Raw genomic sequence first — 576,716 nt, forward strand, 5'->3', positions numbered from 1 at the left:
CACTACTGTTATACGGGTTCTATTTATATTGTCACTTGATCTTAATCACCATTAATATTGCACTATTATCTTCTGTCTCACAAATGTCTATTGTGTTTTTGTTGTATTGTACATATAGTGTCTCCCACTCATTTAGATTTAGATTATATATTTATCTCTTTTTATTTCTATTTATATATCTATTTCACCCCCACCACTACTGCACCTTGTTCTGTCTCATGTATGTCTGTGTCCCTGCTGCTGTATTGTACACATAGTGTCTCCCCTTTTTCTTTATTTTTCTTTATTATCCATTATCTGTACTTGCTGTAAAATTGGGAAGGAGAGTAACGTAATTTCAATTCTATGTATGTCCTGTACATATGCAGCATTGACAATAAAAACTACTTGACTTGACTTGACTTGATTATCAGCCACCAATATAAGGTTAAGAGTTGTTATTATTAAAATAAAAGTTTAAGTGTATATATTTTCCAGTTAATATAGGGTATTTTAAGCACAGGCTCTATGTGGAGTTGTTATGTGCTTATATGTGCATTTTCATGGTTTTGCAGTATTTAATAACAGCTTTTAACAGGATGAAAATAATGAGGGTAATGTATGACCATTAGATTTTTCTCTCATAAGAAATCCACCAACTTCAGTATTAGAATATTAGTATAAGAATGGGTTGAATGGGGTAATAATTCCAGCTGCTGTAATCATGTCCAAGTGCCAGAGCTCTGCAGGAAGCTGCTGCAAACAAGCCGCTGTGCTTTAAGAGCTTAGATGAGAGTTTTATTTCCATTTCCAGCGTCTGTTCTGTTCTCTTATGGTTGACATTGCTCACTTACTGATGATGCGTGGCAGGCCTGTAAATTCATCTGTCCCTAACTCACCTAGCTCTCATGAATTTACCCCTCCCTCCCTCATCTTTCCTCTCTCTCTCTCTCTCTCTCTCTCTCTTTCTCTCTCTCTCTCTCTTTCTCGCACACACATATAGCAAACACACACCTCTGAAAGCCTCAGGCGTGTCTAGGACCATGCAAGGTTGTTGCGCTGGATTCACGCCAATTTTCTAGAGCACGTCACTCCTGATAGAATATATCACACTTTCTGGTGCCATGACACTCAAATGTTCCCTCGCCCTTTAAACACACACACACACACCGCCTCACGTTCACTTTCCTGCATTCCAACTTTCTTTTATTACTTCCTCCGCCTTAACATTTAGCTTTAACTGAAGTTCGTAGAGAAGCAAACGCATTGTCAGCCTATTACCCCATTTACAAAAAACAAACCCATCAGACCATCTGCCTCAGCCTCACTCTGATCACTTTTTTTCAATCGCGTTTATTAGCATTGTTCACTCTTCATTCTTTCCATTCTTTTCATCTTTATAATTTAAGTGAACTTAAAAACACAATTTTAAACACTCAACAATGAAGGTGGCTGAGTAAATATTCATATTGTCATTTAATGTACTAGGGAAACAGGGAAGCCAAGACCACAACAGCTATACAGATCTGTGCTAGACTAAAAGCTAAAGCTATGTTAGCCTTTTACCATTTCTTCTCTCAAAAAACAAGCTTGACTTATATGCCTCAGCTGATCTAAACTGGAACCAACAACACACATTAGAAGGGAAACCTGGGCAAGCAAGTGGTGCAAGGCTAAAAGCTAATATGGCTACAATCTCTTTAGCTTGACAGTTTTGCCTACTAAACGAATTTCTCACTAGATTTAACAACATTTTAGACTTCTATAGCTAGTTATTTTTAATAAAAAATAAGTAGCGTAAATATTTTTAGACTTTTTGTGCAAACCACTAGCTAACTCTTGCTTAAAAAGTAGCTAAATGTTACTAAAGTAATGTGTAATGTGTTCATGTGCATATTTGTATCAGATGAAATCAGTTACATCTTAACATCTTATTGCTTATCTTTTACTCTCCATACAGGATAAAAATGAAAAACGTACAAGAACCGACACCGGAAACTAAGACAAACTAACTAACTAAGAAACTAAGCGGTATGTACATATTTTAATATTCCATTGAAATTCATAGTATGGAGTTATTAAACTATGCATAAACACTAAAGTAGGTTTTAACTGAGTGGAGTTAATGTAATACATATGTATCTATATTTAATAAATTATTGAAGGCCTAAAATATGTTTACTTTGGAAAAACGTCCAGAAAGAGGAATGAGCTAAACTTCTGATGTTAAAATACACTGAAATGCTAAACCTGCCAGAGTAAACAGTGCACTGGGAGGTAATGATCGATGATGAATTAAGTAAATCATGTTATTTTTCATGATGAATCCATTATATATGATAAAAATCACTATAAAGTAAATATAGTAAAACAAATACATCCATAACAGAACAACTACGTCCCACTGGGGAGGTGAGACCAGCACAGATCACTAACTTTGACACTTAGCAACTGTGTTAAAGTTATAGATCAGTTAGACACCACCACTTGACTAAAAAAAAGCCTAAATAGAAAAAATCCTGAATAAACAGAAAAATATTAGTAAAGGAAAGATTATTGTTTAATTAATTATGCATATTTTATTCAAATAATCTTAGTTATCTGAGATTTGAGTATTACTTTACTGCCTGTCCCAGAATTTCCTATCTGGCATACAAATGCTTTTTCTCCTAAACTTGCAGGACAGCAGAATCTCCTAACTGGACAGACCGTCTCTAATGGAGGCTGCTGTTGCCCTAGTTTGCCATGAGGACAGACTGCAGCCTCTGGGACGTGGTTGGCGAAATGTCAGAGCTAATAAAGAAAGGCCAGCGCAGTCTCTGCAGCTACATTCACTGTGCCAGAAAACAGGGCATCAGGGCAGTAAAAAGCCCTGCAGCCACGAAGGACACGGCTACAACCGGCCCACCCTGGACCGCTCTCACCCCGGCTGGGCCGTGCCCTGTGCTTTCAGAGATATATAGTAAGTGGAGGTGCCCAGCGGGCTACATTTGTGTCTGATAAATTTGCTGTTTGTTCAGCTGTAACAAGCCTGAAGCTGCTAGCAAACAAAGCTGAGTGATAAGCTAAGCTGCTAATGTATGTTGTATAGATTTGCATTTGTTAAAAAGACAGTAAGTGCGCTGGGCTCTGGGATGGTACAGAGTCATTATCAGAATACTGTGTCCTTCGGCCCTCAAAAAAAAAAAAATACTGACTTAAGATATTTAATTATTTTGACTATTCATTATACAGCTCTGGAAAAAAATGATGAGTTTCTTTGATTTTACCAAATTGAAAACCTCTGGAATATAATCAAGAGGAAGATGGGTGATCACAAGTCATCAAGCCAAGCTGAACTGCTTGAATTTTTGCATCAGGAGTGGCATAAAGTTATCCAGAAGCAGTGTGTAAGACTGGTGGAGAAGAACATGCCCAGATGCATGAAAACTGAGATTAAAAAACAGGGTTATTCCACAAAATATTGATTTCTGAACTTAATTAATATTAAATTGTTTTCTTTGCATTATTTGAGGTCTGAAAACTCTTCGTTTTTTAACTTAAATGAATTTGTCTGCCCTGTCATGGCAAGCTGCACCACAGGGCAGACAATGTAAGGGGAAAACATAATTGACAGAGTTGCAAACAAACTGTTCATGTTTTTTTTTGTTCCAAAGTTACATTAAGAGTTTTTCTATTTTAGTACCTCAATATTTTATCATGACAAGGTGGACAGCTTGATTTTTACCTGGACTTTTAATATGGAGACAATATTCTCATACTTACTATATAATATTCAGATGAATTTAATATTGTTAATTGCTGAGCCTGCAGCGTTCAGTCCCTTACAAATAAAACAGTAAAAGTTGTGATGTCATCGGGTTATCCCATAGACTGTGTATAGCTGGACAGAGCATCGTCTCTCAAAAGTGAAGCCACCACAGGTCGGGCGCCCCCTGCTGTTCGGTTTCAGAAAGCTGTGTAACCCCACCCATCCCCATAGGTTTCAATGGCAAAACAGAAAACTTTCAATCACGTTTTTTTCTAATATACTGTAATTCTACCTCCTTTATTTAAATGCAACAGCTAGTGTAACATCTGCTTATATTGTCAATTTTTATATCCCCACAGAATTTGTTTTTAAAAATGTTATTCAGCTGTGTTCAAAAAGGTGTGATTATTGTAAAAGGGCTGGTTATGGGCGGGACCAATAACAGACTATCAGCTCCGCTCTGCAGCCTGTGACCACGAGGCTGCCCTCAGGGGCGGGGTTATTCAAATGAGTAGGCTGTCTCTCCACAGTCTTTCTCCCTCCTCTGGTCTCTACTGCGCAGAATCGGGTTTCAGGATCGCCAACATGGCGGAAGATTTTGGCTTCATTTTTATTGAATGAATGGGAACGGCGACACGGCGTCCATCTTTTTTACAGTCTCTGGGTTATCCGATGACAGGGTGGACAAGGAATTCTCTGACATTTTTAAAAGTTTATACCTGTAAACTTATGTTCTTTTCAGGTCATACTGTTGTAGAATGTCTGAATGTTCTGGAAAGTTATATAGTTTGTAGTTTCTCCTCTATTTAAACTGTGTTGTTTTGTAGAGTGCGGTGAAGATAACAGAAGGCATTGGGATGTTGGGTTTTCTCTGCAGGGCGTCTGTTGGGCTCTCTGGCCTTTAGAGCTGTGCCGCAGTCCCTGAACGGGCCATTGGGCGACATCTCACTCATTGGACACGTTTGGTTTGATTTCATGGGTGGTGGCACTTGGCATTTAGCAGACTTCTTCCCTTCTTGCAACACGCCACTGCCCTTTTACTGCTGAATCACGGCGATGAGTGCTGTGAAATTCACGGCTGAAGTGAAGAGCGCCGGGCTGTGGGCTGATCTGCATGGTAATGGTTTTGGACAGTGCTGCAGTTTTCAGAGACCAGGCCTGACCTCACCTATAGCACCAGATCACAGGCCTGAAAGCAGGGGAACAGCTGTGTTCCTGCGGGATGCTTTAATGAATAATATGAATAATTTCACAGTGGAGTCGGATTCCTCATCACCTCAGTGTGTTCCCTCTCTCCTCTCTTCTCTGCTTTCTCAGATGTTGTCCTCCTTTTGTTCTCTGAAGCCTCTCTGCTCTCTCGGGTGCTGGAGATTGAAAACGAGATGTTTGTTAGTCCCTCTGTTTCTCTTTGTTTTTTTTATTTTCTCTATTTTTCCTTCTCTCCTGCTTCTGATCTGAAGGCTGAGATTTGTTCCAGGCCAGTGGCACTATTTAACTGTGGCTGGGTATTTACTTTTGCAGGCATTTTTTTTCCTTTAGTAGAACTGTCACTGTTGGTTCTATTATATAATGCTGCTTTAATTATATATTAGTAAACAATAATGAAAAGTGAGTTACTTTGCAAAGCCTTTCAAAGATTTCAAAATATTTCACTAAAAAAAAGATAAAAGAGGCTTTTAAAACAGTAACTATAAGAGAGAGAGCAGCAAGAGAATTTTAAAAATGTATTGCAGAGACAGCTTTTTTGTTTAATCCTGTCATTTCATGAGCTTAGGATCTGTCCAAATGTTTCAGGATATTTTTCTAAAAGCAGAGGTTTTGTCTACATTTTGGTCTTCCACTCTTGACTGCACAATATATCATTTCAGCCTTGTCACCCATGCAACAGTTCACTGGATTTTCCTTAACATATCTACCAGAGGAAGATTATATCTGCTGAAAAACATTTACTTTACCCCAGTCTTTCATACACAAATGGCATTAATAATGACATGAAATTTTAAAATATTGACTTTTAGTGAAATCTTGTGACAATCCCTTTAATTTGCAATGGTGCATTAAGTCACAGAATGTTAAAAAAATGTGTTTTTCACAGTCTTACACCAAGATCCACTCAAAATTGCTGTCCAAATCTCCAAAGTGGACATACTTGTATTGTATGTAGTTTATATATATAATTTGGAGGGCCAGATACCCAAACCCCCATTGGGACTTTATCAGTAATAATTCTCCAAACACTAGGTGGATGAAGACCAGCACATGCCTTCTCTTTGTGAAGTCAATCATCCCTTTATTTCCAACTGCCACTGATTTAGCATTAGAAAAAAAAGAAAGCACAGCAACTTAGCTCTGATACATCAGCTAACAGATGCCTGTGCTGACCAACATTACATTAAGAGTGATGTGGGTGGGAGGAGCGCCATCTACCCACCCAAAGAGAGCATTGGCCAATTGTCCTCTCTTGGACTCCGGCTGCTGAGAGTAAGCAGCCTGACTCGGGATTCAAACTGTCGATCCTTGGATTAGAGTGGCAGCGCCTTAGTCTGCACTGGATCACTTAGCTAGACATCTCCACTAATCAGTGTCCTGAAGGATGCCCTTTCCAGCGGAGAGAGTGGGAACAAATAAGGTCCTTTAAAGCTGAAAAATATATATTGTCCGTTTAGGGGCTCTATGAAGAAGTGCCCCAAAAAGTGGAATAAATATGATGTGGTGCCCTATAGCCTATGGTTGAAATATGACTGGGAGTTCTCATAATGCTCTACCCCAGCTTCCGTTTAAGAATAAAGTCCCACCCTCCAATAAAAAGAGCCAATCAGCTTGGTAGTTTCGCTGGGAGTGGAAGAGAGTGAGCATGCTATTGGGCAATTCCTCTTGCAATAAGGAGATCTGTGCAAGTGCAGCAGCCATTCCACAGTGAACAAAAACATATTTTCTGTGAATAATGGAGACAAACTTTACACCCTGTTCTTGAGGTTTTTGTCAGATTTGATTAGTGATTTAAAATATGTTGTTCAAATGGTAATTTGACCTTTAGTTTAGAGTATATTACTCTTTCCCATTCAAACAGATAGGAGGTTGGTCCTATTGAACTGATTGTTGGTGCAATAGAACTTCTATAGAACAATAGAACATCTGCAGTTGATACATATATAGTGTACATTTTCACAGTACTGTACATCACAGTAGAATATTTTGTGGCTGTAATAAGAGGAAAATAACTGAAACTGGTCTTCTGATTCCACAGCATTCGCATCAATGAATCCAGGACTGAAGATAACCTGAAAATTGAGGCTAATACAGAGTGAACTGTAATTATCAGAGCTGAGATTATTTCCTCATCACAGTGGCCACTAGTGAAAGGTGCTTCAGGGAGGCAGTTGTGAGTCTCATTAATGTATGTAGAGTAAAATGGTTCAGTAACTCTCAGACTGGAGAGAGCATTTAGGAAGAATGATTATTCAATACTGAGGCTTCAGCTCACTGGGGTCTGTAGGAGAGAGCTGTGGTGGAGATGAGGGGGGCTGGGCAGTGGTCAATAGGCAGTGGGTTAGTATGACAGTAACTGTAATATACTGGCCTGTAGACTTTCTCAGCAGCTGAAAATGAGGATGCTGAAATCTACACACTCTGGCAACTTTATTAGAAGCCTTTAACTTAGCTTTCCCCTGCTGCTGTACAGCATGGTCCCATTCACACCTAATGAGAATTTAACATCCCAGATAGCCAAAATCACTCTGCCTGGATGTGATCCGAGCATTTAGGCCAGAATCTGGCCTAGATTCAAACCTGAGCTGGGCTGATGCAACTCAGACCAGATTCAGAATTGTCCACCCTGTCATTGTCCACCTTGTTAAGCAAGCTGCATGACAGGGTGAACACTTTTGAATCAGGTCTGAGTTGTATCAGCCCGGCCAAGTTTAAATCTGGACAATTTTAGTGCAAATTTGCATTTGATGAAAATGTGGTTGACCTAGATTTGGTAACATATTAAATTGTTTAAAGTTACCTTGTTCTTGGATTTCTACAGTTTTAATGACAGTTTTAATCAATTTTAATACCTTGATAATTTACCATATCAGGGTGGACAGTTTAAGCGTTAGCTCAACTAAATATGAAGACAATATGAGAAATATTATGTAAAAGTAGTATTATTAATTCAGTCCCTAAAATAGTATGAAGATAGTGATGCCACTGATGTCAGAGGTTTCTTTCTTGGCTTTATTTAAATATTTAAATGGCTTAATATTTTAATGGAAAACAGCTAGATTAATAATATAATTAAATTCTTAAAAAATATATTGTTATATTGTGAGAATATTGTAATGTATTGTTTACCCATTTAAAAAGTATAATTCAACTACATTAGCAAAATAGCAGACATGGCAATAAAACCATATATTTATTTACTCATTGTTTGTATAAAATTTAAACAACTATGCTGGCATGTTATAATTACTGTTACACAACAGTTAGTTCTGACCTCACAATCTGATTGGTTGAAAAGCATTCTCACTAAAACCGTATCACACAAAGCATATTTGTTTAACATCAAAATAAACGTAAAAATAAATGCATTTAACATTAAATCTGACCTGCAGCCGATATGGACAGACTCTGAAGAGGAGTGTGACTCCACAGGCAAATCAAAAACTGTTAGGTTGACTGCAGATCAACTGAATGAGCTCGGACTGACTCAAAATGAGCAAAATAGAATTTGATAAACAGGCCAACTTTCAGGTGAATTTGAAAAGAACTGAAAAAGCTAAGCTGAACTTGATACTTGATACAGTTCTATGGCTCTATCTATCCGCACCACAAAAGGGGCTCTATAGGGCTCTACAGGTACCTTAACAAGCCTCCACTCAGCTGGTCCTTGTGTTTAAAGAATGACTCTGAGTTTAAGCCTGCAAACAACGTCTTGCTCTGAATCATTAAAACAATGAGATGCGAAGGAAGAGACAAAACAACCGAATCACAGTTGTGATGTTATTCACAATAACACACTCGCTAGTCCCTAGTCTTTTACCATGAGGGTTGATGGAGCCAACTCTGACTGACTGTGTTTGGGGTAGAGGGATATTTTTTGACAATCTTTTTCTCCAAGCTGAATAAAAAGGTATTTTTTTTTAAACTTGGCTTCACCCAGCTGAACCTGCAGCCTGAGGCAGAGAATCCCAATTTTCCTTCCCACTGGCTCTGAGCGCAACTGGCTGTTAGCTAGCGGAATTTAACTAACATGAGCTGCAAACTTCCGTCTGCTGCCCGCTCACCCTTTGGCCGAGGTCTTCACCATGGCAGCCCTGAGCACCTTGCCCTCCCTTCACCCCCTCTTTACAGCGGCTGCCACCAGTTTTTGTTCCAGTTTCCATAGAAACAAAGGAATGCTTTGATACAAAGGCCGAAACGAGAATACTTGACATCAACAAGGGCAGCCTTGAACAGTACAGCCGGTCATAACGAAGAAAAACATACTCTCTTATAAATCTTATAAAGTACAGCAAGGCCCAATTCCATTTCACCCCTTGGCCCTAACCCTCTGTTTTGTGCATACACGCCATAGGGTAAGGGTGTCCCAATTCTTGTTAGGCTGGAGGCATAAGGGGAAGTGATAGGACTTGTTTGCCCTTCATACAGAGATTTTTCAGATGCACACTTCAAACCGAGGGGTATGAGAATCACTGGTAAGATGGAGGAACAAGCAACCAAAGAAACCCAAAAAAGGTAAGTATTTTCCTTGTTAAAAGTGACAATTAGCACTATGTTACCATAGTTTCATGTATAGTTTTACTGTATTATGGAAGAATTCTTCAAAACAAGCTTGAAAAAATATTAGTAGTTTGTCTCAGTAGCTAGATAGCTAGCTAACTTTCCCATTCCACCTTAACTGGTGCAACAGACTAGAGGGGCAGCAGCATTTAAGGCGTAACAGAAAAATAAAATAAAATAAAAGCTCCTTTCAGCACCATGTCCCTCCTGTCTGAAGACATACACTGCCTTTCCGTTAACTAGATAACCAGCAGCTAGGTTACTGAACGTTAGCGCTCCTGATGACCTATCGGTGCTTGAAGGGTTGTCCCAATTCTTAGGGGAGGATTTTACCCCTTACCCTTGTAACTCTGTTCTAAGGGGAAGGGTTAAAAAAGAAGGGGTAGGGGTAAGTGGTAGGGCCAAAGGGGGAAATAGGATTGGCCCCATGAAAAGCACACATGCAGCTTTATGTTTTAGGCCTTTGGTCCTGTTTATTTGAGTTTACTTTCTGTTGCTTGTGGCTCTTGCCAGCCATGGTGGCCACGGTGACTACGGCCCTTCTCTGAAGGATTTAAATATTTGTGGAGAATGTGGGTTAGCATTTTTTTTATCATATGATTTAGCAACAACTGGTGATGGTACGTCCACATCAATATTATATTTGTGATATATAATATGTATTTTATTAAAGATGATACACCATGTGAAGGCATTGTCAGACAGAAATAAATTATTTTTCCATTTAATTAAGACACATAAAATTTTGTCCAAAGAAACGCTCATGAAGGTAAGACTATAGCCTTAAATATTTTGACAGTTTTTGTGAAAACAATGCAAGATCATTTTGAAATTAGGATGATTAATGATTGTGTAAACTCTTTTAGAATGTTTCCAACTAATTTAACAAACAATTTAGAAATCATCATTTTTAGAAATATTTTCTACTCAATGAATGGATTTAACAAACCAATAAAAGTCTGTTTTTGAGGAAAAGCTACATTGTATATTATATAATAAGTGCAGAAACTAAGACATATAAAAATTGTCTAAAAATTGTGACAATCTTTGTGAAGAAATTGTAAGTGTCAATACTCAAGTAACAGTGGTACCACATTTTTACCTGATCCAAAACAATATTATTACAGCATTATTTTTAAAAGGAATTTATTTTCACAACCGGCAGTTTCTTTTTACACAAATAAAACGGTAATAATAAAACATTTTATTTATGTGGAGACAATTTCAGACAGAAATAAGTTACTTTTCCATTAAATGTTAATGAATTATGGTCTAAACTATGCAATTTGATTTTACCATTTTAATTTGGTGAAAAATATTCAGGTAACAGTGACAGAACATTTCTAACCTGATCTAATAAATAATTGGGCATTGTTTTAATTAAGTGACTTTTCCAGTAAATGTTGACATGTCAAAAATGCTAATAAAGGTAAGACTATAGTCTTACGTATTTTTGCTATTTTTGGTTTAAAAAATGATTTTTTTAAAATATATTTTTTGGATGAAAATGCTTGCAGTAATATTGGTAATATTTTTTTTAAATATTTAACTTTATTAGCACAATTGGTGATAGTATTTTCACACTAATAAAATGTTCAATAACCTAGTTTAACAACTAACAACAGCAGGGGGGGCTGATACGATAGTTTATCCATAGGTCAACCGGTATTCCACAGACCTGAACTCCAACAAACAGTTGTGTTTGAGTGAGTGACTCGTTATTATCAACAGAAACATGGCGAGCAGAAAACGTGAGGAGAAAGGTAAGGAAACGTGAGGTATAAGCACGAGGAGAAAGGTGAAAAGAAAGCGTGAGGTATAAGCATGAGGAGAAAGGTGAGGAAAAGCCGAGGTATGAACGTGAGGAGAGAGATGAAGTGAAAGGTGAGGAAACGCGAGGTATAAGCGTGAGGTAAAAGGTGAGGAAACGTGAGGTATTAGTTTGAGGAGAAAGTTGAGAAAACGTGAGGTATAAGCGTGAGGAGAAAGGTGAGGAGAACGCATGTGAAGAAATGTAAGGGAAAAGCATGAAAAGGAGGAGAAAAGGTGAGGCAAATGTGAGGTGAAAGCGTGTGGAGTAAGCGTAAGGTAAAAGCATAATGAAAACGCATGTGGAAAAAGTGAAAAGAAACGAGAAAAATAAGGAAAAAGCATAAAAAGGAGGAGAAAGGGTAAAGAAAAGGGGTGAGGAAAAAGCTTGAGGAGCAAGGTGAGGTAAGGTTGTGAGCAAAAAGCTTGAGGAGAAAGGGTGAAGAGAAGGAGTAAGGAAAAAGCTTGAGGAGAAAATGTAAAGAAAAGGGGTGAGAAAAGCACAAGGAGAAGGGTTAGGAAAAAGCTTGAGGAGAAGTGGTGAGGAGAAGGCCTGAGAAGAAAGGTGGGAAAGTTAAAATAAAATAAAAAAAAAAGTCCCTGACAAAACTGTTTCTCTGCAGCAGCAGCAGTAATGCAGACGGAGAACCAAATCCTTGAATCACTGAGAGACTGAGAACCAGGTGGAAAGTGAAGATGATGAGGAACTGCAAGGAGGTGATGAGGAGCAACAAACAGCAGAGAGAATTTTACCAGAGGAAGAGCTACAGGTGAGTGAGAAGCACATAAAACAGCAGGGCACGTTTAGACTATTCAGTTACCCCTCTCACAATCAACTTCTATTGACTGGAAAAATTGATCTTTGATTACTGTTCAGATAATCTATCAAATAAGTAACTGGACTAGAAGTTAAAGTGTTCTTTAAGCTCCACACTTAAGAGGAGGGTGTAAAGTATTCAGTAATACTCTCAGAACAACAGTTTTATAATGATTAACATCAGTTTCATATTGCCCTAGTGTAAAACCCTGTGGAACCCCACAAGATATGCTATATAAACCAAAACTCACAACAGTTTCTGCATTACAGTTAATAGCTAAATAAGGTAATAAGCACTGTAGTTCACTGCCTGGCACACTTGTTGTTTTCCTCTGTCTAAATCAAACATATAACTTTATTACCACAATTGGTGATCGTATTGCCACACTAATATAAGGCTGTTAAAAAAAAAAAAAAAAAAAAAGATTATAATTTAAACTTCACATGTACATCATATTTAAGAGGGAATTAAGTGATTTTCCCAGTAAATTAAGAAAACTTCAAAATGGTACATAAACACATATGTAGGTAAGGCTATATAGTCTTATGTAATTTGATTTTATTTTATTTTAGTGAAAACCAATAAATTAGCATTATTTTAAAAATAGATATATTTGCAGAACTAGGGGTGACATAACTATACTAACTATTTAGACATAAAGGATTTTTCCAATAAATTAAGAAACTTAAAAAATGTCCATGAAGGTAAGACTATAGTCTTGCATATTTTGACAATTTTGGTGAGAACAGTTAAATTCGATTTGACCGCTTTATTTTAATGAAAAATACTCAGGTAACACTGGTACCACAATTTTAACTTGATCTAATAAACAGTTTAGCATTATTTTCATCAAATAAACTTTATTTTCCCAACAAGTGATGACTTTTTTACACCAATAAAACTTTTTTTTCTGCATTTTATTCAAGATTCAAGATGTGGAAACAGTTTCAGACAAAAATAAGTGACTTTTCTAGTAAATTAAGATTACATTATTACCACCATTAGTGATAGTATTGGCACACTAATGATTATCATAATGTATTTCGAAAAACGGCAAACTTGAGGAAATAAAGTCATTGTTTCTCATGTAAATGGCAGTTATTAAGGGCACTTTGTCTCGTTTTTGCCCCTCTAGAGGGAACATTAGCAACCTTTTTAACCATGGGGTGAATTGGGCAGTTTTTTAATAGACATTAGCTGTTTGCTACTTTTTTAATATGCCATATGGGCATATGGATGTGTTATGTTCATCAAAATCTATGAGAGATTATGTTGTACATTTATTGTCTCACAAAAATGATATTCTTTTGAAGATTTTGAAGTTTCTAAAAATATAAGTATTAAGTGCAGTCTGCTACACACCGTGTCTAGCCAGGGTTAAACCACTACAGTGCACAGTCCATTCTTTTACAGCCTACTGCTGTAATTTTACCACTTACCACCAGGAATCCCCAGTTCTTTTTCAGACAGTGGCAGAGCTCGTTGATCTTCACATGATCTTCTCAGCATGCTGCAGCAAACAATATCAGGTTCTACAGTATCATTTAGCCTAAAGCGGAGTCTAACCCTGTGGCTTGTGCCAGCATTAACAAAGCATCTCAAAATAGGAGTGAAATTACACCAGTAGAACACAAGAATAGATACTACCGTCATTAGGGTAATTATGGTTAAACCAAATTGTCTGAGACCCTGCAGACACGCAAGTCCTAGACTTCCCAGGATGATCTTCTCTTGTTCACTTTCATGTTGAGGTGAAAAGGTCTGAAGAAGCATATTTTGAGAAGGTGTGTACTCCAGTATACTCGACCCACAGGGTTTCTGATCTTGTCTGTTCTTTCAGTTTGATGTCTGACTTTCTCAGCACTGAAAAGATTCATTTAGTCATCTCAAAACATTAGCAAATGAGCTGAAGCTGAAATCTATTTAGTATTTTGCAAGTTTGTGTCAACTCTTGCTCGATTTGATTATTTTCTTCCCATCTGTGAGTCTCAAACTCCTCCCACTTAAAGAGCAGCAGTTAGACCGTAGGGCCACCCTGCCTTCTTGTCTAGAACAAGGAGATTCATTACGTTCAAATCCTATTAATACTGCAGTCCTCCATGTGGAGACATTTTCAGACGGAAATAACAATTAAGTGACTTTTCCATTAACTTAAGACGTCAAAATGGTCCAAATTGCTCAAAGGTAAATCTATAGTCTTACTTATTTTGACAATTTTGGTGAAAACAGTGCAATTCAATTTTACCATTTTATTTTGATGAAAAAGAACTCCGGTAACAGTGATACCACAGTTTGTACCTTAGCTAAAAAATTTTGCATTATTTTACAACTGGTGACTTTTACACTACTAAAACTACATTTTTACTATAAAAGATTCTGCACTATATGGAGCCACTTTTAGACAGAAATAAGTTATTGTAATGTGTTTTAAAAGTTTAAACGTGATCTAAACAATATTTTTGGTTTATTTTTATTCATTTATATATTTTTAACTAGTGATAACCTTACACCATACATTTTTACTTAGATATATTTACTTAAATGTAGAAAAGGTGATTTTTTTCATTAAATTAAGACACGTCAAAATAGTCAAATATTGCAAAGATATAACTATTATCACAATTAATGATAGTATTGCCACACTGTTTTTGAGAAAAAAAAACTAATATTATGTTATTGTTATAGTAAACTCAACTTGTGCATCATCTTTAAGACATTATTAAGTGATTTTTTTATATATTAAGAAACTTTAAAAATGGTCCAAAATGCTCATGAAGGAAAGGTTATATAGTCTTGCGTATTTGGACAATTTTGGTGAATACAATACAATCAGGAGTCTGAGATTAGAAGGGCCTCTCTACAAAAGACAGAGGGAGTTTAAACCCCTTAAAAATTAAGGTTAGAGATTTAGTTTTTGATCCTGTAGTAAAACCTATTGTAGGGCCATTTAGCTTTTTTTGTGGAGTCTTACAGGGTTCAATTGTAGGGCCTATAAAACTAATGTAAACCATGACAGTGAAAGACTGTGGGCTTAAATACAGTGTAAAAGTGTGAAGGGGTTTACCTGCCGAGGGACAATAGACCTAAAACCCTTAAAAAATTATAATTTGCACCTTATTTACTTAATTTTTAGGCCCAACTTAATATGTATATAAGTAATTAGTTAAGATGCAGATCTAAACAATGTGAGTTAGAAACATTTTGACTAAACTATCTTAACTTAATATAAGAAGGTTCTGTAATCAGTTACTTTGTTAGTTTAAGTTGACCTGATTTTTAATATGCAAATATACAGATGTTCTATACAATATAGGTCTTTAGTCATGCAGTGCTAATACAGATAAAAGGTTGAAAATTTAGCCACATGAATAAACACAGCAGCACACAGAGTCTAAACTCATACAGTCCTAGTCAGTTTAATACATATCTAGCTGTTTATTGTAGTGTGTAAATTAGTAATGAACTTGTTTGTTAAAGTTAAAGAACATATTGTTCTAAAACAATAAATCCTTTTTCATATTTCTGCTGTATACAATCGGATATTACCCAGAGGAGCGCTTGAGTTAGGAGGCAGCTCTTCAGAAGATTGAACAGTTATGGGAAGATTTGAAAGCTCTCAAGGGTAAAATTGAGACTAGCCACAAGGATCCTCAGATTCCACTGTGACTACGGTACTTAAATTTAAAAAATGTTTGAAAGAAAATGCGTAATTATAATTAATCTAATGAAAAGACTTTGATTGTAGTCTTCAAACTGATTTTTTGTGTTAGTTTATGCTCTAATGTTCTGTCATTTATCTTGCTCAAAGTATGTGTATTTATATATGAATGTAAATCATTATAGAAAGCCTGAACCATAAATATTTCATATTGAAAATAACACTTTTAAGTCACATAAAAAGTAAAAATGAGCAATTTATTTCAGTCAGGAAGTGTAATCGCACTTTGAGCAACCACTAAAGGACGAGCTTAGAGACACAGAACCGTTAATAAAAGTGAAATAAGCATGTGGACTGAGTAATATAAGATATAATGGAGTAATATTACAGGATTTATGCAAATATGACTGATTAAGCAGTTCTTTTGGTAGCTGTCTTGCTCATTTTACCAGAGTTACAGAGTGCAGTAACCGGTGTACTGAGCCAGGAGTAGCAATAAGAGTAAAGTGTAAAACATAAGTAAAAGGATTTGTGACATACTCAGATAGAGTCGATTAGCCGAGACATCCTTTTCCGTTCCTTTTTTAGTTTTGAATAGGAGAGCTTACGGTAAAACTGCTATCAAACACGGAACAGAGCCACATTGATTCGATTTTGAAGCTGTTTTCTTTTATGGTAAAATGCTATAATGTAGAACTGTGATTTATCACTGGTCCTGATGCAATAAGATGGCAAGACAGGTTTACTAACTGGACTTTCTTTGTAAATACAAACTCAGAATCTATTAGACAAAAACACAAACTAAAATGGTTAGGATTATGTAAAATTAGAGCAATCAAATACAACACAGAAATCTAAATGTATTATTATTGAGATAAAATGGTGATGGTGTAAGTTATCAGTGTTAGCATAGCATCTCACCTTCTAACCTCCTGCAGTATGCCGTAAATCATATTTGTTGGATGTTTCGCTTAACTTCTCTTTTACTCATGATTTACACATTACTGACATTTATATTAAGTGATCTGCAATATTACCAAAACTTACCTTCCCAGTCCTCACCTGTGTGTTAGTTTTCCCTCCTTGTTTCCAGATGTTTCCATTTTTGTTTTTGATAGAAATAGCTCTTATATCTTAGTTTTTCCTTATCAGGCTTTTTTCCTCGGTTTTCTTCATGTCTTCAGAGTGTTTAGTATTTTTCTTCAAATTGAATATAACTTACTTACAGATATATAAATTGGTTTTAACTGTATTTGTAAAACATAACCCAGACAAATGTAGTTTATCTTTAATAAATACCTAAATGTTTGAAGGCTAGTGTTTAAAAAATGTAAAATATATATTATATTACAGACCGGGATTGGTAATCGTTCTTAAATATGCTGTGTACATATTTACACTTGATGTTTTTTACAGTTTTTAATTAGCAATTAATAATAATGGAGTGTCATGCATGTTGTGGAATATTCGCTTAAAAATGAGAGATTTTATACAGCTGCCTAAACACTGGCCCTGAACTAAACTCAACCAAAGAAAATACCATTTAAATGTAAAATGTTATTTTAATCGTATGAGGAACCTTTTGGAGACCGTTTAAATTGGTATACATACAAGGTTCTTCAGGTAACCCCTTTTTTCAGCTGTATGCCTGAAAATTAATGTTCAGTTACAGGGTATAATTTTGATTTCCATTCACTTAGAATGAAGAGTTTAATGTAGTAGTTTTTTTTTTCAGTGTTAGACGCTATTTACTTATTATAGTTTAAAATGTCATTGTAAGTTTAGAAAATTGAAATAAATCCACAACACATCACTCATTTATACAAGGTGTACATCTAGAGTCCATGACTTTTATTGGCAGAAATCTTTGAATACTGACATCATCTGTCTATGAAAAGAAGAAGTGAGGACCACAGAGTTCCATGTCAAAAAGGTCCGAACAGCCTAGTGTAAAGAATTTAAAGGGTAAGTATGAGTACCAATGCCAATATAGGATGGCTGATACAGCCACTTAGAAACTGTAATGCAAAACAATTTTACTGGTTTGTAATTTACAATATACATAATGTCAAGAAAACACTCAAAGTCGGGTCGTGTAAACATCGCCCTGCATCACTTACATGAAGAATTCACATACTGTAATTATGCACCAGCAAAGCATACATGGGGTTTTGAAATATATATACTATATATAGCTATATACACACGGATACATTTACAATAGTACAATGGAAACTGTTGTCTGTCGACTAGCACACAATGCTCTCGTTGGCTAGTTTAAGGCTTTTAAAAAAAAGGCAGTCTTAGGAGCATGTATGTGACCACGGCACAGCTCGTTCCATTCCACTATACGCATCAGGGGCTGAATTCAACTGGAAAAAACATTTACAAAAATTGGCACATTGTTTCTCTTTTCCAATTTAGTTTTGCCATATTCACAATTTGATCTGTGTGTTGTAGGCATTGAGCACTTGGCTACTGGAGCATGCACTGGCAGCCGGACAGGTGGCTGGAGGAAACGCACCCAGAACCTCCAGGGATCTGCCGGGGAAAGCATGTCCCTCCCTGTGGGCTGCTGCAGCGTTCGGGTGAGGAGTCCGTGTGTGTGAGAGTGTGTGTGTGCTGCTGTTAGAGCCTCCTCAGGTTGTGCTCTTCCTGACAGGCACCTCTCCTCAGGCTGATGTCGTCCAGCGCCATCTCCCCGATCCGGCCTCTCCGCCGCTCACCCTTCACGATCACCTGTTACAGCAGAGGATCAGTCAGTTCTACACGCAGGTAAAGAAAAGTTCCTTTCAATTAAAATAAACTTTCTAGATCTCACTATTCCAACATGATCATGCTCGATGCTAAGCTCTTTTTGTTTGAAGTGTTCAAGCAATCTAGTTTAATTTTATTTCGTTTTCATTTTAGTTCATTTTAGTCAGTTTTAATTCATTTTTAGTGCGTGTTTGCCAGTTTTTATTAATTCTAGTATTAGTTTTTTTTTTCATACTTTGGGTTATTTGTGTAATAAAGCTCAACAAAAGAAACTATTGAAAAAAATATATATTGTTATTTTAAAACAACCAACGGTCCACCCAAACTGTAACAATCCACAAGCTAGCAGACTTAATATATGCAAAATATATGCAATACTACTGCTTAAAATAGCCAATAGAACAAACAAACATAAAACACACATCACTTCAGAGAGCTCAATATGAAAATGCACAAACAAACTTAGAAACACAATATATTTTACAAGTTTCACTCATTTTCACCAAAATGATCAACTCAGTGTTTTCTGTTGTTATTTCGCAGCTAGAGCAAGCAATTTAAACAAGAAGTAAAGTCACGGAGCGCATGTTGCCGCCGGCTGTAAAACTGCATGAGTGGAAACAGCGCTTATAAATAAATTAACAAACATGAAAACAGTAGCTAGTTTTATAAACTTTCAATTCAGTTCCAATTATATACTGTTTTTTTTCTTTTAATTACCGTTTCTATTAGATTCAGTTAACAAAAATGTTTTTTTTTTCCACTTTCAGTTTTCATTATTTTGTGAGTTTTCATAATTTTTATTAACAATAATAACTTTAGTCTGCGAGTGAGCGAGCATAACTGTCTGTCTCTCTGTCTGAGTGTGATAGGTAATATAGGTAACACAAACATGTAACCTGACAGACGTACAACCACGACGAGGAACAAGGAGGACTATTTATACACACAGAAGGGGAAACAGGAAACACCTGGGACAAGGTAACAACAGGGCGGAGCTACAAATGAACAGGTGAGCAACACGGGCAAAGACTAAACAAACCCCTTTAGAAGAAAACTGACTAATAGTAAATAAATAAAATGACAATATAGTATAATATAATACAATACAATACAATAAAATAATGCAAATCATCATGTGAATGATGATTAAATGACAGCATTAACTAAATGTATAAGGGTGTGGATATGAGGAGTAATTATTTTTTAAATAGTGTTAAATGGAGCTCAGTGTAATACAGTGCTTAAGGTTCCTCAGTCAGCCATCTCTCCTCTGTTTCAGCTGCAGGATGTGATTTTACAGCCCCTGATTACCTGACTCCTTCCAGGTTCAATCATGTCATGTCATATCACGTCCTGGCACTGATGGCAGAAAAGTGAAATGGCTACGAGCTGATGAGAACTCATTTGCTTTTTGCAATAAAAATCTCAATAAAAACTAAATAAGCAATTTTCAGCTCACTGTCCTTATGTCTAAGGAAATATAAAAATGTAATGTGATGAACTTTCAGAATAATGTGTGAAGAGATCTGAACAGCGGGCACGACACACAGCAAGGACGAAGGGCAAGAATGCTATTAACCTTTAGAAGTTGCTGTTATCTATAACAAAAGCATGCTCTAATTTAACATGAATTATTTCTCACTCAGTTCATAAAACGGTGAATGTGTGAAAGTGTTCTATTAATATATCCTATAGTTGGAGTTGAAAGCATTTGTATGCCTGTCAAAATAATATACAGTTGCTACAATAACATGTTAACAATGCGCTAATATAATAAATTATTAATGTTCCATATTTTCACGCTATTGCCACATTTTTCTAGACTTTTCTACTTTACATGTAAAGATTGGCTGCCGACAGTGATTTATTTTGTGTTGTTTAAACCCTGACCACTGGATGGCAGCGTTGTACTCTGATTTGAATAAAACGTAAACTGTTCCTTGCTTAACTGTACCATGCATATGGTAGTTTTGTGCATACTTTTTTTTCAATAGATATCCTCTTTCACAAAGTATTACAATATACATATAGTTTTGTAACACCAGGTTCTTTCCAATAACAGCCCAAAAATAATGTTGAAATACTGAAAGTCTAGAATCACATGAAAATAACCCTTGGTCGTGTCCTTATCAGTGCAAAAGCAGAGTTTAAATCTAGACTATAGTCTGGAACTATTGTGTTCCTACACAATAGTTCTACTGCTCATACAGGGTTCGCACGGTCATGGAAAAAAATGAAAATATAAAAAATTTGAAATTAGCAATTTCCAGGACTTAATAAGTTTTTTTTTTTTTTAAATCACCCATTAAGTTTTGGAAAATTCCGTTTATCAATTGAGAAAATCTATTTAGAGTAGGGGTGTGCCATATCGTAGTGTACACGATAATATCATAAAAAAAAAAATTAAATATCATGAACGACATTATACCCTAAAATATCGTGCCATATCACCCATCCCTTTTCCCATTATATATCTACTAGATACAGAATATATCTGTCCAGTATCATTTATTTTACTTTAATCCTGGATATATGGAGATATTTGAAGTGCATTATTATTAGTATCATGACATTCTGGATCATTGACTCCTGTTACAAATCTGATAAAATTCTTGTATTTTTTAATATCTCACTTAGGGGTGTGCAGTATTATATTGTACGTAATAATAAAATAAATCCTTTTTTTTCTTGCATTGTATAGTGTATTTTTAAAATGATATATTTTTTAAGTGTTTTGTCATATCGCCAAGAGTATCGTTATCGCAAAAATACCATAAAATATTGTGATATTATTTCAAGGCCATATCGCCCACTCCTAATTTAGAGCTAACAAATAAAGTTAAATAGAGTTAAATCAGTATTTTAGCTGCACACAATGGAGCGCTTAAGATCTGACACAAATTGTATTATTTAAGATTGTGTGTCATCTGATTCATTTTAGACCTACTATAATCAGTTTTAATTATAGTTTTAGGTGATTTTTTTTGTTTTATTGTCCTATGTCAGCACTGAGGTTTTAAAATCATGTGGTAATGAAAATCTGCCTTGAAGGCATGAAAAAATCATGGAAATGTATTGGTTAAAATGTGTATGAACCCGGTCATAATTAAATAACAAAAGCTGTGTCTAATTGCTTAATGCAAATGAGCTCAAACACAAATCTCCTTCTCTGTCAATTCACTATTTTGTGGGGAAATGTTTGTGTAATTCTGATCTATCTCTCTGAGGTTAATTAAGCATGTACTCACACTTTCCAGCCCGTTGCCCCACAGTGTGATCTGTGTGGACCTCCAGCCGCTCCCTCCTGTTCGACCCCACACTGCCGGGCTGTGCTGCCGGGCCTTCTGCACAAACACCTGCAGCATGCCCACATGGTGCCCGGCCATCTTGTGTCGGAATGCCAGGCACAGGTTGCCCTCGTTCCAGGGCGTGGTCAGGGGGAGGACCAGCTGAGCTCCGCGCCCGTTCCGCTTACCCTGCACCTCAGAGATGGTCAGATACTTTCCACCTAAAGCACAACCAAAGACATGCAGAACAATTACACAACCAGAAGTCTGTGCAGTTATAAGACGTTTGTACTTAGTCTTAAACCTAAAACACATTAATAAATAATATTAGCAAGTAAAATATTTTTGGTCCAAGTATCCCATTAGAGCAATTTCCTCCTAATTTAGATGCAGTGCTGTTTCTGACACTGTATAGCGCTAATAACTATAAAACCATTTGCCTATAAAGCAAATGATGCAGTATGCAGTATATAAACATAGACATGCCACATCACACAGGAACATGCATCATGTCCCATAACTTTTGCCATGAAATCTGTAGAAAAATGCACTGCCCTGCAGGATAGGCATGTGGAACCTCCTTTATTTAATGTAGATGAGCTTTTTGCCACTTTTTATTTTTTTTTTTTATAGAATTGCTTGTCTGATTGCATGGACAATTTAAGCCAGACACCACTGGCCACAATCATTACCACCCACTATGCTGTCCACTGTGGGTGGTAAATGCCTTCTATACTGTACAACTTCAGAAACAATTTTACTCAAATCAGTTTTTTTTTGCCCATGGATCGGATAAATATCCGATTTAGGACCACATATGAAAGTGACTCAAATCAGATTTTAAAAAAATCGGATTTGGCACATTCACAGCACCATAAAAAAAATCTGATCTGAGCCACATTGAGCAAAAAATCAGTCACTTAAGCCTGTTAATGTGATTGTAGCCAAGATAACACTATACAAACTTACATATGGATGTGGGCATTCCAAACCTGTCCCCCTGAGGTAACACTTCACATAAAGTTTTTGGCATGTCAGTGTATATAGAAATTAATCTGCAACACAGCCCGTTTTATATTCACTGTTTTTGTGACTTTCAGCCAGGACTATTTTTGAATGAGACCCAATTACCAACAGCCAATCAGAATAGACCGTATTAGTCTTAAAGGTACAGTAACAACAATCTGGTTCATTCTAAATGATAAAACAAATATGAAATATACACTAATAAAATTGATTATCCCTGTACACTTTATGGTGTTTATATGTGTAGCCCCAGTTCAAAACTGAAACTATTAAAGCATGCTAGAAGGGCTGCAACTAATGATAATTGTGGTAGTCGACTAATCTGCTGATAATTTTTGTTGATTAGTCGATTACTTAACGATTATTTCTGCCATGTCCTCCATCTCTAAAAACGATAGAAACAGCTGAGCAAGAGATTTAAATTTTTTTTTAAACCTGTAAAGTGCTCATATTTATTGAGTAAATATGTTATCTGTTGTGTCACCACATTTGAGTGAAAGGGCAATGTGTGGAAATTAGATTTTTTGCAGAAATATTTTGGTTAAATGATCCCACAATACCAAACCATCTAAGTAAAAGGTTTACCTGAAGGGTCTGGTACTGTCTCCCAGTGCACATCTCCTTCTCTGACCTGGATCCAGTCACAAAGACCATGATCAAATGAGCAGCTCAGATATCCAGCCTCTGTGGAACACAGTATGACAAAATCATTTAAAAATGCAGCTATAAGAAAAAAAAACTCACCAATAACGCAGCTAAACATGAATTTTAAACTGGAATCGGGCTAGCATCCATCACTTTGTCAGAGAAATGGATATTCAAATTCCTTTATGAGCCAACGAAAGCTCCCTCTGTGCCAAACTCCAGATCCAGTGTTAATGCTCAGCGGTGGGATGAAATCATTAGCGAATTTCGGTACTTCTGACCTCATTTTTAACTGTTTGCACATGACACAGTGGATAACGACCTGGGCTGACTGCCCGGACACAGATTACACCTTGTTCTAGACTAAAAAAGGAGCCTGCACTGAAAATCCCTGAGCAGAAACCAGGTCAGATCAAACACGTCAGAAGTATTAGTTTTATATACAGAGATTAAGCCTAGTCTTGGAAACTGCACAAACAGGGTGATTTGAAGAAAATTGAAGAGTTGCTGTTGCAGCTTAATATTGAAATGAAATGTAACTTTTCATTGCTGCTTTTGTTAGAAATTAACCAAAATGTACATTTTTGGCATAAACAAAATGAAACATTTGACCAAAAACCGAATACTGGATACCAAACATGTTTTTTCATTGTTTTAATTAATTATGCCACTGTTTTCACCATTGCATTAAAAAAAAGCCTAAATGTGTTTTTGTTCTTTTTTTTTTTTTTTTTTTTTTTTGGCTGATTAATTTTGGCTGTCAAATATTTAATGCATCCTCAGTTCTTTCTCAGCTTTAACCCTTTAACCTTAAACCATTTAATCTCTGTCTGTACTGTCATAATTTACATCATCGTAATAGGCCTTAGAATAGAACTCTGTGGGATACACTATAGTTTTTGCATTAGGATTAATAACCTGAATACAATGATTTACCCACTTTAAAGTCGCTAGATTTTTCTTTATTTATTCATACTGAACTGTTTCTGTAGTCTAAAGTAAAGTCCTTCATTTCTGTGCATACAGAAACACAGAATGACCGCTCAACCTTAACAGTGTTGCCTGCACTGATGCTGTATTGATCTACAGCCCAGTTGAGATGTTGACAGTATTGACAGCAGGGGAAAGAAAATGGACCAAACTGGACTGCAGAGACATGAGCTCACTTACCTGGGTCATCTCGCACCTCTTCCTCTGTGTTTCCCAGTTCAATATCAAAATCAATGTCAGGGATGTTGTTCTGGCCGTGATTTTTTGGTACTGTAAAGAATAAAAAAATTAAAAAAAAGGTTAATGATTTGATGTTTAGAGGCAGTGGTTATAAACTTGTATTATAGAGGAATTCAGTTACTATAAGTGATTGACGACTTCTCTGTGAACTCTGACGGATGCTGTTTGGATTCATTTAGTTCCTTCAGTAGCTCCCCTGATTTGCTTATTGAAAGGCTTATTAGATAAACCAGATTTTGGATGGAAACTAAATCAGTGCTCCATTTTCACAAATGTTCACTTCAGGACATAAAGTAAATGTCAGTTGATCTGCACATGGCATCATGATAAATGTACCAATAGAAATATTCCAAAAATTGCGTGGAATAAAGTATTTCTATGCTGATGTCTAGCTGAAGTTAAGATCTGTTTTTCCTTTTCCTAATTATGTTGCATTTTGGAGATACAAGGCTTTTTGCATTGGAACAACACAATTCTGGCCCCTCTTGAGTAGAGCTTTAAAAATAGCTCTGATCATCCAGACCAAGACCATCATTATGACCAAGCTGATCAAACAGTGTGAGTAAGCATGTCAAACAGCATGAACAACATGAGCACGCTGGTCGACCCACATGACCAGCAAGTCCAGAACAGATACCATGCTGCTTGAGTTCTGGATAACCATATGTAGGTTAGCAGCATAGGCTTTATTTTTCAACCACCTTATCTATCAAAGAGCAGCTTAAACAATTTGAAAACCAGTTACCAGTAAAAACTGGCCATGAGCATATATCTATTATAATAGTGTTTATTTTTTACAATATATTTGTATTGTAAAATTTATTTTGGCAATTTAACACTGTGTGTCCAGATAAATGACTTCACTCTTCATATTTTTACAGATTCTCACAACTTGTTTACTGTACTGTACTTACAGCTGACAGTCTTGCAGTATCTGCAGTGTAATACTTTATTTATGTGGAAATGCTGGATATCTGAAGTCCATCCACTGCAGGTTTTGTGTAGACACTTACATTTTTTTCAATTTTTCAATTCCCTATTTACTTCCCTATTTACAAGGCCAATTACCCAACCCACTCATTAGGACTTACCCTATCACTAGTGATGCCCCAACACCAGCAGGGTGAAGACTAGCACATGCCTCCTCTGATACATGTGAAGTCAGAGCCACCGCTTCTTTTTAAACTGCTGCTGATGCAGCATTGCTGAGTAGCATCACAGCGCGCTCAGAAAAAAAAGGCAGCGACTCGGTTCCTATACATCAGCTCACAGACGCCTGGTGCTGATCAACATCACCCTTTGGAGTTATGTGAGGAGAGAGCGCCATCTAACCACCCAGAAAGAGCAAGGCCAATTGTGCTCTCTCAGGGCTCCGGAAGCTGATGGCAAGCTGCATGAACAGGATTCGAGCCAGGATTTGATCTCCTGATGCTGCAGCTTAAAAAAAAAAAAAAAAAACTCTCATTCCATTCAGTTCATTCTACCAGAATCTCCCTGTTTGGCAGGGCTCGTTCTGGAGGACAGGACTGTCATTCTGTTGACACTGTTGACTGTGCTTTTATTTCCTCTTTTATTGCTAATTGGACGGTATTTCTAAAAGCACAGGCAGAGCAGAAAGCTGTAAGCGGGTTTGGTGAGGAGCAGCAGTGCCCTGGCCAGTGTTCTCAGCTTATCGCACTGCGGGAGAAATATGTTTGAGAGGCTTCCAAGTCTGAAGTAACGGCAGGACAACTGGGCAAAGGCTGAATGATGAAGTGAAATGTCACCTCTGCCTCTGTGAACAATGAATTGTGAGGAAAAGAAGCCAGTCTAATAACACGTCCAGAAAGAGTGAGCTCAGAACCAACCAAAGCCCTGTAAGCACCGTTAAATTACAGATTATTCATATATTACTGGCCTTATGTACTGAGTGAAGCAGTGTCAGAGCAGATGGATTGAATACATTCTGGGCAAAATTAGCATATTACAATTAATAACTATTAGATATATAACCTCATTATTTCCATGCAATATTAAATATAAATCCACTCATAATAAATTGTCAAATGTGCACAAAGTCATTAGTTTTTCTACAACACTCCGTTTTAATTGTTGTTCCCAGTTGTGGTGATGGAGATATAATGATGTAATAGCATATTAGTTGTTATTAAACTGCTTTATGCATGGGACATTAGTGGCAAAAGTCACAGGACATGATGCTTGTTGATAGCTAAGCTAAAAGATATCACTGTAAATAAATCACAGTCAGTCACAATTGTTAATTTCTCAACAAAACACTTTGTGACTGGTTACATACAAATGATGATTTTTTTAGTTGTTAAAGCATTTTTAATTCTCAATATTTCGGAATATTTTTTGGTTTATTATTTAAAAAAATATATATTGTGCAAACATCCTTTCTCATTATTTTTAGAATCATTTCATAATTCTAACATCCTTGTGTTTTCTAAGATCTAACATCCTTATTTATTATTTTAAGATATTGATTCATTATTTTGAAATTCTCTCTGGTCATTCTGAGATGCTTTCTGCTTTTGGAATGAAATATGTTTTGTGGCTTTAATGTGTTTCATATGTAAATACAAAAACATTACTCTAATTGATTATTAGATTGTATGTATATATTGCTTTTCCTGTTTTCATCCTTATCAAACATGAAATCTCAGAACATCTGAATATCTAAAAATGTCTTGGAGGGTCGTGACATTTGAGACTCTCAGAGGGGATTCAGATTAGGCTCTCAGCTGGTTGATACAGGTTTTCAATCAGGTGCCATTGGCTGTTTTTTTTTTCAATTTTAGATTGCTTTTTGATCGCAGCTCTCAATCTCTCTTAAGCCTTGTTCCTATTCATTGCTTTTCCTTCATCTCAAACATTTGGAAAGTCAAACGGAGCAGTGCTCGGAGGAGATAAACAAATGCTGGAGGAGGGACAAGCTGCCCTCTCAATCTCCTCTCTCCCTGAAGAGGGACGAGCACCTGAGGGCTGGTGACATTTCACTGCTGCATGTGTACGTGCCAATTACAGGGCAGGAGAACAGCGAGGAGATAAGCCATGCCGAACGGGCCTCAGTGTGTGATTACTCCATTGATTTCAATTACCGTCCTATCGTCTCGCTGGAAACAGTATTCAGCAGACAGCAGACCCCTTCCAGCGTGAAGAAACAAGCCATGAAATAAACAAACTCAGCGCACAGTCATTACAGTCCACTACAGGTGTTACGAAGCACCGCCTTCAGCGGTGCTGCCTTCACTGCCTCACGTTACGTTAATTATTGTTTCTAATCAAATTTAGACTTTCTTATAATGAGCTTTTTTTCTCTCTTTTCCCGACATCACAGCTACGAGATCTCTACAACCGCCGCACAAGGCTCTGTTTCCAGCACATGGTAATTGATTGATGTCCTTTGGCACCGCCGGCCAGTAATGTAATCGCTGTAGCTGTTGTTTCTGTTCTCATTATGTGCTGCCATCTGGAAGGAAGGGTTTTCAGATGCAATTTTCTTTTTCCTAAACAAAAACTGCTGCTTCACCTACCGCTGAACCCCTCTCTCGTTTTTCTTTTGGTCTGAGAAAAACAGAAGACAAACTGATGGGCATGTGCATGGTGCTGCTTGATAAAACTGATTACAGAGTCCAGCGTGTACTGTGGGGTGCACAGAGGCACAGCTACACTGATGTTGTTATTGAATAGTCTGTTTTAACTGTAGATTAAATACAGTAGAAATGATTCAGCTCTGTTCATACAGCAGCTTGGACAACATGGTGGGTTTTAAATTTGTTTGTTTGTTTAGGTTTTGTGCCATATCAGCAAAATATCGGCTGTTTTATGGCATCGACAATGTTCATGACATGAGCATCACAGACTTAAATCAGTTTCTTCATATGAAGGACTTCCAGAAAATTAAGTATTTTAGCTGGTGTAATCCTTTCAAACAGTTCTTTCATATTTGTAACCCTATAAAAGTTATTTCTAGTGGTTAAAAGTGCAGGGCAGTCTACTAAGATATGTTTAATAGTTTGTTGGTTTTGAATAAAAGGTTTTATGAGTTACAGTTTGTTCCTTCCAGGGCAGTATAGTTCCCAATCAGGTAGGTGATGCAGCCTGTAGTGTGTTAATTAAGCTGTTTCCACATATTAACACCTCTAGAAACTTTTAAACAATGCTATCGCATGACCCTTATCCTGGAGCTACTTTGACCCTGGATAACAGTGAAAAAAGTGATCTATCTTCAGGGGCAAAATATGTCCCAATGCAGCCGTTGTAAAGAGTGCTGGGCAAAAAGCACAACATTACTGGATCTCGGAAAGCAGTGGGAGAGCGGAGGTGGGCCATTCAACAAAGGTTAGTATTCTTTATCATGTTTTGCTGAACTAAAAGTCAATTTTACACCAGAGTTCTTTTTAAATTCTTGCCCTCCTACAAATAAAATAAGCACGTTTTAAATTCTAGTCAAGGACACACTTTACACATGCATTTCTGGACAAGTTGAGACCAATCATCTGAAGTGAAAAAGTGGGGGGGGGGGAAAAAAAGTCAACTTGTGAGGTAGAGTAATTATACACGAATATGACAAGATTATGGAGTGTTCCACAGTTTTGGTGAAAAGTCTTATGCAGCTGGGCTGGACTCAGTCAGACAAAGGTACAATTCTACTCAATAAGTGTGTATCATAAAAGAACGACTCTGTTGTGCTGCTATTTAAGTGTAATATTGCTTTAAAATATAATGGAAAAGGTCAGAAAGTCAGAAATACAAACTTTTGTTCATTTTTAATCTTCTCCACTGTGTAAACATAACAGTGAAAGATAAAGAGTAAGGGAAATGAAAGAAAACTGAACATATGTGAGCCATTATCTCCATATATAGCTGCCATAGTGATACTGGGAATTTCATTATAATTCCCACAATACCATGTAAATTAAATCTTACTTGTTGTAGACCAGCTTAACGTTTCTTATGAGCTAACAATTGTGAAAACTAGGTGATCACTTTAATGAGATAAACATAACTAACAGGCTAAAACATGCGAACTGTGCCTCCATCTACATCCTTACTTGAGTAATTATTTCAGTATTTTGCTGTAAAACTACAATATAAAAGTGAAGAATGAAGAATACTCTAAAGATCTAAAGGTGTTACCGGCTTCAAATGTTGCTCATTATTTTTTTATATTTCCCACAAGCAGTATTAAACTCAGGCTGAATCTCAAATGACTTTTTGTTTGGCAATATAATGCTATAGTGCTACTTAAATGCAGGAAGCATTATCTCAAACATTAACACCTACGCAGAACATTATTTCGGAGCTTGAAGGCTAAAACTGAAAACGCACAAAGAAGCTAATGAAAATTAGCAAATTAGCATTACTGGAGCGAGGGTAATTTGGTAAGAAAAACTACTAATAAGGAGAAGTTTTCTCAAATAAACGCTGCTACATTAGGGTGTTTTCATTATTAAAAGACAAATTTAACTGCTTTAATAGCCCACAGTTGCTTGGAAACAACAATATGAGCTAATTAAACTATATTACTGTGAAATAAAATATTTATAGGACATCTTTTTTTTATTAATACTATGCATAATTTCTTAAACTTGTGATGCACACAGTATTGTATAAAAAAAAAAGCAATAAACCACTTAAGAGCAGGAATTACTGCAACTTTATGTATAATGGCTCTTATTTTGCTTTGCGCGTGTTTAATAGGCTTTAATGGAAGATTGGCCATCGGGGTTTCCTGCTTTGTGTCTGAAACTTGTTGATTAAACTTCTATTCCAGGCACCTGCTACCCTCCAGACCTTTAAAATACATATTTATCTCATCCTGATGTACCAACATCTTAATAAACCTGAATATATAATTGATTCCATGTTGTTCACATTATTTCATGGCTTACTGCTTTAATAATAAGTATAATATATGATATATTTATTTTATATTATACATTTTTCTCTCATTTTTGTCATAATACCATTAGCAAGATAGTTCTAAATGTGACAAAAATCTGTTTGAAAAGCCATGATTGTTAAAGCTGTTTCTTTATTCTACTCTACTTCACTCCTAATAACCACAACTTTCTGCCATTCCAGGGATCACGAGTCAAAATTTAAAGAATCTGATTAATAGTGTATTAAAAACGATGCGAAAAATGCACAAATTCCAATATGGCTGACTAAATAAACAGAATGAGTTGGTTTGTTCTGTACTTACTGTGGACGTCTCCTCGATTCTTCCCGTTGTCCTTTCCAATGTTGTTGTCCAGTGGGGTCACTGGTGGGGCAGGAGGCCTGCGGGTTGGGATCAGAGGGACCCTTGGTGTGGGAACTGGAGCTTTGGTGGTGGGAGGGCGGCGAGGTGGGACGTATGGCTTTGGGGTGATGACTGGAGGTCTGCGAGTGGGCACAGGGGGCTTGCGGGTTGGGATGATGGGTTTCTTAGGAGTTGTTTTTGGAGGAGGAGGTGGTTTAGTGGTGGTGGTGGTGGTAGTTGTGGTGGTAGATGGTGTAGTTGGGGAAATCCTCTTGGCAGTGACTGGTGGTCGGACAGTAGTGGTGGTTCTCCTCTGGTCAGTGTCTGGAATCCTGTTGTTGTGGCTGGGCGTGGTCTTTCCAGGTCTGGGGGGTTCTATAATCACTTTGGGGATGGCTGAATGGATGAAAAAGTGAATTCATTAAACATACATCGTATAAGACACAAAATATATTTTCAACATATTTTCACCTTTACATCCTTAATAAAAATGGGGGTATTTTGTATTTGCTTTGCTATTTACTGTGATGCTTTAAAAGTATTCTCAATATAATTATTGATGTGAGTTTTACAAATTCATTCAATATTCTGGGTTTAGATTTGTGGTATTTTTTTCTGTTCCATTACATTATTTATTTTGTTACATTATTATTATTACTTTACACAAAATTAGAGTTATGATAAGTTTATAGATTTCTGGTTTCTACTAAACTGAATATACAACTCAAAAAAAAAAATAAAAGAAACCACTCTAGTTTCTAAATCAGTTTCTCTGATTTTGCGATTTATAGGTAAACGTTTGAGTAAAATGAGCATTGTTGTTTTATTCTATAAACTACAACATTTCTCCTAATTTCCAAATAAATATTGTCATTTAGAGCATTTATTTTATTTGCAGAAAATGAGAAATGTCTGAAACAACAAAAAAGATGCAGAGCTTTCAGATCTCAAATAATGCAAAGAAAACAAGTTCATATTCATAAAGTTTTAAGAGTTCAGAAATCAATAATAAAGTTCAGAAATGGAATAATCCTGGTTTTTAATCACAGTTTTCTTGGCATGTTCTCCTCCACCAGTCTTACACACTGCTTTTGGATAACTTTATGCCATCCCTGCTGCAAATATTCAAGCAGCTCAGCTTGGTTTTCAATTTGGTAAAATCAAAGAAACTCATCATTTTTAAGTGGTCTCTCATTTTTTTTCCAGAGCTGTATGTATATAGGTATGTATACACTAAATAATACTTTTATTTAAGATTTATTTTGTTGCAGTAGTATATTCGTGAAATACTGAAAGATTTGATATATCACCAAACATATAATGATCTCATTTCAGCACCATGGCATCCATATAAAAAAATAAAAATAAAAAAAACACTTTTGGTTTCATTAAGGTGTTTGCGTGTCACATAACTGAAGAAATATTATTTAATGTAAATATAATATACCATTTTAAAGACCTTTATACTCGCTTGTTTTAATAACAAAACTATTATTTGTGCTGCATATGATAATACATATGATAATCATGACAGTATGACAATATAAGCCTGACTGATCAAATAGAGACGGAGTGTAACTCTGTTCTGATATTTTTTGGTGAAACTGCAGCTTTACACTAAGAGTCTTGTCTGAGTCTACAGTAGAGCTTTGATGTGTAATTCCACACGGGACGTAATTCAATCTTCTATCAGCTCTAAGAAGCACCTGGGGTCATACACCTATATATAGAATTGTTAGGGTCTGCACTGATCTCAGAGCAGTTTCTGAGGTAAAGGAGAGAATTACCCGGCCGGGGAAAGCCGAGCCTGGCGGACGGCCTGCAATAACAGCAGAAATGGAATAAAGGCTTATGGAGGGTCAGTTGCTTAAGCTTCAACAGCCCATTTCCCACAGCACGGAGATACAAGGCTTACAGCGGGAATTCCAGCAATATTTCAGAATGTCTGCATAATTTAATCATTCAGATGTAAATGAAGTCATTGAGAGAGCTTTGATGTGAAAATCTGGGTTTATTCTAAAGTAACTTCATTTACTTTACAGTGGTGGTGATATAAGGGCTTGAGATGTAGCTACACACAAAGTCATTTCAATACTATTCACATTGACATGCCAAATGTCATGGGAGGAGTGTTAGGATTGTGTCCCATGATTTTTGCCATGTCCCATGGAAGCTAAAGAACGCTGCACTGACTTGTCTGAGGTGTGTGTGTGTGTGGTTGGTCTCCTGCATTGAATGTGGATGTGATTTTTGCTAGAGAGTGCCACTAGTCTGTTCACATGGACAGTTCTAGCCAGATCATTACCAGCCACTGCACTGTCCACTGTGGGTGATAATGCCTTCTAAATACACATAACACTGTGGATCGAGGAATGTTAAATATTGATGCAACTTTGGAAATTGAATGTCCCATCCACCTAACCCCATCACCTTGCCACTGGAACGCTGGCCAGTTTTTTTAACATCACATGATAATACCTCTGAACTTATACAGGTGGGGGCATTCCCAAGACATAGCTGAGCATAGCTGAGAGTATATATATATATATTTAAGAGGAAGTTCACAGGAAGATCACAAGCCATCAAACCAAACTGAACTGCTTGAATTTTCGCACCAGGAGTAAAGGCATAAAGTTATCCAAAAGCAGTGTGTAAGACTGGTGGAGGAGAACATGCTACTGTGATTAAAAAACAGGGTTATTTCACCAAATATTGATTTCTGAACTCTTAAAACTTTATGAATATGAACTTGTTTTCTTTGCTTTATTTGAGGTCTGAAAGCTCTGCATCTTTTTTTTTGTAGTCATTTCTCATTTTCTGCAAATAAATGCTCTAAATTACTATTTTTATTTGAAATTTGGGATCAATTTTGTTTGTAGTTTATAGAATAAAACAACAATGTTCTTTTTACTCAAACACATACCTATAAATAGCAAAATTAGAGACACTGATTCAGAAACGAAAAAGCTTTTAGAGGCAGTAAGTGTCTGGTTTTACATTAGCAACTCTTAAGATGGCTTAACAGCTCAGTGTATAATGATTTAGGTGATTAGTTTACTCAGTTCTAATTAGTGTTCAAAAGCTTCAATTACCGGTTATACATTACATTAGCTTTTGCTTGGCTAGAGCAGCAAACTTTAAACATCCACAATGTTTCTGCTTTAACTCTACACATGGGATAATGGTGTGCACATTTGATATTTGCTTAAATCTATGTCCAAAAAAGTTCCTGCAAAGTCAGCATTAGCTGATCACCAGCATCTTATACTAATTAGAAGAAAAGCATTTAAGTGAATGTCTCTGTGTTAATGTGTTCTCCAAAAACTAATTGGCAAACAAGTTTTTCAATTAAGGAGTTCAAATTGGAAGAGTGGGTTTCAGAGGAGCTTTGTCTATTAAATATAAAAAAAACAAAGCTTGTTAACTGATAAATTGTTCTTCTTAAGGAACTTTGGTATGTGAGCTGTGTTTTTAATGCAAAACAACTTTCGTAAAACACCAGATGCTGTGTTACAGAGTCACAAAAACGCTGGAAAAGGCTGTGAAAACATTTCTAAAGTCCACACTTAGACAGATTAAAAAGATTACTCCTAAAGCACAACAATTCAAAATGTGTTGAGGCAAACCTTAAGATAAGAGCAAAATCCCTTTTGACCTGTATTAAGCTCAGCCCAAAACATCAGGATGTTTCATGATGCTTCAGAAAAAAATATTCCATGAACAGAGCGGGAAAGTGTTTTTTTTTTTGCACTTTAAAAAACACTTCAGCCCAGGACCAAAACTTTATCCTAGCTGTAAAGCATGGTGGAGGGAGCATCATGTTTTGTTTTGTTTTTGCTGCATTGATGCCTCAGGGCCTTAAAGAACAATTTAAGTGCAGCAGTTCATGACCTTAAGCTGTGGAAACGTTGGATGATGCAACAAACAAGAATATGGCCAAAAGCAAACATCAGCTAATGAATGATAAAAACAAGAAAAAGGCTTCTATATGGAATGTCCATGTCAGAATAATATTTTTAACCCTATCAAGATTGAATGGCTTGGCCTCAAGATGGTTGTGCTTGCAAGAAATATTTAAAGAAATATTGACGATGGCCCACAATTCCTCCTCATTGTTTTTCAAATCCTATTTGTACTGTCATTTTTTTTTTTTTTTTAAGAAAATGTGGAGGGACTGTTAGGTTACTAAATTTAATGGTTCACTTACTTTTTCTAGCCTGCACTTTGTATGTTGACTGAATGTGCGCTATAAAAGACATTAACGTTTTTTATGTTTTGTTAGTTTAGTTAGATTATGTTTATCTATAATTCAATCAGACCATATTTTTAGTAATCAAAACGATTCACTCACTTTTTCTAGCATGCACTTTGTGTGTTGACTGAATGTGCGCTATAAAAGACATTAAAGTTTTTATGTTCTGTTAGTTTAGCTAGTTCATCTAAAATTCGATCCGACCATATTTTTTAGTAATCAAAACGATTCCCTTACTTTTTCTCGGAACTATGTGTCTGTATTTCTGGTACTGTTTTAAAAATAATGCTTTCAAGGACATGACTCTCCACCGTCTGCATTTGTGGAGATGCTGCTGATCATCAGTAGGAAAAGAATGTTAACACGGTCTTGTGCCAGTAGATGCTGTCTTACTTTCTAGGGGATTAAGTCATACATTGATTTTAATGTTTTTCTGCCTCAGTGAACAAGCAAGAGCTTTTAAAATCTCCGGGTCTTGTCAGTGAAGTGTAAGCTGGTGAGAACAGACACCATACCCTGGGGGAAGGTGTGTGTGTGTGTGAGCGTGTGAGCATGTGTGTGAGAGTCTAGCATGTAGAGCTGCCATTTGAAGTTGTGAGGGAAAGGTATGCCGTTCTTTTGTCTGCGGAGACTGAAACGCAAGAGCCGTGAACCCGAGGACGCTGCTGCCGGAGAGTGGAACAGACAAAAGACCTTTGGCAGCGGTGATGACGGACAGGAGGCAGGCTTTCAGCTCTTCTGAAGACAATCAATAAACTGCAGAAATGTGCCTGAAACAGCGTGTGAAGTTGTGGTGAAGCGACATGTGCTGGAAAGCCGTGTGAAGTGATTCCAGTGGAACATCTCTCTTTAGTGTTGGCTTTACAGCCCGGCCAATTGACTTTGATGCAGGACAAATCTTAGCAAGGGCAACATGAAAGCGCCAGGCTGCTGCTCGGCCGCATTCTGAGGGCCACTTTCTCTGAGGAGTATTATCACAGCCAGTCCTGTGCTGAGCTTTGTAGTGTCTGTGAACGCTGTGGCTCCAGGGTCATTTCATACATGTTATATTTTTTCCAATATATTCTGCATTTTTCACTTAACTCAAGTTCTCTGTTCTTATGTGAAGCTGTAGAAATCTGTTGCTGTTTTTTGTGTTTGTTTTGTGTGCATCTAAAACACTGTATTTATTTTATTATTATTTTAAAATTCAACTTCACAAGAGGAGGGTTTAAAAAAAACATACATGACAAAAGTAACAGTACAGCAATATGTAAACTGACCATGAAATGTTACCTTAAAGGATGGCTTAAGAATGCCCGTATCTGTCCAAGTTGTGAGGTGTTATCTTGTGAGTGAGCTTAAACTATGCCCTATGTGCTCATGGCAAGGTGAAGAATTATCGAGTAAGTTGGAGTAAGGCCTGATAGCAACCAGCGGTAATAGCAGTGATTGGCTGAGAGTGCCGTTGGCTGAGAGTGGCTGTTGTATGAGTGCCATTATCAGCCGGTAATGCACTGCAACCGAAGCTCTGCATGTATTTTAATTACTCCGCCACATACAGGTAACCTAGCTACCTAGATGCAGCACTTACAAGCCAAACAGCGCAGCTACAAACAATAATGCAAAAATTTTTCAATTTTTACTTGCAGAGTGTTTATAACCAAACAGATCGTATTTTTTTCTCCTCCTCTTTAACTCAAAATCTTTTAATAAACAGCAACAATGGAACTGTGGTATAATCACAATAATACACTGGAGGTTCGTGCTATAATGTGTAATATTGGCACTGCTGTGCTGCGGCCATATGCACAAGGTCGCAGGCAAAGTGTCAGCAGTCACATTATAGCATCAACCTCGAGTGTATTATTGCCTAAGTATATCACAGTATCTTTCAAATTCACACATGTGGGATTAATCAGGGGTTAAATTACCTATAATCTAAGTTTTTTTTTTTTTAGATTTTAATTGATAAAAAAAAAAGTCTATCACCGGTCAAACTATTCAAACACTCTACTACCCACAGAAAGAAACACACAGCTAACAGAGATTCAGAGACTTGCTCAAATTGCTAATACCATCAATAATTATACGCAATCTCCACTTATTGTTATTAATATTGTATTGTGTCCCTGGTTGATGGTGCTCAGTGTGTACTCACGTTTGCAGTCATTTCCAAAACCACCACGGAAGCCATCCTTGCATTTGCACTTAAAGGATCCTGGAGTGTTGTAGCAGGAAGAGTACGGGCCACATGGGTGCTGACCAGTAGAGCACTCGTCTACATCTGAAACAGAAGAATACAGCAGAGGTTTGACTCCTGACAGAGTATTTACAACCCTGTACAGCCAATTTACACCAATTACTTTACACTGTTACTGTTTTTATAAAAGCAGACATCAGTTACAATCTCTTTGGGGTTTCATCCACAAAACACTTAGTACTAAAACTTCAGACAATACGGGCAATTAGTTACGGCTTCTACCACAGAACACATCAATTCAACATGTCCTCAGGGCTACAAGCCCCAAACATTTAGCACTAACAGCCATTTACATCTCTGCTATAATCAATGTTCTCTCAGGTCCAGCAGAAGAATGCTGTAGAGCTGAAGGACTCTGCACTAATGAGAGAGATGAAGGCTAAGCCCAGAACAATAGGTAGCCTTTTTACTGACCAGTTCTTTACTCGAGGTTAAACACATCGATTTTACTTGATTGTAACAGAAAAAGAGCTTTGGGGGATTTAATATTTCAGCCAAAAGAACACTGAGAACCCAGAAATACAAGACAACCTTCTGAGACCTGACATTTCATTACAAGGTCTTGGACAATTTAGGCTGTTTGGGTCGTATTGTATAGTCCTGAGCTGTTGAGTGAAGCCAGAACTGTGGGGGTGTGGCCAATAGAGCACAGTAGACTTCTTTTCAAAACACCAGTCAAAGATTTTAGGACAGTAATCACTGGTAATGCTGCTTAGCCTAGACAAGCCTGCTTTTCTAATTCTGCCATCCTAGCACCTCATCCCACTTCTTCTGCACATAGCGGGATTCTCCAATACATTGATAGCAGCTTACTGATGCTCACAAATCATATATACAATACTGATTTTTATATGATTATGTGAATTTGTGCTTATAGTACTCTGAAGTGAGGGTTTGCCCACTTCAGACTTTGGCCCAATCCCATTTCACCCCTTGGCCCTACCACTTACCCCTACCCCTTGTTTTCGAGTGTAACCCTTCCCCTTGGAACAGAGGAGAATTGGGACACCCTTCAAGCACCTGATACGTGATCAGGAGCACTTAAGTTCAGTAACCTAACTGCTGCTGGTTAACTAGTTAACTGTAGGGCGTATTTTATTGTATGTCTTCAAAAAAGGGGGGGGGGGGTGGGGGGGTGGGGGGGGGATGGTGCAGAAATTATAATTATTATTGTCCATTTCCTAATTTCTCTGTGAAGAGGGAGCTAAAATTAGCTTTGATTAGCTTTATTTTATTTTATGTTTCCGTTCCGCCTTGCAGCACCTGCCGTCTGTTGCACCATTTAAGGTGGAATGAGAAAGTTAGCTAGTTAGCTATATACATGTTATATATGTTATATATGTTAGGAAAATACTTATATTTGTGGGTTTCTTACCAATGAATCTCATACCCCTTAGTTTGAAGTGTGCGTCTGAAAAATCTCTGTTTGAAGAACAAAATTGAGGGGTATGCAATTGAGGGGTAGGGCCAAAGGGTTAATAAAATGTGCAATGTTGTGTAAATATTGCAGTAGGAAGTGCATAAACATTGCCGTGAATATGATCTGGAAAATGTAGATGTATTACATCAAGTTTCAAAGCTTGTATTGCTTCAATTGCTTCAGACGAGCTCCGTAAAAAGGACCTCAAAGGCCCTGCTTACCTTTGTACCATTTATGTTCTAATTTTTACCACATTTTCTCCCTAATTTAGCTGATCCAATTTGCCTACCATCTCAACAGGACTTCATTTAATTGTTGTTTCTTGCAATGCTCCCAACACTGGTAGATTTAACACTGATACATGAAGTCAGCCACCAACTCTATTATAACTATCGATAATGCAACATCACTAGATAGACAGTGTGCTAGGAGGAAAGCTCTGAATCCCCAGCTTTAATACATCAGCCAACAGATGCCTGTGCCAACCAGCAGCATAACTGGGAGTAATGAGGGAAGATAATACCATTTAAGGCCTCAGTATACTTCTTGTGGAGACGACTTATGAGACCAAAGTCGACAGGCAAATGAAGATGCAAAAAGTGTGCCAGGTTTAAAAACTCACAAGAGCATGTTTTGCTCTGTGGAACACTCTTGAATTTAATTTTACATGAAGTACACAGGACTTCGTAACATTCCAACACCTTAAACTGGAAAAAGTGGAGATGTTCCAAAACGTCTGACCTAAAAAAATTTTTTTAAGACTTTTAATAAACAAAAACACAGAAATATCATAATTAAGGTAAGCTAATGTAATGTTTGTGCTCTTTAAAGGATTGGTCAAGTATCATCACAGCTGCAGGTCAGTGTGTTCAGCTTTTCACAGGCTTGTGTTAATTCACTGTTGATGCACTCATTCAAAATACAGAAGCTCTTAAATATTATTTATGAATATGAATAAGCCTCCAGGTCCCTTTTTTGCACATATTTACAAAAAAAAAAACCCTGATCTGATTTGTGACCTAAGCCTCGATGTCAAGTGCTTGTGTTTACCGATGCACTGGTATTTCCCGTTGATGTACTGCAGATCGAAGCCGTCGTGGCACTTGCAGATGTAGCTGCCGAAGGTGTTGATGCACTTGCGGAAGCGGGGGCAAACGGCGAGGCCTGCAGCGCACTCGTCCACATCTGAAAAAAAAAAACAGATCTATTCATCCATCATCTTCTATCCAACTTCTTCCATTTATTCATATCCTCTCTCTCTCTCTGCAGGCCTGCTTTAATATTCCCCGGCTGGGGAGGTGGATTAGGTGCTAATGCAGGAAGAAAGCCCCGGGCAGGACGAGTTCAAGCCAAGAGAATCTCTGGACTTGAAGTGTGCACGGGTAATTAAATACCTGGTTAAGAGCTCAACATCCCAGCCTTTAGCATCACTATGCAGAGACCCAAACATGTAGCATTGAAATGCTGGGAAAATAAAAAAGCTATGTCAAATACAAATGACTATATAGAAATGTACCTACAGCTCTGGATAAAAATAAGACAACGGTTTCTGAATCAGTTTCTCTGATTTTGCTATTTATAGGTTTATGTTTGAGTAAAATTAACATAGTTGTTTTATTCTGTAAATTACAGACAACATTTCTCCCAAATTCCAAATAAAAATAGTGTCATTTAGGACATTTATTTGCTGAATGGCTAAAATAATAAAAAGATGCAGAGCTTTTAGAGTTCAAATAATGCAAAGAAAATAAGTTCATATTCATAAAGTTTTAAGAGTTCAGAAATCAATATTTAGTGAAATAACCCTGGTTTTAATCACAGTTTTTATGCATCTTGGAATGTTCTCCTCCACCAGTCTTACACACTGCTTTTGGGTAACTTTATGCCGCTCTTGGTGCAAAAATTAAAGCAATCCAGCTTGGTTTGATGGCTTGTGATCATCCACCTTCCTCTTGATTATATTCCAGAGGTTTTCAATTTGGTAAAATAAAAAAAACTTATCATTTTAATTGTCTCATCTTTTTTTCTAGAGCTGTATATGTATATGTGTGTATGAGTAAATGTATTGGGACTGGATTTAAAAAGCCTGATGGGTCTGGGGATTAAAGACACACAAGCACTCTATCAACTGTTCTGTAATGTTTTCTGTGATGTCCTATTTGTAGGCTGCTTGTTTTTTAAGGCATTTTACTCAATTTCCTGAGGATAAGAAGTGACTCATCTCAGTTACATCATTATTATAGTCATTATAAACTAAATCAATGTGCCTGTGTGAACAAAGCTTCCTTTACTGAGCTGAAGTAAAGCTGGTCTATAACCTGCAAAAATCCATTTAATAAAAAAAAAAATAGAATATTATAGAAAGGTTACTTTATTCCAGTAATTCAGTTCAAAATGTGAAACTCATATATTATATATATGTATTACACACAGAGTGATCTATTTTAAGTGTTCATTTCATTCATTGTTGATAATTATGGCTTACAGCTAATGAAAAACCAAAAATGAGAACATTTTAATATTATGTGAGACCAACTGGTACTTTTGGCAGTGTGGGCAGTGTGCCAAGTACTGCCGGAAAATGAAATCTGCATCTCCATAAAAGCTCTCAGCAGAGGGAAGCATGAAGTGCTGTAAGATTTTGTGGGAAAACAAAACTGCACTGACTTTAGATTTGATAATTAAACACAGTGGATCAACACCAGCAGATGACATGTCTCTACAAACCATCACTGATCATCAGTAAATTTTACATTTCATTTGGAAAAACATTAGCAGAGTCTGGAGGAAGAGTGGAGAGACACTCAGTCTAAGCTGCTTGAGGTCTAGTGTGAAGTTTCTACCAATCAGTGATGGTTTGGAGAGACATGTCATCTGCTGGTGTTGATCCACTGTGTTTTATCACAAAATCTCAAAATCATTGAAATAAGACTTGAGTCAAGTAAAAACCCAGATTTTATATGTTATATTTGGACTGAAGGAATCAGAAAAAAATGATTGGTGATTTTTGTACTTGAGTTTTAATGACTTAAAATGAGGGAAGAAGGTTCTTTTCCAGAAATAAAGCAAAATAAAATACTAAGCTTGGTAGAACAAAACTTTGTGTGTAAGACTTAATCTATCTGTACCTGTATGTAACTCTGATTTGCTTTTACATATAATATTTTTTGAGTATTTCGTAAAAAAAAATTAGTTATTACAAGTCTGAAGAACAAAGTTTAGTTTCTTCCAGAGTTCTCCTGGATGCCCATAAACAGCATAAGTGCATGTTTAATCATCGTAAATTATTCTAATAATAGTGTTTAACTGAACAAATACGGTAAACACTTACTGTCCAGATAAGGGGATGTGTAACTCCACCCAACTCTCTCACCCATGTGAAAAAAACTATCGCAAAGTATTTGTGCATACATCTTACTTACTAATACAAGCTTTTTCTCTTTTTGGCTCATGGTTCTCCATAAGTATTCCAAAAGTATGGGCTGCCCTGCTCTGCTAACTACTAAACCACTTTTTGTGAGGCCTTTTAACTTTGATATTAGGGAGTATTAGGGGGTATTTGGGGGTATTAGTTCTCATCCCATGACTTTTTCATTTCTGTGAATTTTTAGGTAATTTTCTACTACAAACATATAAAATACCCAACTCACAAAACCGAATATGCTTTTACATACTAGTTTAGCATGTAAAGTATTAGTGGAAAAAATAATTTCGTTAAAAATAAGTGTGCAAAAACCGCCAGTGGTGGGATTACTGCCTGACCACACACTAAAACCTACAGCTAAACTGTGACTCTGTAACAAGCCTGCACTAGCACATACACACACATACACGGCTGTAGATGGACAGCTCTGATCTCGGCTACATTTATGTTTAATTCACGGGAAAAAAAAAAAGAAAAAGAAAAACTTTACGGTTTTTATGCACAGCAGAAAGCTGAAGGCACAATAGCCACTCGCTAGGGTATTTCACTCATGGCCAGTTCACTGAACACTACTGTGTGCGCTCATCTGTGTGTGTACGTGAGAAAAAATAGTGAAAAAGAGCAAGAGAGCGAGAGATAAAGAAAGAGAGGGAGAGAAAGAGATGGAGTGAGAGACCCTGAGAACGAACAACCAGCATTAAGGAGAGAAAAAGAGTGAGAGATTCAGCAATCGCTCATCAATCACTCCATCTCTCGTCCATTCACTCCATTCATTCACTCTACAGAGCTGAGGTTCCAGGAGCTGCCTTTGATTCCATAAACATCTAACGACATCATTTCCTTTCTCTTCTCTTTCTATCAAAAAAATAACGCTTTGATTGATCACGGAGTCGGACCAGGAAACACAGGAAATGACACTATTATTCAAGCTAAAAATCAGCTCCAGAGAAACAAAATGAGGGCCCACGGAAAGCATAAATCTGCAGCCTCTTCAGCCGCGCTGCTGCGAGATGGATATAGAGCTCATTTGCGGAGGATGAGTAATGTCTGCAGAATGTTAATACGAGCGTTTGAGAAAAGCCCAGTGGCTGCGAAAGCTGAGGGATGACAACCTGAGGCTGGAAGGTTACAACACAGCGGGTAGAACAACAGCTTAATCAGCCCACCTTTGGCCTCTCTGCTGGTTTGTGTCTGAGCCCGTACACGTGAGTGTGTGGACACGTGTGTAAAGGTGCACACTAGGACTGAGAATCACAGGGAATACAATATTATTATGATACTTTATCCACAATAACATTGATATCACTATACTGTGATTCTGCGATACTTGATATACAGTATATCAGAAGACAATTCTCTACGTTACTTCACAGCATCTGTGTTAATGTAGAGAATAAAATACTCCTAAACAATATATAAATAAGTAAATACCAACATTTATGGATGTATTGGTGTCAGTTTCACAGAACTTAGCAACCAAAATTCTTCACCGCAGGTTTACTCTGTTCATTAGATAATAGCGTCACCATGTGGACTGATAAAGCAGTAGCATTAGTAAGTCAAATCTTGAAGGTGAGTCTAGGAGTGTTACAGAACCTATGTTTAAGTGCTGGGCTATAAAACGATATCGATTTTTATCGTGATATATTTTTCCTCCATGACTATGACAAGCCGGAGATTTTTGTCCGCTTGTACCTGTTTTATGGTCCAAACCTGTGTGGATGTATAATGACTTTTTAAAACTAATTTAAAAGCTGTCTGAGCACCTTGTATCCACCTGTCAAGATGTGGACATCCTGCTAGTGATTTTGGCCATAACTCCCTTATTCTGTCACTTATGAGTAAAAAGAAACCTTTAACAGAAAGTGATTTGATTTATATTGTGATACATATTGATATCGGCTGATATGAAAAACTATATCATGATAAGATGTTTAAGAATTAAAAATAAGAATTGTGTTATAAAGAACAGAATCAACTGCACTGTGTACTCAAAGCTCAAAATAAAACTATACTAAAGACTATATCTATAATTCTGTTCTATATCTTACAACGATCCACCCACTGCTAGCTGCTAGTAACTAGGTAACTGTAAACACTTTTTAATGATGTCCAGAAGACTATTACTGTTTGTTTGCATTAAATTATAGAAAATACTGACCAGTTCATTTATTTTCCTCTGAATACCGTGCAAAAAAACAGACTGACTGGTAAAAACAGAAAGACAGTCACGCAACCCTGCGAGCACAGGTGTGTTCCTGCGTTACTGTACCTTCCTCTTCCCTTGGGCTTGTAAAAGAGTTCCTCCTAAAATATTTCCAGAGTGGAACACCTGTGCCTTGCAAAACACCGCTGATGGCCGCTCTGAGATTGATGGGTGTTTGTTCGAGGGCTACTGCCAGCCCACCCCTCCCTGCAGTGCCCCCGGGGTGACAGGGGGCTGAAAGTGGGGAAATGAGAAACGAGGGGGGCTGGTCACAAAGATTCAGTTCCTCCCCAGCTAAAGAAGAATGTGTGTCAAACTTGACAAGGGTTAACTCTTCCAATTTGTTCCCATTCCATCCGTGATTTAGTGTCCGGTCATTAACGACGGCTCACGTGGCGAGAGGGGGAGCAGGACGGATGCTGCTCTAATGTCTCTGCACCTGTGGAACGGCATTAATGCGCTCGTTAACGAATGCCACTATGCAATCTCCAAGCACTTACACTATAATTAGAGTATCAAAGAAATGAGCTCGACGGTCGGTTGTCAAGGGCTGTTGGAACAGCAGAGGAACAGCAAGGAGCGGGAGAATCTCTGTCATTCTCCGTGTTCTCTTTGTACTTCACTGTTATTTGAAATTCAGAAAAATCACGCGCCTGCTGTTGAGAGCTTGGCATCTTTCTCCTTCCGACGAAACAGCAACAGAACAGCATTCCACATTTGATCAGCATGCGGCAAATCAGGTTCAGAAGATGACAAGAGCGAGGCTCAGAAAAAAGAAAGCCTCTCAATGTTGTGCTTCTTTCTACAAAATGCCTTTTGAATTCGAAGAAATGGTTTGATGACAAAAATCTGTTTTTTTTTCTATATAACATTTAAATACCTTTTAGGCTTACAGACAACAGCTTTTCAATGAATAATCATTTATCAACAGTTTCTTCATTTTAGGAGATCAATTATTTTTATTTACTATTGTAAGTATTACGATTACTTATTTTAAATGCCTTCCTAAATAAAAAAAAATATTTAAATCTAAGGGTCTAATCTAATCTGTACATCTAAATCACACTTGTCTTTTTTATGTCCAAACCTGGAGAAGCTATATCTGGCTGTTTTTGTGTATGGTTGCAGTCTGAAATATCGCTCTTTGGTGATCCAAAAATCAGTGGATTTGCTTCAAGTGGACTCCTCCTATCTGCTCCTGGTGCTGCGTGTGCGGTCGAGTGATTGGTTCATTTTGTAATGTAACTAATTTGCCTTATCGTGTTTTACTTTTGCCTGCTCATTAGTATATTCTAATAAAGCCAAACTATGAGAGGACTGGAGCGAGAGAACTGTAATAAAGGTCTGTCTATGCATGAAGAGTTGCTTGTTTGGCACACTGAAATGCAGAGAATCCCAAAAGTGTTTAAAAAAAAAAAGAAATTGACGGTTTTGGTGGAGATCTTGTGTGTGACATCAAACCAGCAAAAATAAGTCCCTCTCCCAAACAAGCCTGGAATCATTCTTGCGTGCGGACTCAGTTATCAGGGTTATTAGGGTAAAAACACCCAAAATATAAATGTCTAAATAAAGCACATTTTAATATTTTTATAAAGAGAAAAAGTTAAAGAGTTACAGGTGCACCTCAAAAAAATCCTCATTTGAGTTACTCAGTTTAAAATGTGGAACTCATACATTATATAGATTTTTTACAGACAGAGTGATCCATCCAAGTGTGTAATTCTTTTATTGTTGATGATTACGGTTTACAGCCAATGAAAACCCAAAAATTAGCATCTCAGAAAATTAGAATATTATATAAGAACAATTGGTACTTTCTGCAGTGTGCCAAGTCCTGCTGGAAAATGAAATCTGCATCTCCATAAAAGTTGTGGACACGATAAAAACACAGTGGATCAACACCAGCAGATGACATGTCTCTCCAAACCATCATTGATTGGTGGAAACTTCACACTAGACCTCAAGCAGCTTGGACTGTGTATCTCTCCACTCTTCCTCCAGATTCTGCTCCCTTGATTTACTTTAAATGAAATATAAAATTTACTGATGATCAGTGATGGTTTGGAGAGACATGTCTGTCATCTGCTGGTGTTGATCCACTGTGTTTTATTATCAAATCTAAAGTCAGTGCCGTGTTTTTTTCCTCACAAATCTTACAGCACTTCATGCTTCCCTCTGCTGACAACTTTTGTGGAGAAGTGGATTTCATTTTCCAGCAGGACTTGGCACACTGCCCACACTGACAAAAGTACCAATTGGTCTTATATAATATTCTAATTTTCTGAGATACAGATTTTTGGGTTTTCATTGGCTGTGAACCGTAATCATCAACAATAAAAGAAATACACGCTTAAAATGGTTAACTCTGTGTGTAAAACATCAAAATAATATATGACTTTCACATTTTGAAACTAAGTTTCAATGATATACAATTTTTTTTGAGGTGCACCTGTAACACTTAACTTTTTCTCTTTATAAAAATATGACTTTAAGCCATAATCATCAACTATGTGTGTAATACATGTATATAATATGTAACTTTTCAATTATATTTAATTTTTGAGATGCACCTGTATATATTTTGTTCAATTCACAAGTCAAGTTTGCTTCTTTTTAGTTTTGCACTAAAGCTATGAGCTAATGTACTCACGATTAAGAAGCTCATACCCCTTGTATATTAATTCATCTACTTTATGCCAAAATCATCAAACATTTGTCTCACACCGCTTCAAGTCTTTAAGCTATTAGGTAATATCAAACAGATCTGATTGTGTGGATTCTGGCACTGTATGACGCAGTGTTCTCTGTGAGCGTTAGAGTGATTAATAGCAGGGTTGATTGAGCACGGTTAAAAATCATCATTAAAATCACATTACATTTTAAGGTGTTTTTCTTGCAGAGACTGATGTTCTCTTATGCTGAGTTTTCAGTTTTCATCACTGCTGTTCAGTGAGAACAACAATGGCTACATGTTCCCACCATAGAGCAGTGGACAAATGTTAACGTTGGCCACAGAACATTATGTGGTGGGTTAGGTGGGCCGTGAATAGTAAAGCTTCGGACCCTCTGTATATATACACAGTACCAGAACTGAAGCTTTAATTTGATAATGCTTTTTTTGTCCATAGATCCATAGGTTTCCTGTTACAACTGTCCATCAAAGTCTTCTACAGGTGTTAAAGGTGCTAAAGGTGTTAAAGGTGAGTCCATCAGATTGACATACATAGCCTGAACAGCTGGTCTTTAACCTGCACCACTATGGGTTTTGAATTCTGATCTTTAAAGAAGAGCTGCTGATGTAATATTAAAACAAATTAGTATAATATTAACTTACACTGCCTTGATAAAAATGGACAAAATGACATGATAGTAAGGGTTTAAATAGCTCCATACTCTTAAAAAAAAATAAATAAATCAACACTTAAAATAGTTAAACATTTAACACCTTGCCAGAGTTCCTTTTAACTCAAATACCTTTAACTCCCTAAATAGTTACGCTAACACTAAAAGATGTTTAGTCAATTGATATGACTATTTATTATTGAATTATTATTCAGGGGAGACTAGTGTGTTTTTTTGTTTCCTAATACTTATGTCCTGCCAGGGCATTTTTCCATTGCATTACCACAATCACAATTTACAGGACAGAAGATGGTAACTTGCTCTTTTAGCCTACAACACGTTGGCTAGATAAACAACCATTATATAAAACATAATGGAATACCCAATGGAAGGTAGCCCTGGTGGGCAAGACTACACACTGATGGTAAGTTAGAATCTGGGGGACACGCCCAATATGCAAACAATGAGCTTAATTGGGTGGACTTTAATTAAATCTTGGTGGAGTTGGACAGTATTTACTGGGAATTTGGGTTAACACTAAAAAATTCCAATTTCCAAAATTTCCCCTTGGGGAAGTAAGTCTGTCTGTCTGTCTGTCTGTCTGTCTGTCTGTATGTATGTATGTATGTATGTATGTATGTATGTATGTATCTATCTATCTATCTATCTATCTATCTATCTATCTATCTATCTATATTCAACTCTGTCAAATAACTCAAACACTAAACACAATTTAAATCTGAATGAGTCAAAACTACACTTTTAGAGTGAAAATCAACTCTCAGCTGTTTAACTCTGAAATGTATACTCTCCTGTTTTTGCTGTGATCCTGAGAGCTCCATTGTTAAGGGCTAAATTACTGAATTAACTGAATGAGCCGACGTATTTTGTCAGCTGAAAATAGATTTTCTCCATCGATAAACTGAAACACACAGAGTTGTAGACTACATTTCAATAACTTTTCCTAAACCTTCTGGGTATTTTTATTTTTCTAAAACTTATCCAGGCCTAGAAAATGCCATTTTCAAATCCATGACTTTTCTAGGTTTTTTTATGACCGTACAAACCCTGTTAGCTACATTAGTTCTGTAACTCCAGCACAAAACTAAGAGCACAGATTTCATACACTAAGCATGTTTACCTAATCCTTTCTAAATAAAGCACTGGTGTGTGTGGGTGTGTGTGGGTGTGTGTGCGAGTGTGTGCGGGGGTGACGAGCAGCTGTGTTGTGAGCAGCCATACCTACGCAGGTCCTGCCATCCGGGGCCAACTGCAGCCCAGGCGATGGACACTGGCACCGAACTTCTCCTTTCATCACTTCACAGCCGTACTGGCAGTTGGCCATGCTGCATGTTCGTGCATCTGAAAGAGACACACACACACACACACACACACACAAGAATTAGACACGTGTATATATTAAAATGCAAGTGGAAATGCGTTTCTATACACATTTAAAACAGATACAAATCTGATTACTCAAACAACTTCAGAAAGTGGTCTAAGATTTCTGCGTTTTAGCCACGTTATTGCCGGGTAAACGCATCAGCTACTCCAAGTAACAGAAAACCATCAAAACTCCTCCCAGTACAACTGAACACCCTCCCAGTACAGCCGAAACTCCTCCCAGTACAATCGAAAGCCCTCCCAGTACAACAGAAACCCCTCCCAATACAGCCGAAACCCCTCCCAGTACAATCAAAACTCCTACCAGTATAATCAAAACTCCTCCCAGTACAACTGAACACCCTCCCAGTACAGCCGAAACTCCTTCCAGTACAATTGAAAGCCCTCCAGTACAGCCGAAACTCCTCCCAGTACAGTCGAAAGCCCTCCCAGTACAACAAAAAACCCTCCCAATACAGCCAAAACCCCTCCCAGTACAGCCGAAACCCCTCCCAGTACAATCGAAAGCCCTCCCAGTACAACAGAAACCCCTCCCAATACAGCTGAAACCCCTCCCAGTACAGCTGAAACCCCTCCCAGTACAATTGAAAGCCCACCCAGTACAATTGAAAGCCCTCCCAGTACAATTGAAAGCCCACCCAATACAATTGAATCTCCTTCCAGCACAATCAAAACTCCTACCAGTATAATCAAAACTTCTCCCAATACAACCAAACCCCCTCCCAGTACAATTAAAACCCCTACCAGTACAAACAAAACCCCTCCCAGTACAATTAAAACCCCTACCAGTACAAACAAAACCCCTCCCAGTACAATTAAAACCCCTACCAGTACAAGCAAACCCAGAAACCCTTCCTAGTACAACCAAAACTCCTTTCAGCACAAACAAAACTCCTCCCAGTAAATCCAAACCCCTCCCACTGCGTCCTGATTTCTGCTTTAAAACATTCAGCTGGATTTACAGCATCATTCTTAACACATGGCTATCATCTTTATGCTCACATAATCAGTGTCATCATCATTATATTCATGCTGAAAAACATCAGTCATTAGGGAGATGTTTTTTATTCTGTAATGATTCCAGTCTTACAGATGACTAACATGAAGAAAACAGCAATCAGAAATAATTAAAGGGGAAAAAAATCAATTAAACATTATTAAAAATGAATTTTAGGGTTATGGCTACAGTTACATCTGAAACTGGTATTAGAGTTTTGCCTCCTAAACACATTTAACTGTAATCCTTCTTTAATCCCCATGTTTTGTGAAATGTAGCAAATCCGATTTAAATGCTTGCTGACCTCAGAATGCACCTGAAATATGAAAGTTTAAACCGCAGTCTGCTTTTGGGTGGCTTTGATTGGTGTAATTACACTGACTGTTCATTTAGATGCTTAAAGAGCTCTTAGCAACATTCTTAACCCTGCTGTTAGATACAAAGTCAACACAATGACTCTGGAGCTCAAATATGCTTGTGTGAGGCTTTTTCTCTCCGTCTCGAGCTCTTTCACACCAAACAACGGGGAAGCCATTGTGCAGCAGTGCACCTGAGAACTGTTTGTTCTGAGTGATTACCAGGTTCAGATGTTTGATTATGAGGTTAAGATTTGAAATTAACAATAATTTGAACTTTGAAATTTTAACTTTAAGTGTACTCTTTCACGCAATTGTCTAATTAGCTAATCCTGTGAAATCAGTGAAAGTAGAAATGTTCAAAATGATTGGTAATTAAATCTTTTTACACTGAAACGTTCCACTGAAAAGGTTAAAAAGTTTTCTCCTCTTGTACAGTTGCTTTTTGGATTTTTTTATTTTCTTTTCTTTTCATTTTCTTTCTTTTTGTGTGAAAAATAATACACATAATTAATTAACTACGAAGTGCTCTTTTTGCCCAGTATCTTTACCTCTCTACAAAACACAACATTTCAAATGATAATAGGTATTATTAGTTAGTGCCGACCCTGCAATGTGATTGGCTGAGAGGCGTTTTATGAGTGCCATTATCAGCCAGTAATGCACTGTAACCGAAGCTCTCCATTTATTACCTAGCCCACCACATACAGGTAACCTAGCAACGATGCAGCGCTTACAAACCAAACAGTGCAGCTACAAACAGAGCAGCAATGGAACTTTTTTTTTTTTTAACTCTGAGTGTTTATAATCATTGATAACAGATCATAATATCTCGTCCTTTTTAATTGAAAATCAATCAATAAACAGTGATAACTGAACTGTGATATAATCGCAATAATACACTCCAGGTTTGTGCTATAACATGTAATATTGGCACTGCTGTGCTGTGGTCATACTACGTTATTATTGCTTAAATGACAAATTAATATTTAAATCCGTTAAAAAATGCATCATTTAAATAATAATAAAAAAAAAGAACCAAACCAAAACTTAAAATATGATTTTCTCCCCCAAATAAATCAGCCCAACCACAGAGCAGAAGAACTGAACTCTGCATGTGTCTCAGTCTGACCCAGAGGCAATCGGCTACTAGCAGAGCAGATAACCTCCATTATTACTTCTCCTTCTCCCACAATGCACTGAGAAAAACACTCTATTCTCTCCTCTCCAACAATAACAGGTCATCCCGAAGTTCAGCTCGCCTCTTTCTCCAAATAACAAGAAGATGAAATCACTTATTATGCCTACGAGCCAAAAAAAAGGGAAATAGAGGAGGAAAACACTGGGAGAGACACCAGTGAGCTCATTCAGACTGGTAAAAAATAGAGGTGGAGAAACTTTGCTCTGGACGACCGCTGGGAACAGAACAATGAGAAAAAGTGACAAAAGCTAAAGAGCAGCATTAACACCATTCCAGCATTCTACAGCCGCTGTTCAGTAAGTGCTGACGCAAAGCACAGCATCTGAATCTCTCAGCAGAATTTTCTATTACGCACTGAACACCACTTAATGCTGCCGTCAAACCTGTTTCACATCAACTGCATACGCTTAAAGTGACCATCCACTAAACATCCTTTATTACGGACAACATTCCTCCCAAATTCCAAATTAAAATATTTTGTTATTTAGAGCATTTATTAGCAGAAAATGAGAAATGGCTGAAATAACTAAAAAGATGCAGAGCTTCATATTTGTATTCATAGAGTTTTAAGAGTTCAGAAATCAATATTTTGTGGAATTACCCTGGTTCTTAGAAACCAGAATAGAATAGAATTCAACTTTGTCACTGTCGCAAGTAACGAAACGCAGTTTGCATCTATATAGAAGTGCTTAACAAAAGATAAATATGTATAAATATGTATATCTTACAAATGTACAGTAAATTGCTGAATGTGTTGCAGCTATGTATAAGTATGTACAGCTAATGAATATGAATATACAGACTATAACTGATTATATACGTGAAGTGGTATAAACAGAATAAATACATAATTTAAGTATGTATAATGAACAGAATAGATTATACAGTATATACAATAGTGAGCAGAATATACCACGGAAAAAAGAGCTGGTAATTGGTGTAAAGTTTGTGTGTTATTGGTATTGGTGTTGGAATACAGTCTGTCGTTATTGTTCAGATATTAGGAGGCAGAGTTCAGGAGTGTGACAGCCGTGGGAAAGAAGCTGTTCCGGTACTTAGTGGTCTTAGTACGCAGGCTTCTGTAGCGCCTCCCAAAGGGCAGTGATCAAAGTTTTCATTAACATTGGCATGTTCTTCTTTACCAGTCTTACACACTACTTTTGGATTACTTTATGCTTGCACTCCTGGTGCAAAAATTCAAGCAGTTCAGCTTTACACTAATAAGTCTGAGAGCTGCATGCATGTCTAAGCAGTGTGGGCTCATATTGGCTAATAAAAGCACCTTCCTTTCTTCTTTTGTTAGGGACAACCCCTGAGGTCACTTTCTATTCCAGCATCATGACATGAAGTCATGTGGTCAGCCATGAGACCACCAATGACCCTGTAATAAATGGCACATAAAGCTAATTGTAGCTTTTGGCTGTGAGTAAGACTGGTACATATTTAACAGGTCATCTTCAGAGACAGAGTGTGATTCAGACTGACAAGACGAGATTGTCCTTGATAGCGGACAATTTTGGCCCAGTAAAGATACGCATTATAATTATCTGTGTGTTCCGAGGGGGGAACAGCAGCGGCACACAGTCAGTGTGGACTGATACATTCTCACTATCTGAGAGTGTGAAGTCCTGTAGGTGGTCAAACCAGATAATCACACAAAAAATCAAAACCCAAACCAAAAATACATCTTAAAGGAAAGGAGCTGGTGGTTTTAGTACACTGCTAAATCAGTTTAGTAAGTCATTTTCTGTTTTAGCAACATTTTCTACTAAATTGTTAGTTGGAGCTGATACATTTTTTCTTTAGTTTTATCTGAGTTTCTTTAGTTTCTCAGTTTGAGAAGTTTAAAACCTAGTTTGAATTTATGAGGTTATAAATATACTATAAGGCGCACCAGATTGTAAGGCTCACTATCAATAAACGTATATTTTCGGATCTATTTCCATACATAAGACACACCGGATTATAAGGTGCATTAAGCAACACTAGTAAGGACGCCTACATCGAAGTGAGCAAGGGAGTCGCCATGTTTGTTTCCCTTCTAATAGGGAAGCTGAGGGAAGTGCCTAAGTAAACAAAACTGTAATTCTTAAAAAAAAAAAAAAAAAAAAAAAAAAAAAAAGAAAACATTTTCTTTTAACATAAGATGAGTGTTGATGTTTATCTACACAAATTTCTCTCCTAAAAACTGTTTATGTGGGCAAGTAAAGCACTTCCGTTTATTTACAGTAAGCTTAGATTTACAATATTTTGTATAAGGGTGAGTTTTTTTTTTCAGTGAAGTTTCTCCAGCACTAAGGCTGGGTGCAGGAGCATTAGCATTAGCCACTATCCACAGCTCTAGCAGGACGTAAATGCTACACTGAGGAACCCTGAGTGTTCTGGTAATCCAGGGCTCTATCAGCTAGCAGTTCTTTCCATGTAGCTTGTTTTAACACAGCAAACACGCAGACTCGAGTCCAATATACTCGCTCATGAATGGTGAAAGAGCTTGCACTGCGGTTAGCATCAAATGCTAATGCTGCTGCACCCAGCCTTAGTGCAGGAGAAACTTTACCCTCACCCTCACCCTCACCTTCAATGCTGTACTTCAGTGGAGTGGCTTTACTGCTCTTTAATACCTGACTGGTCAAATTTATACACAAGGTAAACTGTAGATTTTTCGGAACATTTAAAGATTTTAAGTGCGCCAAATACGGTACACAGATCAAACCTAACATTATAACCACCATTCAAGCACAACATTATGTTTCTACACCCATTATCCATGATTTGTTACCTCCACTGAGCATGTCGGAACACTTTTTAAGTTATATAATTACAAAATGATGTGAGCAGCATCCAGTGACCACTGATGAAGAAGTAGAGGATAACCAACACAAACGTTGAAGCAACAGATTTGTATCTTTATATCTACAAGGAGGGGCAGCTTGATTTAACAGAGTGGACAGTGAGTGAACACAGTGTTTAAAAACTCCAGCAGCACTGCTGTCTAAATAGTTAAAGAAAATTGATACAGACACAAGGAGGTGGTCATAATGTTATGCTCGATTGGTGTATGTGCTTGCTTTCTGTGTGTAAAGGCCTGCGGATGGTCAAATCAGATGATAATCACAAAAAGAAAATTCCTGTAACATGAATGATGCTGATCCTTATCAGACCTAGTCATTATTACTTTTTCTTTTTCAGCTGGTTGTAATATTGGTGCTAGTTTATTTTAAATTAGAAAAAAAAAAAAACGTTGCTCCATATTTAAATCAATTTGACAAGATTAAAATCTGGGGGGTTTTAGAGGATGGATCAGCAGCAGCACACAGTCAGTAGGGTGTCGGCTTTATCAAGCCAGCAGGCTGATATATTCTCACTATCTGGGTGTGAAGGTCTGTCTGTGGATGGTTAAATCAGATAATCACACACCCCAAAAAAAAAAATCCTAAAGAAAAAATAATATCTCTGAAAGGAAAAGAGCTGATGGTGCTTTTAACACACTTGAAAGATCCTGCTGCACACTTGGTGAGTCTCTGTGGCTCGCTGTTTTCAGCGGTGCAAAAAGAGGAATCTTGAACTTCTGCAGCCGGCTGTTAGAGGCAGGCAAGCACAGGCATGGCCCGCTCGGCGCATGAGAATAGCTCAGGGCCAGCAATAAGAAGCAGGCTTTACTGACAGGGTTGAAGTTCATCTCTCTCTCTTTCTCTCTCTCTCTTTCTCTCATTTTTCTTTTAAGTCATTTTAAAGCCCTCCACATGGGCGCTGGGTGCCCCGAGCTGATAGGGTGACTGCTGAAAAATGTAATTCAGGTGCAGACGACAGTGGGAGAAAAATGAACGGCAGAAATAAAAAAAAAATCTAAAATGTCTGCTTTATACAGGAGCTGTTTAAAACATGCTGTATTTCAAACACTGAATCGCTGAGCTCCTCATTTCTGGGCAGCAAAAATATATCGACATTCTTATCATGCCGTTCATCATCAATAGAGGTGGGAATTAGAGCTTAGTTTGGGCCCAAAAGAGCTTAGTTTGGGCTTGACCCTGACCCGACCCATAAACTCATTATGAGCCCAAGCCCGATTTAAACTCGACATTATTTTTAGCAAGTACAGCGCTAAAACTGAGATTTTCAAAATCATTTTCAGGCTTTTGAATGAGCAAAATCTGTTCAGAATGATGTTAAAAATTAACATTGCAACACTAAAGAAGCATAGACCTATAATTTAAGAACCCAGCCCAAGGAAAGTGATGGGAAATCTAGGCTCGACCAGGCCCAAATTCGATACCACAATACACTGTACACAATAATTATGACATCACAATACTGCGATTCTTCAATATTTTATAGCATCTGTTTTACTGAAGAGAATAACAAACTCAAATACTTAAATAAGCAAATAGTAGGATTTATCGCAGTCATATAAAACTTAAAGTTAAGAAAGCCAATATAAAGTTCAGCAAGCCAATTTTTTTTATTTGTTTTGGGAGGGTAATTAACGAGTTTAAAGGGCCTAAGTTTCAATAAACAATAATATTTGATCCCAGGTATCGACAATGTACTGCAAAAAAAAAAAAAAAAAAAGAAGATGCATAACTACATTTGAATTTTAGTTATATTAAGATGTAATAACTAAATAGTCATTAATATATAATAATCACTGTTAGTAGTAATAACTGAAATCATATGAATATAAAATGCATTACTATAAATTCCATTTTACAAATGATATTTAAAAGACATGTCTTTAGTTTTATGTGTTTAGTGTTTAAAAAATTGCCTATAATATTTATGTTTAAACACAGAACAAATCTAGTTTGTACTTCAAAACAGCAGAACAAAATTCAATCTGCCGATTCTGACACCAGATCTTATTTATGTTTTATAACACAATTAATCTGACTATAATTTCAGGATATGCTGTTTCATTCAAATTGGATTAATCTTATTTCTTTTATTTTTGCATATTTTAGAAAGCAATGTGTGTTTATTCGCAGATAAAACACTAAATAGTATAATTACAACACTAGATCTACTTAATCAAAACATTTTTTAAATACGTTTTATTAATACAGGGCTTTTCTCACATTCAAGCTTCTGTGCTTTTTTTTTTTCAATAAAAGAGGAACATATTTGTAGTATTTGTGTAGCACCAGTGAGCTTGGTTTGAGAGCAAATAATTGCCTTGGCTGTTCCACATAGGTTTTTTTCATATTTTCCCACATTTTCAGCATATTTGTTCTTTAGAAACAGTTGGGCTGCTAATTATGTTATACTGAGACAAATATACTGTTATTTTTGGTTGCGTTAGGTTTTAATTTATTGCTCTTTTTTAAGCTGAACAGATGAATTTGTGGGTGGAATGTACAGGCAAATGAATTGTGAAAAACGCCCCAGATACTGTGTGAGGAGAGAAATCTGTGCGGTGTGAAAACAGCAAGAGCTCATTAGGGTGAAGCCCAGGTTCCCAGCCATTTTGTCCAATGAGCAAAATTACAGCAAGACGAATGTGCTGATATTTATGGCTCTTTTTGCTGGCTGTAATTAATTGTTATTTATGCCACACCAATGAATGTACAAGTGATATTACATAATTAATGTACACTCATATAAATAATAAATAGTTGCACCCAGAAGGAAGATTAAGCTTACCAGGGACAATAAATTATGAAAAAAAATGAACGAAATTAGACTGATATGAGCAACTCATGGTCATATATATTTAGACACACATACAAAACTAGTGTTTAATGCAGGTGTAACAAGATGTCAGACATCTTAGCATGGAGTTGTCGAGGTTACTAATGAGCTCCTGAATTAATCAATCCCATGAAGATGGGGTGACCAATGAATCAATGTATAGAGGCATCGTGGTCAACGTCAAGCTCAACGGTTGGTTATCACATAACACATGTCCAGTAGGGGTGTCACGATTTCGATATTTTATCGAAATCGATCGAAATGATGTCAGGGTCTCTAGCCTCGAAGTCAAAAAGAGGATCGACAGTCCCTCCCGCAAATGCCACAGCGCAGACAAAGAGCAGCCTTTCTCCAGAGAATGTGGACATTCTCATCTTCTTAAAGAAAAACTTAAAAATATAAAAATAATAGTTGTTTTGTCTAGCCTCAAATATGTTCATAGTTTTGGTACCTTAAGGAGCATCTTTCTCTCAGATAAAGTTAATAATATATCTTTATTAAAGAAAAAACTTGTCATTCTCAGGGACCGAAAAAGTCTTAAAGTCTTATTTTTCATGTTTAACTGTTATAGTAGGATAGAGTTCAGATTGTTTAGGCTCTTATTGTTCTATTATTTTTTTACATGACTGTTCCTGTTTTTTATTATTTATTTTAATAGTGAACACTGCTGCTACCAAAAAAGCCACTAGATGGCATTACATATATATCTTAATTAAATTATTTAAATTTGACCATAAGTGCCTAATGTGGTGTATTACAGATCACTTGTATCACTGTGTATCACTTATATTAAGCCCACCTTTTAAAAAAAAGATATTGTAAATTTGATGAATCAAATCAATGACTGACCATAGACTAATCTAAAACTGGCATAGGCCTCTCTGCTGTAAAAAAAAAAAGAAAATCGAGAATCGAATCGAATCGAATTGTGACCCTAAAATTGGAAATAAAATCGAATTGAGGATTTAGAGAATCGTGACACCACTAATGTCCAGAGGTCCGATGTCATGGTGTGGGGTACAATTTCAAGATCACAGCAAGATCACAATTGATCTTTATTACAGGCACTTTGACAGCCAACACTACCTTAATGGAATCCTACAACCAGCAGCCCTACCCTTTCCAAACTAAAAAAAAACTCAAAACAGAGGACTATTCCAACAGGACAATGCTCGTCCACATACTGCTGCCATCTCTATAGATTGCTCTGAAGACACACACTTTACTATGGCCAGCCATAGAACATCAACAGACCCATCTTCAATAAAAATGTTTGGGAATGTGTTTATTTCTTTTATTGCTGATGATTAATTATGGCTTACAGCTAATAAAAACCCACAAATCTGTGTCTCAGAAAATGATTATTATTTAAGACCAAAATAATAATTGGTACTTTTGTCAGTGTGGGCAGTGTGCCAAGTCCTGCTGGAAAATGAAATCCATGAAGTGCTTAGGACTAGATATAACACAGTGGATCAACACCAGCAGATGACATGTCTCTCCAAACCATCACTGATCATCAGTAAATTTTACATTTCATTTGTAAATGAAGGGATCAGAGTCTGGAGGAAGAGTGGAGAGACACATTCCAAACTGCTTGAGGTCTAGTGTTGAGTTTCCACAACCAGTGATGGTTTGGAGAATCATGTCATCTGCTGGTGTTGATCCACTGTGTTCTATCAAGATATCAAGTCCAAAGTCAGTGCAGTGTTTTCCCACAAAATCTTCCCTCTGCTGACAACTTTTATGGAGATGTGGATTTCATTTTTCAGCAGGACTTGGCACACTGCCCACACTGCCAAAAGTACCAATTGGTCTTTTACTGTATATTAGGGGTGTCACGATCTCGATATTTTATCGAAATCGAATCGAAATGAGGTCACGATCTCGAGTATCGAAGTCAAAAAGAGGATCGACGATCCCTCCCGCGCGCGCTACGCAAATAGCGCAGCGCGCTACGCAAATGGCGCGGCACCAACACAGCGCATCCTATTCATTTAAATAGAGATAGCCACTGCATGAGCGCAGTCGGCGGGAGTGTGATCACTGTTTTTATCTGTCCAACGGGGGAGGGGGGGCGGGGGTTGGGCGCGCAGGTTTTGTATCTGTATCTAACGGAGGGGTGGGTGCGCGCAGGTGAGAGCGTGTGAACTCGCTGAAATGCGTGTGTCAGTGTGACTTGAGAACACTGACTATAGATCACAGTGAGGTGGATTAAAAATCTTAAACTTATAATTGACTACACCTGTTGCTTTCCATTGAATTAAAAAAACAACTTTCTCTCAGATAAAGTAAACACAAGCGTGTTTCTGACTAAAATAAAAGCTTTTCAGGAGAGATATAAGTTATGTGTAAATATTTATAAGACAATACCCACATCACTTATCTAACCAGCCTGTACTGATTTCTGCCCCCCAATAATGCTTTCAATAACCTCTTGTAACCCCTGGGAGCCAGGGGTTACACTCTAATAGCCTTTAGTAGTCTTCAGTAGCCTTTAAAAGACTTACCTGGCGGCCGTGGTGTGTCCACTAAACTCCGTAGTTATAAACATCCTGAGGTTAGCAGCGCGCTAACTGACCTGTTTATAATGTAATCCGAGCAGTGCCTCCGTGTCGGCTGTTCTAACCTGCTGCTGTTAGCTGCTTGGGCTGAAAGATGAACTGTAGTGAGCTGTATTATCCGGTTAGTGGGGTTAAAACCTTTATTTGTTTACAGAAACAGTAAAAACGGACTGGCTGAGCTCTGTAGCCCGTGGCTGGGCTGTACTGAAGTAGTGACTGAGTGAAGAGAGCGGGGCTTGTGCTGCTGCTGCTAGTGGTTGGATGAAGAACTGCAGCTTCATGTAAGTGAGCAGTTTCACCAGCCATCCACACACAGCTCTGATAAACTGCTTGTTTTAATAGTGCACACTGTTGCTACCAAAAAAAGTCACTAGATGGCATTACCATATATATCTTAATAAATAAGAATAATAATATTTATAATATTTATAATAATAATAATAAATATATTATTTAAATTTTATGAGGCATAAAATAATAACAAGAAAAAAAAACAAGAAAATCGAGAATCGAATCGAATCGTGACCCTCAAATCGAAAATGAAATCGAATCGAGGATTTAGAGAATCGTGACACCCCTACTGTATATTATTGTAATTTTCTGAGACACTGCTTTTTTTTGTTCACTGTTTTATTTCGGCTATAAGCCATAACCATCAACAATAAAAAAAAAATGCTTAAAACAGATCAATCTGTGCGTTATACACATACATATATTTAACTGAAATAAAGTAATTTTTCAATTAGATTTTTTTATATACACTAGTATATGAAATACAGAAAACAGAATGAGCTTATTTGAATGCAGCCTACGTTCTGAAGTTGAGCAAAATTACAGCAAGATGAATGTCCTTATGTTATTTGTGGTTCTTTTTGCTTGTGTTATTTATTCCACACATATAAATTGTACATAGAGAATGTAAACAGAATTAGGATGTAAAAATGTAAAAATCCAAGATATAGAACACTGTTACGCATTGATGTCATTTTACAGAGAATTAAATACAGAACATTGCTGTAAATACAACATACTTATGTGAGAGTTCCCTAATGACTGTAACTAACTGCAAGTAGCAATAGATGCTGGGAAGATCAGCTAATGAGCAGCAGTGTGAAAAGCTGCTTAACCTTTTTCACACTGTGTTATTTCTGTTTAAAAACAGCTTGTTCATCACTTGTTCTTATTTCTTACACTTGATATATAATGTCCATCTTCCCTATTGGCTTCTGAAATCATTGTAGTGTAGTTTCACTAGCCAGGTTTGCCTTAGCTTGAGAATTCAGTTATATTTTATATAATAAATGTTGTTGAATGCCAGGCCAAAGTGTAGTAGGCTATAGGAGCAAGTTACGATTTTCTTTAAGCAGGCTGGGAAGTCACTCCAAAATGGTGCAAATGAGTGAAAAAGTAGTTTTTATAGAGTAGTTTCTATGTTTTTGTTTTATTTTTTTACAGCAAGTATTGTTTTAGCACTGCAGTTTTTCAGCCATTCTAGAAAGCAGTTAATTAGAGTATATTATAGTGTGTAGGCACTGTAAAATAAGAGAAACATGCTGTTAAAATAAATTGCAGTAAAAGCACTGCAACATAAATACAGCAGTTTAACCCTTCTGTTATGTTCATTTGTCAGGAACAGCAATGGTGTTCCAGGTCTATTTGACCCGGTGCATGTTTAATTATCCAAATAATATCTTAAATAATTAAGTATCCAAAGTAATAATTATTTGAGGAATAGTTCAATCAGGATAATCACACTTAAAAAACAAAAAAAAACAAATACAAACTTTTTTTTTTTTATGTTTCACTACTTCACTACTTTTGAAAGACCTGAAAAACATATTAGACATAATAGCGTTATGTCTTTGTTTTAGTTTTGGTTTATTGCAGGGGAGTTTTATGTTGATTACACTAATTAACGCAAGCAGAAGAAGTTTTTTTTTTTTTTTTTCCCAAATTTTTCTCATTTTCTCCTCAATTTAAATAGCCAATTACCCAACCACTCATTAGCACTCCCCCTTTCACTAGTAATGCCCCAACACACCAGGAGGATGAAGACTAACACATGCTTCCTCTGATACATGTGTAGTCAGCCACCGCTTCTTTTTCGAGCTGCTGCTGCTGATGCAGCATTACCGAGCAGTGCCGGCAGCTTGATGGCAAAGCTGCATGAATGGGGGTTTGAACCTGCAACCTCCCACTCATAGTGGAAGCGCTTTAGACCGCTGGACCATTTGGCGCCCCCGAAAGAGGAACTTTTATACTGAAAAAATACTATTTTCCCCCAGATTTTCAAACTTTTAAACGCGTTTAAAATTTGACCCGTAACATAACAGGAGGGTTAATTACTGTAAATTTACGAGATTTTTTTTTTTACAGTGCATACAACAGTCAATGCAATACAGAAACAGCATGAGCTCATTAGGGCCCAGCCTGGATGCTAGGCTATTTCTTTTCGTGTGGAATCAGAGCACACACACAAACAGCTGTAGGAACATAAAGCAGCGTGGTCGTGTGTGTGCTCTGTTCTTGGTGAAAGCAGTACAAATGTTGGGGGAATGCAGACAGCGGTGCTGTTCGCTGCGGAGCAACACGGCAGCCTGGTGGCAGACAGCTAAATGAGACAGTGTGTGAGAAATGACTCACTTCCGCAGCTCCCATCAGGCAGGAGCATGTATCCGTTCAGGCAGTAACACTTGTAGCTGCCGTACGTGTTCATGCACCTGTGTTTGCACGGTCGAGGCTTCAGGCCACACTCGTTCAGATCTGTGAGAGAGAGAGAAAGAGAGAGAGACAAAGAAGGAGAGAGAAGAGGTTAAAGCTTCCATATAGAGGACTCTGGGGCTGGTGGAGAGAGGGATTAACTACAGGTCAAAGTCTAAAGGTCAATCCCCTTAAAGCTGTGAGGCTGTGGAGCTGTGTCTGGACAAGCCCACCCTGAAGAATCCACAGAGGAGAAGCTTCTACAGCAAACCTGCTTATTACATCCTCACAATACAGGAAAACTCTCTTCTACTCAACACTCTTTAAGACCTAGTCAACCACTGACATCATTCTACAGGAAGTACTGGCCAGCTTCTCCCTTAGAAATCCTCTCTTTCACTCTCTCAGTCTCAGTGACACTCACCGTCAACAATCTGTCTACCTCTAACCTTTTAAAACGATATTAGAAACAGTGATACGCTGAGCCGAGAGGAGAAGGGTTGCCAGATTTGAAGTGTAGCACCTGCCAAAAGCTCAGGAAAAGTGCATGGAAAAGTCAACAGCCTCCGGAAATTAATTTCAGGATGCCAGCCTGGCATGCACGGTAAGAATACCGGAAATTCCAGCCAGCATGCATCAAGGTAAAAAAAAAAAAGAAAAAAAGAAACAAAACGAAAAAGTTCTTTACCCTGAAGGTAGAGGGAAGGTGGGGTTTCCAAGCACCAGTTTGGTCTGAAGTTGGACAGGCCTGTAATTAAGCCTTTCCAACAATTAATCCAATTAAAACAGTTATTCCCTTTATTATTGGTTATTTTATTTATTTATTCATGCATGAAGAAATATATGTTTAAATTCAGCACTTTTTTAGTTTTTTATGTCAAAAATGGTTGACATATGGTTTTTGGAAGGGCTTCAATAAATTACCAATTTACATTTACATTTAAGACATTTTGCTGACACTTTTTTTCCCCCAGAGTGAATTTAAAGGTTAATTCTGTTATAGAGATGGTTCAACGTAGTGTTAGGAGTCTTGCCCAAGGACTCTGATTGGTGTAGCACAGAACCCAGCCACCCAGAGCAGGAATTGAATACATTGAATCCCACATAATCCCACATAATGTGGTAGCTCACTGGCAACCAATTAACTGTTATTCACCAAATAATTTATCATACAATATCTGAACATAACCTAAATGCTTATTGCTGACCTCGATATTGCCCATTGTCTTTATTGAAGAAAGAAGAGCCCATTACTGAAGATTACGCATATGTGAGTAAATATGTAAAAATAACTTTATTTTGTTTGTGTCTTGCTTATTTTATTTGGTATTTAAACCATTTTTATAGTAATCATAACATTTAATGCCTAAATTCTTAGTAGTAAAATGAGTATAGTTGCATTATTATGCTGTTATATGATCATTATTATCAGTGGCATGAAATTATTTCTGGAACATCATATTAAAACACAAATATAAATATTGTGACAGGTCTAAGCTTGGATCAGCTTTAGGTAGTACAAAGATGAATAAGATAAGATAATGACCTTGATTGGTTTCTAGATTGTGGCCAGAGCATTCTTGTAAGGATGTAATAGAAATATTTTTTTCTGACTGCCCACTTTCACGATTAACTAGCATTAATATTTTGTTCAAAATATGTGGAAAATGGCTTATTTAGCCGACCGGAATTTTGCCAATTGTCCTTCTGATATTATCTTGTCTTTCTGCAGAGAAAAACGTGTTTTATTTTTAAATGATATTAAAATGATCATTAAGAAGGAGTTCAGTACTGAAAGGAGTCGACAGAAGCTAACTGTGTCTCTGTAACTCGTCTCTGTACTGTAAGCTACGCTGCCGATACTTTTCTGGGCCACCCGCTCTGCCCGATGCCCCCAGTCTAATTTACGCAGCAGTGAAAGTGGATCTCTCTGGCAGGGGTGCATGAGTGGCTCTGGTGTGGCCCAGTTCAGAGAGAATGGCGCCATCTTTAGCGATGGGCTATGCTCGGAATGCATCCTGCCGAATGGCGTTCCAACTATATACCCGAGACATGACACAGACTCAAATAGACCAATGACGCGCTCACATTCTGTCACATAAACCGCAAAGGGGTCACGTGACCCAGACGACTGGTGAGACGGGTGGCGCTATGAATCACTTCCTGTCTTAATCAAGGTATTCAATGGAATTTTTTTGAGTTTAATCCAATAAAAGAAAGGAAACTGACCAGTTCAAACCTTAAATCTGATCAAGAGGTGAGATATTTAAGCAGTATTATTGCGATTATACAGAAGTTTCATTATCACTGTTTATTAAAAGATTTTGAGTTAAACAGGATGAGAAAATGCGATCAGTTGGGTTATAAAAACTCTGCGAGTTAAAATAGTTCCATTGCTGCACTGTTTGTAGCTACACTGTAAGCTCTGCATTATTATCGGGCATTTCAGTCAAAATTCAGTCAAACTCACCCAAATAAACGTTTTTCAAGAGAGAAATCTGTGTAGATTAACATCCAGCACTCGTTTGACTGAAAGAAAAAAAGTGTTGAGACCTGCAGAATTACAAGGGTCCTCTACTTTACATTCATCTTAAAACACCCTATATTTACTGGAAAATATATACATCTAAGCTTTTATTTTAATAATAACGACTCTTAACCTCATATTAGTAACTGATAATGTGTGTAATAATGCATATTCTTGAGTCACTGGGCTTTTATTTATTTATTTGTGTCGACTGCGTCTTTAACTGTGCCACCTATTGCGGGACATGGTGTTTCTGCACTGTGCCTCTATGGGATACAGCGGCTCCCAGTGGTGTATAATGACCTTGCATTTGGTTTGTATTTGGTTTGCAAGCACTGCATCTTGCTAGGTTACCTGTATGTGGCGGAGTGAGTAATGCATAAAGAGCTTCGGTTACAGTGCATTATCAGCTGATAATTGCACTCATAAAACGCCTCTCAGCCAATCACACTGCAGGGTCAGAACTAACTGTGGTACAATACGCAGTTTTATCATCCCGAGTCCAGCGTATGCTCTCAAAATGCCAAACGCCTCAAAACAAGCTCATTTATCTGAAGGGCAGCAGGAGATTTTAATCCTCCGACTCAATGTTTCTCTGACCCACATGACTTCATTCCTTTATCTCTCCAAGCGCATTTTTCCTCCAGCCAAAATTCCTGACATTTGACACACTTACAAGAAGCAGAGCTCTGCACAAACCAAAAATAACCATCAAAAAAGAGTCAATATAGCCTAAAATCATCCACTCCAAAGAAAAATTAACATCCTCATTTCACTCCAGCTTCTCCAATTAGACAGCAATTACCTGCTGATTGGGATCATAATTGCATGATGTCCAAACGCCAGAACCTTCTGCAGAAATGTATTTTTTCATGTGGATATCATCCAGGCCATTTGCCAGTGGATTTGCATCACTCAGGTGTCATTACGATGTGAGAACAGAATTTAATGGAATGAAAATGGCAAATATAACAAGATTGAATGCTCATTAAAAGTTTAAAACGTAACTTCAGTCAGTTTGTGCCTGTTCTATTTGTTATTAATAGTAAATGGGAGCATATGGACCTTCACTCTTTAAAACCTGAGCACTGGAGCAGATCATACGTGACCTTCCATACTCTCCAAGCTCACTTTCACATATAACTAGGTAGTATGCACCATATGTTTGCATAGGAACATGTTAAACTACTTTAGAAACAAGTGTAATTGACTAAATAATGCAGGTGGTAGCACAAACATGTTTAATGCAATAAATGTGATAAAAAAGGAATGCAATTTAACATTTGCTATAGCATAAGAAAACATCATGCTAGCATAGAAAACAGGATTAGGCAGTGGGCAAATAATGAGGTCATAAAAATCGGAATAAAAAAATCAATAAAATGCAGTGTTTCTACTTTCATTTTTTGCAGACAGTATGAACTCAAGATATCTCTCATTTTGACTGGTCAAATTTAATTTCATTTGTGATTTTTACATCCATTCCTGCATTTTATTCCAAATAAGTTGAAAGCATTTTCCACTTTTTAATGTGCCCACTCCTTGAGGACAAGTCTGTAGAACTGTACCTTCATACTCCACATCCATGGCTTTTTGCACTGTGTGCAGCTTTCTTGGACACTGCTTTTGCATCAAATCATGGTGATTACAATCACTTGTGTGTGTATTTTGTTGTAGAATATGTTGCAGGCAACTGAAATTAAGTTGATCAGACAAAAAATGAAATATTTTGGGTTCACACTGTTAAAGTCAATGTAACAGGTTCTTTAATCGGAATTTCTATTCACTCAAACACGTAAAACTATGAACAGAAACTACGTGCATTAGGGCTGCATGATATATCGGCATCGTGATGTGCGCATGCGCAAAAGTCACATTGCAGGATGCCACTTAAGGCAATTAAATCAAACACGTCATGTTGTAAGTTGCATGTTTTGATTCTTGACACAAGAAGTAGGTACACATCGCTGTCTCTGTGTGAGTGACAGGCTGCTGCTGCTGCCTGAGCAGCATAAAGGGGGAGGGGCATCGTGATTAATTTAGGAGTAAACACAAAGTAACCGCACGGCCTCAATTAACATGGTTCGGTATGTGCTTGTAAGCGTAGGCACGTGTTAAAAACTGTGCACCTCAGTCCAGCACAGTTTTGCGGTGCAGATATTTCCAGTTACAGCCGAATTCACGCTTTTAATCACAGAAAAACGCTCTTTTTTACCTGTTAAAAAGCCAGAGTTTTGAGTGCTCTGGGCTGACTCAGCTCTTGATTGGTCCAGACATGAGACAGCATGTGGGTGGGGGCGGGGCTGGTGACGTTATGGGCCCTGCATTGTTTAATATCACGATACATATCATGAAAAAAAGAACATATTTGCCAATATCGTGCAGCCCTAATGTGCATGTGCAGGCAAAAGGTTAAACTTAACATAGAAATTGCTATAACTAATCATTTGCAAGCGTAATAAATTGTTATCCTTCAAGACAAACCAGTATAACTGATAACAGCAACAGGAACTCTCTGACAAGCCCTCCCTGCACTCTTCCACACCCCAATTTGGGTTGTTGCCCTTTTGTTTTGTCTTTATTTCTCTGCCCTTTCTGACATCTCTGTAATAACCTCGACCAGGGCCAGAATCTCAACCCTCAGGTGACCTTTCCACCAAACTCGTCTCGCCCAACCGAGTTAGTCTCTCTGTATTAGCAGCGCACGCTGTCCGGGGAGTGACGGGAAGCTTTTTCACACTGAAATGGCTTCACTTCCCTGCAGAAACAACTAGAAACAGCTGAAAACAGCAGAATTTAAATGTCACAAACGTGGATTACTGGAGCAATGCGTCCAGCGCCAGGCAGCAAGCTCCGAGCTACAGCACATGCGGAGGGCAAACCAAAAAAAATAAATAAATGAAAAAGACAAAAGGAAAAAATACAAAGCACAACAATCTGCTGTAGGAGGGGAGAAAACAGACAGACGGAGAGATGAAAAGAGAGAGAGAGAGGAGCAGCGAGACGTTCTACAGAGCTTTCACTGCAAATGAACTGTGAGAAACACTCTAAATGATGCATGGAGAGAGAGAGAGAGAGGGAGAGAGAGAGAGAGAGAGAGAGAGAGGGAGAGAGGGAATTTGAGGAATCTTTTTTGTACACAGACTAAAAAGTACAACCTTTAATGAAAAGGATTAAAAGAAAATTATTTTTAAAAAAGGAAAAATATACAAAAACAAATACTGTTTGTCTTCTGCGTCACATGACCATCCACATAGTGTGGCATTTAATAATCCATAGCTAAGAATAAAAAAGGGAAACAGAGGGAACGAGTAGAGAGAGAGAGAAAATGGTGGTGTCAAATAGAAACACAAAGAGCAGGAAGAGAGGAAATATAGACAATTGTCTTCAGTGTCACATGACCATCTCCACACTCCACACTCTGGCATTTAATCCATATCTAAGAAGAAAAGGAATGAATTGAGACAGTTAACAGCACAGCAGACGGATCTCCACAGCTGAAGAGGACAGCACAGAGACAGCGGTGGGTAGGAGAGGAGTGAGAGGTGGGCTGAGGTGAGGAATGGGCAGAAGAAAGCGAGGGAGGGAGGAAGAGTGGACAGACGAAAGAGAGGGAGAGGAAGAGAGAAGAGAACGACGGGCTCCCGGAGATGAAAGATGGTCTGGTTCACAAGTTCAGAGAGCTGTGAATCGAGAAAGACTGACAGATAGTGTGTGTGTGTGTGTATGTGTGTGTGTGTGTGTGATTGAGGGAGTGAGTGTGAAAGAGAGAGAGGGGGAAGTGACAGAGACACAAAGACAAAAAAAGGCAAAGAAAGAACAAGGGTAGAAAAAGAAAGAGGGAGGGAAGAAAAGCAAAGAAAAAGAATGATGGGGTGATGGTTTGGTAGAAAGGGATAGAAGACAGAAAAGCAGAGAAAGAGATGAAAAGATGGAGAGAGAGAGGTAAAGTGTCAGGTAGATAGAGAGGGTGATGAGAGACAGAAAAGACAAAATAAGGAAATAAGACGTAAATGAGAGACAGATAAAATGAAAGAAATGAAAGTAGGGTGTTAGATTGGTAGAAAGGGAAGAGACAGACAGACATGGTAGAAGAAACAATGACAAAAACAAGTGGAAAGTGAGAGAGATAGAGAGAAAGGTGATTAATGACAGGTAGAGGATGAAACAGTTATAGAAACAAAGGCAGAGAGAGAGAGAAAGGAAGGAATGGGTAGCGGTAGAGTGTGGTGGTGTCAGATAGAGAGATAGATGGATGGATGGATGGATGGATGGATGGAGACCAAAAAATAGGAGGGAGAGAAACAGAAAAAAAGAATTAGGGTAAGATAATGAGGACAAAGAAATAAAGACAAACAGGGAGATTGAGACTGAGTGGAGGAGAGGAAGGGAAAGAGAATCGTGGTGCCAGAGTAGATAAAAAGAAAAACATAGAATGGGAAGGAGAGAGAGAGAGAGAGAGAGAGAGAGAGAAAGAGAGAGAGAGAGAGAGAGAGGGGTAAGTGTCTGGTAGATAGAGAGGGGGAAGAGAGACCGAAAGTACAAAAAACTGAAAGTAGGGTGTTAGATTGGTAGAAGACAGACATAAAAAGGAGAGAGAGAACAATTACAAAAACAAGGGGGGAGTAACAGAGATAGGTAGAGTGATTAATGACAGATAGAGGAGGAAAGAGTTAAATAAATAAAGAGGCAGAGAGAGAAAGAAATGGTCTGGTAGAGGGAGAGTGTGGTTGTGTCATTCATAGATGGATGGATGGATGGATGGATGGATGGATGGATGGATGGATGGATGGATGGATGGATGGATGGATGGATGGATGGATGGATGGATGGATGGATGGATAGATAGATAGATAGATAGATAGATAAAGGATGTTTGATTGGTAGAAGAAGTTGAAGAGAGACATAAAAGAAAAGAGCGAGAGAGAGACAGAGAGACAGAATACAAAAATGGGAGAGTGAGATAGTAAGAGAAAAGGATAAAATAATTAATGACAGAGGAGAAAAGAGTTTAAAAAAGGCAGATAGATAGATAGATAGATAGATAGATAGATAGATAGATAGATAGATAGATAGATAGATAGATAGATAGATAGATAGAAATAGGAAGGGAAAAAGAAAGGAGAGAGACAGAGAGAGAATTAAGGTAACACAACAAGGGCAGAGAGATGAAGACAAACAAAAAGAGAGATGGAAAAGGAGAGGAGGTGAGAGAGAAAAAGTGGTGGTGTCAGAGTAGATAAAGAGAAAGGCACAGAACAGGAAGGACAGAGAAAGAGAGAGAGAGAGAGAGAGAGAGAGAAAAGAGAGAGAGAGAAAAAGAAAGAAAGAGACCAAAGTAATTTATTATTAAATGATTAAAAACGCTCCCTCAACTCTTTTATTTTCTTTATTGAAGGTAATTCTTTTGTAAATAAGTTCATTCATCTATTAAAAATGATTTAATTTCATCTATTAAAAAGTCTATTCAATTTCTCTAAACATCAATACATAGAGATAAAAATCCTTGGAGAGAGCGAGAGAGAGAGAGAAAGGATGTGAAAGCCACAGCTTCTCTGTACAGCCTGGAGGGTCCGGAGGGTCTGCAGGAAAGACACATGCTTGGCGCTCTGAGGGCTCATCATTCCAGCCATACTGCACTAAGTGTGTGTGTGTGTGTGTGTGTATTGGGGGGTGGTGGTGTTGACTCTCTGAGGTGAATGGACTCTTGCCATGCAGGTGCTGCTGCAGGAGAGGGTAGAGGGGGGAAAGAGGGAGGAGGTGGAGGGTCTCCCAGTGACCGGTGGAGTAACTGTAGCTCACCCTCCGGAGGAACCCCCACAGGCTGCTGGTCCATGGTGGGAACAAAGACAGGGGGGTAACTGTCCCACAGAGGCATGAGGGGGTTTACATAGTCCTGCTCTTCTTCTCAAACATTAGAGGGAGAGAGAGAGAGAAAAAGAGGGAGGGAGAGGGAGAGAGAGAGAGAGAGAGAGAGAGGCATAAAACCATGGAAACAAACACTGTATATGTCTAAATATTGGTGGACACCCCATTTAATGAATGCATTCAGCTTTAATGTGCTATTAAGTACATTTACATGTAAGATAGAAGAAGAAGAAGAACATGGACAGAATTACAGCTCTTAAAAAAAAAAAAAAAAAAAAGAGACCACTTAAAAACAATGAGTTTCTTTGATTTAACCAAATTGAAAACCTCTGGAATATAATTAAAAACGAAGATGGATGATCACAACCAATCAAATCAAGCTGAACTGCTTGATTTTTTGCCCCAGGAATGACATAAAGTTATCCAAAAGCAGTGTGTAAGACTGGTGGAGGAGAACATGCCCAGATGCATGAAAACCGTGAATAAAAACCAGGGTTATTCCACCAAATATTGATTTCTGAACTCTTGAAACTTTATGAATATGAACCTGTTTTTTTTTTCATTATTTGAGGTCTGAAAGCTCAGTAACTTTTTTGTTGTTTAGGTCAATTCTCATGTTTCTAAAAAAATGCTCTAAATGACAATACTTTTATTTGGAATTTAGGAGAAATGTTGTCTGTAGTTCATAGAATAAAACATAAAACATGTCCTTTTACTCAAACATGAACCCATAAATAGCAAAATCAGAGAAACTGATTCAGAAATTGAAACGGTCTCTTATCCCCCCCCCCCCCCACACACACACACAGTTTAATATATTATATTGACTAAAAATAAGAAATATATGGATGGAGCTCCATATAAGGCTTTTGTGGCGAGCTGGGGAGCTTTTTTTTATCACTGAATGCAATCAAATCCTCACAGCAATGTCCCAAATTCTGAGAGATTTTCACTGGACAGTACTCCAGAGAGACAGTCACTCCAACAAAAGAAAAACACATTCTTTAAATGTCACATTGTTAAAACCCTCATTTAAAAAAAAAAAATGAATGAGTGGATGAGTGTCCCAATACTTTTATCCATATAGTTTAGCTTGCAAATGAAATGTTGAAAATCAATTTTCATGTTTTAGATAATGTAAAGCTTCTTCATCTATGTTTTTACAGTATTCTGTTTTTCAGACAGAACCGCGGCATCCAAGCCAAGAATCTGTTTAACAACCTTTAAACAGATTTCCTTCAGAGTGCTTTATATAAAGTAAATGAACACATCCAGCAGATTACACACCGTGAACCCGTCCACATTCCTGCGGAGGAAAGAGTGACATTATGCAGTAAGAGGATTAGGCTTGTGTGAGTTGGTTTAAGTAAAGAAAAAAAGAAAAAAAAAAAAGTCACATTCCTGCAGAGACAGAACGGTGTCTGGGTGAGATCTGGCGCGTCTCTCTGCCTCCATCTGCTCCCCTGCAACAAAAGCAGGCATGGCTTTGGTGTCACCATGTGGAAAAGAGTCACGCCCAGAACCGTCCGGATCGCTCTGCTCCGTGCCAGTAAACACAGCCTTTATTGTTGGCGACAAAAGGGGGATATCTGACATTAGAATGCTCTGAAGGGTCTGAAGGCTTGGCGTGTTTGAAGCTTTTTACAGAGCGAGGCTCTTCTTAAACAGCTGTGCCACTTATATCCCGGTCAGCACTCTCCTAAACACTCAGCCCAGTGACACTGACATGCCCTTCATGTCCTCCGTTACCGCGTGATTTGGCAACTTTGCGGCTGATAAGAGGATACAGTGGCAGAGAACTGAAAGTCAGCATTTACAAAAAAAAAAAAAAAAAAGTCCCTGAACTGACGAGCATCCCCGACATTTGTGCTCTCAGAGGACTTCATGCATCCCACACTCTTTACACACAATTTAATAACAGTGCTGTACTATAGGGACATTCCTCTGTATGAATATTTCCACATGTTTCTATTGTTCACCCCCTGCCACTGATTTCGAACACAATATAAGAATAATGCTTCATTATTAGATTATTAGTCCTAAAAATGACTTAAGACAGATATACAGTAGCTATAAGGATGTACAGGGTGTACACGGTTTTATCATTAGAGACTCTTGAATCCAACATAATGGACAATCAGAAATTGTCAGTGACAATCTACACAGAAATCTGTGTAGATTTACATCTAGCATTTGATTGATTTTTTTTTAAGAATTAGAGTTTTGTTTACTTAGCTTAGCTGCTGAATTAGAAGAAAAACATGTTCCTTACTAGTTCATTGTTCCTTACTAGTGTTGCATAATGAGCCTTATAATCTGGTGCGCCTTATGTATGAAAAAAAAAGAACCAGAAAATAGACATTTATTGATAGTGCACCTTATAATCCAGTGCAATTTATAGTGCAAAAAATATTGCACCAGGCAGAGAAGCTCAGTGGCAGACGGCTGTCCCAATCCTGCTTCACAGACAGACTCAGGAAGTCTTTTGTCCCTCAGGCCATAAGACTGTTTAACTCCTCTCAGCACAGCAAATTAAAAACTGACTTTTTAATTCCGGTCACTCCAAGAAACATTCCCTCATCTCTGCAGACAAGTTTTTCTTTTTTTTCTTTTATTTCACTGCTAAATAATTATATTATATATAATTATATAACTGCATTCTTGCACTGTCTGAATGGATGTATGGATGCATCTTAATGGGATCAATGGGATCTTAAGGGTGCTGGAGTGCTGCAAAGCTTTAAACTGTCAGGTCATGGCCACAGATTTAGAGACTGAAGATACAATTATCTGCAGTTTTATCCTCTGATCAGCTGTGGGGCGGCTAAACCACACAACAGAGGACATCAAGGACAACTACAAAAAGCCTGAGACCATTCAGCTGCTTAATAGCTCCTTATCCATCCATCAGTGCCTGAGCCTGAGGTAAAGACGGCCAAAACAAACAGTCAGAAAGTCTTTCAAAAGTTCTTATGATTTCAGCCTTTATACCTTTTCACTATTCTCACATTTGTAAGTTATTGTTTTTTTGTGAATGCATTTTACACTTATCATCAAAAATAGTTGCACCCAGAAGAAATCACCCAGGAGGAATGAAACATGGTGGGTAGTTCTGATGCTTGGCTGTGCATGTGACATAAGCTAGGAGGGGCCTTATCGCTGCATCTGACTGGCTATATAAAGATGTCTCGTTGAGAATGCTTTCCATTCTGATTCAGAGAAAAAATTAAAAGCAATTCCGGCATGAATGAAAAAAATAATAAAATAAAATGCTTCTCTGGTGAGCTTTTGTTGACTGTTCTTGGGCTCCCTATCTTCTTATAGGGGCGTTGGGCCGTGTCCCAATTCTCTAGCAGGGGCAGGGGTAGTGTATTGGACTGCGACCCTGATGACACGATCCTGCGTGAGGAGCGGGGTGTCATTTATTTATTTTTTCCTTTTCTTCTTGGATTTATCTGCTTTGAATCCAACTGTTCTGCAATTGGGTTCAAGAATCCTCCGGGCTGGAGAGCTACTAGTCTGTAGCACTCCATCCCATTACACTTCATTTTCCAAAACAGAAATTTTTTTTTGTGGCCCGCCACGTAATGGCTTGGAAAATATGTGTCCTGTGGCCAAACTTAATTGCCGAACCCTGGTTTAGATATTTAATCATTTATTGTTCCTGATAACCTTCCTGATATCTTCCTTCCTAATATAGTGTTGCAACGAGACCCTTCTTTCTGGGTGCAATTCATTTTTAAGGATGAGTGTGTATATTCTTGTTTAGGTATGTTGAGCAGATATGCAAATGATCATCATAAATATACAGGGGTTGGACAATGAAACTGTTCAATCGGAGCACAGGTAAGAGCACAGTTTTGCTCAAAGTATTGCAATGCACACAACATTATGGGTGACATACCAGAGTTCAAAAGAGGACAAATTGTTGGTGCACGTCTTGCTGGCGAATCTGTGACCAAGACAGCTAGTCTTGGTGATGTATCAAGAGCCACGGTATCCAGGGTAATGTCAGCAGGACATCCAACAGGATTAACTGTGGATGCTCTAAGAGGAAGCTGTCTGAAAGGGATGTTCGGGCGCTAACCCAGATTGTATCCAAAAAAACATAAAACCACGGCTGATCAAATCACGACAGAATTTAATGTGCACCTCAACGCTCCTGTTTCCACCAGAATTGTACAATGGGAAAATAAATTATAGTGGTCTAAAACCAGGTGTTTCAGTTTCATTGTCCAACCCCTGTACATTCAGGTACATTATGTTAGAGGCATCTCATATAATGTTCAACACTTGTGTGTTTACTTCTGTGTCTTCTATTATGGACACAGTGAGGAAAATCCCTGCCGACTACGCCAGCATGGCATTAAATACAGATGGAAAATGTTTGGAATAGTTTAAAGGGTTTCTCTCTTTGAAGCCTTTGAGGCACAAGGCTCTTTTAACTCTGTAGCTGTGCTGCTTATATCCCGGTCAGCATTACTAAACACTCGCTCCACTGACACAAGAGCGGCGTCCTTGATGGGGCAGCAGCAGCAGAGGCGGGCAGGGCCGGCGCATTGCGGTGTAATTGAACAATGCGTCCGTGTTAAGGCTAATTACATGATGACACGTAAAGTATGTTCTGTAATCCGCTCAGCTCTGATTCGCTTTCAACTTATAAATATCACAAGCGGGCGGGAGGCCGGCGCACGTTTCCATCAAACACTGTTGTCCCACGTGCAGAAGCTTATGAGAAAATTAACCAGGCTGATAATAGAGTCCGGCGTTTGTTGATTTAAAAACTGGACACCCATTCGTCAGCCGTGACCGGAGCCAGGGTGATTCCATATCTGAGCCGATGATCTCAGAATAGAAGCACTCTATGACTAGAATAGGACACACAGCACCAGCTGTTGATATACAAAGCATGAGTGAAGTATGAAGAAAACTTCTTCTAGATTAGTTAACTTGTATCTATACAATTTGCTGTTTTTACATGAATGGGAGTGTGTTTATTTCAGTGGCAGATTCTATAATTTAGCAAATTTGCTGTGCCATTTTATATATTATTTCTCAATACCAGCAAAAATATTACTCAAAATAAGCAGCAATACTTGCCAAAAGCATGAGATAGACAATTTAACTCCATAAAATTACATAAAACAAGTAAAAAAAAAAAACAGATTCCACAGGTCTCTATTGGTCTTTTTTTTTTAAACTTTTTTTTTTTTTTACTTTGGATCAGCTAGGTCCTACTTGGTTAGAGGAGCAGACTTTAGACCACGAGGTTGTCGGTTCAATTCCTTGTCTTGAGCAAAAAATCTAATCCCAGTGTATGCCCACTGCCCCTATTCACTAGTGTGAATTTAAGTATGTGTCTACACTGCCACAGACAGGTAAAATGTGGAGGCTAAATCCAGGTTTACAGCTGCAATTTATTATTATACAGTAATATGCAAATGTTTTAGGCATCTAAGCAAATTATACAAATTCATTTATCTCAGCAATACGAGTGTTTTTGCCTGAAAAAAAGCATCAAATCAGAGTCCTGCACGGCTCCGTTTTTTGAGACCCGCACCCACCCATATCAGCAGAGTACAGCACCCACCCAATCCGTACCCGCCCGGACCCGCTAATATTCTACCAGTTACGCACCCGTGCCTGTGAAAAATCACACAAATTGAAAGTATTCCCATAGTGCACTTTATTTTTCAATGCGCCTGTGAAAAATACAACAACATGTGGCCAACGAGGTTTCTGTAGGAAATAAGTGCCAAGCTATTGGTAACATGAGACATTGTTTTTGATTCAAAATTTCATTTTTTTTTTTCCTGAGGAAAAAACGTCAGTATGACAAAGTAAAATCGCCCTGTGCATGGTAGGGGCTATCTTAATATCTATATATCTGCTGTGCAGTAGCCTATGTTAATTACGTAGCAAATAAAAGGCTACTAAAAATGACCGCTTATTCACGTGCTACTCACCCGTATTGAACTCACCCGCCCGCGTACCCACCCACAAAATTTCGGTATTGCCTGTGTCCGCGGGAACCCGACCCGGTGCACATATGATTTCAAACAGATGCAAATAAACATAAATACAGTAAAAAGTAACAGGAATTTCTCATTTTTAGGTAAGTAGGTTGTATCCTGAGCCAAGCTGTAGAACAAAGTTTAGTTTCAGATTTCTCCTGAATGCCCTCAGCCAGCATGTGTATAAGTTCAGTTCCGTCAGCAGCTCACCTGATTTAACATCAGTAAGAGTTGATTCACCAAAACATGTGTTGATATGATGAGAACTAGAAATAACTCTATTAAACTCAGATGAGGAGGAGAGATTAGGAGATGTTTTAAAGAAAACAGGCCAAAACATTAGTGTGGTGTAGTGGATAGCACCACCGCCTGCCAGAGCTATCATGTGGGAGACTGGGGTTCAATTCCAGGTCTGGGTGAGTATGCTGTGCTACACCAATAAGAGTCCTTGGGCAAGACTTCTATAACACTACATTGACCCAACTCTGTAATAGGAATACGTAATCTTGTAAGTCGCTCTGTATAAGACAGAAGCGGCAGCTAAATGCCTTAAATGTAATGTAAAGAAATCGGGGCTGTAAAAGCTCTGTTTTTTGTAAAATTGCTGTTTGTATTGTAATGCTTGTATTTTGCTGAGCGAATACACACTTACTTCACAGATAAGAAGCTTTATTTTTACTTAAAATTCCCACAGGTGCTTAAAACTTTTGTACAATACTGTATTTCTCCCCAAAAACACAGATCAGATAAATTTGGATTATTTTGGGTGGTTGTAAATCTGCGTTGAGCTGCTAGAGGTCAATGTGAAGTGATTGAGGAAAAGTGAGATCCTCCTCTGTTCTGTTTTGAAAACAATTCGCACTTCATGCCGCCACACAAAGACAGCCATGCTGAGATAATCCCAATAAAGAGCAGATCTGCAGCTTTCTTACAATCAAATGCCCTTCAGAACATCTGGAAATTGTATTGAACTGTATTGCTGCTGTGAAAAATGGTTAAATAATCCTCTGACGTTCCTACAAAGTACAACTGCAAATGTTAAATACGAGATATTTAGGCTGTTTTTAGGATTTGTAGGGTTTGTTTGTCTCAGGCAAGCTGATAATACATTCTCGACACAGAGCAGACACAGCAGGTGCGCACATTCTCATTTACGAAGTCCCCCACAGAAAATAATCATCTTATTAAAATGATTCGATCCGTGCTGAGTGAAGTGCGGCCCGGTGCCATCTCAGTGCTAAATGGATTAGTGCCTTAATGAGTTTATTTGTTCTGGGCGAAGACACCCATCTGCCTTAAATCAGCTGCGTGACAGTGATGCTACAGTGATGAGCAACTCTGGGCAATCTACATAAAATGGAGATCAAGAGAGGTTAATGCTAATGATGCTATAATTGGAATCTAGTTTAAAAGGCAGATCTGTGAGACTGATTAGGCCGCGGCGTTGAGTAATGTTGGAGGGTTTGAAGGAGATGAGCGCAGAGCCGCGAGGCACGCCCTTCTTGAAATGCGGTTCACGCCACTTTAGCGGGCGTTCCTTGATGCCGATGGACTCGAATAACAACTACATTGTTATCTGCTTGGCACACGCCTCATGCATATTTATTATGGGCACAAATCTAATAATAAAATAAAAGATTTATGATTCTCAGGAAAATCACAATGTTTGCAATGTTCTCAGCGCTTGTTCCCATTAGCTACAGTGTCGCTGTTCTTTGTCTTATTCATCATTCATCTGCTTGAAGGCTGTTCTTTTGTCTGCATGAGTCCTTTGTAAACAATTTATAGGGTAAACCTGTATTCATATTCCTTTATGCAATTATCTACCAATTGTCAACCAATCACGTGGCAGCAGCCACAGTACAAGGTACAAAAGCATGCAGATACTGTATAAGCAAGAAGCTTCAGATAATAATTTTGATAATTAAATTTGATTTAATTTTATTTTCAGGATTTTAATTGTTGGGTGTCAGAAAGCCTAGAAAGTTTCGAGAACCATTTCTAGAACTATTTCTAGAACTGCTGGCCACCAATTTCCATATGAAAATGCTTTGAATCTTGGGGTAGATTGGCACCATCAGGTCTACCTCCGTCAGCCAAGAACACAAAGCTGAAGCTGCAGTGAAACTGTGCTACAGACTCACCAACACTGGACACCTAAAGGTTAGGAAATCTTAAAGGTCAGGAAAACTGACCCTTTTATAGAAATTAAAAGCCATTAAACCAGAGTTTGGGACCAAGAGCATTAACACCTTAACATACCTTGGGCCATATATAGGCTACAAATGTAGGTGATTTAAAACCATTTTTCTCTTCAGTTAAATAAGTTATAATAAGTCCTGTAGACTCCTACAAGACACAAGAAAAAGTGGTCTATTCCACTTAATCGTTTTAGATCAGTTAGAGGGCTCAAGCCCAAAATCTTACATTTGAAAATAGACATAAAAACTAGTCAACAGTTTTTTTTTTTCATTTCATTAGTATATAATTATTTTTATTTTTATTATAATTTACAATATTTAAAATGTTAACGATAGAATAGAAATAGAAATCCTCAAGATGTAGGCGTGTAATATCAGGCATAAAATAGACAAAAATGCTGGTCTGTAAAGGAGTTTTAATCTATGGACTAATCCTGCCTTGTCTCAAAACTTCAGAGTGGTGGAAATAGGGTAATAGTGTAGATTTTTTTTTTTTTTTTTTTTTTTTTTTGCAACATCTGGGTCTGTTAAAACCAATCTATTATTGTTTGAACAGCCCAGACAATTAAACGTACTGTTGCTACTGCTGACCATGTGCTTCCCTTCATGTCCACAATTGACTTTTAAAGTCCACTTTCAGCTTAATCACTGTAAAAACAGCTGTTACTGATGTTACTGCTCTCAGATGTAAAATAAATGAATGACGTATACTTTTAAGTTTAAGAACTTCCTTAACTTCAAACCATTTAATGACACTAAATCACACCAGCTAATTACAAGTTACATTTTCATCTGATTTAATCTGATTTGACTGTAGCCTTTTTACGTAACTAAAACCTAATAAATGTATTTTACAGTGCCATTTTCAGCTGACTATGCTGCACAGTGAGGCCTTTTACAATGACTAACTTTAAGACTATTTTATATCATTTAGAATTAAAATATAATGCTTAAATAACAGCAAAATAATGTAAATTATTAAGACTCAATTACAGGAGCAATATAGGGATGTTTGTTTGTTTGTTTGTTTGGGTTTTGTGCCATATCAGCAACATGATGGCTATTTTATGGCATCAACAATGTTCATATCTTGAGCATCACAGTCTTAAATTAGTGTCTTCATATGAAGGACTTCCAGAAAATTAAGTATTTTAGCTGGTGGAATAGTTTCAAACAGTTCATATAGGGATGTCACAAAGCAAAATTTGCCTCTTCAGTGACTTGAATCCAATAAAAGACCTTTGAAATGTGGTAGAACTGGAGAATCACAGCAAAAAAAAGCTTCACACAAATCTGCAGGAATTATATGATGCAAGCAATCAATCATACCAACTCTGACCAACGTTCAAAGGTCCTACATCTTGTTTATTTTATTTCAGAATATAAAGAATTAAGGTTGTTTTGAGTGCAAAAGGAGACTCTGTCTCTACATGTTTTATCATCACATAAACCCAAACATAAGCATGAAATTCACACATCCAGCCAATGCACTCACTTTTTCTTAACAGCATCGCTCATTATTAAATAAATAATTTAATAAATAAAACCCTCAGAAATATGACAGGATTCACATCAAAGGCTTCCTCATTGGAGGCTTTTACGCCGCACCGGGCCTGGCTGTTTAGAAATCCCTTCATTTGCTCTTTCAAGGTTACCTGCAGTCGAAAAGGCCGGAACGAAATGGGATTTTAATATGCAACCAAGCGTCCTTTCTAAACAGTGGTTGTCAAAGCCACAATTGTAGGAGACAAAAGAGGAGGACTCTTGAGCTACACACGGTACCTTTTCCTCTTCTAGTGCATATTTATGCACATCCACACTGACCTATTGTAATTAAACTGATTTGGACTACACTGGACTCTGTCTAGTGTAGCATGGTAACGATTTTCTCTATTCAGAGCTCAATACAGGAGCCATAAACAATTTAAGGAATCTTTCAAATTTAAGGTTTTGTTTTTCCAATTTCCTTCACATGAAGAGCAGCCTTTGTCTAAAGTATAATTATACTACTGTTAATAAATATAGTATTTAACCTTAACATTATTAGTGTATTACATCTCAAACCTTTTTACTGAGTAACTGCATGGATTACAATGCAAAAGAGGCTACTATTAAGCAGTAATAGACAATATAACTATATGCTATAACGTGTAATATTGGGACAAAGCCTTCTCCAGCACATCCCAAAGATATATACCAGGGGTTGACAATAGACGGTACTCAGCCTGTGGCATCGTCCACGACTGCAGCACAGCAGTGCCAATATTACACATTATAGCACGAATATAACCTTGAGTGTATTACACAGTGTGCAATAGAGTCCAGTGAGGTAGTAGGGTTTTTAGTGCTTTCCATTTTCTGGGGTAAGTGGGGTAAGAGTGTGTGTGCATGTACAGAAAAACCATCAGTTCAGTCTCTGCAGTTAAGGAGTCTGATGGCTTGGGGGTAGAAGCTGTTGCAGAATCTGGTCGTGCTGGACCGGATGCTGCGGTACCTTCTTCCCGAAGGCAGGAGGGAGAACAGTTCGTGTGAGGGATGAGTGGGGTCATTCACAATGCTGGTTGCTTTGCGGATGCTGCGGGTGGTGTAAATGTCCGTGATGGAGGGGAGAGAGACGCCGATGATCCTCTCAGCTGTCCTCACAATACGCTGGAGGGTCTTGCGGTCAGAGACGGTGCAGGTCCCAAACCAGGCAGTGATGCAGCTGCTTAGGATGCTCTCAATGGTCCCTCTATAGAAGAGTGTGAGGATGGGTGGAGGGAGACGGGCCTTTCTCAGCTTCCGGAGGAAGTAGAGATGCTGCTGGGCTTTCTTGGCTGTAGAGCTGGTGTTCAGGGTCCAGGTGAGGTTATCTGCTAAGTGGACACCAAGGAACTTGGTGCTCTTAACAATCTCCACAGAGGACCCGTCGATGTTGAGTGGAGAGTGGGTGTGTTGTGCTCAACAACACACCCATTTCCTTTGTCTTGTCCACATTCAGGTGAAGGCTGTTGACTGTACACCAGTCTGAACCTCCTCTCTGTATGCTGACTCGTCGCCTTTTGTGATGAGACCCAGCACGGTTGTATCATCGGCGAACTTGATAAAGCTGTTAGAACTGTGTTTTGCAGCACAGTCATGAGTCAGCAGGGTGAACAGCAGAGGACTCAGGACACTGCCCTGGGGGGCCCCCGTGTTCAGTGTGATGGTGCTGGAGGTGCTGCCCCCGAACTGGACTGACTGGGGTCTCCCCGTCAGAAAGTCCAGGATCCAGTTGCAGAGGGGGGTGTTGAGGCCGAGCGAGCTTAGCTTCCTGGTGAGGTTCTGTGGGATGATGGTGTTGAATGCTGAACTGAAGTCTATAAACAGCATTCTGACGTAAGTGTCCTTCTTCTCCAGGTGGGTGAGGGAGAGATGAAGGGTGGTGGTGATGGCATCGTCCGTGGAGCGATTGGGACATACGCAAACTGCACGGGGTCCAGTGAAGAGGGCAGTCGTGTCTTGATGTTCCTCATGACTAGCCTCTCGAAGCACTTCATGATGATGGGTGTAAGTGCAATGGGACGGTAGTCATTGAGGCAGGACACTGTGGACTTCTTCGGCACGGGGACGATGGCTGTGGATTCTCTGGGCGTGTGCGCGCTTTGCCTCTCTGATGGCTCTTGACAGGTCGGCTCTCGCTTTCCTCAGGGCCACCTTGTCACCCACTCTGAAGGCGGAGTCGCGGGTCCTCAGCAGCGCACGTACCTCAGCAGTCATCCAAGGCTTCTGGTTTGGGCGTGTGGTGATGGTCTTGGAGACAGTGACATCATCAATACACTTGCTGATGTAGCCAGTGACTGATGCTGCATACTCCTCCAAATCAACAGAATTGCCTTCAGTAGCAGCCTCCCTAAACATGTCCCATGCAGTGCACTCAAAACAGTCCTGAAGGGCAGAGATGGAGCCTGCCGGCCAGGTTTTCACCTGCTTCTGAACTGGTCTGGAGCGTCTGATGAGTGGTGTGTATGTTGGTGTCAGCCAAACACACATGTGATCCGAGAAAGCGAGGTGGGGGCGGGGCTCCGCCCGGTACGCGCTGGGGATGTTTGTGTAAACAAGATCCAACGCGCTCGCTCCTCTCGTTGCAAAGTCCACATGTTGGTGGAATTTAGGGAGCACTGACTTGAGATTTGCGTGGTTGAAATCTCCGGCGATAATAAACAGTCCGTCTGGGTGTTTGTTTTGCAGATCGCTGATAGTCCGATAGAGTTCACACAGAGCCTCTTTAGCATTAGCACCAATGCTAGCGCTGGGTGGAATGTAGACAGCAGCTACTAGCACGGCGGAGAACTCCCGTACTAAATAAAAAGGTCTGCACTTGACTATCAGGAACTCCACCAGCGGAGAGCAGTGTTTGGCGACAGTCACAGCGTTGTTACACCATTCCGTGTTGATGTAAACACACACGCCTCCACCGCGTGTCTTCCCGGATAGAGCCGCGCTTCTATCGGCTCTGAACGCGGTTAGCCCGGCTAGCTGAATGGCGCTGTCCGGAATGTTGTCGTTAAGCCACGATTCCACAAAAACCAAAACACAGCAGTCTCTGAACTCACGCTGGGTAGTTCGCTGGAGTCGGATGTAGTCCAGTTTATTGTCAAGGGAACAGACGTTTGCAAGAAAGAGCGATGGTATAGCCACCAGGCTAGGACTAGCCTTTAGCCTCGCACGGATCCCGGCTCTCTTTCCGCGCTTCCGCTTCCGCTCGCACCGCTTGCGATGGCACTTCCGCTGGGCTCCGGCGGCCTGGGTCTCTTAGCAGGCTAAGCTCAAGTAGCGTCTGCAGAACCTCGTCCGGTAGCGTGTTTTCTGGCTGGTTTCTCCACTGTAGCAAGTTCTGGCGGTGGTAGAACATGTGCACGGGTGTTCCGATGCACATATTTGCAGGAAATAAATGGAAAAAACGACAAATAGTAACACAAAAACTAAAAAGTTCAGGTAACTCTGCTGAACTTATCCTGCACAACAGTTCCTGCCAGTCCTGATGAGAGCCAGTTTCATCCTAACGTTTTTTTAAAGGCCTTTGCGACTGTGCTTGAGGTTACTTTCAAGTTCAGTTCTTACATTTTTTGGGATTGACTGACCTTCATTTCTTAAAGTATTGTTTTTTTTGTTCTTGTTATGATATGGATTAGAACATTACTCAAATTACCTCTTAAGAGGTAAGAAATTCAAGTAATTAACTGTTCAGCACAGTTCAGCACAGCTGTTAACTGAAAGACAGAATTCCAGGCGACTCTACCTCATACCTGTCATCTAAGCAACAGGTGCACATTAAAGAATCTAAAATATAAAATATATTCTGGTTTGTTTAACAATTTTGGTTTACTAAATAATTACATAATTTTTTTTTCTTCTTTTTTTGGATGACTTTTTATCGTTTTAATGTTTTTTTTTTTAATTCTGAAAAACTACTGAATTTAAGATGTGTCCCTACTTTCGCATTGTTGTAAATTTCCCACTGGCATTAATAAAGTGATCTATATAAACTGACAAAGGCAGTAATTCATTAAAAACCTATTTGAAAAGTGAAGTGTCCTCAGTCACATCTGTCAGCCTGTGTCCATCAGGATTGAAAGTTCTGCATTCCTGAGGGGTTTTGTTTTCTTTCTTCCTCCCTTCTTTTAATTACGCCTTCTCTCATTGCTTTCTCAGGGCGGAGATTGCTCTCCTTAAATCTCTGAAGGCCTCTGCTCTCAGAGAGGTCTGCACGGGTTTAAATCAGGGGCTATCTACATCGCCTGTATCTGTGCCAAGGCTACTGATAGAAGGACCCCTGAAGGCTGGTTTAATTCTGTGTGAGTTACCTCGGGGGCAGTAATGGAGATCTCGGAAATCTCAATTACTTTTAAAGGATCTTTTAAAGCACTGTTTCCCACCTGCACGGCACTGTTTCATCCATTTTTACCATCTGAGTCACATCATAAGCTGCTGCTGCTTCAGGAGCTGAATTAGATGTGTTAGAACAGGAACATATACAGTGTACTGCAGGTGGTGTACAGAACATTAGCTGGGGAAACACTTTGGTCTCATGTGTGAATGAATTTCACATGTGTTCATGTACTTGATAATAGCAAAGTCATTTGAGTATTTATTCAAAGCTTTTAAACTATCTGTAATTAATCATTTGATCAAGAAATCAAATCTTGATCTCAGTGTACTGTTTAACTATAGACTAGGGCTGGCCCGAATAGCGTTTTTTGAGCTCCGGATATTCGGCACTGATTCGAAGCGAATATTCGAATATTCGTTTTTAAAAAAAGAGGTAAAAAAAAAAAAAAAAAAAAAAAAAAGCAAATCACGGCCCCTTTAATCCACTGAAAAATGTTCAATTTGCTCTGACCGACGAGACATTCACCCCGGATTTTTGGTGTTTTTATCCCGGATTTTTGTGTTTTCACCCCATATTTTTTCTGTGTTTTTAGCCCAGATTTCTTTGTGTTTTCATCCCGGAATTTCTGCTGCCCCACACCGAGGCTGCTGCTGCACGGTTTCTCCGCTGCGCAAGCCAGCCCAGTAAATTGCTGTTTGTGTTTTCACACTTAGGTTATTTGCTTAAAAAAACAAACAAAAAAAAACGTTTGTTCAGGAAGTATTTTATATTCTTAAACATTGTTGATTATATTAGAGGACAGTCATTGTAAACTGTACTTATCTATTTCGGTTAAAGGATTGTGCAGGGCATAGCCGTATTACTGATTTTGTATTTTTGCACTTGGGCTATAAGCTCAATATTAAATATTTCGTTTGCTTAGAAATTATTTTATATTTTTAAACCATTTTAAATTATATTAGATAAGAGGAAATTCGTTCAGACATCATTTTTGTAGGCCAGGCTTTTGTAACCGATTTAGCCCCTACTGTTGCCACATTACCCCTTACGTTTTATTATATAAATCAGTTTCGAAGAGCCTGCATTTTTTTTTATCATGTATAATAGAGGTCTGCGCGAGACTGATTTTTAAACCCACTCTTCCACGCTCCCGCGTTTCTGTCTCGTTACCGCGCCGCAAAAAATTGCTTCTTTTAATCCCGCGCCCGCCCGCCACATAAACATTTCTGCCGCTCCCGCCCCACGTTCCTAATATAAACTACATTTAATGCTTCAAATTTACTTATATATTTATTAAAACAGCAGCGCTGCACCATCGGTGTGTGCGTGTGTGTGTCGGTCCATCCTGCGCGTTGAGAGTTTTCTTTAGGTTTTTTTTTTTTTTACAATTATTACAGTTTTCTTAACTATTTATTAATTTGCTCCCGCATCGTCTGGATTAAACTCCCGCTCCAGCCAATAACAGTTCAGTTCTGTCCCGCGCGCAAGATATTCTGACGGGACCCGCGAGAACAGAAGTGGTTAGAGTGAGGTGGAACTCTGGAAAGGAGAAAAAAAACGAATATCCGAATACCAAAATTAAAAACCGAATACCTACTCAACGAACGAATACCCGAATACCCGAATATTCGGGTCCAGCCCTACTATAGACCTGTTTTGAAACCTTCTTTTATATCTAAGATTTTCGAAAATAAACTGTGGTCCAACATCTTTCCTATTACTTGAAACCAAATCACATCTATGATTTTAGCATTGTCATATAGCACTCAAAATGAGTAAAGACAGCTCTAGTCAAGATAACAAATGAGTATTTCTCTACTGGTGTTGCTCGACCTGAGCACAGCCTTTGATAAAATAGCTCATACTATCCTATTAGAAAGATTAGAGAACAGAATGATGGGAATGACTAGAACAACCTTATTATGGTTCAATTCATTTTTAACTGATTGTTATCAGTTTATAAACGTTAATGATGCAACTTCTAGTTAAACAAAGGTGAGATATGGAATTCCACAAGGCTCTATCTTAGGAACACTATAATTTACATTACACATACACTCACTGCACAAAGTAATCAGGAAAAAATGCCATTAATTTTCATTGTTATGCAGATAATATGCAGCCAAGCCTAATGACAAACTGAGAATAAGGAAAATCGAGGATTGTGTAAAAGATAGGAAAACCTGGATGTTACTCAACGTTCTCCTATTAAATAGCGATTGGGCCCAAAAGGTGTTAGAAATGAATGTTTTAGACAGTAATATAATAATTTTCTATTTGTGATCTAACCTACAGTAAAATTATTGTCAAATTCATTCCACCACATTCCAAATGTGTCAGAGGTCAGAATGAAAAACACTGGACTGTTATTTTTGGAGCTCTTACTCCTCTATTCCCTCCTTCCCAGTCATTACTGGTCATCCATTCTGCTGATTAGGCCCTTTAATAATGAACATGACAACAACCTCAGCAAAGGCAGGTAATCAAACCTCCTGTAAACTCTACAGATAAGGAAATCAATTTTAGCCTCTTTCCCAGGCCAATGTGTGGCTTCCATTTCTGCTGTTAATTTTTTTATATTTTAATAATAATAATGTATTTCCTCACTGATTTTATATTTAACTGGTAGATAAAAATTCTGTTAGTCCACAAGTCAAAAACTTTAATTTCAAACTGAAAAAACAAGTGTATTGGCATATGCCACATATTATTTATGCTTTATCATTAATTTAATTGAAAACTGAACAATATGTGCACACTGTTCCAAACTGAGCCCTGAATGTACTTGTAAGAACAAATACCTTGTATATCTTTAATACAGCAGTAAGGAGAAATACTAAACTACTGTACTTTAAAAAAATTAAAATGTTAGCAAAGTTTTTCTTATTACAAAATTGCATTTCATAGTGGTCTCAACATTAATGTTGTTTAAATATAGATAACAGCCTGAACTATCAAATAACATCAGTGAGTTCTAAATGTGTATAGGACACTTAAAATATATCATCATGTTTTTTGGTTTATTTGTACTTGGTATTAATTCTGGACAGGTCCTTAAACATTAAGCACAAAGATTTCACACACACATATATATATATATATATATATATATATATATATATATATATATATATATATATATATATATATATATATATATATATATATATTTATATATATATTTATTTATTTTTAGAGACAATAAACAATGAATGGGGTAAACTGACTCTAAACATAATAGGAGGGTTGACCGCTTACACTAAAGCTGAGCAAGTGTAAACCGCATCACCTTTTCACAAGTAAAGCATCAATTGCAGTGTAGAGAATATAAATAAGGATTTTTTTTCTGAAATTGCTACTGTAAAAAAAAAAAAAAAAAAACACTGGAGTGCTTTTTTAGTGGCCCTTATTCCCTTATTTCCTGTCTCAGACATGACTGCTTATCCATTCTGCTGATTAAGTGCTTTTATAATGAACATGGGGACCAACCAACCTCAGCAAGGGGCAGGTAATCAAGCCTCCTGTAAAGCGTACAGATAAGAAAAAACATAAACCATAGCTTCTTTCCCAGGCTCAGGAGTGTCTGCCATTGCTACAACTGAATCAGTTTTTTCATTAATAATATGACACTTCCCTTATATTGTTGCATTTAACTGATATGCATATAATGCAAAAGAAGCACTAGGGGGTAGAGCTTAGATTCTCTGCCCGAACCCGACCTGACCCGAGGCGGCCGAGATTTACCACCACATTCCTCGGGCCGGGCCGGGTCGGGCTCCAGAAAATAGTCTGAGATGTAGGCATCCGTTTTTTAATTATATTTTAAAAGCTCTGGTGTGATAATCACAATGTTGCTAAGTAACCAATTATTATTGTTAACGAAAACGAACCAAATAACGAAAACTCAAAGTGAAACTAAACTAATTTATTTATAAGCGCTGTTTTCACTTTCGCAGTTGTACAGCGGGGGGTGTTGTGCCGATTCTGTACGCGAAGCGGGAGTCGGATTTAGCAGAGAGTAGGATTCAGCACAAGTCCGGCGGCACCTCGCGGTCCGCAGTGTTAAGCGCTCGCGCTAGCCGCAAAATACGACAGAAAACACTGAGGGAGCTGCAGAATTATGTATGGGATTAGAATATGAACACGAGGAGATAAAAGAGAACCTTTACCTGTAAGTAGCTCACATCAGAACACGCAAATCTCTCTCTCTCTCTCTCTCTCTCTCTCTGTGTCTCTCTCTCTCTCTCTCGCACGTGAACTCCTAATTAAATAATAGTTCTATGCTTCAAATTTTACAGTGTTAATTAACATAATTCTGATTATATTTCGCTCATTCAAACAGCCCGAAAACAGCCAGTTTATGGGGCGGGTCGGGTCGGGCCGGGCTCGGGCTCAGGATGACCGTTTATGGTTCGGGTTGGGTCGGGCTCGGGCAGAACGTGCACGGGCTCGGGCTGGGTCGGGTCGGATTTTTTGGGCCCGATCTAACCTCTGCTAGGGGGTCTGTAGAAAGAGGTTAACCCTTTACATTAGAGCTGTAAAAAGTGTGTCTAATTGGAAGTTAGTCCAGCAATGTGTGTATTATTGAATAAAAATCAGGTGTGAACAGGTGTGAACACACCACCAGTGCACATTAAACAAAACAGACCTCTAATAGTTGCTAGTTAGGGTCAAGTGAAGTATTGGAAATTCACGTTCACTTTTTTATTCACTTCAAAAAAAAAAAAAAAAAAAAAAAGGGCATGATCTAGGGGCTGTACACTTTAGACAGGGTGTGGCAAAAACAAAAATGATACAATAGATGCAATTTTACCAATGAGAATACCTTTTTTTAAACATTGTGCCATTATTTATAACAATTTACAACATTTTGTTTATCCCATTGTGTGATGGGCACCTATAAGGCACAACCTGACCTTTACTGCACTGTCATGACACTTCTTCATTAGAAGAGAACTTACCCAGGCACTTCATTGTGTTTTTTCACTAATAAAACCCTGTACAGTAGGGGTGGGCAATATTATATCGTATACAATATACCGTGACACAGAAATATCATGATATTAAAAATCCATATTGTGATAATAGGGCTTTTCTGTCTTAAAAGTAGTCTATTATTTACTGTGAAGCTTTAGGTGTATTTATTGTATAATTGTTTTAGTTTGCAGTTTATATGCATGCACTAAATATTCTGCAATATTTTTTGCTGCATTATATTATTTTATGCTATATTATTTATTTTCCCACATTATGATTATGCTGTTATATTCTTGTACTATATTCCTGAAATTAATTAATTATTTTTCTGTTTTCCTATATCGCCAAGTATATCGTTATCACAAAATACCCTGAAATATCGTGATATTATGTTAGAGCCATATCGCCCTCCCCTACTGTACAGCACAATATTTTAGGGTATTTTTGTGATATTCTTGATCAGGGGTTATGACCCTCAATGGGGGTCCTGACACTGTCCCTGAAGGGTAGAGAGCATGATTTCATGATTTCATTTTACTAAACTAAACTTGTACATCTGACCAAGAACTACTCAAAATCCTGCTGCGCTCCCACTTCTTCAGCACAGTGCGGCACTTTAGGGACTGTAGGAAAAATACCAGACAAAATGAGTAAAGAGTGAACCTTCCTGCTGCACGCTCTTGAAGATGCGGGAGTGTGGCAGGTTTGTGGCCCAATCTTGGTCAGATATAATCATTTATAAGTTCAATTAAATAAATACATTAAATTAAATAAAGATTGTGAATTCTAAAAAAAGGTGCAAGAACCCCTGTTATATGTGATATGACAAAACACATTACATTACATTATATATATATATGAACAGTACTGTATTTTAAACATATAATATACATATTTCATAAACAACAGTAACTTACCAAGACTGATTTTGTATAAAATAAAAATAATGTAACAAAATAAATTAAACAAAAAATAAATAAAGAAAGAAATTAAAAAACTTACAGCTCTGGAAAAAAATTAAGAGACCACTTCAGTTTCTGAATTAATTTCTCTGATTTTGCTATTTATAGATATATGTTTGAGTAAAATTAACACTGTTGTTTTATTCTATAAACTACAGACATAATTTCTCCCAAATACAAAATAAAAATTGTCATTTAGAGCATTTATTTGTAGATAATGAGAAATGGCTGAAATAACAAAAGAGAAGCAGAGCTTTCAAACCTCAAATAATGCAAAGAAAACAAGTTCATATTTCCTACGAGTTTTACGAGTTCAGAAATCAATATTTGGTTGAATAACCCTGTTTTTAATCTCAGTTTTCATGCATCTTGGCATGTTCTCCTCCACCAGTCTTACACACTGTCACTCCTGGTGCTAAAATTCAAGCAGTTCAGCTTGGTTTGATGGCTTGTGATCATCCATCTTTCTCTTGATTATATTCCAGAGGTTTTTAATTTGGTATAATCAGAGAAACTCATCATTTTAAGTGGTCTCTTATTTTTTTCCCAGAGCTGTCGACACTTAAGTGTAGAATTTGGTGCATGAATACAGTATAAACTACATACACATAAAACTATACAAAGAAATACTTTGAAAGCTACACAGACATTATTATTTAGACAGATGTTACTATAACAATGCTGATATATCATCCAAAAATATATATTTATTTATTTTTATTGTTAAAAAAAAATGATGACAATATTATTGTGTACCATATGAAATAGCACGTCCATACAGCACAGCACTCACATCTTCTCTACTTTGGGACACTCTTTCGAGGTGGAATAGAAAACATTTCATTATGCCACCGATTTTGACTGGTAGTGCAGAAGGGTACCTATATAAGGGCACTCACTAAGACACATGATCATAATTTATTTTAAGAAGGGGCAGCCTATTGGGCATTAAATCGATTTTTAGCACAAGAGGTGCAGCCAATAAGCCAATCTGTCTCTTTTTTGCCACATTAGAGCGCACTTCAGCAGTACATTTTTAACCATGGGAAAATCAGAGGGGGGTGGTTGCCCCCCCCCCCTTAGCCCCTCCCAACAGTCTTCTGAAATGTCTATTGTAATGTGCTACAATGAGAGAAAAGCCATTTCAAAAAGACTAATAAAATACATTTTTTTTCTCACCTGAAAATATTTTTTCACCTTTCCACGTCTGAGCCAATCACTGTGATTGACATGTTTTTCTCTTGTTGACAAGCACTTGATGTGTTTATGCATTCAGAAGCAGATGAATGACGGGGGTTTGTGTGTGTGTGTGTGTGTGTGTGTGTGTTTGTGATGGAGAACGCGTGTCTGCAGCATCACTTACCCTGGTTGCAGGTTTTTCCGGTATAGCCGGGGTGACACTTGCATTTGTTGGGGCCGACGCAGTCTCCATGCTTGCATCCGTGCTGACACAACGCTGCAGATATTAAAAACACAGAGCAAAACAACCATCAACCACAGGCTGTAGTTTAACCAGTCAACAGCTAAACACTATATACAATATTCTATAACATAAAAATAAAAACATCATGAAGTGATACATCCAAGTACTGCAATATTTTGTTTTGCAATACTGTATTGATGATTCTCAAAAACACAACACCAAATTTTAATAAATAATTTACATCAAAGGATGTGCTGACAGATTTTGATTAATTAGTTCATTTATTTTTATATCAAAATTTCTCGAATTTTTCTCAGAGGAAAGCGCAGAGACTCGGTTCCTATACATCGGCTCACAGATGCCTTATGAGGGGAAAAAGCGCCATCTACCCACCCAGATAGAGCAAGGAAGCCAATTATGCTCTCTCAGGGCTCCGGCAGCTGATAGCAAGCTGCATCACTGGGATTCAAACCAGCGATCTCCTGATCACAGCAGCAATGCCTTAGACCGCTAGACCACTCGGCACCCCTATTTAGATTCATTAATATTCACATCTTTCTTTTCCTTAGATTCTATGCAATTAATTATGTTTTTATAATATGTCAATTTGTTTTTATTTAAAAAACGTATTTAAAAAATGTAAACTGTATACTGTATGTATCATCTTATTGTGTCACAATATGACAATATTTAACTCTTGTATTGTGATATCTGTCATATCTTCCGGCCAATACACAGCTGTGACAATGACTGTCTACAAAAATACCATGGTATGAAGGTATTTATAATTACCCTGAAACATCAACAAAAAAATACAAATAATAAACAGAATAATAAATATGATAGACTACAGACAAGTACACAAACATACACATCTTTTTGCTATAGGATTATACTGGGATTACAATTTTTCTGGAAACTAGTGGATTTTTGCTGTTTTTCTGGGCTGGATTTCTTGCTGATAGTTGTTGAGTAAACAGTAACTCTTAATAGGCTATGATTTGTATATTGTGTCTGTAGGTTATTCTGGGCCTGTTATGAAGCCTTAAATAACAGGTTAGTCACCATGCTAACAGACAGAGGATCTGGCCTCTGCAGTGTTGAAGTAGGTTAGCCACGATGCTAACAGCCAAGCTCAGCAAGGTTGAACCCACAATGCTAACAGCGGGCCTTCGAAAGCTTGGAGTTAGCTATGTTAGCTGTGGTGCTAATTATTTTTCTGAGCTGGATTACTCAATAATAGTTGTTGACAGTGTTGATGGACCCCAGATTGATTAATGGGAGAATTGGAAGTAATCCTGCGCTGCTGATTTTAGTGGTGATTTATTCATTTTTAGAGATTTTAGAGATGATTTTTAGAGAGACTTTTTCTGTACTGTGTTTATTGAGTGTGGCGCTGGTGGATGGTGTGCCTCTCACTGTATTATAACCATCCACTTTCATAGCATGGTACAGTATACCATAAACCCTATAAACCCGCACGACTCACAGCATTTTATTAGCTGTTGTTACAGAGGCATTACAGGTGGAAATCTCTCTGTGGACAATGTTTTGGACGAGGGAACTGACAAAAAAAGTCTCCAATAAAACATTGATTTGGACCATTTCCTCCCTTCATCTATAATTTGCGGCGTTTCTTTGGTCAGTTTTAATCTTAATGGCTCTGGCCTGTGAGGAGTTCACACTATTCCACACTTCAAATTTATGAGTCATTACATCTGGCGCTTGGATTGGGACTCGGCCCAGAGCTTTACCCATTAAGAATCTTCTCAGCTGCAAGACAGCTTCAGATCTAAAGTAACACAGACATAATGCAACTTCAGGCACTGCTGCCTCCGAGCCACGGCAGCAAACAGAGAGCGAGCAGCTTGTGTTTTTACTGCCAGTAACCCACAGCAGCGGAGTAAATCTCAGTCTGTGCTGTTCTACTTATCAGTGCTTCTACAGTTTGCATTTTGATGCAACATTTGCTCTTTTCATGCCCATGAACTTTGCTTAAATAACTTTAACTTGGGTGATGCACAAAACCACTTTCTATTCCCTCTTGATAATTAATTAATATCCATCTGATATACAGGGGTAGGACAATGAAACTGAAACACCTGGTTTTAGACCACAATAATTTATTGTGGTGACGGACAGTTCTGGTGGAAACAGGAGAGTTGAGGTGCACATTGAATTCTGCCGTGGTTTTATGTTTTTTTGGATACAATCCGGGTTAGCACCCGAACATCCCTCTCAGACAGCTTCCTCCTGCGTCCACAGTTAATCCTGTTGGATGTGGTTGGTCCTTCTCGGTGGTATCCTGACGTTACCCTGGATACCGTGGCTCTTGATACATCACAAAGACTTGCTGTCTTGGTCACAGATGCGCCAGCAAGACGTGGACCAACAATTTGTCCTCTTTTGAACTCTGGTATGTCACCCATAATGTTGTGTGCATTGCTGCAATATTTTGAGTAAAACTGTGCTCTTACCCTGATAATTGAACCTTCACACTCTGCTCTTACTGGTGCAATGTGCATTTAATGAAGATTGACCACCAGGCTGCTCCAATTTAGCCATGAAACCTCCCAAACTAAAATGACAGGTGTTTCAGTTTCATTGTCCAACCCCTGTAGATATCTGATATAGTCAACAGCTGGTTGACCATCTAGCTTACCAGCAGACAACATGACTTAACCTGCTGACCAGCTTTTTAACCACCCTGACCCGATCATCTAAACTCAATTTAAGCTGGTACCGTATTTTTCGGACTACAAGGCGCATATAATATTCATAATAAAATATAAAATATACAAAAATCAACAGTGAGCCTTATAATCCGATGTGCCTTGTGTATGAATTCCACCAGTCAGGTATTAAGAAGAAGTAAATCAAGAAGTACAGCGTTAAAAGGGTGAGTTTTTTAAAGGTGCAGTTTCTCCAGCACTAAGGCTGGGTGCAGCAGCATTAGCATTAGCCACTAACTGCTAATTGCAGCGCTAGCTCTTTCGCGGTGTAAAGGTGAGTAGTATATTGGACTGTAGGCTGCGTGTTTACAGTCTTAAAACAAGCTACGTGGGACGAACCACTAGCTGATAGCGCCCTGGGTTACCGGAACACTCAGAGTTCCTCAGTCTAGCAATATCAGGCGGCACTTATTCACCCAAATAAACGTTTTTTAGGAGAGAAATATAATATATATTTCATAATATATAATAATCAAAAAATACATCTGTTAATGTCTTTATTTGTTTGCATGGACAATTCCAACTACATGCTTTCGATCACTATCATCACCACCCACTGTGCTGTCTCCAGTGTGTTGTAATTAATACCTTCTTATTCCAGGTACACATATGTATGATCCTCAACTCCTATACCTTAAAAAACTCCCAAGTTTTGGATGGAACACCATAATTTCAGAGAACATAGTTCCACTGGTCCATAGCTTTATAACAGTACACCGGCATCAGGCATGCATCAAATACGTTCATGTTTATCTGCTCCAGAGAGTCCTAATCTACTCTACTGGCTGTACTTCTTTATTGTTTAATATTTTTTGTAGTCTCAGAAGCCAGATATCTGGCTATTGCCAAAAGTTTCTGTGGTTGAATCATCATTTGTTTAGTTTATGTTAACACTGAAACTTTGAAACTTTGATTAGCTTTTTTTTTTGGAGCTTTTTTATTTCAGTGGACAAGCAAAGTAGAGCACTGGATCACGGCCATGTCCAAATGAACCTACAGTCCTGTATCTTCTTTGTCTCTCAATCAACATTCAGCTGCAATCCAAAAACACAGAGTCCAGAGTAGAAGAATGAATCAAAGTGAGCTTTCTTTCTTTCCGTAATGGCAGCGCAGTGGTGGTGGTGGCGAGGCAGCGGGCTGTTGGCCGAGACAGCGGTGGCTGGGCGTCTCACTGGGAGCCGGTGCCACGCTCGCTGTGCCGCACTCACACCGGCTTCCAGCCAGCTGAGACTAATTTCCATTAAAAGCTTCATTAAGTCTGTCATAATACTGGCCTATCAGAGTCGTTAATTATGCCCAATGTGGGCACGCAGAGACGGAGAGGGGAGACAATGAGGGGCAGGCAGGCCAGCCGCCTCCTCCTGCCCACACAAGGCCCAAACAAACACCCGGACTGGGTGCTGAGCGGCGGGAACGGACAGACAGGTGGAACCATCCGCCCAGAGCTTCTCCGCCAATGCATTCACCCCGCATTCACGCTGACAAAAACAACCGCGGACCTGATAATAATAATACCAAAGCCGGTAATGGACACAGCGGCCCGTGGAGGCTCTTTGTTTCCGCCATCCTATTCCGTATTTCCAGCGCTGGTGCAATTATTCAGCATCCGATTGTTTTCCGAAAAAAAAAAAGCATCAAAACAGCTTTCCTTCAGTACGACAGGAAAGGCGCAGATGTGACCCTGCTCTGTAATTATTTGATCAGTGATTAGGGGCAACCAGGCCACAACCCAAGCTCTGTGATTGAGCTGCAGAGATGAAAGCAAGGCGGATATCGATTTCCTCCCGCTGGACGCGGGTCTGCGGCACGTTCAAAGCAGGAAAAGGCTTTAAGGCCCGATTCTCCAAACTCAGGTAGATAAGAATAACGCGGTTTCATTTCAGCTTATTAGCTGCTGTAAGATAATCGCAGGGAAGCGCTCACCTCGCTTTTAACCTGTGCCATCCGAGAGGGGTGTAGGGCAGTCTGCTGTTAAAGCCCAGAGATTAACCCCCCCTTCCCACCCACCAATCCCACCTGTTCTGCACACAACATTTAAACCGAGTTAAAACTAGTGCTGTCAACCTTAATGTTCTAATTTCTTTTTCCTCTTTACTATATTTAACAAGTTTGTGCCCAACTTCCTCCCATGATTTATTCTGTTCACAGAGCATAGAGAAATAGAAGTGGTTTTATTTAGCAGTGTAAATACACCATCACTACTGTGGTGTACAGATGCTGAAATATGGATTAAATCTCAAAAATACATCTCACTCTTCTCATTCCTCAGCTTCTCTTCTCTTTTCTTCAGCTCTGTGAAGCATAAGTTTGCAATGTTTGCTCTCCTTCTTGACTTAATTCAGCCGATTATCTGTTAAAAGTAGTGTTTAAAAGAGCTGTGAGCTGTGCTGTGGTGGCTGTGGTTCGAGTCCGACATGCTGATGGTCTCCCTGGTAACTTTATTCAGCAGATGAAGAGACTTAAAAACTCAAAATTCATTGAAAAAACACTTAGATATTATAATAAAATTGTATTTAGTTTATTTTAGCCAGCTAGCCCAATAGGTAATAATAAATACCACACTACACATGTTCAGACATCCTAAGTTGCTAAAAATAATTTCAGGGAGATACCCCCGAACCTGGACATATATACATACATATACACATATACACATTAACTCACCTCAACATGCCTTTTGCAATCATTTATTCCCTTGTGCGCAATGCTAAAATTACTATTACAAACTTCATAGCGGCCAAGAACTTCATTGTTTTTATTACTTTTACCAGACATGGATATACTTTAGAGTAGTCTGAGGTGAAATGAATTATGATGAAAGCTATGATGCTCCTGAACGCATCCAGAACCCTCTTTGTTTTGCATGCGCTTAATGAATATGCACACGAGGGAAGCACCTTTCTCTCTCCCTCTCCCACACCGGGAGATTTATTCTAAGTTGTGAGCATCATGGAGTCACTGATATTGATACACGGGAGACTCCCACAATTTCCGGGAGAATTTTTTTCTCCCTACCAGAAATACGAGCAAGGAAATATGAGCATTTTAACATGTGATTAATCCTGATTAAACATGATTAATCACTGGATACTGTTATGATTAATCAAATAATTATTTTTCATTGATTTATACCACTAATTCAAACTAAAAAAAAACAAAACAAACAAAAAAAAAACCACAAGCCTAAGTTCGGCATTGGGCCGTCACGGCACCGGCACAGCGAGCAGCAAACGCTGTGACATTGAGAGTCTATCCAGGTCACTGCCTTATCTGGTCAACCAGTGGGCAATCAAGCGCTGATGAAATCATGGATTAGTTCTGGAGATGCTGCAGCTCACAGGCTCAGGGGATATATATATATTTTAAGCGCTGGTGCATCAGCTGGGGAGGGTCATGGGGTGGGTCGAAAGCGAGTAAGGGGAAACCTACCCACATGCGCCGGCTTCGGAAAATAGCCGACCACTAGAAGTGTGTGCATACACACACACTTACACACAGACACACACACATACACATACGCCACAAGCAAACCATGCCATAGGAAATACCCTGCTCTGAAAAACCACATCAACCAACCCCAGTGGCCTAAAAACAGCCAACAACCTCTTTCCCTCTTTACAGCCCATCCTCACGCTGGAGATCAGCCCCATACTCTAAATACAGTACCTCCTGCAGAATCAGTAAATCAACACAAGAGAACATGAGCTAAATAACTGCGCTTTATAACTGAAAAATAAGGGTAAGAAACAGGAAAGACTCTTTAACACTAATTTGCACTATACGAATTGGGCGTGGAACAAAATATTGATATGTGAGTACACTGCTCTCATTTAAATACACGTCTGACACTTTCTGAAGTGTTAAAATGAGAGTGAGATGGAGCTCAGGTATCATTACAGTGATAGTTAGGTGAGAATCTCAATTTGCAGAGCCTCTTTTTATGCAAATTCAGCCACTCAGGAAAGATCAGGGTTTTTTTCCACTGCACACAGAGCTGTTAGGAGCTGGAATTGAAACAGGTTGAAAGGATGGAGTGATACTTCATGTGTCTCAGATGAAGGACATGCCAGTCTTATCTCCTCAAGCGTCATGTGATAGATGAGGATCTAAATAGCAGACAGGAATGTTGGCCATGACTATGGGTAATTATGCTGCATTTGAGCGCTCGTCAATAGATTGTATGTATGTATGTATGTATGTATGTATACAGGTGCTGGTCAACGAATTAGAATAATTTGAAATAGTGCAATCATGAAATTCTTTGAATGCATTTTTTGTGCAGAAAGCAAATCAGGTGTTCACCGCACCTGTCCTACTCGTTAGACTACTCACAGAACTCGTTACCTGGAAAAAAATTTGCTCAGCTGAGCTTTCCAAAAGGCCCATTTGGGCCATTTAACTGTGACACTGTTGTTTTATTGAATTAGAATAATGGAGAAACCGTTTCATTGAATTAGAATAATTTTTATTATAATTACAATCATCACATTCTCAGTATTTTGTGGCTGCCCCCTTGGCTTGTATGACTGCCTGAGGTCTCCGCGGCATCGATTTGACCAGCTTGTCACAAGTTTCCGCACTCACAGCTTCCCAGGCAGTGGCGATGTTCTGCTTCAGTTGGTCCAGCGTAGTAGGCTTTCTGTCGCAAATTTTCCGCTTGACGATGGCCCAAAGGTTTTCAATGACATTGAGGTCAGGCGAGTTGGCCGGCCATGCCAAAACTTCAAGCTGTTTTTTAGTGAACCAATCTTTGGTCGACTTTGCCGCATGAGCCGGTGCAAGATCCTGTTGAAATATGAAGTCTTCTTCGCCGAACTGTTCCTCAACAGTCTGAATCAGGAACGTTTCCAGAACATCTTGATATACGGCAGCATTGACAGTCTTCTTGAGGAAGCAGAGTTTCCCTACACCTCGAGCGGACATGCATCCCCAGACCATAACGCTCTGGGAAAACTTGACGGATCTTTTCACGCACTCGTGGTTGTAGGTTTCGCCACCACGACGCCAGACACGAGGACCTTGGTCACCGAAGGAGATGCAGAAGCGTGATTCGTCACTGAAGACCACTTTCTGCCAGTCTTCAGCAGTCCACTCGCCGTGTTCTTTGGCCCACTTCCGCCGTTTCTCCATTTGTTTCTTGTTCAGCATCGGTTTTACTGCTGGAACGCGAGATTTGAAGCAGAGTTCGCGCAGACGACGGTAAGTGGTTGATCTGGAGACGTCAGCGCCGGTCTGCTTGTTCCACAAGTCGGTGAGCTCGGAAGTGGACTTGAACCGGTTGCTGACTGCGATCTTTCTCAGCTGCTTGTTGTCACGAGCAGAAGTTTTTCGGACGCCGGAACAGTTGGTGCGCTTGCTGCAGTTTTTCTTGAGAGCTTTGCAGACGGAAGACTGGCTGATGCCGAGCTGCTCAGCAATTTTAGTTTGGGTCAAGCCTTGTTGGCGAAGGGCTTGAATTTGAGCCACTATTCCGGTTGAGAGGTCGCGCTGCTAACCCATGATTGATTTTACAACTTAGAAATTCTACTCAACCCTGACTTTATACTGCACAGTGAACACTCTTCACAGAAAACAAAAATTTGAGCATTTATTCTAATTCAATGAAACGGTTTCTCCATTATTCTAATTCAATAAAACAACAGTGTCACAGTTAAATGGCCTAAATGGGCCTTTTGGAAAGCTCAGCTGAGCAAATTTTTTTCCAGGTAACGAGTTCTGTGATTAGTCTAACGAGTAGGACAGGTGCGGTGAACACCTGATTTGCTTTCTGCACAAAAAATGCATTCAAAGAATTTCATGATTGCACTATTTCAAATTATTCTAATTCGTTGACCAGCACCTGTATATATATATATATATATATATATATATATATATATATATATATACACACACACACACAGTACTGTGCAAAAGCACGGTAAAAAGCACCAGATAGGATTTGAACAAATGCAAATAAACATAAATACAGTAAAACGTAACAAGGAATTCTCATTTTTAAGTAAGTATGTTATATCCTGTGAGCCAAGCTGAAGAACAAAGTGTAGTTCCAGATATATACATGTGTGAGTGTATATATGTATATGTATATATATATATATAAGCCCGACCCCTTTAATTATGAGCCCGAGCCCGATTTAAACAAGACATTTTTTTGGTAAGTAGAGCGTTACAACTGAGCTTTAAAAACATTTTAGGCCTATTTAAATGAGAGAAATCTGTTCAGAATGATGTTAATTAACCTTCTGTAGAATCTAGAATCCAGAGTTTCCCACTTGCAGGTAAAATCTCATTAGTATAATCAATATAACAAATATATAAAACATAACATTCATGTATTATGTGGATGTAAAATGGAATTACCTAGTAAACGAAAAAAAGTGCATTTTACAGTTTAATCTAAAGCAAATTTTTCAACTATAAAGTAGTATGTATGTTCATAGATAGAAGCCATAGAAGGTATTACCAGCACTGTGGGTGGTATTGATCGTGACTGGGAGTTTCTGGCTAGAACTGTCCATGCAAACAGACAAACAACAGAAAATCACTTCAACATTCAGTGTAGTCCAATGTCCCATGATATTTCCTGTGTCAGTGTAGTGCACTTAATTAGCTTTATAACCATGTTTAAATCATGCTTAAACAGCCTGATTAATAGTTTTTAGTATTTTATTGGTGTGTTTAGTTCATTTCCATATACAGGATCCCATTCACAGATATTCAAACAGCAATTTATTGTCCCACTGCTAAAGCACACCAGCGCAATCAGCGGCTGCGGCAGGTGGGAAATGTTCACGCAATAACGGCATCTGCATCACACTCCAGCTCACGATCTAAATACGGCAGAGCTCAGGATTCAGAGGACGCGTCCGCAGAAACACACGAGGCAAGATGACTGCAAATGGAAATATATGGTGCTAACCTTGGGCCTGGCACTTTATCCCGAACGCCCTGTGGGTTAAGACGTACAGCGCTGCAAAACAAACGGCCAACAGGAAAAGCCGGTGGGGGGGTGGTGGGAGGTGGGGGGGTGGTGGGAGGTGGGGGTGGGGAGGAGAGATGGTTCAAGCTGAATGAGGTCAAAATATTACACAGGAGCCATGCTGTGACACAGAAGCATTTGTAACACCACATATATATATATATATCAGAACTGCTGCATGCACACACATACACACAACCACACAACCAACCAACATACACAGCCCCACACACTCTCCGACCGTCTCTCACATTCAATTTGGTGCAAGAGCAAATATGTCAGAATGTAATGGTGAGGGGACGCTGTTTTTCTCCTCTTGGGAAAGTTACCGAGTTTATTTTCAAATGACAATTCAGAAGAAAGCAGGAAAAAAAGACTGTTTCTGTTTTTTTTCACAAACTGCCTTGAAGCAAACGCTTTAATATTAGATTGGGTTTTCCTACTTCAGTGAACAAAGAGAAGACATGAGGACAATTCCAAACGCTGGATGCAATCTTACTCGGCCACTGCGGTTTTTAATGAAACTAATTTAGATTATATTCACTTACATTCTTTCATTTGTACTTGTAGCAAAACTTCAAATGCAATAAAATTCAGCAGTAACTCAAATTAACTGAGAACATACAGCTCGTACCACCTTAAAAATGAGGAGTTTCTTTGATTTTACCAAATTGAAAACCTCTGGAATATAATCAAGAGGAAGATGGATGATCACAAGCCATCAAACCAAACTGAACTGCTTACTTTTTTCAGTTATCCAACTTATCCAATAGCATTGTGTAAGACTGATGGAGGAGTACATGAAAGGATGCATGAAAACTGTGATTACAAAACAGGGTTATTCCACCAAATATTGATTTCTGAACTCTTAAAACTTTATGAATATGAACTTATGAACGTCTGAAAACTCTTATAGAATAAACTTATAGAATAAAACAAAAATGTTAATTTTACTCAAACATACATATAAATAGCAAAGTCAGAGAAACTGATTCAGAAACTGAAGTGATCTCATATTTTTTTCCAGAGCTGTATAACAAACCACAGTAACAAACAACACCAAAGAATACAATATACAAATACAATATTAAATCTATTCTAATTTGGTACCCTTCCTGCCTGAACCAAACAAAATATGACCAAACCATTTTCCATATGATTAATGATTATATGATTTACTCCTCAGAGTGTTCAGCCATCATCTTTTACCATTACCTCACCAACACACCATGCAGGCCAAACTAGTAACTGTCACTAACGTTTTAGCATCATCATCACAATGTAAGCATAAACAATAGTAACACCAGAGAGTGTGCAATATATCACACATAATGGAATTGCATGTCTTTTTGCTGCCCAATACAAAAGGAATACATGTAATGTTATAATTTTCCAAGACTTACAGTACCTTAAATATTACAAATTCTGTTTCTCAAATCCTCAGAGAGTTTTCTTGCCATGAGATGCTAAGTTGAATATCCAGCTGCTAATATGAGAAAAGGGGTGTAGTCTCATAGGGGTGTACTCACTTTTGTTTGTCCCATAAAAAGAGGCAAAAATGAGACTGTATCTACCAGAGGTGGAATATATTTTTCCAAGGACCAAATAATTTATACAGTGATGTTTTCTTTGAGAAGCGAACAAAAATATAATTAGACAGTTTAATTTATCCAGGGGTTAAAAAACGTGCCAAAATTAATTAATTAAAACTGCAAAAATATATATGTTTTTGTATTTGTTTTGTATGGTTTCAGCCAAACACTTTCATTTCGGTGCATTTCTACCATGTATAAACTTATTTCCCCATAGCACCGCATACATAGACTGCATGTATTTCTGGTGAAATGTGGTATTTGTTTTATTAAACTGCAATATATATTGAAAAAAAAAATACTGCAATGTCAGTATTTTAATATTGTTTAGCCATAGCTTACATTGTCAAAATTATGCAATCTATAGCTCACTAGACTGTATCTTAATGACACTAATATTACATACTATTACAATACTATTACATATTATTAAATATTATTGACCTATTACATATTCCTCCTTGTTCTGTAGCTCTTAGAATCAAATAAGTATTAACTCCTCTGAAATCAAAATGCTCAAGTACAGCAGTGCTATTTCATATTATTAATATTAGGAAATACCAGGAAATGGGTATAGAATTCAGGTGGTATTTTGAGGGGTGGTGTTATTTCTGTAATGACATGTTAAGAGGTCAAGCAAATGAGGGAAAATTACTAGTGCAACATATTAAAGAAATCTGTACAGAGATTATTCAAGCAGTGTCACTGAGTCAGTTTCCCAGACAAAAATTACGCCTAGTCTTAGAATACAGCATTTTAAATGAGGAATTTCTATTGAAAGGAAAATACAGTCATACGAAATGCATCTCCAATGTGGTGATTTTAGGCGAAAAGGAGAAAACATTTCTAAATTGCACACAAATCTTATTAGATAAAACTTATATTTAAAAAGCAGTTTACGGCTGGAACGACACTGAGAACTCTGCTGATTTGAGCGACTGGTTGACTGACAGGTAAAATATTGCTTTGTGTCAGACAAGAAACCTGTTGACTGCAGTAGAAGAGTTATAATATCAGTGTGACAGGCGTGTAATAACATATAAAGCTATAGGCTGTACTCTACAGCTGCAGTGACACAGTAAGCCCCTCCATCGCCCCCATCACTGACCTCTCCTCTCACACTGTAACTCTACAGAGCAGTGCTGCAAATTCCATTCAGCTTAACTGTGCCACTCTGCCTCAAGCACACAATACCAGGCAACAGCTTCATTATGGGTTTAAAAGAGGGGTCAGTGGCCCTGATAACCCCGGCACCTCATTAAAATGTAAAAGTCCTGCCCTACACAAATAAATCCAGCCGAAAACACCCGCCCATTCAGAGCCGCCTCAGACCCAGCCTATTTAAGCATAATTCCTACAACTTAATTGCCTCTGGGGTCAATGATGGGCCACGCAAACACTACAGTCATTGACTTAATGTTTCCTAATGTTTATCCACTGATGCTCACAGCGTTTGTTTTAAGGGGAGGTATTATCATTCAGCGCTGGCTGCTTTGACTCCAAATGTCACTTGAATTTTAAATGGTGACTGGTTTACACAGGGGCATTAAATTTCACAGCTGTTCCAGCTGTCATTAAGATAAACCGATGTGAACAATCCTCACATTCCTAAACCCTCAGAGACTCCGGACGCAAATGTTGAAGGCCCATCTTTTTTTTTTTTTTTTTTTTCTGCCATTTTCTCATGAGAGTTGCATATCCGAGGGGCAGCATTCTTTTTTAAATATAAAGTAAAGATGGTATATGGTATAATAAAATATTATTATGTATATTAATATTATATTTATAGAGCTGCTTGAAATGTAATTGCTTTTAAAATATATTTACCTCAATAATAGCTGAGTCCCGGCCTTTCAACACATTCTAAATACATGTCAGAGGGTGTGGACAACAAGTGTGTGGAGGCATGGCAGAAAGATGCCACTTAGAGGAGGACCCAACATTTGGAAGATCCTTACCATTTTATTATAATATAAAGTGAGGCTAAGTTTCAGAAACATTTGTGTATTATTTAATATTATATATATATATATTCTACTGAGAATTCAAAATGCTTCTTATTTTCAATTTCATGCTTAAATTAACAATCTTTACTCAAAATAAATGTGTTCCCTTTGTGTTATCTGGAAGTTATTGCAGATATATTGTAGCATCATTCAGTTCTCTGCTAGTCTAAGTTTATCAGATTTGTAAGGAGTTTATTTTTAATTGAGCATAAAAATTAAGGGCCATCTGCATCAGGAAGGACTCCACCCACCCAACACACTCATTTTTTGTTCTGCTCCCCTCAGCCTGAAGGCTGCAGAGCATCAAGTGCAAAATGACCAGACTGAGAAACAGCTTCATTCCTAAAGCTGTAAGACTCCTAAACTCCACCTAGCCAACACACTGCACTGACACTTTTAAGGATGATTACATATATACTTTCCTATGTATACTATGTATTTTATGTCTATTTTCTATCCTTGTTATCTATTCTATTCTTTATTTTTTATTTTATTCTATTTAATATTTTAAATTTAAATCTCTTTGGGTTTGCTTATTTATACTCTCTCCTCAATCCTATATTTATTTATACTCTCTCCTTAATCTTTTATTTATTTATACTCTTACCTCAATCCTCATCTACACAGACATTACAATGCTGACAGACGTGTGCAAAAAAGAAAATGTGCCTCATATCATGAGGGCCAGATGCAGTTAACAGTCAGTGTGGCCACATTCCATCTGTGCGTTACTACTAAACTACTAAACTGGTGCACAAGCCCAAACTCGCCGTTTATGGGCCATGTGCACAGAGAAATGCAGCATTAGCATCTGAAGAAGGATGGTGCAAAATGGGGGAGTTTCATACAGAAAATGGGTGGAGACTGTGGAAGTGCAGCTGATTATATATTTAATCCAACTTAATTTATTGCTATGAATATTACACATATTACAAATATTACATTTGGACTTGATAAAAACACAGTGGATCAACACCAGCAGATGACATGACTCTCCAAACCATCACTGATCATCAGTAAATTTTACATTTTATTTGTAAATCAAGAGATCAGAGTCTGGAGGAAGAGTGGAGAGACACACAGTCCAAACTGCTTGAGGTCTAGTGTGAAGTTTCTACCAATCAGTGATGGTTTGGAGAGACATGTCAGTCATCTGCTGGTGTTGATCCACTGTGTTTTATCAAGCCCAAATGTAATATTTGTAATATGTGTAATATTCATAGCAGTAAATTAAGTTGGATTAAATATACAATCAGCTGCACTTCCAGAGACTCCACCCAATTCGATCTAGTCCAAAGTCAGTGCCGTGTTTTCCTGGAAAGTCCTACAGCACTTCATGCTTCCTCTGCTGACAACTTTTATGGAGATGAGGATTTCATTTTCCAGCAGGACTTGGCACACTGCCCACACTGCCAGAAGCATCAATAGGTCTTATATAATATTCTAATTTTCTTAGACACTAAATTTAAGTGTTTTTTCTTATTAGCTGTAAGCTATAATCATCATCAACAATAAAATATATAAACGCTTAAAATAGCTATTGTTCAGCACCTCCAGGAACTCCTTCCTTTAAGACGCTGAGAAAACTATTCCAGGTGACTCTCCCTCATGAAGACACTGAGATTAAAATACCAAGAGTGTGTAGATCTGTCCTCAAAGATAAATGTGGCTACTTTTTCTGGTTTGTTAAACGCTTTTTGAAGAATCCCATGTGTTTCTGTATAACTTTAATATAGTTTTCAATATTAAATTTACCATGTAAAAATTCTAATCAAAAGAAAGAAAACATTAATTGAGAAGAGATGTGTCCAAAATTTTGATTTTTAAAGTTAGAATGACTCTTGGTTGGATCTGATCTGCTCATCAGAGGCTTGTGCATCAGATTTATGATCTTGTCATTCGATTCAATCAGAAGTGAAGTGAACTGAAATATATTGTTATGATTAGTTTTCTGCTGCAGATTCCGGGGTTAAATATATTCATTGCTGTATCGATTCACTTCACTCTCCAGCCTCTACACTCTTTACCATCTGCTGTACTTATGTTATGTTACTTATGTTACCAATTAAAAGTTCAGCTTTAATCCAGGCTTCTTTGTACTTTAATCAGGAACTAAGTAGGCAGAAAGACTCTTCGACGGATCCGAATCCTTCTGGCTTTCGGAATCTGCCAGCAGGATCAAAGCAGTAGAGCGTGTGAGAGAGAGAGTAAATATGAGCTTAATCTTCCCACCGTAAATCCACTCGGAGAGAGAGATGGGAGGGCTGGATTTCTATCTATGTTCTATCTATTCCTCGCGCAGCGCAGGTTTTACCCTCACAGACGGAATATTCCGAGCCTGCGTCGGCCTGCGCCTTTAAGACAATCAATCAGAATTCACGCTTTACTTCAGACTGGGGAGCGTTTTCCCTTGGATTTTCTCCTCCAAGGGTGTATTTGATCTAGAGCACTGTGATTATGCTGAATGCACACTTCAGCCTGGGTCTCCTGATAAGGAATGGTAATTTTCCAATTGGGAATTCAAAATGAATGCCCACCCTGCTGCTCTAAAACAGCTGTTTGGTGGGTGGAAGTCAAATACTGCACTGGCAGTCAGGAGCACTGGTTAGATGAACATGTGTCGTGTGCTGATGTTCAGCAGCTGTTTGAACGTGTTTGGAAAGGATCCATCACCCACATTCACATTCACAATCAAACAGCTGTGAGATCTTGTGTCTTTTAAAGGAGGTAAAATGAGCTGGTTTTGCAACAAGACAGACAATGACAATCACCACATTTACATACTAATGAGATCTTCAGGGATTGTGCAAGAAGAGAATCCAACCATCCAATCACAGTTCACTATTTACACTATTTAACATATACCTATAAATAGCAAAATTAGAGAAACTGATTTAGAAGCTGAAGTTGTCTCTTATTTTTTTTCCGAAAGCTGTATATGTTTGAGTAAAATGAACATTGTTGTCTTATTCTATAAAATACATATGATGAAGGCTTCAAATAATACAAAGAAAACAAGATCATATTCATAAAGTTTCATTCACAAGTTCAGAAATCAATATTTTCTGAAATAACCCTGGTTTTGAATCACAGCTTTCATGCAAGACTCCACCAGTCTTACACACTGCTTTTGTATAACTTTAGGTCACTCCTGGTGCAAATATTTAAGCAGTTTAGCTTCGTTTGATGGCTTGGTTTGATCATCCATCTTCCTCTTGATGATATATTTTATATATTTTTTCAGTTTGGTAAAATCAAAGAAAATCATTTTAAGTGGTTTCTTATTTTTTTCTAGAGCTGTATACATGGAGCCTGTTTATACCTGATCACTTCATGTGATTAGTATCTAATAAAATAGTACTAACATGCATTTAATTGGTAGTCAATTGCGTCTCTGGTTAATCAGACTGAATTAGACTGACGCAGGAGGGAATATGCAAATTCGTATTGCTGTTCTGGGAGAGGTTTGGGCTGTTGAGTGTCTTAAAACTTTTTCAAGTGCCACAATATATCCATTTAAAAGTATTTTATGCCACTGATATAATGATAATATAACAGAAAAATAATGTAACTGCAGCATTTTAAAGCGCAATGGACTTTTAATTATTATGAATGTTTATACATTGAAATTAGAATATAGATATTTTAATATTCTAAGTGAACTTAAAAAAATAAAACACTGTTTTTAAAAATGTTTTAAACTGTTTTAAAAGTCGACATAACTGTTTTATTCATATTAACGGGCTCTCTCGAATAAGAAAAAAGATAAAAGATAATGGACATTACTGTCCATTACTGCCTGCAAAACTTATTAAAGGATATATATTGTCCATATATTGTATTATAAGATGTAAAAATGTAAGTATCATGACATGCCCAGTAATGTTCAGTGTATCAGACGTCTTCTCCAAATGTTGTGTGTGGTTTAAGCATAGGCAGGCCTTTATTTTTATTTATTTTTTATTTATTTAAAAAATTACCATCTCTATTCACACATGGACTTACTCAGATATTACTCAGACTTTGTACATTAAATACACACGGTTCCCTGGGTTCCATCTAGGCAGGGACTATCACAGACTTCCCATTTATGGGGCCAACATGGAAACCATCGACAAAACTCTTTGGGAACCATTTGAGATATACAGGCCTCACATGGGCTTAATCTCTGGGAAGTTGTTTTAAACATACTCTTCACTATTTGGGCCCTGATTGGTCCAGCAGACCAAGGCCCTACCATTATGATCAGGAGATTGCTGGTTCGAATCCTGGTCATGCAGCTTGCCATCGGCTACCGGAGCCCTGAGGGAGCACAGTTGGCCTTGCTCTCTCTCCGGGTGAGTAGATGGCGCTCTCTCCCCACATCACTCCTGAGGGTGATTTCAATCAGCACAAAGCGTCTGTGAGCTGATGTATGAGAACCGAGTTGCTGTGCCTTCCTACAAGTGCGCTGTGATTCTACTTGGCAGTTTATAAAGATGTGATGGCTGATTTCACGTGTCGGAGGAGGCATGTGCTAGTCTTCACCCTCCTGGTGTTGGGGCATGACTAGTGATAGGGGGAGTCCTAATGAGTTTGTTGGGAAATTGGCCTTGAATTGGAGAGAATTAGAAAATGGGACAGAAATTAGAAATAAAATACTCTTAACTAGATTGCATTTAAACTCCTCAGTGTTGGTGAGGCCTAAAGCCTTGGTCGTGGTGTAGCTGTGGATGACCAGCAATCATTCCCAACTCATGTTAGAAATTATATTAGACTCAGCCATGTAGATTTGTCCTCCACAACATCCAGAGAATTTGACCCTTGGCAGGCCACCCAGGTGCTCAATCAGTCCCTCATCATGTCAGCTCTGTCCTGGCTGCTCTTCGTATGCATGTCATCAGGTCCTGCAACTGATCCAGTATGCGGCGGCACGGCTTATCTTCTTTCAATCTTCCTAAGTTCAGCTGTGGAAATCCATTACTATGTTATATTCTGTAGCTTCTTCCAGCTGTTTGCATCAGATCTAAACCCTGACATTAGCCTTCAAAACCAGAAATGCACCAGTCCACCTGTATCTGATAGTAACGGTCAATACATGATCTACACTAAAAGCTCTTCAAGCATCAAATACAGCTTGGCATGACCCACCATTTCCCTTAAAACGCATATAAGAAAAGCTAATAAGACAAGCATTCAGACTTTTCCCTGCACTGCCTCTGAGACGCTAGAACCAACTTCTGATGGTTGAGTCACTTTCCGTCTTTCTCTTTCTTTCTCGTCTTTCGTCTTTCTCTCTTTCAAGAGCACTTAGTTCAGCAGGAATCCTGCCCTTATTAAAGCTTGTGATTGCACTTACAGTACGTCTTACTCTGAATTCTTTCATCTTTAAGCACACGGTGTATTATGAGCGTTACGCGTATATTATATTCAGGTATTCAGACTTTTTTTTAACGCTGTTTCATTTGAACGTGGATATCAAAAAGGTCCAAGTATAACATTTTTATATTTCAGATTTCCTCACCAACCAAATCCAAGATATATCTGACTGCACTCAGTTTTTCAGATTTTTGTCGTCTCAGTTTTTGATGAATGGATTGTTAAAAATTACTAACAAATGATTTGGAATCAAATCTTCTTATACTGACTTTTACTAAAGCTTAGGAATGTTCTTTTTTTCTTCTGTCCTCTATTTGCAGGACCACAATAACATAGTAAATATAGTATAACACTAGTAAAACCTAAAATTGATCAGCTAAAATTGACGACAATTTTTTAAAAAATGTCTGTTGTATTTTGCATGTTTTAAGCAAAACATTTAAACGCTGTCATGTATGTTTTCTTTAAGAAAATCTGGAAAATAATTCACTATCAACATATATTGCGATAGAAATGTTTAAATAACGGTCATATACTTTTTAAACAGCTGCTAATTATTACTGGCGATGCCACAACACAAGGAGGGTGAGGACTAGCACATGCCACCTGCGACACATGTGAATTCAGACTCTGCCTCTTTTTGAACTGCTGCTGATGCAGAATTACCTAGCAGTATCACAGCGCGCTCGGAGGAAAGCGCTGCAACTCGGTTCTGATACATCAGCTCACAGATGCCTTGTGCTGATCCATATCACCCTTTGGACTGATGAGGGGAAAGAGCTCCATCTACTCTACCCACCCAGAGAGAGCAAGGCCTGTTGTGCTCTCTCAGGGTTCCGGCAGCTGATGGCAAGCTGCATGCCCTCATTCAAGTTCATTACAGGGAAAACTACATTAATTGGTGATTTTTTTTTCTTTCTATTTCTATTTACCTGTTTGCAGTTTTTCTGTGGTTTTCTTATTGTTCATACCATACACTGTGTATAGCCGGACAGAGCATCGTCTCACAAAAGTGAAGTCACCACAGGTCGGGCGCCCCCTGCTGTTCGGTTGCAGAAAGCTGTGTAACCCCACCCATCCCCATAGGTTTCAAATGGCAAAACAGACAACTTTCAATCACGTTTTTTTTTCCAATATACTGTAATTCTACCTCCATTATTTAAATGCAGCAGCTAGTGTAACCTCTGCTTATACTGTCAAATTTTTATATCCCCACATAATTCATTTTTTTTAAACGTTATTCAGCTCTATCTAAAAAGGTTGAAAGTTGTGGTTACTGTAAAAGGGCTGGGTTACTGCTAGCCAGGGTGGGACAAATGACTGTATGGGTGGGACCATAGACTGTTTGAGCTCTGTGGAGGCAGCCCTCAGGGGCGGGGTTATTTAAATGAGTAGGCTGTCTCTCTACAGTCTTTCTCCCTCCTCTGGTCCCTACTGCGCAGACTCGGGTGTAAGGATCGCCAACATGGCGGAAGATTTTGGCTTCATTTTCATTGAATGAATGGGAACGGCGACACGGCGTCCATCTTTTTTACAGTCTCTGGTTCATACTGATATTTGAATAGTGATGTAATATTTTGGCCATTCTGTTCAGTGCTCTCCTTAGTGCTGAAGTTCTTCTCTCTCTCTCTCTCTCTCTCTCTCTCTCTCAGAGCAGACAGTGAAGTGAGGAGGGCTAATTCTGCTCTGGCAGTGTTTGTCTCAGTAGCTCAGTGTTTGGGTGCAGTCAGTGGAGCAGGTCAGTGAAGGAGATCAGTTCTGAGCACTTTAGGCTTCAGAGGCTTTCTGTAACTTCAGCCTGCCTTTCATTAGCCGCTCTCTCTTCCCTGCCTGCCGCTGGACGTCATCCGGACTGATCAGTTACAAACAGCTCCGGCCGGGAGGATGTAATGGAAAAGTGGAGCTGCTGAAACGCCGCAATCAGTCCTGCAGAGCTCCTGCTGTCTCCCGCTCACCCTCGCCCCATCCCTCCCCTCTCCTCAGACCACTTTCAATTACCACTGACCAAGTTAATGATCCCCTGATTGCATTCTTGCCAGACCTGATTGGGTACACTCTGTCCGTGATGGCTTTGCCTGGACATGTGCTCCACACTCTGCGGGGACATGCTGAGATCTGTGAACCACTGAGCTTTTATCAGGAAGCTGCTGTGATACTCGAATAACCTGAAGATGTAGTCTAGTCCTGCACTATAGAACTGTCTGGATTTTTAATGGATGGAAGGTGTTTTTATGTTCTTTTATGTATCTACGTCATCCTGGTGGTGGAATCAAAAAGAGGATAGATGGCAAAATCTGGTAGTCAAGCCATCACATATATTTTATACACATTTTATTTTTAATTTTTATTCTATTTTCTAATTTTCCCCAATTTTCAAGGCCAATTACCCAACCTCATTAGGGCTCCACCTATCACTAGTGATGCCCCAACACACCAGGAGGGTAAAGACTAGCACATGCCTCTGATACATGTGAAGTCAGCGACCGCCTCTTGGAGGAAAGCGCAACGACTCGGTTCTGATACATCAGCGCACAGACGCCCTGTGCTGAAAAAAATGCTATCTGCCCCCCAAGAGAGAGCAAAGTCAATTGTGCTCTCTCTGGGCTCCGGCAGCTAATGGCAAGCTGCATGATCAGGATTCAAACCAGCGATCATAGAGGCAGTGCCTTAATCCGCTTTACCACTCAGAGCCCCCACACATTAGCGGTCAGTCCTTAAATGTAGTTTACGCAGCAAACTAAAATTTAACACAAATTGAATACCTTCAAATATGAACTAATTTAATAAAGTTTTCTGCTAATATAAAAGACACATTCCAATACAATATATATATTTTTCTATCAATGTATAAAACAAAATATGTGCTATGTAGGAGTTGTAAAATACAACAAAATAATAAAAGCTACCAGTGGAGCCTCAGTCTATCGGTCTGAGGTTTCAGGTTTACTTATTTGATGATTTCTCAGTTTTTCCACTTAATGCTCTCACGTGTCTATATGAGACTCCCACACCTCACACTAATATAACTGTGCTCTCCAGTCACACACTATACGTGCTATTTTTATGTCTCTCGTGGCTCAGTGTTTACACATTGTACCGTTATATCATCATACTCAGTGCTGCACGATTATGACCTAAAAAAGAAAATCTTATTTTCGATTATAATACATTTTTCCTCCCTACTAAAAAACTAATGGTTCAAAACTAGGTTTACCTGTAAAAAAATAAAATGGATAAAATGTCTATGTCTGTGTGTAAAATTGTGAATATTCTATTTTTAAAAATCGCATTAAAACTGTAATTCGAATGAATCAAATGAATTGTGAAAATCTCCCAGCACTATCTAACACTATTGAAATGATAGGCAGCTGCTTAGTCTCTATGTTTTCACTGCAGCTCTGTGTTGAGATTAAGGGGATTATGACTAGGAAATTCTTCATAAATTATTAAATAAAAACAGCGGCAATAAAACTGTATAATGACTATACTGTTTTGATTAAACCTTTTCAGTTCATTTGCGGTTCACGTGCGTCCTGAACTCTGGACTCTGGTTAGCACACAAAAAACTAATGTGTTTACATCACCAACTAATCAACCATCAAATTATTAGCCATTTAATTTGATTGTCTATTATGACTATATATGACTACCTTTGACTAACTATTAGTCATTGCATCTTTATTACAGGGTTCATACACTTTTAAACCAATACATTTCCATTATTTTTTTTATGAATTTAAAGCACATTTTCATAACTGTACAATTTTTAAAACAGTGCAGACATGGACAATAAAACCAAAAACCAACTAAAACTATAAACGAGATTGATTAAAGTAGGCCTAGAATGAATCTGACATGCAATCTTGTATAATAAAATGTGGGTCCGATCCTGAGAGCTCCATTGTGTAGAGACTAAATTACTGAAAATAGATTTTCTCCGACGATAAACTGAAACAAAAGATTTGTAGACCAAATTTTCATGATTTTTTCTAAACTTTCTGAGTATTTCTATTTTTTTTTTTTCAAAACTCATCCAGGCCTGGAAATTGCTATTTTCAAATTCCATTACTTTTCCAGTTTTTTCATGACCGTACGAAACCTGTTATTATATATATATAACTAAACTCTTTAATACTGTATTTAAAAAAAAAACAATTTTCAGGCCTCTTTTTAAATGAAATGTAAGAGACGTGTGCACACTCACTCACTCACTCATTCATTCTCACTCATCCCAACAGATAATCACAGTGATGCGCCCATGCTTATTTACATACTGCCCCACCTGTGATAATGTGACAGGCGGCAGATGATCTAAACGAGATAACAAAGAGCTGCATCTCATAGATCTGGCATGTGAGACACCACGGGGTTAGAGAAGTGCGTAAGCTATTAGTTCCAGCTGCAGGAGTTAATGATGGAGATGAGCTTCCCCCCCTCTGATCAGCAAAAGAACAAAACCCCCAGACGCAGCGCGCTTCAGCGGCCAGAGCAACAGCTGGACGATCATGCGCACAAGCCATGCAGGAGCAGCGTTCATTTGTCAGGCTGCCGGACACGTTCAGCTCGCTAATAATATCCTCCCCCGGCGCAAATTACAACAAGTGCAAGGCTATTTCCATCCGGTGATAAGACTAAATATTTAGGTAGGAATAAATGCCACGTCTCTACAGCTTTATTTTTTTTATTTTTTTTTTATAATAACTGCATCTGCGCAGAGCATATGGCAACAGACAAATGAAGCGTGCTAATGGTTTTAGTGCAAGTGCTGGTGGCCCATCTCCTGAATGCTCGATAAATTTGATAAAACTAATTCATCTACGCGAGGAAAGTTAAAATAAAAAAAAATAAAATAAAAAAAAAACCTGTGAGAGAGGAGATAAATCTGCTGCTTTTCCCCTCTGCATTAGAGAGCTCATCACTTTGAGTAGGACATAAGAGGAGCTCATGAGTAGCGCAGCTCTTTGGACACGTCCAATGATTGCACATTCATTCTGGAGCCCCTCAGTGACGGAGAGCTCACTTTAATCAGCAGTGCAGGCTTCTGGGGATCATTTTCTGCAGAATATTTTGGAAGCAGAGTGCTTTTTATTCCTCCTGTTTCCCAAATTTTAACAAGCCACAAAAATAAAGGAAGTCAATACCATTTCTTGCCACAGTACGACCCGAAATAAGCTTATTAGCAGCCGTCCTCCCTGAGCTGAAAGTACAGTAGGTGTATAGCAGGTGTATCCTGTATCTGGTGTGTTTTTGGACAGTTAATAAAGTATATTTCAGTTTTTGTCAGGGTGTTGTAATGTTTGTATAAGTTCAATCTAACCCAACACAAAGGCACCAGCTCATTACATGCAGTGGGGATTATGGATTTGAATGGATTTGAACATTCTCAGAATTAACCAACAATTTTGATGGGTACATTAAAATATATATGGGCTTTATAACACTTCATAAGCATTAAAAATGTATTTTAAAGTAATAATACTTTTTTAATTATGTATGTATATCTAATGCCAGTAGGCATAATATTAATTTTATAATCTCAGCTGTTCAGCTTCATATAGGAATTTGAAGAGCTTAAAAGTAAAGTGATAGACAGTGGCAAGTTGGGACATCTTCTAATTCAATGTTTTTATTCTTTTATTTGTTTTATTTGTATTTTTCTACATTGTAAATGAATACTGAAGTCATCCAGACTATGAAGGAACACATAAGGTATCACGTAGTAACTTTAAAAAAAAAAGTGTTAAACCTAAATACTCTGTAAATCATTTATTAAAATTCATCCTGTGCAACAGATAGAATTCTTGGTCTTCCTTTTCCTGGGGCAGTCCTGATGAGAGCAAGTTTCATCATAAGGTTGACTGACCTTCATTTCTAAAAGTCATTTTTTTTTTACTTAGTTGAGCAGCTCTTGCCATATGGATTAGAACATTACTCTAATAGAGCTATTCACTGTATACCTGTAACTCTACCTCTTCACAACTTTACAACTGATGCTCTCAAACACATTAAGAGACAAAAAAAAATCAAGTAATTAACTCTTGCTAATTTCAGCACAGCTGTTAACTGAAAGCCTGAATTCCAGATGACTCTACCTCATAAAGCTGACTGAGAAAATCCAGCCAATATGTGCAAAACTGTCTCTATCTAAGCACGAGGTGCTACTTTGAAGAATCTAAAATATAAAACACAAAATAATTCCATATTTTTCTTTATAATATTAATCTACAATGCAGATTTTATTAATTGTGAAAAAACACTGAATTTAAGGTGTGTCCAAACATTTGACTAATACTGTACGTTGGACTACTGCAATATGCAAATTTCTCACTGGCGTTAATAAAAACATATTTGAAAAGTTATGTATCCTCAAACATCTGGCAGCCTTAACCTGAAAGCCACTCCAGATTACTACCTCAGAAAATGCCAAAATGTGCAAAGCTGCCATTTGAAGAATTGAAATATTAAACATTCTGGTTTAACACTTTTTTTTTATTGTTTACTAAAATATTTCATATGTTTTTCTTTATAGTTGGATGACTTTAGTATCAACATACAATGCAGAACATTTTAAATAATGAAAAAAACAAAGGAAACTGTGGCTACACTTAATAGTTTTTTTTAACAGTTTTTGTTTATTAAATAATTCTGCATGTGTTCCTGTATAGCTTTAACGAAGCCTATATTAAATTTACAATTTAAAAATCATAAAAAGAGAGGAAACGCATTAAATAATCAGGTGTCCCCAAACTTTTGACTGGTACTGCATATTGACTAATAAAATAAAGCTGACCAGACAGAATGTGAAATATCTGGGGTTCATACTGTCTGTAATCAAAAAATAATAATAATTCATAGTAAATGTAAGAAACACTGTTTTTTTACTGCGTTTTTTTTCTATAGTGTCCCAACTTTTCCTTCTTATGGGGTTTAATTTAAATATTAAAAAAACAGTATTAATGCCTTTAATTAATGCTGCTATTAAATCTAGTAAATGGAACAGTATTGAGTGTTTAAACTGATCAGAGGTAAATGATCAGATAGCTAGCTGGTTTGTGACCTACACCGTACTGAGTTCAGTGTCTTGCTGTGTGGTCAGTGTGAGGGGTGTGAGGGTTAAGTATGTGCTGAGAGAGTGCTGAGAGTTGTGAGAGCTTGAGAGAGTAGTGAAAGCCCCTGTAAGCCGGCCCCGGAGCCCTGGTTTCCCGCAGTAGCAGTGGTTACTCACGCTGGCAGTGTCCCCAGGAGCGCCGCGTCCAGCCCCAGCAGCAGTCGATGCGGGCGCCGTAACGGCACAGGCCATTGGACGAGGCCATCTGCCTGGGCCACCTGTCAGAGAGACAGCATCGTCAGTTCTCAGTCACTGGAGGCGATGGGCTACTTACCACTGCACTGCTATATATGCAAATTTATGCAACAGAAAGCTTTTTTTTTTTGCATTTTCCTCAATACTGCATCCATATTTAGTAACCTCATATACAGCAGCACACAGACTCTAATGCAGTGGTTCCTAGTCCTGCTCCCCGGGGTTCTCCTGACCTGCATATATACAGAACTCTTCACTCAAAACTGTGAATAAAAAATGACTGTGTTCAAAAAGCTGTGTATGAAAAAAATAATGATGTATGACCTTTAATGGTTAAACCGTTTCAGGCAAAAACAAACAAACAAACAAAAAAACAGAACCTCTACGCTTTTTCATGTTTGTATGTTCTTTAAAGAATCTTCTCTTATTGGAATCAAATGCAGATGTTTTGTTGCAAATAAAATAAAATAAAATTTAATAAAATGAAACGTTTAATGTTGGTTGTAAAGTGCATAAACTTCAAAATTATGTTTTCTTGCCTAAAACCTAAAGTTCCTATTAATTTTGTACCAGATTAGCTCAACCTGTAGCAGTTTGTACTTTAAAGCTATAAGCATTGCTTCAGTCTGAACTTCTATGTGATCAATAGGAAATACATAAAAGCCAATCAATACAAGGGCTGCAAGATTAAAAAAAAAAAAAAAAACACTTTTATAAATATGCGGATTTCATTTTCCAGCAGGATTTGGCACACTGCCCACACTGCCATAGGTACCAATAGGGGTTTTTTATTGGCTGTAAGCCAAGATAGTCAACAATAAAATAAATAAATGCTTAAATAAAGTAACTTTTCAATGATTATTCTATTTTTTTTTAGATGCAGTATTATATGTTGTAACACTAAGAAAATTAGGAATGTTCAAGTACATCATACAACATCTGATTATATAAAAAAATGAATCAATCTGTGTATCAATAAGTAGAGTAAAACAAATGGTAATGGGCACATATAATCAAATCTGGTAAAATATGATGTCATGTATAATGAAAACAGTATGAATTTTCTTTGTATACAGCAATAAATTAAAATGTTTTTTTTTAATGTTTTTTAAAATGGCAAAAACATTGCACTTACTGTGATGTGACTATAGGCCATGTATACATTGCCATATCAAAGCTGAAATTCTATATTGTGCAGCCCTGATCAGCACGAAATAGAGGTAAGAGTGACTAAAATCCTATTTCATTTATTTAAGTGTAAAGAGAAGTTGTAAAGGTGTGTAAAATGATTGTTTTAGCAACATTATGCAGCATTTTAGCTTAAAGCAACAGCTTCAGTATAACGATGTTTCAGTGATGTGTAATAAAGGGAACAGTGTCTCTGGGCTCATTATATTCCTAACTAAACTATTAAATAAAAACACATACACATACAGGGCTTAGTCAGCAGCGATCAAGGTTAAAAAAGTGAATTAGAGGCGGTTCTGCTTTTGTTGTCACAGTGACCAGTGGAAAAGTCATAATTTGAAATTATGAATATGAAATTCATGAATATGAATTTCATTCATATTTAAGTTACAGTCATAGCAAAACTGAATTTCCAACCACTTGGGGGTGGGTTCACAAAAAGGGGTTGGGACAGTAAAACTGTACTTAATTTTATTGGGTAAATGGCTTGTTTCATTTAATTATTATATGAATGATTGTGAAAATATTTGGAGATATTACACAATTCCCATTTATAATTCCCCCTATCACTAGAAATACCCAGAGGAAGCATGGTCAATTCTTCCCTTATGGATTCCAGTTACTGATGGAAAGCAGCCAATCAGGGATTTGAATTTGAAAAACTTGGGTCACAGCAACATCAACAGTTGACACATTGAGTTACAAAAAAATAAAAAATAAATAAATAGTTTATTTGCACTATAAGAGGAACATAACATTGAGGAAACAAATAAAACAGAAACCAGAGGAATGTGTTTTTTAGTTTTTGTTATTAAATAGTACATAACATTGTTTGTTACAATGTCTTATTGTGTTTTTTTCCCTCTGTTCCCTTTGGTATTTGTGTCTTTCTTTGTATGTGTATCACAACTTGTGCCTAATTAAAATACATAAATGTCTTTAGGGTGCCTTTGGAAAACCAAATAAAAATATTTCTGAAAACACCAACAGAGTGAAAGCAATGTAAGCTTGTGAGTGAGTTTTATTACAAAAGAATTACAACATGTGATGCCCGCTGTCTCTGGAAGGCATATAACAAGGCTTTTTTTTCCCCTCTGAATGGGTAAATTAACACCCCTGGTTGGGGCCGATCATTACCACCCACTGCTCTGTACACTGTTGTGGTGGTGGTGCTGCTTTAGTATGATCGATAAATATTAAATGGCTGCACAACAGCTATTCAGAAACGGAAGGCCTCGTCCATCTGAAACCCACTATCTGTAAAGTAGAGGTACCCGAGGTATACGAGGTAACCGTATGGCCTCCATCCACATGGTTAGGCACATGCTTGTATACGTGGGCACGTGTTGAAAGCTATGCACCTCAGTCCAGCACAGTTTTGCAGTGCAGATATTTCCAGTTCACGCTTCAATCCCAGAAAAACGTTCTTATTTACCTTTTAAAAAGCCATTTGAATGCCTGATTAAAGGGCCGATTACTGTTGTTTTGCTGTTTTTCTCGTTTTTTTAGTGCTCGACACTGACTCAGCTCTTGATCGGTCCGCACAAGAGATGGCACGCAGGTGGGGGCAGGGCTGGTGACATCATGGGCCCTGCATTGTTTAATATTGTGTTATATATCATCGAAAAAAGAACATTTGCAATGTAAATTTTATCCAATATCGTGCAGCCCTAATCAGACATGAAAGACTCCTGCAGGACCTTTAACAGCACATGCCTTCAGTGACCTGTGTAACCTCTGAAGGTCACCTTGAGACTCGAAGGTGATAAGGGCTCGAAGGGAATTCATGTTTGATTTACATACTTTACTATGTAAAAGAGTACATAAATCCCAGGACTTTTGGCATCTCAGATCACTGCCCATCTCTCTACATCTTTGTTGTGAGTCTAAATACTAGAGGTGTGCCAAAAAATCGATTCACATAAGAATCTTGATTCTCATTTACTACGATTCAGAATCGATTTAAAATGTCCCAAAATCGATTCTGAGGGGCGGGTTTTAGACTGATTTTGGGCTGGGTATTTTTGTTGGACCTGGCAACCCTGGGGATAGCGCTTGTCCCTTTGGAGATCTTCCAGACACACACAGAGCGTAGGTGTTTGAGAATCACCGGTAAGATGGCAGAACAAGCACTATATTACCTTAGATTAACGTGTAGTTTCAATGTTTTATGGCAGAATGCTTCATAACAAGCATAAAAAAGATCGCTAGTAGTTAGTTTCAGTAACTGTTAGCTAGCTAACTAGCTAACTTTCCAGTTCCACCTTAAATAACGCTACAGGTGGCAGCGGGCTGCAGCATTTAAGGCGGAACGGAAAAATAACAATAAGCTAATCAGAGCTAATTTCAGCTCCTCATCACAGAGGAATTAAGGAATGGACAATATGAATTAATTTCTCCACCTCCTGCCCCCTTTCTGAAGAAATACAACGACCTTAAATTAACTAGTTAATCAGCAGCTGCTCCTGAACTTTAGCGCTCCACTGCTATCATCACATCAGCCCAGCAGCGTCACCTACACACCACCGCTAGTAGCCTGGTAATAAAGCAGTGTTATTTATTATTTATTTATTGTTCATTAACGTCATTGTGATATCCCAGTGATTCCTCTGTCACTGAGGACCCACATTCCTGCACATTTTATTGTTTTTGTAACACATTACTTGCTCCAGGACCAGTGTATATTATGGAGGGTTTTTTTTCAATACGATTCATAAGCCAGAAGCAGAAATATTTATAATTCAAATCGTTTTGAATCAAAAATCGATTTTGAATCGAATCGTGGCCCCCAAAATCGGAATCGAATCGAATCGTGAGATAGTAATCGATTCCCACCCCTACTAAATACTGTAAATTAAAAGTACAGCGTCTGACATCTTGCTATTTCTCATGCTCTAAAGCACCAAATCCAACCAGTAAGCGAACAGCCAGAGCTCTACTGTGCAGAAGAGGGTTAGTGCAGGATCAGGACTGTGAAACACTGCTGTAGAGCATCCTCCAGCCAGGATTACAGACTTAAAGAGGTTAAAGTGAATTAACAAGCTTCAGTGCTTCCAGAGGAAAAACTGACGATTCTGGCAGCGGCCATTTGTAAACGATGAGGGCGTGACTGTGGCGTGCGGCTGATGACTCCGGGCCCGGCTCGCCCAAGCCCGCTTATCCATACATCAGCAAGCCAATGACATCTTATCTGCATTCACACTGCTCCCTTTGTACGCCCCGATAGGGGGGCTGCAGATAATGCCAGGGTGAATTATCTCCCCGCCATCACATAATAATGGCTGATGTTCCCGTGTGGTTGCTGCTGGTAGCGGAGGCGAGACGGGCTCTATCCGCGCTCCCCGGAGATACACCAGCGAGCACTGGCGATGGGGCAGAAAATGATAATGCCATTTTTACAATGAAATACAATGTGACCCAAATGCACAAGAGAACGAGCATCGCTTCTGGAGACGCTGCGTTCAATTCCCCGCCAGCCATTTCTCAGGGAAATGGGGAAGAGGATGTTTTAAGGCTCAAATGAACCGTTCCAGTGAAGAGATAGAGTTTCTTGGCAGCTCTAAACAGGGCTTTTTTCTCGTTTTGGAGCAGACCGCCAAATGTTTTTCAGAGGAAACAAGAAGATCGAACCATTTAAGGTCTCAGAAAATAAGCAAGAGTCCAATGTTTGGTCATGACACAAGCTGGACCCATCAAAAGTGAGAAAATTCAGACAGTGTACTCTGCCAATCTACACTCCAACATCGTGCATCTGCCTTCATTACCATTTAGAGAGAAAATAAACGATACAGAGAGAGAGAGAGAGAGAGACAGAGAGAGAGATAGAAACAGAGAGAAAGAGAGAGAGAGAGAGTGTGTGTGTGTGAGAGAAAGAGGGAGATAGACAAAGAGAGAGATCACGAGGGTGAGAGAGACAGAAAGCAAGCAAAAGGGAAAGATAGAGAGAGTGAATAAGAAAGGACAGGAACAGAGAGAAGGACAGAGAGAGAGAGGACAGAGAGAGAGACAGAGAGAAGGACACAGACAGAGAGAGACAAAGAGAAGGACACAGACAGAGAGAGAGAGAGACAAAGGGAGAATTAAATTGAATTGAGAGAGAGAGAGAGAGAGAGAGAGAGAGAGATTGAGTGAGGAAGAAAGACAGAATGAGATGGAGAGAGAGAGTGAGAGAGAAAGAGTGAAAGAAAAAGTACCAGTAAGTGAAAGTTAGATATACATAGATGAGAGTGCAAGAGAGAAAAGGTAGAAGGTAGGTAGTTTTAAATATTAAATATTAGGGATGAATCAATACATGAATAAAAAAAACTGATATTGTCTATATTGAATAATTTTAATTTGCAATACACTATTGACATGTGGCATCAAGTATCGATAGACAAATTGACTCACTAAAGTTACTGCTTTTTTATTCCACAGACAAAGATTGGTTGTCAAATTTAATGAAACTGACACAAATAAACCCATATTTTCTGGTATTTGATTATTTAGGAGAATTTTATATTTAGTAAGACAGATGTGTCAGAGAATTGACTTGATATATCAAGTGTCAAAGAATTACAGTATCGTGATATCATCGTTATTGTGGCCAACGTTTTATGATAGTACTATGTAAGCAGTGTGCCAAGTCCTGCTGGAAAATGAAATCTGCATCTCCATAAAAGTTGTCAGTAGCAGAGGGAAGCATGAAGTGCTGTAAGATTTTGTGGGAAAACAAAACTGCATTGAGTTTAGACTAGATAATAAAACACAGTGGATCAACACCAGCAGATGACGTGTCTCTCCAAACCATCACTGATCATCAGTAAATTTTACATTTCATTTGGAAATCAAGAGACCAGAGTCAAAGTGGAGAGACACACAGTCCAAACTGCTTGAGGTCTAGTGTGAAGTTTCCACAATCAGTGATGGTTTGGAGAGACATGTCATCTGCTGGTGTTGGTCCACTGTGTTCTAACAAGTCCAAGGGCTTTTCATCATCCCTAACTAACCAACTCAGCATCCCTGAAGGAACTAGATGGAGCTCCATCATTCAGAGAACATGGTTCCACTGCTCTACAGCTCAATATGAATGGTGCCAATAGGTTTGGCAATACTTCTCTACAAGGACTAGGCAAGTAATACATACATAAGCAACAGGTACAACATGCAAAATAACTGAATTAATTCACTATATAGGGTGTTCAAATATAGTGAGATCATTTGAGAGAGATAAAAAATAATATATGAGAGGAGATAAAGAGACAAAGATAAGATGCTTTTAAGCATTCAAGGTTAAATGCGTGAAATTATTCATTAAATGTATTCAATTACACCATTAAAAAAACAAACAAAAAAAAAAACAAATGAGCAATGTTTAAAAGCTTCAAGCACGAATAGCCAAAGAATTTTATTAAGTATTAGAATAGCGTTTTTATCTTAATTACAGGCCAGTGTACTGTGAAAACCAGTAGGTTAAACATCATGTAGATTTAAGATCACAAACATGGAGAGTGAGAAAAGAGAGTGGTACAGTGCGTTTAAAATTCAACACTATTTTTTAGATACTGTTTCTTTTAGATACTGTTCAATGGCGATGTAGCACACTGTATAGTGAATAGAGCTTTTTTTATACATCAGAGATAATTAATATTGATCATTAATGGAAAGGACTATGCTACAGAGCGAGGAAAAATGAGCAAACATGCTTTATACACAGAGAGCAGAAAGAAAAAGAGGTAAAACTGGAGAAAAAGCGGTAAAACAAGAGACCTCTGTATAGAGGCGACAAAATAAAGAGTAAGAGAAAAAGAATACAGGATAAAGAAAGATTAAAGCAAAAAAGAAAGGGATAACAAGAGAGAGAGAGAGTCAGTGCATAAGAGAGATAGAAAGAGAAAACTGACAAAACGAGAGAGAGAAGATAAGTGTAAAAAAAAAAAAAAAAAAAAGCAGAGAGGAAACAGAGCAAGAAAAATGGAAATGGGAAGAGAGAAAACGATAAAAGAGGTAAGAAGCCAAGTGTATCTGTTTCCTGTTCCTCCGAATACATTATCCTCTTCTTTACAACCTGTTCTTCAATGCTCACGACCCCACAGGATAGACCAACACAGAGCAGCTACTATTAGCTATTAATATTTGGGTGGTGGGTCATTATGATTGGCATGGTGGTGGTGTATGAAGAGTGTTTGTGTACGAGTGGATCAGATACAGCAGTGCTGCTGGAGTTTTTAAACACTCAGTGTTCACTCAGTGTTCTATTAGAAAGTGCTCAAACATGCTCAGTAGGGCTGTAAAGAGCTGAAAACTGCTGTTCACAAACACTCTCCATCCAACCTCACTGAGCTTCAGCTGTTTTGCAACGAAGAATGGGCAAAAATTTCAGTCTCTCAATGTGCAAAAATGTGATAGAGACACACCCCAAGCGACTTGCAGCTGTAATCTCAGCAAAAGGCGGTACTACAAACTACAAAGCAAGGGAGCCAAATAATATCGCACGCCCAACTATTTTTTTTTTTCTAAAACTAAGTTTAAAATATCCAATATTTTTTGTTCCACTTGTTCTTGACTCTTCACAAAAATAATAACAATTTCATATCTTTATATTTGGAGCCTGAAATGTGGCAAAAGCTTGAAAGGTTCAAGGGGGCCAAATACTTTTGCATGGCACTGTATATGCTCAGTAGGGCTGAACAAGTCATACAGGGGTTGATGTATCAAGAGCCACGGTATCCAGGGTAATGTCAGCATACCACATAGAAGGACCAACCACATCCAACAGGATTAACTGTGGACACTGTAAGAGGAAGCTGTCTGAAAGGGATGTTCGGGTGCTAATCCGGATTGTATCCAAAAAACATAAAACCACGGCTGATCAAATCACGACAGAATTCAATGTGCACCTCAACTCTCCTGTTTCCACCAGAACTGTCTATCAGGACATTCAACTATTGTGATCTAAAACCAGGTGTTTCCAAACTGTGTAATCTTATGCTTGATTTTTGTACATAATTAAGTTTGGCTGCAGGCCAGATACTTTCCTTATAGACCAAACTATCCTCATAAGTAGATAGGGAGCCCAAGAACAGGCCAAAAACGAGAGCGGGTGGAAACTACGCTGAGCGCGACAGAGAGAGACAGGGGAGGAATGTAAACAAAAACTCGCCAGAGAAGCATTGTTTAATTTTTTTTCCCATTATCATTCATTATAGTTCAGACAACCTCACAGGCCAGATGTTTAATGCTTGTGGGCCACTTCTGGATCATGGGCCGCCTATTGCCGACCCCTGCTTTACGTTGTAGGGAGAAGAAAGAATTGGACAAGGAGGAAAGAGAAGGAGAGAGTAGAGAGACACCTGAAAACAGATAGAGAGGAGCACAGCATTGTTAATTCCAGCCACACTCTACTGGATCACCTTCGGTTAGCCTCGGCTAGCAGGCACTGAAAATGCTAATGCTGCCTCCTGCACTGCCAATCACTGTGAGAGCAGGCTTGATGGAGGGTGTTAAGTAGGAATGGCAGGCCGGCGGAAAAATGTTTGTGTGCCGCAGTCTGGCTGAAAGACAGGGACAGGGCTCTTCACAAAGACTCCAAAGACACACCGGGCATGCCAAGAGCGAGGACCCGACTTTAGGCTGACACCGCCATCGCTCTCTCTCCCCCTGTTTCTCCCCCTCTTCCCCTCATGCTCGTACAGACGCAGCTGGACCGACGCTTTCTCCTGTCACTGCGTCCGTCTCCTACCTGCACCCAGAGGCGAGCCAGCTGTCACCGATACCCCCCGTCCAATCAAAATGATCGGCCTGACATCAAACCGCTATAAAAATCACAGGCCATCGCTTCGCATCAGATCACGTTTTATAATCTCCCCCCACTTCCCTCGTTTGTATAATGAGGAGGCTAATCTGTGCTAACAAAACCGCGGACTTCAGAGACAGAGCGGCAGATTGCTTTATTGCCACATTAATAATTAAATCTTCTCATGGCCCATCTCCAGATAGTCATTTTAACCCCACTCATAAAACCAATAAAGGTTTTTGCAGCAATATGGCAGCGGGCCTGGCAGCCGAGCGGCTGAGGAGCGGATAACACGTACTGACACAAGCCAGACATACCGACAGACACAGAGAGACAGCAAAGAAAAAGTGTTTGAGTTTTCCTTCAAAGAGGATCTTACATTATTTTTTTATTTAAACATGCCTCAGTTTTGCCTCAGGATTTTCCATTATTGTAGAAATATATTGTCCCATTATTTTGGATTCAAATCCTAATATTCGGAATGAAAAACTGTCCAATTAACCTCATCTTCCGTTTGGTATCCAGGCAAATACCCCCAAGCAAGCTCTGCAATTGGTTAGGATGTGCATAGCTGGACTAAAGGCCTTGCACATTTCATGTCCAAACACCCTTCAGACTGGGAGACACGGGGCATAATTTGCCCCGATAAATTGCGAGCTTCAGCTCCCAGCAAAATAAAACTCAAGCCATTACTGAACTGAAAATAACAGACATATATATATATATATATATATATACATAGACTCCGCATAACACAGCTGCTGGTGCCAGGAGGCAGGCTATGAGGAGTCTATGTATATATATGTATATGTTATTTTCTGTTCAGCTTGTGTTATAGGATGTAAACACTGATTTTTAATAAGCTTCTTGTGCACTTTTTAATGTATTAAAGGCTCGTTTTAAATGTCAGGGCTCTCCAGATTCTATCAAGGAGGTGTGGAGCTACTTTGAGCCTGGATAAAATTATGCCCCCTGTCACCCAGTCTGAAGGGTTTTTGGACAAACTGTTAATTTCTGGATTTTGGAAAGCTTACTTTCACACTTTGTATAGTTTTTTTGTATTTATATATTTATGTATATATTTTTAAGTCTCAGTTTATAATTTTATAGTTTAGAGTCTTATATTCCTCACTGTGCTCTTTTATTTTATTTTATAATACTTATTGTTTGTTTCTACTGTGTACTGTTTGTTTCGACTGTGTTGTGTAACTGCTACTGGCTGCTAAATTTCCTTCGGGATCAATAAAGTATCTATCTATCTATCTAAGCTGTGGGAGAATGGAGGTATGCTATTCATCAAAGGAAAGTACTTTTTATCATGTTTTACTACAACAAAAGTTCTTCTTAAAGTAAAAAGCACATAAATTAATGAAACTGCAGCCCTGTATAATAGAAATATGGGAAATACAGCATGTGTGTGTGTGTGTGTGTGTGTTGTGTTTAAACTGTGTTGTATTGCTGTGTTGTATTGCTTGCTGTATCTGCTTCAACCTGCAAAATGCAACTCCTGATGGATAAACTTTACTCTAACCTTGCTGTGCAGTAAAAAAAAAAAAATAAATACAGTCTGAAGTTCTCTGTTAAAATGTTAAACTGATGCTTTTTCTTCATATGCTTTCTGTATAGAATCTGTTATATATATTTGTTATATATAGAAACTGCTGTTTTAAATTATAATGGAAGAAATTTAATGAGAGTATTTATATACATTATTTATCACACAGATCTTTGTGTTTAGAAACCTTTACTTGCACTAAGAGATACTGTTTCTTTATTGGCTGCGCTGAGACTCAAAAGTTGAAAACATCTGAACTTTATTTGACCCCACGCTGGACTCCATTTAGCACTGTGCCTCTGCTGAGCTCCAGAAAGAGAAAGAGAGACAGAGAGAGAAAGAGAGAGAGACAGAGAGAGAAAGAGAAAGAGAGAGAGACAGAGAGAGAAAGAGAAAGAGAGAGAGAGAGATTGTGGGTATTATGTGTGATTGTATTTTACCAGTGGGGGATCAGGTTTCTGTTCCAATATACAGCATAATGTATATAAAAGTATAAAGCTATTGTGCACAGTTATGTGAAAAAAAGCGTTGTGTTCAACATATTATACATATGAATATTTGATCTTGATCTAAACAATGGAGAAAATGTAAAAAACATATAACACTACAGAAACTCATTTCCTTTTTAATGTAATTAAGAGATCTGTAATTGTTGTAAGAGGAAAAAGTCAAGACACTGCCACAATTACTACTAAACCATATTTAGAGGTAGTGTGCAGTCAGATTTGTACCGATGCAACTTGGTTTTGGAGATAGAACCAGATTTTAAGGTGTCTTTTTTATTTTTTATTTTGTCTCACTCATAATAAGACACTCAACGACCTCATCAAATCCAGTGTGACCGGGATCCAATAGAAAGACCAAAGATCCAAACCATCACTGATAGTCTGTAGATTTTGCATAAATTTCATTTGGAAGTTAAGGGAGAGTCTGGAGGAAGAGTGGAGAGACACACACTCCAAACTGCTTGAGGTCTAGTGTGTAAGTTTTTTTCACAAATCAGTGATGGTTTGGAGAGACGCATCATCTGCTGGTGTTGATCCACTGTGTTTTATTATCAAGTCCAAAATCTTACAGCACTTCATGCTTCCCTCTGCTGACAACTTTTATGGAGATGCGGATTTCATTTTCCAGCAGGAATTGCTACACTGCCCACACTGCCAAAAGTACCAATTGGTCTTATATAATATTCTAATTTTCTGAGACACTGATTTTTGGGGTTTCATTGGCTGTAAGCCATAATTCAACAAGAAATAAAAGAAATTAATAAAAGAAAAGAAATAAACCCTTCAAATGGATCACTCCGTGTGTAATACGTCTATATAATATATGAGTTTTTACATTTTTAACTGAATTAAAGAAATAAAGTAACTTTTTTAAATGATTAAATTATTAATATATTTTTTTTAAGATACATTAGTATATGTTTTTTGTGACGTTCGGAAATGCAAACCCAGTCTGATCACTTGTAAATAACATTGAGGACAGTCATCTAACAGATCAGATTTAAGAAAGTCTGAACATGGCCATGGTCGCATATCTGATTTTTAGGCGTATACAGTTTGACTGGACTTATTTTATCTTTTTGCCTGAACTCATATGCCTAAAGCTGTTGTCATCAGCCAGCACTGGTATTGTTATGAATTCTGACTTCCAGACAGAATCTGCCCCCCTTTTTGTGTGCATGTGCAAGAATTCTGCCAGTGATTCCTGTTACTCCTGTTTATGAATAAATATTAATATTACATTCCCTTCACAGGAAACAACAGAACACCTTGTATCTAAGGGGAGGAGGATTCTGGCTGGGAGGTGGACTTAAGCTCAACACCGGCAGCAAGCAAAACAACAGAGGCAATGTTTAAAAAAAAAAAAAAAAAAAAACGTATTAAAATGCGCATGCATGCCATTTCAGTGACTAAACAGTTCACATTACAGCCAGACAAAGGTCACTGGCATTAATGTGAATGTGAACCATCACAATGAAGATCAGTCAAATCCAAGCATCAGAGCAAAACATCAGAACTGATTAATCACTGGTCCTATCACAGTTATTGCTCCAAACTATTTTTAAGTAGAATATATTTTGTCCCAGAAATAATTCAGATTTAATTATTAAAATTGATATAAATGGTAATATAATAGCATAATAATAAAATCACACCCTTTGAAAGGACAACAAACTTTCAATTAATAATAGTTTAGGAGCTTTCTTTACGATGGATGGATGGATGGATGGATGGATGGATGGATGGATGGATGGATGGATGGATGGATGGATGGATGGATGGATGGATGGATGGATGGATGGATGGATGGATGGATGGATGGATGGATGGATGGATGGATGGATGGATGGATGGATGGATGGATGGATGGATGGATGGATGGATGGATGGATGGATGGATGGATGGATGGATGGATGGATGGATGGATGGATGGATGGATGGATGGATGGATGGATGGATGGATGGATGGATGGATGGATGGATGGATGGATGGATGGATGGATGGATGGATGGATGGATGGATGGATGGATGGATGGATGGATGGATGGATGGATGGATGGATGGATGGATGGATGGATGGATGGATGGATGGATGGATGGATGGATGGATGGATGGATGGATGGATGGATGGATGGATGGATGGATGGATGGATGGATGGATGGATGGATGGATGGATGGATGGATGGATGGATGGATGGATGGATGGATGGATGGATGGATGGATGGATGGATGGATGGATGGATGGATGGATGGATGGATGGATTATCCCAAAGGAAATTTAGACGGTGCCGTTATCAATGCATTGGCCAATTTGTGCGACAGGCTAAAATATTGAAGAAGTTTATTTGTATTTAACAAAAAAAAACAAAAACGCAAAGACACACAATGGACGATATGGATGAAATTCAACAAAACTTACTAAAGTCATTGAGGTCATCTCCATGTATTGTACTAGGCGCATTGGATTATAAGGGGCACAATCAATGAACATCTATTTTCTTGTCTATTTTCATACATAAGGTGCATCAGATTATAAGGTGCATTAAGTGACACTAGTAAGAAAGCCTAAATCAAAGTGAGCAAGGGTGTCACCATGTTTCCCTTCTAATGGGAAGCTGGGGAAGCGCCCAAGTAAACAAAACTGTAACATTTTCTTTCAAAGTCAAACGAGTGCTATATGTTAATCTACACAGATTTCTCTCCTGAAAACTCTCCTGTTCATCTGTTTGAGTAAAGCACGTCAGTTTATTTACAGTAAGCTTAGATTTCCAGTATTTTGTCTAAGTGTGAGTTTTCAGTGAAGTTTCTCCAATACTAAGGCTGGGGGCAGCAGCATAAGCATTAGCCGCTAACTGCAGCACTAGCAGGACGTCAAGGTCATCTGATAGTGCTATACTGAAGAACCCTGAGTGTTCCGCTAACTCATTGCTTGTTTTAACACGGCAAAACACACAGACTTCAGTCTGACGTACTCGCCTCTGAACGGAGAAAGAGCTAGCGATGCGGTTAGCGGCTAATGCTAATGCTGCTGCACCCTGCCATACATACAAACTCATACATAAAGCTCACCAGATTATAAAGCGCACTGTTGATAGTACTTATTGTACAATATATGAACATAAGCTTAATAATTTTGTTGACCTCCATATAGTAAATTGTGTTTACTAGCATGTTTGTTGTTTGCATTACAATAAAAGAAAAAAAAGAATGCAGTACTAATGGTGTCTCCAGAGCAGTAAAGGTAAAGACATGTAACTTGAGGATATCATGTGCTAAAAAACACATTTAAGCACATGCCGCAAACTATAAAAACTGTAGCATTAAACTACTGCATTATCAATATATCAGTGGCATGGAATTGTCTTAAAATTACAATAAAACTTACTACAATTATTTTTGGGACAATATATCGTCCACTTAAAAACAGCTATAATGGCAGCCTTATAATGAAAGACATTGCAAGCTTATAATGTAATATTTTTCACATGCCTATTTATCATGCTTTTAATGTGAACATAACCATGCTCAACTAGCAAACACAAGCTCAAAATGGCCATCTGTACATTCTGCATCCACCCCTGTGAAAAGGCCCTGCAAGAAGTTGGAGCTACGCAGGACGCTTGAGTTGATCTCAGCGGTAGCGCGGCCAGGAGCTGCGCAAGTCATCGCGTGCCAGTGTGCAGTTTGTGAACCCTGGGCTGCATCCAAGGAGATGCCAAACGGAGGCGGGCATGAGACGGAGAGCAAAGCAGAGGGAGAAAGATGCCTGGCGCCAGGCTCGGTGCTTAGCTCGGGTAACGAGACTGTCACAACAAATCTCTGCCACCTAGCAGGACGCCTCACCCTGTCAGAAGGTGCTCCTACCACACGCTCTCAATAGCTCACTTTGTCTGGATTTAGCATATGTATTCATCCTGTGGGCGGCACATATCCACTTAAAAACATCTCCCTGCTCTCCAAATGTGAGAGCCAAGATCCAAATTATTGGTGGATGCGGCTATTTGCACTCCTACACAAGTGAGGGTTGAAAAAAGAAAGAAAAAAAAAACTGGGAAAAAGAAAGAAAGAAACACTCATGTAAAATTCATGCAATTCATGGTTCTGGTTTGCTGACGGAAGGCCTGTAGCTGTTCTGGTGGTGGTTCCAAATTAAACTCATATTGTGTGTTGCGGGAGCAGCAGCAGCAGCATGTAATATGTATATGGTCAACTCATGAATAATGGATTAATTACGGCAGGAGTGGTTCAGAGAAAGCGCGAGAGCAGGATTATTACCCTTCGCCTCACTGCAACGCCTCCTTCGACAGGCCTGCAATTAGACGTGGGTAATCAAACACAATCCTGACAACCACATCCCACTCACTCCGCGGCGTCTCGCAGCAGACGGAGCGCTACGTGTGCACTCAAATGCCAGTGCACCAGGGAGCGCGTCTCCAGCAGGCTATGGAAGGCTAATTACTCATAATGAAAAAGGTGAGGTTAATGACGAACCTCAGGAATCCACCGTCGCCTCTCAGCAGCTGAGGACACCTGTGCGGCAGGCCGGCATCTGTGCCGATGCGAAACTCCACTAATCTTGATGCCAACCCAACCCTTGTGCTGGAGAACCCATGCTTTGCGTATTTTAGTTTTTTTTTTTCAACTCTAGCATCATCAAATCTAACTCTCATCATGCAAAACTGACCATTTAAAAGCCACTTCCAGTGTTAAATTTACACACTGTGTAGGGGGGTGTTGTTGTGCAGATCACAGACTGGGTGCAAAAGATAGAGGGCGCTATTTTAGCAATCTATATAATCCATTGTCTGTGTGTCTTTAGTATCATGAGGGCGCCAAAAATATGCATGTACTACTTCTCTTAATTAATCACGGGTGTGGTTATTTTTGGGCGTAACATGAAACGTGAGCTCTGACTTTGGCACGTTCGTATCTTAACAGAGCTGCGCTTTTGAGCGTCTCAGCAGAGAAAAACTGATCTGCAGCATTCACACTGTGAATGTACACCATTTAAAGCTCATTTAAAGGAATGGCAATGTCATTTTATTCTTTATTCTGTTTTGTTCTATTGTTGAGTTAAAAGTCACATTTGTGCTCTGCAAACTCTGACTGTTGTCAAGGTTTTAATCAGTCAGTGGAGCTTCTCTGTTTTACGCTGTAGCAAGATGGCAGAAATGTACCTGGACACACCTCACTTCCAGACCACCATGCCCATCAGTGTAGATTTATTCCTAAACTCTGACTCTATTTTATTATTAACAGTATGCTAGCAATTGCGTGGAAATAGACAGATAACAAGGTGTAAGATAGCAATTAGGGTTGTCACGATACCAAAATTTTGACTTCGATACCGATACCAACTGTAGTATCACGATTCTCGATACCAAAACGATACTTGGAAGAAAAAAAAAAACAATAAAAATATCTGAACATAAAATGTTTATTTTTGACTGAACTGGATTGAACACTGAACAATAGGTGCAAACGTTTTTATTCTAAAATTAAACATTTGAACAAAAAACAAGTTTGGTTTTTATAACCTTAACTATAACATAATTATCTAAACACTTCCTAAAAACTAAAACTAAAACCAGAGGTAATGGTAGCCTGACTATGTGAACCTGACGGGCGGGCAGAAGTTAAGTTCTGAATAAGGAAAATAAAGAGACAGAAGAACATTACAATGTTATGTTCATTTTAACACTCACTGCTCCGTTTTATTAATCAACCGTTTACCGTTTTTAATAAGCAGTCGCTAGTAAATCTTAGTAAAGCTACAGACAGAGTGTATCTTGACTAACTCCACTAACCTGTCGACTTCTCAGCTCTTTGTAGAGATCAGGGTGCTTGTCTGCTATTATGTTAAATAACACTGTAACATAGAAGCATAGAACTATTATTTAATTAAAATGATTTTTAAGAACAGCTAAACACAGTGCTGCAGGTCAAACGCGGAGGCGTTCACGTGCGAGAGAGAGAGAAACAGAGAAAGAGACACAGCGAGAGTGAGAGAGATTTGCGTGTTCTGATGTGAGCTACTCACAGGTAAAGGTTCTCTTTTATCTCCTCGTGCTCATATTCTAGTCCCACACATAACTCTGCAGCTCCCTCAGTGTTTTCTGCCGTATTTTGCGGCTAGCGCGAGCGCTTACAACTAACACCGCGGACCGCGAGGTGCCACCGCGCTTGTGCCGAATCCGCTACTGAATCCGACTCCCGCTTCGCGGACAGAATCGGCACAACACCCCCCGCTGTACAACTGCGGGAGTGAAAACAGCGCTAATAAATAAAGTAGTTTAGTTTCACTTTCAGTTTTCGTTATTTTATTTAAAAATAAAAATATAAATAAAAAACAGATGCCTACATCTCAGACTATTTTCCCACACTTCACTCCCCGCGCCCGTTTTGTCCACAAGTCGCGGACGAGAGACATCTGTTATTTTAGCCGTCGCCATTCTACACTCGCTGCTGCTCTGCTGGCTTGCGCGTGAATCGATTCATTTGTTCAGAACACTAAGTTTATCTGAATCCTGCCACACCGACTGCTGCGGTGTGAATCAGTTTTCTTATGAACTGAATCAAATCGCGCCTACTAATTTGACTCATTTGAAGCTAGTGACTGGGCTATATACAGTATCGAAAGCATCGAACGCTAAAGAACCGAATCGTTTGTGATGACGTAGTATCGAAAAAGAATCGAACCTTCGGTACACCGTGCAACTCTAATAGCAATTAGCATTGCGACGCGCCCTGCGCAAGGTATACGATAGGCCCAGATTGTTTTCAAGGAGCAGTACCTCAACCTAACCTAGGGCTGTAAGGTTAATCAGATTAAATTGATTAAGGATTGATTGATCGATTAAAATACAAAAATGTTGTTTACGCTGTGTTTAATATAAAAGCTAAATAAAAGGTTAAAGGTGGATGCTTACTATTCGTAAAAAAAATCTAAAAAAACTAAAAATCCAAATTTTGTTTCTTTACAAATAATTAAAAAAAATCAAGAATCGCTCATATATTTACAGAATAGAGATTTTTTTTATTGCTCAGCCCCAACACACACACACACACACACACACACACACACACACACAAAATAGTAGTTATTTTAAAAATGGCAATTTTTCAACTAGCGTACAGTATCATACAATACATCCCAATAAACTAAATACATTATCATGGTCTCTATACACAGACCCAACCAAAATATTCAAGCCAAGAAGTGTTTAGAATGTGAAATCTGATGGTTTAGAGCGTTTACAGCATACCATATCTTCACTTTGTAGTGTAGTTCATTTTCACCCTTGTTGTGATTTTCCTGTACAGGTGTAAATACAGTTATTCCACTTGATGTGGAACAAATGAGCTAAACTACTACAGCTCTGAACAATTGCTTCATGTTAAATTGCACAGAAATGTAAACTAGTACAGAAAACAGGAACTTCTTCCTGTATTTACTTTCTTGCCCTGCATCAGATATATTTGTAATTGAGAGCAGCGTGAGACTACTCTCTGAACTACAGGTGTAAAAACACCCTTAGTTGTTTAGTACACTGAAGTCCTGTCCAACATGTATACAAATCATACAACAGAAAGCCAATCAAAAGTCTTTAGTAGACTTTAGAACAAGAATAGGAGCTTACGAGCATTTAACTGACCTCAAAGTAAAGATTTTAAAAGTGTTTCTTAGGCAAATCAAGCTTCACTTAGTTTTTTACTTGAAGCCCAGATGACCAAACTCAAGCCCCTATCCTGAACATACTATAGAGGAAATAATCAATTCACAAGAAAAGACATTTAAACTTTGGTTGGTTCAAAGAGAAAAAAGTTCAAAGAGGAAGACATGTCATGAATAAGCCATTAAGAATCCAGAAGACCCAAAGAGAAGACAGGATATTCTGGAGACACACTCTCCATATGGTCACCAGGAGTCAGATCTTGAGATTTAATGACAATAATAATTGGGCAAGACTGAATATTTTGATATTTAGTAGGTTTTAAAGGTTAAAGACATTTCAGTAGTAGCACTCATAACATCACAAAGAAAGCTCCACTGTGCAGGATGGGGAGGTTTTGTAAATTTTGTAGCACACAGGAAATCTGCATGACTTTACTAAAGCTCTAGATGTCGTCTAATAGAAGTGTTTGAATATGTGGTGTTTGTTTCTAAAATAGAGGCGCAATAAAATTGGATTTTTGTCAGAATTTAAAACCGAACAAGATTAAACTTTGGACGAAGGTCAACTACTGATTTTTTGCATGTTTTTATTCAATTGTACACTTAATTATTTTTTTTATTTCAGCATGAATTTAACAGCCCCAAAGTATTTCCAAGAAAAGAGCAGTTACAAATATACAATTAAATATTTTACATTCCAACAAAGCACTAAATATTTAATATATTATTTTGTATAATGTCCCTTATTCTGCCAAAAACACAACAAATGCTCACCAAATATTTGATGCATCCAAAGCTTTGACCATAATTCTTGTAGATAGGGAAAAGATGCTACACATTGACTGTTTGCATGTTGGTGTTAATGTGTTAAGATTCAATAAATCACAAAAATGAAATTGCGATACTGTAAATAAAAAGTTTTGAATTGTTTAAATACAATTTTAGGAAAAATGTTAAAGTGGAAAAAAATGTGTGTTTTTATACCTGAATAAAAGACTTACTTTTACTTTTTATCCAATCATAACAATAGAATCTACAGAACTACAAATTACAACTATGCCTTCAAGTGGGTGGTGTTTTAACACAAATACTAGCACTAAATGAACCACTGTCTGACACCAATGTTTACATGTAAACTAAAAATTAAAAATCGATATTGTGATTTCAATAACTGACAGTATTGCACAACAAAATATCACAGTACTATGATATATCAATATCTACTTTAGCATACATTTTACTGTGTATTAAAGTTAAAGTTTGAATCCCAGTTATGCAGCTTGCCATCAGCTGCCAGAGCCCTGAGAGAGCACAATTAGCCTTGCTCTCTCAGCAATGCTACATACAGTAGCCAGCAGTTCAAAAAGAGACGGAGTCCGGCTACACACGTGTCGGAGGAGACATGTGCTAGTCTTTACCCTCCTTGTGTTGAGGCATCACTAGTGATAGGGGATATAGAGCAGGTGACACAGCCAGCTAGATAAATTGGGAGAAAAATGGGAGAGAATTAGAAATAAAAATGATTAAAAAACGCAATACAGTAGTGCTGTGCGATATGCCAATAAATATCGTAGGGACGATAGAAGGTATGTAGCACGATATACACTTTTCTATCGTCCCTATCCTTTCTACAGTAATTTCAACAATTATTCATGCACATATATAAAGTAGGCTGTGATGAAATGTATTGGCGTGGTCACTTTGCATAAACTTGGTTTATATAAGTGATACTAAAGTAATCTTCGCAAAAAAAAGCTTCATAATGTGGTTTTGAGACATGGTTTAATGTCACTTTGAAATAAAGTTGGAAAAAAGTAAGCGATGATTTTATTTTGTCATATTTTTCAAAGAATAACTGAAAACATACTTAAATGTGGTTTATCATGATACATATCGTTATCGTGATCTAAAAAATTCCATATCGTGATATATGATTTTTCCCATATCGCTCAGCACTAGAATACAGGGTGCATTACTGACCTGGATAGTAAATTGAACACTGAGTCAGAGGTTATAAGTTCAGTCCCCAGAGATTCTGAGCCAGTCCACATATTTACTGTAGTCTATTCCATCTAAAATCACTTCAGAACCAGATCCAGATATGTTCAGGCTGTGTAGAGTTTTTAATGGCTGGTTGAGATACTTCTGCAATTGGCTCTGAGCTAAAACGCAGGCTGGTTGTGAGGGGTTTCTGAGAACCAGATAAAGAGCCTTTCGAGTAGGTAAACCTTTTTCCCAGAGGAAGCGTAGCAGCTCAACCTTCAGTACCCCTCTGACCTTCATCCAAACCTCCAAACAACATTAAAATCAGTACATTACTCCCTCCTGAGCTGCTGCTGCTGCTGCGAGTTTTTCTATCGATTAAACCCTCCGCCGTGGTACAAAACGCCCATGTGCAGTTTAGGAGCGAGCCATCCCTCAGGTAAGCCTCGGCCCATTAGGCGGGGGCTCTAAATTGCCTTGCCGAAGGACTGGAAATAATGAATGGGCCACTCGCGGCGCGCTCTTGCAGGATATTCTGTCTATGAATTTAGATGGAGGCAGCCAAGCAAGTTTATAAGCAGTGGAAATTGGCAAATAATGACCCGGGTGACAAGCTCCCTACATCACGGCCGGCATTAATAACGTATGCTGGCGGGTTAATGTACACGCTGATTACGCAACCCGCTAGCCAGCTCGCCGAAATGTCAGCACGCTACAGTCCAACCAGAACACATAGATCAGGACCGCCTAACTAGAGTCCTGGACATCTACCATCCTCCAACATGAAAACAACACACCTCCATTTAACATTCACACACTGCAGCTCTCTTTAAATAACATATGTGGACATGATCAAATGTGATATAGAACAAACAGTATAATGATCTTTATCATTAACATGAAGAAAGGATCGATCTCATACATCAGTACATCAGGGGCAGTTTCCCAAACTGAGACCAAGAATAGACTCTTGAATGTTATACAGCATCCTGAATGGAAATTTCCCACTGAAATCAGAAATAAAGTGCAGGACTGGGCTAAATCTTGGTATATATGCTTCTATAAGACAGGCCGGATGTTCCATAGATATGGGAATTCAGGAGAGGAGAACACAACTAAAGAACATGAGGAAAAAAGAAATGATGCAGAAAACAAAGATGATAATAAACATAAGTTAATAAAGTACGTGGTGAAGAACACTAACACGAAGAAATGATAAATGTGACACATTAGGTGGTTTAATCAAGACTGAAACGAAACCCCCCTTGGTGTTTTAAATTTTTGTTTAACACATGCTGGATCTCAGACAGATATGAGAACTCCAGAGACCACTTTCTGAAGAAGATAAAAGAAGAAGATAAGGAGGTTTAAAATGATCAAGGAACAGAAAGCAGACAGGGAAAATAAAGATAATGATAAGGAATACAAAAAAGATGAGTAGCAATGGGTAGCATGAGGAAGATAATAAGGAACATGAACATGGGAAGCGTTAATATAATGGAACCTGAAGAAGATGGAGAATATGAAGATTATGATAAGGAAGATAAAGATGGTAAGGAACTTGAAGATGATAAATAACAAAAAGATGATAAGAACATGACAAGAAAACAATGAACATGAAGATAAAGAACACAAAGTCTATGAAAAACAAAGAAGAACATGAAGAAGATGAACATTACAATGATCATGATAATGAACATGAAGATAAAGATAACTAACAAAGTTAGTTTTGATAAAGATGACACATAACATTAAAAAATCAGATCATTTATATTTAATCAAGACTGGAACTGGAACATCACTGGTACGGATGCTTCTTTAAGACAAGCTGGACACTGGAGATATATATAGAAATTAAGGAAATATTGAGAGGAAACTTCTCAAAACTGATACTGAAATCAAATATAGGCTGTTCTAAGCTATTTTAAATGAAATAATCTCACTTTACCTCATAAATGAAACTGAAATACAGGTAGGGGTGCACTATAAATTGTTTAAACATAGTCATCGTGATGTGCACATGCGCAATAATCACATCGTAGTACGTGTGAGGTCACTTAAGACAATTAAATAAAATATGTCATGTTGCAATGTTTTGATTCTTGACACAAGAAGTAGATACACAGCGCTGTCTCTGTGTCTGTGTGAGTGACAGGCTGCTGCTGCCTGAGAAGCACGAGGGAAAGGGAGAGAGTGAGGCTAAACACAAAGTAATCGCATGGCCTCTATCCGCATGGCTGGGCACGTGTTGAAATGTTGAAAGCTGTGCACCTCAGTCCAGCACAGTTTTGCACAGATATTTCCAGTTACAGCTGAATTCACACTTTTAATGCCAATTAAATGCCTGATTAAAGGGAAGATTACTGTTGTTTTGCTGTTTTTCTCGGGTTTTGATTGCTCTGCCCTGACTCAGCTCTTGATTGGTCTGGACGTGAGACAGCGCTCGGGTGGGGGCGGGACTGGTGATGTCATGAGCCCTGCATTTTTAATATTGCGATATATACCGTTAAAAAAAGAACATTTGCAAAGTAAATTTTTTTCAATATCATGTCACCATAAACACAGGTTTTTTTCTGGCTTTTTCTTCTCTTAACTTACAAAAAACTCCAGTTTTCATTGTTTTTCCATGTATTTACCCTTTACTAAACCTTGGGGTGTAATAGAAGGGGTTAACACAGATTTTTTTTAACTACTCAATTACTCTAAAGATAGAAGCACACCTCTAAACATCGCATCACACAGCATGATTTGGATCAGATTCACTACTCTCGCCCTCCCGGTATCAGATCAGCATTTTCTGATATCAGCCCGACACCCATACCCATCATTACTGATATTCCAGACCATCTTTAATAGAAATGAACAGATGAACTCACACAGATTCTGATACTCATCTGCTTGGCACCAAGCTGTGCCAACAAGTGCTGCTACATCTGGAGGATAAATACAGGGCTTGTGGGTAATAGTTCTACAGTAGCGGATGGGCAGACACCACAAAAAGCAGGTCACCAGCCTCCCTGCTGTGAGTTATGAATGCATTAGCAGATCTATTACTGAGAAGGTCAGCAGGGAGAGGCTGCTGAAGAAATGATAAACTGATGACGCTGATAATGATGATGGTTATGATTATGGATGTGCAGATATATGCGCAGAAATTTTAGGCCAATGTCAATATTCATTATATTTCACAAACAAACCTGACAATGCTGATATAATGAAAATGGATACTAAATCTAGCTGGATTATATATACAAAGAAATACAACAATACAAGTTATTATGCAGAAAAAGGCAAAAAAAATGCAGTCAATTAAAACACTACACTCATCTGAAGTGTCCATCGGAATGTGTGCTATAATTAATAGTAAAGTAAAGTAAAAAAAAAAAAAAAAAAAGATAATGGTGCTGATAAAGATTATGAACATGAAAATGATAGAGCAAAAAACAATCACAAAAAAAGAGACAGAAAGGGTTTTATAAGTACTAAGAATGCAAAGAAAAATAAGACAATAGTGATGATAATTAGGATATTAAACAGTAAAAGTAAAGTAGAAGATAATGAACATAAAGACAAATACAAGAAGGAAGAGTCATGAAAAAGGATAAGGAAAAGAACACACTTTTGATGATTGTAAGGATGATAATGAACAACATCAATAAGACAAGGAACATAACGAAGTTTAGAATGAACAAAACCACAAGGAAAAGAGTAATGGCAATGAAGATGATCATTAACGTCAAGAATGAGATAATAAACACGAAGAGGGTGAAGAGAAGGGATAAGAAAACATGCAAAAGAAGGATAATGGAGAGGACAATAAGGATATTTAACATCACCAAAAGGAAATAATGACCCAGAAGATGGGTCAATAAAAAGGAACCTAATTACCAACAACAGAAAGAGAAAAAAGAGATAATGGTCTGGTAATGAAGATGATAAAGAATACCAAGTTGAAGATAATGAATATGAAAGGAGAATAAAAAAAATTGCCTTATAAGGACCAAAAATACAATAAAAGAAGATAACAGCGAAAACGATAATGAACATAACTATTCTAATGAACATGACAATGATAATGATCAAGAAGACCATGAAGGAGATACAGTTCCAGAAGATGATAGAATGAATATGAACATGGTAATGTTGTAGAAGATGTTGTAGAAGATGAAGATAAAGAATAAGCAGTAGAAGTAGATCATCTTTGTTAAAAATGTTCATTTCTAAAAACAGCTCTTTCACTTTTTCTCCTCTCGTCAGTGCCCAGGAGTGTTTTCTGTCCCACTGCCCCACTCTGTGCCCCTTATTGCCCCTCTCAGTCCCTCAGCGCTGGCCGGTGGCTGAGAGCGCAGTGCCAGGCTGGAGGTGCACTCACACACTCACACAGCTGCATGATGCAAGCGCTGGAAAGTTTCTTTCTAAAATAGCCCCGCGTGACAAATGTAGTTTAAACGGGGGCAAATCTACCCAGCATGACTACAGCACAGCCAGGACCCCACTGACTTCAGCTGCGGGAGCTGCAGGACATGCATGCTGAGAGTGTGGACCCCCTGTTCCATATCTCCCACTTTCTGCAGGAGCTACAGACTGGGAGTGAGGACCCCCTGTTCCATATCTCACACTGTCTGCAGGAGCTACAGACTGGGAGTGAGGACCCCCTGTTCCATATCTCCCACTGTCTGCAGGAGCTGCAGGAGCTACAGACTGGGAGTGTGGACCCCCTGTTCCATATCTCCCACTGTCTGCAGGAGCTGCAGGAGCTACAGACTGGGAGTGTGGACCCCCTGTTCCATATCTCCCACTGTCTACAGGAGGAGCTGCGTGTCTGGCGCGTTTCTGCAGCTCTGTTCAAATACTTCAGTAGTCGTGTTTAGACTTGACCGCGTGCTCACAAAGAACCACTGCACAGCTCCCAGCAGCAGCCTGCATACTACACTCCTACTGCTGCACTATATATACACACACCTTATATCATAATAGTTATCATATTTATTAGGACTATCACAATGGTTACATTAATATCATAATACTGTGCAATATTGCATGTAGACATAACCTCAATATTTTTATTTTACTCACTGTCCCTTATGTATCAAGAAGAGCCTATTACTATGATTGGCCAATGAATGAGTGCTTTTCTTGTATTTATTTTTTATTATCAAATCTATTATAATTATAACAATTTAAATGTTTTAACATTACATATAGTGCAATTCCAATATAATTATCGATAATATTAATACATTATACATTTTATTTTGCTATTTCTGATCTCCAAAAGTATGCAATTGCATTATAATGCTCATTTCATATCAAGAAATAAACAGTAAAAATAGACTATTCTTTAAAAAATGATAACAGAATTGCTCATCACAACTATCACATTTCTAGGACATTATATCTTCTAAAACAATTAGTGATTGTTAAAGAGATTATGCATAACTTCCACTTTAGGACGATATTAAAACATAAAATATAGTCCAATTCCTATATGATGATTAATAATATTAATAAATTAGTTTTTTTGCTCTCCAAAAGTATGCAATTGCATTATAATGCAATATATTTTTTCATCATGAAATTAATTGGTATAAAATAGGCTATTCTTAAGCCTATTTCGATGAAAATATATTGTCCAAAAAATGGGTTAGTGTTTACGAGATAATGCATAACTTTACTTGAGGACGATATTTAAACACTGGATATCGTCCAAATTTCAATATTTAAATATCATCATTAATAAATAATATATATTTTTGCTTTTTGTTGCTCTTTTAAAAGGGTGCAACTGCTAATAATATATCATGAAACAATTCTGATAAGTCCATAAAATAAATAGTCCATAAATAGAGCATGTATTATATATATTAATATTATAAGAGATTATCGTAATTATTCCTACCACAATATATCGTCCAAACAACAAAACAAACAAACGAGTTACTGTGTCGTGCCAAGTACTGAAAAGAGTATGCATAACTTAATTGGATGTTGCAAGGTGGGAAAACCCCATTAGAGCGTAAAAACATTGCACTGCACCACGCGCGACCATGCGTGAAATGCGCTAAACTAACACAAACCCTCATATTCTCAATTCCGATGTTTGCGGTAATTAAAGCATCATATCACAGGAAAACAAACAGGAACACCCTCTCTATGAAGCATTATCTTCCACCAAACAATGCGGAATGTGTGCAAAATGCGCAAAAACGTGCAGCCTTTTGATATTTGCACAAATTAAAGCATTTTATCGCAGGAAAACAAATATCTGCAACAAGCCTTACCTTCCATCAAACTCTGCTCCCACCGCGAGCCAGCAAGTGCCCAACAACACCAACTTCAGCAACATCCCCATGTGCGCCTCGAGACCAAACCCGCGCGCGCTGTGTATAAATCCCACTGTCCAGCTCTATATCAGCCTCCAGCAGATACTTCAAAATCCCACAGAGAGACACGGAGAGAGCTTCAGCTGCTCACAGAGTGGCGCGCGCTCCTGTCCCTGCGCGAGCTCATCCACTGTATGAAGAGACCGAGAGAGAAACAGAGAGTCTGGCGCGCGCAGCGCTCTCCTGCTACTGCTGCTGCTGCTGCTACTCTGTAAAGCGGACTGCACTCTGCTGGCGGCGGTCCCCAATCCGTATTCATAAAGCCCCGCCCCTGAGCTCTGATTGGTTGGTAGGGTTGCACCTCCTGCGTTGGGATTGGAGAGTAGTTTTTACTCATGTAGTAAAGGCTGAATCTAACAGCATGTACTTACTGTAGGTCTACTCTACTACCACACACCTTCCACATATTCTGGATTGTGCTGTTCACATTAAGACCTAAAATCCAGTTTCCAGTCCTATATTGCGTTCTCACTGTCACAAGATTTATTTCAATCCAGTGTTAAAGCATTCATTTTTCACCAAGATCTTGCAGCAGCATTGATGATGGTAGAGTCTGACCGCTGCACAAAGCAGCTCTTCTCCACCAAACACATCCCAAAGATTCTCAATGAGGTTAAGATCTGGACTCTGTGGTGAACTCTCTCAATCCATATGTAAAAATGATGATCTCATGCTTCCTGAACCCTGAACTCTTTCACAATTCCAGCTCCATGAATCCTGACATTGTCATCTTGCAATATGGCTGTCCCATCAGGGAGAAAAAATCCATTGATAGAATAACCTGGTCTATATTCAGTATATTCAGGTAGTCAGCTGATCTCATTCTTTTAGCACATACTGTTGCTGAACCTAGACCTGCAGACCAACTGCAGCATCAACCTCACATCATTTACTTACTTTTTTTTGGCCCGTGTAAATTAGATTACATTAAAAAGTATTATTTTTGAGAAAATACAAGAACAGACTAGAGCTTAGGTTGTTTATGCATGATGTTGCCCACAGGCAACAAACCACTATTTTGATTATTATACAGTCTCTTTCATTTTTGTAATGTTTTTAGTTTTTTGTTAAAAAATGTCACAAAGCATCGCATTTGTTTACTTGCTAAAACAGTGTTTTTTATTATTTGTTGCCTCAGGGCAACATTATGAAGCTAGACCACTTTTGTTAGGATTGATTCTAAAGCAGTGGCATTTTTATTTTCCTTCCAAAAAATAAATAACATCCATGCCATAAAGGGTTCCAAATGTCCATGAAATGGTTTTAATTAAAAAGACCACATTCAAAAAGAAAAGTCAGAAGTGAGAAGTCAGGGTTGCCAGGCACAGAGTTATCTTGTCAGATTGTGTTAGCTATAAGTAGATTTTTGTATGGGATGAAGATATATTATAAAATGCACTGTGGCCTTCAGAAAGGCTTGATACTGTAGCCGACAGCAGCAAATGCAAATTAATCATCTTATGAATGTAAGCCTATCCTGGTGTTGAATTGTCGGCAACCCATAGTCAGGCTGACCACAACGACTGAAGGAGGGAAATAATTTATTACATTTGTGTGTAGAGATTTTTTGTCTTGACTTTTGACTTGTGTAGAAGCTTTATAGAATGAATAAACTAATAGAAATTTTTATTTGAGTTTCATTCACAAGACTGTGAACTTGATTTTTCTAGAACTCAGCATTTCATACCAAACTATCTGAATGACTTATTTTAATTCTAAGCCTTTAAATCATATAGTAATAATGGAAGGATGTTTCAGAGAAAATATCTGAACTATTTGTGTTTCTTTAGATTTTTTATTTGGACACAAATACTGGATTACTTTCAGCTTCAGGAGGGCAGATTTTAAGATTAAGCAGGCTTTGCATTGTATATTTTTACCTGCCTGATGAGGTCACTGACACTTTTATTCACTGAAGCATATGTATATTCATCTGCGGTAGTCTAAAGCCCGGAGGTAAAATGCTTGCCATGCAAATCCTTGTTTCAACTGACCGTAAACAGACAAGACATAAATTTAATGCGAGAGCGTATCAAAATCCACAGCCACTCAAGCTCTTCAGCTTCAGATATTGCAGCAAAATTTCAGTAAAAGGATCTGAATAGCTTAAAAACAATTTAAAGAACATGCAATGTTAAAAGAAATGTTAAAGCAGAACAGCTTAAAATAATAAAACAATGGAGTTATAGAGCGAAGTTCGAGTGAGTTAAACTTTAGTTTATAGAGGTGTGCCAAAAAATCGATTCACATAAGAATCTTGATTCTCATTTACTACGATTCAGAATCGATTTAAAATGTCCCAAAATCGATTCTGAGGGGCGGGTTTTAGACTGATTTTGGGCTGGGTATTTTTGTTGGACCTGGCAACCCTGGGGATAGGGCTTGTCCCTTCAAACGGAGATCTTCCAGACACACACAGAGCGTAGGTGTTTGAGAATCACCGGTAAGATGGCAGAACAAGCACTATATTACCTTAGATTAACGTGTAGTTTCAATGTTTTATGGCAGAATGCTTCATAACAAGCATAAAAAAGATCGCTAGTAGTTAGTTTCAGTAACTGTTAGCTAGCTAACTAGCTAACTTTCCAGTTCCACCTTAAATAACGCTACAGGTGGCAGCGGGCTGCAGCATTTAAGGCGGAACGGAAAAATAACAATAAGCTAATCAGAGCTAATTTCAGCTCCTCATCACAGAGGAATTAAGGAATGGACAATATGAATTAATTTCTCCACCTCCTGCCCCCTTTCTGAAGAAATACAACGACCTTAAAGTTAACTAGTTAATCAGCAGCTGCTCCTGAACTTTAGCGCTCCACTGCTATCATCACATCAGCCCAGCAGCGTCACCTACACACCACCGCTAGTAGCCTGGTAATAAAGCAGTGTTATTTATTATTTATTTATTGTTCATTAACGTCATTGTGATATCCCAGTGATTTCTCTGTCACTGAGGACTCACATTCCTGCACATTTAATTGTTTTTGTAACACATTACTTGCTCCAGGACCAGTGTATATTATGGAGGTTTTTTTTTCAATAAGATTCATAAGCCAGAAGCAGAAATTTTTATAATTCAAATCGTTTTGAATCAAAAATCGATTTTGAATCGAATCGTGGCCCCCAAAATCGGAATCGAATCGAATCGTGAGATAGTAAACGATTCCCACCCCTATTAGTTTAGTTAAAAATTCTCCTAAATCAGATATTTTGGTTGTGCATCTTGGTTTGGTGACCAATATATTTTAAGTTGAACCTCAAATTAAGAGACCACTTCAGTTTCTGAATCAGTTTCTCTGATTTATAGGTATAAGTTTAAGTAAAATTAACAATATTGTTTTATTCTATAAACTACGGACAACATTTCTCCCAAATTCCAAATAAAAATATTGTCATTTATTTGCAGAAAATGAAAAAGGCTGAAATAACAAAATGACACAGAACTGTCAGACCTCAAATAATTCAAAGAAATCAAGGTTATGTTCATAAAGTTTTAGGAGTTCACAAATAAATATTTGGTGGAATAACCCTGTTTTTAATCACAGCTCATTTACTAATGTTGAAATGTTCAAACTCAATATGTTACATATGTTACAACTGACATGCAGAAGCTATATTTAGTTATTAGGAATGAATTTCACCGTAAATTTAGGTTAACTTGAGGTAACTTTATCATTTTAGGTTGGCCTGACTTTTCATTTCTGCTGCTTGGAGAGGAAAAAACACAAAAATGCATGAAACCTAGACAAAAGTAGATTTTTTCTTTTACATGAGACAATTACCTGCTCTATTAACACATGCGCTGACTGAGTCATTAGCAGGACTTTCTTCTACAGGAAGAAGAAGTTTCCAAAACTGGATTTAAAGTTCCAAAGAAAATTGGAGTGCAAAGACCAGGCAGACCAATAACACAACCCCATCAAATAAATAGCACTGAAAGCTTTCATCTTTCAGAGCGACCAGAAAACAAATCTCAGCACTTTCTCTCAGATATGAGAAAATCCAATATGGGTCTGAAAGCATGTACTAGAGCTGCTGAAGGAGCTCTTAATAAGAAAAGCCGACAAAAACGACAAATATAAGGAAGATCTAATCAAATCCAAGTTCTGAAGCTGCTGCTGTTCTCAGAACAATCGAGTGATAACACGAGAGTCCAGCACTCAACATCATTGAATTTGTTTGAGAAGATCTAAATGGTAAGAAGCAGAAAAATTATCTGAACTTTGGAATAGTGAGAAATGTCACAGAAGACTTCTGAAAGTGCATCTTCTGAGAAGAACGGATGCTGCAATGGATTGTAACACCCACATCTGTGTAAATTGTGAGGTGCTATCTTGTGAGGAAGGCTAAGCTAAACACTGGTAAGTGTACTTACAGCAAAGCGACACAAATTAGTGTAGTTTGAGTGAGGTCTGATAGTGGGTGACGGATAGATGGGTTATTTCATTTCTGAAGTTGTATTTAAGGCATTTAATGCTCCTCAATCCACAGTGTCACATGTACTGGGAATATGTCACAGTAATGATTGTGACTGGCAGCATCTGGCAAGAATTGTCCATACGAACAGACAAGCTATTCTGGAAGAATTCGCATCCACATCCAAAGCAGGAAACCCCCCACACACACTAGAGCTTAGGTCCGATATAGGCCTGACCCGACCTATAAATTGTCATTATGAGCCTGATTTAAATCCAACATTTTTTTTTGTAAGTAGAGCGTTAAAACTGAGCTTTTCAAAAAAATATTTTTTAAACGGTTTGAATGAACGAAATCTGTTCAGAATGATGTTAGTTAACATTGCAACACTGAAGAAGCACAGACCTATTATTTAAGAAAAAGTGTTTATTAAGAACAGCTACACACAGCACTGCAAGTCAAAGGCGGACGAGTAGAGGAGCTCTAGTGTGCATGAGCCCCAGAGCTGTGATTATAACATTCTAACTTGTGCAACTTTTATTTTAAAAACAGTTTGATTTATTACTTAGCTATGTCGTGATTATCAAGGCATAGCTTTATATAAATTAAATATAGCATTAAAAACAGATGTCTATGTCACAGACCATTTTCTTGAGCCTGACCCGACCCAGCCCGAGGAAAGTGGGTCGGGTACGGGGAGAGAATCTAGGCTCTAACACACACACACACACATTTCCCACAGGTCAGTCCAGGATTCTTTAGGTCATGGCAAAAGTCATGGGACATGTCTCAAATTTAAGTGGTTAATTGGTAAGTGGTCAGTGGTTACTTAAGTAATTAAGTCCTTTGTCATCTTTGGTAAAATATAGTCTTTAGCTTTTTTCCTGATGCTAAAAAATATAATAAATATATAAATTATATGCATTTAATGACAGTTTTCTTTGGGAAAAGTTAAACATAAATCCTGAATATTGAATATTTTTGAATAGAAAGCTGCACAGAGCAGAAAAACAGGGATTTTCCTGTCGACAAGCTGAATCTACTGCCAATCATACAGTCTCACATTTAGAAGACAAAATATTGATGGAAGCATCAAATCTGCATATTCATGAATCAGCTCAATAATCAATCCATCAGAACTCTGAACACATTTCTGCTCTGTGACGCAGGTGTTCTGCACTCTGGGGTGATGATGATGGTGATGATAAACAGCCTTTTTCCAAAAGTCAACCAAATATCTAATATAATCTAATCTAATATATAACTAATATCTGCTTTAAAAGGAGGGTGGTGAGTAAACAGGGTCTGACTAAACCACTGAAAGGGGAATTTTACTGTTTACTGTCTGAAATATTTGATCACCGCTTGAGGAATAAAGACACAAAATGAGAATTCAGCGGTAGTGATAAACACCAGACACCTACAATACAAATACAAACAATTTATTTAGTATCCAAAACAACGAGTGTTCAATGAAAGCTGATTAGAAGTTTTTATGGGTTGATTTGTGTGAAAAAGTAAAAAAAAAAAAAAAAAAAAGATTTTGTTCATAAACAAAACGTTGGAACTGTTTTACCATTTTGTGGCTGCACCAAAGAAGCAGCAAGCATTACTAGGATTGTGCCATTGGGGGGGTTGAGTTTGAGTTGAGTTTGGGGTGAAGGGTGGATAAGAGTCTCCACCAGCAGAGCCGCTGTTTTAAGAATGTATGTATTACATTAGGGCTACACAATATATATATATATATATATATATATATATATATATATATACACATTGTTTTAGAATGATAACCATCATCAATAGTAAAACTGCAGGATGTGCTGCTTTAGGGTTCTGCCCCCTCCTCTGCTGGCCTGCACTTATACTGCATTTAAACAATCCGTGCCTAAGCCCGCTTCGTCATTTCTTAATGCCCAGTGGGCTAGTCGACGTTGTGCTGAATTTAAAACCCCCGCCATGAAAAGCACCCTCTCTCTGGAGCACGTCTTCTTGATAAAAGTGGAGATAAAATGCTCTAACTTAAATAGAAATACGCGTCAATAGTCACGGTTATGTCAGTCATTGTTACATTATGCTTTTCCTGAAGGTGGTACTGAATCTTATGGTTCTGAGCTCAGGCACGGATTCCAAGTGTCCAAGTGAACCGTGTCCTGGCTTACCTCGGAGCACGGTTCAGACAGATCACACTGGTCAATTGAGGTAATTGCACGGATTGCCTAGTGTGAGTACACTTTTACATAATGCCAATTAAACCATACACTTGCTTGATACAAAAGGAGAATTTGCACTGTTCTCATTTTCCATTACATTCTTTACATTTGGATACACTGAGGGCATTATTAATATCATGACATGTTGGATCACACTGAGGTTGGGGGAAATCTGGTAAAAAAAAATCTAAATGGTGAGTGGATTAAGACATGCTACGGCTCAATGCTATTGCTGCAGTTTGATTTAAAGAGAAATCTCTGTCATGCATATCTATTTATATCAGGAGCAACTAAAAACTATTTGCTATTTTCCTTTCCATATTTATTGCTGCCAACTAAAAATAGAGATGTACTTTTGCAGCAAGCAGCTCTTCTCTCTACAGTAAACAAGCAAGATGCTTCAAAACATAAACTTTTACAGCACCCTATTCCCTAACATCAGGATTAACAGCATGAACCAGACTTGATCATGTTAGCAATTGGTTTAAAATGTTCTCCACTTACAGATTATTTTCTGGACAGTGGAACGGTTAATTCCTGATTGTTCTGAGAACCTCTTCTCAGACTCATCTGCCTGAAACTGTTTTTTTTTAAGGTCTCAGAGAACTCTTTGAATCTGGCCATGCTGATGCATTTACATTAACAATCAACAGCAAACTAAACTAGCAGCACATCACAAAGGTATACTACTAGGAAACGCTGACTAGTTTTAAGTATGATGTTCTGAAGTGAAGTACACATAGATATCTATGATAAATATACTCAGAACTGCTCAGTTTTGTTAAGTATATCTATCATGGACACTATTATCCCACAATGCAATGCAAAAGAGAAAGGGAGGAGCTACTCACATCTGGATCAATATTACAAAAGTCCTGCACAATGCCGGAGCAACACCAAAGGTGGCTGGAGAACTTGCAGTGATGTATGTTGGCACAGAAGAGCGTCATCATTTCCTGGAAGCTAAGTAAGATTAGTACATTAATATTTTGAGTCATAATCCGCCAAAACCTGCAATATTAATAATGAGTACATAGTACAAAGTACATAACTTAAAGTATTAGTATGTAGTAAGCAACTAACTACAGGGGTTGGACAATGAAACTGAGGATTCATGGCTAAATTGGAGCAGCCTGGTGACCAATCTTCATTAATTGCACATTGCACCAGTAAGAGCAGAGTGTGAAGGTATAATTAGCAGGGTAAGAGCACAGTTGTACTGCTCAAAATATAACAATGCACACAACATTATGGGTGACATACCAAAAGTTCAAAAGAGGACAAATTGTTGGTCCACGTCTTGCTGGCACATCTGTGACTAAGACAGCAAGTCTTTGTGATGTATCAAGAGCCACGGTATCCAGGGTAATGTCAGCATACCACCAAGAAGGACCGACCACATCCAACAGGATTAACTGTGGACGCTGTAAGAGGAAGCTGTCTTAAAGGGATGTTCGGGTGCTAACCCGGATTGTATCCAAAAAACATAAAACCACGGCTGAACAAATCACGGCAAAATTCAATGTGCACCTCAACTCTCCTGTTTCCACCAGAACTGTCCATCAAGAGAATAAATTACTGTGGTCTAAAACCAGGTGTTTCAGTTTCATTGTCCAACCACTCTATATATACACTTACATACAGTACCAAATAAAAACCAACAACCTGAAGACACACGGAATAGTACTTATAGAGTCATATAGTCTATAAGTTTTTGGATGTGACAGTGGCAGCAGAGGACGACCCGTTCTCTCACTCTTACACTCAGGGGAAGAGAACGTGCCCCTGGCTCTTCTGTAAGAACATCTAGAAAATGTGAAGCAATCTTCTGACACTCTGTTTAATTGACTTTTATTTGAACTCTGTCCATAAAGCTGCTCACTGGTCCTCTCCCTGTTCCGTCCTCTAGTCCTGTCCTGATCAGATCAGAGTGTTCTACTTTCTACTCATCACCCAGATCTTCAGCAGGTCTGTGTGTTCTTCACTCTCTCTGGCTGGACGTTATTAGAATGCAGATATTGGCCCTCGCGGATCTTTACCAACGAGCTTGAGTGGAAAAATGTAGATGAACTTATTGGCCTGAAGACGCCGCTAAACTTGCCCTGCTCTGCATCTCTATATTTGGATCTGTGTGTGTGTGTGTGGATTAAAACGCTCCTGGCATCCTGACATACCTCGTCTCAGCTTGTCAAAAACACCTGAAACCTTGGATCATGCTTTGAGCAGATTCCATTGAATACCAAGCAGAGGTTTATGGGACAAGCTGCTTAGATGTGTGATCTGAGGTCATTTCTATTATTAAACCATTTCAAACAATGAAGAGCGTATGATTTTTTATATATTTCTTAAGCACAGACTCAACCTGGATTTCAGACACAGCTGCATATACTGATCATCTGCTTTTCTATAGACTTAGAGACACATAAGAATAAGTGACATTTTTGTAATAATAATAAATAATTAAATAAATACAGTACTGTGCAAAATGTCCAAAAGCTTCTTATCTAGACTCCAAGTGTTTATTTACTCTAAATCTACACTACACATGCATGTTAGAACACATACAGACAATATATAATTTAAGTCATAAAAAAGTATTCTATATCACTTGCGTTTATCAAATCATCTTCAGATCTCTCCTTATAGAATTTAGTATTATTTATAGTTTTAATCATTGATACCTGCATTGGTGACAACAGGCTTAATAATGTTAAATCATGTTTAGTAGAGTTTTTTTTTTTGGGTGGGACTGACCTGCATAGCCAGTTGATGAGTTTGTTTACTTTGAGTGTTTTCCAGACAAACCAAGTCTCCCTGAAGATGCGGGAGTCTCCCGCATTTAGGTAGCGGCTCCCTGATGCCCGCGAGTCACATATAATCTCCCGGAATTCAGAACGAGCGCCCCAAGAGCGCACTGCACACAAACGCGCACACAGGCGACAGACTTTTTTTCTCTAATTGTGTGTGGGAAGGAGAGAGAGAAAACAGAGAGAGTTCTGATTGGCCTGTTCTCTGCAAAGAGTCTGTGAGACAGCCAATCAGATGTTATTGTGGGCGGGCAGTGTTTTACCCCCCTCCTGGATGGGATTTGTTCAGTGAGTGAGAGAAAGCAGATCATGGTGGAGGCAATATTAATAATTATTTTAATATGATATGAAATGTTTTTGATATTGTAACTGTCAATTATTGTCAAATAAAGGATTTTTTCCAAAAAAAAAAAGAAAAAAAGGAAAGCAAAAAAGAAAATTCACCTCTGAATACTCAAAATTTAATTTAAAACAAAGTAAAATTAATTAATGTAAAAGTAAAGTTTCATTATCCTTTGGTGTGTGTGCAAGTTCTTTTTGTTTTATTTATTTTTTTGGCGGGGGTGGGGGTAACCTCCCTGAAATCAACTTTTGCAACTTGGGATGTCTGGTTTGGTTTGGTTTGATTTGATGCAGGCGCAAACCTAAACGCCCCAAAACACGCACCAATGAACCACGTGAGCATGTTGCCTTTTCTGATTGGTCAGAGCTGTCTGGTGTGGGAGCAAGAAAGTAATTATATCGAGAAGATTCTGTGTTCCAGTGCGTATATTTGTGCAGTGTGAATCGGGTTTAACACTGAACGCTGCACATACCGTGTTCTTAGTGTGTAAACAGCATGGAGCAGCAGAGACAGTGTTTGATCATGGCAGTATATTACCTGGCTAATATATGACATTAAACTGTTCATCATCATCTTAGTCAGTTTAGCTCAATTTAAAAAAGGGTTTTTGATAGCTGGGTTGGATGGAGACCAGATCACCTTCTCACCACAACCAAACCACACCAGGAAAAAAAATCTGCATGTTGGGTGGGGGCGAGGCAGAACACAGCAGAAGTTGGGGTCAAAATTTATCTCATAATTAATTGCACAAAAAAAAAGCGTTTCTGCGTTAATGTTTCATAAGGATATATGTTTTGATACTCTTGGTGGTTTTGACAAATTAAATGATTAAAGGTGAGATAATAATCGTTAAAGTTTTTTTTTCTGCTTAGGCCTAGGATGCTTCAGTACTTTTGTTTACCATTCATAACAGAAAACTGTGATGTGTCTATAACAGAAAACATTTAATTCACAAACGTATAAAACAATTTTAGGTAATTTGCACTTCCCTGAACAATTCCCGAGATTGTGAGCCAAAATGCATTCCCAGCATGCCACACTGGCTCATTTCCACTCCTGCCTCCATCTGTTACACAGACATACACTGGCCATCCTGCATATGATATTGATGAGATTTCATCTGAGAGAGAGAATTGCTTTGGCACTGAGTTTGATTACATAGATTAATATACAACAGTGTAATGGTACTGTACTATACTGAAAAACACACAATAAAAACTACAGTACGATACACAGCACGCTAGAGTTTATATAGTACATCGCAGCAAATAAGCATTAAAAAATTAATTAACCCTTTCAGATTAGGGCTGCACGATATATCGTTTGAGCATCGTCATCGTGACGTGTGCATGCGCAATAGTGACATCGCAAGACGTTCGATGTGCATCACTTAAGGCAATTAAATCAAACACGCCATGTTGCAATGGTTTGATTCTTGACCCAAGAAGTAGATACACAGCACTGTCTCTGTGTCTGTGTGAGTGACAGGCTGCTGCTGCCTGAGAAATGCGAGGGGGAGGGGCAGCGTGAGGGTAGGGGGCAGGAGTAAACAGGAGGTAACCACAACAAGACCTACATCCACATGGTTGGGCACGTGCTCGTAAACACAGGTTTTCTGGGAAAAAAGCATGGATTCAGCTGTAACTGGAAATATCTGTGCAAAACTGTGCTGAACTGAAGTGCACAGTTTTCCACACCTGTTAAAAAAAACATTTAAACGCCTGATTAAAGGGCCGATTATTGTTGTTTTGCTGTTTTTCTCAGGTTTTGAGTTGAGCTCGGCGCTGACTCGGCACTTGATCGGTCCGGACACGAGACAGCGTGCGGGTGGGAGCGGAGCTGGTGACGTCATGAGCCCTGCATTGTTTAATATGACGTTATATATCGTTGGGAAAAGAAACAACTAAACTTTTCTCAATATATATATATATATATTTAAAAAAGTTTAAAGCACTTAACACTATTAAAGACTTGTTGTCCCTTAGAATAGCTCTTGAACAAGGTACAGTAAGAAAATATTTTTTACTAATTGTTTTTATTAACACTTTTTTATCACTGTTTATGGATGGTTTGTAAAATGAAATGGTTAATATAAAATATTACACCCCATATAAAAAAAAACTGTGGATAACATGCACCAAAAATTATTTAAAAGTGAAGGTAAAGATGACAAAATGATAATGTGTTAATTAAGAGAACATCTAGATAAATAAATTTTGCTTAAATACATTTGCTTTTTTAATTTGACTTCTCTTTGTTTTAATAATTTATGCCTTATTCTTATTTTTTATTTCTATCTTATTGTTAATATTTTACGTTTTTTTAAATTTATTTAACTTGTCTTTGTTTTATTCATGTTTGAACCACTCATGCTTTATTCTTATTTTATTTGTTTTTAATTTGATGTCTCTTTGTGTTTTTTGTAATTTGTAAAGCACTTTAAATTAAGGTTGTGTCGGAAAGGTGCTATATAAATAAACTTGCCTTGCCTTAAATAGACAGATTTGTAAACATACATTAAAAGTAAACATAGACATACAGGAATCTTCATTTAGGAACGAAAGGAATTACACATTTCCCTAATTTCAGTAAAATGAAAAATTTTAAATCAACATTAAGGTAATAAAGAACTCAGAAGTCAGAAAGCTGCATTGATGCTTTTACAGAAACATGACGCTATTGGACAGAGAGATTTATTGTAATTTGCGAGCGTCACTCTTGACTTTCGTCACAGGTGAATTTGAGTCTGGTTCCCTTTTGAAAGTCTCAGCCTTTGCTGGAAGGAAAATTGCCCACTGCCTGCAAACCTTGCAAATAAAATTGCCTTTTCCATTTGAACGCTGCAAAGAAAAGTGCGGATCCTCCAAGGCAGAAGGAGCCGTTGCACTTTCAGTAATAGCATTCAGCGCACAACTTTCAATCATGCTAGAGTTCTTTGCATTTACCCTCCCATCCCTGAAAATGAAAAAGCAGCTTTCTTTTGTTGATGTTCGGTGCAATCCTGAAGTGCTGTAAACAGTCGAGTCGGATCATACCGCACTGAAAAAAAAGAACGCCATTCAAAACAAGGCTATCAACAGCGTCTGCATAGTGCAACTGTCAAACCAAAGAAATGTCAGAGCACCTCCAGAGATTCATCATGACTGACATCTCCCAAACCCGGTACAAAGACGCTACTCAGAGGAAAAGATCAAATTCATACAACTACAGGAAAAGAGGAGAAAGTTCAGACGGCTGACGCTGAGGAGCTCGAATCCACGAAGACATAGGAGAATTCAATCACGACAGCAGAGAGTACCTGTTATATGGAGGTTTTTAATTATTTGCTGGATACGGAACATTAATTTATCCGATATTCAGCAAATTCAAGCTGAAGTGAAAGTAGAGAGACTGTGTATAGCCTTCAGAAAATCCATAAGACAATCCTGTACAGAACCCTCAGGCTCTCTATAGGCCATACCCAGCATCCTAAATAAAAAAAGAAAACAAGAAGTTGCTGCAATGGCTGGTTTTAGTGACGCCATACGTTGAAATGATCCAAAGAGGTTTAAAAAAAAAAAAAAAAAAAAAGTTTACAAAAGAGTGAAGAAACTTTTAAAGATCACAACATTTATACAGAGTGTTTCTAATCTACTCTACACAATCATTCACACTCAGCACTCAACCACCACACACCTGCAAGAAGTGCAGCCAATTGTGCACAGCGTACTCTTAACCGGAAACAACCACTCACCTGAAGGACTCAACTGAGGAAAAGTGGAATTCACCAAGAACAGGGTGTCAATCTAGTATATCAGGACATAAAGACATACACTGGACATACTGCAAACACACACATTCATACACCAGGGCAATTTAGAACAACCATTTTACATGATCTTCATGCTTTTGGATGGACACTTAACATTTTTGATTCCTTTATGAACTTTATGGGTTCTTCAGTTTGAAACTGTGGAGGAACCTTTAATATTTCGTGAAGGCTTTTCAAAGCACCTTAATCTTTCAAATTAAAGAATCACTAAAAGTTCCTAAAGGAAACTATTGTTTTAACAATTACAGAAAGATAGAGAGTTGAACCCAAAACCCGAAGATCCTATTTGCTAAGAGGTGAATGTGCTAACCACCAAACCACCATGCAAGTGCTTCACCAATTTAAGGATTCTTTCAATGGCTTGTCTTTTATTATGTTTGAAAATGTTTCTGAAACGTTGCAAAAAATGGTCCTTAAAAGAGACTTTAACTGACATTTTCTTAAATATCTGTTCAACACAGGCCAGACTCACTTGAGGGAGGAGCAAGAAGGTAAATACAGGAAGAATATCCCGTGTTCTGGACTAGCACAGATTTCACATAGTGCACTTTAAAATAGAGCAATGGCAGAGATGACATTTGTTTGTAGCTGTATTCATTTTTAGTTTAGGTAATATACTAAACTAGATTAAACTACACCTGTAAAGCTACAAGTTTGGTATGCGCACCTGTATATTCGGGTCAGATTGAGGTCAGACCATGTTCTTACCACAAACAAACCATTCCAGACTTCGTTTTGGGTTCTCCAGGGTCTCGCTTTAGTTGATAATTATGATTATTGCATTCACACCTACCTAAAGAATCCCACACCAAGGGTACAGAAAAGATTCAGGTGTAAAAACAACCGTAGCGTGAGAGAGCAGCTGGAGAAAAACAGTGCAGTTTTCTGTGTACTTTAACATAGAGCAATGGCAGAGATGACATTTGTTTGTAGCTGTATTCATTTTTAGTTTAGGTAAAATACTAAACTAGATTAAACTACACCTGTAAAGCTACAAGTTTGGTATACACACCTGTTTATTCGGGTCAGATTGAGGTCACACCATGTTCTTACCACAAACAAACCATTCCAGACTTTGTTTGGCGTTCTCGAGGATCTTGCTTTAGTTGATTAGTATTATTATTGCATTCACACCTACCTAAAGAAACCCACACCAAGGGTACAGAAAAGATTCAGGTGTAAAAACAACCGTAGCGTGAGAGAACAGAGAGAAGAGCTGGAGAAAAACAAAAAAATAAACTGGAACATTTTTGGATATATAATGATCTCTGAAGCACATCACAATCAGCAAATAACTGTATAAAATAAAACTGGTTAAGAAGAAAATGACCAAATTTTGACTAATATTTGATTTTATTTGATGAACTCTACAAGAGTTCACAAGAGCAGAATGTGAATGCACATGTTTTCAATGTTTCCAGCATTTATGCATTTACAATCAGATCTAAAAAAAAAAAAAAAAAAATCTCATAAAAAACATCAGGTACTGCCATTATCCCACAATTTTTCCATATCAGTGCACTTTTTCTAAAAACGCATTTGTTTTAAAGTGCACCTTCACTGAAGCACATAAATCTATCTAACCCTGTTTTTAATTTTTACAACTGAAAGAGAGAATAAGTGAAAGAGAGCGAGGAGTGACTGCTCTCTCCTCCTTTACTCCTCTCTTCAGAAGGCAGTAATTCCCCTCTCCCTCTTAAAGAAGAAGCCGCAGCTCTCCACAGCACGACTGTCCCCTCCTTTCTTGGCCATATGTATTTCTGTCATGCACGTTTCCCCCCTGAAATGATTCCAGCTCGTTGGAAGGTGCCGCCGTGTCTCCAGCCATTCAGTCTTGGGTAGATTGACTTCGCTTGCAGAATTCAGATGAGCTTTGCTAGCCTGGTGTGTGTGAGTGTGTGTGTGCGTGTGTGTATGCATGTGTATTGGTGCTAGCCACTTCTTCCCCCACAGTGGAAGAGCAGTTTTCCCTCTCCATCTCCAAAGTGTGACACCACGGTAAATCGGGGGGTGGGAATGTGTGTGCGCTCAATAACAATCCGGCCCCGAGACGCAGGAGGAGGAGAGTAAATAAAAGGAGAGTGGACTGAGAGAGTCCATATATCACAGCGCGTTATAGTCCAGAGGCAGGTCGGCACACTCACTGTGGTCCAGCAGAGCGCGGTGACCTTTACATCATCCGAGCATTCATCAAATATTCATGACAGAGGATGCATTAGACACGCGTACGACGGGCCGCTTCCGAAATAATCCTCCTCCCTCCCCAAGGCCGCCGTGCGGAGAGCATGATAAATGTCTGGCGATATTCATTCCCGGCGGTTTTAATCAAATACCTCCGCAGACCCAAATTAAAGAATGCATCCCGGCTTTCTGCTAAGAGAGAGCGTCAGATTATAATGAATAATTTTACATCGGTAATAACTGCGATGAGACAGGCTCTTTCGAGACACTTCCCTTTGTTTCGCTCATAATAGCAGATAATAGCAGAGCAGAATATGCTGGATGGCATTACAGAATCCAATAGGCCTAATTTTCAAACAGCATCTGAAGCAATGGCCAATTTCTGCAGCTCCTGAATGCACTTTTTCCCTGTGTGGAGCTCTGCTCTCTGTGTGCTTGAGATCTGGCTTCTGCAGACAACAAACAAATAAACAAACAACACAGCAAGCAAAGCAACCTTGATATTAAACCATGGGTCAGGATACACATTTAAATATCTACTTAAAATTCATGAAATTCACTATAGTATGAAGTTCATATGAAAGAGGTTGCGACTGCTACCTTAGCATTAAAAAAAAAAAAGAGATAAGTAAGTAAATAAAAATGCATTGCTAGCAGTTCACAATGAAGGGAAAACCTTTTCTACTCAAACATAAAACTAATACAAAAAAATACAGTCCCCATAAACTACAGTCATCAAAGAGTCACCATTTATTCCTATATACCTATATAAAGGATTCTACAGGTTGTGAGGGTGGTGTTGCTCAAGGCTACATTCTAGGTCCTACACTAAACCTGTACAACTCATTTGTCACTGTATTTTATTGGCAGATAGATGTAATAGCAGAGCAGAATATGCTGGATGGCATTACAGAATCCAATAGGCCTAATTTGCAAACAGCATCTGAAGCAATGGCCAATTTCTGCAGCTCCTGAATGCACTTTTCCCCTGTGTGGAGCTCTGCTCTGTGTGCTGGAGATCTGGCTTCTGCAGACAACAAACAAATAAACAAACAACACAGCAAGCAAAGCAACCTTGATACTGAACCATGGGTCAGATTACACATTCAAATATCTGCTTAAAATTCATGAAATTCACTATAGTATGAAGTTCATATGAAAGAGACTTAGCATTAAAAAAAAATAAAAACAAATTGATAAGTAAGTAAATAAAAATGCATTGCTAGCAGTTCACAATGAAAGGAAAACCTTTTCTACAAAATAAAAAAGGTGAAATACTTAAAGAAAACAAAGTGTATGTGTGGTGCTCCTTAGGGCTACATTCTAGGCCCTACATTAAATGCTCCTAAATGTACTTTTCCCTGTGTAAAGGCCTAATTTAAAACCTTTTCCCTGTGTGGAGCTCTGCTCTCTGTGTGCTGGAGATCTGGCTTCTGCAGACAACATACAAATAAACAACACAGCAAGCAAAGCAACCTTGATACTGAACCATGGGTCAGATTACAAATATCTGCTTAAAATTCATGAAATTCACTATAGTATGAAGTTCATATGAAAGAGCCTTAGCATTAAAAAAATAATAAGTAAGTAAACAAAAAAAATTGCTAGCAGTTCACAATAAAAGGAAAATCTTTCCTACAAGATAATAAAACTAATATAAAAAACTAAAGCTTAAAAAACTTATGTAGCCCATAAACTACAGTCATCAAAGTGTCACCATTTATTCATATATAAAGAATTCTACCGGTTGTGAGGGTGGTGTTCCTCAGGGCTACATTCTAGGCCCTACATTAAACCTGTACAACCCTGTGTCTTAAAATGAATGAAATTCACTTTATTATGATGTTCATATGAAAGAGGTTGTGACTGCAAATATACTGTAGCAAAAAAAAAAGTAAAAAAAAAAAAAAAAGGTAAAAATTTAATAATACAAAAAAATATTAAAAGAGACTATCTTCATCCAATTTTTAGGACTCAGCAGGTCCCCATAACCTACAGTCATTACAAAGTAGCCATTTATTCCTATATAAAGGATTCTACGGGTTGTGAGGGTGGCGTTCCTCAGGGCTACATTCTAGGTCCTACATTAAAGCTGTTTATCAACTCCTTTGTCATTGGCAGCGGGGACCCCAACGATCATGTTGTTCTTTGGAGAGCAGCTCTCAGGCTCCATGGTCATCATTCTCACCGAGTACCCATGAGTCTCTGCGGCCAAGCTGCGGTCCAAGTCTACCAGGCCCATACAGCACTTACCTGAGGATTAAAAAAAAAAAAAAAAAGAAAACAGACATGGGATTAAATTAGGAGAGGTTGTTCCTGCTGAATGCATTTTAATGGTATGATAAATTATATGTTTCCAGATGATGCATTCTGCTGTTATTATTAGAGAAAGATAAATGTGTTTTTGTTTCATACAATTTATGTGCAGTAACAGTAAGCAAAACTGAAACAAATGAATTGAATTTACATTTGCATATGAACCTAAACACCACTCAGACTTTCTCTTAAGCGCATTCCCATCAGTAAGCTGCCTCAGTTACAAATTAATAAGACAATTTCAGCAAGATTCCAGGGGAAACCTGCCAAATGTGCTAATTAATACTTGCATAGTTATATATTTCATTACTGGTTTATTTGGCAGTGAAAACACTAAAATAATGTAAATTAATAATTTGGGTTTTGTGAATCTCTCTGAGAGAAACTACTCAAAAGTTATTTTAGTAGAAGGTCAATGAAAGAGATCAGCGAATTCTGGAATACACAGTCAGTTTAAACTCTCTAAATATATTTTGTAATTAAATCATAATTTTAAACTCTGGCTCCTCCAAAGCAGCCCAACAGCCCATGTAAAATGTATACAGCATAAATTGTAGTTTAATTAGTAAGAAAACCACCAAACAGATGGTGTGACAAGACTTTCATAAATGCAGAAGCAAGAGAAAGTCAGAGTAAATTTGAAGAGCTCTAATTTCTTTAAAGTGAAGGCAATTGTATTTCCACCCAGCATCCAGATCTCCTGTAAAACACAGCTGTTTAGCATCAGCTTCAACGCGCACATTACTACACTGGTAAAATGTTTTAAAAATATATTTAGGTATTACATCTTTATTAATTTGACAGTTAAAATGTATGTCAATGCTCTGTAACTATAACTAGGAAAATATAATATAGGATATATTGTTATACAACACATTTAAATTTCAAATAAAAAACTTAGAGTAACTTTTAGCAGTTTGTAACACGCTAAAAATTGTAGTACAGTATATTAAAATATATTTTTATACTTAATGAAGTATACTTGAAGTGTGCTACTTATAAAAGACAGAAACAAGAAGCATATTTGTACTCTAATGTAAATAGATCACCTATTTAACACTATATAACATACCTATATTTAATATAATATTTTACATTTCTAATATACTCAGTGTATAATAGTGATACAGTTGTAATACTCATTAAATTAATTATAATTTTACTGTAAGCATATTTAAAATACGGGGTTACATACTGTACATGAAGTAATATGTTTAAATGTTACTTAAGTATATTTAAAATAGTTCCATTTTAGTACAGTTAAGTACACTTAGCACAATTAAAGTAAGACTTTTGTACTATTTTTATGTAATTAAAGTATAATAAGTACAATTTTTTTATTTATTTTAGCACTCTTTAAATATACTGATTAATAATAATGTGGCTAAAAGGACACTTTAGTGCACTATGGCATAATAATGCTTAATATACTTCAATCTCCTTTTTTCACTAGGGAAGGCAGAGTGATGAGAATTAAAGGAGAACTCCAGTGTAAAATGGACTTTTAGTGTAGTAAAACATGATGAAAAATAATAACCTTTGTTGAATGTCCCACCTCCACTCTACTGCAGCTTTCAGATATTTCAGTATTTTTGTGCTTTTTGCCCAGCATTCTTTACAACGGCTGCTTCAGGGCATATTAAGCCCCTGCAGATAAATCACTTTTTACATCGTTATTCAAGCTCAAAGTAGCTCCACACCTCATTGGTAGAATCCGGAGAGCTCTGACATTTAAAACGAGGCATTTATACATTTAAAAAAGCATAATACGGTTATTAAAAAAAACACTGTTTACATCCTTTAGCGCTATAGCTTCAGCTCCAGGCGCTGCCATTATTGTACTGATCAAGAGCATAGACATATATATATATATATATATATATATATATATATATATATATATATATATATACACACACATAGACGCAGCATAGCCTGCCTCCTGGCGTAGCAGCCAGCCGATATATTTGGAGGAGTCCAATATAACCACACAAACTCAGTGCATTTATTTGTACTAAGTAAGGTGTTTAATAAATACAACTACAATAATCACAACTCCACCAATTCTTACCCCATTTTAACACCCTGATTTGGTTGGTTTGTTACAAACAGCAGAGATGATGTAGTAGTAATGATACAGGACGCTGTCACACATTACAAATACGTGCTTTTATGCTGAAATACTTTGTATTATGCTCTTTAACAAAGACATACAGGGGTGGGACAATGAAACTGAAACACCTGGTTTTAGAGCACAATAATTTATTGTCCTGACGGACAGTTCTGGTGGAAACAGGAGAGTTGAGGGGCACATTGAATTCTGCCGTGATTTGATCAGCCGTGGTTTTGTTTTTTTGGATACAATCCGGGTTAGCACCCGAACATCCCTTTCAGACAGCTTCCTCTTACAGCGTCCACAGTTAATCCTGTTGGATGTGGTTGGTCCTTCTTGGTGGTATGCTGACATTACCCTGGATACCATGGCTCTTGATACATCACAAAGACTTGCTGTCTTGGTCACAGATGCTTACCCTGCTAATTAACCCTTCACACTCTGCTCTTACTGCTGCAATGTGCAATTAATGAAGATTGGCCACCAGGCTGCTCCAATTTAGCCATGAAACCTCCCACACTAAAATGACAGGTGTTTCAGTTTCACTTGTTCAACCTGTACATATGGTGATATATAGTGATGGCAGCACCAGGAGCTGTAGCTAACATTATGGGATGTAAACAGTGGATTTAATAAGCTTCTTGTGCACAAATGTCAGAGCTCTCCAGATTCTAGCAACGAGGTAAGGAGCTACTTTGAGCGTGAATAACACTGTAAAAAGTGATTTATCAGGGGCAAAATAAGCCCTGAAGAGTCTGTTGTACAGAGTGCTGGGCAAAAAGTGCAAAATAACTGGCTCTCTGAATGCTGTGGGAGAGCGAAGGTGGGCTATTCAACAAAAGTTAGTACTCGATATCATGTTTTATTACACCAAAAGTCAATTTTACACCAGAGTTCTCCTTTAAGGTGAGTTTGAGTAAGGCCAAATTCAGATTCTTTGATCCACAGTGCTAAGTGTGTTATTACCACCCACAGTGGACAGTGCAGTGGGTAGTAATGATAGTGACCAGAAGTTTTTTGCTAGAAATGCCCATAATAGACCGAATATACCAGTGACATTCAGTCAGTCAATGCAGAAAAGCACCACAACCAAACAGCTGGTATAATAAGACTTGCATAAATACAAAAGCAACGAAACGTCAATTTGAGTTAATCTGAAGTGCTCTAATTTCCTTTAAGTGAAGGCAATTGTCTTCCCACCCAGCTCAACTCAACATCTCCCGTAGTACGCAGCTGTGTAGCATCAGCTTCAACACGACGCTACAGCGGTTAAGGCTAATGCAGCCGTAATCAAAGAGAAGCAGGGCTTTGACAGGCACCGGAGGGGGGATCAGAGTCGCTTAGCATGTGTTTGTGAAGAGGCGGGGAGTGTGTCACTCCGGCGAGCGTAAAGGATGGGCAGAGGAAGCAGAAATGACAGGGCTGTGTGATCTGAAGGAGCACTCTTCAGCAGGATGAGGCTGCTGGTGGAGGGGGAGGAGGAGGGAGGCTGGGTGGATGGTGGTGGCGGTGGTGATGGAGAGCTGTCACTGAGGAGGAGATGGGCTGAGTGGCTGTCTGATGCATCACTCCGCTGCATCGCCTCTTACACACACTCTCAATTTAGAGAGGAATGAAATCCAGGTGAGAAAAACACACGAGAAAAAGTCAATTACTCAGAAGGGTGATAGAGTTTGTTTAATTTAAAATCAGCCCAGAAGACTATGTGTGGAAGGAATTTAAAATATACTTTTTGATTTTGTTTTCAATCATTAAAAAAAATCATTACGCGTTTCATTTTCTTAAAAAACAAAAACAATTCACTTTATTTACACATAATAGCATAAAAAAAGACTATTTAGTAATGCATTACTCTAATCTGACCTTTTTTCAGTAACAAGTAATCTAAAACTTTACTATTTCCAATCCAGTAATCAGATTAAAGTACTTATTATTCTGCGTTACTTTTTTGTCTTTTTCTTAGTAAAAAAAACGTTAGTATAGTCTATTTATTGCTGGAACTTACAATGGTTGCTGTCGGCCGTAACCACGCTTAAATGGATGTTTAAAATATGTACTTTTAAAGAAAAAAAATCTGTCTGTTTTATTGAAAATTGGGTAAGAAATCATTTTAAAATGAGCCATTTCAGGGCTTATGCCACAGTGGCTGAATGCTTTAGATGCCAGTAAGCTCTTATGTTTTTGGTTTTGGCAAAGAATCGCATTCAATCACCCACTCAGTGTGTTCATCTATTTATAACTGGTACACAAGCGAAGTAAACATTTAAAAACATCACACAGTCACGGCTGAGTTGACTGCTCATGCTTACAGTTCATAAAACAACATGTTAACAGCATCATAATGCGTAACAGTAATTTAACAGTAATGTAGAGGGTCTACAGATGAGTCTATAAAGTGTAGGAACCAACATGACCTCGGACCCCAGTGAAAGAGGGGACAGAGCGACACTCACCAATGAAGCGCCGCTCAGGGGGAAGCTGGACAGCTGTCTGGTCAGCAAACCTGCACAAGATCATGTGCTCCTGGAGAAGAACATGTGTAGCTCAAGTTAATATTCATACTTACACTGATTTAGGGTCTGTAATAAAACAAGGTCATTTTTTAGGATAGTTTTTACTATTAAATCTGAGTATAAATGATATAGAATAGAATAATAAGGATAGATAGATAGACAGACAGACAGACAGACAGAAAGACAGACAGACAGAAAGACAGACAGACAGATAGATAGATAGACAAGGTAATCATAACCACTATACTTTTTTTCATTGGACACAGAAGGAATATGGCTTCAGTCTAATTTAGCTATGGAAATTATCCCACCCACTCAGCCCATTCCTAGTGATGCCCCAACACAAGGAGGGTGAAGACTAGCACATGCCTCCTCCGATACATGTGAAGTCAGCCACCACCTCTTTTCGAACTGCTGCTTCGAGATAAATCACAGTGAGCTTGGAGGAAAGCACAGCAACTCGGTTCTGATACATCAGCTCACAGATGACTGTGCTGCCTAACATTACCTTGGTCAGCACAGCCACTTATAAACCACTTAAAAAGAGCATGGCCAAATGTGTTCTCTCTGACTCTGGCTGCTGATGGTAAACAGTGTTTTTTAATAAATAACCTGTGGACTTCCAAAGTTCTCAGTGTCTCGTTTTAAATGTCAGGGCCTTCAGAATTCTACCAATTAAATGTGGAGCTACTTTAGGCTTGTTAATTGTGCAAAATAGTGTTTATTTGATTTTTTTTTTTTTTTTGCATGGTCAACACTATGCCCCCATCACTGCCATTGTTAGCGTGTTAGGAGCATCTGCTAAAAGTGCTGTATTTCAGAATGCTGGGGGTGAACAGAGGTGGGCTATTCCACAAAAGCTCCTACTCTTTTTCATGCTTCACTACATCCCAAGTCCATTGTACAGCAGATTTCTTCTTTAAGATTAGTAGGTTAGTAGGACTAAGGTAAAGACATTTTTAATTATTCATCCATCAGTCAAACATTTGGCCACATCATTCAATTGTTTGACTTAATTTTGAATTATTTTAATATTGCTCATTAATATTGAAGACATGAAGGAACTATAAAAGGAACACATGTAGTTAAACAAAAAATAACTAAATATAGTTGATAATTTGTGCTCCTCACAATAATGGGGAGTCTTAAGACACACAAACTAAATAATGTAGCTTTCGGACTAGGGGTGTGCCATATCATATCGTACGCAATAATATCGCCAACATTTTTGAATATCGTGAACGATTTTATACCCAGAAATATCACATATATTATCACATCAGGGTACTACTTTTTTACTGTTTTCTCATTTCCTATTAAATATCAACTAGAAACAGATTATATCTGTCTAGTATCACTTATTTTACTTTAATCCTGGATATATGGAGATATTTGGAGTGCATTATTATTATTAGTATCATGACATTCGGGATCACTGATTCTGTTACAAATCTGATAAAATTCTTGTATTTTGTTTTATATCTCAGTTAGGAGTGTGCTGTATCATATCATACGCAATAATAAAATAAATAAAAAATTTGTTTTGTTGCAGTAGTGTATTTTTAAATTTATTTGTCATATAGCCAAGAGTACCGTTAATAATACCATGAAATATTGTGATATTATTTTAGGGCTATATCGCCCACCACTATTTCGGACATACGCTAAAATATAGGCTCCCTCACCCATTACTTGCTGCCTATTCAGATATGTCATTTTCCCTTTTTATTTCCTTTTCGTTTCTTAAATAAAAAGGTGTTCCGTGACTTTTGACTCTCCCTGTATCTTGAATCAGGTAGAGTTTTTATTTTTATCTCAAAGGTAAACTACTGTACGTCAGAGTTATTGAGCCGGAGTAATTTTACCCGGAACCTATTGTGTTCCAGCAGGATTCTGTTATTTCACTATTTTTATCTGACAGAGGCAGAAAAACACAGAGCTAGATAACAGTAACTGACGCATCCTCACTGACAACAGTTTACAGAAAGAGCACCACTTCAAAACACAGCAGTAAAAACTGCACTTCACTACAGAGAGATACATTTTATTAACATTCTTTCCAGTAACTGGATTCAAGTTATTGATATGCCTCTTTCCACTGCTGTGTTTTGTGTTTTACATGTTCAAATATAAATGGACACCCTTTCTATTATGAATTCATTCATCTACTTTAAGATACACTTATTGCTGACACTGACGTACAAAAGCATGGCTGATGGCTGTAGAAAAGCACTGCCAAAAGAATATGAATCTCTGGAGAAGGGCAGATAAACATGAACCTATAACATGGACCTATGGACCCGTCTTTGTTTTCTTTCATATTTCTTTGCAAGCACTGTTATATACAGCTCTGGAAAATAATAAGAGACCACATAAAAATGATGAGTTTCTTGGATTTTACCAAATTGAAAACCTCTGGAATATAATCAAGAGGAAGATGGATGATCTCAAGCCATCAAACCAAACTAAACTGCTTGAATTTTTGCACCAGGAGTGCAGGCATAAAGTTATCCAAAAGCAGTGTGTAAGACTGGTGGAGGAGAACATGCCAAGATGCATGAAAACTGTGATTAAAAACCAGGGTTATTCCACTAAATATTGATTTCTGAACTCTTAAAACTTTATGAACATAAACTTTTTTTTGCATTATTTTTGTTATTTCTCATTTTCAGAAAATATTTGTATTTGGAATTTAGGAGAAATGTTGTCTGTAGTTTATAGAATAAAACAACAATGTTCATTTTACCCAAACATAAAGCTATAAATAGCAAAATCAGAGAAATTGTTTTTCAGAGCTGTGTATATACAAATGACATAAAATTGCAGTGGAATAATTTATTTAACATTGTAATTTTATTTTATATATCATTTATTTTAACTTTTTTATTTAACAAGCCTATTTCTAAGGATTAAAATAAACTCATCACATTACAAGAAAAAAGAAGTTCTCACTCTGCCTCATTGACTGGAATGATGCCATGTTTTCTTTCAGTGTGAGGGGTTTTTATTTTTCCAGTGCAGTGGGCGGGGCTAAGCCTAAACGCTGTTTATTTGGCTAATAAATGTCTATTTTAATTAACAACAGCTTCCGTTCTGGGATAAGTACAAGAATACAAATGAAAAAAGAAAACATGATGGGTTTTTTTTGCAGGCTTGGAGGCTTTTAAACTTGTTCAGTTGACCGAGACAGAAACGTATTATTGACATTCAGCTGCATCTTTGTATTGGTTGGACACGAACAATCAGCCAGACAGACATTTCTACTAAAATAATATGCAGAACTGAGACAAAACACTGTTATTAGCAAACCTGCCACTCTAAAAAGATGGAAACTGGGCGGAAAAGACAAAAAAGGGTAAAAAAGCCCAAATCAAGGAAAGGTTATCCATTGAAGTCCAATTAAAGACTTAATTGATTCTTTCCCTCACTCCTGGAGGTCAAGAACAAACGTGAGAGCAAATCACATAGTCAGAACTGCAGGCACATATCAATACCGCAGCCCATTAGCCTTCTATTACACCAATCCACCGTTCGTCACGACTGCGCCGGCCGCTGTAACTAGCCGCGGTCAGAAAGCAGCGCTGCGTGCGTCCTACAGATTGCTGCACTGCAGGCAAATTCCATCCTAATTTCGGATCGCTGTGAGTAAAGGCTTTTGGGGGAGATGTATTGGAAAAGCACTTAGTGGCCCTGAGATGTGTTCTGTAGTCACCAAAAACATTCCAGCCACTCTTCTCAAGTCCTCACGAGACGCAGAATTGATTTAGTCTATCAGCATTGATGGGAATTCCACCAAAAGTGATGTAATTGCCCTGTCAGACAATTGATTTCTCTTATCAGGTTTAATCTTTCAGGCTAATCGTGTTCATAGCTGAGATCAATGCAGCACCTTTTGTTTTCCTTGGACAGCACACGCCGCTCGATGCTCCTGCGTAAGCTTTGTTTCAGGCGAAGATCTGAACAAATCCGGCCTGAGGAAACATCGCTTTAATCATAAAAATCAATAACAGTCCCCCGATGACGAGGAGGATGACGAATGAACGCAGTTATTTGATTTAAAATGACAAACGAGGCCGATACATGCAGTTTGTCATGCTGCATTTCCTCACTTTCTCTAACGGGGAGAAGATAGTCACGCACTCTGAGTGGAGATATGAGATTCCCTGGTGAGCAAAACAAAATGCACTTAATTAAACTTAATTGAGAAAACTAGTAAAAAAGTAAAGTTTTTTTTAATATACAAGTAGATTCATATACTTCATATTATGCTTGCAACTAAGTATTATGAAAAAATTATAATATAGTGCATTTTAACAGCATAACAGTGTGTTGTACACTTAGATTTTTTTTCAGTTTATTCATTATACTTCTTAAATTCCTTATGACTTTCAGATAAATTATTTCATAATTTAATTTAATGTAATGTATATTTTGTTCTCCAATAGACTTTTGCTTTTTTGCAAACAACTGCTACAGTAATTCACATGAAGTACAATTTATCTAACATGTTACAGATATGTGTTGAGATTTTTCTTTTTTTTTTTACTACAATGGTTCAATGGGCAGATGTAGTACTGATTAATTGTCTTTTAATTGCACTACAGCTTCTGTATACAGTTGGAATAATGTATATCACAGTCACATACAGCCAGCTGTGCATCTCTGCTGAGGTTGTGGCAAATCTCATCCAGTATATAAGAGAATATAGGATGATGGGTAATTCTTAAATATTCCTCACAGTGGGGAAACTCTAAACTTTAATTAAGTTCTAATGTTCTTACTAAAGATCTTACTGGTGTTGTTTGCATCAGTGTTTAGTGTTTAGTTGGTACAGTAAAAGATACCTCAGACTATGTACTTCGGAGATCCATTCTAAATGAGAGGGATCGGGTCATCCCTGCTCTGTTGCAGGTAAAGCAGTACATAAATAACTTTTTCTGAGTGTATTTATCGTATTATGTTTTTTTTTTAGGTACTGGCTATCTTAAGTTCTTTTGGGATAAATGAAGCTTGTGTCCATGTGTCTATGAGGCCTATTTTAGCAATCTATAGGCGAGCAGTCAACCGTGCACTGTGCAGATTGATTTAAAGCAGTCAGTGTATCTTTGCTGTCGTAACGTCAGGAAAAGTACACCTTGTATGGCTCAAACATGCTAAAGTCATGTACAAATAAGGGGTGTGCCATGTCGTATCATATAAAGCAATAATATATTTTTTTCTTTTGTTTTTTTTACAAAAATTCACACTGTTCTCATTCCCCGTTATATATTTACTAGAGACAGATTATATCTGTATCTGTATCATTTACCGTATTTTTCGGGCTATAAGGCGCACTTAAAATACTTATTTTTTCCCAAAAATCGTCATTGCGCCTTATAATGCAGTGCGCCTTGTGTATGGATTTTGCTTGTGTTTACTGACCTCGATTTTTATGTGGTACACGGCGCTCTGTTGTGCAGAATTCCTCACCCACGCCAGAAAAAGATCCCCCTCTTGGGCTAGCGCGGTTACCTTTGACTGCCGTACTGCCTCTCGGCTGTGGTTCAGGGTAGCTAGTTTCCACTGTAGCTCCGTGGCCAGAACAAGGTGCCGGTAAACTTTCCTTTCCACCCGTTCTGGGGTAATAGCACAAACTGTTTCTTTTTAGCGCCCACTTCTAAGTAAAGTTAACCTCTTAACACGCACTGGCCCACCGGCGGGCCAGAAATATTTAATATTTCATAACTGGCTGTGTTTCTGGATAGTTATGAACAGTTACAGGTTCAATATAGACATCCAATATACCATTTTAAAGCTTAGAATCTCTGCTTTTGAGCTATTTAGCCTATTTAGCGGAATATCCTTTCAGAAAATAAACATTTAGGGCGAAATATGCCTTGGTTATGATTTTAATAATTCATAACTCTCATATTTGCGTTTATCGTTCGTCCATATTTCATCGAATGCGGTCATGTCATACACCATTCGAACCGTCTGGCTCTCCGGATTCCAGAACTGTGCTTTTACTGTAGGATGTATGTTTCATGAATTAGAGCTGCGTCAGAGCGCATGTTTCCAGTAATAAAAGGCTCTCCTTTTGTCCTGGGGTAACCTCCGGTCACTGCCGCCACCCCCCGAACACACACCCGCGCTCAGCCACAGGTCCTACCTTCAAAACGCGTCCAGACTAAAGAGAATCCATCAATCCAGTCTCCTGTAATCCACAGTTATATCCAAACAGCGGTGGAAATCACTTCATCCAGAAATGAAACTTATCCAATCTTTATCTCTGTTTTAAAACCGTTTTATTCACCGAATTCGGCACAACACGCTATTATAGTCAGAAGCCTCGCGGAGTAATGCGGTACTTGCTGTGCTTCAACATAATATTATGGTCTGTCGGAGCGTTGCGGCTACCGTTGTCAGGAGCGTCGCGGAGTAATACGTACTTGCTGTGCTTCAACATAATATTATGGTCTGTCGGAGCGTTGCGGCTACCGTTGTCAGGAGCGTCGCGGAGTAATACGTACTTGCTGTGCTTGTTGATTTATTGCTCAGAGATGTTGTTATTTTTCACAGATATTGTGAAGGATTTATTGCTCAGAGTTATTGTTACTGATATAAATAAAGTTTCATTTAGTGCGCCTTATAATCCAGTGCGCCTTGTGTATGGACTAACACTAAAAATAGACCGTTCACTCATCGTGCGCCTTATAATACGGTGCGCCTTATAGTCCGAAAAATACGGTACTTCACTTTAATCCTGAATATATGGAGATAGTTGGAGTGCAATTAGTAGGATCATGACATTCTGGGTCATTGACTTCTTACAAATCTGCCACAATAATGGAATTAAAGTTTTACTTTGTTGCAGTATTCTTGCAATATTTTTCCCATGTTTTCAATGTTTTGTCATATTGCCAAGAGTATCTCTATCATTCAAAATTACCATGCAATATCATGATATTATTTTAGGGCCATATTGCCCACGCCTAGTATTAATTCGCTTAATTAATCACGAGTGTGTGTTGGGTGTAACGTGAAACAAACCAATCAGCACGTCACTTGCCATTCCCTTTAAGAGCCAGGTGCGCTCTGACTTTGGCAGATTGGTATTTTAACAGTGTAGTGCTTCTGCACTTCTCAAGCTGATCAGGAAACTGATAAGTGCTTTTAGAGGTCATTTTAGGGAACAGCAATGTTTTACAGCCTGTAGTAGTCTACGTTCTAATCAGTCAGTGGCGCAACTGTGTTTTCCTTCGCCAAGATAGCAATACGACAGAAATTAACCTAAACACACCTAATTTCCAGACCTCCACGGCCATTGGTGTTTATGTTTTAATCATGTATTTGGGGTGCCTGTTTGCAGGGTGTATGATAGCAATGAACATTGTGTTGCACCTTGCTCAGGGTTTAAGATAGGGCCCTATGCGTCGGCCTGTTTATGTGTCTTTCTGCCTGCCTGCCAGCACTCTCATTTTTTCTGTTTCTCCTCCAAAATCCAGTCCAGTGTTCTCCTCTGAAGTGCTGCCCCCATCTGAGCCCTCGCGGTTTAAGGGGTTAAACGCAGGTGGACTGGGGCGCATCACAGCCAATTGGATCTGTGCGAGACGCAGGAGCTGAAGCAGAGAGGACATGGAGGGTTCCACTGTGGGTCCGGCTGATTAAAGCTCATCCATCACTCACACGTCCTTCTCCCCGCTGACCCTCGCTGCTGCTGCTGCGGCTGGTCAGATAAGACTGGGAGAACTTGAACCGTGGTGCACACAGTTCATGGGAACAGTAGTCTGTTCTCAGAAATGCAGGAGAGCTGCTTCCAAATATACCTACTGCAAAACAGAGCCACGCCTCACGCATGAACTTAAGCAATAGTACACTCGAGGTTCATGCTATAACATGCCATAATGGCAATGCTGTGATGCCGTCGAAGGCCGAGTACTGTAGAGCAGCACAGCAGTGCCAATATGACACATTATAGCACGAACCTCGAGTGTATTATTGCGATTATACCACAGTTCCATTATCACTGTTTATTAAAAGATTTTGAGTTGAAGAGGATGAGAAAATGCGATCGGTTTGGTTATAATCACTCTGCCAGTTAAAATAGTTCCACAGCTGCTCTGTTTGTAGCTATGCTGTACGATCCGCATTATTGACCATTTCAGTCAAAATTGTGAAAATCTAAGCGTGCTGTAAATAAACAGAAGCGCTTTACTTACGCAAATAAACGTGTTTTTTTTGGAGAGAAATCTGCTATCGGTGGCTAATAATGTGTGTAATAATGCATATTTTTGAATCGCTGGGCTTATTTCTTTGTGGGGCCGCGTCTTTGCCTGCGCCACCTATTGGAGACAGGGCGTTACTTCACTGTGTCTATGGGATTCAGCGCCTCCCAGTGGTGTATAATGACCTCACATTTGGTTTGTATTTGGTTTGTAAGCGCCGCACATTGCTAGGTTACCTGTATGTGGCAGAGTAATATATGGAGAGCTTCGGTTACAGTGCATTACCAGCTGATAATGTCACTCATAAAACGCCTCTCAGCCAATCAAATTGCAGGGTCGGAACTAACTGCGGTATAATAATAAATAAACTGCTAAGGATTCGCTGTGCATTGTTTACAGACGCTGTAATGACTTCAGAAATCCATAGCATGAGGGCAATAATCTCTGGAGACAGCTTGTTTATCCAGCACAGTGCTGGCATCATGTGTAGGGGATTCATATTTATCGCTTGATTGACAGAGCCCTGACTTTTACAGGATGGAAAAAAATAAATAAATAATAAAAAAAAATAAAATAAAGAGAGAAAAGGAAAAAAAAAAAACACAGATTGCTGCAGTACAGAATGAACCCAGCTCTCCAAAACCTCCAAAAAAGTCCTGAGTTCAGACGAGATAAATCAGAGCGAGACAGAGACAGAGGTGAGACTTCTCACATGTTGGGGTGATAATGAAGAAGAGTGAGAGGAATCTCAACCGCTCACACACTTACCTTATTCGTCAACGTCTCAGAGAATTTCTTGCTGTGGAGAAAGAGAGAAAAAGAAAGAGAGAGAGAGAGAAAGGGTGAAGGAGAAGACGATTAATGACTGCCAGAGCTAAGAGACATACTGAGGTGTAAATTGCAAAAGAAAAAAAAAGGAATCCATCACCATGTGCAAGACAATTACTGGTCCTCAAGGTACAGAGACTCAGAACAAATGGAACAAAAGAGCAGAAAGAACAGGAACACAGATCTCCTGAAATGAATTGACCAATACAGAGCAGAATGAATGGAAACACTTATTTTGAAACGCGCCAAGGACAGCGTTTATCGAGTATCCGCTGTCTGATTTACTGATTTACAAGTAAGCCCAGACGTACGTGACTTCAGATAGGGTGAAAAATGTTCAGACATGATGTAACAAGCCTATTTAACAACCCTGTTATTTCACCTCATAATAAAACACACTGTTTTTACTTTTACAGTGGGCTTGTAAAGTAAAAAAATATATATTTTATTAAGTAGTTTATGGCATTGGTGACAGCTCTGTGTAACAGTGTTAAGGAAAAAAAATACCATTGGAATTATTAAAGAGATTAGAGTTGGACAATAAATAGGAACAAGATCCAGAATTCTTAGTATTTATTCCAAGGTAAATATAGTTTTTAATTATAGTGCCCATTAAAGCCAAGCTGCACAGAGGCTTCATAATACATGCACAAGCACTAAATAATATTAAAAAAAAACAATACTCAAACATTTAGAAATAACTTTCCAGTGCTTACAATCTAACAAGATAAAAAAAGATAAAAATTAAATGACATGGTCTAAAACAATGACATGCAACTTATTACGATGTTATGAAGCACCAACCTCTTAAGTAATGATACTTAAAAATGTAATTATAAAACTACATACCACTAATGGATGAACAATATCAATCCACTGACATGCCATAGAATTTCATGTCCCATGACTTTTGCCATTGTCTCATGAAAGCTAAAAAACACTAAATTGATCAATTTGCACAGTGCTATCCCATGACTTGTGGCATAAAAGTGTATAAATGTGTATAAACACACAAAGCTATTACTATTTAATGGTATTTTTAAATTATATTTATCATATTATATTGAAAAGGGCACAAAATTAATCCCCAAAATAAAATATATTCTAATACTGTGCTATCCTTGTTACAGTGGTTTGTATTTAAAATGTGCTGCACTAAATCCAATTAAACAGGACTAATTACATTCTCTGTAATTAAATGTGGATTTGGTTGTTGTTACTTATTGATGACAATACCTATGATATGCTCCTAATTACAGTATTATATCACAATAATAATTACAATTGCTTGTCATATTGCTGACCTCTACACTGCACTTTTGTATTTTAACACAAGTTGAAATATATAGAAGTATATAGCAGTAAGTTTCATTACTGGGGAAGGATGCTTCATAACACAGTTATAATTACAACAAATATCCAGCAATGACATTTTATTTTTCTAGACTATAAGACGCACCGGTTTATAAGGTACATTAGGTGACACTAGTAAGGATTGAGGTTTAATAAATTGAGGTGAGCAAGGGTGTCACTATGGTTCTCTCACAAAAGTATAATTCTTAAAAAAAAAATATATATATATATATATATATATATATATTATTTTTGGGTGAGTAAAGCGATTATTTTTATATAAAGTAAGCTTTAATTTCCAATATTTTGTGTAAGGGTCAGTTTTCAAAAAAATCAAAAAACAGGCTGCGCTCCCAAATGCTTCTCACGTGCTGAATCGGCAGAAAATATTCAAAAATTGAAGAGGATCGGACAGCACTCGTATAATTTCCAAAGTATTTATTAGACTCACAGATAAAACACGAACATTTCTGCCCTTATGCCTTCCTCAGCGTGCTCACCAAACACCAGACTCGCTACTAAATGGATCAACCAGGTGTGTACACAGTATTATATGTTATTTTACACAAAAACATATAATAAATATACAAACATCAGTGATGTGCAGAAATGGGAAAAGAAAATAACAAAACAATTATTGAAAAACCAAAATACTTCAAAAACAATAATAATAACCACAATCTCATGAAAAGATACTTGTCACAATCTTATGAAAATATGTCCTACTCAAAATCAATTCAACAAAATAACAGTATCCTAAAAAATCCACATGCACATCAAAAACAAAAAATAAGTTAAACAAAACAACTCAAAGAAAATTTTCATTCATGCCTTTTGGATTTACTGTATTTAGTTAAAAAATGTACCAAGCCTTTCTCTGTAGGAGACGCTGCTCCCGATTCACACCTCTAGGTGAAGATTTTACAATTTCTAAACCCATGAAACGCAAAGAGTTATCATCATGTCCAGCATTATTAAAATGTCTAGCTACGGGGGATCAGTTTACAGTGGGGGTCAGTTTACACCCAGCACTAAGGTTGGGTGCAGCAGCATTAGCATTAGCTGCTAAGTGCAGCGCTAGCAGGACGTACATGCTGCCTGACAGCACTAATCTGAGGAACCATGGGTATTCTGGTAACACAGAATGCTATCAACCTCAGTCTAGCGCTGTCGGGTGGTATATACATCACGCTAGCGCTGCGGTTAGCGGCTAGCAGTGCTGGAGAAACTTCACTAAAAAACTCACCTTTATAGTGCTGTACTTCAGTGGAGTGGCTTTACTGCTCCTTAATACCTGACTGGTAAAATTCATACATAAGGCGCACTGTTTTTTTTTTACATAGCAATTTAATTTAATCTAATCCATAAACATTGCATAAATTTATGATTAACTGCATAATCTCTCCACACATAGAAACTGCACATATTGCTGTATATACCTTATTCAATGCTTATAAATGCATTATAAAGCCCCTATCTGAACGTAGCTTTTGAATAAAGTAATGCATTACTTAAATTAAATAAAGCATCACTGAATCAATCCAACCTCGGAAAGAAATAGGAACATCAAACTGGTCAAACCCCTGGGAGAAAAAACACAACAGCTAAAGTCCGATCTCAGAAGGGAAGCCATATTTAGCGAGGTCAGAGTGAGTGGCATGGGAGCGGAGGATTTGTTTGTGATGTCAAATAAGAGCGTAAGGATGATCCGGGGCCAAGCGTTTGGCTGCTGAAGCCGGGCGAGTTCTGAGCGCTGAATTGTTGGGAGCGCTGTGAGGATTTCAGCACAGCCTGCTCTGGAACACAAAACACAATGCTGGACTGCCAATCAGAGCTCATTTGCATATCTCAGCCTTAAAGGCACGGCCACAGAAACAGCCTGTTTCTCTCAGAGAGATGAAGAGAGGGTGGAACAGGCTAATGTCAAAAATTAACTGGGACTGTTTTCGGAGTATAGAAACGCATACAAACATCTGAAGTGAGTCCTCGGGGACAAACACACAGGATGCAGGATGTTAAATTAGTAGTGAACCTTTATATTATTATTATGTGGAGGTTGTTTGAACTTGTTATCAGTGTTATCACGTTCATGTTTTACATTTAAAATAGCTGTTCAGAGAATCGCATACTGAAGAGTTCTTTGGAGAACCAAAATAAGTAAAACCTTAAAACCCAGAAAGTTGGGCCATTGTCCTTAATGTAAATAAATGCAAATAAAAACAGAAAACAATTATCTGCAGATATCATAGGCCAGGGGTTGGTAATTAAGTTTGGCCGGGGGCCAGATATTTTCCAAGCCATTAGCTGGTGGGCATCAAGTTCTAAATGGTAAAATGTCAATTAAATTCATGTTGGATTTATTAGCATGACTGTTTTGAAAACAATAGTGCCAAAAATGTAAAAAAAATTAAAATGCCTCACTTTCAACATCTAATATGTGTTCTATGTTCCACTGTGAATAAAATATAAGCATTGCAGGTATTATATAATTCTAAATTCTGTATTTTTCGCACTGAAATTCCTTTAATTTACCCAAAAATGGACAGTGTTTCAGTGAATCAAGAGTTTCAGTGAAGTTTCTCCAACACCAAAGCTTTCTCAACTTGTCTATAATGTTCTTTTTATGTCCTCAGCTGATTTTTATTAATACCACTTACTTTCCAAGCCTTTTGTTCTGACCCAACTTTATTGAGGTGTGCTGCTGCCATCAAGTTCTAAATGGTACAATATCAATTCAATTCAATTCATTGGCAAGGCTGGAGCAGTATTAGCATTAGTCACTAACCACAGCGCTAGCTTTTTTGGCATTCAGAGGTGAGTATATTGAACTGTAGTCTGCATATTTAACGTCTTAAAACAAGCTACATGGGATGAACCACTAGCTCATAGTGTATCCCTAGTGTAGTGCTGTTGGGCACCATTTACTAGCGCTAAGTGTTGCTAACCGTGGCTAGCGGTGTAACTACCCATGCTAAATACTGGAAATGTAAGCTTACTGTAAGTAAACGGAAGCGTTTCACTCACTTAAATAAACAGTTTTTAGGAGAGATGTTTTTCCTGTTTTCCTGAAAATGTTTTTTTTTTTAGAATTACAGTTCTATTTATTTAGGCACCCCCAGCAACGAGACCTGCTGAACTAGAAAAAAAAAATACAAAAACAGACTAGACAATAGACCAGAAAATAAACGTTCATTGATAGTTTGTCTTAAAAATAATCTGGTGCACTTTGTAGTCTGAATAATAAAACATTTAATAATAGTGAACCTTCAACAACACTAGCGCTACAATAATTAGCAGTGTTAGCATTTGAGAGGGAATCTATCCGCTGTCAGATGACTGCAGTAAAAGCCTGAGTAAAAGCCTCCAGTCTGCAGACAGCAGCTCTCCTGTATCTTCACTCAACACGTGAGGAGTGTTTAACATGTAGCTGTTTTCAGCAGCGCAGTGGAGCGTGGAAAAGGAAACATCCTAAACCACCCAGAGAGCTCCCCCAGCTTACTGTAAAGTAATGTTGTGGCACTGTACGCGTCAGTCGTCATGTTAACCCCTCCGGTTCTCATGGGCGCTACCGCCAACCAAACAGTCAACAGGGCGTCAACATGGCAACCGGGCGAAGACGATGGGAAAACAACCCTTCAGCCTGTTCGTCTTTCCACCCTGACATGCCCACGGGCTAAATTCCCTTTTGGGACCAAATTACGGGCTTTACACGGCTTATACGCTGACTTCACTCTCAGATTCCTGAAGGACAGGCTTCAATAGAGGGGAAACAAATGACTACAAGCTCCTTCTTTCTTGGTAACGTAGCAAGAATTTATTTGTTAATGAATGCTGAAGTCATCCAGACTATGAAGGAATCATGTAGTAACTTAAAAGTGTTAAACAAACCAAAATACTTTGAATTTGGTTTATTTTATCTGGAGTGCTCTTAACTTGCAGTTTCTGAGACTGGTAACTCTGATTAAAAAAAGATAGAAAGCATATGTTTTATATACAGTTCTGGAAAAAAGAACTGTATTTTGCTATTTATAGGTTTATGTTTGAGTAAAATAAACATTGTTGTTTTATTCTATAAACTACAGACAACATTTCTCCCAAATTCAAAAAAAAAAAAATTGTCATTTAAAGCATTTCTTTGCAAAAAAATGAGAAACGGCTAAAATAATAAAAAAGATGCAGAGCTTTCAGACCTCAAATAATGCAAAGAAAACAAGTTAATATTAATAAAGTTTAAGTTTTAGATTCAGAAATCAATATTTGGTAAAATAACCCTGGTTTTTAATCACAGTTTTAATGCATCTTGGCATATTCTCCTCCACCAGTCTTACACACTGCTTTTGAATAAATTTATGCCACTCCTGGTGCAAAAATTCAAGCAGTTCAGTTTGGTTTGATGGCTTGTGGTCATCCATCTTTCTCTTGATTATATTCCAGAGGTTTTAATTTGGTAAAATCAAAGAAACTCATCATTTTAAGTGGTTTCTTATTTTTTCCAGAGCTGTATATTATTTATATATGTGGTTTCATCAGCTATTGCTGCTGAATGGTGGTTCTTGATGAAGGTCTGCCTGAGAAATATTGAAATTCCTCCTATTTTATTGAATCCGTTCCAAATCCCTTCTAATCTTACTTTTTTAAACAATTCAATAATTCTCTCATGCAAACTGGAGATCTTCTGCACATCTTTGATCATCAGAGACTCTGACTTTCAGAGATACTGCTTCTTTTTCCTTTCGATCTCATTAATAGTTTAAACAGCCTTCATTCCAACCTTTTCAGAATGTGATGCAGGTCTGAAATGCAGGGATGGATGGATGTTAATAAATGAAACAAGGAGAAATGAATATCTTTGGTTCATACACTTCTCTTTTTCTTCTGTTTTGTATTTTCCAAAGTACTTTCAAATACACTCAAACACGTACATCTACATCAAAAAGTAGTTCTTCTGTGACTTGGCTTAATCCAGTGATTGTGGACTGGTGGATCGGGACCCAAAAGTGGGTCACATGCATGTTTTGAGCTTGTGAAAAACTATATATATATATATATATATATATATATATATATATATATATATATATATATATATATATATATATATATATATATAAAATAAATAATAATTAATGGTCATCTAAATGTTGTACTCATTGTTTATATTGGGGGAAAAAGAGACAGAGTTTCTTATTAATGTACTCTGAATGCTAAGATTTGCAGAAAAGTGAAATATATCTTTTTTTGTGGCCTTATTTATTTTGTGCAGTTTTGATACTTAATTTTATTGTAGAACTTTTATACATGTACTTGTCATGTTCCTCCTCAGTTTTTTTTATTGCTCTTAAATTCACTTTGCATGCATATATATGTTTAAATGGGTTTTTAAAGGCTATTTTTCAAAAATAAATGTGTTTGGTTTGTATTGTATAAAAGTGGGTCGCGACTTAATGACCATGAGAAAATGTGGGTCCTGATCTGAGACCAGTTGAGAAGCCCTGGTTTAAATAACCCATTGTAGCAATCTTTAATTTTAGGAGTGTATCTATTATAAAGTGATTGAGTGGGATGATGAGTCAACATGCACTTTAACCTTAACCTTCATTTAACCACAAACTCTGAATCCGAATAAAAAGACCACCTCCATGGTCTGCTGCTGTTTAACTGCTCCACACTTCACCTTTAATGTCAGTACATCATCTATTCTAACCGCTGGCCTGTCTGCAAAAATAACAACCTGTAACTCTACCTCTTCACTACTTTACAACTGATGCTCTCAAACACATTAAAAGGCAAGAAATTAACATAATTAACTCTTGATAAGTTCAGCACAGCTGTTAACTGAAAGTCTGAATTCCAGGTGACTCTATCTAATAAAGCTGACTGAGAAAATCCAGCCAAGATGTGCAAAACTAAGGTTCCACTTTTTGTTTACTAAATAATTCCAGAAGTTTTCCCTTATAGTTTGGATGACTTAGTATTAATCTACAATGCAGTACATTTTAAAATAATGAAAAAACACTGAATTTACGGTTTTCCAAACGTTTGACTCATACTGTATATGCAAGTGGGGTCTCAAGTATATGCAGTCAAGTCAAGTTAAGAGGCTTTTATTGTCATTACATCTAAGTACAGGTACACAGTGTAGTGAAATTACGTTCCTCCGGGACCATAGTGCAACATAAAACTATAACACTACAATAAATACAACAGACGAGACAGTTTACCAGACGAGACGTGCAGTACCGAAGTATACTTACTGTGGATTAACTACTGGCAATTCTAGCCAGATACCAACAGTCATGATTATTACCACCCGCTGTGTGTGCTGTCCACTGTGGGTGGTAATCTCTATGACATTCCTGTGGATCGAGGAGTGTTAAATTTCTGCACAACTTCAGAAAATTAAACGTCCAATCCATCTGGCACCCACTATTAGACCCTCGCTCCAACTCACTAAATAATTCACATTGCCTTACCTTTAGCATTCAGCCCTACTCACAAGATAACACCTTACAACTTACAGATGTAAGCATTCAAAGATAGAACAAAAGATAGAAAGTCCCTCAAGATAAAAGTTCATGATCGATTTACATACTTCTATCCCCTTCCTGCTTTTGGCATGTCAGTATAGGCAAATAGTGACGGTGGGTGAAGAAGTGAAAGTAGCACAGTTGGATTTTCTGTCTGGTTCAGGAGCTGAGAAGTTATAAAGCTTCCGCCCACAGGCTCGCATGTCCATAACTCAGCCTGAGCTGTTTTTGAAAAATGTCAAAACTTTATCTGGACATTTGTTAAAAAGTTCCAGTTGCTGGGACACGGCCAATCAATCATCTTCGTTATTGCCAAGCCAAAGCCACTGAAGAGAAAATAAAAAATATATAATACTGTCTAATATACAATATCAGTCAAAAGTTTGGACACTTCTTCTTATTCATTGTGTTTTCTTTCTTTTTATGATTTTTACACAGTAAATTTAGTATTGAAGACTATATTAAAGCTATAGAGGAACACATGCAGAATTATTCTGTCTACACAACATGTTAAACAAACCAGAATATATTTTATACTTTAGATTTAGATTCTTCTAAGTAGCACATTTAGCTTTGAGGACAGATCTGCTAAACTGAGGAGAAAATTGGGTAAAAGTATATATAAAAATAATAAAATAAAATAATCTACATTATTTAGTTTTATTCAAAATAATAACCTTTCATTGTACTTGAGTGGAAAAAAAATAACTAATAATAAGATTTAAACGTGAATGACAGAGAGTATTAAAAGTGTCCATCCCAGACACTCTGAGCACCATCCAAATCCAGTGGGATCTCTGTTGAGTTTGTTTTAATCTAAGTTTGCTGGGACTGTGTTTACTCTCAGGCATGCTGTCAGTGGTGCTGGAGATGTGGGAGTGGTTCTTCAGCTCTGATTGGCAGGCAGGAGAGCAGGAGAGGCAGACAGAGAGAGCGTGAGGACTTCATCTAATAAAACTTAATAACATGCACGCACACGGCCCGACACACACTTATATACACGAGTGCTGATGAGAGCCGCACCCGACAAACACACACACACACACACACACACACACACACACACACACACACACACACACACACACGTACGCCTACCTCCTGGGGAAATTGAACTTGAGTGTGTTCTGGATGAAGCCGTAACAGCATGGACTGATCACAAACCCCGCTGCGGCCTGCACACACCGGTCCAGCACCATATCCGTCGCCACACCACACGCATGCAGAGCCACCTGCAGCAACAAACACGCAGAAATACAACATTTAATTCAGACCACGATATAAATATAAATTTAGACCACAATAATGTATTGTTCTGGTGGAAACAGGAGAGCTGAGGTGCACACTGAATTCTGCCGTGATTTGGTCAGTCGTGGTTTTATGTTTTTTGGATTCAATCCGGGTTAGCACCCGAACATCCCTTTAAGACAGCTTCCTCTTACAGCGTCCACAGTTAATCCTGTTGGATGTGGTCGGTCCTTCTTGGTGGTATGCTGACATTACCCTGGATACCGTGGCTCTTGATACATCACAAAGACTTGCTGTCTTGGTCACAGATGGGCCAGCAAGACGTGCACCAACAATTTGTCCTCTTTTGAACTTTTGGTATGTCACCCATAATGTTGTGTGCATTGTTATATTTTGAGCAGTACAACTGTGCTCTTACCCTGCTAATTATACCTTCACACTCTGCTCTTACTGGTGCAATGTGCAATTAATGAAGATTGGTCACCAGGCTGCTCCAATTTAGCCATGAAACCTCCCACACTAAAATGACAGGTGTTTCAGTTTCATTGTCCAACCCCTGTACATTGTTCATGAATAGTTTCCTCAGGGAATGGCTTGGGAACACCGACACGTCTTCTTAAGTAGTAGTACATCCTAGTTAGATGTCTAGCTAATTTATTATTCCACCTTTAATAGTGCAAACAGTTACTGTGGATGCTGTATGATTTATGGTCGAATGGAAAAATTCTAAGTAGCTAATCACTTTCACCCCCATTTCAAGAGACCCCTTTACAGCTCCTTTACTTTTACAGCTCCTCTGCTTTACAATGGTAACATTACATAATTCCCAATTTTCCATTACATATACCACATCCCATACATCTACCTGGATAACCTTGAAGCATGTCCACATGTGTGTGTGTGTGTGTCTGTAGATCATTCTTTTTCTCGCTCTGTCTGTTAGCACACACATACACACACACACCCACACACACACACTCACACACATACACACACTAGCACACACACACACTCACACATAGGCACAAGAAGAGCTACACCCTGCTGGTTGATTCACTCAAACCATAAATCCAAACACTTGAGTGTCTCTCCCACAGAGTGGACTCTGAGCGTGCTCATTGGTCTGTTAGCAGTGTGATCACGGACAGGCCGGTCTCCGCAGCCAGTGTGTAGCAGCGCATGACAGGAGGGATCTCATCCTACATTACCCACAAACTGCTTCAAACTGCTTAAAGGAAGAACCTACACCTACAGAACAGCAGTACAGAGAATAAAGACTGAAATGATGTTCCTACAGGGCATCTGGTGCAACATGAATGTTGTTTTCACATAAAAACCTTGTATTCTGGTGTATATGTGTCTCTTCACCACAGAAAAACATGGATGAGTCCTTAAAGCAGCACTAGGTAGGATTTCCTTGATTTTTGATCTTTTTAAAGAAGTAAAACTACAGCTTGAAACTCACTGTAGCACTGCATTGAGGTGTAATAGGAGGAATAGCGGTGCTCTCGTGTCTGTGCCGGGGTCCTCTGAGCTCAAACCAGACTCTCTAAGTTTTCCCGAGGCGGCCGCGACCAACGCTCGCGAGAACTGCAACCTGCTTTCCGACCTTTAGTTCTAACAGTTCTACAAGAACTACTGGTTCATTCTTTACAAACTAACATACAGACACTCAGACAGAAGCTGGAAAGAGACTGAATATGTCTGTGAGAGCCAGAAAACAAGAGAGAGAAACTAATCCGCCTGAAACATTTATTACACTCTACAACTGTAGGGGGAGCCCACAAGCACAAAATCTCAATCCTACCTAGTGGAGCTTTAAGTACATAAAAGACAAATAAGTACTAAATTATTGTGTCAGCCATTTATCTAATGGCTTGTTGCTAAATCCTTAAGGGCTAATTTAATGGCATCAAACACAAAAACTGTAGCTGATTCAGCTTTATTTATTTATTTATTTATTTTTACAGTAGTCTGCTTAAGGGCAACAATAAACAATGTCATAATAGAATAATAACCATTGTTCTGAGTCACTGAGTTGTGTATTGGGTTTAGGTGAAAAAACAATAATCACTTAATAAACTGAGACATGGGATTTTTGTCCATAAGTATATTAGACACTGTGGATTATGCTGTAGTCCCAATATCTCACTCTAATTCTTGGGCTCCCTATCTCATTATAAGGTTTTTTTTTTCCCCGGCCTTGTCCCAATTCACTAGCCGGGGCAGCGGTAGTGTATTGGACCACGACCCTGATGACACGGGTTTGATCCTGCGTGAGGAGCGGTGTGTTTATTTATTTATTTTTTTTTCTTTTGTTCTTGGGTTTACATGCTTTGAATTCAAATGTTCTGCAATTAGGTTCAACAAACTCTGGGCTGGAGAGCTGCTAGTCTGTAGCACTCCATCCCATTACACTTCATTTTCCATTTTTTTCGTGGCCAGCCACATAATGGCTTAGAAAATATCTGACCCGCAGCCAAACTTAATTGTTGACCCCTGATATACAGCATAATAAGATTTCTTTGATTGGAGTAAAATTTTGAAATCTGCAGAAATTAGCTGGATTTTGGTTCAGTAATGGAATTTCTCAGTGCATGTAAACTACTTTTCCTCAGTCTGTGCATGTGTAAAAACAAACCATGGTAGCGGAAATAAGTGAGCACTGTTTAACACAGCAACAAAGATGGAGACAAAACACTGAATACCCAGGTTAATGCAAATGCGTTGATCAGATAGCTGACAAGCTCTGATGTCCAGCAGTAATCTGATAATGAAGTGCATGTAAAGTGGGTGTTGCACAGTAAGTAAGGTGTGGAGTAAGATCTGTGTGCGCATCTAAAGTTGATAAATGGATGAGCGAGATTATTCATGTTCTATTTTTTGGCCATATTTTGAGCCTCACAGAACTTTTGATCTGTTCTTTACATTATACCCAAATTTCATGGTAAATGGACCACAAAAATGTTTTCAAAATATCTTGGAATTTAATTGTATTACATTGATTATATTGCATTTTTTCCTTCATTTTTCATTATTCCTGCCAGCACTTGTAAACGATGGGAATCATAATTAAATCTGGCATAAATAACTTGACTAATAAATATGTTCCAAACTGATTTAGATTAAAACAGTATTTTCTCTTGTAAAACTGCCATTTCTACATTTCTTTTTGCTTAACAATGAAAGTTCACTAAACTGTTTAGTACAAATGACCTAGAGTTCTGAGACAGTACAGCACACGGCAGCATGACACAGAAACAAATCCACAATTCCATATTTCACAGCTATTCCCATTGCCAAGAGCCCCTCGCCGTTACTAAGTATCCATACAGAAATGGGCTAACCTTTTCGCCACAGTAAATTAAGTTGCACTGACTCTTGCCAGCATTTGTAAAAAAAAAAAAAAATAAAAATAACGGGAATCACATAATTTATATCTGGCTGTTGTCCATCCCATTGTGTTATAACCTTTTGACTTTATACATGCTCCAAAAGGACCTAACAGCAATACAAGAAAAAAAAAGTTTTTAATCCAACTCACTCCTTAATTAAATAACAGCAATGGCTAAGGACAAAAAGCTGTTTGCTTAGTTTTGCCGACAAACTTCAGACGTCGCCCTAGGGCCTCGCTCACTGTGTAGTGAACATGTGCCCAAGCTGGTCAAACTCCGTAGATAAAAACCCTCTGTTGATTGGTTAGTAAGTAAAACCACAAAACGAATGCATGCTTCGGATTTGTGCAACACTTGCAAACTTTACAGGCAATATAAGGTGGCCTTTAGGCATGACTTGTACTCTTATGAGTAGTATTATTACACCTATACTGGCTTTGGCTGGTCTGAATCAGTTAACTGCAGTTTGTAAATTTGGAGATTTTTTTTTCCCTTGTTTTGGTTTGATATTTGTCTGGCGCAGGTCCTGCGTTCTGGACTAGTGCATATTTCTGTACATTTGACAGCATCGTAGCTGCAGTAATTATCTGAGCTTAAACTAGTTACAACCTTAAATTACATCTGTAGGCTCAACTTAAACTTGTGGAGTATGTCTGATTACATTACATTTGGCAGACACTTTTATCCAAAGCTACTTACAAATATTAGCAATTAGCAATAGAGGACAAAGAAGTTCAAGACATATATATATTTTTTTTGATAGGGTCTAAAGGAGGTCAAAGGGAAATAATAGGATAGAGGAGTGTTAGTTAGAAATAGTTAGTTAGAGGTGTTAGGAGAGTAAGAGCTGTTTGAAGAGCTCTGTCTTCAGGAGTTTTTTAAAGATAGTGAGAGATTCTCCTGATCTGGTAGTGGAAGGTATTGTAGTTTGTTCCACCATTGGAGAACTCTGTATGAGAACAGTCTGGATTGTTTTGGGTGAATGTTTGGCAAAGCGAGGCGACGTTCGTTGGAGGAGCGCAGCGGTCGAGAGGTAACATAAGCCTTTAGGAGTGAGTGCAGGTTGTAGGGAGTCTGTTCTGTCATCACCTTGAAGGCAATCCTAAGGAATTTGAATTTAATACAAGCAGCAGCCGGTAGCCAGGGAAGCTCAATGAGCAGTGGGGTGACATGTGCCCGTTTTGGCTGGTTGAAGACTAGACAAGCTGCTGCGTTCTGGATCATCTGAAGTGGTTCTACAACACAGTCTGGGAAGCCTGTTAGCGGTAGAATCGTGCAACCGAGGCAACAGGGTGTAAAACAATTGAGCTGGTCATCAACTGTAACACCCAGGTTCCTAGCAACTTCTGTCGGGGAGATTTAGTAGAGTGATTTGATGGTTATGGTGGGAAGTTGTGTTGAATGGATTGTTAAGCTGGTATAAGCAAAAGTTCAGTCTTGGATAGGTTTGTTGGGTTGGATAAGGGTCAGAATCACAAATTCACAGCACAGAAACAATGCTTCGGAATTAATTTAGGACTGGACTGAAACCAGCTTCTCTCAATGGTCTTAGTGCAGTTACTTTGGTGTGATTATTGTAGACACACCTGCCTAAATGAATTGGACCATGGGGGAATTGAACTACAGTCCACTGCATTTAACTGGACTAAATAGTGCAGGTGTGAGAACTCCATTATACAACCTATTCATGCTAGTCTTTCCAAGCTTTTAATAAAAGAAAAACAAATATATAAATACATATTAATATTTTGTTGGACTTTGGCATATATATTGTATGTATTCATCAGTTTAATTGAATACTACATGTTGGCAACATTATCTATATTTTTCCACAGTAAATACGAACACAGCTTGCATTTCAATATGAACTCTCGCCCACTTGCAGCTGTTTCAGCCGTTTATCTTCTGTTTTATCTTGCTCTGCATGTGAAGGACAGTGGGTGACCAAGTCCTTCTGGAAGGACACATCACCAGAGCCTTTCAAATATTCAGAAACAAAGAATTCATTTCCAAAGGATCCACTGAAAGGATCCACTGAAGGACAGCCTTCAGTCAGTTACATAAGAGTCAATAAATGAAGACTAATCTGCACTTACATTTGGCTTTGAGACGCTTCTACAGATAGATTGAGAAATAATAAAGACGACTGAATGTGGTCTAATTTAATGCTTCTGTATGGAAATTGTGGGCTGATGGTAATGTCCGACACTTGTCAGGTATATACAGTTAAAACCAGAAGTTTACATGAAGAAGAAGTTTATATAAAAAGACACATATGCATGTTTTTCTCACTCTCTGACATGAAATCAGTATAAAACTTTCCCAATTTAGGTCAATTAGGATTAATAAAATTATTAATATTTGCCAAATGCCAGAATAATGAGAGAGGCATTTTTTAAAAGCATATTAAACTCTTTTCAGCTAACTAAAGTTAGTATGTTAGCTAGCTTGCTGCTAATGTTAGTATGTTAGCTAATTTTCTGATTATGTTAGCTAGCTTTCCCCTCACCTTAGTTCTATCCCTGGTAAGGTTAGCTAGCTTGCTTTATTGTCGCCTTCATCTCCTGTTGCCGAGCGCCTCAAAGCAGAGACCTTTTTTCAAAGATGTTATTTTTCTTTATAACAGTGTATAAACCTGCAGGCTGCTGACCCAGAACATTTCGAAGAGCCGCCGAACTTCAAAGAGCGGAGCGGATTAATAGAATTTGATTCATCGATTCTGATGTGGACTCATCTGAGCTGTCCTCTGTGTCATACTAGTTAGTATGTTAGCTAACTCGCTGCTAAAGTTAGTACGTTAGCTAACTCGCCGCTGAAGTTAGTACGTTAGCTAGCTCGCTGCTAAAGTTAGTATGTTAGCTAACTCGCCGCTAAAGTTAATATGTTAGCTAACTCGCCGCTAAAGTTAGTATGTTAGCTAACTCGCCGATAAAGTTAGTATGTTAGCTAACTCGCCGCTAAAGTTAGTATGTTAGCTAACTCGCCGATAAAGTTAGTATGTTAGCTAGCTAGCTACTAACCTTAGTTCTCCTCCTGGTAACGTTAGCTAGCTTGCTTTAGCTTGCTAAATTTAGTATGTTAGCTAGCTCGCCGCTAAAGATAGTATCTCAGCTAGCTCGGCGCTAAAATTTGTATGTTAGCTAGCTAGCTGCTAACCTTAGTTCTCTCCCTGGTAACGTTAGCTAGCTTGCTTTAGCTTGCTAAAGTTAGTATGTTTGCTAGTTTGCCGCTCAAGTTAATATGTTATCTAACTCTGCGCTAAAGTTAGTATGCTAGCTAGCTCACTGTTAAAGTTAGTATGTTAGCTAGCTAGGTGCTAACCTTAGTTCTCTCCCTGGATTAGATATATACGCTGGGTCACTGTGTTTTCCCGCCGGCATTAAACGCACCATCTGAAAATTTCATACCTGCAGCAAATTTGCAGTTTAGGACAATTTAAGACCTTAATTACGCAGACTTTAATTTATGACATTTTAAAGTCACTTTTTTTTTTTCTTTTTTTTTTTTTTTTCTTTTTTTTTTTTTTTTTTTACAGTGTAAACCTGACAGTGTGGGACTACATCTCCCTCTAGACTAAATCAGGTTAAAATGCATGACTGGACGCATCTCCCAGGAGAATATATATATATGACTAAAGTATGACTAAGCTCATTTCAGCAGCCTGAGAAATAGAAGGAATCTCTGCATATACTGTATAAGTGTGTGTGAGTGTATGTGTGTGGTTCTCTCTACTGCAGGCGTCAAAGTCGTGGATTAACACCCCTCAAATCCCGAGCAGAACATTTCTCAGGAATGTGTCGGACTCGGTGGATAATCACTACATGTTCTTGTTTGGCGCGGTTGCTATAGGAGAAGGCTTTACACTGTGTGGATCCGGAGCGGCCGCGGATTCCATAAGCCGAGCAGAAAGAACATTATTCGCTGGCACAGCAGTTGACATTTGATGCAGCGTTTGACATTTCGTTCTGATTAAACGCCGCAGACAGAGATCGGACAGAAATGATGGCTAATGCCCTCTTAGCGGGATTTAGGATAATAACCTTCAGAGTACACGCCACGCTATTTGCACACAGAGGACAGCTCTGATGAGTCCACATCAGAATCGATGAATCAAATTCTATTAATCCGCTCCGCTCTTTGAAGTTCGGCGGCTCTTCGAAATGTTCTGGGTCAGCAGCCTGCAGGTTTATACACTGTTATAAAAGAAAAATAACATTTTTAAAAAAAGGTCTCTGCTTTGAGGCGCTCGGCAACAGGAGATGAAGGCGACAATAAAACTACAAGATTCAGCTGCTTTTCCAGGTTCTGCTTCTTCTTCCAGCAACAAAGGAGGCGAATAAGGTGAATATCACAAAGCATGTTCAGCATATTCCCTTCACGTCTCGGCTGCCTGATAAATTCCAAATTGATTATGAAATAGTCTTCCTGACGTAAAGAGCTCTTAATGGTCTGGGCCGGCAACAACCTAGCAACCACATTGAACCGAACCCTCCAAAACATCAAAAACACGCTCTCACAAAGCACTGGCCTATTGTCAGCTCCTTCAACTTACTTTCTCTCAAAGCTTCTGAACTTTGGAACAAGTTTTTAGTCACAGTTTGAGATTGGAAAACACTCTTAACCTTCAAATCTAGATTTAAAAAACAATCTTTTTTTTTTTTGGTTTTATTTTAGGTGCAACAAGGTTTCTTTGAGGTATAACATGACAAGAATCATATTAGAAAAGAACCTTATTAATGCCTTATTATTTGCTTAATAAAGCCTTAATTAGACATTTGTAAATGATTTATTCACTACTTATTAAGCTTCATTCTGTGTAAGTGTTATTGTTGCTTCATTAGGGGTCTGTGATTGATTCAATATTTATTCAGTTATTTTGAGTGTCTAATTAGTGATCAACAGAACCTCACTTTAGAGAATGGTGCACATTTTGGTCTATTAATGTCTTATTAACCCCTTATTACCTCAATAAACTCCAGCACAGCCATAACCTTGCCAAACTCACATAGATCAAACTGCTTCCAATTAAATTATACACTAATAACATGTAGAATCAGCTAAAAGCTAATGCTTAATAATCTGCCTAACAGGGTGCTAAATATGATAACTCTTTATTGTACACTATAAGAACTAATACAGACATTATTAATCATTTCAACATAACAGAGCCCTAATTAAGCACCAATAACACTTACACAGAAAAGAGCCTAATAAGTAGTGAATACATAATTTACAAATGTCTAATTAAGGCTTTATTAAGCAAATAATAAGACATGAATTAAAAGAGCCAATAGTTAAAAAAGTGTTACCAAAAAAATTAAATACATTTATGCTAAAAAAAAAAGAAAAAAAAAGATGTTGATGTGTATGGGTCGGACAGAATCTTGGCATCACAATATGTACTAGTGCATCTCAAAAAAATAGAATATCATTAAAAAAAAAAAGTATATATATATATATATATTACTTCAGTAATTTAGTTCCAAATGTGAAACTTATTAAATAGATGTATACAGAGTGATCTATTTTAAGTGCTTATTTCTTTTATTGTCGATAATCATTGTGGTTTACAGCCAATAAAAAAAATCAGTGTCTCAGAAAGGTTTTTATATTATTTAAGTAGTATTTTATATTATTTAAGGCCATTCTACTTTTGGAAGTGTGGGCAGTGTGCCAAGTCCTGCTGGAAAATGAAATCCACCTCTTCATAAAAGTTACCAGCAGAGTGAAGCACTGTAGGGAAGTGCTGTAAGACTTGATAGCACACAGTGGATCAACACCAGCAGATGACATGTCTCTCCAAACCATCACTGATCATCAGTATATTTTACATTTCATTTGTAAATCAAGGGAGCAGAGTCTGGAGGAAGAGTGGAGAGACACACAGTCCAAGCTGCTTGAGGTCTAGTGTGAAGTTTCCACAATCAGTGATGGATTTCATTTTCCAGCAGGACTTGGCACGGCAAGTGTTTATAATTGTTTCTGGAGACTCTGGAAGGGACTCTGAAAGAACTTTTATCCATATTTAATCCAAGGGGCTCCACATAATTATCCTGCCAGTCAATGAAGCGCTCATTAGCTTCCTTGGACACGACATAAGTCATGGGACACAATACTTAGAAAGATTCCTGTTCAGTGATGTTTGTCATGCCACTGCTGTTCAATACAACACCACTAAGGTTTTACCACTGTTACAATAAAAAAAAAACCTTTAAAGACATAAACATAAATGCTTTTCTCTCAGAGAGCATGATCTGTCAGTGCATTTTCTATTCTGTGATCATTAAAAAACAACATAAGAGCAGACCTTGTTGACAGTGTTGAGTGTGTGTGTGAGCAGTTTGTAGCTCTTTTAGTCTCGAGAAGAGCCTCGCTCGGCTTCATCACACTTTCCTGAAGTTAATTAAAAGGATTTAAATGAACTGTTTCTCACACATTCTTCACTGCTGTCCACACGCCTGCCTCCCAGAGCGCTGGGAATTTAACTTCTCCATCAGGCCCCCCCATATACCACACAAAACACAGAGCTAAGTGTGGGCTGTTCAGGATAGATTTATCATACTATCAGATCACATCCATTCTTTTCCACCTTCATTATGAATATAGAACACAGCACTAATATCTTTAAAAGGCATTACAGATTTCAGGAGCAAGCGCACTCTCAAAAACACCAACCACCACAAATGGTTCCACAAAAGAACCACTCTGCGTTCCATAAAGAATAATTTTCTTTTTTTTTTTAAATCCCATTTTCTCCCAATTTAGCTAGGTCAATTGTCCCACCCAATCAGCTGTTAGTCAGCTGTATATCCCCCAGCACTGTTGATGCCACAACACAAGGAGGGTGATGAAAGTCAGCCACTGCCTCTATTCAAACTGCTGCTAATGCAGCATTGTCATTAACCAGTGCACTCGGAGGAAAGCGCAACGACTCGGTTCTGATACATCAGCTCACAGACGCCTTGTCCTGATCGACATCGCCCTAGAAGTGATGAGGAGAAAAGAGCGCCATCTACCCACCCAGAGAAAGAGCAAGGCCAATTGTGCTCTCTCCAGTCTCTGGCAGCTGATGACAAGCTGCATGAAAGGGATTCGAACCAGCCGTCAAATATCAATATTTTTATTAGAACATTGGCAGCTGAGTCCTACGGAGTTTAGAGTGCCTATGAGACTTAATACAGCAACTGCTTAATTTCTCCACATGGTGCAAATAATGCAAAGGAAAGAAGTTCATATTCATAAAGTTTTAAGAGTTCAGAAATCAATATTTGGTGGAAAAACCCTGGTTTTAAATCACAGTTTTCATGCCTCTTGGCATGTTCTCCTCCACCAGTCTTACACACTGCTTTTGGATAATTTTATGCCACTCCTGGTGCAAAAATTCAAGCAGTTCAGTTTGGTTTGATGGCTTGTGATCATCCGTCTTCCTTTTGATTATGTTCCAGAGGTTTTCAATTTGGTAAAATCAAAGAAACTCATCGTTTTTTCAGAGCTGTATGTCTTATAATAAGTCTTGATAAAACAAGAACCACCACAGATGGTTCCAGTGAAGAATCCCATCCATATGAAATTATTTTTTTTATAGGAGCTGTGAGTATGAAGAAAAGGGATACACTGAATATTTGGCAAATTAAATTATTCGGTACCATGAGGGCACAAAAATGTGGATTGTGAGGCTCAAAACACACAAAATTCCCTTAATTATTCATGGGTGTGTTTTAGGAATAACGTGGAATTAACCAATCAGTGCATCACTCGTTCCCTTTAAGAGGCAGGTGCACTCTGACTTTGGCGCATTCATATCTTAACAGCGATGCTATTCTCACAGCGTGGGCGCAGGGTGTGAAAATAGTGTGCAGATGGGGTGCAAGATAGCAAAGAGCATCGCAACATGGTGTACGATAGGGCCCCCCCCCTATGTCTCAAGGGGTCAGAGCTGGGAGGCAGCACAATGGGGACCTAGTCAATATTAGAAATGTAATGCTTATTTTCTGCTTCTTCAAAAACTTCTCTCTGATTCTCTATGGAAGCAAAAACATGGAAGTTTGAACTCTTTAAAGCACCTTCATTTTGAAGATATCTTAAAAAAGTGCACATATCTAAGCGAAAGGACTCAATGAGCTCTCTCGCTCTCTCTCTCTCAGTCCCAAAAAAAGAAATAAAAACAGTACAGGCATATTGCAGATATTCCTCATCTTCCGTCAATATTTTAGTCACTGGAGGCTTCTGGAAAGCTCTCAACGCCATAATGAGATAAAGATGGTGGGCCATCTTGACGAGAGAGCGGTGGAATTTTGTTTTCACTGTTTTGCATGGGAAAAGGGAGTTCTTTAAAGCCCCCTGTTACAACCATTCGTTCTCTCAAAACAAGCATTCCGGCGAAAGCTGAGAGTACATGATATTTTATTTGGTCCCTTACCCCAAAGAGGTGTAACCAGAATGTAATGAGCATCAACTAATGCTGCTCTGTGGAGTCCTGGAGGAGAGAGCAGCTCTGCAATGAGGTTCACATTAAGAAGCCCTTCTGTAGCGTGACCCATCATCAATTACCCGCTAATGCAAAAGCAATAAAGGACAGCGTGGGTGTGCAAAATCAAACTTCTTTATTAGCTTCATCTGTCTTATGGTCTGGGCCCTTTTTTTGCTGAGACGGCATCTTTTTGACACCCATGCAGCTTAAAAAATAGTCGCCAACAAAACCCCTTCGTGTTCCTAATTAAGTGGAACACCCGCAGTGCCGAGGTCTACAAGTGCAGTCACGAATCCAGCACTGCAGCATCAGTCACCGCTACCCAGGCCTGGCTGTGTGGTCGCCACCACCATCATGCTAACAGAACAACAAATCAAGTCTGCACCAACAGACCCGCTGGTTTAGTCCCAATATATCACTCCTGCTCTGTGTACTTATGTCTTTTCTACAGCTGAGAGTGGAGCTTTATGTCTGATTGTCAATTTGTAGTTAATCGTTTTCACACCCTTTACTCCAGTGGGTAAGATGTATTTGTCTGCACTTGGCTCTGCTAGATCACTAAGCAATATCTGAAAGTCATGTAGGGTCCTGAGCGAAGTCCACTCTTCATATATTTAATTTTCCTATCAAAACACCTATTACCACACGCTATTGACACTATTTCTAGTGTCAAAAAAGGGCAGAAAACGTATTCATAGAAAAACACACTGATATTAGCCTTTTAGACCCTGCGTCTATTACAGTGACCATCACAAATTGTCTTTATTTTTTAAATGTATTGATGCACTTAACATTATTGGATCAGTAGCTTGGTCCCATCCACTGCACTAGAAAACAGTAGTACTAGTGCCAGTAAGGCAAATTAAAAGCAAACTTTTATTAATTTAATGTGATGAACACTTTTTCATTTTTTTTTTTTTTTTACTATTTATGAAATAGAAAGGTCAGTACAAAAGATTACACACAGGCTTTCAATGCAATGGAAAAAAATGATTAAGTATTTTAGTTAATTAGATTTATTTGGTTTACATTTTTCCATACCTAAAGATAATTCAGGTCTGAAAGGGTTATAATAACAGCTGATTCACCAATTAACATACCTTCATTCAGTGTTTAGGTCCACAACTTCCTAGTTTAATAGTAAAGCCTTTGGGAACCTAAATCTTGAGTTTTATTTCTACTTCGGTTAGTCTGGCTCCTCAGGACCCAAACTGTAAATGTTTGTTGTACAAAATGAATACTCTTCCTAAAGTCTAAATAAATATCTGCTGTATTTCTATTCGTATATAAAACATTAAAAAGTTAAACACACATTTCTTACTACAGTTAGAATAGAGCTATAAAACACAAAATCACTTTAAGAGCTTATTTATATAGATAAGCAGTTGATGGCCACGCCGCATGTTTATGCTGATGTTAATGCTGAGGTCCCTCTCTCAGACAAAGTCTGCTGGCTAATCCTGCTGTGTTCTGTTTGAGTTTCTTAACCAAATTAACCATTTTATTTCAAATTTTTCACATTTCTCCCCAGTTTAGCACAGCCAATTACTCAACCCACTCTTTAGGACTCCCCCTAACACTAGTGATGCCCCAACACACCAGGAGGGTGAAAACTAACACATGCTTCCTTCGATACATGGGAAGTCAGCCACCGCCTCTTTTCGAGCTGCTGCTGATGCAGCCGAGCCAGCACATTCGGAGGACAGCGAAGTGGCTTGGTTCCGATATATCAGCTCACAGATGCCCTGTGCTGTGGACATCACCCTAGGAGTGATGTGGGGAGAGAGCGCCATCCACCCACCAATTTTGCTCCCTCTGAGCGCCGGCAGCTTGATCGCAAAGCTGCATGAGCGGGGGATCGAACCTGGGACCTCCCAGTCATAGTGGCAGCGCTTTAGACTGCTGGACCACTCTGTGCCTCAAAATTGCATTTTTTTTAACTGATCTAGCGGATGAAGGTGTGGAGACAGGGTGGTGCAAGATTTTTAGTTTCTTCTTCATCATGTTTATACTGCAGTGGCTGTATTACGCTTGAACTATTAGCTACACTGCTCTAGAGATGCTCTGAAATGAACATTTCTGGTTAAAGTCAAACCTGAACAAAAGAAAACAAATGTGTCCAAAAGCTGAACACAGAAAGGTCGTTACAAAACTATTGTTTAAATATTTGTTTATTTATTTGAAGTGTGGACCATGAAATAAAATAATCTGTTTCTCTGTTCAGAGGAAACACTGAAATAGGACTTAAAATTGAGTTGGTCTTTTCGTAGAAAGTGCTTATATTGTTGGTTGCCAGGTATTCTGTGCATTGCTACTCACAATTATTTTCTTTCCAGCAGTACTGCCCGGTTGTTCTGTCTTAATCTGTGCACTTTAAGAAAAAAATGCACAAATATGGATGAACTGAACGCAGAATATGAACAAAGGATGTTGTACAGCTCCATATCTGTGTTTAATGTTGAGCATAACTGAACCTTTAGAAGCATTTTCTTTTTTTTCCCACACACACACATACAGACAGCCAAGGATGTTCTGCTTTGGACTTTGAAATAGTCTTTGCAATGTTTTACACAGCATACATACACAGCAGCAGCTTCTTTCATTTTTCACAACTATTTTTTTTTACCTCCTCAGAAAATTACTTTGAAAATTAAACACATTTTGAAAAATAATCATAAATAGCAGGTGGTCTCTGACTTCGACTTCTATACCGTACTGTAGCTTTTCAAGCATTTTTTTAATACCGACACTCTTTTCTTTTCTGCTTTAACTTCACACAGTCTTCTGTCAGACCTCTCTTCAGAGAACTCTTCTCTTTCTCTGCCTCACTATGGAAGCAAGAATCAGATACAAAGCTCTGGTTCTCACATCTCACACTTCAAAGAGCCGTGCTCTTCCTGATCTAGGCTCACCGCTGCACACCTGCATGCCAGCATAGGTCTTCAGCCTCTGGGCTTTTTTACATGCTCTTCCTTAAAATCCAATCATAGCTGTGAGGCTGGGTCTCATTACCGGTCGTAGGCTTGGCTTCAAGTAGCGGAACAAAATTTCAATTGAATTTAAATTCTGACTACACAGTTTCTCAGTAGCTTCTGCCATGAAAAAAGAAAAAAACAACAACAAAAAAGTCTGAGTCACAGACATGGGAGTTGAGTATTGATGTGCAATCCAAAACTCTAGTTTTTTTGAGACTTAAAGGAGAACTCTGGTGTAAAATGGACTTTTGCTGTAGTAAAACATGATAAAAAGTACTCATCTTTGATAAATAGCACATCTCCGTTCTCCCACAGCGATCAGAGATCCAGAAATTTTAACAGTTTGTCCAAACACCCTTCAGACTGGGTGATACGGGGCATAATTTGCCCTGATTAATCGCATTTTCCCCCTTTATCCAGGCTCAAAGTACCTACTTGCTAAAAGAAGCTTATTGAAAACCACTGAAAGCCGCCATCACGGAACTAAAAATATTGTATATATGTCTACATCATTATCAGTACAGTGATAGTGGCACTCGGAGCTGAAGCTTGCTTTATCGGATGTAAACAGGGTTTTTTTAATAAGCTTCTTGAGATCTTTTTAAGTCATTAATGCCTCATTTTAAATTTCAGGACTCTTCGGATTCTAGCAAGGAGGTGCGGAGCTACTTTGAGCCTGGTGAAAAAGGGTGGATAAAAAGTGATTTATCGGGGCAAATTATGCGCCGTGTCACCCAGTCTGAAGGGTGTTTGGACAAACTGTTAAAATTTCTGGATCTTGGAATGCTGTGGGAGAACGGTGGTGTGCTATTCATCAAATGCAAGTACTTTTTATTATGTTTTACTCCATTAAATGTAAGTCTGAGTCAAGTTTTTAGTCTTTAGTGTGTAAGAATAAGAGTTTAGTCTCAAATCTCCTTTCTGTTAGTGCTGGTCCATTCTTGAGTCTCTGGTGTAAGAGTCTGGAGTCTGGACGGAGTCTTGAGTCTGTACTGTTTGAGTCTTTAAATCTCTGTTGTGTACAGATTCTTGGGTGTTGGGTTCCTGTAGAGTCTCTGGGGTACAAGTAGTACAAGTTTTAACTTTTAATCAGAGAACTGAAGTTTAGTTTTTAGTCTGAACAATTGGGGTACTTCTGTCAGGTTTATTACAGATTCTAATAATAAGGCTTTATTTATAGATAAACCTGAAGACAGTTCTGAAATAAGGAGAAAATGCCAACTGACTCATGAGTTGACTCAGATGTGAAATATAAGTCACGAGCACATTCTCAGAGAACGGCAGGATTTAATAAAGGAAATGAATAAATAATTGTATTTCCTTTCTCACACGTGTGACTGTCAGTTTTGCTGCAGTCATTTTTTTAATGCTGTGTGACTCGAGTCTGTATCTCTTTGAAAGGTCAGAGTAAATATTAGTCATTCAGATGGTCTGAGCTGGTCATGGTCTTAAAAAGGTGGTCATATTGGTGAAAATAAACATTACACTGGTGAGCTGGCTGGTAACCAAGAGTTGACCAGCATTGTGCATGTCGCATTTGATTTTGTTGTTACTGATAATGATCAACAATGGTCAACAAGCTTGTTCGTGGTGGTTATGCTTGTTAAAGGAGAACTCCGGTGTGAAATGGAATTTGTGTGTATTAAAACGTGATAAAAAGTACTAACCTTTGTTCACTAGCCCACCTGCGTTCTCCTGCAGCTTTCTGAAATCCAGTACTTTTTGCACTTTGCCCAAACAGGCTTTTAGAATTAGTGAGATGGGGCAGATAAATCTTTATGTAATTTGTTGTTGGTTCTTTGCATTCTGATATCAACAGTAACCAGATATTTTCAGCAATTAATTTTGCAATCTGCTCAACTATCCTACCTATTCATTCGTCTATGACACTTGACTTATTGTGAATTAAATGTAAAGATGGGGGCATCCGGAGATTGACCTAAGCCAAATTTATTAGCTTCTTAAGCACCTTTTCAGTTATTAATGCCAGAGCTCTCGGGATTCTAGCCAGGAAGTGCCGAGCTACTTTGAGCCTGGTGAAAACGGTGGATAAAAAGCGATTTATCAGGGCAAATTATGCGCCGTGTCACCAAGTCTGAAGGGTGTCTGGACAAACTGTTAAAATTTCTGGATCTTGAAACGCTGTGGGAGAATGAAGGTGGGCTATTCATCAAAGGTAAGTACTTTTTATCAGGTTTTACTCCATTAAATGTAGGTCTGAGTCACGTTTTTAAATCTTTAGTATGTGTGAGTCTGAAAGTACTCCCAAAATTCTGTTACGAAAGTCAGGATTCAGTCTTAAGGCCCTGAAATTTAAGTCTGAGTCAAGTTTTTAGTCTTTAGTGTGTAAGAAAAAGAGTTTAGTCTCATCTCAATCTCATTTCTGTCAGTGATGGTCCATTCTTGAGTCTCTGGTGTAAGAGTCTGGAGTCTGGACGGAGTCTTGAGTCTGTACTGTTTGAGTCTTTAAATCTCTGTTGTGTCCAGATTCCTGGGTGTTGGATTCCTGTAGAGTCTCTGGGGAACAAGTAGTACAAGTTTTAACTATGTGATGTAAACAGTGGTTTTAATAAACTACTTGTGCATTTTTAAATGTCTAAATGCCTCGTTTTGAATGTCAAGGCTCTCCAGATTCTACAAATAAAAAAAGTGTGGAGCTACTTTGAGCCCGAATAATGGTGGAAAAAGCGATTTATCAGCAGGGACCTGTTTAGGCAAAGTTCACAAAATACTGGATGTCAGAAAGCTGCAGGAGAGCGGAGGTGGGATATTTAACAAAGGTAATACTTTTAATAATGCTTTAATACACCCAAAGTCAATATCACACCAAAATTTTCCTTTAACTAGATCAGTGAGGCAAAAAAAACATTCCCAATGCTGGTCAGTAGATAAGCCCTGACTACCAGGTCTTGCTGGTCAGTCGTCTTGAATATCTAGCTTGGTGATGTTGGTCTAGCTGGTCTTCAATGTTTGTCATGCTGTTTAACAAGCTTGGTCTAGCTGGTTGACCAATGGGTGATGCAGGCCCTGCTCTTTAACCATCTTGTTCTTGCTGGTCAACAAGCTTGGTCATGGTGATCATGCATGTTAACCAGTTTGAAATCCTGTGGATGCTGGTGAACAAGCCTGGTTTAGGGGGTCATACTGGTTAACAAGCTTCGTCATACAAGTCAACAAACTTGGTGATGCTAGTAATGCTGTTCAAGCAGCTTGGCTATACTTGTTACCTAGCAGGTATGGTACCTAAGGTGGTGATCATGCTGGTAGACCAGCTTAACCAGCTTTATGAGCCTAAACTGGCTTTAAAATTAACCACAAAAGAAAAGAAATGTGATCCTAAACTTCTGACTGCCTATTTGCTCTCAACACTCTCAGTTCCTCGCTAAAAAGAGCAGCCACACTTCTCCCCCACACCTGAACCAGCAGTGTCCAGAACTGGAGCTGGAGCTCATGTCACACTCTAAATATAGACGCCACTGAGAAAGGAATTAGCATGTTAGCGAGAGCGGCCAAAACTGCACGCACTAGCTTTATCTCAGAGAAAGTTCAAGTCCTGTGAAACACTCCCACACAGGAGAATAAAGAAAAGCAGACTGGACCTTCTCTAAACAGCAAAGGTGAACATATAAACAGGGCTTTGAATAAGATCATTGAGAGGTTCTTTATGAAGAGCTTTTCACAATCTGAACAAAAAACTGTAAGCATAAGGAATCTTCATGACTTTCATCTTCACCATCAAAGCAGAAGAGCAGTGGCACAGTAAAGTGGTTTGAAGACCGTCTTGCACTGCCAGGTATAATAATGCAGAATCCTACAGTCCTAAAGATGCAGAGCTTTTTATTTTTGAATAAAAGTAAACAGTATTTCATGGTCGTTCGTTTCTTTGCTCACCAATCCTATTCAATCCATACTAAACATTAATATTTGTATTTTCATTAAGTCCTATCTAATGCCACCCACCACTCACAGCATTTGAAATCGATGATGATGATGATGATGATGATGAAAGAAAATTATGCTTGTTCTTACAGCCTACAACACAGAGGCCAAGCAGCTAATCATAATATATGACCTACAAGTTTACCAAAGGTAGCCCAGAGGGAAATCACTTCACACTGATGGTGAGTACCAGAAAATAGGGGACAGACTAAAAATAGGCCTTTCATTAAGGCCTACCTAACTCCACCCACCACTCACAAACGTGAAGACTACTAGCATGTGCTTTTCAATGTCATGGAAAACACCATAGCGTCTTTTTAAACTATTGCAAAAACACAAGATGCCTGGACACCTGAACACGCTTGCAGGAGACCACTAATGCTACATTAACACAGCATTTAAATGTTTAGACTGAATTCAAACCAAACTCACTATTTATAAGTTGGTTCAACTCAAACATCTTGGTTTGAATGCATATGTGCCCACAAATGAACTTAAGTTAACTCAAAATAGAGTAATGTTTAGAAATATCTAGGGGTGTGATGAGACACTCATCTTGCGAGAAGAAACACGATACTGGGTTCACGAGAACAATATGAGACTTTAAAAACTTTAAAAATAAAAAATGACTTGAAAAATAAAGTTTTATTTGACAAAAATCATAGAACGCAAACTCAACAGATTGGTTTGTCTCACAAATTGAGTCTATGAAAAACATATATATATATATATTTTCTTGGTTCTATATAGCGCAAGCAATACGTGCAAACCACAACCAGTCATATTAAATGTTTATGTTGTTTTTTTTTCTCCTGAGTCTCAAGTAACTTAATTATGTATAACCATAATCAGTTATATTAAGACTATGCTTGAAGTGCAAACAGAGACAGAAATCCTTTTTTTTCAAATACAGTACAGAGCTAAGGGATTAGTACACCTGCCTATGAAACAGTCATGTTCTTTTACAATAATATCAGCATGTCAATAATTTCTGGAAGCAAGTGAGACCTGTGGCAACTAACTATGTCTCCTGCAGTTTAAAAAACATGTTCACTTGGGACAGAGTGTTTTAGAATTGTTCTTGTATTAGCCACAGTGCACGGCACGATTTTCTTACAGTATTTACATATGATTTGTGTCTTATTGGTCACTCTGTTCCTGAATATTGTTTTTACCGTGAAGCCAAAATGCTGAAGCATCTTCTATGTGAATACCCACATTTTTCTCTTCTGCTGAGAGCTGCTCTTATTGCTCAGGACCGCACCACTCACAGCCTTAGCTACTGTGTTGCCAGATCCCTCTTAAAAAGTCCATACTAAACAGTTTTTTTTTTCTTCCGGCGAGACAGGTTCAAGCGTAATGAGAAATATCGCCACATTTTAATCTTGTGAGATCTTGTGCCATGAGATCTAGTCACACATCAAGAAATATCCAGTTTTATTTAAAAGAAAGCTTAATTAATTTGAGTTTAAACAACTGATCAAACATCGATTTAAGATCTGATTTATCGTATTTGGTGAACATTTAAAAACTGTGTACTGGCTGTTAACACAATGAATACCTGACACATTGTGTAAAATCAGGACATCTAAAAACAACTTATATCCTCTTGAGACCCTGCGTCCTCATATGTGGACATTACATTTCTGCCTCTCTGCAGCATGATTTTTTTTTTTTTACCTAATGTGGACCCTTTGGCCTTATATGGACAAACAGCCCAACCATCTAGTGGTCACCTGACAACATTACTCTCAATAGATTGAAAACAAGATGGCGGGAAACCCAGTCAAAAGTTTCTTCTTTTATGCTTGTAAAATGTTATGTTTAAAATATGTTTACTTACTTGGTGTAGAAAGCAAACATTTTTTGAACTAATTGGTTCAGTCTGATCCCAAATGGCAAGAATAATTGTGGTAATAATAAAATGGTAATGTTACATGCCACAAGGGCATGTATATCTTTTTTGTGTTTTGTTTTCTTTCTATTTTGTTTTCTTCTTTCTCCTCTACTCCTATCCTGCACTGTCCAGAGTTCTGCCAGCCAATGGGAGACATGCTGAAGATCAGCTGACCAGATCCACCAATGGGAGGAGTGGCTCACCAGGAAGGGGTGGTGCTTACTGTTTAAATACCTCCACGTGTGGACTAATGGAGGAGGCTTTGTGTTTGTGAGAGGCTTAATGGTACTATGTAGTTTTTAATACTGAGTTGGTTAGGTAGAGAAGTTGTTTTTCTTTATTTCTTTCCTTTGGCACCATCCATGGTCCACCCAGAAGGTTGGTTTTTGAGATTTAACTTCTTTAAACAAATCTGTACTGTTACACATCAACTGGTATGTTTTAAGTACTGCTGATTTGTAAACCTTTTTCTGAGTAAAAACCTCAAAGGAACTGAACTTGTAGGTCTCCTCACTTCAATTTAACAACACACACTCATAATGTTACTGCCTAACTTGTACCTCTCATACCCCAGCCACCATCTTACAAGGGGCTCGTAACAGTAAAATAAACTACTGTCCCCATATGAGGACTTCCTGTACAAATACATATAAAAAGTTTATTCTTTATATTTGTTAGGTCCAACTAATCCCCAATAGATAGGAGAAAATAAAAAAAAACACAAAAAGTTTAGGTCTCAGGAGGATATCACACACAATCCAATATAATTCAAGCCAAATTGATGCAGGTCCTCAACAGTAATGCCAGTCACACTCCACCACATGTGGGACTGATCTATGCGTGTACAGCAGAGCTAGAGCTGTAAACGCTATTTATTCTGCGTTCCCAAAAGAGGCTAGCAAATCCAAAACGCAAAAAGCACAGGTAAGAGCTCCGGCGCGAGCGTGCTAAAGCTTTATTAATCTGCCCGTGTGTGGGTAGCAGGCAATACAGGCCAAGCTAAAGAACACCACTCACCTCCACAGCATGCAGAGCCCCACACTGCTTGGACAGAAGGCCAAGTGGAGCAGGTCTTCATGGAGAGCAGGCTAAAACATCTCATTACAGCAATGAATAAACAAAATGCAGCCTGAAGCCATTCAATTACTGCGAAAAACACATCAACAGCAAAGCCCCCGGTGCCACGGCGAGGGCCACTTGAATAAGAGCCCTTTACATAACTTCATCAGAAGAGCTGCAGTCTAAAAGAGAAATGTGCCGTTCCATCTAGAGATGGGCTACACGGCCAATCATCTGCTTTGTGTTTCAGGAACAGGATGTCTCGGTTTTAAATAACATTTAAAAAAAAAGAAAGAAAAGGAAGCTTGGAACTGAACTAGTATTGAAGTTCACTTTAAGGACAACAAAAATGGATTACCGTATTATAAGGCACTATAACGTGCACCAGATTATAAGGCACACTATTAATAAATGTCTATTTTCATTCGCATCGGATTATCAAGTGACACTAGTAAGGAACAGGGGTGTTGTCATGTTTACCTACGAATTCAGCAGGTCTCATCACTGGGTGGTGGTGGTAATTTGAGTAAAGCGAAGCTAAGTAACTTCCTTTTAAAGACAAATTAGCACTGGATGTTAATCTACACAGATTATTTTTTTGGGTAAGTAAAGCATTTCCGGTTATTTACAGTAAGCTTAGATTCCCAAATTTCTCCAGCACTAAGGCTGGAGCATTAGCATTAACGACAAACCGCTAGCCATGTAGTTTTTTTTTTTAACATGATAAACTTGCAGGCTACAGGCCGATAATACTCACCTCCTAATAGCTAAAGAGCTAGCGAGGTTATTGGGTAATGTTAATGCTGCTCCAGCAGTGCTAGCCAGAGTTAGCAGTAGACTACATGCTGATAATACTCACCTCTGAACAGCTAAAGAGCGCTTACCGCTTAGCGCGGTTAGCAGGTAATGCTAATAGGCCTGTCACGATAAGAATTTTTGTGGACGATATATTGTCGCAAAAATTATTGCGATACGCGATATTTTCGTAATTTTAAGACTATTAAATGCCACTGAAATAATGATAACATAATAGCATAAAAAAGCAATTATACACATTTTTTAAAGACAACAACATTTTAATGAGTCATTTATTATAATTAGTTTGGGAATGATATACTTATTTTTTTTATTTCTTCACCGACTTTAGTCCACACTGTGTGTTTATGGAGTTACAGTTATTGAAGCATGACTGGCTAAAATAAACACAATAGACGATATCACGATTATCAAAAATTATTGAGGTCATGTTAATTTATTGTCATTATTAATTTATTGCCGGGGTTAGCAACAGGCTACAGGCCGATAATACTCTCTTCTGAATGGCTAAAGAGGTAGTGCTTAGCGCCGTTAGCAGGTAGTGCTAATACTGCTACAGCAGTGCTAGCCAGAGTTAGAAGCAGGCTACAGGCTGATAATACTCACCTCTGAACGTCAAAAGAGCTAGCGCTAGTGCTAGAGCTAGCTAGAGGCTAATGCTAATGTAACTCCAGCCTTAGTGCTGGAGATCTTAACTGAAACTCCTTTATAATGCTGCACTTCAGCAGAGTGACTTTACTGCTCCTTAATACCTGATTGGTAGAATTCATACATAAGGCGCACTGATGATTTTTGAAAATGAAAGGATTTTAAGTGTGCATTATAATGCAAAAAAATTATAGTATCATAGTATCTCTGTTTTAAGAAATGCAAGGCAAAAATGAATTCAGTGAAGAATGCAAATGGCTGTTTAATTAAATATCAACACTTTTATTCATTAATTAATGTCATAAAAGGGCAATGTGCACAGACTGGAGGCAAAACAAGTCAAAACAAGTCAAAGAGCAATCTATAAATGTTTTATTCAGGCAGACCAGACAAATCTATACTCGTACACCACCTCCAGAACTCCAGAGGTAAACTGATCATGAAGTGTTACCTCAGGGAAGGGCTTGGGACCTCCCACACCTATAGTTAGAGTGATGCCTGTTAGAGTAGCTTCACTAAAAGGCCAGGCTTAAATTTTCCAAGAAATATAGAGACAAGCCTTTGGACTGATTATGGACTGATTAGACAAAAATGTACCTTTTTCCAATGTGATGGAAAGCCTACAATTTTGAGGGAAAAAAAAAGGATCTGCTCATGATCCTAAACATACCAGCTCATCTGTGAAACACAGTGGAAGTAGTATCATGATTTGGGCTTGCATGTCTGATTCTGGGATGGGTTCATTAATCTTCATTGATGTATAATGTGATGTATAATTCTGAATTAAAAGAAGAGAAGAGATCCTTAATTATGCAGCAAGATCATGACCTGAACCCTACTGCTTGGAAAGCAGATTGTAAGCAGAGGATTTGCAGCATAATATTTAATATAAGTTTTATTCAGTATAAGCTATTTTTGTTATCTACATTTATCTGTTTCAATACGTTTGGGCTCATAAAAATTGATGGTTCAGACAGGATGTGCTGCATCTTCTGAACTGTGTATCAGATCCAGATAAAAATACACTTTTTTAAAATGTCAAACCCAAATGATTGCAGTCTACAGCAGAAATAAAGGGGAACATTTCGATGTTCCAATAATTTTGGAGGGGACTGTATGTGGGAGAAGTGTAGTCTGTTAGGATGGAGCATACTTCCCAAACTGCAGCTAACAAGTTATGTAATTTCAGTTCAGCTGCAGCTGCAATGGTGAAAGCTTAATGAAAATTGTCCCTTTAGGTGGATATAATGGCTTTTCAGGCCTTCGTGACACAAAAGCAGACATATAGTACAGACCAAATGTTTGGACACATCTTTTTTATCTACTTAAAAAAAATATATATATATATATTCTAGTTTCTTCAAAATAGCCACCCTTTGCTCTGATTACTGCTTTGCACACTCTTGGCATCATTCTCTCAATGAGCTTCAAGAGGGGATCACCTGAAATGGTTTTAACAGTCTTGAAGGAGTTCCCAGAGGTGTTTATTAGCACTTGTTGCCCCTTTGCCTTCTTCACTCTTTGCTCCAGCTCACCCCAAACCATCTGGATTGGGTTCAGGTCCAGTGACTGTGGAGGTCAGCTCATTTTTTGTTAAGTACAAAAAACTCCACGTGTTCATTCAAAGGCATTGAATGAGAAGGTGTGTCCAAACTTTTGGCCTGTACTGTATTAGATTTGCCTCTAACTCCAGAGATGTAATTTTCCATTTTTCACATTTGCTGTCTAAAATCACTGCTGAATAATCTCCACAAAAAAAAACAAACAAAAATTAAAAAAACACTGTAGCAGTAAAATTTTTATTAACACTAAATCTCAAAGTAATCAAGGCTCCTAAACAACCTCATGAACTTTTTTTTAATCTTATAAAAAGATGGAACATGAGAAAGATTTCTGTGTAAAAAGGTCATTTTAGACAAACTCATCCCTCAGTATTTCGTACAGAACTAATAAGGATAATGCACTCTGCAGAAACTCTCTTTAAAAAAGCTTAAGAGGTCCAGAATTCCATCAGAATCTAATTAAGTCTCAGCCTAATTCAAGTGCACATTCACTGCGCGAGCAATAACCTTGGCTTCGGTATAGGTTAACTGAACCCTAAAGCACAACATTATGATAAGAAACCTCGAGAGCACCGAGCACAGCTTTCCCTTTATGAAGAGAGAATCTATTCATTTCTTTCATAACAGAGTTTGTAGGGGAGGAGGGGTGGAGAGAAATCCCCACCTTTAAAAACAACACATTCAAAAGGTGCAATTAGCGAGAACACTTCTTAATCTGGAGATAATTATGCTCTTCTGGGTGATAGCGTGGTGGGAGTGCTAACAGAGCTGTGCTTTAGGACTCAGTGGGACTCAGACAATAGCAGTTTAGTTCAGTTTAGTCGACTGGAGAAGAAATGGCAGTTACTCAGTGCTGCGTGAAGCCTGGCAAACAAAAGCAGCACTTAACTATATGTTCAGGCTTTTGTAATGGAAATGTAATGAACTGACATGAAACAGAGACTTAAGAAAATGAGTCATTTAATGCCCAGTAAGTTCTGATTAAGACTTTTTATATTATGCCTTTACATATGAGAACTTGCTCATTTTTATGTAGCTACTCCAGAGTAGATATATAATAACAGCAGACACTCTACCTTATGTTATGCATCAGACTCCATTTCCAAGACTCCATTTCCCAGCATTCACCCACACTGGACTTTCCTCACTCCACTGAGCATGTGATCCCTACGCTGTTCCCGCTCTCCGAGCTACTGATTATTTCTACCTGTTCTCCAAAGCCATGTGTACTGAGAATGTGTCATACAGTCCCCTCCGAAAGTATTGGAACAGTGCAGCCAATTCATTTATTTCTGCTGTAGACAAACATGTGGGTTTGATATTAAAAGATGAATAACACACAAAAGCTAAGAGAAGATGGAAAATCAGAGTCATTGCACAAGCATTGGCCATGGCCAAAGTCCTGAAGAAGAAAGTCGTCACTGGTGTACTAAGTAACTGATGCTGTAAAGGTAGACCAGGAAAAACTACAACAATTGATGCACATTGATGATGACTGCTGTAAAGAAAACATCTATGACATCTGCAAGAGCCTTCAGAGAGCAGAAGTGAAGGTGTATCAATCTTCTGTTCACAGAAAACTTAAAGAAAAATACAGTGGATTTACTGAAAGGCCAGTCTATGGACTGACTCTAGACAGATGAGACAAAGCTTAATTCTTTACCAATGTAATGGAAAGAACATTCATAATCATGATCCTAAACACACCAGATCATCTGTAAAACACAGTGGAGGTAGTGTCATGGTTTAAGCTTGCATGGCTTCTTCTGGGCGGGCTCATAAATCTTTATTGAGGTACAATGAACTCTAGTTGAAGTCTACAGAAATATTTTGTCTTTCAATAAAAAAAAAAGCAACCAATGGCCAGTAAGTTCTGATTAAGAGTTGATTTTGCATTATAATATATATATATATATATATATATATATATATATATATATATATATATATATATATATACCGTATTTTTCGGGCTATAAGGCGCACTTAAAATACTTATTTTTTCCCAAAAATCGTCATTGCGCCTTATAATGCAGTGCGCCTTGTGTATGGATTTTGCTTGTGTTTACTGACCTCGATTTTATGTGGTACACGGCGCTCTGTTGTGCAGAATTCCTCACCCACGCCAGAAAAAGATACCCCTCTTGGGCTAGCGCGCGGTTACCTTTGACTGCCGTACTGCCTCTCGGCTGTGGCTCAGGGTAGCTAGTTTCCACTGTAGCTCCGTGGCCAGAACAAGGTGCCGGTAAACTTTCCTTTCCACCCGTTCTGGGGTAATAGCACAAACTGTTTCTTTTTAGCGCCCACTTCTAAGTAAAGTTAACCTCTTAACACGCGCTGGCCCACCGGCGGGCCAGAAATATTTAATATTTCATAACTGGCTGTGTTTCTGAATAGTTATGAACAGTTACAGGTTCAATATAGACATCCAATATACCATTTTAAAGCTTAGAATCTCTGCTTTTGAGCTATTTTGCCTATTTAGCGGAATATCCTTTCAGAAAATAAACATTTAGGGTGAAATATGCCTTGGTTATGATTTTAATAATTCATAACTCTCATATTTGCGTTTATCGTTCGTCCATATTTCATCGAATGCGGTCAATGTCATACACCATTCGAACCGTCTGGCTCTCCGGATTCCAGAACTGTGCTTTTACTGTAGGATGTATGTTTCATGAATTAGAGCTGCGTCAGAGCGCATGTTTCCAGTAATAAAAGGCTCTCCTTTTGTCCTGGGGTAACCTCCGGTCACTGCCGCCACCCCCCGAACACACACCCGCGCTCAGCCACAGGTCCTACCTTCAAAACGCGTCCAGACTAAAGAGAATCCATCAATCCAGTCTCCTGTAATCCACAGTTATATCCAAACAGCGCTGGAAATCACTTCATCCAGAAATGAAACTTATCCAATCTTTATCTCTGTTTTAAAACCGTTTTATTCACCGAATTCAGCACAACACGCTATTATAGTCAGAAGCCTCGCGGAGTAATGCGGTACTTGCTGTGCTTCAACATAATATTATGGTCTGTCGGAGCGTTGCGGCTACCGTTGTCAGGAGCGTCGCGGAGTAATACGTACTTGCTGTGCTTCAACATAATATTATGGTCTGTCGGAGCGTTGCGGCTACCGTTGTCAGGAGCGTCGCGGAGTAATACGTACTTGCTGTGCTTGTTGATTTATTGCTCAGAGATGTTGTTATTTTTCACAGATATTGTGAAGGATTTATTGCTCAGAGTTATTGTTACTGATATAAATAAAGTTTCATTTAGTGCGCCTTATAATCCAGTGCGCCTTGTGTATGGACTAACACTAAAAATAGACCGTTCACTCATCGTGCGCCTTATAATACGGTGCGCCTTATAGTCCGAAAAATACGGTATATATATATATATATATATATATATATGAATGTGCTCATTTTTATTTAGCTACTCCCGAGTAGACAATAATAGCAGACACTCTACTTTATGTTATGTGTCAGCCCTCATGCTGTCAGCCTGCCTGCTTCTGACACTTAAGACTACATTTCCCAGCATTCACACTCACCGGACTTACCTCACACCACTGAGCATGTGACGCTACACCGCTCCTACTCTCCGAGCTACTGATTGTTTCTACTTGTTGTACCCTGTATAAACACCCCTCAGTTAGCTTTGCTATGATCTTTGCTTCCCTCACACCACTGAGCATGTGACGCTACACCGCTCCTACTCTCCGAGCCACTGATTGTTTCTACTTGTTCTACCGTGTACAAATACCCCTCGGTTAGCTTTGCTATGATCTTTGCTAAGTATTGAATCCCTGGCCTGTGTGACATTACGTGAGTCAACTGATATTATAGAATTAGTATAACACTGTCAGACCTTGTTTAATGTATGATAGTACATTCTTCCATGAGCAATAAAGGCCAGTGTTCAGCCACACTCACATGATAGCACCTCATAACATATACATTTGTTGGCGTTCTCAAGTCCCTTGACACCTGACTCCTAGTCTCTTAACCACCATCATACAGACTGACATTGTTTTAACTGATTTTTTTTTTAGTTTTTGTTTTTTATATCTTTGTTTTTAGTCTTATTTATTTTTTGGTACGTTTAGCAGTTTTCTAGTTATTGCTTATTTATATTTTCTTGTTTTATGTTAAGTTGCATTTACTCATTTGTATTACCTTTAATTTTCTTACGATTCCTACTCTTTTTTTTTTTATAAATTTATTTCTAATTTTTCCCATTTTCTCCCCAATTTACATGGCCAACTACTCACCCCACTCATTAGGACTCCCCCTATCACTAGCAATGCCCCAACACACCAGGAGGGTGAAGACTAACACATTCTTCCTCTGATACATGTGAAGTCAGATATCACTTCTTTTCGAGCTGCTGCTGATTGCTGAGCAACACCACAGCGCGCTTGGAGGAAAGCACAGCGACTCGGTTCCGATACATCAGCTCACAGACGCTCTGTGCTGCAGACATCACCATAGGAGTGATGTGGGGAGAGAGTGCCATCTACCCACCCGGAGGGAGCAGGGCCAATTTTGCTCCCTCTGAGTGCCGGCAGCTTGATGGCAAAGCTGCATGAGCTGGAGTTCAAACCTGCGACCTCCCGCTCATAGTGGCAGCACTTTAGACCGCTGGACCACTCGGCGCCCTTACGTTTCCTACTCTTAAACTCTTATTTTTTCACTCTTGCAATATCTTATATACAGTTGAGGACGATATTATTAGCCCCCCTATGAAATTTTAAGTCTCCTCAAGATTCTGGCAAGATCCTTTTTAGCAGAGCAAGGCAGTTCTAACAGAGCATTTCTGAACATACAATTTTTCATTAGAAGGACCAAAATATTTATATTTGTGCACCAAAATATTATTATGTAAGAATAAGCTAAAATGACCAGGGACATTATTATTAGCCCCCTTTAAGAAATTAACATTTATTAAGTCATCACACAAGCCATTTTTGTGCAGTGATGTGCTTTACCTTCTCAGGTGATGTGCATAAAGGTGATCAGGTGAAACAGATGACTGCACTCAATTAAGTTAAGTTAATTAACTCATTTAAGTTAAAACATGGTATAAAAGCCTCATTATGGAGCTGGCAGTTGAGGAAACAACATGCCAAAAACAAAGGAAATCAGTTTGGACCTGAGAAAAAGAATTACTGATGCACACAAAGCAGGAGAGGGATAAACACAGAAATCCAAGCGTTTCCAAGTGTCAAGAACTGGAGTGAGAGGCATCATTCAGAGATTCAAAGACAGCAACACAGTGCAGAACAAGCCTGGCAGAGGTAGAAAGAGAAAGATTTCAGAGAGACTGGAAATAATACTAGTGAGAAATGTGTCTAGAGACCCCAGATTAACTTCCAAGGCACTGGCAAATGACTTGGCCACATCAGGAATCATAGTCTCTAAGAAGACCATCACTAGAGCTCTGCACAGGAATGACCTGCGAGCGTGCAGACCAAGAAAAACTCCACTTTTGAGGAAGAGGCACCTTCAAGCAAGACTTAAGTATGCTCGGGACAACCTGGAGAAAAAATATTCATACTGGAAGCGTGTCTTATGGTCTGATGAGACTAAACTAGAGCTCTTTGGCCACAGGGACACTGCTTATGTTTGGAGAAAAAAAGGACAGGCATTCAACCCAAAGAACACCATCCCCACAGTGAAGCATGGTGGTGGGAGTATTATGCTACGGGGATGCTTCAGTGCATCTGGAACTGGAAATCTTGTCAAGGTGGATGGAATCATGAATAAAGAAAAATATGTGACTATTTTGAAAGAGAACCTTAAGCAGTCAGCTGTGAAACTGGGTCTGAGACGTCATTTCATTTTCCAACATGACAATGATCCTAAACACACATCCCTCCTGGTGAAGAACTATCTCCAGATGAAGTGAATGTCATTGAATGGCCTGCACAAAGCCCTGACTTAAATCCAATAGAAAATCTGTGGGGTGACCTAAAGAAAAATGTCCATGCAAGACAACCATTGAATCTAGAGGAACTTGAGAGATTTGCCAAAGAAGAATGGGCCAGGATTCCTCAAATGAAGTGTGAGAGACTTGTTGTAAACTACAACAAACGTCTGCAGGAAGTAATCCAGCAAAAAGGATACACAATTAACTATTAGGATGTGGGGGGCTAATAATTTTGACCCTGATAGTTTTTGTGTTTTGTGTAATATCTTCATTTCTGAGTGGAATACAATATAGTGTAAGCATCCAAAATAAAACTACGATGTCTAAAAAAGCTGTGTTTAGTTTATTTTGCTCTGGTTAATATCACTTGGAAAATCCTTAGAAAACAAGGACTATTTTGTAAGGGGGCTAATAATATCGTCCTCAACTGTATCTTATTAAAATGCTGGGTCTTTTTTCTTTAACAATCCATATTCTATATATTGGCTCGGCTTGTTGTAAATGAAGGCCACCCTCAATGTATTCTGAATTTAAATATAAGTGGATGGATTAATTGATTAACATTTCATGATCAAATGACATACTGCTGTCCCACGACTTTTCTCATTTCAGTACATATGCTAATTTTAAAACATTCTAACATGTTATAACACATTCATAAAACATTAATAAGCTTGTCGTTTAAGCTTATTGTTGTAAGCCGGACAGTGAGGTCTGGTTTGGAGGTACTCACCCCTATTTGGAAAGCTCCTGTGAAGTAGTCGAGGTTGGCCTGGATGAAGCCGATGTTTTTAAGCCCCAGCTGTGAACTTCTTTCTTTGGCTCTCAACAGAGACTCTTCCTTGTTTTCGATAAGGATGACCTGAAGGGTTTAAAACACTGTCAATATTCTGTGCAGACGCCTGCTGCACCTGCTGCAACTGCACTGAAACCTTCAAGTTTTAAGCCTAGAAAACTAAGAAAAGTGACATCTGAAATATTGAGTTAATACAGTGATGAACAGCTCCAAATCAAAATTTAGATTTTGAGCACTTTGAAGTAAAGAAGTAGGTCTTTTGAAAGAGAAAATGCTTCAAATAATCAAACAAATCAACTGATCCGGACCATAGAAACAAACTAGAGATGTGAAAATGCCCTTGGAGTAAACCTTGATATACCATATTGTTACACCATGTTTGTATGAAATTTAAACAACTTCTCTGAGGACAAAAAAGGTATACTGATATTAGGGGTGGGCGATATGGCTTTAAAATAATATCACGATATTTCAGGGTATTTTTGCGATAACGATATACTTGGCGATATAGGGAAACTAAAATAATTAATTAATTTCAGGAATATAGAATAAGAGTATAACAGTATAATCATAATGTGGCAAAATAAATAATATAGCATAAAATAATAGAATGCAGCAAATAATATTGCAGAATATTTAGTGCATGCATATAAACTGCAAACTAAAACAATTATACAATAAATACACCTAAAGCTTCACAGTAAATAATAGACTACTTTTAAGATAGAACAGCCCTGTTATCACGATATGGATTTTTAATATCGCGATATTTCTGTGTCACAATATATTGTATACAATATAATATTGCCCACCCCTAATTGATATTAACCCAAAAACAGCATCCTAGAACTGACTCCTGCAGTAATCTGGAGTAGGTTTTAAGTTAGGGCGTTTTCACACCAGCACTATTTGGTCCGGTTAAAACGAACTCTGGTCCGATTGTAACTTTAGTGTGGTTTGATTGAGCAGGTGTGAAAACAGTGATCGCTCGGGTGCAGATCAAAAGAACTGGATCGAGACCACCTAGAGGAGCCGGTCCCAAACGAACTCTGAAGCGGTTGAGAACGTAATCCGGTCTCGGTCTGACCCAGCTATTAAATATAGTCTATTTATTTGAGCTAAATTGCTGATAATGTGCAGTTTAATCTGATATATTAGCCAGATAATGCTAATTAACACAGCTATGAACAAACGCTGTGTTCATGCACATGCGGTCTGTGCTACGTTCACTGCTCACAGCCGCGTGACTCTGTTTACTATGTTTAAATATGCGCTGCATGTCCAAACACTGTTTGAAAGCACAGTGTTTCAGCGTTCAGTGTTAAAGCACAGATATTTGCGCTGGAACACAGAATCTTCTCAATATATTAATTTTTTCTGTATATTTATATTTAGTCCCATGCCAGACAGCTCTGACCAATCAGAGGACACAGCTTGCTCGCGTGGTTTATTGGTGCGCAATTTGGGGCGTTTAGGTTTGTGCCTGTGTAAAACCAGACCGAACAGAGGGACAAAAAATGCTCCAAATAAACAAACTCATTAACTGATTCAGACCAGAGAAACAAACTACAGGTGTGAAACCCCCCCCTTTAGACGACTAAAACCTGTCAAATAACTGAAACACCAGGGAAGAACCGATCTGGTGTTTTTATTTCCCTCCGTCTCGCTCAGGTAAAACCTGCCGTGTCTGACTGAAGGAAGAAAAGGATTCTGGGCTTACCTGACACTCAGGAAGTCTGTGCGCCATAACAATCCCAACATGACCCTGAACACAAACATACAAAAAGAAGAAAAAGTCTCAAGACACGGCGCTCAAAGAGCCCATCAGATCAAAGCCTGGCCATCAGAGCCGGCTCGGCCCGTTACAATATTGACCCGTGAGCGGCTCTGTGTGCGCTGTGAACTCCAAACATGAAAGCCTGCTTCCAGGCTGTGTCTGTGCACAGCATAACAACAGCACCATCACACCATTTCTCATCAACAAAGAGAACCAGGATTGCCTAACTTACACACACAAACACACACAAAATATATATAAATATATAAACATAAACCCAAACACACACTTAAAAAAAAAAGACAGAACAAAAAAGAGAAGCTAAAAGATCAAAATTCTGATTTATTGCCAAATTAACTGGTTGATATTTACTGTTTGTCTTTCTGTTTTATTACACACAAAATAATCTATTTAAAGTATTTATTTATTTTATTGCTTACAGTATTTTTTTTTATTATTTTGTATATTATATAAGCCCAACTGGTATAGTTTGCAGTGTAGGCAGGAGCCAAGTCTGCTGGAAAATGAAATCCACATCTCCATAAAGCTCATCAGCTCAGTCCAAATTAAGCACAACATCTATCAGGATATTACACATCATGATATTCTAATCATTGACTAACTTCTATAGGTCACTCCACTGCACAGCAATATACTAGTGCTTCTCCAAAAATTAGAATATCGTTGAAAAGTTACTTTATTTCAGTAATTCAATTCAAAATGTGAAATATAATATATATATATATTATATTATTATATTATATGTGTGTGTATATATATATATATATATATATATATATATATTGTGGCAGGCCCCTGGGGTTAGGGGCGTGACCACTGTGACCCGGAAGGAGGAAGCACACAGAGAACACAGACACGGGGAGTAAATGAACTCAAAACGTACCTTTATTCGCTTTTAACGCCCTCCACCACACCCAAAATAACTTAAATAAACATAGCTCGCCCAATGGGGCTCTAGAGTCCGTAGAAATTAACTTTCTTTTTACTTTTAAAGGTCCGTGCAGCCTCAGTCTTCAGCTCCCCAGTCAAAGTCCTCCCTTGAGTGAGCTGAGGCTGAGTTTTTATACCTGTAGGTATATATTTTTATAGGGCTGTGCGCTCTGACGTGGGGCGGACCCCCAACTCCCCCGCCTCCTCACGCCACAATATATATATGTATATATATTATGTATATATATATATATATATATATATATATGTATATATATTATGGAGATATATTAAACACAGAGTGATCTATTATGAGCTTCCTTCTGCTGACAACTTTTATAGATACGGATTTCATTTTCAAACAGGACTTGGCACACTGCCCACACTGCCAAAAATGCCAAGTGGTCTTATATAATATTCTAATGTTAAAAATAGATTTTTGGGTTTTCATTGGCTGTTAGCCATAATCATCAACAATAAACAAAATAAACGCTTAAAATAGATCAGTCTGTGTGTAATACATCTATAATATATATATATATATATGTCACACTTTGAACTGAATTACTGAAATAAAAAAGTAACTTTTCAATGACATTCTAATTTAGTTAAGTGCAGACATACAACCACACACACAACATATACAACCACACACAGAAAAACAGATGTACACACACACACACACACACACACACACACACACACACACACACACACACACAAACTTACCCCACCACTGCAGAAGTCCACTATAGTGTGTCCTGGGCGTGCCTGTTCTGTCACCATTGCGACAAGATTGTTTAGTTGCTGCCGTTTACGCAGAGCACGAGTGTCTGACATCTTACCTGCGGAGAAAAGACACAAATGAGCTCATCACTGAAGAAAACTCGAGTGTTACTCTCTCTATTAAACTATTTCAATTAGGCCTACCAAAACGCACATACAGCATTTACTGTGAAAACAGTTTGGCATGCAGCAACAGCAGAGACATCATTTGTCCAGCGCTTTAGTAATGAGCGAGAGTAATATATCAGGTTAAACTGCACCTGAACAGCCGATTAGCTCAAACAGGAGTATAATTGCTATTTGGGTCGGATCGAGACTGTGTCACATTCTCACCACAAACAAACTGCTCACGAGTTCCTTTGAAACTGGACCGAGACCACTTCCTCTCACCTGCCGAAACAGTGCAGACCAACCAGAATCCAGCCCAAAGAGTGCTGATGCAAGAACGTCCTTTTCCTCACTGCCTATTTTATATACGAGCTAAACTCATCATTAGGGATGGGCAAATAAAATCCTAAAATTTTTCACGTTACTGTTGTGTTAACAATATTCTTGGCGATATGACAAAATGTTGAAATATGTTTTATTAAGTTTGAGAATACACTACTGCAACACAATACATGTTAAAGCTTTATTTCGTCAAAATATAACAGTTTCAAACATTACATACAGACAAAAAAAATAATCCAAACTGTTTGCTGTTTTGTAAACAACAGTAAATAACAGTAAGAGACCAAGAGACTACTACACTACACCACACTAGCTGAGCTGAATTCAGAGAGTAAAAAGACAGAAATTCATTTCAGATCAGCCCAAATCCTCACAGCTCTGATAAATTATGGTTTTTATTATATTTTCCTATATTACCCTCATATTGCACACAGCACTCATTTTATCCCAAGCACACTGACTCTTGACCATTTACAAAGACCAATAAATGGTCTACACACATGGAGAAAAATAACAGTCAAGGTTATACACATCTTCAGTATATGTGACATAACCCTCCCTCCGCCAAGCCGCAGTCTCCAGCCTAAAAAAAGAGGCCGGATTGTTCACTAGCACTAAGACGGTGTAGTAAAGTCTAACATTCACACTACAATTTCCTAACTCTCTCAAATCACCTGTCAGAGGAAATAAGAGGAGCTTCACATCATAATCATCCTGTTTTTCCTCTGAGTCACACATCCCAGCACTTCTGCTGTTTGAAGAGTGTGTTCTCACGCTGCTGAACAGCCCCGCATATAGAATTTAAAGCCCAGGCGTGTCTTCCCGCGCCGACGTGCTGTTTCCACACAAACAGCGTAAAATAACAACACCGTGAGTGTAGCAGCTGGTACTGAGACACGCAAAACAGCAGCAAAACAGAGGAACCATCAGTTCAGTTTCTGAATCACTTTCTCTGATTTTGCCACTTAAAGGTTTATGTTTGAATAAAATGAACATTGTTGTTTTACTCTATAAATTACCAACTTTATTTCTCCCGAATTCCAATTAAGAATATTGTCATTTAGAGCATTTATTTGCAGAAAATGAGAAATGGCTGAAATATCAAAAAAGATGCAGAGCTTTCAGACCTCAAATAATGCAAAGAAAACAAGTTCATATTCATAAAGTTTTAAGAGTTCAGAAATCAATATTTGGTGGAATAATCCTGGTTTTTAATCACAGTTTTCATGCATCTTGGCATGTTCTCCTCCACCAGTCTTGCACACTGCTTTTGGATAACTTTATGCCGCTCTTGGTGCAAAAAGTCAAGCAGTTCAGCTTGGTTTGATGGCTTGTGATCACCCATCTTCCTCTTGATTATATTCTAGAGGTTTTCAATTTGATAAAATCAAAGAAACTCATCATTTTTAAGTGGTCTCTTATTTTGTTTTTTTCCAGAGCTGTATATAAAGTACCAGTCAAAAGTCTGGACACACATTCTTATTCAATGCTTTTATTTTTATTTTTTCCCCTACATAAACTTAAAATTGTTAAAAAAAAAAAAAAAACATTTAGAAGCTCTCATCTGAGGTGCTGTTAACTTGCGGTTTCTGGGGCTGGTAACTCTGATCCTGTGCAACAGAGATAACTCTTGGTCTTCCTTTCCAAGAGCAGTGCTGAGGAGAGCCAGTTTCATCGTTATAATGTTTGTGATCATCTTCGCATCTGCATTTGAAAATACTTTTAAAGTTCTTAATTTTTCAGATTGACTGATTTTTTTTTTTTAAGTAAATGTTCTTTACTTAGTTGAGAAGTTCTCCACCAAGCCTAGTCGTATTTTATCTTTTATCCAGACTAGAGGCTCCAACAGGGTACTACATCCTCGTTTCAATTGTACAGTTTCCCCCAATACACTTATTCTTATTCCATTCCAACATCAACTTCTTGGCTCGTTATTTCTTTGGTCAATGGGTGTGTATCTAAATTAAATGATTTAATTACGCCACTGCCCACTGATTGTGAATGAATGCTGAAATATTTAGGTATTTCTCTTCTACCCAACAATATCAGCCTCTGCTGCTTTAAAAGAATGTACTGCCAGTGGGGTTTAGTCTGAAAATAGGTTTTATTCCTGAGGCAATTTGAAACCTGCATAATTTCAGGCTAATTACACTGCTTAATTACCACCCTATTGTTCTAGTCTAATGCTCAACACCGCTGCTCCAGAGCTCTATATAAAGCCCACCTATTCTAGATGCTAGAACAGGAATAAGCGTGTGGTGGGCCGGGCCGGCCCCGCTCGTCACACCTGTGAATCCGAGGTGTTGAATCTGCTCGGTGTGATTGGTCTGTGAACGCAGTGTCTGAATGTAATGAAGTCAGCTAAAAGCTACGAGCCTGCTGCTGCTGATGAAAGCGATGAAATTGTTCGGAATTAACGCAAATTCCCCACTTCACCCGACAGCGCGAGAGCTCCAGCCGAGCGTGACTCAGACGGGGTGGTTTATCTGTAAATGCTGGCTGTCTCCAGTGGCCGTTTTCGGCTGGAACTGAGAAAATGAGGCAGGTCTCCACCCACTCAGATACAAAATCCTCAGTTTTCCACTCCACACACCTCCAAACAGCACCATCAGGCCTCAGACATCTCCTCCAATCTGTCATACAACTTTATCCTTCCCTCATTTCTCTCTCTTTCCTCTCCATCTCTTTTTTTCTGTCTCTCTCTTCCAGTCTTTGACTCCTTTCTGCTATAGTTACCAGACAAAGTAAGCAAAACCTGGATAGTAAGTGAATTACTTGGATTTTTGCATTGATTACTAATAAAATGAGGTCTAAATGTTAGCTGACTCATTACTTTAAACACACATAATCTAGGCCTCCTATTATCTTTAAGGTAAATTTGACCCCATTCAATGCTTTATATATATATATATATAATTTTCTCAGAATTTAGCAAAGACAATTATTCCACCCATTGAGCTGCTACTCAGCTGTATCCCCCAATCATTAGTGATGCCACAAGACCAGAAGGGTTTTGGAACATGATAGTGAGATAGAGGAGAATGTGTCTGAGACAGGATGATGTTAAGGCGGATCCTGATTAAGAGGAATCCTCCTCTAATGAGAATGAGCCCCTAGTTTTGACCCTCCTTTTGTCTCTCTTTCCATCTCTCTATTTCTGTCCCTCTCCCTGTTTCTCTCTATGCCTCTCTCCGTCTCTCCATCCCTCTTTTTCCATCTCTCTCTCTTACTCTATCCATCTCTCTTCCCGTTTCTCTCTTCGCCTCTCTCCGTCTCACTCTGTCTATATTTCTCCATCCCTCTCTTTCCATCTCTCTCTTTCTGAATCTCTCTCTCTCTCTCTTTCTCTCTCTCTCTCCCTGTTTCTCTCTTCACAACTCTGTCTCCCTCTTTCCATCTCTCTATTTCTGAATCTCTCTCTGTCCCTCTCTCTATCTCTATCTCTCTCCCTGTTTCTATCTTTACATCTCTATATCTGTCTCCCTCTTTCCTTCTCTCTCTCTCTCTCTCTCTCCATCTCTCTTTCCATTTCTCTCTCCGTCCTTCTCTATCTCTCTCCCTGTTTCTCTCTTTACCTCTATCTGTCTCCATCTTTCCTTCTCTCTTTCCATCTCTCTTTGTTCCTCTCTGTCCATCTCTCTCTCTGTCTCCCTCTCTCTCCCTCTCTCTCTCTACCTGTTTCTTTCTTTACCTCTCTCTATGTGTCTCCCTCTTTCCTTCTCTCTCTCCATCTATTTACATCTCTCTCTTTCTCAATCTCTTTTTGACCCTCTCTTTCTATCTCTCTTTGTCTCTCTCTATATATCTCTTTCTCCCCTGTTTCTCTCTTTTCCACTCTCTCTCTCTCTCTCTCTTTCTGTCCTTATCCATCCCTCTCTTTCCAGCCATCTCTTTCTCCCTCTTCCTCTCTGCGTCTCTCTCTCTCTCTCTCTCTCCCCATCTCTCTCTGTTGGAGTGTGTGACTCAGGGGAAGTAGACGTATGGTTTACTGGAAGAGTGTGTCAGTGGAGTTCAGTTTTATGACAGTCTCTAACCTGAGGAGTAATGGATGGATGCTCCTGTTATTTTTACTTTTTGATCTTCAGGTGTGTGCCAGCCAACCCCCACCCCTCCTCTCATACCCCCCCATCTCCCCCCTCCTTTCTTCGCTCTCTCTTCATCACACTTCACGCCATCTTTAGTCAGAACGCGAGGTCGAAAGCTGCTCAGTGCTAATTGGCTGCTATTTTCCTGCAGGTACTGAATTAGCATTCGCCTGGGATTGCTTCTGTTCATTAATATCTTACTAAGAAAAGTCTTAAGCAAAGTCCACACGAAAACTCAACATCAGATTCATGAGCTGGTTAAAAATTGCAGACCTCTTCACAGTTGAGATGGCACCTAAGTAAACAAAATAGTTTTTTTTTTTTTTTTTTTTTTACTTCTTCTAAAAAAAACATTTTCTTTCAAGACAAACAAATGCTGGATGTTAATCAACACCGCGATTAGCAGCAGCGCGAGCAGTAAATGCCGCCCGATAGAGCGTTTTGGTAACTCAGGACACTATCAACTAGCGGTTAGTGCCACGTAGCTTGTTTTAAAACACTAAACACACAGACTACTGTCTGATATACTCGCCTCTGAACAGTGAAAGAGTAAAGGGCTTAGCATGGTTAGCGGCTAATGCTAATGCTGCTGCACCCAGCCTTACTGCTGGAGAAACTTCACTGAAAACTCACCCTTATAACACTGCACTTCAGCAGAGTGGCTTTACTGCTTCTTAATACCTGACTGGTTGAATTCATACATAATGTGCTCCAGATTATAAAGTGCACTCACGATTTTTAGGGTTAAAAAAAATAATAATAAAAACACTTTAGGTGACTTATAGTGCTTTTTCTAATGACAATTTCCTTTAATATACTAGTGTTTTATACATTGTAGTTAACTTAGTTAAGCGGTAAAAGTTGTGACGTTTCTAACTGTGATTTTCAGGTGTTAAATTCTGTACTGTCCTGACATCCCGATAATCTACTGATCAGGACATTCTGTTCATTTCACTTTATTTTCTTTCCATTTGAGCTGTTCAGGGAGAGATTAGGTGTCTCTGAGCCGCTTAAGAACATTCTATTTCGAGCAGAAGCAGCCTTTTCTGGACATCTCTCCTTCTCTCGCTCCCTCTCTCTTTCTCTCTTTCTATTTTTTTTGAAAGAGTGGCAGCATTCCTGTTAAAACACTCATCTCTTTCTCAGTCCAGCAAACCTCTTCACTGTACTGTTTATTGCCTGCAGCCAAACCACAGTTTCTTCTTTTCCTTTACCAACATTACTACAAATTAATGCTTTTAATGGTGGTAAAGTATTTATGAGCACTATGTAGTGCACTTAAGTTTGCTTTGGAAAGCAGCTTTTGTGTTTGCTGTAGAAGAAACATGAAGGAAACCATGGATACACATAAATTGATTTTTGCACCATTTTGTTATCAGCAAATCATATATCCACTAAAGCAGGAGTCTGAAATTAAGTTTTTCAAGCCATTACATGGCGGGCCACAAAAAAAAAATCTGTTTTGGAAAATGAAATGTAATAGGATGGAGTGCTGCAGACTAGTAGCTCTCCAGCCCAGAGGGTTGTTGAACCCAATTGCAGAACAGTTGAATTCAAATCAGGTAAACCCAAGAAAAAAGAAGAAAAAATAAATAAACAAAGGGTCGCGGTCCAGTACACTACCGCTGCCCCGGTTAGTGAATAGGGACAAGGCCGGCAAAAAAAAAACGCCCTTATAAGCAGATAGGGAGCTCAAGAATGGGACGGGAAAACAAGAAGAGGCGGAAACTAAGCAAGACAGAGAATTGAATCCACTGAGACAACTTGAATCCACAAGTCAACTTGAATCCACCAAGTCCACTTGAATCCATCAAGTCAACTTGAACCCACTGAGTCAACTTGAATCCGCTGAGACAACTTGAATCCACCGAGTCAACTTGAACCCTATGAGACAACTTGAATCCACCAAGTCCACTTGAATCCATCAAGTCCACTTGAACCCACGGAGTCAACTTGAATCCACCGAGACAACTTGAATCCACAGAGTCAACTTGAAAACACTGAGTCAACTTGAAAACACCGAGTCAACTTGAAAACACCGAGTCAACTTGAATCCACAGAGTCAACTTGAATCCACCGAGTCAACTTGAAAACACTGAGTCAACTTGAAAACACCGAGTCAACTTGAATCCACAGAGTCAACTTGAATCCACAGAGTCAACTTGAAAACACCGAGTCAACTTGAAAACACCGAGTCAACTTGAATCCACAGAGTCAACTTGAATCCACAGAGTCAACTTGAAAACACAGAGTCAACTTGAAAACACCGAGTCAACTTGAATCCACAGAGTCAACTTGAATCCACCGAGTCAACTTGAAAACACTGAGTCAACTTGAAAACACTGAGTCAACTTGAAAACACTGAGTCAACTTGAAAACACAGAGTCAACTTGAATCCACAGAGTCAACTTGAATCCACAGAGTCAACTTGAATCCACCGAGTCAACTTGAAAACACTGAGTCAACTTGAAAACACTGAGTCAACTTGAATCCACCGAGTCAACTTGAATCCACCGAGTCAACTTGAATCCACTGAGTCATCTTGAAAACACAGAGTCCAATTGAATCCACAGAGTCAACTTGAAAACACCGAGTCAACTTGAGTCCACTGAGTCAACTTGAATCCACAGAGTCAACTTGAATCCACAGAGTCAACTTGAATCCACAGAGTCAACTTGAATCCACCGAGTCAACTTGAATCCACCGAGTCAACTTGAATCCACAGAGTCAACTTGAATCCACAGAGTCAACTTGAATCCACAGAGTCAACTTGAATCCACAGAGTACAATTGAATCCACAGAGTCAACTTGAATCCACCGAGTCAACTTGAATCCACCGAGTCAACTTGAATCCACAGAGTACAATTGAATCCACAGAGTCAACTTGAATCCACAGAGTCAACTTGAAAACACCGAGTCAACTTGAATCCACAGAGTCAATTTGAATCCACCGAGTCAACTTGAAAACACTGAGTCAACTTGAAAACACCGAGTCAACTTGAATCCACTGAGTCATCTTGAAAACACAGAGTCCAATTGAATCCACAGAGTCAACTTGAAAACACCGAGTCAACTTGAGTCCACTGAGTCAACTTGAATCCACAGAGTCAACTTGAATCCACCGAGTCAACTTGAATCCACAGAGTCAACTTGAATCCACAGAGTCAACTTGAATCCACAGAGTCAACTTGAATCCACCGAGTCAACTTGAATCCACAGAGTACAATTGAATCCACAGAGTCAACTTGAATCCACCGAGTCAACTTGAATCCACCGAGTACAACTGAATGCTCAGAGTCAACTTGAATGCACTGTAAAAACTGAGTTTAAATCTAAACTCAAAATCAGTATTTGTGAAACTGGCCAAACAGTATAAAATACTGTAACAGACATGCTACCACTGCTGTTGCATTATTTAAAACATGTATTCCTGCAAAAAAGGCAATACGTTTAAAGCATTTCATGGACCTGCGCTCCAATCATCATGAAATATTCACACAATTTAAAGCACAGATGGTGTTTTCACGCAGTGCAAAAAAAAGATCCCCCCCCCAAAACAACAGAGTCAGGAGGTTTCGGAATGACAGCGACGATATATTACTCATCGGATGTGCGCACGCCTCCGTCTCCCCGGTGCAGCCCGGCGTATCCGGCCGGCTCCGGGAGCTCGGGATCCTCTCAGTTGGCACAAAGTCATTTAGACTGTTTAGGCTTGTTTCAGTGTTTCTGCCAAGCGGGAGTGTGGAGAGAGAGAGGAGTCATGGACAGGAATATCTCGCTGGAATCTAAACGTCTGCTACACTATTACATCTCATTCCTCTTTCATCATCTCTCCATCTCCTATCTCACACACAATTATTAATAAGCATTAGAAGAGCTGCTTGAGGAGAAGAGCTGGAATATTCCATCTCCTTCCATCCTGATGAGAAACTGCTGTTTCCTTTCAGCGAGTCCTCCACCGCTCAGCGCTTCATTTACTGGAAGCTGTGGAGCTGCGGGCCACGTGAAGACGGCACGTTCCTCATATTCGCGGTGGGTATGGAGGTGCGTGAGACGCCGGCGTGAAAGACGGGCTTTATTCGTGTGGATTTATGCATCTCAGACAGTATCAGAACATGTGTGCATGCTCACACTCACACAGAGACACACAGTCACCAGATGTGATTTCAGTTGACCCCTGGAAGCCCACAGATATCACTGTGGTTTTACTCCACACTCAAGTTACACTGCATCAATTACAGCATGTAATCAGCATTATTAATAGCCCGTTATAAAATAATAAATTCAATTTATACTCAATTTACCCTCCAGTCTAGACACCAGAAAAAGCAGGTCATGAACTAAGACGAAAGTAAAATGTACTTTAGGAAAACAGACTCAGTCTAAACATGCTTCTGGTCGTGATCTTGTTTCCAATAGCAACGTGACATCTGCAAATACGGACAGTAATTAGACCCATACCTCTCCTGATTCACCCTGAGCACAGCAATATAAAAACAATATAAACTTTTGTTCCATCATAATTGTTTTTTGATTTCTCAATTGTGTGTACAATCAAAGAAGATCTTCTGCTTAGGAGCTGGAATATGATGCCGTGTTGACGCATGTAAATATGTTTCAGACCAAAGAAGAGTCTCTACAGTACATATGGACTATATATGGCATATGTATTTTTTCGAAATATCTTTAAATACAGTTTTTGCTAATGGAAATATAATAATAAATAAATAAATAAATAATACATTTTATTATTATTATTATTATTATTATTATTATTACTAATATTATTATATTAGTAGTAAAAAATAATAAAAGTCTAATGCCTTAGTTTATTGGTTCAATACTTATTAGTATTATTTACAACTTTATTTTGGATTTCTTGTGCTTTTCTTTATTTTACATACAAAAGGAAATTTGCAGCATTGTAATTAGACACCTCTCCTGATTCACCCTGAGCACAGCAATATATAAGCAATATAAATAATTCTCATAAATGTTTTTTTGATTTCTCAATTGTGAAAAGAATCAAATAAGCTCTTCTGCTTTGTTGAAGCATGTATATGTGTTCCAGAACGAAGAAGAGTCTCTATATTACAGAGCAGGTAGATTTTATTTAAAATTTTATATTAAATACTATCAGTGTTGGGAAGGTTACTTTTAAAATGTAATCCCTTACAGATTACTGATTACATCACTAAAAATGTAATTTGTAACATAATCAGTTACATTACTTCAAGTGAGTAACGTAATCTGATTATTTTGGATTACTTACAATATTGTCGTTTTTTTAAGCCTGAATGAATGTAGCAACCACATATTGCATATTATTCTTTTATTTTTCTTTCCAGTTAACAAATAGATAAACAAATAAAAAAGCCTTTTCAATCACTCTATAAAAATAGTTATGAAACCATTTCATCAAACAATTTTATGAAACACTTCTATAAATTGATAATAAAACAATTTAAAACCAAACAATGTAACAACAACTGTAAGCTATCTACTTGAAGGTTTGCCACCAGTGTTAATTCTGACAACAAATTGTGATTTAGTCTTAGTCATAGTCTTGTGACGAAAATAGTATTTAGTTTTAGTCACAATTTAGTAATTTAGTCAACTTAGTTTTAGTCGACTTAATGTCATAAGAATATAGTCTACTAAAATTACAGTAAATTTAGTCGACTAAAATGTAAAGGGTGTAAATGTAAATGCTTTTTCATCAGTTCCCTTGATTTATTAACTATACACGTATACGAAATGAAACGTTTAATAACCACTTGAGTAATATTGTTAATGTTTGAATGTGAAATATATTTATATATGATTTAATGTATATTATTATTATTATTATTATTATTATTATTATTATTATTATTATTATAGGTGTGTGACTATATATATTTTACATTTAAAATTTTGCTCTAGAAATCAGGTCATAAAACAACTGAATAGTTAAATTATAGTTTAAACAGAGCTGTAGATGCAAAAACAGCTTTTAAATGATCTAGTTTTATCTCCAGCAGTAACCCAGCACATCTACTGGAGCTATAAATGAGATCAAAAACACACCTTCACACACTGTGCTGTAGAGATGCTCTCAGGATGTACTGAGAGACTTCATGAGTTAAAGTGAGAAACTGATGAGAAAGTGCTGTAAGGAATTTACACAGACTTTTGGGTTCATAGATTGACTTATTTTATTGTTTTATTTTGGATATATTATTGAGTTCCTTTCTGACCTGTTCCTGCTTTAACACTAGCTATATCTTTCCCACTGTGAGACTAAACAGATGATCTGATCTTAATGAGTGAGTTCTGTATCAGTTCTGTGTTTTAGTGCACTGCTGAGTTAAACACATCTCTGCATGGAGATCTGTGTGACTCTGGTCTGCAGAAGCTGAAAGATTAGTGGTGTTTTTACCGGAGATGGAGTCTCTGTTTACACGTTATCTTGTTTTTCGCGACGTCAAAGGAGAAATATATCGCCTCTCCCCTCTCTCTCTCTCCCTGCTGAACACTGTCGAGTTAACTTCCAGTTGAGCTCCGTAACGACAGTTTAATTCCCGGGTTTGTAACTGAGCGTGCGGCGCTACTGCAGGAGAGGCGGGTACTGATTGGTTGAGTACCCCGCTTATCCCGCCTCTCCACCTTCCCTAAAGTAGCAGTGATTGGATCTCTTCCTAACTGGTCCCTACCTTTCACAGAACTAAATCAGTCTGATTGGATTTCGTCCCTGCCAAACATTTTCGTCTTGTTTTTATTCGTTGACCAAAATGTCAGTTAACGGATTACAGTTACTTATAATTTGTAATCTGATTACATAACGCCGTTACATGTAATCCGTTACTTCCCAACACTGAATACTATGATCGTATAATCCCCTTTGCTCTTCAAATGTTATGTAAATGAGGTCCTGCAAACGGTGGCCCAATCTTTTCCAAATGCACAGTCTTGTCTGGTGCGCTGTTGCAACAGGGCAATGCTCATATTTTCTGGGCAATTACAGCCTTAAAAAAAAAAAAACTTTGCAGACGCTTAAGGTTCAGAACTAACGTGAAAATAACGCACAAAACGAGTCACAGAGAAAACTTTGAAGGAGAGATTATTATTATTTTACACAATTAATCATCATGCTCATCCTGCAGTTTTAAGAAACTGTAGATTTAATTTCTAGCTAAAAATATTGTCTTAATCTCACCAGGTGTTTGTGTCGGAAGTGGTGGAACAGTGCTGGAACTCTTTTTCGGTATGAGGCGCCAGTAACCAAGGTATGACGATATAAACACTTCAGAAATGAGTAGCGTTTTTAGATATTTTAGATTTAAAAAATAAAATCTCGGTATGTAAAATTGCGATTACTCCATCTTGAAAATTGCATTAAAACTGTAATTGGAATTAACCAAATTAATAATGAGCATTGCCAGCACTACTACACCATAGGCAATCATATAATCAGATCTATCCCTGACTAAAAATGTGTGGGATGCTATCTGATGCATTATTAACACCCTACCGTGAAATCTGTAGAAACATTCAAGCTTTAATAACTTCTTGCCAATATATTTTGTGCTATCTTATTCTCCTGCCGCTGCTGATGAAGCACCGTGGCCAAGAATTCAAGCTTACAATCTTCAGCTCATAGAGTAAGTTTCTAGATTTAGATTTTAATTTAAATTTGCACCACCACTAAAGGACATGCTTTTCTGGACAAGCTGATAGATAAGGAAACATCAATAATAATAATAAAAAATTGTGGATTGAGGTGGTGAAGCAATTCTATTGGATTTTTACACAAATATAAGTTGGGCTTTGCAGTGTAACTGTGTTTATATTTCAGAGCCCAAAAGCAAAAGCAATGACAGGAATGCTTTGCATTATACCAGTGGGCCGTCAAGGTGCAGTAAACCAGCTTATTTTTCACCATGCTGAACAGAATAATTTGCTTATTAGATAACTGCACCTGAATGCATCTCTGCATTTGTGCACATACTATTTCCACATGCACATACTTGTATTTGATGTTTCTGCAAAAAAAAAAAAAAAAAAAACAGATTAATAAAGGCTGAAACAAGCTAAAATTTAATATTTATTTGTTGTTCTTTATTATTTTTACTGAAAAGCTTCCAAAAATGTTCCTGCTGAACCATTTAAGTACATGCAGAACCACTTAAGTACCTGCAGAACAAACCATTAGAACAAGAACACAACTATAAGAAGAAACCAGCTGCTGAAAAGAAAGTAGTTCAACATGGACAAACAACATCAACTGCAGGATTGAAGCGTCCTCCTGCAGACCATCCAGGCGTGTGTTATTGATGTTAGCCATTATGCAAGGGTGCTATTTTTGGAATTACTTGTTCCTCTTATGAGACTAAATCTACAGTAGTGCCCTTCAGCTGCCTGCGGATTTGTCTTTGGGTCACTGTCTTCAACATCTTCCAGCGCATTACATAAAAAATAAATAAAAAAAACGTAAAAGATCAGAACAGCCTGGCCAGCGTTTCCAGAGCTGAAGGCCTGGAAGCAACATGGTGGATTTGTCAGGCGTGAAGGCTTTAAAAATCATAGAGCGCAGGCACTATTTTAGTCTAATCAGGATTACAGGGATCCACAGCTCTGTCAACACAGAGCAGGAAGACAAGCATGTGTGTACCTGAGCCAGCGGAACCGTATATAATTGACTTTATAAGACAGCCATAACCACAGCGATGACTCCGTCCAGCTCATCAAGTTTTAACACCTCAGCAGATGCGAAAGCGTGCCAGCCACCTACTCAACCGAGCACAAAACACACACATCAAGAGTTCACGAGGAGTCTTTCACCGTCATAAACCCTGAAGCCTCTGGGCGAGAAGTTAAACAGTGATCTTCACTGATTACACCTGGCTGGAGAGGATTATTTATGTGTTTGGTTACGGGGTGATTAAGATCTTTCCATGTACAGACTGAACCAAGACTTACAAGCCTTCTTAAGGAGGAAATGTGGCTGCTTGTGGTCAAATAATGGTCAGACATGAAGATTAGAAAAAGAACAATGTACTCTGTGAAACACTTGTTAGAATAACTCTTCACTTTAGGGCTTCGGGTGGTAAAGCGGATTAAGGCGCTGCTACTATGATCAGGAGATTGCTGGTTCGAATCCCAGCCATGCAGCTTGCAGTCAGCTGCGGAAGCCCTGGGACAGTACAATTGGCCTTGTTCTCTCTGAGTGGGTAGATGGCGCTCTTTCCCATCACATCACTCTAAAGGGTGATGTAAATCAGCACAAGGCATCTGTGAGCTGATGTATAGGAACCCTGATCAGTTGTTACAGGACCCTGTCGATATTTTTCTGCTAATGAAATATAAATTTCTTCATATATTGTGTAATTTTGTGGGACAAAGTAAACCCTATAGTAATCAAAGCCTTAATTTAAAGCCTTGGTGTTTTATATGTACTCCTAACAGTACAGTAATTTACAAACTTATATTTAAGTCCAGTCAAAAATAATAATAATAATGAAAAATAAAAACAGACAGACAGACAGATAGAGTTAAGTGAGTAGTGAGTAGTGTCTGGGAGTGTGAATGTACTGGACGTACCATAAAGAGTCAATAGTGCTCAGGAGTGCAAATGTACAGGATGTACCAAAAAGTGAAAAATGTCCAGGATGTACAGTAAAGTGTCAATAGAGTCACAGGGTGCAGATGTACATGGTGTTACAGAGTGTGATTATTGTACAGATAAAAAAATAGGCTGTGATTAGGAAAAGAACATATGAGACTCGTTCCTCATCCGTCCTCCTCTCTCCTCCGGCTCCGCTGGGAGGAGTTAAAGAGTCTGACGGTTCTTGGGACAAAGGATCTCCTGAGTCTGTCTGCAGAGCAGCTCTGTGACAGGAACCTGCCACTGCCATTTTAAAAAACTCCAGCACTATTGCTGTGTTTGATCGACACGTAACAGCACACCACACACTATTGACCAACTAATGACTAATGATGACTAATGACCCACCACCCAAATAATACCACCTCTGTGGTGGTCCTGTTGCATTTTTATCCAAGAAAAACAGGATGAAAGGAGGGCTACAGTCTCAGATTACAGAACTACAAAAAATGCTCCTACTCTATATGCTCAGTTTAACTGAAAAAATAGACAATAACTGGAGAAACAAGGAGATGGTATAATGTTACATAACATTACGCCTTTGTATGCTTTAAAAAATATAAGAAAAAAATAATATATGGCATTTAATTATCTACTATTTTGCCGTGGATTGTTAAACCCAATAGTTAGTATCATCTTATCATCTCAGAAGCATCAGCAGGAACGCTGAATCATGTACAACACAGTTCAAGCACGTCAATATATTGCTGCGTGCAGAAATCTGCAGAGAACATCCTCCTCTGTTCTCAGCTGTGCTAAAGTTCCTCTCAATACTGCAGCAACTCGCAGAAAACTGAAGACACTTCAGGCAAACATCAGCAGTGACCTTTCCACCAACCCAACACCCCCCTCTCAACATCCACAGCTTCATCCGAGGGCTCCACAAAGTCTAGAGCTGAATGCAGATACAGAGAGAGAGAAAGAGAGAGAAAGCGAAAGAGAGAGAGAGAGAGAGAGAGTCCAAAGTCCAAAAAAGCTGCATTCCATCACAAATGTTCAACTCAACTATCATTAACTTCATTTTGTAAAAACTAACCTCAACCAAGAACACAATCCAATATTTTAGTCAAAATCAGCCTGAATCTGGGATTCCACCCAATATTTGATTGTCCTGCACCCAACACTAAAGTGAATAATGCAAAGCCCAGCTTAGGATGAACCTGAATATGTCGTCAATAAATCATCCTGAACCCAGTATGAACCTCCTACTCATATACTAGTCAAAATCCAGGACAAAACTTGGTCAAAAGTCACCTTCGATATGTCACCAAACCCACTATCTTGACCAAAATGGTCCTGAACCCACCATAATCTTTAATATGGTGTCAAAGATCAGCCTGGACTTTGTCAATATGCTGCCAAAAATGGCCTTAACCAGTCACAAACAGGAATAAACTGTCCAAGAATGGCTTAAACCAGTCACAAACCTGAATATATGGTCAGAAAATTGCCTAAAGCAATCACAGACTACAATATACTGTCCAAAAATGGCATAAACCAGTCACAAACCCCAATAGATTCTCAAAAATTGGTCTAAACCAGTCGCAAACCCCAGTATATTGTCAGAACATGGCCGAAACCTGTCACACACCCCAGTATATTGTCAGAAAATGGCATAAACCAGTCACAAACCCCAATATTTTGTCAGAAAATGGCATAAACCAGTCTCAAACCCAAATATACTGTCAAAAAATGGCCTAAATAAGTCACATACCCCAACATCCTGTCATAAAATGGCCTTAACTAGTCACAAACTCCAATATTTGGTCAGAAAATTACCTAAACCAGTCACAAACCCCAATATATTGTCAGGAAATGACCTAAACCAGTTACAAACCCCAATATTTTGTCAGACTATGGCATAAACCAGGCACAAACCCTGACATATTGTCAGAAGATGGCTTAAACTAGTCACAAACCCCAATTTATTGTCAAAAAATGGCCTAAACCAGTCATAAACCCCAGTATATTGTCAGAAAATTACCTATACCGGACACAAACCCTAGTATTAGCTCAAACGTTGGACAATTTCGTACTCAAAATTTTGCAATACATTAGCCTAAACCCAGCATTAATCTGAATACATTTTGAAACCAACTTTTTGCCATTGTGCCAACTTCAATGCTTTACTCAATATTAAGGTAAAAATTACCCTGAGCATACCAAAAATCGGCTTGAATTTGCCACAAACCCCAATATTTTGTAAAAGCAAACCCAAACTGAGGACAAAACACTAAACCTGATCCCTGGAATAAACCCAGTCACAAATGTCACAAAAGCCAGTTACCAAGACTTCCAGACAAAATCCATTTTTTTTCTCAAAATCAGCCAGAACCGAGGATGATACCCCATATTTTGTTGGGTCACCTCAGACTCAAGTCTGGTAGTAAACCTATATGTGCAATGGTCTTAACTGGCGCTGTACCACAATCCACACTCCCACCATAAGTCTGTTTAATTCACACAGTGTCATTTACCAGCTGCTGAATGTTTCAGTCATGTTGAACAGTGTTCAATCTAAATATTCTAAATGTGTTTTAAGGAACAAGTAACAGGGAATAACACAAAATAACAAAAACAATTTAATCACAGAGTTGGAAGCGCTCCAGTTCCTTGCAGCATTTCATACTTGAGAGAACTCAAGTTTTGAAGAGCTCTAAACTCTGTTGGCACAGTGCAATCATGAATAAATAATTAATGCTTAATGATTAGAACAATGAATCCGGCAGCACAAAGAATATTTGCAGCATGCAGTGCTGATTGCCATCATGAAAGACGTAATAAGCAGTTGATCTCGGCGTAAAAAAGGAAGATGACAGAAACAAATAGCTGGTTAAAAACTGCCGTGATAAAAGAAACGCTGGATGTCAGGAAAGCTAAGCCAAAGTTGATGTAGACACAGAGCAAGTGTTTGATTCTCCTCTACGTTACAAAAGCCTGTATTTCTGCAGCTCCGTCATCCATCAGCCTGCCTGCAGCCCTGCTCCCGCTTGCGTCTTTAAACAACACCTTCAACAGATGAACGATTGATTTGATCTCAGACAACATAACAGAGCATCACGCAAGAACCATCTTTCTGACCTACATGAAACGTTCTGGAGAACAGGCCCCAGGTGGTACCACTGGCAAAACGCCATCTGGCTCCTCATCATTTCTTCTCAAGCGTTGTAGAAAATGAAGGAATTTTTGTGCTTTTAATATTGGAATTTTTCTGTGGCTTTATCTTGGCTTTTTTCTCAACATGAGGCAATTATGAGCAAACGTGTTGGTTTTCTTTGTTTGAACGCACTTCCCTCGGCTTTCCCACGAGAACGCGCCAAACCTCAAAGGCCTACGCGCATTGCAAATCCTCGCTTCTCTTCACAGAGGTCAGTTTTATTAGCTTGAAATTTCAAACTGGAGGTTCAAAAAGCTATTAAACAAACAGGTGGTGGAAAAATGTATTACTGTGAATTAATCAAAGAGAGAGACATTATCCTCCAGAACGATATCAAAGCTCGTCTTACCTGAGAAAAAAAATATTATGTATACAATACCAACTCCATTCACTCCAGTCTGATAGATCTTTTCAGAACGGTAATCCCAGAAAGCTTTGAGACTGTCCTGAGAAAGTTCTGTTTACTGTGTACACCGGCCCATATTTATCATCAGATTCTCAGAATAAAAATGCTGAACTGGTGTCAATGCTGAACTGTGTTATTTTAGACATTTGAGTAGAACTGATCTTGAAAAAATGACGCCCATTAAACTGGTTTAGGCTGTGTCAAAAGCTGTTATAAACAAAACCCCAAAAACAGCTCAAACCTCAGTATTTTGACAAAAAAGAAATCTGCACAAATCACAATATTTTGTCCCAAACATCGTCAAAAAATGGTCTTGAACTGAGCTCAAACATTAATACTTGGTCAAGAATTGACCTGAACCTACACCAATCCCAAAATTATTTAATAAATTGGCAATATATATTTTAAATATTTTGTCAGATTTGTTCCTTAGCTCTGAATTACTGGGCAAAGCATAGAACACTGATGTGTTATTCGCACAAATAACACAGGAACGAACTGTCATTTTGTTCCTAGCGCTGTGTGTTAGCTCCTATCTGATGAGATGTGCCTGACTATGCAGCACACTTCTAGTATACTTCTAGTATACGTCTAGACACATTGTACTTGTATTGTAAGTGAACTACTGTAACAGTTGTTTTCAAGACACTTTGCTAAAAATGTACAAATGTATATTTGGAAATAAGTATTTTAGAAGTATATTGAATTACATTAAACTAAAAGTGTACTTCACAGTAGTCTATTTATTTAAAATACACTATATTGATTTTTTTTAAAGTATGATCAAAGTTTACTTTCATACATTTGATGAAAGCATAATATTATTGTACTTTTAAAATATTTTAAGTAATTACATAAATCTGTTAGTATGTTTACTGCACACTAATAAGTACAATAAGTGCATAACTAATAAGTACAATTAAGTAATATATATATATATATATATATATATATATATATATATATATATATATATATATATATATATATATATTATAAATATATTTTTTGATTACCAGGGAAATCAAAGAGAGATTATCTCCCTGAAAGATATCAAACCTCATCTAACCTTAAAGAAGAAAAACAGAAAAAAAAAAAAATAATCCCCCGCATCATTTCAACCTGTCAACTCCACTCCACCCCAGTCTGATAGATCTTTTCATAACGATGATCCCAGAAAGCTGTTTTGAAGTTTGAAGTTCTACAGCTACTAATTCCCTGAATCGTTTGATCACTGAGCTCCAGCAGCTACGTTACAGCAGCAGTACAGACAGAGAGCATTAACAGCAGATAACAGGAGGAGATCTGTGTCTAATACTCTATAGTCCTCTAAAGACAAGCAGAGGTTAAATAATCAGCCTTCCTAAACCAATGGAAGACCACCTGAGGGACAGATATAATACCCACAAGTCCCATCATTCAGAAGTTAAATTAAACCTCTAGTGCTCTGAATAAGAGCAGAACATTCCTCCAGCAGCCCTGTATGAATTAGTGAATTAGTGAATATAACATTAGTTGAAAGATTAAAAGTAAATGATCATTTTATTGGAAGCAACACAAGACAGGAAAAAAAAGAGAAAAATATAGAGAAGCACCTTTATGTCCCCTCATAGTAAGATCTAGGGTCTATTCAGACCACACCCTTTTATATCATTTACATATCTGTCTGAGACATACCTGCAGCAGTGGGTTTTGCAGCAGGCCGAGGAGCGTTGATTTAACCCTATAGGGTCCACTGATGTGGGGGCGCATAAAACACAGTGTCCGTTTTTTCATAGTCAACTACCGATTTGAAGCTAAGACTCTTGTAAATTAATTACAAAAACACAGTGGAGATGTGTGAGACCAATCAGTATTTCAGATTTTATTTGAAAGAAATGGACACCATGAGCTCCTCAACAAAGAAAAAAAAGAAGATCCAGACTGGTATCACCAACTAAAGTCCAAAAGCCAGAGTCTGTAATGGCAGCATTACTTGTAATGGTAAGTAGGGATGCATAAATACAATTTTCTCATCTGAGTGTATTTACCGGAGCACTCAGGGTTCCTCAGTGTAGAGCTATCAGAGCTATCAGGCCTTAGTGCTGGAGAAATTCAGGAATATAAGCTTACAGTAGATAAATAGAAGCACTTTACTCACACAAATAAGATAAATCTGTGTAGATTAACATCCAGTGCTCGTTTGACTTTAAAGGAAAGTCTTGTTTATTACAGTTTTATTTTCTTAGCTTAGCTTATTTTATGCATGAAAATAGACCAGAAAGTTAGCGTTCATTGATAGTGCGCCTTATAATATGGTGCGCCTTATAGTACGAGAAATTTCAGAATCAGTATTTATTTATCTTCTCTACAGGTAATGATTGAGACCAGCAACATCCGACTAGAACTGCCCCAAAAAAACAGCAAGAAACTCTAGGGGAAAATGAGGAAAAAAAATAAAAAATACAAATTCAATGCGGATGGTCCCACCTATACATGCCACAGTTCAGTGCAATGTTCTCTAGCTTCAATGGGATATGGCAAAAGTCATGGGACATGATAATAATGTCCGATGTCTGAGTAAAGTGTAATCCCTAAACCTCAGTTCATACCCGTGCCTGTAAGACCTGGACTTGCTTATACTTGCTGATGACTTGGCTGGCACCTCGGGGACAGTGCCTGCCAAATTCCACAGACTAGAAGGAAGAGAGTAAAGCAGGTTACAGGGATGAATAACGGCAACTCAGCACTTAATGTGCTATCCTGCTCAATCTGCCAGGAGCTTATTTCACACCACCTCACTCCCAGTGCCATTAACATGGTCCTACATGATACAGCATCTGCAGAGACGAATAGCTGCAGATAAGCATGGAACTGTGGGTCTATTCCCTGCTGCTGTATCAATATAAAGCCAGAAATATCTGCCATGTTGTCAACTCTGAAACCAGAATTAAAAACAGACAGAAGAGACAAGAAGACACGTAGACAAGAGAGAAAGGACAAGAAAGAGAGAGGACAAGAAAGAGGACGAATGAGGAAGAGCAGTTGGGCAGACAACAAGGGTACAAAAGAGAGGACAAGGGAGAAAGAAAGGACAACAAAAAGAGAGGACAAGAGCAAGAGCAAGAGAGAGAGAGAGTAAAAAGGAGAAGAGGAAAATGAGAAAATGAGAGGAAAAGGACAAGAAAAAGGAACAGAAAGAGTGAGAGAAAGGACCAGAGAGGAGAGGGGACAATAGCGAAACAGAGAGAGAGAGAATAAAAGAAAAAGAATGAGAGTGAAAGAGAGAATGAGAGAGAAAAGCCAATAAGGAGGAGAAGAAAACTGGAAAGAGACTGCAAAAGGATGAGAAAGGACTAAATAAAAGAGTGGAGAAAGAGAGAGGATGAGAAAGAGGACAAGGCATAAGGATAGAGAAAAAGGATATGCAAGAGAGAGAGAATACAGAATAATGGAGAGAGGATGAGAAATGGAGAAACAATAGGAAAAAAGGACAACAAATTGAGACAGAAACAAAGAAAAAAACAACAGAGATAAAAGAATGACCAAAAGAGGGCAAGAGACAGAAAGAACGAGTGACAGAAAAAAAAGACAAGAAAAAGCAAACATGCGAGAAAAGGAAATGAAAAGTGAGTAAATGTATGAGAGAAATAAAAAAAAAAGAGAGGATGAGATATGGAGAGAGGAAAAGGTAAAGCGACACAAGATAATGAAAGAGAAAAAAAAGAGATTGAAAAGCAGAAGACAACGAGAGAAAGACAGAAGATAAGACAGATGGTAAAGCAAAAGCAAGAGATATAGAAAGAGAGAGATACGTTGAAAGAGAAAAGAAGAAAACAGGGATAAAGGAATGACAGAAAGAACAAGAGACAGAAAGGATGAGTGAAGAAATGAAAGGATAAGAAAGAGAGGACATGAGAGTAAAGAGAGAGAGTGAAAAAGAGAGAAATAAAAGAGTGAGACATACAAAAGACGGGACAGATGGGAAAGCAAAAGATAGCGAGAGAGAGAAAGAAAGAGAGAAAAGATGTGGCAGAGAGATGGAAAATCACCAGAGTGTGAAAGAGAAAGAATGAGATTCCCAAAAGCACGAGAGAAAGAGAGTGAGAGACAGAAAAGATGAGACAGATGGGAAAGCAAAAGATAGTGAGAGATAGAAAGAGAGAAAAGATGAGAGATGGAAAAGCCAGAGGCAGAGGGAGAGAGAGATAAAGAGAAACACAAGAAGAGACAAAGCACAAGACATAGCCAGCTAGATAAAAAAAGAAGGAGGGAAGATGCAGAGAGCATGCAGAGAGCACAGACAAAGTGAGAAAGTGAGCGAAAGGACGCGAGAGAGAAAGAGAGCGAGCGAGAGAGCACACAGTCAAATGAGGTAAAGCGTGCATCTGGCCGGGATGATAACCGCTGGTTTGGCAGGCCGGCGTCTCTGAGTGAGCGACTGCAGTGAGGGAGAGAAAGGAGAGAGAGGAGCCCCGGGTCAGCCTGACTCGTCCCACAAGTAGAGTGACGAGAGCGAGAGAGAGGGGAGAGAGAGAGAGAGAAAGAGTGGGAGCAAAAAGAAAAGAAAAGAATAGAATAAGAAGAGTGCGCCAGCCGGGCACAGCCTGCCGCCTGCACTCACTCTCTCTCTCTCTCTCTCTCTCTCTCTCTCTCTCTCTCGCTCTGCAGGGCATCAGTCCATCCGGTCTGCCAGCCAGACACTGCTGTCCCTACACCCCCCGCCCCCCCAGCTCACGTACCACCACCCTCACCACCACCACCCTCACCACCACCACCACACATACACCAGCCCAAGAGCCCTTATCATCCCTCATCAGCCTGCCCCGCACCTTCACACACAATATCACCCTGATCGGAATGTAAACAGCACACTGCCACACAGGGGGCTTTTGTTCGGACCCCCGCAGCTCCGGAAGCCCCTCTCTCGCTCTCTTTCAGCACTCAGACTAAACTAGCTGGAGCGTTTGTTCACTCGCTTGTTCGCTCCGAGCCGCTGATGATGTGTGAAAAGGAGAGAGAGATAACCAAGATAACCAAGATAAATAACAATCCCATTCCACACACACACACACACACACACATAACCACACTCGGAGAGATGAGTGTCATTAATGACCGATCCCTCTAATCCCGAGCTGTAGACCACCAGGACCAGGTGAGGGCTTCAGCGTGCTCCAGAGTTTAATTTAGGTTAATTAATGCAGAGAGAGGAATGCTGGGTGTTTATGAATGAGGCAATGGGCCTCTTCAGAATTCCTAAGCACAATGCCTATGGGGGAAAGAGGGGAACAACGACAAACACACACACACACACACTCATGAACACACACACACACTCATGAACAGACACACACAAACACAGGCTTAGTGTTTCTACATTACCCTGTGGTGGGGTTATAAACACTGTATTGTTGGATTACAGCCAATTAAAAAAAAGAAAAATAGCAGAAAATGTGACCAATTGGTACTTTTGGAATAAATGGTACTGAATTTGGACTGAAGGAAGAGTGGAGAGAGACACAGTCCAAGCTGCTTGAGGTCTAGTGTGAAGTTTCCACAATCAGTGATGGTTTGGGGTGATTTTAAGCAATGCAGTTCAGGGGAACTGTGGAAGTCAGTTTTTTTTCTCGCGCATTTGTTTTTTTTTTTTACCTCTAGTTCTTCTCATCACACAATGTTATCAATGGTTGAAAGGTTCCAATACTCATGCTCATGTTAAAACATTTCTGCAGAGACACCACAGCAAAATTGGTCTAATTGCTGGATCAGACTACACGATTTTGCGCAAGCGACAAAGCGACAAAGGTCTGTGTAGTGGACACAGTTTAAGATCAGTAATTTGAGGCGAGCGACGCAGTCGAAACGTCCAATGGAAAGACTAGCATGTTAGATTTTTTTGTATTTTATCGCCTAGTTTGACATGCTGCTCCACGACACGCTCCCTGAGTCTGACCAATAGGAAGACAGTGTTCTGTGGCGCACAGATGTAAACATAGGTAAAGAAAGCAGGGCGGTGCTGCTGCAGTTCACAGGACCAGAGAAACAGAAGAATAATCTAATAATCATCTAATAATAAGCTACTAATGTACTTGATGTATTTCGTCCATGAAATATTCTGTTTACAGGCACTGAAACCTAAGTAGCTACATCTTTACTGTTTACCATACCTCAAGTTCTTTCTGCAGTACAAAAAGCATGTAATGTCCATTTGAGACAACCAGGAATCTAGGAACCCACAGTCGCTTTTCCCCTCTTTTTTTTATTATTTTTTTAAGTTTTTCTGAGCATTTTTGTGCACTACCATCACACAAAGGGCTTCTTTAGCCATGATTGTCAGATTCTCTGCTTTTTCCCCGCAATAACCTACGAACTCACGCGAGGACACGGACGATGATTGGTCGGTGACTAACGTGTAGTGTTGCCAGTCCCCCGAGAACGACGCAAAACGAAAATAACTGCTTAATCTGACATAGTGAACATCGTGAGGGACAAAAATGTTGTGTAGTCTGAGCTTGGCATAATGTTTTAACTGCTTACAATGATAAAATGAAAAAAAAAAAACATAAAAATGCAAAACTCTGCATGGACACATTAAGAACTATGAAAAAAAACCATGAGTGATTGACCGTAAATCAATAATTATACATTTAAGCTATTTAATTTGTGTTGTTTCTCAAGACCCAATAAACCTGTCCTGCCCTATTTTCACTATTCAGGTTGCGCCCAAGTTCCAGATTGGCTTTGATGACATTTCAGACCGGGCACGGCCCACTCGTCTCGTTTAAACAGGCCTGACATTTATATAGAATCACTGATAACCATATACAGACCCCGGGAAGAGAAGCCCCCTCATAAAAATTCCACAGCCAATTACCAACGGCACACACAGACAGAACAGATCGCCCATAAAAAGATGTGCAGCCATGGTATGCATGTAATCCAGCATTATGAACGGACACCTTAACGTGGCCATAAATTCATGTGAGCACGGAGCTCTGATATTGGAGGACGTTAATGTGGGTAAAAACAGACGTGTGAAGGGCACACGGTGATAAACCTCACAATCAAGTAGTGAACAGTCTTTCACAATAAGATAGATATAAACACTTCTTTACTGACATTCAGCTTTTTCAACATCCTCAGGGTTTATTTTTCCCAAACGTCTAATAATATGTGTTCTTTTTTATGCCAAATACAACTGCAACTACTGATTAACCTTCTTTATCCTGTGAGATTACAATGCAGTATTGTTGCTGTGTCTTCTGTGTATGCAAATGAGTTCTGTACTCATTGGTCTACCAAACAAAAGTAACAAAAAAAAATCTATATATTTATTTTCATATTTGTTACATCACATGAAACCATGATGCAAAACCCTGTGGCCATAGGATAATGTTTAATTGGTTATTAATAATACAATATAATAATACTTAATCCACAATTTAATATAATTAGATTACATGAGTTCCCATCTTGAGGCCACATTATCATATGTCGACATCCCAAAGTAATATGTTGATGACAAAAGACAATATACTGATATACTTAGATAACATGTTATGGTTGAAAGGTAGTATACTGAGACAACATAATAATATATTGAGGCAACAACTCAATTTGTTAAGGCACACAAGAAACAAGATCACATGTTGAAGCCGCATGATAATATATTGAAGCTACAAGATCACATGTTGAGGCCACATGACAATATACTGAGGATACAAGATCACATGTTGAGGCACACAAGAAAATATACTGAGGATACAAGATCACATGTTGAGGCACACAAGGGCAAGATCACATGTTGAGGCCATATGATATATTGAGGCTACAAGATCACATGTTGAGGCACACAAGAAAATACATTGAAGCTACAAGTTCACATGTTGAGAACACATGATAGCCTACAAGATCACATGTTGAGGACACATGATAATATATTGAGGCTACAAAATCACATGTTGAGGCCACATGACAATATACTGAGGCTACAAGATCACATGTTGAGGCACACAAGAAAATATATTGAAGCTACAAGTTCACATGTTGAGGACACATGATAATATATTGAGGTTACAAAATCACATGTTGAGGCCACATGACAATATATTGAGGCTTCAAGATCACATGTTGAGGCACACAAGAAACAAGATTACATGTTGAGGCACACAAGAAAATATTGAAAAATATTGAAGCTACAAGTTCACATGTTGAGGACACATGATAGCCTACAAGATCACATGTTGAGGCCACACGATAGCCTACAAGCTCACATGTTGAGGCCACATGATAGCCTACAAGATCACATGTTGAGGCCACATGATAATATATTGAGGCTTCAAGATCACATGTTGAGGCACACAAGAGCAAGATCACGTGTTGAGGTCACATGATAATATATTGAGGCTACAAAATCACACGTTGAGGCCACATGACAATATATTGAGGCTACAAGATCACATGTTGAGGCACACAAAAGCAATATCACATGTTGAGGCCACATGATAAAATATTGGGGCTAGAAGATCATAGGTTGAGGCACACAAGTAACAAGATTACATATTGAGGCAATAGGGTGATCTATTATTTTTGTAATACACTGTTTTTTTTTATTTAAAAAAGAACAGGAATCAAAACTAGAGCTCAAAACCAATAGAAACATCTCTGCTAGAGCCAGCAGACCACCAACACTGCCCCCATCAGATAAGCAGCACTTAAAGCTTTCAGATTTGAGAGCGAGCAGAAAATCAAGCTTGATTCAAATCAAAAAACATATTTCTCTCCAGACTTCCACTGTGAGAAGATAACTCAACACTGCGGGTCTGAAAGCCTGTGGAGCTGATCAAGAAGCTCTTCCTGATAAAAGCCAACAGATAACAAGAGAAGATTTCACCAAATAAAACTTCTGCTGTTCTCAGAACAATCAACTGAAGCCAGACCTCAACATCATGAAAATGTGCTCAATAACTAAGTTAATTAAAAGCTAAGCTAAGTAAATAAAGCTGTATTACAAAAATGACTTTTTTATAAACTCAAACAAGCGCTGGATGTTAATCTACACAGATTTATCTCCTTAAAAATGTTTATTTGGGTGAGTAAAGCACTTCAATTTATTTACAGTAAGCTTTGATTTCCAAATTTCTCCAGCTTTAGCATTAACAGGCTGGAGAATTAGCATTAAATTAGCGGTTAATGCTGCCCGACGGCGCTAAACTGAGGAACCCTGAGTGTTCTGGTTAGCCAGGGCGATATTAGCTAGCCGATCGTCCCACTCGGCTTGCTTTCACAGAAAAAACACACAGACTACATTCCAATATACTCACCTTCTGAACAACAAAAGAGCTAGCGCAGTTAGCGGTTAATACTAATGCTGCTCCAGCAGTGCTAGCCAGGGTTAGCAGCAGGCTACAGGCCGATAATACTCACCTCAGAATGGGGAAATATTGGTAAGCAGCTAATGCTAATGCTACTCCAGCCCCTGTGCTGGAGAACTAAACTGAAACTCCTGTATAAAGCTGTACTTCAGCGGAGTGGCTTTACTGCTCCTTAATACCTGACTGGTTACATTTATACATAAGTCCCACAGTATAATAAAGCGCACTGACAATTTTTAAAGAATTATTAAAAGATTTTAAGTGCGCCTTATACTGCTCTGCGATATGACGATAAATATCCCTATAGTTTCTACAGTACTTCCATCAATTATTCATGCAAATATATAAAGTAGGCTATGATGAAATGTATTGGTGTAGTCACTTTGCATAAACTCGGTTTATATAAGTGCTAATAAAGTAATCTTAAAAAAAAAAGCTTCATAACGTGGTTTTGCGACATGACTCTGCTTTACGTTATTTTATGTAATTTGACACGCCGGTTTGCGACATGCTTCACATTATTAAACTCATGAGAGCTGAACAATGGAGATGCATTGTTCTTTTGAAAAAAAAAAATAGCTACTGCATCCACCTCATCTGTTTTCATTTGATACATATATATTGCTGCACTAAAAGTTAGTAATTCTCATTTGTGAAATTTGGGTTTAATGTCACTTTGAAATAAAGTTGGAAAAAAGAAAAGCAATAATATTATTTTGTCATATTTTTCGAAGAATAACTGAAAACATACTTAAATGTGGTATATCATGATATATATATATAGTTATCGTAATATAAAAAATTCCATATCGTGATATATGATTTTTCCCATATCGCCCAGCACTAGCGCCTTATAGAGCAAGAAATACAGTAGTAAAGAGTCCTTTTTAAGTTGTGCACAGAAAGGGGTTTAAAATAAATCAGCAGTACTGAGCCGTTTCAGTGAGAGAAGTATAGTTCTGGAAGCAGACTATCATCACCTGCCAGAAAAACAGAGTGAGAAAAGAACGAATTCCCCAGAGAGCGCCGAATATTCCACATCGCTACCCTCACTAAGTGGAGACTTATGACGCGTAACCTGCACGACGCTCTCTCCAGGACTTTAATTTACTTTCTTCGTTAAATATTAAGCTATTTAAAACCCCATTTTCACACGAGGAGGCATTCAGGGAGAAGGAGCATATGGACGGCAGATTCTCCACTTTTTAATAACACTCAGATTCTCACTGCTCACTCAGGTCAGCTGCATAATTGGCTCGGCTTCGGTCAGAACACTGAGTCACTCGCTTATTCAAGTGCAAACACACACTCATATGTACATATGTCCATACGTTCACGAGCATACGCAGTGTAGGCAATACTTCACTTTATATAGTGATGCAGATTCTTATTAACATTATTACATTCCTAATAGGGATGTGTGAGTGTTTTGAACCTAGACATAAAGTTAAAGTTCGATAGACCTCTAAAAGGCCAAACATTTGACGTCTCCTTACTCCCTACAAAATGCTGCAGTTCCTAGTCAAACCACTAGGTGAGGCTTCAGAGCTTGGTTTAAGTCTGTTTTCTACCATATCTAAATTAAACTTGAATATTTGTAGAATGTGTAAAACCAATGTATCTTATGAAGGAAGCACATTAAAGACTTTTAACAAGGGTAACTGGATACACCTCTCAAGAGTACATCGTTCAGCCCACTATAGTATCAGAGAAAAAAACGGAATATCATTGCTTTTATGCAGTTATTTCTTTTTTTTTTAAATACACTGACATGCCTTAAGACAGGACAGGAATTGTTATGTTCCAGTTACAGAAGTCTGCACTGGCCCGTGGGATATGCATGTGGGGCATCTTGAAACAAAACAACAAATATTAGTAAAATGCGAAAAACTCACGTCTCATGAACGAAGCACAGTAAAGACTTTTAGCAAATGGTAACTGGCTACACCTCTCAAGAGTACATCGTTCAGCTCACTTCCAAGGACCGTTTAAAAAAAAAAAAAAAATTATCATCACTTTTGGCTCCATTGGGAACCATGTTTGCAAAAGAGAGATTTAAATTGATATAGAAACATAAAAACGTAAAGTTCTTTCCGGGTGCCTAAAGAGCTGCCACTGTGATCAGGAGATTGCTGGTTTGAATCCCGGTCATGCAGGCAGGAAATAAAGCTTTTCACCCACAGGGCAATAAAATCCACAGAGGCATCAAAGAGAAATTTGTTCTGTATTAAAAGGTTTAACTGGTCATGACATGAGCTCTCACAGTGGAAAAGGTCAGGTAGCAGTGTGCTCAGCTCAGAGCTGTAGATATTGAATTTCCCAGCCTGCAACGAAAATCGCTAATAGCACTCGCTAACACTCACACTCTTACACACACTCTCACACATACAGATTAAAAACTCCTAGCTACAATACGGCCATATAGTTCAGAGACATTAAACATGAAATTTCATTTTATATGTAGTTGCTGAGGCTTCTGTGCGACTTTATTTGAATACAGAGGCATGTTAAAAGTCTGTTCGTATGGACAATTCTGTCCAGAAGTGGCCAGTCACAGTCATTTTCACCATTAACACACTGTGTTATCTACTGTAAGGGGTAATACCAATTACCATTTGAAGGAATTTGTCTATTAAAAGGTTTCACTGGTCATGACACATACACTCTCAGAGCAGAAAAGGTCAAGTAGCAGTGTGTTTAGCTTAGAACTTTGTATATTGGATTTCCCAGCCAGCAAAGTGCTAATAGCACTCACTAAGGGCGTTTTCACACATGTAGTTTGTTTCTCTCGTGCAAATCAGTTGATTAGTTTGTTCTTTGTTGTTCTTACCCCTCTGCCTGGTTTGTTTTTTTACACAGGAAAAAAACTAAACACACTAAAATGCGTACCAACAAATCACCAAATGAGCTCAAGGTCTCCTCTGATTGGTCAGAGCTGTGTCTCACAGGAACAAAAAAGTAAATACAGGAAGAAGGTTCACATTTCACGTTTTCAAAGGAATTACATGGTCATGAGCAGTGATTGGATGTAATAGGTAATACATGTAATAATTATCTGTAGGCCTGTCCCGATAACAATTTTTTTGCGAACAATATTTTGTCCCAGAAATGATTGCGATAAATGATACTGTTGGCATTTTTAGAACACTAATTTGGCAGTAATATAAAAAGAAAGTAATATTGTAACAAATGAATTAACCCTTTTAAGAACAATAAACTTTCCATTCCTGTTTACGTACCTAATTTTGGAACCTGAAAAGTTTCAGCTTGAACCAAAGTAGGTTATAGTAGGTTCTTCAGTGTGTACTATATAGAGCTCTGTCTTCAGGAGTTTATTAAAGATAGCGAGAGATTCTCCTGATCTGGTAGTAGAAGGTAGTTAGTTAGAGGTGTTAAGAGAGTAAGATCTCTTTGAAGAGCTCTGTCTTCAGGAGTTTATTAAAGTTAGTGAGAGATTCTCCTGATCTGGTAGTAGAAGGTAGTTAGTTAGAGGTGTTAAGAGAGTAAGATCTCTTTGAAGAGCTCTGTCTTCAGAAGTTTATTAAAGATAGTGAGAGATTCTCCTGATCTGGTAGTAGAAGGTAGTTAGTTAGAGGTGTTAAGAGAGTAAGTGCTCTTTGAAGAGCTCTGTCTTCAGGAGTTTATTAAAGATAGCGAGAGATTCTCCTGATCTGGTAGTGGAAGGTAGTTTGTTCCACCATTGGGGAACTCTGTATTAGAACAGTCTGGATTGCTTTGTGTGAATGTTTGGCAAAGCGAGGCGAGGTTCACTGGAGGAGCGCAGCGGCCGGTGCAAACACAGAGGACGACATCACGATTATTAAAATGATTGAGGTCATGTTCATTTATTGAACAATAAGTTAATAATGTAGTTATTGTGATGGGCCTAATTATCTGGCTAATAAATCAGGTTAAACTGAGTCTGCACAGCTGTACAGCTCAAATAAAAGGAGTATATTTGATAGTATACTCGGGTCCGATCGAGGTTGGGTCACATTTTCAGTTGGTTTGGGACTGGACTGAGACCACCACCACTCCTAGCTCTCGATGCAGTTGTTTTGGTCCGTACCCAAGTAAGATTACTGTTTCCACACCTGCAGAAACAAATCGTTTCAACCAAACCATTTTAACAGTGCTGGTGTGTAAACACCTGAACATCTCATACAGCCTCTTACACACACAAATGGAGGTAGACAGATTAAAAACTCAGAGTTAAGATGCTGGCACATATCTCAGAGACACCTTAAGTGTCAGTTTGAACTGCTCGCTTTCTCCTTCCCTCGCTCGTCTGGAACAATGGGCCAGTTGGCAGACGTGGATGACGGCTTTGGCAGGAACGAGGACGGGATTTGGGAAAGAGATTTCTGACAGCTTGAGCGTCTAAACGAGCGGCTGGCAGGGTCAAGCGCTGCGACGGCAACTTAAGACCATATGGAGTCCATTAGGGAGAATGTACGGAGTGAGAGACAGAAGCAGACTGCTCCAGCTTTGCCTGGGTGTTGATATTAACGGTCAGACGCAGAAGCCTGTTCACACACTGCTCATCGCTCACGTCGTTTTCCGCGCGCCACGTTTCCGTGTTCCCGTGTTCCCAGGCCGCTGTTCTGAGGCAGACCAAAATGACTTTAGTGGTAATAAAGCAGGGCTGTGAGAGGGCCAAGACGACCGCAAAGCATCGCCTCAAATTACTCTGGGCTTTCTGGAGCTGTGAGAAAAATGTTCCCTCTCACACAGATCGCACATAATTTATCTGGAAAAAAAAAAAAAAAAAAAAAGACGTGACGATGTGTGGTGTGAAGGGCGAGTCACACTGAACTGGTATTTTTAAAATATCAGAGCACCTGCTGAGAGACTAATAACACACACTATGATTAAAGCCCAGAGAGAGAGAGAGAGAGAGAGAGAAGAAAGAACAAGAGATACACGAAAGAAATGGGGAATAGGTGAGAAAAGAGAACAGGTGGAGAAAAAGAAGGCTAAGAAGCACAGTAGAAGCATACAGGGATGAAAAAAAGGCTAAAAGGTGTGTGGTGTGAAGGGCGAGTCACAACCAACTGGTATTTTTAAAATATCAGAGTACCTGCTGAGAGACTAATAACACAAACTATGAGAGAGAGAGAGAGAGAGAGAGAGAGAGAGAGAGAGAGAGAGAGAGAGAGAGTAGGAACAAAGAAAAAAAAGAGAAAGAAAAAGAGAATAGAAGGAGAGAAGTGGAGCATTAGAGAGAGGGTGAGAGGGAGGCTGGAAGAAAGAAAGATATGGATATGTGAAACAGGTACTGTAGAAAAAGGGAGGGAGGCAGAGGACAGGAAAAAAAAGAAAAGATGACCAGGTACAGAGATGAAACAGAAAAATAAAGAGAATAAAAAATGAGTTTGAACACAAAGAGAGAGGAGGAGAGAGAGTGAGAGAGTGGAATGAGAAAGGAAGAGAGAGAAAAAGGTAGAGATGGTAGAGAGAACCAGTAAAAGGGAAAAAAGGAAAGATAAAGATGAGGAAAAACAGAGAGATTAACAAGTAAAACAGAGACACAAACAGCGAGAAGAGCAGGTACAGTGAGAGAGAGAGAGAGAGTTAAGAGAGAGAGAAAGAGAAACCAAAAGAAAGCAAGAGAAATTATGAAAGAGAGACAGAGCAAGATCGACAGGTAGAAAGAGAAAGGAAGAAGCAAATAGAGAGAAATTAAAACTGAGCCTAAACAGACAGGCAGAGAGTAGGGCAATAAAAGAAAGCAGTAGAGACAAAGAAATGGAGGAGAGAAAATTAGAAAAGTGAAGAGAGACTGTGAGAAAGGAGATAAGACATGCAGAAAGAGAGAGAGAGAGGGTGAAAGATAAACAGGTAGGAATAGGGATACAAACAGAAGTGAGAAACAAACAGAAAATGAGAGAAAAAGAGAGATGTGAAAAGAGAAAGACAGATTAAGAGGTAGAATGAGGGTAAAATATGATTGGAGAACAAAAACAAAGAAAGTGGGAGAAACAAAATAAGAAAGTTTAGTAAAAGAATAGAAGGAAAAAGAAAGATGAAGAGGTGGACACAAGAAAGAAAAAGTGAGAGAAACAAAAACAGAGGAATTAGGAGAAAGGGGGGGAAAAGGAGGCAGAAGAAGAGGAAACAGGAAAGAAAAGTGAAAGGAAAAAAAAGAGATGAGTAGAGAGGACTGAAAGGAGTAGGGCAGAAAGAAAAAGAGAGAGAGATAGAGAGGAGAGGGTGAGAAAGTGAGATCAGCAGCTAGGAAGAAATACAAAGAAAGAGACAGAGAGATAGAAGCGAGAAACAAACAGAAAATGAGAGAACAAGAAAAGACAGATGTGAAGAGAGAAAGACAGATCGAAAGGTAGAATGGAATATTAAAATAAGACTAAACAAAGGAGAGAGATAGACAAACAAGAAGGAAGAGAGAAAGAGAAATTGAGAGACAAATATAAAGAAATTGTGAGAAAGAGGGAAATAAGGGTGAAAAAGCCAGACAGAGATCAACAGGTTGAAGGAGATCGTTTGACAGGCAATAGAAAAGGGAATAAGAAATAAAGAGATGAAGAGAGAGGACTGGAAGGAGTAGAGCAGAAAGAGAGGTAGAGATAGAGGAGAAAAGCAAACAGAAAATGAGACAAAAAGAAAGAGATGTGAAGTGAAAAAGACAGATTGAAACGTAGAATGAGAGTAAAATAAGAAGAGATAGACAAACATAAGAAAGAAAGATACAGATTAAGAGAGAAACAAAAACAGAGAAAAAAGGTAAAAAAAAAAAAAAGAGGACATGAAAAGGAATAAGAAATTAGGAGAAAAAAAAGGGGGAAAAGAGGATGAAAAAGCAAGACAGATCAACAGGTAGAAGGAGAGAGTCTGGCGAGCAGAAGGAGACGGAATGAGAAAGAGGAAGAAACAGAAGAAAAAACTATTAGAAAGTGAGAACAATAAAGAGATGAGGAGAGAGAACTGGAAGGAGTAGGGCAGAAAGAGAGGTAGAGATAGAGGAGAAAAACAAACAGAAAATGAGACAAAAAGAAAAAAGATGTGAAGTGAGAAAGACAGATTGAAAAGTAGAATGAGAGTAAAATAAGACTGGAGAAAAAGAAGAGATAGACAAACATAAGAAAGAAAGATACAGATTTGGAGAGACACAAAAAAATAAAGGTAAAAAAAGAGGACAAAAAGGAATAAGAAATTAGGAGAAAAAAAGGGGGAAAAAAGGAGGATGAAAAAGCGAGACAGAGATGAACAGGTAGAAGGAGACAGTCTGGCAGGCAGAAGGAGAGGGAACAGGAAATAGAAAGAGAAAACAATTAGAAAGTGAAAGAAATAAAGAGATGAGGAGAGAGAACTGGAAGGAGTTGGACAGAAAGAAAGAGAGAGAGAGAGAGAGAGAGAGAGAGAGAGAGAGAGTTAATTTAGGCTGCTGCTGCTGGTATATAGTGGAGATAAAGGAACTCTGCAGCTGAGCTCCAGTTTACAGTCAGAAGTGAAGGAGGTGGAAAGCTGGAGGAGAACCAGCTGAGGAGCACAATCAGGTTCCACGAACTCTCACCAACAAACTCACAACTTTCCACCACTATACAGCCTTGAGAAAGAAACAGGAACAAGGACACACACACACACACACACACACTGCCGTGAACATTTCCTACATCAGTAAACAGCTGCTGCTGATGCTGATACAGCGCTGAAGATACTGAAGGCAGCCAGTATTCACACAATTACAGTGAGCATGTCTTGGATCTGTTAATTCATAAGCATGTAAACACACATTCCGGTTTCCTCCCCTTTTTTTCCCCCTCCTCTTCACTGCTTTCATGACGCCTACAAAAGCTACCTGCTTTGTAGAGAAGCTGCTGATGTAATTTGGTGGGCGAGTGACTGTGTAAATGAGCAGGCGAGGGAGTTACAAGCCAGGTCCATGAGGTTCCACATCTAAGAGAAAACAACAAAAAGGCAGACGCAACAGAACTCCGGTGGGTGGAGGGTGAGAGTACGGGAGAATCCTGAGAACAAGCGCACGACTCTTTAAATATGGATGAGAATTGATCAGGCTGGAGCTGGTCTGCAGAGCCCCTGTGCTGTAATCTCCACCATTGTGTTTCAGCTTCACATGTTGCACCTTTAACAAGCTTTAAATGTCAGTCTCAATCCAAGCCTACCATGAGAACATTCTGTCCCCCAACATCCAACTGTACAAACCAGACAAGACTTACTTAGGCTGCGTTCACATTACAAGACTACTTAATTAATTCAGATTTTTTGCTCAGATTAAATTGGGCTTATCTTTATATTAGGTTCACATTCTTTCGCTATGTCCCACTGAAGCTAGAGAATGCTGCACTGGCCTGTGGTATGACCTTTTCTTTCGGCATGGACAATTCTAGCTTGATGCCGCAGTTCATCACCACCCATTTCCACCCAATGCACTGTCCACCATCAGCAGTAACAGCTTTTATGCTGCATTCCAATATGAGGAATGTTACACCTGCAATGTCTGCATTGCCTTGCCATGAGCACACTAGCCAAGATGACAAGATAACTCCTTACAAGTTCTGCAAAGTGTGAGAATCTATTCCGGAAACGGTATATGTATGTCACTCTCCAATAAAAAACATGTCACATCTCCAAAAACAGCCATGTTACATGAGAGAGAAAAATAATTAAATTTTATTTTAATGGAAGTCAATACAAAAAGAGTTTATTTCAGGTTATTTTGGATAATTTCTATTGGTCCATTTATCAAAACATTTTGTATAAGGAACAGTCTGAATGTTCTAATTATGTAGTAGCGGTGTGCCAAGATTTTTGAATATCGTGAACGATATTTTACCCTGAAATATCATGCCTCTTTTAAACTGTTTTTAGCAAAAAATAAAAAATAAAAATCACAAGTTCTCATTTCCCATTATATATCTACTAGAGACAGATAAGAGTACAGTATCATTTATTTTACTTTAATCCTGGATATATGGAGATATTTGGAGTCATTATTAGTGTAATAATATTCTGGATCATTGACTTCTGTTACAAATCTGATAAAATTCTTGTATTTTTTTTTATATCTCAGTTGAAGGTGTGCCAGACTATATTGTATGCAATAATAAATTTAATTTTTTATTTGTTGCAGTAGTATATTCATGAAATAATTGTTTAAATTCAGTGTTTTCTCATATCACCAATAGCATTGTCATCAAGAAAATATCATAAAATATTGTTATATTATTTTAGGGCCATATCGCCCACCCCTATTGTGTAATAAAGTAAAAATCATCAAAGATCTTTTTTTTTTTCATTTGACAGCGACAATGTGCAGATTGATGCATTTATGCACACTGCCTCTGTTTTGCAACACTGCCAAATTCCAACTCCCTGCCAAAATCTGACTTCCTTTAAGCAATGTTTTTTTTTGTGTGAAGGAAATTTAATAACTACTAATTTGTTTACGAACAGAAACGACAGCAATCATGAGCATAACCTGTGTACTGCTGTGTGATGCACATACAAGTGAAGGGGTGTTTGATTCTAACAGGGAGTTGAATTCTGATGCTGGCTGATGACGAGCACTAAGCACATATGTGCAGGCTAAAAGATGAACAAAATCTTATCTGACTGTTCACAGGATTGCATTTCTACAAATCAGACATGTACTGAAATCAGATTTTAAGAGATCTGATTTGACATGTCTGGTGATGCTAGTTGACCAGCTTGGTTATTCTGGTTGTACTGGTGGTCTAGCTTGGTCAGGCTGATCGAAGCTTGTAGACCAGCTAAACCATTAAACACATGCTGAGCCCGTCAACCAGCTTAACCAGTATAACCAGCTTGACCAGTCGGAGCTGTCCAGTCTGTTTTTTTTTTTGTTTTTTTAGCCGGATGTAAAAAGTAAGTAAGAAAAGGATATAGCCATGTTACCCATAGAGCTCATATTATCCTAAGCAATAAAAAGTACTGCTGAATCCAACTGAATCCAGTCGCTAAAAGATTTTGGATGGTATGTGGCATAACATGCTCATGTATATATGTGTGAAACAGCAGCTGTGATGGTAAAAGTCTCAGAGCTGAGTGAGTGAGTGGGTGAGTGGGTTGGTTGGTTTTGAGTGCAGGGTGGGACGCTTCCTCACTGTGCTGCAGAAGTGAACAGAAAATACTCACAGCCTGTAGCAGCAGAATACTCCAAAAAGTCAACAACTTGCAACAACATATGAACAAATGGGTTTTGTCCATAATTGGGAATGGGTGAAAAGGAATAGAAGTCAATCAGAGTAACGAGGGACAAAAAAACGACAAGTAACTGAGTGCAGGCCAAAAGGGGGTCAGACTACCAGTATCAAACAGAAGTACAGTAGATAGGCATTATTACGTGGTTAAAATTATATTTATAAGAAGATGAATATTTGAGATGGGACGATCGATCGGCAGTGTATCGTATCGGCCGATTTTCAGCCAAAATACGGTATTGGCGATCAGCCGATATTCCTCTGATTTTAGTCGATCTGATTCAGGAGTTTAGGGTTAAGCAGTTAATCAGAGCTGTGTGTGGATTACCGGTGAAACTGCTCACTTACAAGAGGCTGCAGTTCCTCATCCAACCACTAGTCGGAGCTGCTGCAGCAGCACAAGCCCCGCTCTCTTCACTCAGTCAGTGCTACAGCCCAGCCACGGGCTACAGGCTACAGTCTGGAGCGTTTTTACAGTTTTCTTAAATTCATCTGTGTAGCATCAATCCGCCACGTAGTGAAAAGAAAATAAAGGTTTTAACCCCACTAACCGGATAATGCCGCAGTGAGTCAAGCAGCAGTTTAGAGCAGCCGTCATGAAGTCACTGCTCGGATTACATTATAAACAGGTCAGTTTGTTTATAACTACGGAGTTTAGTGGACACGGCCGCAAGGTTAAACTGTTGAAGGCTACGGAAGACTATTAAAGGCTTTTGGAGGTTATTGAAAGGGTTATTGGGGGCAGAAATCAGTAAAGGCTGGTTAGATAAGTGATTCACGTTCTCGTCCCTCGCTGCGGTGAAACTGTGACTAGCGCCGTCTGTTTTATATCTCTGTTTTATTGCTGTAACTTTACTTACTAAAAATATGGAGTTTAAATCAGGTCTGCACTCGTAATTACAGTTTATGAGGATTTTTTGCCCAATCTAAGCTCTGGCTGGAGCGTTATATTAACGTTACTGTTGTTCTTATTAAAATAGTGTATTAATATCTATATATTAACAGTAAATTCGATATTTTAAGCAGTAAGCTGACTTCAAAAAACAGGCTGAGGCAGCTGATGTTACACATTCCTGCGGTATTGACATATACATATAAAAATTCTGGTGTCTAATAAATATTTATATTTATTTATTACAACTTATATTTCTCCTGAAAAGCGTTTATTTTGGTCAGTAACACTCTTGTGTTTATTTACTTTCAGCGTAAATTACCAGTGTTTGCTTAGACGTGGATGTAATTAGGGGAATCTGTACCAGGTTTGCCTGGCACCTGTGTGGCATAATGTGGCATTTGGCCCCACCCAAGATCGGTATCGGCGATCGGCAGATCGAGGTGAAAGACGATCGGCGATTGGAATCGGCCCCAAAAACACTGATCGGTCCATCTCTAATGAATATGCGTTGAAGACAGTGAGCAACTCCGGCGTTCGGACACTCTTAGCGCTTTTTAATAAAAAGAACTCAGGTTCTCGAACCAGTTTTGTTTGGGTTTATAAGAACCGTGGTGCTTTTCAGCAAAACAGTCCGCATTTCCACCAGTTTTAGTGGAACCATTAAAATGTCACATCCTACGTCTTCAACAGAAGGCGTTGCACAGCGGCAGTGTACAGAAGTCATCATGGTTCAAGCTAAAGAACCAAGTATTTTTCGGTTCCCGCTGCAAATTAACAATCCTGGTTCAGGAACCTACTTTTGTTCGTGGAAACGCAGCAAACGGGTTCAAAATTAAGTTCGCAACTTGGTGCAGGACAGAAAAGAATCTGTCTGTCTTTCATGAATCTTGAGGTATGGTGGGTCAAGTCGAGCCATACTGGAGGCTTGAAGGGTTCTTGGTACAGATCAGTGGTGACTTGGAAATTCTCAGAGTGAAGATGGAAGAGTTGAGTCACAGCTTAAGGAAGAGCTAAGCTTATTCCACAGTTCCACCCTGCATTCCCAATCTACTACACCCAGCAGCTCTGTGGGAGAATCCCGGAGCAGCTGAGCAATCCTGCAGACACCTGTTCTTTTCCAGATATGCTGCATGATACGCAAGAACTGGACACACACAGACACTTACACTTACACAGACCTAGTGACCTATTCAGTGATATGCAAAGGTTTGGGCAGTCCCAAACATTTGCATGAAACTGCAAATCAAAACACAACAATTTGAATTATATATTGTACTATATATACACTGTATATAAATGTTTGTGTGATTTCAGACACTTTTAGGTCAATGGTCAATTCCACCCAGTGGATCAGACAAAGCAGTGCTGCTGGAGTTTTTAAACAGTGTTCACTGACTGTTTATTACACACTCCTTTATTACACACTTTATTACACACTCCTACCCACAGCTGCTCATCCTTATATATGTAAGATCAGAGACAGAATCTCAAATGTTGTTGACACTGCCTACAGGATGCTGCTCACAGGACACTGCGTACAGGATGCTGCTCACAGGATGCTGCCTACAGCAAGCTGCCCACAGGAGGCTGCCTACAGGAAGCTGCCCACAGAAGGCTGCCCACAGGAAGCTGCCCACAGGAAGCTGCCCACAGGAAGCTGCCTACAGGAAGCTGCCTACAGGAAGCTGCCTACAGGAAGCTGCCCACAGGAGGCTGCCCACAGGAGGCTGCCCACAGGGAGCTGCCAACAGGACGCTGCCTAAAGAAGGCTGCCTAAAGGAAGCTGCCCACAGAAAGCTGCCTAAAGAAAGCTGCTCCATAGGACACTGCCTACAGCAAGCTGCCCACAGGACGCTGCCTACCGGTAGCTGTCCACAGGACGCTGCCCACAGGAAGCTGCCTACAGAACGCTGCCTGCAGGAAGTTGCCCACAGGACGCTGCCTGCAGGAAGCTGCCTACAGGACGCTGCCTACAGGAAGCCGCCTACAGGAAGCTGCCCACAGGACGCTGTCTACAGGAAGCTGCCTACAGGACGCTGCCTACAGGAAGCCGCCTACAGGAAGCTGCCCACAGGACGCTGTCTACAGGAGGCTGCCTACAGCAAGCTGCCCACAGGACGCTGCCCACAGGACGCTGCCCACAGGACGCTGTCTACAGAAGGCTGCCCACAGGACGCTGCCGATGGACTATCAGTACTCCAGGAATGACAATGAGGTGTTTAAAAACTCCAGCAGCACTGCTGTGTCTGATTCAATCATACACACACAAAACACACTAACACCTCATACACCATACAACCATGCCTGTACAGTCACTGCAGTGCTGAGAATAAGCCACCGCCAAATAGTAGCTGCTCTGTGGTGGTCTATCCTGTGGGGTCCTGACCATTTGAAGAACAGGGTAAAAAGAAGAGGATAAAAAATAAACAGAAACAGGGCTACAGTGTAAAATACTGTACAAAACCACACAGTGCTCCTTTATATTCAGTGGAGCTTCTATCAAAGAAAACCAAAAAGAAAATATATACTATTAAATAAACATTTTTGGTTTATATACAGAATAAAACATGTTTTGGGAATGATGGCAGATAGTGGGTACTGTGGGATGCACACGTGTGAAAAACAAGCACACAAACACACACACGCACACACACACACCTCCATCACTGATAACACTGACAGCCTCACACACATACATCTACCATAGGGGTTCTGGCCTGACAGGAAACAGCCAAAACATACACAAACCCACATACCAGACAGTGTAAGCCCACAGCACGAAACTCAACACCGTCCCCTTTAAACAAAACATGACACTGATTACACTGCTCACGAGCATCACACACACAATGCTGGCTCAGTTTAGTTCCTTATTTTATTCATACATTAAATATATATATGATCGAAATATGGACTGGAAGGGGGTTAAATTAAAATGCAAAGGAAGAAGGGTGTGGAAGGGAAGGTGGTGGGTGTTGGGAAAAGGGGCCTGAATAAAATTCAGGAAGACTGAAATTGCTTCCTGGGCAGCTACCGGTCACAGGTGATGAAATTTCTTCAACAGAAAGAGCAGAACTGAAATGGCAGCAGAAGAGAGTGTGTGTTTGCACTGCATTCCAAAATGTGTGTGTGTGTGTGTGTGTGTGTGTGTGTAGTAAGCCTAGCATTGTCAAAGCCTCATTCATCTCAACACCGCCCCCAACGTCTTCAGAAATCCTCACAAACAAACACTCACACATCACACACTCATAAATAACTATCCCTGAGGGGGAGAATTCCACTGCGCAAAACCAGTGATGTACTGGTTCACATAGCTGGTGTGGACCCACACTAAGATACTGTATATGCATGTGTCCAAATACAGTATCATAAACACTCTATTCTATATATCTCCACTGGCAGGAGTCCTAAGCCTAGTCCTGAGATATAAAGTCATGTTTACAATTCGACTTAATCCTTATATACTAGTGATGGGATGATCAATCGGCAGTGTATCGGTATTCTTCTGATTTTAGTCGATCTGATTCAGGAGTTTAGGGTTAAGCAGTTAATCAGAGCTGTGTGTGGATGGCCGGTGAGGCTGCTCGCTTACAAGAAGCTGCAGTTCCTCATCCAACCACTAGTCAGAGCTGCAGCAGCAGCACAAGCCCCGCTCTCTTCACTCAGTCAGAGCTACAGCCCAGCAACGGGCTACAGGGCTCAGCTCAGCCGGTCTGGAGCATTTTTACAGTTTTCTTAAGTTCATCTGTGTAGGAAATAAAGGTTTTAACTAAAATAACCGGATAATACAGCTCTCTACACTTCATCTTTCAGCCCAAGCAGCTAACAGCAGCAGTTTAGAGCAGCCGTCACAGAGTCACTGCTCGGATTACATTATAAACAGGTCAGTTAGCGCTGCTAACCTCATGATGTTTTTAACTACGGAGTTTAGTGGACACGGCTGCCAGGTTAGACTATTAAAGGCTATTGGAGGTTATTGAAAGGCTTATTGGGGGCAGAAATCAGTACAGGCTGGTTAGATAAGTGATTCACGTCCTCGTTCCTCGCTGCGGTGAAACTGTGTCTAGCGCTGTCACAGTGATGTTTATTATTATATGATTATTAACATCATTAAAACAGATTTCGTTCTTTCCATTTATTAATGAATTTAGTTAAAAGCTCTGATTTATTGCTGTTACGTTATTTACTAAAAAAATGAAGTTTAAATCAGGTCCGCGCTCTTAATTACAGATTATGAGATTTTTTGTCCAATCTAAGCTCTATCTGGAGCGACGGATTACTGTTGTTCTTATTAAAATATTGTATTATTATTTGCCTGGCACCTGTGTGGCATTAATGTGGCATTTGGCCCCGCCCAAGACTGGTACCGGCGATCGGCCAATCGAGGTGAAAGACGATCGGAATCGGCCCCAAAAATACTGATCCGTCCATCTCTACTATATTTACGTTTATAGTTAACAAATCCAGAGAAATGCTAAGATAATTTCAGATTTAATCTTAAATATAACCCAACCCTACCCTTAACTGCAACTCAGAATGCAGGGGTGGGTAGAGCAGCCAAAAATAGAAAGAGCAAAAATACACTCAAAAAATCTAAGCTAAACCCACCTGCAAATCAAAACCTAAATTTAACCCAATACTGCCCTTAATTACACCTCAAAACCCAAATCCTACACCAAACCCAAACTAAACGCGAATTAAAACCTGAATCTAACCACAAACCTAAACAAATCCAACCCTAAACTGCACATCAAAGTACTAAGGCAAACTCAAACCTAACCTTACATGCAGATCAAAATCCAAATCTAATTCCAAACCAAACACTACATTATGCCTGACTTAAACCTAACCTTAACCACAAATCAAAACCAAAATCTAACCCTAAAGCTTTCTCTTACCTAACCAAAACTGCAAAAAAGCCCAACCCAAAACCTAGATATTTCCTTAACTCTGACCCAATCCAAGGCCTAAACTGAAACTCCAAACCAAAACCTAACCCAAAATTTAACCCAATTCTGACAGGAACTTGCAACAACCAAACACTTAAATTAAATCCCAAATCTAACCCTAAATCTATTCTTCACCCAAAACCCAACATAATAAACATAATACAATACTGTCTTCAACCCAAAACCCTCATATAGAGCAGAATCAAAAGCAGTTCAGCCCTTGGAGGTAAATTTGGACTCAATGCAAACAAACAACCACACACACACATCACACACACACACATCACAGACTGAGACAGAGGACAAAAAAACATCTACAAACAACAGCTAACCAACATCATACACACAACCAATCTGCCAGCCTGTCAAACAACATGAGAGACATAAAGGACCAAAAAAAACACACACACACACAAACACACACACACACACACACACACACACTAAAGAACACAATTCAACAGCAGCGCAAGGACAGAGAACATCTCACAGAATCCATCAAACTGAGAAGAATAATACAACACGTAATGCAACATAATACAAGAGCTGTAGCATACGTCAAAGTGTGAGATTGAATGATGTGATTACACATTCACAGCCTCAAGACATTTCAGGAATGCTGACTCAGGACATTTTGTGTATTTTTACAATCTCAGGACATTTCGGTATATTTATTGTCTATAAACATTTTGGGAACGTTTAAAGACAACACATTTCGGGTATGTTTACAGTTTTAGGACATTTTGGGACTTTTCAGAGTCTCTAGACATTTCAGGAACATTTACAGACTGAGGACATTGTGTATGTTTACAATCTCAGGACATTTTGGGCACATTTATTGTCTATGGACAATTTGGTTATGTTTACAATCTCAGGACATTTTGGGTACATTTACTGTCTATGGACATTTCGGTAATGTTTACAGTTCCAGGACATTTTGGGTACATTAAGAGCCTCATGATATTTCAGATATGTTTAGAGTCTCAGGACATTTCACATACGTTTAGAGTCTCAATACATTTCGGGTACGTTTAGAGTCTAAATACATTTGACGTATGTTTAGAGTCTCAAGACATTTCGGGTACGTTTAGAGTTAAATTAAATATCGGGTACATTTAGAGTCTCAAGACATTTCACGCATGTTTAGAGTTAAATTAAATATCGGGTACATTTAGAGTCTCAGGACATTTTGGGTATGTTTAGAGTAGCAAGAAATTTCGGGTATGTTTATAGTGTCAGGAGATTTTGCGCACGTTTAAAGTTCAGGACATTTCGGGACTGTTTATAGTCTCAGGACAATCACATACATTTAGAGTCTCAGGACATTTCAATTACATTTAAATTCTCAGGAAATGTATGTATGTTTAGAGTCTAGGGACATTTCGGTTAAGTTTAGAGTCTCGGGACATTTTGGGAATATTTAGAGTATCAAGACATTTTGGGTACATTTAGAGTATCAAGACATTTCGGGTACATTTAGAGTCTCAGGACATTTTATGTACGTTTACAATCTCAAGACATTTCGGGTACATTTACAGTCTCTGGACATTTAAGGATTGTTTACAATCTCAGTATATTTCATGCATGTTTAGAGTATCAAGACATTTCGGGTCCATTTAGAATATCAGGACATTTGAGGTACAGTTGGAGCCTCAGGTCCTTTATGAGACAGTATGGATGGTTTCTAAAGGTATGTTATCACTAACCTCATGTCATAATCGTGTTTTTCTTCATGTATAACCTACATTTTGTTGTATTTGGCAGATGATTTGGAAATGATTTACAGTGCAGAGTCAGTTCAGCCGCCTCTTCACTTGGAACTTCATTACCTGTCAGTAAAATGCAGATTTACATGCACAGCACAGCCAGCAGACAGCAGACAGGTGGCAGGCACTTATTATGAGATATATATGTATAAGTGATGGATAGATGTATTCCTATTAAATCACCTTGAATGAAAACAACAGAGATGCTCAGAGCCCAGAGGACTGTCAGGAAGTGAACTGTCTCATGCTGGCCAAGCCAAATACAACATTTCACCCCCTCCATCTATACATTTCAGAGTAATAACAAACTCTGATGAACATTAGACTTGTTTTGACCTTCTGTAACCCCTTCTGTAATTTTTCAGTACATTCTGAAGACATGTTATCCATTGTGGTATTGCATTTATTAAGCAAAAAAAAAAACAATTCTAGGTAATAAAAAAAAAAAAGTTTTTAGGTGAATATAAGATCTCATTCATACCTGGCTAACATTTTTAACGTGTCCTGAGTGATCAGATCGTAAAAGGTCAGCGTCACTAACAGCAAGGAGAACTCCGGTGTAAAATTGAGGGGTAAAATTTGCCCCATATCACCCAGTCTAATGGGTGTTTGGACAAACAAAATAAAACTACTGGATTACGGAAAACTGTGGGAAAACGGAGGTGGGATATTTAACAAAGGTTGATATTCTTTGTCATGTTTTACGACACCAAAAGTCAATTTTACAGCGGAGTTCTCCTTTAACCGTGTCACTGACCCTGCAGACAGCATACACGTCCAACAGAGTTAGCTAAGCAAGCAGGTGATTCAAGTGAAAATATCGTATTTTACGCACTATAAGGCGCACTTAAAATGATTAAATTTACCCCAAAATCGACAGTGCGCCTTATAATCCGGGGCAATTTATGTATGAATTCTACCAGTCAGGTATTAAGGAGCAGTAAAGCTACTCTGCTGAAGTACAGGGTGATAAGGGTGAGTTTTCAGTAAAGTTTCACCAGCACTAAGGCTGGGTGCAGCAGCATTAGCCGCTAACCACAGCGCTAGCTCTTTCGCCGTTCAGACTTGAGTATATTGGACTGTAGTCTGCATGTTTACCGTGTTAGAACAAGCTACGTGAGACAAAACGCTAGCTGGAAGTGCCCTAGCTTACCAGAAAATTCAGGGTTCCTCAGTGTAGAGATATCGGGCGAAATTTACTAGCACTAAACCACGGCTAGCGCTGGTGCTAACCACGCTAAAATACTGAAAATCTAAGCTTACTGTAAATAAATGGAAGCACTTTACTAACCCAAACAAACAGTATTTAGGAGAGAAGTCTGTGTAGATTTGCATCCAGTGCTTGTTTGACTTTAAAATAAATTGATGTTTTTTTTTTTTTTTTTTAAGAATTACTGTTTTGTTTACTTAGGTGCTTAAAATGCGTCCATAATACAGTGTGACTTGTGTATGAAATATACCAATCAGGTATATATAGGAGCAGTAAAGCCAAAGTACAAGTAATGCTGAAGTACAGCATTATAAAGGCTATATAGAGTTTTTAGTGAAGTTTCTCCAGCATAAAGGCTGGGTGAAGGAGCATTAGCATTAGCTGCTAACCGCAGTGCTAGCTCTGCTGCCATTTAGAGGTGAGTATTTTGGACTGTAGCGTGCACGTTTACTGTGTTAAAACAAGATACATGGGATTACGGGTTACAGGATACCAGAACAGGCTACAGTGTAGTGCTATCGGGCGAAATTTAATAGCGCTAAACCACAGCTAGCGCTGGTGCTAACCACACTAAAATACTGGGAATCTAAGATTACTGTAAATAAACTGAAACGCTTTACTCACCCAAATAAACAGTTTACAGAAGAGAAATCTATGTAGATTAACACCCTTGTGCCTTACTATTGTCGCTTAAAATGCGCCATATTATCCGGTGCGCTTTATGTATGAAATTGATCAATCAGGTATATATAGGAGCAGTAAAGGCACTACACTACAGTACAGCATTATAAGGGTGAGTATTTAGCGAAGTTTCTCCAGGGCTGAGGCTGAGTGCAGCAACATTAGCATTAGCCGCTAACCACAGCACTAGCTGTTTCACCATTCAGAGGTGAGTATATCAGACTGTAGCCTGTGCATTTACCGTGTTAAAACAAGCTACGTGGGAGAAACCACTAGCTGACAGCGCCCTGGGTTGCCGGAATACTCAGCACTGTAGCTTGTGTGAAATTTGCTAGCGCAGCTGCTAACTGTGCTTAAAATACTGGAAACCTAAGTATACTGTAAATAAACAGTAGCAGTTTACTCACCCAAAAAACAGTTTTCAGGAGAGGAATCTGTGTAGAATAACATGCAGCGCTTGTTTGACTTTAAAATATACATATTTTTTAAGAACTACAGTTTAGAACTACATTTAGACCTGTAGACCTGATCAGATATGTACAGAAAATGATAGATTACAATGCCAAAAGCTATACACTTTGCTAATCATCATTTGTTATTAGATCACCTAGAAGGCAAATTAATACGAGGTGTGAACAGGGCTTCAGATTAATTCTGCTTATTGGAGGAATTTATTACAGCAATATGAAACACAATACACTCTGTAATTTATTCATATTTTGATTTTCACACATTTTCCATAGCCAATGCCAAACTGACACAGCTTATCAGTACAATCCAATACTGTCTTCCACATGCTCTCGACTTGACCTTGCCATTTTCTCTCTCTATGCCACCCGAAGGTCATTCCACCATTATAAAAGTACAGGTAAGGGAATCTAGTTGATATAAGAGCACACTGACAGCAAAAACACAGCAAACGGATATATTTCTCCATTCAAGACAGAAAACAAACAAACAAAAACTTTTAAAAACTTTACTATTCAGCAGGCTTCAGACCTCAGACTGGATTTTAGTTAGAAAACTCCAAGATTTCTACTCCAGCACTAGCACATTAGCTCCTTGAGGCCAGATAATAAGTGAAAAAGTGCATTCCAAATAATATAAAAAAATCAGACCAGTAGTTTTCAACCTGTGGGCTGCGAGCTGTGGCCCCCAGTGCTGCAGTGGTGCTGCTAGCGAGCTGCCGAGCAAAAGATACATTTTTTTTCTTATTTTTCTTTCAAATTTAACATGCCAAATAGTAGGTAAATGAATAAAAAATAAAATAATAAATAAAATCATATTTCAGCCAAGCTCATTGGTTGGTGTGTTACAGTACTTCTGCACAAAATACAAAGCTAACTAAGGGAATGGAAAGCTATAAAGTCATTATTGCCACAAATTTGTTGAGCTAAATGTTTTAATCTTACTGTATTATGGATAAAGGGTTAAAAACATGGTCTTTACAATGAAGACCACACATTCCTGTGGCCTATTAACTAATTCAATAAGCTAAATTGATTGATAATCTGTTACTTGTTTAGATATATATTTACAGTGTACTCACATAAATTAAATGAAAGACAGAGTTCCGCACCACTTATCACACTTGGTATCAGTTTGCTACATCTTTACAAACTAACTGTATTCCAGCTGAACTAAATGAGCTATACAGGGCTTGAATAGTATTGTTAGCTAAGTTACTAATTTACTGTAGTACTGTCAAAACACACTAGAAAAGTGTCCTTGCTTTATGTGTGATGGGTTTTAAAATAAAATAAGGTTGGTTTCCTAGACTGGTGAAAAAAAAGCATACTCCTGGACTACAACACATTTTGAATGGAGATTTCTCATTGAATTGTGCTGGAGCACAGTTCTGCCCCCTCCCCACTCCCCTGCAGACAGGCCTGCACTCATACTGCGTTTAAACAATCCGTGCCTAATCACACTTACGCTATTACTCACTGCTCAGTGGGCTTGTCGTTGCTGTGTCCAATTCAGCACCCCTGCCATGAAAAGCACCCTCTCGCTGGAGCTCGTCTTCTTGATAAACGTGGAGATAATCTGTTTTAACTTACGTAGAAATACGCATCAAAATTACAGTTATTGTAAGTAATGTTGTTACTTAAACATTAATGAATGAGAAGACAAGCAAAGAGCTCTCTCTCTCTCTCTCTCTCGAGGCGTTTCACTCTAGTGACAGTAACAATAACAGTTGTTAGTTAACTGCAGCACACTACACAACAGTTACCTCTGTCACAGTTACATACATAGTGACATAGCGTACGCTCCCAAGAGGGGGTGCTTTTCCTGGCGGGGATGGTGACTTTGGCACAACACCGCGATGTTTGTTTACAGGAATGTCGCATCACTGGCACCATCTTGTTCCGTGCTCGGGCACGGATATCGCTCACACTGCATGTCCAAGTGAACCATGCTCTGGCCCATCTCTTCAAGCAGCCAGAGCGATCACGGTTCGGAGTGTACACACTAGTCAATCAAGCCATGACTTGAGGGGCATGGCATGGATTGCCAAGTGTGAGTACACCCTAACTTTTTTTTTCCGTTATTTTTCCTATTTTCTCCCCAATTTACAAGGCCAATTACCCAACCTACTCATTAGGACTCCCCCTATCACTAGTAATGCCCCAACACACCAGGAGAGTGCAGACTGACACATGCTTCCTCCGATAAATGTGAAGTCAGCCACCGCTTCTTTTCGAGCTGCTGCTGATGCAGCATTGCCGAGCAGCATCACAGCGCGCTCGGAAGAAAGCGCAGCGACTCGATTCCGGTACATCAGCTCACAGACGCCCTGTGCTGCAGACATCACCCTAGGAGTGATTTGGGGAGAGTACACCCCGTACACCCTAACTTTAAAAATGCTTAAAATTAGCCAGTTTAATCCATATTTCTCTCCTTTATTATCTCTATCTTCCTTCTGTATCCTTTGTGTCAAATTTTGAAAAAGTCCACTGCAGAGTTTTGTACTTGTGATTTTAAAATATTTAATACAATTCTATAGAAGCAAAAGCTCTAATTTCGCAGTGTAAAAACTGTATGTAGTAGAAACAGTGGACTGGAGTTGAGATTTTACAGCAATAACTCATAATAACTCTAAGCTCTAAGAAAAAGCTTTTAAATTTAGGCCAGAAATAGTGAAACTGGTTGAACATGCTTCTGCTGCTTCGATCCAGAAGTTCACTGGCCTTAAAAAATCCCTGAAGCGAGTCTTCTATAAAAAAAAAAATGCACAAGACTTATTAGCTTAGACCTATTTGGGTCAACAGCATTAGTTTTTATATAAGAAAAGGCACAGGTGCAGAAGCAGGTGAGGCTGCAAACCACTACAGGCGATTAATTGAAAGCCTAACAGAGAGGTCAGGAGCTCCATTCTAAACACCCCCCAAACCCCCTCAACCCCCCAAACCCCTCATGCCCCTCAGGACCAGACTGGGTTGAAAATTCCTGTAATTAATCAAGATGAACTTGCTGAGAGCATGATGTTTCCAGGTCCTTTTGGGAAAGCATGGTAGCACTAAGACCGCGGCTACGTCTTCTACTATACAGTAAAGACTACACATCACTTCAGGGAGAGCAGGTCATGCTGCTGCAGTTTCAGCTTCAGAGCAATTACCCCACTGAGCCATTCTCCTCCGCTGTAGCGCTAGCGTAGCGTTAGCCAATTCACAATACCCAGAAGGTCCACGGTTCTCTACAGCAGCCCTGCAGCACTGCATAGTTAAGCGTTTTTCACTAAAACACCTGTTACGACTCGCGAGAGCCAGATAATGAGCCAAAGAGTTGAGTCAGGTGCACCGGAGTGTGCTAAATGCTAAAGTGTGCAATGCTATAAGCCCTCCTGGAGGCCAAAAAAACGACATATCCCGCAGAATGCAATGTAAGCAGTGCGGGCATGTGACCAATATAATATTGATCATTGCAGAGCAGAAGTCTGAGGACAATTAAATTTTAATATTAAAAAGATATACACACAATACTTTGTTTTTTTTAAGTCAATTAAAATATAGCTTATTGGAAAAAACAAGAAAACAAAAAAAAAATATTTCTGTGATAGATATTTAAATTTAGGTTGATCCTGATCATTTTCATATTTTCCTTTATAAATCATTGGCTGTTCAGATCAGCAATTTCAGTTAAATATACAATATAGCAGATAAGCACAGATAAATGTGATATTTGAGAAGTGAAAGGAAGTTTACAGGATTTACAGAAAGTGAGCAATAATTATTTAAACTAAATTAGGCAGGTGAATTAATTTGGGCACCTCAACAGAAAAAATACATCAATATTTAGTAGATCCTTCTTTAGCAGAAATAACAGCCTCTAAAATGTTTAGTGGTCAACAAATATTTGTAGTTATAATACAAATGCATTTAGCTGAATTTAAGAATTTATGCAATGGTGAACAAACTGGCACATTAATATAAAAAAAAGTCTGCACAAAAAAATGTTTATTTAATTTTATTGCACTCACTTGATATAAGCTCATACTTACTGTGGACATTAGGGGTGGGCGATATAAAAATAATATCACAATATTTCACACAATAGTCTTGTCTACGACAAATTTAAGAATACACTACTGCAATAACATGAAAATCACATTTTATTATTGCATGCGATATGATATGGAACACCCCTAAATATGATGTAAAAAATACAAACATTTTATCAGATTTGTAACAGAAGTCAATGATCCAGAAAGTCATGATTTTAATAATGAAATCCGAATATCTCCATATATCCAGGATTAAAGTAAAATAAATGATACTGGACAGATAAAATCTTAATCTGTCTCTAGTAGATATATTATGTGAAATGAGAACAGTGTGAATTTTTCTCTTTTGCTAAAAACAATAAAAAAAAAAGATTTAATATTGTTCATTATATTAAAAAATGTTAGCAATATTATTGCTTATAATACGATATGGCACACCCTTATTGGACACAAATATAGGCACAAATTTACATAACTGCAGACAAAACCGCAGGATGAGGAGGTCTTGTACCAGGGGTCCGTCATTTCAAACAGGCCTTAATCTTTTACTGACTAAATTCATGCTGTTGTGTTTCAGGATGTACATGCCACCACTTTCCCCATCCGTGAAGTTGATTTTTTTTTTATTTTTTTTTTATTATTATTATTTTTTATTTCTTAATGTTATTTCTTAATATTTCTTCACATTAAGAAATAACTCTTCCAGCACCACGCTTCAACAGTTCTTAACAACCCGTTTTAGATGACAGAACACTTCAACACCTAAACCTTTCATGTCTTTGTGCTTCATTTATCTCTTTTCATTATTTTAATTACAGACTTTATTCAAAAATGAAAGGACCTTCATAAATGTCAGTTGTTATGCATTTGTCTCAACATGCATATATATATATATATATATATATAGAGAGAGAGAGAGATAAAAAAAAAAATATATATATATATACACACACACATATACACTGGTTGAAGAACATGCCACACTGCTGATGGCATTAGTTACTGCGACAAAGAGAAAATACTGCAGTGCTGTGGGATGGAAATCAGCTTACAAAGCAGCTTTATGAAGACTGATAACTTGTGCACGTACAATCGCTTCTCAGCCAAGCCTGGAGGAGGAGACCAGATTATCACATACTAAAGGAGATTTAACATTCTGTATGTTGTAGGTAAAGAAGCTTTACCATCTAGTACTCGGTTCCTAAAGCCGTCTGCTTTGTCCCTCCACTTAAGCAGCGGCGACAGATATATTGCTTGATGTGTGGGAATGGTACTTCCAAAAGGATTTTCAAAGACAGCTGGGGATCTACTCAACAGCTAACAAAATACATTTGCTTTCCCTGTTCAAATCTGCTGAGCTAATAGGACTCCCAGATGATTTCAAGTCAACAAACCAGAACCCACCACAGATCCTACAGAAATCCTCATTCTAGCATTGAGACAGCGGTACAACGCTAACAGTAATTCACTGTCAGGCTTTGTTTTTTTATTAGGTTAAAGCTGTACTTTGGTAAGATGTCAGAAATTGTGTCTTTATCCCATATCCCATTTGCAGCAATATACTAGTGCATTTAAAAAAAATTGAATATCAATGAAAAGCTACTTTATTAAAGTAATTCAGTTCAAAATGTAAAACTTATATATTATATAGATGTATTACACACAGCGTGATCTATTGTAAGCACTTGATTTTTTCTATCATTGAGGATTTGGCTTACAGCCAATAAAAACCCAAAAATCAGTGTCTCAGAAAACTATAATATTGTATAAGACCAATTGATATATTTGGCAGTGTGGGCAGTGTGCCAAGTCCTGCTGGAAAAAGAAATCCTCATCTCTATAAAAATAGTCGGCAGAGGGAAGCATGAAGTGCTGAAAATTTTCTAGAAAAAAAACACTGCACTGATTTTAGACTTGATAATAAAACACAGTGGATCAACACCAGCAGATGACGTGTCTCTCTAAACCATCACTGATCATCAGTAAATTTTACATTTCATTTGTAAATCAAGGGAGCAGAGTCTGGAGGAAGAGTGGAGAGACACACAGTCCAAGCTGCATGAGGGTCTAGTGTGAAGTTTCCAGAATCGGTGATGGTTGGAGACCATCAACCACATTAATTTCAAGCAAAGTCAATTTCTATTGTCTGATGATATTTAGTCATGAACATCTTTAATAGCTGACAAGCAACTAAGGACATTTCCACACTCGCATTTTTGTTTCCTAATGAGCCCCGTTTCAAACAAGCTTAAGATCATTTCCGGGTTTGGACTCCTTTATTCGAGATAAATCAGGAAACGCCCCAAATCTGGACATCACTACTCATTAGCCTCATTGTTTCAGCATACAACTAAATCACATTTCATACACTAATTACGTCCTCGCTGATGGACTACGTTTGGGAGAGTGGGAACTCCGCAAAAAGAAAAGGAAATAAAAGTCAGAAAGTTATAGATATAAATCACTGCAGGTGTCCTTAATGATATTCCTCATAAGGACCTGGATGGATATGTGGCCTATTCAAAAGGAAAGTCTGTGCCATATAGGTTAAGAGCTATGAGACCCCACAGCCGAGCCGCAGTTAAAGCAGCTGTCCAGCCATGCTTCATCCGTCCCTGGACACGGACAAGAGTTATGGGCTGAGAGCTGGAGATGGGCACTTAGGAAAAGACCTCTGAGAGAGAAGGCAGGACCAACAGGACAGGTAAGAGATGGAAGTGTGTGTGAGAGAGAGAGAGAGAGAGAGAGAGAGAGAACCCAGGTTTTCATTTAAACATTTTGCACGTAATGAGCTATTTCAGAAGAACGTGAAGAAACTTGATGATTAGAATAGTCATGAAAACGAAGCAAACGGAGATATTTAATAGTCTGTTTTTAAAAGAATCATCTTGGTCTGTTGTTTGCAGTTTATGAATGCCAGATAGGATGAGAATCGGCCCACCCAACAAGGGTTGAAATATCAGTACCACCCCAACAACATCAATCACACAACTGGAAGCAAAAAAGAACAGTCCCAAGTTTGGATTGGTTGATTTCAGAATGCCTATAGAAGGCCTAAAGCAACCTTAAAGCCACCTGTGCCAACTAATAAGAGAATCACCATTGCTTTACACTAGTCAGACACTTGTGCAGAATACAGAATAGTATAAGGAGTATATGGCAGTATAGGACACTGTAGTATAGAGTAGTAAAAAGAGTATATTGCAGTATAGAATAGTATAGAGAAGTATAGGGGGTATATGACAGTATAGGACACTGTAGTATAGAGTAGTATAGAGAGTATATGGCAGTTTAGAATAGTATAGAACAGTATAGTTGGTATATGGCAGTATAGGATAGTACAGAGCAGTAAAGTGGGTATATGGCAGTATAGGACACTGTAGTATAGAGTAATATAGAGAGTATATGGCAGTATAGGATAGTACAGAGCAGTAAAGGGGGTATATGGCAGTATAGGACACTGTAGTATAGAGTAGTATAGAGAGTATATGGCAGTATAGAATAGTATAGAGCAGTATAGGGGGTATATGGCAGAATAGGACACTGTAGTATAGAGAGTATATGGCAGTATAGAATAGTATAGGGAGAAAAGGATAGTATAGGAAATATATGGTAGTGTAGTGTTAGAGGCTAGATAGCGGTGCATTGGGAGTATGATTCATAGAGGGCAGAGAAGTATAGGGTAACATTGTGACAATATAGTACTATGGGGAATACAGTGTAACACAGTAATATAAAATGTAGTATGGAGTAGTATAGAGAGAAGAGGGTAGGTAGGGAGTACAGGGTAATTTAGAGACTGTAGGGTAAAATATTGCGTATAGTGTACCATCAAGTAGTATAGAGAGTACAGGGTAATATAGTTAGTATAGGTAGTATAGATGATTATAAGAAATATAGGAAAGTATAAGTAGTATAGGGTAGTATAAAGTAGTTGGGCATAAATGCAACAGTTCATTATTGTGTATAAGCTGTATGTCAAACAATAAAAATGAAATTATCTAGACAGTTACAGGATGTGCCAAAGGTGCTTTGAAGGTTTGATACATGACTGAAATCTCATACATGCAAAACGCCTTTCTTTCGAGTATATTTAATTATTTTTTTTTAGCTCTTTATAATTTTCTGAATATTTCTTTTTTTATTTATGTAATTTTTTTTTTTATTCCATTTTCTTCCTAATTTACAAGGCCAGTTACCCAATCCACTCATTAGGACTCCTCTTATCACTAGTAATGCCACAACACCAGGAGGGTGTTGCCTCTGACACATGTGAAGTCAGCCATCATCTCTTTTCAAACTGTTGCTGATGCAGCTTTATGAGTAGCATCACAGCACACTCGGAGGAAAGCGCAGCTGCTCGGTTCCAATACATCGGCTCACAGACGCCTTGTGCTGATTGACATCACTCTTTGGAGTGATGTGAGGAGAGAGCACCATTTACCCACCCAGAGAGAGCAAGGCCAATTGTGCTCTCTCAGGACTCCGAAAGCTGATGACAAGCTACATGACCAGGATTCAAACCAAACCATCTCTTCATCGATCATAGTGACAGCACCTTAGTCAGCTTAGGACCACTCTGAGCCCATTTTATGGGCTTTTCATAACTTATTTTTCATAATTCGCTAAAGTTGTGGATGGAAAACCTGCTAAACAGTAAGAGATGCAAGTGGGTGTGCAAGACAAAGAAACAAATCGGACAAAAAAGAAAGAAAAAAACGAACGAAGACAATGATTGAATGTGTATTGAAGATGAGTGTATGTGTGTATACATATATACATACTTTTTGAAGAAATTATGAAGAAACTAAACATCTGTTTAAGAAACCTGGAATTTCTATATTTGAACGTTCTGATTGGTCTATTTACTATGAAGGTATTTTTTTTTTTATGGATGTTACAGGAAGGGTAGAAACTGATACACTACCAGGGTGTTGCAAATAAATAATAATAAATAATAATGGATGCAAATGAATACAAAGCACATAAAACACATTATCCACTCTGACCACAGCAGAAAAGAGAAAGCTTCCTCTCATCACTGCCCACAATTCATCCTGAAACCAGAGCCTCACCCACAAAGTGTTTTATGAAGACGCTGGAGGAATCTAAAACATGTAGCTAAATCCACACACAAAACTGAAAAGCCTCGGGGTATCCTCATAATCGCTCGTCAGAACAAGCACGGCAGCGTTACTGACATCACAAAAACACGTCAGGCGTATGAATATTCATCGGTTGGCATTTGCGAGAAGCTCATGCCTGCCGGTTATGCATTCAGACGAATGACTCAAACATTCCAGCAATTACCGGGATTCGGTTAAGGCTCCGCGGTGCGCGGGGTGTGTTTGAGATGCCACGAGGGCCTTGGAGTGCCAATTAACCTCTAATTGAGATTAACAAACCGACAAGCAGGCTCTGACAGGCACATGTAACTGAAATCTATTCATTTTCCCAATTTAGCTAAATAACAGAGCTCAATTAATCGAGCAGAAGGATGCAAATGAAAAAAGCTGCCTCGGGGAAAGGGAACCCACGCTGCATCTGGAGGGAACGCGCCAGAAAAATAGAGCGGCGATAATAAACCTGATGCTTTAAAACTGATACGCTTCTGAACAAAATCCTGTACATGAAACAGAACATGGAGACGGAGGAGCTGCTTATATAAAGAGCAAACAAAGAGTAAACAAAGGCAATTCAATTACCAAGTTTGATGCCCAATTTACAGCCCAGGCAATTTTCTCTCAAACTTTTAGGCAGGAAAATAATTAAAGCTGCACTAAGAACTGTCAATCAGCAATCACTGGTTGATCTAGATGAGCCTAATAATAGATTACATTGGCTAATTTCTGTCAAGCACTACAACACTGCATTACCGTAATTTTCACATTTTAAGGTGCACCATAATATAAGGCGCACTATCAATGAACGTCTATTTCCTGCTCTATTTTTGTACATAAGGTGCGCCGGATTATAAGACTCATTATGCAATACTAGTAAGGAACAGAGGTGTTGCCATGTTTTTCAGCATTTTGCACTAATTCAGCAGATCTCGCTGCTGGAGGAGCTCAAATAAACAAAAAAAAAGTTTTTTTAAATTCTTAAAAAAAAAACTCTCCTTTTAAAGTCAAATGAGCACTGGATGTTAATCTACACAGACTTCTCTCTTGAAAACTGATTAATTTGGGTGAGTAAAGCGGTTTCATTTATTTATAGTAAGCTTAGATTTCTAGATTTTTACTAAGGCTGTGTGCAGCAGTTAGCGCTAGTAAATGCCACCCAGCAGTGCTACACTGAGGAACCCTGAGTGTTCCGGTAAGCCAGGGCGATATTAGCTAGCGGTTTATTCCACGTAGCTTGTTTTAAAACGGTAAAAACACAGACTAAAGTCCGATTAAAGTTGCCTTTGAGCGATGAAAGAGCAAGCGCTTAGTGCGGTTAGCGGGTAATGCTAATGCTGGTCCAGCAGTGCTTGCTGGGTTTAGCAGCAAGCTACAGTCTGATAATACTCACCTTTGAACGGAAAAAGAAGCAGGCTAATGCTAATTCTGCTCCAGTCATGAGTCTCGGTGCTGGAGAAGTAAACATAAACTAATGTGTATCTCTGTACTTCGGTGGAGTTTTTTTGTTTCTTACATCCTAAAAGGGTAACATTTATACAGGAAGCACAGTGGCGATTTTCACAATGACGATGTTCAATGTTATTTTATCATTTGTAGATATCATGAGGCATTATAAACCCTCTCTTTATAAAGTCACATACTTTATAACGTACTATGCATGCCTATGCTTTTGACAATCATAATAAGGTATCATGTATGCTAAATGTATACTGAATAATGCTTTTTAAATACAAGTTAAAGAATTTAAAGAAAGTACTAATAAAGGCCAGGAAAAGTATAAAAATACTCTAAATGCAGTCTGGGTGGCCAGTCATGAACTAAAAGTTAAATGAAGTACCAGTAATGACAAAATCCAGAACCACAAACTGGATCCAAATCTGGAATTCTGGATATAATGGCTCCTCATTTAGAGGTCATCCTCTAAAACATAAATTAACTGAGATCCTGTGTGCCGTTCCCATGATACATTTTTTCTTTTTTATTGTGTGTGTTTTGCAGTGTAGGAGGCTCGGGGGGGTCCCTCAGACTGACCTGTCCTCCACAGTGATTCATCACCAGCTCCTGCTCTCCTGAAGCTAAACAGCCTCTACCTCCTCCTGCTTTAACCTCCTCCCAGCCTCTAAACATCCACTTCAGACAGGTAGATACCAGAGCACAGCTCAGAGACTCTCTCATACACGGCTCAGCTGCGGACCACACGTCCCAGGAGACCCTGGAGGCTGTGGCGAGCTCTGCTGCAGTGATCGGGATTTCAGATCATCTATCTCTGTCTCCCTCATAAGCACACTTTTTCCTCATGAGAGGAAAAAAATAAAGAAGTGAAAATGCAAACACTGGTAGAAGACCAGATCAATCAAATCGACAGCCTTTATATATTTAAGAAAACTGGTTATCATAAAAAAACAATGCAAATGTGTGTAAGTGCAGCTATTAAAATAGTACAATATTTTTTATGAAAATGAACAGTGTTGTGAAAGGAGAAAAGGAACTTGGAACATTAGAAAACTGCACTGGAACAGCTAAACTGGATTTGACCATTTCTGTCAGTTGTTTCTAACTATTTCTAGGTGGTTGCTACGGTGTACCAGGTTTCAATGAAGTTGTTACTATAGTGGTAAATGGACATTAAATTGGTATTACAGTAGGGCTGCAACTAATGATTATTTTGGTAGTCAACTAATCTGCCGATTATTTTTTCGATTAGCCGATTAGTCAACGGTTATTTCTGCCATCAGAAAAAATCAATAGAAACGGCAGAACATGAGATTTAAATGGCATTTAAATATCTGAATGTTATTTTAACGTGGAATGTACTGATATTTAGTGAGTAAATATTTAATTTAATGAGTAATGAGTGAGTAAATATTTAATTGTGTTTGGGCTCTCCAGGAGAAACAAACTAAGTTGATTGTAAACTGTGTGAGTGAGCCATTTACCCTTTATCTCCCATTGTGTTCTTGTCCCCAGCACTTTGTGTAATGCAGTATGGTTACAAATTAACGATTAGTCGACAATAAAATTTGTCGTCGACAAGTTTAAATAATCGACATTGTAGATTATTTCGACTAATCGTTGCAGCCCTATATTACAGTGTACTACTATGGCATTACTAGTCATAGTAATAGTTGCAAGGGTGCAGGTGAGCTCAGTGGTTGCTTGGCAGTTACTATGATATCCCAGGTGATTGTTCAGGTGATGTAGATGAAGCTGCTGTGATTTATAAATAGATATACTTTTATTTTTAAGAATAGTGCAAAATAAATAATACAAACATAACAACTCAACATTTATTTCTGTGTGCACAGGTATGTGTAAATATAATACTAGAATACTTCAACTGCATTTTTTTGAGTTTGCTGGACTTCAGTAACTTGAAAACGTAAGAAGTGATGCTTTGCATCAAAGACATTGCGTGGACTTGTGTTTGTGTTTGCTGGATGTATTTTTTGTGTGTTTTCTGGATTTTGGTCAATTGAAGATGTAAAACGTGATGCTCTGCATCAGTGACACTGCGTGGACTTGTGTTTGTGTTTGCTGGATGTATTTTTTTTGTGTTTTCTGGATTTTGGTAAATTGAAGATGTAAGAAGTGATGATCTGCATCAGTGACACTGCGTGGACTTGTGTTTTCTGGATTTTGGTAAATTGAAGATGCAAGAGGTGATGCTCTGCATCAGTGACACTGCTTGGGCTTGAGTTTGTAACAGACCAAAACACAAAAAACACACAAAAAAATTTGAAATTGGGCACAATTAAGATGTTGATAAAATACACATGGGACGTCCACAATACAAACTGAAGGGTGTAGGCCAACTACAGCACGTATCAGAAAACCACTGGATAGATCTAATAGCTAATAGATCACTGTGGGTTACTGTAATCTACTGAACAGCTGTCAAAGCTGCTTCTTTTGTAGAAAGTTTCATATGGTCTTTTCCCACCATATGAAGTCAAGGTTAAGGTTGTGCCCTTAACCTGAAAAAAAAACTCCCAGAGAAATCAAATGTCCACTGTCCCACTTCACATTTGCTTAAATATTAAATTATGCAGTTACAGTCCAAAGCAAACACATATCTTATGAATAATAAACAGCACAGAGGCCCACTCCAAATTAGCTGCACAGAGAGCGGTGGGAGCAGCCGCATAATGGCCAGCGCAGGGCTACGGGCTCCCAGCCCGCGCCACGAAAACCTCCCACACGCTGGCCTCAATCTACCACTGCGCTTAACTCAACTCCACAAGAGTGCCTCTCAAATGTGGGTGGCTGTAACAGCACCTGAAATATCTCCACTACAGCCGGACATGTGCTCCAACGAATGGGAAATTCATCTCCTTCTCCTTTCCATGCTGAGGGATTTTCACAGAGTGTTTAAAAACACAAGGACGAGAGCCCAAGAGCGGCTCTCGCTACAGCTCGCATTCATCCAGCAGCATCTTTATCGGGGGAGTCGGCTTCCTCCACACGCCCACGGACCGTTACAGCTTATTATTCTTCAAAATAGAGCCGGAGATGGCGCTTCCAGCTCGGCCTCGCATGAGAAGACGAGAAAAGTGAAGCGAGAGGAAAGAGCCGAGTCGAACCTCAAAAGCGCGAGCGCTCGGATACAGTCTGCGCTGTTGATGTGTGTATTATCGCACACCGCAGGAAGATGCTCGACTTAATGGCCATAGCATCATTGATGTAATATCATAATGGTATGAGACTGAATCCCCAGGGGTGAGAGGGGTTGCGGAGCAGTGACTCACTCCCACTGCTTCAGCCTTTGAGGAAGGAAAGTGCTGTCTAATGCTCAAACAGCTGCACCGCATGTTTTTCTTTGTGTAGGAAGACGGATGCACTGCCCGGCCGCTGCGCTCATATCGGAGCGTCTGTGAAAACACTCCATCCCTGAAGTTAGTAAGTAAGTTCACAAAATGTTTTTTTTTTTTTTTAAAGATAGGATATTAAAAAACGAGGAAATGTACAGTATGTACATGTAAAAGTGTAAGTGCAAAAAGTACCAAAGTACCAAAGCACTGCCAAAAGTAACAATTGGTCTTATATAATATTCTAATTTTCTAATTGTCTTCATTAGCGCTCTCGTTATGGACGAGAGAGAAGGCTGAGAGGCTAAGAAAGACATTCGCCATTCTTTGTGCACTGCTGCTCTCTCGCTGCTGGCTTGCATGTGTGTGAGTCGCTTAACTGAATCAAATTAGTACAAGCGAATTGTTTCTTTTATACAGTGAATCAAATTGCGCTAATTTGACTCCTTCGAAGCTAGAAACTGGGCTATATACAGTACTGACAGCATCGAACGCTAAAGAATCGAATCGCTTGTGACGACGTAGTTTGGAAAAAGCCTTGAACGTTCGGTGCATCGTGCAACTATACTGTAGAGGATGTCAACAACAATCTCTCACCAAGAGGTACACTACCTTAAGGTTGCTTCTGAGAACCTTCTGAAGCGCAGCAGGGAAGCACTTTTACCCCCTATTGTGGCAAGACCCAGTGTCTAATCAGACTACACCTGTAATGATGGGTTTAAATAGTTTTGAGGTTGGATTTCAGCAGCATTATTATATAAAAATGAGCAAATTATAAACACAACTGAATTTAACAAGCCTCTTTGCTTTCTGCCCACTTGCTGTAAAACCCATTTGAATACCATTAAAAGCACTGTGACTATGATTTGTAGAACTGGACTATTTAGGGAACAAGAGGCACTCAAATCGTGGTGGGAATTAAACATGGAATTACATTTACATTTAGTGCTATTTGGCAAGGGCAGCGGCCAATAAGCTCTGGACTCACCATGACTCTTACCCCAGAGAGAAACTGGACAAGAAGTGGATGAATGGTGGATGAATGGAGAAATGGGCATTATTTAGAACAACTTACTTCCCTCTTAGAAATTTATTTTACTCATTTATTTATTTTTTTGCATTTTTCAGATTATCAAACAAGACAAAGATAACCTGAGTAAATGTAAAAAGTAGTTTTTAAAAGATGATTCCATTTATTAAGGGAATAAAAGCAATCCAAACCAACCTGGCCCTATGTGAAAAAGTATTTCTGCAGTGAAGAATGGGCCAAAATGCCTTCTCCGAGATGTGAAAGACTCACTGGCAGTTATTGTTAAATATTTGCAGATTGCAGGTTTTGATAGATTTTTTTTAAATAAATTAAACAGCTTTTTATACTCAGGTTCTGTTTATCTGACATTAAAATATGTGTTTGTTAATCTGAAAAATGTAAGTATAATACAAAAAGCAAAACACAAAACAAATTAAAGGGTTGAAAATTTATTTTTCCTGATTCAAAAAACTGTAATTAAATAGGATAGGTGAACAAAGTGTAAAATGTACTATGATTACCGCCTTTGAAAGGACTCCTTCTACTTATTTGCCCAGCATGGTGTGCTCTTACTCAGGGAGGGAATCAAACCGGACTTGAGTGGTGTTCTCCACTACTCTAACCAACCGCTGACATGGAGCAGTGCCTGCTAGATTAAACAAAATATAAAGAAATATTGTAATATATCTCAACAGAATTGATCTGTAATGATCTTAATGACCTTTGTTGACTCAGACACCACATCCTCATTATCTTTCACTGTGAACAACAACAACTCACAAGAGGAAAGAATCACAAGCATCACAGAGCAAAGTGCAAACAAGTACAAAGAGCTGGACATCTGGATCAGCTTGGACACAGAACCCTGGATAATCCTAGAAATGCTACAAACACAAACAAATGTTCATTAAAAAAAGACAGAGACCTTCAGTCACTGGTCATCTTATCTGGGTCAGAAAGAACACAGACCAGCGCATGATAAAAATAAAATAAATAAAAATCACTGGCCTCCAATTCCCACACACACAGTTCAGCTGGACTACAGTACTGTTTGTTGTTGTGTAATTTAACACTTTAGGTGAAGTCAGTGCAGAAGGCATGTGAATATCAGTGTAAGTAGCTGAGAGAGAGAGAGAGAGAGAGAGAGAGAGAGAGAGTGTGTGGGTGGTCATGTGTAGGCGTGTGCAGGCAGATGGAGCTCCTGGAATAAGGAAGAAACAGGTCTGATCTTGTGTCTGCCTTGGGTGGATGACCCTTTCCCTGTAATACTGAACTAAATGTACTGTAACTGTATGTAGAGTATAACATGGAAAAACTCACAAAGCGACTCATCATCTCTATAATATGCCTGTCAAATATTGAAGACAGACAAATATATATTTACACTAATCAAACATGCATAACATTATGAACATTTACATTTACGGTATTTAGCAGAAGCCCTTATCCAGAGCGACTTACAACAGTGCTTCAAAGTTACTTAAGATATCCAAAGCTAGTTTGTAGACTATGATCAAGAGATACATAGAACTTAATCATGTTTAGAACCCTAGGAACCTTTTTTTTTTTTTTTTAGTTTAGGAACTCTTTAAAAAGATGAGTCTTCAATCGACGTTTGAAGACGTCGAGTGACTCTGCTGTTCTGACATCCAGTGGAAGTTCATTCCACCACCTTGGTGCCAGCACAGAGAAGAGTCTGGATGTCTGTTTTCTGTGTGTTTTGAGTGATGGAGGTTCGAGCCGAGCCATACTGGAAGCTCTAAGAGCTCTTGGTGCAGATCTGGCTTTGACCATTGCCATCAAATATGAAGGTGCTGGTCCGTTTTTTTGCCTTGTAGGCCAGCGTCAGGGTTTTGAATCGGATGCGGGCGGCAACAGGAAGCCAGTGGAGGGAACGCAGCAAAGGAGTCACATGACTGAACTTCAGAACACCTTCTAGTTTCAACCATACAACCATTATCCACTTTCCTCAACTGCACTGATAGAATAACACCAACCAAAGCCCATCTATTAATTGGGTAGGGGGTCATTCTCAGCACACACCTCTCAAATAGCTGCTCTGTGGTGGATTATCCTGTGGGTTCCTGACCATTAAAGAACAGGGTGAAAGGAGGATAGTAAAGTATACAGAGAAACAGAACAGAACTTCAGTTTTTAATCTGTATTTTTCAATAAATGTCTATTTTCATCAGAGACGCTGTGTCGCCGTTCCCATTCATTCAATGAAAATGAAGCCAAAATTTTCCGCCATGTTGGCGATCCTGAAACCCGAGTCTGTGCAGTAGAGACCAGAGGAGGGAGAAAGACTGTGGAGAGACAGCCTAGTCATTTAAATAACCCCGCCCCTGAGGGTTGCCTCCACAGAGCTCAAACAGTCTACGATCCCACCCAACAATAACCACACCTTTTTGAATAGAGCTGAATAACGTTTTTAAAAAACGAATTATGTGGGGATATAATTTTTTTACAATATAAGCAGAGGTTTCACTAGCTGCTGCATTTAAATAATGGAGGTAGAATTACAGTATATCGGAAAAAAAAACGTGATTGAAAGTTGTCTGTTTTGCCTTTTTAAACCTATGGGGATGGGTGGGGTTACACAGCTTTCTGCAACCGAACAGCAGGGGGCGCCCGACCTGTGGTGGCTTCATTTTTGAGAGACGATGCTCTGTCCAGCTATACACAGTGTACGATTTTCATACATAAAGAACACCAGATTATAAGGAGAATTATGCAACACTAGTAAGGAACAGGGGTCTCGCCATGTTTTTCTTCTAATTTAGCAGGTCTCCAAATTACGTAAAGCTAAGCTAAGCTAAGCTAAGTAAAGCTAAGCAAACAAAACTGTAATTCTAAAAATAAATAAAAAAATCTTTCAAAGCCAAATATAATAATAATAATAATATGAATATTAATCTACACATATCTTTCCTGTTTATTTGCTTGCGTAAAGCGCTTCCGTTTATGTACAGTAAGCTTAGATTTTCAGATTTCCACTAAGGCTGGGAGCAGAAGCATTAGCATTAGCATCTAGTGCTAGTCGCTCGTTAAGCTAGCACTTAACGTGGTTAGTTGCTAAAGCTTATGCTGCTCCAGCAGTGCTAGCCGGGGTTAGCAACAGGCTACAGGCCAAAATACTTACCTCTGAACAGCAAAAGAGCTAGTGCTTAATGCGGTTAGTGGCTAACGCTAATGCTACTCCAATCTCTGTGCTGGAGAAACTTTACTAAAACTCCTGTATAACACTGTACTTCAGTGAAGTGGCTTTACTGCTCCTTAATACCTGACTGTTGAAATTCATACATATGACACACCAGATCTTAAGGCTCACTGACAATTTTGGAGAAAACAAAATGATTTTAAGCGCGCCTTAAAGTCAGAAAAACACGGTATAGAATTACAAAGTGCTCCTATATGTTCAATGGACCATAAAACAAGGTCATTAAATCATGTTTCATCTGTAAATGCTTTTTAAATTACAATTTCACTGTCACAGTTGGAAACGGGTTAAACTAAAAACAACCTAACTTGAAAAACATCATCTCTCGTAAATATTTGTGAGAGTATTACCTTGGAAAAACAGCTAACCCTGCACACGCAACACTTTCAGGCATTTCATAACTGTCAGAAAGTTATTTACACAAAACCTGCTCTTCATACCAAGGAAGATTAATAAATCTTTTATAGTCCAGACTGTTGATGGTGCTTTTTCTTGCTCAACCTGACAACGTGTGAAAAAATAAGCACCGCTCATAAAAACAGAAAATCTGAAAAAAGTTGGGAAGTTGGTAATCATTGGCATTCTGAAAGTTTGATAAAATTATATATAAAAAAAATTCTGTTACTCTGTAGATTAACTATTTCAAACTATTTTAAAGTGTCAACCACAGCACGGACCCTGTTTACACCTTAGCACTTCATACGTCTTCACATCAACCATTAAATTTGTATATGTTTTATTTATTAACAATATTTAAAAATGCATTGAAATGACATTGGTTACATCGGTCTCTTTTAAAAAGCAAACCCCTCCCAGCACAACTGAACACCAATAATAATTGCTGAGTAACAAGTGACTATTCCCTCACACAATCAGATTTCTGTTTCGAGTTTCCACCAACAAAAGTAGGTTTGAGAACCAGGAATGTTTGTTCACAGTGGGAACTGAAGAACCGTGTTCACCGCCACTGTGAAACACCCTATGTGGATAATGTATGATGTGACATTTTGAAGATTCCACTAAAACTGGTGGAAACCCTGGCTGGTTTTCTGAAAAGCACCACATTCTGGTTCAAAAATCTTTTTTTTTTGTTGGAAAAGCAATATTAGGGCCAATATCCCCAATTGCCTGTGTTCAATATTTAAAAATAAATAAATAAGCAACATTTTTTTATAAAAATAATTTATTTCAAGTTTTTCCCCATTTTCTCCCCAATTTTCCTCAGCCAATTACCCAACCCACTCATTAGGACTCCTCCTATCACTAGTAATACCCTAACACACCAGGAGGGTAAAGGCAAGGCAAGGCAAGTTTATTTATATAGCACCTTTCATACACAACGGTCATTCAAAGTGCTTTACAAATTAGAAAATACACAGAGAAATAAAAAAAAAAGATTAACAGTAAAAATAAAATAAAAACTAAAATAAGAATAAAGCATGATTGATTAAAACATGATTAAAACAAAGAGAATTAAATTAAAAACATGTAAAAGAACAACAAGGAATTAATAAGAATAAAGCATGAATAAAACATAATATAAAAGTGCCGTTACAGAATAAAAGTGGGCGGAGCTGCAGTGTTTTAAACTGAGCTGAAAGCCTGATCAAACATGTAGGTTTTCAGTCTGGATTTAAACATGTTTAGTGTTGGAGCTCTTCTAATGCTCTCTGTTAACTGGTTCCATATAAGAGCAGCGTAGTAGCTAAACGCTGCCTCTCCGTGTTTAGTTTTTACTTTAGGCAGCTCTAACTGAGCAGTTCCTGATGATCTGAGAGTTCTGCTCGGCTCATACTGCTGGAGCACATCAGATAAATATGCTGGTCCTGCACCATTAACACATTTATAGACCAGTAACAGAACCTTAAAGTCTATTCTGTAACATACTGGTATCCAGTGTAGGGATTTAAGGATGGGGGTGATGTGCTCCCTTCTTTTACTTCTAGTCAAAACTCTGGCTGCTGAATTCTGAATCAGCTGAAGCTGTTTGATGGTCTTTTTTGGGAGTCCAGTTAGGAGTCCATTACAGTAATCAATCCTACTAGAAATAAAGGCGTGGATGAGTTTCTCCAGGTCTGATTTAGACAGAAAATCTCTGATCTTATTTATGTTCTTGAGGTGATAAAATGCTGATTTGGTGACTGCTTTGACATGACTGTTAAAAGTGAGATCAGAGTCCATTTGTACACCAAGATTACGCACTAGTTCTTTAGATTTCAGGCTTTTTGAATCCAGATAGGCAGCTAGTCTGTTCCTCTCATTACTATTCCCAAATAAAATAATCTCTGTTTTATCTTTATTTAATTGCAGAAAGTTCTGTCCCATCCATTTATTTATCTGCTCAAGGCATTTACACAGTGAGTCAATGGGACCATAGTTGTTTGGGCAGAGGGCCATGTAGATCTGAGTGTCATCTGCATAGCTGTGGTAAGATATCCCATAGTCACGCATGATTTCCCCCAGAGGAATCATATATAAATTAAATAAGAGTGGCCCAAGAATTGAACCCTGGGGTACACCACAGGTCACTGGCACAGTCTCAGAAACATTATTTTCCATTTCCACAAAGTATTTCCTTCCTTGAAGGTATGAACTGAACCATTTTAGGACAGTTCCAGAAATTCCAACCCGGTTCTCAAGTCTATCTATGAGAATGTTGTGGTCAATGGTGTCAAAAGCAGCACTGAGATCAAGCAGTAGTAGAATAGACATTTTTCCTGAGTCTGTGTTTAAGCGAATGTCATTGATAACCTTAATAAGCGCAGTCTCAGTACTATGATTGGGCCGGAAACCTGACTGAAATTGGTCTAGACAGTTATTTATGGACAGGAAGTGCATAACTTGCTTGAAGACAATTTTTTCAATTATTTTTCCAATGAATGGTAGATTAGAGATTGGTCTGTAATTGTTCAATAAGTTTGTATCTAAATTTTTCTTTTTTAAGAGAGGCTTCACAACGGCTGTTTTTAATGCATTTGGGAAAACACCTGACATGAGTGAGGTATTTACAATTTGAAGAATGTCTGCTGATATTGAGTAAAAAACATTCTTTAAAAACTTGGTTGGTAATGTATCAAGACTGCAGGTGGATGATTTGAGGTGACTCACTGTATCAATTAAAACTTCTTCATTAATAGTGCTAAACTGGCACATGTTGACTATGATGCTTTTGCATGGTTTTGGAGAGCACATGGGCTCATCGGTGGATAGAGATGTACTGATGGCTTGTCTGATATTGTGGATTTTAGTATTAAAAAATTTAGCAAACTCATTACATCTCTCAGTTGAAACTAGCTCAGGGGTCATATATATAGGTGAGTTAGTTAGTCTGTCAACCACAGTGAAAAGAACTTTGCTATTGTTAATATTATTGTTAATAATGCTGGAGAAGTAGGTTTGTCTACATGTGCACATTATTTTATTGTAATCACGCAATCTATCTTTAAAAATTTCTTTGTGAATGTGAAGCTTGGTTTTACGCCATCTGCGCTCAGCTTTTCTGCATTCTTTCTTTTGGAGCTGAACTGCAGCATCATTTCTCCATGGTGCTTTCTGCTTGCATGGCATGGTTTTAACTCTAACTGGTGCAATCTCATCTAAAACTCTAGCAGTTTTTGAGTTAAAACTATCCAGCAGAGTATCTACAGAGTCTGATGGTTTGCATGGTGCAGAGCATACTTTGCTCACAAAAAGTTCAGCTGTCATGTCATTTATCTGCCTTTTCTTGTACCTAATCTGTCTGGTTTCACTGTGTATTGAAGTCCACATTTCAAAGAAGACACAGTAGTGATCTGACAGTGCAACATCCTTAATAGAGGCTGATATGTTGAGACCCTTTGAAATAACCAAATCCAGGGTGTGACCATGACAGTGTGTGCTTCCAGTCACATGCTGAGAGAGTTCAAAAGAATCAAATACATCATAGAGTTCTCTGGCATAATTATCCTTGGAATTATCAATATGAATGTTAAAATCACCAGCAATAATAAAATGATCAAATTCAGTAGAAATAAAAGACAGCATATCTGTAAAATCATCAATAAAATCAGCATTGTACCTTGGAGGCCTATAGACAATTACTAGTAATATTCTTGGTGTCCCTTTTAAAACTGCACCTAAATATTCAAAAGATGTGAAATCACCAAGTGATAACTGCTTGCATTGGAATGTATCATCAAACAGCATAGCTACACCTCCACCTTTCTTGCCGGTACGTGAGACATTTAAAAAGTTAAAGTTTGGTGGAGCCGACTCAATTAATACACTTTCAGCACTACAAGAATTTAACCATGTCTCTGTTAAAAACAGAAAATCAAGCCCATAATTTGTAATAAAATCATTAATTAGATAGGACTTGTTTGTAAGAGATCTGATATTTAGTAGAGCTAACTTAATAACCTGTGTAAAGACTAACGCATGCCTCCTCTGATGCATGTGAAGTCAGCCATCGCCTCTTTTCGAGCTGCTGCTGATGCAGCATTACCGGGTAGCATCACAGCGCACTCAGAGGAAAGCACAGCAACTCGGTTCTGATACATCAGCTCACAGACGCCATGTGCTGCAGACATCACCCTTGGAGTGATGTGGGGAAAGAGCGCCATCTACCCACCCGAAGGGAGCAGGGTCAATTTTGCTCCCTCTGAGTGCCGGCAGCTGATGGCAAAGCTGTATGAGCGGGGGTTTGATCCTGCGACCTCCCGCTCATTGTGGCAGCGCTTAAGACCGCTGGACCACTCGCTGTGCCCCTAGAATAGAATAAGCAACATAATACCCAAAAAGAATTCAATTTTTAAAAAGCAAAAGTAAAAGGAAGTCTATGTAACACGTGCCACTGTCCACAGCATTCAGGCCTTTTGTCCCCGATTTCTCCAACCTGCTGCTTTAAAGCATTCACACGCGCCCCGCGCATCTGCTTCAGGATGGCAAGTGACGCAAATTGGCACAACCAAGAGTGTGTGGACGTGCTGCCCTGCGCTCTGACCAGACCGTGACTCTTTATGCTCCATTAATGACCGCCCTGCCGGAACCGACCCCGACCGAGATCTCAATAACAGCTAACAGCAGAGTGCCACCAGCATAACTGAATAAACTCTGACTACACAAAATTACAAAACTCACAGTCTCTCCGCAACAACCTGATTGCTTTCCCACTAAGGGAGAAAATCAACGTGGCGCAATGCCGTTCCTCTGTGATTACGGATAATCAACCTTTTTTTTATTATATAAAAGCACGAGTGGCACTGTTGCCATTTGAAATGTTAGACTGCCTTACAATTATTCATTCTGCTTCAAGGACACTCAGTCTGATAACAAAACGTCTGCTATACTCTTACAGTACATATATCCATTATTTTAAAAACCTGTTCACTTTATTTCAGCTGCAGCAGAGTTAACAAGCAAATCTGCTCTGTCTTCACGGGTGACTTTCTACATAACGATGGCATATTTCCGGATTCAAGCACTGAAGCGGGTTTTTCAGTCCACAGTGTGCCACGCATCTGATAGTGTGTGTGTGTTATTTTGTGTGTGTGTGTGTGTGTGCGGTGATGATGCAGAACAGCTGCTGCCTGTCTGAACTAAGGAAAACCCAGAGTGCTGAGCTCCAACAGCGTCTCAGAGCGCAGAACACACACAAGTACGTTCACACTTTCCCCTCTCCACACACACCTCCTCAGTGTATCAGGATGACTTCCCACAGCACAGTAAGAGAAAGTGCAGCACTGAGATCTGAGAGAAGAACCACCATATAGAGTAAAGCATACAGACTCAATATCTGCTATATCTGTGTAGAGCTCAGTACTGCAGAACAGAATATGTGCTTCAGTACACATATATCTTAGTACAGTAGAGCCAATTCTGGATTATATGATATAGATCAGTTAATCTGGTATGAATTAAGACAAATTCTAGCCTCGGAAAACAAAAATATCCATAAAATTAAAAATGAAAAAATACCAGAAACTTCCTCTCAGCAGTGGGTTTATATACACTGCTCAAAAAAATAAAGGGAACACTCAAATAACACATCCTAGATCTGAATGAATGAAATATTCTCATTGAATACTTTGTTCTGTACAAAGTTGAATGTGCTGACAACAAAATCACACAAAAATCATCAATGGAAATCAAATTTATTAACCAATGGAGGCCTGGATTTGGAGCCACACACAAAATTAAAGTGAAAAAAACACACTACAGGCTGATCCAACTTTAATGTAATGTCCTTAAAACAAGTCAAAATGAGGCTCAGTATTGTGTGTGGCCTACACGTGCCTGTATGACCTCCCTACAACGCCTGGGCATGCTCCTGATGAGGTGGCGGATGGTCTCCTGAGGGATCTCCTCCCAGACCTGGACTAAAGCATCCGCCAACTCCTGGACAGTCTGTGGTGCAACGTGACGTTGGTGGATGGAGCGAGACATGATGTCCCAGATGTGCTCAATCGGATTCAGGTCTGGGGAACGGGCGGGCTAGTCCATAGCTTCAATGCCTTCATCTTGCAGGAACTGCTGACACACTCCAGCCACATGAGGTCTAGCATTGTCCTGCATTAGGAGGAACCCAGGGCCAACCACACCAGCATATGGTCTTACAAGGGGTCTGAGGATCTCATCTCGGTACCTAATGGCAGTCAGGCTACCTCTGGTGAGCACATGGAGGGCTGTGCGGCCCTCCAAAGAAATGCCACCCCACACCATTACTGACCCACTGCCAAACCGGTCATGCTGAAGGATGTTACAGGCAGCAGATCGCTCTCCACGGCGTCTCCAGACTCTGTCACGTCTGTCATGTGCTCAGTGTGAACCTGCTTTCATCTGTGAAGAGCACAAGGCGCCAGTGGCGAATTTGCCAATCCTGGTGTTCTCTGGCAAATGCCAAGCGTCCTGCACGGTGTTGGGCTGTGAGCACAACCCCCATCTGTGGACGTCGGGCCCTCATACCATCCTCATGGAATCGGTTTCTAACCGTTTGTGCAGACACATGCACATTTGTGGCCTGCTGGAGGTCATTTTGCAGGGCTCTGGCAGTGTTCCTTCTGTTCCTTCTTGCACAAAGGCGGAGGTAGCGGTCCTGCTGCTGGGTTGTTGCCCTCCTACGGCCTCCTCCACGTCTCCTGGTGTACTGGCCTGTCTCCTGGTAGCGCCTCCAGCCTCTGGACACTACGCTGACAGACACAGCAAACCTTCTTGCCACAGCTCGCATTGATGTGCCATCCTGGATGAGCTGCACTACCTGAGCCACTTGTGTGGGTTGTAGAGTCCGTCTCATGCTACCACGAGTGTGAAAGCACCACCAACATTCAAAACTGACCAAAACATCAGCCAGACAGCATAGGTTCTGAGAAGTGGTCTGTGGTCCCCACCTGCAGAACCACTCCTTTATTGAGTGTGTCTTGCTAATTGCCAATAATTTCCACCTGTTGTCTATTCCATTTGCACAACAGCAGGTGAAATTGATTGTCAATCAGTGTTGCTTCCTAAGTGGACAGTTTAATTTCACAGAAGTTTGATTTACTTGGAGTTATATTGTGTTATTTGAGTGTTCCCTTTATTTTTTTGAGCAGTGTATATATTTAAGATACACTAATGTTGCTACTTTTACCCAACAAAAGAGATTCTATGTAGGAAAGGACACAACTTCTCAAACTACGCATTGATGGCATTTAAATTATTAAGCAAAATAAACACTGTTAGGATGGGTAGGAGTTAGGGAAAAAAATGGATTTATGAAACTTAGTGAAATAGCAAATAGCTCTGGACAAAATTAAGAAAAAACAGCTGATTTAAATTGGAATTATTAAGCTCCACTGAACACCATTGGGAGTAATGACAATCCATTGAACTTTATTGAAAATAATGATGCTTCACTGAACACCTAGGAGTCGAGTAGGAGTATGATGAACTCAACATCCTGGGTTCATGAAGCTCCACTAAACATGTTGGAACAAGTTGGACTTAATAAAACTCCATAAAAAACCTTTAGATCAAATATATCTATAATGAATCTGAATCACAAAGTGCCTCCAAACACCTCTGATTTAATCTGGACTGAATAACCTTCATTAAACACCTCTGATTTAATCTGGACTGAATAACCTTCATTAAACACCTCTGGGAATGATGATGCTCCTTTCCACATCTTTGGAAATGTTAAAGTTCCACTGATTGTTTTGGAAATTAAGACATTTCACTGAACACCTTTGAGAAAAATGACCATCTACTCAACACCTTTGGGAATTATACCCCCCCCCCCCCACCCCACTGAACACTTTTGTGAATGCTGGTGCTTTACTGAACACTTTTAAGAATGCTGCACATCCACTAAACAATTCTGGGAACGATGATGCTCCACTGAACATCTTTAGGAATGATGCACATCCACTAAAAACTTCTGGGAACGATGATGCTCCACTGAACACCTTCAAGAATGATGCACATCCACTAAAAACTTCTGGGAACGATGATGCTCCACTGAACACCTTTAAGAATGATGCACATCCACTAAACACTTCTGGGAACGATGGCGCTCCACCGAACACTTCTGGGAATGATGACGCTCCATTAAACACTTTTGAGAACAATTATACTCCACTGTACACCTATGGGAACTCCACCGATGACAATCCACGGGAATTATGCTTTCTTTTACACTTTTAGGAATGATGACACATTACTGAAGACATTTAAGTTGATATGTAGTGAAGCACTGCTGAACACCTCTGAGTGATAAAGATCTTATGAAGATTTTTACAATGAGCTACAAATTACAAATTAACAGATTAACTCCACTGATTATGTTTGGGACAGGCTGGATTAATGGCGCCCTAATCAACACCTTTGGGACAAAGTTGACATGATGAAACTCCACTAAACACAGCTAAACAAATCTGACAAAAAAATGCCACTAAAAGCCCTCAGATTATTGCTGGAATTATTAAACTGCATTGACACCCATTAAAAAAAAAATAGTTTTTTTGTGAATGATAAAACTCCATTAAAGACCTTGGAGTCAAGTTGGAGTGATAAAGCTCAAAACATCAGAAAATGATAAAGACCCACTGAACACCTGTAGAATCAGATGGACTGATGAGGTGACTGAGCACCTAAGGTATGCGATACATCTTTAAATCACTACTAAACACCTTTAGGTAATTTGGAAACAAACCTTGAGCTCAGTTTAAGAGAAGTTATTCTATCAAACACCTTTGGGAGCACTGCAGCTCCACTAAACTCCCAGGAGATAAGTTGGAATGATGAAGCACTACTGAAGACCTTTGGGAGTCATGATGTTACACTGAATACCACCTTTGGGAACATGGGAGAGCCATTGTGGAGCTTTGAAATGAAGCTGGAAAACCACTTGGGATCCAGAAATAATGAGTAAACATATATGCCTGACCTTGCTAATGCTCTTGTGGCTAAAACAAGTGATTTTTTTTTTTTGCAGCGTAACTGCAGCAAAATGCAGACTAACTTATTATTAACAAATGTGTGATTTTGGAAAAAATGTTGGATAAGTAGTTTTCTGGAGACAATGTGTTGTAGAAGGGGTAACATCAATCTGAATTTTTTTAGTCTTATTTTAATAACAGTCCCCTTTCAGGGTCTACCAAACCAATGTATGTTGCAGCTATTTAATGTTAAATTAGGAAAAAAAGGACCTCTCATTTAATATGTTTATGTAGTGGCACTCCGTTTCTTTTTAATCCTTTTGTATCAGCTTTTGCTACCAACCAGTATTTGAAAAAACGCGAGAGAGTCCGAATCTTCTTTTCAAAGGTTGACTTATAAAAAACAAAGACAAACATTAGACTGGACTGGATGTACATGCAGTGGAAATGACATGTTACTGACGAAAGCCAATAAAATAGCAGAAATGTTCTTTACAGTTTTACATTACTAAATATTGCCTTTTAGAAAATACAATCATTATTAATGCCTAATAAACAATTTTCAACAAATTTTAACATTTTTCACTAAATTATTCTTTAAATAAAATAACTCTTATTTGGCTCTTACATTACCCGGCCCCTAATTGGTTAGGCTGGAGGACTAAGCAACTACCCACTTAAACATTAAGAGTCAAACTATTTAAACTTCAAGTGTCCATAAAGACCAACTTGTCTTCCTTTGTCAACAAATTTTAAAATTTTTAACTAAATTATTCTTTAAATAAAATATATTTTTTTAATATTTGGCTCTTACAGTTTATATATTTTTTTCCAACATTGTAAATGAATAGTGAAGTCATCAAGACTATAAGGAATCAGTGTTTATAAAGCTATTTAAAATATTTAGTTTTGTAAAGAAAGCCGTGTTTAAGTTTCTGATGTATTTTGTTTTAAGATCTATTGTTTAAATTCTTTATCTTCTTTCTGCTTTCTGCTAATAAAGTCTGATTTCTTCATATATAGAATAATTTTGTGGGACAAAGTAAGTCCAATAGTAATCAAAGCCTTAATGTTTTATTTAAAATGTACTCCTAACAGTACAGTAACTTACGAACCTATACAAAAGCCTAGTAATGCAAAAATATATTATAAATATATACATAAATAATAGAATGTATATGATATACCGTGAAACTTTCAGAATCTTTAAAAATACAGTGATATCCATATTTGGTCATAGCAGAACTAGTCAGAACAAAAATCACAAAAAAAAAAATCCTATGTAAAAGTTTAGGTCTTGACTTGGACTCAATGTGTCAGGGTCTTGGTTTTGACTCGACCTCGACTACAACACTACAGTGCAGTGTTTCATTCTGCAGCAGCAACTTCAGAATTCCAGATATATAAAAAATCCATTCATTCTTAACCCAGCTGCTTCCACTGGTTACAGAGGGAATTAGCTGGATTAATCTACATCCTCTACCTGCAGATGCTGGTGTTGAAAGGCTCTCTGCGCTGTGATGGTGTTCTGTGATGTTCCTGTGTTAGAGATCAGAGGTTTGTCTGAAGGAAGGAGAAGGCGGCGCTGGACGGAGAGCGATGGAAGAAGTCACACAGGAACGTGGAGTGATGTTTAATGCAAACACCTCTGTGGCTCAGGTGCTCCAGAACATTTTAATGATGTCTTGAGAGAACCGTGCGTTTATTTCAGCACACAAGGTGAACACGCGCCTGGGTTGTACTCTACGGACGAAATACTGGGGCTGTGATTAAACAGATACGCACTGATATTGCATTACATTAATACCAACTGCTTGTTTTTAATCTCAATATTAATCCTATTAGCTTTACTGATTATAATGTAGCACTGTGTAGTTCCATAACTACAGACTGTAGTCCTGTATGTTTGTAGTCCTGTATATCCGATATGTCTCTGCATATCGTATTTTCCGCACTATAAGGTGCAATTAAAATACTTTAAGTTCCCCAAAAATAGTCAGTGCACCTTTTAATCCAGTGCGCCTTATGTATGAATTTTACCAGTCAGCAGTAAAGCCACTCTGCTAAAGCGCAGCATTATAAAGTAGTTTCAGTTTAGTTCTCCAGCAGTATTAGAATGACCCGCTAAGAGCTAGCTTTTTGGTCTGTAGCCTGTTTGTAACTCCGGCTAGCACTGCTAGAGCATCATTAGCATTACCCACTAAGCAGTAACAATTCGGCCATTCAGAGATGAGCATTTTCCGCCTGCAGCCTGCTTCTAACCCTGGCTAGAACTGCTGGAGAAGCATTAGCAATAAACATAAGTGCTTTATTCACCCAAATAATACGTTTTTAGGAGAAAATTAACAAAAAAAAATAAACATCCAGTGCTCATTTGACTTATCTGACTCGTCTGAAAATGTTTTTTTTTTTAAGAATTGCAGTTTTGTTTACTTAGCTTAGCTTTTTAGGTCTCACCCTCCAGTGGCCAGACCTGCTGAATTTAGAAGGGAAAGATGGTGACACTCCTGTTCCTAACAAGTCCCGCTTAAAAACACAACTTATAATCTGGTGCACCTTGTGTATGAAAATAGACCACATAATAGACTTTTATTGATAGTGAAAATTATAGTGTGAAAAATACGGTACTTACGGTACCAACCTTTTCTTCTATGCTTCTATGCATCCCACAGGAGAGACCAAAACAGAGCAAAGTGACTGTACTGACATGGTGGTGATGTGTGTTCTGCTGGTATGAGTGGACTCAGCAGTGCTGCTGGAGTTTTTAAACACATCAGTGTCACTGCTGGATAATAATTCAATATTAACATACAGTACCAGTCAAAATTTGGTTTTGTTCTGACGTTTTTCTTTATTTAATTTATTTTCTACATTGTAAATTGATATTAAAGATACAAAAGCAATTTTTAGACACATATGGAATTTAGTAAAATAAAAAAAGAAAAAGTGTCAGTCCTCCATAGTCCCCTGAACTAATAAGCCTGATAAACTGAGATTGTTCAGCACCTCCAAGAACTCCTTCCTTCAAGATGCTGAGAAAACTATTCCAGGTGACTCTCCCTCATGAAGATACTGAGATTAAAATACCAAGAGTGTGCAGATCTGTCCTCAAAGATAAATGTGGCTAAAGAGTAAAACAGGCTAATAAAGTAAGCAAAGAAACAGATACAAAACTACAGAATGGAATTATAGAACTACACAGTGCTCATGTATAATGTAATAGACAGTAAGTGAAGAAACAAGAAGGTGGTTTTAATGAAGTGTACAGCTGCTGTATAATAATGAGTTTATTATAAATGTACTGGTTAAGTTGTGAGATGCGAGAGAACTATCCTTCAATAATTGGACAAAAATAATTGACTTTTTTGGTTATTTTTGTTGGTTCATTAAAAAAACACACACAAACACACACACACTACCTTCAGTGGGGTTGACAGCAGCAGGCAGGCTCTCCCAGGGGAGTGTCCATGAAGGGCAGGGGTGCGGTGAGAAGATGGCCTCAATGCCATTTTCCTGAGAAATGCACACAAACACACACATAAGTCACCACTTATTCTCTTTAGAGACACCTTAGGTCTCAACCCTGAACCCAGAAGCACAGATACAGATTTCTACAGGTTACTTCTGACCACACACTAACCCCCTTTAATACTGCACTAGAAACTCTTTGCTATATTAACAACAAAACACATTTTGCTTCCATTCGCTGTTTTCACTGGTTATAAGCGGTTTATTCTTTTTTTTTAATCTGTTAACATGTTTATAATCTTAATAAGCATTTTCCCTCTTAGTTTGGTTTGTGTTCACACACAGAAAGCATACACTAAAGCATAGCAAAACCATGTGAGGATATTCTTTCTGTTTATTGGTCTAAGCAAGACAGTAAATATATATAAAAAAAAAGATCCAGTGTTCTGGACTAGTGTATATTTCTGCACATTTTAACATGGAGCAACGGCATGTTCACAGCTGTAGTAATTATCATCAGGGCAACAAACCAGGTTAAACTGACTACAGGAGGTGTTGAGCTCAAACTTGTGCAATACACTTGATAGTTGGGTTAAATTGAGTCAAACATTCGCTTGAAACCTAGTCAAGGCTTAAGGATCTTAGACATCGGTTGTAGTTTTACAGGTTTACATCAGAGTGTGATTTGTGTATTCATACCAGCCCAAACTAATTATGTAAAAGGTGAAAATGACCCAAAATCTGATTTCATGAAAACTTAAGTGAAAATGCCCTTAAATCATGTAACAGTAGAAAACTAAATAAAAACAAATAAATGTTAAAACCATTTCACTATCATGCCACTATACATTGACACACACACACACACACACACACACACACCAGAAGTCACGGAATAGAAGTAAACTAATCATGAACTGTTAGCTCAGAAGATGGCTTGAGAATGCAAACATCTGTGTAAGTGTTAAGGTATTATCTTGTGAGAAAGGCTGAGAAACACTGGTCAGAATGCAGGAAAGGCAATGCAAACATTAGGCATATAGAGCATTAGGCTTTTAACATTCTTCAATCCACAGTATAATTTGTGACAGTGTACTGGAAACATGTCACAAAGGGTTTTACCACCCACTGTGGACAGTGCAGTGTGTGTTAAGGATAGTGACCAGCAGCATCTGGCTAAAATTGTCCCATGCAAAGTGACTGGGGGAAAAAAAAAATTGAATATCTTTGAGAAGTTACTTTTTTTCAATAATTCAGTTCAAAATGTAAAACTCATATATTATATAGATGTATTACACACAGATTTTTTTCTCTTATTGTTGATTATAATGGCTTACAGCCAATGAAAACCCAAAAATCAGTTTTTCAGATTTTTTTAATATTATAAGACCAAATGTTCCTTTTTGCAGTGTGGGCTGTGTGCCAAGTCCTGCTGGAAAATGAAATCTGCATCTCTATAAAAGTTATCAGCAGAGAAAATCATTTGGTGCTGTAAGATTTTGTGGGAAAACACTGCACTGACTTTAGATTTGATATAACACAGTGGATCAACACCACCAGATGACATGACTCTCCAAACCATCACTGATTGGTAGAAACTTCACACTAGACCTCAAGCAGTTTGGACTGTGTATCTCTCCACTCTTCCTCCAGACTCTGCTCCCTTGATTTACAAATGAAATGCAGAATTTACTGATGATCAGTGATGGTTGGAGAGACATGTCATCTGCTGGTGTTGATCCACTGTGTTTTATTATCAAGTCTAAAGTCAGTGCAGTTTTGTTTTCCCACAAAATCTTACAGCACTTCATGCTTCCCTCTGCTACTGACAACTTTTATGGAGATGTGGATTTCATTTTCCAGCAGGACTTGGCACACTGCCCACACTGCCAAAAGTACCAATTGGTGTTATATAATTTTCTAATAATAATCAACAATAAAAGAGATAAACACTTAAAATAGATCACTCTGTGTGTAATACATCTATATAATATATGAGTTTTACATTTTTAACTGAATTACTGAAATAAATGAATCTTCAATGATATTCTAATTTGTTGTGAAGCACCTGTACAGTCAATGCAGGAAAGCCCTCATACATATCCTCCACAAGTCAATGCAGCAATAGATTCCATGGGACACAATACTAGATTACAGTTCAATGGCTTTTGGTCTGTCAGTGTATAAATCAGTGTATTTGGTTTCCTGAGGTTATGTTAGATCATACCACACATACCATACAGTCAAACAGAAATGCCACATTTTAAACAGAAATAAGAAGATTAAATTATAACCTATTCATATTAACAATAAAACAGAATCATTTTATTCCATTTTATTCACCTCAACCAAGATTTCCACAAGGACCCTCATTAAAGAACCCTGAAGAGGAGGTTCAGCCCTCACACACGGTTCACTAATTACACAGTCTATTACAAGATAATGGAACAGAAAGGCGAACGACTCCAGAACAGCGTTCATATGAATGCTGATAACAGATCCTATCTCTCCAGGCCACTCAATCAATACACTGATTTACTGTAAGAATGGCCACAAGACAATGGCCTGTGAGGAGATGACCATACACTCCAGATACAGCACTCAGCACAGTCACACCATCGCACATGACACTGCATATCAATTAGGACATGATCAATATGAAATTATCACCATCACTGATTTTAAGGACCTACAAAAATGCCAATAATTGGCTGATAATTAGAAAGTGAACTGTATAGCAAACCATTTATTTCCTGATCAAGATAACTGTCTGCTATCAGTTACAAAATATATGTATTTTTATAGATTTATTTTAATTTTTTCACATTTTTCTCGTCAATTTAGCAAGGTCGATTGTACCACCCATTTAGCTGCTACTCAGCTTTATACCCTCCCCATCACTAGTGACGCCCCAACACAAGGAGAGTGAAGACTAGCACATGCCTCCTCCGATACATGTGAAATCAGCCACCTCCTCTTTTTGAACTGCTGCTGATGTAGCATTGCAGAGTAGCATCACAGCGCTATCGGAGGAAAGGGCAGCGACTCGGTTCTGATACATCAGCTCACAGATGCCTCGTGCTGATCAACATCACCTTTTGGAGTGTTGAGTGGAAAGAGCACCATCTACCCACACAAAGAGGGCAAGGCCTATTGTGCTCTCTCTGGGATCCAGCAGCTGGTGGCAAGCTGCATGACCTGGATTCAAACCAGTGATCTCCCAATCATCGTGACAGTGCTTTAGCACACTAGACCACTCAGCACAGTTATCAAATATTACTATTTTCTGCTATTTTCAGCGAGCTGGAAGGCTGAGTCCGGCATGGTGTTGTTCCGCCAGGTTTTAATAGTGCGCCTCTGTCTTGGTCAAAATTGTAATAAGCGTTTTAATAAATAACAGCGGATCAAGAATAGTTTGCTAATGTCACTAACAGTTGTTTTAGGGTTTGTTTTTTGTTTTTTACAGCAATCAAAGTTTTTGTCATCAGCTGCTATGGTTTTCTGCTTGGTCTACCTGTTCATCATCAGTTATGTAGTACACCAGTGACGACTTTCTTCTTCAGGATGTTCCAAACTGTTTTACTGTCTATGAACAATATTTGTGCAATGGTTTTGATTGAACGTCCAGATCCTAAGCGTAAATACCTGGAAATAAAAACTGAAATTTTGACCATTTGTCTCATATTAATCTTTTAATGCCAAATTCAAATGTTTTCAGTCTACAGCAGAAATAAAGGGATTGACTTTACTTACTGGTCCAATACTTTTGGAGGACACTATATAACCCCAATGATTAGATGCAGGAGTTTTGCCATCTTATAATGTATAATTAAATTTTAACAGTCTGTATGAGCTTCTAATATCAGCCACATATTGCTCCTATCCTACAAAAGAATTATTCAACTCCAACTATCACAGATACTGTCACTCACACCCAGCTTGAAAGTGTTCTGAGGAAGTTACAGCCTGGAATAATGCGGAATCCCACTGCAGCCGTTCCCAGACTATCAGACAGGAATCTCTCTCACTTGTGCGAGAGCAAAGCCTGTCGCTCCAGAGAGCTGTCCCAGTTATTCAGGCCGCTGGTGACCAGCGCATAAACTTCTCAATCGGCACGCTCGGCCTGGGTGCTGCGAGACAGCTGGAGCTGGATTCTCCGAGGAGTCAGTAATGGAGGAGGATAAGAGGGTGCATTGCTGATTTGAGACAGGCCCGCCTGATTAGCGCAGGCTGCCGCAGCTCGGCAGCAGCAGAGGGATCCGGTGTCACTGTCTGGTGCCAAGTTCACTGCCAGCAGTCAACGTGGATGCGCCACATGGAGAACTGTGGCATTCGCTCTACAGCAAAGAGCCACCAGCGACAGCTGCAGAGCAGACCAAACGGCCACATAGACACGGCCTGGAAACCCCACGAGACTGCTGCACATTTATCACATGCGCACACACACACACACACACACACACATGCGTAAAACTATATTTGTGAGTTAGTTTCATCCAATACACAAACTATTCCTTACTGTGTCAAAAACACAAATTCTTGACGTATGGACTAATTGAAATTCTCTAAAATGACCTGAAATAAACTCTTTTTTTTTTTTATTGACACCCCAAACTCTACCGCAAAATCGGCCAAAACTGTGTGAGAATATTAGAGCTGCATTAGAGCTGCATGGGTTATTAGTGCAGAACACCATTAGGAACCTCTACAACTTCATGCTGAGATGCTTAATTGAAACTTTTCAAAATGACCTGAAATAAACTCTTTTTAAACTGACTTCCATTAAAAGTTAAGAAGGTTTTATCTCTCTCCTGTAAAGTTGCTGTTTTGGAGATGTTGGAAATGTTGGTAAATACAAATATTGGTATAGTCCTATGAATTTTTGACCAACATACTGCTGTCATCTCAGAAGCTTGCATTGAAGACACACATACTATATAACCATGGCCAATTACACTGACAGACCTATCACTATTTAAAAATGTGTGAAATCCAACTGGGAAAAGAATTTAACACTCCAACTCTACCACAAAATCTGCAGAAACTGTGTAAAAATATTGGAGCTGCATGGGTTATTAGTGCAGAACACCATTAGGAACCTCTACAATTTCATGTCGAGATGCCTAATTGAAATTCTACAACATGACCTGAAATAAATTATTTTTACGTTTTACGTTGAATTCCACTGAAAGTTAATAAGGTTTTATCTCTCTCTTGTACAGTTCCTGTTTTGGAGATACTCATTTTTTTTTTATTGGACAGAGAGGATATACAGACTGATATACAGAATGCTCTGCACAGAGTAAATATATACATTGGTATATTTGTATAATAATTCCAACAGGACAACACTGTTCCCATCTCAAAAGCTTGCCTTGAAGACGCACATACTATATAATAGGGGTGTAAGAAAATATCGATACACTTGAATATCGCGATATTACGTTTCGAGATAATGTATCGATTCTCAAAAACGCTGTATCGATTTGCTTTTATTAAACTCCCGGCAGTGTTGTTTATTCACCCGGCCACGAGGTGGCAGTGCTCTGATCTATCTTGATCCATTCGGCGCCTCCAGTACACTGCAAGTAAGTGCAGAATCTAAAAGCGTATCAGCAGAGAGGGTTTTCTCCACCGCAGGAGACATTGTAAACGCACAGAGAAGTGTCCTGAAAGCTGAGCATGTTGATCAGCTTGTCTTCCTCCACAAAAACCTGACATACATACAAACTGAAGTAAAGTTATAGTTTAATAGTACTTTTTTTATTTACTTTTTTTTTTTTTACATAATTTTTTATTTATTTTATATATATATATATATATATTTTTTTTTTTTTTTTACATTTTTTGTTAGGAATCCTCCTGGCACTTATTTATTGATCAATTTTTATAATTTGTTCAGAATATGTTAAAAAAGCAGGTCACACTTTAAAGCAGGTCTGTTTACAATGTTTTTTTTTGTACTTAATTGTTTACATAAATAATCCTGCAAGCACTTTTTGTACATGTTATGTTGATGTTAGTAACTGTTTCTGGCAGAGTGTTTAAAACTGTTGAAAAAAGTGGCATGATATTGGATGCTACAGGACCTGTTATTAAGTCTAATGGAGCTCCCACCGTTCTGATTGTTTACAAATTAAACTTTACATTGCCAGACCTATCTCTGTTAAAAAATGTGTGAAAACCTACTTTAAAAAAACTTTAACACTCCAATCTGGAGAAACTGTGCGAGAATTCTGAAGATGCATGGGTTAATATTGAAGGACACCATTAGGAACCTCTACAACTCCATGCCGAGATGTCTGCCATTGTAGCATTACACATTTGTTGGGTACAACTTCTGTATGTGTAACATATCAGTCTAAAATGTTTAAAATTTATTGTTACTGGTAACCATTATCTTCTGAATATTACTGCAATTCAACACTTCCTTTTGGAAGCAAGTGTGTTTTGATTATCAGTATATATAAAAAAAATATATAATAAAATAAAATATCTGTGAGCAATTCTGCTGTACTATTTTTAAGTCTGGTACTATAGCTCTTTTTCTTCATTAGCATGCAGTTCATTTATTTGAATTAACCCAACTGTAAATGTCCAGATAAGAAGCTCAAATGGATTACCATCATTTCTGAAATACACACAGACCAGTCTTGAGGTAGGTACACATATCAGCTAATTAACTACTTTATAAGCTATATAAAGCCAGAGTTCAATATACACTCATTATAACATAATATTAGATTTAACATATAATGGCATATGCTGCTTGCCTTATAATATAATTGGCTCATTAAAATTGCACCTTCAATCAATTATGACTGTTTTTTTTTTTTTGTTAGTCACATGTCAAATACCATGGCACACATTTACCTCCTTAAATAACAGTCTGTCTGTCACATACATTTGCATATGATAAAACTGGTAGCAGAATGCTTTGTTGACTATCTGATATGATAATAAAATAGACAAAATGTCAAAAAGATCAAAAATACAAGAAAAAATAATACATAAACTCAGAGACAAGCCGCTTATTGCCAGTACCACAGAGTTTTCTGAATCTACTCTGAATTAAGCCTAAAACACACATAAATAAGGCTACTTTTCAGTATGAGAAAGATCCACAGAGAATAAGTGGGTTGTTGTAGTGGAGGGGCACTGGAACTCAGCTACAGATACCTGTGGGAAATCACCAAGTGTTATATTTGGATCTTTTTGCAACTTATCTGAAATATCAGTTCTCTAAAGCTGCACAGAAAATGCTGAGCTTTCCTCAGAAAGAGTGTTGCACTGTGGCCAAATCACCAGCCGAGATTTTGGGGGATGGAGGTTAAATCTTTTTATACAGCTTATTAATACTTTAACAATTAACTGCATTAACTTAATAATAAAGTTCAACAAAATATTTTAGATATAAATACTATATTTTTTAGGTGGATGAGAAACAGACATGGTAAGTACAGTAATCCTTTATAAGCTGTAAATTTATAAGCCTATACTCTAATCACTTATCACATTTATGGGCAGATTAGTCCATATCAGAGAGAGAGAGAGAGAGAGAGAGAGAGAAAGAGAGAGATAATTTTAAGTGCTGATGCATTAACTTTTTAATTTACCTATTTTTAATGGAGTATTACTTATCTGTGAGTTCATTAATGCTCTGTAAAAATCCACTGTTTTTACGTTAAAATTGACCTGTGTCACACGCTACAAACAAATGCTTACAGTTTTTCATCATCATGATCAGGTGCAGCTAAATTAGCATAACAGAGAGACACACAAAGAGAGAGACGCAGAGAGAAATGGAAAGAAAGACAGAGACACAGAGAGACACAGAGACAGAGAAACAGACACAAAGACACAGAGAGACACACAAACAAAGACACAGAGACAGATAAGAGAGACAAACAGAGACAGAGACACAGAGAGAGAGAGAGAGAGAGACACACACACAAAGAAAGACACAGAGACAGAGAAAGAGAGACACAGAGAGACAGAGACAGAGAGAGACACAGAGAGAGAGACACACAAAGACAGACGCAGAGACAGACACAGAGACAGGGATACATAGACAAACAGACACAGAAACAGACACACACAGAGACAGACACAACAAGACACAGACAGAGACACACACAGACACAGAGACATGGAGAGACACATGGACAGACACACACAGACACACACAGACACACAGAGACAGAGACACAGAGAGAGAGAGAGAGAGAGAGAGACACACACACAAAGAAAGACACAGAGACAGAGAAAGAGAGACACACAGAAAGACACAGAGACAGAGAAGAGAGACACACAGAGACAGAGACGCAGAGAGAGAGAGAGAGAGAGAGAGACACACACACAAAGAAAGACACAGAGACAGAGAAAGAGAGACACACAGAGAGACAGAGAGAGACACAGAGACAGAGATACATAGACAAACAGACACAGAAACAGACACACAGAGACAGACACAACAAGACACAGACACAGACACACAGACAAGAAGAGAGACACACAGAGACAGAGACACACAGAGAGAGAGAGAAAGAGAGAGAGAGAGTGAGAGACACACACACACAAAGAGAGACACAGAGACAGAGAAAGAGAGACACACAGAGAGACAGAGACACAGAGAGAGAGACAGAGACACATAGACAAACAGACACAGAAACAGACACACACAGAGACAGACACAGACAGAGACACAGACAGACACACACACACACACACAGAGACATGGACAGGCCCAGACACACAAAGACACACACACAGAGACGGTGAGGGTGAGTGTTTGGAATGGAGTGAACTTCCTCTGTGCGGGGGCAGCTGTGAGGGTTTATCCGGGTGGATATTTCTCAGCAGTAACTGCTCTAGAGGAGAGGAACACAGGAGGAAATAACGGAGGTCCGGCGCGCTGCACTCTCTCCTCATTACTGCCGCAGCTGTTTACACTGCCTATAAAGTGTTATTGGATTTTGTGGCGTGTTCAGCAGTTTGTCCAGGCAGGAGCAGCACTGGAGCAGGAATAAAAAGCTCATAAGGGATATGAAGAGAGCAGCACTGTGAGCTGCTCCACTTCATTCACTGGATACATTAAAGCGAAAGTTCATGGGGCCAAAAATATTTAACTGCCATGCAGAATATTGGTTGTGAAAATCTGTGAAACTGACTCCAATACATCCATAATTCCTGCTATTTGTTTATTTAGGAGCATTTTATCCTCTTCAGTAACACAGATGCTGTGAAGTATCATAGAGAATTGTCCTGCGATATATTGAGTATCACAGAATTACACTATTGTGATACTATGGTTATCGTGGGCAACTTTTCATGATATCATATCATGAGATGCCCTGCGATTTAAACCCCCTATTACCCCAAATCAGATAATTCCACTGTACAAACAAACTCAGACGGACTTAAATAATTGTAAAGGGTGCTAAAAATGGAGTTACTGTGAGACAGTTGCACTGTTCCGTTCTCTTGTCTGCGCTCTGACATTCCAAAGACTGTTTTACTGCTGCTGTAGTCTTTCACATGGTTTAATTCTGTGTGCTCTATACCTTGCAGGTAGGCAGAGTAAAAAACTTAACACCAGTAATCTGAGAAAAGTCTACAGATACAGAGATTTCAGCACTCCAGCAAATCGCAGAAAGGACTTTATATCTCTTTATATGGTAAATATGACCATAACCGTGACTTCATGACAAGGATCCTTGGCTGAAAATTGTTTTAACCTGTGTCAATTACAATGGATACCATGTAGTTACTTTTTTCAAATGTTTTGTTGCACAGAACATTAACCATCAGAATAAACCAGGGGTTGGTAATTAAGTTTGGCCACGAGCCAGATATTTTCCAAGCTACCACAAAATCATGTTTTGGAAAATGAAGTGTAATGGGATGAAGAGCAACATACTAGTAGCTCTCCAGCCCATAGGGTTGTTGAACCCAATTGCAGAACATTTAAATTCAAAGCAGGTAAACTCAAGAAATAATGAAAAAATCTAATCCGTGTCATCAGGGTCATGGTTCAATACACTACTGCTACACCGGCTAGTGAATTGGGACAAGGCCAGGAAAAAAAAAAAGCCCTTATAAGGAGATAGGGAGCTTAAGAATAGGCAGAAAAACGAGAACAGGTGGAAACTAAAGTCATGCTGACCGCAACAGAGAGACAGGGGAGGCATGTAAACAAAAGCTCACCGAAGAAGCATTTTATTTTTCTTTTGTTTCATTATCTTTCATTACAGTTCAAACAACCTCACGACCCAGATGTTTCATGCTCGCGGGCCACGTGGCCTGAACAGACCATGAACCAGCCAATGAAACAGTAGATTAAATAATCAGAAACTCAGACATAAGGGCATGTCAGCGCTACAGAACAGATGAGGCAAGGTAATACAAACTATTTTTTACTAATTCTGAGATACAGAACACTTTCTATCATGTTTAGGAATAATAAAATACCAATTTTATGTAATTGGATTCATTTTTACAGAGACTATATATTGAGAAAGTCATGTCTTATTTTATTTTTTGTGCATTACAGACAAAAAAAAAACAGCATTCTTACATTTTTCCATCATTGGAACATTATAAACTGGTCTGAAGGGTAAAAATGACAATAAAAATGTATTGATTATGACAGGACAATGATTATGACAGGGCTACTACGTCCATAGTGTTTCAGCCACATTAGCAAAATTAGCATTCAGGGAAAGACTACAGTGGAAAAACTATACAAGCAAATTTCTCCAAAGTTTTGGTTGACTGACTACTTTTGGGCTCTGAAGGAACTAAATTTCCAACCACCACTTTAAGTTAGCATTTATATATATATATACACACCTCCCTTTAACAGCCTCACACGGCGAGGCGTCAACCTGTGTACCTGTAAACATCATTTAGCGGAGTGAAGTAGCTCAGAAGGAGTTTTTTAGGCTTTTCAACCAGATCCACACTCAAATATCAGCAGTCAGTCTCGCTGAACTGGATTAAAGAGGACTTCAGAGCTGAAGAGTCTGAAGGAAATCATGTCATTCACTCAAATATAAATACATGCTAGATTTAAGACTTTTCCAGCAGAAGCACGGCTAAGCCAACGCGCTCACGACGGGGTAAATGCACAGCCGCTACTGGAGCTATTTGTTAAAAAAAAAAACAAAAAAAAAAACTGTACCTTTTACTGCTTTACGATTGAGCTGCAATCATCTCTGCTTGTAGAACACACTCCAGTCTGGGCTGATAGAGTCCCACTCCAGGTCATGTTATATAAGTAGATTTTTTTTTTAAAGGCTTTTCAACCATTATTTTCCTCTATTGTAAGACGTGCCCATTTTGAATATTATATCCAACAATCAACGTCTCACTGGTGATTCATACAGGGACTCATTTGAGTCGCAGTATGTGATCACACAATCATATAAACAGATAGGAGTATTTCTAAATGGAGGGTTATCTATGTATGTAAGCGTGTATCCTAATACACATAATACACAAAGCTTCTTTTATGCTCTGTTGTGTTGTTCAGAGCAAAGCTTGCAAGCTTTGAGAGCGTAATTCACTCTGATTTATTCATTGATTTTATTTTAAGCAGAGTAAAACAAAATGATAAAATTCAAGTATTGAACAACATATCCATACATTTCTAAAGCTACATGAGCTTTCATATTCTATATGGTAATTTATGGAGATCAAATGTGGTTTCTGTGGCCAGGAATCTGAGAGAGAACACCTGTCCTTGTTTTCTCTAGGTGAGTCGGATGGCCCTCCATCTTCCCACAACAAATCAGTGCAATGCGAGCCAACATGTGCATCTGCTAAGCCTGATAGTGCCTGGGTAACACCATCACCCTTCTTTTGGCAAATATGGGTTGGAATTCTGTTAGCTGATATATTATAGAATTGGCCTTTAGTGTTCTCCTCCAAGCGTGTTGAGCCTCAGTGATTACATTTAATAGTAGTAGAAAAAGATGCATCACAGGAAGAGGTTTGAAAATGGTTAAAAGAACACAATGGCAGACATATTCTGACATGTCAACTAGTACTATTAGCATTTTTCGCACTATAAGGCGCACTTAAAACCCTTTAATTTCCCCAAAAATCGCCAGTGCGTCTTATAATCCGGAGCGCATTATGTATAAAATCTATCATTGAGGTTGTAAGGAGCAGTAAAGCCACTCACACACAGAGTTTCAGTTTAGTTCTTTAGCAGTATTAGCTTTAGCTGCTAACTGCGCTAAGCGCTAGCTCTTTGGCCTTTCAGAGGTGAGTGTTATCAGCCTTTACCAGCCTGCTGCTAACCCCAGCTAGCACTGCTGGAGCAGCATTAGCTTTAGCCGCTAACCACAGCACTAGCTCTTTTGCTGTTCAAAGGCAAGTATATAGGACTGTAGTCTGCGTGTTTATCGCGTTTAAACAAGCTACATGAAACGAACCGCTAGCTAATATCACCCAGGCTTACCGGAACACTTAAGGTTCCTCAACCGCTAGCGGTCAGCAGCTAATGCTAATGCTCCAGCTTTAGTGGAAATCTGGAAATCTAAACTTACTGTAAATAAACAGAAGTGCTTTACTCACCTAAATAAACTGTTTTCAGAAGAGAAGTCCAGCACTCATTTGACTTGTCTGTCTCACCTTAAATTATTATTATTATTATTTTTATTTTTTTTAGGATTACAGTTTTGTTTACTTTACTTAACTTACCTTTCCAGGTTTTGCCACCCAATAGCGAGACCTCCAGAATTAAAAGAAAAAACATGGCGACACCCCTGTTCCTACTACTGGTTAGTAGTTTCTAGTGCCACATAAAATGTGCCTTACAATCTGATGCTCTTTATGTATAAAAATATACCAGAAAATTTTACGTTTATTGATAGTGCGCATTATAATCCGGTGCGCCTTATAGTGCGAAAAATATGGTTTAATGTTTAATCATTTTTGCCATTTCTTGCAGTCTCTTTTCAGAACACAAGCATTGTTCAGTCTTACTCACAAGATAACACCTCACAACTTGATGATCAACTATCTCATGACTATCTCACCAGATGGTTTATAGAATAACAAAAATCAATAGCAGTCACTGTGAACATGGCCTTAAAAACAGCATGTCCATATCCAGATGCAGCGATACTACAGAAAACTAAACAACACGACCTGTTGCAAATGCTGCACTTGAATAAAACGGGAGGACTAAGTGAATTTATCTGTCACCATGCAGCCGCTGAGCCATATAATAGCACTTATCCCAGGATATATGGACTAATTCAGTTAACCATGAGCTGCTTCCTTTAAGTACAAAGCGCAGAGCGTTGTATTAGGCTGGATAGCGGCAGTAGAGTTATAGGGCGTGTGGCCAGTGTTTGCAGCCCACCGGAGGGCATAAATCCACTGTGGCTGCGGCTGAAGGTTGCGGCGGAGGACCGGCGCCGCTGGCCTCTGACAGGTTTAGTGGAGCGGCAAAGAGAAGTGGTGCAGCATCCAGCATGTGTAATCTCTCATTCAGAGTAAGTGTGTATATATATAAAAGTGAGTGAATGGGAAGAATACAAAAGAGAGAGAGATATAAAGCGAGTGGAAATAGGGGGAAATAGGGGAGCACAAACGTATCGGCAGCTGAGAAATGATTCAGTGAATAATGGGAAAACACAACTGAATTAAAACAAAACTGAACCAATTATAGCCTGAACACGTAGCGATAGATGTGTAGTCAGTGGTGTACGATATTTCATTTCCTCTCCATTTACTCAGCTGGAAAGCAGTGTAGATAAAAAAAAAGAAAACACCGGCCTGCATGTATAACTGGAGTACTTGGGCAAGAATAAATACTCTCCATAGTATTGTTTACTGGTATACATTAGGGCTGTACGATATATCGTTTAAGCATAATCATCGTGATTGTGCAACAGTGACATCGCAGGTCGTGGGCAATTGAATCAAATCACTTAAGGCACAATTGAACCAAACACGTCATGTTGACACAAGACGTAGATACACAGCGCTGTCTCTGTGTCTGTGTGAGTGACAGGCTGCTGCTGCCTGAGAAGCACAAGGGGAAGGGGGAGTGAGGAACGGAGTAAACAGGAGGTAACCGCATGGCGTCCATCCACATGGTTGGGCACCTGCTTGTAAACGCAGCTGCTGAAAGCTGTGCACCTCAGTCCAGCACAGTTTTGCGCAGATATTTCCAGTTACAGCGGACTTCACGCTTTTAGTCACAGAAAAATGCTCTTATTTACCTTTTAAAAAGCCATTTAAAGGCAGAAAAAAGCCTTAAAAATTAAAGGGCTGATTACTGTTGTACTTTTCGATCAAAATAACTCAATATACAGCCATTAATGTCTAAACCACCGGCAACAAAAGTGAGTACATCCTTAAGAGAGTACACCCCACAGCTAGTCATTTTCCCTCCAAAATGTCATGTGACTCATTAGTGTTACTAGGTATCAGGTGTGCATAGGGAGCAGATGTGTTCAATTTTGTAGTAAAGCTCTTACACTCCCTGAGTGTACACTCACTGAAAGTTCCAACATGGCACCTCGTGGCAAAGAACTCTCTAAGGAGGTTCTAAAAAGACAAATTGTTGCACTTCATGAAGATGGCCAAGGCTACAAGAAGATTTCCAACACCCTGAAACTGAGCGCCAGCACAGTGACCGAGATCATCCAGCTCCTTGATTCTCACTTTTGTGATACACTGTGATACAGTGTAGAATCGAAGTCTTTCTATATTCCAAATACAATCTACAAAAAGAGTTAAATTAAATTAATGCTGCTATAGAGGAAATGCATGTATTTTTTAATTCTTAGAAACACTGCATTTTCTAAAGCACATTTAAAAGCTTTTATCACTCAGATAAAGAGTGATCAGCTCCTTTTTTTTGTGCTGTTCCACTGGCAATGTAGCCAATTTAATCATTTTGCCTCAACACTTTTGCTGGCATGGATCAACCGCTACCGACTCCCTAGTCCCATAAAAAAAATGTAAATTTAATTACCTGGAGTTTGGTAAGTGTTGGCCTGGGGCCTCCTATGAAGTGCTCTTGTGAGGGCTTGGGCTTTTCCGGCTCTGCTTCAGTGCCCCGGGGAGCTTCAGGTGGAGAGTAGAAGGGCGTCTTGACCTGGGGGCTGAATAGAGCCATCCCACAATCCTCAGCAGCACGGCGGACCCCGGGGAGCTCCTGAACACGCTGGTACCAGCGGAGGAGAAGAGGGAGGCTGGGCAGGAGACGAGGAGCATGCTGCTGTAGAGAGCACTAAAAAAAAACACACACACCAAACCATAGTTCAGAAATTAGGTTTAAATGAAGTGAAGTGCACCTATGTACGTTTTGAGGTGTTATCTTGTGAGTGAGGTTAGAACACTGTATTACACTGTAGAACACAAATAATTCCTTGTATTTGCTTGTGTAGGAGTATTTTAACCTCAGCTGCTGTAAAATATCGTAGAGAAATGTCTAGTCATATATCACAGAATATCACAGAATCACAGTATCGTGATAGAACCACTGTCAAGAGCAACATATTGTGATAACATAACATGAGATGCCCTGTGATTCCCAGCCCTATAGTTGGTAATGGTAATGATCGTGATTGGCAACATCTGGTCAGAATTGTGCTGAATGTAAATCTACACAGATTTCTCTGCTGATACTTACAAAAGTAGCATCAACTGTTTGCATATTTTTCAGAAGCGAATTGTTAGAATGGTCACCTCAGCAAATTACCGTGCAACCTCACGCCCACTTTTTCAAAATCTTCAGATACTCAATGTGTATGAAATTAACCAGTTTCAAATGTGTCAGTTTATTTTTTCTCTTTTACCAATAACCTACTTCCAGATTGTTATGAAAATAATTTTCAATATAAATTTTAAATTCATCACTACTCCACTAGATCCTCTAATAACCTCTGTGCTGCTTTTTTTTTTAGAACATCAATTGGACAGTTTGCATTTTCGCACAGAGGGCCTTTAATATGGAACTGCTTACCAACTCATTTGAAAATCTGCAAAAGCATCACTAATTAAAAAAAAGCAGCTTAAAATGTATCTACTCTCATTATAACCAATCCAAATAGTAAATATGTATTTGTGTATATTCTTGTAATTATGTATTGAGTAACTACATATTACTATTATTATTTTATTATTATTAGTAACATTATTATTAGTAGTAGTAGTAGTATTTATTATTATTTTGTTTGTTTGTTTGTTTGTTTGTTTGTTTTTTTCTCAATCTTTCTCTTTTTTCTATGTTTCTCTTATAATTTCCTTGGAGGGAAAGTACTTTGTACAAGCCTCTTTCAGGCTTTTTTTACTTTCCATGCACAGTTATTTAGTTTGTTTGTTTGTTTGTTTATTTGATTACTTGATGTCACATTCTATCTAAATAAAAAAACAATAAAAAAAACTTTTTTTTTGTGAGTAAAGCGCTTCTGTTTATTTACAGTAAGCTCAAAATGTCAATATTTTGTCTACGTGTGAGTTTTTGGTGAAGTTTTTCCAGCACTAAGGCTGGGTGCAGCAGCATTAGAATTAGCCGCAAACCACAGTGCTAGCAGGACGTGAATGCTGCCTGATAACGCTAGACTGAGGAAAACTGAGTGTATCAGCTAGCAGTTTGTCCCACGTAGCTTGTTTTAAAACTGCAATCACGCAGACTACAGTCCAATATACTTGACTCTGAACAGCGAAAGAGTTAGCGGCTAACTGCAGTTAGCGGCTAATGCTAATGCTGCTGCACCCAGCCTTAGTGCTGGAGAAACTTTACTTAAAAAAAAAAAACACCCTTATAACTCTGTACTTCAGTGAAGTGGCTTTACTGCTCCTTAATACCCGACTGGTAGAATTCATACATAAAAAAACGCCGGATTATAAGGCTCACTGTCGTTTTTTGAGAAAATTAAAGGATTTTATTTATTTGCGCCTTAATGGTCCAAAAAATACAATAGTCAACCTTCATCTGTTCAAACAAACCATTGGAACAAGGCATGTTTCAGGAGAGCAGTTAGACTCACTGCATGTTCCTCCTGGTGAAAGACCTTGTAATTTGTGTAATTTGATGATCTGATGACTCATGTCATTAAAAATCATGTCATTGAACCAGTTAGAAAACAAGGTACTGTAAGGCAACTGATCCTTCAAGACTGCACTGGGAACCACTGATCCAAACAGCTGCTGGGGTTTAAGCTTCCATTACTTCTTGGCTACGTTAGCTTTTCAGTTTCAGTGCAAACGTAAAGACGTATGACTACATTAAGGGTGAAGGGGGAAACCGTGTACAATATTTTAGCAGCAGTAGCATTTCTGAAAATTCAGACAGCAAGGAAAACATGAGTGCACAGCTTTTCTAAGCCCCTGAATAAGCAAAGAAGAACTCCACTATTATCCATATTTCATGGAAAAAGGTAAGAGACTGGCGTAGCAATGAGAGAGTGAGTCAGTGAACGATCTTCTGCTTCTCAGAAACAGCAAAACTGCATTTAAAGTGGAGTCAGACTGCAGGTCTAATAAGAGAAACGTTGAGGCAGTGCAGTTCAGAGTTTTTTAAGTAACCCATCAGGGTGTCATCCTCACTGAACCGAAAACAACCGCTGCAGAGCACTGCTGCGCCTTTCGTCACCCTCTTTCTCTCCGAGCACAGGAGGAGAGAGAGTCTGCCGGAGGGAGAGAGGAGATACGCTACACAGTGTGTGAAATCAGGTGACCCAGGAGTCTCGCTGAGAAAGAAACAGAGAGCCCGAGAGAGAAGAGCAAAACAAATTGATGGTAAATCCCAAAGGTTCTCTGGACAAAACACTGAACAGATCATCAGCAGCATTAATGTTGTACAACCTAGTCTATACACTAATCAGATCAACACACAGCAGCACTACTGTTGTACAACCTAGTCTATACACTAATCAGATCAACACACAGCAGCACTACTGTTGTACAACCTAGTCTATACACTAATCAGATCATCATACAGCAGCAATACTGCATTGCAACCTAGTCTATATACTAATTAGATCATCACACATCTGCATTACTGCTCTACAGCCCAGTCTAAACACCAACCAGATCATTATACAGCCTAGTTTAAACACCAACCAGATCATCATACAGTAACATTACTGCTCAACAGCCCAGTCTAAACACCAACCAGATCATCATACAGCAGAATTACTGCTCTACAGCCCAGTCTAAACACAAACCAGATCATCATACAGCAGAATTACTGCTCTACAGCCCAGTCTAAACACCAACCAGGTCATCATACAGCAATATTACTGCTCTACAACCTAGTCTAAACACCAACAAGATTATTATACAGACCAGTCTAAACACCAACCAGGTCATCACACATCTGCATTACTGCTCTACAGCCCAGTCAAAACACCAACCAGCTTATCATACAGACCAGTCTAAACACTAACCAAGTCATCATACAGCAACATTACTGCTTTACAGCCTAGTCTAAACCCCAACTAGGTCATTATACAGCCCAGTCTAAACACCAACCAGGTCATCATACATCCGCATTACTGCTCTACAGCCTAGTCTAAATACCAACCAGATTATCATACAGACCAGTCTAAACACTAATCAGGTCATCATACAGCAACATTACTGCTCTACAGCCCAGTCTAAACACCAACCAGATCATCATACAGCAACATTACTGCTCTACAGCCCAGCCTAAACACCAACCAGATTATCATACAGACCAGTCTAAACACCAACCAGATCTTCATACAGCAACATTACTGCTTTACAGCCCAATCTAAACACCAACCAGGTCATCATACAGCAACATTACTGCTCTACAGCCCAGTCTAAACACCAACCAGGTCATCATACAGCCCAATCTAAACACTAACCAGGGCATCATACGTCCGCATTACTGCTCTACAGCCCAGTCTAAACACCAACCAAATTATCATACAGATCAGTCTAAACACCAACCAGGTCATCATACAGCCCAGTCTAAACACTAACCAGGGCATCATACGTCTGCATTACTGCTCTACAGCCCAGTCTAAATACCAACCAAATTATCATACAGATCAGTCTAAACACCAACCAGATCATCATACAGCAACATTACTGCTTTACAGCCCAGTCTAAACACCAACCAAATTATCATACAGATCAGTCTAAACACTAACCAGATCATCATACAGCAACAATACTGCTTTTCAGCCCAGTCTTAACACCAACCAGATCATCATACAGCAACATTACTGCTTTACAGCCCAGTCTAAACACCAACCAGGTAATCATACAGCCCATTTTTAATAAGTAATATAAAGCACGCTGTGCAGTTCCACATTGAAAAGCACAGTATTGTGGGTAAATGACCAGTGCATGCAGCTGTCAGGTCACTCACTTCACATCACAGGGTGGTATGTGTGTAACGGGTGGGTCTAGTGTAGCAGAGTGGGCGTGCTTCTGTAGAAGAAACAGGTTTTTATGGCTGTAGTTTTCTGCAGAGTTGACTGCAGCTCTCTGGGACTGAAGGCACGCACCACAACACAGCCGTATTAACACTGACAGCACCTGCTGCCCGTCCAAAAACACCCATCCCACAGCACAGTATACGCTCCAGTACTTCCTTTAACAGATGCACTGAAACTACTTCCCTCAGTCGGCACTGATTCCAGGCAGCAAACTCCAAAATTCATCCAAAAACCTCATTTACATATTTATACTCATAGTTCAATCGAATTGACAAAAGAACAGGAAAAAATAGGCTCTTGTTCATTTTTATAGCTATTTAACACAACATATGCCTTCTGAGACAAGCAGATGCAGCCAGTTTACAAAGTAAACTTCTTTTTAAAGAAGATGCATGAACATTACAGACACCCTGCATGAATATGCATTACCAATCATGCCTAGAAATGTTAATACAGCATCCTGCCCAGCCCTGGATCATCTCTACGTTTGAATAAACACATAAACCTTTGTTTAAACCGTGCTCTAAATACATTCATTTAAAGGGGTGTGCACATATAGTACCAGTATATAGTTTGACACCTTAAACTCTCATAAAATCTCAACGTTTGAGTAAAGCGCTTCCGTTTATATACAGTAAGCTCAGATTTCCAGATTTCCACTAAGGCTGGGTGCAGCAGCATTAGCTGCTAACCGTAGTTAATGCCACCCGACAGCACTACACTAAGAAACCCTGAGTGTTCCAGTAGGCCAGGGCGTTGTTTGCTAGCGGTTTGTCCCATGTAGCTTGTTTTAACATGGAAAACGAGCAGATTACAGTCCGATATACTCACCTCTGGCAAGGTTAGCAGCTGAAACTAATACTGCTCTAGAGACTGTGTTGGAGAACTAAACTGAAACTTCTTTATAACGCTGTACTTCAGTGGAGTGGATTTACTGCTCATTAATACCTGACTGGAAAAATTAATACAAAAGGCGCACAGGATTATAAAGCAAACTGATGATTTAAAAAAAAAAAAATTTAAGGATTCTAAGTGCGCCTTACGGTGCAAAAAAAAATCAGTAACTCAGTTCTAAGGGGAAGGGTGACACTCAAAAACAAAGGGGAGTTATAAAAAACGTGAAATAGAATTGCGCCAATGTGTGACTTTTTTTTCCACAAGCTGAACTGTATGTGGGGAGAATGTAGGTATAGCGCTATAGCTCACTTATGTCTCTTATGTCTCTGTTATGGAGTCATGGACGCATGAACAAATGGACATACATACAGATTATAACAATTCTTTCTATGGACATATTTTCTATGTACATTTCTAAAACTTTGTATACACAGACCCACAGTTTTTTTTAAGCACGTTTTGCTATTTATAAATTATACTTTAATTAATATAATAATATTTAATAATTAATTCTACATTTTTATTTTCTGCTTAGATTACCTTTGTTTATATGTTTTGTTGATGGCAGGTTTTACATTGTAAATCTTAGTATTTTTTTTTACTTTACATTTTGCACATTAAAATTTTTTCACTTTAAAATTGTGTAGTTTAAAAGTTTAAAAATTCAAATGGTACCACTTTAAAATAAAGAATTTATAAATGGTTTGTAAGTTAGATAATTACTTATTATGGATTAGGTTGTAAATGCCTTAAAAACATTGATAAGCAGTTAAAACACAACAATTAAAGAAGCAACAGTGGCAACTTAGTCATTTAATTTATGGTAAATAGTTAAAATATATTAATATGTCAGGTTTAATGCTGATTCATGGAAAACAAAGTAAAATCAGTATCTAGAAAGATCTGAGGTAAGACTATTTTTGACTACTGCTAATCTTCAGCTCACTGTTGCCATTTCTATTTATGTTATATATTAGCTGCTTATTAATGGGTTTTTGCAACCTAATTAATAACCATTCATAAACTCCTTTAAAAAAAATAATAAGCCCTTTTTTAAAAGGTAATCTTATTCTAAAGTGTTACCAATTCAATTTAGTAATATTGTGTGAGCAGACTGTCATTTCAAGCATTTTCATATTTTTGTGTATTATAGGGGTGCGAGATTAAAACCGATGATATTTCTCGTCAGGCTTAAACCTGTCTCGCGGGGCCAAAAAACAGTTAAGTGTGGACTTTTTAAGAGGGATCTGGCAACCCAGTAGTGATAGCAGTGAGTGTGGTGGCTGAGCTGTGAGAGCAGCTCTCAGCAGAAGAGGAAAATTCGGGCATTTGCATAGAAGATTCTTCTGCTACTTTTAAGTTGTATATCTGGCTGCATTTAACGGGAACAGAGTGACCAACAAGACACAAACCATATATAAATACTGTAGGTAAATCCTACACGTGACTGTTTCATAGGCAGTTGTACTAATCCCTTAGCTCTGTACTGTATTTAAAAAAAATGTTCTTTCTCTGTTTGCACTTCAAGTATTAATTTGACTGGTTATGATTATGCATAGTTAAATTACAAGAGATTTAGGATAAAAAAACACAAACCATAGGCTTAATATGACTGGTTGTGGTTTGCACTTATTGTTTGCACTATATAAGACAAAAGTTTTATTTTTATTTTTTATTCTTATTTCTATTTCTTATAGAATCAATGTGAGAGAGAAACCAGTCTGTTGATTGTGCGTTATATGATTGTCAAATAAAACTCTAGTTTTCAAGCCATTTTTCATTTTTGACGTTTTCTTTAAAATTGTATTTTTAAATCTCGTCTCGTCTCGTTCTCGTGAACCCAGTATTGTGTCTTGTCTCGTCTCGTGATATTAGTGTCTCATCACACCCCTAGTGTATTACTATGTATTTGACATAAAATTTGAATAGAATGAGACCAAATTGTTCGCTAGTTTTGTTGGTTTTGGTAAATACTACCAAGCAACCGACAGCAAAACTACACAAATTCTCTAGACTGCTGCACACAAACAGCCCTGTCTGTCTGTGCTGCAGCAGCATGAATCAGACCCCATGTGTTTGTTCAGAGCTTAGCCTCCTCTAATTGTACCTCTGCTACCAGGCTGCACAAGGCAACGCATCCAACATGACACACATGACCAGGCAGCGGGACCACCCTGGAGAAGCAGGCAGCTCTTTAAGCTCGGTGGGCAGAGAGCTCTTCTCGCCTGAGCTGATCTGAAAGCAGCTCCGAGCTGAACTTCAGCCTGACTGCATCATTTATTTGCTCGAGATAGCACCTGCGATTCGCCCGAGAGACATGGGGGATTTGAATACTTTTGATTTAACCAACATTTGACATCATACCTTTTGAGAAAGTTGCAGTTCTAACCCTTTCCCATAAATTGCAATCCATGTGTGACAGTGCAAACAGCTCAACGGTAAAAATAAAGATTTTTTTTTTTCACCAGGTATTGATGGATGCAGGGCAGCAGAACCACGTCGGTGAGGGTGAAGTAAAGCCCCTCCGCAAAGACATGCTCCAGCTCCGGCAGCTCCGTGGTCTTCACTTTCCTTATGTCAGAGCTCTCCCTGGTGGACGACGCTGTAACTGCATCTACGCTGAGTTTGGCGAGAGCAGCACTCAGCTCTACTCCACGCTGAGGCTCAGCTGAACGGGCCTCCATGCTGGGACCCTCCTTCAGAGCTCCACCAGAGGGAGAGGAGGGGAGGGTTTCCTCAGCCTGATCCGTGCTGGGACCTTCCTGCTGGGACACAGCTTGAGAAGAACGCTTGTTCTTCTTCTGCTGCTGCTGGAGCTTCTGCCGGCGGATCTTGTCATCGTTGTGGACTCTGACGGGCTCCCCCAGCCGCTGCTCCAGGTGCAGGACGGCAGCAGGCAGCTGGAGGTGCTCCTCCGTGGGGCTGCGTAAATGCTCCTCCACAGCAGAGGGGATGCCCAGCTCACACAGCCGGGTCCACTGGCTCACCTGAGAGACAGAGAATAATGAACTGTTATAGTCAGCAGAAGTGCCGTATATATTAAATATATATATCAGTGGGCTACAAAAAGTAATGGGAACACTTCAGAAAGAAGAAGAACTTTTATGAAGTTATATGACAAGGCAAAGCAGCTGTGCAGGTAATTGGTAGAAAATGTCAGCTATAAAAGATGTCTGACATTTTGCAGGGTGACTACAGAGAGGAAAAAAGAAGAAAAAAAAAGAAGACAAGAAATGGCATTCTAAAGATACCAAGTAGTCGACGGCAGATCCACAGAAGCAGCAGTCAAAATTATACATTTATTTAGTAGTCTATAGCATTAAAGGAAACATTTTGATGTACAGTACTGTGCAAAAGTTTTAGTCACCAAAGCAAATGACACTAATGCCCGGATCAGATTACACGATTTTAGTCCGATTTTGATCCGATTTTGTCAGGTGCCGACACATTGCCTGCGTCGGATCCGAATTTCAGTGTCGCGAGCGACAAAGGTCCGTATAGTGTGACACAGTCAAAGAGCAGTAATTTGACATGAGTGAAGACTAGCATATAAGAATTTTTTGTATTTTATCGCCTAGTTTGACATGCTCCACGACATGCTCCCTGATGCTGACCAATAGGAAGACAGAGCGCTCTGTGGCGCACAGATGTTAACGCGGGAAAAGAAAGCGGCACAGTGCACAAAAACAGAAAAATAATCTAATAATCATCTAATAATCTACTTCAACCATGAGATATTCTGTTTACATTCACTGAAACCTAAGTAGCTACATCTTTACTATACCTCAAGTTCTCTCTGGAGTACACAAAGCATGTAATGTCCATTTGGGTCGCCCAAAAAAATGAGCCCACAGTCGTTTTCCCTCTTTTTTTTTTTTGTTTTTGGAGCACAAAAGCGCTTCCATCACGCAAACCGCTTCTGTAGCCGTGATTGTCCGATTCTATGCTTCTCCCCCGCGATGACCTAGGAACTCACGCGAGGACGCGGACAATGATTGGTTAGTGACTAACGTGTAGTGTTGCCAGTCCCCCGAGGAAAATAACTGTGGGACAAAAATGTTGTGTAGTCTGAGCTTGGCATAATCCATTTATGTCAGCAATATGAGTGTTCTTACCTGAAAAATGCACCACATATGATTTGAACAGATGCAAATAAACATAAATACAGTGAAACGTAACAAGGAATTCTCATTTTTACTAAGTTAATGTTATATCCTGTGAGCCAAGCTGAAGAACAAAGTGTAGAAACTCTAGATTTCTCCTGGATGGTCCTCAGCCAGCATGTGTTTATACCAAATTTACCAATTTACCAAACCAGGTGTTGATTAATATGACGAGAACTAGAAATAACTCTATTAAGCTCAGATGAGGAGGAGAGATTAGGAGATGTTTTAAGGAAAACATGTCTGTAAAAGCTCTGCTTTTTGTAAAATTGCTGTTTGTATTTATTATAATGCTGGTGTTTTACTGAGCTAATAAACACTTACTTCACAGATAAGAAGTTTTTTCTTCAATGAAATTTCCACAGGTGCCTAAAACTTTTGCACAGTACTGTATGTCAAGTAAAATATACACCAAGCCCTTCTTCTCTACTGTATTTCTACTGTATATCAGAACATTTCAGGCATTTCAGCTTTTATTTCCTGGTATTTCTATCTGGATCTGATGCACAGCTCAGAAGACAGCACCTTTTGTCTCAATTCACCTATTATTCTTTAAGCAAAAATATTGGAACAGATCAACCTTAAATAGATTATTGTGAATGCATGGTAATATTTAGGTGCAAACGCTGTGCTTGCAATAACTCAAATTATGCCTGTGACCCACTAAGATCACTAAAATCTTCTCTCCAGTCTCCTCTTTAGAGATTGACTAGGACAGTCTAAAACCTAAAACATCCACTACATGCATCTGATTACTTCCTTAACAGTTTTGCAGTGTGTTTTTGGGTCATTATCTTACTGCAAGATGAAGGATCTTTCTTTACATTGACAGAAAAAAATGCTCCTGTAAACTTCTGAGTTCATTATACTGCTGCCATCATGTGAAACCTCATCAGTGAAGATTAATGAGATCATCCCATAAGAAGCCATACAAGCCCAGCCATGACATTACCTCCAGTGTGTTTCACAGGTGAGCACATTTAGAGCATTTATTTGCAAAAAAAATAAGGAAAAATGCCGAAAAACAAAACAGACCTCAAATAATGCAAAGAAAACAAGTTCATATTCATAAAGTTTTAAGAGTTCAGAATTCAATATTTGGTGGAATAACCCTGGTTTTTAATCACAGTGTTCATGCATCTTGGCATGTTTTCCTCCACCAGTCTTACTGCTTTTGGATAACTTTACACCACTCCTGGTGCTAAAATTCAAGCAGTTCAGCTTGGTTTGATGGCTTATGATCATCCATCTTCCTCTTGATTATATTCTAGAGGTTTTCAATTTGGTAAAAATCAAAGAAACTCGTAATTTTTAAGTAGTCTCTTATTTTTTCCCCCCCAGAGTTGCAAGTAGCTTTAATAACCTCTATTAAATCTCTCATATCAGATATGGCCTAGAGAATGATATGAGAGAATGAGAGAGTTTTCTGACCTTACATACTTTAAACTCTGCAGGACTCTCAATCCTCACCTCAGCACAAGCCTTCAAGCAGGTGTTCTTGAAGCCCAGCAGTGAAGCTACGTCTGTGCGGCCGGGCTCCAGCTGACAGGTCCTCTGGATGATGTGTCTCAGCACCACCGCCAGGCCTGCCCTGCAGAAGCTCCCACCAGCGTCCAGCACGGCGGGGAGGCGGCAAGCTCGGACCAGGGTTGGCAGGTCTTCTCTCTTCACCACAGACACGGCCAGGCTCTTCGGGACTGAGTGTGATAAGGCCTGTGAGCTGTCAGGATGATCTGAGACCAGATGAACATGGAAGGATGAGCACTCTGAGTAGGACAGCAGAAAGAGGGTGATGGACGAGTGCAGGGGAAGACTGTCAGCTCCATCAACTCGAGACACTTCAAGAAAGATGCTCGCTTGGTGTGTTTCGGAGTCTGGATGCTTCATTGTGATCAGGATCAGTGAGCCACAGATTAAATTTCAGCCTAAAAGAACAAGAACAATAAAAATCGTTGAGTTGCTACGCTTTTTATAATGCAGACATATATTATACATGTGTCTGTTATAAACCACAATGTCTCTAGTGGTGTTTCTTTAATACTGGATGAAAACTGGCAATTGCAAACTTGACAATTGGTAACTGTATAGGACGCACTGAATATTTGGCAACCAAAATTATACATTCAAAAACTGTCTGAATGTTCAGCCGAATAAGTGGGGGAAAAAAACAAAAACAAATTATTCATACAGAACTATGACCAAATTATTTTAATTCGTATCAGGACTGTCTCCAAGACAGCATTTTGAATGAAGATTTTTGTACAGAAAGCAAAATATAGTATACGAGTTGATGTGATCTTTTTCTTGGTAACTGCTTTTGTATTGGCTTCTTTTTAAAAAGCAAGACACATATTAAGGCTATTCAATTTGGTAAATTAATGGCAAAAAAGGTTTAATTTTGTTCTACTTTGGTTTTGATTTATTTTGATTTAAAAATAATTTTGGTGCAACTGTTAATCTCATTCCCATGTGTGAAGCAGTAAGCTTACTTTTATAACAAGCCCCTCAAGAAGCATCACTAAAATATAAAAGTTGTCTAATGGACATAAATCAGTATTTTATTGTTTTCCAGGCCTTTAAATAAAAGAACAAAAGAAATCTCATTACACTGCTCAAAAACAGACACTCAATGTAGAAACACTTTTACAACACATGTAACAACTACTATTCAAATCAGATTCCATCAGATGCACCAACGAAAAAACGGATTGCTATTGCATTTAAATATATCAATTAAATTATATGTTATTTATGGATTAACTTATTTAAGTATGAGTGGTTTATGTACAAAGCTTGTACGTCAACTGTCAGTGTAATGTCTCTAAATTTGAAGATAGAAAATATGTTATAAAACGTTATTATTTATTTATTTTCCCAAGAAATTGATCTGTTTTTAGTTTCAATCTTTGTGTGCCAGAATTGAAAAAAGTATTTTCTCTCAATTATTATTATTATTATTATTATTATTTTTTTGCATTTTGTAACAAAAATCTAATTGTATAACACAACTTTTTTTATTTTTATTTATTTTTTTATTTTTCCTGAAATTCTAATTGTGAGGTGCAGAAATAAAAAACTAGAAACAGATAAAAAAAAATTCTTCTATACTACAACAAATAGTAAGAATTAAATAATAAACGGGTTTTACCCTCAATTTTCTATTTTTAAATGTAACCTTAAGTAGTAAGACAACTGAATTGATAAACATAACACATACCCTTTACACTACCATTTTTCTATCTTTGTATATTTGTAAATGTACCTGTAACTGTAGAATCCAAATGTACAGTGTACATTAACAATCTGTACAGTGACAATCTGTTAACTTGGCTCTATACAGCACTTCAATACACTTCACTACAATCAATTTAAAACAAGACAAATCAAGATGTGACTGAAGTGTAAACTTTCAGCTTTAATTCAAGAAGGTTAAGAAAATAAAATGTCTTGAGTGGACTGCTACAACTTAATTTACATTTAATATGAGTTAATAAGAAATCCCAATAAGAGCACTATCTATACATGCACGTCTTTTTATCTTTTTTTTCATAATAAAAGGTAAGATAACCATGTTTATTGAAGTATCTAGTAGTATGTAAGACTTAATGCCCAACAGAAGGCAAGAACACTAAAGTGCAGTTTGAGACACACCCATAGAGGTCTAAAACTCACACTACTCATTAACCCCAATCGTACACTATAGTTAACTTTTCTTGTTAGTTATTCACTAAACTAAATGTCAGCTTTGTGGTTAGGGGTGTGGAGCGTTTATCGTGCTGTGTTCTCTTTTAGCACAAATCTTACTTACACTCAAGAGCAAAGACTGAGATACACCATGTTCAAGTTAAAGTCAACTATTCTGTTATAGTTTAAACCTTCCTAAATGAAACAGTAGAACAGTTAAACACACTACATAGCAGTAAAACATGATGAGAGGGCATGCTGAGTTGTTAACAATTCTGTTTAACTTTAAATCAAAGCTAAAAAAAAAAAAAAAAAAGACAAGACACAGGCTGATATTATAAATAAATAATATTAAAATATTCAAAACTGGAAACAGGAATAAGTGAGAATATTAATATGATTAAAAAATTAAATAAAAAGAACAGTGTTGATCTTTCAAAAGAATAATGATCATTCTTTAAAAAAATATATATTTAACAGAACTTTTTTTTATCACAGTTCTTACATTTTTACGGAATGTTTAACAGTTTAAAACTTACTTATATACTGAAGAAAATACAATTATGGAAATACATAAAATAAGGCCCTTTATCTGTCTACTATACTTAACTACTAACTGTTAGGGTGGGCGATATGGCTCTAAAATAATATCACGATATTTCAGGGTATTTTTGTGATAACGATATACTTGGTGATATAGGAAAACTAAAATAATTCATTCATTTCAGGAATAGAGTATAATAATATAACTGTATAATCATAATGTGGCAAAATAAATAATATAGCATAAAATAATATAATGCAGCAAATAATATTGAAGAATACGTCTGCGTCATGATGAAAAGCTACCAATTATTTTTTACTCTCTCTCTCTTTCTCTCTCTCTCTCTCTCTCTCTCTCTAAATAAACAACTCTGAGAAGTAGGAACTGTTCGACTACAAACCAAAAGCTTTTCTACTACAATTAGCTAAAAGTAGAAAATCCTACGGTAAACAGAGTGTTCACAATAAACTACATTAAATTACATCACTGCAGTAAAGTATAAAGAATGTTACCCTCCACTACCAATCTGATTCAACATCTTATCTCAAAAACACAAATCAATATTGATTAAACGTTGAAATGTCAGCTGGGTGAACATACCCCAGGGTATGGTAAAGAATTGGTGCAAAAAGCAATTACTGCAAATGGAAAATGCAATTTTAAAAGGCAGAAAATTGAGGGCATTGTTAATTCAACTTTAAAACTTCAGCGATTGCATAACCATTTAACATTAAATGTTGTCAACGTTGTTTCAAGGTTCAACCTCACTTCAACCACATTTCAACGTTGAAATTTGGTTGTGTGCCATTCTCCAGGAGTTTTCATAAGTGGAAATCTGTCTATAATTTTCCAGGCTTTGCAGATTATTTGTTTTTACTAGAACTCTGTCAAACAAACATCTCCCTCTCGAGCTTCATAGCTAGGCACCCAGCTGGCATTTTAACGTTGAATCAAGGTTGATGTTATGGTTGAATCAAGGTTGGATTTGGTGTTGATTTAGAAAAGTGAATCAACGTTGATATGGCAACACTGTTTCAACGTTGTAACAGTTACGTTCAACCTTTAATAAACCGTAGCTCACTTCAAAAAAAATCAATGGTCAACAGAGTGTTCACAATAAACGTAACTTACATCACTTTAGTAAAGCTGAATATAAAGGATGTTACCCACCACTACAAATCTGATCTCAAAAACTGTAAACAAATAGGCTAGAACATGAACACCCAGGTATGGTGACGAATTGGTGCCAAATTAAAATGAACGTTAGTGCAAACGGAAGAAAACCACTTTTTCATTCCTCCATGCAACCGTTTTTATAAATTGTATGGTGATGAAATAGGAAGAGGGTTGAGGATGTTTTGTTGATTCAACGTTAAAATATCAATGTTTGCACAATCATTTGACAATAAATGTTATTTAAATGTTGTTTCAACAACAACATACATTTAACTTCAACCTATTTAACCACATTTTAACACTGAAGGTCGATTGTGTGCCAGCTGGGTGTGTATTTAGCCATTTTCTTATTTTCCAGGAGTTTCCAAAAGTGGAAAAAACAGTCCATACATTTCCGGGTTTTGCAGATTTTTTTCCAAAACACCAGAGAACCCTATTAAACACACATCTCCCTCTTAAGCTGTAACGTTACAGGTACTTTCCTTCTGAACACAATGTGTAAGAATCCCAATAGCAGTAACGTTAGTTTGCTAGTTATCGTTAGTTAACGTTAATGTTACAGTCAGTCTGAGCTGCTGAGACTCTGTACAGCCTGCTGGAGAAGCTGAGCTCAGTCTGGGGTGAGGATTACAGGAGTCCGGGGGTAGTTTGAAGCTCTTTGGCGGTGTGTGTGAGCTGTATTAGGTGTGTATGAGCTGCTGTACTCACTCACTCTGCTGCAGTAACTCCTCCAGCGCTCAAACACACGTGTGCTCCCTGTGTGTCACACAATAACACACCGACCTGCTACACCGGCTATAAGAAACGGTCCTACTGTAAAGCGCAGTAGAGTTTAGGCGCCTAATAGTGCATCTCAAAAAATGAGAATATCATTAAAAAATTACTTTATTTCAATAATTCATTTCAAAATGTGAAATTCATAAATTATAAAGGTATGAATAGTATTACACACAGAGTGATCTATTTTTACACACTGTCAAAAGTACCATTTAGTCTTATATAATATTTTAACGACCGGCAGGGAGATGAAGAAGCAGGAAGCATGCACAATATTCAAATTTTCTGAGACACTGATTTTTGGGTTTTCATTGGCTGTAAGCCATAATCACTAACAAAATGAAATAAAAGCCTAAAATAGATTGCTCTGTGTGTAATACATCTATATAATATATGCTTTTCACATTTTTAACTGAATTACTGAAATAAAGTAAATTTTAATGATATTAAATTTTTTAAAAACATTTGTACATTTTATACAGTTTTTCTTTAATGTGGAGATCTTTAATGTAAAATATCTGTATATTTAAATAAAAAAAACATATATTTCAATTAATCATTTAGTCATTTTCATAAAACATATAAATATTTTTACAAACGTCCAAGACACATCATCATGGGATAGCATGTTTTTTCATTTTTAAGAAAGTTTTGACATTCGTGAAATCACAATTTTCACACTGTTTAATTGTCAAGGGATTGAAGACACCTGCTGCAAATTCAGAAATTAATAATACTAATTTCATCTAATATTTTTCATATTGTCTCCAAACTAACCTGAGGTAAAGCTTAGGCTGTCCATCCGGAACAAGTTAATCATCGACAATTCTATATGCCTAAAGTTTGGGTTTCCTCACACACGCCAAAAATGTATAGGATAAGAAATCCCTGCTTAGTGAGCCAATAAATTATTGTCACAGTCTGGCATTTATATGAATGATAGAATGTGTAAAACTAACATGCCTTGTGGAGAAAGCTGAGTAAAGGCTTTTAATGCCGGTAACCAGATACCCCTCTCAAGTGTATATAACTCAACTCAAAATACTGATAACAATACAATGAGCAATTTAAGAGTTTATTATTGTTGTACAAAATTATGCTCAAGTTTGCCTGGAATCGTTACTGTGGCATTGAGATTCACTTTCGTAATCATTATCGGCGATTGTCTGATCAAGCTTGAAGACGATAGTTAATCAGTATCAGGCCCAAATACTGGGGTTCATCACTACGTGTCATGAGATTGAATGGAGGAGTTAAAATTTTATTAAAAGGGCGGACAGAGATTCAGACTTAAAATGTGCCGAGTAAAAACTTTTAACGCCAGTAACCAGAGACCCCTCTCAAGAGTATATCACACAACCCAAAACACTGATATCCATACATTGAGCAAATTAAGAGTTCATCATTGTTTTGAATGTGTCTGTGTACAAAAAGTATAAAGTATGGTTCATCTAATGAAACAAAGCAGAGTTTGCCTGGAAACGTTACTGTGGCATTGAGCATCACCCTTGTAATCATTATCAGCCATTGTCTGATCAAGCTTAAAGACGATTGTTGATCAGTATCAGCTCCAAAAACTGGGGTTCATCATTACTTGTCAAGAGACTGAATGAAGGATTTTAAAATTGTGGTGGAGGACAGAGAAGTTGATCCAACTTAGATTCAGACTTAAAATGTGAGTTGAGAAAACTTTGGTATAAGCTAAATCAAGTTAGCTTAAAAGTAACCATTACTTTATTGTACAGTGTAGCCTTTAACTGGGACCAAAAACAACATCCACAACTGATTTACTAGATGAACTCACTGTCCTTCGCTTGTCAGCCAGTGAAGTCGAGCAGCTTCAGTGACGTAAACTGAGTGAAAGGAAGATTCCTCAAAAATTCAGTACACTTGATTATGCCTGGGAGCAGAGGAGTTTTCATTTCATCAAAGTACTTATCCATCACAACTCCACTAATGGATCTAAATGAATGGGACAGCTCACTGATGAATTGTTGAGTGCAGCATTGGAAAATGCTGCGCTACAGTAGCACAGCATCAATATGTGCAGAGCATGAGCTGGGAGCTGGGAGGAGCATGAATCTGAGCAGGCCAGCTCCATTTTCATCTGCGCAGAGCAGAGGCTTGGACAGAGGCTGGATGGTCAGTTAGAAGGTAAGGCTCTTGTTGCTGTGGGTTACTGTTGTTTTTGGGAGGGGAAAAGAATAACAAATAGTGTAGCTATTTCACGGTTCTCTGTATATGAATTATCTGATATTATAGTTGGAAGGTGTGGGTGTTGTGTACTTTCGCAATGTCTGGCAACCAGTTACTGGCATATATTGATTATAACATTACAGAATAACAGTGTTTATATCTATAGAAACCACAGAGCTATTACCAGAGCAGGACTAACAATGATTTATGTAGTTCTGACTGTATTACCGTAAGATATGAGGATACTATTCATGTCATATGGACTTATATTCAGAGCACCTGTTGCTACATAGCCTAGTTATGATCAATAATGCATTCTAGCTGAAGAGAGCATCGGTACAACCCTTTTAAATATTTTTTAAAACAATATTGTATAGCTATAACAACATGAGCTCCATATCTCCTCAATGAGGTGCATCTCCTAAATGGCAACTTTACCAGAGTAGTAAAAAAAAAACTGTATGATTTCGTTTGACACCATATGAAGGACAGATGCTGTATTGAAATTAAATCGGACACTAAAAAATGGAGACACATGTTTTTCTTTAGACAACAATAGCATGTGGAGTTTGGAGCACCTGTTGCTGCTATATAACGAGGACCATGTGTTGATTTTTTTAAAAACAATAAAAGCACTTAAGCCACCATTGGCTGCACAGAATCATCAATTTTAATTTCAACAATAAGGACGATCTCTATATAAAAAAATGTGCTGTGTCATTATATATAGATTTCTCAAAGATTGAACAAACAACATCTATTATGTCTTATGTAGTGGATTTTAAAAATGAAAGGTTCCGATGAACATGGCTAATGATACTGATTCTCAGTGATAGTGATGTTAGAGTACACAGTAAGAATACTACCTGCTTGCTAGCCATGCTAACAGCCTGGTAGCATTGCTAATAGTCATGCTAATGGCACAGTAGTTTTGTTGCACCCTGATCCCTACCCGACCCCAAATCTGAATTTGCCAAAATTTTTCTCAGGATCAAGAAATATGTCTGTGACCTGGGTCCAAATTTTTTTATGCGGTTAGTTATTTTAGATAAAATCACAATAATCAAATTATAGCAAAGTAACAAATCTCACTGTAATCAATGTTATAATTGTTATAATTACGCAGCACTGGCCTGCACAGAGTGTACACATCAGCTCCTCCACTCGTTTGCAGTACATATTAGAGCTCCATTCTTTAAAAAAAACTGTTTGGTCCAGCGGTCTAAAGTGTTGCCACTATGATCGGGAGATCGCTGGTACGAATCCCAGCCATGCAGCTTGCCACCAGCTGCCGGAGCCTCTGATGCATCAGCTGCTCTCTCTGGGTGGGTAGATGGCACTCTTTTTACCATCATCACTCCAAAGGGTGATGTCGCTCAGCACAAGGCGTCTGTGAGCTGATGTATCGGAGCAGAGTCGCTGCGCTTTCCTCCGAGCGCGTTGCAATGCTACTCGGTAATGCTGCATTAGAAGCAGTTCGGAAAGAGGTGGTGGCTGACTTAACATGCTTCGGAGGAGCTAATGTGCTAATCTTCACCCACCTGTGATGGGGAATATACAGCTGACTAGCAGATAAATGGGTAGGATAATTAGCCTAGCTAAATTGGAAAAAATGGGAAAAACAAATATAAATAAATATTTAAAAAAGCTTCTTCCATTCTGCACTGTTCATTAACATCATTCTGAACAGTTAAAAAGTTAAAAAGGTCCGTTTATCAGTCTACTGACTAAGAAAAGTGGGGTCTTAGGCTCAGACAGAACGTGCACAGACTCAGGTAGGGTTGGTCTAGATTTTTTGGGCCCACTCTAAACTGTAGTAATGAGGGGTGGTCCGAGGCTAGCGGTGCTGCCCTGCTGCAAATGTTTCTGCTGTTAACAATTTAGATTTATGCCGCAAAATAAGCTAACATAATTACAATAACATTTCCAACAAAGACACAAGCACATATATGAAACAAAACATCATTAAACAAACTATTTGCAATCCCAATTATAGGGTTTAATACTTCAATCCCTTTGCTACCAACTATAAAGGTAAATATTAAACCTCTGATCATTTTAAACTGACTTTAATCAGTAGGAGCTGTAATCAAACCATGTTTTTCTCTACAAGATACTGTAGCCCTGATGCTAGCCAGCCTTACACACATTCAAACAGTCGTGTTCAAGTAAATCTGGATCCTACTGCTCTCTCCAGAAACCCCACCGCTAGCCTGTAATAGCTCTGCTGCAGTTATTCACAGAACAAGAAATTACAGCCACCACCCTCTTCCTAACCCTCAGCCAGCCTCAGCAGGGCGGTTCAAAGACCTCTGCACAGGATTCGGCCTTCAAAAGACGGTATCTAACCGTCCTCCAATCATAATTAATAGACCTAAACATACACACTGAGCTGGTGGTCCTGTGGATCCTGAGCTTCTAGCCTCTCACAGTTGTGGGTTCTCCTCCTTCACTACGTTTAAACCCTTTGCTGAACTCACCAGGCAGTTATCACGGCTCTGTATAGACGGAGTCTGGTTTGTAAGAGCAGTGGGTAAGAGAAAAATGTGCTGTTAACTCAGTCAACAGGCTGCAGACAAGGCTACAGGTTATGTCAAGTTTGCAGAGCTTTATTTATGGTTATTGATTAAGGCCTGGAGCAGTAAAATCAGCAGAAAGTGAGACAAGCAGTAAGAAACAGATTCCTTCAATTCATGAATAGCAGCCTATGATTTGTTCCTTTGCTGTGAATGCACTTTCCCAGCTAAAGCCCTTGTGAACACCCTGGATTGTGTATTATAGATGTATAATGGATGTAGCTATACGGAACTGGCTTTGCCAAAAGACAAGCAGGGCAATTGCAGAGGGGCTTGTAGGGCAGGGGTCATGTCAACTAGGCCATCCAAACGTCTCTAGCAGAAGCTTTATACCACTACTGCAATTTTACCGTGGCTATTGCAATAAAATGCAATAGTACTCTTCAGACATTAGTCTCTAGACTGAACCACCAAATAAGCTGTGACATAGCAAATTACCCGGTTACCTGGTACCAATTTTTATTTATTTATTTATTTTTGCATTGGGTCACATAATATTATTTTATATCACTAATTTAGCCAAAAAATAAATCTTACCATTGATTTTCTGCATTAAATGTGAATGGCCATCAGTCATCCCACTCATCTGCAAATTCAGAACAGCACAGATAGATAGACAGATCCTTTAGTCTTTATGTTCTAAAAAAACTGGGCATCCAATCAGCTACAACTATGTTATTTACCTTTATACATATTATTCATATTATACAGATTATTTAGCATATACTGTTACTCAGTAACATGTAATGCTACTTCTATAACTACAATTCATAAACTTTACTATATTTAGTATCAACAATGAACTTTTCATGACCTTCTATTATTTATTCCATGTCTTCAATCTTCAATTTTGTTCAGTGATTTCTGTACATTATTCAGCATTTACCATTAAGTGTTTAGTATCTTATATAAAATGATCAGTAGCGTCAGTAGTATGAATTTTTTAGTATCTACTATGAATTAATCAGTAATCACAAATAAATATTCAGCATCTACTATGACATGTTCAGTATCTACTATTATTTATTTAGTGTGCATTGTTGCTGATTTAGTACTTCCTGTATGTTATTCTGTATCTTTCATAAATGATTCAGTATCTCTGATCAGTGACTTAGTACATTCTTTAAATTATCCTGTGTCTAACATAAATGATTCAGTATGTAACATTACTGATTAAGTCATTTCTGTGGGAGTTATTCTACAGTCAGTGGTTCAGTATTTTCTATGAATTACTCTGTATCTTTTTATGAGTCATTCGGTATCCACCACAAATGATTCAGTACATTCTTTAAATTATTATGTATTTATTTAAAATGTATTTTAGAGTATCTACCATCTATGATTCAATATTTAAGATTACTAATTGAGTACCTGTCTAAGAGTTGTTCTGAATTAATCTACAATCAGTAATTCAATACTTTTTATTAATTATTCTGTGTCTAATAGTATAATCAATTAGTATCTACAGTGATTGATTCAGTATATACAATTAATGATTTCATACTTTCTATTAATTATTCCATACTTTCTATTAATGATTCTGTGCCTAGTAGGAATCATTTAGTTTATCTGTGAACGATTTAGAATATAGATTAATTATTTCAAACTTTCTATTAATTATTTAGTACTTTCTATGAATTATTATGTGCCTACTAAGAACGATTCAGTATTAACAATTAATGTTTCCATACTTTCTAGAAATTACTCTATACCTACTTGTATTCATTCTTCTATAAATTATTCAGTAACAACTAGAAAGTACGAAAACATTAATTGTTAATACTGAATCATTCTTAGTAGGCACAGAATAATTCATAGAAAGTACTGAATTATTCAGAGAAAGTATTAACAATTAATGTTTCCGTACTTTCTAGGAATTACTCTATACCTACTTGTATTCCTTCTTCTATAAATTATTCAGTAACTACTATAATTTAGGAATTATTATAGGAACAGTGTATTTTATGAATCATACTGTATCTATTACAAACTAATACAAACCTTATATGTATTTTCATTTCATTTACATTTGAAAAAATGTTAAAGCGGGTCCAGTTGCAGGTCCTTGGAGTTTACAGGGTTAAAAATGTGAACTATACACTCTAAACACTCCCCTCTGTTTCTTTAAGAGCTATATTGGGTTCTTTTTTGGTGTGGCTTGATCTTTTTTTTTTATCCTCTCGTTTGATGTTGTATGTAAGGAGGAAGAAATGGCTGTACAGCCTGTAGCAGTGTGTCATTAGCAGCGTGTGTTAATGTGTGGGTCGTGGCCGTTCTCTGAGAGTAAAACACAGGCCTGGGCTGGAGGCAGAGGGGTGGCTGTGCTGGAAATAGCAGGCGGGCAGGCAGGGCAGAGCGAGCGGAGCCAGCCAACCCATCCATTACTGTGTCTGCAGCATGTGGAAGACATTTTCCCCTGCCAGCTTTCCACCACACGCATCTCCATCACAGCAGAGCAGAGGGGAGGCTGGGAAAGAGCCCTGCTCTGAGTTTAGAGGCAGGAGGACAGCAGAGGAACAGCCTGGGGAAGGAAGGGTAGGGGTTTACAGGGATGTACACTGTGCTGCTGCTGATGATGTTTCTGCAAGAGCTGCTGGCTGACCAGTACTGACCGCTGACTTTTGGCCTGAAGAGCTCCAGAACAGCTGAATGGTACAGTGCTTTTCTTATTTCCAGTCATTTCCCAGGTTTCTTTTCCAGTAATTACCACTTTCCTGTTGGCAGAATGCTGTCTGCAGTGTAGGCAGGGATGGATTCAGTTTCAGAGCTGCTTTCCTGCACATGGATTGCTCTAGCCTTCATTGACAAGGACTAAATTATAATGCTAATAGACACATTTATCACAGTACATTTGTTCTAGTTTTTGTTTAATCCTAATCTAGGTAGTGTTATACAAACAGTGTAAAACCGAGCACTGTTCATAGGCCATTGTCTCAGCTGGAACTGTGCATAGGCCTTTATGTACAGTCGAATGTACAGTCTAAAAACAGCTTGTGTAAAACTATATATATATATATATATATATATATATATATATATATATATATATATATATATATATATATATAGTATTTGCAATTAATTAACACTTTGTTTAACCATCAAAGGTGTGGTGTTGCCCTCAGGCAACAAAATACTTTTTTGATAACTACATTGTCTTTTTGTATTGTTTTATTCTTTTTCTGAATAAGTTGTTTTCCTAATTTTGCTATTTATAGTTATATGTTTGAGTAAAATGAACATTAGTTTTATTCTATAAACTACAGACATAATTTCAAATAAAAATACTGTTATTTACAGCATTTATGTGCGGACAATGAGAAATTACTGAAATAACAAAGAAAGATGCAGAACTTTCAGACCTCAAATAATGCAAAGAAAACAAGTTCATATTCATAAAGTTTCAGTTTAGAAATCAATAACCCTAGTTTTTAATCACAACTTTCATGTATCTTGTCATGTTCTCCTCCACCAGTCTTACACACTGCTTTTGGATAACTTTATTCCACTCCTGGTGCAAAAATCCAAGCAGTTCAGCTTGGTTTGATGGCTTGTGATCATCAATCTTCCTCTTGATTATGTTCCAGAGGTTTTTAATCAAAGGTAAAATTAAAGAAACGTATTATTTTTAAGTGGTCTCTTTTTTTCCCAGAGCTGTATGTGGCTATTTTGTCTTCATTTACTCACTTTAAATTGTTGCCGCAAGGAAACATAATTAATTTACATGACAAGGCAATCATACTAAGTCACTTTTCTTTTTTTATTGGTATATCAAAATCAACAAATATAAAATGGTAAAATAGAGGACAGGTAATCTTATATTTGTCATTGTTTCTGAACTTTTATGTATGATTTGGTTTAAAATCTATATTTAGCCTGGGTTGGTTCGTTAGAAGTTTCGTTTTTACATATAGTAGTTTTAGTATAGATTTTCAATTAAATTCTTCATCAACATCAGCTGTTCTCTGCATATGATTTCCTGTATGGTTCTGCTTGCATATCATTGGTAGCTGAGATGCGTTTCATAGAGAAGAGCTCTGTGATAGTCTGTTAATGGGGCTTTAAAGCAGAGCTGAATGGAAAAACACTCATTCCCGATACACTCATGTTTGCTGCTGAGGAGAAATCCCTTTAATTGGATCACACATGGAAATCTGAACAGAAAGGAGTCACTGCGAGTGTTCGGGGAACTGTACCGTAATGCAGTGCAAGGTAATGTAGGTTACTGGACTCATTTTGTACATCATTTCCACATAAATTAAATACCCTGACATGCTGACAAAAAGTCATGGGATAGCAGTATGCAAATGGATCGTAAAGTGTTAGATTTTATCTTGGGTGTCAACTGGTCAACGTGCTCATGGCAAGGTAATGTTAATTAATAGAGTTCGGAGTTTAAGCAAGTATGCCTGAACGTGGGTGCCAGATGGATGGGACGTCACCTTTCTGAAATTATACAGTTGTGTGTATTGCGAATACTTTATAGAAGGCACTGACTGCACTCACAGTGAACAAGTCAGTGGATGGTAATGATTGTGACTGGTGGTGTCTTGCCAGAATTGTCCATGCGAATAGTTAAGTTCTTTAGCTTTTTAGTTTCTGTCACATAACTTTTTTTTTTTATCCAATTTTCTAGGCTAATTACCCAACCCACTCATTAGAACTCCCCCTATCACTAGTGATGCCCCAACACACCAGGAGGGTGAAGACTAGCACACGCCTCCTCCGATACATGTGAAGTCAGCCACCGCCTCTTCTTGAACTTCTCCTGATCCAGCATTACCAAGTAGCATCACAGCGTGTTTGGAGGAAAGCGCAGCGACTCAGTTCAGATACATCAGCTCACAGATGCCTTGTCCAGGACGACATCACCCTCTAGAGTGATGTATGGAGAGATCGCCATCTTCTGTACCCACCCAGAGAGAGCAAAGATAATTGTGCTCTCTCAGGGCTCTGCGCAGCGCCTTAGTCTGCTGGACCAATTGAAGCCCTTCTGTCCCATGATTTGTGGCTTTTGTCAGTGTATATCACATCATCACAAGCACTTTATTAGTTCAGCACTTCAATATCCCCCCCTTCAGTGCTGTGTACTGACTTTATAGGCCCCTGCACTGATACGATTCAGACACACTTCCAAAGGCTGATTCAGAGATAGGTTGAGTCAATTTGGTGTGAGGGGGAGGTCAGATAGAGGAACTGTTTAACAGTAGAGTGATGTTGTAACAGCCCTGGGTTGAGTAAAAGTCACCGAAAGTGCAGCTCACCTGCTTTTATGCAGCCAAAAGCTCCCAGTACTGATTCAAAATTAGGTTCCTTCTGTTTAACAGGCTGCCTGTTGAGTCACAAAAGCAGATCCTGTGTCAGAGCTCAGGATTTAAATAGATTTTTTAATGAATCATAAATATCTACTCCACAAGGATAAGGCACACTGTGTGTGTACATCAGGTTATCTCCAGTCTCCGGTACAGTCTGAAGGAGACATTTTCCATTGAACGTGTTTCACCTGTAGAGCGGTTCTGAGAAGATACAAAATGAAATTTCATTCTGCCGTAACAATAAACAGCAGGGCATTGATTTATCCAAGCTATGCACACAAGCATGGTTTTATTTAGATTAATGTAGGATCTGTCTGTCTATCTAACATTAGAATGAATAAGATCTTGTATGCCTGGCTTGTTAGGACATCTATGTATGCCAAATTTGCCAAATGTCACGGGACAGGGATAAGTATCATGTACCATGAATTTTGTCATGTCCCATAGATCTAAAGAACACCGTATTGACCTGAGGGATATGTGTGTGTGGGGTCTCCTGCATTAAACAACTCTAGCCAGATATTGCCAATCAACGCCCATCATTCCCACCCACTGTGCTGTCCACTGTGGGGGTAATGCCCTCAGTAACACTTTACTTGGATGGTCCATTTTATGGTCTCGTTGATGCTCAACTGACATTCTAAATTTCTATTAAATGCAACTTAACCCTATGTTAAATTTAAATTATTTAATACATTCAACCCTAACCTAAACTTAAAATCTATCCCTAAACCCTCTCCTAAAATGTTAAGATTAGAACTTGGGTTACTTTCACCTTTCGCGTTCAATTGCATTGAATATGAATGTTAACTGAATGTCTGTTGAGCATCAATGAGGCCATCAAATGAACCATACAAATAAAAGTTTTGCAATGCTCTCTATTACGTATCCATAACATAGAATGTCCCATTCATCTGGCACCCACTATCAGGCTGTTTATACTTTAATAATCCGATAATTCATGCCACATCTTGCCATGAGCATGCTGACCAATGTTCAACCTCACTCACAAGATAGCACTTCAAAACTTAAACAGGTGTGGCCATACCCTAAGGCGGGGGTATTTTTTTTTTTTTATAATTTATTTCAATTTTTTCCTATTTTCTCCCCAATTTACACGGCCAATTACCCAACCCACTCACTAGGACTCCCCCTATCACTAGTAATGCCCCAACACACCAGGAGAGGGATACATGTGAAGCCAGCCACCGCTTCTTTTCGAGCTGCTGCTGATGCAGCATTGCAGAGTAGCATCACAGTGCGCTTGGAGGAAAGTGCAGCGACTCGGTTCTGATACATAAGCTCACAGACGCCTTGTGCTGCAGACATCACCCTAGGAGTGATGTGGGGAGAGAGCGCCGTCTACCCACCCGGAGGGAGCAGGGCCAATTGTGCTCCCTCTGAGCGCCAGCAGCTTGATGGCAAAGCTGCATGAGCAGGGGTTCGAACCTGCAACCTCAGGCAGGGGTATTTAATTAGAATTCAGTACGGCCCAGTTAGAGAAAATTTTGTCAGGCCAAGGCCTGGACCATTGTCATTTTTAACTTGTGTTATGATTAGGTATTATATCCTATATACTGAAAAGCTCAGTGTTTTATTTAATCAACAACTGAAAGACAAAACAAATTACACATTAAATAGGCCTGTCACAATAATTACATTATCGACTTATTTATTATACAATAAATGGAAACACAATCAATAATTTAACTTATCGAGTCTATTAATGTGAATCTTTATGTCAACTTTGTTTCAAAATGCTTTATTTATTCTATTTGATTCTATTATTTATATTAGATTTAGGCCTGGCTGTCATGATAATTACATAATGGACAAATCGTACAATGTATGGAGAAATGTTTGCTGAACTTGTCCAGAATATCAGCTTTGTTTAAAAACGTCAGGTTTATTTTATTTAATATGGTTACTGTTAGTATGTTTTATAAATGTAGTGCTTTAATTTCTTTTTTTTCTGGTGCGCACCATCTGAATCAGGCTTTCTCGTTTTATTCTCTGACTGCGTGCTTCTCACTGTGTGCTTCGCCTGTGTGGCTCCGCGCTCCCGCATCTGCACAGATCTGATTGGCACAGGAGAGCATTTGGTGATCTTACAGCACACGTGATTGGTCTGTGAGTTTACTGCGCCACAAAGCACATATACCGAATAGACAGGAATGTGCCGCCACTTTAAATGAACACTGTCAGAATTAAATCCTTCACAGTAGTTTATCGGTTTGGATTCACATTGGGCAACGTCTGAGTCCGGACCCGGACCGCGGTCCGCCTGTTAGTGACCTCTGACCTAAGACATAAAACACAATGTATACAACATATGATGACTGGTGCTTGGTAAGAATAGATAAGATTCTGTTATCAAAAGCCCTATTTGATTCAGTTTGTTTAAACCATGCCGAATTTTCACAAACGCTTTGAACTGTTGTATCGCTGTTGTGAAGGAAAACATCAGAGCAGACAGGGGAAAGGCTCAGAATGTCGCCCAAGGCACGAAGCGCTTGATATGAGAGTCAGATTCCCACCGGGCAAAAGCCAGCATGCTGTTCAAATAAAAGAGTGCACTGCACATCTGGCAAGCCCCCAGAAAAATGGCAGAATGAACTTTCAAGCCAGGGAAATTCAGGAGTTATTCATGGAAGCAGCCGACAGAAGTTCACAAAAACAACCTTCACTTTTTTTATCAAAGCCTCAGAAGTCGCTGAAAGTTGTAAACACAGTGAACGCCCTGGATTCATGTAGAGCCTGTTTTTTTTTACACAGGTGAATCCTGGTAACAGATCTAAAAATAGATTCTTTGACTTAAAATCAGAATATTACAGTGTCTAAGGATTAAATCCTGATACGATTTTAAACATATGTAGTCACACTTTGTGGTCAGTTACGTCTCTGGTTAGTCTGAAATCCAACTGCTTTGTGGGATGAAATATGCAAATATGCTTACTGCACAGCAATTATCAATGGTTTTTGGTTTGTATGAGCTTGGAGTAATTTTGGTCATTGGCTGCGTCTTGGAGACGTGGAGGTGTTTCCACTGCTATAACATGGCATTTAATATCATTTCCTAAAGTGGTTTGAGTGATTGGATTTATATTTGATTTAAATGTGTTGTTGGTGCGTTCACACTAAAGTTTTTTCACTTAATAGTGAATAGAGCACAGTTTCTAGCACTGCATTTGTTACTGTACATACAATTTAGAAATCCAGCCTGGATGCATTTTCCACATCCCAAAATGAACCCATATGGTCACCATAGCTTACTATATTCTAAACTATTTTGTGCATGTAGGGGGCAACAATTTTGAACTGAGGGTTTAAGGAAAGGATGCTCATTCCTGGTCTTGGAGATCTACCACCATGGGAAATTCCATAAGTCCATAATGTTCACAAAATAAAGAGACCACTTCAGTTTCTGAATCAGTTTCTCTGATTTTGCTATTTATAGGTTTATGTTTGAGTAAAATGAACATTGTTGTTTTATTCTATAAACTACAGACAACATTTCTCCCAAATTCCAAATACAAATATTGTCATTTAGAGCATTTATTTGCAGAAAATGAGAAATGGCTGAAATAACAAAAAGATGCAGAGCTTTCAGACCTCAAATAATGCAAAGAAAATAAGTTCATATTCATAAAGTTTTAGGAGTACAGAAATCAATATTTGGTGGAATAACCCTGGAATTTAATCACAGTTTCATGTATTTTGGCATGTTCTCCTCCACCAGTCTTACACACTGCTTTTGGATAACTTTATGCCACTCCTGGTGCAAAACTTCAGCTTTTTAAAATCAAAGAAACTCATAATTTAAAAACTGGGCTCTTATTTTTTTCCAGAGCTGTACATGTATTTTGAGAAAAAATGTGATTAGGTTAGCTTAGTCTAAATCCAGGGTTTGTTACTTTAAATAGACTTAAATGGCAAAACCACAACAGTAACTTTAGCTCTTTAAAGGGTTAAACAAACCAGAGCGAGAGCTTAATGTAGGAACATTAGAGTTCGATTACGTCTGAAGTATTAAGCCTAAATATTGACTTCTGTTTACCCCCCACTGAAGACAAGCATTTCAAATAACTGCCAGGTCCTGTAATTCATATTCCTCTCAATATGAGCACACTGTTTATTTGTGGTTATAAAGAGCCTGCATTGATTATTAATACAAACTGAAAAATGATTGAGCTGTTTTAATGGGGCAGGAGATCTGATTTCCTCTCATTTCTCTCCTCAGAGACTCCGGCTACAGCGTCACACCTGAGATCCAGAAGGACGAAGCCATTTATTTCCAGCAGTGACTGATGCAGGCCTGGAACACGGATCGAAGTGTGTTTATGTGTGTTTATGTGTGTGTGTGTGAAGCTCCGTAGTGATTAGTGGGTAAGGCGTGGGCATTCATGGCAACCGTGGATCACCAGTGCGAGCGACACCCCACAGACGGCCATGCCCACAGCGGGGTCAGCCCTGGGGGTCGAGTATGTCCCGTCCACAGTCCTAAAGCGGAGGAGTCCAAGCGGGCCCACAAGGGCCTAGGCCGACACAGAGACTACATCAAGATCTCTGTGCCCGAGGGAAAAACCATCCGGCTGCCCATGGAGTGGTGGAAGACCTTCCTCGCCTTCTTCTACGCTGCCTTCAACCTGGTGCTGACCACAGTGATGATCACAGTGGTGCACGAAAGAGTCCCAGCCAAAGAAACCAGCCCACCACTGCCAGACAAGTTCTTCGACTACATAGACCGCGTAAAGTGGGCGTTCACTGTGACCGAAGTCAACGGAATGGTGCTGGTGGGGATCTGGTGCACACAGATGGTCTTCCATAGATACAGGTAAGCAGGACCAGCCTTAAGTGGTTAGGTTGCCTTTAACCCTTTAACATTGCTGTGAGGATTTAACTGCATTAAGCAATAATAGCAGCATTAGCAAAGTCAGGATTATTGTAAAACGTATACTGCTGTAAAAGTCAATGGGCCTTAACACAACCTGAGTATATATACAGCTCTGGAAAAAATAAGAAACCACTTCAGTTTTTGTATCAGTTTCTCTGATTTTGCTATTTAAAGGTTTATGTTTGAGTAAAATGAACATTTTTGTTTTATTCTATAAACTACAGACAACATTTCTTCCAAATAAAAATATTGTAATTTAGTGCATTTATTTGCAGAAAATGAGAAATTGCTGAAATAACAAAAAAGATGCAGAGAGTTCAGACCTCAAATAATGCAAAGAAAACAAGTTTATATTCATAAAATTTTTAGAAATCAATATTTGGTGGAATAACCCTGGTTTTTAATCACACACAATCATATATATGGCATTTGAGCATGTGTATTATCTACATAACTATAAGCTATGATCATAAAAAGAAACGAGTGTCCTAGTGAGACAAAGTGTGCTTCATTTCCAGGTCCATTGTGGGCAGAAGGTTCTTCTTCCTCATGGGCACGCTCTACATGTATCGCTGCGTCACCATGTACATCACCACACTGCCAGTGCCTGGCATGCACATGACGTGTGCCCCAAAGGTGAGTACTGACCACTAAAATAACATCTGGCATACCTCAGGGCTCAGTGCTGGATAAAACTCAACAAACTGTAATATCCTTTACAGTAAAAAAAAAACAAACGCAGAAATAGGTAGACATTAGGGTCAATCATGTTTTTTTAACAATTTTAAGATTATTCTACCATTGTACTAAGGGATCACTTTTTGCTCTGTTTATTTTTAAACTAATTTTAAAATGGATTAATATCCACTTGTGATAGAAGGCTGCAGACTTTTAAGCTGAACATTATATATTTAATAAAATAAGGAGAATAAATTAGTAGTTTATATATACCAATCATAATATTTACTATATACTTATTAAAACAGAACACGTTTTTGTGACTTTTTAGAAATGTTGGCTCAACTTGGACAAAAGGTTTACACATAAATGATGAATTACAGCATATACACCCTAAAAACCACTGTTCCAGAATTCTCAATTGTTGATGCTGCCTGAGGGACATAGTCTGCGTGGTTTGCATGGTTTATTAGCATTCAAGTTTTGTATTGTGTGACCTTTTTTAATCAATTGACCAAACTCAGAGATGCTTTTTACTGCTTTTAAAATCTGATAAATGTATGAAACAATAATGGGATGCTTAGTATAACATGCAAATGACTTATTTAATGGTAAAAAATCAATAAAACGCAAAGTAATACTTATGTAAGTGTTTAAATTGAACTCTTTTCCCCTGTTTTCTCTTTCAGCTTTATGGCGACTCTCAGGCTAAGTTACAGCGCGTGCTGCAGTTGATCTCTGGAGCTGGACTCTCCATCACTGGCTCACATATGATGTGTGGGGATTTTCTCTACAGTGGTCATACAGTCATGCTGACACTCACATATCTCTTCATTAAAGAGTGTAAGTCTCTGAGGCTGGACAACAGACACCCGTCAGACGTTCATTGCTATCTTGATACACACTTTACATAAACAATAAACAGAAAACAAAATGAAGTAAGACTGCTATTCCCGTAAATTACCTTCTAATGCAGCGTGAATAAGTGAGTCAGTCTCCTAAAAAGTGCTGCACCGTTAAAATACCAATCCGCCAAAAGCAAAAATCACATGGCTCTTAAAGAAAATTGCAAGTGACACACTGATTGGTTTATTTCACGTTACACCCAAAACACACCCATGATTAATTAAGAGATTAAGTACATGCCTTGTGCACGTTTCGAGCTGTGTAAGGTGTACTTTTCCTGTTGTTACGATAGCAAAGGCACACTGACATGCCCAAAATCAAGCTGCACAGTGTGCGGTAGATGGCTTGCCTATAGGGCACTAAAATAGGGCCATTGGTGTCTTCCTCAAACAACTCTTTATTTCTTTATAAAACTAGCATATTTATTATTAATTTATTTTAAACCTCTTTAGACTGTTATTTGGTGGAACCAACTTATTCTTTTTACTAATAATTATTATTTGAATTGCAGTATATTGGAGGGGGTGTTATATTTCTGGAGCTAAAACATGCTCAGGCAAATGGGCAGCTAAACTGCATTTTCTGAGATGCTTGGTGGTCATTTCTCTATTCATAGGCTTTGCATAGGTTGCTTCCATATCTACACAGATGTTCTCCACATTCAGTGAGATCCCGCAGTAACCAGGCTCCCTCGTTCTCCTTGCAGACTCTCCACGCTCCTTCTGGTGGTACCACCTGCTCTGCTGGCTCATGGCTGCTACAGGGGTTGTGTGTATCCTGGTGGCTCACGAGCACTACAGTGTGGACGTGGTGGTGGCCTACTTCATCACCTCACGTCTCTTCTACTGGTATCACACCATGGCCAACGTGCAGGTAAGCTTACCACCAACCATGAACTGACCAGGATCTGAGTTAAATATGAGACAGTATCAGAGTCATTAAAGGGACCATCTCCAGGCATAGTCCAGTTAATGTACACTTACACTTATATGCCTAATGTCATGGGATAGCAGCGTGTACAGTGAGGCCGTGAACACATTGTAAAATGCATTACCACCCTTAGTGGACAGTTCAGTGGGTGGCAATGATCGTGATCGGCAGTGTCTGGCTAGAACAATCCACATTCAATGCAGGAGACCCCACACACCTATACATCCTATAGGTCAGTTGAGCATTTTATAGCTTCCGTGGGACATGGAAGTCACGGGATGGATGGGGTACTTTAGGAGGGGCACTAAGTGATGTATGGGTTTAGAGGCAGGGCAGCATGAAGTAAAAAAAAAACAACTATTGTTCAGCACCTCCAGGAACTACCTCAAAAAACTGAGAAAACCATTCCAGGTGACTCTCCCTCATGAATACCAAGAGTGTGCAGAGCTGTCCTCAAAGATAAATGTGCTACTTAGAAGAATCTAAAGTAGAAAACATTTTCTGATTTGTTTAAAACATTTTGTGTACTAAATAATTCCACTTTTGTTCCTGTATGGCTTTAATATAATCCTTAATATTAAATTTACATTGTAAAAAATCATACAAAGAAAGAAAACACACTGAATGAGAATTTTTGACTGGTACCGTATGTGTGTTTATTATATGCTATTATATATTTATAATATATGGTCTTAAACCGATGATAATATTGTTTATCGCATTATTATTATTATTATTATTATTATATTATTATTATTATTATATTATTATTATTATTATTATAGTATTATTATTTCTGCAACAATATATCAGATAAACATATCAAATTATAGGAGCTCTGCTGTTTGTATCTGTTCTGTTCTACAAGTGCTGCTGAGAGGATAAAGGCCTCACACTCTAAATGAAATCACACACACACACACACACACACCTATAGCCTGAGAACTCTCTGTGTGGTTTAGGGAAAGTGATGAAACACAGAGCATTAAAAAAGGCACCGGGTCTCCTGCTGAAAGTGTTTACATGGCACAGAGTAGAATCCCATCCATTAGAGAGGACATATGAGATACGACTCCCTGATGGCCTTAAAGTGCGCCCTGAGTGCTGTACTCCAATACAAATCATCTAGAGAGAGAGACAGAGACACAGAGAGAGAGAGAGAGAGAGAGAGAGAGAGAGAGAGAGAGAGAGAGAGAGAGAGAGACAGAGAGAGAGAGAGGAAACAACACAACCTAACCATGAGAACACACTGCCACTGTGATCCAATCAGGAGAAAAAAAATCATGCTTATATCTCTTTTATATATATCAAGGGCTTTACACCCTCTGGTGGTCATAAGCACATATTACATTTTCTTTATATCTTTATTTTAGGGCTGCAACTAACTATTATTTTAATAATTCATTAATCAGTGGATTTTTTTTTTATTTCAACCCATTTTTAATCACATTTTCTTACCAATTTACAAGGCCAATTACACAACGCACTCATTAGAAATCCTCTTATCACTAGTGATGCGAACTGCTGCTGATGCAGCATTGCCGAGTAGCATCACAGCATGCTGGGAGGAAAGCACAGCGACTTGGTTGATCAGATACATCAGCTCACAGATGCCTTGAAATGATGTGGGGAGAGAGAGCGCTATCTACCCACCCAAAGAGAGCCAGGCCAGTTGTGCTCTCTCAAGACTCCAACAGCTGATGGCAAGCTACATAAACAGGATTCGAACCAGCGATCTCCCGATCACAGTGGCAGCGCCTTAGTCAGCTGGACCACTCAGCGTCCCATATTAATTAATTTTAATCGAATAAAAGGGGAAAAATTAACATACATCTTTTTAAGTTAATAACTACTGATCTAAAATGCAGGCAAGGCAAAGTGAAATTAAATGATTGGACACTGAATGATGCTGCCATGTGCTAAGAATAAAAGGGAAATGCAGTTATTATATATTTGACTAGATATTGTCAGATATAAAAGATTTTAGAGTTAATGTTGTAATTCTTTAAGTAACACACGTCCTACCATTATTAAAAATATATGTTTACATGAACTATTAACCCAACAGTTACATAAATGTTATTATTATCATTATTTAATAACACAACAACAGTAAATTTCATGTAATTATGATCTTTGCTGTGATTCTCAAACAGGACACAACCACTTTAAAATTCCTATTTATTTGCAGCTCATTATGCCAAATTTATAGCATGGAATTGCATTTTTTATAACTGTCTAGACAGTGATGACCTTAAATAGTGTTAAGTGAAGTTGCGAGATTGTCTGGCACTGCATTAGACTGATTCACCTGGTTAAACATTGACTGTCCAATTATCAGGGGTTGCCAGTTTCACAGATTTCCAGCCAAAATGTGGTTGTCACAGGTGAATGAGTTTTGGGATATTTTTCTAATTCTCTTTTTACTCACAGGCAGTAGAAAATGTAGCTATTAGAATGCATAAGGATGGAAATACAGTCATGCATGGTAATCATGTCTAAGGAATGCTTGTTTTGGGATAACTACGCTAAAAAAAATAACTCTTTTACATCTTATATGTTGCGAGTGAAGACACTTGCAACATGTTTAGAGGTAAAGCTTAAGCTGTCCACCATGCAGCGGAAAAATATTGAGGTAAATAAAACAACTTGGAAAATTTATATTTGACTGTGAATCAGGAAAAGAACAGTCATCATAAACAATTCAACATGTTTCAAGCTGCAAAACTAAATACCCCAACCCCCAAAAAAAGTCGCCCTCTGAATTTAAATATGTAAATGATGTGGGGTTGATGCTGCAGTTGGTCTGCAGGTTTAGGTTCAGCAACAGTATGTGCTGAAAAAATGAGGTCAGCTGACTAACTGAATATACTGAATATAGACCAGGTTATTCCATCTATTGATTTTTTCTTCCCTGATGGCACGGCCATATTCCAAGATGATAATGCCAGGATTCATGGGGCTGCTATTGTGAAAACGTTCAGGGATCAGGAGCATGAGATCATCATTTTCACACATGGATTGTTCACCAAAGAGTCCAGATCTTAACCTCATTGAAAATCTTTGGGATGTGCTGGATGGAGAAGAGCTGCTTTGTGCAGTGGTCAGACTCAACCATCATCAATGCTGCTGCAAGATCTTGGTGAAAAATTTATGTAACACTGGATTGAAATAAATCTTGTGACATTGCAGAAGCTTATTGAAACAATGCCACACTGAATGTGTGCCGCAATTAAAGCTAATCAAAGCTTTGACTAAGATAAAAAGTCACTTTTTTTGTTTTGATGGATAGTTTTCTGATAATGACCCAAAGATAAGTGATTGCAGAATATTTTTCCTGTTCTGTGTTATCGTTGGCTTGTTTCTGAATTTTACTGGGTCAGTGACGGTCAGCACCTCTTTAAGCAAAACACAAAAACACAAACAGACTCAGTTTGTATTGGCATCAGATTCACCTCGCTTGGCCGTGGCTGTAAAAGGTCAAATTCGTCTCTTGGTCAGTCAGCTGCAGGTCAGTGTCCTAAACTCCCTGCTCTTCTCTTACAGGCTGTGAAGTGCTCGCCCAGCAGCTACCTCACCCACACCTGGTGGAACCCCATCTTCAACTTCCTCGAGCGCAACGTCCAGAACCAAGTGCCTTGCTCTTTCTGCTGGCCCGTCACGTGGCCCCCGGCCTGCCTGAAGAACCCCTGCAAGAACTACTCCATGGTGCAGAGCGTTCGAGAGGAGTGATGTCATCACTGAACCTCGCACTGCTTTTTATCTGCCGTCCCAATCATGCTGTATTTATTTATGGCTGCCTATCGAACATTGTGCATAAATTATACCAAAGACTGTGGAAGAGCGTGCGAGAAAATCACTGGCTCAGGTTTAAGCAGAATGAAGATTATTCTTTAATACTTTAGAAGGTGACCAGTTACTGTTCAAATTTCATTTTTCTAAATAAAAATCCAAGAAATAATATGAATAATTTTGTTAAGTATGTATGGTCCAACAACAACAAAAATCGGTATTTATGCATTTCAATCTCTTTAAAATGTTTATTTTCTTTTTATGTTATCTTTTTCTTATTGCTATTATAAACATGAATATATAAATACAAAAATACAAAAAAAAAAAAAAACTGTTTTATACTTTCCCAACTGTGCCTTTCTTTTGCATGCAAAGTTTCTTGATTTTATATTATTTGCTGTCAACTTCTGTTTTCTTTTTTCTTTTTTTGTTATTTTGCATACTTGTGTAACATTAAACATTTTGAAAAACATTTGTACAAAAATAGCAATTTGGCTGTTTGTCATTTAATACATTTTAAACCTGTCCTAGAAGAGACTTTTTGCATAATAAAAAATAATTTACTTACCTGCTGAAAAAAAGCTGTCAAGAGGGTTAAAAATCTAGGCATCTAAAAAAAAAACATACTCTATAATGATTAACCAGCTGTTTAACCAGCTTCTGGTGATGCTCTTCTTGCTGGTTGACCAGCAAAGACCTGCTGATCATGCTTTTCACCCACCTTGGTGATAATGGTTATTGGTTAATCATGCTGGCCAACCATCATATGGTGCTGCTTGGTCATACTGGTTGTTTAGCATGGTCAGATTATTCAGGTTTTTAGACCAGCTTAACTATTAAACCCAAATAAAAACAAACCCTGTGTTGTCCAGGAGATAACCAGCCTGACCTGCTTGTGCTGTTTCTCAGCAGGGTAAATATTAGGATATGACAATCCTTTATTATTCCCACAGTGGAGACATTCAATATACACATGCATATCTCCCTGTAAGAGACGAAACAAATATGAACTGTGTGTTCATATGTCATATATATTATATATGAGGATGTAAAATGTGAGTGCAAAATCACAGGTGCATACCTCACTCTCCAAAAAATCAACTTTACAGGTGAAAGATAAAACCTCCTTAACTTTCAATGGAAGAATTTCTATTGGTCCATTGATCTAGACATTTTAACAAAGTATAAGGGACAGTTTGTGTGTTTAAATCATGTAGTAACACTGCCAAAAACGGAGATACTTGTGTTTCATTGGATAGCGATGATATACACATTAACTTAACACATACATATAAATCCTCTATTGAAATTATCCAAAAACACAAGTTGACACATCTTCTTCTACAATGTTTTTCCTTATTTCTTCATTTAATTAGTTTTCTACATTGTAGATTAACATTAAAGACAATTAAAGGCAATTAAGTGATACGAAATTATGTCGAAAACAGTAAAAACAATCCCCTGATCTAAACCTAATCACCTCAGATGGTGATTTGAGGTGATTTGGGATGAGCTGGAGCTTCACAGCGTGAAGGAAAAGCAGCAACTATTGTTCAGCACCTCCAGGAACTCCTCCTTCAAGACGCTGAGAAAACTGTTCCAGGTGACTCTCCCTCATGAAGACACTGGGATTAAATTACCAAGTATTTTTGTGCAGATCTGTTCTCAAAGACAAATGTGCTACTTAGAAGAATCTAAAGTATAAAACATATACTGTTTTTTTTTAACACGTTTTGTTTATAAAATAATTACTCATGTGTTCCTGCATAGCTTATAGTATTCAATATTAAATTTACAATGTAACTAACCATAAAAAGAAAACAAATTAAATAAGATGAGGTGTGTCCAAACTTTTGACTGGTTTTGTATATATTATTAGTTTAGCCAAGTAACCTGTGACTGATATGTTGAATTCATGTTTAAACATTATTATTTTTTTTTTTTTAGTTTATATTTATATATTACTTATTTATTTAGGGGTTCCTTAAATAATTCCTTTTTTTTATTCTAATAATATTATATTATTAACTAAATATGTCCACATGTATAAAACAGTATGATAAATAAACATATATTAACAGTATTATACATACTAATGCTATGCTTATATGATGGAAATTAACCTCCTCTATTCATAACTGAAATATGATTAAATATTGTTCAGTAGATCTATCTATCTATCTATCTGTCTGTCTGTCTGCAAATCACTAAACTAAACAGGCGTCTCCGCCGAAGCTGATTGGACCAGGCACACGCTTATACCCGCCCACCTTTTTCTAATCTACACCGTCCGTCCAATAGGGAGGAGCCACTAAAATCAGCCAGTGAGAAGCTGAGGAGGCAGCCACGTCCCAAGCACAACATAAACAACGGCAGCTCTGCAGGGTCAGGAGAATGATCAGCAGAACCGGGTCAGAGCGCCGCTCCGAGTTCTGTGCTGTGCTGCAGGTCGGGTTCGGGCTGTGATCGGGTTCGGTACCGCAGGGATGGAGACTGGGTTCCGGCAGTTATGGCAGGAGGTCCGCCTCTCGCCGCTCTCCTCGGTGAACATCGCGGCGCTGGCCGTGTTCCTGGTGGTGTTCTTCTTGTTCAGACACTTCGGGAGAACCAGGCGCTTCCTGAACATCCCCCCGGGCCCGACCCCGCTGCCCGTCGTGGGGAACTTCGGCAGTCTGGTCGTTCCTCCGTTCGTGCTGAAGCTGTTCGCGCGCCGCGGGGATTATGAGAACAGCCAGGCGCACCCGCTGTCCCCGCAGGTGGGCCTGATGCAGCTCTCCCGGCTGTACGGGAACGTCTACAGCATCTTCGTGGGGAATCAGCTGCTGGTGGTGCTGAACGGATATGAGATGGTTAAAGACGCGATGACCAACTACACAGAGGTGTTCTCAGACCGACCTGACATCCCTCTGGTTTCTATACTCACCAAAAGAAAAGGTAAGAAAGAGCCTGGCCTTCATTTACCTATATAATCCAAACTGCGAGCCTACAGCTCACTCTGTACAGCTAACGTTACAGTATTTAAGTACTTAAGTACAGAAGTGAAGTACATCTCTGGTTATACTAATAGGATGTATAATAATCTCTTCTCATCATTATTAAAATATGTTTAGTTTATGGTTAAACATTATTTTGTTTTTATTTTGGATCTAGATTTTTTCTAAGTAAAGGCCAAATATTATTTCACCAATCACACCATGTTCTAAACAATTGAATGTCATTTTAAAAAGCTGGCACACAAAAATCTATGGAGTTAATTTTGTGTCTAAAGTTTTAAACAAAAATAAAAAGTTTAAGAATCAAAAGGAAAAAATTATATGCTGCAAATTAAAAATCATTTTTGTGTTTTTGTGGATTTTGCTACTAAAGTCTTTTGCATCTGAAATCTCTTGTTTGCTTAATATCTACATAATCTGCATATTGACTGCAGATGATATTGACATGATATTGAGTTGATATTTTTGCATAAAATATTTGGCACAAAATTAACAGAAATTAAATAAAACAATCTCCTTACCAATTTTACATACATTTTTACTGTACATGGGCACATTTTGGGGTTCAAATTCACATTTCAGCTTGGGCCATTGCACTGTGGCCCCACCTCTAGAGCCACTAGAAAAAAACGGAGACCTATATGCATAGAACCAGTTGTTGTTTTGCTTTGGCTCAGAGAATACATTATTATTTCTAAATGTTATTGACATATAGCTTATTTTTGGCATGATACAGCTATGCATTTATGCATTTGTGAATTGCATGGTGTTCACAGATAGTGATTTCTGAGCCCAAGTGTTCCTGAGCTCATGCAGTGATTTTTACTAGAGAATATTTTTTTTAAATATAGTGCCACCTGAGGTCCCAAAGACCACCAGCAACATTAACTGTCGGCCTTGGTCTTTGCACATATGGATTTCTTCAGATTCCCTGAATCTTCTGTCAATGTTACGTACTGTAAAACACATGAGCTAAACCAAAAAATAAAATCTCCTGCATTGAGTGTCCAGCACAGTTTGTTTTTTGCTCATTCCAAATAGGTGAGTTAAACCAGATGTGTATGAGCACAGAAGTTCTTGTGCCAAAACTGAATACACCTGTAGTAAAGTGACATGATAAACCAGTTTCTGAACTAAAGCATGTCTTGGTCTGCAGGTATTGTGTTTGCACCCTATGGCACAGTCTGGAGAAGGCAGCGCAAGTTCTGCCACACGGCTCTACGAAATTTCGGGCTTGGCAAGCTGAGCCTGGAGCCTTGTATACACGAGGGCTTCACTATTGTTAAGGCTGAGCTGCTCAAACGAAGTCAGGAAGCAGGAGCAGCGGGAATGGACCTGACCCCCTTGATCAGCAACGCTGTGTCCAATGTCATTTCATCCATCAGCCTGGGCCAGCGCTTCCACCACCAAGACGAGGAGTTTCGCACCCAGCTGAACCTCATGGCCAGTGGGCTGGAGATCAGCGTCAACAGCCCTGCCCTTCTCATCAACATCTTCCCGTGGCTGTACTATTTACCTTTTGGTGTCTTCAAGCAGCTCCGCAAAGTAGAGAGGGACATCACAGCTTTCCTGAAGAAGATCATAGCCAAACACAGAGCCACTCTGGACCCAGAAAACCCCAGGGATTTCATAGACATCTACCTGATAGAGATGCTGGCACAGGAAAAAGCAGCAGAGCTTGAAGAAGGCGGATTCTCAGAAGAATATCTCTTCTTCATAATAGGTGACCTGTTTATTGCAGGCACTGATACCACCACTAACAGCATACTGTGGCTGGTGCTGTACATGTCTTTATATCCTGATGTTCAAGGTATGCACACAAACACCTATTAAAACATATAATTAAGTAGAGATATCAAATATCATCTAATTTATTAGCTATGCTGCATACTATCACATGCGTAGTGTTGCATGTTATGCAGAGTATTGTTTTATCACTAAAACAAACCGGGGGAGATAAGATCTAACCACACTAAGCCTTGATAGGGTTGGCCAATTTAGCAGGATATCTGCAGTACAAGTAATATTGTAATTAACAAATGACATGCACAAGATAAACCCTTGTTTGGTTCACATACATTTTGTATGAATTTTATGCTAGAAGAAAATGTACGTTTTATGTGGAAATTTACCTATGTAGACCATAAGTGATCATTTTCATATAATAAGTCATTATTTTATGGTGCACCTAAGAGGCCATGGCTAGAAATAAAATGTTTGCATAGGAAAGGCAATTTTTTAACAAAGTTTTGCATTACCTACTTTTTACTGTTTTTCTAATCACAGCTCCTGTGCACATGCATTTGTTGACATGCTGAAAGATATACAATCAGCATCTGAAATGAAATAAGCATGTGGACTAAGGCAGTAGTGTAATATTTACAGGATTTTACACAAATATGACTCTCTCTAATACAGTATATGGGGCATCAACTGACTGGTTATAAAACTGCTATTTTAGAGTAAAAATGTTAGATAAATTTGGTTTAATGCAAAATATAAACCAGGTGTTTTATAGTAAATCAATAGCTGGAATAATAATGAGAATAAAGTGAGTAGTTACTTTATGTCTTAACAATAAGAAAATGTGCTTTAATGCACATGCCTATAAATGGTACTACATTATTGTGCATTCATGCATATGTCTATAAAATTGTACTACAAAAATTTGCATGCCTATAAATGGTACTAGATAAATATCCGTAAATGCAAGTCTAAAAAAATGGTACTTAATAAATGTGCTTTAATGCACATGCCTATATATGGTACTACATAAATGTGCATGACTATAAATGGTGTTACATAAATGTGCATTACTATAAATGATACTACCTAAAAGTGCATGTCTATAAATGGTACTACATGCGTGTGCATGACTATAAATGGTACTACATAAATGTGCATGACTATAAATGATACTACATAAATGTGCATGCCTATAAATGGTACTACATACATGTGCATGACTATAAATGGTGTTACATAAATGTGCATGTCTATGAATGGTAGTACATGAATATGCTTAAATGCACATGTCTATAAATGGTACCTAATACATGTGCTTTAATGCACATGCCTATGAATGGTACTACATAAACATGCATGACTATAAATGGTACTACATGAATATGCTTGAATGTCTTTAAATGGTACTTAATAAATATACTTTAATGCACATGCCTATAATTGGTACTACATAAATGTGTTTTAATACACATGCCTTTAATTAAAATTTGACATAAATGTGAATGCATATAAATAATACTATATAAATGCACATGCCTATGAATGGTACTACATAAATGTGCATGCCTATAAATGGTACTACAATAAACCAAAAGTGCAAAATGTGTGAATACCGCTTTGTTCTGCATACTCCGTCACTCTATGACAGAGTAAAACATTAGTAAATCTGCTCCATTGTTTGTCTGAAAAGGACTATCTGAGTGGTGGATAACTGTGGTCCTGAAGGGGCCAGCTCCTGTACTGTTTAGTGACTTTTCTGCTCAAACACACCCAAATCTAACAGGTGTTATTAGAGCAGAAAGATAAATAAACAGCGCTGGACTCCGGCACCACGTTCCCCACCCTGACCTGACCGTTCACCTAAAACACTGTTGTTTCCTTGACCCTGCAGAGAAAGTTCAGAAAGAGATCGATGCCGTGGTGGGATCAGGGCGACTTCCATCTCTGACTGATAAGGGAACTCTACCGTACACAGAGGCCACAATCATGGAGGTCCAGAGAATGACGGTGGTGGTGCCGCTCTCCATACCTCACATGGCCTCCAAGACCACAGGTTAAGAAGTGAAACCAATGTCTTGTGATCTTTATATCATGTTGTTTTCCTTATCCTTAAAACCAGAAGCATGTGAGCAGAGTATGAAAAAAGCAGCTTTGTGATCTAAATCTGTCTTTTCACAGAATTTCGAGGGTACACGATTCCTAAGGGCACTGTTATCATCCCCAATCTCTGGTCAGTCCATAGAGATCCTACTGTGTGGGAGAATCCGGATGACTTCTGTCCGTCACGCTTTCTAGATGAACAGGGACAACTTCTGAGGAGCGAATATTTCATTCCATTTGGAATAGGTACACTTTTACACACACTACTTGCAAATTACACCAATCGAGCATAACATTCTAAATGATGACCACCTCTTTTTTTCTACAGCCCTTTATCCATTAGTCAGCTTTGCTAAGCATATAGTAGCACTTTGTAAATCTATAATTATAGACTATAGTTCTCTGCATAGTGCATACTGTATTATTCTACTTTCACCCTGTTCGTCAATGATCAGGACCCCAAAGAACCACCACAGAACAACTATTATTTGAGTGATGGGTCATTTTCAGTAAGTGAACAGTGTGTTTAAAAACTCCAGCAGCACCGCTGTGTCTGATTTATTCATACCTGCACAATACGAACATTTTCATTTCACTGCAGTGCTGAGAATGTCCTGATGAGAAAACAGCCCCAGTCAGGAGTAAAATAGAGGCCTAACATATAAACAACTGAATGTAAAGGCTGTGTGAGCTTTGTTTACAGGACAGACAATTTACTCCCCTATTCTGGCTTACAACAAAGAGAAGTTGTTTTGTAAGAAGAAGTAACTAGAAGATAGACAGTGAGTTTTGAAACTCCTGACTGTGGCCTTACATAACTATTGTTTTCTGTGTATATACAGTATTTACAGTTCTGGAGTTTTCTGAATCAGTTTCTCTGATTTTGCTATTTATATGTATATGTTTGAGTAAAATTAACATGTTGTTTTATTCTATAAACTACAGACATTTCTCCTAAATTCCAAATAAAATATTGTCATTTAGAGGATTTATTTGCAGAAAATGAGAAATAGCTAAAATAAAAAAAAGATGCAGAGCTTTCAGACCTCAAAAAATACAAAGAAAACAAGTTCATAATTATATTTCATATTCAGTTTTAAGAGTTCAGAAATCAACATTTGGTGGAATAACCCTGGTTTTTAATCACAGTGTTCATGCATCTTGGCATGTTCTCCTCCACCAGTCTTACACACCGCTTTTGGATAACTTTATGCCACTCCTGGTGCAAAAAAATTCAAGCAGTTCAGTTTGGTTTGATGGTTGTGATCATTCATCTTCCTGAATTATATTCCAGAAGTTTTCAATTTGGTAAAATCAAAGAAACTCACAATTTTTAATCTATATATTGACATAGTGATTCTGGAGTCCCTGCATGTACCTAAATATACATTTAAGATAATAGCAGTATAATACTCTGCTGACAAATCCATCCCAAAACCTGCAGACTGGCTGATAGCTGGTTTAGAATAGTTTAATCTGTTATTTTATTGAGTAAGGGGGTTGAAAAGCTGATCATTTAGGCAAGTGGCTTTTATCACCACCACTGTCTCCAGAACAGTATATTTTACACTGTGCTGAATTATTTATTATAACAATAAATTATAAAATGTTAAATGTTTATACTAATATTTGATATGAAAGTGATATTTAATCATTAATGATCTTCTCTGGTCTGTTCTCAGGTCGGAGGGTGTGTATGGGGGAGCAACTGGCAAAGATGGAGCTTTTCCTAATGTTCACCTGCATGATGCAGGCCTTCACCTTCAGCCTTCCAGAGGGCCATCAGCCTCCACCCATGAATGGGCGCTTTGGCCTCACGCTGGCCCCCTACCCATACAAAGTCTGTATAACGCCACGCTGATCCAGATCACTATCAGATGGCAGGGCCAGTTCTATTTTGAAACTTGATCTTAATGCTATAGTGCTTTTATAAAAACTGTACTGGGCTGTGACCAGTACTTTGCACTTGAAACTCAGCTGGCATCCATAGGAGGGCTACTGTTCATATACATACCAGTGTGATTTTAGTTTTAGTTGGATTGGTTTGTTTATTGGTTATTTCATAACATCATTTGAAACATTTCAATGTTTTTGTTTTAGGCCTGTAACTGTTTTTAGTGGATTATGTATTGTTCCAGAAAGTATTGCTGTAAACAATATTATTGTCATTTTGAGACCATTTTATGACACTGATTTAACGATAATATTCTAAAATTATAATAATACAGTTACACCCCTTTCAAAAGGGATGAACTCTTAATTATCAGGAATATATATGGTTATGTTAATATACTGTAAGATATGTTGATAATGTAATTATTGCGAGAGGCATACTGTTTTTTTAAAAGATGTTCCAAACTATTTCAAACTTTTGAAAAGGAAACTATGGCATTTCACAACTTTTGAAACTTTTCAGCTTTTGCACTTTCATAGGATCTATGATGGGACTCTCTCCCTCTTTTACCCTTCGTCTTAAATATATGCACTTTATTCAAATGTTGCTTACATTAATTTAATGTAATATTAATATTTTTAATTTATCCATTTTACCATTTCATTTAGGAATGAAAGGTACATTGCACCAAAGTTCATTTCCATTTTTGTTGCTGTAAAACAATGAACAATCAAATGTAGTTGATATTTAGTATTACATTTTATTTCAACACATTTATGATCTGCTGTGAATTGATACGGTTGATACGCACATTTCATTTAACAGCCCTCAAAATGAACTCATGGAACTGAAATAAGCATGAAATACAAGTAAAACAATGTATGCTGCTTTCTATGCACTTCTAATGCAATTTGCTGACCTACTTACAGCATTTCCACGTGGGTAGAGCCACTTAAAGCCAGATGCTCAAAATATATGTTATGATAAGCTGCAATAAAGAAAATAATGAAATCACTGTTTTATTACAGTGGTATATGCTGTTGATACAGCTCAGGCTGTTTATGGCTGTGTTTTCCTCTTTATTACAAATATCTGCAGATTTTGCATGCTGGCTGTCTTTTGAAATGCACATTGAACTATAAAATGCACCCTTCAGTATAAAATACATTTATAAAAAGTATAAAATAAGACTGTACTCATGGATCTCATGGGTATGAATTGTTCTCTGTTTTTTCTGCTTGATGTCTTGTAACAGGGCCTCAGTGGGAATGAGGTATTTGGCCTATTTTGGACAATCCTGTTAAAATAGAGAAATAAATAAATAAATAAAAACATGTATTTGTGTTGAAAATGCTTTCTTTTATTCAAAATTGACTCATATAATTTTTACTTATAAAATATTATACTTATAGCAAGAAGGGAGCAGGGAGTTTCAGGTTTTCTCTGTACCACCTGAGCTTGACAAATGCATTCACATCACTGTAAATATAGTTACATATATAGTCACAGATATATATTTACAATAATATTACAAGCAAAGACACAAACACACATGAAACAATACAACATTAGCCTAACTCATTCTAACATTACATCAGCACTGAAGCTTGGTGGAAAAAGCTTGTTCTTTGCATTTATTCAGTAAGCAAAATTGAGAGAATATTCATTAAATTGAGGGACTCATTTAAGCCTGTAAATATCAATTTTCTACTTAGGGAATATATATCTTTATTAAGGCTGAAAAAATTATATGAGAAATTAAAAATGATAAAATATAACACCAAATAGAATGACATTCCTGAAGTTTGATATTTTGGAACACACTGTGTGCAAGGCGTCATGAAATCTGAAGATAACCAAAGGATTTTGGGTTTGGGTTTGTGTCCTACGTCATGGGTCTTTAAGCAGGACAATGACCAATGACCCAAACATATTTCAAAAAGCACCCAGAGATGAATGGAAACAAAGTGCTGGATTCTGAAGTTCCCAGGAAATGAGTCTGCATCTAAATCCTATTGAACACCTGGAGATATCTTAAAATTGCTGTTGGGAGAAGCCCCCCTTCGAATATGAGAGAGATGGAGTAGTTGAAAGGTGTAAGAAGCTAGTTGATGGTCATAGGAAGGGACTGATTTTATTTATTTATTTATTTTTTTCTGAAGGGTGTGCAACCAAATATTATGCTTTGCATGAAATTATATACATTTTGGTGGGGACTTTGGTCCGTGGACAGCACCTTACCTATAAGGAGTGGACAATCTTTAATCGCCTAAGAACAGGGGTAGGGCGCTTTGGTGTGATAATGATGAAATGGGATCACAAACGGTGGAACATGTGATGACCAGCTGCCCCAAATTCCGCACACCAAATGGCACTCATGGTTTAATTGACTTGGATGATAAAACACTGGATTGGCTTGCAGCAATATAACTGAAGGTCTGAGGATATATGCCAGAGAGAGAGAAAGAGAGAGAAATTTTGAGTCCAGACCTGAAGTTCATTAAGAATCTTTGGGATGTGCTGGAGAAGGATTTGTGCAGTGGTCAGACTCTTCCATCATCCAAAAAAAAAAAGTCCATCGGCCCTTGGGCTTGGGGTCTTCGGAGCGCCGAAGGTCGCTGGTTCGAGACCGGGTCCGGGCGGTCTTCTTCTAGAATTTCCCCTCAGGGAATACTCAATAAAGTGTCTATCTATCTATCTATCTATCTATCTATCTATCTATCTATCTATCTGAATGCAGCACTGGATTGAAATAAATCTTCTGACATTGCAGAATATAATTGAAACAATGCCACAGTGAATGATTCAAAGAAATATTAGAATGCGTGAACTTTTTTTTTATTATTAATATCATCTTTTTTCCCTGTTTCTGTGTTGTCCCAATACACGCAAAGCAAATAAACATGTGTATAACAAAACGTGTGATTGCAGTAATTTTCTGGAAGAAATACATAACTTTCTGGAAAGATTTCAGGGGTCCCACCACTTTTGGCCATATGACTGTATGGAGAAGTGTGTGAAAGGTCGTGGCCTAGAAATGAGCTCCTGAGCACAGTGACCTTCCTTCCTCCTGCTGCAGAGAGCCAGCAGTCCTGCAGGATCCACAGCTCCACACAGAGCCATGGCCTTCTTCACCCACCAGATCAGCAGATCCCTCTGCTCCTCTGCGGCCAGAAACGCAGCTATTAAACACATCACTGTAATCGGAGGAGGATTAATGGGTGCAGGAATCGCGCAGGTAAACACGATTCAGTGCAGTTTAGATTAGCTGGCGGCGAGATTAGCTAAAGCTAGCTAGCGGCTAACTGACGTTAGCTTAGCTTCATGCTAACTCCTCAGCTCATTATATGTTTGCAATAGGTTCGAGTTTAAGCAAACATGCCGACGCCTTAATAACTTTTGTGCTGCGTTAAGTCGTTACGTTAGATAGCTGCTAGCTAGGTTAAGTTGTTAAATGTTGTGGCACATAAGATAAGCTTGCTAGTTGCTAATTCTCCGTTCCACCTTAAATAGCGCACAAGTTCGACTTCTTTCTGGTGCGTGTACCTACTGTACGGAGTGGAAGGGCTGCACTTTTTAAGGTGGACTTGAAAATAACAACCAAAGTCAATCTCAACTTTGTCCCAGATAACCTAATTTAGCCAGGTTAACTCACATTACAACTCATTCAGGTAGAAATGTAGCAAAATACAGCAAAATAGTAAAAAAAAAAAAAAAAAAAATATATATATATATATATATATATATATATATATATATATATATATATATATATATATATATCTCCAAGTTAAGTAAAGCTAAATTATTTACCAGTGGTGGATTTCTTACAGTCCGATAACCCAGAATGCACCTTGCACCAGGATCTTTAAGTTACACTTTTTGAAAATAGTACTGCTGTGTGATTAAAATAAAGTTTGAAATTATTTTAAGGCGAGAATGTAGTGGTTTACATTTCAGATATGTGGTTTATTTGTTAAGAAAGCGGCGATGTAAAAAGGCCCTTAACGTTTTTGGAACAGAGCTTTCCTCTCCTCTCCCCTGAGAGGGTGATGTCATCAAGTAAGTTAGGTACAGGTACAAATGAAATTACAGCCACATGAATACTCATATTAGATAACTTAAATCATCCAAATTATACAGTTTTTTTTTTTTATAAACTACCTGTGCACTTTCAAAGTTCTCACTTTTTTATATCAGAATTCTACAAATGAAGTGAGAAGCTACTTTAAGCTTGTAAATGGTGTAGTAGTAGTGATTTTCATGGGCAAAGCTATGCTCTTATTGCTAGTATGGTCAGCCTGTTGGGAGCATCAGCTAAAAGCGCTGTATTTCAGATTGATAGGAGTGAACAGGGGTGGGTTATTCGACAAAAGTTCCTACTCGTTACCAAAAACTTTGTGAACATGTCAGTCTTTTAATAGAATTTCATTAAGTCTGACAGTGGTAACTATTACAAATTAAGATTAGCACAAAACACTAAGCTAGGCCTGCCACAATACCCTTTTTACTGGACATATAATATATTAGTGTAAAAATGAGCGCCACAAATATAACAATTGTATAAGAGCATTAAAGTGTAATTTTGTCCAATTAAAAATCAAAGAACCTTTAATGATTAGGAATATTTATACATTGTGGACATAGGGCTGTTGGTTTGCTTGTTTGAGTTTTGAGTTTTGAGAAACAGTAATGCAGTCCAGAGACTGAAGCAGATAAACCGAATTAGATCTTACACTTAAATGAGCCTTAAAATAAAATAAAATATATATTTTTTCCTCACACTGTCTTTTTTTTCAGGTTGCTGCAACAACAGGGCATTCAGTAGTGCTGGTGGACATGTCTGAAGACATCCTGAAAAAGTCTGCCAAGAGCATTGAGGGCAGCCTGAAGAGAGTGGTGAAGAAGAAGTTTGCAGACAAACCTGAGGTCGGGTTTCTAGTGCAGTGATGTTTAGCTGAAGTTGAACTTTTATTTTTATCTCTCACAAAATACAAAATTACGTTCTTAACAATCATTTGGTACATTTACCTCCGTCAGGTGCTGACTAGACAAGACTATTCAACACAAACAGCTGTTTAGCCGAGATAACAGAATGCAAGACTATCACAAATTAAAAACATATTGTAGACTGTATTGTAGGGCCCTAAAACTACGCCATATTTATTACATAATTGCTGGATCCAATTGTTTGATCATAGTTTTTATGCTGATTACAGTTGTTAAGATACAGTCTTTAGATTTCACAGTCATATAAATGTTTATGCTGTTGGTGTATCATAGTGAGTTACATTGGCTACCCCTTGGCAGAGTAGGGTTCAGATCTCTAGTCAGGCAAGCATAATACATAACACCGAAACTGTTTAATTTATGTCATTTGGAAGCATTTTAAACTTTGTATGTGTCCATTCATCAGAAAAAATGACACCGTGTAAAGAACTGCCAGATTCAAAAAAAAAGGAGAAGCAAGGTTTTTGTCAGACAGTGCCAAAAAATAAATGTAAAAAAAAAACAGTAACTATTTGTTGTTGCAATACATGGTATCTTCATACATTTACGTTTTGTTTTAATTATTGTTTATTTTCAGTTAGGTAGTTAATTTTAATGCTGAACAACTGCATGCTCCAGTAGAAAGAGAGCCATGATGCATTGCATTGTGTGAAATCTTAAATAGTTACTGTATCCATGCTTTTTTACATTTACAGTACCAGTAATTGTGATATTGGGTGTTTAGTAAAGGTATTTAAAAGACAACATCCAGACATTTTGATCACTCCAGTCAATTATTTATGTCTATATTAATGATCACCTAAACTAAAACTATAACTGTGACAGGCCTATCTATAACACTGAAAAACATCCACATGCCATTTTCCCCCTCTGTTAATCAGGCTGGAGAAGAGTTTCTTCAGAAGGCGATGAAGAACATCTCGACAAGTACAGACGCTGCTGCAGTGGTGCAGAAAACTGACTTGGTGGTGGAGGCCATTGTGGAGAATCTCAAAGTTAAACAGGATCTCTTTTCTACACTGGATAAAGTGGCTCCAGAGTAAGTATGAACAAGTCACTCAGAAATTAGATTTCAGTTTTATTTTAGTTCATTTCTCAGTAGCTGCTTGTTCAAACAATCCAAAACTGAATTGTAAGCTGACGCTCAGTGCCACCTAAAAACGTAGAATAGATGTTTGTTCATTATTTAAGGTTTGCTTAAAAAACAAAAAAGATTTTACATACAGTTTTGCAATGTTTTTGTTTGCTTAGCTATAAAACAAGTGGTAGTGGTTGTTATAAATTTAAACTATTTAAAATAGATTGTTACAAAATGATGTACATAAGGCATAGAGCAAGTTATCCACCTAATAAAATAATAATAATAAAACAATAATGAAGTTTTTTCCACTGCATGGTGCCTACACTATTCAACAGATATACCACAAAAATAGGAAATAGGTGGAAAAGTTAGGAGATTAAAATAAAAATTTGAATCCCTTTTTATTTTATTTTTTATACCAGTGTTTTGGAAATTCGTTTTTTTGCTGATCACGGCTAGACATTGGAGGTTAATCTGAATCCTGCTTTATGATGTCTGAAGCAATTCCTGAATAAATTGTGTCTGTCAGAGCAGGGAAAACACTAATCCGTGCCAGAGTGTTTGTGGAGCAGTAACTGTGCTTTCAGTGCTTATCACCAGGGGGATAAACAGAGCCATATTGGAGATTGCATATCAGCTGATGTCAGCAGAAAGTGCAGGATGGCGATATTGAAGAGACAAAAAAAAAAAAATCTCACCTGATAAGCCTGTGTGATGAGATTTCTTCCTGTAGGGTTGTAGAGTGTATAGTTTGTAAAAGTATGATAGATAGCTAGATAGCATTGCTATCAGCCATGAAATGAAATAATGAAAAAGCTTAGTCATGATGTTGAACACAAACTGTCACATTTGCTATTCTGTTCTTATTCTTCTTCTTTGTTTTTTGGCAGACACACCATTTTTGCCAGCAACACATCCTCCCTGCCTATTGCAGACATTGCCAGTTCCACAGCCCGGTTAGATCGATTTGGGGGTCTCCACTTCTTCAACCCTGTTCCCATGATGAAGCTAGTTGAGGTAAGAAGGATTGATGCATGGTAATATCTGTTTTGACCTATTAGATTAATATGTAATGCCTTAGTGTCCTCTTAGCATAGCTTGAATTTCATAAGCCCAGGAATTGCAAAATATGCTATTACTGTCTGAATTACAAAACACATAGAAAATGTTGAACGTGGTGATTGTAAAGAGTGACAGTGTTCTCCTGCAAGCGTGTTCAACTGTCTGATGTTGTATTAGCAGCAGCTTAAGAAAAGATGGCTCGCATCATCTAACTCAGAAGAGCAACATATTAGCTGTGATTTTCCCAGCTGTTAAGTTAAAGGGAGTTAACTAGAAAATATGAATGAATAAATGAATGAAGTTACACTTATATAGCACCTTTCTAGAAACCCAAGGATGCTTTACAATTTGCATGTTTTACACACAACTATTCATACCCAGCAATCATCCACACACCGGTGAGAAGCGGCAGCCAATAGTGCATAGCGTACTCTCAGCTGGAAACCACCGTCCACCTGGAGGACTGCATCAAGCACCAAAGTATTTACACTGAGTGCAAATCCATATATGGGCACACAGTCATACGTACATTTTTTACACACACAATCCTATACATTACACATACCTATACATACATATACAAATCAATTTAGAGTATACATTTTTTTCCTGGGTAATTTTATCTGATCTCAACATTTTTGGACTGTGGGTGGAAACCGGAGTCCCCGGAGGAAACCTATGCAAACACAGGGAGAACATAGAAACTTCTCCAAGATAGGGACTTGAACCCAAAACCCTAGTGCTGGGAGGCAAACATGCTAACCACTAAGCCTCCATGCCAGCTTGGGAAATTTAGTGTAAAATGGGTAAAACTGGGTTTAAAAGAGTAAAGACAATATTATACTTCCTTGGAGCAAATCACCTACTACAGAACTTGTGACCGTTACCCTTTATAACTGCATTACTTCTCATTTTCATAATATGTTTTTAAAAATAATCTGGATAATCGACTTTTTTTTAGGTAATCAAAGCACCAGGAACAAGCCAACAAACGTTTGATGCTCTCATTGATTTCAGCAAAGCCTTAGGAAAACATCCTGTATCATGCAAAGTAAGTGTTACAATAAATATAAATAAATAATTTAAAGTTTTTAATGTTGTCAGGTCATTTCATGCTATAATTATTTTCTTTAAGGACACTCCAGGCTTTATTGTAAACCGGCTGCTTGTGCCTTACCTGATGGAGGCTGTCCGACTGCATGAGCGAGGTACACACCTCACATTCATGATGAGGATCAGCATATTGTATTTAAGGCATTTAGAAATAACTGTCAGTTTCAATGGAAATATTGTGTTTCAATAGGTCATGGTTCAAAAGAGGACATTGATGTAGCCATGAAGCTTGGTGCTGGATATCCTTTGGGGCCATTCGAGCTTCTGGACTATGTTGGTTTGGACACATCAAAGTTCATCATCGATGGTGAGGATTTCTGTACTAAATATCATATTGCAGCCATATTGCTATAAATATGATTCTAAAAGATATACATGGCAAGTCATCGGATAGCAGTATGTACATTTTTCTTTTAAGCGTTACTACAGGGGGTGTGGCTTGGGAACACACAAACCTGTATGTTGTGAGGTGCTATCTTGTGAGTGAGGCTGAACACTGGCAAATGATGTCCTTTCATGATTTAATAACTAAACTCCATAAAAGGATTATTTTTATTAATATACACTAAACTAAATTAACTAAATGATCTACCGTATTTTTTTGCACTAAAAGGTGCACCGGATTATAAGGTGTGCTATCAATAAACGTCTATTTTCTGGTTTATTTTCATCGCTGGATGTTAATCTACACAGATTTCTTTCCTGAAAACTTTCGTTTTAACTTCAGATATTCAGATTTCCACTAAAACTGGAGTATTAGTATTAGTATTAGCGGCTAACAGCTGTTGTTAGCGGGTAATGCTAATGCTGCTCCATAAGTGCTAGCCAGGGTTAGCAGCAAGCTACAGGCTGATAATGCTCACCTCTGAACGGCCAAAGAGCTAGCGATTAGCGCAGATAGCAGCTTATGCTAATGCTGCTCCAGTAGTGCTAGCCAGGGTTATTAGTATGCTACAGGCTGATAATGCTTATCTCTGAACGGCCAAAAAGCTAGGGCTTAGTGTGATTAGCAGCTAATGCTAATACAGCAGGAGAACTAAACTGAAACTCCTGTAAAACGCTGTACTTTAGTCGAGGGACTTCAATGCTCCTTACAAACTTCCTGGTAAAATTCATACACAAGGCACACAGGATTATAAGGCGCACTTACGATTTTGGGGAAAATTAAAGGATTTTAAGTGCAACTTATAGTATGAAAAATCTAGAAAAACAACACAAACTTTACTAATGAATCTATTTTGCTTGTGTCTCTGCAGGGTGGTATGAAACGGAACCTGAAAACCCACTGTTTTCACCAAGCCCACTGCTCAATAAACTGGTGGCCGAGGGAAAGCTGGGCAAGAAGACAGGAGAAGGCTTCTACAAGTACAAGTAATCAGAACCTGATCTGAGATGATGTAGAGAGAATCAGAGAGAGTGTGGAGCAGAGGAAAAGGACTGATTGATCATTAATCTACAGTTGAGCAACTATAAACAGTCAAGAGAAATGTTGGTGCCTTGCTGTAAAGATTTGTAAGATAATGTTTCATCATGAACTCTGGCCTTCATGATTAGTTTATATGTTTAACGTCACGCTGAACCAAGCTGTGGGTGAAATAATAATAAAAAAAAAAGCTTTACAAATAATCATTTGTCCTGACTGAAACGTTCATGACCTATTTTTTTTGTGGTTATTAACATATTGTTGCTTTTAGATTAATAACAGTAATAAATGTGCATGCATGTGTAAGGGTACATATAAAAGGACGAGTGTTAATATGTATAACTGCTACAAAACAAAGAGCATGTACAGTTGCGATTATACATTTGTTTTTTAGATTAAGATTTAATTCGAAGTGGTTTAACAGGCTTACATAAAAAAAGCTGTTTTGAAAGTACAGCTGTATTTACATGGTCCAATTTCACAGGCTTAAAACAATATACAATTTATGTCTGCCTTAAATCAAGAATCTACAAATATCAACATACTGATTTTTCCTTTCTTAAGATGCTTCTTTTAGACTTTATATTTCGGTCACCTTCAGTTATTGCTTGTTTTTGGGTCTTACTACCTTCAGTTCTGTCTTTAGTAATGACGAGCTGCTCGGTTGGGTTGAGGAGGCCAACTCTGCCAGTTAACCCCTTAAACCCATTGATTTGTGGTTCGCTTATTAATTCTATAGAAGGAACTAGAATGAAATATTTACTGTTTCGCATATTATTTGACATACCACAGGGTTCTATTTTAGGGCCTATTCTATGCTATTCTTTTTAGTGAAACTGATAGTAATTATGACTTTTGAGGATTTATAGAGTGTGAAGGATACCCTTACCTACATGAATGGTGTTTTTGTGCACATAGGAAATAATTTTGTAATCATTTATTTAGTTCATTATTAGTTTAATTAGTTAATTTGGTGGGAATATGTATTCTTAAGCCTTATCCAGATGGGATTAGTTTTTCAGGGGAACATCTGTAAAAAATATTTTTTTTATAATAGTTTTTGAACTTTCTCAGTTACATCGCGTTCAGTAGCTCCTCCATTTCCACTCGCTGTTGTGTTTTTACATGGATCTCCATGGAAACGAGTGCCCAAAATGTAATTAGCTATTTTATTAAACATGAGGAGATAAAACTCAGAGATCTGGACGGGACTAAAATTACCGGAGGACCACAGAGTTCAGTAAAAAACAGTAGATAATTCAGCCTGTATTTTTCTCAGAGGACGTTTGAGAAAAACACATTCACGGTCGTTCCAGATGGGAATAAAATCACAGAGGACCCCCCATAAAAGAGAAACCCAGGACCCTCTGAGAAACAAATACTGTCTGGACAGAGCTAGTGTACTTCAGTGTTTTTTCAATTATGTTCTTGGAGGCACCCTGCTCTGCACATTTTAGTGGATTTTCTTCTCCCAACACACTTAATGTAACTGAACACCTCAATAACAAGCCCCTTCAGTCAGTCAGGTAATTAGTTAGTTAGTGGTGTGTTAAAGCAAGGAATCCACCAAAATGTGCAGAACAGGAATCCTCCAGGACCAGGGTTGAGAAATACTACTACATGCTATGAAAGTAACACTGACAAATGTTATCCAGCAGATGGCAGCAGTTCACTAAGAGAATAAAATGTGGTTGCCCAAGTAAGACAAAACTAATGGTATAAAGACCCCACTGACCAAAAACAATTAAAGACGGCTGTACTTAAGGTCTAGAAAAGCATAAAAAAAAAAAATAGGAACTCAATATTCATGGGTTCCAGCCGGCAAAGGATTCTTAACGTTTAAAATAATTCACCTTCAAACAACCCGGAAGTCTGTATATAGTCTATGGTCCACAGTCAGTGATTTTTTGCCTCAGTTTCTGCAGAAATGTACTTGTTGTGCATAAGAAGATACAAGTGTGGTCGTTTAGTGTGCTTATTTATTTATTTGTTTATTTTTATACTTTTATCAAATTAGTTTGTTGTTTACATGTTCGTTTTGAAAGCAATATAAGATACATAATTCTCATCAAAGAGAATCCAGTTAATAGAAGATAATAGGAGTGTGAGAGGTGTAAATGAGTAGCCTAAAAATGACCTGCTGTTTTATGTGCTTTTCACTCACCTGTAGCTCTTCCTCCGATGAACTTCTCTCTGCTGTCTGTTGCTCTTCATCACCTCCAGCATGCGGTTCCTCATCAGCTTCACTTTCCACCTGGTTCTCAGGGCGTTTTTACACCCGTAGTTTGTTTCTTTGGTCCGAATCAGTTGATGAGTTTGTTTATTTGGGGCTTTTTCTCCCTCTGTTTGGTTTGGTTTCACACAGACATAAACCTTAAAACACCAAAATGCGCACCGTCTCCTCTGATTGGTCGGAGCTGTACGGCAATAAATAAATATAGTGAGTGTGAAGTGTGAAGCTGCTTTAACACTGAACGCTGAAACTCTGCGCTTTCAAACACAGTGTTTTTGAAAGGGCATGTAGTGAAGATATACAGGTAGTAAACAGAGTTGCACAACAAGATAGAGCCGTAGAAACAATGTTTGTTCATAGCTGTGGTAATTCGTAATATCTGGTTAATATATCAGATTAAACTGCACCTTATCAGCAGTTTAGCTTAATTAAAAGGAGTAAACTTGATAGCTGGGTTTAATTGAGACTGGATTATGTTCTCACCACAAGTTAAAAGCTTCAGAGTTTGTTTGGGACCAGACCAAGACCACCTTTTCTAGCAGGTCTTGGTCTGGTTGTTGTGCTCTTTTCACACCTGCTCAATCGAACCACACTAAGGGTACAAATGAACAAAAGTCTGTTTTAACCAAAACTAAATAGTTCTGGTGTGAAAACACATTCAGTTTTGCTCAGATTTGATTCAGGGCTTTGGTCATGTTTTGTCCGTGTGACTGGATTACTGCTGCTGCTGCTGCTGCTGCACTGCAGAGAACAGTTCTGTGAACTTTTTACATTTTGATGCATCATTTTAATGGGATTGTTTTTCAACCTTTCTCTTCACACTTTCTGCTGAAACTAACGATTCACTCACTCTTATTTTTGTTGGAGTTTAGGCCCACAGAATACAAATAAGACCCCCCTGTTAGTGTTTTAATTATTTAACAGGTCACTGTCAATCTTACAGACAGGAGAAACAACTCGACGAATGTACTGTAAGTTGTGTATCATTGTGGGAAAACATACATGCGAATAACCACAATGTACTCCGTCTGACAAGTTCCTTCACTGGGCTGCTGGTTTCCCTGCATTAGATTGTTGGGAAAAGTTATATTCAGCTAGAAAACACTAGAGGGTGCTGTATACCAACTAACTACTGTACACGAGCTGTATGGACACTGTTTTGCCAGATTTAAAATAATTGCAAAAAATACACTGATATGCCAAAAGTCATGGGACATTAAAGCTAAAGAACACTGCACTGACCTGTGAGCTGTGTGCAGGGTCTCCTGCATTAAAAATGGATGTGCTTTCTGACTTCTGAGTCACTTGTTTATTCACATGGGCAATTCTTGCCAGATGCCACCAGTCACAATCATTTTTACCCACAATCAGGCCCAGAGTTGCCAGGTTTGTGGTTTTCCTGCCAAATTGGGCTTGTTTGAAAATCCAGTCGCAGGTAAAAAATTGGGGGTGGCGGGTGAATTTTTTTGGGCAACTTTTAAAAATTCCTGCAGCTGCCAAAAACAAAAAAGTGTGTGTTGCCTTGGATGTTACTTCAACACAGCACGCAATCGAGTCGACACTAGAATCAATTCCTTGATTACAACAATAAGCACCAGGAGGACATAATGACATAAGGAAGAACGGCGTAAACAGGAGAGAGAAAGACAAAGAATGAGAGAGACAGAAAGAGAAAGAGAAATGGAGAGAAATCACAATGTAACCAAAAATCAATGAGTAAGTAAAAGTCAGTTATATTTTACTAATTATGTTACTATTAAATGTTCTTGACTGGAATATAAAACCAATAAAACACTAATGTTACAATATTATTAATGACTGATATTATTAAAGATCAATAGCAATACTGATAATAAAACCCTTATAAACAGAATACTAAGTTGTACACTCATAGTTGTTTTGCCATTTGCTTCAAACATGTGACAGACATATATTTTGGGCTGGTTTAAGACTTTGGGCTGGATATTTTTGGTTGGACCTGGCAACCCTGTTCAGGCCTCACGCACACTAGCCCGTGCACTTTTACAGATTTAGGCGTTCCCAAGCCATTCCCTTACTTGAAATGCTATCCCATTATTTTTGGCATGTCCTTGTTTAAGGCTATACAGACCAGAAACAGGCTAAAATGAGTTGTATGGGGTAACGAGCTACAGTAATTAGTAACCAGACCTTTAAAATGATGTCAGTACTGTTAAAGTAAACCACGGGTCAAGCTCTCACGGTTTGTGTTTTGTGTTGTACGGCAGCAGTGCGTCACTTTAGCTTTAGCACTCTGTATTTTTGGATTTTCCTTTTTCTATTATCTCACGCGCTCAGTGCTGTCTGAAGAATGCCTCAGGTGTGGAAACTAGTTGGTTTTAATTGCTGCTTCATTTTCTAAAAGCCTTTTGAAGTCTCTCCAGAGATTCTCACGTTATAGTCTAAAACTCACCTTCCTCTTTAGTTCCTTTTGTCTTTAAAAGCAGCATTTCTTTTCCCTATGTGTCCAAGAACAATTCCAATGAGCAATTTGTGCTCATATTTGAATATGTAAACAAGACAATGCTAAACCACATACTGCATCCATCACAGCAGCATGACTTCACTAGAGAAGAGTCAAGGTCTTTTTCTAGTCTGTCTGCAGTCCAGATATTTCACCAATAAAAAAACATTTACCAAACATTTGCCCTCTTAGAGAAGTCCAGCAACTGCTCTCCTCGCTTCATATATGTTTACAGACAGCTGTTAAAGTTGAGGGGATGCTATACAATGGTAGACATGACCCTGTCCCAACTTTCACAAGATTTTGGGTTGTTTCCATCTATTAAGTTCTAAATTAAATGAGTACTCAGTAAGAAATAAGAGAGAGTGTGTTATGTCATCACATCAATGTCAAAAGTTGGGGGCACAAAAATACCAAAAAATTAACCTGTGTTTTAACATTTTGCCTGTGAAATAAATTACTTCTCGTGAGCCCAAATGTGAAAGCAAAAAAAAAAAAAAAAAAAAAAAAAAGAATCGTTTGAGCACTGAACAAAATATAACTCTCAAGCTTTATTTTCCCCCTTTTGTTCCTCTCAAACCCGGGCTAACAGAGCCGGAGAGCGGGTCGTTTCATGGTGCTAAAGTGTGAATTTTAGCATAGCTAGCTAACTCTCCTGCCATCCTTCTTTCTCTGCCCTCTTCTAGCTGTTGGTTGTAGGCGGTCCATCAAAAACCATAGAGCAGGGGTGTCCAAACTTTTTTTATTGGGGGCCAGAAGGAGAAATATATTTAAAGTCACGGGCCACACTCTGTAATAAAACAAATAATGAAATATACTATATATATAAATATAAATATATATACTTTTTTCCTGATTATTTCATTTACACACCATTTTACTTGACTACCTTTATCTTTGACAGTGTTGTGTAAACTAAGATTTTTCAAATTGATGTTTCATTTCATGATGTCTCTTAATATTAAACTCCTTAATTACGGCAACTTTTAGACTCTTTGGCCCGTTTTCTGCGCTAGAAATGCGCACTCTCCGCTTTTAGACTCTTTGGCCCGTTTTTCTGCGCTAGAAATGCGCACCTTTTCCGCTTTTAGACTCTTTGGCCCGTTTTTCTGCGCTAGAAATGCGCACCCTCTCCGCTTTTAGACTCTTTGGCCTGTTTTTCTGCGCTAGAAATGCGCACACTCTCCGCTTTTAGACTCTTTGGCCCGTTTCTGACACCTAGCGTTCAAACTTTGAATCTCACATTATAAAAACCTGCTTAACAGCGGGCCAACTTTCATTCTATTTCTAAAATACCTCGCGGGCCGCTCCAAACAAGGAAACGGGCCGCAAATGGCCCGCGGGCCGTAGTTTGGACACCCCTGCCCTGGAGATATCAGCCAATAGCAATTGCTGAGGGAGGTGACCCTGGCTTCGCCCCCAAACTGTCAAAACCACCCCTTTCAAAACCTGCACGCAAAAGCCTCCCTGGAGCAAAAAAGAAACGCTGCAGTCAATTTGCATAGCGAAAAAAAAATGGAGAAAAATGAAGCTCGAGTTTCCCTTTTTTTTTGCTTGCGAGTTTCACATTTACGCTTGTGAGAAGTAAATTTACACACGCAAAATGTTGCATCTGGTATTTTTGCGCCCCCAACTTTTGACATTAATGTGACGCCACACACAGCAGTTTTCAAATTCAATTTTAAAACACCAGTGAGAGTTGTCTTCTCCGTCCACTTCTCCACAGATGGGTTGCCAGGTTAAGGATGCTGAACGTACACAAACGAGTGCAAGACAATTTTAATAATTTTCACAATGGCAAGCAATGTTATAAACCAGCTCATGTGAATTTTATATAATTTTGTCCCCAGTTGGCATAGCTGGCTAGCTTTATGTACCGCTAGCTGCAATACACCAGAAAAAGACCCACTGCTATGAAAATACACGCCCTAGAGTTGGATACACTAATTTACAGATCCTGATAATATCAGACATCCCAAGTTGCCAAAAATTAATTTCAGGGAGTTACCCCCAGACCTGGACTTGGACCTGACTTGCGGGCATCTGGGAGCCGTTATTGATATGCGGTACACTCCCGCAAATTCCGTGAGACTTGGGACATCTGAAATATACTGATAGTTTAGCAGATAACAGATAAATCTGCAGCCTGATCCAGATCTTAGTTATGAAGTTCCCTTTCCTTCCCTGGTATCAAGGAAAATCAGTGAAGACTGGAAATAAACTTGCTAAAATCAATCAGTCATTGACGTGTGCTTACTATGCATAATGTCACCAAAGCAACATGTTTAAGATGGTGTTAGTGTGAGTTTTTCCCCCTTGCATTACTTTTACTTTTATACTTTAAGTAGTTTTGAAACCAGTACTTTCACTGTTTTACTTAGAGTAAAAAGCTTGTGTTGATGCTTCAACTTCTACAGAAGTATTTTAAAACCTTAATATCTATACTTCCATCTACAGTGTAATGTATATGAACACTTAATACACCTTCATCAAACACATTTTCAACATCTAATATGTATTCTGTGTTTTATTGTGAATAAGAGTGAGGAGCTTAAAAACTGACAAGTGTTTTAATCCGAATTTTGTATATTTGTGGGAGAAAAAAGATGTGATACTGAATATAATTGAAGTATTCAATGGCGTGATTCGTACATACATTTTTCATACGTGTTTTGGTGTGTTCGACTAGTTTTGAACTAGTGATGTGATTAAATTTGATGCTGAAAATATATAGTTATTCAGAATGATTAAAATCTTAAAATATGGATCTGAATATTAAAAAAAGGTTTAAAAGTTACACCATTAAACATTTTAAGTGTATTTAATGTCACATACATTTTATTAAAATAAACAAAACGTTTGGGCTGTAGATGCATTCAGAATTATAAATTAAAGTAGAGAAAAAGAAGAAGATGGTCAGTCAAAGATTCCTATTTATTTTCTTCTTCTTTAAAAAAAGAAAAAAAAAAGCATGTAGAAACACAGTTCAAATGTGACCACTTGGAAGCAAAAGTGCTGAACCAAGATGACGACAGTGATTCAAAATATGACAATGAAAATTTTCTTTTTTTAAAAAAATGCATCTGATAATACTAAAAATAGAACATAAAATTAATAATAAAATGTTACAGAAATGCTTGCATGTAATAAACGACATGGCAAAAAAGACCACACTATTACCTACCAGATAGAGAGGACAGAGGAACATTGCGATAAAAAGAGACTGGCAAGTGCTGGGGTAAATATATATAATCTGCTTCATTTGTCAATTTTCCAACAATAAAATATAGGCCTCTGAGTACCCAACTCTAACACCTCTGCCCTGACACGTCGCCTGCAAAAATACAGAGGAGAGGAAGAAAACGAAAAAGTGACATATCCAGACATTTCTTTAGAAAGTACACATACTGAGCATTATTTTACATCTGAGCAAGACTGGGAGGTCACTGTTAGTTACAAACAGTTATCAAAAAGAAGCATTTCAAGGTCATTTTCTGCAAGATGCTTCAACAAGAAAAAACAGCTTTCCTGTCTCAAAGCTTATTCTCATATATACCAGTATATATATATTTATAAAAAATAAAGATAAAAAAAACCAAAACAAAAATCACTTAAAATATACACCGAGAGATGAAAGGAATACTTAAAATACAAAACCAAAAGCATTCGAAATTGAACTTGAACTCATAAAATAAAAAAGCAGAACTTTTTTGCACCAACTGGTCAAAAAAATTAATGAAAGGAAACAAAAAATAATAAAAACCCAAAAAATTCAAAAGTCTTGAGAGAATGTTCCCAAGCCAACGTGTGATCCCTCCATGTTGCAGAACTGTGTTTGGCCCCCTGATTTGCTACATAGTAAAGGGGGGGTGGAACAGTGCTTGGAATGGACTGAGCTGGACTGGACTATACATACAGAAAACAAACAGGGGTGCCCAATAACTTAAAATAATAACTTAGGGATTTAGGTGTGGAGGGTGTGATTAGTTTCTAACCACTCTCTGTGTGAATGTGTGTGTGTATTTGTGTAAATATATCTGTGAGCGCGTGAGAAATTGATGTGCGTTTTACAAATAACCAGAACGGATAATCATCAGTGCAAGAACTTGAACTTTGGGAGAAATCTGAAGCAAGAACCAAACAAGCCCAACAAAAATTAAACATTAACAAAGCCAACAAAATCTGTATATTGGTTTATATGAGGGTTTAAGAGAGAGAGAGAGTGAGTGTGTGAATGTGTGTGTGTGTGTGGGTGCACGTGTAGTGTGTGTATGTGTAAGTGTGTGCCGGTGTCTTGGCGAGTAGTGATTGTCTGTTTTCAGTTCAGTGTCTCTACAGCAGAGGAGCACGCTGAGAGGTGGAGCCCCCCCAAGAGGTCAGCGGGGGGTCGAGGAGTCGTGGAGGAGTCAGAGGTGGTGGAGTCTAGCAGGCTTCCATCTCCAAAAGGGGCCCCGTAGCTGCTGCCTTTGCTTTACACGAGGAGAAAGTGGTGCGTTTTCCTCCTGTTTAAAAGAGAGAGAGACATATACAGGATGAGTACACTGCATCATCAAAAAAAAAAAAAAAAATGTACATGAATATCAAAATATGCACTATATGGACACAAGTGTTGGGACACCTGCTGATTTCTTAGCTCCCTTTACATATGCATGGTAACCCTCAACATTTCTGGATATTGCCCAGAGAGGCTGTGTGTGAATAATATTTCGATATTTTTCAATTCTGTCATTTTTGCGGCAACAATATTATTAAAATCGATTAAATATTTTTCTGCCTTTTTTTTTTTTTTTTAAGAAAATGCTATATGTCTGCAACATAAATCTTAATATTTTATATAGTTTAAGATTTTTTAAACATTAACTAGAAACACACACCATGGACATATCACTTGCCATAAATCCTGTATTCATAATGTATTAAGAATGCATTTATAAAGCATTATATGGATATATATATATTCTTTATAATATACTGTCATAAGCTTGCATAATCATTAGCTTGCATCCTAAGTACTTATAGCGACATACATAACACATTAAAGTCTTGTTTTCATTTCATAATGTCTTTTATTATATTAATATGTACAAGTGTTCTTGTCCAGAGGTTTTCAATTTGGTAAAATCGAAGAAACTCATCATTTTTAAAGTGGTCTCTTTTTTTTTTTTTTTTTTTTTTTTTTTAGAGCTGTATCATGTTATGTATGTTGCTGTTAGTACATATAAGCTGATGAAAATCATTATATTAAAGTATTGTGTGCCTTATGTATGTAAACTATGTATGCCATATAACGCACTATTATTATTATTATAAATGCAGTCATAATTTTTCCAAGTAAGTGTCACTACTATGAGGGCAATGTGCAAGAGAGCCCATGTATGAACACACAGGTAATTTTCAAAGAATTCATAGTGGGTCAGGCCGTGCCAACATGTTTTTAGCCAATTAAACACACAGGTGCTAAAACAATATATAGACAAAAGTATTGAGACACTTGATCAATCCTGCTTTTGTTGGAATAACAGGCTACTTTTCCTGGGGAGACTTTCCACAAGATTTTGAAGCATTTGGATCTGACTGAATTCAGTGACAAGAGCATCAGTGATGTCAGGATGTTGAACATTCACCACCCTTCCAAAGAACACAAAGCCACTGCCCCACAGCTCAATACTGGGGGGCTTTATACCCCTCTAACCAATACCTTATCTTATCAGCCGGTGTTGCTTCAAGTTTTCATTCTGAACTCCCAGAAGTGAAACCTGATTACTTGTTTAATCAGTTTGTCAGTCTTAGTCTTCAAACAATTGATAACATGTATGTCTACTTGGCTGGAATGAAAATCTGCAACCAAATCAGCCCTTTGCAGACAAGATTCGAGTTCCTTGCTCCAGAGGGTCCTATTCTATTGGCAATGCTTCTCCACATGGACTACAAAAGCTTTCTGTTTGCATCTATTCATCTGTAATAATAAGTAAGCAATAGGTGTAACTGAAAGTAACATTTGGACATGTACATCATACATGTACAACCCAACACAACACACAGACAACCTTGACTATCTATATTTATACAGTGTATTTATGGGAAACTGGAGAAGCACATTCAAAGCTTTTTATTGATGTTCCTCAACCTTCAAGTTCTCCAACACACAGGAAATCAAAACATCACCCTGACACAGCATGTTAAACCCGATCAGATCCCCACACATCGTGAAGAATTCAGCGCTACAGGCTCCATTTCGCTTATTGACAAGCTTTACGGATGCATTTCAGAAGCGCATCAAATGGAATTCCTGATCAAAGGCAGACAATACAGAAGCTCCCTCGAGCCGAGGTCCAGCGAGGAGTCAGCTGTGTGAAAGTCACACACACACACACACACACACACACACACACACACACACACACACACACACACACACACACACACACACACACACACACACACACTTCCCTACTGACTGCTTTACCACATGTGGACAACGACGGGCACATGTGGAGCTCCAGAGCGGGCTGACCCCAGATGGGAGGATGTGGAAGGGGGTGGGAGAACAAACAAACAAAAATAAATAAATAGAGAGTGAGAGAGAAAAAGGGAAAAGGACAGAACTACACTCAGTCAAATAAACAATAGTTGCACCAGTAAGGAATCAAACAACACGTATGAAACTTGGTGGGTAGTTGTGCCAGACTGTTATGGAGTGACTCAGTTTGGCAGGTGGTCACATCATTGGTGACAAGTCCTACTTTTGTCTTGGTTAAAATGACCAATGACCAAGATTATAAAGACAGAGTAAGTTGGCATGAGTCACATGTGTGGGGGGGGGTTAATTTTATACAATGCCAGATCATCTTTGGTCTTCATTACAGGCACTTTGACAGCCAAAGGTTACACATTAATGAGGTCCTGCAACCAGAGGCCCCACCTTTTCCAAATGCTCACTATTATAGTGCACTATTCCATCAGGACAATGCTTGTCCACAGACACGGATACTAGACACAGTGCCAAACCTATCCATGACTAAAAAAGGGGCAGGATGCTATTGGACTGGATTGTTTTTTTTGTGAATTTAGCCCTGTTTTAGATCACTGAATTAGAGGTCTTTGAAGAAAGACAGGATTTGGCTCTTGCTCATGAATTCATAAATGCAATTATATCACCTCTGATTGGCTAACAGCACTACAGCAGAGAACACCTACCTCCCTCTTTCTTCCCACAGTCAATTTTACAGCTCTAAAACTCAAAGGACAAAATGTTTTCAGAGATACAGCCTTAATTATAAAGATATAGCACTGAGTAACCGGTAAAGTTAACCCAAGTCTAGTCTCCCCGCGGCAGCGCAAATAATTATGGGCGGTCCTGAGCCGAGATGGGAGAGGCCATGAAGTCCCTGGCTGACATAGACACCCTAACGTCTCTCTGATCAATTCGTATTTCTGAAGCTTTTATTTTACTAGCAACTGCAGACAGTGGAGGCAGAGAAACAGTTTCATGTGCAGCATGCATATACAACTCAGACAAACCTATAGTATTTCATAAAAGAACAAGAAAAAGTGTATTTTAGCGGAAGGAGACCTTTAAGACAAAATCTGCAGAATCGGCAGGAGTATATTTGAGCTGCATGAATTATAATTATTATGATAATCAAAAGACACCTTTTTTTTTTTTTGCCAAATCAGCAACATATTGGCTATTTTATGGCATCGACAATGTTCATGACTTGAGCATCACAGACTTTTAAGTAAATTAAGTATTTTAGCTGCTAGAATCTTTTCAAACAGTTATTTCATATTTGTAACCCTATAAAAGTTATTTCTGGTGGTTAAAAGTGCAGGGCAGTCTACTAAGATATGTTTAATAGTTTGTGGAGTATCACAGAATTGGCAGGCTGGAGTCTGTTTGCCAACCAGGAGGTGGCGGTGGGTAAGAGCAGTATGTCCAATTCGGCACCTAGTCATGAATGTCTGATCTTGTCTATTAAGGAAGTTCATATTGCATTTAATATTAATGATTGGTCCAGCAATCCACAAAATAAACTGTATGAAATATCCCCATTCATCTTGCTGTTTTCTTCTACAGTGAACTTTGACGAGATGATTGTGAGTGATGGAAGTGAGTTCCTGATTTCTTGCTTAAAGGACACCATTAGAAACCTCTACAACTCCATGCTGAGCAATGGCAAGCTGGTAAGTTGCATTGCATGTTTGTTTTTGTTTTTTTTTACATTACTTTTTATGTGTAGATCAATAAATATGATACATATGTGTGAGTTAAACATCGGTATCACGTTTTAGAAATTTTATTTTCCTGCTAATCTTAATACTTCTGAATAACATTATTATTGGGTTTGAGTGCAACAATTTTTTTAAATGAATGTAAGTGAGACAGAGAGAGGCAGATAAAAGATAAGGGAAAGAGAGAGTAGAGAGAGTGAGAATGTGTGTGTAGGAGAGAAAGAAAGAGAGAGAGAGAGAGAGAGAGAAACAGACAACAAGAATGGCGGCAGTGACCAAAGCCTCCCTGGTGCTTTTATTTACCTCTTCCATCCCCTCTTTTCATCCCGCCACCTCAAAGCTCCTGCACGGCCCGTGCCCTCTTTCCTTCCCCGAGCACATGAAAAGCACCCGCCCTGCCTGCCCTTCCGGCCGGGGGCAGGGGGCGGGGAGGTGAAAGGACAGAATGGGCCAGAGCTTCACACGGACCACCGAGACACAACACACACTGCCCACCACCAACACACACACATGCGCACACACACACGGCTGCACAAACGCCAGGATTCAAGAGCTACTCCCCATTAGAACTGAGGAATGCCCCGGCCAAACTCGGAGGAAATGAAACGCTCCTCTGTTTACCAGGCCAGCCTCTCTCTCTCTTTCACTTACTCACTCACTCACTCTCTCCTCTTCCCCTTCCCTTTCTTTCTCTCGTTCTCTCTCCCTCTCTTTTCTGGTCTTCCTCATGCTCTCTCTCTCTCCTTGGCGGTGAGTTGAGTCTCTTTGAAGTGTGTGAGGTTAAGATAACTGGCACGGCCCCGCGTCCCTCAATCGGCCCGTTCACCTCCCAGGGCAAATCAAAGAGCGCGCAGCTGGGGCCGACACACCTCCTCTCTCCCTCCCTTTCTCCCTCCCTCCCTCCCTCGCTCGCTCACATTGGTGGTTTGGGTTTCTCTGGTGCCGCTCAGAAAGGAAGAAAAACGACTCTGAAAATAAGCTGAGCAAAAAAAAAAAAGTCTTCATGAACAGTAAATGGAGAGAGAGAAAAAAAGAGAGAGAGAGAGAGAGAGAGATGGGAAAAGTAGCCAGATTTTCATTAAACATTTTTTTTTTCATTTAAATGCACAATTACCAAATTTCAATAGGGAAAAAAGTCTAGTTCCATTCACTGCAGTTACATGAAAAAAGTTCAGATGATGTAGTCAACCGTTATTTGGGGTGCCGTCAAAACAAGCAGAATGGACAAATGAGGTTCAAAAACCTCAGTGACAACTTGACAACATCCAGCAAACGTATAGGAATGCAAATGCATCAGACAGTTATGGAATCTGTGTTGTGATTGGACCATCTGTAGCACCAGCCATTTCCAGACCAGTGAAAAGATAGTATGAGTTGCATGAAATTATAACTTAGTTTGGGTCATCCTAGAGAGTAGAGAGACCATAAGGGAGTATATGGTTGTACACGGTATTATAGGTAGTATAGGGTAGGTTAGGGGATATATGAGAATATAGGTAGTATAAAGAAGTATTGGATAGTATAGGGGAAGTATTGTGAACTAGGTAGTGTAGGGTAGCATAGCATAGTTTATGATGTATACAGAGTATATAGTAGTCAGAAAATATTTGATATAAGTTTTAATACAGTTAATTTTACTGTATTTTGAGCAGTATGAACAAATAACTAATAAAACTGTACATCATGCGGAAGGCTTATTGTTTATTCTTGAATTTTTTTTTTTTTTTGGGGGCTTATTCTATTCAGTTTGTTGATGGCCATTTTCAAAATTTGCTAAAACCAAATGGATTAAAACCCCTCTAGAGAGAATAGAGAAAAGGAAATGGAAAAACATAAAAGTCAGAGAAAGCGAGAAAAAAGTGAGAGAGAGAGCAAGAAAAAAGTAAGAGAGAAAGAGAGAGAGCAAGAGAAAGTGTGTGTGTGTCTGTGTGAGAGAGAGAGAGAGAAAGAGAGAGAGAGAGAGAGAGAGAGAGAGAGAGAAGGGAAACAGCAGATTTGTTGATCTTTTCTGCTCCATCTCCTCTAAGTGAGCCAAGGCCACAGGAGACAGTGGGGTACCTGCCCAAACCAGCTCCATACTCTCTCTCTCAATCTCTCTCTCTCTCTCTCTCTTCCTCACACACACTCTCACCCGATGCTATAGGAACAAGATCAATGAAACAAAGAAAGAGAGAGAGAGAAAGAGAGAGAGAGAAATAGGAAGGAAAAAGATCAAAGAGTGTATGACATCACAGTCTGAGCCTGGCAGGCCCGAGCCGTCTGAATAAAGCACTCAGAGTGCATGTGCTGCGCGAGAGCGAGCGAGAGAGTGTGTGAGCATAATCTGGGTTGTGTTAAGTCGAGCCGAGTGGAAAGCCCCTCTGTTTTCCTGACTCCCTCCCTCGGCGTGTGTGTGTGTGTGTGTACTGACGTGGTGCCAGTGGCCTGGCCTTGTGGTGCTGTGCGTTTGGTTTGGCACCACCCTGCGAGGCGCGAGAGTGAGCGTATAAAGTGAAAGCAGCGCTGTGTGTGTGTGTGTGTGTGTGTGTGTGTGAGAGAGAGAGTCCAGCGCTCGGGGGAAGCCGCTGAGAAAGCGAGGCTGCAGTAAAAAGAGCACCTGGAGAAAACCCGGCTTATAACAAAGCACAGCGTTCTGTCAGCAGATCCTCCACCCTGAGACACCAACACCACCTACAGCACCACCCAGCACTCGGCATAATCACGCCTTTATACACACACTGCATCCATCCATCCATCCAGCCAACCCTCTCTCCTTTCAATCCCAACCTCTCTCTCTCTCTCTCTCTCTCTCTCTCTCTCTCTCATTTTTCTATCTTCCTCTACAAAACTCACTTTCTGCTCACCTCTTCTTCACATCGCGCTCAGTTATTGAAACTATACTTCTCTCATTCTGCCTGCCCCTCCCTTCTCACATTCTCCCTCAATTTTCTAATTCTCTAAAGGACTCTGCATCTCTTTTTCTTCCCTTTTTCATCTCTTTTTACATTATCTCCTTTTCTCATTCTCCCTATCTCGTTTCTTTCTTTCCCCTTTCTCATTCTTTTCTTCTTACTTATGTATTTCGCTCACTTTTCTTATCTATCCTAGTCATTTTATTTTCTATTCTCATTTCTCTCTCCCTCTCCTTACTTCTTCCCTTCTCTCTCTCTCTTGTCCTTTCTCTTTCAATCCGTCCTTTTTTCTGTTTTGTCACACTCTCTCCCCAACTACCTATCTCTCTTTACATCCATTTCTCCCATCTTTCCGCTTCGCACTTATTTTAAATTAAATTTCTCATTCTCCCAACTCCTCTCCTTTCTATCTCACCCCTTCTTCCCTTTTCTTTCTCCATCTCCCACTCATCCCTTTCAACTATCCTTTTAGTTGTTGTACAAACCGATTTCTCCATCACTTCTCTCACCCCTTCTTCCATTTCCTTTCTGGTTGTCTCTTGCTCCCACTTTCCAACATACTTTCTCAAATTCTCCCAGGTTTTCTTACTTCTCACTCGCTTATCTTCTTTTCTTGTCTCTCTCTAGCCTCTCCTCATTCTCACCTATCTCTCCCCTTCATCCAGTATCTCTTTTTCTTCCCCTCTCCATCACTGCATCTCTTTATCTTAGTTGCCTCAGTTCTCTTCCCTATCTTTCCTTTTCTCCAGCTTTCTTTATTTCTTCTTTCTTCTCCCTTCACTTTTATTGATCCCAATGATCACATTCTCCCACGTCTTTATATTTCTTTATATTAATCTTTTCTCCATTTTTCTCTTCTTCTAATCTCCAACCTCTTTCTCTCCACAGACACTGCACATCCCTCCTTTCCTTCTCCACCTCTCTGTTAGTTGCCTACCTCCTCCCCTTACTTCACCCCTCTTTAACCTTTCTCCACCCTTTACCTTCTATCACTTGTAATTCTCACCTCTTCTTTCTTTTCCTTTTTCAGCCTTGTCTCTCAATCTCTTTCCTACTCTTATTCGTCCTACCCTCCTTTTATTTATTTTCTTATCTCCTTTCTTACTCATCTTTCCTTTTCTCCAGCTTTTTTTATTTATTCTCCTTTCACTTCCACTGGTCCCACTTCTCTCCTTCACGTTCTTCCACTTTTCTTTGTTTTTCTAATCTTTTCTTATTTTTTCTCTTCTTCTAACCTCTAACTCTCCACAGACACTCTACATATCTCTCCCGTCTTTGTCTACCTCTCTGTTATTTGCCTACCTGCTTCCCTTTACTTCACCCCTCTTTCATATTTCTCCACCTTTTACTTTCTATCACTATTACTTATCAACTCTTCTTTCTTTTTCTCGATCTGCATCATCTCTAACTCTCTTTCCTACTCCTATTTATCCTACCAGCCTTTTAATTCTTATTTTATATCTCCTCTCTGTCTACACACTCTCTGATCTCTCTCCTTTTTTTTCTTTTTCTTCTAACTCATCTCACTTCTTGCTATAGCTTCTCTCTCTCTCTGTTTCTCATTTCTCTTTCACTTCTCATCTCTACCTCACTCATTCACTCACTCAGCCCTCTTGCCCTACATTTCTCTCTCTCTCTCTCTCTCTTTGTCTTTCTTTTATTTACTCTCGCTATCTCTCGTTCTCTGATTTTTAAACACGCTGGTGGAATGGAGGGAGGCAGTTAAAGCCAACCCCAAAAAGAGTAACAGAATAAAGGGAAAGAGAGAGAACAGAGCAAGGGCGGGAGGGGGGGTGAGAAATGGAGGGGTATGGGGGGGTGGCATGTGGACTGAGAAGGGAGGCGACAGGCTTCGCAAACCTCAGGCATGTCGCTGGAAAGAGACAGAGGGAGGTGTGTGTGTGTGCGTGGGCGAGGGGGGGGGGGTGGAGTGGGGGTATGGGGGGTTCTGGATGGGGGTCTGTGGGCTGTGGGTTAGGGTGGGGGCTTGGAGGGGGGCTGCCCACATCTGAGGCTCGGCGGCTGGGGGGGCCACGGCAGCAACAGCGTGGGGGCCCGGGGCCGACGTGCTGCGGGCCAGGGGCGGCACTATCAAAGCAAAGCACAATGACTGCACTCCTCCACCGGCGGCCGCTTCAAAGGGCCTCCGCCACCACTCAGAGGGCGAGGGGGGTGGAAGGGGAGGAAAAAGGGGGAGGAAAAGAGGGGGGGGGGGGGGGTGGGATTAGCCTGCATTCACAATAGAAGCCAGATTTACTCCAAGAACAGAAACTCCATGGCTGGACTGAGAGAGAGGGAAAGAGAGAGAGTGAGGAAATGGAGAAGACATCACAACACACAGGGGAGTCTCGACCTCCACGCTGCTCCAACAGCTGGCGGAGGTCTGGACAATAGACCTCTGTATGAGTCAACAGCCACAGAAACAACAGCAGCAGCAGCAGCTCCACCTTCAACAATAAACAGAGGTGGAGGCCATTAACAATGCTCACAATGTTCATCACGCATGCAGCGGAAGAAGCATCGCATCTCATAGACTTCAGAAGCCACCAATTACTCCACAACCCCAACTATGCATACAATATACTGTATGTCCAACTTCTTTAAATGTATACATTCAGCCTTTTAAGTTAACCCTATGAACCCAACCCAAGTAACCAACACCTAAACCTAAGTTTATTCTCGAAAAACCACACCTCTACAACCAACAATTTAACTAACCAAACCATTAAACTCAAAAACAAAACCTAAACCTACCATTAATCTCAGTGACATACACCTAAATCTAAATTTAACCTCAGGAAACCACACCTCTACAACCAACAATTTAACTAACCAAAACATTAAACTCAAAAACAAAACCTAAACCTACCATTTATCTCAGTAACATACACCTAAACCTAAATTTAACCACAGGAAACCACACCTAAACCCATCATTAACCTCAGTAACCTGTACTTAGCCCTAACTGTCCTACTGACATCAGTAGCCTACCCTTGAACCTAAACCCATCATTCGCTTCAGTAACATACACCTGAACCTAATGTTAACCCATGTAACTTAACCATACTTAACCCTAACTATTGTCCAAAACCATTCATACAATTCACCTCTACAACTTACACCTAAACCTGCTGTTAACCTCAGTAACCTACACCTAAACCTGCCATTAACCTTAGTGACCTACATCCAAACCTTACTATTAACCTTAGGTATATACACCAGAACCTACCAATTTACCTCTATAACCTACACCTAAACCCAACCTTACCCTTAAACCCCACTCAAATACACCTGAACCTCAGGTAACTACACCTGAACCTACTATTAACTTCAGCAAATGCATTCCTAAACCCAACCTTAACCTCAGGAATCTACACCTAAACCTGCAGTTAACCCCAGAAACCTACACCTAAATCTGCTGTTAACCCCAGAAACCTACACCTAAATCTGCTGTTAACCCCAGGAGCCTACACCTAAACCTGCTGTTAACGTCAGGAACCTACACCTAAATCTGCTGTTAACCCCAGGAACCTACACCTAAACCTGCTGTTAACCTCAGGAACCTACACCTAAACCTGCTGTTAACCTCAGGAACCTACACCTAAACCTGCTGTTAACCTCAGGAAACTACACCTAAACCTGCTTCTAACCTAGTAACTTACACCTAAACCTGCCGATAACCTCAGGAACCTACACCTAAACCTGCCGATAACCTCAGGAACCTACACCTAAACCTGCCGATAACCTCAGGAACCTACACCTAAACCTGCCGTTAACTTAGTAACCTACACCTTAACCTGACGTTAACCTCAGGGACCTACACCCAAACCTGCCATTAACCTCAGTAACCTACACCTAAACCTGCCGTTAACCTAAGTAATCTACACCTTAACCTGCAGTTAACTTAGTAACCTACACCTAAACCTGCCATTAACCTAAGTAACCTACACCCAAACCTGCCTTTAACCTAAGGAATCTACACCTAAACCTGCTGTTACCCTAAGTAACCTACACCTAAACCTGCAGTTAACCTCAGGAACCTACACCTAAACCTGCTTTAACTTTAGGGACCTACACTTAAATTTACCGTTAAAGTCAGGATCCAACAGTTAAACCTGCCATTAACCTCAGTAACCTACACCTAAACCTGCTGTTAACCTCAGGGACCTACACCCAAACCTGCTTTAACTTTAGGGACCTACACTTAAATTTACCGTTAAAGTCAGGATCCAACAGTTAAACCTGCCATTAACCTCAGTAACCTACACCTAAACCTGCCGTTAACCTCAGGGACCTACACCCAAACCTGCCATTAACCTAAGTAACCTACACCCAAACCTGCTGTTAACCTCAGTAACCTACACCTTAACCTGACGTTAACCTCAGGGACCTACACCCAAACCTGCCATTAAACTCAGTAACCTACACCTAAACTTGCCGTTAACCTTAGTAACCTACACCCAAACCTGCCTTTAGCCTTAGTAACCTACACCTAAACCTGCTGTTAACCTCAGTAACCTACACCTAAACCTGCCGTTAACCTCAGGGACCTACACCCAACCCTGCCATTAACATAAGACATCTACACCTAAACCTGCTGTTAACCCCAATAACCTACATCTAAACCTGCTGTTACATCAAGTAACCTACACCTAAGCCTGCAGTTAACCTTAGTAACCTACACCTAAAACTGCTTTAACTTTAAGAACCTACACTAAAAACCTACCGTATTTAAACCTGCCATTAACCTCACTAACCTAAATCTAACCTAAATCGACATATCCAGAAGCTGATATTCTTTAGATTCTCCCTAAAATTCTTGAGTGTGTTTTAAAAACCTCATGTTTCCAAGCAAAGACCAGAAACATGTCCTCACTTGGGCAAATGTTTCATGCTGTCCTGTCATTATAAAGACATCTGGTCCCCAGAGGAACAGTAATACTAGAACACACACCATGTGCAAATCACTCTTCAGTCGGTCATGCAGCGCTGCAGAGGCAGTGCGCTGGCACTAGGCCTGTTGGTATGGATGAATAAGTGGGTTTGTGTTCTTGCCTGCAGTAACGGTAGCTGGCCGGCTGCCGGTGACTGATCCTACGGCTGCTCTGATGGTGCGGGTGCACTTCTCAGGTGTGTGTGAAAGAGGCTCAGGTAGACTGGTCTGAGATCAGGTTATGTGTGGAGGGAACTGCTTTATTATGTTACTTATAAGCCTTAACATGAACACTAGAAGTAAGCAGCAGATCCTTTCAGTCGCACCTCCATAGATTGCATTAATGAGTCTTGGGTGCCCAAAATCCTATCGCCGGTTCTCTAGTTGTTCTTCATTGGAGAACGTTTGGTAGATACTGACTACTACAGCATACCAGGAACACTCTACAATACCTGCCTGATTATTTTTTTTGCGATGCTTTGACCATTTTTAAAGTCCCTCAGATTCCTTTTTTCCGTCTTTTTTGAGATCTAACTGCTCACTTTCTGCTAATGTACCATTGTAACCAGTGGTATTGAGTTCACCTATTATTGGTTTTAATGTTATGGCTGAATAATGTATGTAAATATCTGACATCTGGCAGCTTTCCAATCCAATGTGGAACAAATCCACATTTTTCACCAGGATGTTTTTCAATTTCTTAAACATAAACTATAGCAAACATTAATCTGAAAAATGTAATGCTCCTAAACTGATGCACATGAAAAAGCAACGCTTCCCGTGAAGTTTCAGTTTCTTTTTCGGTCTGCATTGATAGGAGCCATCAAATAATCATAGTGGCTGACAGCCAGGCTCAACACTGAGAATGTGTTTAAGCTCACTATAAAAAAAAAAAAGACGTTGTTCGGCCTTGATTTCTTTAACCTTTTTATTTTCCTTCAACACTGCAGCCTCATCCTACAGAGTCAGCTTTCAGCCATTTATTTAGAAAAATTTAGCTTTTGTGATACAAATCTTTTATTTTAGCTTGAATAGAGAAAATATTTCCAATATTTATGAGGTCTGTTACCTCAATAATCCCCCACTGACAACCTTCCTCACTGATGTTGTCCATTTTTTCTTCTCCTCACAGTCTTTTTTCCATCTCCTTGACCTAAAAGTTGCATAATTCCAATCTAGCTGTTCAGACTGAGTCGCACTGCTACAGATTGGATAATCAGACAGATTTAGTTAATAAGTTAGATTTTAGTGTTTATTCTGGTTTAACCTGCTGTGTAAACGTAGCCTAAAATGATTCTGACGTAGGGTTGAAGTTGCACCCTGAAAAACTGAAGCTAGCGGCTTCACATAGCTGAGCAAGAGAGCTACAGGAACACACTTTACCCCTTCTCTCTCTCTCCCTCTCATGCACAGGAGGGATTTTCATTTTCGGGCTCTCTCTCTCTCTCTCCCTCTCTCACCCTCGTTTTCTCTCATCAAAGGCTGACAGCTGACTCCTGCCCTCGCACATCAGAGGCCGCGGTCGGGGCAGCGCGAGAGCGGCTGAAGCCCCGGCTAGAACAGCTCTTCCTTTCATTCCTCAGACTGAGCAGTGTCCTCCAGAGCTCCCCTACCTCCACCACTTTCCCACACTGCCCCTAGAAAGCATCCAGCACACACACACACACACTCCCCAAATCCCTCAGCAGCCGCACCCAGCTTCAGGGCAAACCGATGTCCTGCCAGCAGCTCCACCAAACCCGAGAACTGTGAGGAAAAGCCTAGTTCAAAAACATTCAACTCCGTAGGACTGCAACTAATAAGAGCTTCTATATTTGATGTTTTCAAAACGAATATTCAGCATTATACCACAGTTAGTTCCGACCCTGCAATGTGATTGGCTGAGAGGCGTTATATGAGTGACATTATCAGCTGGTTATGCACTGTAACCGAAGCTCTCCATGTATTACTTACTCCGCCACATACAGGTAACCTAGCAACTTGCAGTGCTTACAAACCAAATACAAACCAAATGCAAGGTTATTAGACATCACTGGGAGCTGCTGGCATAGAGGCACAGTGCAGAAATGCCATGTCTCCAATAGGCGGCACAGGCAAAGACGTGGTCCACACAAATAAATAAGTCAAGCGATTATTACACACATTATCAGCTACTAATATGAGGTTAAGGGTTGTCATTACTAAAATAAAACACCTTATTGTCCATAAAATATGGTACACAAGTGATGCACAGACACAGACAAATGCACCATTGTTTTACAGCTATACTAAGCCTGAAACAAACACAGAGCAGCCAAAGGGTAGGAGCCTGGAGATTGTATGTGTCCCCATACTAATGACCTCTGGTCTCAAAGCCTGCAAAATCAGAGGCCTTATAGCTACACAAGCCTTACAGAAGTCCGAACAAATGGTGCAATATATACAGGGTAAGATAAATGTAAAGATAAATCCACGGCCATGTGTTAAACATACAGTATATAGAGCAAGGGAGGAAACGAGTCTCAGGTTGTCATTTCCGGGTAAGGGTGCCAGATTCTGAAGGCAAAAATGGCAAAAAGAAAAGGGGGGAAGGTCTCTATTCAACTTCAAAGGCTCATTTAAAAACATTTAATATGGAATACCTTCAACTTCAGCTCCAAAAACAATAAGGGCAGTGTTTCTTTAATAACGAGAGCCATGAATGTGCTCTCTGTGTAAAAACAAAACTCCGGCGCAGAAAAAATAGGGAAGTTTACATTAAATGTAAATGGATGCACGCTATAATAAACAGCCGTGCGCCGCGTTCATGGGAGAGCTGGAAGGCGGATAACAGAAATAGACAAATAAGTTCATTTAAAAGATGTTTTCTGGAGTCAACGCTAAGCTAACCTCAATCCAGCTCTTGGGATCTGCATAAATTGAGGGCTTTCAGGGTAGCAGCAGTATTCTCGGTATTATGCATATTAGTTTAAGGCTGTCACAATGAATCAGCAAGGGTGTCCATCCCCCGTCTGCTCCGCACTGCTAATTATTGGATCAGAGATAGACTGCTTTTCCTCGCCAGCGGCCCCCGAGCCCGCGGAGGAAGAAAAGACGGAGAGAAAAGCGCTCCAATTTGGGTTCAGAGAGAGCCACGGGGTCGCGAATCGATCGACCATAAAACCTTTGTCTGCTCGCTTTCGTCTCGTCCGCCGAGCAGATTTGTCACATCTGCGTGGCTTTTCGCCACAGAAAGAGGAAGCGGAATAACAGGATGCAGTGACTCTTTAAAAAGGGGAAAAAAGGAAGGAGGAGGAAATTAGGAAGACACAGGCCCTCTCGCTTCACCCTGGCAGCTGCTGCCTTCGTTTCTACGGACTATTACTTAATGAAGAGGCTCTCCTCCTTGTTTATAGCTCTCTCTCTCTTTTCTCTTAAAGCCTCACGGTGGCCAGTCTCTCGGCTACGGTGCGAAAACGAAAAAAAGCCAAGCGCCAGCAGAAACTGCTGGCAAGGCCGGCGTTCATTCATGGTGTCGGTCCGATTACACATGGGGGCCATATGGGTGAATGGTAGGAGAGGGCTTACATCTGGCCTCGCTCTTTTAAAAGCAGCCCAATCACAACACACGCTCTTAACACGGCTCGGCTGTGTGGCCGAGACCCAACGGAGTGTATGTGTGTGTGTGTGTGTGCTCTAGATTCATGCAGCAGATTAAAAAAAGATAAAATGAAACATGGGGGAGGATTCTAGGATGCAGTGGAGAGGAAGCTGAAAAGATGCTACAAATTGTTCTTTGAGTGATGCTACAGAAGAACCATATACTTGTTTGTACCAGAGATCTATCAACTTACAGGACTTTAATACTCATTTCTACTGCAAACATGGTTCTTCAAGAGCATCCCTCAAACAACCATTGGGACTCATTTATTAAGCATCTCAGAGCCAATGTAGTGATCTAAGGTAACCCATCATCAGCTTTCTAATAAAATTCAGCAAGCTTTAACTGATCCTGGATCAGCATTAATACCACGAGAGTTTGATAAATATTGGCCATTGATGGTACTTTTATTTTTCTTTAAACATGTCTGAAAAACGTTCTTTAAACCTTAAAGTCTAATTAGCTTGACCTTTGATATAAACCACAAACTAATTAATAGACAAGGATTAAGCTTAGTCTCAATCACATTTAAATAAAAAAATGGTGTAGGACTAGACTAATCCCTGTCTTGGGAAAATGCCCCCTAGTGTTTGCTGAAAACTGGACAAAAAAAGGTGCTCTAAGATGTGTTTGATAATATTTGACATATCTGACAAAAACAAGAAGGATAATATAATCATGATATACATATACGTCTGTTTAAGATGACTGACATTGTAGATATTTGAAATTTTAGTACCAATTGCTACTAAAATATTCATAACTCCTAAGATTGATCGAGAAACTATATTTATTTAGAGTAATTTATTATACATTTGTCATTTAACATTAAGAATACAGGCTTGTGTTATTGGGCCAACTCCTGCTGCGTGATTTAACAACTGTGGTATCAGTTGATCATAAGACATGCATGCAGTGTCACAGAGATGACGCACTGACCAAGGTGACCAATGGCTGAACAATTTATATATATATATATATATATATATATATATATATATATATATATATATATATATATATATATATATATATATATATAAAATAATAATAAAAAAAAAAGGTTTAGGGGTATCGAATCTCTCCACATTTGGCAAAAACATGTGCTTGCAATGTTTTTGTTCCATCCCAGCAAAAACTTGTAATCAGTTGTTTGAAGACTAACTGATCAACTGATAAAACAACTACAACTCTGGTTGTTTAGAATAAAAACCTGTAGCCACTCCAGCTCTTTGCAGAGAGGTTTGACACCCTTGACATAGATCAACATGAAAAAACAAAATTGACATATTTTGTACAGTATATTTTCAATTGAACATGAGCATCTAAACACAGTGTTCTGATGAGTTCAGACATGAACCTTTAGGATTAGTCTGTATTTTAATGTGATAGTGATACAGTTGAATAGACTGGAGAGGGATGGGGAGGGCCTTACCATTGCTCAGATGTACGCCGTTTTCATTCTCTGGGCTGTACCTGCAGAAAATGGCAGCTTTTAACAAATGGGGATGGGTGTCCTGATATAGTGCACTTTCAATCTGTGCTCTTACAGAAGATTAAACAATGATAATGTCTTTAGTGAATACAGATACACTCTTAAAAATCAAGATGCTCCAAAAGGTTCTGTGGGTGATGCTATACAAGAAGCACCTTTGGTTCATATAAGAAGCATGTTTGTAATAGAGATACACGCTTCTTTAAGTTACCAAAATGTGGAGAAAAATGCGAGAAAAAAAAATTGGTAAGTCATATAAGAAACTATTTTCCATAGAAGAATCCACATTTTTTTCTAGCAGTACAACAAATACATCTGCACTCCGGGATTCTATTATTACTTTACCGTACAACCTGTAATTTTGCACTCGTGGACACTACTGTCACTTTACTCTACATCCTGTACAGGTTTTTCAGTACAGTTATACCTGCTTTTCCCTTTTACCTTATTTATTTGGTATTACTGCACTACCTCCTATTTACAGGCAGGTTACCTTCATACTTTGTATAGATCATTTTGTATTTTTTGTATTATTATATCCTTATATATATATATATATATCTTATAATAGTTTTATATTTTTACTGCACCTTTACTTGCTTTTTTTGACTATACTGTATCACCCCTATTATTAGTGTTTGTGCTTCTGTTATATTCCATCCATCCATCCATATTCCATCCATCCATCCATATTCATTCCATTCATCCATATTCCATCCATCCATCCCTATTCCATCCATATTCCATCCATCCATCCAATCCATCCATCCATCCATATTCATTCCATTCATCCATATTCCATCCATCCATCCCCTCAGAACCTTTTTAAGTATCTTTATTTTTAAGAGTGTACACGTGTTCAACATACAACTCGTTTCTTCAATGCTACAAAACACATGGATAAATCCTGTCTGTACAGGCCTTTCTATAAGACAATATTGGTTCACACAAACATACAATACTGTAAACAGTTCAAATACATAATATTAAATGATAGAAGGCCAGTAGTTTTGCTTTGAAGAAGCCAAAGAGACAGAGCACAGAGAGAGAAATAGAGAGGAAAAAGCCTAAGGGAGCTGAGTTTTATCAGAAGAATGGACAGACTAATCCCAAAGACTGTGAAACATGTGAAGGAAATGATGGAGGCATGGGTGGATGAGCAGATGGATGGAGTGACAGCTGTGGAAATGTGTGTATGCATGCTGCAGTATTCATAACGCTACAGCTAGTGCAGGTTTTAGGATCCTATACTTTATGGAAGCAGTAATTGTCTGCATGTATAAGGAGGAGAGATAAAACTAAGCAGGCTAATTAAAATGCTGAGTGTCTGTAAAGTGGAGTGGTCCCTGAAAATCCACTCGAGCCGTAAAGGACTCGCATAACACCTGTTTACAGCACACGACTTGCAGCCAGAACCAGAATAAGATGCAAAGGAGGCTGTGCAGTACACCCAATAGAGAAGAAAAGAATAAAAAGCCAAATGCAAAGAGTGATAAAAGAAAAGAAAAAGAAAGACAGAAGGAAAAGAAAGAAAGGAAGGAAGGCGAAAGGGCGGCTCTTACCTGGGGCAGTCTCCTGGAGCTTCTCCCTCTTCCGCTTCTTCTTCTTTCCCTAGAAAATATCCGGGAGAACTTTTAAAGTGTGGCTCCAGCACTCACGGCCACTAGACCACTCTAAACCATCTGCCTTTTGCCTTATTCGCTCATCCCCTGCTGGACACCACCGGCCAAAGCCCTGCCAATCATGGTTTCGGCCAATCGCAGCACTGAGGGCACCCTTTACTCTTGTCTTGGGTGTGAAAGCGAATTGTCTCTATTTGACCCAATTTTACTATGAGAACCAGAGGCGCAAATGAAGTTACGCGTGTAAAACTGTGCAAGAGATTAAATTAGTGTCCTAATTGTCCTGGTGAACGTAATGAATTCAAGCTCCACCCACACATGCTCCTTTAAAACAACTGCTGCTCAGGTTGGCCTCTTTTTTATTTTTATTTTTTAAAGGGAACACCAACAAAAATCCCATTCAGTGCAATGAAGGACTGTGACATAGCCAAGCTTAAAAGTTATATATTAATTTTGAATAATTTTTTCAGCTGTTAGGATTGATCAGGCATGTTAGCATTAGCATGTTAGCTAGCATGATGAAAAGTTCTGCAACTACATTAACATAAAAGCGCCAAACCCAACTTTACCTTCCTTTTTAATTCCGTTTTAATCTTTAAGACTTAAACTTAAATTGTAGTCTAAGAAACCTGACCAACCCAAAAAGGTACAGCTGTATAATCTGAATTTCTCATTAAATGTTAAAAACTAAAGCTGAAAAAATAGTAGGCGGACTGTTTATTTGAAGGGTTCTTCAGTAAATGTGATGCTATTTTAAATAATCTTAAATAACGATATGAAAGCCTGATTTCTTGCTTTGTTAAATAGATCTATAACCAGTCACCTTGTAGGTCCACAAATGGTGCCACCATTGCTAAAAAAGTAAAAGAACCCCATTTACAAGCTCTTTTGAAAACAGGTGCCTGGGCCCCATGTTTTAAATGGGCTAGAAGTATCTTATCTTTGGTATAACATGGGTTTGATTGGTCCAGATTGGTAGTAATGAATTGTAAACTGGATACCCATTATATAGTGAACCTAAACTTTAGTCTAAACTCAACTAAACTTTGCCAGCATTCTAGAAAACCAGTCCAATCTGCCAACACTAACAACATAATGATGCACTAGTGAATAAAAGCACAGTTTGGTTGAGACAGTTGCCCTGACCTTTCTTTACTGACCTCAGTTCTACACATTATTAATCCTCCCACCAGTCATTGGGGTCTAATGATCAATCAAACACTATATTACAGATACAAGCTCAATATCTGGTCTGCTCTAATTTACATGAGCGCTGGCTCTTGAGCCAGAAGTGTGGATTGGTTGAGGATTTGTAGCTTACCCCTAAATCCCCTAGCAGGGTGACTATAGGTATAGATAGCTCTGTGCCGTCATTTTGCAGTCCAATATGAGGAGCGCTTTGGTTGCCTGCTGTAAAAGTCTGATAATCCACTTATTCAGCAGCTAATCTGTGTATTCTAGCCGCAGCTGACAGAGCCATGAAGCCCAGAGCAGGGAAGGGAGTGCGTATATGTGCGAGAGTGTGTGTCTGTGTGTGTGTGACAGAGCAGGGATGTGCTCACAGCGCTTAACACTGTTAAATACAGCTGTATGCCCACCGCTAATGGAACCAGCCGCGTGGAAAGTTCATCCTTCTTTGAAGTGTTTCTGAGCCCCTTTTGCCCCCGTCGGCTTCCCAGCCGGCGACCGGTTTCGACGCTCGCTTCCATCCCCGCGCTTCCCGGATCGTTACGTTACAGGAATAGAATCTCATATACTGAGTTTTTCCTGTTTAAGTAAAGGGTACGGCTTCTGCTCCGCTGCTCAGTTTAGCTTTCCGCACGTTTCAGAACTTTTGGCTTGTTTACGCTGTTCATATACAAGTCTCAAAAAGTGACGGGCACCAGTTGAAATGCAGCGAGAGTATCGCTTGGGTTTCTGTGGTCTGGCCTACGTGAGGCCCTCAGTGATGCGAGGGGGCCCCCAGTAAAAGAGAGCCGTGCCGGCCGTGTCCGAGGGGAGCCAGACAAACAGCGCAAAACGCCTCAGTGGTGGAGTGACTGTGAGTGCTGGAGCCACACTCTTGACACAGCCAGGCAGACTCGCATTCATATAGACACACATACACACATTCACACACATTTATACACATATATATATACACACACATACACACACACACACAGAGCTCATGAAGTGTTTGGGGACACCTAACTTCGCTTTTTAAAGTGTATTTTGGATCTCTACTATCTCTACTAACATGTACCAGATTCCAGATGTGGTTTCCAGTCATATGAATTGTATAACTCAAGTCAGAGTTATGCAAAATCCTGTAATATTACTCCACTGCCTCAGTCCACATGCTTCACATGCTTTCAGTAGCAGTCCTGAATGTCTCAGCTTGTCCAGAAATGCACGTGTAAAGCATGTCCAGATTTAAATGTTGGATACAACTGGCATAAAATGTGGGATATGAGCCAATTAACATGAAACATTTACTATTTTACTACACTTAATAACACTTAAGATATGTTTAGCTTCAATAGATTTACAAATCAAAGTGTTTTCCTTGGTAAAAATAGCAAGTTTTAAAATAGTCCAAAATAGTTTTGACAGCTTTGCACCATGGCGTTAAGATAACAGTCAGATACTCACATTTGATTGATTGTGTAATCAGAAAATAAATTATAACAATAGGCCAAGGTGTTTAAAATGTAAAGTAACTACCAACTATTGATTAAAAAAAAATGCAATTTGTGTTTTAAAAGGTTCAGAAAAGCCAGGCATCCCCAACTTAAAAAGGCACATATAGTCACGACTCCTGTACACACAGATACACACACTCACATACACACAGATACACACACACACTTCACCACACACAGTTAGACTAATGGTCTGTGAACAGACTACATCTACATCTGCTAGAGCACTGACAGAATGAAGACACGAGGTTAGAGTGTTGAGAAAACACACAGAGAAACAAACCCTCACACACCCACACACACACACACACACACCTCATCTGCCAGTGCGTCTGTAGAGATACTTACATAATTGTCTCTGGCAGACCAGCCTGGGTATAACTGCATGTGGAGCTGCCGTTCCTTGCGGGCTAATTCATAATACTTAGCTTGCTCTTCCCGAGATAAAGCATGCCACTGTGGAGCGCAAAGGGAGATTAGGAAGAAAAAAAAAAAAAAAAAACACAAAAAAAGAAAATGCAGTCAGTCAATTACTCTCCTGTACTTTCAAGTTCCCAGCAAAGAGACGCATGCTAGTGTTTTGCTACAAAACCCTTTTTAACTTCCAAATGATTGGTATTGGGGGAGAAAAAGAGGGGAAAGAGGGAAAGGAGGGGGGGAGAACACGATGAAGAGATTAACTTGCACATGAGGGTGGGAGAGGGGACTTTGATTTCATATCAAAACACTGGTTCCAATTTTGCGGCGCTTTACTTCAAACTATGTCAGCGGGCAATTACCCCACACAGCCGCAGAATGCTGCTTTGCTGTGGCTGGCTGCCTCAGACCGCGCAGGCTTTCGGTTAAGGCATTAAACATGCTCGGCGGTTTCTCTTTTTCCGAAAAGAGGAACACTTCTTGGCAAACGCCGCCACCGCCGAGCCTGCCTCCCCACCCCCAGAGGATCGAACTGCTCAGGAGCTAAGGTCCTGCGATAGCTGTGCACCCATGAAATCACCATTCTGAAGACTTAGGGTAGAGATATACTTGCTGTTAACTACGAGTTTGCGTACGAATGATTGCTGCCTCACGTTTCCTGTGTACATTTATTGTGGCCTTTTGTGTGCATCCATTAAAACAAACACAATGTGAAGTGCAGTGCACATACAAAGCCACTAGGGGCAGTGCAGGCTCTCAGCAGATTAAATTACTTAAATCTTAAAAAATCTAAAAAAAAAAATTGAAGAAAGGCTACACACATCTGTATGAGGTGGTTGTGCACGTGACCAAACAGCAAGTAGTCTCTCTAGCCTCATGCATTTAAGATCATTATACATTCTGTAAATACTACCAATTTACAACATCATATCATTCCTGCAACACAACAAATTAGCTTCGGCAAAATTTTTTACAGACATTTTACAGGAAAACCAAAAACATTTCTATGTTTTAATGGTAGACAATGTAAAGAGATTTTAATTAAAAAGTAATTTTGGAACATTTCTAAAGATCTGTTCATCATAACTTTTTGACGCAGTGTAAAAATTAACTATCAACTATCAACCATCACGTTTTATGAGTGCCATTATCAGCCGGTAATGCACTGTGTAACCAAAGCTCTCCATGTATTACTTACTCCACCACATACAGGTAACCTAGCAACGATGCAGCGCTTACAACTTAACTCTTAACTCACGGAGTGTTTACAAGCAAACAGATTGTATTTTCTCATTCTCTTTATCTCAACGTACCTACTGATCTACGGCACTCTTGCCTACGACCGCAGCACAGCAGTGCCAATATTACAAGTTATAGCACTCCCTCCCTTGTATTATTGCTTAAATGTAATAAGAGTCCAACACCTACCCTCCTGCCCAGGATCTGGTTGATGGCGGCGCTCTCCTTCAGCGTGCACTCGGCCACCACATTGGCTCTCATCTCTTTCATATAGAGCATGAAGGCGTTGAGTGGCTTCTTAATGTGGGGCCTCTTGGGCTCCTGCTCCTTTCTCTGCTCGTGCTGAGACTTCCTGTAGGCAGCAGATCAATCACAAAATACTAATTACTAACATTAACTCTTAAAGATCAGAGGAGCTTACTATAAATTATCCATAAATGTTTACCAAACCATAAAGTATAGACTAAACATTGTTCATTTTAAGGATTGACACAATGTAAAAAAATACTTTCACCAAGGCTGCGTTTTAATACAGGAGTTAATACATGATTCGATATGTTTTGATATTTGTATATATGTAATCAGGGCAATATATTGCAAGTTTTTCAATCAACTTTCAGGACACCGATCATTATATACAATATGAAATCTAAGTAAAAGAAAAGTTTCCTTTTTAACCAATGGGATAGAAAGTGCAAGCCAAAGACTAAACACTGCAATCCACACCAATATGCCAAATGTCATGGAACAGGAAATACTATTCCAAGTCCCATGATTTTGTCAATCATTACGACTCAATGTACTGTCCATTGTGAGTGGTAATGCCTTCTACACTGTAGTCTATACTGCACCTTCAACACTGTGGACACCTCACAACTTATTTACGACCAATTTACATTTTTCTACATAGTACTGCAACAGTGTTATATGTCCATATTTCCTTACACCCCTATAATCCAATCATTAATATCAATTACTCAATAATATGTTTAAGTAAGTACAATAAAGAGAATTGTAAATCAATCAATTGTTAAGTGTTTAGAGGGTTAAAAAGAAGAGAGAACGAAGCCTGTTTCGTGTGTGTGTGTTGTGGAGTGGAGGAGGAGAGGGAGTAGTCACTGGGGCTGACGCGACGGCGCCAAGTGCGAGAATGGCGTGCACCCGCTCTCCTCGTCCAATGGCACGGGCTGCACGACTCTCCTAAGGAACGCTTTTAATCACGTCCAGTTGGGTGCTTTCATGCAGAGAGAGAGATTACTTCATCAGTAATGGCAACCAAAGCCTCTCTCTTTCTCTCCCTCTCTCTCTTTCTCTCTCTCCATCTCCCCCACTTTCTCTCTCTCTCTCTCTCTCTCTCTCTCTCTCTCTTGCCCCTGAGCCAATGGCTTTTTAATGCAGAGGATAGAGCCTGAACAGTCTCTGTGGTCCAATCTGAGAGCAGGATCAGCTACCTGGGGCCAAATGGAGCAGATAGTGTTATCTGTTCACCGTGGCTTATCCAGGGGTCCACCTAGACTAATAGAGGCTGAAATTCTACAAATGTTCCGCTCGGCCCAGGTCATGCTCTGCTGCAGCCGACAGCAGTCTGAGGCCTCTCCAGGAGAGAGCAAACGAGGGCGGCAACGATTAATCGATTCAGATAAAAATTATGAATAAGTTTTATTAGGTATGAATTTGCATGAGGTTTCGCGAATTTAAACTGCTTCTATTGGTTTCTATTTCATACTTAGCCTCATCATAGATTACATTGTACTTTCAATTGAAAATTTCTATTCAAAATAGTGTAATCCAAGACTACGGGTCTTATTTAATTAATTTAGTTTAAAATGTGAAACTCATTATATAGATGTTTTACTCACAGAGTGATCTATTTTAAGCATTTATTTAATTTTATTGTTGATGATTATGGTTTATAGCCAAAGAAAATCTAAAAAAAAAAAAAAAATCAGTCTCTCACAAAATTTGAATATTATATAAGACCAATTTGGTACTTTTGGCAGTGTTGGCAGTGTGCCAAGTCCTGCTGGAAAATGAAATCCGCATCTCCATAAAAAAAAGTTGTGAGCAGAGGGATACTGCTGTAAGGAAGTGCTGTAAGATTTTGTGGGAAAACACTGCACTGACTTTGGACTTGATATAAACACAGTGGATCAACACCAGCAGATGACATGTCTCTCCAAAACAACACTGATCATCAGTAATTTTTTACGTATCATTTGTAAATCAAGGGAGCAGAGTCTGGAGGAAGAGTGGAGAGACACACAGTCCAAACTGCTTGAGGTCTAGTGTGAAGTTTCTACAATCAGTGATTGTAGTGGGGCATTTTCCCAAACTGCAAACCATTTGTTCAAATATTTATGGCCACTTCTTCTAATGAATACAATCAATCAAAGAGATGCTGGTGCTGCTGTTCTCCCACTGCACACGGTCACTCAGGTTTGTGGACGGTGGAGTGGGTGGATGCTGGTGTTTCAGGGAGCCTCCATGTCTATGTTACCTTCTGGCTCTCTGCCTTTAGTTAGGCTGTTTTATTCAGTTCTGCCGGAGTCATTTGCCACACTCTGATAATGTTTTATATTCTCTGTTTTACATAAATCCAGTCAAAACTAATTCCATCTCTCTGCTTTCCTCCGAGTTACTGACTGCCCACCTGTCTGACCCGATACCGATGTTGGACCCTCAGGCTCTCGCGTCTCCTGTCCGGCCAGACTGATGGAAGTTTCTGAAGTCAGCTCTTCTCCACCACCACCACAGATCAGCTGCTCATCGTCCATCTTATTCTCCACTACTGATTACATCCAAGCCTTTAGTGGCGCTATTACACTCCTGAATACATAAAACCTATATGGATGTATAAAAGACTTTTTAAATTTTAATTTAAAAGCCGTTTGTCCAGTGGTAGGATGGTCCCCCCTCAAATGTGAGTCTTGGTCCTCCCAAGGTTTCTTCCTCCTCCTGCAGCTCTGAGGGAGTTTTTCCTTGCCTCCGCGCTCACTGGGGGTTCTGTATTATGTATTTTCTATGTGTAATGTTTTGCCTGATTCTTTGTCCTGTAATCACGTTTCTGTAAAGCTGCTTTGTGACAACACCTGTTGTAAAAAGCGCTATACAAATAAATTTGATTTGATTTGATTTGAATCAGTTACTTCATGTTACACCATGCGTCTAATGCCAGGCTTGGGCTAGAGAGGTATAAAGCCCCCCATTATTAAGAGTTGATGATGGTGAGGCTGATGGTGCTCCATCCAATACTTTTAGATTGAGTTTAGGATGAACTGGGGAGATGATCATTCAATCAAGTGCCATGATATCCTCAGTGTGTAGACACAGTTACAGGATAAACTTTAGAGCCATATATTTAGTAAACATAAAAAATATATATTTAGCAGATGTCCTGAAACTTTTGTACATCATATGTTGTAATTTACACATTTCTATGCCCTCTAAAAAGGCTACTGGCAAAGATGACACTAAGTGCACTTCATCCTGAACCCTGTGTGCTTCAGGACTGAGGTACACCCACACACTGATACACACACACAGCTCCAAGCAAGAAAAGCATACGTATGTGTGTGTGTGAGTGTGTGTGTGTGTGTGTGTGATGAGTGGGAGTACTACAGTGATGGAACACCCCGGGTGCAGGACTGAACAACCTGCCCTGGACAGAAGAGTTCAAGCTTTAAATCTGATACTAAGCTGTCCAGAATCAGAGATCCGAGGAGAAGCAGCTGAATCGGAGCAGAGAAGAAGCAGAAGGAAGACTGTGACTACTTACATGTGCATCAGGTCAGTCTCGTGGGGAGGTTCATGCTTGACCTGCGGGTTGACGATGGCAGGATGGGGGATACCTGTGGCATGAGGTCCAGGAGGTCCTGGAACCATGTGATGAGAGAACCTGAAGAAAGAGAAGATACACAAGAGGAAGTGAATGAGAATTGGTAGATGTGTTTTTGATAAATGGTATTATAGGAGGCATAAATGAGGATTTATTAGGACATTACTTGTTATTTTTGTTTAAATGACAGCTGATACTGTAAACCAATAATGACATAAATATATATGTCAAAGGTCATTGGACAAAAATGTCAGCAATGTCCAATTGAAGCAAAAGAACACTGCACTGAGTTTCAGGACATGTGTAAAGGACCTTGTATATTGAAGGTGTATACAAGGACAATTCTGGCCAGACAACAGCACCAGTCACCCTTATTACCACTGACTGTGCTGTCCACTGTGGGTGGTAATGCATTCTATGATGTATTCCCAGTAAACATGCGATACACAAATGACCTTGTGGATCAAGGAATGTTTAACGCCCACACAGATACTAAGAATTTGATTGTCCCATTCATTTGTACCCACTGTTTAGCCTCCCTCTAAACTCTATATTAACAATAATTCCCATGACTCCCATGACTTTTGGCAAATCAGTGTATCATCATAGAAACAAATATCCCACACCAAACAAACATGTATTGGGTGATATTTTAGATTAATTTAGATTAATCGAAGCCAATATTTAAAGTACATCTTTGCAAACAAAACATCAAACAATGGCGCTGACTAAGATTCTAGTCAGAGGGTTTCTATTGTTATGTCATTCAACACAGGCACCTGTTGGCTGACGTATCGGAGTTGGGGCGAGTTGGGAAACACACTCCTTTCTGATACAGGGAGATGTAGATAAGGGAAAGGAGGTTCATATGAATGAGGATTGGGTTTAACTGGTCTTCCAAATTTAAAATTGAAATTGGAAGACTGAAAATAGGGTTAAAACAAATCTTCATTCTGATCATGTTCATGTTCTTGGTCAGCGCTCTGTAACCAATATGTCTTGGATCAGTTCTGTACTCAGTGACAGCTTGTTGGATATAATTGCAGAACATCAACCAAACTTTCAGCACAAATAAAACCCACTCGATGTTTTGTTGTCGCCTGTTTGGTTTCATCCACACACAAACATGAACACACACACACACACACACACTTCAGCTTCAGTTACGCTCTCATTTGATCTGTGCCAGGCACGGCTGGCCGAGGCTACGGCCTGCGGTCTGATCCTGTTTCAGTGTGTTTACACGCAGCGCTTTGGGCGCTTGCAGAGCCGGTTGGAGGGACCGGGCCCGGTTTTATATTTTTTCCTCTGTTTCTAGCGCTCACATGTGTCTCCACTCACAGAGCCGTCCAGCAGCCAGGGAGCGGCGTGGCCAGGAATGACTCAGGAGAATGCCTGACGTTCTCTAGTGCAGGAGCAGTACACACAAGCACACGCTCTAAAGCTCAGGGCCTGCGGCTCAGCCTGCCGTCTGCATGCTAGCGGGATGAGCTTGCTTTGTGTGCCGACTCAGAGGGAGAGAAAGAAAGACAGACATCTTGATACCATGTGATAAGTCTTTTTTTCCCCTTTTTGGGAATGTGTGTGAGTGCGTATGCATGTTTGTACACTTACCAGCCCAGTGGTGGAGTGATCTGTCCAACTCCTCCGGGAGAGAGAGAGTAGAAGTTTGGAATATCTGGACCAGAATGATGCCTAGGCATACCTACAGAGTGAGAGAGAACAGAAAAGAGAAAGAGAAAGGTTAGCCACTGCTGAAATATGCACAAAAACTTTAATCCAAAACTAAAATTATGTATATTGTGCTGGTTCATGTGGATTGTAGCTTTCTAAAATTGTCAGTGTCGCATCCATGTGCTCAACTGAAATGCCCCAACCCCACATGACTTCTCCTTCAACATTTAAATGATGGCATCTATTTCCTAGAATGAATACTTTTTGAAACACTTAAATGTTTTCACTGAATCCAGACTAAGAATATTTACCCCACAAACCCTCCAAACTTTGTATGTAACCCCACACTTCATTACAGTAAAAGTTTACATCAGTTTCGTAGGCCCTAAAATAGAACCCTGTGGCACTCCACTCTCCAAAATCTTGTAATCTACACAGCTATATATTATAGCTATCGATATTTTTTTTCTTATCAAAAATTAAAATCTGAATAATTAAAAAAGTTTAAGAGATTCATTGATTAGTTTGTGCTTCTTCTTTCATTTGGATTCTCTCAATAATATAAATTTTGTTAAGAAAATCAATCTATTTAATCTATATATTCTTTATAATCTAATTTCAGTCAAACAAACTGAGGGAACACCAGAAACATTGAAATTGAGAATTAAATCCCATCATATAATCTTTATAATCCAGGTCTTTCAAACTGTCTTTCAAGCCATTGTATAGAGGAACCAATTTCAGTTATAACAAAAAAACCATGCATCAACTTTTGCATCAAATGAAGGGTCTTCATACCTTCATACATATATATATATATATATGTACAGTTACAAATATCTAATACAAAACATTCCAGTCCAAAAAAATACTCAAATAACTGTTTGGAACACCTATACATTAGTATAGTGTGGATATTTGAAATATTTGTGCACTACATTACATTAAATACATCCCAATGTACATCATGTTAAATGAGTCTGATTACACAACAATAAAACCAAGTGATGCAAAGACAGTTCCCTCAAATGCTTCATCTGAAGTCTTGTATCCATCATACCAACACAGTATTCAGGTACATAACTGACCTGCAGACAGTGAGTGTGTGCAGCAGGCTGGTCTGCTCAGAGCAGAGTGATCAGTAAGCAGATGATGAGCTAATTAAGCGCTGCTCTAAAGCTCCCCACTGATACCATTCACACTGCCAATGACCGTCACTCTGCCGGCACTGCTAAGCTCCTCATTCACACTCACACATCAAGGTCAAGAGTGTGTGTTCAGCCCAAGGAGGAAAAGAGGAGAAAAACTCTATTTCTGCTGTGGGTGTGTGAGTGTATATAGAGTTTAAATAGGACGAAGAATTCTGTCTAAAGTTACATCTGACAGACAGAAAAGGGAAGAAAAAAGACAGATAGACCAAGGCAGTGAGACAGACCATACAGAAAGATTGATAGATAAAATAAGATATACAGAGAGATTAATAGATACAGAATGGATGGATACACTAAAATATACAGATAGAGACAGGCAGAATAACAGATACAGGCAGACTGTCAGATAGACAGACAGACAAAGAGAAAAATCTAGACAGAATAATAGATACAGGCATACAGATAGAGAGAGAAACACAGATAGACAGAACGATAAAATCTAACAGACAGACAGAAGAATAGGTTCTGACAGACAGGCAGTCGGACAGAGACTGAACGGTAGATTCTGTCAGACAGACAGACAGAAACAAAATCTAGACAAAATACCAGATACAGATATACAGATAGACAGAAAAAACACAGACAGACAGAACAATAAAATCTAACAGACAAAGAGAACAATGGGTTCCGACAGACAGACACAGAGACAGAAAGACAAAACCTAGACAAAATAATAGACATAAATATACAGACAGACAGATTGATAGATTCTGACAGACAGACAGAACGCTGGATTCTGACAGACAGACAGACAGAGGGAGAGAATTATAGATTCTGACAGACAGACAGACAGTAAGAGAATGATAGATTTTGACAGACAAAGACAGACCGAGAGAAAGATAGAGTCAGACAGACAGACAGACAGAGAGACAGAGAGAGACAGAAAGATAGAACTAAAGATTCTGACAGTTAGTCAGAGAGACAGACAGAATGATAGTTTCTGACAGACAGAAAGACAGACAGAGAGACAGACAAGAAAAATAATTGATTCTGACAGACAGACACAGGGAGAGAATGACAGTCACACAGACAGAAAGATAGAACGATAGATTTTGACAGTCAGTCAGAGAGACAGACAGAATGATAGACTCTGACAGACAGACAGGCAAAGAGACAGACAGTAAGAGAATGATAGATTCTCAAAGACAGACACAGACAGAGAGAACGATAGAGTCAGACAGAGAGACAGAATGATAGAACGATAGATTCTGACAGTCAGTCAGAGAGACAGACAAAATGATAGACTCTGACAGACAGACAGGCAGAAAGACAGACAGTAAGAGAATGATAGATTCTGAAAGACAGACAGACAGACAGAAAGAGAATGATAGATTCTCAAAGACAGACACAGACAGAGAGAACGATAGAGTCAGACTGACAGGCAAAAAGAGAAAAAAAATGATAGATCCAGAGAGACAGACAGGTAGAAAGATGAATAGTTTGAAGATATTTAAAAGCAAGAGAGCATATGTATATAAGTGAGAGTGTTCATAGGCTGGTGGTGTGTAATGCTGTGGAGGCTATTAATAGCTCAGCAGACCTGCACCGTATCACCACATCCTCCACTTCTCCTCTCTCTCAGTCTTTAAAGCAGATGCGGAGCGGAGCGTCAGCCGGAAGCAGCACATATGGAGTTGTGTTCATGCGTAGGACCCTCTGCCAAACTCACCCCCTCCACACACTCCACCCTTCAGCCCCTAAAACTACATCTGCCCCCCAACACCCCGCTGAGCTGGAGGAGAAAACAAAGCTGGGACTGTACACATCCCATTGCACCACGCTGTACTGGGATCAGCACTGAGCCCTGATACCCTAATTATAATCAAACCCAGTTTTAATTTAAATCAAATACAGCTGATGGGTGAGTGGACACACTCTTTATAGAATAAATAGACTACATTAAGTTGCACTAGTGCTGGGTGGTATACCGGTTCATTTGGTATACCGCAGGGTGAACGTGAACCGGTATGTGGTTCTCTCATACCGCCACACCACTAGAGGGCGCTGCAGAGAAATCAGAACAGCTCCTGCTGCTGTTTCTACTGTATGAGTGTTTTTATCCCAGTAAAATAGAGCACTAACTACAGCCCCTTTAAATATATTAATACTGTAGCTTGAAGGTTGATTTGAGTGTATTTTTTGACTGAAGAAAAAAGGGAATTGTGGCTGATTTTAATAGAGTAATGCCTCTAATGACTTCAGAAATAACATTTTATTAAATTAATATTAAACTTGTCTTTCTTGTGCAACAGAGCTTTTGAGAAATATCTATTTGAATACTTAAACATATGTTATGTCCACTTATAGTGTTTATGGATCAATTTAAAATATTTTTTATATTTTGTAAAAGAAGCTGTTTTAAATGTTTTGGCGTATCTGTTTTTAAGACCTGGTGTTATTGTTCTTCAGCTGTTTTTCTGCTAATGAAGATTTCTTTATATATTGTGTAATTTTGTGGGACAAAATAAACCCCATAGTAATAAATGCCTTCATTTTAAAACTTTGGTGTTTATATTATATATACTCCTAAAAGTACAGAAACTCACAAACCTATATTTAAGCCCAGTCATGCAAAAAAAAAACTCCAAAATACTCAAAAAAAAAAAATAAATAATGAAAAAGCAGGTGTTCCACCAATACATCTGTTCATATATCTGTGTATGCACCTGAACACCAATAGTGTTATAATCCCGTATTTAAAGTGTGTACCTTGTTTGGAGTTGAGGTCATGCGGGTGGTGTCCGGAGTGTGGGCCCGGGGCGAAGTGCTCATCACTGTAGGTGATCAGGGGTGTGAGGGGGTGAACTGCATGGGACGGCTGCACCACAGGAACTTTATTTGACTACAGGAGACAAACAGACAGACAGAGAAAGGGACACGTTATAATCCAGTACTCCATTACTATTTATTGTACAGAACACTAACTCCTTGTACAATACTGTTAAATATTTTCACTGTAAAATAGCTTGACTAAAATAGTGTGAGTGGAAAGAAAACCTTTATTTACAAAGATCACACTATTCTAGAAATGTTCTCCGTCTATTCAGACTGTTTTAGAATGTTATAGAATGTCCTCTACAAACGTAATATTTCCACTTACACCAATCTAGATCACCCTCCCATGATTCACTCTTGAATATTACATTTCCATTCACACTATTACAGAATAATACCCTTCCATTCACAAAATTATAGAATTTTTTTCAAACAATTCACAATATTCTAGAATGCTTTTTCCCCTAGAACAGTCTCCTAAAATTCACTCTTATAGAATATTATTTTTTTTACATGCACACTATTCTAGAATGTTCTCCTTCCATTGACACTTCTAGAACTGTCTTCAACTCGCACTGTTCTCAAATGTTCTCCTTCCATTTACACTACTCTAGAATGTCCTCCCTCCATTTAAACTATTCAACAAATGTAATCTTTTTATTTACACCAATCTAGAACATTCTCTCTTATAGAATATTACATTTTCATTCAAACTTCTCTAGAAAGCTGTCCTTCCATTTACACTTCTAGAATTGTCCTTCCGTTTCTAGAATGCTATTCACTATTCACACTATTCTAGAATGCTCTACACTATTCACACTATTCTAGAATGCTCTAAACCTTTCACAATTTTTTAGAAATCTCCCCATTTACACTATTCTTGAATTCTCTTCTTTCATTCACACTATTCTAGAATACTTTACTTCCCTCCACACCATTCTAGAATGCTATTTAGCATTCACACTATTCTAGAATGCTCTCATTCCATTCTCACTACTCTACAAAGGTCAGCACATTTTTATAGAATTCCTTTTCTGTTCACCACATTCTAGAATGTCCTCCCCTTTCACTCAATCCCAGAAAATCCTATTTTTATTTACACTTTCCTGGAATGTTCTTCTTTCATTCACATAATTCTGAAACATCCTCCTTCCATTCACACACCTCTAGAAATGTAACATTTCCTTTCACACTATTCTACAAATGTTCTTTGTAGTGTTCAAATTATTCTAGAATGCGTTCTGTTGTATTTACTCCTTTCTAGAACTGTTTAGAACAATCTCACTGTCAGTTACAGTTTATAGAATGTTATCTCCATTCACATCCCTTTAAGATGTTCTCCTGACCATTCACTTTGTTACGGAATGTTCTCTGTAGCTCTCTTTCTGAACACTGTTTAACAGCTTCCAGTGTCAGAACATTGTGTGTTTGTGGGGTCAGTGTGTTCTGGCCTTAAGAAGTAATTACCTCACATTCTGTACATCTGACATCCACCCACACACACAAACAGACAAACACACACACAAAGACCAAAGGTTGTTGCTCTACTGAAACCCTGTAAGTCAAGATTTTTGCACCACTGGAACACATCAACTGCCCTTTTCACTGTGTGAACATTTCATGATCAATAGCTCCACAAAAAAAAACCCAAAAGAACTGAAAATATATGGCAAAGGAAATATTATATGTTTTCCCAAGGTTTAAGATCAATTCTTGAGTTTCATTTAAGTGTTTTTTCTATATTCTATATTTTGTTTATTTCTTTTTAACCACTGTCCAATAAATGCTGCATAATTACAAAGTTATCTAGATGAAAACCAAGAAATCTGAAATATATTATAGCACTAAAAAAAATCATAATATTATATATGTATATTTGAGATGTTTCCACATGCACATACAGACCTCTTTTCAGCACATCTGTTTAGGAGACCTATAGCATGATAAGCTCAGTAGACACCAAACCCACCAAAATATTCCACTGCAGCAGTGCTGGGGCAGAGGGACTGAGGGAGGGAGTAAAAGAGGAGAAAAGGGGGTGATGGAGGGAGACGGGGAGGGAGGGAGCGCCACAGGGCAGAGGCAGAGCAGAGGTCTCGGGGCTGGAGATCAAAGGGAATCATTAGCCGGTGAATAAGGGAGTTCATTACAGAGTCCCGGCCGTCTGCGGTGGAACTAAGCAGGGTTAATCACGTCAGCAGCGGCCTCAACACAGCCCCAACACACACACATACACACACACACACAAGCAGCTTTGACACTAAACAGCACAAACACTCACACAACCACACAAACCCACAGCATCATTATAGCTGTGTGTGAGAGTACATATCACCATCATTTATTTACCAGTATCTCTCTCAACTACCGTAAAAAAAGGGTTTAATATAATTTACCTATAAAAAACATCCTAAGTTTCAGGTTAAAAGAACTTGGTTGGGTTCTTTTAAATATAAGATATAAAAAAACATGCGTGTTATAAATACATTACAATATAAGTATCATGAGAACAGATCTTGTAATACATGATCAGTTCCAATCACACTATTCTAGAATCACCCCTTTCCATTCACATTATTCTGTAACATCCTTTCATCTAATCACACCATTCTAAAAGGTCAACTTTCTATTCACACTAGAACGTTCTCTAGAACCATTCTGGGAGGTCCTACAATTTATACCATTCTAAAACATTCTCCTTCCATTCACACCATTCTAGAATGTTCTCCTTCCATTCACAAAATTCTAGAATGTTCACCTTTCATTTACACCATTCTCCCTTCATTCACAACATTCTTAAATGTTTCTTCTTGCACTATTACAGAATATCCTCCTTCCATTTACACCATTGTAGAATGTTCTCCTTTCATTGTAACATTCTAGAAATGTTCTCCTTTTATTTACACTATTCTAGAATGTCCCTTTTCCTTTAACACTGTTTCCAGAATTCCCCGTTTCAATTCACACCATTCTGGAACATCCTTTTTCCATTTACCCTTTTCTCTATTAACACAATTCTAGAATGGCCATCCATTTACACTGACTTTTATAATGTTTCCTTTTTATTCAAAATAAAGCATTCTAGAATATTCTTGTTGTTTTCACACAATTCTAGAACGTCAGCCTGCCACTCACATTTCTCTAGAACATCCTTTTTTCCCATTGACACTATTCTAGAATGTTCTTAAAATATGCTAATAAAATAAAACCTTCAGATTGTTTATTTAGGTTAGAAGAACTAATCTAAAACATAAGGATTTTTTAGTTTTTTTTAGGAAGTTTGTTCACATATATAACAGTAAACAGTCGTGCAATACCAGACCAATGCTTCAATAACTGCATTTAAATATACACAATGTGGACTGACTGCATTAGGGAAAGAAAAAAAAAAACATTTTCCAAACTATAATTACAAATGTTGCTTTACAAGTCTTTACAAGGGTATGAACGCTTTGTTATGCTAATATGCAATTTCATTATTGTCAGAGGCATTTAAATGCCTTAAAATTAGAATAATATTTGTTTATCACAATAATTAAAAAAAAAAAAATCTTAAAGTGAACAGTCCGGTCGTGCCGCGTGGTCCTGGAAGAAGGGCGGGGCTGAAAGGAGCAGTTTGTTCTAATTTGTGAGCAGGGCTTGGCATTCCCGACCTGCTAATTGGGCTGAAAAGAAGAGAGGGAGGTGGAAGGTACCATTACTGCTTCACCAGACTGTCTGCTCTACAGCCAGGGGGCAGGGGAGAGTGTGTGTGGGTGTGTGTGGGAGTTTCTCGTGGCTGGCACCACACTGCCCCACAGAGCACTGTTACCACCCCAGCACAGCATGCAGGAGGGAGGAGGACTGAGGAAGAGGAGAATAAAGGAAAGCCTGAAAAACTGACATGGCTAATGATGACTGAATGAAGGGGGGGGGGGGGGGTCAATTAGCAGCAGGTCAGAAATGACATCATATCTGACCCCCTCAGTTACGGTCAGTGGTGGTCATTTAGTAGTTCGGATGAGCTTTTCTGTTAAAAATGGAGGGAGACCTTAAACATACTCTCTAAATAAAAAGCATTCACAGGATTAGCCATTACATTAAAATCACTTCAGTATTGAATAGAACCAGATATTCTGGTTATTTAGGCACCTGTCAATGGGGTGGAATCTATATTTAAGACATTGATTTTTTTTGGATCTGACCCATTTTGACAAGAGCCAGTATGTGATATAGGGTGGGCGATATGGCCATAAAATAATATCATGATATTTCATGCTATTTTTGCGATAGCGATACTTTTGGCGATATGACAAAATATAAAAAATACATATTTTAAAAAATATTTTAAGAATACACTACTGCAACAAAATGAAAATTAAATTCTATTATTGCATTCGATATGATACGACACACCCCTAACTGAGATATTAAAAAATACAAGAATTGTATCAGATTTGTAACAGAAGCAAAGGATCCAGAATGTCATGACACTAATAATGAACTCCATATATCTTCATATATCATGGGTTAAAGTAAAATAAATGATACTGGACAGGTATAATGTCTCTACTAGATATATAATGGGAAATGAGAACAGTGTGAATTTTTCTTTTTCTAAAAACAGCAAAAAAGTAGTACCCTGATGTGATAATTAATGGTGGGTGAAATATGATTGCATGGCGTCTCGGCTAGAACATCTCTAAAACATCAGACATGTCTTGTAGAGCGTTAACATGCTAAATTTTATTTACCTCAGAAGCTTGTTATGGTTCCATTAATATTAAACCATTAAAACTATTTCCAAGAATAAGAAGAAAAGAGTTAATCAAAACATATTTGACAATTACTTACCAGTGTTTTATATTGAATCCAGCCATAATATATATATATATATATATATATATATATATATATATATATATATATATATATATATATATATATATATATATATATATATATATATATATTACTTTTTTGCCCTGTCATTATCAGGACAGATCAATAACACATTATGCAGAATTCTACAGAGTCTACAGACTTTCAAACTGGACAGTATTGTCGGTATAACTGATTTTATGACACAAAAAGTAGAGCATGCTGCCATCTTGGATTTTGAACTCTGGGTGGGTTTTCTGAGGGAGTTCCAGTTGAAATATCCTACTTACACGTTGAAAATACTGATATACATGAGTACAAATGGAATGCACCACCAGTTTGCACTAATCAGTACCAACCAAAAATACCATAAGAAAGGTCAACTTGTGAACAGCAACAGGGTTACCTGTACAGGTACAGGACTTAAAGGGTCTGCTACTAATATCTTGGTGTATCTTTTGTATATCTTTTGTATATGTTACTTAAAGTAAGCGATAAAAAAGGTTGTTGGGTAACTGGAATTTCTATAGCAATGGCTATTTAACTGCTATTTATACTTTTGCCTATTTTAGCTTTATAGCTTTAAAACCAAACCAATCAATATAAAGACTGAAACAATTGTTAACTTAGATCCAACTGCTGTGGAAAAAACACTAAATTAAATGTATTTAATGAATACTTTATTTTAAATTCGATCTGCTAATACTGAAACTTTAACAGTTCTTTTCAGACAGAAAATATTGTAATTTGGAGTCTTATATTTATTACATAAACTCATTCTAGATTGGTAGAAATTTAATAACTAATCATATCCGCACTTACATAAAAGTATAAGTAAAGTAAATTGCAGTAAATAAGAGATACACAAACTTGTGTGAATTTGAACTTTTGACCAAACTATCGCTTTAAAAAAAGCATTAGTACTAATGAAAGTTCAGAAGAGAGGTCACAAGGTCAAACTTAACCCAGAGGAACACACAATTACTGCAGTCTGTCCTCTCTAATACCTGTGTGACCCTGCGAGAGAGTGTGTGTGTGCATGTGCATGGTTAAGTCAGTCTCTGATGAAGGTCAGAGGTCAGGGGTAATCTAGGTGGAGGAGTAGCTTTAATGGGCCTTATCCAAGCTAAGGAAGCCTAATCGCTGCCTAGCTGCTCCTAATAATGTGTGACCCGGGGCCTGTAGCCACAGAGGCAGGGCCTAACTAGAGGCCTAGACGATAGCATCCGCGCCTTCCCCTTCATTTTACGCCTTTCAGCTCCTATTGGCTTCTCCTGTGGGAGGAAGATAAGAAGCAGGCGGATTTTCCTTTAAGCCCCCAGTCTCTTTCTCGAAGTGGGGCGAAGAAGAAGAAGAAGAAGAAGAAGAAGAAGAAGGGAAAGAAAGACGGAGAGTAGCGGAGAAGAGAAAAGAATGGGGAGAAGGGGGGCTCTCCATCATCAAAATTGCACATGAAAATGCGCCAATGTGTCTTTTCTAAGACTCACACACACACACACTGAGCTACACACTTCTCACAGCACTCAGTATATCAATATGGACGGGGCTGTTGACTTCCAGCACCCAAGCAGAGTGAGGAGCTTTGCGTTGGGCTTTGCCACCACACTGAATCTGCAGCTCTTTTGTGCTCTTCCCAGCGCAGCTGTCAAAGAGCATTTCACTCCACTGCTTAATAAACTGCCACAACTTCAAACTGACACAACTTCAAGCTAAAATCGCTTAAGGGAATCTCAAAACTAATGTGACACAGATACAGAGAGCTGGGTGTCATCAATAAACTTCACTAGCATGATCTTTTCAAAATACACTGTGGTTCAAATCTAATTAGGACCAGAGCAAACCTTTATTGACTGATTTTGGATTTAAAGGGGTTTAAAATTCAATAATTAATTATATCAGCTGACATAACATGAGATTTATGCTGATTAGTCTCATTAATGTTTTAATAATTAAGTCCAAACTGATGTGAAAACACTATAGTCAACAAATTCTAAAGCCAATCCCATCGAGCAGATAGAATTTTTGATTTATCCAAAATTTAATGTGCTGAAACAGTTAATCAGAGTTTTCCAGACAAAAATTATTGTTATTTAGAGTCTGGCTAATGAGAACATAATGTAGCCAATTAATAAACTGATTGTAGGAGCTAAAATATTTAATAAGTAGTCATCTAGTCAGATCTCTTGTTATTTATCCCAACTTTCATTTGTTGTTAGAGTTTATCCAAATTCAAACAGAAATGATTGAAATTCCTAGCCTCCTAAAAACTGTTTGTTTATTGGCCTGAGATAAAAAGAAATGCTGTATGCAGATATAACTTCTGATTAATATACAAATTCCACGTGTTGATACGGTTAAACAGGACTTTCCTTACAGATATGACTGTTATTTAGGGTCTAGCCCATATGAAAACATTGAGGGAGAATAACAATACCAAGTTGAGGGGAGTAAGAATTTGTAAACTCATTTATTTTGGCAGATCATTTCTACTTTATCTTAACTTCCATCTACTGATATGATTCTTTATTTGATATTTTATGGTGCTTACTGAAAGAAATGATTGGTAATTCTGGCACAACTGATGTGAAACACTATGGTTGACAAATACACTGATTGTAGGGGGTTCTCAATTTCAAAGTTCAATTTTTTTTTATTTGTGATCTGAATTTTCATTTGCTGATATGGTGGTTTACTTGAAGTTTTGTACTGGGCCATGTTCCATGAAAATTATATTAAATAAAAAGAACAACTGCTAGATCAAAAGAGTGAAAATGGTATAATAAAATGGATATACTTGTATACAGCAAAAACATACAGGGGCATATAACTCAGAGCCGATGAAAATATTCACTCCTGTCTCGCTTCAGCCCTCGAGCTGTAGGTTTAATAATATGAAAACTCTCCAAAATATAGTATTTCTGGACAGTCTGATTGGTAAAGCCGCAGTCTTTAATAAACGAAAGGGCTTGGCACTTCCATTTTGACATTTTCATATGAAAAGCCAGAAGACTCTGGGCTAACCAGCACAGAGCACAGTGCGGATCTTTCCAGGTGGTTTCAGGAGGAAAGTTCTGGCTCAGGGCCGCTCACATTAGACTAAAAACACTTTTACGACCCGGCCCAGGAAGCGGCTGCGCAGGCCCAGCTGACCGCAGGAAGCGGTCCGGCAGGCGTCATGGCAGCTCATGCGCGGATTCCTCGCAGGCCAGACAGGCTGGGTGGCAGGGCAGAGGGCGGCCATGTTGGATCTCCCTCTCTCTCCCTCAGTCTCTTTATTGTGAGGAGAAATAATAGGCTTAAGGCCTTTCTATTCATATTTGGGGAGGAGGGGGGGGCGGCGGCAGGGCGGATTGGAAAGAAGCGATTCCATTTGGAATTTTATAACCAGGCTTGGCTCGGCCCACTTCACAAGAACCCTCAGATGTGGTTTTAAGAGAAATTTCATTGTGCGGAACTCGAGCTGGCTAAGGGCCTAAACAGAGAGAGGGAGAGAGAGAGAGAAAGAGAGTAAAATAGAGACTAAAACAAAGAAAGGAAACAGAGAAAGCGAAATAATAAAAAAAAATCACAACAGAGAGAAAAGAAAGGGGAAAAACAAAACAATAAAATGAAATACGTAAAAATTAAGAAAAACTAGAGAAAAAAAAGAACACAAGAATGAGAAAGAGAGCGAGAGAGAGAAACAGAAAGAGGCAGTTTGAGACAGAAGAAGAGTAGTAAAAGTATGCTGAGTAACTCTGCAGTGAGTATTGCAGTAGAAAGTTAAGACAGGCTGGTTCATATTGGCGTTCTCTCATTTCCAGACCCAATTATCCCGTAGCTGCGGTTCTAGCAGGGCCGCTCTCGCATGGTTCTGCTCGTGCAGCTCTCGCGCTTACAGCCCTTTTGTGCTCCTCTCAATTATCAGACTTCTGCGGCGTGAAGAGGAAAAGAGGAAGCGGGACTTTTATAATAATCGCTTCCCACTTCTGTAATTTATATGCAATGAGGACTCCTCGTGCCCGCGGCTACAGTAGAGAGTGTGTGTGTGAGTGTGTGTGTGTGTGTGTGTCTGTGTGAGAAACGGTGGCTGTGTTTCACAAACAGTCAGGGAGGCGGAAGCCTAAGTGTTGACGGCAGCTTCCCAGGCTGCTAAACGTGTGAATGCCCTCGTAAACAGTGATCCTCAAACTGATCCCAGCACTGCTGAACCCTGCCTGCACTCTTCTGCACCCTTACAGACAGAGAGGCAGACAGTGAGACAGACAGAATGAGCAAATGAGAGCAATGTACTTTATGCAATAGAAGCACATGTTATAGTCCAGTCAACCAATCACAATCATGAACTTTTTTTATTTTATTTTCAACCAGTGGAAAGCAAATTGCCCTCCCCCACTGCCTCAAGCATTTAGGTAAATATCAGTGCACCAATGTTTAACTTTAAGAAAAAAAAGTATAAAATAAGTACCAGAGGACAAAAGCCATGTGAAAATGCCATTAAAAAACATGTACTGCAGAGGAAAATAAAACACTGCAAATCACATGTAAAGCATGGTGGAGGGAGCATCAAGCTAGAGCTCCCCGATTCAGCATTACAATCACATATAATATCTTAGTTTTATAGTTCTGTAGGGTTGCAAATTGATAATATATATATATATAAAAAAAGCAAAGGCAGCTCAGCATCACCTAAACATTATGTAAACATCTGAGCAATGGTATTTTTTTTTAAGCAATGACAGTATCATCAGTATACCAACATATACCAAATCATATAATTTCACTATTTTGTAGATACTCAAATATTATAAAGACTTCTAACATTTGATATATAAAAAGCCAACTACTGAAGCTCAATATAACAATTTGTATCTTTGTTCTTTGTTATAAATCAATGAATATTGAAAGAGTGGTGATGATTTAATAATCTCTGCAAACTTCATAATGAGGCCAGAAGCAAAACCACAACCAGTCCTACCCACTAGACCCAGCCAGGTGGTCCCACTCATATCAGCAGGAGTGCATGACCTTTACACGACAAAAGGTGAACACACACACACACACACACACACACAGTTCAACTGTCCTGCCACCTTCAAAGGAGTGCCCACCCCACCAAACACAACCACAGAGAGTGGGTATACTCCGCTCAACCGGGACAGAACTGAAACAGGGAGAAGCTTAAATAAATAACCAATTACCATCCTGGAATACGAGCAAGGCCCCGTGGTCTTCACTGGAGTGTTGAAAATGGAATGTGTTATTGGCAGGATGGCCTTTTGGCCGAGGGGCTTAATGTAACCAAACCCAATTAATGGAGAAGAAAAGAAGACTAGCAGCACATGCCACGTGCCCAGGGTAATGAGACGAGAGAGAGAGAGAGAGAGAGAGAGAGAGAGAGAGAGAGAGAGAGAGACAGAGAGAGAAACAGTAAGATAGAAGAAGTGAGTGAGAGAGAAAACAAGTGCCAGAAATCCCAGCCTGGAGGGTGAAAAAATATATTCACATCAATGAAGGGCCTTACAGTCTCTCTTCTCACAGAGTAGTTTGTCTTTTCTTCCATCCGACTGCAGCCAAGCATGAAGCGACTGTCCTCAGATGACCAGGAGGCCAAGCAGGTCATCCATACATGTGTTTAAGGCATGTTTAAAGCAGCAGTCCCTAAGAATTTTATTTCATATTAATATTAAAAGAAGTAGCATTCCATGGTTGAACTTATTCTGAACTTCTAATTACATGCATTTCTAAAATATATATATTTATTACATGCTTTTTTACATGTTTGTAAATTTATTACACTTTTTTAAATTTATTACACTTTTTTAAATGTTGACAGTTTTTCATAAATAATCAAAATGCAAAAATATATGCTCAAAAATAGAGAATTTCAAACATCAAGTTATTTCCATTAACCTGAATTCTTAAAAGTACTCCTGCTAATGCTCTGTGTAATTAAACACTCTCACAAGAGAGTTTTCCAAATTCCCAACCCCTAAAACCTCTGCAACATGACCAGCCCATGCAATCAGACACTAACTTTCAACCACAGTCAAAAGACAAAAAGACATGCTGACACATCTCTGGCTGCGTGCCAAACGCAAAAACCACAGAAAAACCTACAGATTTTCTAGTCAAAGAAAAGCAAACATCAATGCTAGTCACTGCTAAATGAAGTACAGGGATCGGTCTAAATGGAAATAATGGTCTAGTCTAAACCCCTAAAGCTCCATCCACATGTAAAGGGAATGTTTGCTATCCACTGAGAGAGAATGTCTACTGCAAAGACGAAAAAGGACACAACTGCAACTGTGAAGCATGGTGAAGGGAGCATCATGGTTTGGGGTTCCAGAATAAGGAATAAGAGAATAAATGACCCTCAATACTGTACAAACAGGTTAAACAAGTTGTTGCCTGATAACCATTAGCAAGGCATTGAGAACAGATGCATAAGGAAAAAAATCTCAGTTAAACGTAAAGCACGGTGGAGGGAGCATCATGGTTTTGGCTTGCTTTGCTGCCACAGGCTTTATGATTATTGAAGGAACACTGATACTCAACAATAATAAAATAAATTACCAACTGTCCTTAGATGACCATGAGGTTAAGTAGGTCATTCATATACATCTGTTTAAAGTTTAACATTTTTAATTTAGCATTTTTTTGTATAATTTTCTTACACTGTCCTCAATTAAATGTCTAATACAAAATGAAAACACAAATAGTCCAGGATTAAACACCTGATCTCTAACCATCTTCACTGCAATACGACCACCCCGTGCAATCTGACACTGACAGTAGCCATAAGGCAAACACATGCCGACACATCCCTGGCAGCATGCCAAGAGCACAAAACCACAGACAAATTGGTACAGATTTTCTAGTCAAAGGAAATTTGAAGTTAGCACTCTCCACTGATACATTGAGAACGGTCCAGTCTCTGCATTAGAAACTCCACCCACATTTAGATGGAACATTTGGTGTCCACTGTGCTTGAAGCTGACTGCTGGAGAAGCTTCTAGTTCAGACATAATGAAGAAGAACTTTGTAGACCATTGTGACACCTTATCAAATGAATGCATCGAGCTACCCACTGTTGACACGGATGTGCAAATGCACACAAAAAACTTGTCTGGTCCCTGGTGAGAAATATTATAAATAGAATAAAAAAAGATTATGGAGCAGATAAAAATCAAACTATATATATAAAGCCCCCAGCCTTGAGCTTTAGATGTGTAAAACTGTGTTCTTTGGAATAACAGTGGGGTGGTGATCTTCTGATATTCTCATCTCTAATCTTCTAGTCACTGAATGCAATCAAATCCTCACAGCAATGCACCAAGTAAAATATATTAAAATCTCTTCCCTGAACATTAGACACTGTTACTCCAACCAAAACAGAATAAACTCTTTTTAATACCTTTTATTTCAGAATAAACAATGAATAGGCATCTGTTCCAATGTCAGATTAGCACACTAGTTATGCTAGTTAGCATAGTCAGCACTTTGCTACAACCATTGCTAACAGGGCATGGACTGTGTTTCAATACTGTGCTAGCTTACTTGCTAGCAAGCACAGTTTACACATCACTACTGCTAACAATGGGATAGGATTGTGTTTTCATGGTTTGCCAGCTCACTGACTCACTTACTTACTTACTTACTAGTTAGCATAGTTAGCACTTATACATAGTTCAAAGTCCATAGAACGTGTCCCAATGCCATGCTAGCTTACTTGCTAGTTAGCATAGTTAGAGCACATCGCTACAGCCAACAGGGCATGAAATGGGGTGGTACTGCTGCTGAGCGGAGCTGCTAAAAATAGCTCAGACAGAAAGCTGGCACTAGCTGAGAAAAGGGAGTAAACAGTCGTTCATTCATCAGTGCGCGGCAGAGGTCACCGAGGCTGCACTCGTTTACACGGAAATCAGTGGAGATGATGGTTCTCTTTTCCTCAGATCAGTTTGTGTGGCTTACAGAGAGGACTTGGCTCGACCATGCTGGGTTTTAAATATTAATTAATTGTGCAGGGTCAGTGTGTGTGCGCGCGCGAGAGTGTGTGTGTTGGTCAGTAGGGGCAGCCTGGCCTGCTGATTGGGCCACTCCAGTGGAATGTTTGACCTTTCGGCAGTGCTTTGATGTGACCAAGTCCTGCTGTGCTAATGAGCCTTGCACCAGCTGAGAGCCGGCCGGCCTGCAGGAGGCCTGAAAACTCAGCCAAACCTTTACACAACCCCTACGCAACCTTCACACTGCCAACTGCACACTCACGCAACACCCACGCAACCTTCACACATCCCAGTCACACGCTCGTACAAGCTCAATGACCCAATAAGCTTCATCGCAGACGCTCACCTGACCTCCACGGCCCAATACATATCCATACAGACTCCATCCAGGCAGCCAATCACGGTCGTTCTCCAAATCTCCAATAAACACTGACCAATCATGGGCATTCACCCACCTACATGACCAAAGGTTTGAGGAAACCTCTTTAAATGAAGGAATTCAGCTATTTTATAATTGACACAGATATGCAAAAGATTAGATTGTCTAGTCCCTGTAGAAAATATAAAATTTAAATTGCCAATAGAATAAAATTCTCTCTGGGGCATATAAACTTAAAACCTATTTGCCCTGTGTCTATTTCCAGGCCGAGGCTATATAGGGGTATATACACAATATATAAACAAATATACTCCCCAACAGTGAGCTATAGAGCAGAGGAACCGTTAACTTCTCTGGAATGATGGTGCTCCATCCAAACCTTTAGGGATATTGAAGATGTGAGATAGGGAGTATATGAGGTGCTGATTATCATAATAATATATTGATGAAATTAATTTTAAAAACTATGCTACCAAGATGCTAGCAAGAACACAATCGTTGCTGTCTGTATTGCTGCAAATCTGACGCTGAAGCATAAAATGGTTTTGACTCATTAGAGATTGCACCAACAATCAGCAGCCCTGGGCTCCTCTAAGCAGCTGCCTAGCACTCTAGCGTCAGTTAACAGAAATAGTAGAGGTCAATTTGAAGTCTGGAAGTTCAAGAAATCTATCCAAATTAACTGCTAATAGGATTGTGGTTAGAAATACAAAACCAGGTGCTGCCACTATGATAAGGAATCCTGTTCGAATCCTGTTCATGTAGCTTGCCATTGGCTACCGGAGCCCCGAGAGAGCACAATTGGCCTTGCTCTCACTGTGGGTGGGTGGATGGTGCCCTCTCCCCACGTCACTCCAAAGGGTGATGTCGATCAGCACAGTGCGTCTGTGAGCCGATGTATCAGAACAGAGTCGCTGCGCGTTCCTCCGAGCATGCTGTGATGGTGGCTGACTTCAAGAGGAGGCATGTACTAGTGTTCACCCTCTGGTTTTGGGGAATCACTAGAGATAGAGAAGTCCTAAAGAAATACAAATCCAATACATAAACCCTTGTTTGACTGCAAATATGTATTAATATATTTATAGTGTTACTCTAATAAAGAAAGTGAGAGGGTGAGAGAGAATGAGAGAGTGAGGGGGACTGCTAAAGACTTTTCAGCAGGCGTTGAAAGCTCAGAGGAGGGGTGTAGCGAGGGGGAAAGAGGGAGGGGATTTGCCTGCTGTGTGCAGATAGTGTTGCGGCTGCATTCACACAGGTACTCTGCAGTCTGCACGTGAATGCCTGTCAGTCTGGATTTGAGGAAACTGGCAGAGAGGGTAGAATGGAGCCTGCAGAGGGCTTTGTGCCTCTACCTGAGTGGCAGCCTCTCTCTCTCTCTTTAGCTCACACCCTCATCGGCTGCTCTCTCGCTCGCTCACCGCTGCAGGGCTGGTCTCGGGTTAATGTTTGAGCTGTGGCGATGGTGACAATGCGAGCTGTGTGTGTCTAGAAGCATAGTGTGTGTGTCAATGCGTGTGTGTGTGCGCACCCCTTCTAAGAGTGTGTATATGTATGTGTGTGTGAGTGTGTGCATGGTTGTGTGTGTATATAAATAGCACATTAAAAAGATGAGCAACTAGGGAGATGCTAGCTAGCGAGAGCCACCTCAGACGCAATATAATGACCTACTTTTTTTTTTTTTCGCCACCCACACTCCCACCATTGCTTTTTGAGGATAGGAACATGTTACAGGGTCAAGCAATGGGGTCAGAAGAGACACACACCACATTCACACCCTGCCAGAGTGACCCCGTTTTAATGTTCCCCATCAAAAGACATTAGCCAACCCTTGGAAGTTACTTTGAGGGGCTCCACAGTAGAAAGAGCCCTGTGGAAAAGCTCTCTCTCTCTCATCAAACACGACTCTGAAGTCTTCTCAATGTGAAATTCCAAGTTCCTCCACATTAAAAAGACAAAGCCAAGCTTTCTGAAGGCCACAGCTGTCCACCCATCTGAACTTGTGACTCTCTGCCACCTGAGCAAAGGCCTTGCCCCTGTATCCACCCACGTCCAACCTTTCAGTCAGACAAAAGCTGCAACCCAGCAACAAAGCTCGTTTTTGTCCAAGAGAAAAAATAGTGTGTGCTGTGTACAAAGTTATTTAAGGACAGTGATCATTTAATGGCTATTCTTCAAATTAATAGGTCATCCATATCGACTGATCCCTTGCAACAAATAAAAATATATGAATTATCACACCTTTTCAGAAGAAAACCCAATTATTTTCACATTATCTAACTAAAATGTTTTAATGTTTATTTATTAGAATTTCTTCATTCATGACGGCACTTAAAATAATAAAACTTAAAGTGAAGAAAATAACTGATTTATCCTAAAAATATCAAATGGTCTAAATACGGCTATAAAAGGATTAAGAAAACTACAGCTTTCTGATTATTTATTATTTTTTTAAGAAAGCCATTGTCACCAGTAGTATTATATGTTTTACTTATTTTTTATTGATGCCACTTTCCATTAAGCCTTTTTTTTTTTTTGAGAGTTGTCATTTATATTATCTCATTATCTTCAGCAGAACTGGCCAAGGGAAATGCTCCAAAATGACTAAGAATATAATTGATTTCCATCAGGTTGCAACATCAGAAATTAAGGGCAGTTAACTCATATTTTTTAATCAATTAATCTAACAAAATTTTCGAGTAGCCTTCCTTCTATATGCACTCACATTCAACCACCCTGTCACACACACAAAAAAACTCTGTTTTGCAAAACTTTTTACATTTTTACAGCAGTAAATGCTGTGTGGTTGTGTATACACTATTTACTGCTGTCAAAAGTGTAAAAAGACTCCATTATGATCATAATTATAATCAATTTCATGGGACCCAAAATAGAACCCTGTGGTTCCACAAGATATGCTTAACCAAATGGTGGTCATATCATTTTAATTCAAAGAGTTTCTGGGTTATGAATAACTGATAAACATTAACCCTGGGGTTCAAGGGGTTAAGGTCAGTGTTCATTAAATGGCTATACTAGAAATAATAATAATAAAAAGCCATCTGCGTCTATCGTGGGAAACTGTCCACTTTTAAAATTTAAAAAGCAATTACAAAAACTATGATGATTTGGTAGCAATTTGCACAACAATATTTTAAAATATCACCCACCTCAAACCACCCGGTCACACAAAAGCCTTGTTGTGTGTTTTAATTTTCAACAGAACATGGTTAGAGCTTCATTTAATGGCTTTTTTGTCATTGTTCATCTGGCAAAGAGAAATAGGAATTAAGTACATTGTCCTAAGACTTTTTGTTAGAAGAACCAGCCGCTCTTATGCTCTCTCTCTCTCTCTCTCTCTCTCTCTCTGCCACCACTGTGGGCGGTTTTATTAGGTGGGACAATACCGTGCTGCTAACAGGCCACTATTGTGAGGGATTAGCTAGTTAGCCCCAACACGACAGCTTTTGAGACTGGTATTATCCGGTATAAACCTTCACTCTGTCTGAACACACACACACTCACACACACACACACACTCCCTCCCTCTATTTGAGCAAACGGCTTTTCCCCACCCATGTATGACTAGGGAACACTTCAACAAGCTCTCGAGTAGACACACACACTAGAGGAGCTCCTCCCCCAGCCGATACTTCTGAAGGAGTGGCTCTGTGACTCGTTAGGGGCCCGAGCAAAACAAACACGGCCCCGTCCAAAAGGAGGCCAGCCCCGGAGAAGGCCTGAAGGACGTGGAGGAAGGCAAGGGTTTTGTTATGTGGCAGGGGAGCTCTGAGGAAGAGGGATGATATTTTGTACGAGAAGTAGTAAAAACAATGTAAAAAAAATGGAACTTCTTGCTATCGTTGCTACTGAGAATAAACAAACCGGTCATCCATGTATATTGTAAATTATATTGGAAATAGGGTTGCAACGGTATGAGATTTTCACGGTATGATAACCGTCTCAGAAAATACCGCGGTATCACGGTTATCACGGTATCACAGTTTGTTACATATATTATTAAACTGACCCTTAAAGAAATTACAACAAAGGTTTTTTGTTCAATTAACTATTTACTGTAGAAACCTGGAACAATTATAATTTTAATGTCTCCTTAAAAAAAAAAATAAGGTGTACACAATCAGGTGAAGGAAACCAGGTTTTTGCACTACTCTTAAGGGCATTAAGAGTGTATATAAAAAAAAAATGTATACAGTATATATATATATATATATATATATATATGTAAATATATATTATATATATATAATATATATAAATATGTATATATATATATATATAAATATATATATATATATATATACACATATATATACACACATACACGCACACATTATGCACATTACATTACAGAAGTAAAGATCCTGTATTTAAAATATTCAGTACAATTATTTAAGTTTAAATTATTTAATATCTGATAAACTGAGCCTGGGTCAGTGTCTGATCAACAACTGTTGTAAACGTCCGTTTTACTGCCAAGTTGGTATATAACCAGATACTGCAGAAAGAGGGGATTTATTTCTGACATGATCCTCACAATAGAGATTTCTATTTTAATGCTTTCACACCGAGTCTGGTGTTAACATATGAAAAACAGGCACGTCAGAATTTGAAAATGAACGCATGTAAATGAATGGCGTCTTTCACATCCAGTCCGGCCAGGACCTTTACACGGACACGTGAATCCATCGTAGCACGCACTTCACACCTGTACCTGCGTGCCCAAATTTCGGATAACTCAGCGCTTTTGCGGGCGCTTACCGCATGGGTTGTGCACGACTACAAAGAGGTTTTATTTAGGTTCAGATTAAAATTATAAACTAAACACATACTTTGCGCTGCACGGCGGGGTGGTGTTCTCGGAGATGGGAGAACGGGTTTGACGTATGTCCACCTTTAGCTGTGACTTTACGGCCACATTGATTACAAATCGGATAACCATCCTCGGGTGCGTTCGGCGGGTCTCTGAAATAGTCCCACACTGCTGATTTTAGTTTAGCCTTTTTTTAGGCGGACGGAGGTTTGTTTATTCTGATGCACTTTCTGCTGTTCTCACCGCTGTGTGCTGAGCAGCTGAAGCGGAGCAGAGTTGCGCATGCGCGGGTGAGTTTCTCCGCTGGCTTGCGTTTTACCGGTAATAAGCAAACACACACGGTATGATAACCGTGCATTTTAATACCATGGTATACCGTGAAACCGGTACCCTTGCAACCCTAATTGGAAATGACAGTAATTGGGAGATCAGAAATATTTGCAATGATTCAAGAGAAATGTACATTAATTTAAGTTTAAAGCATCTTTTTCTGACATGCAAACATTGCACCTTCATTGCACCTAATCACAAATGCACAAAAAATTATTTTATTTTATTTTATTTTTTACAAGTGGTGCGTCATATTGCTAAGAATAAAGTGATTGCAAAAATACCCTGAAATACAATGATATTAATTTAAGGCCCTTTCACCCACCTATTTTTTTTTTAAACTAATTAAATTGAAACTGTAAGTCAATTGAAACTATTTCATTTATTTCTCATGTTAATTAATTATTTAAATGTATATATTTATGTATATGGAATTTAGCTGACACTTTTATCCAAAGGTTATTCCTATTACAGAGGTGGACCAATGTAATGTTAGGAGTTTTCCCAAGGACTCTTATTGGTGTAGCAGGTGGTGGTGTTATCCAGTGAGCCACAGCAACCACTATTTGCTGGTATGTTTTAAGAGTATACACAATCAGTCAAATTCTCAAGGTAAAAAAATAATAATTCTAGTTTAAACTCAGAATAAAATGTCCTTTTCTGATTTTCTGATTATGATAGTTGTGCGTTGTTCTCTTTAGGGTTTGTGGAGGAATGTTAATAAGTACAACTTGTTGCTGCTATTTGAGGTGAAATAAATAAAGAAAATAGCCCATTTTATTAGTTACTATTAAAGCATTCCGATTTGGAGGAGCTACTCTACTACTAAATGACTAAATTAAAAATATAATGAAAAGTAAAGTGAGAAGTGTTCACCTTTAAGGCAGTTCAACATTTTTACATCATTATACTCATAATACTCAAGTTTAGAAATGAAATTTCTACACATAGACACATAGAAACTCATATAACCTTGAAAGGATATTTTATGCACCTTTGTACCTATTGAATTGCCCTCAGTCTTGGTGTTAAAGCGAATGCAGCAGCAGCAGCAAACAGGACAGTGTGTTAAACATCACTGTGAGAAGTGTGAGCATGCTCAGTCTCTACAGTAGCTGCAGTAAAGAGCAGTGAGGATAAATCCTGAATGTGTGGGCGGTGTTGGGACTATTTTAGCACGACTAGAAAAGCCCTGGCAAGCTTTCTGCTGCCTTAATTTCTCAGAGAATCAGGGATGAGTACGGGTCAGAGCATCGTCAGATATCTGAAGAGTGTGTGTGTGCATGTGTGTGTGTGTGTGTGTGTGTGGATGGATGGATGGTAGCTCAAAGTGGCACTGGGCTCTCTGATGTCCAGGCTTTGAGTGAACATGAAAAGCTTCACCTGGCTGAGGGAGCGCGTGTACGAGTGCATGAGTGAGTCAGACACACCTGCAGCCCAAACTGCAATATTCCCCAGATATCAAAAACACAACGTCCATCCACCGATAGTTTGGCAATTTGTTGCCAAGTTTATTGTTATATGTTATAAATAATTTGTCAAAATAAGCTTTGCTCAGCACACTAAATTGTTACTAAAAGCCAGTAAACATCCATTTGAGGTTATTAGAGACATGTAATATTAATTATTATTATAAATAATGTCTTATTTTTCTGCTAGTCTTCTTAAGTAGTTTTTTTTAAAACAAAATTAAACCATATATTGTTTATAGCCATTTTTAAATGTAATATTTCAAAGAGGTGGTTGATGAGGAAATAATTCAGGAACATTATCGACACGATATGAATTGTAAATATCCAGACTTCACAAACTTAAGAACTGATACATTTTTTTTGCTGCTCTTAAGTTTAGTACAGTTTCAAACCCAGCCAGTGTGCCTAGAATTGTAAGTAAGTAAGTAATTATTTGATTATTTATATTGATTAATGAATCATGATTAAATACAGCAACTTTTCGAATGTTCTGCTGGACATTTCTGCTGGTTGGGTTGCAGAGCAGCACCTGATTGCCTACTTTCCTTTTTGCTACTCAACTGCAAGCTTGTAATTGACCCTCTAATGCCTGGCGCAGAATGCACAATGAAGTTTAGCCCAATTCTAACCCAGATTTCCACCAAATATTCTTATAGGAAGCAATATCCTAGCTGGAAAGTGAATCAGAAGAGATTGTTCTGCTGATAATCTGCTCTGTTAGAGCAGCATAGCATGAACTGTACTAATAAATAAGTGATTAAATTAGACAATACGCTGACGCTACACACCAATTTTAGTATAACAATAAAAGCTGATCATAATGGTCATATTAAAATATTGCCTTATTGCCGAGATCACTGTTTTGTCTGTTGTAATGCATTCACAACTTGATTTAAAGAAAATAATACAAAATAAAACTGCCTTCCCATAGTTACATATCGCCACATCGTCTCGCCATTACATCAAACAGCTCTTATGAGGTATGGTGCTTCACAAATTTACCAGTGTTTCCACAGCCTGTTGACTAGAACCCAGCAGACAACGCCACCGTCTCCCCCTGCTCTTAACAAGACTGCAAATCTAATTTCCTCATTACATCTGCGCATCCCCCGAGAAACAGAGCCGCCTTTAACTGCACCGCAACCGCGGATCAAAGAGCCGGCCAGCACAAAAGCAGCCTGATCAGATGAGCGCGCGCACACTCACGCACACTCACACAAGCACAGACACACACACACACACACTCTTGCGGAATAGTTTTATGGGTTTCATCATCCTGCATCAAGTGACTGAGGAGGGTAAACAAAGAGACGCACTCTTCAACACCTCAGCTGTGACATCAGCAGAGTGAGAGCAAGAGAAGAAAGAAGAAAGGAAGTATGGAAGGAAGGATGAATTGATGGATGGATAGATGATGGAAGGAAGGACGGAAAGAACAAAGAGCTCATCAAAAGAGAGCAAAAATATATTTTATATTTTATAATGGTGGTAATTTTAATTTTAAGATTATTTTATGACACTGATTATAATAACATAATTAATAATAATTGAACTTATAATGATTAATAATATTTAGACATTGGAATTGGAATAAAAAATGTATAAATATCTTAAATATTTAAGTAAAACAAATTAAACAAAACCACTGTTCTTAAAACAAACGTCATATATTATATTAATAAGGTTAAAGGTGACTTCAGGCCAATTATATACAATGGACAATATTAAATAATTGAGGTCAGCAAAAATGATTGAGGTGAATATGTCCTTATATCATACGATATAGTTAGTATATTATAATCATCATGACAGGCCTAGAAACAATAAAATAATTGAAGCACATTAACAAAGATAAAAAGAGAGAAATAACTGCAAAAGAAAAGCAAGAGTCTCTGTTCATCACCTGAGCTCCATCACCTGAAACCCCAGACAACCCTGAGTCCTGCTAGAGCCCATCTGGAGCCCAGCCTGCAGCATCCAATCAGAGAAACACACTAAGCATGTCTGAAGAGCTCTTCACTGCTGAATGAACCTGTGACCAAACACTCCACACCTTATTGGCCAGCCGCGCAGTTCTAATCCACGCAGGTCCAAATCAATTAGCGAATGGGAGAAACTGGCCGTGCCGGGGTCTCAGCAACGCAGAAACACAAGTTAATCAGACATTCAGAAGATCAAAGATCACATCAAAGGGCCAAAGCCATCCATTTGCTTGATGAACCATAGCAACAATTGGCTTACGTGAAGAGCTGCTGCCAATTATCAAAGTTTATATAGCAACAGAACGAGGAGGCGGGCATCCATAGCAACAGAGGAAGCAGGAGTAGAGTAGAGGACCGCTTGAGTGTGTCCAGCACGCTCATATAAACCCACAATGAAACCCAGCAGGGGCCATAGAAACAATGCAACAACAGTACTAGTAGACGCACAACACCCATAACACTGATGTATGAGGCGGAATATTATTACTCCTAGAGAAATATATATAATAATGCTGTGGAAAATTTATTTAAGGTTTATTTTAATAATGGATTTTGCCCTCTTTTGTAGTGCTCTAGGTAGGCTTCCTCATGAGGTCCTCATGTTTTTTAGAAACATATGTGATATATTAACAAACTTCACTAGCCTGCATTGGTGACGCATTTGGTTTGGATGGAGCTGCTCAGCAAACTCATTCTATAAAGCTCTTTACACTTTACTGTTCTTGAGCTAATCTGAAGGCCACATGTAGTTTGGAGGTCTGTAGTGACTGTAGTGAGCGCCCCATTCCTTCACTAATGTTTTTAGAAGCAGTCTGCATGCCTAGGATTTAAAGTCCAGTGACCATGAAACTGATTGGAACCCAAGGTCAATGATTTTAATTGGTGGGAGAACACTTTTGACAATATAGTGCATCCTATATATTAGGGGTGGGCAATATTATATCGTATACAATATATTGTGACACAGAAATATCATGATATTAAAAATCCATATTGTGATAACAGGGCTGTTCTGTCTTAAAAGTAGTCCATTATTTACTGTGAAGCTTTAGGTGTATTTATTGTATAATTGTTTTAGTTTGCAGTTTATATGCATGCACTAAATATTCTGCAATATTTTTTGCTGCATTATATTATTTTATGCTATATTATTTATTTTGCCACATTATGATTATTCTGTTATACTATTATACTATATTCATGAAATTAATGAATTATTTTAGTTTTCCTATATCGCCAAGTATATCGTTATCACAAAAATACCCTGAAATATCGTGATATTATTTTAGAGCCATATCGCCCACCCCTACTAGTGTGTCCTACTACAGTACCACAATAAATCTTATAAAATAAAGGTGCTACAAAGGTGAATATAAATAAAGGTGAAATTTTGCTATTGCAAATAACTATTACAACTAACAACAATGCTCTTTATTATTACACCTTCATATCAAATGTTTTCTGTACTGAACCCCCCACAATAATATTGTATATAGTGCTGCTCATAGCGGTGTTCTTTATAGTGTTGCCTACAAAACATTAAATATTGCTACAATCTTGCATGATGCTCCACATCCCTTACAGTACAATGTGTCCTTTAACAAACTGTATAATGGTGTTCAATAATAATAATGCACCATACAGACTTTCCTATAAGAGAGTTCTAAACCGAGCTCCTTACCAAAACATCCTATACACCCGGGGTTCTCAACTGGTCTCAGTACAGGACCCACATTTTCTCGTGGACATTAGGTCACGACCCACTTTTATAGAATACAAACCAAACAAATGTATTTTTGACCCATTTAAACATACATATGCATGAGCATGAGAAGTGAATTTAAGAGCATTTTTTGTTTTAAGAAACTGAGGAGGAACATGACAACTACACGCATAAAAGTTACTACAATAAAATTAAATATCAAAACTGCATAAAATAAATAAGGCCACAAAATTAGATATATCACTTCTCTGTATATCTCTGCATTCAGAGTACATTAGTAAAAAACTCTGCCTCTTTCCTTCCCTAAAATAAAAGACAAGTACAAAATCAGATGTGCATTAATTATTAAAAAAAAACAAATTTAATGTATTTTCATTTTTGACAAGCGAAGAATGTGTCTGAGAACCACTTTTGGGTCCGGACCCACCAGTCGAGAATCGCTGCAATCGACTATAACTTACAGCAGTGCTCTTTACAGTGTTCCCATTAAAACAGTCTTACGTTTCCCTCCTGATTCTCTTCTATGCAGGGACACTGATTACGGGTCTATTTCAGACTGAGCGCGTGTAATGCCTCCAGCCAGACCTGGAGACATTCACATTTTTTGTTGTGCTTTTGCAAATTGGGTGTCTAGGGGGAGCTTGGTGTACCTAAAGCCAAGAAGGGCAAGGCTTGCTGGGCTTGGTGGGCCTGCTGGTCTTGGTGGGAGGGGACCAGATCAAGGTCTGCAATGACTTATAGCTATTATCCTCATTAATCATTATTATTAGGGACAACACACATTAATTAACCCAAAGGTAAACATGCCAGTAATGATGTCTGATGTCTTATGTCTGATGTTCAACTGTTGGACTTCTTTCATTGGCTCATTGGCTTCACTAGCAATTCGGATGGCTTCCGGATCTTCGCCAACTGGGAAAGAGCAGTGGGAGGGCATGTGCCACTTATTTTATTTGCTATTTTTTATTTTTATTTATTTATTTATTTAGTTAAATATCAGGGACATTAATTAACTCAACGTGTCCCAGTTAGCCAACTGGCTAGTTTTTAATTGTGGAACCTCGTTAGCTCCATGGCAGTCGGGTCCGCCACCCACCTCCGCCTCCGCCTCTGAAACATCACTGGCGGTAAATATAGGGACATCTGCAAGTGTAATCACCCCATTGTGCCCCCATTTTCTGCTCTGTTGGACAGCAGCGGGGCAGAGTCCTTTTCCAACACCTCTCCCTCATTTCTTCCTCCTTCTCTTTCTCTTTCCTTCCTTCCTTCCTTTCTACTCTCACTCGTTCCCTTCTTCCCTCGTCAGGATGAGAAACGCAGGCGCTCAGGTAACAAACGCACTGATCTGAGGCCACACTGAATTACCCATAATTACTCCAGAGCTCTGATTGATTTCAGCCTGGAACAGAACAGACAGCATCCCCCCCCCTTCCCCCAAACACCCTTCCACACACACACTCACCCCAACTCTCTCTCATTTTCTCTCGCTCCCTTTTTCCTTTTCTCCCCGTATTCCCCCATCCTCATCCTCCTTCCAACATACACAACTCTCCTCCCTTCCCCCCATTCTAATTCCCCCCTCCCCTCTCTCTCTCGCAACCCTCTCTCTCTTTCTCGCTCGCGCTCTCTCTCTCTCGCGAACAGCAGCCAAGACTCTCCATCTAGTCGGAGGCAGGAGGCTTTGAAGAGATCAAAGGCAAGGCCGGGAGCAGTGCAGCGCTCTGGGAATACGGCGAGCCTCTCTGCTCCTCAGCCCCATTTTCCAGCGTCATGTCGGATTGCAGCTGGATTGCATTTCGCCAGTTTTCTTAATGCTCTTGGTTTTGACTTTGACATCAGTGATCCCCCTCCCTCCCTTCCTCCGAACCCCCCACCCACACCACTTCTTCAAAACAAGAGTAAAAGAGAGAGAGAGAAGACGGGTTTGGGGGGGGGTTATGAAAGAAAGAGAGAGAGCACGAGCATGAGCGAGAGAGAGAGAGAGAGAGAGAGATTTTTTATTATTTTCACAACTCCATAATTGGCCAGTTCAAAGGGAAGAGGGGGGGGGGGGGGGGGGGGGAAAGGAAGCATTTGTTTTCAATTCTGTGGCCGATATGAAAGGATCGACAAACTTTTATGAGTTTCCCAAAAATTAAACACAGGCTCTTTTCACATTCAAAAGAACAGCGTGTTTTTTATAGCCCAGACCACACAAAACGAACTGATAGCAAAACCCAGAGAGAGAGAGAGAGAGAGAGAGAGAGAGAGAGCAAAAACGTAAGAGAGGCAGAAGAGGCAAGAGCAAGGGAGAGGAAGATTAAAAAACTGAACAAGAGCAAGAGAGAGCAGAAGAGAGCGAGGAAATGAGAGCAAGAGAGAGAGAAGGAGATCGAAAGAAAGAGCAGAAAAAGAAAGCGAGACAGAGCAATAAAGTAAAGTTAAAGAAATGTTCCAAAGGAGTGAGTGGGATAGTGAGAAAGAAAGAAAGTGAGAAGGAGAGAAAGTGAGGAGAGAGAGAGAGCGAGAGAGAGATGAAGCTACACATCTATTAAAGATCTGGAGTAATAAAAGCTGGTGGCGAAGCGTCTTTGTACTGCAGCTCAGCCAAAAGACCCAAACCAGCTCCTCCAGCACACAGCATCAATACTGCAGTACTGTCAGACCCACACACAGCAACATAGCATGTTTTACTATATTACTGAGGACCACTTCAGCTTTCTTTTACAATATTAAATGAAATGAGTGCATCAGCAGTCCACCAGCAAAGAAGAAAATATGGTAAAATAAAATAATAGTAAGACGAACGCATGTATGTCTGTGTGTACACACTTACTATCATCGTTTCCAAGATGTTCAATATGGGTGTAGTTATACAAAGCTACAATATATGCATATTCACAAGTCGCATGTGATTGCTGCCTTCTGTCCCCTAAAAACAAGGTTAGAAACTCCATCGTTCTCAAACTTCTACTCTTCCTTTTTCTGATTGTTTGCCTCAACTTCCTGCAATTGGTCTGCAAGTCCAAACTACTCAAATTATTATAAGCCTTTTTTTTTTTGGTCTCCAGCACTATACATGCTATTTTGGTTTGAACCAAAGTGAGAAGTCCAAAGGTCTAGACCTAAAAAGGTAGATGTGAAAAGCACACTAAAGCACACCTTAAAAACAGAATAGATTTTTTTTGTCCATTTCTGCTCATTTTATTTTTACGCTCAGTTGATCTATTGTACTATTACTGGAAGCATGTAAAGCTGCTTTATGAAAATGTCTTTTTTTATTTGAATTTTTCACATGTGGTCCTCACAGTGAGAGTAGTACAAGAACACACACACACACACACAGGCAAAAAATAATGAGCTTTTGAAGAAGAACCGAGTAAAGAAGAAAAAGCCTGAACCTTGTGTCACACAGTTGCTATTGATCATCTGCGCCACAGAGGGGACACAGGCCTGCTTATTCCAGCCTGTGAACTTCAGACAAGTCAGATCTCTCAGACACACACACACACACACGTATGTTCTAGAGCCCACAGCTGAAACCCCATCTCCCTGTTAGCACTGCTTGTATCTGACACTCAGCATCTACAGCATATTCTCTTGTTCCAACATCATTCTACATCTCAGCATCAGCAAAACGAGCCAAAACCGACCCAATTTTACAATCTGATCACTGACTCGTACACGCAGCTCGACTCGGAGGACGAGGCTTAATGTCATATAGAGCTGGTGTAGCTCCACCAGACAACTGTTTCAATATCAAGTACACGAAGTTAGTAGCGGATTTTAGGCCATCTGAGGAAACGACTGTCAAAACGCAACACGGGGACCAGTCAAGAGTGGAGAGAGAGTGAAAAAATGGAGAAAAGAAGAGAAAAATGGAGGAGGAAGGGGGAAAACAATGGAAAATAAATGAAAGCATACGTGTTCAGGCCTGCCCCACAAATCTTGTACAGCAGATGCAGCAAAAGGAGGTTTCAGAGGTCACGACCGTCGGCACAGTCACAACAACGAGCAGCGTGATGACAACCACAGCACACGCAGACAAAACACAGCCTGCCTCGCGCCTTCCTGACTCCAACATACTGCCTCCATCCTCAGCTACAGAGATGTGGAAAAAGAGAGAGAGAGAGAGAAAGAGAGAGGCAGGGGCAGGTGCTGATATACACACAGGCTGCTGCTACTACACTAATACTACACTCCACTAAACTCTATACTGGGTCAGAGTGAGGGCACGGTCTCAACACAGAGCTTCTGTAGCTGCCAAACACTAATAAGAACAGTGGTGTGTGTGAGGAGGCCTGTGGTGATGAACTTGACAAGTATATATTTTAGCCATTGGCGCAAAGGCCAGTGCATCAATAATAGCATCTTCATACACTTAGAGTAGACTGTGGTAGGTGACAAAATTATTATGAATCTCCGTAAGTTATAACAATTAAAATTACCGTATTTTACGAACTATAAATGTGCACCATATTATAACGGGAACCATCAATGAACATCCATTTTTTTGGGCTATTTTCATAGACAGGGCTCACCGGATTATAAGGTGTCTTTTAAGCAACAATAGTAAGGAACATAGGTCTCCATGTTTTCCTTCTTATTCAGCAAGTCAAACGAGGGCTGGATGTTACTCTACACAGATTTCTCTCCTGAAAACTGTTTATTTTGGTGAGTAAAGCTCTTCCGTTTAGCTTAGAAAATAAAAATAAAAATTGTGCAGTTTGCAGAAGCATTAGCCCAGTTAGCAGTGCTTAGTGCTTAGTGCTAGTTGTTTTAATGCCGTAAACATGCAGGCTACAGTCCAATTTACTCACTTCTGAGTAGTGAAAGAGTTAGTTCTTAGCGGCTAGCGGTTAGCGGCTAATGCCAATACTGCTACAGCCTTGGTGATAAAAAGAAACTTCACTGAAACTCCTTTACGGCTTTACTGCTCCTTAATTCCTGACTGGTAAAACTTATACATAAGGCGGACCGGATTATAAGGTGGAAAACATTTAAGGATCTTAAGTGAAAAAAAAGTTAATAGGGTTTTTAGGGTGCCACTGTATTACGATTATATCATTATATTAGGGGCATTGATTGGTTTTACAATAACAAATGATACCGCTTATCGCAATCATTTCTGGTACTCTAAATCGTTCAAATAAAAATAGTTACAGTGGTCACTGCATGTGTAAGTGTATGTCTTCTACAGGCATTCAACATGAGAATAATCTCTCAAAAGTTCCAATTATTTCACTAGTTCACCTTTTTGATAAAGATTAAAAAATAGTTTAAATATTTTTTTTAAATAGTTGAGATTAACTTTGTCTGTTTGTTGTTTTTATTTAAGCAAATGTGTAGTTAAATGCATGGCTCATTGCTGCCAAAACCAACCAAAACTAACCAACTTGAAGCTCAGTATGGCTTAAAGTAAGATCTAAGTTAAATTTGACCAAAATATAGTTATAGTGAAGTTAATCCTGGCTTTTTTTTTTTTCTATTTCTGCTTAATAGTAGCCTTTACAGGTGCATTTAAATCTGTTTTAATGAACTAAAGTGAACAAAAGAAAAGAAAGAAATAAAAAAGGGAAAAGCCTCCAGCTAATTCACCCCCTCCCACACTTCAAGTCAGCCACATGGACTGAGCAGGGCAGTGGTTAGCGCTGGATGCAGCCGGAGTATCGATGGCTGTTTATGAAGCCTGAACGTGCATCAGCACTTCAAAGGCCTGCGGGCTGCTGCACACTCTGTGAGGTCTCTGAGCCGCGGCGGTGTTCAGACCTGCTCAGCAGATGACACACCGCCTCCCTGACCCTGTGCACCGCCTGTGTTCCTCTGTGTGGAGGCTTTACTGCTACTGTAACATCAGGGAAACAAAGAGAGAAGACTGCATACTGTAGGTTGCAGATATAGTGTAGTGTATACACCTGACCTGCTTTAGCTACAAGTGAACTGCAGCTTTACTCTACAATAAAGTGACAGTTTTGCACCACATTCAGTCCTCCTACTGCAGTGTACTTGAATAGGGCCTTGTTTGTTGCATATGGTGTTTTATGTAAGGAGCAAGGATGTGTGTTAAGTGTATTTTGTAATATTGTATATATATATATATATATATATATATATATATAACAGTTATTTGATGTTTTGCTTAAAAAGGTCATACTTTATTGGGTTAAACAAGATTTTTATTGGAACACTATTTAAACAACTGAATGATAAATGCAAAATGTGCTATATGCCAACATGCTGATCAAATCTGCTTAAAGAAGTCTAATGTAGCCAATATGCAGGCCACTGGTGCTAAACAAAAGAAGAATGTAGCCAGTATGTAGTTTAATATAGCCAATATGCAGGTAAACAGAGCCATTGTTTAGTTTAATATAGTTTAATCCAGTTCAATACACTGAAACCTAGGATTTATTATTTAGTCAATTTTGAAACATTTTTGAACCATTTAGTTTAGCACCTTCTGAGGTATCCCACAGGGCTCTGTTTAAGGGCTTATGAAGTTAATGCCAATGGTGGGCCCACAAACAAGGTTTAAAAGGGATATTAAACACAATCATTAATTCTGCTCCATTACAATGCAGACTGTACATAGCTAGTTTAACATTGCTTAATGTCAATTTACAGCATGAATCCAAACATCTGTTTATTCCAGATTTCTCTCCAAAAGTCGGTTTAAGTAAAGCGCTTCCGTTTATTCACAGTAAGCCAAGACAAAGCTCATTTCAGCTTAGTTTATTGAGGCCAACATGTAGTAAATATGTGATTTAAAGCTGAATTATTTAGTTCATGTGGTTTAATAAAAGACAAAGTTGAATGTTGCCAGCCCTTAGCTCAAAAAAAGACATGGAAAAGTATTTGCAATATGAACTATTGCTGAGGAAGTAGTGCTGGACAGCGGTCTGCTGGGAAATGTGGTTTGCTGACACTGGTGGAGCAGGGCCTGAGCACAGAGAGGGACACAACGTGTGTGTTAAATCTCGTTAGGTAAGCCCGGGTTTGGGGGGGTTGTGATTCCACGGCACGTCCACGCCGAGGAAGAGATCCGTCACGTCCCACATCAAAGGAGAGCGCGCAAGTGTGTGTGTTCTATCGCCAGCGGCCAGTCGCAGTGGGGGAGGGACGAGGATGGCCTCGCCACATCCACCAGTAACATCTTCCACAACAGACAATTTTATACTCAAATACCACTCTGTCCACTACACACTACTCACTACACCTTAACCACTACATTATAGCCACTATACCCTAACCACTACACCCTACTCACTACACCTTAACCACTACACTTCAGCCACTATACCCTAGCATCTATACCTCAGCCACTACAGCTCAGCCACTACACCCTAACCACTGCACCCTAACCACTACACCTTAGCCACTACACCTTAGCCACTACACCTTAGATCATTATTAATAATCATCCACCCTGTGATTGGCAGAAGGATACAGATTTTGGAGATTCCAGGACATCCTGGAAAGATTATATACTGGCTATTGGCACGAATTCATTGGCAGAATATCTTTTCCTGAATCCTCCCTAACAGTGCTTCTCTCCTCACAGAGAACACACCGCACTCGCCCACATTTTCATGTTATTTCCATCAAGGGATGTCTTACAACTGGCATCTTTAATGGTGCAAAAATCTGTTTAATAATTCAACCACATTCCCTTTTGTGTTGCTGGTTGAGTTTCTAATTCCCACTCGGTGCTATTAAAAAAGTTAGAGGCTTCAGAGCTAGCATTCAACTTCTCAAAAAAACAAAAACAGCAAAGAGCAGTTGCAAGACTCAACATCAGGCTGCCACACTGAGCACTGAAAGCCCATTAGTGGAGTAGGGGATGCAGTGCGCACTGGAGGACTTTTGGCATGGCTCCTGTAGGAAGGTGTTTGCTAATTGATGCATTATGGGCCGAACTCGTAACTTCTTTCTGGAGAAGGTCCCTCCAAGGTGCAAAAAGAGATGAAATGGCGTGCAGACTGAATGCCAACAAGCCCCCCCCTCCACACTGCCAAGCTTCCCAACTCCACCGCCACTACCCTTCCGCCAGCGGCTCGAGCAGAAACGTGAGGAGTCGCTTTAAATAACCCAACACGACCTCCTGCTGAACGCTCCCGACACACGAGGCAAAAGAAACAGGAACCAAAATAAAGCCAACCCCTCACCACCCTTCTCCAGCTTTCCTCCCCTCTCCTTCCTTCCCTCTCATTTTACTGATGAAACAGAAAACACAATTTCAGGCTAAACGAAACTTCCCATTTGTGAGGAAGGGGATCATTCCAATTAACGTAGAAAATGCTTACATTTCAACATTTAAACCCATTTCCCGGCTCTAGTTTTCTTTAAAAAACATTCACACAAAAAACGTAACTTCAAAGATCCAGCAAAAAAAAATGAGTGAGAGCAAAAATCACAGTGAGAGAACGCACAAAAACGAGAGAGTGACAAAAAGAGAGCAAAAACAAGAAAGAGTAGACACAAATAGAACAGAAAAAAACAGATAACAGGAGCAAAAACAAGATGGTCTGGAGAGTAAAAACGAGATAGTGAGAGACAGAACATAAAGCAAGAGCCAAAATAAGTGCTTCAAAATGTAAAAAAGGGCAAAAACAAGCAAGAGCAGAAACGAAATAGTGAAACAAAGCAAAAACAAGCAAGACCAAAAAAAAGAAAAAGAGAAAAAGCAAAAATGAGCAAGACCTTCTCCAGCGTTTCTTCCCCTTTCCTTCCTTCTCAAATTCTACTGATGAAACAGAAAACATATAATTTCATGCTAAATGAAACTTCCCATTTGTGAGGAAGGGGATAATTCCAATTAATGCAAAAAATGCTTACATTTCAACATTTAGACCCGTTTCCCGGCTCTGGTTTTCTTAAAAAAATACACTTGCACAAAAAACTTCAAAGCTCCAGCACGAGGAACACCATTTCAACCTACATGTGGAATCGTTCCCTGATGACCAGCAGTTAGATGGTGATCTAGGAAAAAGGCCAGATATCATTTCCAGAAGGCTTCACTGGGACACCAGAGAGGCCCTGTGCCAACAGCGCGACACCTCCAGGCTCCACGGATCACTGCTGCTGGACGCTAATGGCCGCGAGGGTCACCGCAGCCGGACCGGTGGAATCTCCTCAGTCCCACCCGCCACCTCACCTCACTACCAGACCCCTGACTCCTCCATTGTTAGGTACCAGCAGGCCAAATCTGCTGACCGGCAGAAAAGGGGGAAGGCACTGGAATGTCATGGCCAATGGAAATCAATCCAAACTTGAGGGAATGAAAGGAAAGGGGAGAAAAAAAAGGAGGGGGGAAAAGAGAAGCTGCCTTTGATCTTAGCGAAAACTGATCCCAGGCCTTGGAGATACTGTGTCCGCATATTTGATCTCCACAGCAGAGAGAGAGAGAATGAGAGAATGAGAGAAAGAGAGAGAAAGCAGGAGAGGGTGAGGGAGAGACCAGGAAAGCAAGAAAGAGCAAGAATTAGAGAGGAAAAAAATTAGAAAAAGAGAGAAAATGATCAAATCAGAGAGTGAAAGAGCAAGAATGAGAGCATGAATGAGTGAGAGCAAAACCAACGAGCGCAGCAACGTGAGAATGAGAGAGAGCAAAAAACAATAGACTCCAAAAATATGGTACTGACATAAAGCAAAATTATCATTTGCATAGCATAAACAAGACAGTAAGAGAAAGGAAAAAAAAATCTGATAGTGGGAACAAAAATAAGCAAGAGCCCAAAAACGTGAGGGCAAGGATGAGTACAAGAGAAAGAAAGCAAAAATTAGATAGAGAGAGAGAAGAAATGGGTAAAAGCTAAAATGAGATGGCCACGAGAACAGAAAACAAGATAGTAAGAAAAAGAGAGCAAAAAAATGAGTAAGAGCCAGGCAAAGAAGCGTGGGGGAACTAGTGTAAAAGCAAGGGAGCAAAAACAAAAGTGAGATGAGACAGGAAGCAAAAATTAGTAAAAATAAAAATTCGATAGTTTAGGACAGCAAAAAAAGGGAGAAAAAAACAGAGCAAAAATTAGTATAAATGAGATCATGAGCCAAAACAAATGAGAGCAAAAATTAACCAAAGCAAGATCGTAAGAGAAAGAGAGCAAGAATGAGAGAGAGAGAGAGAGAGAGAGAGAGTTGCTAAAGTAGAGCTGCTCAAAAACAGAGGTTGTCTACCCTTTTCAAGTCATGTGACTGGCAAAACAAACAAACAAACAAATAAACAAACAAACAAACACCTGTATTTAAGAGAAAATTCACCAATCCAGACCCCCTCATAAATACTGAAGACCACAGAATGACTGTCCTGGTTAGACTGGTGGTGATTTTACGGCCTACAGAGAGTAAACAGAACAGAACAGTGCAGAGCTCATCCTTACACCACACAAAGCCACAGCAAGCAGCTGACGGAGGCAGAGGCTGTGTGTGTGTGTGTGTGTGCGCTCCACGCTTCCTACATCACATCATGGGGAAAATGCTCCTGGTGACGTAGATCTGAAAAGGCTACTGCTACGTTCCTCAGCCCAACCGTACGAGACGATTCTCTCCCAACCAGAAACAATAACCATCTCCACACAGCCCAACGCTTATAATCTGACTTTACACACCAACATCCCCTCACACACACACACTGAACAATAGCAGAGATGAGCTGTCTGTAGGCTCCTGTGCAGTTCTGCGGCGGCACGGGGCCACTGGCAGACAGGGAGCCTTCCCCACACAAAACCCTCCAAACAGGATTAGAGTGGACAGCTGCTAGCGTGTCCTCCATCGCTCCCGCTCCCTCGTTTTTCCTGGGGTTCCTGCTCGATACGAACGTTTGTAACTGAAGCAGATGGAGACACGGTAGCATGGAGCACACTGAGAGGAACATCACCGCACCACGTGACTGCTTGTTGTGTAACCTGGTAACCTGGTAACCTGACGTTATGTAAAAGTCGCGCTATCAACGTTTTACAATTCTACCAAAGATTCAGAGGAATTTTAAGGTCTGTATTAATGAAGTTAACACTTCTCCAGCACTGATTAAGATAAAGATGTTTAAGATAGAGATGTTTAGATTTCATCAATCTATTAAGATTATTTTTTGACGTTTTTAGTTGATCTCAAACTGCTTGATTGGGAGCTGCTGTGGATGAATGTGTAAATATACAAAAAAAAAAACTTGATAAATGTCCAATCCATCTGAATCATCAGATATCGTTACAGATAAATGTTTGTGTACCAGACTTAAGATGAAAATAAAAGCATACATAAATACAAATCACATTTTGCATAGAGCAGAGCGATATGGTAAAACTATAATATATCCCGGCATTTAGAGGCATTTTGATTGGAAACTATATTTATCGCAGTATTTTGACACACAGGTAAAACACCCTAACTTTTACAGTTTTTTAATTATTTTTTTATTTAAGTAGTCATTAATTATCATACCTCCAAAATAGTAATTTTACAGGAGATTAAAAATAAAAACATCTTACCTTTCAATGCAAATGAAAGAAATTACTTTACTTTATTCAAAATAATTTAAGCATTCTTTTTTGTTTATTCACTGTGATTTTTTTTTTTATTATATTCAACTGTTTTATGCAGCATTTTACACAATGTACCAATCCAGTCTAAATTTAAATAGGCTAAATTTGCATTAATCTATTTGTATTATGTACTGACCGTATCCATTGCATGCACTGTAAAGAACAGAATAATGTTCATCGACATTATAATAATAATAATAATTATTAAAATACTGTTTTATTGCCCAATAATTTTCAATAAAAGCTGTGGGAGCATTTTGATGTATGGGTAGGTAGTGAAGCATACTCTACATGCCCTGTGATGAAAGTATGGATGGTATGAGAGGAATTTGCCCCCCCCCCTCCCCCTCCCCAAGTCCCCACCACCCGTTCAGTCTAAGGTCACAACAGGAGGGATACACCCTAGTTGTCTATAGGCAACTTCAAAGCTGGTGTCAGGAGCTTTTCAATAATTATAAATCTATAAAATATAATGAAATTATACATAAAAATTAAATTAAATAAGCACACTCAACTGGACACTGAATAAATGAAATTAATAGTGATAATGATGGGCATAGTGAACTGATCTAATGTGTGTGTGCAGCATTTTAAATCTCCAGAGAGCTTTGATTCAGGCCAGGCTGTACTCACCGTTCTGGGCATGGGCGGCGACAGCGAGCCGTTGTTCATGTAGGGTTCGTTGTTCATGTTGGTCATCATGATGTAACTGGGGTAACTGGGGTATGGATGCCCTTTGCTGTACAGGTCCTGAAGCTTTCCTGGAAATAAAAGAGCGCTGATGAGTTTAATGATGAGTTTAAGATGGGCAACTATCTATCTATCTATATAATATCGTGTTAGCACAATTATTGCATGACAAATTTTAGGGGTAATGCTGGAGCTTACAGAACATAAAGCATATAAACTAATTAAAAAATATATAAAATATATTACAACAGGTTTTCAAAGTGAGATTTAGGTCTATACGATTTAAAAAAAAAAAAACTGAAATTTTGAATCTTGACAAACCAGGAGAATAAAAAAGCATAACTGTCCGTGTTTGAGCAGAATAAAGAAAATTATTACCCTAAAATATTGCAAAACTTAATTTTAACATCTAAAAAATAAAATGAAAAATAGCAAAGTAGATGTATGTACATATCTGCAACATATATAATTTCACATTTTATAATTTTTATTTATAATTTTTGCAATGTGTGCAGGCACTGTAGTCAGACTGAAGGAAGTGTGAATATCAAAATCAAAATTTCCACAACATATCTACAAGATACACATTACACCTGCACAATATAATTTATTTTACTCCAATATTGTATACACAGAATACATTATATTATCATCATGACACACTGAATTATTGACTTTTGTTAAAATGTCCTGTATTTTTCCCGTATTTATAACAAAATCTATTTCTTAATTTCAGTACTATTCCAGTATTGATATGAAAAAAGCCACAGGCAAAAATGCCAAAAGGCCAACAATGGATGTCTTAACTGACATATTTATATTGTTTATACTTATTATGCCAACTTATGCAATGACTGACAGTTAATAAAATCATATTGCAGTTATGGAAACATTTCATATTACAATATATATTTATATAAAAAAAATTGTTTCCCAATTTTTTATGTGGGACTGCAGACACAAATATATAATAATGCAATGTTAATTTCCCCCAAAAATAGTACAACAGTAAATGTGTGAAAATTCATAAGTTCCAGATTTCTCCTGGATGCTGCCAGCCAGCACCCTAGTGGATGCTTTTAATTCCATCAGCAGCTCACTAAACCAGGTGTTGATATGATAACTCCGATAACTCCCCAATGAAGAGCTCTGTAGATGTTTTAATGAAAACTTCTTATTGTATTAATATTATTTAAATTTGCAGTCTAGATCAGGAGCATTATTTTTTTTAACGTTTTAACTCAAATAACTTAAGATTACATAGTATATCCAATTGTTGTGACTTCCAATGTGTCTGTATAATAAAATTAATCATTTTGGAGTTTCTTTGGGCGCATACAATTTTCATACAACGAAAAGCGCAACAAAAAATTAATATATAAATACAAAATGATGTTCTGGACAGCATTCAGGTCAGACCCCAGACTGCCATCTTTTATCCAGTGCCCTCCCTCTCCACTGTTCTTCAGCACAATTCTGCTTTTCAGGGGGTACAATGGAGCCCCTCTGTGCCAATTAGCAACAATTAACACACGCTTTCCACACACACCCACAGACGAAGATACACTCACACACACACGCACGCACGCACGCACGCACACACACAAAAAGTATCAAAACACAGACGACCCCCAACCGTTTACTGAGGTCCTGGAAGTGTGTGTATTAGTGTCAGTGTGAAAGAAGCAAAAAGAGTGTGTGAATCAGGGGGCTGGGGGTGGGTGGGGGCGTTTCTAAAGAATAATAGACAGAACGACACACTCACACCCATCTCCCTCAGTGGGGAAGACTGACGGCGGGTCGTAGAAACTGATCTGAAGGGAGGGGGGGTTGTGTGCTATTCACAACAGCCAAAAAACAGGGAGTACAAGCTTCCTCCATTGTGAAGCGCAGCGTTCCAGCATCAGCCTGACGAGCAATCACTGAAGATCAAACGAACTCCGCAGCAGCACATCCCTGACAGTAGCTCTGCAGTGAGAGTGTGTGTGTGTGTGTGTGTGTAGGCCAGTGTGTCACTGGGAGTGGGGGCAAGAGTCCGCGAGACCACCTCTCTGCCACGTGCCTTCTGCTGTCAGCACAGAACCTGAGGCTTCTCTTAGCAAACCTACTGTTCTTTTTCTTATGGATTAAATATTAAATTAAATATTAAATAAAGTATTAAATATGAATGCCTTATTTACTAACATACAAATATATTTAACTGCCTTGAGAAAAGCCAAATCATTTCTGAGCTGGCTTTTCTCTTTTGTTGCACTGTTCTTATTAATAATTGCCATTTTTTTTATATAAATTGGGACTACATAAGCAGCTTGTGAAAGGAGACATGAAAGGCACATATTTTTTAGTTAAATTTTAATTGTACATAATGTAATGTAATATTTTAGAATCTTGTAAAAAGAAACATTTCACAATTTAGATTTTTTTAATTTGTGTAGGCTTTAGTGTGTTGTTACATAATGTGGATGTTTTTTTAATGAATAAAAATAAATGCCGTATATAAAACATTTATTTAAACATTCTATAAAAACACTCATTTTGATTTGGGACTAAATATTTTGGCTTTAATAATAAATCACAATTTTACACAATGCTTTTCATTGTTTACTAAAATTACTGCCATGCTTTAGATCACTTGACAAAATAAAACTTTAAATATTTTAAATTGGCTTTTTAATTTTTGCCTCAAATGATATTAGCTAGTCTTTTTCATAGCAACAAATACTATATTTCCTATGTAAAAGCCAAATTTAAGAGGTATGTCAAAATAAAAGTTGGGCATTGCTGTGGCTTAAATCTTTTTTGGCATGCATTCTAATTTCTGATGTGGCATTTTTTTTTTTTTAACAGGAAGCTGCATTTTTTTTCTCTATTAATACCATGTGTCCAATCACACAAGCTAAATGGCTGTGGCTTGTAAAAAAACACAGGATATTTTTGCTTTTTAAAATTACTTTACCATTTATTTATTTATTATTAACAAACAAGCCATAATTCAGGGGTTTTAAAAATCCTCGCCTTCAAAACGGAGCAATTTTATATGAACCTAGGACTTGTTCATTGGAACCATGCTGCATTGTATTGCACAAACCTTGAAAATGGTTTACTAGATCAAAACATGTAAATAATTAATAGCAATTATTTAATTTGTGTTACATTTTAATGCTCCAATTGGGAATAATTTGATGGCTTGTGCTAAATATGTGAACACAAGTTTAAACGCTGATTTATTTAATCGCTCTTAAAACAGATAAAATAGACTTACTCTCAGCAGACATTACTTACCATCATCTGGATGTTCTCTGTGTTTTTCGTGGTAGGAATCTGGAGTTATTTGGGACTGTCTAACTCCCTGTTAGAAAAAAAAATAATAATGTAAGAAGCAGAGGAGAGACATGATCAGCCAAGTTAATACTATACACTCATTACAAAAGGCTGGAGACACAAATACACTGTTCCTGGGGTCTTCATTTCATCTGTATGCAGACTTATGCATTCGTTTTAAACTAGATTATACTATTCATTGGAGGAAAACAGTTTACAACTTAATTTCTGGCTGCATCATAAGTGTGAATAATAATAATAATAATAATAATAATAATTGTGTGAATAATAAGAATGAGTCAATGGGTTACAGTAGATATGCTGTGGTCAAAAAAAAAAATCCACTGTTGTTTGAAGTCAAATATTCATTTATTTTAAACATTTTTGCAGAATAACAGCAAAATAACGACATTTTTAATAAAAAGTATTTTCTATTAAATAGGTACATGATCAGCAAAGTTAAATGCTTCACTCATACATCAAAGAAGCTATAAAAAGAGCTTGATAGACTTTTCCTATTGTCTTCCTCCCGTCTGTATTCCCAGACTGGTGTCCTCTTTTTTAACTAGGTTATACTCTTGATTAGACGACGTGTCCATGAGGGGCTGGATTCTCATGAATTCTTGATAAAGAGGAATTCTCTGACAGTCAAACCCACTTCAAACTTCTGCACGTTTTTTTACACAAGGAGACGTTTTCTGATCACAAACAAACAAAGCGTGCAAGCCTTCATCCAGCATCCATACGCTGCTCTAAACCGGGGAGTAGGATGGAAGAAAATAAACTGGATTTGTAGTTCAGCTCCCTCAGGGTGCCTTCCAGCAGAGTCAGGGAGCTGCAATGGATTCCCAATTAACATTTAGCCCATCACTCCATTCTTCCCTGTGTCACTGTCTAACCCGGAATTCGGAGGATGCCAGGAGGGAAGGCATTTCATTAACGTGGGCTAATAAAGCACAGCTCCAGCTATGGCTCATTCCCTTCATATGAGATTATTTGCAGTTTGTGATTTAATTTTATTTTTAAGAATCAGCAGCACTTGTTTTAGATCTGCATTCAGATATATATATGTATATATATATTAATTCTATAGATCCTTAAAAAATAAAAAATGTAGTGATATAATACAGTAGATGTGCAGAGATGCCACACAGGCTGCAGCTAGTAGAGCAGGGTGGCAGTATGGATTAATGCCAGCCCTCATTATTTGCATCGTTTTCCATGAAAATTTAAGAAAATAATTGATATCAATAAGAGATGATTTTCATATGGTGAAGAAGCAGTGGGAAAATGTTCAGAATTTAATATTTAAAAAGGTTAAATAGAGAAAGAACAGAATGGTGGCTAGGTTAAGGCTTTGCAATTAATAAATACATCTATAAATCCATCACATTTATCAAAGAGAATGTACTATATATTAGGAATACATAAGAAAAATCTCAATTACTTGTTACCACTCAACTGTTGAAATTAATTATTTAACGATTTTAAAACATTTAAAAACACACTTTTAAGCAATCTTCTATAATAGAATATTTATCCACTTCAGGCATCATTTCCATGTAGATCTCCACCTCATTAATTAACAGTTCACTTTAAAACACACTTAAAATATATAAACATATTTATTTAAAATACCTCAAAAAAATCCAAGGGTACAAATACATATTATAATTATTCATTACATGAATTATATTGTGAGCAGGTGGAGGATTTTAGGTGAGGAGTGGATTTCATTGCCAACAGTAGAAAAAAGATAAATAAAGCTCACAGTGGTCCAAACACCACACAATAATGATTATTAATTACTGTCCAATGCATACATTTGTATAGAGACAGAACATCTAACATGCTTAAAATATGCACTAATATTAATTAATTTATGAATTAAAATAACATTCTGGAAACAGACATCTTCTGTTTATTGCAATCCACTGCCTAAGACTGAAGATGTAGGAGTGGAAATGTATATGGATCATTTATATATAAATAACCAACAATTATTATTTTGCGTTATATATTATGAAAAGACAGTGGGTGATACTGATGCACAGATAATAGAGCCAAAAATAAAAGACACTAAAATCATTATACAGTAAACATACTGTCTGTGACAGTGGTGGCAGTGTCTGTAGACAAATTTACATAATCCCTCCGGAGCTTTTTTAAGTAGTTTTCTTTTTAATAATGCACTTAATAATTACAGTAATAATTATATAGAAGATAGAGATAGTTCGAGTATAGTGGTAATGTCATATGTTAAAGAGGAAGGCACTAGCCAGGAATTTAAACATTTGAATAAATTATATAAAATAATACATATTTACTGTAAAGTGATTGAGTTGTATAATACTGACATATTTTTAATACATAGAATACCTAATAAACAAAACAAAACCAAACAATGTGAAATATAAAATACAAAATTTCTGGTATATGGAGCTCATTTATTGTAACCAGACACATTATAAAATTATAGTTTAGTAATTAGTAACAGATTCCTATTTAGTAACATTTAGATATTGATGCAGAGCTACTTACAAAATGAAAAATTCAGCTTCTTTCTGGTTTTCCAGAAAGGGTTTAAATGGTTTTAAACAGCACTAGCTGTAAACAGGGTTTACTGTTATTTCAAGTCATTTAAATCGTTTAGCTTATACTGAAAATGTTCTACATCTAATGGTGAAGTGTAGGGAGTGTATGAATGGATTAGAGAACTCTTGAGTGGTTATAAAATAACAAAAGAGAAACATTAATGTAAAATTTAGTTTAAGCTACAGCTGAGCATTTTTTATTCACAGGTTCCTCAGTCACAGATTTATCAGGTATTTAAACTGCAATTTCAATGGTTAAGGGCTCCACTGTTGTTTCAAGCCAAATATGCATTTATTTTGATTTTTTTTTTTTTTTTGCGTAGTCTTGAAGTAGTGATATAGTGCACTGGCTGTGTAAACAGATTGAGTGGCTGTATTTTTTTCCCAGGATATTTAAATACTTAAATGGCAATTTCCATGGTTAAACAGTACTAGTTTATAATGAAGACACAGTTTAAAGGTTCTGCTCATACAAAACAGGCTTCACTGCTGTTTCAAACCAAATAAGCATTTATGTTAAACATTTTCTGTTTAGTGTACTGGCTGTGTGAATAAATTAGATAAATCGAGTGAGTTTATAACAGCAAAATATCAAAAATATAAAACTCAGATTCTGAGTTGAAGCTACTGATGGGAAAGCATTTTCATTCACAGTTTTTTCCAGGTACTTTAAGTACTTAAATGGCAATTGCCCTGGTTAAATAACACTTAATTTTTTTTTGCTCATAACAAAAAGGGGTTTACTGTTGTTTAAAGCAAAATTATCATATATTTTGATCATTTTCTTTGAAACATAACTCTTGAGTGATTGTATAAGAGCAAAATATAAAAAAAAATATTCATTCAGTTTTTTGTAGGTAATTTAAGTACTTAAATTGCCATTTCACTGGTTAAACAGTTCTTGTTTATGATGGAGACACTGTTTAAAGGGTCTACCTACAACTTCACTGTAGTTTCAAGCCAAATAAGCATTTATTTTGAACATGTTCTGTGTAGTATTGCAGGATTGGTGTATTGCACTGGCTGTGAGAACGAATTAAGGGAGTCTTGGTGGTTTTTAACAATATTGAGTCATTTTAGCCCCCACTTTCCCCCTTCCTCCAGCAGGTAGTTTGTTAGTTACTCACATCGTGGCCGGTGCTGTTGGGACTGTCCTCCGTTTCGTTAACCAGAGAAGATTTGATCTCGGCTAAATCTCCTTCCTCCTCCGAGTGGCTGATCTCTGCAAAGATCTGCTCTTTCTGCGGGTCTCCTTCGTCCTTGAAGGGAATCATTTCATCTGTGGCGCAAAGCTCTGGATCTCCACCTCCGCCGCCACCTCCACCTCCAGCTAGCTGGGGCATGATAACACGCTAACGTCCCCCCCAAAAAAAAATCCCCTCAGAAAAAATAATAAAAAAATCACAGAATAAACTTGTGTGAAAACTTCACGTGGGAAGGAAGCGCGTGCGGGGAGCAGCAACAGGAGGAGAACCCAAGGTGTGTGTGTGTGTGTTTGTGTGTGTGATCAAAATGTGTGTGTGGGACAAAGCCCTGAGTTTGAGGAGGAAATATTGAGATACAATGTCTCAATCTCGCTCTCTCTCTCTGTTTTTTTTTTTTTTTAAGAAATAAAAAGAACTTCAAAGAGTTCAGACTTTTCACACACTCTGTCTCACACTCACACACACTTCTTTCTTCTCCAGGCTACTAACACACAGCCAGCACAGCTCCCGACGTGTGTATATTTCCTCCTCAGACAGAAAAAAACAAACACCCACTCAATCAATCAATTCGATTAATCGCACTGATTGAACGCCAAAACCGCACAACAACAAACAAAAACACTGACACAAGCCGCAAAAACTCTGTGAAAAACTGTGAACAAAAAATCTGTAACTTTGTTTCTAGTTGCGCTTCAGTCTCAGAAAAGCTCCATGCGAAGAAAAGCGAAGATTTTCTGCCCAAAAAACTCGAACAAAGTGTTTTAAAAAAAGTCGTTGCGCCGAAGCGTCAGAACGTCCAAAGCGGAGCCTCGACGCTCCTCGCGAGCTGCAGACCCTCTGACTGCCTGCCTGACTGACTGAGAGAGTGTGTGAATGTGTGTGTGAGAGAGAAAGAGAGAGAGAGTGTGTGTAATGTAGCTTTGCTCTCTCTCTCTCTCTCCTCCCTCTCCTCCTTTCCTCTCCCACACTGACTGTAGGGAGAGAGATGAAAGGCGAGCCGCCGAGCTGATTGACACCGCAGCGATTGACACTCCTGAGGAGGAAGAGGAGGAGGAGGAGGAAGAGGGGGTGAAGGGGTATCCATCTCTCAGCAAATGGCAGGACAGCAAAAAAAACAAAAAAAAAACAGTATTTGGAGGGGGGTTTAGGGTGTTAAAATTAAAAGTGTGCATATACACACAGACACACAAACACATAAATGCACACAAACGAGCCCCTAAATTTTTTTTAAAAGTTTTCTAAAAGTTGTTTTTAATGATAGAAAATCTCCAAAATCAGATATTCGAAACGTTTCTCGTATTGTGTGTGCGTACAATTGACGCACCAAAAATATTTAATAAATTAAATGTATATTTTAATATTTATATTTATGTTAATATTATTAATTTAAATAATATATTTGCTTAGAAACAATTGTAACGATTAAATTGTTATGATTACTCACTCAAATTCCACATTAGAATTTTATTCAAATAAATAAATTGAATCGCAGAAATAGACAGGACTCTTATGGCACATTTTGTTGCCCGTTACAGCAGTAAATCAGTGGTACAGGTATGAAGCTGGATTTGAAATGTATTTTAAAAACATTTAAGCTCTAGGGCAACAATAATGACAATTAGTTAGTCCAGGTTAAATCAAAGCTTTTGCCTAAAATGGTAAAAAATAAATAAATAAATAAAGTGATCTAAGGATGTATATGTATAAATCAAAGCAGCATGTAAATAATTGATTAAAACTGATAAAATATTTACAAATATATTTATATTATATATAATGTAATGTATGTATATATATATATATATATATATATATATATATATATATATATATATATATTTTATAAATAACTTTAGAAACTATTGCTCTACAGTTTCATTTAATATATATATATATATATATATATATATATAGTGTTAAACATCACGTCTAGCACGTAAGGTATATATTATAGGTATATATAATTAGACCTGTATAACCCTACTTTGAATTACTTGCAAAACTAGATCCTATAGCTTTACATTTCTCCTGTTCTGCTTGGTTTTCAGAAAAGTGGGATATCTTAGTGAAACCATAATCACTCATTCTTTCACAGAAGCTGAGTGTTGGTAGAGTTTTTACAGGCTGGGTTTCAGTGCTGAAGGAAAGAGTGAATAAAGGAAGGGATGTTTAGGCTGAGTGAAAGAGGCCAGGGCACATAAAGAAAAAGAAGAAAACCCGACACGCGTTTTTAATGCAGGACACTCAGCATCGTAAAACTGCGGAGAGAGAGAATCATACACTGAACGCGATAAACTACTAAATAAACCTCAGTGACTCAGACTCTGTGTGTGTGTGTTCGTTCAGTGTCTGCTGGTTGCGTGAGAGTGAGCGTGCTCCGACAGAGGTGGGCTTTATAAAGCAGTGGGCGGGGCTTGAAGGCTGGGCCGCGGCTCCCTTTGATCTTCAGGGCGGCTCTTTCATCTGTTCCCCCCCACCCGCCCCCCTCCCTACTCTGCTCCCTCTTTGTGTGTGTAACTGTGGAGGGAGGGCGACCACGTGCGCGCGCGTCCCAGCTCAGGGGTGGGGGGGTGCAGGAGGAGGGGGAGGGGGGTTCCTCTTCCGGGTAAAGGAGAGTAGGAAAAAAAAGATCAAAGGGTTTTGGGTTTGGATCCGAATGAGAGAGAGAGGAGGAGAAACACACACACACACACACACTCTCTCTCACACACACACGCACATACACTCTCTCTCTCTCTCCCTCTCTCTCCCTCTCTCTCTCTCTCTCTCTCTCTCTCTCACACACACATACACAAACACACACTCACAGACTTATACACACACTCACACACACATTCTCTCTCACACACAGACATATACAGACATACACTCACAAACTTACACACTATTGCAAACGCACCGTATTAAGCTACACACACATACAATAACCCATATACCACCAACCCCAATCACTAACACACACACTCACACACCCACACTAATCGAATATAAAAAAGTAATGCATAAAACATGTGGATTATGTATTAACATTGACACAAATAAATACTTTACTTAATTTAAAAATATAAAATATATAGGTTGTTTTATCACTCTAAGAATCTAAAGAAAATTGTTTCTTTAGGTGAAGGACTTTTAAGCAGACATACAGAATTGTGGGGAAAGTCAAACATGGCATGAATGATGGATAGAGCTATTATCATTATCAACTATTTCTTTATATATTAAACCTCTTTCAGATTCCAATTTGAATTGAACAAATAAGGTGAGTTGCTGGTTTATCTGATCAAATGCAACAAACACTAAAGAAATGGTTGTGATGACTATATATATTTTTTTCACTACATGTCTTAAACATGAACTTACTGGCACCCTGCCTTGAGGGAGGCATTGGTGATTGTCCAACATCCTGGCCTCACTAGCTCTGTTGCTGCCGATCAAGCAATGAATAAGCAGGTGTGCTATTTTTTTGTCCATGTAAGCCATGAGTTGTGTTTATCACTGCAAGTCACTGCATTTCTGGGTTTCAAGATCTCAAGAGCTGACCTGAAAAAAAAAATCCTGTTAAATGTACTCCATCCTTCTCATCTTTCCCGTTCCACCTCTCCATCAGGCTGGTAGCATTTGTTTGCCTTTGTCCAGCGAAGATGTATGTGAGGAGTGAGAAAAGTCTGTCACAAGATAGACAGGTAACTTTTTTCTAAAAAAAATAAAAAGAGAAATGCTTCCAAAGTCGATGCCTTAAAACATTGCAACATTTGTGGTTCCTGAGTGGTTCAGCGCACTAGGCACTGCCACAATTGGCCATGCTCCCTCTGGGTGAATGGGTAAATGGCGCTCTCTCCCGTCATCACTATTAGTTTGATGCTAATTAGCACAGGCATCCGTTAGCTGAGCTGGGTAGCCGGCACTTTCTTCATTGCATCAGTGGTAGTTCATAAAGTGTTGGGGGCCTTATTTCTAACATTGTTAGTAATTAGCGGGTGGGGTACTTGGGGATATAACTGGATAAAAATATATATCTATTAAATATATCTAATATTTAACAATTACCAACTGATCTTAATTAACTAAAACAAGTTTCCCAGGCGTTTCCACAACCTACATCACCAAAGAGTCAGACATATTACACACTTTCCCAATTCTCTGAATGGAAATGTAGCCAGTGGTGTGGCTTAAATGTGGGTAATGTGTCAGTAATGACATCACCTGGATTCCATCACTTATTAACTCACTCCATCATCTGATGAGCCGTGTAGTATCTTGCATTGTCTTGTTGAGTCATTTTATGTGGTTCTCCACAAAACAGAGGATTCAGCTCCTGTCAGAAACACACCCAAAACAGTTGCTCAGCACCAGCTTATCACATACCTGCAGTACATCTGATCAGTTAATTTCTACTGACAGGTAATATAATTTAAAATCAAATTACTTATAAATTTAGGAGAAAAAATATTCTATATATAGCTCTGGAAAAAAGAAATAGACCTTCAAAAGGAAGATGGATGATCACAAGCCATCAAACCAAGCTGAACTCCTTGTATTTTTGCATCAGGAGTGGCATAAAGTTATCCAAAAGCAGTGTGTAAGACTGGTGAAGGGGAACATGCCAAGATGCATGAAAACTGTGATTAAAAAACAGGGTTAGTCCACCAAATATCGATTTCTGAACTCTTAAAACTTTATGAATATGAACTTGTTTTTTTTTTTTTTTCATTATTTGGGCTCTGCATCTTTTTTTTTGACATTTCAGCCATTTCTTATTTTTTGCAAATAAATGCTCTAAATGACAGTATTTTAATTAGGAAGTTGGGAGAAATGTTGTCTGTAGATTATAGAACAAAACAACAATGTTCATTTTACTCAAATATATACCTATACATAGCAAAAACAAAGAGACTCTTTTTCTCTTTTTTCCAGAGCTGTATATACAGTACATACATTATATGGACAAGTGTATTGGGATACCTGTTAATTTAGTGTATCTTTTGAAATCAGGGGTATTAAAGAGAGATTAGGTTGCATTGTAAAAGTAACTGCATCAACTGTCCAGTGGGAAGTCTTTCTAGATTTTGGAGCATTGCTGTGAGGATTTGATTGCTGTAAGTGACAAGACTATTACTCATCCTTTATCAAAAGTACTGGATGGAGCTGCATCATTCCAGAGAACACAACTAGGCCTTAATTTGCATTAGGCATGATGCCTATGCATGTTTATCTTATTCAATTACTTCTCTACAGGAACTGCTGAAGCTGTGTTTTTGTGCATGTGCACATCTGTGTCAGCAATAGGTATAACTTACAGTAGCCAAATGCATTTAATAGAACCACAAAAGTTGTCCACAAAAGTTTGGACATCAACAAATACAAATATAACAGGACTGTCACAATAAAAAAAAATATCAGTCTACAATTGACTGGTTTACTGTCTTAAGAGTACTCTTGCTTTGTGGCTCCTAGGATTGCATTTAGGCTAAAAGCAACCCTGACCAGAAAGAAAAAGATAAGAAGATGGATGGTTAGGTCCCAATGACACCAGCTGGACTTCCCCAGCCTGGTCATCCATACCACCCCTCTACAGCCACCCTCTGCCAAAAAAGAGAGGCAAAACTGGTGAAGAACGGAAGGAAACGAGGCAAATATCTAAAAAAGACAGCATTTGCATTTCTTGTCTTAATGAGTTCGCGGGAGTGACCCCTCTGGATGAAACATGAAAAGGAAGCCTTCCTGCTGCGCTCTGACCTGAATTTAGTTGTCTCTCACATTCGGCTACTGCATATTGAACGTTATATAACCTTGGAGGAGCGGGAATGTATCTATAACGGGGCATAATTTATCACAGCAGAGTTAGAGCACTGTGTGCTGCAGACCCTGGCACTGGAGGAACACAGGCCTGGACTTAACTCTTCTTACTGAGTCTGGATGCTCATCTGTGGACACACTCTCAGACTTGCTGATGCCTATAACACTATTTTTATAGTTTCTTTTGCACTGCTGAATTTAAATTATTATATATCTGTGTATTTGCACTTTCTGCATGGCTGACATCAGTTATCCTCACTTTATGCACATCAACTGGTGTTCACTGTCTCCACTGTTGACCATTGTCAACTGCACTACCTCCATTATACATTACACACACACACACTAAAGACTGTACTTTTACAGTGTACATTCTATTTTTTATTTATATTGTATATTGTAATTATATGTATCTTATATCTTTATATTTTATATTTTTCATTTTGTAACTTTGTGTATTATACCTGCTGCTGGATGTCTTGAATTTCCCCTCGGGGATCAATAAAGTATCTATCTATCTATCTATCTATCTATCTATCTATCTATCTATCTATCTATCTATCTATCTATCTATCTATCTATCTATCTATCTATCTATCTATCTATCTATCTATCTATCTATCTATCTATATGGATGTTCATCTGTGCATTGAGGTAAAAAGTAGGATTTAAGTTAAGAGTATAAGTTTTACTATATCCGACATTAAAGTCAGATCCACACAATTTTGTACAAAGGATGATACATTAATAGACAACAATTGGCCAGAATAAACAAATTGAAGTGCAGTATTTACAGTAGGATTAATAGCCAAAAACAACAAAATCTTTGTTCATTCATAAATGAGAATTGCCACTATGTTTACCAGCCATTAAATGTGCCACAAGACATGTATTAAGTACTAGAGAGCCAGAGTTGAGTAAAAAGTACAATAGCTCTATTAAAAAAGTGACTTGAATAGAAGCTGAAGTGTTCTTTAAGCTCCACACTTAAATAGAAGTAGTTAACTGTGAAATGCAGTACTGAAGTACCGAAAGTAAAAGTACAGTACTGTGTTATTAGAGTAATTTTTACAGAAAGCCATGAAAAGTTCTCAGAGTGAAAGTCAAAACAGGAGCAGAGATATCTTCTCATAAGGTCAGCTTGACCACTTGATTCACTCAATGATGAGCAGCTTTATATTTGTAATGAGTGACAATGCAGAATATAAAAAATACTCTAGTAGACTATAGATACAGCATTTTAGTTCTTACGTATAGTAGTGAAGTATTTCTACTTTGTTACCATACATCTCTGGTCACTAGCGATATATTACCAAAGGCTGGTCCTCAAAAATGCCCCCGAACCAGCCCAATGACCAGTTTCATGTTTATCCACTGTAACAGGTCAGGTCCTCAAAAATGATGCTCATATATCTATATAGTTAAATAGCTTGCTATTTTTACCCTGTGGTTTAGATAAGAGGGTTAATGAATTGGATCAAGCATTCTGTTAACACCACAACAGCAACTGAGGTGAGTTTGACTTTGACCTTGAAGGATTTCTGAGCACATGCATAAAAACAAATCAGTATCTCAGCAAAATCAATAAATCCTGGCTCAGATAATCAGATAGTGACAGAAAATAGGTACTTTATGACTTACAAAAGAATTAATGTCACAATCTCAGCCAATGAAATTGAGTTTATATGACATGTTGATGCCCCCTGCATATTTGGATGCTTTAAATTTCACTTTTATTGTCTTTAACTGCTTTTGATCTTTATTCATATTGCACTTAGTGTAACAGTTGAATCTGTAATCACTATTCCAATACTCTAACCAATGCATCAGCACTGCCCATTTTTATTACATTGGTTTAGTTTTGTGTTGCTGCATTTGTTGATACATATTTAACAATTTTAGTCAAATCTGTATCTCTGTGATTTGGGGTTTTCTTTAAAGTCCATTTTGAGTGTCCATTTTTAACAGCTGCATTTACATGGTCACATAAAATTTTGGGATTACAGTGAAATTTTCTTGTTTTAATGGAAACACACTTAAGATTATAAAATAAAGCAAGTAAACAGGACATGCAGACATTGTCAGAGTAGGAAATATTGATTTAAAGGAAAATTATGACTGTATATTTCAAAGTTTGCCTTCATCAAAGAAGCCACCTTTAGCAGCAATTACAGCCTAGCAGACTCTATATAGATGGGACTATATGCAAAATAAGCCTCTATACAAAAATAGGCTTTAATACAAACATTTATTTATTTTTTAAATCATCTGATACATTTAAATTAATTGTGAAACGGACAATATTGTTTGTGATTTGCATAAAAAAGTGTTTTTCTTTTAAAAAGGGGGAAAATTTGCAAGTGATTCTAAACTTTTAAGCAGTAGAATACCTGTAGATTTTCTGCTCTTAAGTGTGGATATGTGTAACTTTACTACAGCAACACTTTTAATGTGACATAACACAATTACCCCTGAGTTTGACACTCAAAATATCAAACAGTGTCATACAACTGGAGGAGGTCTGAGGCGATCGTGTGATTATCTAGGCATGTGGTTTACACAATGCTAATTGGTGCCTATAGGCTTCCATTGCTTGTTAGCCACATTAGACTCACAGCTCCAGTGCCAAACTACAGAAGAATACACCAAACACTGAACATGTTTGAGCCAATTGACTGCATTTGGGGTAAGGGGTAAACTGTGTAAATTACAACTTTCCTTTAGTGAAAATAAATAATAAATATGAGCTCGATTTCGGTACATGACTATAGGTTTACAATTTCTGACAGTATGTTGCCCATCAGTTGTTTCTGCAAGATTTCCAATCTATAAAAAGAGAGAACCATAGAATCACTGCTGACCAGTCAGTTATAATTTGGGTGGTGGACTGTGCTCAGCACAGCAGTGAAATTGACATGGTAATGTTCATTCAGCCACTATTTTTTAAACCCTTTTGACATTATTTAGTATAATCAGTCTAGTAGTGGTAGTGTTTTTTTTTTGGAGCCACCACTTACATGCATTTCTGGACAAGCTGAGAGAATCTGAACAGAATCAGAACTGAAAAAGTGAAAGAAGAATGTGTAAAAAGGCAGTAGAGGAATATATGCAGGATTTTACACAAATATGACTCATTAAAGGTGTCCTGTCTGCTTCACCAGAGGTACACAGTGCAGTCATCAGCATGGGAGGCTTGAACTGCAATAATAGAGATGCTGTTCTCGCTGTCACAGTAAAGGGGAGCATTTTAGCCTGATTCTGAAATGGTGTATTTGGATATATTAAGACATAATAGAACATAATAGGGCTGCATGATATTGGAAAAAAATTATATTTAGAGTTTGTTTTGTTGCCGGCAATATATATATCGTAATATTAAACAATGCAGGGCCCATGACATCAACAGCTCCAGCCCCACACCCACCTGCGTGCTGTTTCATGTCCAGACCGATCAAGGGCTGAGCACTTAAAACGCGAGGAAAACAGCAAAACAACAGTAATCGGCTCTTTAATGAGGCATTTAAATGGCTTTTTAAAAGGTAAATAAGAGCGCATCCCCTCAGGCTTCTCAGGCAGCAGCAGACTGTCACTCACACAGACACAGAGACAGCGCTGTGTATCTACTTCTTGTGTCAAGAATCAAAACATTGTAACATGACATGTTTAATTTAATTGCCTTAAGTGACATCATACGTCATAAAAAAGTGACTATTGCGCATGCGCACTTTGCGATGATGATACCAATGCTTAAATGATATATGGTGCAGCCCTGGCTTTAAAGCTCTATAAATTGATGCTGTATGCACAGTTCATCTTGTAGCATCTTCAGCACTTTGAACACTCTGAATTCAGCGATTTCGTCAGACATAAGATTTCAGCTTAGATTTCCAGTAGTTCAGCAGTGCCGCTATCCCTTAACTCATCCTCCCGACACTCAGGGACACTCTCGGCTTCCACCTGCCGCGCCTCTGACACATCCCCAGGATGGAAAAATTACAGCCCAGCCTGCGCCGCCTAAACGACAGGAAACAAACAGCACATTAAGATGAAAAGAGCGTGCAATTAAAGTTTGAGGGGGAAAAAGAGAGAGCCGTTCATCAGCAGTCAGTCAGAGGAGAAGAATGAGTTGGGAGGGGAGGTCCACGCTGAGTGATGATTTTTTTTTCACCTCTGTGCGTTTTGATTGGTGCGAGCGCAGGTGAGGCGGTGTGGAGGAAAGTTTCTAGGGGGGACGGTTTAGCGCCCTTGCCCTGTGATCTGCTGATTTACAGCAGCGCCGGCAGCGCAGGCAGACACGCTGTTATTAAAATAAAATCATAAGCTGGGTGTCGGGGAGGAGGGGGGATCGGTTAGGATAGAGGGAGTGAGATTCAGAGGAAACTGATTTGTGAACAAAGAGAATACAGCTTCACAACACTGAGAGAAACTCCGCCGGCCTGCTTATCACACTTATCTAACCATCATAACAGTCATACATATATAGGATCTATCTATCTATCTGTCTGTCTGACTATCTGTCTGTCTGACTGATAATCTGTCTGTCTCTCTGTGTGTGTGTCCAGCTAACAATGTTTGGTCAGCAGAACGTTTCTGATCATTACAAACTCATTTTTACCAGTTAGAAACTGGAATTTTTAGATAAGCCCCATGTTGATGCAGACAGTTCGTATTGTAAACTGCGCAACACAGCAACACTTGGAGATTGTTATTAGCTAACTAATAAAATCACTAGCAATACATAAAAAACATGTAAAAGTTCATTATGATTCACAGTTCTAATGAAATAAAAACATCACTCAACTAATGCATGTCTTATGCGCTAATAATAAACCTGTTTTTTTATGACAAAAGACTAAATCTATTATAGAAATATCATAACAATTCTAAATAAAAATAAATGTACATGACTGAAATGAGTTCATCATTTCCATTTGAGTAAATGATTGTACTATTGTGTTGTCAAAAACCTTTTTTTTTGCTTTAGCCAACAATTCAAATTTATATCTCAAACACATTCAATGATATGATCAGGAGATCGCCGGTTCGGATCACCTCTCTGGGTGGGTAGATGGCGCTGTCTCCCCACATCACTCCAAAGGGTCCCCAAATCAGCACGAGGCGTCTGTGAGCTGATGTATTGGAACCAGGTCGCTGCACTTTCCTCCGAGTGCACTGTGATGCTACACGGCAATACTGCATCATCAGCAGCAGTTGGAAAAGAGGCGGTGGCTGATTTCACATGTATTGGAGGAGGCATGTGCTAGTTTTTACCCTCCTGGTGTTGGGGCATCACTAGTGATAGGGTTGTCCTATTAAGTGGGTTGGGTAATCAGGAAGAAAATGGGGAAAAAAAAATGAAATATAAATAAATAAATAAATACATGACTAATATCAGTTCATTGTTTCCAGTTGAATAAACGATTGTACTGTGGAGTTCATGTCAAAAACATGTTTTTTTTTGCTTTAGCCAATAATTCAAATTCAAACAAAAAACATTCATAATGAATAATTCCTAATGAATTTAATATCTTAGTGATGTAAATCTGAAGGTCTGTATACTAAATACAGTGATGAGAAACTAACAAATAAGACTAAAAAGGTTCAAATTGGTTTCAGTTTGATTTTAAAAGCACAAGATTAGTTCAAATGGCCATTCTTCCATTTCTGTGACGAATCCAACTCTCACGTAAACGGTACGTGACACACTTCTGTCATCATGTGATGTAGAATAGCTGCTTCTCCTGAGGGCGGCTCAGTAAAGCGAGTCGTCTCTGACAGTACAGAAGGTAAAGTGGAAGAGGATTAGGACGTTTTCTTGACGTTGTCTTGCTGCAGTCTGTGCTCTGACTCTATAATGAACCTCCTGCATTTGTCTGACCTGCCGCGGCGCAGCAGCTCGCACTAGTATATGCATAGGCTGAGGAAGTGTGCAGCGTGCCCTACTGCGCAGTGTGCACGCTGCCGGACTGGGAGGAAGTGCTCCAGTTGTCCAGCGCCCTCCGCTCATTCTTTCATGCCTCCGGCCGACCGGGGGGGCGCATTGGGTTTGCATCAGAGCCCTGCTGGGAAGGGTCAAAGGTCATGTCTGACCTGCTGAGGGGTCATATGACCCTTGTCCAGTCTGTAATCAAACACACACACACACACACACATACCCAGACATGCATGCATGCTCAGGCACACACACACATTCTAGGAAAAATATTTTTTTTGTTTTTTAGTTAATTTAAATGAGACTATATTATAATTAGGTCTTTCAATGTAAATGTATTAACCCAAGCAATTAACATAGAAACTTTAACAGTTTATCTTTAACGCACATTAATTACATGACAAAATGACAAAATGGTGACACATTAGCAGTTTGATTAAGCAATATAACATGGCACCTTTACTATCGAGTTCAAAAGATATATTACTCTTTATTTATGCACAAGTTAGTGAATGTGGAATATGGAGCTACACTAGCGTTGATTTTCTCCATTAAAGCTCCCTGGTTAACTCAGTAAATCAACAAATTTACATATTCAAATTTAAAAAGCATCAAACATCCTAAAACGTCTAACACTACACTATTATTACTGCCCCCTCCCCAAAATACAGGAAAGTTCCTAAATAAAAAAACATATAATCATAATTTTAATTACGATTAATTTAAGTGTTTGACAGCACTTATATAAATATTATTACATTTTGGCCATCTAACTCTAATAATTGTATTTACATTTAAATACCAATTATTAAAAGCCGTTGTCTGTTGTGATTAATCCACTATTTTTTTTTTGTCTGTTTACACAACTAATTATAATACAGAACAGTTCACAATACAAGATATTTTACAAGTAATTAATTTCTCAGGGACATAAAAACATACATTTAACAGACAATAAAGCACAAGCCTCAACAACTTTATATAATATAAGATATTTAAGTGTTTAATGCTTTTCTTTAAAGCTTCTATTCTATTCCAAACTATTCAGGAGACTCACTTTCAGTGTTTCTGAGAAAATCTCCTGATAAAATTCTACATTCTTACTGTTCAGTCTTAAAGCCTATTTACATCAAGTCCGATTTTTATGGATGGTGGAAAAACTGCATGTCAAACAAACACGCTTATGTTAATGGTGTCCTTCACTTTACTTCAGCTTCCATCACTAATAAGAACTGTTGAGTCATCATCTTACAGTCAAGACTGAACCAGAGCTCCACCAGAGTTACACAGTGCAGTTGTAGTGTTGTAGCCTGGAGTGGCCATAACAGAGACAACAGTTTTGAGGTACAGTTGGGGCACAATTTTGTTTTAAATTATATTCTGTAAGAAATGTGATTAATATGGTCATGAAACAGAACTAACAAGGTTACAATAAGGTTTACTTTTATTTTCTGGCTGATGTTAAAATAGCCATATTTGAAGTACTGTGATGAATCCAACTATCACTTAAACGGTACGTGACACACTTCTGTCATCATGTGATGTAAAATAGCTGCTTCTCCTGAGGGCGGCTCAGTAAGTAGATTGGTCTCTGACAGTACAGAAGGTAGCCTGTTTAGTATATTCTGATGAGAACTCACATGAATGAGCAAAAACATGTTACAGCCAGTGTGAAAGTTCTACTAAATTAAAATGTATTCTTTTTGTTTAAGACATTTAGAACATGCTTTATATCTCAAACACATTCAGTGATGTTGAGGGCTGGATTCTGGGGTTGTCATTCTATTGTTTTAAGAACAGCAGCAGCTTCAATAGTTTTGTTTGTTTGTGTTTCTCAGTAAAAGCGTCTTAACCTCTGTTAAAATCACAGTGTAAACATTTTCTATGAACCCTCACTGATATACAATCCACAGAGTTGGTGTTTTTATTTAACTCTGTCTAACAGGCTGATTCTCCCTCTTGGTGTTGGGTTGGATGGTGGATAAGGGTCTCCAACAGGATTAACTGTGGACGTTGTAAGAGGAAGCTTTCTGAAAGGGATGTTCGGGTGCTAACCCGGATTCTATCCAAAAAACATAAAACCATGGCTGCCCAAATCACGGCAGAATTCAATGTGCACCTCAACTCTCCTGTTTCCACCAGAACTGTCCGTCACCACAATAAATTATTGTGGTCTAAAAACAAGTTGTCCAACCCCTGTATAATTCCATACAGTGTTGAATTAACTCTAAAATGTTAACTCTTGTGGTCCATATGTTTTATGGGACAGTGTAAAATTCAACACTTAAATTATTATTATATTTATTTAAGTTATTTTAACACTGTCTATTTTGCTGTATATTTAGTAGCAATAGTAGTAGTATTGTAATAATTGCTATTATTATATGCGTTTGTCTCTTATTTTGACTGATTGATGACTGTTTTGACTGGAAATAAAATAACACTACTGTACTGTTTGTGTTAACCACATTACTTTTTATACTTAAGTGCTCACAGAGATTAATGCTGATGCTCGTACACACACACACACACACACACACACACACACATAGAGAGAGAGAGAGATCAAAGCGTTGTTAACTTCAGTATCTGTGTTTTATCACAGGCACTATAAGGGGCAAAGAGAAAATAGACAGACCACAGTTTTTTTTTGTGTGTGTGTGTGTGGAAACTGGTTTGCAAATTACGTCACACATGCATACATATATATTTACTATATTTTCAATATATCTTATATGTATGTGTGTGTGTGTGTGTGTGTGTGTGTGTGAGAGAGAGAGAGAGAGAGAGAGAGAGAGAGAGAGTTAGAGTGTGTATGGAATTACTCCTAGGCAGTGGAGTGTGAAGAAGCTGCAGAGCAGTGATTGATTTCTCTCTTTCTAAGTGGATTCGACCCAAATCCCACCACTCTCTCTCTCTCTCTCTCTCTCTCTCTCTCTCTCTGTCTCTCTCACACACACACACACACTTAGGGCATTCCCCAGCATCACCCCACCAAACGCAGGCCTGGATTAGTTAGGCCCCCTGACTTCAGCGCTTTGTACGTCTGAAAGACTTCATTCAAACAGCTCCCAAATGTCAATAAAAAGAGCTCTGGAAATTCCCTGCTGCTGTACGACTCCATCTCACTAAACACACACACACACACACACACACACCTGAAAAGAAAAAAAAATACACCGGGCTCAGTCTGAGGATCCAACACGGGGAAATCAGACTCATTAGTGATAATCAATGTGTCTCCTGTCCATTGTCCTGTCTGGACAGGACGGTGCTCATCTTCTTATCTCTTATCTTCTTCATCTCGAGTGCCAGCAGAGCGTGAGTCACGTCTGAAAACACTCAGTGAGCTGATTCCACGTTAAACACACAACACACACTGATAATAATAAATCACTGCTGAAACAATGAGGGGGAAGGAGCCACACTAAGCTGTGAAGTGTTTAGTATATAATATACAATAGAGTGTATAAACACAGTATACAGCACTGTTTAAAAGTTAATTAGACCATAATATTTCTTCTTCTTAAAACTGAAGCTTTTATTAATGGATCTTTAAATGAAAATAAAATTATGAATGTAAGATTGGGGAAGTGGAATTTTATTATTGGTGTAAATTGCTTTAAAACATTAATTGTATTATTCACAACAATATTCTCTAATTAATCATGTTTAAAATCATGATTAAAAGGTTTAAATGCTGATATTTCCCTGTATTTTTGTAAAAAATATAATAACAGTAATAACAGCAGTGTGATCTGCCTGACAAATAGACCCCAGCCTTTTTAACTTATCTATCTAATAATAATAATATCTGAAGGTAGTTTTAATGATTTAGGAGTTGGGGCAAACATGGTAAAATGCTTAATTTGCATTAAAAATATATATTTTAAAGTTTCCAGATTAATTAGATGCATCAACATGGACAAAACTAGTTTAAAGCAGTCAATATGGTTTAATTATCAAATAAACTTTTCAAATGAATAACTAAGCCTATCCATTTCAGAAGAAATTATTTATTTTAAATGACTTCATAAATTAATAAATCTATGTTTAAAATAGAAGAAAAATGATTTCTATATAGTTATTAATTGAAAGGGCTAAATTATCAGAATCAGAATCACAATCATTTTATTTCCCCAAGTATGTTACACATACAAGGAATTTGGCTTAGCGAGAGCAACACAGACAACATTCAAACATTACACTACGAAAGAAGGTACAATAAGCAATAAATAGAATAAGAATATAGTTAAAAGTACAAAAGGAATAAAGAGCAATAGAAGCTAAGAGATAAATGAAATGAAATAAAATTAAATTAAAATCAGTACTGTACATATATGAATATTATTGTATCCAAAAATAATAAAAATAATAATTAAAATTAAAGAAAGTTGCAGATGATGTTCACATTACAGAAGAACGTCTGTACAGCTGTGCAAATGAGCAAAATGCAAGTGAGACACAAAAAGCATTTAGAAGCAAGGTGCCAATCTTTTGCTTCTGGCCTAAAATACAAAAATACAAAGAAAGTCTTTTAACTTTAAATCTTTAGATTTATGCCTCATGGAAATCATTTTCAATTCAATTCTATTTAATTTATTGCCATTATACTGATACATATTTGTACAGTAAAACGAAACACTATTAGGCTAGATCTCCAGTGCAGACAAAAACAGTGAAAGATGTGTGTGCATATAGTGCACAGATGATAAGTACAGACGATGAGTGCAAGACAAAACACACAGTGTAGGGGCAAAAAGTACAGGGGACACATACAATAGATACAATATAATCAATATTAGTATGTTTAATCTTCAAATTGCTTAACTAACTAACAAATTTGGCATACCACTGTATATTTGTGTATCCAACAGCAAAATGACTGCTTTAGCTGTTTTTTTTGTGTATTAATAATGCTTTTTTTATAATTTTATTTCAAATTTTTCACATTTTCTCTCCAATTTCGAAGCCAATTACCCAACCCACTCAGTAGGACTCCCCCTATCACTAGTAATGCCCCAACACACCAGGAGGGTGAAGACTAGCACATGCTTCCTCTGATACATGTGAAGTCAGCCACCGCTTCTTTTCGAGCTGCTGCTGATGCAGCATTGCCGAGCAGCATCACAGCACACTCGGAGGAAAGCGCAGCGACTCGGTTCTGATACATCAGCTCACAGACGCCCTGTGCTGCAGGCATCACCCTAGGAGTGATGTGGGGAGAGAGCGCCATCTACCCACCCGGAGGGAGCAGGGCCAATTTTTCTCACTCATAGTGGCAGCGCTTTAGACCACTGGACCACTCGGCGCCATGTATTAATAATGCTTAATCTACTTTTACACTGGATACATGAATCACCAGCACAATCTATTGAGCTCATACTGATGTCTGACGCACCAACACTTTTTTTATTCTTGTTTAATGTGCAACAATTGCTTGACTGTAATTTGTCTGAAAGTCTGAACCATCCAGGAAAGTTTTTACACCTTTTTTGGTCAGACCAAACTGCATCTTTTGATCAGGACCTTTGGGTCACACCTACTGTACTATATTTTAGTTTTGAGTAGGTGAATTAGAAGTAAAAGCACCCTTCTCGTAAGTAAGCGTCATCTCGTAAGTTCATCAGCAGCTTTTTTAGAAGAGTTAATCTAAAAATTACCAACATGACCCACCGCCGGTACATAAACCCGCTCCACTCTGAAGCCGCTGCGGTATCGCCTGTAAATATGCGCTTCTGTAAATATTTGCCACGGCTGCGTGTTGTGATGTGTCTCGACCTGGGGTTTGGTGGGTAAACAGCGAGCGCAGTTCCGAGGGGAGGCAGAAGATGGCCCGGCAGTTTGTTTACAGCGTTTACACGCTCGGATAGGCGCACTCTTGATGTCCTTTTTCGCTTCCCAGGGGCCCTCGCTTCTGCCTCTATCTCATCGCTCGGCCTTCCTCTGTCTCTATCTCCTCCTCATCACCCAGCCTTCCTCCCCAGCCTCCTCCTCCATCGCTCCTCATCTTCCTCTCCGCGCCTCCAGACACCGTGTCCACGCTTTGATTCCTCCTGTGGAGCTGTAAACACACCGGCCCCGATGGGCTTTCTCCATTTCTTCATCTTAAGACTGTTTAGTCAACACCGCCACTTTGATATGTCTGCAGAGAACCGATTCGACTGAGGTCCGGGTCATGTTGGCACACACACATACACACACATTCAGCTTTATACAATATCAGGGTATAATGTGTACCATATGTGATACACTGTACAGATGTAAACACCTGTAATATTACCTTTCCCATTTAAATTCTTTCCTGTAAATCATCGTATCTCAATTTCTACATTCCAGGTTTTGACTTTATATTGTGTGAAAATGTAATGTAATTAAGGAATCAATAGAAATGACCTGAAATGACTTTTATTTTACATTAAGAACTTCCATTCAAATGAAAAAGACTTTTCCCAACTCTGAGTTTGCCATTTCAGAGATACAAGGTTTCTGCAAACAAGGTTGCAAGCAATGATCTACATTTATAAATTGTAAATGTGTATATTGTGTTGTCAGGTAAAAACATAAAAAAATTAAAACTAAAAATAAACTATTGACAAGAGAAGGAAAAATCCTAATTACTTTTAACTGTAAATAATTCATTTCGATTTGCTCTATTTGTTCATCCATCATATATATTTTAAACTTTCAGTGTAAAAATATGTTTAACATCAAGATATGTTATATGCATAAATAAATTTGATATTTATAAATTTATAATTTATATTACATTATATATCAGACATGATATATGTATTTTTTTTACTGTACACTTATGTAATACCACTATATGCAATATATTATCTGTATGTAACTGTGAATCTCTATTTTCCTTAACTGACATATACAGATCAATAGAAATGCTCCCAAATTACTTGCTGTAAAATCAAATTTTTAAAAAATTTTTTTTCCCTCCACTGTAATGTTCCTATTTCCTAGACACAATTTTTTTGTATGCCGGCTATGACATCTATATGTATGTGTCAAAATTATACTGTATGTGTACCGCATATTTTGATGTTTGCTAAAAGTATTAAGTATTTGTAAAGTCTAGGGGTATTTAAACTAGTCCATTTATCATGACATTGCAAAAATACAGTATGTCTCATACATCACATAATGTAATGCAAATGCAGTTTGTCCCATATATGTTAGGTATATTTAAGCATGTTTGTTGATGGATAATGCCAAATTATGCCACCATTATTTTATATATGTAACAAAAACTGTATCTCCATTTTTACTTGATATTCATGGATCAATAGAAATGCTTCAAAATAAATTGGAATAAAACCTTTTTACACTGACTTTAATCTCAATTTTCGTAATTCTTCACTTTTTGACATAATTTGAATGTGGTATTTTTTTACTTGGAATTAAATCTTACATCGACTTCTATTAAAGTCTTTTCCATCCTCCTGTAAAGTTGCTGGAGATAAGAGGTTTTTGGTGTTGTGCATATGTGTGTATGAATACATTCTGAACTTTAACAACAAAAAATGTTAAATTACTTCAAGCTCTTTTTACATTATTTTTTAAAATGTGCTTGTTGGTCCTGTAGATTAGTCCATTTTTACTGTTCAAAATATTTGCCTGAAAATGTATATGAACACGCACACCTGAAGACTGAAGACTATGAGAGTAGAGGTGGAGGTGCACTCTAGACACGATAAATCAGGAGTTCAGTCATATGCTGGTGGTTAAAGTGCACTGGTGTTTCCTCTCTGTGAGGACGTTTACTGGTTCAGGTCAATACATTCAAGGCACCCTTATTCTTTTATAGATCTTCTGTGTCTCATCCCGCCATCCTTCCCATCTTTCATTTTAAACAGTGATAGCAGAAGTCTCCCAGCACACCAATAAAACCCACAGTTACTGCTTTTTCCAGACCCAGATGATGGATACATTCAGAGTAAAGCAGATCTTCAATAGGAAATCTCCCAGTTGCTCCATTTACTTCAATTCAAGTATGTTACTAAAGCGGATCACTAAATCAAATCACGTTTTTATCATGTCACGCCGACACGGTGAGAAAGAGTGTGAAAATCCTGGGTGCCCAGCTTCCTCTTATTACCCTGTCTCTGACCCGAGTCTCTTAAAGATAAGTATCATCCAATAATGATCTGACTTTTGTGTTTTTTATAAATACAAATAAAATATAGTTACACAATTTTCCAGAAACTTTAGAAGAAAATCCTTAAACACAGTCAAAGCACTATAACAAATTTAACTATACTATAACAAATTTAGCTAGATTAATTTCATCCATTGTCCAACTGACACAGATGTGCAAACGCACACATACAGCTTGTCTAGTTTCTGTAGAGACAAAGTATTGTCAAGAGGATAAGGGCCCCATCTTACACCCTACACAAGGTGAGTCGTGATGATCATTGCTATCTAACACCCTGCCAACAGTCTATTTTCTCGACTTGCGCCTGTGCCATTTAAATAGCAACAGTGCTTATGAATATATCTACTCTGATGGGCGTGGTGGTCTGCACCTAAGGTGTGTTCAGGTACATTTCTGGCGTATTGCTATCTTAGTGGCGGAAAACACAGGAGCACCACTGACTGATTTGAACCCTGACAACAGTCACCAGTCAAACGCATTCATTTCTATCTCAGCAATGCAAGTACACCCCCAATTTTAAACAAAATGAAACACAGAAGTTATAACATTGCTGTTCCTGTAAAAAAAAAAAAAACGGCTCACGCTTCTACACAGCGCGAACGAGCAGGTCAGTTTCCTCTGATCTGAATCATAGTTTTGAAGTGATGCGCCTTTAAAATAGCAATCTGCCAAAGTTAGAGCACATCTGGCAACTACGTTAATGCATTGTCATCTTTTTGTTTGCTGCATTTTATTAATGTAGTTTTTTGTAGTATCATATTTTTGTTTGCTTTGTAAATGTTGTTGTGATGTGCCTTTCTGGGCCACCGTAGGTAAGTCACTTTGGATAAAAGCGTCCCCTTATTGCAATGCAATGTAATTTCATGTAAAATATTTCAATAAAAGTAGACTAAACCATTAAAAAAAAAAAACAGATTTTAGAAAAAAAAAGAATGAGCAGGTGTCCTAACACATTGGTCTATATACTGAATTTAAAGCATTTTACTTTTTTAAAAAATTAAGCTTTATGTAGTTTCATAAAGACAAGAACAGAACATATTCTGTGTGGAAAAACAGTGTGGAAGCCCACTTAGGTTCAGGCTATAAAGCACCAGTTCCCCCCATTCCCCCGTTCCGATCTCAGTATGCTTTAAGGGCCGTCTGCGCGATCGCTCTGGACTTGTCACGACTCAAACGGTTCAAGCTAATCAAAACCAACAAGGGCGGAGGAACAGCTGATCAAACGCGGGGAGGAGAGGAGCTCCGTTAACGAAGGGATATTTATTGGATGTGATTCTGCTCTGGGGGGGTTGTGATGTGGCCTCCCGGGGGGACTCTAACTTTGGCGGGGGAGAGCAGGCTTTCTCTGGAGTAGTCACATTTTTGCGCAGATGAAAGGCGAGAGGAGGGAGGAGAGAGGAATAACAGACTGAGCGGTTCAGATGGTACTGTTAAAGGCCGGATCAGCCAGAGAGATGACGTTTTAGAAAAAGAAGGAAAAAAAAAGAAAGGCACTCATGGTGTGGGTTTTAATTCTTCACTTGGTGCAACATCAAATAAATGATGAGCTTTGATAAACCAATTAATGTCAACCTTTAAAAAAATGACATTTTATTTCCAAGCTTTCGTGGACTTGAAGTGAAGATGTTTGTCAAATTAATTGTCAAACCACATTAATAAAACTATAAATGTATCTTATTAATAATATTTTTTAATAAATAAAAATAAAAATAAATATAAATAAATATAAATTATATGGTTCTAGCTAAGACTAGTAGAGTAAATGATAACGAAACCTACTTTAGTGATGTACAGAACAATCTATAAAAATTATAACACCAACCTAAATTATTAGTTAAGAATCCAAATGTTGTTTCAATTGTCTTAAACTAAACCAAAGCTTAACATACAACTTAATCTAAACCTCAAATTAAACTCAAACATACCCTACAGCTCAAAACCTCAAGCTAAAATTGACTTTAATTATATACAGTAGAGTATAGATATACATGCATCAAAGTTGAGTATACTCAAATATCCACAAAACGTTCTGTTAGTACAAAACAGGGAGGGTTAATATTAAGATTTATTTAATATTAACAAACATTTCTGTGCACTAATCTGCCAAACCTGCACTAATTAATATTACTGTACAATAAACAGTCTATACCTTGTAGCATACGTGTTTAGTATGCATTTGGGACCCAAACCTATGCCTGACCTAAACCTCAACCTAAACCTAAACTAAATCTCACCCTAACCCTAACCACAGTAAAAAGTGAAATTCTTACCATTTCGTTACGAGTTTCTGTCCATCTGTCCTTTTTTTAAAGCTCCATAATGGAGAAAAACAGCATGGATGAAGATTTAGCAATACTGTTTTCTCAATTCTTCTTCGTGTACATGGCAGGCTGGGTTGTGTGTATTCGACAAACAAATGCCACTGGTGGATGAGAGTTTCTTGTGAACTGTAAAAATGTGCACAAAATATATTTGTATAAATGTTACAAATTTGTTGTTAATCATATAATATTTATAAAATGTCTTCATGCAAATGTTACAAATTTCTCGGGTAGTCTTATACTGTATACAATGTTTTTTAAGGAAAACTTAAAAAATTCCTAGCCTAGATTTCAATAATTGCAAATTATCCCTAAACAAGGCCAAAAAAAAAAGCCTGTAAATAATTAACTATTAGACAAATCAAGTGCTGCTTATTGTGGGATAAATGTCACATTTTTATGTAAATGGAAGGTTTAACACAGTACAGAAATATTAAAGCAAGAAATGATTTTATATTGCATATTTTTTAGCTTACATAATTTACTGCATCATCAATGATTGATAATATAAACATATATAAATATGTGAAAATGTGACAGACCAATACAAATAGAAATGTAAACAAATATTCACAAAATATTGGTTGATTATCAGATGACTGATGACTTAATAAAAAAAACTACTGTATTAACTTTTACCTATAAATGATTTTTTAGCAAAATTATAGAAGAACCATTTGATTTTCAATAAACAAGCAAACAAACAAAAGCATCTGTGAATATGTAGAACCTTCTCATAAAGTAAAGCTATTGTACCACTGTAAACTCATGAAAAAGAAACTTATGGATCTAATTAAAAGCTTGTATTTGGCGTCTGCTCATAAGTAAAATTTCCCACAGAAGAAAAGCCTATGTATCAATGCCCAGGATAAACTTACCAAACAGTTAGTGCTGCAGTTCAGCAATTAATCAGCAACATACAGCAAACATACAGAACCACTTAACTCTGGATCTCAGGGCTTAAAGTATTGACCAGAAGAAAGGAGACTACAGAGCGTGAGTCGCATTTTAATTCCCCTCCGCTTCTTCCAGAGTACATGGCTTTTTAATTTGAAGCACATTTATCAGAATGAATGTCTCTGTGTTCATTGTTAGTTCTGAGTGTATAAATGTTTTTATTCCGTCTGCATGCGGGACGTGGGGAGTGTAATCAGTGCAGGCTGTGCTGCAGATCACAGGGAGCTGATGACAGTGTGTCACACACATCGCATTCAAACACTAACAGAGAGTGAGTGAGCTGACAGCACAGGTGCTAATGTGGCCCAGAGACACTAGAGCTCTACAGCAGCACTTAGTGTGGGACAGGACGTAAACCGGACCACAGTCTTTAACCATTCAAATCTGAGACAAAAGGTGAATCACAGTACATCCCATAATGCAGGGAGTTTATAGTGTAGCTATAAGAGCCACATGGAGTGTTAATCCAAAAAAAAAAAGAAACACAATAAAAAGCAAAAATCCTTTAACTAATTAAAATGATAACAAAAACACATATTCCAAAGTATAGATAAAATAATAAAAGAAACATTTAATATCAACAAAAAAATGAAAAAAATAAAACAAACAAAATAAGGAGGAGGGGTCACAAGAGGACAGAGACTCAAATATGAACCAGACTACTTGCAATAATTTATAAAAGATTAATTAAAACACAATCGGACTATAATATTTGCAATAATTCTTAAACAGAGTGCAAACATACTGTGCAATACCGCTTCTGCTGGACTCTTTGGATACTTGTATATTTCATTTGATTTATTTATTGTCCTGTGTTACTTGTGTGTATATCTATCTATCTATCTATCTATCTATCTATCTATCTATCTATCTATCTATCTATCTATCTATCTATCTATCTATCTATCTATCTATCTATCTATCTATCTATCTATCTATCTATCTATCATAGATCATGCCATCATGCATACAATTTTCAATTCATGACAGAACACAATATAGTAATACCATTTATAACAGAAAGAATAACATAAGGAAAAAACTAAAATAATAGGAATAAAAATGAGAAAACAACTTTTTCTTGTTCCAGCTCACTGGTGCATCATAACTAGAAGCTCAGTAGAAGCTTTAATCTCAGTAATAAAAAGATATGAGAAAATATAAACCACTTTTAGGTCCCTAACGAACCTTAGGAGTGATCTTTAAACATTAGGGATATAATGAAACAAACAAAAAAAATGTTACATGTTACATTTATTTAGAATCTTTGTGTAATAATAATCTTTATACTTTCAGGGGACCAAAGTTACTGTAGTTAATCTGTGGCATCACCCCAAAAGAACCCTTTTGGTAGCTTTATGTTTAAATGAGCTGTGAACTCTTTTTCTTTTGTCTGTTTTTACCTTTAGCTTTAAAGTCTGCACGTAATAAAAGTGATGTTTACAGTCAAATCAAGACTATACTGAATGGGACTATACAAGAGATTTCTCAAACCAATTAGAATTACGATTGTTTTTCCATCATTGCCTCTTTTCCACAGCCAAACCCCCACAAATTTGTGCGTTATGTCTAAATGACAACCAGTAAACACAATAAAAAGCATTTTATGAACCACTTAAAATTAAAAGCAGTGCCTGAGGCTTCAGGGGAGCATCAAAACACTCGGGTTCAGAGGTCAAAGCACTGGGTTACTGATGACAAGGTTGTGGGTTCAACACCCAGGTTCAGCAAGCTGCCACTGTTGGGCCCCTAACTCGTACTGCTCACTGCTCCGGGCACGTGTGCTCATTATATGTCACTGTGTGTGTTCACTGCTCGAATGGGTTAGTGGCAGTAGTAAATATGGTTGGCTTGTCTTGTTTTATCTGGGCTGGGAATTCTCTGGATTGGAAATTTACCTGATTTTCTTTTACACAGCTCGTCAGGCTAATGTCTGAAAATGTTCTGGGTTACTGCACATGTGTGAATGGTGCTCCAGAGATGACAGAAGGCCTAACTCTCTCTGGGTGGGTAGACTGGCCCTCCCTCTCCCCAATCACTCAGCACTATGGTGGTCAATGTGGGCGACTGTTTGCTGGCATACCAGAACTGGCAGTTAGTGTTCTTCTCTAAGAGCCTTCAGCTGTGCAGTGACATTGTGTTTGCAACAGTTTTAAAATATGCGGTGGCTCGTTCCATCGGGCTCAGGGAAACGAAATGATGGCCTTCACTCTCCCAGCACTTGTAGCATTGTTTGGCTAAAATTATTAAAATCAGGATGAAATAGATAAAAGATGAGTTTTATTACCACCAAGAGTGAAATTTTCCAGTGTAAAATCAACACTTGAAGTGTTCACACTGTAAAACTCTTAATCACAATAGTCAAAAACACCAATAGTGCGGATTTAACACTCGTAAAATTGCTGTTTAGTCAATTGCTAACAGTGTTTGCATGATTGATTCCATTCTTAACACACCGTGGCATGTTTCTTTTTAAGAAAACTCGCAAGCTTACAACACTTGCATGTGTTCAATAAGTGAAACCAACTACTCAACTCAACCAACTCAACAGCACACAACCCAGTGGTGTGACCGGAACTGCTAAAATCTAGCTTAATTGTGAGTACAAACAGCAATTTACCAGATTTACCAGATTACCATAACTGTGCTTAACAGTAACTACATGTTATATTGGTCAACAATAATCCCCTTTTATTAGATTAAGAACAGTAATTACAGTAAATAACCTGCAAGTGTAAAACAATTATCCATCATAGGGGGCTTCAAGTGGTCCAGCGGACTAAAGCGCTGCCACTATGATCGGGAGATCACTGGTTCTTATTTCCGGTCATGCAGCTTGCCATCAGCTGCCGGAGCCCTGACAGAGCACAATTGTCCGTGCTTTCTCTGGGTGTGTAGATAGTGCTCTCTCCACTCATCACTCTTAAGCAGGGGTCTGTAATTAACTTCGGCCGCAGGCCAGATATTTTCCAAGCCATTATGTGGCGGGCCACAAAAAAAAAAAATCTGGATCTTCATTGGAAAAGGAAGTGTAAGGGGATGGTGTGCTACAGACTAGTAGCTCTCCAGCCCAGAGGGTTGTTGAGCCCAATTGCAGAACAGCTGATCTCTAAGCAGTTAAACCCAAGAAGGTCCAATACACCAATAAATTGGGTAGAAAATGGGATAAAAATAATAAAAAAACACAACAACAAAAAAAAATTCCATCAGAGGTCAAAGTTGTTTGGTTGGGTTAAATTAGTCTAGATAATCTGATATCTCACACAGTTTCAACTCAAAAAAAAAAAATAAACCAAACAGAAACATTAAAATGCCTGCTGTCACAGGGTAGTTAACATTGCCATGCATATTTTATTGTGTGGTGTAAAATATTCAATCACTCCTAAAGATTTTGATTAAATTCGATTTTTTTGCATTTTAAATCTTTAGGTTGATTAATATTATTTTAATATTGGTAGTTTCTTCATAAGTGTAATAAAGGGTTAAACAAGGACAAGCTTACTGATGCTCTTCACTCTGTTCGCAGGGACAGAGGAAGCTGCAGGCCTGGATAAAGGCTGGATGGGAGGCAGTGATGCGGAGGCTCCCTCATGGCCCCCGTCCTGAGCAGGGTCTCTAAAACACGAGCCGTGGCCTGATGAACTCACCGGAGGATGACCCTCACACTCCGGATCAATTCCATTGATACTGCAGGGTCCTGAGGGGGGCGGCGAGAGGAACTGGATTGGATCCCAGGGGCGGACAAAATTAATCCCTAACACAACCACATGCACACACACACACACACACACACACTGTCTCTGCTTTAGTACTGCCTGGTTGAGCTATACTGAGCTCAGTGTATTTTCTTCAAGCACAAAGGTTCACAAAAATCCAGCAGCAAAGGCAGCGACTAGACAGCGATTCTGTCTCTTCTATATTTATTTATTAATTTCTCCTCCTTTCAATTAATTTCAGATCAAATGAGATAATTTCAGAGACAAAGGGATGCTTTCAAAGAGCTGTATATTAAAGAAAAAAAGAGATATTCTTAAGAAAATCCAATTAATACAGAGCGTTTAATGTATAATTAAAAAAGGCTGAATTAATCATACAATGGCCGTCCACTTGTGAATTATGATCTAATAATAATTAAAGTTCAGGCAGTTGATTGTGGATAAGTTAAAATAAAAAAACAGCTCATAATGAAAGTTAAAGATTAAACCAGTGAAAACTTAAGAAAAACAAAAAAACGATGTATATATAGTTTTAAATGTTATGAAATAGTAGATTTTTTTATGTATCTGGTTCTGTATAGACTCTTTTTTATTGTTGAATTAACAGTAATGAGGATTTCTTCACACTGAGACTGAACTGGTATTCAAATCATATTTACAAAAGAATGAAAAAAGAATATTATTATAATTATGAAAACATTATTAAAATATTATTATTATGTCTTATTAGCAGGTTTACATGAGTTATTGTGAATTTTAAATAAGGGGCATAAAAACTCCTGAATTGAAAAACGTTACGTTACATTACATTTAGCTACGTACACCAAACGTTAGCCCTCCATCCTAAACTCAATACACTTCCCTGTACCCAGCACAGCTGACCAATTTGTGTAACACATTGGCAAATATGCCATTAAATATCAGGAGTCTTACAATTGGCTATTGACATTCTAGCAGCATCTTTTGCTATTTTTAGATATCAAGGTTGGTTAGCCCTGCCTTTAAACAGGACTCACTAGAGAAATCATGTTAACTACTGATACAGATGTGTTATTGTTTCAGGTGTCCCCTCTGCATTTTCTGATTCCAGAGACTTAATTTCCCATAATCCACCTCCCTCTGTATCCATCATCATCATTCACCAACCTTTAACTAATTAGAGGCAGCTTCCACGTTCACAGAAACCTGACTTTAGGATTCTGTTCACCTGTTATCCCACATTTACTCTTTCTATATACAATATACCTGCCTGTTTGCCATTGCAAAGTATTGCCAACACACCTTTGTAGTGGCATAGCGAAGGTTTCCTCTATGTTAAAGATCCTGGTTTTCTCTCTTTGCATTCTCTTTTGGATTCACTCTCCTTTGCCTATTATGGGTGCCTTATTTGTTGGTCGCCATGGAACCTCATAACACGGGGTAATAAGATTGTATTATCAATTGACAATTATTGGACTCAAACAAGATAGAAATATACCCATAAATGACTTAACTAATCATCAATTTTACATATTAATGTACCTGTATTTAAAGCCACTATAGGAAGGAATTATGTAACGTACAGCTCAGGTTTATCAAATCTCCAGTACCAGTTATGAGACCACCTGCAGGAACACAGGCCATTCCACCTTTACACGAGCCCAGGTCTGCAGAGTCAGATGATCAGTTCGGATCAGTGAGATCTGACTTTAATTTGAATATCTTACAGTTCTCTTTCTCTGTCTCTTAGCTCTGCTCTTATATCACCCCTGAGAGTGTGCTCCTGAAGACATAGAGTGTGTGTGTGCTCCTGAGTGTGTGTGTTAGTGAAGGCAGAGTGTGTGCTCCTGAGTGTTTGTTAGAGGAGGGTCTATTGTGGCGTGTTAATGATGTCCCTTTGTGATAGAGGAGGATGAGGGTGAAGGCAGCGGCGGCAGGAGCGGCTGAGGGGCTTTAAGATGACTGACAGCTGCTGTAATCCTCCCTTTATACACTACAAGGGGCCAGGCGGGACAGACCAGATGGAACCATGAAGAGAGAGAGAGTGAGAGAGAGAGAAAAAGAGAGAGAGAGAGATGACATATAGAAAGGGAGAAATTAAGAAAGTAATAGAAAAAGAAACAGAGAAATAAAGATGAAGATAAAAAATAGAGATTAAGTAGAAAGAAAGAAAGAAAGAAAGAAAGAAAGAAAGAAAGAAAGAAAGAAAGAAAGAAAGAAAGGGGTGGAAAATAAAGTGAGAAAAGAAGAACAAAAAAAGGAGAGAGATAGGAAGATAAAGAAACAGAACAAAATACTTAGAAAAGAGAAGAAAAACAGAAGAAAAGAAAGAATAAGAGAGACAGAGAGAGAGAGATAGAGAGAGAGATGAAACATAGAAAGAGAGAAATTAAGAGAGTAAGAAATAGAAAGAAAAACTGAGAAATAAAGATAGAATAGATAGAATAAGATAGAGATTAAGAAAGACATGGGAAAAGAGAAGAAAAAGAAAAGAAGACAGAGAGAGACAGAAAGAGAGAGAGAGAAACAAAAATGAGAGACAAATGGAAAAGAAAGAAGGGCACTGATACATAAAAGCAACAGATAGAAGCAGAGACGGAGGTAAAGAAATGAAGAGATATGAAAATGAAAGAGAGAAAAAGGAATAGAGATAGAAATCTAGAAAAAGTGAGAGATACAGTATAAAAGAAAACAGAATACACATACTAAGAGAAAGAGAGTGATCAGAAAATACATTTAAAAGGGTGAAAGAGATAAAAGGAAAAACAGAGAGAGGGAGAGAGCGAATATGTATAGAAACAAATCGTAGACAGAAAGTGTGGGACAAAGAACAGATGAAGAGAAAACTCAGAAGAGAAAAAGACAAACATAAAAGAAGAGAAACAGGGGACAACAGTAAAGATAGAGAGACTGGCAGAGGAATGCAGAGAAAGAGAGTTATAGAAAGAGTGATAGAAAGAGAGAGGGAGAGAGAAAATAGAGAAGAAAGAACATTTCAGCACCAAACCACAACACCTACACACACGTCATCTGATGGTTGACATTTTCTTGATTGTTTGATTGTGTGTGTTTGTGTGTGTGTGTGTGTGTGTGTGTGTGTGTGTGCGCGTGTGCGTGTGTGTGTGTGTGTGTGTGTGCGCGTGTGCGTGTGTGTGTGTGTGTGTGTGTGTGGCTTTGTTTCAGAGCCCCGACAAAACGAATGCAAATTTGTCATGTCAGTAAAGCAAACACTGAGTTTCACTCAGCTGAATTAAAAGAGACAGAGAGAGATGGATAGAAAGAGAGCTGGAAACAGAGATCAAAAGAGAGAAAGCATATGAGAGAGAAAGAGAGAGAGAGAGAGAGAGACTGAAAGCCACAGTAAAGCTGTGGGTCCGGGCCGCTGTAGCTCTTCCAGGCCCCGGTTTGGTTTGGTTTGGTTTGGTTTACTGCGATAGCCGGGCGTCCGTCCTCTCAGCGTGCAGTTTGTGCGGTCAGCTTGAAGCGTGCCAGTGAGGCCTCTGATTGGAGAGCGGCTCTCTGAGGGACGAGCGTGAAGCGCAGCCCGCTGAAAAACTGCACAGCACACCACAGACCATCTAACAGCCCGGATCTGTTTACACTGGAAGCCCGGGATGATCTACGGATCTGCTGAGACTTTTTCTCTCTGGAGTTTGGAGAACATGTGTTTTCTCCAGTCTTCTCTGGCGCAGTGGCATTATAAGCTCCACATTTATACCATCGACATAAGGCTTTATATATATATGATGTATATAGGCGCACTGGATTATAAGGAGTACTATCAATAAACATCTAATTTCTGTTCGCATTGAGGCGCATTATGCAACACTAGTAAGGAACATGGGTGTGGCCATGTTTTCCTTCTAATTCAGCAGGTTTTGCCACTGAGTGGTGGTTGTGGGGTAAATAAAGTAAAGGTAAGTTAAGTCTCTTGCGAGGGCGAGAGAGAGAGAGATACAGAGAGAGAGAGACCAATGACGGGAGTGAGAGAAAGCGCTGCAATTTAAAAAAAATCTCTAGTGGAAGTGATGCACGGAGACAGACACCGATTCTCCTTATGAACATTTTCATCACCTGGTAAGAAACCCACAATTGCAGTGTCATGAGCAAATGTCTACAATGAGCAGTTTCAAAGAACGTATAGTGATTTCTAGCTTGTAGTGTAAAAAAAAGTATTTATTTAAATATCTCACGAAAAAAGTACAATGAACTGAATTTTGAACTGGTTCAGAATTAAAATTGTGAACTTTGAACGTGAACTGTTCACTTTGAGCATGTATGAACTGGATTTGAATTAGTTCAGAAAAGCTGTGAACTGGCACAACACTGCTGATTGCTTAAGAAGGGTTTCCACAAATGTATGTAGAATATAACCTAACACTGGAAGTGCTTTTCCAAAATGGAGGGAATTTTTCACATTCTTACAACAAACAAACTGGTCCATAATTGTCCTCCTCAAATATCTTGATCTGTATTTCTGTTACACATCCAAATATGTGCTTACTGTATTCACACCTGCCCAGATAAACCAGAAACTTAAAAGTAAATTTAAGCAGACTAAAAAGTGTGAGTGTGAAAACACCCTAACAATCATGACATTCTGTATCTGTCTAAATCTGACTTGTTCAGCTTTACACGGGAGCTACAAAGCTAATATCAATGCTAATAAGTCATTTAAACTTCAAAATAACTGCAAAATAAAACTTTTGGAAACAAAAACAAATGTACAGTTTTCTTCACTTTCCCCAAATACATATGATCTGCTAAGACACATACAGCTCTGGAAAAAAACAAGATATCACTTAAAAATGATGAGTTTCTTTGACTTTACCAAATTGAAAACCTTAAGGAAGATGGATGTTCATTTTACTCAAACATATACCTATAAATAGTAACTGATTCAGAAACTGAAGTGGTGATATAAGTGCTGTATATATGTTCTCGGTCTAAATGTTTTGCACTTTTTCGTTTTGTAGTGGAGCAACAAGGTTAATGTAGATAACCAACACTAGAACTGCATAGTCACTGAAATCTTTTCTATAAACACATGCCCACACACTCCTCTCTCAACCTGTTTAAACCACATCCAGGTCTTCATTAAGACTGGTTGATGTGGTTTAGGGAACAGTATGACTTTGAACTGTGAAAATAAACAAAAGTTCACTGTGCAGCTGGAGGCAGACATTTCAGATAACTCTTCCCAGCTCCTCAATCACTTTGTGTTCATGTTTGCGGCTCTTAGTTAGTCATACTGAGCTCTAAACCACACTGACAAACCTGTACAACATCATACAGACCTGAATTAAAACTTGGAAGAAGATTTTTCTGGTGTTTTTTAAGTGTGTAAGACGTTTAAAACGTGTTGCTGACTCGTGACTTCTAGTGCTTGTTAGCTACATTTGCTTTATAGCTCCGATGCTAAGCTAATAAGCAACATTTGGATGCTAAACAAGATTTTTTATGATCAATTATTATATCTGAGGTAAATGGAGAACTATAAGCATACATTATTTTTTTACAGCCCTAATGAAAAGGAAGTATACTTAAGAGCATTTAAATTACAGTAGGTTTAAATTAGGTAAAGAATACTAAAAGTACATATTCAATTTAATATACTTGAAAATGAAAATACAGTACACATTAAATATACTTTCTCTGTATTTTTACAAAATGTATTTCTAAGCAATTTGCTTTTAAATAAACATTGTGCTCAAAGAGAATATGCACTTTATGTCTTGGCATTAAATATTGCAAATAAGTGCACTTTAGTATAGATTTTTCCCCAGTAGTATTAAGGCATACACTATATGTGAATTAATTTGCAAAGTAGTACATTTACAATATACTTCAAGTGTATTAAAAAATTACATTTATATTAAAAAACATACTTAAATCTACTAAGTTTGGAAAAAATTAATTAAAAAAAGCACTCAAAAGCACAACCTAATGCTTTTATGTTGCATTTAAATATAGCTTAATTAAAGTATAATTGAAATATACTTAAGTTGCCATAAGTTCTTCCAACATAGTACATTTAGTATGTATTTAAGTACATATTTATTTTAACGTTAAAAGTATGTGCTTTTCAATGTTCTTCTTTTAAAAATTTTTAAGGGAGTATCTGACATTGTACAACCTCAACATAACAAACTTAAACATCATCTACAAGCAAAATGTCTTGCACATGTATAGCAGCACTATTTCATATGATTGTACTGTCCGGGTAATAAAAATATAATTAATAAGTAACTTCATACAGACTTACAGACACTATTGCCCATCAAAATGTAAAAATGCGCCATCTAAACTACTGGGAAAATCTCATTAACCTAAACCCTAATCCTGACCCTGGTCCTAATCCTGACTCTAATCCTAAAGACCAGTATATTCTTCATCATAGAATCTACGGCATAGTCTAAACATATCCACTGCTTAGCTGCATACACAGTGCATAACCACATACCCTCTGCTGTAACTTATACCATAGCATGATACACACCTCCTGAGAAATGGCTCAAATAACAAAAAAGATGCAGAGCTTTCAGACCTCAAATAATGCTAAAAAAGTTCATATTCATAAAGTTTTAAAAGATTCAGAAATCAATATTTGGTAGAAAAAAACTGTTTTTTAATCACAGTATTCATGCATCTTGGCATGTTCTCCTCCACCAGTCTTACACACTGCGTTTGGATAACTTTATGCCACTCCTGGTGCACAAATATGAGCAGTTCAGCTTGGTTTGATGGCTTGTGATCATCCATTTTTTTTCTAGAGCTGTATATGCATATAACAATAGGCTGTATTAACTTTAGATAAATGTTAAAGGAGAAATAGGTGTGAAATAGACTTGGGTTGTGGTGAAGCATTATAACAATAATATGTTCACCTTTAGCATTGCAAAATATAGCGCTTTTAGACGATGCTTCCAACCGTCTACAATGCTAGTGAAAGGGGCATAGCATTGCTCATGCAAAGATTAGATACAAATAGGTAGAATAGGAAAACAGATTGCAAAATGTATTCAGTGGAAATGCATGAATTCAAGCTGTTACTGACATTATCTCTATAATATTCAAGCATTTCCACATAATTCATTTTTGCATCTCTTTCTCTATAATACCTATTTGTTTGTGCTCGTCATTTGAATTTCTTCTTAACTAGATATGCACATACTAATTTGTAGTGCAGTGCACTGTAAAACCGGTTAATTTTAATAGAAAAGCTAAATATATTTTTTGGCCTTGTGTTTGACACATGGGCCGTAGACTCTGCATTGACACAAAACTATAAATCAGCTTTAGCTCTTTTGATGGTCATCAATTGTTTCACCAGATAGTTTCCTCCGAGTTTCAGACTCTGTGGATATCTTATAATCACCAGGGGGCCATCAAAATAAAGCATGCATTATGTTGTCTGGGCAGATTAATAATGCTTTAATTACATCGTATTTGGCATCGCCATCATTTGTGAGAGGCAAACAGTCGAAGAACATCCCCTCAAATTTGATGTTCATTTCTGGATAATTACTGGAAGTCTTAAACCATAGCATGATCTCAAGAAACTAAAACAAAAATGACAGCTCTTTGATTCTGGGTGAATGAGCCCCCTCACTCCAGACTTCAAATGAAACATAAAGCAAGGGGATTTGAGAGTGAAACAAACTCCATTGATCTTCCAGCTTTCTTCTTAATTTTTTACTAAACCGTTGGCTTAACACCAAAAAGATTTCTGAAGCCTTCAAAACAGTCATTAATTCCAGGCTGGTAAACCAAAATCCGGCGTTGAATATGCCTCAGCATCGCCGAATCCTCCTCCATTCAAACATCATCCAGTAAAACATTTAGAAACCGCAAGTCTTCCAGTGCACACACACACACACACACACACACAGGCGGGCAAACAGATGTCCGAAATGATAGAGGGAAAATATTAAACATTTAGTTCCAAATTTAAAAACAGCGGAGCTGGAAAAGGAAACGTAATGCGCCTGCAGAACCACATAAGGAATCAATCTGGCTGCTGTGGCACAGGCATATTTCATTTATGTAAGCCATTTTTATTTAGCATAGAGCTGGAATTGATCTGATGCTAAGTATCAGTATCACAACTGTACTCACAAAACATGCAAATCTATCTGGTGCTCAACAGATACTACAAGATGAGCAGCAGTTTTCCCCCATAATAATACATCAAATACCACTTGGGAAGCACCAGATACTAATAGGTGACCACCAGAGATTATAGATATCAGATTATAATAGGTGAGCACCATGGAGCATTGGGTGAGCACCAGATACTAATAGGTGAGCATCAGAGAGTGTTAGGTGAGCACCAGATACTAATAGGTGAGTGCCAGAGAGTGTTAGGTGAGTAGCAGATGCTAATAGGTGAGCAGCAGAGAGCATAAGGTGAGCACCAGAGAGCATTAGGTGAGCACCAGATACTAATATGTGAGCACCAGAGAGCATTAGGTAAGTATCAGATAATAATAGGTGAGCACCATGGAGCATTGGGTGAGCACCAGATACTAATAGGTAAGCAGCAGATAGCATTAGTTGAGCACCAGATACTAATAGGTGAGCACCAGAGAGCATAAGGTGAGCACCAGATACTAATAGGTGAGCAACAGATAGCATTAGTTGAGCACCAGATACTAATAGGTGAGCACCAGCGAGCATTAGGTGAGCACCAGATATTAATTTGTGAGCACCAGAGAGCATTAGATGAGCACCGGATACTAATAGGTGAGTGCCAGAGACCATAAGGTGAGCAGCAGAGAGCATTAGGTGAGCACCCGATACTAACATGTGAGCACCAGAGAGCATAAGGTAAGCACCAGATACTAATAGGTGAGCACCATAGAGCATTACACTGTAAAAAGTGTAGCCCTGCTCAAATTAAAAAAATTGATGTCCATTTGTTGCATCTAAACTATTTGACTTCACTAAATCTAAATAAAGTCAATTGTTACAACCTTATTATTTTATTTTGACATAAACCCTATTACTTCACTCGACCCAATATTAATTATTCACCTTGATCCAAGTTAAATTCTTTACATTTCAGTTTCGGAACCAAACTAATACATTTAAATTGAACCGAACTTAAAAAAAAAAACATGGCAGCATATTCAGAAGTTCCAGAAGTTACTGTGGCGTGGAAGAGGACGGATTACCAGCGAGATTCGTTTCAGTGCTCTTTTACTCTTTTTATTTTGCTCTGAGGAAGACACTAAGAGCTGGATTTACGTGGGATTCCACTTTTGAAAGCAAAACTACCTACAGCTCCATCGCAGCTAACCCCACTCCCACACACAGAAAACACACAAAGGGTGAGGCACAAAACAACCACATAACTGATAACTACATGAATAATACTAGAACAGTGATAATAAAACATGACATGAAACTCTGGGATAAACAGTAACATAAACACGCAGAAAAACACCCACTTCCCCCAACAGGGTGAGCTCCCATAATTCCTTGCGCCCCCCCTCCAGTCCCGACGCCACAATACCATAAGCATGCGTTGCTATCTCGCGAGCGCGTTCAGGCACTTTCTCCCTCTCTCATTCTCTCTCTCGCGAGCGCGTTCAGGCACTTTCTCCCTCTCTCCCTCAGTGCTCTGAAGCACTTCTCTACAACTTCTCCCGTGCTCCACAGTGCGCATGCGCAATTCATGTTTGATTCAAATTAAAAATATTACATCCTTATCTCTTTTCTTCGAGTATGATTTCAGTGGAACCAAAACATTTGGTTTATTTCCTTCAGAATTGTAATTAATTTAGTCTGAATCAAAATTGACACGTCAAAATTCAAAAAGGTTGAGTTTCACAATAAAGTCAATAATTGTACTATGTGTTCAATCATATTTATTAGCTTGAATGAACAGCTCCATGCTTCACTTTTTACAGTGTAGGTGAGCACCAGGGAGAATTAGGTAAGCACCAGATACTAATAGGTGAGCACCAGAGAGCATTAGGTGAGCACCAGATACTAATAGGTGAGCACCAGAGAGCATTAGGTGAGCACCAGATACTAATAGGTGACCACCAGAGAGCATTAGTTGAGCACCAGATATTAATATTTGAGCAACAGAGAGCATTAGGTGAGCACAAGATACTAATATGTATGCACCAGAGAGTGTTAGGTGAGCACCAGAGAGCATTAGGTGAGCACCAGGGAGAATTAGGTGAGCACCAGATACTAATAGGTGAGCACCAGAGAGCATTAGGTGAGCACCAGGGAGAATTAGGTGAGCACCAGATACTAATAGGTGAGCACCAGAGAGCATTATGTAAGCACAAGTTACCAATAGGTGAGCACCAGAAACTAATATGTGAGCACCAGAGAGCATTAGGTGAGGAGCAGAGAGCATTATGTAAGCACAAGGTACCAATAGGTGAGCAGCAGAGAACATTAGGTGAGCACCAGATACTAATAAGTGAGCACCAGGGAGCATTAGGTGTGCACCAGATACTAATAGGTGAGCACCAGAGAGCATTAGATAAGCACTAGATATTAAAAGGTGAGCACCAGAGAGCATTAGATAAGCACTAGATATTAACAGGTGAGCACCAGAGAGCATTAGATAAGCACTAGATATTAACAGGTGAGCACCAGAGAGCATTAGTTGAGCACCAGATACTAATAGGTGAGCAGCAGAGAGCATTAGGTGAGCACAAGATACTAATATGTATGCACCAGAGAGCATTAGGTGAGCACCAGATACTAATAGGTGAGCGCCAGAGAGTGTTAGGTGAGCACCAGAGAGCATTAGGTGAGCACCAGATACTAATAGGTGAGCACCAGAGAGCATTAGGTAAGCACCAGAGACTAATAGGTGAGCACCAGAGAGCATTAGGTAAGCACCAGAGACTAATAGGTGAGCAGCAGAGAGTGTTGGGTGAGCACCATATTATAGGTGAGTATCGGATACTATTTGATGAGCTTCAGATACTATTTGATGGGCCCTATGTAGAATTAGGTGAGCACTAAATACTATTTGTTGATTACGTAGTAGTATATTTGAACAATGTTGCTTAAATCTTTGAGTTTATAAATTCTCGCTTTAAGAAATGCTTGGAAAATGCAAAGTCTTCTCCCAAAACACATTTTCATTGTAAGACTGCCATTCAAATTTTTTGTATTGTGTATGTTTTAATTTAATGTATTTTTAATATTCAGTATATGCATGCTTTTGTTGAAAAAATAACATAAAAACAGCTGTTTATGTTCAGTCATTTGCAGATTACTATCAAAGCAATCGAATCACTATATATATATATATATATATATATATATATATATATATATATATATATATATAGTGATTTTATTGCTTATATATCACAATATATATATATATATATATATATATATATATATATATATATATGAAAAATCTTAACATCTTGTGTTAAAATAAAACATTTAAAATGAAAAAAAAAAATGAAACCTGCGGTCCCTAACTACACTCTCTCCATCTCTTTCCTCTGCCACTGGCTGTAGCAGTTGCTGCTTTTAGCCGGTATAAAAGTGGTGTTGGCTGTAGTGCTGCGCTGAAGTGGAAGCAGTAGAGCGGTCTGGGCCAGCAGGCTTGTGCTAATGGTGGGTTAGGAAGTTACGACTCTATTGCTAGCTGGCTAAATTGGCTGAAAGAAGGACAAAAACAGGGGCCTGGAGATGTTTTGCTTGAGTGTCCAAATCCTGGTTTGAACTCAAGGGGCAACACAAGCCCTGAGATGACTGACGCCTCATTCTTTTTGAGTGACTGTGCAAGTGTGTGTGTGTGTGTGTGTTTTGTACGCATAATGAAAAGCGGTGAGTGAGTGGACCATATCCATTGCTCTGAGTGGCTGGCTGTGGCTCTTCTAATTTAAGAAGGGATTAGGCTGGAGGAAGCACAGTGCACCCCCCTCACTCTAATTGGGCATTGGTAATAACCAGACTCTCTAAAAACTCAGCTTTTTCATCTTATATGGTCCAAATGGGCTTTAAAAATTATACCAGTAGTAGTATATATATAATATACTGTATATACAAGAGGCTTGTCTAGTGTTTTTCAGCCATCAGTGATATAAGTGCATTCGGTTTTCTGTTCTGAATGTAACTCACATAAACACTGTTCAAAACGAGAAATGCTAATGACCAACAACCAATACGATTTCTTTGAGTGCTTTTACATAAACCTTTATTGGTCCAGACCAAAACAGCAGGTGTAAAAGGTACCACAAACCACAATCCAGATCAAAGCACAAAAATTTGGTCCTACCAAAAGAGGAGGTCTCAGTCCAGATTAACTGAACCATGCTATTTTAGTTGACTCTGACATTCAGACCAGTTGCATGAAGTTGAGTCAAACTACTATCATCCATAAACCAATTCGGAAAAAAATAGGAACCGGGGGAGATCAGAAGTAGGTGGATTTGTCCCCCCAAAAATGATACAGCAGAAAAAGCAGAAATTGTTTTAAAATAAACTTTTATTTTGAAAGCGCAAACCAAAATCAGCACCCCCGCCATGAAAAGCACCCCCCTCTTGGGAGTGCTTTTCTAATGAAAGTTAGCTAAAGCAATTATCTCCACTTTTATCAAGAAGACATTTAGAGGTGCCTATTTGCTGCCGAGAGGGGGTGCTTTTCATGGTGGGGTTGCAGATGTAGGCAGTACTATAGTGCCGAATTTAGCACCCCCCAGGAAAAGCACCCCCTCTCGGGAGAGGCTGCAGGTGAGTTAGCGTAGCTTAGAACAGCATCTTCAGTATTTCCATTTTCTAAGTAAAGTTAAAGCCAAGTAAACTTGGGTGCGTGCTCCCGAGAGGGGGTGCTTTTCCTGGCGGGGGAGCTGAATCCAGCACAACAGCAGCTTTACATGCGACGTCAGTGATGAGAGCAATGAATTGCAATAATACCAATATTCCAATGTACCAACTGCTAACAGACTAGCAGGGTTTAGGTTATCTTATCTTTGGGTTTATATTACCTGTTGTAACAGTAAATGTAATATGGAGTAACATGTTTAGGTTGTAAAGTCACCTTTAGTTGGATTTAACTAATAATAAACTGAAGCACAGAAATAAAAAAAACACTTTGCAAATGTTGTTCTAAGTCACTATAGGGTGGGCTTTGATTCATTTTAGCAAATGTGCCTCCCCAATGTCAAACCTGCTCATACGCCTTTGAGTATAGGTACAACAGATTCCTGTATCTACTGTATAACTGTACATTTTTTTTTTCTAAATAGAAATTAATTAATCCGTTTCATGCTGCTACATGTGAAGAGAAATCAGATTATGGCGCAACTTATCAAACCAGCAACTTTCTACAAACCAATCACTTTCAAGTATATGAAGATGCAGTCCATGTAGCTGACAGTAACAGAGCGTAGCAAACTTTTTTAATCTGCTCAATACACTGCAGTGTAAAGCCAAAGCTAACTGGACCAAACGTATACCATGTAGCAGAAACATAAACTTCGGTTCAGACTCTGGTCTAGATTTGATGCCTGAAACACCCTTAAAAAGTCACACAATACAGGGAAGTACAGAGGAAAGTAATATTCCATATAAGTGCATCCATCGAAACCCTGTAGAGACTTAATGGACCATCCAAATCACAGAAATCCAATGCTGTACATCTGTACGCCATATACCTTCTATCCTCTAAATTTCAAAATAGAGAATCTGTTCTTATGGCCAAAAAATATGCCCATATCTGCTCTTACCATTGTGTGGAGGGAAACCAACACCAGAGAACATCTTTACCCAGAGAAATGGCTCAGCTATGAAGTTCCAGTGAAGCAAACATGTCTGGTGCATGTGAGGCTCTTAGGTTAGCTCTTAGCCTAACATTAGGCTAATATACTATATTACCTGACAGTCTTATAAGCATCAGCAGCCGACACATTTGCTTCACCAGAGCTTCATAACTTCATAATTTCTTTTCCACAGAGTGGTAAGAGCAGATTGCCTCTATTCAGCTACTGAACATAACAACTGGCAATAACAATTGTTACGCTAACAATTCTGCATCGAATCAGAAGAATACTTTCTGCATTAATTCCACAGCATCTCATTTGTAAGCTGATGATTTAACAGCATTGACTCATGAACAACGTTAAAGCATCTCTGGTGAGACAGGAAAAAGTTACTTTCTCTCAATACTTCAGCGCTTTGCCTTGAAGCTTGTTGTGCAGCTCATCGCTGGCCTGGTTCTACTCGCCAAAGCGAGTCCGAATAGTTCATGCTCTTTGAACCACAGCCCTTCAAAATGTGGTGCACACTCAACTGATGACTAACCAAACGGGAGTGGAATCACGCAGCACGGCTTCAGATTTGGGCGGACCGTCCTTTTGACTCGGAGAGGCGGCAGAGCTCGCATTAATGGCTGAGGCTGAACTTTTTTACTTTTTTTTTCTTCTTCGCTCAGAAACTTCTGGAAGTTTGTGCGAGCTGCACAACATCTATGATGAGAGCGCAGCGCTGGCCTTTTAACAGCTCTCAAAGGGTACACACTTCAAACTGCTCTCAGAAGAAGCCTCGCGAGCGGACCCGCACCAGCCCGAGAGAGCAGACACACACAGAGAGAAAGAGAAAAAGAAATAGAGAAAAAAAGGGAGAACGAGAAAGCGAGAGAGAGAGAGAAAAAGTATGTGTGTGTGAAAAGCAGAGGGAGAGTGAGAGAGATTTAGAGAGAGGGGAGGAGGAGGAGGAACTGGATGAGTGCAAAAATCTCTCACCAAGAAACTCTAAATAAAAGAAAAGGCCAAAAAGAAGACTCTGATTGGGCGAGATAAGAGCAGGGCTGCCTGCTATCGCCTTTTATTTTTGCGCCCCCTTCTTTTCCCCTTCTTTTTTCCGCAGCTCTTGCTGAAATAAGGCGTTCCTTTTTCCATCTGATTGAATGTAAGACTAAAAGAGGACCAGCGTGAATGTGCCCACTAGCTTTTAGTCAGTAGCCTAATGAGATCCTGAGGGAAGGGCCACTGTCAATCATCCGACGTTGCCTTTTTTTTCTCTTCTCCCGCCAACACTACCATGTCGTCCTGTACCGCAGAACCAAGGGGCATGAAATAATTAGAGATCACCAAGTTACCACTACTTTATACTTCATACTTTATTTATTATTATATTTTTTTTCTACGCGAAACGCAGGCGGAGAGAGGGCTGCGTGAAGATCATTTGCATGTGGGGGTTGGCGTTTGAGCGCGGGGGCTTTTTTTTTTTCAGAGCATTTTTTGAACTCCCTGCTCCCGCGAAAAAAGACGGAATTGCCGTGCAGCAGCTGCAGAGGATCTTTTGGCTCCCATTTCTCTCCTTGCTTTGCCCCGCATGCTCTTCGGCAAGTCGGTGGGTATTTTTATGCGGCTGGTTTAATGCACACGGCTGTAAAAGGCCTTGAGATGCAGCTGAGTTACAGTAGAACATCTACCGAGGCCCATGATGAAAGAGAATATAGCCACTATGGTGGCGCTGGAAGAGCACTCTGCTTTAAGAGAGAGAGACAGAGAGAAAGAGAGAGGGAGGGGAAGAAAGAGCGTGCAAGTCAGTGAGAGAGCAAGAAAGAGAGGGAGTGGGAGCGAGAGCATGAGAGGAACAGGGAGGTTTTGTTTATTGTCAAACAGATACAGAGTAGAGGATGAGCCCAGAGTGGTGATATGTATGATATTTAAGAAGAAGAAAAAAAAAGAGAAAAAAAAAACCCCAAAAAAGTAGGGCAGCCTAAACCACCCATCAGATCAGTCATGTCAGCACTCGGCTGTTATGGTATTGTTATGTGTGAAGCGATGCTTTAGTCAAAAATCTAATTTCCATCACGTCCCATTTAGCTGGAATCACTAAGAATCAGTTTGTGAACAGTTTGTGATTTTTCACTGGAAGCTCATCACTACAATAACATGTTCTTAATAATTGTGGAGTTTTTATTATATTTTGTAGTGAATTCTTGGAGCTGAGTCTCATATGACTAAAGATTGATGATTGACTTATTACTGCAAACCGTTGCTGTCCAATGAAAAACAAGTATCTCCAAAACAGCAACTTGACAGGACAAATACAAAATCTTTTTAAACATTTCAAAGAGTTTATTTCAGGTCATTTTGGATCATTTCTATCGGTCCCTTCAACAAGAAATTTTGACACAGTGTAAGAAACAGCTTGTCTGTTCAAATTATGAAGTAATTGAGATACTTGTTTTTCATTGGACAGCAACGAAATGTACAACCCCAACTCCAAAAAAGTTAGGCAAGTACAGAAAATTTATCAAATCTAAAAACAGACAATATCGTCAGACTACCAGGGCACTGTCTAGATTGGGTCCAGACTGATTTTTGGTAGTCTACACAGCCACAGAAATCACACAATCTCAGAAAAAAAAGAAAGATTCAAACTACATTTGAAGGTGGCTTGAAATTAGGTGGTTTACAATTAAGAAAACTGGTACAGATTTGTCTTAGTGTGAATGCTCTGTGTGTGTTTTTGCACCCCCCACCACACAACAAACAATGACCTTAGTCATTGGGTGTTCCAAGAAGAGCGCCAAAGGTTAGTTCAGCATCAAATCTACACTGTAGCCTACATGGGCCCTACACTTAGCCACGTACCCTATACCATAGACTAGGGTCCTGTTCACACATGGATTAATACGCGTCCTGGGTGATCTGATTACAAATAATTAACAAAACGTCTATCCATTCACAGCTGGTGTTTTAAATTTATCACCTGTGATAATGTATGATCATATTCCTTTATATCATTTCCACTTGAGGAGAGGAGGAGGGGCTGGTGAGCCCCAATTAAGGTAAAGCAGCTAGTTTAGCTTGTGTACCAGCCACAAAAATCACCTTCATTTATTAATTTAACTGTAGTGTGTTTGTGGACTGTGGTTGGTATGATCTTGTGGTCATTATATACAGTATGTTTCAAGTATGTACCTAGATTTGCAGATACACCAGTGCACAGACACTCACAATGGCATAGGCCGCTTTCACTGGCGCAGCATAGACTCTGTGTTGACTCAACATAGAAACATAAATCAGCCTTTCATAGTAAAGGTAGAATTTTGTTGTTTATCAAACTGATTATTTTAATGAACTATCACTTTAGAGACCCCTTGGTAGATTTGGGTTGGATTCTGGGTCTTTGGGCAAAGACTATATTCTTTAATCTGTGTAACATGATTTATGGCTCAATGCCATAAATGTAATGTTTTTCTATATGTGATCTGATCACAAATGATTATCAAAATGTCTATTCGTTCACAGCTGGTGAATTTCTTTCTCAGCCTTTCAATTCATACCTTTGTTGTGTTTGTAATTGCAGAGCATTGCAGATGAACCAAAGCACAAAGGCATAGGCCTCTTTTACAGGCACAGTATAATATAACTCTAAGATAAATCAGCCTTTCATAGTAAGGGAAGAATTTAGTTGATTATAGAACGGATTATTTTAATGAACTATCACTTTAGAGATCCCTTTAAAAGGTGTGGGGAAACACCGCTTGATGCTCGGAGAGGAGGAGGCTGAGCTGGAACCAAGCGAACCCCATCCCTAAAACAAAAAGGAGACGGGGGTTTAGGGGCATCTGCATGTGAATGGCACCACGTGAATATGGCAGCTCCAGAGACACGCTGGCAGGAGCTTGCTATAATTGGTAAGGAACAATGTCGGAGAGGGGCTGCCGGAGAGAAAGGCGCTCGGCGGGAGGAGAAAAGAGCATGTACGTACAGTATATATACCTCTTGAGGTGTGGCGTGCAGCACACAGGAGCTTGTGCGCTTTTCCCCACGCGGCAGGCGGAGGCAGCCTCCACACTCATTAAGGAGAACCAAACAGCCCTCGGTTTCTCTTTGGGCAGAAGAAAGGCAGCTGTTTCGCGAGGAAAATCCATTTAAATGAGCCAAAGCAGCATCCTACCCCCTCCGCCACCACCGCAAATTGCAAACAGAGCGAAATTTGACTAAGACCAGACCAAATTTCTGTTTAAAAAAACGTTACAAAACCCTTTAGAACACCCAGATTTGGAGATTTGGTATCAACACACCACCAACCTACGTCTGAAACGAAAAAATGGAAAACTTTCAGAGACTACGAAGTGTCTACGAAGGCCCGTGTACCACAGAGAAGAATCCTCACCGCTTTCGGTTAATTACCCCACCGCCCCGCCACAATACAGAGACTGTGTTTACCATCCTCTCGTCCTGTGCCAGTCAGCGGGCGCCTGGCTGGCAGAGGCAGGACAGTGCCAGCAGGGCATAGCGTGCCAGCCTGAGGAGAGTTGAGTCAGGCTGACCCCCGTGGGTCATTCCTGGACTGGCAGCACATCAAACGCTCGGTGCAGTGATGGTGGGGTACAGGGAGGGAAGGAGGGAGGGAGGGATATATGGGTGGGGGAGGGTTGGCTTCTGTCAGACCAGGGCCAGCTCTGATCTGCCTCCCCAGAGACTGGGATGAGAAAAAGAGAAAGAGAGAGAGATAGACAGAGAGAAAGAGAGAGAAAAAAAACGAGAAAAGAGCCTGAAGGAAAGGATAGCATCTCCTCCACCTCTAACTGCTTTATTATCATTCCTGTTTCCTCGAGAGGAACGTGTCACGGACTGGCCTACAGGTTTTGAATGTGGGTGGTCAGTGTCAGGTCATTCTGGATTGCTTGTATGCTTATTTTTAAATTATAACATAATGTGACTTATAATGTACTTAACAATTTAATAGGCATCTTAGCATCACATCAGATCTTTTCTCTTAACCAAACACATTTCATTGCTATCCAATGAAAAACAAGTATTTCCAAAACAACAACTTTACAGGAGGGAGATAAAACCCTCTTAAATTTAAATTAAAGTTAATGTACAAAGAGTTTATTTCAGGTAATTTTGGACCATTTTTATTGGTCCATTCATGAAAGAAAACTTGACACAGTGTAGGGGACACTTTGTGTGTTTAAATTATAATAGCAAAGTAAACTAAATAGAGATATATGTTTATTATTGGACCTTCTTTTGACCTTATTTCCCTCATTGAATAAATGAATTGTCTGAAAACTCCTCAGACATTTACTTTTAGCTATATGAACTTGACTTAATCATTTTTATAATTTTTTTATGCTCTACACCTTTTAACAATTATTCTATTTTGTAAAATGTCAAAAATGTGACAACAAAAGGTGTCTCTTCAGTATGTTACCCCATAAACATGTGTCACCACTCAATTGAGTTGCCCAGTTAGGGTAAACAGAAATGAATACTAATGTTAGCTTAGCATAAATAGTGCACAAGATAATATTAGATTAGTATTTGTGGAATATCTAAGTCATTAACTGTGTATATCTGTGTAATAGATTGTCTCTCTGTTACCATAGTGGATGGGGCAATTTTAACAATGTAAGTTTTAACAATGTAAAATTTCGAAAATATGTTATATAATTATAATTGTAACTTTTTATTGGAATTCAATGGGCACTGGCGTAGGAACCGGGGGGGAATATTAGAAACAGGTGAATTTGTCCCCCCCAAAAATTATATTGTTTCGCTCAGATCAGCTGTAATATTAATGAGGAGACAGACCGGACCAATCACGCAGCCGGTTCAGGTATTAAGTCCCGCCTTAGAAACAGCCAATCAGCTTGCTGGTTTTGCAGCGTGAGGAGGAGAGACTTGCCAGGGGGACTGTGAGACTTAGCAGGCGGATCGGGCTGCAGCAGCTTCAGCTGATTTTAAAACAGATCTGGATATACAGAGATTTTTCTAAAAGAAAGGTAACGGTAGGCTAACCATGTAAACAGTGATGATATGTTTCTGATAGCTGGTTAAAAATACACGTCTCTGAATCAAAACACACAGATAAAACCCACTGTGATTAATAAACTGCAGCTGTTTGAGTGAGTTAGCTTAACTTTGGAATTAGATAGATTGGGAGTCAAGGTTAAAGAAAAACTTGCCCTGTACCTGATCAGCAAATTACTATTTCATTTTCATACTGTGTTTATTAATTTGGGATTACAGGACTTACTGTGAGCTCTAATGAACGGAAATTCATTTAGCTAACTAGTTATCTAGAAGCCAGATGTAGTGGATAGCCAGAATTTAATACAGTACTTCATGTTGTAGTTTAAAGCAGTTTCTTAACCCTGATCACTGCCCCAGAACTGTGTTTTCCACCATAAACAGTCATTTACTGAGTTTACCTGTTAAAATCCTTTAGCCCCCTATGGAGCCTAAATTAATCATGTATATCCAGCAGTGTATTAGACACATCATACCACCACTTACTTTATTAAATGCCTTTAAAGCAGAGGAAGCTGTAGAATATGCAGAACAGTGTTAATATGCAGTAGAATATGTAAAAACAGGGTTGAGAAACACTGCTGTAACGTGACTTCTGTTCATTTGTAGTTCACAGTAAGACCACATGTTCTGATGTTTATAAAAATCTCTATGAAACTTAAAGTTACATTCTTTTACATAAAAGGACACCATCTTCAGAAGAGCTCTCAGTAGAAAAAAAAATAAAAGCGCAGGAGAAAATGTAAATATACAACAGAATTGACATGCCAAAACATAATAATAATAATAATAATAATAATAATAATAATAATAATAATAATAATAATAAACAAATATGTTATATTATTATAAATATTCGGTGATAACTGATCATTTTTGTCATATGTATAGAATTCAGACATTGCATGCATAATTTTGTCTAACAACAGTAACTGTAACGTGGAGTAACATGTTTAGGTTGTAAAATCACCTTCTAATAATAATTTACTTTTAATTCAAAGTAATTTCCACAAAAGTTGTCCTAGGAAACTATAGTGTGGGCTTGGGTTCATATTGGCATATGTGTCCCCCCCAATATCAAGCCCGCTCCTACGCCCTTGTCAATGGGACATATTTTGGTGACCAGGCTTCAGTAAATGTCTAGTTTGGCACACAGTCAAATCCTTTTTTTTAAAACTCTATAAGCTGAACATTTCTGTATATTTTAAAAGAATTATGAAGTTTCACAGACTTTTCTTCTTGTATCTTCATTTCTAACATAACTTATCATGATCTCAGACTCGTTAATTGTTTGTATTATTATATTACTATAACCTTTTAAAATGGCCGTTTTATTCTGGAAATGGCACTGGTGGTGGTTTTCTCCTACGACAACATACACTGGCCCCTCCAGACACACTGTTTATAAAAGTTGAAGTTAAAGGCCTGTAGATTTGAGTTGACTTTAGCTCACTCACTCGAGTCTTACTTGAGATTTAGAATATAATACTGGAGACTTATGTGATACTTGCAGATAAAACAGCTGGACTTGCTTATACTTGCTAACTGATGACTTGTTGACGTCTCTGTTGATCTTTCTGCAGTAGCATCACTGCTGTTGTTATGTGCTTAGTGTGACACTTTTCAAACTCATATACAGTTGTTATAGTGGCTTCAATACAGTACTTATATTACTTAAATAATAAGTGTGTTAGCCAATACTCCTTGACCATGTTTGAATAAATGCACTATTACTGACAAGTGTATTTTTCTTATTTAGTGTTCCTGCTCCCCTGGTTACTGTTTGTTTCCACCTGGCCTATCTTGTATAATTACCCCTTAGTTCTTTGCTCTGTTCCCTGCCAAGTATTGAATGTTATCTAGCTCTTCTACAATGTGTTTCCTTTGATTATTAACTTTGTAGCCGATTTGTTTTTTGTTTGCTACTCCTGATTTTTGCTTTACCCTCTCTATTTTTTATTTCCGTTGCCAAACTATTTTTGTTTTTTTTACTACTCTTTTGCCTGACTATGCTCTTATATGTTGTTTATATTTGCTGCCATATTGTTACTGACCCTGCCTGTCCCTTACTACTGCTGTAGGCCTAACCCCTTTGTTAATAAACTGTGTGTTTAGTATCTGCATGTGTCTGGCACGCGTGACATTTAGTTAATATACTGTATTAATGTCTTCAACATTAATAGAATAATCTCTGTATAGTGTAAGTTATGTATGAAATTTTATATTTTCTATGTTTCTATTTATATAATATTATAATATAATGTGGATAATAATATGCTGAGAGGAACCATGAAGCTAAGTTTCACTCACATGTACACCTGTCAACCAATCAATCAATCAATCAATCAACCTTTATTGTAACTTGGAAATACATTGAGTGCAACCCTCATTTTCAATGTAGTCGAGCATTAATATAGTAATAATAATAATAATAATAAAATAAATGAATCAAAATACATTAAAAAGCAATAATACAAAACTATTAAAAATAAAAATAAAATAATGAAGAAATAAAAAGGAAATAAAGAACGAAAGAAACATTAAAATAAAAAATAAAAGTTAAGAATAAATAAGATTAAGTAAAACAAGTAGTTAGATATTAAATGTTTAATTTTTTTTATATCTTTTAACACCCTGTGATGTGAAAATAAAATGATTTTATTTTATTTTTTTTTTTATATATTGGTTTGTCTTTAAAATCTTGACTCAGAACTCAACTTCAACAGTGGTATAAATAGAGAATCACATTATACAGTAACTGTAATACACAAAATATACTTCAGTAACTGTACAATGTAACTGAATCATTTTATTAATTCAGAAATTATTCAGTGGATCTTTCAGTATCAGAATCAGAGATAGTTAGTGAGCATTGTCACCTAAATTCCTTTATTTTTGCTCCTTTATTTTATGTTACCCAGTTTATTTCCCCTTATTTTCTGTCTTCACATTCTCCTCCGTCACCTGCTCTCTCTCTCTCTCCCCCATCTCTCTCTCTCTCTCTCTCTCTCCCCCATCTCTCTCTCTCTCTCTCTCTCTCGTTGTTCATGTCACCGCTCTGCTCTCTTTGATGAAGGGGGGATTAGCACAATGTGTTTGCTGGGCCATGACACACACACACACACACACCTCCACAACACACCCACGGCAAGTGTGCTGCCCTCTAATGAGACTGATCTGTGTCACTGTTACACACTCACAAACTCACACACACACACACACACACACACACACACACACACACACACACACACACACAAACACTACTCCTTAAGTCAGCTGCAGGCCACATATCCCACAGAGCTGTAAAAGGCCAACTGCACACTTAAAGCTTCAATAGATACAAAAAAGGTCCAGCTGTGAATTACCATTAAAGACCTGTCAGCAGTCTTCTCCCATCCTGTTCAAGAGTTATTACTCTCACTTTCTGCACTTTTTTAACTTTTAGTGTGTAATTACCAGTGGGGAGTCGTGGCTGTTGGACCCAGGCCTTCAGTTCAAGCCTCAAATGTCAAAACTTGATCAACATATTCTCCCAATTAGGCACCTAGTGCAGCGCAGTCTAGTGCACTGCCACTATGAATGGGAGGTCACAGGATCTAATTCCAAATTTTGCCCTGCTGCATCTGGTGGTTAGATGGCGCTCTCTCCTCATCACGCTCAAAGGTAGTGCTGGGCGGCACAAGGCGTCTGTGAGCAGATGTATTTAAACCGAGTCGCTGCGCTTTCCTCCAAACGCGCTAGCCGCTCAGGCAATGATGGATGCATCAGCAGCAGCTCGAAAAAAGGGGTGACTGACTTAATGTGTCGGAGGAGGCGTGTGTACATCTGCACCCTCCTAAGGTCACAGGAGATGCACAGAGGGTGGGACAATTGGATAGCCAAATTAGGAGAAAATGGGGGGAAAAATCTGAAAAAAAAAAACATATTATACAAAAAAAAAGCAGCACACAAAAACCTTGTACTTTAGTTTTAGCTTTTTGGCCCCTACCACACCCGGCCTTAACGATTACCCTTGGTGATCTGATCACAAATGGCAAATTCTAGATTTAACATTTTTTTTGAGAAGGATTTACATAAAAGATTTATGTTAAGAGTCTTGTAGTTTCGCTGGAATGTAAATAGTTTTGCAGCAGCCAGCACCATTTCCCATTTCACCATTATTCGTTAGCTTTCTTGTTGTTTGTTACTTTAGCTTGCTCAGCTAACCTGTGTGGACGGTAAGCGCTGTGGTCTCGAAGTTGTGGTTATTACATACTGTATGTTCCAGCAGGAGGCAGTGATGTGGTTAATGCTTCGGAGTTTACTCTATAATAATAATGTATCTTATGTATCGCTGAACATCCCCAAATGTGGTTAGAGTGATCAGATTGTGATGCATCTTTAAGACCAGGGGTTCTTATCTGGGGGGTTAATAACCCCTGTTTTAGATGCATCTTATCCCATCCCATTCTCTCTACTGATTGGTTAGAGCTGTCTGGGGTGGAACAAGAAAGTAAATACAGAAAGATGGTCCTGTGTTCTGCATCTTTCTGTGCAGTTTAACATGGCATTTGTTCATAGCTGTAATAGTTTATACCAGACCAATACCATGGTTTACATTGGAGTGCGATTATTGCACACACACTTGTCCAATCAAATCACACCAATGATGAGTCTGATCCAGAGTAAGATTAACCAGACTAAAGAGTATAGGTGTAAAAAAAATGCCCTTGAACAGATTTTGAGGCATCAAATTATTTTTCTTACAACTTCATGATGAATGGACCAGTAAAATGACTTAAAATAAAAAGGTTCTTATATTAACTTCCATTAAAAGTGATAAAAACACTTTTTTACACTTTTTAAGGCTTCTTTAAATAAGAAGCTGGTGTGAAATTATGTAAATGCAACATAACGTTTGTACAGTATGTTACAAATGGTGCAAAGCTCAAAGCTGCATTTTCTGGGGATAAGGTCCTCTTATCTGATTGGCTATCACAGCCTTGTATCACTGCTTATTAGCTTAAAGTTAAGCAGAGCTAAGACTAATCTTGTCACTCAGATGTCCTGGTTCCTCTCAAGGTTCCTTGCCATTGTCACCATTTGCTTGCCCAATGGAGCCTCAGTCTCATATCTCCATAATGCTGCTTTGTGACAGCACAGGTTGTATAAAGCTCTCTACAAATAATCTGAATATGTTTAAAATTGATAGCCATTCACTAAATAATCACTTTATCACGATTTTTCTTGGCTTCCCAGCCTCCACATAAAGGTTTGGGTTTCTTTGCAGTGTGTGTTTACACAGACAGGGCCCATGGGTGTGCTCCACCTCAGAGATATTAAGCATGTCCTGGGGGCACTGGACTGCAGCCCTGAACAGCCAGCATGCGTTGACAGACGCTGAGGTAGTGGCTGGAAGGAAGCCCAGGGAGAGGCATCTGGGCCAGAGACGAAAGGGCCTACCTGAGCTCTAGAGAGAAGTAGAGGAAGCATTTTATCATATAAAGTACATATGCAGTTATGGGTATTCTGGGCCCTATTTTAGCGATGTATAGTGAACTTGGTCAATTGTGGATTGCGCAGCTTGATTTAGGGCGTGTCGGGCGTGCCCAAAAAATATGGTTTCTGCAAATCAAAACATGCAAAGGGCATGTTCTCTTAATTAACCATTTGTGTGTCTTGGGTGTAATGTAAAAAAAAACAATTAGTGTGTCACTTGCCACTACCTTTAAGAGCCAGGTGCGCTCTGACTTTGGTGCTTTCGTATCTTAACAGTGCGGTGCTTTTGTGCATCTCAGCAGAGGATACAGACCTGTGTTTTCACGCTGTGAAGGTACGCCAACAGCTAATTTAAGGGAACAGAAATGTTATTTTATTCTTTATTCTGTTTATTGTAGAGTTAAAAGTCGGGTTTGAGCTCTGCAGCGTGTCCATGTGTGTGTGCGTGTGTGTTTAATGAGCGGGGGTGTTTGAACGCTGAAAATGAACCTCTAGGAATGGACTCTGATGACTGACTAATGTCTAGGTTCTAATCGGTCAGTGGCGCACCTGTGCTTTCAGCCACCAAAATACTGTAGCAACATGCCATTAAATTTACCTGAACACACCTTACGTCCAGACCACCACGCCCATTAGTGTAGATTTATTCATAAATTCCGACGCTGTTTGAATGGCGTGGGCGCTGAGGCATGAAAATAGACTGTTCACAAGGTCTACAGTAAGATAGCTAAGAGCATCACAACACACCTTGCACAAGGGTGTATGATAGGGCCCTGTGTTTCTATTCTATATGTAAACTTCTGAAATAACTAATTTGGGTATGAATTAAGTCTTGTCTTATTATATCTTATTGACTGTTATTTTACTGTGATATCAGCCCTGTTACTATAACCTCAATTCTGTGACAGGAACCTCAGTTCTGTGGAATGCACTGTGTGAAGTGAGGTACAATTATGTCAAGTTCTCATCATTCACCTGTTGCTTTTGAGGAATATGATTTTCTTTGAATATTCTTGTTTTTTTTATGATAAATAATGATTAGCTACGATGATTAGTTGAACTGAGCCCTGAGCTCTGGAAAGCACTGTTAAGACTGTGGTTACCAAACATTAGATTTAATTTGAATAGAGTGGATTCTGGTCCAAAGAAAAGGTAAAGAAAGAGATGAGAAAAGAGAAGAATGGAAAGAAAAAATGAAGACAAATGGAGAGGGAAATAAAAAGTATACAGACAGAGAGAGAGAGAAGTGAAAAGAAAAAAGTTTCAGTCTGCCCATTCAGGACTATGGTTCTCCTAAAGACTCAATTTCCCAGCATTCTCAGCCCATGAACTACAATGACTTTGCAGTGTTCAGCCTTGCCCACCTTCTGATTGCTCATTTCCCACACCTGTTTATATTAGTATAAATAGTCAGAATATTACCTAGTTTACCTAGCTCTGTTACGACGTGTTTCCTTGCTCTCCTCACTTGTTGTTACTGACCTATTTCTGTTTCTATTTTTCTCTACTGCCTAGTCCTCTTATTTTACTGTGAATATTCTGTTGCTGACCATGCTTCCTCTTTTGACTTCTCTCTTGCCTTTTCCTTTCTCTTTTATCCGGATTTTTTACCCGTGTACCGATCCTGCTTCTGGCTCACTACATTTTGGTATGTTGCTATTTATTGCTGCCCTGTTGTTTACTAATTATACATTGTGCACAAATCCCTTTGGGATCTGTATTAACAATAAACCTGTGCTTTCTAATCAGCACTTGTCTCACCTTTTCCTGGCCCAGGTGACAGAAAGCAATAAGAGAGACCAAGAACTAAAAAGAAGAAGCTAATAATGAGAAAAAGAGGGAAGAATAAAAACAGGAAAAATATAGGGTAAAATATTAAGAGGAAAACATAGAAGGGGAAAGGTGAGAAAGTAAGAAGAAAAGAAAAGGAAAAGAAAGCAGGAATGTAGAAATGGAAAAAGGAGAAAAGGTGTGTTTAATGCAGAGAGTGTGTGTGTGATTGATGTGGCGTGTGTATGGGGAAAACCCCCTGTGTGTTGTGGGGGGTCTAAGTAGCGGCCAAGTGCAGAGTTATCAGTTCTACAGGGGCTATGGATTAGCTTTAGCCTGTACTGACAGAACATAGACAGACAGAAGCTGACAAAACCCCAAACAATCAAAAGCTTATTTGCCTAAGATCAACTAATGTCCCGTCCTAATTCATCACTTCTATAAGAAGCCCTGAGAGGAATTTCCAGAAAAATCCCCCTTTAAAAGCCTAAATTCTGATGGTTAGTCTGTTTTTTTATTACTATGTTATAACTGTGACATCAGCTCCATCTCTGTGACATCAATTGTCACTATAACCTCAGATGTTACTGTGATGTCAGCTCTATTACTGTGACATACATGTTTTTACTGTGATATCTGAAGTTACTGTCATGTCAGCTCTGTTACTTTGACGTCAGATGTTTTTGTGACGTCAGCTCCACTACTGTGTGACATCAGACTTGTTACTATGACATCACTTGTTACTGAGACATCAACTCAATTACTATGACCTCATTTGTTATTTAGATCCAAGCTGTGTTATTGCACTGTGACCTCAGCTCTGTTACTGTGACGTCAGCTTTGTTGCTGTGACCTCAGCTTTGTTATGGTGACATCATTTCCATGATTGTGTGATTTGTTGTTATTGTGACCTCAGTTGTTACAGTCACTTAAGCTCTGTTACTGTGACAGCTCTGTTACTCTGTTACTGTGGCATCAACTTCATTACTATGACCTCATTTCTTATTCTGGCCTAAGCTGTGTTATTGCACACTGACCTCAGATCTGTTACTGTGACCTCAGATCTGTCAGTTGTTGTTGTGACCTCAGTTTTTACAGTGACTTAAGCTCTGTTACTGTGATATAAGCTCTGTTACTGTGACATAAGCTCTGTTACTGTGACATAAGCTCTGTTACTGTGACATAAGCTCTGTTACTGTGATATAAGCTCTGTTACTGTGATATAAGCTCTGTTACTGTGATATAAGCTCTGTTACTGTGATATAAACTCTGTTACTGTGATATAAGCTCTGTTACGGTGATATTAGCTCTATTACTGTGATGTCAGCCCTGTTACTGTGACATAAGCTCTGTTACTGTGATATAAGCTCTGTTACTGTGATATAAGCTCTGTTACTGTGATATAAGCTCTGTTACTGTGATATAAGCTCTGTTACTGTGATATAAGCTCTGTTACTGTGATAGAAGCTCTGTCACTGTGATATAAGCTCTGTTACTGTGATATAAGCTCTGTTACTGTGACATCAACTTTGTTACTATGGCCTCACTTGCTACTGTGACATCAGCTCCATTCCTATGACCTCATTTGTTATTTTGGCCTAAGCTGTGTTTTTGCACTGTGACCTCAGCTCTGTTACTGATACATAATTTGTATTACTTTTATTTTGACTGTGTTATTTGGTCATTTGAGAATACTGGCTTTTCTTTATATAGTGTGAGCATTTCATTATGAATGGACCAACTGAGTAAAACCTCGGGGAATTAAGTCTTGTTATGATAATAGTAAAGTTCTGTCTTTTTTTTTTTAGCTCCTGTAAAGTTACCATTGTGCAGATGAAAGGGTTTATGATGACAGCGATGCTGTTCTCCACAGCACTGGAGAACATCCCGTCAGTTCTCTCATGACCCAGGAGGACCCGGGTCCAAGAGGAAGTAAAACAGATGAGGGACATAAAAATGTTCCCGTACTTCAAGACTGAGACACACAGTGTGTTTCACACACAGACACACACACACATGGGACAGTTCCATTGATTGCTGTTCTTTTTTAGAGGCCCAATATTCATCACTGCTGCCACTCTGTGCCTTTGGGATGTTTTTAACACACACACACACACTATAAGGAGACAGTTAATGGAAAGACTGCAGTGCCGTAATGAGCAGCAGTCTGTGAGTAAAAGTTTTAATTGGGGGACAAGAGTTCTGGCCATCATCTTGAATGAACGTTCAGAAGTGCAGAAAACTTAAGCTGCTCCAAGCCCATCAGCACAGTGATAACAAGGGCAAGAGTGTGTGACAACATTTCTCTAAAGAAAATGTCATAGTTTCATTTGCCACTGATAACATATATTGGGACACGCTATCCCTTCTACCCCTGCTAAAAAAAAAAATCGTCTATATGATGTTTTAACACATTTAACACTGTATGACATGGTGACGTTACTGAAACCGTTTCTATTGGTCCATCTATTGTTTTTTTGTTAATGACATGTTCACACTTGTTTCATATTAAATTACTGTATTTATGTTTTTGATTGAAACACACTTTTGTTCCACTTTATACAAAGAGCATTTTCACACTTTCGGTGGTTCGTTCTCTGGTCCGAATCAGTTAAGTTAATTTACTTGGAACGGTTTATCCTTGGGTTGCACCTTGTTTTTAGCATATCATTGCTGTTAGACAAAACTTTAAAAAAAGAACAATATGATTTTTTGCTGGATTTGACATTTTTGACAAAACTGGAATCAGGAAATGATTTTTTAAATATATATATATATATATATATATATATATATATATATATATATATATATATTGTTTAAGCATTTAATTATGAGTGGATTTTGTTTTCTAAAGGATTTTGTCTAACAGCAATAATATGTTGTAATACTGCAATTTATCTGTAACAGTGTCACAGTGTCACCATTGTTATTACATGCATTGTTATTGTGTAATTACACAGATATTAGAGACGATATACAGCAGAGCCCATTATAAATTAACATAATTATGATTTATAAACTATTATGATTTATTTACTATTTTGATACAAATATTGCAAAAAAAAAAAAGAAAAACTAAAAAATTTCGTGCAAAAAAGTAATGGCACATTAATTCATTTTATTTATTTGTTCTTTTCAATTTCTAAAATAAAAATAAATTAATTGTGCATTAAACTGTGCATATATTTTTAGAATATGTATCAGTTATACAGGGGCCCCCAAACCCTTTGTATAAGTTTCCACATCTTACCTTCAGTACCAAAAACCTTGGTGTGCACCGAAAGCTTGTGTGTATATAAATAAAGATAAGAGTTAAAAACACAGGCTGTATGGCAATTTGTGGCAATGTACTGTAAATACTTTACTACAAACCATGACAATACCACACACACACACACACACACACTATCAGAGCCAACCACAGCAGACACCAAAAAGCCTGATCCAGAGCAGGTTTTTACTTGTCTTGTTACAGAATTTATATTTAGGCCTTTTAAAAGCGGCATCTCGCCTCGCTGGCCCTGTCACACACTGTCTCAGAGGAAGCGTCTCCACTTAAAACCATCCACTGATCACACTGACTCTAACAAGCCGGAGTGAGTCAATACCGAGCAGAAAAAAGCTGCTATTCTCATCTGCTGTTCAAAGGAGAATAGGAGAGGGGAGGAAAAAAGAGGCGAGGTGCTGAGAGGTTTTTGTGTTGAGCGTTGTGCTGTCAGGCCTGACACAAACCTGTTTCCCTTTTTCTACTCATTTCATTTATATTTTTATCCCATGTCTAAAAATGAATATTTCAGTGTTCTTTAGAAGGTGTCAGCGTGGCCCTTTGAAGCCGCAGTCTTCCGGCGCGCGAGTGTGACACCGCCGCAGATCCGCACATCAAACTCCTCCTCTGGGGAGAAAACATGAAAAGCCAAACGAGCAGCGGACCAGTTTACCTGCACGGACGGCTTATTGTCACCAAATTAAAACAGCTTAAAGACCCCGCGTTCCGCAGCTGCAGCGCTCTGACGCTGTTATTTTAGGAGCTTCTTTGTAAAGAAAGCTGTTTTTATATAGAACACTGTGTAAGTATAGAAATACAGCTTTTCATTTCATCCCTTCATTTTATTACAGTGGTGTCAGTGTGAGAAAAAAATGTTTTGTTCATATTCTCTAGCTCTCTCTTACCCTTTCTGGCACACACACACACACACAAAAATACACAAACATACACACATACATAAACATATACACATTTGCCATAAGCTATTTAGTCACTTCCAATTTAATATTAGGCTCCTGTATTAAGCAATTATAAATGGTTTATATATAAATGGAATTTATTAATGGTTAATAAATAAGCATTTACAACACATGGGAAAATGGGATAAAATTTAAAATAAATTGTAAAAAAAAAAAAAAAGAACTGGAATATTTTTCTGTATACTTATACCACTTTGTCTTTTCCATCAGGCAGCATTAACATGTCTGTTAATAACTTTATTTCACCAATATCACTCTCCTTTGCGTGTAAAATGGGCGGGTCTGAAAGTTGGTCAGAGAAACTTCAGCACATTGGTCATCATCCGGATTTAAAGAACCTAAATCTGACTTTTCTTTCTAATTGGATTAATTTGGCTCCTCTGTTCCCCTTGTGTAAATGTCTTTCCAGAGTCTAATAAATCTGTGCTGTATTTCACCACTATCACTTTCCTCTGGACGTAAAATGGGTGGGTCTAAAAGTGGGTCACGCAGACTTCAACACATTGGTTATCACTCTGACCAACGACAAGGCGACCATTACTCCGCCCCCTCTCTTCGAGTCTGAGCAACCGGAAGTGGCGAGCTGTTTAGCTTTCTCTTAGCAACCATCTTAGTGAGCTAACTAGCAATAAATAGATAAATAAAAAATCTAAACTTTAGATTATTGATCTACTTTATTTATTGATCTACTTTATTTATTGCTCTACTTTAGATTCTAAAGCAATATCCAGTGCTTTAAAGATATTGTCCCGTTATTGCAATTCACTTCATTTACTTACCTATATACTACCACGCAAAATTCTTATATTAAAGCAAGTGCTCTTAATCTGTATGTTTAAGTAATGTCTACATTAGTTTAGATTAGTTTATTTTATTAACATGATCATGTTTAGTGAGTGAAGAGATTATTTCAGTGCAATTTAGTAATATTAGTTTTGACAGACGCCATTATTAATTTTCTGCGGTTTCCTCTGTCTAGAGGATAAATCAATTATACCTTTAATGTTGGATGCATTTTCTGTAAAGAGAATGTTTTTTTTTTCCTAATTTATTGTCAAAATATAATCATTTTGTATGGGTACATACTGTATATGTACACAGTGAATCATACACACACACACACACACACACACCCTGATCGTGTTCAGTGCCTAAAAACATCCTTGTAATTACCAGAGCGCTGTACTTTTAGCTGAAGTGCTGGCTGTTGGAAAATTACAAGGTGCAAACGTGTTATTTGTGTGAGAATGTTTCATGTGGTCGACAGCAAAGTGAGATTGTATGTTTTCACTGCTGCTCGGCTGTGTGTGTGATACCGCCACAGAAACTAAGCTGATATAAAGTGTGTGTGCGTGTGTAGTGTGTACGTATGTGTGAGAGAGAGAGATACACACACACACACACATTAAGCTATAAGTTTTACGCAGTAGAGGACGCCAGTACAGCCTTAAGGCGTGGAATTCCCCTCTTAGAGATCACACACACTCTCCAATTAACTCTTACTCCCTACACCTGCGATCAGAGAGATCCAGAGCGGACGAGAGAAAGAAAGAAAGAGAGAGAGAGAGAGAGAGAGAGAGAGAGAGATTACTCACTGCTTTCATGAGCTAAATAATCTATTAATTACTTTCCTGATTGCTGATAAATGTCTAAACATAAATCATAAAAGACACAATTGGCCACACTGGTAAGAATTCACTTGAACACACAGGAAGGAAGTATTAATATTTGGGTTCAATGCAAACAATATGCTGCACTGATTTGTGGGATATGCTTGTGAGGCCTCCTGATTTGAATATGGACATTTTCCTGGTACACAAGTAACACTATGGATGGAGGAATATTAAAAAATGCTTCACAGAACTTTGCTCCAACTCCAACAATTCAAATCACTTTGCCATTAGCACACTTACAGCGAGTGTTAACCTCACTCACAAGATAACACCACACAACTTATGCAAGTAAGTCAATTTAGCAAGGGAGAGAGCGAAAGCCAGTGTTACATTATACCAGAGGTCACTAATAGGTGGACTGCGGTCCGGATCCTGACCCAAACATTGTCCAATGCGGACCCAAACCTACTTAGAAGGATTTAATTGTATAACGTTACACGCTTTGAGGCGCAGTGAACTCACAGACCAATCACGCGTGGGGTAAGATCACCAAACGCTCTCTTCAGTCAATCAGATCTGTGCAGACGTGGTAAGAAAAAATAAATAAATAAACACATCGCTCCTCACTCGGGATCGAACCCATGTTGTCAGGGTCGTGGTCCCGCTGCTCTGGCTGTTGAATTGGGACGTGGCCGTGAAAAAAAAAGCCTTTATAAGGAGATAGGGAGCCCGAGAACGGGCGGAAAAAACGAGAACGGGTGGAAACTAAAGTCACGCCGAGCGCGACAGAGAGAGAGACAGGGGAAGAATGTATACAAAATCTGTCCAGAGACCCATTTATTATTATTATTATTATTATTATTATTATTATTATTATTATTATTATTATTATTATTATATATTTTTTTCATCATTCAGTTCAAACTACCTTACAGGATATATCACTTAATTATAACACAAGTTAACAATCGGACCAGACCTTGACCTGTCGAAATTTTCTCTAACTGGACCATACTGAATTCTAATAAAATGCCCATGAATTATACCATTTCTTTCCCGATTCTCAGTCTGGCTGAGTCTGTGCTTTCTTTAAAGAGAGAATCGAATATTGTGTGAGACCAGTCCGTGTATATAATGTAACAGGTTTGACTCTTTCAATCTGAATATAATCTAGTTGTCTACACTGATAAAAAATTCAAATTGAACATGTCCCATTAATAACCAACGGAAACCATCCACAAAAACAAATGAGAACTAAGAGAGTGTGTCAGCTACCTCTGTACGAAGCAGAATTTGGCTTTTTATTAGGCATCTTCTGATTTAAATTTTACGTTTACGACCCGAAGTCTGTCAACTTTTACAGCTTCATTTCTTATCAGTATACAAACCATCCCTCACTTATGTAGCAGCCTAGATATGCAGCCTAAATAGGATGCAGCCTATCAGGTCAAAACCAATCATATTTATGTATAAAGTGCTTTTTACAACTGATATTGTCGCATATAAGCAGCTTTACAGAAATGTGACGTAGAACCCCAAACAGCAACAGAGGTAAGGAGAAGGAGAAGAAGAGCTGGATGAAGAAACCTTATGAGGAACCAGGGCTTATGTATGAGGAGGGACCCATCCTCCTCTGGTCAGTCTACTTATAAATGACTATACGCATAGGTCACATTTAGCATGTAATGGACATTTTTTAAAATCATTCCCCATAAAGATCAGGAAAACTCAAGGGTGGAATTAGTATAGTAATATAGTACGATGTTAATAATCTGCTACCATCCAGTCCTGTAGTGTATTCAAGGCTTTACTTGTTTTTTTTTTATGATCAAACTCTGATCTATTAATTTCTTTCGATTGCTGATAAAGGACTGGAAGTAATTCATAAACAAAGACCCAACTGGCCATTTTACAGAAACACACTAACACAGGAGTGAAGTATTAATATTACGATTCAATGTAAACAATAGTCGGGTACAAAGCTGCGCAAATTAAATCCCATTATAAAACACTGCCATGTAATGCACCAAAATAAGTCCAAATTGAACTTTCTACATAATCATAATTGGGTAATTTTCTTAACAATTCCATGATACTACTTAAAACCAATCCGGGTCCCTTTCAGCACGGCATCGCCGGCTGCCTTTTGTGTACCACGAGGCACTGATGTGCTTTCAGTTTCCATGCCAACAGACTTTCATCTTTCATCTTTCTTACCAGCTCATCCTACGCTTCAGATGAATTAGGTTTGTTACAAATTCTTTTGAAGTGCGGAGGCAACCCCCCAACCCCAACCCCACTTCAGCCAAAACAAAACAAGGAGCAAAAAGAGAGAGGGAGTGAGAGAGAAACACAGAGAGAGAGAGAGAGAGAGAGAAAGAAGAAGACAAAACAGAAGGAGAGTGGTTGCATGTAAGCCAATAATCTACGGCGGTTTCACCCTCCTTGGGCCGACCAATGGCATTATGGACAGGAAATCTCCACTTCATTTTAATTTGGGCCCGTTCGCCAGCCACTCCCCGGCTCCTCCATCCTGCAGGACGGCACGCGCTGAAGTGCGCCCCACTATTCAGATCCATTTCGAGACCCGGGCTCTGTCAAGATGCATTGTGTCCACGTAATGATCCCCAATTACGCTGATGCAGAAGCCGTAGGGAGATGATGTGAGGGGAGAAGACTCTCCAGAACAAAGCATGATCTTCTGAACAACTTCCACATCCACACACATGCCCCTCTTTCCAGAAATTCTGCAGGGAATTACACCTATAGTTGGGAGAAAATGTCATTCTCTGTAGTTTATAAGAGTTGGTAGCTCATAAGGTACATGTACACTCTTACAAATGGGTTCCTTACATATATATATATATATATATATATAGGACTAGGACTACTCAGAACCTATTGGATGCCTAAAAGGGCTTTGGTCTGGATGTTGTTGTTTTTTTGGATTGGTGGAAAACCATGTGTAGGTGGTTTTATAAGAATGTAGAATTTTGGTACTTTATCAGTTTATCAGGTACATGTGAAAAGATTATGTCCAAGAAAAACAGACAAATATATGTTATATATATTTTTTGCTAATTAACTGTATAAGTGCACTCTTACAAGGAGTTCCTTAAGGGTTCTACATAGGACTATAACAACTTGAGGCCTAAAGGGGGCTTAGTCTGGTTAGCAGGTTGGACAAGTGGAAAACCATTTAGAAATGGTTCTTTAAATTTTCATTAGTGGTTGTTTATCAGAGTTGGTAGTTTATCAGATACATGTACACTGTTAAACATTATTCTTCAAGGGTTCTATATAGAATTGCTTTAAACATAGAATTATTCAGAGGCCTAAAAGGGTCTTAGTTTGGTGATTAGGTTCTTTGGGGTGGTAGAAACCCATTTGTCGATGGTTCTACATATATTGATCATTTTTACAGATTTTTACACAGTCATTTTTGGTAGTTTATTAGAGTTGGTAGTTTTTTTGTTGGGTTCTTTAAGGGTTCTACAGAAAGCTATGACTTTGTAAAACTATGTGGTTGTACAATAAATTGTACTAAAATAATTAAATGATTCTAAACATTAACGAAACATTTTCCACTATCATTCAAAGAATATTAAAGGATCTATGATACAGTAGAACCATTTTTGTTTTAGAGTGTATCTTATAAATGTTTATCTATACTCAATCCACAATTCTGTAGACACACATACCTCATATGTTTGTATTAAGAAAAAAACGTGCTTAACGCATCTCATTTTGCTATGAAAGAACAAATGACATAGATTTAGAGTGTTAAAAGCCCCCGTCAGGACCCCTGGCCCCCACAGAGCGAGTCAGGGGCATTCAGCCACTGCATTTAAAGAGCTTCCTCTCTATAACCTGCTTCCAGAACCTTGTCTTCTAGACTTCATTTTAATTTCTGCTTGTTTCAGGAGTTTTTGCTGAGTGCAGGGTGTTTCACAGTGAGGCGGCACTGAATTCAAAGGGCATTTATGATGGTGAGGGATGGAGCGAGCTGTTGACGCTGCAGTTGCAGCAATGCTACTTAAAGAGAGCTGTATACTAACACACACACACAAACACACACATATATATCTGGTGTGAATCACTCTTTTGAGGTCATGCTATAGGTCATTTTCTTCTGTTGAAGCCATTCGATTGTTGATTTACTTCTATGTTTTGGGTCGTTTTGCATCCTGTTGCATCATCCGTCCTCTGCTGAGCTTTAGTTGGTGGACAGATGGTCTTAAGTTTTCCTGCAAAATGTCTTGGTAGACTTGGGAATTCATTTTTCCATTGATGACGGTAATCGGTCCAGGTCCTGAGGCAGCAAAGCAGCCCCAAACCATGATGACCCCTCCACCATATTTCACAGTTGGGATGAGGTTTTGATGATGTGTGCTTTTTTGAGAATACTTTTGTAACCCTTTCCAGCTTCATGCAAGTCAACAATTCTTGAATGCAGGTCTTCTGAGGGCTCTTTTGTGTGAGGCATGATTTACATCAAGCAACGCTTCTTAAAACAGCAAACTCAAAACTGATGTGTGTTTTTTTTTTTTATAGGGCAGGGCAGCTTTAGCCAACTCATCCAATCTCATCACATCCTGGCTCAAATTAGCTCTTAGAAAGGTCATTAGTCTAGGGGTTCACATACTTCTCCCCCCTCACTGTGAATGTTAACATGTTTTGTTCAATAAAAGCATGCAAACATATACATTTTTGTGTGGTTTTAGTTTAAGCAGACTGTGTTTGTCTATTGTTGTGACTTACATGAAGATCAGAACACATTTAATGACCAATTTATGCAGAAATCCAAGTCATCCTAAAAAGTTCACATACTTTTTCTTGCAACTGTATGTAGATAACACAAAACTGCTATTACCCTACAAAACAGTGATTTAATCATGTGTATTCCCATCTGCATACTACACACTAACAGTATAAGATATACACTATATACTAATCCTAGTAGTGCTGGTTTGGTATCAAGTCACAGTCAAGACCAAGACCACGACATGCTACATCAGAATCAGAACCAAAACCAGGACATGTTCAGTCACAGTCAAAACCAAGACAAGAACATGTCCAGTCACAGTCATGACCAAGACCTAGACATAGTAAATTTGTGTAAAGATCAAGACCAGAAGTAGTCGAGACTGAGACCAGATTAATTTTTTGTCCATTAAAAAAAATTAAAACAAAACTATAAGCTAAAATAATAAATAAAACAAAAGTTCAGCTGCTAATAAACATTGCCTCAGACAGAAGAACTGGAGTCAACTGGTCTTGTCGAGTTCACCCACCTTAAGATTGAGACACAAACGATTCCAATGAGATTGAGATGAGACAGAGACCATTTATTTATAGTCTTAAGACTTGAGTTCTACAACACTACAACTAGTTGACTAGTCATCTATTCAATTATTTTTTTTTAATAGTTAGTTGACTGGTAAATATTACTACTCATGCATCCCCCAACACTAAGTGGGACACACTGAAAAAAAAACTCATGTCAATGATTTAGGGTGCTTCGGGACGTTTCAGGACGTTTCAGGAAAGGTGATGATGACCTTGTCAGATTTCTCAGCACACTTTTTTTTATTTATTTGGACAGTCTGTACTTTCATTGTCATTCAACTGTTGTCCCTCTACCAGCTTATGAAAGTTTCATTAATCCATACAGCTGACTCTTCCTTCTCTCTCTCTCTCTTTTCCTTCTCTCTCCTTCTCCCTGACAGTCCCTCAGAGAGGATCCATATCTATCGCTGGTGACATCAAGGTGCCTCACACCTTTGGGTGCTCTTTTGAAGTTCTCTCAACTGGAGAAAACAAAGAAATCAACAACGTGGCAGCATAAAACTCCATTGAAGGGGTTCGGAATCCAAGTGAAGTATCGGGGTCTTCAGGGGTGGAGAGAAAATAGAAGTGGAGAGGGAGGGGAGGCTGACTTTGAAGGCAGGAAACAATGAAAAAGGATGTTGGAGAAAACGGGAGAAATAAAAGGAGGCTTTCAGTCGGCCTCTGAAGTTCAGCTGAGAGAGAGAGAGAGAGGTAGAGAGTTAGAGAGTTAGAAAATTTACCTAAAAAAAGTTTCACAACTAAATCTTTGAGATTATGTAAATATTTGAATGTGTGTTTTAACTAAAATATTAAAATTTAAATCTTAAGTAATTGTAATTAGGCAATATTATATGCAGAAATTAAGTAAAGGTTACTAAAAGAAAGGATTGATTCAGCAAAAATAAATTAAGTAAAGTTTAATAAAAGATAGAATTGACTCAAGTTCAGTTTACTTATTTATTTAATTTACCTGAAATAAAATTTAAGCTAATACAGAAAGTTGCTAAACTTAAAAGTAAATTTTACTCATACTTTTTTGACATTGAACATGGGCAGACCAAGGCAAAGCTTTTTTTTTATAATTTTATTTCTAATTTTTCCCATTTTCTCCCCAATTTACACGGCCAATTATCCAACCCACTCATTAGGACTCCCCCATCACTAGTAATGCCCCAACACACCAGGAGGGTGAAGACTAGCACATGCTTCCTCCGATACATGTGAAGTCAGCCACCACTTCTTTTCAAGCTGCTGCTGATGCAGCATTACCGAGCAGCCAGCGCGCTTGGAGGAAAGCGCAGCGGCTCGGTTCCAAAACATCAGCTCACAGACGCCCTGTGCTGCAGACATCACCATATGAGTGATGTGGGGAGAGAGCGCCATCTACCCTCCCAGAGGGAGCAGGGCCAATTTCTAATGCCTCTAACGCCGGCAGCTTGATGGCAAAGCTGCATGAGCTGGGGTTCGAACCTGCGACCTCCCGCTCATGGTGGCAGCGCTTTAGACCGCTGGACCACTCAGCGCCCAAGGCAAAGCTTTTGAACAGTAAAAGAAACAGAAAATAATACTCCAATAAAACTCCATTTAAATCAATTTAAATTGCACTTGGGAATTGAAAGAATCGTCATATTCAAAAAGGAACATTGATGCTTCTTGGCAACTTTTGAGTTCCTGAAGGCCCCAAACTTTCTCCTCTCACGACACCGACAACATCATCGCAAAAGCCCATTAAATATCTTGTTCCATTTGTTTGTGGGGTGGCCCGATACAGAGCTGATTGCAGAGGGTCTCCGCCGTTGCCGCCATCGCTGTGCTCTCAGCGCATGTTGTGTGCAGAGAGAATAAAGCCCGCCATTCTCTAAACACTTTTTAATTAGCATTTAAAAGACTGACAGCATATGGGCACGAGGACGAGCTATTATCATAAGAATAGAAGACGTAGCTTGTCGCGTAGAGGGAACCGACATGCGCAAATATGGCAGACAAATGTGCCAAAATGCCTTTCATCTCGCTCACTTATCAGGCCAATGAAACGTGTTCCAGTGTCTGTTTCTTGTCCATATAAAATGTGACATTTTCTCTCTTTCTATTTCAGGAAATTGTGTGGCTGTTCAGGCCTACAGTCTACAACCTCCTCAAAGTAAAGGTGCTGTAAATGATTATTTGAGATTTGCCATGGAAGAACCCTATAGATTTCTTTCCAAGTAAAAAAAAAAACATTGATATATAACATATTAAGTGAGTAAATAAAGTAAACTTGTATGCATAAGTAAGTATAGTAATATTAATACACTAAGATGGTACACAAGTGTAGTCTCTGAATGAATACTTCCTGGGATTAAATTTGACCCACTTACGTTCATAAACGTATACTTTTATGTACACTTGAGGTAAAAGTAGTAGTATAAACATTGAGTACACCATTAGTTTTCATCTAATCTGTTAAATCACTCTCTGGTTTCTTTTCACTCTTAGTGTGATTCGTTTAGGCAGGTGTGAATACAGTTCTCACACGCGGAAAAGGAACAAGACAAATACACCAAGACCTTTGAGAAGAGACAGTCTTGTCCCCAAACAATTAAGCAATCTGATCCAACTATCAGGAGATCTTTATGTTAAACAGTAGTAGTTTGAGTTAAACAGCTCTTTTGCTATTTTAATCTGCTATATTGCCCAGGTAATTACTATTCATTTATTTTTTTTTTTTTTATATAGATTTTTTATCTGTAATTTAAGTAGAACTATCAAAATCACAGTACAAGTCAGTACAAATCAGGAATACCTAAAGTACCAGTCAAAAGTTTGTAATTTTTATTATTTAAAAATGTTCTGCATTGTAGATTAATACTAAAGTCATCCAACCAATGAAAGAAAACATATATAATTATTTAAACAACACAAATATATCTTCAAAGTAGCATCTCTTGCTTTACACATATTTGGCTTTTCACGGTCAGCTTTATGAGGTAAATTTGCATGGAATGGCTTTTAGTTAACAGCTGTGCTGAACTTATCAGGTAGACTTGACAATCCAAAACAAGTGCAGTGGCAAAGACATTATGATGAAAATGGTTCTCATTAGGACCCCATAGGAAAGGAAGAGCTAGAGTTTCCTCTGTTGTACAAAATAAGTTTACCAGAGTCCACCTAAATGCTTCACAAAGTAGTATTTTGGTTTGTTTAATACTTTTAAGTTACTTCCTGATTCCTTATGGGTTCCTTCAGAGCGTGGATGACTTTAGCATTTATTTACAAGGTAGGAAAAAGATTAAGCTATAAATTAACTGTAAGCTATAAACAATTTTTTTAAGTGGCATTATACCACTTCTTACATCCTAAGTTTAGTATTCAGTACTTTATCCTGATGCAAAAAACTCTTTGCTATATATTGTGGAGTCCCACAGAGTTATATATTGTGGCCTATCACACTGATTTTATATATGACAGATATTATTCAGTTATATACAGTTATGATTCGTGTGGGTTTTAGATACATTAAAGAATAATCTGAAGCTCTGAATTTTTATGTTTAATGGTTTAGTGTTTACTGATAGTGAAGGACACTGATGTTATTGGGGGGAAATTAATTACTTGAAATCCACACAATCAGATCAAAATAAATCCTGCAGTTGAAATGGTGGGATATGACATTTCTGACGTTTCTGTTTTTAGGTTTCAGCGATAGCTCGGGTTCTGACGTGTGAAACTGTAGTGGAAATTTGTCAGCTCTGCTTTCTCTTAAGCCTTGGTCCTGACGCATAAACTACAGTGTGATTGATTTATTTGGGTTAATCTTTCTTTGGCTGCCCGGCATTGTCAGCGGTGCTGAATTAACTGTGATTCAGGACGGGCAGCGGGGGTCCTGGAGTGTGTGAAAGCCATAATGAAGCACATGCGAAAAGCTTCGGCGGGCCACCGTCCGGGATAACATGGGGCTAATTGGAGATTGGTCACGGCCCTCTAATGTTTGACTGTAATATGAAGGGCCACTCGGCACGCGCGGAGATGATCATGCTAAACCCAGAAACAGCAGTCAAGATGAGATTAAACCCATTCAGCTCACATGATGAGCACAGCTGCTGTGTGTGTGCCTGGTGTGTAAGCGCATATGCTTGCTCTCTTTTTTTTCTATTAAGAAGAATAGAAGTTTTTTTTTCTCAAGTTGCTGACTTTCGCCACATTGCTTTCGAACGTCAGCGATCTGGACAATTTGGACAATGCCCCGGCGACTGATGCCCGGTATTTGGCGTAATGCTACATGCAGAAAGCGTGCCGTCGGATAAGGCCGAAATCAAAGGTGGAGAAAGCACTCTGTGCATCGAAAGATCTCCCCCCCCTCTCTTCGTTTTTTTTCCATAACCCAACTGACTCATTAACTTCAAAGCCACTGATAGGGGTTTTAATTAAGAGCTGCACTGCAGCGCAGAGGCACAGATAAGCTCTCCGCTCTCTCCTCCGCGTTCACCCCCACATCACCAACGCACTACAGCTCACTCCACACAGACAAGCACAACAACGATCAACCAGCAATCCAACAGCAGCACAGGCCAGAAAGCACCACCGCCGTTCTACGCCATCCATCCATCTATTCACCCCCCTCCCTCCCTTCCTCTCCACCCTCATCATTGTTGTACGCTAGTTTTCCATCAGCAGGCCATGCCAGGGGCTTTTGTGTCGATTTCATTTCTTTGGATCCCCATTAGTTCCTACAATAGTGAGAGCGAGCCCACACAAACACAACACAATCAATACCACACAATGTCTCTATTGTATCAGGCCCTGCACTTCTTTCTGCACTGTTTTCTGTTTCTCCCCCCACTGGCCACACCTGAATCTGCGCACCAAGGCCTGGCTAATTAGCAGACAAGCTTGCTAATTAGAGAGCAATTAGAGCAAATACTGAACTATGGCAAAGCAAAAAAAGTGCAACAAATGCAAATTCTGATTTTATACGCTTATGGATTCCTTTCTTAACCACAGAACTTATATTCTTAGCTGCGTTAGTCAATACACCCTAGATATGTTTTTTTCATTACTGTACATAAACAGAAATCATGTCTCTCAATTCATGCTTCTGGGTATTTGTCTATAGCAGATGATAGCATTTTACACTGACATGTGGTGTTACCTACTACTAAATGTGGGTTCTTTGCAGAAAAGCTAAAAACCCATGAGATTCATCTCTGTGAGAATAGTTCTTGTAATGAGCTCCCATGAGTTTATCAGTAAGCATCACCACCTGCAGATCACCAGTATTACTCTACTTTTTCTCTGAAGGAAAATCAACTGAAATGCTAGTTTACTAAGTTCTTATAGTAATAAAGATGTATCTACTTTGTTCATTATGTAAAGTCTGTCATTGAAATATATACAGTAGAGGGTGCGCCTCACCTGCCCAGAAGGAATATCTCTAAATCTGCATTTAACATTCAACAGTTTCCTTTGCATGTAATAATTCTCTCCATTTTAGAAAAGCACTTCCAGTGGTAACTAGAGGAAGGTTATTTTAGCATTTTGTGTCATGACTTTTTTTTTAAACACCATGTAATATATATTTTTTTACGTACTGTGATAGAAGACACATATTGGTTTCGGCAATGTTCCGATAAAATAGATGGAAAAGGGGGGTGATGTAATTGGAAATTGAAGAGATGAGAATGAGGTAACAAGTAACTCAGCAGTGGGAAATAAAGCTCCAGACCGGACAGCAGATTATCAAACAGATTTTCTCAGGCCATCCTGGGACAAAATGCTTCTGAAGTTGTCACCTATCAAATATTACATAATCACAGATATACCTACACATGGGTTTGTATCACTTGAATTCAATTGTTGGAGGCCATCCTAAAACAAGTCGGGCAGGTTCAATATCTGCATTTTAAATCAGAGTGAATTTTATATGTCTACCGACCATAAGCAAAATCTTCCAGCATTCAAACATTTAAATAATACAAAGTATTTTTGGGACAGCCATAGAGAAAGAAGATGGGTTCCACGTCTAAATCATTGATTATTATCCATTTAAGATGTTTGTGGGTAGTGCAATTTTTTTTTCGATTATTTTGTTGCAACACAGTGTCATTTTTTACTTTTTCATATTCTTGAACTAAAATATTAATACAAAAAAAATATTATATTTTTGTATTAATTATACAAGACATTTTGTGAAGTATTAATTGTTCATATGTGTGTATTATCCTATTGTTAAGTCATTCCTCTTCACCACTAGCCACCATCAAAAGCCGCTTCATTAAGTCACCCAGTCAGAGAAGAAGGGAAGTGGAATGGTCGTATGTGCACAGCTTAATAAATCACAGCCGTCTCCTGAGGCAAACAACAGCGTGGATGAAGAACAGGGCTTGAAGCAGTTTTGTGTTTGTTTAGCACTAAACCGGATTTAATTTCAGCCTTCTGAGGTATTTATTTTGTGTTTACTGCCCTATGGTTTAACATAGCTTTAACTGTTGATTTTATGTTGATTAAACAGTGAGTATATTATGCAAGATATTCTAATGTTTCACTTTGTTTCAGCATAGCTAATGTCAGCTCTTGATAGTCACTTTTAAAGTTAAGAGCCTTGATTTAGATCTGCAGCAATTTTTTTTATTTCTGATTGACTAAAACCTGGTTGGACTGCCTGTCTTTAGCCCAGCTCCTGAAGGTAAACCCAACCTGAGAGCCTGCTTAGACCACAGGGAAAATGCTTTTCAAGATTTTCAAGATTTTAACCCTTTTATTTCCAACCAAAACTTACAAACAAACAAACACAGGTAGCTCAATAAGTTGCTGGCTATTTGGCAGTTTAAGATTTCCAAACTGATGCTGCTAGATGCTACCTGAGCTGATGATGTCTGCCCTTCATGGTGAAAAAACAAACAAAATGCATATATATCCTCCTAGGACCTGGCGTCCACATGTGTGGACTTCACATTTTGGGTTGTCTAGACCACAACAATAAATCTTTCTCTACAAGGGTCTGGTGTCCTCTTATGAAGCAATTATACTGTCACCTAGTGGTGGCAGAAGAGTTTAACACCTTAGAGTTTCGATTCAAGATGGCTGACAACACACCCAGAAGTTCAGATGGGAACTCCCGATACAAACATCGACCAGGTAAAGAAATTGATCAGATTTTGTGGCTGATTCTTGATCAGATATGTATAAAAGCATTCACTGTTTGTTATGAAAGTCAAATTTTACAAAAGTTAGCAACTGTAACGATTTACCATGTCGCTAAACATGATGTCCACATATGTGGACTTGCGGACTTAGTTTTGTTAGTTTAGTTGAAAGGGCGTCATATATGCTAACAACATAATGTGAGAATTAAATTGTATTTTGTAATGTTTTAGGTAGAAAAAAGTTGTTTACTACAGTACAAGCAGATCTAGCATGTTTTATAAGTAAATCTACATCTCTCTTAGTTTTGTTAGTTTTTTACAAGCAGATGTAGCATGTTTTTGTAAGTAAATCTACATCTCTCTTAGTTTTGTTAGTTTTTTACAAGCAGATGTAGCATGTTTTATAAGTAAATCTACATCTCTCGTAGTTTTGTTAGTTTTTTACAAGCAGATCTAGCATGTTTTATAAGTAAATCTACATCTCTCTTAGTTTTGTTAGTTTTTTACAAGCAGATGTAGCATGTTTTATAAGTAAATCTACATCTCTCGTAGTTTTGTTAGTTTTTTACAAGCAGATGTAGCATGTTTTATAAGTAAATCTACATCTCTCTTAGTTTTGTTATTTTTTTTTACAAGCAGATGTAGCATGTTTTATAAGTAAATCTACATCTCTCTTAGTTTTGTTAGTTTTTTACAAGCAGATGTAGCATGTTTTATAAGTAAATCTACATCTCTCTTAGTTTTGTTAGTTTTTTTTACAAGCAGATGTAGCATGTTTTATAAGTAAATCTACATCTCTCTTAGTTTTTTTTTTTTTACAAGCAGATGTAGCATGTTTTATAAGTAAATCTACATCTCTCTTAGTTTTGTTAGTTTTTTACAAGCAGATCTAGCATGTTTTATAAGTAAATCTACATCTCTCTTAGTTTTTTTTTTTTTTTTACAAGCAGATGTAGCATGTTTTATAAGTAAATCTACATCTCTCTTAGTTTTGTTAGTTTTTTTTACAAGCAGATGTAGCATGTTTTATAAGTAAATCTACATCTCTCTTAGTTTTGTTAGTTTTTTACAAGCAGATCTAGCATGTTTTATAAGTAAATCTACATCTCTCGTAGTTTTTTTTTTTTTTTTACAAGCAGATGTAGCATGTTTTAAGTAAATCTACATCTCTCTTAGTTTTGTTAGTTTTTTACAAGCAGATCTAGCATGTTTTATAAGTAAATCTACATCTCTCGTAGTTTTTTTTTTTTTTTTTACAAGCAGATGTAGCATGTTTTATAAGTAAATCTACATCTCTCTTAGTTTTGTTAGTTTTTTACAAGCAGATCTAGCATGTTTTATAAGTAAATCTACATCTCTCGTAGTGTTTTTTTTTTTTTTTACAAGCAGATGTAGCATGTTTTACAAGTAAATCTACATCTCTCGTAGTTTTGTTAGTTTTTTACAAGCAGATGTAGCATGTTTTAAGTAAATCTACATCTCTCTTAGTTTTGTTAGTTTTTTACAAGCAGATGTAGCATGTTTTATAAGTAAATCTACATCTCTCTTAGTTTTGTTATTTTTTTTTACAAGCAGATGTAGCATGTTTTATAAGTAAATCTACATCTCTCTTAGTTTTGTTAGTTTTTTACAAGCAGATCTAGCATGTTTTATAAGTAAATCTTAAAATGATCCATATTGCTCAGAGGGGCACAATTGTTGTTTCTACTTTTGTTTTGCACTCAGGCAAAAAATGCTGCTGTGTTCAGGCATAAAATAAATGTTTTGCACATCATTACTAATTGTGATTTCATTGTGTTTTATCGAAATATAAAACTAAAGTCCTCATATGTGGACATCATTTTTCTAAGAAACTACATCATGTAAAAAGATAATTCTTTGTTTTTACACTAATCAGGTGCCAATTAGCCCACATAGCAAAGAGAAATAAAAAATGCATGCCAAGCAAGAGTTCAGGTCTTAGGAGGATATATATATATATATATATATATATATATATATATATATATATATATATATATATATATATATATATATATATTTTTTTTTTTTTTTTTTTTTTTAATATATATATTTTTTAAATATATAAAAAATATATAACTGTTATATATAACAGACTGTAATGCTGCATTACTGTATTTTTCACACTATGAGGGGAACTTAATATCCTTTAATTTTCACAAAAATCGCCAGTGTGCCTTATGTATGAATTATACCAGTTAGGTTGTAAAGAGCGGTAAAGACACTCCGCTGAAGTACAGCTTTAAACAGGAGTTTCAGTAAAATTTCTCCAGCACTGAGGCTGGAGCAGCATTAGCATTAACCGCTAATCACAGTGCTAGCTCTTTCACCATTCAGAGGTGAGTATATCAGACTATAGTCTGCGTATTTAGCGTATTAAAACAAGCTATGTGGGATGAACCGATAGCTGAGAGCACCCTGGGTTACCGAAACACTCAGGGTTCCTCAGTGTAGCGCTGTCAGGCAGAATTTACTAGCGCTAAGTGCTGCTAACATTGGAAATCTAGGCTTACTGTAAGTAAACAGAAGCACTTTACTCACCCAAATAAACCGTTTTCAGGAGAGAAATCTGTGTAGATTAATATTCAGCACTAGTTTGACTTCGAAAGAAAATGTTTTTTGTAGGAATTACAGTTTTATTCACTTCTGAATTGCTGAATTAGAAGGGAAACATGGCGACACCCCTTGTTCCTTACTAGTGTCACTTATCCCTCCTGTTATGTTACGGTAAGATAAAAAAAATAATTATTAAAAGTATTCTTTCAGTATGAAACTTCTTCTGCTTGCCTTAATCAGTGTAGTCAACATATAACATAAAAATGGTTCATCTCACATATTTGCAACCACCCCCTGCAAAAACTAAACTAAAACAAAATTGCAATGTTATGTTTTAATGTTATGTATAACTGCTGTTTTATATGTTGGTCTTTTAAAAGTAATAAAGTAGTGAAATATTAAAAAACATTTATGAAAAACAAGTGAATTATCCTAACTGATCAATTACCTGTCAGAGGTAAGGAACACTATTGCGCTGAATATTAATTATATTGATAATAATTAGCAATGGAGTTAGTAATGAAATATTCACACTGCTTTTTAGGATTTTTTCAGATATCTTTCGGATAATTAAACATGCGATGGGTCAATATGACCCAGGAACACCATTGCTGTTCCTGACAAATGGACATAATAGGAGAGTTACAATGCACCTTATGATTCGGTGCGCCTTATGTATGAAAATAGACCAGAAAATAGACGCTTATTGAAAGTGCACCATATAGTCCGTAAAAAAATGCGGTAATTATTGAAATCAGAATCTGTTAGCTTCCCTCACTTATAAGTGAAATGGAGTGTGAAGATTCCACTACATTGCATTACAAAATTGCATCCAATTGTATTTCCTTATGTACAAATCAAAGCTACATAAATACAGGTACAGGTGGGACAGTGACACTGAAGCCTTTAAGATCATACTTTTTATATCTTTAATTTGAGTTATGGCATTAGCAGCATGCAATTAAGCCAATTACAGTTTATCAACAACCTGTAAGTACTGTACTTGTACTGTATGATGAATAGTACCATACTGCACTACCTATAGCAGATCTACCTTCAGTGTGTGCATTGCATTGGTAAACCCTGAGGCCTAACCCACACAGTTGTCATTTGAACGTCCCCACAGTCAGGCTGTGCGTTCCCCTGAGCGGCAGAGTGTGTTTCCCTGTCGGTGTGTGGAGGTGAGTGAGCCCCCCGCAGGAGGGATCAATGACAGACTCCACTCAGCCCCGGCCCCCCCACCGGGACGCCCGCACGCCAGCCACATTAATTGCAGGCTACGCTGGAGCAGCGCACCGGGAGCACACACACACACACCCCTTACGGGCAGCCACACACACATCCACACACACAGTAGACAACATCCATCAGCATGCAGGATCCCAGATGAAGATCTCCACCCCCCGGAGGCGCAGCTCCTTTGTCTCTAAGGTAGCCTCGACCTGGCAAGCAGCCCGCCGCCTGCCGCTTTCATGTGGGTGAGGGGAATTATCTCCCTTTATGTGTGTGTGTTTGTGTGTGCGTGTGTGTGATTCATTCAGAGGTAGCTTCCATATCTGTGTTCTGGACAGGAGCCAGCCACCTGTGAGCTTTTGTGTGTGTGTGTGTGTGTGTGTGTGTGCTGCTTGTTTTCTTTGTATTTGCAGAATTAGGAATAAGGAAGGTAGGGGCCCACTCTGCAATTAAGCTTTACTTAATTTGTGTGATTTAAAGTAATATGTAGAGCTGCAACTAATGATTATTTTGGTTGTCGACTAATCTGATTTTTTTTTTCAATTATTCGATTAGTTAATGATTATTTTTGCCATGTCCTCCATCTCTAAAAACTCTCTAGAAACAGCTGAACATGAGGTTTAATTTATTAATCCATTTAAAGGTCTAGATGTTGTTTAAGCAATGGAAAGTACTGATATTTAGTGATTAAATATGTAATGTGTTGAGTTTGGGCTCTTTTGGAGACACAGAATAAGTTGAGTGTAACCTGTGTGAGTGAGCCCATTACCCATCTCCCAATTTGCTTCTGTCCCCAGCCCTTTGTGTAATGCAGGAGTGTTTATAAATTAACGATTAGTCGACAATGAAATTCGTAGTCAACAATTTAAGTAATTGACTTTGTCGATTATATTGATTAATCGTTGCAGCCCTAGTAATGTTAGGGGTCAGAGTATTAACTTTATGATCATTTTTTTAGTTTAGATAAGAATATTTGTTATCTATGATGCAAATTAAGGAACTGATTTGATTTTTAACTCACTCACTTTGTTCGAAGAAAACTCCTACCACAACATGATATCAATAAATCGGTCATAAATATAACATACAGTATGATAAGGTTTAGGGTTAATTCCAACTGCATGCTAATGACTAAAACTAGCTAGTGTTTACTATGTAGAATGTAGCATAGAAAAAATTGTAAAAGTTGAGTATCCTTAAACATCTGCGTTACATAATCAAAATTGGTTGATTTCTTAAGGTGTGGTTACAATAAACACAATTATCCCAAAATGCCATGTGAAATGGAAAGGGAGGGGCTACTCATGTCTGGAAAAATATTACAAAAATGCAAGTGCTGCAGCGGCCTGGAAAACTTGTTCTATGCTGGCATAGGAATGTTACTTCCTATTTATCCTGTTAATACAAAACAGTTTATTACAATAATATTTTTGTACTAATGTGCCATCTGCATTAGGATGTAATAGTACAATGAAATGCTGAATACGAAGTCCCAGCTGGTCCAAATAAAGCTTAATTGGAAAGACACCTGGCAACCGAAAAGGTCAAGAAGGTGCTGCATTGAGGTAGAGACATTCCTGAGAAAACCCTTGCTGTATGTGAGTGAGCATTATCCTGCTGAAAAATGACAGTTGGAAGCCTTGGGATGAAAGGCAACACGTGGCTGCAGACTTGAGTAAAGTACAAGAGCTATATCAGAAAAGGAACTTGAGTAAAAGTACAAGTGTTCTTTAGGCTCCACACTTAAGTTAAAGTTCTCAAGTGAAAGTATTCAAAATTTTTGTATTGTAAGTATTGCAAGTAGTTTATCGTAAAATGTAGTACTTGTGTTTAGTCTTGCAGTCTAATCACAAATTAATGTCCAATGAGGTTTAAGCCACTAAAAATAACAAAAAAACATTTATAAAAGGTAAAAGTTGCTGTGTAAAAAGAGCTGTAATTCATAAAACAGATAATGTTTATGTTAAACTTTCTGAATTAAAGCCCTAAAATCTATGCTTCATTACTGCATGATGCTGATGATTAAAGGCAAATAAAAAAATACATAATGTCACCAACCAAATACTTATAGACAGCACTGTACAGAAGTGACACATGTAAGCCTGTGAATGCTGCTTAGGGTTAACTACTAAGGGTTAAACATCAGCCACACTCATGAGAAAATAAAGTCTGGATGCTGGTTTTCATGACATTACTGGAAAGCACTGTCGAGCGTATATCAATAAGATCTGCACCTGTGGCCCCGCCCTGCCTCTATCCATGTGTGATTGTGCGGCATATTCAGCACCAGCAGGCCGGCCGCAGTGACAAGTGGCCCCTATAGTGCCGTCCCGGAGCAGCTCAGGGCTGTTTATGTGGGATTCAGGGCTGAGGCCACTGAGCTTTCCTGAATGGACCCCCATTCACTGCTGTACTGTAAAGCTACTGCAGGAGCACTCTGTTCCTCAAGCCCTTTGTGAGAGTGTTTGGATTTTGTGTAGGGAGCACACTCCAAACGTGAGCCTGTGTCTTAGAGCCTGGGCCTAAGTGGTTGGAGTGGGAGTGTGTGTTATAGTGCACTCTGTGCAGCAGCGATAGTGTACAGCCAAATACAGGTGCATTTTTTTTGTTTTTGGGAAACAAAAAAATAAAATGCCAGAAGAATCAAACTTTGTTTTTTTCGTATGGAATGGTAAAATAGGTGTGATGTGATGGCACATAATGAAATCTTGCGAACGATTGGCCACATTTGTTAAAAAATGTCCATCTTGCCAATCTCAGTCCAATGATGCTACCAAAAAGGTACACTTCCTGGAATTAACCTCCTTGCCCTCTTCATATTCTATAATAATTAACATTTAACATATGTGTCTGAGATATACTGTAACTGGATGCTACGTTTTGCATTTTGCTCTATCCTGCAGCGATAATGTATAGCCTAATGTAAAGTGCAAATCCATTTTTTTTTTCGATGAAAAATAAAGAAGCCCAAGAAGTGAACTTTGTGGTACGCCTAATTTTTCCGTACGGAATGGTGAAACTGGAGTGATGTGATGGCACATAATGAAATCTTGCGAATGATTGGCCTCAATGAAATTTGGCATCATTTTGTAACATCAAAGAGAAATGCTTTATTGATTGCTGCCTAGTCACTCTCCTCCTCGGAGATAGAAATCTATCTAAAGAAAGTCTCTGTGCTTTGATGTGAGTGTGTCTGGGTCTTACATCAGAGCCAGGGTCAACAACCTTGAAAGGCAAGCCTATTAAGAAGAAGTAACAAACACGTCTCACTTTTACAGCAGAAGAAGGAGCAAGGACACATTCTCTGCGCCGCATAAACACAGCGTAAACACGCTCTCACTGCTTATTGTGTAGAGAGCATTGATGCAATTAAGACGCTGTATACTTAATACATCAGCTTTGTGAACAATTACACTATCTTTGCTGTGTAAATAATCGCCCTGAAGAGCAAGGTGTGTGTGTACACGAGTGTGTGTATTCGTGTGTGTGATGTGCAGAAAAGGTCGGAGCGGGCCGGCACATCAAAGCACAGATGAAGCCCGGTCTTCCTGTTGGATAAGGCTGGTAAACTACTCTACGCTATTAAAGCCCCACTCTACCTTCATGTGCGCTATCTTCACGGCTGTTAAGCATCCCTCTCTTCCCCTTCTCTGACTCATATCCGAACGGCCTTAGAGAAAGGAGAAGAGGGGAGAAGAAAAATCATTACCACCAAACCTGCGCAGGTCCATTTCCAACCTGCCCACGGCTGTTTCACTCCTCCACAACTGAAATTAAGAAATGATCGCTCTAATACCAGGCTGAGTGAGGTGTGGTGAGGTGCCAGGCCTATTGTGAGGAGAAGATATTTTCATCGGTAGTTAATATGATCTGACATAAAGTACCGAGAAGAAAAAAGTCAAAATTAAAAACTTTATCTGGGCAGTAAAAGTTTAATTACTCAGAAAAAAAACTCACTAACATTAGAATATATACTGGCATGCCAGTAGTCTAAGAAAAGCAGTATATAAACTGATCATAAAGTGATGTGACCTCATACATATTGGCATAATATTGGGAATGCTCACACCTGTCCATATGTTGTAAGGTGTTATCTTCTAGGTAAAGCTGAACACTGGCCAGCAGACTTTGAGTGTTGTCTGATAGTAGGTGACAGATGGATGGGATATTGCATTTCTGAAGTTAAAATTAAAGGAATTTAACATTCCTATATCCAGAGTGTACCACATGTCACCTGTGTACTGGGAATATATCACAGAAGGCATTATCACCCACAGTAGACAGCGCAGGGGTGATAATGATTTTGATCAGTGTCAGCCTAAGATGAAAGAGAAGCTCTGGAAAAAAATAATAAGAGACCACTTAAAATGATGCGTTTCTTTGATTTCACCAAAATTAAAACCTCTAGAATATAATCAAGAGGAAGACGGATAATCACAAGCCATCAAACCAAACTGAACTGCTTGATTTTCTGCAACATGAGTGGCATAAAGTTATCCAAAAGCAGTGTGTAAGACTGGTGGAGGAGAAAATGATGCCAAGATGCATGAAAACTGTTATTTAAAACCAGTTTTATTCCATCAAATATTGATTTCTGAACTTAAAACTTCACAATTATGAACTTGTTTTCTTTGCAGTATTTGAGGTCTGAAAGTTCTGCATGTTTTTTGTTATTTCGCCCATTTCTCAATTTTTTGCAAATAAATGCTTTAAATGACAAAATTTATTTGGAATTTGAAAGAAATTCTGTCTGTAGTTTATAGAATAAAACAACAAGGTTAATTGTTGTACTCAAACTTAAAAAATCAGAGAAACTGTTTCAGAAACTGAAGTGTTTTCTTAATTTTTTTCCAGAGCGGTATATCAGAATTGCATATAAATCCAACAGATATCATAGCACACCTGGTTACTGTCATCAACATGCAACAGTTTTACTCCATTCTTTAAAAAAATCCCATTAAAGAATGTGTATTTTTCTTACTATTTTAGGAGAGGTTTGTCTTAAAACATTATTGTAGCAATATTACATATTTACAATACAAATTAATCTATTCAAATTAATGTACAACACTCACATCAAATGATGTCATATGCACTATTAAAAATGAAACAATTTTATACAGCTTTATATAAAATTACGGCAACACTTTACAACAAGGGGAACCTTAATTTACAGTATTTATGACAGAATGTCTCAGCTAATTAATAATTGACACTAGTTAAGAAATTATAAATCATCATTAACTAATGTCTCAATTCATTATTTTTTACAAGATTCTTAAGCACTGAAATTAAGTGATGTTTAATAATGTCTTAGTGTCATAATGTCAATTAAAGATACACTGAGACATTACTTACCTATTTAACCATGCTTATAACTTTTATAAGTACTGTCATTTGTGAACATTTTTGAAAAGTGATAAATTAAAAAATTACAAATAAATATAATGAAAATATACAATGTTTTGCAAAAGTCTGAGGCAGCCATGATTATAAATGAATTAAAAGTATTAATCTTAGTAGTGATTGTGTTTTCACTTGTAAAACCTACCTATAAAACACTACATGTAAGACTAGTATAAATCTAAGTAAACATTTATTAGCCTGTAGTAGTCTGGAGAAAGTGTTGGTTAGTGAAGTTAGTGATATGTTGGTTAGAAGAACACAGTATGGGTGTGTTCAGTTCCACCAGCACATCACCTCATTCCCTTTAATGAAGACTGATGAGATGAAACTAGGTGTTGAATGGGAAGAGTTTAGAACTGTAGCTCAGTGATTTTAGCCTGTGAGCGTTTTTTAAAAACGTGCCTCAGTTCACTCAGTGTAGCATTTAAAGGCTTCACTCAGCCGGTAGAGTAGCGGTGCTGAGACTTGGCCCGTAAACTCTCAGAGACACAGGGGTTTCCCCAGCTCACATTGTGTCTGAACACGACTTCCCATGTCTTTGAATACTGTAGGCCTATTAATACACGGCTGAAGGGGTAATTCAGTGCAGGCCGCAGATCCTGTCTGCTCTCCACACAGATGGAAAGCTTTTTTTTTTTTTTTTTTTTTTTTTTTTTACTGCTCCGCTAGTTAAATGGTAGACACACATATGAAATATGGCTTTGATAAGGATGGAGAATTGATTTATGGCATGACTTTTATCATGGCTGCTTCATAACCTCCTTCGCCCTGGAGCACTCCTCTCAGTGCAGCCACTTCAGGAGAGAGGAAACCACCTGCTTTGATTTACTGACTGTTCAGCTCAGACACAAGACGGTCGAGTTCGGTCCTCCAGAACAGCCCGCCGTGTAGGCTAGGCTGCGTTAGACAGAACGTGTGCTGTGAAAGCTGATGCACAGCAAAACCCCGGGACTAGTTTCTAAAATCCCAGTGAATCTAAGTCCTAGAGAAAGTCTACTTGGGGTTTAGAGCAGTCTAATTCATCTACACTCCTAAAAATGGATTTCTTCAGGAAAAAAATAAATCTTCAGGAAAAGAACAAATCAAATAACTATATTAAAGTATCAGATTGGTGATAAACCTTCTCACTGCAGGTCATTTTGAGAATACTGTGCCTTTTGGACCTCAAAGTGACTTTGACTGTTTATCATATCTATTAAAGTTTACACCACAGAGGAACCATATTTTCCATCTTAGTCACATATTATTTTCATGTTTTTTTTATACTGTCATGCATGCACCCACCCTGTTACAGCACGTAAACAGGTTGAACTGTTGATGGTTTAAAGAATACATTTTGATTTTCTATAATGATTTTATTTACCATATTATTTTATCATGACAGGTGAACAGATTAAGCTTTACCCTAATAGAATACAGAGACAATATATATGAAATATTAAGTGAAATTAATATTATAATTTTTTTTTAAATACAGTAAGTGTCTTCTGGCTAGGGATTTTTGGCTTGTTTCTTTCTTGGTGATGGGAAACACAGGTGTGCCACAGATTGATTAAAACCCTGACAACAGTCAACAGTCAGCTTTCCAGTCCTAACTTAGCCATGCAGGAGTGCCGGACACGTTGTAGAGCACAAATCCAACTTTTAACTCAACAATAAACAGAATAAAGAATAAAATAACAATGTGAAAGACACACCAACACGCCCTAAATCCAGCTGTGTGATGCGCTATAGATTGCTTAAATAGTGCCCTACATGCTTTATGATCTAGCAATTTGTGCAACCTCTGTTCCAACACTTTTTCTTAAACTCAAGGATATTTCTTTAACTCAATCCATGAAGCCATTTGGTTAACCAAATACATAAATAAAAAAAAATACATTGCAAAATAAATGAATAAATCAATAGATTTAACAATATACAGTTCAAACCCCATTCAAAAAGTAAAAAAAGAAAAAGTAAAAACATTTCTCTGAGCTCAGCTCTCCGGGCCTCGGTTCTGTCCCTCCACAGAAGGTAAGATGGATGTTTACACATGGGACCGTATTGTTTCTCAGATAATGCTATTTATTTTTCTGCACAGGATAGAAAATTTGGAAAACAAGATTGCAGGGGGTTGATAGCGCTGCTTTATCAGGTCAGAATTCTCCACGTTCTGCCTGAGATCGGACAGCGGAAAGGGGGGAGTCGCTCTGTGACCCTGGCGTGACTCCGCAGGACGAGTCGGTGGGCCTCTCCCACGGTAAAGTGTGTGTGATGAGGGAGGATGCTCCTCTGGATAGTGGGGCTGAGCTTCAGAGATGTTTGCTGGCCTACAGCTGGCCCGGCTGATTGCATCTCCACATGAGTGCAGCTTCAAAGGCTCCCCCCGCCGCCCAGTTTGACCAGATAAGGGCGCTCAGGCCACGGTTCAGCTCCTGGACAGGAACCTGCAGAGGGGTCAACGGCAAGGCCACCGAAGCCCCTACACACAGCGAGACGAGAAGCACGACACCAGGAAAACTCACACACCACCGTGCTCCTGCCCTTCACCATTGTTATGAGCTACACTGTAAATAACTCAAATAATAAAAAGTTTGTTGTATGTAAAACTAAACTTTCCCAAACAATAATCAACTACTTAGTTGAGTTAGGTGAGAAATTATAGCCACTTTATATATATTACATTGGATTCCCATATAGAATCAAATTTGAATAATTGAGGTAAAGCAAGTTAACTCTGCTGTTTTTGTGCTGTGGTGTTGCTACTGCGATAAAACTATGTTCAGTTGTAAGTAGATGTCACAGACATAATATTATTCTGTAAAAGAATAAAACTATTACAAAAAATAATGTTGTAAAATGTATAGTTTTTTCCATGACATTCAATCATTAAATGATCTTCTAACATTATTTTTTTGTTTATTAAAATACAATGAACAACAACAAAACATGCTGATATCTAATTTTCTATTAATATTTCAAAGGAGTTTTTTTGTTTAGTATGTAAATATAAATTTTATATATTTAATATATTTTAATATTACATTTTTATATGTTTTATATATTTATATGTTTGAGTATATGTTTGAGTAAAATACACATTGTTGTTTTATTGTATAAACTACGGACAACATTTATCCCAAATTAAAATATTGTCATTTAGAGCTTTTATTTGCAGAAAATGAGAAATGGCTGAAATAACAAAAAACATGCAGAGCTTTCAGACCTCAAATAATGCAAAGAAAACAAGTTCATGTTCATAACGTTTTAAGAGTTCAGAAATCAATATTTGGTGGAATAATCCAGTTTTTTTATCACAGTTTTCATGCATATTTGCATGTTCTCCCCCACCAGTCTTACACACTGCTTTTGGATAACTTTATGCCTTTACTTCTGGTGCAAAAATTCAAGCAGTTCAGCTTGGTTTGATGGCTTGTGATCATCCATCTTCCTCTTAATTACATACCAGAGGTTTTCAATTTGGTAAAATTAAAGAAACACATCTTTTTTAAGTGATCTCTTATTTTTTCCAGAGCTGTATAAATATGTGCTCTCTACGTTTTTACAGTATTTCATAAATTAAGAAAATGAACAAACCAATACATTTAAAAACACAGAATTTCATACAATCCACAAAACTCACAGACGGTTGCTTTAAAACAAATTTAAAAAAAGCAAATATTAACTACTGGTTGCTTCCTGTAATATACTCATTTACTCAATTTCAATAAATTATTTCTTAGCAAGGACAATTTTCTCAATGATCCATATCAATATATAAAATAAGTTTATTTAACTCCCGTTTTAAGTAAAAAATGACTAACCTTTTCTCAATTTTTTTAATTAAATCAAACTTTTCCAGAAAGTGTATGGTTATGGTGCAGCAGTAAGTATAGTAAGTATATAGCAGCAAGTATAAAGAGCATTGGGAAAAATACATACAAAAATACATATACTGTGTTCTCGATGTTTTAAGACCATCTGTGTGTGATATACATGTAGTGGATTTGATTGATGAAGCATGAAGCCGGCTCCAGGCTTGTTGTATTGCCTGTGAGGAAAATCTTTTCCACAACAGACAAAACATATGCATTATTATATGTCACTAACTGTACAGTTAGCTTCGGTTCCAGTTCACTAAACATCCTGCTGATGTCTTTCCACAGCTCTGTAGAGTGCAGAAATGCTCTGTCAGCTGCATGTCGTTACTTGTGGTGAAAACAGTTTAATAAAGTTTAATGATGATAGTGCTTTACTGCTTTTATTGTATGTAAACACTGTATTTTCCCCTCAGTCTATATATATATATATATCCTCAACTGATACAAAACTTAACAAATAACGAGCATTTTAATATTTAGAGTCTTTGTTTTTAAGACAATTCTTCCAGTTCCACTTCAAAATAAGACTACCCTTAAAAAGGATTTATATATAGTTAATAAATATATTTATGAGTGGCAATTAAGTAGGTTATAAATGATTAAAATCATTCATAATAAGTTAAAACAAATAAAAAGGACAATAGTGGCCTGTCTTTCACCATATACTGATCCCATGCTCATTTATACTGTTAAACCTCAGATCTTACATTGTCACCATTAACCCTTTCAGACCTGAATTATCTCTAGTGATAGGAAAAATGTATGAATGAGGTTTTCTGTCTTTAATGCACAGAAACAAAGATTTTAATATTCTACTATAAAACATATACACCAAATAAATCTAATTAAATAAAATATATAATATTTTTTCCATTCCCTTTGCATTAAAGGCCTCTTTGTAAATAAAAATATTTTTTAAACTTTTTTTTTCATAAACCATCACTAAACAGTAAAAAATCATATGTGTAAAAAATAAAATGTGTTCTAACTCACATTAATTTAGTAAAAATGAGCTGTTACTTTGCCTCAATGCCTTAATAATAGTACTGTTTTTCCAGTGCAGTGGGCACCTGGGGGCCAAGTTACTGTTTCATTGGTTTATAAACTTGTTCATTGGCTTTTTCATGGTCTATTCTGATGGACAACAGCTTTCAAATAGTGTTAAGCAAATGTGCAGCAAAATATTTAAGAATAAAAAATACATTATGTCCATTATAATGGATGGAAAGTGTCTGAAAGGGTTAAACCTGCATACTACCGTATTTGTTAATAGGATTTATTACCCAGATTTTATCAGTAATGAAAATGTGGTGTACATTTACATATTAAATTATGCCTAAATTGATATTTTGTAGTATTTGCATTGTCATTTTAAACATGTTTGCTGACATCTTCCGTATTGTGACAGGAACTGATATAAAAGTAATGTGGTTATTGTAGATAAAAAAAATAATTATATTTAAAAGCTAATTAATAACCATTATTACACACACACACCTTTATAGCCCACTTGCCATTTATAAACCTTTATAATTCTTATTTACTTTTTGTTCTTTTTTCCACTGTTTTGGAACTTTTTACACTTCTGAGGCTCAATTCCAAAAACAGCACATACCAAAGCAGGGACTGAAATGTGAATTTCATTACAGGCCCCCCAGTTAGAGTAATGTAGTCGACACAGACGTGTACAAACCCGCAGACTGGAACACGTGCGTTCAGTGTTATATAGGTGAAGAACAGCCACCTGTTACACCCTGCAGCGTCCTTTTCAGTTCTGTCCAAATATCCTTAGGTCTTAAATATACAGACTAATATATCAGACATATACCAAATGGAGACAATTATTTGGACACCTGCTTTTCACTGTTTCTTGCAAAATCAAGAGCATTAAAAAAAGATTTTTGAGCATTGCTGTGGAGTTTTGATTGCTTTAGTGATTTAGTATTGGTAATACTTCCCACTGGGGCTAAATGAGTTGTATTTGTTGTATGAGTTGTATTTTGTAGTTGTATGAGTTGTATTTGAGTTGTATGAGTTGTATTTGTTAGATTATAGTAAGCAATCACTGGGTAATATTAGCTTGTTTTTAATTTAGTTTAAATCAACAGTCTGTGAGTTTTGGTAGAAATGTGTAGCTGCACAGAGCGGAGGTGAAAGAGTACTGATTACTGAGTAATGCGGGTAAATGTAAATACATTTCTGTGTGAAATTCTGTGTTTGTGAGTATATTGGTTTATTATATTTGTCCTCTTATGAAATACTTTCTTTAAGTAGATAGCAATAACATCCATCAAACTTAACAGACCACTCTGCTTTTAGAATGTATATATTCGATTTAGCAGGGATAGTTGTTTCAGGACACAGATACCATTCGTTAGAATATTTAATCTCCTACAAAGTCAGGAATACTACTGGCACTCTTTTCCCTTATGACTTCTGGGGTGATGTCGATCAGCACAGGGCGTCTGTGGGGTGATGTCGATCAGCACAGGGCGTCTGTGAGCTGATGTATCAGAACTTAGTCGCTGCGCTTTCCTTTCCTTACTTACTCTGCAATGCTGCATCAGCAGCAGCAGTTCAAAAAGAGTCTGACTTCACATGTGTCGGAGGAGGCATGTGCTAGTCGTTTTGTGTTTCAGCATCTAGTGATGAATGGTATACAGCTGACTAACAGATGTCTAGTAGCTGAATGGGTGGGACAAATGGCCTAGCTAAATTTGGAGAAAATGGGAAAAAATTAGAAATAAAATCATCAATTAGAAATCTGCATTTCTTGAATCATATTTCTGGTTTATATCCTATAATATCACACCTGTAGATTTTTTTTTTTGCATCTTTCAGCTTGTCCAGAAATGCTGGTGTATACTTCTTAAGTATTGGTCCAAGTTTGCAATAAAAATCCTGCCTGTATGGGGAGCCCAGGAGCATCAAATACCAATTCTCTATTATATTGATGCTTTAACCTCTAAGTCACTTTTTTAAATATATTATAGTCACAATTAGCATCATTTTCATAGGCCCTAAAGAAGAACCCTGTTGTACTTTATAACACATACTAAAACATTCAGTTACCAACTATATTAAAGAGATAATAAATAAATAAATAAAGATACATAGGGTTAAAAAGAAAAAAAAATGAGACTGCTGCTTTAGCGAGCTTGAACTTCAATGAATTCATTTGCTCCTGGCATGCACAGACATTCGCACCTCTCCATCCCTCTCAGCTATTCTGGAGGTCAGAGGGACACGGCGGGACTTTGTAATCTGACACTGTCTCTCCAAAGGCGTGAATCACGGAGCCTCGCATTTTCAGGCAGTGTCTAAACAACCCTTGAACCTGTACGGCAGGCGGGACGTCAGTGCCTGTCGGGAGTCATATATCACAGCCTGCAGCCGTCCAGAAAGCCTCTGGGCCTGTCTCTCCTGGAGCGCCGGTTCCCTGGTTCGGCTCCTGCTCTGAGTCACAGAAGCGTGATCTGGCTCTGGTTCTCCTTTCACACTCATCCAAGACCAAGTGGCTCTCATTAAAGCTCCAACGTTCATTACTACACTGCTAGAAACCACATAACCGGTCACAGATGAGCAGCAATGGCCATCTTCTAAGATAGCGATTCTCAACTGGTGGGTCGGGACCCAAAAGTGGGTCGTGAACACGTTCTGGGCTTTAAAAAATAAATTGCCTAAACTATGAGAAAAAAAGTAGAAATACTAGAAATAAGGGTTTCAACTTCCTCAGGCTACTGATTATATTTGAGATGCATTAATTTATTCACTACAACTCTGCAGTGATGATATACACAGTAAATTCGCCAGTGTGAAATCAACACTGTTAGTGTTAAATTTTACATTCTCAGTGTTGATTAAACACCAACACGACATGCTAACGGCTTCTTCCCCAGAGCTGTAGCACTCCTTAACTATAGTGGACACCTTTGAGTCTCCAAACCTCACACACTGAACTGTACTGACTGGATTAACAATTTGCTCACTTGCACTTTGCTTATATGCACAGCTGTATTGTAAACATAATCTGCAACTTTTTTTTCACAAAAATATTTAACAAAAACCTACTTCAATTTTTGGATACAATAATGTTCATACAGTATGTCTACAGTACTGATTAGTTCATTACTCCACTGCTAGAAACCACAAAACCGGTCACAGATGAGCAGCAATGGCCATCTTCTAAGCCAGAGATTCTCAACTGGTGGGTCGGGACCCAAAAGTGGGTCGTGAACACGTTCTGTGCTTTTAAAAATACATTTCCTCCTTCAATTGAGCGCTGGCTTAATGATGTTGCTTTATTTCTCTATCTGGAAAAAATAGACAAACAAAGGTAATGTACTTAAATTCACTCATATTTGGGCCTCTTTTTGTTTTTTTTTCTCAAAGTTTAGGCAATTTGATAATGTCCCAGGTGGATCACAGTAATCCCCACTCCTTAATTTATTATTTTTTTTTCAGTTTTCAGTTTTACTCTAAAGAGTTAATTTATTATTATCTCCATTATAGTAATGTTTTGTCAATGAATGTGGGCGGAAAGTGACAGGGTGGGTGAGGGTTGGTGAGGGAGAGTAGGTGGGTTAGGTAATTAATGAAAATAACTGTAAAAAAAAACAATAAATACAGTAGAATTATCAAAAATATATATATATTAAAAAAATGAAAAATAATTATTGCTCATCTGATTTAGTACTTGTCTTTTAAAAACTAGGAAAAAAAGAGAGAGAAGTTTCTTACTAATGTGTTCTTACTCTGAATGCAGAGATATGCAGAAAATCTAAATATTTTCTGGAATTTTGTATACTTATTAATTTTGTGCACTTTTGATACATATATGTTTGTAGCAACCTTTATACATGTAGTTGTCATGTTCTTCCTCATTTCTCAAACAAATTGCTCTTAAATTCACTCTGCATGCATATGTATGTTTAAATTGGTTTTTCAAGGCTATTTAAAAAAAAATAAAATAAAATAGTCGAAACGACTTGACAATGAAGAATGTGTTTCCCAGGCTGAGACCAGTTAAGAATCCTTGTTCTAAGCAACAACTCAGAGTCTTACTGGAACAGCGACTGCCCCTGTGAGTTCCGTGCTCCATGGGCCGTTATCCAGATAATCAAGAGATAATTACAGTGTTCTGGTGGTTTATAACCCATCCACACACATAAACACACACTTCTGACACACCTATTCTTCAATCTCCAAGTACAGTACCAATCCCCACCACAGATCTAAACCTCCCAGGATAAGCCCGAGGTGTGTGCTGCTTATCCCGGTAGGAAAGCCTTTGACAGCTAAAGTCTCCAGCAAAACTTGATAAGGTGATTCCCAGAGTGAGCGGGTCCAAACGCATCCAGGGCGTGCCGTGTGATATCTGAGTGAGGCAACCACAACCGGCAGGGCCCTCACCAGCACCATATTCCAATTATGGAAAAAGAAAGGATCTCCCAGATTTGCCGCCACTGTTGCCATCAGGGTTGTCTGGAGAGGGTCGAAGGACTAGAAATAAGGGTTTCAACTTCCTCAGACTGCTGATTGTATTTGATATGTATTAAGTTATTCACCACAACTCTGCAGTGATGATATACACAGTAAATTCGCCAGTGTGAAATCAACACTGTCGCTGTTAGATTTTACATTCTCAATGTTAATTAAACACCAACATGACACGCTAACAGCTTCTTCCCCAGAGCTGTAGCACTCCTTAACTACAGTGGACACCTCTGAGTCTCCAAACCTTACTCACTGAACTGTACTGACTGGATTTACAATTTGCTCACTTGCACTTTGCTTATATGCACAGCTGTAATGTAAACATCATCTGCAACTTTCTTTACACAAAAATATTTAACATAAACCTACTAATTTTTGGATACAAGAATATTCATATGTGTGCAGTACAGATTTTATTTAATTTTTATTTTATTCCATTACATTAATCTCAGTTTCTTATGCTCTTCAGTTCTCTTTATTCCTTTAGTATTTTTAACTATATTCATGTTCTATTTTTCGTTTATTGTACCTTCTTCTGGAATGTAATGTTTGTCAATAGTCTGTGTAATTGTTACACGTCATACATGTGTTGCTCTCACCAAGCCAAATTTCTTGTATGTGTAACATACTTTGCGAAATAAAGTGATGATTCTTGGTTTCCAAGATGAAACTCTTTGCAGGTAAGTGTAGGTAAAAAAAAAAAAAAAAATATATATATATATATATATATATATATATATATATATATATATATATATATATATATATATATATATATATATATCATAGTGAAGAATTGGTCTTTGTTGCTTTTGGGCTCCCCCTACAAACAGGAAGTGTAATGCACATTTTGAAACACTGCTAAAGGACTATACAAATGCATTTCTGGACAAGATTAAATAATATCTAATTATGATAAATCTAATAATGTGATATTATAGGATATAAACTAGAATGATTCAGGTTACGCAGCATTACACATTACAACTCCTGCAGCAGCGGCGTGAAAAAGTATTTGCCCCTTAAAGATTTCTTTTTTTTTATTATACTTACATTTTTCAGATTATCATACAAATATCATTCATATTAGACAAATATAACTTGTGTGAATATAAAAATCACTTTTTAAATAATGATTTAATTTATTAAGGGGAAAAAGCTATCCATACATTCTTACACCCATACATGCCTTTTTTTAAATGTATAAAAGTTTAAAATACTTTTTAAAAGGTTCAGTTTGTCAAGTTTTCTCTAGTCTCCTACAAGATTTTTAATTTCTGTTTATCATTGGCTATTTATATTTAGTAGGGATATTCTTAAAAAGTAACAAATGTTATTTTTTTTATTATCAGTGTATTCTTATTTGAATATGTAAATATTCAGAATATAATGTCAACTTTTCAGGTTACCCTTTCTAGAACAGTTTTAAAATGTGGCTGAATGGTCCTTGAAACTGAAGAGTTGCACACATACATGAGGCTTATATGAAGTTTGGGTGGATTGAAGTCAACAACAAAAAGATTTCCTTTAAATAATGGGAATCAAGGGCAGATCCAGCAGGACTACAGTGTCAGCTAAAGTCTGAATCAGGCTGAAGAAATTCTGCTCTTCTGCACTAAACTTTTAATAAGAGCCACTCTCTTTGACTCACCAGAACTTGGTGTCAAATCACTGAGGTATAAAACCTCCTGACTCATCGCAAAAGTGTGTAACTCAAGTTGGGTCTTACCACACAGTTGTGTCACACACACCTTTGTCATCTCGCTCTGTTCAGACTTCTCGAAAAGGAGTGCTGATGTGGGATCAGCTTCTCTGTGTTCTTTCTTACTATAAAAATCACAAAAATGGTCCAAAAACAGAACAGTCCCACACTGGGACTCTTTATGAATGAGAGCCAAAGACTCTAAATATCCCGAAACTCTACAGAGAGTGGCATTAAATTAACCCGACCCCTATTAACACTTCAGCTTTACAGGGGTGGGTGTATGGTCTGCTTTAACGTGACTCATTGAGGCCGCTGGACCTAAACTTTAATGATTCATGGTAGATGACTTCTATGGCTTCTCTGAAAGCCTGTGCATGACTCACAGCAGCAGAACGGGAACAGCTCAGGCCTCCCTGCTGGAAGAGAGGACTGGAGAGCTGCTCGCCCGGCGCTAATCGTGTTTTGTTTGGAATACGTCTCTCGTACATTAAAATAATGGGAAACAAATTGCCCAAGCATGTCCCTCCATCAACCGGAGGATTCCCGCGGCCAAGTCCGCCAGAGATACGGTCATGGAGAGAGAGAAAAGTGGGGATGGGATGGAATCCCATTCGGAGTGGTTGGATTGGAAGCCACAGCAGAGGCCCGGCTCAAGCTCAGCCGCAAACAGGGAGAGAGAGAGAGAGAGAGAGAGAGAGAGAGAAAGAGAAAGAGAGAGAGAACAGGGAGGGGGGAGATAGCAGTGGCTTCTGGCACTGTAACCCAACATGAATAAATCCCATTATAAGCCCTGTCACCACAAGAAGGGAGAGAGAGAGAGAGAAAGAGAGAGAAAAAGAGAGAGAGAAAGAGAAGGGGAAAGGAAGAAATCAGGCCAAGCATATGGCTCTGGGAAAAAGAGAAAGAAAAGAGAGAGAGAGCAAGGGAGAGTGAGGGAGAAAGAGGGATAGAAGTGAACTGAACAATAGACGTCTTTCATACAAACGCAGATAAATATCGGCGAGAAGACGATCCCGGCCGGGACCGAGGTGACATTTCAAAGGCCGAGTGACAGCACGAGTCGCACGGGGGGTGGACGAGAGCGATAGAGAGAATAAGAGAAAGTGGAAGAAGGCAAAAAACAGACAGAAAAGAGGAAAAAAGAGAATGAGAGGAACAGAGTAGGTGATATCGAGAAGAAAAAGGGAGAGAAGACAGGAGAGAAGGGATGGGGACAGAAAGAAAGATACAGAGATGGACACTGACTGAGAAAGAGATAGCAGAGAAAGTTACAGAATAGAGAAAGAAAGACAGAGAGAAAAAGAGGATGTAAAAGAGAGAGAGAGAGAAAATATTACAATGGGATAAAAGAGAAAAATGTGTAGAGTAAGAGTAAGACAAATACAGACACTGATGGAGAAAAAGAGAGAAGAGAGACAGGAAAATGAGACAGTAAGAATGAGAGAGAGAGTAAAAGAAAGAGGTAGAGAGCAGGTGATTGAGAAATAGATGGGAGAGAAATGAGGGGAACAGAAAGAAATTTAGTGCAAGAAATAATAAGATAGGATCGGTGAAAGAGAATGAGAGATGACACAGACTAAGAAAGAGATAGAGGAGAAAGTTAGAGAAACAAAGACAGATAAAGAGTGTAAAAGAAAGAGGGGGAAAGAGTACAAAAGGAAAAAAGAGAAAAGTGTGTAGGAGAAAGAGTAAGACATAAAGACAGACACTGATGGTGAAAAAGAGAGAAGACAGAGAGGGCAAGTGAGACAGTAAGAATGAAAGAGAGAGTAAAAGAAAGAGGGAAAGAGTAGGTAATAGAGAAAAAGATAGGAAAGAAAGGAGGGGAAGAGAAAGAAGTAAGAGATATAGTATGGAGTGAGATATAGAGATGACACTGACTGAGAAAGAGATAATATAGACAAAGAGATATATTAAAGAGAGAGAAGAAACAGTAAAATGATAAGGGGTAACAGAAAAGAAAGAGAAAATTGAGTGAGATATAGAGACCAAAAATGATAAAGAAATAAGAGAAGAGAGAGAGGGCAAGATAAATAGAAAGAATGAGATAGAGAGTAAAAGAAAGTGAGCACATGAGTAAGATGAACGAATGTGTAAGAAAAAGAGAGAGGCATATAGAGAGATAGAGAAGAGACTGAGGTAAAATGAGGAATGAGGGATACAGTAAAAGAAAGAAAGGAAGTGAGAATGATGAGAAAGAGTAAGGGCACAGCAAAAAGTGGGAGAGAAAGCGTGAGATATACACACAGATGTATAAAGATGTCTCTCTTTTGCAGTGTGTGTGTGTGTGTGTGTGCGTGCGTGTGTGTGTGTGTGTGTGTTTCTGTGTGTGTGTGTGTGTGTGTGTGTGTGTGTGTGTGTGTGTGTGTGTGTGTGTGTGTGTGTGTGTGTGTGTGCGCGTGTGTGTATACGGGTGGGGCAGAAGGGAGACGGGCCTCCAGCCCAGACATGAAAAGGCATTCTTTCATCATTGCTAATCTGCAAAACATAAACATTAAGAGCATCTCTCTCTCTCTCTCTCTCTCATCCTCTGCCTCTCAGCCCTGTGGCCTGTGGTTAAGGCTGTGGCCCATGTGTTTGTGTGTGTGAGGGTGCGTGAGGAGCACAGGCTGTGTGTTTATGTTTATGAGAGTCATTGGGAGTGTATCAATTGACAGATCGATGTTCCTGACATCTTGAGGCGAGTTTTGAGGAACAGAGGTAATTGTTGCCGGCTTCTATCTCATGGGACACTGTGAGCACTACACGTACAAGCCAATGTGCGTGCGTGTGTGTGTGTGTGTGTGTGTGTGTGTGTGTGTGTGTGTGTGTGTGTGTGTGTGTGTGTGTGCGTGTGTGTGTGTGTGTGTGTGTGTGTGTGTGTGTGTGCGTGTGTCTACAGTACTTTTTTTAAATCACTGTTTTTTTAAGTAATAAACAATATCAATATTATGTTAATATGTTAAAACCCCTTAACAGGCCAAGATTTTTGTCAATTTTCTGCCTGACATTACACCCCCAAATCTCGAGAATTTCTATTCAAACATTATATAAAAAGCATTCATGTTTGATAAGGAACGTTGGTAACACTTTATAATAACTTTCATTAATATACCATTAACTAATGATTAATAACTGTTTTTTTTCACATTTTTCAAAATGAAAAAGTTGCTATCACATTTGTAAATACTTATAAACACACTGGCAAAATGAACTGCAATTGATAAACATTTTCCCAGTTTAAAATTCGTATTTACTAGCGATTTGTTTATGTTCAAATTCTGATGCGCTAATGAATGATTTGCTAACATTTTTAATATGAATATCCATGCTGATAAATAAGTGTGAGAATTTGTTAATATTTAAATTGTGATGAACTAAGGCTTTGTTCACATCTACTGATCATTAGTTAAAAATATATTAATGAAAGTTGTTATAAAGTGTTAGCGGAACGTTAATAAAAATCATACTTGTAATTATAATAGAAAGTATAGAAAAATATTCAAGTAAATCTGCAACTGTCAAAATATAAGGAATAAAATCATAAAATTGGTTTCTTCCTGAACCTTTAGTTTCGTTATGTTTGTCTAGTTTTTACGTCTATTTTCAAACATGCAGAATATGGTTTTATTCCTGTTACTAATCTGAAATTATTAAGTGAAATAGAGAGAAAACAGGCAGCTGTTCTAAAAGAGATTTCAAAGCCCTCAAATTTTAAGAATGTAAAAAACCTATTTTACTGCAAAGAAGAAGGGTTTTGTATCACCTACACTTGTAGCCTGTATACGGGTCAAGCCAATAGTTAATAGGTTAAAGCCAATAAACTCATTAAACTTAATTCATTAATTATGTTCATTAATGAATTCATCAATTCATTTCATTAAAGTACGGCTGGTTAGGAGTTCAGTTCCAGATCAGCATCCACTCATCTCATACAGACTCATGCTCTTTATTAGATGCTTTTAAAATGATTTTTTTTTTTTATTCTGTAAGAATTGGATTGCAATAAGAGCATAAGTCATTCCAGAGAACACAGTTCCACTGCTCCACAGCTTAGTGCTGGTGGGCTTCATACTCCTCCAGACCCCTAGATCAATTTTGCATGATATAAATAATAATGGTCATAAATACTGACCTTGATCATATGTATTTGTGACCACTGCATAATTTTCTAAGCAATTCGAGCATATCATCTGAGCTTAAAGAACACCAACAAACTGCACATTTAATCACAAAAAATTAGAGTTAAGACAGTAAATCCACAATAAAACAAATTAAATTTAGACTACTCATCCCGAATAACTGACTTCTGAATCTAAATATACAGTATATTGTGGTTTGTAGTTCATGCACCTTTAGTATTTGTGCTTTTACTTAACAACATTAAAGATTAAATTCATTCAACATTAAAGATTGTGTAAACTGTGTAAAAATGCACTGCATACCTGGCAACCAAAAATATTGAAAGTGACAAAAAGGTGAAAAATACTGAATTATTCATAACAATCAATGACTTGTATATTAAAATTGTATTTCTATGTTTCCTTTTATGGAGAAATTAAGGCTTTTGAAGCAGCAGCTTTATAAGACAAAAATACATTTAGGCTATTTAATTTAAAAACCTGCAAAATATCACATTAAGTATTTAGTATTCATTTAATAATTTTGTTTTGTTCCAGTTTTAGTCAAATAATTTTTTTGGTGCATCTCTATCAAAAATGTGATTGTGTTTGTATGTGTGTGTGTGTGTGTGTGTGTCCACATCAGTAGCATTTCTGTTCAGATAGAAAATGTGTATGAGCAAGCCTGAGCGGCGGCCGCTCGTTTATCCACAAACTAAGTGACAATTAGTTCTTTTTCCACACTAATCATGTAAGGCTTGACGGTAATTGAGTTTAGGCGGCTAAATGTGGCAGAAGCGCATTAGCAGACACAGCTCTGAGATTTGATATCTCTGCTAATCGGCCAGCCGGACTCCAAAAAGCCTGTCACTCAGTGCTGGACCACAGAGCCCAGCGAGAAACTCGATACAGTGAGGAAAGAAAGAGGAGAGAAGCTGAGATGTGAAGTGAAGGCACCTGACACGTCCACAATATAGCTAATATTTCTCATCATTATTAGATTATTAGGGCTGTTTTAGGGCAGCAGTGTCTAGGCTTAGAATTTATGGTGTTGGGCTACTGACTAAAGAGTTATGGGCTTAGTACTCAGTACTAGTAAAAGCGCAGTGGGTGGTAATGATTGTGACCGGCGGCATCTGGCTAGAATTGTCCATGCTAACAGACAGTAGCAATGGCAGGAATCACATCCATATTCAATGCAGAGGAGCCCACACACACATATATCCCACAGGTCATTGCAGTGTCCTCTACAGCGTCCAAGGTGACCCTTGACCCATGTCCCTCATAGGAAAATTGTATTGCACAAATGTTGATCTCAGGAGATGCATTAGGCTACGTTCACATTACTAGGCTGAAGTGGCTCAAATCTGATTTTTTGCTCAATGTGGCTCAGATCTGATTTTTTCATGGCTGTGTGAACATGCCAAATCAGATTTATTCAAATCAGATCTGAACCTCTTCCATATGTGGTCCTAAATCAGATATGTATCCGATCAGTGGACATGCAGCATGAATGTGAACGGTCAAATCAGAATTCATGCGTCTTTTTGCTACATCTGTTGGTGCAGTTGTGCAGCTATAGCTGCAAAAACAGCAAAAGCAAACCGCCTGGCCTTTTTTCACCTCCTCAATCTGAACATAAACTTCAGACCAGATGTTTACTCTCCACTCCAGCAAAAGATGCTCCACAAATGAGCTGCTAACTTATCCATTTCCCTTTATAAAGCTACGAGTCGTCTCTATAATATGACTTTTTTTGTTGTTGGTGAAGAAGGAGACGTTTATACACGTATCAATGTGCAGCATGTGAGGCATTTCAGGGACAGATTTGTTCACATTACACACAGATACAGCTATCAAGGTAGCCAAATCTGATTTAGGCAAAAAATCGTATTTGAGCAATATGGCTTGTAATGTGAATGCAGCCTTAAAAATTCTCACTTAGGTTTTATTTAGAGATCAACTTTGTCACAGATTTTTGGATTTAGATGCATATGAGATCAGGGGAGATCTATTGGGAGCCACCAAAGCTGGGTTTTATGCTGTAATCACTGAGCCATTACTGCCCAAAGCTAGAAGTTCAGAACTAAAGCAAAAATGAAACAAAACTAATTTTGCATAGTAAAATAAATCAGGCATCACTTTATATTCAGGTAGTCAGGTGACCTCATTCTTTAAGCACATACTGTTGCTGAACCTAGACCTGAACAACTGCATCAACCCCACATCATTTACTTACTTAAATCCAGGTGACAACTTTTCTTTGGCCAGACAGTGTAGATGCCTCATTGATGCTCACCTAACATTCAACTGTCACTCAACTGATAATCTAAAAAATGTGACTATAGTCTCAGCTGAATATAAATTAATTGAGCAGCAGAAGGCTAATGCTAAAATCTATATTGTTTTTCCCCATTTTATTTAATTGTTGTCCAGGAGAAACTATTGAGATATTGGGGAGATCTACCTTCTCATTTTTTTTCCCCAGAGCCATGATATTTGCAAATCAAGAGACAGTCCAATATAATTTTTGCAGTGAGGACAGAAAACCCTGAATCAGGACAAGAGCAATGTATGCTCATGCTTACACAGGGCTTCCCAGTACAAGCCAGTATTTATAGCCTCACTGCTGGATCTGCTGCTGCTTTCTCCTACTGCCGCTCTGTCACACATACACACACTGCAGAGAGAGAGAGAGAGAGAGAGAGAGAGAAAGAGCACACTGAGTAAAGCTGTTTTTGGAGTATTTAAGCGATAAGGCCGCGGCGTTAATGCGGCCCTTGTGCAGTAATCCAGTTTCGGGCCTTCTCGGCTGCTCTATTCAGCTTGTATCTGTGGCAGATTAGGCCCGATCCCCAGGGATTACCTTCACCACTCCAACCCCACCAAACCCCCCAACACTGACCCCCCATCCTGCTCTAACCCCACTTCACCACGTCCTTCAGTAAATACATACTCTCTCTCTCTCATTCTCTCTCACTTACTTTCTCTCTAGAAACCCATATAGACCACTAGCCTATATTTAATACTGCTGCACTCATTCACCACCACCCTTCAGAATATTATATATATACAGCAAAGAAAAGAGACTGAGAGAATGAGAGTCTGAATAAAAAAAATGAAAAGAGAAGTGTGAGGGAAAGAATTAAAGACAGGGGCATAAAAAGAAAGGGACAATATGAATAAAGAAAGGAAGAAAAGAGAAGTAACTGAGTGAATAAGAGAGCAACCGATGCATAGACAGTAGGAGATACTAATAGAGAGAATGAATAGAGGACAGAGACACTAAAATAAAGAGATAAGAAAAGAGAAGCAAAGAGAGTAAAGTAGAAAGAGGGGACTAATGCTAGAGAGAGACAGAGTGATAGTGATATAGATGATAAAGAAAAGAGATTAGCAAGAAAAAAGAATATAAGAAGAGAGAGAAAGAGGTTGAGAGACAGATATTTATTGTGAGAAAAACAAGGAACATACAAAACAAAAACAGACAAAAACAGAACAAAGAGGTAAAAAAAGAAGAGAAACACACAAAAAAGAGAAGTGATGAGCAAAACCAGTAGAGAGAGAGGGCAAATGAGGGACAGAGACAAACAGTAAGAGAGAGACCATGAGAGAGAATGAATGGAGGAGACGCAAAAAGAGAGACAGAAAACAGAAGTAAAAAATGGAAAAGCCAAAAGGGTGAATGAGGGAGGGAAAGTGAAGCAAAGAGGGTAAAGGTGTAGAAGGAAATGTAAAAAGAAACAGAGAGAGAGGTAGAAAGAGAGGGAGTAAATAATAATAGGACTTATCGAATAGGAGCATGAGAAGAAAGAAAGAGGTAGAGAGAGAATGAGGGAAAAAGACAGACAATAAGAAAACAGAAAAGAAAATAACAGGAAAAGGGGAGAAACAATGAGCAAGGGGGGAATAGAATTAGAGAGAGATGGGAGGAAGAGAAGGAGTAAATGTGTAAGAGAGAGAGAAATTGTGATAGAATTAGGGAGAGGAAGAGAATGAAGGAGAGCGAGACAATAACAGGAAGAAAGAGGGAGCATGTAAGAGAGTGCATAAAAAAGGAGAGTAAAGAGGGTAAACAAAAATAAGAAAATGAGAAAGAAAAACAGATTGGGACATATGAGAGCGAATGAAAGAGTGGGAGCATGGGGAGAAAGATAGAGGTGTGAAAAAGAGATATAAAGGTGAAAGGGGAGAGAGAGAATGAGCGAAGAGGAGAGAGAATAAAAGAGAGATCCGGAGAAAAAGAAGGAGTGCGTGAGTAAGAGATAGAGAAACCATGAGAGAATTAGGGAGAGAGAGAGAAAGAAGGAGAGCAAGACAGTTACTGACAAGAAATGAGAAGAAAGAGAGAGAAAGAGAGAGAGAGAGTGTATATATATGTACACATGTTGTGTTCAATAAAACCATGCAAACATATATCATTTTTTGTGTGGTATTAGTTTAGATGGATGGATGGATGGATGGATAGATCCAATAGACAGTTTGTCTATTGTTGTGATCAGAACACATTTAGTTACAAATTTATGCAGAAATCCATTTAATCCCAAAGGGTTCACATATTTTTCTTGCAATTGTATTAGACATAAATAGACAGGAAAACAGAAGAGACAGTTTATTGGTCAGAGAGACAGAGAGTTTGCTGAGAGTGTGAACCAAATCCAGGCAGCAGTGTTTGTGCTTGTGTGTGTGTGTGTGTGTGTCTCTGTTAATCCAGGCCATCTCAGGCATTAGCTCTGTCCAGCTCTGTCCATCTATTCAACCTCAAACCCCTCTCATAACACTCTGAAGCCCCTCGCTTGGCCGTGTGCTGACTGCAGAGTTTAACCCCATTATGAGGAGCGTAATCTGGGCCACACAGGAGAGCTGCTGTAAAGACCCTCAGCTCATAATCCCCCCGCACACTGACGAGCACTGCTGATGCTTAAGATGTCACTGCTTTAGCCAGTCACGCGCCGGACACTCTTTAAGGCCTGTTAGCGTGCTTAAAGCCGCCGGCGCTGTGGACTAATATGCTGCTTTTATATTGTGATGCATAATTCCGACTGGATTCTTAAAGTGAGGAGATGTTATTGCAGACGGTAATGGAGGCGTGCAGCACTCTTTGAACTTGGCTGATGAATAGCCTTCAGAGAGCAATGAAACAGACTTGAAATACAAATTGGAAAAGCAGGAGACTGAGAATCAGCCTTTGTTCCCAGATTCACATCCTTAAACAGCGACCTCTCGTGGACGGACGTTGAATTGCAGCTGAATAATAAAAGTTAAAAGGATTTGAAAGGTTTTTGGTTTCTCAGTACAGAAATCATTTTCTGAATGTCAGTTCTGAAAGAAGAATCATAGGAAAAATACTTGATATTTATATTTATTACATTACATTACATTTGGCAGACGCTTTTGTCCAAAGTAGTGAATAGTGAAGTAATAGAAGTTAAAGGTAAAAACATCTTTATATAGGGCCTAAAGGAGGTCCAAGAGAAATAATAGGATAGAGGAGTGAAGGAGGGGAAGAAGGAAAAGAGGTTAGAAGTAGTTGGTTTGTAGAGCTCTGTCTTCAGAAGTTTATTAAAGATAGTGAGAGATTCTCCTGATCTGTTAGTGGAAGGTAGTTAGTTAGAGGTGTTAGGAGAGTAGGTGTTCTTTGAAGAGCTCTGTCTTCAGAAGTTTATTAAAGATAGCGAGAGATTCTCCTGATCTGGTAGTGGAAGTTAGTTTGTTCCACCATTGGGGAACTCTGTATAAGAAAAGTATGAGGATTGTTTTGTGTAAATGTTTGTTTGGTAAAGCGAGGCGTCGTTCATTGGAGGAGCACAGCGGCCGGGAGGTAGCGCAAGTCTTCAGGAGTGATCAGTGCAGGTAGGAAGGAGCTGTTCGACTGTGCGACTAGTCATTCACGTGACCCCAAAATTGTCTTTTCTGGGTGTGTTTGCAGGCAGTTAGCATGCTGGCTAATATAACAAGCTGCCTATCAAGCTATCCTTTACTTTCTTCCATGCTTCATTTTTCTTCTACGTAGCCTAGTATATGTGTAAATATGCTTCAAATAAACTGTAAAAGAAGAAACAGTGGTTATAAAACTCTATTCCATGTTTACAACCACACCGCTGAGACTAGGAACAAAACACAGTAAGAACTAAAAATTCATAAAACAGAAAATGTGAAAATCGTCCCCCATGTCTATGATTGGTCTAAAGAATTAGCACTGCCAATCAGTTTAGAATGTCGCATCATTGTGTTATAATTCTTAATGCCATAATTTTTTTAAATCTTAACTTGATTTGTTGCTTGTTGCTCAGTCACTGTGTTGCTTGTCGCCAAATCGTGACTACAAATCGTGTCCTCCCATAAGTATATGGCTGGTCGTTTATTGCTCTGTGGCCTGCTGCTAGTGGGAACACAGGGACAAATTGCATAGTAGCATTAACTTGCTTGTACCAATATTAGTATTACAATTAATCTAATCACTCTCGTCATTTAGCGGAACCAGTGGATAGACCTACAGAAGAACAGTGTGCACAAAACAATATACATTGGCTTCTAAACATATTTGTTTACCACAGAATGGAATAGAGGAAGGTTTTCATTTCTTGTATTAAAAATGACCAACATATCAGTGGTTCACAGTTGTCTGGCATAAATGCATGGTTTAAATTTGCAAAGTGTGTTGCGAAGCTGGAGATGTGCTTTTTAGTGATGAAGGGCACTGCTTTAAAGACAATGCTAAAAAGAAGTGTGTGAATACCAGCTAAACCAGTTGAGTTTGGATTTGTCCTTTTAATAATAGAAAACTAAAAACATGATCTCTATACCAAGGAAGACACTTCCTTGATAAAAATGATTCTGTAAACCCATTTCAGGTCAAGAAGGCAATGTTTTTAACTTCAGAACTTCAATCAAGTTTAAACCAACCAGAAGCTATCAATGAAGCTCTAGAATGAACTCGATCACCCGTTCTGGATTAGGTTCTTTTAAGGAACACAACGCAGAATCTAAAAACCAATTCAGTGGACTCCAGATCTGCACCCATTTTAAGCTCTGCACAGTGTGTGTACGGAGCGTCGGCTGCGGCTACGGCGAGAGTGTGTTTGAAAGTCCTGGAGCAGACACAAAGAGGGGATGAGGCAGGGCTCACGGACGCCACAACACCAGCACGGCCTCATTGTTTTCTACTCTTTTCATCTCCCTTCATTCTCTCCAAATATTTGGAGGAATGCTCGGAATAACATGGAGGAACTGAGAAAGCCCGCCTTGTATATTGTTGAAAGGAACTCTGGCAGCGCAGCGTTTCTTCAAAGTCCATTTTTTCATATTGTTAGGTTTAGAGGTTTCTCTTTTGGTGTTCCCTGTGTACTGGAGATGCGGAACACAATATGGAGGATATCTCATTGTTCCAACCTCAGATCGGAGATAGGGGGTCGTCTGTTCATTTATTTTTCATGCTCCTTGAGAACCCGAACAGACGGAGAAGAAGTGAGGGTCGCATAAAAGCAGCAAATAATCCCTTTGTATGTCTCTTAATGCGGCATAAAGCAGAGGATTAGCCCGAGTGCTGAGGCCCTGCCATTCACATTTACAACATTTGGCTGATGCTCTTCTCCAGAGAGTCTTACATTTGTACTATGTAGCACAGGTGTGTGGGTGGATGTAGGGTTAGGAGTCTTGCCTAAGGCCTCCTCTTACTGGTGAAGTGCAGTGTGCTTGTCCAGCTGGGGAATTGAGCCCTTGTCAGCCATAGAAACTGTAGCATTGTTGCATTGTTACCAAATATACTTCACCAACCAGTGCAACGGCCCTCATTGCATGCTATATTATGGTTACTAGGCATATGGTCTTGTATTAGCTCTTAGTGAAACAACAATGTTGGTTAAGACTGTTTTATCACCTGAAAATACATCCATCCAGTGTTGCTGTGATACATATACATGTAACAGCATGTCGTCTTATATATAATAAGCAGTTTTTTCCATTATGGACGCCTGATTATTTATTGTATCTGCTAAAATCAAGGTTTATCCTACTTTTGTTGGACTAAGCTGATTGCATTTAATGACAAGAACATCAGTCAGGATGATGGATGATCACCATCCCATCTTATCATTTCCAACTGCCATTCATCCCAGAAGTATTAGAAGAAACTCCATCATTCCACAGAACACAGTTTCACTGCTCCACAGTTTAGTGATGGAGAGCTTTATACCCCTCTATTCTAGGCCTGGCATTAGAGGCATGGTACCAACAGGGTCATGATTATCTGCTCCAGAGAGTCCCATTCTATAGGCAATACTTCTCTACAGGGTCTAGAAAAAGTGTATGAAGATCTTAGTTGTCATCACATGAAGATATTATTCCAGAACAGAAAGGAGGGGGATGATTTTTGTTTTTGTTCTCGGCCAAGGAGGTGACATCCCCTTGAACCCCACCTCAGATCAAACCATTGAATATTTATATTATGTATATGTCTATATCCCCTTCCCTTTATGTCAGGCACATATAGAAAATCGAACCTTTGAACCTCATGAGCCAATAACGCTCTGTCCTGCAGGGCATGCTGGGAAAAGGTCTTAATCAGCTACTAGAGATCCCCAGTGGAAAATGGCAGTAAAATGCTCAGTGAAGGTAGAAAAACGCTCCAATAAAACAAAAAAGGTGCTGCTTTAACCCACCTGTTTATCATGTGATCAATGAGATTGAGGGTGGTTTTGGAGGTGGGGGGGGGGGGGGGGGCAGGCCGCTTTCCTCGGCTCTGTGCATTTGATGAAGTGTTCCATGGGACGCTGGATTGATTAGGCCCTGAGGGGGCCCCACGGTGCAGCTCTGTCGCTGGGCCCATCTGACTGACAGCTCTAATGAAGCGTGCAATCACCAGCCGAAGATGCGCCAGAGCTGCCTGAACTTCAATAGGCCGCATGACGTCCTGAGTTTGGGCTGCTTCTCCGTGGAGGGCTGAGGGTAAGAGGGGGTCTCTCGGGGACCAGGGGGCCTTGCCCTGCCTTTGAGCGCTCTTCATCCACCCTTCTGTTTGAAACAGCGTGCAGCGTGTGAGTGATGCTTTACGTTAATCTCTACTACAACTTCTGCATTAGGAACGAGCAGAATACACAAAATCCACAATATTCTATATCATTTTGACTGTCTATAACATAATTTATTTACAGCAGAAAAGTGCAAAAGTGCATAGACACAAAACATGCTTGTTTTGCTTTGTTGTTGCTATGGTATTCCAGGTGGTTTCTTCTATTTTCTAGTATGCTATAAAATAGTGGTTGCTATGGTGTTGCTAATTGGTTTCTATATGCTTGCTATGGTGTTGCTAAGTGGCTGCTGCGTGATTGCTGTATTTTCCCAAATTGTTGCAATGGTGTTCCTGTCTGGTTCATATGTGGATGCTATGGTGTCTCACATTATTCCAGTGGTATCTCTGGTGTTTTTATAAAGTTGATAAAATAGTTGCTATGATAACCTATTTGGTTACTAGGTGATTGCTAGACAGTTACTATGGTGTCCCAGGTGGTTGCTCAGGTGTTGCCAAGTGGTTGCTGTTGTATTATTGCAACATTTCAACATTTAAAGGTGGCTTTTGCAACTATGTTGCTTCCCATTTATTCATATAGGAAAATAAATGTGGCTGTATTATCAAATAATTTGTAGTTAAAATGGTAATGATCTCCCAAAACAAGGCAGGACTATACATCAAAATAATACGGAAAAGTAATAATAAAAAGAAGAACAATTTTTTTTTGCCAACAATAGAGAAATTAACTAAGTAAAATGATTTCACACAAAGCTCACTAAAACAAGAGGCTAAATTCTCTTGTGGTCAGTGAACTTTCAACTGATACCACTACTGTGTTTTAGGTAGACAGAGATAATTGGAATTTGATAAAAGGCATTTATTCCTTTGTGTACAGCAGGGGTGCCAGTCCTGGCCCTGGTAATCTACCACCCTGCAGAGTTTAGCTCCCATCCAACACACATGATTCAGGTAATGAAGGTTTCTGAGAGCATCTGAATAATAGAGCCACGTGTGCCGGATATGAGCTCTACAGGGTGGTACCTCGAGGACTAGGGTGGGGAATCTGGATACAAGATGGGATACTGTTGGGCTTTCAGTCCAAAGTTGGACAACCTCATTAACAGACACACTCTTAAATGGACCCTATTAAAAGTGCATCAAAGATGCATGTCTAGCAGTCTTACAATTATCTCTCTCCAAGAGGTACACTACCCAAAAGTATCCTCTGAGAACCTTTTTATAGGCAAGCCAGGGAATCAATTAAATAACCGACCTCTTGTGGCAAAACTCATGTAATCATATGCATATCTATATAAGAATTTGGCATTTTTCCGCAATGTCTTCTTGTCAATGGCTGTAATATAATAGCTCTGACTTTTATGTGTTAATAAATTAAATTAACCCCTTAACAGGCCCCTTAAATCTTGAGGATTTCTATTCAAGCATTACCAAAAAAAAAAGCTTTCATGTTAGATAAGGAACAGTACTGAAAAGCATAATTGTAATTGTAATAGAAAATATAAAAAAGATTAAGAAAATCTGCTAATGTCAATATATGGTGTATATTCCTGAACTTTTTAAATCAATATTTTCCTGAATACAAATCAACTATCTCATGTCCTCCAAACCTTTAACAAAACATAACGTTTTGTTATGTTTGTCTACCTGCAGAATTTGGGTTTGATTCCTGTTACTGATCTGTAATTATAAGGCAGAAAACACACTGCATAAAAATCTGTTGGCAAAACTAGACAAAATATATGTAAATTGAGACACAAATGCCTAAATGAAGCTAATGGGGTGAGCAGATTTCTTAGGAAGATTTCTTATAATAACCAATCACAAAGTCTCAAAATGAGTAAAGCAAGACTTTAATCAAGCCAAAATTCCTTATTTTGTGGGTTAAAATTATACAGAAAAATCAGAATAACTTAACTCATGACTTTTTGTGCTTATTTTAATTGTAAATTACTTAAAGCGAGGTGAAAATTCTAAATAAGACAGAATTAGATTATTATTCCCAAAATTAGTATAGCAATCTTACACAAAATGCTTATTAAGTCAAAAATTCTTATCAGAGAAAAATATAAGATTTATTGCCTTGAAATAATATAGTTTTACTTGCTAAGATTAAGTTTTTTGCAGTGCAGGCAGCTTCTCCAAATAACATGTTGGTGATTTCAAACCCTCAACTTTTCAGAATGTAAATAAGTTATTTTACTGCAGAAAAAAGGTTTTGTATCTACACCTGTAGCCCGTATAGGGGTTAAGGCATTTTAAGAGAGTGGGAAGACCCACTTATTGGAACATCATCAATACACTTATTGTCAAAAAATAGTTGCACCCAAAAAGAATCAACTGACAGGAATGAAGGAGTACTTGGAAGTCAGTCATGCCACACTGTCCTGGATTTGTATGTGGAGGCTCCATAGTCAGCGTGAAGGTCAACATCACATGCCCAGGCCTGATGTCATTGTGTGGGGTGCAACGTTGTTGATTTGCCAGATCACATAACAAATAAATACATCCATTTTGACAGGCCTGTTTCACATTTATGAAATCCTGCAAACAGTGACATACCTTTTCCAACAGGACGATGCTCAAGACACAGTTACTATGCCATGGCCAACAGCATCACCAGACCTATCCACACTCTACTCCTTCCACAAAACCTGCAGACACTGTATATATGAATATTTAACCTGCATGGGATGGATTATCACTGGACACTGTAACTGTCAGAGTGACATGTTAATAAGGATATTTATGTTTATTTATCATTATAAATTCATTGTTGTTTTATTTCATATGGTTGTTAAAAAGGGCTAAAAATCTATACGAAAAGGTCTAAAAATGAGGGTAAAATGTGTTTATAAATATACGTCTCTAAAATAATATTTGGTTTAAAAAGAGGACTTTTAGGTTATTGTCGCTTTACTGTGGAGTGTAATGAGTCACGTGATGCGAGGCGGGTAACTGGAGAATTATGGGTCAGAACTAACTTGGCGGCAGAGAGAGAACAACCACCAGAGCTAACACGAGGTCTAAAGGCGCACACAGTAAATGTTTATCTGTTTAATATTGTTTATTAATGTGTTTAATATGCCTTTTTTGTAATTAATCTTGTGTTTCGAGTTGTACACAGAATTGTTGTGCTAGCTAGCATATGCTGAACGGTTGCTTTGTTTTGTGTAGTTTTCATGGTGTTCGATGAAGGACCAGAGAGAGGGAGAGAGAAAAGGAGAAATAAACCTTCAAAAGACATCAGTATGACTCGTAGCCATTATTCCATTAGACCTGTGTAGCTACAGTGAAAACGTAGAAAACATTAGAAACATCTACAACTCCATGACAATAAATATGACCAAGGGTAGCCTTATTTAGTTATTTTTTATTATTTTTTTGTTCCTTGTAATCTTTATCTTGCTTCTGAACAGCATTGCAGTCTGAAACTTCCTTTTTTTGACTTCTTTAGAAATCTGTATTATGAAGATCAAAGGCTTTGTTGATTAGCTGATGAGGATTAGCTGATTAGCTGATGAGGTGGATCAGGTGTCAGGTGTATTAGAGCACAGAATTTATGAAGATGTTCCAGACGCTTGTTCTCGAGAACCTAAGTGGGATGTCCTCCCTGCCAGGAAATCAATTTCTGCAATGTTCAACTTTCGTGTCTAGCACGTTTTGTTTTTTCATGCATCCTCAGTGTCCTTGCGTTTTGTTTTTCCCAGCTAAACCCCCCCTCCCATCTCTCTATCTCTCTCACTCTCTCTGTTTCTCTGTTGGACGGAGGGGTGTTGAAGAGCAGTGGCGCCTCTGAAGGCTCATCATCACTTTGTTGTATTATTCACTAGGCTGGGCTTCAGAACTCGCGCAGGCCTCGCTGGGCTGAGAACGCTTCTCTAACGGCAGGAGAGAGAGAAAGAGAGAGAGAGAGATGCTGGAGTGATGATCAGATAGTGAGTGAGTGATAGAAGGGTCAGAACATTGCTGTTTTAGTTCTTGGGCTGCAGCTCACCATGTTTTCAATGAAAACACACAGAGAGTGAATATAACAGCACTTTCACACCAGCAGTACTCTCACAGTGGGAGCATTCATGCACATAAATACACTACAATATATGTCGAAATGCATGTAGACACACCTTCGATTGAATGCATTCTAGTACTTAAGTTACAAAAGTTGCACCAGTTACTAACACAGATGCGCAAATGCACAAATAAAACTTAAACCAACAAAAAAACAAAGTACAAAATAATAAAGGTTATTTAATCTAATATGATTCTCATCACAAAGTGCATGTTCTGTGTGAATGAAAAATAAAATGAAAGAACGAAAATACTTTTTTTAAGTATTTTAAGCACATGATTAATGAGTACGTGGCTCTTACTGAGGTGATGCATGCTCAGATGCTGTGTAACAAACCTATTTACAATCCTGTTACCTTTGCCTCACAATAAAATACTAATGTTGGGCTCAGGAAAAAAAATATTGAGCTCTTTGGTTGCTATAATTGTCTGATTTACATCACAAAGAATGCCCAAATTAGTTGTGTTACTTAGCTTAAGTTTATATAGATGAAGGTTCTAAAGATAAAGGTAAATTTTAAAGATAAAGGTTACTTTTAGCTTAGCTTAGCAACCTTACATTTTAGCTTACATTTTAGCTGTAGCTTGTATTTTTGACTTGGCCTTGTTTTACAGCTTTTAATGCTTGGTGATTGGTTAGCAATCTGGCTCTAAAGCTAGATAGGTGTGATTCACAGTCTGACTTTACCAAAATAATATGAAGGATCTGCCTGAGCTCGGCTAATGTATTTCAGCATCCACTGAGAATTGGCATCGGCTATGCAGAACTGCACCAAATTTTTTCCAAAAGTGGGGTGAGCCACCGGATGTTGCCACGGACAGACGAATATACACGCAGACAGACAGATAAATACTTTACTTATTCCAGAGGGAAATTTTAGACATCCAGTAGCAGATATACATAGTGCACAGAAGTTACAAAAGAAGGATAAGATTGAATGATACAGATAAAGACAGCAATACAATGTAAAGTATAATTAGGCCTATATTCAAACCAGAGCCAGGTGCAGTTTGGGCTCAGCATGAGGTATTCAGCCTGGAAATGGTCAAAGTGATTTTAATGCTGTTTGGGCAGATTTAACCATGCATCACACAGGCAGGCGACAAGTTCTTTGTGTCGCCCCATGTTTGTGTCTTGTGGGTATGTTTGAGGTCGTTTTGAGTGGGCATTTATCAGTATTGCTGGTTAGCATGCTAGCAAGCTGCCTTTCAAGCTATCCACTGCTTTCTTCCAAGCTTCCCTCTAATTGTACTGTGTATTTGTGCAACAATGCACAAATACACTGAAACTTAAAGAGCAAAAACAGTGGTTATAATCCTCTCTGTTGTGTACAGGACCATTCACACTTCTGGGGGATATGAAAGAAATAGGTAGGAATCAGAAGTTTCCTTCACAGAGAGGAAGTTGCAGACCTCAGACTCCCATGTTTGTGATTGGTCCGATAAATTTGTTCGGCCAATCGGCCAAACACTTGTCCTTTTAATGCTTGTCACCATGTTGCAGCTACAAATTGCACCCTCCCATAGGAAATGAATGGCTGAATGTCACTCTGTCACTTGCCAGCGTGAACGCAGAGTAAGTCTACCAGGCAACATTGTCTTTGATACTGACAAAAGAGTTAGAGTGACCATTTTTCCGCTTTTTTTCTCCCAGACATGTCCTCTTTTTGGGTATATTACTTCCCTCCTACCTTCACACAAACATACCAATGCCACAGTCCTAAACCTAAGCCTACTAAAAGCCCTGTATAGCCAAAACATCCCAACCACAACAGATGTCTGCATGCTCCCAGTGTCCTAGTGTTTCTTAAAAATCAAAAAATGGTCACCTCAGTTAAACTCCTGTATCCAAATCAACAAGGCAAGGGTTTTATGATTAGTTTAATCTGGGGAAGCTGTGTAATGTAATTTTAAGGGGTTTGGCTAACTGATTCATATCCATGTATTTATGTAATTTCCCACAGGAAGCCTTCATAGAAAGGTCACAGACTGGACATTCATGTTATGCTAGAGGACAATCTCAGTAACAATATACAGCACACCACTTAGCCGTGCCTATTAGCAGGTTCAGTTACTACATTAGTGTGTGGTGGATTAGAAGTAGACTACTTGTACTGATCCATTATATTATTGTTCTGTTATATATTCTGACCAGAGACTGTAAAAAAGATGGACGCCGTGTCGCAGTTCCCATTCATTCAATGAAAATGAAAAAGGGACCAGAGGAGGGAGAAAGACTGTGGAAAGACCGCCTACTCATTTAAATAACCCCGCCCCTGAGGGCTGCCTCCAGAGAGCTCACACAGTCTATGGTCACACCCCGGCTAGATGTAACCCAGCCCTTTTACAATAACCACACCTTTTTGAAATAGAGCTGAATAACGTTTTAAAAAACTAATTCTGTGGGGATATAAAAATTTAACAATATAAGCAGAGGTTAGACTAGCTGTTGCATTTAAATAATGGAAGTAGAATTACAGTATATTGGAAAAAAAACCTGATTGAAAGTTGTCTGTTTTGTCATTGAAACCTATGGGGATGGGTGGGGTTACACAGCTTTCTGCAACCGAACAGCAGGGGGCGCCCGACCTGTGGTGGCTTCACTTTTGAGAGACGATGCTCTGTCCAGCTATATACAGTCTATGATTCTGAATTACTGGCTAATGTATAACATTTACGTTTACATTTATAGAAAATCTTTCTTTGCTCTTCTGCAAAATTATTGGTTTTGAAAAACAGTGTTTTATTTGGAAAGTGACGATAAACTCAAGACCTGGGTTTTCTATGCTGAGACTGTTGGCCTTTTGAGCAAAGACCCTTCCTCCTTTTGCTTTAAGCACTGCAGTTGAAGCTGCCTATATTCTGGGCAGGGGTTAAAGGAGTTAAAGATTGTGGTCAAATTCAATGTGTGTGCTGCTCTCTGAACGTCTCAGCATACTAAAATGCTGATGCTATAACCAAGGGATCAGTGTGTTGGCTGCCTAGTGATGCTGCATTGGCGGCAGTTTGAAAAGAGGAGGTGGCTGACTTCACATGTCTCATGGAGAGGGTGGGTCAACTGTATTGGGTGCTCAGCCATATTGGGTGAAAATTGTAAAAAAAAAAAAATTTGAACCTGAGATGGCACTGCGGAGGCGGAAAGGTTAGAAAATGTTTATAGAATTATTGTCAGGACTGGAATATTTTATTACTTCAAAGAAACACATTTCAGCTCTTATTGGTAAAAATATGGTTTAGGGTTTAGTGGCTCTTTAATACATCTTAAAGTGGTTCTTTAAAAGCACCACTTCTTGATCCTGTTAACACCTGATCACTTCATACATCTTGAGTAATCAGGAATATATCTGGATAAGGCTAAGCCACATACAAATACAAGTGCACACACAAAGTACATTTAAACCAGATTCAAATTCTACTCAATTCTATTCAAACTCTATTCAAATTCTATTCAAATGAATCACTTTAAGAGGTATTCAGAGATTAATCTGAGCCACGTTGCAGCAGTTTAAACACATTTATCTCTCCAAGACACATTCAATGACCAAAACGCCTCCCAGTACAACAGAAACGGCAGTGACAATTGCAACAAGAGAAAAGTGCACTCAACACATCAACTTCAGTCTAGTTATAAATGCATGATACTTTAATCTTAAAAACATTATCAGGATATAATGCTGATACTAGTCACTTGAAGTGACCATATGAATATGAATACAGCATTCCTATAAAATACCCATCAAGAAATAATTGATTTAAAGAGACCACTCCAGTTTCTGAATCAGTTTTTCTGATTTTGCTCATTATAGGTTTAAAATGAACATTGTTGTTTTATTCTATAATCTACGGACAACATTTCTCCCAAATTCCAAATAATAGTATTGTCATTTAGAGCATTTATTTGCAGAAAATGAGAAATGACAAAAAAAGATGCAGAGCTTTCAGACCTCAAATAAGGCAAAAAAAAAAACAAGTTCATTTTCATAAAGTTTTAAGAGTTCAGAAATCAATATTTGGTGGAATAACCCTGGTTTTTAATCACAGTTTTCATGCATCTTGGCATGTTCTCCTCCACCAGTCTTACACACTGCTTTTGGATAACTTTATGCTTTTACTCCTGGTGCAAAAATTCAAACAGGTCAGCTTGATTTGATGGCTTGTGATCATCCATCGTCCTCTTGATTATATTCCAGAGGTTTTAAATTAGGTAAAATCAAAGAAACTCATAATTTTTAAGTAGTCTTGTATTTTTTCCAGATCTGTATATAATTATAAAAAAAACAGCAAGCAGTTCTAGCTCATACCTTCACTCCCGCATGATTCATTGATACGATCTGTTTTTTCCTCAGAATGCTCATTTGTACCAACATAAATAGTTATTTACAGAAAAAAGCAAACATGTTTGTTTTTTATTTTTTTGTTTTTTGGGATTTTCTCTCCCTACAGGCATTTATGAGCACTTTGGTACCAGACGAGAGTTTAGCACCAGCAGCTGCCGAAGCTTTGATGTACTCTTAGATGAAGTTAAATCTACAGTGATGCCTACAAAAATACTTTATATATTTATTTAAATTACTTATATATATTTTTAAATATATGAGGCAAAGTAAACCTTCCTGCAGTCTCAGCTTGTCCTCTCCCCGCGGTCCCCGAAACAGAAATCATGAAAGCCTCTGCGTGCAGCACTGAGGCAGCAGGAGATTTGTACGGACCTTGTCGACAGCTTCTGATGAAGCATTCCCTGAAGACCAGGCAGCCCGAGACGGCCTTCTGAGACGCGTTCCTCTGCCTTCTTCTCTCCCAGCAGAAAGCGCACTTCAACACAGAGCAAACTTTAAGAGCTTGCTACTTTGAAATGTTCATGTCTAAAATTGGTTTATAAATTAGGCAAAGCTCTGGAGGATGCTGTTGATCTCAGTGAACTTGCTGCATAAACCAAAGAAATTTAACGTCTGAAGTTCAAGCTCAAGTTCCTGCAGCAAATGAGTGAAGTGAAGTTTGGAGAGATTCGGATAGCTCCTCAGACGGACTGCAGAAGCAACCAAAGCAAACATGTTTTTCTGAAGCTGACACGTTCGAAATAAGCGATGTAGTGTAGTGGATAACAACGATGCCCTCAACAAGATGGATAAGGGTTTCATTCCCAAGGCAGGCTTTTTTTTTCTCAGCTCTTCTGCATTCTGAAATGTATCATACTTAAGAACTGAGCACTGATACCACAGACTAACCACTCTTGTGAGTGTTGAAAAGATGATCTAAATAATGCTCTAGGAGTTCTAAAAAAAAAACTTTCAATAGATTTCAATAGGTCCTTTACATGACTTGATAAGTTTTTAAACTTTAAAAAGCAGTTTTTACATCTACAAACCTTTTTTGTTTACAGTATGATTTTTTAGAGAACAAAAACTGGTTCCTTTGTGGACCTGACCAAAATTGAACTCTACTTTGATCATTTACTGATAATTTAATTTGACATTACCCACACTGCACCAATAACATTCTTTGAAAAAGATTCATGCCTGTGTAACAGGATTCCAGATTCTGTGTAACAGGATTCCAGATTCAATAATTTTCAATAATATAAGTCCAAATATGATACAAGTGCTGTACATGTAATTGTGGGCCTTATCTTATATCCCGCCTAACAGTCTATTTTCACACCTTCCTCCTGTGTTGTTTAAATAGCTTGTGAATAAATTTACACAAAAATACGGTACAGGCACGGTTGTCTGTAAGTGAAATGTGTTCAGGTAGATTTCTGGCATATTGCTATCTTGGCAACAGAAAACTCAGGTGTGCCACAGATTGAAAAAAGCCCACACAGACATCAACAGTCAGATGCCCATTGCTATCTTGGCAATGCAAGTGTGCCATGTGTAACCCACCACTTCTAATGCAAACCATACACACAGCAGTGCAGAAACACATCAATGCACAAGTCAGAGCTCACCTGGCTCTTAAAGGGACTGGCAAGTAACACGCTGGTTGTTTTATTTCACGTTACGCCCTAAACACACAAATTATTTATTAATTAAGAGTATTAATGCATGTCTTTTGCACGTTTCAAGATGCGCAAGGTGTACTTTTCCCATCACTATGATAATAAACACACACTGACACGCCCTAAAACAAGCTACATGGTGCACAGATGACAGCTCGTCTATAGATAATAAATAGGGCCCTGTAAGTGCCAATGACTGTGTATAAATGATGAAGGTCAAAGCCATGATAAACATTTTATCTACGGTTAAGAAGTTGCTACAATGATTTTTATTTTTTTTTATTGCCATGGTAGGTCCACCTACTGTGATCTCTACCATAGAGGAACCAGTTTTGGAACCAGGAATACAAGGAGATTTGTAGTTGTGAAGAAACTTGTAAAAGTTTAAATTCTTAGTATATCATGTACAAGTCAGTTGAAACACCTTTTTTTAGAATCACATTATGTAGAGTCTGTGGTACCAGTGCTCAGTCCACAATTATCATAAATCTCTGAATGCAGAAGAACTGAGAAAAAAATGTGGAACATTTCTATTATATCATATACATTATTCTCTAAGCTATTTTTCCTTTCTTTTCTTTTTTTTTGCTTGTAACAGTAGTATTTTAACCAGATGGAAGGTGTGCTTATAACAGGGAAGACTGTAAAAGAATGGATGGTGGACAGGACATTGCTGACCCCTTCTGGAAAAATGGATAATGAGGAAAACGGTTCAGGTGAAATCATTTCACTGTTAAGAGATTTCTCTTAAATTCTTCAATCACTAAATAAAAACACAGTGAAAAGAATAAATAAAGAATAAATGTTCTTTTATGGGACTTTCATTATTATTTTATCTTTTGTAGATATATTACATTCAGAACTCTAGAACCAAAAGTACTTTATCGGCAAACAATATATTGCAAAAAAAGTAAGTTATTCAATCTTGTATCATATCTCAGTTTCTTTATTTTGAATTAATATCAGGGTATCATAAGAATCGTGGTCTCAGATCATTCTGCCTAGTTAAAGTGTCAGTATGTCAAGTGTTTTAGTGCCAAAAGTTTATTTATTGTTTATTGAGATTACATGCCATTAAAACACTGAAACATCTATCTTAAAAAAATCCACACTTCATATAAACACAAATGTTTCATTATAGTACTGAAATTTGTTGGTACACTGAAAAAACTATTTATTTGTTTCTGAATCCTTTTTTAGAAACACATCACAGTGTTCACTGAGCTGGGTGAGGACACATTTATTAAAACATTATATAAAACGGTCTGATTAGTTTTTAGATAATTAGATTTCGATTTTAGATAATTATTTAGTTATTTAATAATGATGTTAATTGATGGTGCAACAATGAAGCGTTCCCCATTTCTGCCCTATTCAGTTCATCACCTACATGTTTGAATTCAGATCACTATATAGAGCTCTGTTAAAGGGGACAGAATACAACAAGGTAGTGTTATTCAGATGCATAGGTAACAATTTCAGATGCGTCATTATGTCTGTAAGCCGTCATTGCTGTGCTTAAACTTCTCATAAATAGTTTGAAATAGGGCTGAGCAATATTGTAAAATAAAAAAATCAATTTTCGATCATGATTTTGATTATTAAAGTTTTTTTTTCAGTAGTAAGGAGCCCCTTCAACCTTACATGAATCTTTTATATTAAACACGGTGAAAACATAACCTCCTTATATTTCAGTTTTGGAACGTGTAAAATTTGGAAATCACTGCCACATAAAAGAGTTGTCTATCTACTGAGATTCCCTCTGCAGTTTCTATATGCAAAGAGCTGAAAATCATATTAAAACTATAATTCTATTAATCAAATTAATTTAATTAACCTCCCAACGCTAATTTCAAACTAAATCTTGCCAAGTCTCGCGAAAGTTGTGGGAGTATACCGCATATCAATAACGGCTCCCTGATGCCCACAGATCAGATAAAATTTCCAGAAATCTAGAACAAGTGGTCCAAGAGTGAGCAAAACATGCACACAGGCGACACAGACATTTTTTTCCCCAATCATGTGAGGGAAAGAGAGGGAGAGGGAGAGAAAGGTGCTCCCATCGTGTGCATATTCATGAACCGCATGCAACACAAAGAGCGTTCTGATTGGCCTGTTACCTGCAACGAGTCTGTGAGTCAGTAAATCAGTTTTTAGTGTGGGTGGACAGTGTTTTTTTTTCCCCTCCTGGACGAGATGCGTTCAGGAGCATCATGGCTCCCATCAAAATTCCTTTCACCTCTGACTGCTCTAAAGTATATCCATGTCTGGTAAAAACAATGAAAATCTTTCCTGCTGTATAGTGTGTTTGTAGACTGAGGGGATTTAAGCTCGTTAGCTTTTAGCCTAGCACCCACCACTTCCCTGGGTTTGGCTTGTTTGAGTCTTACTGTTAAAAAGGGCCATGTTGTTAACTTTATTTCGATAGTCAGGTGAGATAGTCCAGTTTTTGAAGAAGCAGTCACTGGAAAGAAGAGGCTAAGCCTATAGTGGATATTCCCTCGCTTACTCATCTTTTGCCAAAAAACACTGACGGTTATGAGGTCTGGTTCATTATTCACCTGTTACAAATATATGTTCCAAAAATACAATATATTTACTTTTCTATGGCACCTTCACAGAAACAAAAAATATAAGAAAAGAAAGAAAACAAGGAAGGAAAAAGTGGAAGAAAGAAAGAAAGAAAGAAAGAAAGAGAACTCGGCTCTGCACACTCGCACTATTTTCAAGTTCATTTTCTCAGGCTCAATTAACAGCTCCTGTCCACGCGCTCTCACAGGCCCTGAATTATTTAGGAATGAATTATTAATAAATAATAACAGGGGGCTCGGGGGAGCCGAGCTGGTCAATTAGGAGTGAAGAGCAAGGGGGAGCAGCAGGGGGGCGCATTAAGTTCATCCCTCTCTCTCTCTCTCTCTCTCTTCATTATCACACGGCCGTCAGACACAATTACCCCCAATGCAGTCCCAACTTCAAACACAGCACACACACACACTCCTCTCTCTCTCTCTCTCTCTCTCTCTCATTCTCTCTCTCTCATCCTCTCTCACTCTCGCCTCAGTGTGATATCTCTCTGTTCTCCACTCTTCTCTCAATCTCCCTCTATCTCGCTGTCTCTATCTGTTTCTTTATCACTTGTCTTTTTTGTCCTTCTTTCTTTTTTGTGTCTTATATTGTTGACGTCTTATTCTATCTATCTATCTATCTATCTATCTATCCTTTCTTATTTTTGGACACCTCTAATAATAAATGTCTAGTCTCTGTAAAGAAGTACTGCCAATAGAATAGGACTCTGTGGAGCACATCTCACTGTTTCTATCTGTTTCTTTATCACTTGTCTTTTTTGTCCTTCTTTCTTTTTTGTGCCTATCTATCTATCTATCTATCTATCTATCTATTTATCTATCTATCTATCTATCTATGCATCTATCGCTAATAATAAATGTCTAGTCTCTGTAAAGAAGTACTGCCAATAGAATAGGACTCTGTGGAGCACATCTCACTGTCTTTATCTTTATCTAAATTTTTTTTCTACCTTTTATCTATCCGACATCAACCACAGCACACACTCCCCTCTCTCTCTCTCATTCTATCTCTTGCTCTCTCTCTCACTCTCACCTCAGCGAGATATATTTTTGTTCTCCACTCTTCTCTATCTCAGTGTCTCTATCTGTTTCTTCATCACTTGTCTTTTTTGTCCTTCTATCTATCTATCTATCTATCTATCTATGCCTTTATAATGACTGCATTTAATAACTTTAAGATGCACTCACTGCTGGCACACATGTGCAAATGCACACACGTAGCTTGTCTAGTCTCTGTAAAGACGTACTGCCAATAGAACAGAACTGTGGAGCACATAAACATAAAATCAGGTGAAACGACAATAAAAGCCTCTTGACTGGACTTACCCTGACTAACCTATTGGCATCTATTGGCACCTAATGCCAGGTCTTGGCTAGAATGGTATACTGGAACTGTGGTCTCTGTAATGATGGTGCTCCATCCAATACTTGTGGGATGATATGGGGAGGCGATGATTCAACATCCTGACCTTACAAATGCTGCTCTTGTTGTTAAAGCAATCAAATCCTCACAGCAATGCTCCAAAATATAGTAGAAAGCATCCCTGCACACTAGGTAGAGACAGTTATTCCAACATCTATCTTTTACTTTTCTTTATATAAGCCATTCTGATCTTTTTTTCTTCTTTTACTTTTATATCCAGATTTCTCTTTTATTTCTTACTTTCTCTCTCTCTCTCTCTTTCTGTTTTTCGTACACACTCAAACTGAAGCAAATTAAAAAGAATTTGACATATAAATCACTGCGCTGCTCGCTGAATGCCTTTGATGTTCTTAATCAATCTGACATAATTATACATTTCTCTGCTAAATCAATGAGTGTGGAAGGATGTTTGGATCAATGTGTGTCTGTGCGTTAGAATAAAAACAATTTTATTAGCTCCTAAAATGCCCACAGTGCTCTGAACACGCGCCTTTGAAGTTGGTTGATGGTGATGTCATCATCATTACAGAGCTGCTTTCAGTAAATTGCTAAAGATGCAACAACTTTCCTCACTGCGCTTCAGTTAAAGCAGAGCGCTGCTATATAATCACACGTTATATATATCACACTTTACTTAAACATCGCAATGTGAGGCTTATGCAGTATATTACAACACAAAAACACAAATGTTTTGTTCATATTTTGTGGAATATCTATATAAAGTAAACATCATTGTGTAATTGTTAACTCCACTACAAAGCAATGTGGCATTTCTTTTTTTTTTTGCTAAAAATGGCTAAAAAAAAAATCTGTTTTAAGCACATGGTGTTAAAATAATCTGATTTTTTGTAATCATACAGAGTCAGAACTTCTAGAAGGATGAATTATATCTGGTCAGATGATTTTCTTGATTAAAAATATGCCCATACATTAAATTACAATATATATATATATATATATATATATATATATATATATATATATATATATATATAATACAAATCTCAGCTCAGTTATGAGATATTAACTAACACAAACAACAAGATATCTACATTATGTTATAATAATATAATGATAAGGTTGTTAACTGGTAATATACTGTACATACACACAGTGCAATGGCTAAGTTGTTTTTCTAAGTTACAGGATTTTAAGGCGCACTCAAAATTAATTTAAAATTTAATTAAAAAAAAAAAAAAAACGCCTTATTATCCAGAGAGCCTTATGTATGAATTTAACCAGTCAGGTATTGAGGAGTAGTAAAGCCACTTCGCTGAAGTACAGCGTTATACAGGAGTTTCAGTTTAGTTCTCCAGCAGTATTAGCATTCTCGCTAATAGCGCTAAGCGCTAGCTCTTTCTCCGTTCAAAGGTGAGTTTTATCGACCTCTACCATGCTGCTAACCCCAGCTAGCACTGCTGGAGCAGCATTAGCATTACCAGCTAACCACTAGCCATTCAGAAACAAGTATATTGGACTGTACCAACCTGGCATTTCAACGTTAAATCCTGCAATGTTGATGTTATGGTTGAATCAACCTTGGATTTGGTGTTGATTTTGAAAGTGAAATTACGATGATATGGCAATATTGTTTCAACGTTGTACGTTCAACATTTGATAAACCATAGCTTACTGAAACTAGAAAATCCTATGGTTAACAGAGTGTTAACAATAAACTTACATCACTGTAGTAAAGCTGAGTATAAAGAATGTTACCCATCACTACCAATCTGATTCAACATCTGATCTCAAAAACACAACAGTGAAACTGATAGATCATAAACATACCATCAGGTATGGTGAAGAATTGGTGCCAAATTAAAAAGCAATAACTGCAAATGGAAGTAAATCCACTTTTTCATCCCTCCATCCAACCGTTCTTTGAAATTTTATGGTGATGAAATGTAAAATGGTAATTCAAAAGGCAGAAGGTTGAGGACATGGTTGATTCAACATTAAAATTGTATCGTTTGCGCAACTATTTAACATTAAATGTTGTTTCATTATTGTGGCAAACTACCTAAATAATAATAATATCTAATGCTAAAAACAAGCATCTGTTTTACAGTTTCCTGTAAAACAGATGCTTAAATCTTAAAAAAGGATTCTTTTAAATATAAAATAACATCCTAAATGTAAAAAAAAAATGAAAAGCAAGTGTCATTTTTTTTAAATCTCATGAATCGGCCCAAATTATAAAAATGAAAAATCCACATTGTAAAAAGGGCTTCTTAAATGTAAAAAGCAATCATTCTAAATGTCCAAACAAACTGTAATAAAGGTTCAGTAGTGTGTGGATGATCTAAAACAGCTGCTGAATAAACAGGACCACGTATCTCCTATATTCACCACAAGATGGCACTAAATGTTCACTGTGCTTTTAGATGGTTAAGCTTTTCTGAATTTCTAGACTCTTATGATTGCCTCTTTTATTAAATATAATACTGTTTTACATTGGGAGATTCTTATATGGAAAGCAATAGCCTCTGAACAGGTTATGAAAATGAATATTGCACTGTAGAGAAAGAATTTTACATATGAT

The 576,716-nt window shown here is 38.4% G+C and overlaps 6 protein-coding genes and 1 long non-coding RNA gene across 21 annotated transcripts; 3 read left to right on the forward strand and 4 right to left on the reverse strand.

Moving 5' to 3' along the window:
- Positions 1–17,601: 17,601 nt before the first annotated feature.
- On the reverse strand, positions 17,602–145,873 carry npnta (nephronectin a). Of its 4 annotated transcripts, XM_022684514.2 has the most exons (14): positions 145,542–145,873; positions 118,497–118,597; positions 102,256–102,306; positions 92,542–92,634; positions 71,108–71,209; positions 62,722–62,841; positions 49,111–49,230; positions 39,947–40,081; positions 37,375–37,500; positions 30,944–31,378; positions 24,673–24,762; positions 23,443–23,541; positions 21,793–22,052; positions 17,602–18,523 (listed from the first exon to the last, which is right to left on the reverse strand). In XM_022684514.2, exons 1-14 carry the CDS (start codon positions 145,610–145,612, stop codon positions 18,413–18,415), a joined length of 1,914 nt encoding a protein of 637 aa, XP_022540235.2. In that variant the 5' UTR covers positions 145,613–145,873; the 3' UTR covers positions 17,602–18,412. The 4 variants fall into 4 exon arrangements, with proteins under 4 accessions (XP_022540235.2, XP_007234364.3, XP_022540236.2 ...); XM_007234302.4 differs by lacking the exon at positions 102,256–102,306; XM_022684515.2 differs by lacking the exon at positions 71,108–71,209 and having other exon boundaries at positions 145,542–145,872.
- Positions 145,874–160,564: 14,691 nt separating this feature from the next.
- gstcd (glutathione S-transferase, C-terminal domain containing) lies at positions 160,565–330,544 on the reverse strand. Of its 5 annotated transcripts, none has more exons than XM_049481333.1 (13): positions 330,469–330,544; positions 325,827–326,281; positions 322,659–323,180; positions 314,853–315,110; positions 299,806–299,899; positions 221,456–221,571; positions 219,719–219,763; positions 217,936–218,064; positions 186,364–186,497; positions 177,326–177,356; positions 168,294–168,363; positions 163,497–163,664; positions 160,565–161,860 (listed from the first exon to the last, which is right to left on the reverse strand). In XM_049481333.1, exons 2-12 carry the CDS (start codon positions 326,241–326,243, stop codon positions 163,498–163,500), a joined length of 1,983 nt encoding a protein of 660 aa, XP_049337290.1. In that variant the 5' UTR covers positions 326,244–326,281; positions 330,469–330,544; the 3' UTR covers positions 160,565–161,860; position 163,497. The 5 variants fall into 5 exon arrangements, with proteins under 5 accessions (XP_049337290.1, XP_049337289.1, XP_049337288.1 ...); XM_049481332.1 differs by having other exon boundaries at positions 160,565–162,438; XM_049481331.1 differs by having other exon boundaries at positions 160,565–162,844.
- Positions 330,545–332,394: 1,850 nt separating this feature from the next.
- On the forward strand, positions 332,395–352,308 carry sgms2a (sphingomyelin synthase 2a). Of its 2 annotated transcripts, none has more exons than XM_022684511.2 (6): positions 332,395–332,691; positions 344,865–345,458; positions 346,037–346,154; positions 346,886–347,039; positions 347,809–347,975; positions 351,579–352,308. In XM_022684511.2, the coding sequence occupies exons 2-6, from the start codon at positions 345,028–345,030 to the stop codon at positions 351,762–351,764; spliced, it is 1,056 nt and encodes a 351-aa protein (XP_022540232.2). In that variant the 5' UTR covers positions 332,395–332,691; positions 344,865–345,027; the 3' UTR covers positions 351,765–352,308. The 2 variants fall into 2 exon arrangements, with proteins under 2 accessions (XP_022540232.2, XP_007229529.3); XM_007229467.4 differs by lacking the exon at positions 332,395–332,691 and adding an exon at positions 337,462–337,961.
- Positions 352,309–354,172: 1,864 nt separating this feature from the next.
- LOC103032979 (cytochrome P450 2U1) lies at positions 354,173–361,893 on the forward strand. Its single transcript, XM_007229468.4, has 5 exons — positions 354,173–354,758; positions 355,974–356,627; positions 358,455–358,616; positions 358,742–358,909; positions 360,346–361,893. Exons 1-5 carry the CDS (start codon positions 354,311–354,313, stop codon positions 360,522–360,524), a joined length of 1,611 nt encoding a protein of 536 aa, XP_007229530.2. The 5' UTR covers positions 354,173–354,310; the 3' UTR covers positions 360,525–361,893.
- A 1,702-nt stretch (positions 361,894–363,595) lies between these two features.
- hadh (hydroxyacyl-CoA dehydrogenase) lies at positions 363,596–370,449 on the forward strand. Its single transcript, XM_007229469.4, has 8 exons — positions 363,596–363,795; positions 365,358–365,486; positions 366,449–366,606; positions 367,539–367,665; positions 368,672–368,761; positions 368,846–368,918; positions 369,014–369,130; positions 370,080–370,449. The coding sequence occupies exons 1-8, from the start codon at positions 363,679–363,681 to the stop codon at positions 370,196–370,198; spliced, it is 930 nt and encodes a 309-aa protein (XP_007229531.1). The 5' UTR covers positions 363,596–363,678; the 3' UTR covers positions 370,199–370,449.
- A 7,427-nt stretch (positions 370,450–377,876) lies between these two features.
- lef1 (lymphoid enhancer-binding factor 1) lies at positions 377,877–455,429 on the reverse strand. Of its 6 annotated transcripts, none has more exons than XM_015604655.3 (11): positions 454,396–455,427; positions 450,636–450,702; positions 447,297–447,424; positions 411,523–411,655; positions 407,543–407,633; positions 405,869–405,988; positions 402,283–402,445; positions 400,786–400,893; positions 397,694–397,733; positions 396,072–396,112; positions 377,877–379,463 (listed from the first exon to the last, which is right to left on the reverse strand). In XM_015604655.3, exons 1-10 carry the CDS (start codon positions 454,609–454,611, stop codon positions 396,078–396,080), a joined length of 1,101 nt encoding a protein of 366 aa, XP_015460141.2. In that variant the 5' UTR covers positions 454,612–455,427; the 3' UTR covers positions 377,877–379,463; positions 396,072–396,077. The 6 variants fall into 6 exon arrangements, with proteins under 6 accessions (XP_015460141.2, XP_007229536.2, XP_007229535.2 ...); XM_007229474.4 differs by having other exon boundaries at positions 397,694–397,736; XM_007229473.4 differs by having other exon boundaries at positions 397,694–397,742.
- Positions 389,385–391,754, reverse strand: LOC125802960 (uncharacterized). Of its 2 annotated transcripts, XR_007440004.1 has the most exons (6): positions 390,539–391,754; positions 390,455–390,474; positions 390,041–390,199; positions 389,735–389,945; positions 389,584–389,702; positions 389,385–389,519 (listed from the first exon to the last, which is right to left on the reverse strand). It is a non-coding gene; the product is annotated as an uncharacterized LOC125802960 (long non-coding RNA). The 2 variants fall into 2 exon arrangements; XR_007440003.1 differs by lacking the exon at positions 390,455–390,474 and having other exon boundaries at positions 390,041–390,251; positions 390,571–391,754.
- Positions 455,430–576,716: the final 121,287 nt, after the last annotated feature.

This window comes from Astyanax mexicanus, chromosome 7, assembly GCF_023375975.1.
Source record: "Astyanax mexicanus isolate ESR-SI-001 chromosome 7, AstMex3_surface, whole genome shotgun sequence".
Taxonomy (NCBI): domain Eukaryota; kingdom Metazoa; phylum Chordata; class Actinopteri; order Characiformes; family Acestrorhamphidae; genus Astyanax; species Astyanax mexicanus.

What these genes read in the sequence shown, in the direction of transcription:
- npnta (XM_022684514.2), bottom strand. Translation starts at nt 145,612, where the DNA reads ATGGGGATGTTGCTGAAGTTGGTGTTGTTGGGCACTTGCTGGCTCGCG. An exon ending in GGAGCAGAGTTTGATGGAAG is followed by an intron (nt 118,598 to 145,541) that starts GTAAGGCTTGTT and finishes TCTCTCTGACAG; the next exon opens with GTGGCCCAGGCAGATGGCCT. An exon ending in GGATGGCAGGACCTGCGTAG is followed by an intron (nt 40,082 to 49,110) that starts GTATGGCTGCTC and finishes TTTTTTTTTCAG; the next exon opens with ATGTGGACGAGTGCGCTGCA.
- gstcd (XM_049481333.1), bottom strand. Translation starts at nt 326,243, where the DNA reads ATGAAGCATCCAGACTCCGAAACACACCAAGCGAGCATCTTTCTTGAA. An exon ending in CAACACTTACCAAACTCCAG is followed by an intron (nt 299,900 to 314,852) that starts GTAATTAAATTT and finishes TGCATTTCTCAG; the next exon opens with GAAAATGGCATTGAGGCCAT. An exon ending in CCCTGAGCGGCGCTTCATTG is followed by an intron (nt 163,665 to 168,293) that starts GTGAGTGTCGCT and finishes TTTAATCCTCAG; the next exon opens with GTAAGTGCTGTATGGGCCTG.
- sgms2a (XM_022684511.2), top strand. Translation starts at nt 345,028, where the DNA reads ATGGCAACCGTGGATCACCAGTGCGAGCGACACCCCACAGACGGCCAT. An exon ending in ATATCTCTTCATTAAAGAGT is followed by an intron (nt 347,040 to 347,808) that starts GTAAGTCTCTGA and finishes TTCTCCTTGCAG; the next exon opens with ACTCTCCACGCTCCTTCTGG. An exon ending in ACACCATGGCCAACGTGCAG is followed by an intron (nt 347,976 to 351,578) that starts GTAAGCTTACCA and finishes CTTCTCTTACAG; the next exon opens with GCTGTGAAGTGCTCGCCCAG.
- LOC103032979 (XM_007229468.4), top strand. Translation starts at nt 354,311, where the DNA reads ATGGAGACTGGGTTCCGGCAGTTATGGCAGGAGGTCCGCCTCTCGCCG. An exon ending in TATACTCACCAAAAGAAAAG is followed by an intron (nt 354,759 to 355,973) that starts GTAAGAAAGAGC and finishes CTTGGTCTGCAG; the next exon opens with GTATTGTGTTTGCACCCTAT. An exon ending in TTTCATTCCATTTGGAATAG is followed by an intron (nt 358,910 to 360,345) that starts GTACACTTTTAC and finishes GTCTGTTCTCAG; the next exon opens with GTCGGAGGGTGTGTATGGGG.
- hadh (XM_007229469.4), top strand. Translation starts at nt 363,679, where the DNA reads ATGGCCTTCTTCACCCACCAGATCAGCAGATCCCTCTGCTCCTCTGCG. An exon ending in TGGGTGCAGGAATCGCGCAG is followed by an intron (nt 363,796 to 365,357) that starts GTAAACACGATT and finishes CTTTTTTTTCAG; the next exon opens with GTTGCTGCAACAACAGGGCA. An exon ending in ATCAAAGTTCATCATCGATG is followed by an intron (nt 369,131 to 370,079) that starts GTGAGGATTTCT and finishes GTGTCTCTGCAG; the next exon opens with GGTGGTATGAAACGGAACCT.
- lef1 (XM_007229470.4), bottom strand. Translation starts at nt 454,611, where the DNA reads ATGCCCCAGCTAGCTGGAGGTGGAGGTGGCGGCGGAGGTGGAGATCCA. An exon ending in CGCCGCCCATGCCCAGAACG is followed by an intron (nt 411,656 to 447,296) that starts GTGAGTACAGCC and finishes TGTCTCCTGTAG; the next exon opens with TCAAATAAAGTTCCTGTGGT. An exon ending in TGACCTCAACTCCAAACAAG is followed by an intron (nt 407,634 to 411,522) that starts GTACACACTTTA and finishes CTCACTCTGTAG; the next exon opens with GTATGCCTAGGCATCATTCT.